General features: G+C 44.2%; 3 protein-coding genes and 1 long non-coding RNA gene across 8 annotated transcripts in view; 2 read left to right on the plus strand and 2 right to left on the minus strand.

Annotated features, from left to right (window-relative positions):
* The window catches only part of MLH1 (mutL homolog 1), a 172,050-nt gene extending 163,153 nt beyond the window's left edge, over nucleotides 1–8,897 (minus strand). The window contains exons 1-4 of one of the 2 annotated variants that reach the window (XM_077491745.1): nucleotides 8,603–8,897; nucleotides 5,804–5,894; nucleotides 4,355–4,453; nucleotides 131–204 (exon numbers count right to left, since the gene is read on the minus strand). In XM_077491745.1, coding sequence (XP_077347871.1) covers nucleotides 131–204; nucleotides 4,355–4,453; nucleotides 5,804–5,894; nucleotides 8,603–8,718 — 380 coding nt within the window. In that variant the 5' untranslated portion in view covers nucleotides 8,719–8,897. The remainder of the gene's footprint in view (nucleotides 1–130; nucleotides 205–4,354; nucleotides 4,454–5,803; nucleotides 5,895–8,602) is intronic. The other variant, XM_077491746.1, reaches the window with a different exon arrangement.
* A 23,414-nt stretch (nucleotides 8,898–32,311) lies between these two features.
* TRANK1 (tetratricopeptide repeat and ankyrin repeat containing 1) lies at nucleotides 32,312–421,794 on the plus strand. Of its 4 annotated transcripts, XM_077491750.1 has the most exons (26): nucleotides 32,312–32,648; nucleotides 34,462–34,640; nucleotides 60,365–60,410; nucleotides 82,349–82,480; nucleotides 105,365–105,491; nucleotides 107,153–107,303; nucleotides 139,819–139,934; nucleotides 148,271–148,357; nucleotides 155,505–155,643; nucleotides 158,495–158,635; nucleotides 165,760–165,939; nucleotides 192,933–193,079; nucleotides 208,811–209,062; nucleotides 219,847–220,023; nucleotides 221,009–223,771; nucleotides 261,995–262,194; nucleotides 265,251–265,388; nucleotides 274,185–274,328; nucleotides 287,113–287,269; nucleotides 304,513–304,601; nucleotides 306,773–306,876; nucleotides 337,628–337,760; nucleotides 375,510–375,655; nucleotides 375,780–378,703; nucleotides 402,831–402,932; nucleotides 419,537–421,794. In XM_077491750.1, the coding sequence occupies exons 3-26, from the start codon at nucleotides 60,385–60,387 to the stop codon at nucleotides 419,629–419,631; spliced, it is 8,670 nt and encodes a 2,889-aa protein (XP_077347876.1). In that variant the 5' UTR covers nucleotides 32,312–32,648; nucleotides 34,462–34,640; nucleotides 60,365–60,384; the 3' UTR covers nucleotides 419,632–421,794. The 4 variants fall into 4 exon arrangements, with proteins under 4 accessions (XP_077347876.1, XP_077347874.1, XP_077347877.1 ...); XM_077491748.1 differs by lacking the exons at nucleotides 32,312–32,648; nucleotides 34,462–34,640 and adding an exon at nucleotides 57,251–57,382; XM_077491751.1 differs by lacking the exons at nucleotides 32,312–32,648; nucleotides 34,462–34,640 and adding an exon at nucleotides 57,251–57,382 and having other exon boundaries at nucleotides 139,822–139,934.
* LOC143996600 (uncharacterized) lies at nucleotides 268,993–273,782 on the minus strand. Its single transcript, XR_013277573.1, has 2 exons — nucleotides 273,356–273,782; nucleotides 268,993–271,272 (listed from the first exon to the last, which is right to left on the minus strand). It is a non-coding gene; the product is annotated as an uncharacterized LOC143996600 (long non-coding RNA).
* Nucleotides 421,795–475,507: 53,713 nt separating the features above from the next.
* DCLK3 (doublecortin like kinase 3) lies at nucleotides 475,508–531,280 on the plus strand. The gene is made up of 5 exons (XM_077491752.1): nucleotides 475,508–476,317; nucleotides 516,466–518,243; nucleotides 521,273–521,405; nucleotides 522,813–522,980; nucleotides 530,026–531,280. The coding sequence occupies exons 1-5, from the start codon at nucleotides 476,263–476,265 to the stop codon at nucleotides 530,193–530,195; spliced, it is 2,304 nt and encodes a 767-aa protein (XP_077347878.1). The 5' UTR covers nucleotides 475,508–476,262; the 3' UTR covers nucleotides 530,196–531,280.
* Nucleotides 531,281–576,716: the final 45,436 nt, after the last annotated feature.

Consider the following 576,716-nt stretch of genomic DNA (forward strand, 5'->3'; position numbering starts at 1 on the left):
TGTTTTTCCTGACTTAGTTCATCACAATGTATGGTAGCGAGTTACTGAGTGTTGTGATGTGCTGCTATACATGTGCATTGTGGAAGTGCATTGGGAACACAAGTAGCCCCAAAATTGGGTAATTTCTTACCTGTAAGCACACTTTCCATCTGCTGTCTTTGTTGTGATGGTTACATGAGCCACGTGACTTATACTTGCTAAAGCCTGTTCAAAATATGAGCAATGTCAATTAAATAAAACTGGAAGGGACTTACAATAAACACATTCAATAAACAATGTCCACCTCAGTCTCTCCTCCCTGAACATTTTTGCAGGGCTCAAGGAGATTGTGTTCTTTGTTTACAAAAGGAGCTGAGCTGCCATAATTACCCCATCTGAACTGTATTTCATTATCAGCTGCAACGAGATTTGAATGATGTCTATCCTAACAAAAGGTGTAGAAGCTGGTCTTCTTGCACTGTATGTTAATAAGGACAGACTCAAACATTGTTCAAAAATAGCTTTTAGGTTTACTGTGTGAATGGGAACACACAAATTATTATTATTTTTTTTTTTTATGGACTGCAAAAGAGGAAATACACTTAAAGCAAAGCTCCACCCAAAAGGGAAGCTCTGCTTGTTTGTTTCCTCCTCTCCTCCACTGGCACATTTGGCAGCTTTTGAGGGGGGCTGGAGGGCTCGACAGGTACCTGTCCCCACTTTTGGGAGAGCTTGCCATGGCAAGATCCCTCAGAAGTTGCCCCCCCCCCCCCCCCTTTTCCTTCCACTGCCACCGAGCCATTCAGAAAGCACAGCACACATCATTCATGTGCAATTGGGAACTGGCTGTGGAGCTGCAAGGCTTCCTGCCAGTTTCCCTTACAATGAATGGCAGAGGCAGTACTCGAGTCAATTGGAAAATTGGCTGGGGTTCCAACATCACTGGATCCCTACATCACTGGATCCCTGGACAGGTGAGCATCCTAATATTAAAAAAGTCAGCAGCTACAGTATTTGTAGCTGCTGACTTAATTATTTTTTGGGGGGGGGGGGCTGGAGCTCCTCTTTACCCACTTGCTTACTGGGCACTTAAACCCCCCTCAGTCCCAGACCAATTTTCAGCTTTCAGCGCTGATGCACTTTGAATGACAATTGCGCGGGCACTGTACCCAAATGAAATTTTTATCATTTTTTTCCCCACAAATAGAGCTTTCTTTTGGTGGTATTTAGTTACAGCTCAGAGTTTTATTTTTTGCTAAACAAAAAAAAAAGATGCAAAAAAAATAAAAAATAAATCATGTTTAATAGTTTGTTATAAAATTTTGCAAACGGGTCATTTTTCTCCTTCATTGAAGTGCGCTGATTAGGCGGCACCGATAGGCTGCACTGATGGGCACTGATGGGTACCACTGATAGATGGGACTGATGGGCACTGATATGTGGCACTGGGGTGCAGCACCTTTGAGGCAGATTGTGGGCACTGGCAGGGGATAGGTGGGCACTGGCAGGGGACTGATGTCCCGATCGCGGCCGCCGGTGATCGGGACTGATGTCCCGATCGCGGCCGCCTGTGATCGGCTTTTTTTTTTCTCCTCGCACTGACAGCGCGAGGAGGAATAATAGCCGATTACCGGCTCCGTTATATCACATGATCAGCTGTCATTGGCTGACAGCTGATCACGTGATAAGGGGTCGGGATCAACCCCTTGCACGGATCGGTGATCAGGCGAGTCTCATGGACTCGCCGATCACAGAGCGTGCCGCGCGCGCCCCTCAGGGGGCGCGCAGGCCGCTCGTGCACGGGACGACGTCAATAGACGTAGTCCCGGAAAAGGAGATCCGCGCTGTAGCCGTCATTTGGCTATAGCGTGGATCTCAAGTGGTTAAATGTATGTGCCCAATCTAATCCTCAAGGTGTTTTTGTTATATGCTGGAGATTTGAACTACTACTCATATCTTTTGGGAAATCTGTCAGTGAGTTCTTGAGCTTGAGATCCTAGGCGTTTTTTTTTTCCCCTTTAAATAGGTATTAGCAATTACATTTGATACATTAGATTTAACCCGAATTTATATGAAAACTAAGCGTTTGCTGATTATTCAAACCCGCACATACTATATACCATCCCCATAGGGTTTATCATTAGGACAACATAGAGAAGGAGGGAGGGGAAATTTAATTTGCCACTGATAGTTTTGTTTTTACTGAATGTGTATATTGAAGATCACTGTAGACCAGCCTTTTCCAACCTTTTTGCCAAGGGGGAACCCTTGAAAAAGGATTTTCTGATACCTGAAAACTTTCTAAAATTGTTAGTGTGGTATATTGGTGTAATTGGGAGGTTGGAGGGAATTTTAAATCAAAGGATAAAGAAAGGAACTTGCTTCAGGATCATGAAAGGAAAAAAAAAAAAAATAAAAAAAAAAAAAAAAATAAAAGCAATAGAGTAATAATGGCCAGAAATAAAAAGTGAAAATTGTCGTGACCCTTTACATTGGCAGGTAGTGTAGGCAATGAATCTGCTTTTGCTCTTTTCTCAAGGAACCCTAATAGCAAATGGTAGCATAATCTTAAAGTGGGAGTAAACTCTCTTGGTTGAATTTGTAACCCTTAACTATAAGGTTTACCTGTAGGTACAGTAAATATCCCCTAAATGTGCAAAATTTAGGAGATATTTACTTGGGAAGCCCCCAGGGAAGTCACCAGAGCATGCGCTCTAAAGGAAGGGCATACCCTTGCCATCCCTTATGAGCCCTGTGCTGTGAACAATGGCTCACGTGCGCATTCACGGGAGTGACATCATTGCAGCCCTTCCAATTAAAAAGGACCAGAGCCTGCCAAGCCAGAAAGAAGACTGGGGGAAGATGGAAACCCTGTCAGCAGTGACAGCATACCGCTGGAGGGCTTTGCTTTAAGGTAAGCTTCACATAATCTACCAGTATGTGATGCAAACTAGCACATTATAACATTGCCTTTTATTTCTCTACCGAGTTCACTGCCACTTTAAAGCTCCACAAAACCCTGTCTGAGAAAGGCTGCCGTAGACCATAAGGCCCCTTTCACACTGGGGCGGTTTTCAGGCGCTACAGCGTTAAAAATAGCGCCTGAAAAAAACCAGCCCATTTCACTCCAGTGTGAAAGCCGGAGGGCTTTCACACTGGAGCGGTGCACTAGCAGGACGGTGAAAAAAGTCCTGCTAGCCGCATCTTTGGAGCGGTGAAAGGAGCGGTGTATTCACCACTCCTACCCATTGAAATCAATGGGACAGCGCAGCTGCAGCGGCGCTTTGCGAGCGGTTTTAACCCTTTTTCGGCCGCTAGCAGGGGGGTTAAAACCACCCCGCTAGCGGCCGCAGACCGCCGCTAAAAATAGCGGTGCTTTACTGCCGACGCCCGCACCACCCCAGTGTGAAAGGGGCCTAAGACAAATATTTCCAAAAGCACTGCAGCCTGCACATCTGCTCTGGTAATTAAAAGGGGTTCCTATCCACATATATTTTATTTCAGGTACTTGTATAGCACTACCAATTTACGCAACACTTTGATATGAATGTATACAGTATGTAGTCACTGATCTCAAGGAGATTAAAATCTGGAGGTATTGTATGCTTTATTTTTGCATGTATTGCTCTTTAGTTCAGGTTAAAATATGGAAGGGATAAAACCCCTGTATGTTTGTTTATTTTATTGATGACGGCGACCCGTTAGGGGGCTTTTCCTTTTTTTCCCCTTACAACAAGAAGTGAGTGGAAATCTCTAAAAAGTGAGGGGTATAGGCCTCTGACAGTCATCATTGGAACAGGTGTTGTCATTTGAAAATTCACCCTCTCCTGTTCTAGCGATATCTGAAGAGTTTTGGATTCCTGATCAATATAAGTTTCTGTGATTCTGTGACATTGGTCACCTGGACAAAAAGAAGAGGGTGAATCTCCTCAGGAAGGACAGAGATAGCGATAAAAAAAAGGAACAGGGTTCTAAACCCGCGCCCCCAAATTAATCTAAAACTATCAAAAAACTATTTTGCCTCTACATACACAATATGGAGACTGCAACAGAAGATGCTGGAATACACAAAGGCAGATGGGAACATTTAAAACTCAAAAAGTTGACAGAAAGTTTTTGGGGAATTATGGCAGCGAGATCTTGCGGCTAAAAACATCCAAGGCCTTACCTTTAACTAAATTTACATTTTAAGTGGACCAAGATACCAGGTATTTTTTATTACTTAAAAAGAACAAATTTGAATAGTTTTCCACCAAGTACTAGAGACAGAAGCAGATGGAGCAAAAAATGTGTAAGGTTGGAGTTTTGCTTGAATAAAATCTACACTATGTATGTATGTATGTATGTATGCATGCATGCATGCGTTAACACTTACTTCACCACGGAAGCCATACGTGGCAATACTGGACAAGTCTTCAAATGACTGCAGTTTGCTTGTAGTAAATCTCTCACAAACTATCTCCATGTCTTCTTTCTAAAGGATAGAGATTTATTTTTTAAGAACAAAACATAAATTTTTTTCTAGACACGATAAACAAAATATCTTCTACAATATTTGGTTATACAGGTCAACTGAAACCCCCGCCAATCAAATGCCTGGCCCTGAACAGTCAAAAAAAAAAAAAAAAAAAAACAACTAGTGGGGGCTTAAAGTGGTTATAAACCCTTACAAACCACTTTGACCTACAGGTAAGCCTAGATTAAGGCTTACCTGTAGGTCCAAGCAATATCTCCTAAACCTATATGGTTTAGGAGATATTTGCCCGAAAACGGGCACCGTTGTCTACGGCGCATGCGCCATAGACAGCGGCGCGCAGGCGCACTGAGCGCGGCAGTTCCAAGAATGGAACTGCCGCATTTGTCGACTCCCGTGCGCATGCGCGGGAGTGACGTCATCGCGGCTTCGCCGAATGACAGCGGCGGAGCTGCGAGACGCCACCAGCAAGATGGATGCGGCGGACTACAGGGGACAGCGGCGACTTCGCTGGCTCCTGTGTCAGGTAAGTGACACATAATGGGCTACTATGCGATGCATAGTAGTCCATTATGCTTTACCTTTGCAGGGGAAAAAAAGAGGAAGTAAACTCATCAGGGTTTACTTCCTCTTTAATGTATACAGATACAATATGACAAATCATCTGCAAAGTGTATACAGATGAAAAACTGTCAAAAAAATGTAAACGGATGATCATAAGTTTACATCAATGTCTGTTCAGGAAGTGGACCTAAATGGATGTAAAATGAACAAATGGTCCCTTTTTGCATTGGTTGTTAGAAGCCAACACCCGCCAGCATCCCAACAACCATGACTCATCCCTGCTGTCAGGGAGGATTGAGAAAGCTTTTTTTTTTTTTTTACTTCTGTTGTCAGCAATGCCTTCCCCACTGACAGCAGGGATGAGTTACTGGCTTGTAGGACAGCGGGTGCCAGCTCCTAACAACCAATGCAAAAACGGATGCAGAAACAGACTGTTTACGGACGCTTTTAAAAAAAAAAAAAAATTAAATGTAAGCGGATGTAAGTGGATGATCATCTGTTTGCCCATAGGAATCCATGCTGTCTGTTTTTCACCCATCAATGGATGGATGAAAAATGGACATGCGGATGGTTCGTATGAAAGGGCCCTAATTGGTTATGATACATAGCCTACCCTGTAGCTTTGTAGCCAACACAAGTGTTATGCATTAATACAAAACCTGTGATGTAGTAAATGGCATTATTACTGAATATCATCATTTTTTGTTTTTTTAGAAATAACCTTTCAACAAGGCAAGAACATAGATAGGTTAACATAATTTTCCTTTACAGAACTAAAACGCTTACCCTAATTCCAGAACCATTGTCCTGAATTTGAATTAACTTCAGCCCACCTTCTTTAACAGTCACTTGAATGCTGGTTGATTTAGCATCTAAACTGTAACAGACAAGAGGCAGATACAATGGAAATTATGTGTAATAAATTAAAGATTAAACATATACTGCATCTCATATTCTTCAGTTCTGGTGAAAGTTTGCACAGCCAACGAGAATACAGCCGCGTTATTCATAGAGTTCTGTGAACGAACAGACTACAAGTACCAATACGCTCTGCAGCTAGCAGCTTGTAGTTTTCAATCAACTATGAGGGCACTGGTGAGCATATGCATAGTTTATTGAATCTTGACTAAAGTAACTACCTGGCCACAGGAGGTCAAATTTTTTTTTTTTTTTTAAGGTGAACTTATCCTTTGGGCTGCTTTCACACTGGGGCGGTATTCAGGCGTTACAGCGCTAAAAATAGCGCCTGTGTAACGCCTGAAAAAAACCGGCCCCTTTAACTCCAGTGTGAAAGCCGGAGGGCTTTCACACTGGAGCGATGCGCTGGCAGGACGGTGAAAAAAGTCCCGCTAGCCGCATCTTTGCAGCAGTGAAGGAGCGGTGTATTCACCGCTCCTACCCATTGAAATCAATGGGACACCGCGGCAATACCGCCGGCAAAGCGCCGCTGCAGCGGCGCTTTGCGGGCGGGTTTAACCCCTTTTCGGCCGCTAGCGGGGGTCAAAACCATCCCGCTAGCGCCCGCACACCGCCGCTAAAACGATGGTAAAGCGCCGCTAAAAATAGCGGCGCTTTACCGCCGACGCTGCTCCCGCCCCAGTGTGAAAGCAGCCTTAAAAAAGGTAAAAAGGTGTGCTAGAGAGACCTTGTGTATAGCAGCAGGCAATCCTGGTCAGAATTGTATTGAGGGGTGTTCATACTGTTGGGCCTCTATTACTGGGAGAGGAACGTCTGTCCTGAGAAGTCTGTACAGAGTGAACTGTACTAGTGTGCGGGGGAGAGGGGCTGATTCTGTACTGGGCCCTGCCTGTGTACTCAGAGGTCTGTAAAGGGAGGGTGTATATAGTAAACAGTCTGTGCTGGGAGGTTGGTGGAGGGTGTCTGTACCAAGGGACCTGTGAGGGGGGGGTCCGGTTGTACGGAGAGGGGAAATCGATACGCAGCCCTGACCAATATAAAATAAGTACTTTACTCCTGAAGTTCTTCCCTCAGATAGGCTATGTGGGAAAGAGCATATGGAATGGAACCATTTCTATTTGTTTAGATTATGGCACTGAGCTTTGCAGTTGTCTGTTACACTCGTGCTTGGGGCACAATCATTAAAAGAGGAGCCCCAGGCTCTCCCCATAAAATTGAAAGTCAGCAGCTACACAATACTGTAGCCTTGGTTCACATCGGTACGATTTGAAACTTCAAAACTGATGCCAAAATTGGCAGCTATTGCCGGAAATGGCACCAGTCCCCAAAAGTAATTCCTGTACTACTTTTGGTGACTTCGGGAGGCAATTTGTATAGACATTTGTGCAGGAACCCACACAGATGTCTTTCAAATCGCCCCCGAAGTCAGACTGCACTGCATTGTTCAGCTGAACTTGCACGATTGCTAATCCACAGCAATGTGAACCTAAGCTAAATATAAGGACACTTACTTGTCCAGGGATCCAGTGATGTCCTCACCTGAGCTGATTCTTCAAACAACTTCAGGCACCGGCATCTTAGGTAAGGAAGGGTTCACAATCGGTTTTCTACTATGCATGCTGAATGGTCCCACAGTCTTCTGGAACCTGTGAAGTGTCCCAGAAGGCTGCAGGGGAAGGAGATGGGGCTGAACTACCGGCTCAGATTGCTGCTTTTGGGTGAAGTTCCACAGGAAAAAAAATTGTATTTATTATAAAAAAAAAAAAAAAAAATGTAACCTTAATGCATTCTCTGCATTAAAGCGGCTGTAAAATTCATACTTGAAATATAAACAAAGCATATGCCTCTATAGTGTGTACTTTTCTCTATTCAGAGCACCACGTCACTTATCTGTTGCTTCAGTCCTTGGCTATCAGCACACCTCACTTCTCATTTTCCCTGACACCAAGAAAAAAAAAAAAAAAGTGACAAGGGAGAGACCTTCAGCAGAGTGACAGCCTCAGCTCTGTTCTTGTGTGGAGGGGTGAGTCCCTACCCTCCAATCAGCTCACCTCCCTTAGATCCGCAGGGTGTAACTTCAGCTCTCCGTGTCCTTTTTTCTGACAACTCAGACAAGCACTATAAGTTTAGGAATTTGAACAAATGTAAAGAAAGAGCTGCAGATAAACCAGTAAAACTCATGTACAATGATTTATATCATCTCTGTATCAACAGGCCAGTGACTTCTCTGGGTATATGTAATGGTTTACAACCACTACATATACGGGATCCTGCATACAACAGTAACGGTAAAACTGCTATAGGGCGATCGGCAAGTGGCGCAAGAAATATTCACCTTGTTGCTTTAAGTGAATAGGACCCGTGCACAGGATCACATATGTGCAGGTGCCCTGAAACCATGTGCAATGCATGCAGTTGCAGCACACTAATGCAGCAGGTGGTGAGATTTTGCATCATCACCTGTCAAATTTTCTCTGACACACCCACAATTTGGTGCAGGCATTGCATCCAATCGTTTTGTTTATTTTTGGTTGGGGGTTTACACCACTGGACCCAGGAATGAAGAATACATACTGGAGCTCCCAGTTATACACGATAATAATGTACAGAATCAATGGGCAGCCCCTACATGGGTGTGATATGGGCACAGACAAGAAGAGGCATTACCAGTTCTCGATCATCTCCTTGATGGCATTGGCAGGTCTCTGGATCACTTCCCCCGCTGCAATGCGATTGACCACCGTTTCTTCTAGCCGGCGGATCACACCAGCAGTGAGCGGCATGACTGCACTCGTAGTGTCAGCAGCACAGCGGATGTTTACAATGGAGGAAGCGCCGTCCCCGTCATAGACTGCACGCTGTCTATTGACACATTCCTATGCGCCGCACACTGGACTCAACACAGAAAGTTGGCGCGCTAGACCTCCAACCAAATACAGCGGACTTCCGGAATCCTAATCCAAGAGCCAATCAGCGCCTGCTATTTCCAGCAGCTGCGGCTTCATCATTTATGTAATAGAGACATTTAGTGGTTTATCGGCGGCCATTTTATTGAAGACCAAAATGCAATTTTTGACACACGGGGTTCCGTCAGATATGGCGACCCGTCAGGATTGGTCGCGGAAGTGACGTTTAGTCGCCACCATTTTGCTACACCCCGCACTCCTCCACAGTAAAGATACACGGAGAAGGGAGCAAAGGGACATCTTGTTACACCCACTGAAGCTTTGCATTTCACAGTTATTTTTATTTAATGTGATTGTAGCCGTATTAGTGCAATTGTGACAGAGAAATTTGAGTACTGTCCGTGATACTTTTTTATTTGCACTAACATACAATTTTTCAGGACAAGCTTTCGGGGTATGTCCCCTTCTTCAAGGTCAAAGCAGTACTGATTCACAAATTTTTAAAGTGGTTGTAAACCCTTACAAATCACTTTGACCTACAGGTAAGCCTAGATTAAGGCTTACCTGTAGGTCCAAGGAATATCTCCTACACGGTTTAGGAGATATTTGCCAAAATACAGGCACCGCTGCAGGCGCACTGCGCGCACAGCTGTTGACGGCGATATGCCGCGAGTGGCGGCTCCCGTGCGTATGCGCGGGAGTGACGTCATCGCGGCTTCGTCGAATGACAGTGGCGGAGCAGCGAGACCCACCGAGAAGATGGATGCGATGCATAGTAGTCCATTATGCTTTACCTTTGCAGGGAACCAAAGAGGAAGTAAACCCATCAGGGTTTACTTCCTCTTTAATCGGAATGTTAAAAAGCAAAACAGTCACAGAGGGGGGCGTAAAACTTTAGTATAATTGGTAAGGAAACCAATATCTAAATTCAGGCCATTATTTTTTGTGTCAAAAAGAATTGATAAAGAAATGATAATTATTTTTGTCACAAAAAATAATGGCCTGAATTTAGACATTGGCTTCCTTACTCTTTATCCTAAAGTTTTATGACCCCCTATGTGACTAGCATCTCCCCTCCATTCTATAGCTCTCCCTCTGGCAAACCTGCTGATCTCACAGGTTTGCTAATGTGACAGAACAGCTGTCAGGAAATGTTCCCTCCGCTGATAATATCTGTCTTTTGGCATGCAGTACTGAGGTACACCAGCAGGTGTCTCCTGGCAGTTTGGAACTGTCAGGAGAGCTTTTCCCTGCTGATGTTATGTCATATTTGGGCTGCAGTACTGGCATCCACCAGCAGATGGATCCTGGCAGTGTGGAGCAGACAGCACCTCCTGCAATCAGGTGTCACTTGAGGCCAATCACAGGCCTATAAATAGCTGGCAAGCATTCACATGTTTGCCTTGGTATTGTCCTTGTGCCCTGACCTGCTGCATGTGTTCCTGTTCCTGTTCCTGTTCCTGTTCCTGTTCCTGTTCCTGTTCCTGTTCCTGTTCCTGTTCCTGTTCCTGTTCCTGTTCCTTGTGCTGGACTGGCAGAGGGCAGGGCACACAGTGATTAGGGAGCTGGAGGGTTACGAGAGGAGGGCAGGGTAACAGTCTGGGGCACAATTGATCCCCATAGCGATGCCGCTGCCTCCCTTGGCTGGGAGGAGGGGGCGGCTCGGGCTGCTGTGGCTGACAGCCGGCAGATCATGCCGCACTCGTGGGTGTTCGTGAGCCCACTGTCAAATGCGGGAGACTCCCGCGAGTTGCGGGAGACTTGGCATGTCTGTATACATGTAAAACTTATGTAGGGAGATTTGTTTAATCTCTGTCTATCATCTGAGGCTGTTCACTTGGTATATGGAGGGTTTACAACCACTTTATGTGTTTGCACTAAAATGACAGTTATGTGATTAAAATATAATGTGTTAACTGGTGTGACATACAGTGGCACAATTCTTCTTCACTATGCACTTGTACCTCATGATTAGCAGTCCCTCATTACATTCCTTTCGAGAAGTGCAGCATTTCTGAGACAGTTCTGAGTGACGTGCACTGGACTCCACCTGACTTTCATACTAGCACATTATGCCTTTACCTTGCAGGGAGAAATCATTTTTTCTTTTCTCCGCCTTTACTAATAAGATATTCCTAAGACAGTATGGCATACTTAGAATCACACATCAAAACACATTCTGCTATTCCTCCGGAGTATGAGTACTCCAAATGTGTGAAACTTTTTTTGCAACCTAGCTGTAAGGAAGGGTCCAAAATCCAAGAAATACCTTCAGGCTTCCAAGGTACATAAATTACACATCTAATTCCTTCACTACCTGTCACAGGCTGAGGAGTACCATTAAAATAGTAACAGTCACAAAATTACCACATTTTGGAAAGAAAACACCAAAAAATATTTTTAAGATCCATAGTTAATTTTTTAAAATATGTTATTGTTTACCACAATTTTGGGAAATTACGATTTTTTTATTTTTTTTATATATACAGAAAGTTGGCAGGCAGAAATGTCGTTGATAAACAGGACAGAGTCAGTTCAGGTGACAGGAAAGGGGACACTGGCACCAGGGCTGTCTTAATGAGTGGGCACACCTGGGCACTGCCCAGGGGCCCCAGCTGCATGGGAGATCGCTGCACTTTCCCCAAAGCAGTTGGTCCTTGAGCCCATGCTGCCCCAAAATTGGGGACCCCATGATGTCCCTGAGAGTGATGGATACACCGGGGAGGTAGGCTGGCAGCAGTGCGCTGTACTGTGCAGAATGATACCTATTATTTAATAGCCAGCAGGGAGGGGCAATGCCCGGAGCACCAAGCTGCTGAGTTGGCAGCACTGAGAGCTCACGTGAGGAAGTAGCATTGTGGATAGTGTCATGTTGAGCCCAGCTGTCCAGCACTGTTTGCACCAAAGGGCTTGGAATGCCCGGAGGGATGCTCCCTCCATCGCCCCTCCTTCTGCCTGCTTGATTGGTATAGGTGATTCCAGTGCTGGAGGTGGGCACATAGCCAAAAGTTTACATGCACTGCATCTCCACTGGTAAAGGGGGTACTACATGGATGGAATAATGGTGCTGGGGGAAATCAAGGTTGTATGAAGACAAAACAATGCTGAGGGGGGATCTGGGGTGTATAGTGGGTAGCAATGCTTGGGGTAGTTTGGTTGACTATAGTGCTAGAGGTATCAGGGATGTAGAGAAGCAATAGTGTAGGGGGTATCAGGCATGTAGTGGGGTCACAATACAAAGGGTATATCTGGAATGTAGAGGAGTCGGAGTGCTGGGGGGATATCTGGGGTGTAAAGGGGACAGAGTGCTGGGGGATATCTGGGGATGTAGAGGGGTCAGAGTGCTGGGGGGGATATCTGGGGTGTAGAGAGTTCAGAGTGCTGGGGGGATATATGGGGTATAGAGGGGTCAGAGTGCTGGGGAGATAGTTGGGATGTAGAGGGGCCAGAGTGCTGGGGGGATATCTGGGGTGTAGAGGAGTCAGAGTGCTGGGGGATATCTGGGGTTTAGAGGGGTCAGAGTACTGGGGGGAAATTTGGGGTCTAGAGGGGTCAGAGTGCTCAGGGGGATATCTGGGGTGTAGAGGGGTCAGAGTGCTGGGGGGATATCTGGCATGGTGAGGGGTCAGAGTGCTGGGGGGATATCTGGGGTGTAGAGGGGTTAGCGTGCTGGGGGGGATATCTGGGGTGTAGAGAGGTCAGCGTGCTGGGGGGATATCTGGGGTGTAGAGGGGTCAGAGTGCTGGGGGGGTATCTGGGATGTAGAGGGGTCAGAGTGCTGGGGGGTAATATCTGGGGTGTAGAAAGTTCAGAGTGCTGGGGGGATATATGGGGTATAGAGGGGTCAGAGTGCTGGGGAGATATGTGGGATGTAGAGGGGCCAGAGTGCTGGGGGATATCTGGGGTGTAGAGGGGTCAGAGTGCTGGGGGATATCTGGGGTCTAGAGAGGTCAGAGTACTAGGGGGAAATCTGGGGTGTAGAGGGGTCAGAGTGCTGGGGGGGGGATATATGGGGTGTAGAGGGGTTAGCGTGCTGGGGGGATATCTGGGATGTAGAGGAGTCACAGTGCTGGGGGGATATCTGGGGTGTAGAGGGAGAGTGCTGGGGGGATATCTGGAATGTAGAGGGGTTAGCGTGCTGGGGGGATATCTGGGGTGTGGAGGGGTCAGAGTGCTGGGGGGATATCTTGGATGTAGAGGGGTCAGAGTGCTTGGGGGATATCTGGGATGTAGAGGGGGTCACAGTGCTGGGAGTATATCTGGGACGTAGAGGGGTCAGAGTGCTGGGGGGTATCTGGGGTGTAGAGGGGTCAGAGTGCTGGGAGGATATCTGCAATGTAGAGGGGGTCACAGTGTACTGAATGATTGTGTAGTTAATGCGGAGCTCGACCCAAAAGGGGAAGCTCCGCTTGTCTGCCTCCTACCTACCTGATGTCTGTTTACCTGCACTGTCTCCATTGTAGGGGCCCAAGAGCATTACTTTGCCCAGGGGCCCATGATGCTATTAAAACGGCCCTGACTAGCACTGTTATTGCTTGGAATCGGGAACACTGTTGCCAGCTTCAGAGGTCTGGTGAGACTGGCACTGGTGAGGCTAGCAATCAGAAATACTGTTGCTGGCTTACACAGGTCTTGTGACACTGGGGCTAGTATGACTAGTGATCCTAATAATGGCGTGTACACATGGCCGTACTTTTTGACAGCAAAGGTCAGACGGAACGAATCCGTCTGACAATTCGACCGTGTTCGGACTTCGTCGGACCTTTGCTATCGAAAAATCAGATGGACTTTAGATTTAGAACATGTTTCAAATCTTTCCGACGGACTCGAGTCCGGATCGAAAAATCCGTTAGTCTGTATGCTAGTCCGATGGACGAAAACCAACGCTAGGGCAGCTATTGGCCACTGGCTATGAACTTCCTTATTTTAGTCTGGTTGTACGTCATCACGGTCGAATCCGTCAGACTTTGGTGTGATTGTGTGTGGCCAAGTCCGTTCGTTCGGAAAGTCCATCGGGAAGACCGTCGGACCTAGTCTGCCGGAAAGTCTGATCGTGTGTACACGGCATTATAGCATACAACTTCTCCAAAAGACACAGCTACTGTGGAAAGCTAGCAGAGTATTCAAGTTCCATTTGGGTGGTGCTTTGTCCTTGCACCTTGGATCATTCCAGACATTTACCACCAGTGCTATCCTAGATTATACTGCGAGGGGCCACTGTTTATGAGCATGTAGCACCCTGATGTTTAGGCAGAGTTGCTAATAAATGTATTTGCCAAGTGATAGTTGCCTTGGCCAATTGATAGGAGGTCAATTGATTTCACCCTAATTCTGGAATTGCTGCACTTCTCTCTTCTGTCACTAGATTGCCAGGTATCTGGTGACATTAGCTAAGACAAGGGCAATGCTAGGACAGATTAGGGATGAATGGGGTGTCTCAGCCAATGGGCAGGGACTTACTTGGGTCCCTTGGCCTGCTGGGAGAGCCTATTTATTTGGGTGGAGTCAGGTGATTGGAGTTCCATGCCACCAGGATGGCTGTCTTGGTGGACATGTGTTGTATTGCCCCAGGCTGCTAGGCCAGAAACCTAAGGCCTATCCCGGGGGCATCTGGCTGCTAGGCTATCTGAGGGCCATCCAAAAGTAGTGCAGGGTTGGGACTGCGGGCTTGTAGTCCAACCTGAAGTAACGCTTTCGCCGGCGGGGAACCTGCTGTGGTCGGAGGTAGAGGGGAAGCTGTCGCCACAAAGGGACCATCCACCTTGCTACTGGAGACTATTGTGAGTAAGCTAAGGCCCATACCAGAACAGACTTCTCGCCTTAACTCTGGAGGTCATCATTGCGCTTTAGGGACCCCGGGACTTAATTGCCACCAGTATAATTCGAGGCATCCTGCACTTCTTCAGGCAGGAAGGAGCAAGATTTTAGCACCAGTTTGAGGGCTTGCTTAAAATTGGACTTCTCTTATAGTCCAAGTGTTGGGGAGATGCCACATGTTGCTCAGAGTCCTGTTTTGCAAAGAACATTGCATTAAAGCAGCAGGTTAACAGCACAAACAGGCCCAGTGGGAAGCTTACCCATCGGGTACTTCCTACAACTTGGCAGTAGATTGACAGCGGACTGAAGACTCAGGGATGCTGACAGCATCTGCCATGATGAGCAAAGTGCGGCCTGGAATATCCAACCCACAAAGGGAAGCTTCCTGAAGGGACAGACATAGTGCCTGCTCTCTCCTTACTCAACTGGAACCTTTCCTTATGGCTGTTACTGTCCCTCATAGCTCCCCACTGTCCCTGATTTTGAAGGAATGTCCCTGATTTGAAATAAAGTCCCTCTGTCCCACTTTCCTCCTCATTTCTCCCTTATTTTAGACCCCTTTCACACCACACCGTCCATAGCGTGGGCGGTAAATCGCCGCAATTTTTAGCGGCGTTTTACCGCCGGATTTGCGGCGCATTTTGGCCGCTAGTGGGGCGCTTTTAGCCCCACTAGCGGCCGAGAAAGGGTTAAAACCGCCGGCAATACGCCGCAATAGCGGCCTTTTGCCGGCGGTATTACAGTGCTGCCCCATTGATTTCAATGGGGAGCAGCGTTGGAGGAACGGTAAACCCACCGCTGGTAAGCCTGCAAAACGCCCTGGTGTGAAAGGGGTCTAAGTCTGATCTCTATAGTTGTTTATAAAATGCACTTTTTATCTTTCAAACAGTTTTTCCCAGTGCTAAACCTTTCATCCAATTTCTAAACTGCTGCATTTGTAAATTTCAAAAGCCAATATAAAGAAATAGTAGTGGTAAACAAAAAGCAATTTTTTGTATAATTCTCCTTTAAGAGGGTGTGGCAAGGGGTATGTGTCTTATGCCTACATACTTTTGCTAATATGTGTTCTTCATTCCCATCTTAAAATGTTGGGAGGTATGGTCCCTGTCAGTTGGGGAACCTATCCACTTGCATAAAGCGCTCCAAACCCAGGAGCCAGGGTCTTAAATAGACTCTGCCTGTCCCAAGATGGCCACTAGGGTCACATGGGGCACCAGCATCCAATCAGATAGTTACCTCCCAGTGACTGAGGAAACCATGATTTATTTATTTATTTATTTATTTATTTATTTTTAATGACCGAAGCTCCTCTTAAAGTCAAAACTTTTTCAGTTTTGGACAGAGTAGAGATATATTAGATTAGAACATGTCCGTTTTTATTGCTGTCTTTGTCCTGTTAGGGAGAGACCCGCTATTTGTCCAGTTTACTGTCATCACCGAATGTAAAAGAAAATCCCTAATTTTGGGTCACCAGAACAAGAATAGAAGGGAAATCTTCCAAATAGGACACAGGTGGCAAAAAAACAAACCAAAAAACTGACAGGGATTATAACTAGGGTTGCACTGATACCGGTATCAGTGGCGATACTACGCATTTGCATGATCGCCCGTGCAAATGCTCCCATACCTGAAACCGATACCTGTGCGGTGCAATTTGAGGAGTGTGAATCCAGCCTAAAGGGAGGGTTATAACTAGGGTTGCATCAATATCGTTTTGTTTTTTACAGCGTACCGATACTTTTGGTCAAGTATTCGTTGATCCTGATACTTTTGCGGTGTAAATTAAGCCCATACAAAATGAATGGGCTCAAATCGCCCTGCAAAGAATCGCATGTGTTTTGAAAAAGGAAAGCGGTGTAATTCCTGTCTGAATTACATACAGTTTGCCCCACCGCTCCTGGCTCACACAGGAGCATTTGGAGAAACTGCATGCGATTCAGACAGGAATCGCACTGCATTACTGTTCAAATGGCAGTTCCATAATTTGCACGGCAAAGGTATCGGGATCCGTGAGTACTTGACCGAAAGTATCGGTGCTCGAGTGTTAAAAAAAAAAGTTATAACCCTCCCTTTAGGCTGGGTTCACAGCAGAGGTTTGGTGCGTCCCTGTTCACCGTTTCTGTTCCAATTTCAGTCCGAATTTTCTGTCTCCTGTGCAATTTGCTCCGCAGCCATCCCAGGGCTGTAAGAAAAAAAATCGTAAAAGCAAGACTACGCATGCTCAGAAATGAAAGAATACATTAAAAACTAGTCAACACATGACGTCACTTCTGAAGTTGTATTCTGTCGTACGAGAATTTTCGTATTGTGAGTAACCTCTTCACTTTGGACAAAAAACGGTCGTCCAAAAATCTGATCAATCATGAAACGTTTTACTCTATACCCATGGTGCCCAACCTGCGGCCTTTTGGTATATGATGTGTGGCCTTTGGCAGTTTGTAGTGAGAACATCGATTAGGGTAATAGCATTGATCTCTCCTGGCCTCATGTAACATGTTCTCATGTCACATGGTCTTCCCCACCCAAAAATGTGGCATGTCCTCCCTCTCTGACCCTCCTTTCCTCTATTAGGTGTGCAGTTTCTGACAGTCCTCTCAAAAATTTCATACTGTATATTGGACATTGTGTGGCCCTTTGGTGATGTCAGGGGCCACATTTTAGCTCATAAGTTGACAACCACTGCTCTGTCCAAACTGAATGCAAGTTTTCCCTTCAGCTCTATACATGTGTACAGAAAACAGATGAGGAGGCGGCCATTTTATCAGTGCAGCCCTCACCGACCTCCTGCTCACCCACAACTCCTGCAAGCTGCTCAAGGTAAGTACTGGCAGGGCACATGATGAAGAGGAGCTTTTTATTTGTGCCATAGGGTGTCACTGGACAAGGGCTCATTGGCAGCAATTTCTCTGGGCACACAGCATTGGCAGCAGAAAGCTGATAGTACTGCAGGGTTCTACATACAGGTGGGGAGAGGAGAAGGGAACACAATTATTCTTCTCCTAGTGACCCCCATTTATATTGGGGACAGCAACATGACATTCAGCCACCTTCCTTTTATTGTCTCTATATGAAGCTCCCTGAAGGTGTGCCTATCACTGCCCTCCCTGGACTTAGATAATGTCGGACACCACGTGTGTGATAGAACACCGTCTTCCTTCTAGAGTGAGGAGAAGCAATGATTGGCTGTTCTGATCGTGGCCCCGCCCATGCCCTAGCACTTGCATGGAGGAGCCGTGCAATGGCAGCCTGACTTGTCTTCCTTCCAGAGCTGGAGATCTTCCATCAGGTAATAAACAAGCATGACACACACATGTACTAGAAGAGAGGCATTGTTAGCTGTGTGTACTGCACATAGTAATGTCAACAGCATTTATATTAGGTAGAGCATGTGAATGATAATTTAAAAAAAACACACCTCTGGGACCATTTTTTTCCTATTACACCCATTTTTAGGCAAAGTTCCCATGAACCAGTGCGATAAATCGCAGTGTTCCAGGGCGCTTTCAGATGTGCACTGCCCTCTGAAGAGTAATTCATATTCAGCTCGCTTTTCATAGGCAGTGAGAAGGTGTTACAACTGCCTAATTTAACCCTATTGTGCTGCACTACCACGCCGCAATTGCATGTGGTTCCGTTAACCTCTACGAGTAGCACCTGTTACTTTGTTTAAAATAGTGCCGCATCGTCTAGCTGTATTGGAACAGTTAGGCTGGCCATACACTATGCATTTTTTTTCCTTGTTTGATTTCCTTTAGATTTACCTTCAACTATGTAGTATGAGGGCTTGCCTGATTGCATACACAATAGAAAGTGTTTAGGTGTGACCTCCATGAATTTTTGTATAATGTATGGCCAGCCTAAAATATGGAGGTCACACCTAAACACTTTCTATTGTGTATGCAATCAGCTAGGCCCTCATACTACATAGTTGAAGGTAAATCTAAAGGAAATTGAACAAGAAAAATTGTATAATGTATGGGCAGGCCCGTACACACAATCTGAAAATCAGATGACAGATTGTCCATTTTTTTGTTTTGTTTTGTTTTGTTTTGTTTTGCGTGCTAGTCGCATATCAAAAATGGAGAAGTGCCGAAAATTCCTGTACGACAGAATAAAAAAATCGGAAGTGATGTCAGGTTTTGTAGTGCATTTCTATTGTGTTTTTGGACAAGTGTATGGATTAAACTAAAATATGAGAAAAAGAATTAGCGTTTGTCCGAATAATATCCGATTATCATACAATCGACTCGAAATCTGTATTTTTGGATTTACGGATTGTGTGTATGGGCCGTTAGGGTGGTAAAACCACAGCTCAGCTACCAATTATTATTATTATTCTTGTTCCCCCCCTCCCTCTGAAAGAGCATGACTGTGTGGGCAGCTGCCAGTTTCAGCTTTTTTCAAAAGTGTGTTAGCGCATCGCACTGCTTTTAAATTTTTTTCGTTTTTTTATTTATTTATTTTTCAAGCAACACGTGGTGGGGGTGTTACTAAAACTGGAGAGTGCAAAATCTGCTGCAGCTGTGAAACCAATCAGCTTCCAGGTTTTATTGCCAAAGCTTAACCACTTAAGGACGCCTCACGCTGATATACATTGGCAGGCTGGGCACAAGCACGTACAGGTACGTTGCCCTTTAAGTGCCCAGCCGTGGGTCGCTGGTGACCCGGTCCTGAGCTCCGTGATCGTGGGACCCGCGGACCCGATCGCCGCCGGTGTCCCACGATGGGGGTCACAGAGCTGAAGAACGAGGAGAGGTAAGTGTAAACAAACCTCTCCCCGTGCTTCCTAGTGAGGCTGTCACTGATCGTCTGTTCCCTGTTATAGGGAAAGACGATCAGTGATGTCGGACGCCAAGCCACTCCCCTACAGTTAAAAAAACACACACACTTAACCCCAACATTGCCCCCTAGTGGTTAACCCCTTCACTGCCAGTGACATTTTTACAGTAATCTGTGCATTTTTAATCACGCTGTTCGCTGTATTAGTGCAAACGTGTCAAAATTGTCCGCCATAATGTCACATTCACAATAAAAATCGATGATCGCCGCCATTGCTAGTAAAAAAAAAAAATTAATAAAAATGCCATAAAACTATCCCCTATTTTGTAGACACTATAACTTTTGCGCAAACCAATCAATAACCGCTTATTGCGATTTTTATTTCTTTTTTTTACCAAAAATATGTAGAAGAATACATATCGGCCTAAACTGAAGGAAAAAAATGTTTTTTTTTTTGTTTTTTTTTATATATTTTTGGGGGATATTTATTATAGAAAAAGGTAAACAATATTGAATTTTTTTTTCAAAATTGTCGCTCTATTTTTGTTTATAGTGCAAAAAATAAAAAAACGCAGAGGTGATCAAATACCACCAAAACAAAGCTCTATTTATGAGAAAAAAAGGATGCCAATTTTATTTGGGAGTCACGTCGCATAACTGCAGTTGTCAGTTAAAGCGACGCAGTGCCGAATCGCAAAAAGGGGCTTGGTCCTTTAGCTACAAAATGGTGCGGGGCTTAAGTGGTTAAAGGAAAAGTTAACTTTTTGCAGGTAAAAAAAAAGTACATTTACTATATATTTTTTTTTGGCGCCGGAAAGCATTGCACCAGCAGACCTGTCCATGTGAGCCGTCTTTCTGTACATCGTAAAACCGTGCAATTTCACACTGGCAGGAAAACACAACAGCACTGTGCTAGTTCATTAAGAACCCACAAGCTGACAGCCGCAAAGGATGTTGGGACTTGTAGTTCATTCATACACAGAGCATTGTGAAGAAATGACGTGGCTGTATGGGTGGAGCTCTATTTTCAGAAAGTGACAGGTAGTACAGGGAACTTCTCCCTGTAATGGACAATTATTCCTGTGCTACCAAGTATAAGGAACAAAAGAAAGGGGGGGGGGGGAGAAGAGAGAACTGCTGCAAACACAGAGTGTGGGTCAACCGTACCCACTGGGAATTGTAATGTATTAAAGAAATGGTGTTGCGCTGTTCTAAGATTTATCAGAAAATTATATCATAATAACAACACAAATTGGACAAGATAATGTAGTATTCTCAGCAGAAAGTAGCATTAAGAATGGCAATACAGATGCAATGGGAAAATAAGTTGCTACAGACAGCAGTACCGGTAAAAAGCCAGTGGGTGCAGAGCGCAACGAGTTTTTGTCTGGTATCTCAGTACAAGAAAGATAAAATACGTAGGAATAAGGGGAAGAAATTTAAAAAGGTAATAAATACAGTGCAAAAATAGCTAATAGCATCTTCACCTTCCAATTTCCAGTATATTGTGGCATCAAAACATATCAAAGTGCAATATACACGTCTGTGAAAAAATGCAAATGTAAAAAAAATATAGTGCATAAACAATAGGTGCAAAATCTGCATTAAAGTGCAAAGTGAGTGATATCACTATATAGTAAACAATAAGATATAAATTAGAAACGTTTATGTGCTAAGTAGAGCCGGCCTGTGCGAAATTAATATATGGTGCTGGTAGAAAGCCAAGTGTGATCCAGGCAAGTCCTGCAATTTGCAAAAAAAAAGATTGCAACAAGGATTTAGGTCTATTTGTTCAAAATCCTCTACACATGAATAAGCATTCAAATGTGCTAATATTCAGTTGTGCAAAAAAATATTCCTAAGTGCAGGTGTTTCAATGTGTAGATATTTAGATGTGCAGATAGCGTCTATCCCATAAAAACGGGTGCAACATGTAACTTGTTCCCAAAGGGCAGCTTATCCTTCAGACTCCTTTCCACACCGAGCCGCCTGGGCGTCAGCAGTAAAGCGGTGCTATTTTTAGCGCCGCTTTGCCATCGTATTAGTGGCGCTATTCGACCGCTAGTGGCTGAAAAGTGGTTAAATCTGCCCGCAAAACGCTGCTGGAGCCCACATGGTCACAGAGGCTGCAGGTGCGTCCCGTCAGGATCCAGTCAGACCAAGCCACAGCGGTGGCATATGTCAAGGAGGAACAAGGAGCTCGGTTGCAACACTGCGGTGAGCAGAGCGGCACGTGCCGGCTCTGTCGGCGGTATGCATTCCGGGTGTAGAAAACTGGCAGGCGGACTACCTAAGTTGTCAGATGCTGGACCAAGGGGAATAGTCGCTACATCCGGATGTATTTTGGCTCCTTTGCCTAAGGTGGGACACACCAGATGTGGATCTCTTGGCCTCTCGGGTTCAGTCGGAAGGTACAGAGATTTATGGCCAGGGCAAGAGACCCCTGGGTGGTCGCGGCAGACGCTTTGACTCCATGGAGAAATTATCGGCTGATACATCCTTCCCATATCCACCCCCCCGCTCAAGCTCCTACCCCGTCTGCTATGCAGAGTGGAGGCCAAGGGGATTCCAGTAATTTAGATTGGCCTCAACGGCCTTGGTATGCCGACGTAGTCAGAATGGTGGCGGATATTCCTTGGTGGCTGCCGATGCGGGAGGACCTTCTATCGCAAGGTCCAATACTTCACCCTGCTTTACCATCGCTGGTTTTAACAGGATGGCTGTTGAAAGCCGGGTGCTAAGGGACTGAGGACTTTTGGATTCGGTGATCTCCACTATGCTGAGGGCACAGAAGTCCTCTTCTCGGTAGCTTTATCATCGTATATGGAAGGCCTACATCTCCATGTGTGAGGAGATGGGGTGGCATCCACGTACATATTCAGTTTCCAGGATCCTGCTGTTTTTACAGCGAGGAGTGGATCAGAAACTTGCATTAAGCACCATTAAGGGGCAGGTATCAGCTTTTGCCTGTCTTTTTCAGCGACCTTTGGCGACTCATTCATTGGTGATAGTTCAGGGGGTTCGACGTGGCTGCTCCGGGTTCGACCAACCGCTTATTCCATGGGATTTGAATCTAGTACTCTTGGTACTTCAGAAACCACTTTCACTAAATTTTACAAGGTTGATGTGGGCGCATATTCAGATGCATGCTTCGGCCGCAAGGTTTTGCAGGCGGCCGTTTAAGGTTGCAACTCCTCTGTTGAGGGGTTGCTTTTTGTATGGGTGGGGTTTATTTTCTTGTTGTTCCCACCCCTCGTGGGTGTTTATTTTATTATAATTTTTTTTACACTGCTTGGGGACGTCCGTAAGGTCAAGATTAAGGTGCTGTGTCCATCAATGAACGAAAGAGAAAATAGAATTTTTGTACTTGCTGTAAAATCGTTTTCACTGACGTAAATTGATGAACACAGCACCCATCCCTCCTACCAGACAGTAAAAGCACAGGAGCGTTTAAGATCCCAAACCACTGGCAGCTCCTCGCCTTCACCAAACACTTTAACATTCGGGAACAGACGATTCATGTAGTGAAGAGTCACATGCCGCTCCGCATTCCCATTAATACCCAAAATCCACACTCATGATATAAAAAGAAAAGAAGCTTCCCATAGTGTAAAAAACTTCAAAACTCTTTTAATTGTAATAGAAATACACTTACATAAAACCAGGAAATATTTGCATAAAAAACAAGCCGGCCAGCTAAATGAGAGCCCGTCCTCCTCTCGCAACACGTGGTGACGTCACAGCGTGCCCTCCCATACGCGTTTTGTCATACGTGACGTTTTCAATGGGGAATGGGCCTGCCGCAACGCACCACCATTAAATAGAGCCAGACCTCGTTCTGAGACATAGAGGTCCGACAAATAAAACCATCTTAATTATGGGCAAAACAGACGTATCTCCCAGCCTGATATAAGGGCAAAAAGGAAGGGAACGTTTTAACGCGGATGTCACTCCCCAAACTGTTACACAAATAATAAAACCTTAGAACTTGCTTAGAAAAAACTTTTTTGTGTATGTTTACTACCCTATTTATATTGATATTGTATCCCATGAAGGATAACAATAATACAATACTACTAATATTCTCGTAAGATTCGTAAGATTAAAGGTGCTGTGTCAGTCAATGAGTGAAAACGATTTTACGGTGAGTACAAAAATCCTATTTTTTTTTTCTTATTTTAATTTAAATTTTTTTATTTTGACACAGTTTTAAAAAAAGAAAAAATTTGGGTCATTTTTATTCCTAATACAAGGCATGTATGCATCCCTTGTAATAGGAAAAAAGCATGACAGGACCTCTTAAATATGAGATCTGGGGTCAAAAAGACCTCCGATCTCATATTTACACTAAAATGCAATAAAAAAATAACGAAAAAAAAATTCTCTTAAGAGCTATAGGCAGAAGTGACGTTTGACGCCATGCCATGGAGCTGAGCCATCTTCCCTTTCAGTTGGCATCCAGGGCAGAGGATGCGTTCGTCTCTGCCGCTACTGGCGGGTCCAATAATTGGCGGAGACGCCCGGAGCGCGGCAGGAGGGGGGCACCTATCCCGCCACCGATAAAAGTGTTCTCGTGGCGAATCTGCTGTGGAGACCACTTTTATTAAAAAGAGAAATGCACGCTATTCCTGAAAATACCAGAGTTATGGCAGCTAGCCATAACCCTGGTATTCAGCATCAAAATACCAATGTACTGGTACAGCGATTTACATGAAGTGGTTAACACCTTGTTCACACCTATTTTTTTTTTTGTGCATTTTTAGTTTTGCAGAAACACACTACAGTCTAACATGGTTTCCTATGGATGTAGTTCACATCTGTGCATTTTACGGAAAGTGTACAAATAATTCAGCGCTGCCCTTTCTAACAAGCAGCTAACACAACAAATTGAATAAATGGCAAAAACAGAAAGCTAGTCTAGTGCTTTAATTTCAAACGTGATACAAAAAAAGGGGCATGCGCCTAAATAACACCTGAATATGATGCAATACAGAGTCCTATATATGTGTAGTGAACAAAAACATACCCTAGATTATGTGCTTGGACACGAAACGCGTTGGGAAGGTCTCCACTGCCTCCATTTGATTTTATGCTCTGTTTTATCCTGCCAAATTTGAGTTTTATTACTTTCAATAAATGATACACATTTTTTAATGGAATTATGCTACGTGGCCCTTTTTTGTTTTTCTTCTTTGATTATCCCCACATCTATGGATATTTGATTACTCTCCTATATGAGATATATGAGATACAGCTATAAAGACACCTTCATTCTGATGAGAGCTGGCAGTTTCCATTTTAGACATCTGATGGTTCCAGTGTCCATTCCTGAGTTGTGTTTACAACACAAGCTTGTTTGACTCACAGAACATATGTTCTTGTGTGTTCAAACTTTCCGGTAAGCCTCCTGTGTTTGTGGTGGTGGTTTTCTTCACTCCAGCTATATTTCCAGGTTCACTGTTGGGATCTATATTACGGAGCTTATCACAAGAAAAATTGATTTATTCAAAAGGGAAAAAAAATGATGATTTTTTTTTTTTCAAATATAAGTTTTATTAAACACCAATCAAGGGAAGGTCCCGACAGTACAATCAAACAAAAGGTACAAATCGTGTACATATCAGATTCAACAGACTAAGTTTGCATACGGTACCACATAGTCATACATCGCCTAACTAGCAGCTAATAAACTAAAAGACCTAAGATCATGTAGCACCCTTTTCATCAATGTGGCTGGTTGCAAGTGGGACACCTCCCTACGTTTTCCATTTTTACTCTGTGAAACAAGAATGTAGAGGAAAGGTGAGGGGGGGTGGAGATTTAGAAAGAATAGAAATTGAAGCGGGGAGGGGGGGTGGACAGTGGAAGGGTGAGGTAAGGAAGTGGTGGGGGGGGGGTGGAGGAGGGAAGGGGGGGGTCTCAGCCAGAGTGAAGGCCATCAAAGGCGGACGGCGCAAATTTCACTGTGTCATATTTGGTAAATGACCGTTTATGACCCTCGCAGGGATTTTCCCTCATCTGAATATACAAAAAATATTCCAAATGGCCCAGGTAGCAGCATATTTGACACTTTTGTGTTGCGCAGTGAAGACTAGGTCCTCTAATTTCCTGATTTCCTTCACCTTGTGCATCTAATCCGACGCTGTTGGCGCGCATTGTTGTTTCCAGTAAAGCGGAATGCATGCCTTCGCTGCGTTTAGGAGGTGGCGGAGCAACGATTTTTTTTTTTTTTTTTTTAGGGGGATCTGCGATAAGTGAAGGAGGAAAAAGGCAGCGTCATTTGGTATTTCATAATCCGTAAATTTTTGTGTAATACGTCTGACTGCTTCAAAAGTTATGAAGATTTGAGCAGGACCAGAAAATGTGAAGCATTGTGCCTTCCTCCTCCCCACATCGCCGGCATCTGTCTGAGGTATTGGTAAAGCATTTGTGTAGTCTGGAAGGCGTAAGGTACCAGCGAGTCAGAATTTTATAGTTTGTCTCTTGTGTTCTAGTACATATGGATGTTTTCATAGCGCAACTAATACTTTTCTGATTTTGTGTGTCAGAGAGCGTCCGTCAAAGATCTCTCTCCCATCTATCTAGGTCGAGCAGGTGGGGTTGAGTAGGGGGTGAGTTAAGTGGTGTGTACATTTTGGAAAGAATTCTCGCTAGCAGTTCTGTACCTGGGCAGTATTCTTCAAAAGATGTCAGTTGGCGGGTAAAGTCTTGAGGATCAGGGATTGAGTGAAGAAAGTGGTGTAACTGCACCGCTGTCCAAAAAGGGAGTTGGTACGTGCCTGTCACTTCAGTCACTTCCAGCAGTTAAGTGGTGTGTACATTTTGGAAAGAATTCTCGCTAGCAGTTCTGTACCTGGGCAGTATTCTTCAAAAGATGTCAGTTGGCGGGTAAAGTCTTGAGGATCAGGGATTGAGTGAAGAAAGTGGTGTAACTGCACCGCTGTCCAAAAAGGGAGTTGGTACGTGCCTGTCACTTCAGTCACTTCCAGCAGTTCAGTTCCAACGTCCTGCCGCTGCAAACTTGGCAGCATGATCAAACCCTGTACTCCTCAGTGTCCCGAACTCGGTAGATTGAAGACCTGGTGTAAAGTCTGGGTGTTCCAGTATTGGATAGAGTGGGGATTTGTTCGAGGTGAGAGAGTATTGTGTAGTTGTCTGTTTACCATGTCGTAATGTGGTTCCCAGGAGGGGATGGGATTTCAGTATCTGAGGGAGGTAGTCGTAACACCACAACACACTCCATAGTGGGACACTCGTCTACGCCTGCTCTACCCGCACCCATAGCTTAGTTGTTTCATTGTGTCTCCAGTCTATTATTCGGCCCAATTGAGTGGCCTGGAAATATTGTTGAATATCCAGTATCCCTAAACGTCCCTGATCTCTGGGTAGTGACATCTGGTGTCTATTTAGACGAGGCTTTTTATTAGCCCAAATAAACCGTGTAAAGAGGGCTTGTATGTGTTTGAAGAATGAAAGTGGTATGTGGATGGGAAGGGCTTGAAGTAAGTAAAGAATTTTAGGTAGGATACACATTTTTATGAGGTTGCATCTGCCAAACCAGGAATGTAAGCCACTGTTCCATTTCTCCAACAGGGATCAGACCTTGGCCAAAATGGGACGGAAATTCATCTCATACGTGTGTTTAATGCTCAAGGGGACGAGGGTCCCCAAGTATTTTATTCACATGGCTGCTGATTTAGAGAAGTTGATTTTTAGGTTCGAAAGCGCACCATATGTGTCAAATTCTTTAAGGAGGTTAGGCAGGGAAATCGTGGGACTGGTCAGGGAGAAAAGCAGGTCGTCCACGTACGCCGCTATTTTACACGTAATATCCCTTACTTGGAGGCCCTGAATATCAGGGTTCCCTCTGATTTTGCACAAGAATGGTTCTAGCGAGAGTGCAAAAAGTAAGGGTGATAGTGGACACCCTTGCCTTGTACCATTTGTGATGGGGAAAGGTGGCGACAAGAGGCCATTTGCCTTTACTTGTGCCATAGGATTAGAATAGATCTTTTTAATCCAGGTAAGCATTCTGTCCCCCAGACCAATATGATGGAGTAGCGAGAACATGAAGTTCCAATTCACTCTGTCAAACGCTTTTTCAGTGTCAGTGCTTAAGAATACCCACCAGGAGCCCTTAGCCCTGGCAATGTGGAGGAGATTTAGCACTTTGATGGTATTGTCGTGTGCTTCTAGTGGGTATAAAGCCCACCTGGTCTATGTGGATCAAAGATTGGAGATGATGTGCCAGTCGCTTGGACAGTATTTTGGTAAACAACTTTAGATCTGTGTTCAATAGAGAAATACGTCTATAACTTCCACATCCGCTAGGGTCCTTACCCTCTTTGGGAATCAAGGAGATGTGGGCTTTCAGCATCTCTCTGGAGAAGACTGCTTCCGCTCCAATAGAATTGAAAAACACCACCATATGTGGGCCAACAATGGGAAGGAACGTTTTGTAACATTGGATGGAGTAAACATCCGGGCTCGGGCTTTACCTAGTTTCATGGTTCCGATGGCTGTCTGGAGCTCTATTAAAGTTATCGGTGCCTCTAGCTCGTCTCTCACATCCGTGGGAAGGGTTGGCATTTGGAAGGTCGTTATCTAGTCATCTACAACTGTTTGAGAGGGTCATTTGCTTGGCAGATTATACAGCTTCGTATAAAAGTTGCTGAACTCTTGCGAGATTTGTTTCGGGAGGGTAACTCTCTGTCCATTTGGGTATGAAATATGGGGGATGTAGGCAGCCTGCTTTTGTTCCCGAACTGCTCTAGCAAACGCCTTTCCGCACTTGTCACCAGATTAATATGTAATTTGTCAGCTGCATTGTATTGCCGCCTTGGCCTTGTAGTATAACAAGTCTGTAATCTGTTTACGTATGGTCCCTAATTCTGACTCCAGGGTTTGGGAAGGGGTGTGTTGGTGCCTTGCCTCTGCCGATGACAAAGCGATCAAGAGCTGGGAAAGCTGTGTAGCCCGTTCTCTTTTAATACGAGCTCCATGGCTAATCAAGAGTCCCCTGAGGACCGCCTTATGAGCCTCCCATAGTGATCCAGGATCACAATCTGGGTTATCATTCTCCTGAAAATAAAAATTAAGCATTTTAGTCACTTCTGCCAGTATTTCAGGCATCTGAAGGAGACTCTCATTTAGCCGCCCAAAACTGTGAACTGGCCGTGGGCCTCCCCATGAGTGTGTATGTAAGGGATATAGGTGCATGGTCCGACCTTGTAATGTGTCCTATTGAGGAGTCTTTTACCGAATATACTTGATTGTGGGGTATAAGGAAGAAATCTATTCTGGTGTAGAGTTTGAGTAAAAAGTGTAATCGTGCTCGCCTGAGTGCTGTAAGCGCCATATGTCAACCAGTTGTGCTTTTATGTAGAGAACTAGCTACTCGTTTCCTGTGAGACCGAGGCACCGACGAATGTCCCGAAGAGGTATCTGAGGAAAGGATTAGAGTAATGTTAAAGTCCCCGCCAACGTCAAGTGGCCTGTCATGAACTCTCCCAGTTTATCTAAGGTGTGTGCTATGAAAGTGTTCTGACGTTCGTTGGGGGCATAAACCCTCGCAAATGTGACTGGGACGTCGCCAACCAGTCCTTTAAGGAATAGGTAGCGTCCTTCCGGGTCTCCAAGTACCGTCTGGCACTTCCAAGGCAGCCTACTAGAGATCCGTATAGAAACCCCTTTGGTTTTGGCTGATGTGTTAGTAGCATGGTACATTGTGGGGAAGAATCTGTTTTTAAGGAGTGGGAGTTTAGCATGTTGGAAATGAGTTTCCTGTATAAAGGCAACATCTGCCTGTAATTTCCGGAGGTCATTCAATAGCATACATTTTTTTGTTTTTGTTTACCTTTCTATGTTTTGGCCCTTAGCCCTCTTTCACACTGACGTCCCGTTCAGGCCCGCCTGTCAGTTTTTCAGGCGGACCTGAACGGGTGCTCCATAGAGCTCTATGGAGCGTCGGATGTCAGCGGTGACATGTCCGCTGACATCCGACCCGCTCCGATCCGAAAAAGTGTAACGGAGGAAAAAGCTATTTTTCCATCCGTCTGCGGATCGGATCGGGTGACGACGGGCACTGCGGTCCGTCGTCATCCGATCTCCCATAGGGGAGAGCGGTGCTGTGACAGGTCCGTCCCTGCGCAGTGTGCAGAGACGGAGCTGTCATCTCCCTGCTCAGCGGGGATCGGCGGAGTGATCCCCGCTGAGCAAACGGATATCCACGGGGCGGGTCAGAACTGATCCGCCCCGTGTGAAAGGACCCTTAATGTTGAGCGAAATAATTTTTATAGAGTCCATCGCTCTGGCTGAAGGCAGGGGGGAGGAAGGCGTGTAAGAGGTAAAGGAGGATAGAGGGGGTTAAGAGGAGGGGGGAAAAGGGGAGGGTGAAATAGGAGAATGAGGAAAAAGGAAAGGAAGAAAGAGGTAGGAACAGGAGAGTGACCCAACAAGAAAAGGGATGACTCTCCCAAGCAATGAAGGTTGGTTACAGGGCAGGTCTTGACTAAGAGACCCAGTAATCTATGTTAGCAAGTCAATATTTGAAATGGCACGTCACCTCCAGAGGCCTGGAGGTGCGTGTAGGCCTAATTGGGGGTGGGGTTGTACTGTAACCAAGAGAGAGGAGCCCCAGCCCTCCCACCCACCCGAACCTTGGATTCAGCAGCTAAGGAAGCGGAGAAGAACTAAAAGAAAAATAATAATTAAGAGAAACATTCAAAACTTTGTAACACATGTTAACCCAAGATGCATAACCCCACTAATCCAAGGTGATCCCAAACCAAGGAAACATCTCCAACTACCCGGCTCAACATACAGTTATACTGAAAACAAAACTTTATAGAACACTCCCGTTGTTCCCCCTTGCACGATACAAAATTCCCTATCATAATTTCATGTAACTGATTTGGAGAGAGGGAAATGGGACTTTAAATGAGGCATGTCACTGAATGAATACTTTAATTACATTTATTTATAAAATACAAATCACATCATGAAATGTGTCAATCTGTGATGCATGACATTTCATTGAAAATTTATACTTTATTTTGCAAGAAAATATACAAAAAAACAAATACTTTAAACAGGGTACATTCCACTCTGTACTGCGACGCAGCGCATAAATACACTACATAACAATACAGTTCCAGGCATACAAATAAATTACATTCATCCTGCGGTATGATGCCTGATGTGTTGCGCAGAGTAATGGTACCCTGAAACATCACATCATACATGACGCCGCATTACTTACAAAAACATGTCAGAAAAATGAGGTCATACTGTCATAGTCAAATGGCATTTCAATTAGCAACCGGTGTGATTGGGGGGGGGGGGGAGGGGGGATGGAGAAGGTGGCTTTATTGAATTACCAAAGGATACATAGTGGGGGGGGGGGGGGGGGCGAGGGGAAATCTTCAGACCTCCTTAAAGTCCATCAAGTGATAGTCTCTGAGCAGACTGTGAACCAGTCTGCGGCAGTACTCGATGGACATCCTCTCCCTCTGGTGGATGAGGTGCCTTGTTTAAATATACAGGTATTATACAGAATAGAATGCAACATGGTTAACGATGCAAATACATAGACACACTCATCCATTCATAAAATCAATAAACATAAGCGATTACTCATGGTGAGCCAAACTTGTCTGGGCATTAGTTGGATATATACTCGACGCAGGTTTCATGGCTCATGCCAGTCATCGGGAGTAAAAATGCTCTGAAATGAAATCAAGGATATCTATAAATATGGGATAGCCTTTAGACGGAGAACTATCTCTCAAATAAAGGAGGCCGAGAAGGACCGAGGCGGCCGCAAGCCGCCGAGAAGGACCGAGGCGGCCGCAAGCCGCCGAGAAGGACCGAGGCGGCCGCAAGCCGCCGAGAAGGACCGAGGCGGCCGAAAGCCGCCGAGAAGGTCCAAGAGCGGCCGAAAGCCGGCAAGAAGGTCCTAGAACTTATATACAGAACTCCGATACACAGGACATCTCGGCGGTGCCATTTAAAAAAAAAAAATAAGCAGACATCACTAATGCACTAAGGCTACAACGACGGACAAGCTGCATGACAAGGCTGCAATGAGGACAGGCTGCAATGACAAGGCTGCAAATGACGCTGACAAGGCTTCAGATGGACACTGATAAGGCTGCATCGATGGGAATTTAAATGTAAGTTTTTTTTTTTTTTTTTTTTTTTTTTTTTTTTCTCCTTAAATTTCCCTCCTAAAAGTTTTTTCCACAAAATTCCCTCCTAAATTTTGGGCGCATGTTATACACCGATAAATACGATACTATTAGTGGGACAATTCCATACTTGTAGATAAATTAATAAATAGTTTGCAATGATGTAAAATGTAATAATTGAGTAGGCTACAAGTGGAGAGAATGTGCAATGTATACCCACTGTGGGTGAATACAAGGCAAACCCACCATATGGTGGTAAACTAAAAGATGTAAGTAAATCTAAGTTACCTTGTGTATAGTTCTATGGCTGTAGACATGTTTGGAGTCCTGCTTGTTTAAATGTTCCATGTGAAATGGTCAGCTGGCTAACCCAGACAGCTTATATCCCCAGCAAAGGGTGGATCTGGTATATGGATATGGTGGGTTTGCCTTGTATTCACCCACAGTGGGTATACATTGCACATTCTCTCCCGTTTTGTAGTCTACTCAATTATTACATTTTACATCATTGCATTAATTGCATACTATTTATTAGGGATGCGCTGAAATTTCGGCCGCCGAAACATATCATCCGAAAATGGCCTTTTCAGCAATTTGCCGAAAGAAAATTCTTGCAGATAATGGCATAGAAAATGGGGCGGGGCCCTGCCCCTGGTGCCGCCCATTACGGGGTATAGTTCTGAAGTGCTGCCATGCTTTGTGGGGGAAACAGTGCAGAACAGGTTTCCCTCCCAGCTCCTCCTTCCGACATCTTGCTTTGACTTGCTCCTGCACAGTATGTTGAGTGCGGCCGGTATACAGATTTATCTGAGGCACAGGCTGTGGAACCTGCTCCCCTCCTCCCCATCACTCAGAACTGTGCGTGGCGATCAAGTGATAGAAGTTCTGCACCTAGGAGGATTGTGACATCTGACCCCATCCCTGCTCCTGTGTTCTGTCCCTGTGCCATGCCATGTGATCCTCTCCTGTCTCTGAGTTCTACTGGCCAGTGCCTCTGTATGACCGGAATGTGCTTTGTAGAAGGTAAATTGAAGTACGGTAATCTTTCCGGAATCACTTATACACTGTTAACGCCTCACACCCAGCACTTTTCTTCTCTCTCATTGCTTGTCCAGCTCTCATACACTAACACACTGTAGCCCCCCTCCCCCCTCCCCCCCCTTCATCCTCAGAATTTCCCACCAGTCTTCTTAACCCTCTGTATGCTCTGCTCTGCAACGGTCCGCCTCACAATCCTGCCAGCTTTCCATTCATTCCTCATTGCTCCTTCATTCTGCCAGAACTTTTTTTTTTTTTTTTTTCTTTATTTCACTGCAGGGACATAACTACAGTGGTCACCATTGCAATCCAGCCTGAGAGGAGGGGCGGCATACAGAGAAACCAATGCCTTCCATGTTTTTCCTGCAGGAGGGAGAGGAGGAAAAGTGGGCATTCAGCAGCTGCAGGAAGAACATGGAGGGTATTGGTTTCTCTGTATGCCACCCCTCCTCTCCAGCTTTTTTCTGCTGCCCATGGGCCCCTCAGGTCTCTCCTTGCCCTTCTGTGATCTTGCCCAGCAACTTCTCTGCCCCCCACTGTTTTCAGGGTCCCCCCCGTGCTCTTTTCCAGTCCCCTGTGCTCTTTTCCAGTCCCTCCCTGCTCTTCTCTGATTCCCCCCGTGCTCTTCTCTAATCCCCCCCCCCGTGCTCTTCTCTAATCCCCCCCCGTGCTCTTCTCTAATCCCCCCCCCGTGCTCTTCTCTAATCCCCCCCCCGTGCTCTTCTCTAATCCCCCCCCCCGTGCTCCTCTCTAATCCCCCCCCCCCGTGCTCTTCTCTAATCCCCCCCCGTGCTCTTCTCTGATTCCCCCCGTGCTCTTCTCTGATTTTCCCTCCTCCCCTGTGCTCTTCTCTGATTTTCCCCCCTCCCCTGTGCTCTTCTCTGATTTCCCCCCCCTCCCCTGTGCTCTTCTCTGATTTTTCCCCCCTCCCATGTGCTCTTCTCAGATTTTTTTCCCCCCCTCCCCTGTGCTCTTCTCTGATTCCCCTCCCCTGTGCTCTTCTGATTCCCTTCCCCCGTGCTCTTCTCTGATTTACCCCCCGTGCTCTTCTCTGATTCCCCCCCCCGTGCTCTTCTCTGATTCCCCCCCCCCCGTGCTCTTCTCTGATTTACCCCCCGTGCTCTTCTCTGATTTCCCCCCCCCCCGTGCTCTTCTCTGATTCCCTCCCCCCGTGCTCTTCTCTGATTTCCCTCCCCCCCGTGCTCTTCTCTGATTTCCCCCCCCCCGTGCTCTTCTCTGATTTCCCCCCCCCCCCGTGCTCTTCTCTGATTTCCCCCCCCCCCGTGCTCTTCTCTGATTTCCCCCCCCCCCGTGCTCTTCTCTGATTTCCCCCCCCCCCCCGTGCTCTTCTCTGATCCCCCCCCCCACCTGTGCTCTTTATTGATTTCCCGCCCCCCCCCCCCCCCCAACTGTACTCTATCCATCATATATGCCCATCATTCTCACCTTCAAAAGTTGGGAGGTATGCACTGGTAGGCTGCTGGGCACTGGTGAGGCCCAGGCAGGCTGCATATGATGGGCACTGGTGAGGCTGCATTGATCTCCTGTACCATGTCCCCAGTCTCTGACCATCTCCTGTACCATGTCCCCAGTCTCTGACCATCTCCTGTATAAAAATTTAAAAGCAGTCATTGTCGGTATCGGTTTTCGGCCTAGTGTATTTTTCATTTTCGGTATCGGTTTCAGCACCAAAAAACCCATTCGGTGCACCCCTACTATTTATTAATTTATCTAAAATTATGGAATTGTCCCACTAATAGTAAATTGATTTTACAAGGTTTTATCTATATCCTTGCAGAGCAGTATGGACTGTTAAGCATACATCAGACACATATGGTCGTGATATGGTCACCTGGTCTCCACCCAGCTGCAGTCCTTGATTCGGATGCGATTCCTCACCTCAGCTCCGAGGGAGATCGATGTTCCTGTCCTTTGCATTCCCTGGACATAGGCTGGGCATCATTTTTGGGCCGGATTGTAAGTTGGCCTCCCTTAATTTGAGAGTTCTCCGTCTAAAGGTTATCCCACATTTATAGATATCCTTGATTTAATTTCAGAGTATTTTTACTCCTGATGATTGACATGAGCCATGAAACGTGCATCGAGTATATATCCAACTGATGCCCAGACAAGTTTGGCTCACCATGAGCAATCGCTTATGTTTATTGATTTTACGAATGGATGAGTGTGTCTATGTATTTGCATTGTTAACCATGTTGCATTCTATTCTGTATAATACCTGTGTATGTAAACAAGTGTATCATAGTTTACTGTGTCCTGTATCCCAGATTGACACATTTAATGATGTGATTTGTATTTTATAAATAAATGTAATTAAAGTATTCATTCAGTGACATGCCTCATTTAAAGTCCTATTTCTCTTATATTCACCGACCGACACAGCTCCTCTCTGTAACTAAATGGGTTGTATAGCCTGCAATTAGGAGAACTAGGCAAAATTGTTAAAACAATACACAGAACTTTTAATCCCGCCCCAGGGGGGCGGACCCTGTGCTATCAACCCTCCTCACTGCTCCCAGCAGCTTCAGCTTCAGTTTTTATTTTGCCTACTAAGGAGAATGACCTAGGAACCCTGCAGGCCCTCTTGGTCCATGTTTTTGCTGCAGGTTTGCTGCTTTTTGCGCAAGATGAAAGATCCTGAGATCTTCTATCAACTTCTGGCTGGGTGACAGGCTGGTTAATGATTATCCTTGTAGTCTCTCCAGTCCGGCCATCGAGCGTGAGCAGGCCGCAGCTAAGGCTTGGCAGGCCACGACATGCCTCAGCTCCAGAGGTGGTCGGTGAGCTTCAATGCTCCGGGGTATACATATGACCGGGCTACTGCTGTCTGGATCACAGTATACCGGGCCAACAGCTACCCTGTAACTGCGCAGGAGTAGGTCTGTGATGGAATGTCTCCCAGCTCTTCAGGACTGTTAAGTACGACTCCCCCTGCCTCGGTGGGGTAAGCAGCTGTGCATTCCCTGGGGGGTCGATTCGGGGGCCACCTCACCTCCCTATCACCCCTCCTTCCCCCCTCTGAGGGGTGTGGCTACATGCGCTGCGGGCGGTGTGTGCGTGTGTGTGTGTGTTCGCTGTTTTCTCACCTGTGGGGGCTCTGTGCGGCTGGCGTTGGTCCCGGTCCGGGGGGTCCCAAAAGGTGTTTGTGGAGGTTGTTCTGGCTGTAGGCAGGCAGCACATTTTTATTTTGTTGTTCTGTCACTGCATGGCGCTGTCCGGCGGCCATCTTGGATGTGGGAAAGCTGGTATTCCCCTGATGAGCTTCAGCAGCCATCTTTAGGAGCTCCTATTAGTTTCATTGGCGGACATTTTCTTGAAGCCGATCGCTTTTTTTTTCGCCGCTGTTCTCTTGTCTCTTGCAGCATTACATGTGCTCTCACTTGCTGTTTCCTGTGTCCACTGTGTGTATAGGACGCTGGATGGCTCTTTGCTGAACGCTGAAGCTAACTCTGCAGAATGTTTCACCGCTGTTTATAGCTGCTGCTGCTGACAGTTTTCTCCTCTCTGCAACTGGGAACCACCGAGGGACTACAGGCACTGCTAGTGGCATTCACAGAAGACCCCAGGGTGGTGAGCCTAGAGCTAAGTACCCCCCCCCCCCCACACAGTGGCAGCAGGAGGATGGGACCTTCACTGTCCTAAGTCCCCTCGCAGGTGGCAGACAGGCTAGGGTCAGCAGGGCTTCAGAAACTGGTGTTTCTTCCCCCGAAATCCAGGCTATTGCAACCAGGTCACCTGCGGTTATCTTATGTTGCTAAGAACTAGTATCTAGGTATCTAGGTTAAATAAAGTAACAACGATCCTGGTTGAGGGGACTCCTGCATTCAAGGATCCCACGGACAGGAAGGCCGAAGCGGTGGCTCATTCCTTGTTTATGGTTGTGGGGTCAGCCGTGCGACCTGTACTGGCATCCGCACTGGTGTCACAGACACTGACTGAGTGGGCAAAACTTTTGCACCACAAATTGGGAGAGCAGAATGCCTCCCCTGTCTGCGTGGAGCTAGCAGACCAACTAGTGCATGGCCTTAAGTACGTTTGTGACGCGGCCCTGGATACTCTCCCTCTGTTATCCAAGGCTTTAGTGTCAGCTGTGGTGCTGAGGCGCCTCATTTGGCTAAAATGCTGGTCTGCTGACCAGGCATCCAAGAAAGCCCTGACAGATCTTCCCTTCCTTGGTGGGCGGCTCTTTGGAGCCTGGTTGGATGACATTATTAAGAATGCCACTGGTGGTAAGAGTACTCTACTCCCACAGGCCAGGAAGGCTAAGGATCCACGCCGCAGGCAAGGGCCCTCTTTTTCCGCTCGCAAGCGGATTTTTCATCTGCCTGGTGCTTCGGAAAAATGCCCCCAGCCCGACGCCCACGGAAGGTTTAGAAGCGTCCCTGAAACCGCAAGCCTGCGAACAAAAGTGCTACCGCATGAATGTTTGCCCCCACCCACTTTTCGGGTAGGGGGGTAGTCTTCGGGAGTTTGCAGCTCGATGGACCTCCCGGTTATCCGACCAATGGGTCTGTGATCTGCTTTCCACAGGCTACAAGATAGTTTTTCTCTTGGCCGCCAAACAGATTCTTCCCCTCCAGCATACCCATGTCTCCGGTTCGCCGGGAGGCCCTGTTAGGGGCGGTAAGGGACTTGCTGAATCAGGGGGTGATCGTACTGGTTCCAGAATCAGAACGCTTCCAGGGGTTCTACTCAAATCTGTTTGTGGTTCCCAAGAAGAAAGGGGTACGTCCAATCTTGGACTTGAAGGCCCTCAATCACTTTTGTAAAAGTGCAGAGGTTCAGAATGGAATCAGTTCGCTCAGTAGTAGCTGCACTCCATCAAGGAGACTTCCTGGCGTCCTTGGACATCCAGGATGCTTACCTGCACATACCCATTTGCCTTCGGCATAAAAAATTTCAAGTTTGGCGGTCGGGGAAGCCCACTACCAGTTTGTGGCTCTTCCTTTTGGCCTGGCATCAGCCCCCCGAGTCTTTACCAAAGTACTGGCTCCAGTATTGGCGTTGCTGAGGCAACGCGGGATCGCGATCGTGGGTTACCTAGACTATCTCCTCCTGAGAGCATCTTCCACCTCAGAATTGGAGGAGGATGTGGCGATCACCTTGTAGACCCTGCAAGAATTTGGGTGGCTGTTGAACCTAAAGAAGTCGGTGGTTGTACCGACTCAGCGTCTGGAGTACCTGGGGTCACTATTGGACTCCAGGGAAGCGAGGGTTTTTCTCTCCTCAGACAAATGGATGACTCTCAGATCGGCGGTCAATCTACTGATGAGCCACAAGTGGTCGTCGCTCCGCTTTTGCATGTGAGTGCTGGGGCTCATGGTAGCCTCCTTCGAGGCGGTACCTTATGCCCAGTTCCACACCAGAGTCCTGCAGAAGGAGATTTTGACAAAGTGGGACAAATCTCTGTTGTCCCTGGATCAGCAGATCCAGGTTGGTCAACCAGTCAGGGACTCCCTGATCTGGTGGTTGAGGTCCCTGGTGATTCAGTCCGGAAAATCGTTCCTTCCTCTGACATGGACGGTGATCACTATGGATGCCAGTCTGTCCGGCTGGGGTGGAGTGATGGGGATTCAGTCGGCTCAGGGCCTCTGGTCGGTGGAGGAATCCAAGTTGCCGATCAATCTGCTCGAATTGAGAGCGATCAGGCTGTGCCTCCACACATGGTTGATGAGTCTTCAAGGGAGTCCAATCAGGATACAGTCAGACAACGCCACGGCTGTGCCATACATAAATCACCAAGGGGGGAACAAGAAGCTCGGCCGCTGCTCGGGAGGTTCGCTCACATACTTTGGTGGGCAGAGCGACACGTACCGACCCTGTAGGCCATTTACATCCCAGGGGTGGAAAATTGGCAGGCGGACTATCTGAGTCGACAGATGCTGGACCCAGGAGAATGGGCAGTGCATGCGGAGATATTCAGGCTGCTGTGCCTGCGGTGGGGCACACCAGATGTGGATCTATTGGCCTCCTGTCTCAATCGGAAGGTTCCAAGATTCGTGTCCAGGACCAGAGATCCGTGGGCAGACGCGTCAGACGCGCTGGTGGCTCCGTGGGATCAGTATCAGTTGATCTACGCCTTTCCTCCACTAAAACTGTTGCCACGCCTACTGCGCAGAGTGGAAGCCGAGGGGATCCCAGTAATCCTGGTTGCCCCAGATTGGCCTCAGCGGCCCTGGTACGCAGACCTGGTGCGTCTGGTGGCAGTGGAGTGGTGGCGTCTGGTGGCCGTGGAGAGAGGACCTCCTATCTCAAGGTCCAATCTTTCACCCTGCTTTACCATTGCTGGCTTTAATGGCATGGCTGTTGAAAGCCAGGTGTTGAGGAACCGGGGTCTGTCAGACTCGGTGATTCCAACTATGTTGAGGGCGCGGAAATCTTCTTCCAGGAAGATATAGGCCTTCCAAGTACGATGGTATATCTCAATGTGTGAGGAGAAAGGGTGGCATCCGTGCTCTTTGTCCTATATCCAGGATCCTGCTGTTTCTTCAGCAAGATGTAGACCAGAAGTTGGCTTTGAGCACCTCAAAAGGCAAATTTCAGCTCTGGCTGTCTTTTTTTTTTTTTCCAGCGACCCCTGGCGTCTCACTCATTAGTGAGTACCTTTGTTCACGGTGTGCGACATGTTGTCCCTCAGGTGCGTCCTCCGTTACCTCCGTGGGATTTGAACCTGGTGTTTTCGGCGCTTCAGAAGCCACCGTTTGAGAATATCAGGGAGATTCCTTTGTTGACCCTTTCACAGAAAGTGGTCTTTCTAGTGGCGATCACATTGGCCTGGAGGGTTTCGAAATTGGCTGCCTTGTCTTGCAAGTCGCCTTATCTGGTCATCCACAGGGATAAGGTGGTGTTGCGTCCGCAACCGTCCTTTCTACCAAAGGTGGTTTCGGCTTTTCATATCAATGAAGACATTGTATTGCCATCATTGTGTCCTAAACCGAAGCACCCCAAGGAGGTGGCCCTTCACACACTCGATGTGGTTAGGGCTCTGAAGGTGTACTTGTCTGCCACAGCCCCCTTTCGGAAGTCAGACTCGCGGTTTGTTTCGGTGGCTGGTCCTAAGAATGGCATGGCGGTCTCGTCGGCCACCATTTCCAGGTGGATCAGACAGATTGTAGTACAAGCCTATGCCTTGAAGGGGCAGGTGCCCCCCTTTCCAGTCACAGCCCACTCTACAAGAGCAATCGGAACGTCTTTGGCCTTCTGACACCAAGCGTCTGTCGCTCAGATGTGTAAGGCGGCGACCTGGTCGTCTGTTCATACGTTTACCAAGTTCTACAAGGTAGACGTCAGTGCATTGGCTGGCTGATGCCTGTTTTGGCCGCAAAGTTTTGCAGGTGGCCGTGTAGTTGCAATTTGTTTTTTTTCCTGGTTTTTCGATAAAAACGCAGTACTGCTTTGTTAATTATTATTATTATTATTATTATTATTCAGGATTTATATAGCGCCAACAGTTTGCGCAGCGCTTTACAATATGAGGGCAGACAGTACACTTACAATACGAATCGATACAGGAGGGATCAGAGGGCCCTGCTCGTTAGAGCTTACAATCTAGAAGGGAGGGTCAAGTTGAAACAAAAGGTTTTAACTGTGGGGGGATGAGCTGATGGAGAAAATGAAAATACAGTTAGGTGGGGGTAGGGTAGGCTTCTCTGAAGAGAAGTGTTTTCAGGGATCGTCTAAAAGCTAATAAAGTAGGAGATAAGCGGACAGATTGGGGTAGGGCATTCCATAGGATTGGGGAGGCTTTGGAAAAGTCCTGGAGGCGAGTATGGGAGGAGGTGATGAGGGAGCTAGAGAGCAGGAGGTCTTGAGAGGAACGAAGAGGACGAGTAGGTTGGTATTTAGAGACTAAGCCAGTGATGTAGCTGGGGGCAGAGTTGTGGATGGCTTTGTATGTAATTGTTAGTATTTTGAATTTAATTCTTTGGCTGAGCGGGAGCCAGTGGAGGGATTGACAGAGAGGGGTAGCAGACACCGAGCGATTGGTAAGGTGGATGAGTCTGGCAGCGGCATTCATAATGGATTGAAGAGGTGCTAGACTATGTAGAGGTAAGCCAGTGAGGAGGGAGTTGCAGTAGTCAAGGCGAGAGATGACCAGCGAGTGAATTAAGAGCTTTGTTGTCTCATTGGTTAGAAAGGGGCGTATTTTGGAGATGTTGCGGAGGTTGAGGCGGCAAGATTTGGACAGTGATTGGATGTGTTGCTTGAAGGAGAGTTCAGAGTCCAAGACTACACCTAGAATCTTGGCATGAGGGGATGGGCTTATGGTTGTGCCATCAATTTTGACAGTGAGATCAGGGGAAGGGGCATATGGGGGAGGAAAAATTATAAGTTCGGTTTTGGATAGATTGATTTTGAGGAAGTGGTGTGACATCCAGACTGATATTTCTGATAGTAAATTAGTGATACGTGAGGAGACAGAAGGAGTGAGCTGAGGGGTAGAGAGATAGATTTGGGTGTCGTCAGCATAGAGGTGGTATTGGAAGCCATGGGAGGCTATCAGTTGACCCAGAGAGGAGGTATAGATTGAAAATAGGAGTGGTCCAAGGACAGAACCTTGGGGGACCCCAACAGAGAAAGGAAGAGGAGAGGAGGAAGTAGAGTTGTAAGAAACGCTAAAGGTGCGGTTGGATAAGTAGGAAGAGAACCATTGTAGAGTACGGTCACAGAGACCAAAGGTGTGGAGTTTTTTGAGAAGGAGGGGGTGGTCAACTGTATCAAAGGCAGCAGAGAGGTCCAGGAGGAGGAGTACAGAATAATGTCGATTGGTTTTGGCCGTTAGTAGATCGTTTGTTAGTTTTAGGAGAGCAGTTTCTGTGGAGTGTTGGGGACGAAATCCAGACTGAAGGGGATCAAGAAGGCCATTATCAGCGAGGTGGTCACTCAGTCGGTTGTAGACCAGACGTTCGAGTAGTTTGGATAAAAAGGGGAGCAAGGAGATGGGGCGTAGGTTGTTAAGATTGGATGGGTCCAGTGAGGGTTTTTTAAGTATGGGTTTGACAAGTGCATGTTTTAGAGAGTTGGGGAAGATGCCAGAAGAGAGTGAGAGATTGAAGATGTGAGTTAGAGAGTGTAGCATAGAGTCAGAGGGTGAATGTAGCATTTGCGAGGGAACAGGATCCAGAGGGCAGGTGGTAAGGTGGACATTACCAAGTAGTTTAGCAACTTCGTCTATAGTGGTGGGGTTGAAAGAGGGAAGTAATGATTGTGACTGTGGGCATGAAGTGTAAAGCGTGGGGGGTATTAGAACAGTAGAGATCTCTGCGCGAATTGTATCAATCTTCTGTTTGAAGTGATTAGCAATCTCCTGGGCAGTGAGTGAGTTGGTGGGTGGAGGTGGTGGAGGACGAAGTAGAGAGTTGAAAGTAGAGAAGAGTTGACGGGGGCGGGATGATAGGTTGCTGATGAGAGTGATAAAATAGTTCTGCTTGGCAGAGAGGAGGCTAGAATTGTAGTTTTGGAGGGCAGATTTATATTGGTTGAAATCTCTCTGAGACTTGGTCTTGCGCCACAGGCGCTCATGAGCACGACTACGTTTTTTCAAACTTCTAGTGACATCTGTTTGCCAAGGTTGAAGGGGTCGGGGCTTGATCCTGTGTGTGGTGAGGGGGGCCAGAGAGTCCAGAGAGGCCAGAAGTGAAGTGTTGTAGACAGAAGTGGCTAGGTTGGTGCAGGATAGGGGTGAGATTTTGTCGTGGAGGTTGTCAAGAGCAGAGTAGAGAAGGGAAGGCTTGAGATGACGTAGGTTTCTGCGGGTAACTTTAATGCGGTTGGAGGGAGAGGAGGTGAAAGAGAGGGAGAGAGTGAAACTAATAAGGTGGTGATCAGAGAGAGGGAATGGATAGTTATGTTGCATTACTTCCACAATGTTGCGGTCTTGGGGATCACTCCTTTTGAAGATGCCCGGTTTTATGGTGGAGTTTTTCCACACACTGCTGTTTTTTTTGTGGTTTTAGTTTCACTAATTCCCACTTGCCATGGTGGATGACGTTTTTATGCTGTTTTTTCCCACCCTTTGACACTGCTTGGGGACGTCCCATTTAGTTACAGAGAGGATCTGTGTCTGTCGGTGAATATAAGAGAAAATAGGATTTTTGTACTCACCGTAAAATCTTTTTCTCTGTAATTCACCGACACAGCACCCACCACTCCTTTTTTCTACGTTCTACTGCTAGTTGACGTATTGAAGCTGCTGGGAGCAGTGAGGAGGGTTGATAGCACAGGGTCCGCCCCCTGGGGCGGGATTAAAAGTTCTGTGTATTATGTAATCATTTTGCCTAGTTCTCCTAATGGCAGGCTATACAACCCATTTAGTTACAGAGAGGAGCTGTGCCGGTCGGTGAATTACAGAGAAAAGGATTTTACGGTGAGTACAAAAATCCTATTTTACCTCTCTCTGTAAATGTTGTACATTTATTAGGGATGGAGGCTTTGCCACTGTCACAGATTGTGTCAGGTTGCATTACATTGTCTTTCATGTAACTGAATTGGTAGCTGGAGGGCTAGAGGCGCGGAGTAGACACCGGAGGGAGGGGGAGCTCTCTCATCCCTACGTGGTTCACTCCAACCGGTAGCACATCCCTGCCCTTCATCCTTAACAGAGCAAATTCTCGCTCCCCCCCCACCCTAAACCCCATCCTCCTCAATGTGCATCTGAACCAACCCACCAGTGATCACCCCCTCCTAAGAACAGCCTCCAGGGTGGGCATCGCCCCCTCGACCCTCCAGCAGCCAAAAACATCCATTAGAATCTAACTTCCCCCAAGCTCAACCACCCCACCCTCAGGGAAAAAGCCACCAAGCACCAGACCTGCAGTATGCCTCTCTCTAGAGTTTGTATGTACCCGACTCCGTCCGTGAGCAAGCAGATGTTGGTGCCAATAATAGATGGAGTATTAGATAAGCCGTGTAAATCTCCTTAACCATCGATTTTTCCGTGTCCCATAGGTGATGCTCTCCTCTATCAGCAGAACCGGCACTCTGCACCTCTAATTCAAAGCACATTAGAGTCTGCAGATATGGGAGGAGTTCAAGACAGCCACGTCCTCCAAGGGAGAAGCCGGCACCGGGTCCCCCCTTCCCTCCCCCACTCCATGTTGCCACCAAGAGTCAAGTGGGATGGGGGTCTGTGAGGAGTAGACAGTAATTCCCATCTGAGTTGCAACCAGCTGAATGCCGTCCATGGCCCCCCCCCCCCCTGTAGGGTAGAGTTTGTGCTACTCACGGGTCCCAGGGAGGTCATCAAAGCTCATGAGGAGATGGCAGAAGGAGCGGGGGTGCAAACATCCCCCTCACAGTAGGGTTCCCATAATAGAGTTTCACAAGCTCATGAAGACGGTGCAGAGTGACTCTCCTCCTATGTAAAGGTGCAGAACCAGCAGGGGAGCTCTGCCCACATAAGGGACAGCCAGAACCATTCTACAAGCACCGCCAAGTGGATTGTGCTTCGGACGTGCTGAACAGCAGCACCTCACTCCATGTGGTGTCATTCGAGGTTCCCGTGTGGTCATAGCTCCATCTAAGGCAGCAGACTTTTGCGGGTCTGTGAGAGTATGTCTAGAGAGGCACACGGTAGCAATGTCACGAAACCGATGGGGGGAGAGTCAGCCAAGGCAGGGGGTCACAAATCCAGGGAAACATAACATTTCTGCCATGTAGTGGGAGAGGAACTGAGATTGCCTGTTGCGGCCGGGAAACAGGGAGAAGTTCACAATAGCTCACACTTCACTGCCGTCCTCCGGGAAAGGAGCCCGGGACTGCCACCGGTTCCTCGGGGGTCTGGGGGGCAGACCTCCACTTGTGCTAGTGTTGTTCCTCCGACCCTGGTAACCAGGAAGATAATCCAGCCAGTTTGGAATTTCTATGGGCTCTGTCCCTAGGAAAGTAAAAAGACCCGGTAGTGAGTCCTGTGAGCGGAGTGTGAACGAACGCTGCTCCCTCCGGAAGGTTACAGAGATGGGGAAGCCCCAGTGATATGTGATACCACATCTCCGTGCTAGGTCCAGGAAGGGCTTCAGCAGAGCCCTACATTACAGTGTAGCCCTGGAGACATCCGGCAGGATCTTAAGGGGTGCCCCATCTAGCTCCAGGTCCCGGATGTCCCATGCCTTGTGGGCTATGATCCCTTTGTGTGTGTAATGATGTAACCGGTAAATCACGTCCCGCGGTCTGGCAGGATCCTCGGGCCCAGAGCCCTGTGGATCCGGTCAAACTCTAAGCGACCTTGTAGTTGGTCACCCGCCACACGTCTAAATATATCCGCCGCTGTCACCTCCAGGTCAGATGGGCCAGTAGCTGGGCCTGCGGCTTCTGTCCTCCATTTCTTCCAGATGGAGCTGTAAACCCACCGATCTCTCCATCTGAGACCGGTGGTGTGCTTCCAAGTCTGATACCCTGCGGTCCAGTGTCGACGGAGTACTCTCGCCTGCTGTGAGTCTATCTGACAGAAGATGGACTTCCTGCTTTACTGCATGAAGTACTTTGTGGTGTGCTGCTAACACACGTCCGACTAGAGCCCCGATGTCAGCTTTCGTGGGCAGTGCACTTAGAATGGTCCTCAACTACTCATCAGCTCTGTAAGTCAGGGGCAGCCGTGGGGACCCCTCCGGGGCCGAAGTGAGAGCTGGCGGAATGCTTGGGTATACCTCCGGGCTCTTTGAGCTTGACGGTGAGGTCGGCAGGGTAGAGCGTTCCTGACTCGGGGAGCGCGATGCATGCGGCTCCACCATTTTGAGGTCCAGAGAGCCCGACTGCAGCAACTGGAATAAACGCTAGATATTTCCCGGGGTAGAGGTCGAAGGGGTCTGTTTGTTGGTCTTTCTGTTCCTCTTAGATGACCGCTTCCTAGATGAGAGCATCCTGCTGTCAAAGGAGCGAGTTAGCTCGGGTAGGAAAGGAGATGGCCGGGAGTTTCACTCAGATGCCTCTCTACTCCGCCATGTCCAGGCCACGCCCCCCCCCCCCAAAAAAAATGATTATTTTTTCACATGGAGTATATGAACTTTAATTGACATTTATTTGTTTTTCACTTTGGACATTCACTATATGTTTTTGTTCACTACACATATATAGGAATCTGTATTGTATCATATTCAGGTGTTTGGGCGCATGCCCCTTTTTTGTATCACATTTGAAATTAAGCGCAGGTTTCGGGCCATGTCTGTTTTTCTCTTATATTCACCGACCGACACAGCTCCTCTCTGTAACTAAATGGGTTGTCGGCCCTATCACTGGAGATACTAGGCAAAGTTGTAACACAACACTTCAGAACTTTCAGTTCCGCCCAGGGGGCGGTCCCTAGGCTACAACCCCCATCAGCCTGCCCTAGCAGACTCAGTTTTTTTCTTGCTTAGTGAGGAGATAAGACCTAGGAACCCTGCGGGCCCATAGGTCCATGTTTTTTTTTTATGTAGAAGCTTGGCTTTTTGCGCAAGATGAATGATCCTGTGATCTTCTATCAACAGCCGGCTGGGTGACAGGCTGGTTCACTTATCCTTGTAGTCTCCCCATTCCGGCCGTCAAGCATGTGCAGCTTGCAGCTATGGCTCGGCAGGCCACGACATACCTCAGCTCCAGAGGTGGTCGGTGAGCTTTATGCTCTGGGGCATACATATGACCGGGCTACTGATGTCTGCGTCACAGTATGCCGGGCCAGTAGTCTTCCCTGTACTGATCAGGAGCTGACTACCATGGAATGTCCCCCAGCTCTTCAGGACTGGTAAGTACAGCTCTCCCTGGAGCAGCTGGCCATTCCCTGGGAGGTCAATTCGGGTGCCCCCCTCACCCCCCTCTCTTCTCTCCCCTGTCCCTAACTCCCCTCCTTTCCCCCCTCACGGGGGGGGCTGTACATGTGCTGAACGGTGTGTGTGTGCGCCTGGGATCTCGCCTGGGGGTTTAGCTTTATTGGGTGCCTGGGTCCTGCAGCTTAGTCCCGCTGAATGCCTGTGTAGTCTGCCCCTGTGTTGGTGCAGCGCTGTGTCTGCCACATGTTCTCTCTAGTCCCTCATCGCGCTGTTTGGCGGCCATTTTAAGTATGGGCAAGGGTCAGACAGGCTTCTGGGTTCAAGCGGCCATTTTCCTTGATTCTCTATTAGAACACTGGCGGCCATTTTCTTGTAGCCGGACCGTGTTTTTTGTGCTCTAGCAGCAGCCCCTGTGCCCTTAGCTTCCTGTTTGGTCATCACAGAGCACTGGGATTCTAGACATGTGCGTGAGATCGCTCACCGATCGTTCACCGATCGTGCGACCGGCCAGACTCCGACACAGTTTTGCTATCTCTGCATCTGGGAGTGCTGGGGATCATCAGGCACTGCGGTAATACAGCACGGAACTGCCCAGGGTGGTCAGTCCAGCGGGTTGGAGCCCCTCAGTCAGTGGCAGCAGGAGGGTGGGACTGTCACTGTCCCAAGTCTCCTTCGGGTGGCAGACAGGGTAGGGTCAGCATGGCTTCAGAAACTGGTGTTTCTTCCCCTGTTCACCTAAGGTGTTCCTGTATCTGACTTATTTTGATAAGTTAATTTACAAGGAATGGGGTTGCCCGCAATGGACCTTTTGTGGTCCCCAAATACATGGTGGTGCATTACCCCTTTGAGGAAAGCCTTCTAAAAAAGTGGTCGGCTCCTCCGGTCGTGGACCCCCCAGTATCCAGGTTAAACAAAGTAACCAGGATCCTGGTTGAGGGGACTCCTGCATTCAAGGATCCCACGGACAGGAAGGCAGAGGTGGTGGCTTGTTCCTTGTTTACAGTTGTGGGGTCAGCCGTGCGACCTGTACTGGCATCCGCACTGGTGTCGCAGACACTAACTCAGTTAGCAAAACTTTTGCACCACGAATTGGGAGAGTAACAGGCCTCCCCTGTCTGCGTGGAACTAGCAGACCAACTAGTGAAAGGCTTTAAGTACATCTGTGCCACAGCCCTGGATACTCTCCCTCTGTTATCCAGGGCTTCAGTGTCAGCTGTGGTGCTGAGGCGCCTGATTTGGCTAAAATGCTGGTCTGCTGACCAGGCATCCAAGAAAGCCCTGACGGATCTTCCCTTTCTTGGCGAGCCTCGTTGGATGACTTTATTAAAAATGCCACTGGTGGTAAGAGTACTCTACTCCCACAGGTCAGGAAGGCTAAGGATCCACGCCGCAGGCAAGGGCCCTCTTTTTTTTTTCCGCTCACACGCAGCTTTTTCGTCCGCCCGGTGCTTCGACAAAACGTCCCCAGCCAGACAGGACGCCAACGGACAGTCAAAAACGTCCCTGGACCCGCAAGCCTAACAAGCCTGCAAACAAAAGTGCTACCGCATGAAGATTTGCCCCCACCCATGTCTCGGGTGGGGGGTCGCCTTTGGGAGTTTGCAGCCCGGTGGTCCTCCCGGTTATCCGACCAATGGGTCTGCGATCTGATTTCCACAGGCTACAAGATAGAGTTCCTCTCTTGGCCGCCAAACAGATTCTTCCCCTCCAGCATACCCGTATCCCCGGGTCGCTGGGAGGCCCTGTTGGGGGCTGTAAGGGACTTGCTGAACCGAGGGGTGATTGTACCTGTTCCGGAGCCAGAACGCTTCCAGGGATTCTACTCAAATCTGTTTGTGGTTCCCAAGAAGGAAGGGGTACATCCCATCTTGGACTTTAAAGCCCTCAATCACTTTGTAAAAGTGCAGAGGTTCAGGATGGAATCAGTTCGCTCAGTAGTCGCTGCACTCCATCAAGGGGACTCCCTGGCATCCTTGGACATCCAGAATGTGTACCTGCACATACCCATATGCCTTCGGCATCAAAAGTTTCTGCGTTTTGCAGTCGGGGACGCCCATTACCAATTTGTGGCTCTTCCTTTTTGTCTGGCATCAGCCACCCGGGTCTTTACCAAGGTATTGGCTCCAGTATTGGGCTACCTGGACGATCTCCTCCTGAGAGCATCTTCCGCCTCAGAATTAAAGGAGGATGTGGCGATCACCATGCAGACCCTGCAAGAATTTGGATGACTGTTGAACCTAAAAAAGTCGGTGATTGTGCCGACCTTGCATCTGGAGTACCTAGGTTTGCTGTTGGACTCCAGGAAAGCGAGAGTTTTTCTCCCTATAGACAAATTGCAGACTCTCAGATCCACGATGAAACTGCTGAAGAACCGCAAGAGGTCGTCGCTCCGGTTTTGCATTCGAGCCAACCAGTCAGGGACTCTCTCTGATCTGGTGGTTGAGGTCCCCGGTGATTCAGTCCGGAAAATTGTTCCTTCCTCTGAAGTGGACGGTGGTCACGACAGACACCAGTCTATCCGGCTGGGGTGGAGTGATGGGGGTTCAGTCGACTCGGGGCCTCTGGTCGACGGTAGAATCCGAGTTGCCAATCAATCTGCTCTAATTGAGAGCGATCAGGCTGTGCCTCCACACATGGTCAATGAGTCTTCAAGGGAGTCCAATCAGGATACAGTCAGACAACACCGCGGCTGTGGTGTACATAAATCACCAAGGGGGAACAAGAAGCTCAGCCGCTGCTCGGGAGGTTCGCTCACATACTTCGGTGGGCAGAGCGACACGTTCCGGCCCTGTCGGCCGTTTACATACTGGGTGTGGCCAACTGGCAGGCGGACTATCTGAGTCGGCAGGTGCTCGACCCAGGAGAAAGGGCATTGCATCCGGAGACATTCAGGCTGCTGTGCCTGAAGTGGGGCACACCAGATGTGGATCTATTGGCCTCCCATCTCAATCAGAAGGTGCCAAGATTCGTGTCCAGGACAAGAGATCCATGGGCAGACGCGTCAGACGCGCTGGTGGCTCCGTGGGATCAGTATCGGCTGATCTACGCCTTTCCTCCACTGAAACTGTTGCCACATCTGCTTCGCAGAGTGGAAGCCGAGGGATCCCAGTGATACTGGTTGCCCCAGATGGGCCTTGGCGTCCCTGGTACGCAGATCTGGTGCGTCTGCCGTTGCGAGAGGACCTTCTGTCTCAAGGTCGGATTTTTCATCCTGCTTTTCCATCGCTGGCTTTAACAGCTCACAAAATGATCACAAAACTAATAGCTGCCCTTAAAATGGATCACACTCAAAACTGTCTTTTTAGTGGCCATATCCACAGCTAGATGCATTTAGCGAACTGCAAGCACTTTCCATTAAAGAGGAAGTAAACCCTGATGGGTTTACTTCCTCTTTCATTCCCTGCAAAGGCAAAGCATAATGGACTACTATGTATCGCATAGTAGCCCATTATGTGTCACTTACCTGACACAGGAGCCAGCAAAGTCACTGCTGTCCCCTGTAGTCCAGCGCATACATCTTCTTGGTGGGGTCTCGCAGCTCCGCCGCTGTCATTCGGCGAAGCCGCGATGACGTCACTCCCGTGCATGCGCACGGGAGCCGGCACGCGCGGCATCTTCGTCATTGACGATGCCACGCTCAGTGCGCCTGCGCGCCGCTGTCTAAGGCGCATGCGCCGTAGACAGCGGTGCCTGTCTTCGGGCAAATATCTCCTAAACCGTATAAGTTTAGGAGATATCTCTTGGACCTACAGGTAAGCCTTAATCTAGGCTTACCTGTAGGTCAAAGTGGTTTGTAAGGGTTTACAACCACTTTTAAGGAGCCTTTTCTGCAAATCTTTGAAGACACGCTGGTGCTACGTACAGACCCAGGTTTTTTGCCTAAAGTAGTGTCAAAATTCCACAGGACTCAGGAAATAGTTTTACCTTTATTCTGTGGGTCACCCACCAATCCAAAGGAAACAGAATTCCACCAACTGGATGTGAGAGCCTGTGTCTCACGGTATATGGAATTGTTGAAAAGCAATAGAAGATCCAATGCTCTATTTTACATTCGGGAAAAAAATCTGGGTCCCAAGCTTCAAAAGGCACAATTGTAAGGTGGATTAAACAAGCTATTGTGGAAGCTTCCAAGATTTAAAAAAAAGGAATGTCTCTCTTCCCCCATGGCTCATTCCACACGGGCATTATCAGCTTCTGGGGTGGAGTGAGCTGGAGCGACACCAGAACAAACCTGTCGAGCAGCAACATGGTCAAACTACTTGACTGTCATGAAGCATTATAGATTGGACCTTTTTATCTCGGCGCAAGACCAAGCGTTTGGAAGAAAAGTCCTCCAAGCGGTAGCCCCCCCCAAATCTGGTAAGTTCGCGTTGATCCTCTCTCCTCCTGGACAGACGACCAGAGAAGAGAAAACTAGAGTTGGACCTACCGTTAACTCTGTTTCTAGGAGTCGTCCAGGACAGCAGGGATTCCCTCCCTATATGCTGTCATCACTTTAGACAAGTGTTTTTGTTGTTTCAGAAACTGTTCCGGAGAAAGTTCTCGGTTGAAGACTAAGGAAGAGGGATGGAAGCTGCCCTTTAAAGATCTGAATGTGTTTCCTACCTCCGGAGTTGGAGCCTATCTCTCTCTAGGGCTGTCCTGGACAACTCCTAGAAACAGAGTTACTGGTAAGTCTAACTCTAGTTTTCCTGACGGGGTGCTTACAGTGATCACCTTTTATGTATTCATGTAAAACCTTTATCCCAGCAGAAAAAAATGGCACTATAACTGCAGCTGAGTTAATTGCATTGAGCTAGCGAATGACTTGAGTTTGTTAGTATATCTAAATCTACAAGTACATCTAACACTTTCCACCTCCCAGACTGCCAAAGGTGTCCCCTGTGCTTCTCATCGAGGATTGGTGCTGGCCATATCACCATTTGTTAAAACGGAGGGAAGAGAACCATAAAAAAAAACAAAAAAAATAAAAAAAAAAAAACAATGCAGCCACCACATCTAATGATTGTTAAGCTGCAATATATGACATTTTTGGTTAAATACCGCTTTAATGCTAGATTCACACTTTTGCGTGTGGCTGCGGGTGTGGGAATCACAGCAATATGCTTCTAATTTAGCTGGCAATGCATGCAAATAAAGGCTCCGTGCACACTAGCAGCTCTACAAAATGCGAGAAAAAACGCCATCACAAAAACGTTCATTCAGAGTTTTTGTTTCGGCATTTAGCAGCGCCTAGCAGGTTGTTATGAAGCGGATGGCTGCTGCATCCTTAACAACCGATGACTTCTCATTCTTTATAAAACTGCATGGGGTCCCCATCAATCCATTCTAGGCCCTTTTTCCATGGCAAAAAAAAAAATTGTTGTTGGATTCCTCTTAAAATCCTTACCAGACCTGGAAATTTTATTTTAATTGCTGGCCATTCTTTTGTTTACGTTCAACTGTCAGCCAGGTTCCCAGCTAACAGCTCAAGAGTCATCCATTGTTAACGACGCGATGGCTGGCTTGCCAGTCCGCTCCTTAACACCTAGGTAGTCAGCTTTTTTTCTGCTCCTAGAAGCTGAAGCTTCAAAAATGCTTCTAGACTAAATAGTGTGTATGGACACAGGATAACACTCTTTGTTTCTAGAAGCAGAAAAGAATATGCTCAAAAGCTGCTACTAGGAGCGTTTTTTACCACTTGGATACACACACACACACACACACACCTTTTTTTCCTCATCTTCCAGGACGGCACACCTGAGATGAAGAGTCCCACCTGACAGGAAACACAATCAACAACAGAGTTTAAAAGCCCCTCCCTACCCTCTGCCCCTCATTTCACAATTGATTGTGTTTCCCACAGGATGGCAGCAAAGCTTTTTTTTTTCTTTTTTCCTTAAAGGCTTAGGTCTGGGACCAAGGTCTCCCCCTGGAAGTTCCAATTCAGCAGTCAGTGGGGACTGTAGAAACTGAGGGAGCCTCGCTCATTCCAGGGGGGTTCTTGCCCATATTTTTTTCCCCAGGGAGACAGGGCAGCTAGAGACCTTCTTCCTTTTTTTTTTTTTTTTCTCTCTCCGCCGACCTCGGGTGTACTAAGACGAAGCGGGCATGGTTCCCCACCCTGAGGAGATGGTTGATGGCTCCTCCATTCCATCTCACAGTCAGTCACGATCTCCTCCGTCAGGCACCAGTGCTACATCCAGATCCCGGTTTTCTGTCCCTGACGGACTGGTATTTGAAAGGGAGATTTTAAAGCGTAAAGGCTGTTCTGAAAAAGTGATTGATACTTTTGTCCAGCAGGAAGCCGGTCACTAGAAAAATCTATGCTAAGGTCTGGAGGGTCTTCTCTCGCTGGGCGCAGTCCAGTCCCATCAATTCCAGTGGTCCTGGACTTTCTCCAGCTAGGAGTGGACAAGGGGTTAGCTGATGATACCCTCAGAGTACAGGTAGCAGCTTTGTCAGTTTTTCTGGATTGGATCGTAAGCTGGCCCTCAACCCTCTCATAAAGAGATTTTTGACAGCCAGGGAGAGAGTTACCCCGGTTAAAATCAACAAGTTTCCACCGTGGGATTTGTCTTTTGTGTTTGGATGCCCTAACTAGGGAACCTTTTTAACGGTTGGCTAAAGTTTCAGTTCATTTTCTTTCCCTTAAGATGGCTTTTCTTCTGGCTATCACTATGGTAAGAAAGGTTAAGTGATTTGCAGGCTCTGACAATTAAAGAGCCCTTTTTGTTAGTTTTGGAGGATAGGGTGATCCTCAGACAGGACCCTTTATATTTGCCTAAAGTGACCTCAGATTTTCACAAGAGATTGTCCTTTTTGCCAAAATCTAAAAATGTTGAAGTAAGAAAATTTGTATTTGTTAGACGTTAGAAGATGTCTATTAAATTATTTAGAGAGAGTCAGTGAGTTTAGAAGATCAAACCACTTACAAATCAGTTTTCAGTCAGAAAAAGGGTCTCCAGGCTTCAAAACCTACGATAGCCAGGTGGATCAAGCAGACCATCACGGTAGCCTATGAGCTTTCGGGCAAGCCGGTCCCAGCTCTCTTAAAAGCTCATTCAACTAGATCTTTGGCGACCTCCTGGGCAGAGAAGGCTGGTGCTTCAATCGAGAAAATATGCAGAGCAGCTACCTGGACGAGCCTATCATATAAATGTACTCCCCGAGGCCAAGATGCCGAGAGCAGTCGCTGTTGCGACTCGGCGCAGACCACCCCTGAAGGTGGCACAGAGGGTGGTTGCACCAAGAGGCACAAGCTACCAGTAGGACAGTCACTTGCTAGTAGATCAGCAGGTAGCTTGAGCAGAGCTGAAAGGTGATGTCCCGTGGGAAGGTCCAGAAGCAATGGTAGCAAGTCTGTAAGGCAAAGGCAGAATCCAGGAGGCAGGCCAGGGGTCAAACACAGTCCAGATCAGAAGACAACAAGTACCAGGAACGCTGAGACAGAAGGGTAATCCAAAGACAAGCCAGGGGTCAAACACAGGAGATAGCAGGTAAGTCCAGATGCAGGCTGAGGGTCAAACACGTTTAGAAAGCAGGAGTCCAAGGTCAAGCCAGAGGTCGGGTCAGGAGAAGATCAGCAAGGTCGATGAGGCAATCCGGGTCACAACGGGTAATACAGATCACAAGAGCAGATGTGGGAATCACAGGAAGCTGAAGACGAACCAGCAGTGTGTTTGGATGAGCTCACTTCCTTTATAGGTCAGCGAGGGATCACACCCTGTGTGTGTGTGTGTGCGTGTGCGCTCATGTGCTTTAGCGCATTCCTATTGCGCACAACTGTGTGCCAGAGCACTTTACCTGTGCGCATCTTATGACAGAGCCAGAATACCTTCCTGAAGCACTACAGGGTGGAGCTGTTGTCCGCTTAGGACTTGGCATTTGGCTGGAAGGTCCGACAAGTGGTGGTCTCACCCTAAGGTAGGCCTGAACTTCTTGTTCATCTCAGCTGTGCCGTCCTGGAAGATGACTGGAGAAAATTACCAGTTACTTACCGGTAACGGGTTTTCTAGGAAATCTTCCAGGACGGCAGGCCTACTTCCTTGGCCCTATTGGTGTGTGTTGTTTGTTTCACAGAATTTACCCTCTGGCACCAGTGTGGGTAGTTTTCTTGGGCATAACTGAGGGACAGAGGGCAGGTAGGGGCTTTTAAACTCTGTTGTTTGTGTTTTCCTGTCAGGTGAGTCTCGTCATCTCGGGTGTGCCGTCCTGGAAGATTTCTTAGAAAACCCATTACTGGTAAGTGTAACTGGTAATTTTTCAGCGGAAACGCAGTTCCGGCACCTCCAGCACTGAATGTATGTAATAGCATGGGGTGTGGGGTGTGCTGGAGGGTCTATTGATATTTGCTGCTGGGGGATCTATTATCACTGGTGGGAATCAGATTTTTACTGGCTGCTGGAGGATCTATTGATGCTGACTGCTGGGAGATCTGTTGTTGCTGCTTGGGGGGTCTAATGTTGCTTGAGTGGATATTTTGCTACTGGGTGTGATATTTTGTTGTGGGTAGTTCACTGTTGCTGCAGGGAATCTATTTCTGTTGGGGTGGAGGCCATTTGTTGCTGGGGGAGTCTATTGTTATGTGGGGATCTATTGCTGGGATCCTATTGTTGCTGGCTGCAGGGGATCTATTTTACTACTTTTCTTTTTATCATCAATATGTTCCTTACAAACAAATGATTTAGCACCACAAAATACTTGGTTCTGTATTCTCTAAACGGTGCAGTACTGGTAGGTAGTGGGTGTAATCAAGGGACATGGTCAGAGGTGGGTAGGGGGCAGAGACAAGGGATGACTCAGATGGGGGGGGGTCCTGCACCTATTCTCCAAGGGAAAAAAAAAAGCTATGTGTATGTATGCGTGTGTGTGTGTGTGTGTGTATGTGTATATGTATATATATATATATATATATAAATTTTATCGCTTTCAGAAGCAGAAAGGGGGGATGTCCCCACCGCCTCCCGCTGATCGCCAGTGTTTCTTGGGCTTTCTGTTTATACTGGTATGCCTGAGAGAGGATTTGCCGGTGCGAACATAGACCAGCAGATCGCCTCTATGGCCTTGGAGGACTGGAGTCATGTCATGACGTCACTTCTCGTCTAGGGCGAAAGTAAACACATTTTTTATTTTATTTTTTTAAAGTGAACAATTCTTTCTTTCGTGGCCTTTTTGACCCCAGATCTCTCCATAAAGGGGACCTGTCATCCCTATTTCTATTACAAGGGATGTTTACGTTCTTTGTAATAGGAATAAAACTAATCAAAAAGGAAAAGAAATCAAAAGCCCCCCCCCCCCCATCCCTCCGTACTTGCGCGTAGAAGTAAACGCATATGAGGAGTTGCTGTGAACGTTGGCGTGAGAGCAATAATTCTAGCGCTAGACTTCTAAACGGGTAACCTGTAAAATCTTTTTAAAGCATCTATGGAGATTTTTAAGCATTGTAGTTTGTCGCCATTCCTTGAGTATGCACAATTTTAAAGTGTGACATGTTGGTTATCTATTTACTTGGCGTAACATCATCTTTCATATTTTACAAAAAAAAACAAAAAAAAAATTCCCCTCTGGGTGATCTATGTACTTTGCAAGGATTTTTAACAAACGTTGTTGCAGGTTCCTACCTTTTTGTTATTCTAAAGAAATCCCTGTGTGTCTGTTTCCATGTGGTAAGGTAATCTAATGGGAGTGGTTTCATAATTAACAATGGGCTGCTGCAAAGCTCTAATGAGTAAAATTGCAGGGTCTGCATGTCTTTTTATATGTGATTTCCTATTGGAGTATCTTACCAAAAATATAATTTTTGTTGCAGGGGTTACCTGAAATCGGATTTGTATCTTAGGCTGGATTCACACCTATGCAGTTTTAGTGCTTTTTGCATTTTGCAAAAGTCCATTTACCATGGTTTCCTATGGAACATGTTCTGTAATGCAAATCTGCAAAAAGCACTAAAAATGCATTGGTGTGAATCCAGCCTTAGTGCAGACTTCTGGGAAAATCAGTGAGCCAATCACAAAAACACATTTCTGGGGGGGCATTCTGTATACAGAACAACTCCAAGTAGCCATATTGCATTGCGTTGCATTTCATAGAAAATAGAAGATTGAAAAGGAAAGGTAATTTCAATAGCATTACATTACAGTATGACTTGTGTCCTAATTGTATATGCTATATAATTTTATTTTATTTTTTATTTGCTATTTTTTCTCCCCCCACAAAAGTAGATTTACCCTTTTAAAGTATGTTTTGTCCAAAGCAATTGCATTAGAAAAATACAGTGTGACATAAAAACTTTCAACGATCACCATTTTTATTTCCTGGGGTCTGCTAAAAAATCTGTGTATATATATATATATATATATATATATATATATATATATATATATATATATTTTTTTTTTTGTGTGTGTGTATGTGTATGTGTGTATATATATATATATATATATATATATAATAAAATATATATATTTATGTTTGGGGGTTCTAAGTATTTTTTTTTTTTTTTTTTTTTAGCAAAAAAATACTGATTAAAACTTGGAAACAAAAAGTGCCAGAAAAGGCTTGGTCTTCAAATGGTTAAGCTAGTGTGCATGAAGCCAAAAACGTCTGTCGTCTCCTAAAAATTGCTCAGCTTGGGTGTGGAGACTTAATCGTGTGGGTGAAAAGCTTTCCCTTTCACAGCAATTATGTTTCTGATTTAAATTTTGCAAACTAGCTGAATTCAGCACAGATGCATAGAAAGGGTTAACGATTAATCAGCTTTGTGCTGTAGATGTGGCACAATTGGCTCACAGGTTTTGTTTATGAAAAAATGAAACCGAAACTCAGCTTTCTTTTCCCTTGTCTGACATCAGAAGAGCGAAACAGTGTGAAGGGTTTATATAGCTTTGCCAACAAGGAAATGGTTAGATTGCAGCTGGAAAGGAAAAAGAGAATTACTGTAATACTGCTGGATCCTGTTGTGGCACAGGTAGAAAGGTATTGTGCCTAATTGCATTCAATAAAAACGTATATCTTGATATATTATTTAAAATATGTGTAATAGTTGCGGTAGTATTCTGTATGATGACTTGCTTTCACAAAAAAGGTTGCTGTAGCATGGTTTGCAAGCTGTTCTGTATTTTAGGATTTTTTTTCTGTTGTGGTTCCATTGCTTTACTACTGCTTTGTGTTTATGTAATTATGTTTAAAGGGTGATAATTGACATGAAAAAATGTCCCAGTAGAGTTTATTACTCTTGGGATTACACTGTACTGCTTTCCGAAGATATTATTGTAACCAGTACTTGTGTCTGTGTAAGGGCTTGTTGACCTCAGAAACCCGCCTTCCGTACGCATTTTCCCAACGTTCAATGTATGATCTGCTGCAGGCATGGATGTGTTCCTAATGGTACCCCAAACGCACTGCGTTTGTCTGCATTAGATCACATGGTACCGCAATACTATGCGGTCCCGTTGCAGTGCGTTTTTTTTAAAAGCAGTGCATGCATTACTTTTAGTGCGATTTCAGCCTGTTCAAAAAAATGTGCTGGTAATCACATTGCACTCAGTCGATTCCCCTCCATCCATCTAAGGCAGGGATCTGCAATTAGCGGACCTCCAGCTGTTGCAAAACTACAAGTCCCATCCTGCCTCTGCCTCTGGGTGTCATGCTTGTGGCTGTCCGAGTCTTGCTATGCTTCATGGGATTTGTAGTTCTGCAACAGCTGGAGGTCCGCTAATTAGATATCCCTGATCTAAAGAATTAATCTGTGAAGAAAGCAGCATTGTTTACTAGTCTGTCAACAGGTTTGCTGAAACTTCGCTGTGTAGCAAAGCTCCCAGCACTAATCCTTTTTGACAACTCTGGTGTGTCAAATAACGGGGACCCTGCTGACTACTGTGGTTCCTCTTGCCGACCCCCTAGTCACCGTTAGACAAAGTAGTGATCAGCAGGAGGAACCACATCAGCCAGTGGGAGATGCACTATTCCACAAACCCAGAGGTAGGATTGGTACTGGGAGCTCTGCCACAGCAAATTTTCAGCAAAAGGGCTGATGGACTGCTATGTACAATCCTCCTTACTTAATGGGTTGATGCTTCTGCCATTTTTTTTGACTTGGGGGTCAACTCTTTAACCACTTAAACCATTTTGGACCATTTTGCAGCTAAAGGACCAGGCCCCTTTTTGTGATTTCGGCACTGTGGCGCAATAAGCGTTTGGTTTGCGCAAAAGAAAAAACATTTTTATACATTTTTTTAAAATAAATTATATATATTTTACTAGTAATGGCAGTGATCAGAAATTTTTATTGTGACTGCGACAACATGGCGGACACGTCGGACAATTTTGACACATTTATGGGACCATTGGCATTAATACAGCGATCAGTGCGATTAAAAATGCATTGATTACTGTAAAAATGTCACTGGCAGTGAAGGGGTTAACACTAGGAGGCAGTGTAGGGGTTAAGTGTGTGTGTGTGTGTGTGTGTGTGTGTGTGTGTGTGTTTTTTTTTTTTTTTTTTTTTTACTGTAGAGGGCGTGGCTTGGCGTGTGACATCACTGATCGTCTTTCCCTATGACAGGGAACAGATCAGTGACAGGCTAACTAGGAAGCACGGGGCGAGGTTTGTTTACACTTGCCTTTCCCCATTCTTCAGTTCTGTACCCCAATTGCGGGACAATGGCGGCGATCGGGTTTGCGGATGCCACGGTCACGGAGCTCAGGACCGGGTCGCAAGTGCGCTGCCCACAGCTGGGCTCTTAAAGGGCAACGTACCTGTATGTGCTTGTGCCCAGCCATGCCATTCTGCCGACGTATATCAGCGCGAGGCAGTCCTTAAGTGGTTAAAGGGACAACCAGCAATACTATTAAGAAATATATTCAATGCCTTGTTAGTTATGATTAGTACCTCTTCTGTACTGCACCATAGCCGAAAGACTGCTACAGCGTGACTCTGTTGTACTGGAAGGGGGTCCGTGGACATCCTCTTAGAACACGCATCAGGCATGCTCTGAGATCTGTGTCATTAGGACAAAGCTGATCGAGGTAAAGGGCCAGTCATAATGGCCCTTTACCATGTGTGATCAGCTGTGCTTACACATGTAAACAAACTTGCTGCTTATCACTGACAGTGTGACAAGAAGAGAGAGGTAACTGGCAAGTCTGATAGGGCACATTTACACTGATCATCAGTGCCCTGATGATCAGTGGAGTCCCAACATTGCCATTCAGGCACTGACAAGGCTACACTAATCCGCACTATCAGTGCAGTTGTGTCAGCGCACATCGGTGAATAACAACATTTTTTTTTACTTTTTTTGCAGTTTTATAACTGAAACTAAGTAAGCAAATTTTTTTTTTCTTTTAATTGTTAAGCAAAAAAACCCAGTGGTGATTAAATACAAACAAAGGAAAGCTCTATTTATGTGAAAAAAAAATTTGATATGATATTTACAGGTGATATAGCCCTTTCCTTTCACTCCAATGTGAAAGCCTGAGATCATTCTTCTGGTGTAGGGAATGGACGGCTGAAAATGAATGATGTCTGTAGCTACAGGCATCATTCAGATATACCTGCTCAAGTTCTGTCACGTCATATGACGGTGGGCGGGCGTGAGGCGGTTAAAGTCACAGCGAAATTGAAAATGTTCCTGTACTACTTTGATGCGACTTGAATACCAGAGAGCTTAAACTTCAAAGTCGCCCAGGAAATTTTGTGCAATTTTCGAGTCACACTGGTGTGAACCAAGCCTTAAATAAAATCTGCACATTTTGTTCTATTTTGGAATGTAGTTTTATTGTGCTTACACTATGGACTATCTGTTACCCACTTCTCTTTGATTTGATTGCAATTACAGAGATCTTCCCTATTATAGCATGGTTATGAAAATGTTGTTCTTAAACGTATTGTTGCTTATAAAAAAAAAAAAACGTTTTAATGCTTTTTACATCTATCTTTTTCTTTTTGTCATTTAGATTAGACTAGACTGATTACAATGAATAACCTCAATGGCCCCTCAGGGTAGGTAACGCTTGAATGGTTCATTAATGAATGAAGGTTATAATATTTGTGGTACATTTAAGCTTTTCTATGAGTTCTGTAAAGTAGAGGTAATTATTATTTTTTTTCTTACCATTTCTACATTGCAGCTTACCAATACCTACAAAGCAGGAACATGGATCTCTGCCTTCCCATAATACAAGCACTCCCCAGGCACACATTAAACCTTTTGATCACCCCTGATGTTAACCCCTTCCCTGCCAGTGTCAGTACAGTGACAGTGCATATTTTTAGCACTAATAACTGTATTGGTGTCGCTGGTCCCCAAAAGGTGCCACTTAGTGTCCGTTTTGTCCACCGCAATGGTACAGTCCTGCTATAAGTCACTGATCACCGCCATTACTAGTAATAAAAATGAAATAAATAAAAAATCCTTAAATCCCATAGTTTGTAGACGCTATAACTTTTGTGTAAACCAATTAATATACACTTATTGGGATTTTTGTTTTAACAAAAACATGTAGCAGAATACATATTGGCCTAAATTGATGAAGACATTTTTTCTTTAGAAAGTAAAAAAAAAATGTTTTTTTTTTCTAAAATTGACAAATTTTTTTGTTTTTTACAGCACAAAAAATAAAAACCACAGGAGTGATCTCATACCACCAAAAGCTCTAGTTGTGGGAAAAAAGGCCATACGTTTTATTTGGGTACAGCATTGTACAACCGCACGTTTTGTCAGTTTAAGTACCGTATTTATCGGTGTATAACACGCACCCCAAGTTTAGGAGGGAATTTTAAGGAAAAAAAACCTTACATTTAAATGCCCATCAATGCAGCCTTATCAGTGTTCATCTGAAGCCTTGTCAGTGTCATTTGCAGCCTGTCCATCATTGCAGCCTTGTCATGCAGCCTGTCCATCATTGCAGTCTTTTGCATCGTTGTCCCCTTGCCAGGGATAATTTCAGCTTTTATTTTTAAAAATGGCGCCGCCGAAATGTCCTGTGTATCTCGGCGGTGCCTGGTAGTTCTCGGCCGCCTTTGGTAGTTCTCGGCCGTACGTTTTTGGCCGCCGAGAAAAGCCGAAGGCGGTTTTTGGCCGCCGAGAAGGGCCGAAGTTGGCCGAAAGCTGCCAAGAAACGCCGAAGGCGGGCAAAAGCCGCGAGAAGGGCCGAAGCAGCTGAAAGCTGCCCAGAGGCTCAAAAAACGCTCAGAAATCGCGGAGGATCGGTGTATAACATGCACCCGCGATTTCCCCCTGATTTTAAAGCGGGACTGTACTGGGGAAAAAAATATTAAAAGCCAGCAGCTATAAATACTACAGCTGCTGACTTTTAATAAATGGACACTCACCTGTCCCGGGGTCCAGTGATGCGAGGCCGATCGATCGCTCGGCTCTCGGCTGCTGCCGCCACCATTCTAGGTGAGGGAATCAGGAAGTGAAGCGAATCGGCTTCACTTCCCGGTTCCCTACTGCGCATGCACGAGTCGTGCAGCGCAATAGGAATTGTCCGCGCTGTCTCTGGGACCCGTGTGTGTCCCAGCAGACAGCGTGGCAGGACAGGAAGAGGCATTGACTCCCACGGGAGTCTATGCCCGGAAGTGGGTGTAAATACCTGTCTTTGACAGGTATCTCCACCCCCCTCCCCCCTGAAAGGAGCCAATTGTGACACCGGAGGGGGCGAGGGTTCCGATCAGCGGAAGTTCCACTTTAGGGTGGAACCCCGCTTTAAGGGGAAAAAAGTGCAAGTTATAAGCCGATAAATACGGTAATACAGTGCCGTATCGGAAAAATTTACCTGGTCATTAAGGGGGGGGTAAACCTTCCGGAGGGCAAGGGGTGAACTGGTATTTGCGTGGTCATGCAACGTTGTACCCAAATTACATTTTGTATTTCTTTCACCCAATTAGAGATTTCTTTTGGTGGTATTGGATCATCACTGTTTTTTTTTTTTTTTTTTTTTTTTTTTTTGTGCAATATAATTAAAAACAAGACCGGAAATGAAAGAAAAATATATTTTTTACTTTCCGCTATAAAACGTATCCAATAAAAAAAAAAAAAAAATGTACTTATAAATTTTGGGCAAAAGTTATTCTGCTAAATGTTTTTGATAAAAAAAAAATAAAAAATTACCGATAAGTGTAACTTGTTTGGTTTTCGTGAAGGTTATAGCTCTGGAAAACTATGGTGTGTGTGTGTGTGTGTGTGTGTGTGTGTGTGTACAGCTGTGCTCATAAGTTTACATACCCTGGCAGAATTTAGGATTTCTTGGCCTTTTTCAGAGAATATTAATGATAACACAAAAACATTTCACTCATGGTTTAGTGTTTGGATGAAGCCATTTATTATCACTCAACGGTGTTTACTCTTTTTTTAAATCATAATGGCAACAGAAACTACCCAAATGACCCTGATCAAAAGTTTACATACCCTGGTGATTTTGGCCTGATAACATGCACACAAGTTGATACAAAGGGGTTTGAATAGCTATTAAAGGTAACCATCCTCACCTGGTATCTGTTTGCTTGTAATTAGTGTGTGTGTATAAAAGGTCAATGAGTTTCTGGACTCATAAAAGAATCCTTGCATCTTTCATCCAGTGCTGCACTGACGTTTCTGGATTCTGAGTCATGGGGAAAGCAAAAGAAATGTCAAAGGATCTGCGGGAAAAGGTAGTTGAACTGTATTTGAGAATTCCAATCAGCAGTGTTCAAACTAATCAAGAAGTGTTGAAACAAAACCACAGTCAGGTAGACCAACTAAAATTTCAGCCACAACTGCTAGAAAAATTAGTTTGGGATGCAAAGAAAAACTCACAAATAACTTCAGGTGAAATACAGGACACTCTGAAAAATGTGGCTGTTTCAAGATGCAGAAAAAAGACATTACTACGCATATGCCACAAATTATCCCTCTTACAATACGCCAAACAGCACAGAGACAAGCCTCAAACCTTCTGGCGCAAAGTCATTTGGAGTGATGAGACCAAAATTTAGTTTTTTTGGCCACAACCATAAACGCTATATTTGGAGAGGAGTCGGCAAGGCCTATGATGAAATGTACACCATTCCTACTGTGGCACGCTGATGTTTTGGGGATATGTGAGTTACAAAGGCACAGTAAATGTGGTCAAAATTGTTGACAAGATTAAAGCAGTATGTTATCAAAAAATACCAGAGGAACATTTGCATTCATCAGCCAGGAAGCTGTGCATGGGATGTACTTGAACATTCCAACATGACAATGATCCAAAACACAAGGCCAAGTCGACCTGTCATTGGCTACAGCAGAATAGACTAGAAAAGTGAAGGTTCTTGAGTGGCCATCTCAGTCTCCTGACCTCAATATGATTGAGCCACTCTGGGGAGATCTCAAACATGCAGTTCATGCAAGACAGCCCAAGAATTTACAGGAACTGGAGGTTTTTTGCCAAGAGTAATGGGCAGCTTTACCATCTGAGAAGATAAAGAGCCTCATCCACAAATACGACAAAAGGCTTCAAGCTGTCATTGATGTTAAAGGGGGCAATACACGGTATTAAGAACTGGGGTGTGTAAATTTTTGATCAGGGTCATTTGGGTAGTTTCTGTTGCCATTTTGATTTAGAAAGAGTAAACCCTGACTTATAATGGCTCCAGCCAATCACTAACCATGAGTGAAAGAAAAGTTTTTGTGGCATTATTCGTACTCTCTGAAAAATAACCAAGAAATTCTGGCAGGGTATGTAAACTAATGAGCAAAACTGTGTGTGTATAATATTAATATATATATATATATATATATATATATATATATATATATATATATATATATATATATATATATATATATATATATATATATATATATATATATATATATATATATATATATATATATATTGTGTGTATGCTATTCTAAGAAATGTATTAGCGGTGATCAGCGACTTATAATGGACTGTCGGGGGTGAACCGACTAACTGCCACTGTCATTACCAGTGACATTAATACAGTGATCAGTAATAATCATATTAACGGTCACTGTACTGACTGTGGATGGGAAAGTGTTAACATCAAGGGGTTAAATGTGTGCCTAACTAGGTTACAATGTGTGTAAAGTGTGTTGCGTTTACAAATAGATCTTAGTTTCTGACAGATCGCTCCCTCTGCACAGAGCTCTGTGGAGTTTACAAACACATAGCTCTGCACACAGCCAATCAGCAGGTCCTGGCTGTGAGTCATTGGCCAGGAGTTGCTGACATCACAGCAGGTGCCAAGCGGGGAGCACATGTGTGGCAGCGACATACGGGTATGTTGCTTTGCCTACAGCAGCCACTCGCCATCTCGCCCACAGCACATTGTGGGCAGGAGGCAAGTGGTTAAAGAATAACAAATGGCAAACCTTTTTTCTTTAGTTTTTTGGATGGAACGGAGAGGGATTGGAACACCTGGCAGTTTTTATTGCTGCTTGTGCCCCTGGTGGGCCTATATTTATTTAGAATAGCTTTAACCTATTCGATACCAAGCCCTGTGCTCCACTTTTAAACTTAGCTAGCCGGACCATTTTTAATTGCTTTATTTTTTCATTGCTTTATTTTTCCCTTACAGCTTTCAGAGTTTGTAATATAAAATAAAAAAATATACTATATATTTCCCAAGTGTTCTTCCAGGAAAGCCCTTGAGAGATGGAGTCCCTCCCACCGACCCAGGAAACACATTGCCACAGTTCAAAAGGCGGTCCCTCAGGTCCCTGGCCAGTCATTAGTGTTTCCTCCGTCGGAGGAACATGTTGCTAGGAACCTGGAGGGACTCAACTCTCAGGGGCTGCTTGAAGAGTCTGTAGCCATAAGGGACTGGGTCCTATCTGAGGCTACAGTGGGGTCCTTTTTCCACGGGGGATCCTCTTTTATCCACGGCTTGGGTACCGTCCAGCTGACCGGAACAGACCCGTTACCCTCCACCTTCCAGTGCCGAGGTGGCCAGGGGCAGGATGGCGCCAGTTTCCCCCAGGAGCGGTAAGTGGAACCTTCCATCTCAGCTCCTTGTTGCGGTGGGGCCTGAGACGCCGAGCGTCATTTCCGGTGGACCCGCGTCATCACTGCGTGCCGAGACTTTCGGTTCTGGGTCTCTAGGGCACAGGGAGAGCCAGCGCTTTGCCTACACAGTCCCAACCAGCGTCCAGCTACACAGGACTAGCCAGAGCTACAGAGGGGGACCATGGAGGCTATTCCCCAGGACACTCCGGCGGAGGCAGGCACCAGCCAATCCCAGGTAGGCTGCTGGGCATGCTATTACTCTGGTGGTCTAGGGTGTTTTGGTGTTGGTAAGGCTGGGATCTGTAGTGCCCCACGGTGGTGGTTAACTCACAGTTAAGGATGTATGCAGTGATTGTGATTCTAAGGAGGGACATAGGGCTGGATGCTAAGAAGATTTGTTTTCTTATTTTCAGACTAAAGAGCTCCCAAAGGAAGACAAGGCAGGCCGCAAAAAGTGCCCTAACTGGGAATAGATTATCTTCTGGCTCTAACAAAGCCCTATGCAAGCAATGCATTGCAGGCTTGCTTAAATCTGAGGCAGACTCTCCTTTTGGCTAAATTTTTGGGCTCCTTTTAAAGAAGAAATGGCATCAACTTTTAAGTCCCTCCGGGAATTAATCACGGATGTCGGCACAGCTGCCTTCACTAGTAGAATAACGATGTGATTTCCTCCTCACCATGCCTTACAACACCCAGCTCTGGGGAGCCCCGTATAGTCAAGGAGCCTAACCCCACGTTGATTAGTCCCGAGTCCTCTGATGCAGATTCAGATCAGGATGAGGATCAAGGGGCATCTAAAGTCTCAAAATACAAGCTCTCTCTTGAGGAAGTAGATGAGCTATTGAGCGCTATCTATGATACGCTGCAAATTGAGGAGGAGGAAACTCAATTAACCAGACATGATAAAATGTATGAGCCTCTGGGGAAAAAGAAAGCAAAGCTGTTTCCAATACATAAAGTGCTTTCTGACCTTGTCCGTAAGGAGTGATCTGAACCGGATAAAAAGGTTTTCTTTCCTAATTCCCTTAAGAGAAGAGAAGGTTTACCTTTGATGAGAGCCCAGAGGCGGTCTGGAATAAAAATCCTAAACTAGACGCCCCTCTGTCCAAAGTCTCAAAGCAAGCTGATCTGGCTTTTGAGGATATGGGCCATTTAAAAGACCCAATGGACAGGAGAACAGACATAGTCTTAAAGAGAGCCTGGGATGCTTCTATGGCAAGATTCAAACCAGCTCTAGCCACTACTTGTGTAGTTAGAAACCTAGAGTTCTGGTTATCACAACTGCAGGAACACTTAAAAGCAGGTACTCCTAGGGGGGAGCTTTTGAAAACCTTCCCTAGGCTTTTAAAGGCCACTAGTTTCATCTCTGACGCATCCACTGATTCCGTAAAGTTTACGGCTAAGTCAGCAACACTTTAAGTGGCAGCAAGGAGGTCAGTATGGATGAAAACTTGGGGGGAGAGACACGGCATCTAAAACTCGCGTGTGCAGTGTCCCTTTTACAGTAGACTTAGTCTTCGGGCCTGAGTTAGATACCGCCTTAGAAAGGACGGTGGATAAAAAGAAAACCTTTCCCACAAAAAAACCTTTTCAAAGGAAGATTTTTCGTCCCTCTAAGAAACTCTCCAAGTCAGAGAAGGGCTCCATCCCCAAAAAACACTGGGGAGGGGAAAAGAGGGCATACTTTTTAACCGCCCCAATCAAGACCCCAAACCCCAGTGACGTCAAGGTTCTTGTGGGAGGAAGATTGAGCAAATTTCTTCCACAGTGGGAAAAGACAACCTCGAACGAGTTTGTCTTAAATATAATAAAAAGGGGTCACACGCTGGAATTTCACAGCAGCCCTCCCTCAAAGTTTTTGGTGAGAAAACTCCCAAGGCACTCCAGAAAAGGCCAGGGCCTTACCATTACTGATGGGGGAGATGGTGGATCAAGAGGTATTGACATCAGTCCCTATTCAGGAACAGGGGGGCGGTTTTTACTCGCACGTTTTCATGGTAAAAATTGCCATCCGGGAAGTTCAGAATTATGAACCTCCGACCTCTGAACCACTCCATACGTTACAAGAGATTTCGGATGGAGTCCATTTATTCCATAAAAAATCTTCTCCAGAAAGAGATATTTCTGCCTACCCTGGATCTAAGGGATGCTTATTTGCATATCCCAATAAGGAAGGCATGCCAAAAATTCCTTTGGATGGCAGTGCAGATAGACACGAAAGTTTATCACTTTCAGTGCAGAGCACTCCCCTTCGGACTGTCATCCTCCCCGAGGATCTTTTACCAAAGTTCTCGGGGAGGCACTAGTTCCATTAAGACTCCAGTCAGTTTAGATTATTCCCTATCTAGATGACTTACTGCTAACAGCACACTCAGAGAGTCGTCTTTCTCAGGATTTAGAGTTGATACAGCTCAGCCTGAGTCGATTGGGGTGGATTATCAGTCAGGAAAAATCCAAGACTACCCCAACACAGGAGATCCTGTATTTAGGTTACAGGATCAAGTCTGTAGACCAGAGAATAGTCCTGCCGGAAGAAAAGATATTGAATCTGTGGCAGAGAATGTATTTTCTTCAATGCAGCCCCAAATGTACAGTAAGGGAGGTAATGTCAGTACTAGGTCTTATGACAGCAGCCATTCCAGCCGTACAATGGGCCAGGTTCCACCAAAGAGACCTTCAGAGCTTCTTGTTGGAACAGCTAAAGGGCAGAGGTTTGGAGGAGGAGGTATCGATCCCCTCAAAAATAAAATGCTCCTATTGGTGGTGGAAGGACAGGGAGAACCTAAACAAAGGGGTTCATTGGGTCCTGCCTATCACATCAACACTGACCACGGATGCGAGCAGCTGGGGCTGGGTCCAGGGCAGGTGGACCCTGGAAGAGAAATGTTTCTCCTCCAATTGGAAGGAGCTAACAGCAATCCTAAGAGCTACTTTAGCTTTTCAGACCACAATACAGGGTCACCATCTACAAGTCCGCTCAGACAATATGACGGCTATAGCTTATATAAACAAACAGGGAGGTACCAGAAGTCCTCGTTTTGAAGTCGGTGGCCAGATGCATATTCCAGTGGGCAGAATACAATCTAGGATCCATTACTACAGTACACCTGAAAGGGGAGCTGAACAGCATGGTAGACTATTGAGTCGACAAAGAGTTTCGAATCAGGAATGGTCTTTGCACCCGGAAGTATTCAATCTGATAACAGCTCACTGGGGAAAACTAGTAGTGGACCTTTTTGCAAGCAAGGAGAATGCAGAGGTTCCCAGTTTTTGCTCGCTAAGCCCAGAAGGTCAGCCCCTGGCTGTAGATGCCTTGCAGACTCCGTGGACCTTCAGTCTGGCGTATGCATTCCCCCCTTTTCACCTCATTCCGAGGGTCCTATCAAAATTCCTCACAGAGGAAACCGGTTTAATCCTAGTAGCACCGTTTTGGCCCTGGAGACCGTGGTTCACAACCTTGCTACAATTGACAGACCATCCTCCTCTAAGACTTCCCTGCAGATGGGACCTCCTGTTGCAGGGACCTCTCTGTCATCCGCAGGTGGTCACGCTGAAGCTTTCAGCATGGTTACTGAGGAGGAAATTTTGAGGAGTAAGGGCCTGACAAACGAGGTAATTGCGACCTTGCTACAGAGTAGTAAACCAGTCACGAGAGCTATTTACAAGAAAGTCTGGAGGAAATTTTAATAGCTGGCTGAATAGCCGTAAGAAGAAAAACATGAATACGGCTAATATTCTACAGTTTCTTCAGGAGGGGATAAACAAAGGGTTAACTCTAAGTACTATTAAGGTACATATAGCTGCCTTAAGTGTGTACCTAGATGAACAGTTACAGGAAAATCCTGTTGTCGCTAGATTCTGTAAGGCAGTTGCTAGACGTAAACCGGTCAGAGTCAACAGAGTTCCACCCTGGGATCTAGCAATTATGCTTTCTTGGGGTCACCTTTTGAGCCCATCTCTGAAGCCTCCCTAAGGCTTATTACGTTTAAGACAGTACTCCTGGTGGCAATCACGTCAGGGTCAGTAAAATCCAAGCCCTTTCCATCAGAGAACCATTTTTACAGATTCTAGAGGAGAGTCATTCTAAAGACAGACCCTGGGTTCTTACCAAAGGTAGCATCTAGTTTCCATAGGTCACAAGATATTGTCCTCCCCTCATTTTGCCAGAATGTATCAAATGAGAAAGAACAACGGTTTCATTTATTAGATGTAAGGAGGTGTATTCTAGAATACCTAAAGGTAACAAATCCATTCAGAATCTGACTCCCTTTTTATCCTTTTTTCCAGGCAGAATAGGGGACAAAAAGCTTCAAAAGTAACCATAGCTAGATGGATTAGGCTAGCTATAGCAGAGGGGTATAAAGCCTTGAACAAGGATCCTCCTGGGGGTGTTAAAGCTCACTCTACAAGAGCGTTATCCGCATCCCGGGCAGAAAGAGCTGGTGCCACCCCGGAGAAAGTTTGTAAAGCAGCCACATGGTCAAGCTTTTCCACCTTTTACAAGGCATTATCGACTGGACTTAATGTCTTGTCAGGATCGGGCTTTAGGGAGGAAAGGCTGTGGTTCCCCCCCCCCCCCCCCAATCTGGTGAGTACTTGGGGATCCTTTCAAGGGCTGTCCTGGAAGAACACTTGGGAAAACTGGAGTTAGTATTTACCAGTAACTCCTTTTCCGGTGGTCTTCCAGGACAGCACGATCCCACCCTTTCTTTGATTATGTTGATGTACTAATGTTATTGCCTGTTATGGGTTATATGTTTTGCAGTTCCATCCTTCGGTTCTTGGTGAATGACTGACTGACCAGGGACCTGAGGGACCGCCTTTTGAACTGTGGCAATGTGTTTCCTGGGTCGATGGGAGGGACTCCATCTCTCAAGGGCTGTCCTGGAAGACCACCGGAAAAGGAGTTACTGGTAAGTACTAACTTTCGTTTTTATATATAATATATTCTTCAATCACGTGACCAGTAGAATACAAATAAGGTGCTACTGATTTTTGGGGCACAGTATTTGAGAAAATGTTTATTAAAACAATATTTTTGCAAAAATGCAGTAGAATCATTCGATGAAAACACAGCACGTTTTACTAAATTTCTACTAAATATAAAAGCTAACCTGTATTGAGTTAATAAATAACCAATATTTTGTAACTTTTAAATTGTGCCTTTTTGCGAAATGGTGAAAATTGAACATACACAAATTTCTCTAAAAATATCTAGAGGTTTTAATTTTTCACTTGCAGCCTTCAGAGTTTAAGACCAAGCCAGAGTTTAAGACCAAGCCCCCCAAACCATGTACCTTTTTGTATATTGAAATCACATGACCTGTAGAATAAAAGCACATGCTACTGATATTTGCGCAAATGTTTATAAAAACAATATATTCGCAAAAAAAATCTCAAATCATTATTAGCAGATATAAACACAACATTCCTACTAAATATAAAAGCTTAACATGTATTAAATCCATAAAAAAATTGTAATTTTAAAATTACCTCCTTTTGCAAAATGGTTAAAATTGAATGTACGCACAATAACCAAATTTCTCTAAAAATCGGAAGTTCAGAGTTTGTAAAGGGGCCCCTCTCTCCCCCCCGAACCATAGTATGTGCTGAAAGCATAGGACCGGTGGCATAAGTGATATTGATTTTTAAGGCCCCGCGATATTTGAGCAAATGTTTGCCAAAGCAATATCTTTGCTAAAAATGCACTAAAATCATTTTTAGCAGATACACGCACAGCAAATTTTAGGTAGTTTCCTTAGGAGCTCCCTCCAGTGATGGCACTCCCAAAGGTCCTCTCAACCATTAAAAAAGGAGAAATAAAGGAAGGTGGGGGAGGAGGAGGAGGAGGAGGAGGAGGAGGAGGAGGAAAAGGAGAAGAATGGGAGTAGCTAATCTCTAGTGAATCCCCCAAACACCAAAGGACATACCTCAATATCCCCTACTAAAAGAATGTGTTAATAGACTAAAAGTGCCAAAATATGTTGGTGTGCTCAAATAGTGCACAAACTTGCAAAGTAAAAACCTAAGTGCAAACAACCGCTCGTGTAATGATGTATGCTGAAGCCTATAATACCCAATTTCCAAGAACCATATATGCGATACACACGATAAGAGTAAGCTGATATGTCAGCCACTTATACTGGCAGCACTTAAATCCCTATGTTAAACACACATTACACATAACGAATACCATACTATGCATACATAACTAAATCGTGCCCAATTATAAATTTAAATATAATTATAAATAACACATAAAAGATGAGTGAAGTAATACTGATTACTGTGACTCCAACAGCGTTGTGAAACTATGTGATAAAAAAATATATATGTATATATAAAAAAAGCCAAATGTCCATATATCAATTATATCAAACTAAAGTGCAAAAAAGTTTATATACAGAAAAAATAAATGAAAAAAGGTGACTAGTGCTTGAGATGAGATTCCAGTGACTTACGTGCTCCCCCTCAAGGATCCCTACAGGGGTAGTAGGATCCTTTTTAGTAGGGGATATTGAGGTATGTCCTTTGGTGTTTGGGGGATTCACTAGCGATTAGCTACTCCCATTTTTCTCCTTTTCTTCCTCCTCCCCCCACCTTCCTTTATTTCTCCTTCTTTAATGGTTGAGAGGACCGTTTGGGAGAGCCGTCACTGGAGGGAGCGTCTCCTAAGGAAACTCGATCTGTAAGTACACTTTGAGGTAGCGCCACTTACCCCATTTTTTTATACAACATTTTATATCTTTAGTCTCCTCTGGGGATTTTTAGGTTTAGGGGAGGCAGCAACCATTTTGTTTACTCTAAGCGTGGCCTTGTATAATATAAATTCCTCACAGCAAATTTTACAAAATTCCTAAGTTCCTTATAAATATAAAAGCTAAACCTGTGTTGAGTTAATATGTAACAAATCCTTTGTAAATTTTAAATTGCGCCTTTTTGAGAAATGGTGAAAATTGTACGTATGCTAAAATTTCTCAAAAAATCGGGAAGTTTTCCTTTTTCACTTAAAGTTTTCAGTTTGTTAAAGATTCCCCAAACCATATATTTTCTGAAAGCACATGGCCAGTAGAATAAATAGAAGGTGCTGTTGATTTTTAAGGCGCCGCAATATTTGCGCAAATGTTGATCAAATCAATATTTCTGCTAAAAATACACTAAAATCATTCTTGGTGAATTCATAACATTCCTACTAAATATAAAGTTAAAACTGTATTGAGTTAAAAAATAGAAAATATTTGTACATTTTTAACCACTTGCCGACCGCCGCACGACGATATACGTCGACAGAATGGCACGGGCAGGCATATGGGCGTATATATACGTCCCTGCCTTCCCGCGGGTGGGGGGCCCGATCGGGCCCCCCCCCGGTGCCTGCAGCGGTCGGTTTTCGTTCGGGAGCGATCCGGGATGAGGGGGCGGTCATTCATTCATGGCCACCCCCTCGCGATCGCTCCCGACTAATGGAAATGCTCCGTGACATCACTTCCTCTGCCTGTGTTTACATTACAGGAGAGGAAGTGATGTAATCTCTCCTCCGTGTCTGTATTTTTCGTTCCGGCACCGAGGAGAGAGGATCGGTGAGTTGCACCAACACGACACTACACAGTAGAACATGCCAGGCACACTCACACCCCCCGATCACCCCCCCAATTACCCCTGCCCCCCCAGTCACAGTGACACCAATTGCATTTATTTTTTATTTTTTGCATTGGTGTCATTTGTGACTGTAATAACTGTTAGGGCAGTTAGGGTTAGCCCCCTTTAGTTCTAAGGTACCCCCCTAACCCCCCCAATAAAGGTTTAACCCCGTGATCACCCCCCGTCGCCAGTGTCACTAAGGCTGGGTTCACATTGCAGCGGTTTATGAGAACGGATGTGATTCGCACCGCACTGCAGTGCAAATCACATCCGATCTCTGTGCGATTCGAGGTCAGCCATACAGATTGTATGGCTGAATTCGCGCCGCACCCGCCGCAAATTCGCACGGGACCCTTTTTTTGGTCCGCAGCAGAATCGGATCGCATGGGTGTTCACACCATGCGATCCGAGTTTGCAGATTGCACTGCGATATGCGAACTGATCTGGGGGTGTCATTAACATTTCACTGACACTCCCAGCAGTTCGCATAGGGCAGTGTGAACTGCCGCCGGGAGGCATGCGATGCGGGAACCCGCCGCGGATTCGTGGCGTTCCTGCATCGCTCCAGTGTGAACCCAGCCTAATAAGCGATCGTTTTTCTGATCGCTGTATTAGTGTCACAGGTGACGCTAGTTAGGCAGGTAGGTATTTAGGTTCGCCGCAGCTTTTTATAGCGCCAGGGACCCCCATATACTACCGCATAAAGCCCCCTGATTGCCCCCTAGTTAACCCTTTCACCAGTGATCACCATATAACTGTTACAGGTGACGCTGGTTGGTTAGTTATTTTTTTATAGTTTCAGGGCACCCGCCATTTATTACCTAGTCTCACTAGTGTACCCCTAAATTTAGGGGTGTCTACTTTCCAAAATGGGGTCATTTGGGGGGGGGTTTGTGCCATCTTGGCATTTTATGGCCTTCAAAACTGTAACGCCCTTAGAAAGCCTGAAGGCGGTGCTTGGTTTTTGGGGCCCCGTACGCGGCTAGGCTCCCAAAAAGTCCCACATATGTGGTATCCCCGTACTCAGGAGAAGCAGCAGAATTTATTTTGGGGTGTCATTTCACATATGCCCATAGCATGTGTGTGAGCAATATATAATTTAGTGACAACTTTGTGAAAAAAAAAAAAAAGTTTGTAATTTTCCTGCAACTTGTGACAAAATATAAAATATTCCATGGACTCAACATGCCTCTCAGCAAATAGCTTGGGGTGTCTACTTTCTAAAATGGGGTCATTTGTGGGGGTTTTGTGCCATCTTGGCATTTTATGGCCTTCAAAACTGTAATAGGTAGTGAGAAGTGAAATCAAAAGTTTACGCCCTTAGAAAGCCTGAAGGCGGTGCTTGGTTTTCGGGGCCCCGTACGCAGCTAGGCTCCCAAAAAGTCCCACATATGTGGTATCCCCGTACTCAGGAGAAGCAGCAGAATTTATTTTGGGGTGTCATTTCACATATGCCCATAGCATGTGTAAGCAATATATCATTTAGTGACAACTTTGTGTAAAAAATCAATGTGTGTCATTATTCAATCGCTTGAGGCAAAAAAATAAAATATTCAATGGGCTCAACATGCCTCTTATCAATTTCCTTAGGGGGTCTACTTTCCAAAATGGGGTCATTTGGGGGGGTTTTGTACTGCCCTGCCATTTTAGCACCTCAAGAAATGAGATAGGCAGTCATAAACTAAAAGCTGCGTAAATTCCAGAAAACGTACCTTAGTTTGTAGATGTGACAACTTTTGCGCAAACCAATAAATATACAGTTATTGACTTTTTTTTACTAAAGACATGTGGCTGAATACATTTTGGCCTAAATGTATGACTAAAATTGAGTTTATTGGATTTTTCTAATAACAAAAAGTAGAAAATATCATTTTTTTTCAAAATTTGCGGTCTTTTTACGTTTATATCGCAAAAAATAAAAATCGCAGAGTCAGTCAAATACCTTTAAAAGAAAGCTCTATTTGTGGGAAAAAAAGGACGCAAATTTTGTTTGGGTACAACATTGCATGACCGCGCAATTACCAGTTAAAGCAGCGCAGTGCCAAATTGTAAAAAGACCTCTGGTCATTGACCAGCAAAATGGTCCGGTCTGAAAGTGGTTAAATTGCACTGTTTTGTGAAATGGTGAAAATTAAAGGTACATAAAAATAATTTACTGGGGGTGTGGTCTGGACATGATCGAGTGAGGACGCGTGTCTGAGGAGCTCCCGGCCTGACCCGTCCCTTACCAGCCTTAAAGAAGTGGATATTCACTCGATATACCCGGCATGTACTCTGCTGGAAAGCGGAGGGGCAAACATCACAAGTGGGCATCCCCTAAACCACACATGAGCGGAGACATCCAGAGTTTCCTTACTAATAACCTTGGAGCCTCGCCAAGATGGTGGAAGCCACAAGGCTAGATCCCCAGAGAGGAAACCAGCCGCAAGTCGCCTGTACACAGGTACCGCTAACGACCACCCCAAACACAGACTACACTATCCTGGCAATGTTCCATTTGGAAACTCGGGGACTCTTACAGTCTTACTTAGGAGGCAATTACCCTGAGAGCTGACACAGAACTGAGCGCGCTCTTACAATCCCTCCAACTCAGGGCAGACCTTGAGGATGTAGTGAGCAGAGTAGAGGTGTTACACCGCCAGGAGATAGCTGGGGTGTGACAAGATCTGCAGTTGTTAATGGACCGCATGGACTCTGGTCAATCGCCAGTGCATGCACTCGAGCGTCGGATATCGGCGATTGAGGTATCACACACCATCCAAGCCGACCTGATCCGCACACAACAGCTCCAATTGGAGGAGGCAGAAGACCTCAGCAGGTGTAACAATCTGTGTCTGAGGGGTCTTCCAGAAGCCACCGGGACGGAGGACCTGGTGGAATCCACCAAGGCGATCTTTAGGGATGTGATGGGGGAACTATACCCACAAAGCCTGTCTTTTGACCGGATCCATAGAGCCTTAGCCCCTCGCTCAACTGACCCAAACAGACCGAGAGACATCATCTGTCGAATACACTAATACTGCGGTCAGCGTGGGAGAAAGGGGACATTGAATTCGATGGAGCGGTAATACGAATTATGCTAGATCTGTCCAGGGCAACATTACAGAGGAGGGCTCTCCTGAAGCCGGTACTAGAGGCTGCGAGGCAAGCTGGAATTACATATAGATGGGGTTTTTCCATCTCGGTGACTTTTAAGAAAGACCAGCAATCGTTCATCCTCTGGACTCCTATGGACCTCCCTGCCCTGTTCACATTTATGCCAATTGACCCTATTGAAGTGCCTGATTGGCTCCAAACGCTTCAATGCTTCACCCCACGCACTGGACCATCCAATCTGAGGAGAGCCCGCTCACTGAGACCATATAGCAGTGATGGCGAACCTTGGCACCCCAGATGTTTTGGAACTACATTTCCCATGATTCTCATGTACTCAGCAGTGTAGTTGAGCATCGTGGGAAATGTAGTTCCAAAACAACTGGGGTGCCAAGGTTAAACATCACTGCCATATAGGAACCGGCACAGATCTCGCTACACCTCAGCAGATGCACCAAGAGAGGACTGAATGATATCGCCAGTGTGGTAAGCTGGGGGAACCCTCCCCTGATACTTACTTTCTTGCCGGTTACACCAGCTCATTAGCAGCTCATGACCTCCCCCTCGACTGCCACTTTTCCCTCCCACAATGGATGGACTCCCTGCAGATGAGTTTTCGCCTCCCCCCGTGTTGCCTCCTACTGAGATCACTCCGGTGGAACGGCCCTCCAAATCCGGCTTTTAGCATGCCTGGCTACCTGTAATGTATGCTGACACCCACAGGGGATGGGGACAGGGACATGGCTTACAAATTGAGAATGCAGACTTCCATCCCTTGTTCAGCTGCTCATAATGTTATACAGTGAGGTGCTGAGTCTTACCGGATGCACTTGGGGGGCTGATGAGGTGGGGGGTGTCTGTGGCTCGCGGGTGGTTAGGCGGAAGTGACTGACTTCCGTCATTCCCACCCCTCCTATTCCGCTATATTTGGCTGCCTCCCCGGCCTCTCCAGACACCCCCTCTGGGAGAACACAGAGACTCCAATAGTGGAGGATAAGAAGTCACTGCGACCAATAAGGAGACTCCATGCTGATAGCTAGGTCTATTTGCATTAACATCTGCACACTAAATTTCTATGGGTTGTTTACTATCCTTTGGTCCCCCCCCTACAGGAATTACAAATCAATGGGATTATGGGCACATAATCCCAGACCTTAGGTGACTGAGTTCCTTATAAATTGTTTTCCATACTTACTCCTGCTATGTACACTACGGGACAAGACACACATCACAGCCACTCAGGTTAGAAGACACTAAAGGTGGAAGCGATAATGGGGCATACATAACAAATTGAAAAATCTAATACAGATGTTATATCCTGCTCCATTTAATGTACATTTTGTTCTGCTTGTTGATTCTGTTACTGTTTTATATATGTATATTTAGGGTTGACACCTGGACAACGTTACCAGGCTGGAGTGGGTGGGAAGGGCGCGGGGAACCCCCCCGGTCATCTCTTACCTCTTCCCCAGTAGGTCAAAGCACAGCTCTTGGTTAGTACCAGGCAGTGCTTCTTTGTGAAGTGATTTCTTTGCACTTATCTTGCGGACAGGAGGTTTCCACTGTCCGTCATCCGTCACTCTGACGGTCTACCCAGCCTTTTCTTTCTCTTTTTCTTCCTCTCTATAATTCTATTGAGATTTGTATAACCCAACCCACCCCATTTACCCTTCCTCCTCCCTCCCTCAACCCACTTCCCCTCCCTCCCTCCTCCCTCCCTCACCCCACTTCCCCTTTCCTGACCCCGGTGGACTTGGGAGACAATGGACTCTATCAGCATCTATTCATTAAACGCGAAGGGGCTGAACATACCCGAAAAGCACCGTATACGGTTAAATGACCTTAAGAGCGCTCATGTTGATGTAGCATTTATCCAGGAGACTCACTTCAGGTCAGACAAGCCGACCTATCTCAAAAACTGATACTTCCCACACACATCACACTACTAACGTATTTACCAAGTCAAAAGGAGTATCTATACTGATATCAGGGACAGTGCCATGGATATGTAGTGACACGCTCGTAGACCCAGAGGGTAGATATGTTTGTTAAAGGATCGCTAAGAGGCACGAAGATGACACTAGCCACTGTTTATGCCCCTAATGATCGACAGGACGCCTTCATCCACTCTATTGAATTTACTAACGTAATTCAAGCAAGGACAGCTAATTTTGGGGGGGTGGGGGGGAGGGGATATAAATGTACACCTTGCCCCCGTGGTTGACACATTCTCCAATACTTCATCCATACGCACGGGCGCACACAAAGGCTTAATACGAGACTTTCATGACACCCAACTGATAGATGTTTGGAGACTACATCATTCAGGGAAACGAGACTATACTTTTTTCTCAGCTCCGCACAAAGTATATTCAAGAATAGACTACTTTTTTATAGGGATGCACCGAATGGGTTTTTTGGTGCCGAAACCGATACCGAAAATGAAAAATACACTAGGCCGAAAACCGAAACCGATACCGAAACGGCACCGATACCGAAAATGACTGTTTTTAAAAAATATTTTTATACAGGAGGTGGTCAGAGACTGGGGACATGGTACAGGAGGTGGTCAGAGACTGGGGACATGGTACAGGAGGTGGTCAGAGACTGGGGACATGGTACAGGAGGTGGTCAGAGACTGGGGACATGGTACAGGAGATGGTCAGAGACTGGGGACATGGTACAGGAGGTGGTCAGAGACTGGGGACATGGTACAGGAGGTGGTCAGAGACTGGGGACATGGTACAGGAGATGGTCAGAGACTGGGGACATGGTACAGGAGGTGGTCAGAGACTGCATGCATGGTACAGGAGGTGGTCAGAGACTGCATGCATGGTACAGGAGGTGGTCAGAGACTGCATGCATGGTACAGGAGGTGGTCAGAGACTGCATGCATGGTACAGGAGGTGGTCAGAGACTGCATGCATGGTACAGGAGGTGGTCAGAGACTGCATGCATGGTACAGGAGGTGGTCAGAGACTGGAGACACGGTACAGGAGGTGGTCAGAGACTGGGGACACGGTACAGGAGGTGGTCAGAGACTGGGGACACGGTACAGGAGGTGGTCAGAGACTGGGGACACGGTACAGGAGATGGTCAGAGACTGGGGACACGGTACAGGAGATGGTCAGAGACTGGGGACACGGTACAGGAGATGGTCAGAGACTGGGGACACGGTACAGGAGATGGTCAGAGACTGGGGACACGGTACAGGAGATGGTCAGAGACTGGGGACACGGTACAGGAGATGGTCAGACTGGGGACACGGTACAGGAGATGGTCAGAGACTGGGGACGTGGTACCGAAGATGGTCAGACTGGGGACATGGTACAGGAGATGGTCAGAGACAGAGGACGTGGTACAGGAGGCATCCCCCATTGCAGCCAGTGTGTCCCCATTGCAGCCAGTGTGTCCCCATTGCAGCCAGTGTGTCCCCATTGCAGCCAGTGTGCCATTTTGCAGCCAGCCTGTGCACTGTGTGACAGATCATCCGTCCAATCCTGCGGATGATCTGTCTATCTAAGTGCCCGGACAAGGGGGAGGGGCTGCGTGTGACGGCGCACGGCCGGGAACACACAGCAATTGAAATGAAAACTGTGATGTTCCCGGCGCTGTTATCAAAAAGGCGGCGGAGGTGGCTCTCCTGCGCTATGATGGGCGTCACCAGGGGCGGGGGCGGAGCCCAGCCCCCACCCAGGCCACGCCCCATTTTCGGCTCCATTATCGGCCGTTTTTCTCTTTCGGCAAATTGCCGAAAAGGGCATTTTCGGCCGATATGTTTCGGCGGCCGAAATTTCGGTGCATCACTACTTTTTTATCCCCCATAGCCAGCTAGAAGTGGTCAACAACGTTGAGATAGGCAATATCACGTGGTCGGATCATGCTCCTATCACCATGCGCTATTGCTTGTCGTCCTCTGTGACCACCAGTTCTAGATTTTGGAGACTAAACAAAAGCCTCTTACAAACACCAGCAGTCATTACAGACATTCAGACCGAAATACAACACTACTTCCAAACAAATGACACTGGCTACTGTGACCCGGGCACTTTATGGGAGGCGCACAAAACCGTGATAAGAGGAGTGTTCCTTAGACACAGCGCACGCATTAAAAGAGAAAGAACAACTATTAAATGAACTCCTTCAAAAGATCCACGATATAGAATCAAAACATAAATTAACACCATCTGCCCTCCTAGAAACAGATCTGCTGCCCCTTAGAAAAAAAAATGGTCGACTTGCTACATTATAGAGCCAAAGCAGCATTGCAAATTTGCCGAAAAGTGTCCTATGAATCGGGAAATGAGGGAAACTATTAGCCAAAGCAGTTAGGAATCACCGACTTAACGCGTACATTCCCCAAATTATAGGCCTGTCAGGACACAAGACTACACCAACTCGGATAGCAAAATAATTCAGGGACTACTATACATCCCTGTATAACCTCCCAAATAGACCACCAAACATAGCAACGATACAAGAATACCTGTCAGTATCCCAGATTCCCCAACTACCAATGGAGGTTAAAGCAGAATTAGAGGACCCCATCACACTCGAGGAACTACAACGAGCAATGGGAGGGATGAAACCAGGTAAAGCTCTGGGACCGGATGGATTTACCCTACAGTACTACCAAACCTTCTTACCACTTCTAGGTCCTCATGGTGGGGATGTTTAATGGGTTAAACGGTGGTATGCCTTTGCCCCCAGCCTGAAACAAACAAGATACGAGACACTCGTATTAACTGACAGAGCTATCGCCTCACACTTCCTAGTGGATAATAACTGGCCCTCCATCTGAGCTCTTACTGATGACAATGGTCAATTCCAGCTGCCTTTTTAGGATGCATTAAGACTACACCATTTCTTACACTCAATCCCCAACCCAACACAATTTAAACGAGACCTGACGACTTTTGAAGAATATTGCAGAGATGGGGGAGACCTACCCCGGGTGTTATCTAAAACATATGCTCTACTCCATTCCCCCCCAGAACAACCCGATCTGACGTTCATACAAAAATGGGAAAATTTCTTCTGGCCTTACCCTCTACTTAAACATTTCTGGACGACAGTTCGAACGTTTACTAAAAAATTCACGGATTATCTGATCAGTGATGATCCAGCTTTCATTCTGTTACATGCCACTACAATCCCAATATGGAAATATAAAGTTGATAGTATGACATTTATTTAATGCAGCTAAATCCTGCATTCCATTACTGTGGAAGCAAAGCTTACCTCCAACTATAGGGTTGTGGCTACGCAGAGTGGAGGAGATTAGGAGACTGGAGGATCTTGTTCTTGCAGCGCAAAACAAACAAGAACAACACTCTCTAAGGCATGGACACCCTGGACTATGTTCATATACTCAGCTGAAAGAATAGCAATGTTTGCCACTTGAATTCTAAAACATCGCAGAAGATACTGCACACAGCAAACCTTGGACTACCACCCTCATACCCTACCCTCTCCTCCCCTTCTCCTCACCCCCTCTCGATCTTCCTTACCACCACCCCCCCCCCCCCCTTTTTTTTTTTTTTTTCTCTCTCTCTCTCTCTCTCTCTCTCTCTCTCTCTCTCTCAGAATTCTGAGCCTAGCTGCAGGGGATCGGGTTTGTAAGGGGGGGGGGGGGTCATATCAGGTGTGAGGGACGAAACCAGTGCTGGGGGGGGAGAAGGGGGATAAATGATATACAAAAGAAGAGGGGGGGGGGGGATTGGCGGAAGGTGGAGAGGCTGGGGCCAGGGAAGCAATGGCATGATGAGGGGGGAGGGGGTTCATGTTTCAGCTGAATAACTGATAAGCAGATTGTAATCCGCTGATCAAAGTTATAGGATTGTTCAGCAGAGTATGAACAATTCTGCTATAAGTTTATGGTCACTGAAGTGACCATGAGCTTATAGTAGGAGGAGGAATCCAGTCCATATGTACGGACCTAGGCAGCTGGAAGCAGTGCTGTAGGTCCATACGCAGTATGGACCTGGCAGTAAAATGGTTAAGGGGGAAACCTAACTGGGCATAATTATTACAAAGAATGACACTTGGTAGTGGTGAGTGAGTATGTAATAATCATATGCAGCATTTTATGCTGACCTTTATTAAAAAAAAAAAAAAAATTCTCTTTGCTGGAAATTATAAACTTGAATTGATTTTATTTATTTTTAATTTAATTCTCTTTAAGTATATTTTTCCTTTCTTTTTTGGCAGGCAGGAGTACTTATCGCTTGCAAATGACCTGAAAACCAAAGGGAATGAGTTTTTTAAAGCTGGTCACTACGTGCAAGCACTTGATAAATATCAGCATGCCATTGTTGCTATGTCACAAATTTTGCATCTTGGGTAAGTGTAATAATTTATTACTCCATTTATCATTCAGTGAATTTTTTATTTTAATTTTTTTATTGCTATCTTGGATGACTTCACAAATGAAGTATTTTTTTTTAAGTGCTTGTTTAAACCTGAATACATATTTTAATGCTGAACTACAGGAATTCACCTACTTTGTAAGATGTGCTGACTACGGCTGGGGAAAAAACTTGATTTAAATCTTGAATCGAGTTGAGAGGTCAAATTGATTCAAAATTTCAGCAAATCAATTTTTTGATTTTTTTTTTTTTTTCACTAGGACCAACGCTGACGCCGCGCCGGTCCTGAGGTGCTGCGGGCAGAATTTTTTGGGCAAGGCTCTGGCCAAATCTGCCGGATGCCGCGGACTAGGCTGAAGCCTAAAACTCCTGCTCGCAGCTCCACAGGACCGGCGCAGTTTCCATCCAAAAAAATAAACCTCGATTTGAATCATGAATCGATTTTATTTATTTTTTTGAGCAAATCGCCCAGCTCTAGGCGGAATAACCAGGTCTAGCCCGTAACACTTCTCTTTTTAGAGAGCTGCACCCGGGATCCAGTACTCTTGTTTTTCCAGCCATAAGGTTTTTCTGGTGGGGTCTTTTATGGGTCCAGGAGTGTGGCTCCCCTGATAAAAAGGGGCCCTGGTTCCTGAAGGTTTTTTAAAACTGAGCCCATCGTGAAGGGTGAAGATTGGGTCTGTTGGTTTTACCACAGAAATCCCTACGGCTGGAAAGGTAAGTGGAGATTCTAAGGAATTTTTAAGTTTCTTATGAACTCCTAACTAATATCTTGGAAGAAAACCAGCCTGAAATACTTACTGCTCAGACACAAATAGAACCCGGGCACAGCTAGGGACCATGTATCCACCTAAAAGGACCATGGTTGTCACAGATGTCACAGATAAACTAGCGAAATATCGCCATCAGGAGAAAGAAAAGCAGTCCTAAGATGGCACCGACATGTGCTCAGTGGCGGAGCAACAACATGCAGACACCGCTTAAGTATTGAAGGCCATAGCCACTCTACAAGGGACACTCATCAAGATAATTGACAAGGTAAAAATAGATATATCTTTACTACGCCAAGACTTATCCAAAGCCAAAGACGGGGTCACAGAGGCAGAGACCCACATTGGAGAGTCGGAAGACATATTGCACCCCCTGAAGCACACCGCAGAGGATTTACAATGGCAGCTGCACCAACTACATGCCCATCAGGTCGATATGGAGAATTTGCAACCTCTGGTTCACCGGGCTTCCGGAGAAAATTGAAGGCAACAACCCGGCTAAGTACCTAAAATCCCTCCTGATTAAAACTTTCGGCAGGGAGGTCACACCACATTCCGACGAAGCCCCCACGAGCAGGAGCCCCCGCCCCCCCCCCCCACACTTTTTTTGCAAAGTTCCTTAATTTTAAAGACGGGGATACCATTCTAAGCCCTTGTACACACACTCGGACATTCCAACAACAAAATCTGTCGTATTTTTTTCCGACGGATTTTGGCCGAAACTGGTGTTGCATACACACGGTAGGACAAAGTTGTCGGAAAATCTGATCTTTCAGAACGTGATGACGTTTGTTCGTTACGACGGGACTACGTTGCGGCTAGCTTTGGTCTCATAATTTGATCTGAGCATGCGTGGCACTTTGTCCGATCGGAATTCTCTACTCCGATCGGATCGTGTTGTCGGAACATTTTATATCCAGCTCTCAAACTTTGTTGGTCGGACAAAGTCAGATGGAGCCCACACGCGGTCGGATTATCCGACAACACGGTCTGATCGGACATTTTCCGTCGGAATTTCCTACCGTGTGTACAAGGGCTAAGACTGACCAGGGAACAAGGCAACATTTAAATGGGCAATGGACATGTGGCAGTGTTCCCTGAGTTCTCTAATGAAGTCCAGCGAAAGATCTCAATTCCAAATGTTAAATGGCGCCTGCCGGTGTTGCACCTTAAATATGTTATGCTATTCCCAGACAGATTTAGAGTGAAGGAAGATGGCAGAACAGTTTTTTTTTTTGAGGACCCTGTGGCAGGGCTTGACCAGTGAGGACATGTCCGTATAAACTGACTGTTGGAACAGTAATGATACTTGGAGCTCTCCTATACAGGTCCTGCACCTTGTCCCCTTAAGGACTAAATATCCTGGATGGGACTGAGGACATCTCCTCCCACATAAAGCACTTGGGGGGGGGGCGGAACATCACCAAGTAATCTTGCTCCAAATCCATACGAATAGTGATGTCTCTCCTACCCCTTTTCATGCTGAAATATAACACCCTCTTTCAACTACAGAGAGATTGACTGACTGCCCACATCATACATGCATGATAAGGACCCCTTATCCTTGCAGCAAGAGTCTCGCACAGACGAAGTCTCAAAAGCATCGGACTTCGCCTGTGCACCTACAATGCGATTCACAGTGAAAAATCGCCCCCTTCACTCATTATTGCACTACTTCATACTGGATTCACTGCTCCAAGAAATATAGCTCCAGCTTGTTAGGCTGAATGATTGGTCAATGCTTCCACCAAGTTGGGACAGTGAGGAGCTGGGCAAGAAGGAAAATGCTCCATCATCGGATCGGAGCATTGGGATAATTTTCACCGTTGTGAACAGGTACATATATTAAGGAATATATGCAAAAAGGCACATAGATATTTGCTGTATTTGAATGTAAGTGTGATGTTGCTGACATTATTTTATTGTATGGGCGATGCTCTGCTGGTCTCTATCTATGACAAACATCCACAGGTGCCATGACTACAATTAAATTCTTACCATGGAACTTACAGGGTCTGAGAGATAACATTAAGCGCACTGCAGATATATTGCGGCAGAAGGGCACGTAAGGCAGATTAACGTACCTGTACGTTGCCCTTTAAGAGGCGGCTCATGCGCGCCCTCCCAGGAGCTCAGTGATCGTGGGTCCCACGAACCCGATGTCCGCGGGGATACCCGCGATTGTGTCACGGTGAGGAAGAATGGGGAGGTGCTAATGTAAACACGCATCTCCCCATCCTGCCTAGTGACACTGTTACTGATCAGCTCTCCCTGTAATCAGGAGTGCTGAGCAGTGTCGTGCCACACAGCCCCTCCCCACCACAGTTAGAATCACTCCCTAGGACACTCTTAACCCCTACAGCACCATCTAGTGGTTAACCCCTTTACTGCTAGTGACATTTTTACAGTAATTAATGCAATTTTTTTAGCATTCATCACTGTATTAATGCCAATGGTCCCAAAAAATGTGTCAAAATTGTCCGATGCGCCCGCCATAATGTCGCAGTCACCATAAAATCGCTGATCGCCGCCATTACTAGTAAAAAAAAAAAAATGCCATACAACTGTCCCCTATTTTGTAGACTATAACCTTTTTGCAAACCAATCAATAAATGCTTATTGCATTTTTTTTTTTTTTTTGTTACCAAAAATATATAGACTACGTTTTAAGCCTAAACTGAGGAAAAAAACGTTTTTTTAAATATTTTTTGGGGATATTTATTATAGCAAAAAGTAAAAAATAATGTGTTTTTTCAAAATTGTCACTATTTTTTTGTTTATAGTGCAAAAAATAAAACCCATAGAGATGCTCATATAGCACCAAAAGAAAGCTCTATTTGTGGGGGGAAAAAAGGAGATTAATTTTGTTTGGGAGCCACGTCGCAGGCCCATGCAATTGTCAGTTAAAGCAACGCAATGCCAAATCGCAAAAAAAAGTGCTCTGCTTAGGAATGGGGTAATTTCTTCTGGGGCTAAAGCAGTTAAAAGCACAGAAAGCAGACGTTATGGTACTGGTAGAGACCCATATTACTGGCCACTTACAAACTGCATTAAAACGCCCCTGGATAGGATGGGCATACCACAGCAAATCTATCCAAAGGGATTACTATACTAATAGAGATAGAGATATAGAGATATATATATATATATATATATATATATATATATATATATATATATATATATATATATATATATATATATATATATATATATATATATATATATATATATATATATAATATATGTATTCTCTCACAAAACCCCGTTACATAACACCACGGTGGTGTGGATGGGGGACTTTAATACAACGAATCCCTCATTAGACCGACCGATACACAGTGACCGGAGACTGAGAGCCACCGCAGACCCAGGCGCACACTGACCGAAGTCTGGAGACATTACAACCCCACAATAAGAGCATGTACTGTATGTGCCATTCCACCAGTCATAACACTATGTCTAGAATAGATTTTATATTGATCTCCAAAGCCTTTTTGCCTATGGTTACAGGCTCAGGGTTTACACCCAGGGCTCTGTCAGGCCATCTGCCTTGCTGGATGATGGCATCCCTACGAATTGCACCTCCCGCACAAGTATGGAGACTTAACCCCTACTGACTGTCAACACTCATGGATCATGATTCCGTGGTAAGAGAGATGCAATTCTTCTTGGACAGGACTCACGACCTCGATCTCAACTAAACTCACAATAGGACAAATCTAAAATGCATGTTCCCAGGATTATTCCTACCAGAATAAATAGATGTAAACAGACCTCTAGGCTTATACTACTGTCATCAGATCAGCTGCAGGAACTAGAAACTACCTATAACTCACACCTCCACCTCTGAAAACTTTAACAACGTTAAACTTCAGACTCGCTTGGTTACACAAATGAAACAACTAGAGGCACCCATAACTACACAGGACATCACTGATGCAATTGCCCAACTAGCCAAATCTAAGGCACCAGGGATGGACGGTTTACCACTGGAATTCTATGCAACATACTCAGACTTACTGGTCCCTAAGCTTAAGACCCTCTACCAGTCCATTTTTGACCTAAATACCCTCCCCTCATCTATGCAGGAGGCCCAAATCATAGTACTTCCTAAACAAGCAAAATACCCCCAATACCCTGAATCCTACATACCCATATCACTACTCCCAGTAGATCTCAAAATACTAGCTAAACTACTTGCCTCCAGACTGAATATAGTTATATTTTGATCCATCAGGATCAAACAGGCTTTATGCCTGGGAAGAATACGGCCATGAATATTAAAAGATTATATATGAACATTCAGGCGAAACATGACAACTCCGTGACCAGAGTGGTAGTGACACTAGATAGGGTCAAAGCCTTTGATTCAGTAGAATGGCTATACCTCTGGGAATGCCTGCATAACTACAGATTTGGCCCACAGTTTATAAAATGGGTACAACTTCTGTATCAGACACCCAAAGCAAAAATATTTTGTGAATGGCTGGCTTTCAAATCAATTCCCACGCCAGAGATATCCTCTTTTTTTTTTTTTTGGCACACTCCCTTTTAACATCCCCTTAAAGGTCTTCAAGAAAATGAAAGGCATTCTAAACTCATTTGTATGGGGGAACAGTAGGCATAAATCAACCTGGCACATTCTAAAGAATCTCACAGATATTGGAAGTGTCTCCCTTCCAGGTCTACAAGACTATTTAGCATCTCAGCTCTCACATATATCACTTCATTTCTACTGAACTGCAGCGATATAGATCCCTGGATGTGACAAACCTAAACACCCAGCCTATACACCGCTCCAAGCTATTCTTAGAGCGAAGCAAACAAACAAAAAAAACTTTTTGATACAGCACAAGAATACTATTGCACCACCAGACATAACAGCCAAATGCCTGAACTAGAATTGATACCAGACTTGAAAAATTGGGCCCTGCATGGAATAATATTCCTACACCAAATATTATCAAACTCTCAGTTAAAACCATTGCAAACACTAAAAGAGGAATACAAACTCCCGCATCATCTAACATTTACATCTAACATTTAAATACCTACAACTCACAAATGCAATAATGTCACAGTTGCCAAATATAGAGATAGAAATGGAACCCCCTCCGGTAGTGAATATAGTCTTAGGTGAAGGACCCTCTAAACTCGTATCTAACCTCTATTCCACACTCAGACTAAAAAGCAGGATAGCAATCACCCAAAATCGCATGGGAACAAGCCGTAGGACCAATTGAAGATGCAGACTGGGATGAAATACTAGGAGTCAAGACTGTATCCCCTAAATTATCAGGCTGACACTGTATATTATACACACAGCTTATTTAACCCCGCTAAGAATGACCAAAATTCAACGCACATTTAACCTGTTATATACCGGGTGTTTGGCCATTCCAGGCACCTTCTATCATTTGATATGGAGCTGCCAAAATATACAGACTTATTGGACACGTCACTCACTTTTTACACAATATCAAATGTCTTTTGGGGTTGCTGCCTGATGCAGCCAATACACTGATATGGAAGAAAGATGTTAAGATTGGGGGAGGGGATTTTCTTCCAAAAAAATTCCCCACCTGGACAAAGTTCTCCGCCTCTCCCTGGATAGGGGGAAGCCGCAACGATTGGCGATGCCGCTCCATTTTCACCGCCCTGGCACAGCGTTTTTTTTTGTTTTGTTTTTTTAACCAGGTCTCCTCCTCGACACCCCCCATTCCCACCAAACACGGTGTTCATGTCGGATTGGGGGCCCGCGTGGGAAAGATGCTTGTTTGAAGAGAGAGGGGGGTGTGAAGTGACAGAGCCGGCGGGACTTAGCGTGGCATTGGCGGATGGCAACATGCAGAGCGGGAGTATGTTTTAAAAGGTCAATTTTTGCTGGCTGCAGCTATCTGGGGTACACGAGAAAAAAGGGGCATGTAAGAGGCTTGGTGACGCAGGTATTTCCTTTAACACATTTACTGAAAGCATCAGGCTGAGCGTTAATAGCAGTGGCAGTTGCTGGACTATTGCTCAAGCAGTGGATGCAGTTTCTTCTGGTAGTACCTCTGCATTTGTGCATCGGGCTATAGTCAGAAGAGGGGTGGGGTAGAAACACCCCAAAAAAGGGCACAAGAGGGACTCCTTCAAGCTCAAAAAAGCCCTCATCTCTACAATAGCATCCTCCCCTGAGAGATCTGAAATGGCTGGTCAGAGTAAGCCATCAGGTGTTACAACTGTTCCCAACACTGCAGCCCCTGTCTGTCTGAAGTTTTTTCCTCAACCATATTGGGATTGGAGCAGAGGTTAGCAGCTTTTAATCGCATCCCAGAGTGGGACTAAGCACGATAGGTCCCCTTCCATTACCCAAACTGAGGACCCGGGGTTGGGAGATGATTAATTTTTCTCAGGGGATCGGGAAGAGGCTGGTGACTCCTCTTCTGAGGTGTCAAATGCAGAAGGGTCAGGTTCACGATCTGAAAAATTGATGGTACAATCTCTTACTGAATTGCTTTGCTCCACATTTATGCTACCCTTAACTGAGTCGGTTGATAAACTCTTGTTTGGGTGTGCTAAAGCCTCCCCAAGCTGTGCATGCTATTCATTGCTGGAAAAACATATGTATTCTGTGTGGGATCACCCAGAAAAGCATTTTTATCCTCCTAAAAAGTTTTCAAAACGTTATCCTATGGAGGAAAAGTTAATTTAAGAAATGAGAGACACCAACAATTAACGCTGCTATATCCTCTGTGAATAAAAGTTCGACTTGTCCAGTAGACAATGCTCAAATGCTTAGGGATCCAATGGATAAGAAGTTGGAATTCCTATATAAGAACACTTTTTTTTTCTCTGGCAGGTTCAGTAACTCAGCCTGCTCTGGCAGCAATTAGTGTATGTCAATTCTTGAGAGACCAGTTTAAACAGGTACTCAAGATTATTCCTGATCAGCAGGCCCAAGATTTGGCTGAGCTACCAGGGGTGTTACATTTTGCAATAGACGCTATGAAAGATTCTATTTTCCAGACCTCACACCTTACGCTTAAGCTGGTGCATATGCGTAGAATACATTAGTTGAAAAATTGGTCAGCCAAAGCGCCATGCAAAAAGCTCCTGGCTAGTTTTCCTTTTTGCGGTGAACGGCTGTTTGGTGATGATCTGTATAAGTACATCCCAAGAATTTCTAATGGGAAAAGTACCCTTTTGCCAGTAAGGAAAAGGTGTAGGCGTATTTCATTCAAACAAGCCTCTTCTCCAGTGCCAGGAGCATCAGCCTCCAGACAGTCACGACGGCCTCCGCTGTCAAATTTCAAGTGGTAAACCTCAGGGTCAATCCTAGGGACAAAAGAAGTCCTGGGGAAGGAAACCTACAAAACAAAATACTAAAGCCAACTTATGAAGGGGCTCCCCCCGCTCGCTCGAGTGGGGGGGGGGGAGGCTTCTGCAGTTCTCGAGGGTCTGGCAAGAAGAGTGTCCAGACAAATGGGTGGCTTCCTTAATAACTCTAGAATACAAACTAGAGTTCCGAAAGTCCCCATCTCGTTTTCTCAGATCAAACGTTCTCAGGGATCCAGAGAAAAAGAAGACTCTCTTTCAGGCATTGGACCATCTTTTTTTCCCAAAACGTGATATCTGTAGTCCCCATGAAAGTGCAGGGATTGGGGTTTTATTCAAACCTTTTCATGGTACCAAAACCAAATGGAGATGTCAGACCCATCCTAGATCTCAACAATCTAAAACATTTTGTGAATATCCGCTCTTTTCGCATGGAGTCAATCCAATCAGTAGTCCCCATCCTACAAGGAGAACTTCTGGCGTCAATCGACATCAAGGATGCATACTTCAATATGCCGATTTTCCCCGCTTACCAGAAATATCTATACTTCGAAGTAGAAAATCTTCATTTTCAGTTTGTAGCTCTGCCTTTTTGGTATAGCTACTGCACCTTGAGTGTTTACAAAGGTCCTGGCCCCTCCTCTAGCCAGATTAAAGGCCCAAGGTATAACGATTATAGCGCACCTAGATGATCTGCTCTTGATAGACCAGTCAGTAGCCCGCTTAGACCAAAATATAGTCACTACAATCAACTACCTGGAATACCTAGGTTGGATTCTCAACCTAGAGAAATCTTCCTTAAAACTATCAAGGAGGTTGAAATACTTGGGTCTGATCCTAGATGCAGCTCAGAAGAGAGTATTCTTACCCCAGGCGAAGATCGGTGCCATAAGGGAGCTGATTCAGATAGTCAAGGCAAAGAATCCTTCTATTCGACTTTGCATGAGGTTGTTGGGAAAGATGGTGGCTTCATTTGAGGCCGTTCCTTATGCTCAGTTTCATTTGAGACTGCTGCAAAACAGTATCCTATCGGCTTCGAACAATAAGGTCCAAACTCTAGATTTCCCAATGTTTGTTTTCAAAGGTGCGCCAGAGCCTCAGTTGGTGATCGATATGTCCAAGAATCTGCAGAGGGGAAAATCCTTCCTACCAGTTACCTAGAAGGTGGTAACAGATGCCAGCCTTTCTGGTTGGGGAGCTGTCCTGGAAGAGGCGACTGTCCAAGGGAAATGGTCCAGATCAGAAATGACCTTGTCCCTCCATATTCTAGAGATTCGGGCAGCGCGCTTGGTCACGAGGGCCTGGATGTTCAGGTTACGGAGTTGTCCTGTCAGGCTCCAGTCCGACAATGCCACAGCAGTGCCCTATATCAATCGCCAAGGGGGCACGGGAAGTCATGCGGCCCAGAGAGGTGAAACGTATCCTAACTTGGGCAGAAAACAATGTACCTTGCCTCGATAGTCTTCATTCCAGTAATGGAGAATTGGCAGGTGGACTACTTGAATCGCCAGCAGTTGTTCCAGGGAGAATGGTCCCTTCTCCCCGTTATCTTCCTGGCAATATGTTAAAGATGGGGGATTCTGGACGTAGATCTGTTTGCGTCCAGGTTCAAGAAAAAGATCAACAACTTTGTGTCGAGGACAAAAGATCCACTAGCTTGCAGAACAGGTGCCTTGATATTCCCGTGGAATCCGTTTTCACTGATTTATTCATTCCCTCCTGTTCTGCTGCAGGAAGGGTAATCGGTAATTCTTGTGGCCCAGGAGATCTTGGTATGCAGAGATCATAAAGATGGCGGTAGGGGACTCATGGTCCAGTATTCCATCCTATCTTACAAACGCTAAATTTAACGGTTTGGCTATTGAGACCCACATTCTGAAGAAGCGTGGGCTGTCAAGTTCAGTGGTATCAACCTTGGTTAATGCAAGGAAGCCAGCCTCCAGAATCGTATATTAGAGTCTGGAAGGCATATGTCTCCTGGTATGAATCCAGGGGTTAGCACCCCAGGAAGTATGTCATATGTAGAATCCTTGACTTTCTACAAATGGGGTTAGAAATGAAGCTGGCCTTTAGTACTGTCAAAGGCCAGGTCTCTGCTTTTTTGGTGTTATTTCAGTAACCACCTGCTTCGCATTCTTTGGTTCGTAACTTTATTCAGAGGGTAATGTGGCTTAATCCTCCGGCTAGGTCACCCCTGAACCCTAGGGACTTGAATTTAGTTCTGTTAGCGTTACAGAAACAGCCTTTTGAGCGAATACGAGATTCCCTTTGTCCTTTTGACAAGGAAACTAGTTTTGGTAGCCATATCTTCTGCAAGAAGGGTATCAGAGTTGGCTGCTCTTTCTTGTATAGAGCCATATTTAATTATTCACCAGGATAAGGTAGTATTGCATCCTCATCCTAACTTTCTACCAAAGGTAGTGTCAAGTTTTCATTTAAACCAAGATATTGTTCTACCTTCATTTTTTTTCCAGAACCTGGTTCTACGGAAGAAACGTCACTACATTCCCTTGTGTGGTGAGAGCCGTCAAGGTTTACTTGAAGGCGATTGCTCAGATTCGAAAGACGGTTTTGTTTGTATTGCCTGATGGTCCTAAAAGAGGACAGGCAGCATAGAAATTTACTATTTCTAAATGGATTTGACAAGTAGTTGTTAAAGCTTATGGTTTAAAGGGGAAGATTCCACCTTTTCAAATCAAAGCGCTCTCCACAAGGGCAAGGCTGTAACTTGGTCTTCATTCTATACATTTACCAGATTCTATCAGGTGAGCTTGAGGTTATTAACTTTTGGGCGTAGTGTGCTTCAGGCAGCAGTAGAAGTCCTCTAGTCTCATGGTGACCTACTTTTGTTGTCTCCCTCCCTCCCCTCAGTTGGCATTGCTCTGGGACATCCCACATAGTAATTACTATGGCTCTGTATCCAGTGATGTACGATTAAGAAAATAGGATTTTTATAACAGCTTACCTGTAAAATTATTTTCTTTGAAGTACACTGAGGTCCCTCCCCTCTTTCTGGTATTCATGTGTATTGCTTTGCTACAAAAACTGAGGTGCTCCCAGTAGTGGGAGGGTTTATATAGGGAGTGGATTTCCTGTCTTGGGGTGTGCCAGTGTCCCATTACCTGAATGTGGCCTATAACCCACATAGTAATTACTGTGGCTCTGTGTCCCATGATATACTTGGATTTTACAAGTAAGCTGAAATAAACCCCTATTTTTCGGCAAAAATACCCACCTGACAATCATTCTTGCATCTTGTAAGAACCTCTTGCATGCTAACCCATGATCTGTCCATGCCATAATATGCATATTTGCACAATGTCAAAATATCCCTCTGTCACATCTATACTCTGCTGTTTCAAAAGCATGAACTGCCAGAACAGCCACCATCCTCTTTAAGCTTTTAGGTACTCTCCTGTTTTGCATTGGTCCTATCCTGATAAAAGTAATCATGCCCATTACAGGACCTGTATAGCTTCTCACCACGATAATTTCTCCAAGTCTTAGCTCAAAGAAACCTCTGCTTGCACAGCTTGACTTTATGGGGACTACCCTATTATGCAATCAAAGGTATAGTCTACACTTTCCTGTCACCACTCTTGCATTACTTGCCAAGGGACACATTTCACGGGTTTTTCCTGGATGGACATTTTCAATAATGATGTCTGCTTATTTTTTTGGGGGTCACACCGACCATACTGCACTCGGGGCATTTGGTAGCTCTTGGGGTATGAGGGCACAAATCTTAAGCTGTGCCATTGTCTAGTAAGTATTTTCAGCTGTCCAGGTTTTTTCAAATCTTGCAGTAGCTTTACTCTGCAAAGACTTTTTCAAGCTTCTAGCGTGTGAGACAAACTTATGAAGCTCATATTTGGTTGTTTTCTCTAAACCAAAACCTCTATATTTAATTGGATTGTCAGGGGGTAATTTTTTTTTTTTTTTTTTTAAGAATTTGAAGTGCGTATAGGCTCTCCAGTTCATGGTTCATGCTTCAGTCCTCACCAGATTATGTAGATTAAAGCAGAAAAGACAGATCTAGTCTATTACCGAATGCACGTATTTATTAAAACCCAGCTTAAGATACACTTAAAACATTAAAAACAATAAGCTTGAGTAATCATATCCAGCTCGCCACCTCACAAGGAGCGAGTACAACATCACAAAGCTCAGTTCCTCCCCTAGAACCGTATCACCAAATGATGGGCTTCTTCAGTAGGTGGAGCTAAAAGCTTCTAGGTGACATTAAAATAGCTAATACTACATCTCCATAGTAACTATACATCAATCAAGCAGAAACCAGACGTAAACACCACTCCCATATCCTCCTGTCCCCAGACTAAAGAAAACAAAACATGTTTATCTGCCGGAGATACCTCACCACGAGTACAAAATTTAAAAAAAAATATATTATATTATTTATTTTAAGCAAAAATTTCATATATTGAGGATAACTATAAAGGGATGGTGGAAATGATATGAATACTCCCGATTACTGCAGTACATGATTATAAAATTTCTTTAGTATAAAATCGCATATAAAAATGGGTCGCATATATAAACAAAACTATTACATCAAAATGTGATTAAACCTTAAAAGACAGTGGACTAAAGGTAAGATCATTGCTTTTGAAGAAAATTTTTAATAACGTTGTAAACTTTGTTTGCTTCAAATAACGTAATCAATCGAAAATATTAGAATTTAACAACACTCAGCTTAGCCACTAAGACTCGAGCAGACCCAGCATATTTAGCTTAGCCATTTTCTTACATCTTCCCTTGGACTATTCCAAAGGGACCCAACACATAAATCGGTCACAATATGGGGGGAGGGGGGGTTTGGAAGTGGCGCTTCTTGTGGTGTATCTTTTCTGTGGACTTGTGAGGTAAAGGGGGGGGCCTAAAAAGGTTACCCCCTTTTTTCCCACATTCTCATTCCCCCAGAGTTTTTTTGGAACTTTGTGAAATTCTTCCCTCAAAGTAACATTAGGATGCTAGCTCAGAAGCTTTCCCTCATTGCGCTGGGGTACCATTTGCCCTTCTCCTTTTTTTACTGAAGAGCAGTCGCGAAGCTAACTGCAATGGTAATCTCTTTCTATCATTTAGGACTGATATTCAGGACTATAAGCACTTATGTTTTCTTTCAAGGTAACTGGACTATCTAAAATAAGTAAAGCATTCCCATTTTACCATTGTGAGAAATTACAACCATTTGTTTTTCTGAATCTTCTTTCAGCAGAGAAGTGACTGCAAAGGGAATGATGGGTGAGCTCATATCTCCCACTGCAACCTCACAACACAACAACTCGCCAGATGTCTGACACTGCAGTAAAGTAGGCCGAGCAGTTTGGGCCAAACAAAAGTTTGGCTAACACCCAAATTGGCAGGGCGCTCAATATTCACCCGCTGAGCTCCCCCCAGGGCACTGCACAGTGTGTCCGCTCCCCCCAATTCATAGCAGGCTCTTTGGGTCTGGTGTGAATTTTAAAGTAGGGAACCTCTTAAAATACAGCATGGTGTCCACCAAAATCCATACCAGACCCTAATTTGAGCATGCAGACCAGGAAAGGTGGGGAGGAGGCAACAAGCAAGAGTCACCCCTCCTCAACCTTACCAGGCCACGTACCACATACAAGGCACAGCAGTGCATTTTTATAGAACCGATCGCTGTATAAGTGTATAAAAATCTGCAGAAAAGCTGATGGTGTATGGGGTCTAAGAAAGGCAAATTCCGCTGTCCATTTGGGATCGTTAAACTGTTACTGGTTTGCCTTTTTCTGTCATTATTTATGGAATGGCAACTTTGAATTTAAAATCTGTTGCAGCACCTTCACGCGACTCAGCCATTGCATATCACTGGGACCTTTATCGTATATAGTTTCAAGAACATTTTAGAACTGCTGGTGATACAAACTCTTTGCCTGGACGAAGTTCACAATCTCAGTGAAAACTTTCATTGCATTGTCAAATCCTAGGGATTTTGCACACTGATATTCCTGCTGAATAATGCAATGGTAGGAGATAATTGGAGAATTTGTATTCTTCTCTTAAAAGTACCACAAATCCAGAATTCTTGCTGATCAAACTCGGGGCTTCATCTGTCGCCACTCCTACGAGATCTTGGATACTCACCTGGTGTTTTCAGAGGGTAGCTTTGGTTGCATTGAAAATATTGACTCCCCTCGTAGTCCCTTTCAGTGGACACAGTGCTAAAAATTCTTCCAACGCTTCTAACTTGTCGTCCACTCCACAAATGAAAATGGCGAGTCGAACAGTGTGGGATTTATTTACTAAAGCTGAAGAGTGCAAAATCAGGCTCACTTCTGCATAGAAACCAATGAGCTTCCAAGTTTTAGTGTCAAAGCTTAATCGAACAAGCTCTGGTTAGAAACTGATTGACTACCATGCAGAGCTGCATCAGATTCTGAGTGTAAGAGTTTTAGTAAATCTACCTCTATCTGTTAAGTCTGTGCTTTCATCCAGTGTTAAAGAATAACAAGAAACCTTTCAGTTTCTTCACATTTTCAGCCAATTCCTCTACTCTTCCTGTGACTCTGTCTAGATCGGCTTATTATTTTGAAGGCATCAATCTTCTTAAACCTTTTGTTAACCCCCCCAAAAAAAATGGATTGTGTTCCCTTAAAGCATGTTTATACAGCACAGTGCTTGTGCTGTGTAATTTGGCCCCCTGAAATACCTGCCTGGCTATACCCTTCCCCCTGTGCGCAGACTCCGATATTTCAGGGCTGCTGAGCCCCGACACCGGAGTCAGCGTACGTGCCTCCGTCATACACATTCCGCTCTCCTGTGTCTCCTTTGTTCTCAACCCCCCCCATCTGCTCTTACCAGTGTAATGTAAAAAAACTACCCATTTGTACCTAAATATGAGCGCTACGTTCAGCTGATTGTTGGAGAGAAGTGAGCTGACAAATCAGCTGAGCGTAGGGAGCCGAGCTTATGTAGGTACAGATCGCCAGATTTTTTTACATTACACCGGCACAAGGACATTTATTATAGTACAGAGATGATGGGAGTTTTTTTGTAAAAGTGGGTTAACAACCACTTCAGCCACCATTAACCACCACTAACTTCAACCCCAGAAGATTTTACCCCCTTCCTGACGAGCACTTTTTACGATTTGGCACTATGCCATTTTAACTGACAATTGTGCGGTCATGCAATGCTGTACCCAAAATAAATTTTCATCCTTTTCCGCCCACAAATGGGGCTTTCTTTTGGTGGTATTTGATCACCTCTGCGGTTTTATTTTTTGTGCTATAAACAAAAAAAACGTCAATTTTGAAAAAGAAAACGATTTTTTTTCTTTTTTGCTATAATAAATATCCCCAAAAATGTTTTTAAAAAACAAATTTCTTCATCAGTTTAGGCCAATATATATTCTTCTACATATTTTTGGTAACAAAAATGCAATCATCGTATATTGATTGGTTTGCACAAAAGTTATATCGTCTGTAAATTATAGGAAAGATTTATGGCATTTTTAAAATTATTTTTATTTTTTTACCGATGATGCCGATGTAAACAGCATCTAGTTCTGCCTAGCAACATGTGATACGGATCTCTGTTCCCTGTGATTGGAGCAGAGATCAGTGATCTGTAAGTCACCCCCACAGTTTGAAACACGCCCCTAGGACACACTTAACCCCTACTCCCACCTCCTGGTTAACCCCTTCACTGCCAGTGTAATTTACACAGGAATCTATGCATTGTATAGTACTGATTGCTGTATAAATGACAGTGGTCCCAAAAATGTGTCAAAAATGTCTGATGTGTGCGCCATAATGTCGCAGTCCCAATAAAAATCCCTGATCGCCGCCATAACTAGTAAAAAAAAAAATTATTTAAAAAAATGCCATAAAACCATCCCCTATTTTGTAAATTCTATAACTTTTGCGCCAACCAATCAATAATCTCTTATTGGAATTTTTTTTTTTTTTTTTACCAAAAATATGTAGAAGTATACGTATCGGCCTAAACTGAGTAAAAAAAATGTTTTTTTTATTTATTTTTTGGGGATATTTATTCTAGTAAAAAAAATGCTTTTTTTCACAATTGTTGCTATTTTTTTGGTTTATAGCGCAAAAAATAAAAACAGAGGTGATCAAATACCACCAAAAGGAAGCTCTATTTGTGGGGGAAAAAAATGTCAATTTTGTTTGGGAGCCACGTTGCACGACCACGCAATTCAGTTAAAGCGGCGCAGTGCCGAATCCCACAAAGTGCTATTTTCTTGGGCCAGCAATATGGTCCGGGGCTTAAGAGGTTAATAAAAAAACTGACTTCAATCTTCACTTCTCAGGATTCCTGCAGGTATCTGTCCCAGGCTGTTGCTGTCCCAGGCGGAGTGCCTTTGGTATCGCATGTGACAGGAGCCAGTGCTATACCGGCAGCATCGGCTCCACTCTCTACTGCAGCTGCATGCTTTGTGTACTGCCGTCTTCGTTTTTGCCACAGATGCTCTGGGAACCCAAGATCTGGGTTTACCGACAGGCCATCGCAGAGCAGGATGTCGTGGGCCACATCCAGAGGGTGCAGCGGGCCAGTGGTTGGAGACACAGACACACACACACAGACACACACACACAGACACACACACACACACACAGACACACACACACACACACAGACACACACACACAGACACAGACACACACACACAGACACAGACACACACACACAGACACAGACACACACACACAGACACAGACAGACACACACAGACACAGACAGACACACACAGACAGACAGACACACACAGACAGACAGACACACACACAGACAGACAGACAGACACACACACACACACAGACAGACAGACACACACACACAGACAGACAGACAGACAGACACACACAGACAGACAGACAGACAGACAGACACACACAGACAGACAGACAGACACACAGACAGACAGACACACACACACACACAGACAGACAGACAGACAGACACACACACAGACAGACAGACAGACACACACAGACAGACAGACAGACAGACACACAGACAGACAGACAGACACACAGACAGACAGACAGACACACAGACAGACAGACAGACACACACACAGACAGACACACACACAGACAGACAGACACACACAGACAGACACACACACACACAGACAGACACACACAGACAGACAGACAGACACACACACACACACACAGACACACACACACAGACACACACACACACACTATTGCAGATATTAGAAAATGTGCTCACGCAAAATGTGAGTCCCATATATTGTGCAATCACCCAAATAGTGTCCATATACGTATTTCCACATATAATCAAAACATTCATAAAGATAATGAGAAATCCACTTTTCCAACACCGAGTATTCAGAACTCCGAGATCTATGCTCCCCAAGTGTACTCTCAAAATGCTTACCGGATCTCAATCACCACTAAGCTATAATGGTCATAATGTACCCAAAGGGTTAATGACTTCTGTGGGTTAAATGCATCCAAAAACTGAAACTTTCCACCATGGTACCCACACACTGGATCTGTTCTTTCCATTGAAAAAAGTATCATCTCAATAGGCTATTACCGCTAAAAGTACCATTTATTTTAAAAGCAAAGTGCATACGTACTTACAAAGAATTTTCATATGGTAATCATCACAGATAATCCTACTAAACGCCATCTGCCTGGTGTCTGGAAGCTGTGTGTGGTGATGTAACGCCTGTAGGCCCTATCATAGGAGCTCTCTAGTATTTTGGATGTCGGCACTACAAAATTCTATTAATAGTGGACAAACAATGTATTTTTATCATGCCCCATCATGTGTCTAAACGTAGAGACCACAATTTGACATACCGCATGGTTATTATTGCTAGTAAGGGGTACATGCTTGCGAATGTAAACGCTCAAAAATGTATTAAAGTAGAAGTAAACTAACTCTAAACCAGGGGTGCCCAACCGCTGCGCCATCCGATGCAGCCTGCAATGTCTTGCTCTGAGATGGCGGGTCGGCAAGCCCAGATCGTGGGTTCCGGACCCGCCATCTCCGAGCATTAGTGCGAAGAATGCAGTCTCTGCTAGAGGAAGCAGAGCTGATGCTTCCTGTATAGCAATGGCTCCTTCACAGGCGAAGTGATACCAAATGTACTCCGCATGTGACAGGAAGCATCGGCTCTGCTCTCTATTGCAGCTGAATGTTTGTGTCAAAATTATGCTTGAGGAGGGCGGGTGGGGACACGGGAACCCGCGATCTGGTACCAGCCAACAGTACCAGTCATCAGTACCAGTACCAGTACCAGCCAGCAGTATAAACCAGCAGTATAAGTACCAGCCAGAAGTACCTACCAGCAGTACCAGTACCCATCATCCTTACCCGCCAGCAGTACCAGTACCAGCCAGCAGTACCAGCACCTGTCAGCAGTATCCACCGGCAGTACCAGCCAGCTTCAGAAATCCTGAGGAAGAAGTGAAAATTGAGGTCAGTTGAGGAGCAGATAAATCGCTGTGCATCAGTGTGAAAGCAGCCTTAGGCCCCTTTCACATGATAGGTCCGCCTGTCTGTTTTTTCAGGTGGACTCAAATGTACTCTCCATTCACCTCTATAGAGTGGCAGATGTAAACGGACTCGTGTACCGTTAACACCCGTCTATCTGCAAGCCGATCTCCTTAAAAAACAAAAAACAAAAAAAAAAAAACCCAGAAGGGGATCTTCTGTCTGGGTGAATCGGAGGTCCCATTGGGTAGAGCGGGTTGCATCTGTGTCTGCTCTACATATGCAGAGTGGACACAGACCTGCCATCCCCCCTTTACGCTCATTGTGGCCCGCGACCGGTTACTAAGTCAATAAAGTGGCCCTCGTTCCTCAAAAGGTTGGGGACCCCTGCTCTAAACCTACTCTCAACCACATTCTAAGCCTAATCTATCTAGCCCTGTAACGAAAAAAATCGCTATACCTGCATATTCTGCAGTCATGTGACCGCAACAAAAATGATAAAAAAAAATAATAATTTAAGCAACAGAGTAAAAAATAAAATAAAAATTAATAATTTAAAAAAGTAAATCAAAGTGCCCCTGTGCTTGCTTGCAAAGGCAAATGCGTGCTTTGGTCCCGCACACACGCAAACCGCAATCCTTACACACATGTGAGGTATCACCACGTACCTCAGATCATGGGCAGTAATGACATGTTTGGTATCTATTTATTTGGTGACTTTCTATTTTACAAAAACTGAGTTTTTTGTTTTTTGTTATATATATATATATATATATATATATATATAAAATGTTTGTCGGTTCTAAGTAATTTTCTAGCAAAAAATGCTGATTGTTACACGTGACCAAAATTGTGCCAGAAAAGGCTTGAACTGGAAGTAAAGTAGAACTATAGTATAAGAAAAAAATTTCTTACATTTTGGATATAGTAAGGGAGGTTTTTAACCCCTGTTGGGTTTTCTTCTGCCGTCTATGTCCCATTGGGGAGATTTGCCTTCACTTCCTGCCCCATAGCCAAAACAGAAGTGTCGGGAAATCCCTGTAAATCTGAGAAATTCTTTGGTACCTCCAAGGTGACCAGGGCTAGTGTCCCCATTGGAAGATTTCCCCTCTATTACTTTTCTGGGCACAACCTAAAGTTTAGGATTTTCTTTGACTTTCAATAATAATGGTAAAGAGTAAAAATAGGGAGGGTAGGTCTTCCTAACAGGGACACAGTGTGAAATAAAAACCTGACAGGTTTTCTAATCTGTTTTAACTCTAGCCTAGCACAACAAATAAGTTTTACTGTTAGTTATAATTAAAGGGGTTGTAAAGGTACATGTTTGTTCACCTTAATGCATTCTATGCATTAAGGTGAAAAAACATTGGACAATGGCGGCCCCTCCAGCCCCCTCCCCCGTTTTATTTACCTGACCCCTCAAAAGTCCCGCACTTGCCCCCAACATCCTACTCGCCGCTCAGCCTGGCCGTTGATTGGCTACAGTGGATGGATTGAAAGCAGCGCAGCCATTGGCTCGCGCTGCTTTCAATCACATCCAATGACGTTGGGGCCGAGTGATACAGTTGGTGGCTATGGCCGTCGGCCGTATCACAGGAATGCGCCCACAAGCACTCCACACCATGCGAGGGAGCTCGCATGAATGTGTTGAGCCCTTGCGGGGGGAAGGGGAGGGCCGAGACAGCCACCGAGGGACCCCAGAAGACCAGGTTCGGGGCCACTCTGTGCAAAACGGGCTGCACAGTGGAGTTAAGTATAACATGTTTGTTATTTATTTTTTGTTATGACTGTTTTTTGTTCCAGTTAGGGAGACGTTCTCCAGATTTCCTGTCCTGTTGATGTTTCCACTGATACAGGAAATGGCAGAGGCACCAATACAAAAGTGATTTTTTTAAAGTGGTTTCAAACCCTTACAATCCACTTTTTGCTACAGGTAAGCCTATAATAAGGCTTACCTGTAGTTACCCTGGATATCTCCTAAACCTGATATCCCCTGTATCTGCATATGCCGATGTCATTGGGCACATGCACACTGAAGCAATGGCACGTATGTGCTGTTAACGGTGGCATGGGAGTGATGTCATCGCGACACCAGCCAGTCACAGATCCTGCGATACCCGGAAGTGACTCCGGTGGCGATGTCGCCGGGCACTGCAGAGGGGGCTTCAATCTCAGGTGAGTATTACAAAATGAGTTAGTATGCTATGGATACTCGCTCATTATGCATTTTTTTTTTATGTGGGTTTACAACCACTTTAATCATCCCTAATAAAAAAAATAAAAAAATGCATAATGAGCGAGTATCCATAGCATACTAACTCATTTGTTAATGTAAAATTATTTGAGCTGGAGTTGCACTGTAAACCCTGAGCAGATTATGGCCTTTGTGATCTCATAGGGAGATTTTCCATGACTTCCTTTCATCTATCCATTTGTACCAGCTAACTACTTACCTGTAACATTATTCTCCACTAGTGTGGGAGAGTTTGGTGACCTGTACAGACAATTTCTGTACTTTATTTTTCACTGCATTATGTTTATTTCATAACTCCTTATGCTCTTTAACCACTTGGGTACCGCGCTATTGCCGAATGACGGCATTAGCGCGGACCTAGATTTCCGGGACTACGTCTATTGACGTCGTCCCGGTTACGAGCGGCCTGCGCGCCCCCTGAGGGGCGCGCGCGGCGCGCTCTGTGATCGGCGAGTCCGTGAGACTCGCCTGATCACCGATCCGTGTAAGGGGTCGATCCCGACCCCTTATCACGTGATCAGCTGTCAGCCAATGACAGCTGATCATGTGATAGAACGGAGCCGGTAATCGGCTATTATTCCTCCTCGCGCTGACAGCGCGAGGAGAAAAAAAAAAGCCGATCACCGGCGGCCGTGATCGGGACATCAGTCCCGATCACGGCCAGCAATGCAAGGCACCACATGCCACCTGCCAGTGCCCACCTGCCTCCCGCAGTGCCATCCTGAAGTATAACTAAAAGTAAAAGTAAGTGCCCCCCGTCTGTGCCCACAGTGCCACCCACAGTGCCACCCAATCTGCCTCAAAGGTGCTGCACCCCAGTGCCGCCCATCAGTGCCCAGCAGTGCCGCCCATCAGTGCCCAGCAGTGCCGCCCATCAGTGCCCAGCAGTGCTGCCCATCAGTGCCCAGCAGTGCCACCTATCTGTGGTACCTATCAGTGCCCATCCGTGCCACTTATCCGTGCCACCCATCCGTGCCATCTTATGTGTGCCCATCTTTGCCCATCAGTGCCGCCTTATCTGTGCCCATCGGTGCCGCCTTATCTGTGCCTATTAGTGCCGCCTTAACTATGCCTATCAGTGCCCACCAATGCAGCCTATCAGTGCCCACCAATGCAGCCCATCAGTGCCCACCAATGCAGCCTATCAGTGCCGCCTTATCAGCGCACTTCAATGAAGGAGAAAAATGACCCGTTTGCAAAATTTTATAACAAACTATTAAAACATGATTTTTTTTTTTTTTTTTTTTTGCATTTTTTTTTGTTTGTTTAGCAAAAAATAAAACTCCGAGCTGTAACTAAATACCACCAAAAGAAAGCTCTATTTGTGGGAAAAAAATGATAAAAATTTCATTTGGGTACAGTGTTGTATGACCGCGCAATTGTCATTCAAAGTGCATCAGCGCTGAAAGCTGAAAATTGGTCTGGGACTGAGGGGGGTTTAAGTGCCCAGTAAGCAAGTGGTTAAAGCGGGGTTCCAACATATAAAAAAAAAATAAGTCAGCAGCTACAAATACTACAGCTGCTGACTTTTAATAATCGGACACTTACCTGTCCAGGGTACAGCGATGTGGGGGATCGAAGCCACCGCTCGTCTCCCCCCTCCGTTCGGCAGCGCAGGCATTGTAATTGTGGGCGCCCGGCTGTGGTTTCACCCACTGCACATGCGCGAGATGTCCCAGATGATTGACAAGAGTGTGGGGGCAGAGCTGAGCCCTTCCTGCGCCAAGGGGAAGTGACGTCAAGAGCCCAGGCACTGAAGGAGGCAGAATACGAGGGATCCCCTAGCAACAGCCATTTAAAGGTGAGTAAAAAAAAATTTCAAAATGGTTTTTATTTTTTTAGGCACATTAATTCCTTTCTTTTCTTTTTTTTTTTTTTTTTCTTTTTTGGGTGGAACACCACTTTAACTGGTTCTAGGCAGATTTCCAATTTGTTGCTGTCTGTTCAAAAATGTGGAGAGGTGTGGGTATAGGACCCAGCAAGAAATGGGAACATTTATAAAAATATTACATTTTTAAATTTATTCTTTCAGTGACTACAGTCATCAAATGGCAGTATTTTGGAATAACCATGCTAATGCCTTGTTCAAACTTAGAAGATGGCAAGAGGCATGTTTTTCAGCATCACAAAGTTTTACTTTTAATCCTTCTTTTGCTAAGGTATGTTTTGCTGATTGATTGTCTTTATTGACTGGCTTTGTATTATTATTAAAATATTATATTATTATTAGAATTTTAAATGCTTAGACTTAGTGTGTTAACAAACAACAGAAGTGTGTATGTATGTGTGTGTGTGTGTGTGTGTGTATATATATATAATTATAATATGTATGTGTGTATATATATTACATACACACACTGACACTGCTTTCATCCTAGGTGTGTGCCTGGAAACAGTTCATTCTGTTGGCATCAGTGCTTTGCATTGTGCCATGATTATAGTGGCAAGGGAAAGGTGGGACAACATTTAGTAAAATGTTATAGTACGGGTATTATTTCCCATTCATTTACAAGTCTTGTAACTAAGACAGTAAGTAGCTAAAAGAAAGTACCAAAAAGTAAAGATACCCACAATTTTTAGTTGGTGACATTTTAAAAAGCTATTCTGCTTATCCTTTTAGAGCTAAGTTGAAATATAAAAGGGCCCAAAGCTGAGTGCATTTGTTTTTTTTTCTTTTTTTTCCTCACTCTCCTAAAAGCAGCAAGGGATCCAAGTTACCAGGGGGAGTGGTAAATATTTTGGCACCTGCTAAAAGCCCAGATCACATTTTATAGAAGTCAGTAGAATGGAACCAAAATAGCTGTGAGCTACTTCAAAGTGGTATCAAACCGGCAATATATTGCAGCTTCCCAATCATCAGATGCGGTGGCTGCATTCGTTTTTCCTTTTTATTTTATATATTTTTTTCATCTGGGGATCTGGCAAGTAACACACCTCCTGTATTGAGGTACCTACGCTCTGGATTAAAGAGCAACAGAGACAACCTTTGGATAGCTACATTGTCATTCTGGGGGAGAGTAATGTTGGATACATAAGCAGATTTAGATGCACTGAAAAATGTAAGCCACATTCAGCAAACACTTTGTAAGCAGTTACAACTAATAGTTTTGTTCCCTTTGGGATAAAGGTTTTACATAAAATCTGAACACTGTAAGCACCCCTTTCATTGGTAGATTGTGTTTGTCTTAACCCGCTTAACTGCTACATTTGCAAGATAGCTCGTTCTGTTGACTGAATGGCCGGATCACTTGGTGAAAATAAAACAAAGATAAGCCTAAAGAAGAAAACAAATGCAAACACACGTCTAAGAATTGGTAGACTGCAATATAATGTTTGCTGTTGGGTTTAATTCTGCTTTAATTCTTTGACTACCATGATATGTAGGACATGTCTCTGGCAGTCAGAGGGTTAAAGTGATCTTTCTCAAGGGCAAATATAAACCAAACATGTTCTGCAATGAGGTAGGGGTCAGCTGAAGGAACCATTGAGCGCAGTGGGGGGGGGGGGGGGGCAGAAGTAGGATTCCAACCCTCTGTCCAAAGTGCATATTCTTTAAAGCAGCATAGCTCAATAGCAGAGGGTGGATTACAAGAGACAGGTGATGGACAAGTATAAAGTGACTCCCTTTACAGGACATATTTGGTTTTAAAATTCTCCCACATCCTCCCTTCTTCTAACTTTTCTCTCATCAGGGTTGATTTTAAGTAATTCCATACCTCCTAATAGTATTTATTTGGTTATGACCAGCCATCATTGCTCAGGTATAGTAAGGAAGCTCTGTAAATCTTTGTAATAACGGGGATAACTGTTGCCATTACAGGCGTATTTCCGTGCTGGACATTCCTTGCTGATGTTAAATAACATACATGGTGCCTTGAACATGTTTATGTCTGGCCTTATGAACCTTCGAGGCAGTGAGCAATCCAGAGATATAGTAGACTTTCTGCATGGAATCTTCAAGACTTTTGAAGGTATTTCATTTGTATTTTAACTTTCATTGTATAGGTTTTGCCATTGTAAATAGCTGTAATTGGGCAAGGAATGGAAAGGTAAGTGCTGATGCTGCACATATTAATATGACTTTGGGTCCTTTCACACGGGGCGGATCAGTTCTGATCCGCCCCGTGGATATCCGTTTGCTCAGCGGGGATCACTCCGCCGATCCCCGCTGAGCAGGGAGATGACAGCTCCGTCTCTGCACACTGCGCAGGGACGGACCTGTCACAGCGCCGCTCTCCCCTATGGGAGATCGGATAACGACGGACCGAAGTGCCCGTCGTCACCCGATCCGATCCGCAGACGGATGGAAAAATAGCTTTTTCCTCCGTTACACTTTTTCGGATCGGAGTGGGTCGGATGTCAGCGGACATGTCACAGCTGACATCCGACGCTCCATAGAGCTCTATGGAGCACCCGTTCAGGTCCGCCTGAAAAACTGACAGGCGGGCCTGAACGGGACGTCAGTGTGAAAGGGGCCTTAATCTGTTCAGAGGTATGCCTATGGTCTCCAGCGCCCTTGGCGAGTATCTGTATCGGCACCCCCTTCATTAAACAGTTAGAATTTCAGTTTGTTTTTTTACATCAATTTCTTTTTAATTTTGAATTGTCTGCATATCCATTAAAGATAATGTTTAGGCTATTTAGTCCCTTTTCAATGGTTTTGACTTTTGAAAAGATATTGCATATAAACATAGTAGTCAGATGAGTTTTAGGATAAACCTGTGGTATCACATTCAGAAGAAATATAAAACACTATAAACCTTAATAGGTTTTATATTTTTTCTAATATAACAAATTTTACATGTTTAAAGGTGCTAAATATAATAAGATATGAATCTGTATTCATATTATGCTTACGCTTCATATTGTGCTTAGCTTGTGTCACATACCTGGTGGTTGAGCCCACTGATGCAGGGAGCGGCTTCTTGTATTTCTCTGGCTCAAGAACCCCTGATAGAGCAGACAGGGGTTCAGGAGTGCAAAGGGGCATGAGTGCCTGACAGGTCACAGATGAAAGGGCTGGTCTGGACTCCAAGAAGCAGAATAAGATCCAGATGCGGACTGGAACTGGGACCAGCGGTGAGCAGGAGCAGCAGGGACACTCAAACCGGAACAGAGAGGGAGGTGCACCGTAGTCCAGGAGTGGAAGCTGGAAGTCGAGGACCGCAGACAGTAGGATGGTGTGGCTGAGTAGCAGGAAAAGCCGGAACAACCGCACAGGAAGCTGAAGGCAGAGGCAGTCGGGAGGTGTCTTGTAGATCAGGACACAAACGGATCTCAAACAGGTCGGGTCGAACACTGGCGGGCAGGAACAGTACCAGGGCGGCAGGCAAGGCGTAGTCGTAAGCAAGCCGGGTCATACACAGGCACGCAGGATCGGTACAAAAGCAGCAGGCAGGAGAATAGTCAAGGCAAGCTGGGGTCGGTGGCAGGCATCAAACAGAGAATGGTCAGAGACAAACTGGATAACAGGTATCGGATATTAGAACATTTTGAAGGTAGAGACTGATGTGAGTGTGCAATGTACAGGGATAGGCACAATTGTAGACACACACTCAGGTTGAACTGAAAGGACTGGTGTCTTTATTCAACCTTACTAACTATGTAACAATGTAACTATGTAACATCCTACTTCTTTTTACTTCAGTGATTTGAACTGAACACACAGCACACAAAGAAAATTGCCCTTTCTATCCGCTACACATCACAGCTTAACGCAGGGTGGTGTGAATGAGCTTGGTTGGCACTATTGCTTGCGTGGGTGCCTCTCTGCATGCTCTTGCGCGTAGGACAGCCCATTAATTTTAATGCACTCCCCTACATGTGAAAAACACGGAAAATAAGTCTCCGGCTCTTTTCTAAAAAACATGCTGCATAAAACTGCATTCTGCTGCAGCACCATTCAGTTTAGGATGTGTGTTTGCAGATGCATGGGGGTGCCATTGACAATTAGTGGCACCCCCACTCAAGTGCAGTGCATTTCCCTGTGTGTTGGGAAAGCATGCGATTTTGTGGGCTTTCTCAGCACGCTTAGAGGTCGATCTCGGATGAGTGTTCTATTTAAGCCAATAGGTTCCTGGGAATGTCCTGTGTTCTGTATGTAGCGGCCACAACCCTTGCAGGGTGGACTTGACTTTTTGGGCTTACCGGTTACCTCCTCTTGGCCTGCTCTTCCACATCTAGGGGTTCCCAGGGTTGATACCCAACGACTTGAACACTGACACCAATAAAGTCCTTTTTAAAAGGTTGTATTTTGCAGTAGTAACATCCAATAACACAGTCTCTCATGGGAACAGAGGGCACGGGTGAAGAACTCTGGCACCTTGAACTGCAGGTCTTGCAAAGTCTCTAATTCCACCCAGAGAGTAGCCACTCGCAGCTGGGTACTTCAAGGCTGAACAGATCTCAAGCCAGAGATCATGGCAGTCAGAATGTTGACTCAAAACTTGAAACAATCCTATGAACGTGTACAAGTTGTAACTAAGGGTGAAGAGGAACCTTTTTCTCAGTACCTGGAACGTTTCCCGTCTCCTCAATGGTACTGGAAAAGCGTGAATTTGTCAATGTCATTCCCAACTCCGTAACCAGGCACTTCCCAGGAGGTCACTTGCCACCCCTCCTTCGAAGAGTCCTCCCCCGGTCTGGTCACTTCCACGAGCTGTGGTGCCTCTCCAAGCCAAGAGCACACCCGGACACCTTAAATCCTCCCTCAGTTACTGTGCCTCGGACCAGCAGGTTCCAAGACTCAGGAACAGACGGATCCCTACCTCAGACCAGACGGTTCTACTAGGGGCCTCTAACAGGAACATGTTGCTGGATGTTGAACACCCCGTGACCTGGACCCCTCACGGGGCTACCCCGGTCCTGGAACCAGAACAGACCACACGGGTCCCACAAACTCCTCTCCCTTAAACACGTGACCCACACATCTTAAGTACCCCTTCCCAGACTCCTCAGCGGGGCCCGGCACTCACACTGATTGGTTCCCGAGAAGGTTGATACTCAAAACGTCCAACCAGGCCTGGTTCTGGCCTGTCATGTGCACCTCACTGCTCACATGACCAGGCAGAACTTCCAACAAAGCCCAGCCAGACTGATGCCAAGGCCAACCCACGTCATTAACCCTCAGAACCCCTACTGTTCTGAGGCAAAAACTAAATTTACATGTGTATGACATTTTGTCCAAAATGTCATCCGCTACATATACAATCAGCAGCACCATAAAACCTGCCACTGTTATTGAACCATCACCTGTTCATATTCTCCTGACAGGATATGATTCTTAGTGTCACATTTGCCAAACAATCCAGAATAGGCTGTCTGTAAAAAAGAGAAAAAAAAAAAAACGTAAAAAAAAAACAACAAAAAAAAACAACAAAAAAAAAAAAAGACTACTTTAGTAGTGCAAAATTAACATCCTGCACTCTCATGCCTCAGATCAGCCCCAATTCCTGCACCTTCACACCTCAGATCACTGCCCCCCCCCCCCCTCTCATCTGCCCCACCAATGTAACCCCCTGCTCATGTGTTCCACCGATGTACCTCCTTTCTCCTCTGATCCTCTGCCCCACCGCTGTAACCCGCGCTCTTCTGTCCCACTGCTAGACCCCCTTCTCATCCCTTCCACCACTGTACCGCCTGCACGACTGCCCCACGACTGCCCCACCACTGTACCCTCTTGCTCTTCTCTCCCACTACTGTAACCCCCTGCGCATCTGCCCCATCAATGAACCCCCTTTCTCATCTGCCCCACCACTTTACCTCCATGCACATCTGCTCCACCGCTATATCCCCATGTTCTTCTGTCTCACTGCTGAATCACCTTCTCATCTGTCTTAACACTGAATCCATCTGCCCCACCAATGTAACCCAGCTTTCTCATCTTCCCCACCAATACACCTCCTTTCACATCTGCCCCACTGCTTTACACCCCCTGCTTTCTTTTCCCCCCCGACACTACCTCCTACTAATCTGTCTCACCTCTGTACCCCCCTGGTCTTCAGCCCCACCTCTGTACCCCCCGGTCTTCAGCCCCACCTCTGTACCCCCCCCCCGGTCTTCAGCCCTACCTCTGTACCCCCCCGGTCTTCAGCCCTACCTCTGTACCCCCCCGGTCTTCAGCCCTACCTCTGTACCCCCCTGGTCTTCAGCCCTACCTCTGTACCCCCCCCCTCCCCGGTCTTCAGCCCTACCTCTGTACCCCCCCCCCCCCGGTCTTCAGCCCTACCTCTGTACCCCCCCCCCCCCCCCCGGTCTTCAGCCCTACCTCTGCACCCCCCCGGTCTTCAACCTCTAACCTATACTACAATGAAAGTGCAGAGCTTTCATGCTGGGACCTGTAGTTCTTTCTCTCACAGGCTGCAATAGAGGAGCAAGGCATGCTGGATCTTCTAGTCCTATCACAGGCTGCAATGATCCTGCAGAGCATAGTGGGGCTTTTAGTTCTATCACAGGCTGCCAGGAGGTGCACGGCATGCTGGGACTTATTGCAGGCTGCAATAGAGGAGCAAGGAGTTTTTTATTTCATTCAGGTTTAGAAATCTTTTTTATATATTTGTTCCATTTTAGAGGCCACTATAATGTTGGTGCTTATCCATCCCAGTTTGATCTGATAAGTACACAAAATATAAATGGCTAGAGCTACACGATTCTGGCCAAAATGAGAATCACAATTTTTTTACTTGGAATAAAAAGATCACAATTCTCTCATGATTCTCGCAACGTAAAATCTTTCACATTATACAAAAAAGGGGCTAACTTTTACTGGTTAGTTTTTAAAAAAAATTTGACAAGGGACTCATCCACGCAAATGTGTTGATCTGGGGTAAACAACTGGGGGAAGATATCAGAAAAATAGTTGAGTAGTGGCCAAATTTTATAAAGCTTGTCAAAATATGGGTAATTTCGGAGAGGGCACTAGGTGGTATTGTAGTGTAGGAATCTCATAATCATGAGATATCTGGTCCTGGGTATTACTGAGGAAAAGATGGTCATGTGGTGGATGGGGAGGGTAGACCAATATGAACGTAAAACATTTTTTTTGCTTAGTCCCATACAGAATGTGAGGCCCACATTTTTTTTAAACTCCTCCACTGTTAGGGCTCTCCACTCGTAGGGACGGGCATAATAGGACGTTGGGTTGCTTGCAATAAATTGTTGGGCATATAGGTTGGACTGGACCACAACTGATGCAAGCATGTCCTCAGTAAAAATAAGATTGAAAAAATCGATTGGGGAAAAAATTTCTGTGTTCACCTTGACTCCTGGATGGGCAGTGAAAGGGGGAACGATAGCTTCTCCTGAATTGGGAGAAAGCCATAAGGGGTTCTGAAGGGAATAGGGAAGGCTGGTATGGGACCTAACCCTTTGGGACTGAGTTGACACCCCACTGGTACGTGGCCTTTGCTAAGGTACTACGGTGCTGGTGGATGGCACTGTCTCCTCACCAGTACACCTTCTTCTGCCGGGCGGACTCTCTGAGGCTGTCTGTGTTCCACTGGTTAGGATAGGCTCGTAGTCCACGTCAGACTCGCAATCCGAAAATGAGGGATCCGAAGCGGAGAGCTCCCCGTTGCTCTTGTCAGCCGCAAGAATATTGTATGCCTCCTCGGCTGAAAATAATCTTTGTGACATTCTCACAAATGGCACTGATGTGGCAGGTGACACTGACAGGTGGCACTGATGTGGCAGGTGACGCTGACAGGTGGCACTGATAGATGACACTGATAACAGATGGCACTGTGACACTATGGGCACTGTGTGGGCACAGATATGATTTTGAACAGTAGAAATTACTTGCACAAATCGGTCAGCTTCATCACAGATCCCTCTCTCTCCTCACACGCTGTCTGTGTGAGGAGAGAGAGACGGCAATGAGAGATGATCTCATATGTTTACACTTGAGATCATCTCTCGTTGGCAGGTCCGATCGCGCAGTAAACGGCCGCTGTGATTGGCCATTTACAGCGATCTGTGACTGGCTGTGTCCAGGGGACATGGCCAGCACAGAACTTCCCTGATGCGTGCTTGCTGGAGTGCACAACGCGGAAGTAAACAGGAGGATGTCCAGGGACGCCCCCCCGGCAATTGGCGTCTGCGCTGCAGCCGTCTTTCGGCTATAGCACGGACGCCTAGTGGTTAATGTAAAGGAAGGGCTCTGTTTGTTTGTTTTGTATTTATTTTTCTTTTGGGACACCAAGATTTTTGTTTTGATTGAATTGATTGGTACTGCCCATGTGGCACTGTATTTCTCCAGCACTTCCAGGCTGTCTTGTAGGCCTTTCTCTGTTACAGCATACAGCAGGAATTTCACCTCAGTGTGGTTTGATAATGGTTTGTTTGGGATTTCTGGATTATTGGAGTTGTCTTGGCTGTTGCTGGGCTTTGTAATGTTAATTTTAGGAAGTTGATAAGTCTCACCAGCCTGTGGTTCATTGATGGTCTCTCTATCCCAACATCTGATCAGGTCTGGCTTAGAAGCTTTCTTTCTTTTTTTCTTTCTTTCTTTCTTTCTTTCTTTCTTTCTTTCTTTCTTTCTTTCTTTCTTTCTTTCTTTCTTTCTTTCTTTCTTTCTTTCTTTCTTTCTTTCTTTCTTTCTTTCTTTCCTTCCTTCTCCCCCTCTCTGTGGTGCTCAGCTCAACGGGTTCTTCTGTCATGGCTCTGTGTATCGGCCAATGTTACAGAGATCAACATAGGGTCAGAGGTGTTTTCGTTGCCCCACTTGTAGATTTCTTCATTTGGAAAACTACAAATCCCAGTGTGCTGTTAGGATTGGAGTGATTGAGTGTCTTTGTTTTATTTGTGTTTCTTCCCATTGTGTTCGAGTCCTTTATTCTTTTCTTATTGACTCGGGTTACCAGACGGGCACTGCCTTGCAGTATTTCTGGTTCTGTCCTGGGTGGGTTGCATTTAGGCTGATGGACTGGTGCCATTGGAGCGCAGGGGTTCAGGTGCTCAGCCATGCTGCTACACTTAGGGTATACCAATCTGCCTAATACTGTGGGTGGGCTTGGTTAGCAGTTCTACAGCCACCATTTTATCTATGGGCTCCTACTTTTGCTTCACTTCCCCAGTTGTGTTTTTTTTTTGTAGCATGGATCAGACTCCTCTGCCCAGTGGAAGTGGCTTGGGATAGCATAGTACGGTGGTGTCCATCTGTTAAATAGGCACCCCAGCCCTATATTGTGGTCACCTCCTTTAGCCTGGTTTTCTATTGGACTTGGCTTCCTACAGAGCTCGCTGTGGGACCACTGTATCCTACCTTGCTCCTTCATTTGTATTATTATTTTTTTTTTTTTTTACTTTATCATCGTTATTGAATTTTTTTTATAATTCATCTTCACATACTAACAACCATAACCTCTCCCCCCCCCCCCCCCCCATCATTTTACAGACACAAATACAAATTTTAAATATGTAGCATATTCAGGATAAACTTCTCAAGTTTTTGTTCTTTAGTGGGGCCACCCCCCTCCCTTGCACACATCCGTTTCCTCCATTACAGCCCTCCTGACTTCCTCACTTTGACCATTCGACCTCCTTTCCATCTCCTTGCTCACAATCCTAGTGACTCCTCTCGACATTACCTGCTGCTGTCATTCATGCTTCCCTCCATCTGCTGGAACCTGTAGATTCAGGTACACTTGTCTGATATTTATACTGGTGGCTCTTCTGGGTATAAATCCAGACTGATCCTGATGGACAAGTTTAAAAATTTTATTTAACCTGGCTGCCAGAACCTTTGCCAAAATTTTTAAATCTGTACTCGATAAAGAGCTGGGTCTATATGAGGATGTATTAAGTGTGTTTTTACCTTCCTTATGTATTACTACTATTTTAGTTTGCATCATAGATGAGGGAAGATTCCCCTCTACCACCGACCAATTTAAGACCCCCAACAGATCCGGAAGTAAGACCTTACTGTAACACCTATAGGTCTCTGCTGGAAGGCTGTCTGGACCTGGGGACTTCTGCCCTGCCATCTCCCTTGTAGCCTGCTGTAATTCCTCTAATGTTCTAGGTTAGTCCAGTTCCTTCCTGTCAGCTTCAGAGAGAACCGGGATCAGCATCTAGCTGGCCTGCACTCTGCGATTGAGGGCCACTTTGTTCAGTCCTAGCCTGGTTCCATCCTCCAAATGGTACACGTGTTTTCTATTCCAACATTTTTATTGTGCAAGATGAATGGGATTGTTCTGTTCTGGATGTAAAGTCCTTGCTCTCCTTCCTGAGGGTGCCCAAGTTTTGCATTTCAAGTCGGTGTGCTCGGTCAAAGCCTCCTTACACCAGGGCGGCACAGTGGTGTAGTGGTTAGCACTCTCACCTAGCAGTAAAAAGGGTCACTGGTTCAAATCCCAACCACGACACTACCTGCCTGGAGTTTGCATGTTCTCCCTGTGCCTGCATGGGTTTCCTCCGGGTACTCCGTTTTCCTCCCACAATCCAAAGACATGCAGGTAGGTTAATTGGCTTCTGTCCAAAATTGGCCCTAGTATATAAATGGGGACTTGAGGGTAGGGACCAACGTGAGTGTGCAATGTACAGGGATAGGGACAATTGTAGACACTCAGGTTGAACTGGATGGACTGGTGTCTTTATTCAACCTAACTAACTATGAAACTATGAAACACCACATCAAGGATGCCTATCTTCAAGTCTCCATTTGTTGCTGTCATCTAATTTGCTGTGGTGGAAATGCATTTCTGGTTTGTAGCACTTCCCTTTGGCCTGACTTAAGCTCTGCATTTCTTCTCCAAGGTTCTGGCCACAGTATTTGCCCTATTGCATTAAGAGGGGATTGTGGGATACCTGGGCAACTGCTCCTCTGGGATCATTCGGCTTTGGACTTTTAAAAGCGACCTGTCCATCATGATCAGGACCCTGGATGATCTCTGATGGATACTCTATCTGTGAAAATCAGTCTGTGCTTCCCACCCTGTGTCTGGAATTCCTGGGGATCCAGCAGGATACTTTTTTACCTCAGGAACCACTCCAAAAATAATATCTTCATATCCTTCACCTCCTTTTTCTATGGATGGGGTCCATTCTGTTTTGCATTAGGATTCTGGGCCTTATGCTGGTTTTCTTTACAATATACCCAACATCACACCAAACCCCTGCAGTGAGCGATCTTGGCCAAGTGGAACAAAGTTCCGGGGTCTGTGGACCTTTTCATCTGTCTCTCACCTCACCAAGGCAAAGCTAACTTGGTGAATTTGCTCCCTGATTTTTTGATTCAAGAAGACTTCACTCAGTTGGCAAATCTTCACCACAGACACCAGCTTCTTTACGTTTATAACTGCCCTATAGAGTTCCTTATTATCCACCATTTAAACTGTTAGTGTTATATACCTGGTGAAAATATTGGTTTAATAAAATATGGGCCTAGTGGGGTATTTTCTCGATAGTTGTGTTAAGTTTGAGTTTGAACTGTTTAAACGGCTCTGGAATATTTAAAGAAATGTGATACTCCCAGTTGGCCTTCTTTTATAACTGAAAAAAAAGTTATTTGTGTACCAGCATGCACTGGAACCCCAAAATACATTTCAGGATACTGGACTTGAATTCTTTGTTTTTTTTTTAGGTGGCTTTTGAGTGGAAGGGAACTAGATTTAATTTATGTTCATAAGTGTTAATCTTGTTTTGTGTGGATTCAAGTTTTGCGGCTCCGAGAATAATCGGTGAATTAACTAAATATGTAAAATTTGTTGTATTTCCCACAATTATCTATATAATTACAAGCAGAGATAAATTTTAAGTAAATGTCCAAATAATGAAGTCATATAATTGTGCAAAGTTATTGTGATGCATAAAATATCATATATCCACTCATAAGTGGATACACGATATTGACAATTTGTCACTGCTTGTAATTTTTTTTCCTTTTTTTTTTTTCATAGATAATTGTGTGACACATTTCTCTTTCTATTTAGTTTGTTATTATTTTTGGTGCTGCAAAACCTCCTAGATATGTTATTTTTAAGGTTTGTGTACCAATCTTCATCTTTGCTAGTTGCTTATTTTTCCATGAGCGCTTATGTTATACAGTATATCAGGACTTACCGTATTTATTGGCGTATAACACACACCCCAAGTTTAGGAGGGGATTTTAACCACTTGCTTACTGGGCACTTAAACCCCCCTCCTGTCCAGACCAATTTTCAGCTTTCAGCGCTGTCACACTTTGACAATTGCGCATTCGTACAACACTTTACCCAAATTAAATTTTTATAATTTTTTCCCGACAAATAGTGCTTTCTTTTGGTGGTGTTTGATCACCTCTGCATTTTTTATTTTTTGGTAAAAAATGTTAAAATTAAATAATAATTTTTTTAATATATTTTTATATTTTGTTATAAAATTTTGCAAACAGGTAATGCTGCACTGATGGGCACCAATGGGCTGCACTGGTGGGCACTGATAGGTTGCACTGAGAGGTAGCATTGATAGGTGGCATTGGGCACTGAGAGGTGGCACTGTTAGGTGGCACTGGTGGGTGACAGTGGGCACTGATGGGTGGCAGTGATGGGCACTGGTAGGTTAAACTGAAAGGCAGCACTGCTAGGTGGCACTGATGAGACAATGATTGGCACCACTTGTGGGCATTAATAGGTGGCACTTGTGGGCATTGATAGGTGGCAGTGGTGGGCAATGGCAGGTGGTACTTCGAGGCACGGAGGAGGAGGCAGATGTGCCTCCTATCTCTTTGGGACCGATGTCCCTTGAGCATAAGTCGATGACCGGCTTCTTTTTCAGCATGAGAAGAAAAAAACAGATTACCAAGCTTTTTTTTTATACATGCAAACAACTGTCATTGGCTGACAGTTGAGCATGTGGCCCCTTACTCGGATTGGTGATCACCCGAGTCTCGATGACTGCGCTGTGGACGTCATTCGGCTATAGGGCATACCTCAAGTTGTTAAGGAAAAATACTTTTAGGAGGGAAGTTTAAGGAAAAATCTTACATTTAAATGCCCATCAATGCAGACTTATCAGTGTCCATCTGCAGGCTTGTCCATCATTGCATCCTTGCCCAATGTCATTGCGGCCTTGTGTCTTTGCTGCATTACCCAGCCTCATTGCAGGCTATTTAAAATTGGCGCTGATCTCTGCTGATTGTGAGCGGAGAGGAGCGAGTGGCGCCGACATACGCAAAGCCAAGTGTATTCGGCTAGGCTCGGCTCCTCTCTTAGTCCCACCCAGTCCCGCCCCTATGATGGATATAACACAGGTCCAATGGCGGGACTGGGCATGACTGTGAGCGGAGCCGAGCCTAGCCTAGCTGAGTACACTCGGCTATGTGTATATCAGCGGAGCTCACACCGCTCTGCTCACAATCAGCGGAGATCGTCGTATAACATCCACCCATAATTTCCCCCTGATTTTAAGGGGAAAAAAGTGCGTGTTATACGCCGATTTAAATACGGTAAATGTTTTTTGTGTTTTATCTGCTCTATCCATAAGATAGGGCAGATAAATATATAGATTGTGCATTTACCTCTTCTAGTCATTTCTTTAGGGAGGGAGGCGCTATTATTAATTTATATTGTTGTGAGATTCTTTCTTTCTTTCTTTCTTTCTTCCTTGTATTGTGCTTTTTATTAAGTATATAAAATAAATATGTTACAGCTTATACAGCACAACATGTATATTTTGGTAGAAACCTCAAGCTCCAATACAGAAAGAATGAAATAATAGTCTAATGCTATTTTGACTATCTGAAGTAACTGATCAATACAAACTATTATTATCAGCTATGTATTAATTTCTCTAGTCCCTATAGATTAGTTAGTCTATTAATACTCTGAGCACATGCTATCGTTAATATTACAATATCACAAAGTTAGCTATGAAACCAAATACACGGTCTAACATCAATCAAATCTCATTTATTTCCCAAGGAAATAAGAAAGCTTACATAAGGTATCCATAGAAATTACAAGAGTACATAGCATACAATCAGAATACAATACAAGCAATACTTAGCAGGTCCTCGTGGCTGAGCCTCTTGATGGAGTGAGAGGAAGCTCTCTTTGATGATTTCCTTTTTGATAAACACACCTCAGCCACACCACATCCCATTGCCCACCCCCCTTTGCCTGTGGACGAATCAGTGTCTCTGGGGCGTCTCCTCCCCCAGGCTAAATATCTCTGACCGTCCTGCCATAATTGGCCTCTGGGAGACAGTGTTTGCCCATGAATTGCAACTGCTCCGACTGGGTTCACATCTTGTGATTCGATCTCAGACGCCCTTCCCGCTCATTAGAGGTTTTAACTGGTTGCATTCCAACCGGGGGATGGTGTCCTATTCTCCATGATATTGCATCATTGAGACTGATACCAATGAGCTTATACTGAATCCAACACCATCTGTTTTGGTTAGGATGATTCAGAGCTGTTTACAGGAATACAGTGAATGGCATATGAGAGAGTACTACATATGCAAAAAGAAAACAAAAAAAAACAAACCAGAAAAACTTTTGCATTCAGAGGTTCTAAAGAAAAAGCCACCAGGATTGGTTGAGATAGATGGACTTGTCTTTTGACTTGCTATGTAAACAAATAGCACTATCACAATGCATTAAGATAAAAAGCCTTCTATGGACAGCAGCCCCCCTCAGACCTTCTAATACAGTGGTCATCAATCCCCTCAAGGCCCACTAACAGGCCTCTATTTCAGTGCTTCCCAAGCTGTGCAAGGACCCATTGGTATGTGGCAGTTATAGGCCTACCTACCTCCTAAATTGTGATGTGAAACTCTTCACCAAAATTTTAGCTGTTAGGTTGAATGTCTTGCTGCAACGTGTTGCTGCTGATCAAGTCCGCTTTATCCAGACCAGAGAAGCCAGGGATAAACACTATTTGGACACTGGACGTCATAGCAAAAGCAAAAAAATCCTGCAATCCCCTTTTACTCTTGTCTACAAATGCCAGGAAGGATTTTGACAGGGTGGACTGGGTCTTTCTCCAGGAAACACTTATGTTTGTTGGAATGCCTGATCCCATCCTGTCCTGGATAGTAGCCCTCTACAAAAATCCTACAGCAACAATATGGGTAAATGGCTACAACTCTAGTGCCATTTGAGATTGCGAATGGGGCAGACAGGGCTGCTCCCTGTCCCTTTTGCTGTTTGTTCTTTACCTGGAGCCTTTCCTACACCACATCAGAGGTAACCCATCTATTAAGGGCATTTAAGCTGGCTCACACCAACACAAAGTGCCAGCTTACACGGACGACCTCTTATTCTATATCACTGAACCTCTCGCCTCCTTGCTACAGGAGTTGAGATGTTTTGGTGCACCAAGTTTAAGGTCAACGTACAAAAATCAGAGGCCTTGAATGTCTCCCTGTCAGAATCTACCATGGCAAGCCTATGTCCCTTTTTTTGCCCGCTCAATTCAATACTTGGCAATAAAAATTTCTGCGAATCTGAGTGATATTTTTACTCTCAACTACCAGCCTTTTTTTATCAACGTTAACGCTGAATCTTAAAAAGTGGGACTCCTTGACCCTGTCCTGGTTTGGCCGATGTAATGTCCTTAAGATGAATGTGATGCCCAGACTTCAGTACTTATTACAAGAACTGCCTATCAAAAAACACCAGTCTTATTTTCACATGGTTCGATTAGCATAAAATTCATCTGGTGAGGTAAACATCTATGTCTTTGCAGTACCTTGTTAAGACCCAAGCTCAGAGGTGGTCTTGGATTTCTGGTTCCTGCCCTGTATTACACTGCAACCCATTTGACCAGGGTTGTTGACTGGTGCCGGCATGGAGACATGAAATTGTGGGTAGCACTGGAACAGGAAACCGCCCATGCCCCACTCGCTGGCTTACCATGGGTAGAGAAAACTCGCATTACCCATCTGAAAACTCATCCGTTGATTGACCCTACTCTCGCGGAAATGGACAGGTTTTTTCATCTAGTTTTGCAGAGTTATCGTGCTGTAATTTGGCTCAGTAAAGCTGCGAGAAAGCAGCTGGCCGGGAGCTCTGTCAGAGAACGTCGTCCTCACGTTGCCATGCCTAGACCACGCCCCCCTTTTACCTGTTATTTTTAGCAAACCCCCCCCCCCAGACTTTAGAATTTAAGTACAATTGAAGTTCAGGTCTCTGCCTTGTGCTTTTCTTCATCACTTGGCTATTCTTGATTTGTGCCTTCATCCAAGGCCAACTTGAAACTTGAACTTGGTTGTTTCGGTCCTATAGAAGCTGTTGAGCATATTAGTCATGCTTTTGTGCACCATGCACTCCCAAAGGGTTGCCTATTTTTGGTTGCTATCTTGTCGGTGCGCTGAGTGTTCGAGCTGGCTGCCTTGTCCCTTTTAAGTTCCCCTGCCTGATTCTACATGGGGGTACAGTGGTTTTCTGCCCACGCTCCATCATGCCAAAAGGTAGTATCTGGTTTTGACGTACACAAGGACCTTCTTTGTGTCTATGTCCTTCGCACCCTAAGGAGGCTGCACTGCGCTCCTTCGATGTGGTTTTGGAGGTGTTTACCTGTCTGCTATGGGTCCTTCTGGGGAATGACCTTTTTGTTTGTGGACGGACTACAGAAACGACGTGGCTGCCTCCTTTGCCACAATTTTCTCGTTGGTTTGGCAGACGGTTGTTTAGGCTTATACCATCGAGAGTCTGGTTCCTCCCTTTCTTGTTAAGGAAAACTCTACCAGAGCGCTTGGTACCTTCTGGGCATTCTTGCATCTGGTGTCTGTCTCAAGTTGCAGACAGCTACTTGGTAGTCTGTGCATATCTTTAGCAAGTTTTGCAAGGTTGATGTGTTTTCATCCTTTGTATGCTTGGCTGACTGCAAAGTTTTGCAGGCTGCTCCTTGAGTTTCCTTTTTTATGTTTCTCTTTAGGGAGTGTTTTTGGGAGGTTGCCATTTTTCCTTTGTTTTTCCCACCCCTCATTGAGGCACTGCTTTTGGATGGCTCAATGGTCAAGATTGAGTTGTGTCCATCAATGAATGCAAAAGAAAACAGAATTTTTTTCACTCATTTTAAAATCTTTCTCTGAGTTCATTGATGGACACAGCACCCACCCCTCTTGTAGTCTTTTGGGGGTTTTTTTTGTTTCGTTTCCTTGAACTGCTTTGTGACTAGCTAAGCTGCCTGTAGCAGAAAGAGTTTATACCAGCAAGAACTGCCCATAGTTGGCGCTGAGTTATTTTTCCCACCTAGTGTTTTACTCCTGTAGGTGACACTATCAACCCGATGGTCAAGATTAAGAACTGTGTCTGTCAATGAACTCTGTGAAACTTTGCGGTGATTAACTAAAAATCCTATTTTTGTTAAAAAAAAAAATAGCATAAACAATTGCTACGTAAGCCATGTTATTAAAAAAAATCTTTCCTTTTTAACTGCTTCAGCCCCAGAAGATTTGACTGCTAAATGACCAGGCCATTTTTTGTCATTTGACACTGCGTTGCTTTAACTGACAAATGTGCAGTCATGTGGCGCTGCACCCAAACAAAATTCATGTCCTTTTTTTCCCCACAAATAGAGCTTTCTTGTGAGTTTTTGATCATATCTTCAGTTTAAATTTTTTGCGCTATAAACACAAAAGAGCAACGATTTTGAAAAAAATGAATATTTTGTACTTTTTGCTATAATATCCCCATTTTTTTTTCTAAAAAGCTATTTTTTTCTCAGTTTAGGCAGATATATATTCTTCTTCATATTTTTGGTAATAAAAATCGCAATACGTGTATATTGATTGGTTTGCGAAAAAGTTATAGCATCTACAAAATAGGGGATAGATTTTATAGCATTTTTATTATTATTTTTTTTACTACTAATGGCGGACACATTGGACACTTTCAACACATTTTTGGAACCCCTGGTGTTTATACAGTGATCAGTGCTATAAAAATGCACTGATTACTGTAAAAAGGTCACTGACAGGGTTAGCACTAAGGGGCGATCAAGGGGTTAACTGTGTTTCCTCTGTATTCTAATGGAAGTGGGGCTGGGAAAGTCTAGGGGAGATGACAGATTGATGCTCATAATTTGTATGAACAGACAATCTGTTTCTTTTCCCCTCAGAGAACTGGAAATTGTTTACACACACAGATCCTGGTTCTCGGTGTGTCACGAGCAATCGCAGGAGCCCATCGGTCATCGTGACCGTCGGGCGCTCGCATTGGCTCTGGGGGCGAGCAGCGGGCACGTGGCCCTAGTGGCCACAGGGCAAAGTGACTTTATATAACGTTGTTTCGCCCAGCCATGCCATTCTGCCACAGTGCGGTGGCTGGTCGGCAGGTGTGATTAATCTGCAGCCAATGTAATGTTCTGTAAAATTCAGTGCAATATGATAATTTGGCGACCTTCTGTATGCACTTGGTGTACAAAACATTACCAGAAATGTAATTTCCTGTTTGTGTGATTGGCTCACCGATTTTCCCAGAAATCCGATATAAGTCGGGTAAAATTTTTAGAAATCCTCACCAAAAGGAATTATAGTTTTGGTCAGCTATTCCCTAAGGGCCGGTTCACACAGCGAGGCGCGGCGAGGCGTCTCCGACTTGCCTCGCCGCGACCTGCGGGGACCTCAGCGGCGACTTGCAGAGGACTTCTGTATAGAAGTCAATGCAAGTCGCCCCCGAAGTCGCCCAGAAGTAGTACAGGAACCTTTTTTCTGAGTCGGAGCGACTCGAGTCGCTCCTCTCAGAACGGTTCCATTGTACAGAACGGGGGCGACTTGCGGGAGCGAGGCGAGGCGAGCCGTGTCGCCTCGCATCGCCTCGCTGTGTGAACCGGCCCTAAGTGTTATTTTTAAAGTGATGAAGGCACTACAGCTTTCCTCATTTAGAACCCTGCAAGTGCATCAGCTGAACAGACACTCATTCAGGAATCAGTATTCCAAAGGCATAGTGGCATATAAAGGTTTTTCTATAGAACAGAAACAGCTCTCTCTCTCCTCCTCCCTCCTCCTCCCTCCCTCCCTCCCTCCCTCCTCCTCCTCCTCCTCCTCCTATTTGGACGTGGCAGGCTGTAGGTGGCAGTTTTTTGCTGAAGGGCTAAAGAGTGGTACAATAATGAGTGACTGCAGGCGGCAGAAAAGCATGGTGAAGGTTCTTTGCAAGTTTAGGGCTGCAGTTCTGCAAATGCAATTGGCGATTTGGTCAGGATCAACGATGTCCACACTAGAAGTTTTTAAAAAAATATATTTTTTTCATTCAACACATTGGGATAGACGGGGAAAAAAAATAAAGAGATCGCCCTATTAACACATGCAATGTTAGTGCTTCGATCACCTGTGCTGTGCTATTGTATTCTGCCAGCAACCCCCCCAGAGCACACTGATCCAGCCAGTGGCTGCCAGTGCTGATCAGATGCTGGTTTTCCAGCATGCCCGTTAGACAAAAGATGGACGTGCGACGTACTATTGTAGAACAGAAAGCTGTACACATAGGTTAAAATTCAGCTGATTCCTGACACAGACCGATTTCACCTGATTTTCATCCATGTGTACAGGGGCTTTATCCATCATGTCATACTATCAAGGGGGTGTGGGACCATGACCCCAAACATAGAACCAATGTCATTAGGCACTATCTTTAGCGTAAAGACCACGGAGTCCTGTAAGAAATGGTTTGGCCCCCACAGAGCCATCACCCAACGTCGTGGAGCCTGTCTGGGATTACACGAGGACACAGAAGGATTTGAGGCTACATCCACAGAAGATCTGTGGTTTGTTCTCAAAGATGTTTACAACAACCTACCTGTTCCTTCAAAAACGGTGTACGTTTACCTAGCAGAATTGATGCGGTTTTGAAAGCAAAGGGTGGTCACACCAAATTTGGATTTGGATTTCTCTTCCACTTGTTTACATTCAGTTTTTTAATTTGTAAAAATAAACTATTAACGGTTCTGTTTCTGAAAGCATTCTTAATCTACAGCACTTTTTCCACACCTGTCTAAAACGTTTGCAAAGTGTATATTTGAATATAATATTAATATAAATATATCTAATTTCTCAAGGCCCTAAAGTGCCAGGACATACCCCACAAATTACCCCTTTTTGGAAAGTAGACAGTCTGAGATATTTAGTAAGAGGCATAGCAAGTTTTCTGAAGTTTACATTTTTCTCACACACATAGACCTACTTAAAATTACACCCAAAACATATTCTGTTAGACCTCCAGACTATGGAAGTACCATATGTGTGAGACTTTTTTTTTTTTTTTTTTTTTTTTTTAATGCTTAGTCATATAGAAGGATCCAAAATCCAAGGAGTACCTTCAGACTTTCTAGAGGCACGAATTCTAATTCATCTAATCTCCTGACTGTCTATCACAGTTTTAGGCAAACTGGAGCACCAGGACAATGGCAAGTTATTTTTGAAGTGGCAGGGTAAATGTTTCGGCAATGTCTTTTTTTTTTTTTTTTTATATCATACATTTTTGGAAAATGTGGAAAGAAAATTTTTTTTTTTTTAACAAAAATCTGTCAGTTGAAAAGATATTTCTAACCCATAGCATGGACAGACTTGGAATTACAACATATTCTGCCACTTCTCCCAAGTATGGTGATGCTACATGTGTAAGACTCTTTCAAAGTTTGGACCCGATAATGCATCTCGTGTATCACAACATTCAACCGACACTGTGTAGAAAATCGTGTACTATAATGGTTGCCTCTTTAAGAGTGGTCTGGGAATATAGCATAGTGTAGCTTCACCTACAGCAGGCCATGTTCCTTAAAGCGGAGGTCCACCCTAAAGTGGACCTTCCGCTCATCGGAACCCTCCCCCCCTCCGGTGCCACAATCGGCACCTTTCAGGGGGGAGGGGGGTGCAGTTACCTGGATAATCCAGGTAACTGCACCCACTTCCGGGATAGCTCTCTGCGGAAAGGGGCGTAACTTACGCCCCTTTCCGCAAGTGCCCGCCCCTTCCCGCAAGTGCCCCGCTGCCTGCTGGGAAACACAGATCCCAGAGGCAGCGGGGAGCGTCCTTATTGCGCAGCGCGATTCGCGCATGCGCAGTAGGGAACTGGGAAATGAAGCCGAAAGGCTCCATTTCCTGATTCCCATACCCAAGATGGCGGCGGCAGGACCCGACAGGCGACCTAGAGATCGGCTTCGGGTGCCGACATCGCGGGCGCGCTGGACAGGTAAGTGTCACTATTTTAAAAGTCAGCAGCTGCAGTATTTGTAGCTGCTGGCTTTAAAAAAAATAAAAATAAAAAATGCGGAGTCCCGGTGGACTCCCGCTTTAAGGCTAAGCGGGCCTAATCTACTGGTACCTGGCTGCCCCCATAGGAAAATGCTATGTTCACTGGTCAGGAAGTACATGAGGCTGAACAAATGGTTAACAAAAGAGTACCTGTGCATCAGTGGGAGATGCTGGAGAGTCTGTACTGGTGCCAGGCAGAGACATGTTAAAAAAAAAAAAAAAAAAAAAGGCAAAGCATTGGTCTTGCCAGCAGGCAGGAACATCTTTGAATAGGCTAGGATCAGTGCAGGTGGCAGGCAGATATGTGGTCAGTATGCCAGCAAAGGATCAGTACAGGTGGCAAGCAAATATTTGAGTAAACATGCTGGGGTAAACTTTGGTGGAGGACAGAGCTCTTGTCGATTTATGCAGGTACGTGATCAGTCAGGGCAGCAGGCAGAAATGTGGTCAATTAACATGCCAGGGTCAGTTCATGCAGCAGGCAGAGATATGGTCAGTATGCAGGCAGAAATATGGTTGAGAAAACAGGCAAGCGTTTGTTAAACAGAAAATCAGATGCAGGCAAAATGCAGGTAGTCCGAAGAAAAGCATACTGTATTGAGGTATGATGGCAACAAGGCCAGGTTGTGAGGGGCACTGGGGACAATAGTGATGTGTGTTATGCCCTGTTTCATCTTTTCATATACGCCTTTTTAGGGGGTTTTCTCCTGTATTGTTAGGAGGGAGAATATCCGTGAAGAGTGTCTCAAATGCCGCCTGCTGACTATCAGAAAATGTTTTCAGGGTCAAGACCTTGCTGGTAAAGGAGGGCTTTTACAACCACTTCTTGGTAGTTTAGGCCCTGTAGATGATGTAGCAGTATTAAATGGCCAATTGGAACAGGTGGATGATTTTTTTTTTTATACCAGTGAATGGATCTTGTGGCTGCCAGATAGGACTTCATCATTTGGTCGTTATAATTTACACCTCCCATGAATTGTAGTCATGTGCACAAAGGAGTTTATGGGGCAGACTATGCTTTCCCTCAATTTTCATTGTGCCTTTGTGGATTGAAGAAAAAACATCAACATTGCGCAAATGTGCTGACTCCTCCCTTTTCAAGTGTGTGATGATCAGACTTTGAGGGAAGTGTTTGCGATTTAGTCACACCGTACCACAAGTTACACTTTGCTGCAGATGATGTCAGTAAAGTGGCATGCTGGTATAAAAATCGCCCACATAGGGATGGTATCCCTGATGGAGCACGGTGACATAGTTTCATAGTTAGGTTGAATAAAGACACCAGTCCATCCAGTTCAACCTGAGTGAGTGTCTACAATTGTCCCTATCCCTGTACACACTCATTTCTGTCCCTACTCTCATGGAGCCCACAATCCAAGGTCCCCATTCATATACTAGGGCCAATTTTTGACAGAAGCCAATTAACCTACCTGCATGTCTTTGGAGTGTGGGAGGAAACCGGAGTACCAGGAGGAAACCCACGCAGGCACAGGGAGAACATGCAAACTCCAGGCAGGTAGAGTCGTGGTTGGGATTTGAACCAGCGACCCTTCTTACTGCTAGGTGAGAGTGCTACCCACTTCACCACTGTGCCGCCCATGAGTTCCTACACAATTTGTCTGCTGTTACCCATATATAAGTTGGGCATCCAGCTGGTGCCAGGTTGCTATAATTACACATCATAAATGCAGAAGTCATATGTATACTCTATAGCCCTCTCACAAAGTTTTTATAACTTCACCCTTTTCTGGCACGTTTACTGGAGATACATGGTTTGATGCCAAGGCTTTAATTTCATAAAGTTTGAAATATCTATAAAACACAAGAATCTCATAATCCTTGCATAGTGTCGGGTCATAATGGAGGAATACATTGGCATGGGGTATGGACCAATAGGCATGCAGTTCAGTACTTTTTGTAAGGCCAAGAAAAATTTATCAATTGCGATGGGCTTCAACTGAAATGGACATGCGGTAAAACAAATTGGTGTTATTGGCAATGTGCTGCTGGGCATACAAAGTACATTTGGTACACAATTTGAACTGAATAAATCTTTGGTTATTTGTTGTGTAAAAGGCATTGCTGAAGTAATGGGATGACAGGTGGTATTGAACTCCAGACATGCAATAAAAACCCAATTGACACCATTTGGATGAAAATGGCTGTGGCCTTATTTATTGTTTTTCACAACATATATCTTTTAATATATAATTCATCATATTTTATCACATTCAAATCTTATCATCTTACCAACAAAAACCTAGCTCTTCCATTAAGTCTCGAGCTGTAAAATTCATTAATTCCATCTCAATTTTCCCTTTTCTAGACGAAAAGGACTTGCCACATAAAAAAAGGCCGTGACGGGGGAGGGGTGAGTGGGTCGCTTCTCGGTATCCTCTGGCGACTGGCAAAAATTTTCCTCAGCTATCCCTTTAAATAGTGGCTCATTCAGCTTCTAGAAGCTTCCAAAAGGTCAGCTGACCTTTCTCCACCTATCACAGCTGACCCTTCCAAAGCCTCCAGAAAGTTCTTCCCATGTGACCTCTCCTGACCCATCATAAGCCCCCCATTGATTTTAAACTCAATGGGGGACTTTGAAACTTCCCAACCGCCATGATCCCATTAGGGAAGGGGGGCCTTAAGACAGGCATATCATTCTTTTTCCATGGGATCACAGGCGGTATTGAACTCCAGACATGCAATAAAAAAACCAATTTGACACCATTTGGATGAAAATGTCCGTGGCCTTATTTTATTGGGTTTCACAACATTCATTAAAGCCATCTCAATACCTGTCCCCAACCAGCATGCCTGATGCAAAGCTTTCAGCATGTCACCTACCCCAAACTTGCTGCCAATTCAATGCATGTCTGGAGATTTGAATAATAAATAAATAAATATATAGTAATAATATTAGAGCTGCGCAATTAATCGTCAAGAATCATTATCGCGATCTTGACTAAAGTGTTTAACAATTCTTTCTATGCAAAGAATTCTCTCTGCTCTTCTGAAGCCATCAAAAGAAAGGAAGAGAAAAACTGGGCAGGCTGCCAAGAATCAAAACATTCTTTATCAGTTAAACTTAAAGTGGTTGTATAGTAAATTGTGTAACTTTTAGCTACAGGTAAGCCTATAATAGAAAAATAAAATAAAATAATATCTCCTAAACCTGTACGGTTTAGGAGATATTCCCCCTGCAATGAGGCGCTGACTTCAGTGACGCATGCGCACAGGGGATTCTTGGCTGAAAGCCCGGCAGATGCCGGACTTTGCCGGAAAAAAAGTGACGACATTGCGGCTCCAGCGCTACGAGTGGATACCTGAAAGACACGCCGAGGCAACATTTCAGCTCCCTCGGCGTGAACCAGGTGAGTTACTGATGCCTTGTTCTAAGGTAAGTATTTCATAATGAGCTAGTATGCGGTGCATACTAGCTCATTATGCCTTTTGCCTTACAGGTGTAGAAAAAATAATAATTTGGAGGTATACAAGCGCTTTAAGTCTATTCCATTGACAAATTGTTACAATGTTTACATTGTAACAATTTGTCAATGGAATAGACTTTGTGTGCAAGTGAAAAAAATGTAACCACTTAGGCTGGATTCACACCTATGCATTTTTTGTGCTTTTTGTATTTTGCAGATCTGCACTACATATAGGTGTGAATCCAGCCTTGAACACTAAACCTTTTATTGACATTTCTTGTTTTTTTTTTAAATACTTTTTTTTTTTTTGTTGATCGAAAATTATTTTGAACCCCCAAACATAATATATATAAAATGGTGGGTGTTGCAATTTTTTGTCACACTGTATTTTCGCAGCGGTCTTTCAAATAATGAATAAAAAAAAAAACTAAGAAGTAGTTAGCTCATTTTTTTGTATAGTATGAAAGATTTTACGTCACGAGAACCATGAGAGAATCGTGATCTTTATATTCTTAGCAAAAAAAAATTGTGATTCTCATTTTGGCCAGAATCGTGCAGCTCTAATAAATAAATATATATAGAGATATATATATTGTAGACATGTCACTGGAGAAGTGGTTGAGGGGGTGTACATCTCACCTAGGTTGCTACACAGTGTGAGATGGTAAGTCCAGGATGGATCAGTTTCTCAACAGCAATATGCTGCTGAGTTGTTATTTAAATCTTGCCGGGCCTGGGTTTATATGGAATGGCAGGTAGGTTTGGTAGAGGGACCTGTCATTCCACACCCCCCATCCCTCGTTCCAGTTCTGGGTTTTGGATCAGGTGAGCTTTGATCCTAATTAGCCTGGGAAGGTAAAGGCTCTGCGGGCCTGCAGGTGATTGCTCTCAGCCAGGGAAACGAACAGTCTGTGTGTTTGAGGAAGCTGCAAGCACAGCCACTGCTGGAGCTCAAATCCACCCTGCGATATCCAGGCGAAAGACGCTGTGTTTATAAGTGTCAGATAGGTGAGAAGAACCTGTTTAGTAAGCGCCCAGCCGGGCTAGGTTGTTTGTTTTGTTATTATTTTGTTCCTGTTATACACAAGAAGCACGGTGTTGCTGTATATTTTGTTTGTTGGACTGTTTGTACCACGAATAAACGCCAAGGTCTGCTTTATAAAGTCCAAGTCTGCTGTGAACTGTGTACAAACACACCCTACCCCGGGAAGATCCCTTACAATTGGTGGAGGTAGCGGGCAACACGGTTGCTAGGGGCAACGGTGTGGACAGACTTGGCTACAGCTGCTGATGTCCTGGGTGAAAGCTGCAACTACACTCCAAGAACAGTCCAGCAACATGGAGGAGATGCTGAAGCAGTTTATGCAAGTGAGTTTGCAACAACAGCAGGCTCAGATAGAGGCCAATAGACGACATGAACAGTCCATGGCTGCACAACAACAACTTATCGAGCACCTGATAGCAAATCGAGAGGCGCCTGTGGTTGCTAATCCACCCACAGTGATGGGAGCCGCTCCAGAGATTTTTTTTGGGAGAAGGACTGTGCAGAAAGCGCTGCAAAAGATGACTGCTGAGGACGATGTTGAAGCCTATCTAACAGTATTTGAGCGCGTGGCTGAGCGAGAGAAGTTACCAGCCGCTGAGTGGGCAGAGGTAATTGCGCCCTATTTAACAGGTGAACCTCAAAAGGCCTACTATGACCTCAGTGAGCAAGAGGTTAAGGACTATACTCGGCTAAAAGAGGAGATACTTGCCCGACTAGGAGTTACTACTGCAGTCCGTGCCCGGAGGGTACGCAACTGGAGCTACAGTCTGGACAAATCAGCGAGGTCCCAGATGTATGACCTAATCCATTTGGCAAGAAAGTGGTTGGAGCCAGACACTTCTACTCCTGCACAAATCCTAGAGAAGGTCGTGATGGATCGCTACCTCCGAGCGCTTCCTACTGACCTGCAACGCTGGGTGGGACAAGGTGATCCTAAGAACGCAAACGAACTTGTCAACCTTGTGGAGAGGTTCCAGGCGACTGAGGACTACCTCCGTGATGTTCCTGCAGCATCTTCACCTCCCCGGAGCGCCAGATCTGTGCCGTCAGCTGGTAAGAGACTTCCATCTATTGGGGGAGTGTGGAGGGGTGCTGATGGAGGGAAAAGGGCTCAAATGGTGTCTCAGGGACAAAAGACTGGTGATGGTCCCGGGTGGCTAAGGGGCTCTGAAAAGGACTCCTTGCCAAAGAGACCAGGCCCTATCCAGTGTTGGAGATGCCATGAGGCGGGACACGTGTCGGCCCATTGCCCTCTTACCACTGAACCCATGGAGTGTGACGCTAGCCGGCGTCAGTCGCTGTTTGCGGAACCATCTTGTGCTGCAGTTCCTGGACTAGAGACTGAACCGCAAATCTGCAATATTACCATCAATGACCTTCCCGTTGAGGCGTTAATGGACTCGGGAAGCCTCGTAACCTTGGTGCATGCTAGCCTGGTGGCTGGGGACTTAGAGTCTAAAAAGCATATGAGTGTTGTGTGCATACATGGTCATACAAAAGTGTACCCTATAGTGCTGGCTAAAGTCGGGACTGAACAAGGCACCGTACAATATGAAGTGGGTGTGGTTAAAAACCTCATGCATAATGTAATATTGGGGCGCGATTTTCCATTATTCTGGGCTCTCTGGGAAAAAAGAAAAATCCCCAAAAGGAGTGAGGATACCTCTAAGGGGGTTGCCTTGTCCACTGTGAATGATAAAAGTATGCAGGATGAAAATGATTGTTTTCCTTTACAGGTCCTGGCTGGGGAGGAGGAGGCTCCTCCCACTGAGCAAAATATACTAGACTTAGAGGTGTCTAGGGATAATTTTGGGGCTGCACAATTACAGGACCCCACTCTCAAAAATGCGAGAGAGCAGGTTGCTGTAATGAATGGGGTACCTCAGGAACCAGATGCTGAAAAAAGGTTTCCACATTTTTCGGTGACTAATGATCTTTTCTATAGAGTCAATAAGATTAAGGATGAGATTGTGGAACAGCTTCTGGTACCTAAGCCGTACCGGCGTCAGGTGCTTGACATGGCACATAACCATGTTCTTGGGGGACACTTGGGGACTGACAAAACGCGAGAGAGGGTTCTCCAGAGGTTTTTTTGGCCGGCGATATATGATGACATTAAAAAATACTGCGAGTCGTGCCCCACATGTCAGGTTAGTGCCCCAGTGTCACATTTTCGCAGTCCTTTGGTTTCGCTCCCTATTATAGAGGTGCCTTTTGAGCGTATTGCCATGGATTTAGTGGGTCCCGTGGTAAAGTCAGCTAGAGGACACCAGTATATTTTGGTAGTCATAGATTATGCGACCCGCTATCCTGAGGCTGTACCCTTAAGAAACACTGCATCTAAAACAATTGCACGTGAGTTGTTTTATATGTTCTCTAGGACTGGGATCCCCAAAGAAATCCTAACTGACCAAGGCACACCATTTATGTCAAAACTGATGAAGGAATTATGTAAACTATTTAAAGTCTCACACATCCGTACCTCTGTATACCACCCCCAGACGGACGGATTGGTGGAGAGATTTAATAAAACTTTGAAACATATGTTGAAGAAAGTGGTGGCAAAAGATGGTCGTGACTGGGATCATTTATTACCCTACCTCATGTTTGCTATTAGGGAAGTGCCCCAAGCGTCCACAGGGTTCTCACCATTCGAGTTGGTCTATGGTCGTCACCCTAGGGGTCTACTGGACATTGCAAAAGAAACATGGGAGAGTGAGTCCACCCCATACAAGAGTGTTATTGAGCATGTAGCACAAATGCAGGACCGTATAGCCACTGTAATGCCCCTGGTAAGGGAACACCTCCAGAGAGCTCAAGAGGCCCAAAGTAGAATTTACAACCGATCCGCAAGAATCAGGACATTCAACCCAGGCGATAGGGTTCTTGTACTAGTCCCCACTGTTGAGAGTAAATTCTTAGCGAAGTGGCAAGGTCCTTATGAAATTGTTGAAAAGATCAGTGAGGTGAACTACAAGGTGCACCAACCAGGTAGAAGGAAGCCTTTCCAAGTTTATCACATAAACTTGATCAAGCCCTGGAAAGACAGGGAATCCTTGGTGGCGACAAATACTGTTAATAATTTGTCACCACCAATCCCTCCAGTCAAGGTAGGCGATGCTCTATCAGTGTCACAGAAACAGGAGGCTCTGGAATTTTTACAGAAAAACAAAAACAAGTTCTCTGACCTCCCAGGGCGTACCCACCTCATCCATCATCACATTGAAACTGAGCCTAGAAGCAGAGTAAACCTAAAGCCCTATAGGATACCGGAGGCACGTAGAAAAGCCGTATCTGACGAGGTAAAACGTATGCTTGATCTGGGGGTAATTGAGGTGTCACAGAGTGAATGGTCCAGCCCGATTGTGCTAATCCCAAAGCCCAATGGAACTTGGAGGTTCTGTAACGATTTCAGAAAGTTGAATGAGGTCTCCAAGTTCGATGCTTATCCTATGCCCAGGGTAGATGAGTTGATTGAGAAGTTAGGTAACGCCAGGTACATAACCACCCTCGATCTCACAAAGGGCTATTGGCAGATTCCACTTTCTGGCGAGGCTAAAAAGAAAACTGCATTCTCCACCCCTGATGGGCTATTCCAGTATGTAGTGATGCCATTCGGGTTACATGGGGCGCCTGCAACTTTCCAGAGGTTGATGGACTTGATCCTGCGACCACATCGTGATTACTCAGCCGCCTACCTCGATGATGTGGTCATTTTTAGCCCTGATTGGGAAAGTCACCTCTGTAAGGTACAGGCCGTGTTGGATGCCATAAGTGATGCAGGGTTGACCATAAATGCCGAGAAGTGTGCTCTAGCCCTAGAAGAGGCCAAATATCTGGGCTACATTGTTGGAAGAGGATTGGTTAGGCCACAGCTAAATAAAATTGAGGCAATACAGAATTGGCCTAGACCCCTGACAAGGAAACAGGTTAGAGCTTTCCTGGGTATTACGGGTTATTACCGTAGATTTGTGCCGAACTTTGCCTCAGTTGCTGCTCCACTAACTGACTTGACAAAGGGCGGAAAGACAGCAATGGTCACGTGGACCCCAGAGGCCGAGAAGGCTTTCCAAAGCCTTAAGTCTGCCTTGTGCCAACCACCTGTGTTAGTCACCCCCGATTTCAGGAGAGAATTTCTGGTCCAGACAGATGCCTCTAACACAGGCTTAGGTGCAGTACTCTCACAAGTAGTGAATGGTGAGGAGCATCCGGTGACGTACTTGAGTAGAAAATTAACCCCGGCCGAGAAAAATTATGCCATTGTGGAGCGAGAATGTTTGGCAGTGAAGTGGGCCCTAGAATCTTTAAAGTATTACTTGCTAGGCAGGAAATTCAAGTTGGTGACAGACCATGCCCCCCTAACATGGATGAAGTTAAACAAGGAGAGAAATGCAAGAGTGACTAGATGGTTTCTGTCCTTACAAAACTTTAATTTCACTGTGGAACACAGGCCAGGGAAATTACAGGCAAATGCTGACGCATTGTCAAGGGTGAGTTGTCTGTGGGGACAAAAGGCTCAGCCCTCTGGTCTGAAAAAGAGGGGGGGGGGATATGTAGACATGTCACTGGAGAAGTGGTTGAGGGGGTGTACATCTCACCTAGGTTGCTACACAGTGTGAGATGGTAAGTCCAGGATGGATCAGTTTCTCAACAGCAATATGCTGCTGAGTTGTTATTTAAATCTTGCCGGGCCTGGGTTTATATGGAATGGCAGGTAGGTTTGGTAGAGGGACCTGTCATTCCACACCCCCCATCCCTCGTTCCAGTTCTGGGTTTTGGATCAGGTGAGCTTTGATCCTAATTAGCCTGGGAAGGTAAAGGCTCTGCGGGCCTGCAGGTGATTGCTCTCAGCCAGGGAAACGAACAGTCTGTGTGTTTGAGGAAGCTGCAAGCACAGCCACTGCTGGAGCTCAAATCCACCCTGCGATATCCAGGCGAAAGACGCTGTGTTTATAAGTGTCAGATAGGTGAGAAGAACCTGTTTAGTAAGCGCCCAGCCGGGCTAGGTTGTTTGTTTTGTTATTATTTTGTTCCTGTTATACACAAGAAGCACGGTGTTGCTGTATATTTTGTTTGTTGGACTGTTTGTACCACGAATAAACGCCAAGGTCTGCTTTATAAAGTCCAAGTCTGCTGTGAACTGTGTCCAAACACACCCTACCCCGGGAAGATCCCTTACAATATATATATATATATATATATATATATATATATATATATATATATATATATATATATATATATATATATATATTTTTTTTATTATATTATATTATAAAAGCCCGGAACACCACCTTCCAGATCAATGTGCCTGAATGAAATACCCAATTTTTGAATAGACCTATTCACCCTCGTCCTAATTTTTTTTCAAAAGGCTTAAAATTGGCACATTCCAGCCAATGCAATTTGGGGATGGTTTCTGAAAAATGACTGACTGACTGAGACGATGATGTGCTGATAACTCGAAGTGTATTTTGTATGTTGGCGATCAAGTCTAATGTTCTGATCTGACCAATGTCATTTCCGCCTAAGTGTAACAAGATCACATTTGGTGGAAGATACAGCAAATACATACATGTTATTTATTTCAAATATCAATTCCTCCCACACCATCCCACGGCAACCTTTCCAAAATACCAGAAATGTATCTTTATCTAAACCTAAATTGGCACCATATCTTCTTGCCACAGCTATTTTCTATGCCCAAAAAATTAATGAATGGCCCAGGATCCTTCTCGCTTGTTTACCTGTAATAGATTAAATAGAAGTGTTAGGACGAATGTAACTTTTATAAGCACTGGACTTCCACCTACCTATGTTCTTGATTTTTGTTTCATTGAGGCCTGTTAGAGCAGCTTCTGTTGCTGCTCCAATTAGAAAAGAATGAGAAGAAAATTGCATATGATACATGTTCATAGCCATAAGACATTTCTTAAAAACCATATTAAACTGATATTTCCTTAATGGTGTTCCATCTATATGGATGAATAAATTAGCACCTTTGCCAAAGATATCAGTTTTGCTATGTGGAATAAACAGACCCAAACTGTCTCAAAAAAATTGTACGGTATGGAAAAAAAATAGCTGTCCCTCTATTCTCGGAGGTCGGTACAACTTTGGATATTCTCAGTGCTGCAAAAAAATGTCAATGTAAAAACTGGCTTAAACCATAAAGCTTCCTACTCTGAAAAACAGATCTCTGCTGTTATTGGACACAATCTTCTCAACATTAACAAAGTGGTTTCCTACTGTCAGCTGTAAAATTCACTTTACAGTAACTTTTTTTAAAGCCTGTCGAACTGAGAAAAAAAACCAAACAGCCATGCAAATTGTTCAATTTCAAAAAGAAAGACACCCTAGCTCTTTATTGATGCGTGACCACAAATAATTGCCCATTGGTAAATTCAGAAACTCTAAGCCCTTGTACACACGGTCGGAGATTCCGACAACCAAATGCGTCGGCTTTTGTCCGTCGGATTTTGTCCGTCGGATTTTGTCCGAAACTGTTGTATACACACGGTTGGACAAAGTTGTCGGAAAATCCGACGTGGTGACATTAGTTCGTTACGACGGGACTATGTTTACGCTAGTAGCCAATAGCTTTGGTGTAGGAATTTGATCTGAGCTTGCGTGGCACTTTGTCCGATCTGAATTCTCTACACATGATCGGAGTATGTCCGATCGGAACATTTTGTCGGAAAATATTTCCGGCAAGTTGGAAAAGTTGGTCCGATGGATATTCTGATGGAAACCGTCCTATGCAGACCACACACAGTCGGAATATCCGACAAAACGCTCCGATCAGACACATTCCGACGGAATCTCCGACTGTGTGTACAAGGGCTTACACTACTCGTTCTGAAACATCCAGGACTGTTAAATTTATCGCAGATACGCAAGACCCCACCATAATTGTCAGGCATAGGAATAATTATTCCAAATTGCAGGAGCCACAGAACGTTGAATATGTGCACACATCAAATCAAATCCCATAACTTCCGTGGGAATAAGTGACTGAACTGATACGTGTTAGATAACAACTGGAAAAAACGCTGCATCTGTCGATGAGAAAGGGCATCTGCTATTATATTTAATTTGCCAGGAATATATTTCGCTTTAACCCAGATGTTATATAGAAGACACTGAAAAACAAAGTATCTCAACAAACAAATAACTGGTGATGACTTGGAGGACAGACAATTGATTGCAAATAGAACACCTCTATTGTCTGTACTAATCAATATCCTTCTATTGGTGAATTGCTGACCCCATATCTCCAACGAAACAATAATTGGGAATAGCTCAAATAAAACTATATTTTTTGCAAAAAAAAAAAAAGTTTTTTTTAACCATCGGTTGGGCCATAATTCAGAGGGAAGGGGGGCCTTTAAGACAGGCATACCCCTTCTTTTCCCAAGGGAAGCATTAAGGATTTGTTAGCGCCCCTGTGACACTTTTACGGGCCCTAATCTTTCAAGGCTGATTTGGCACTCCACTACTTGTGCTTTGCCTTTCATCTTGATGTACTGCACTTCTGGTGCTCGCCACCTCATTAGATGGTCTGTGCTACTGGTGCTTGCCCTGCTACGGTTCAATATGCTTGATTTTTTTTTTTTGTAGTTACCCTTTTACCTCAATAAGGGGCTCTTACTTTACTACTGCTCTCCAGTTTCATTTTACAAATGTGATCGTCGGAGCTCCTTCCCACTGCTCTCATCTGTCACACTCAGAATCTGAAAGGCCACCTCACTTGTGAACCATTTTTTGGACATGATGGTGTTCAGATTACATTGGCACTGGTGACACTGGGAAAGGTGTAGGTAGCAATAGGTCACTGTAGCAGGCTCACAACTCACAGTAAAATCACAGATCGCCTCTGTCTCCTCTCACATGCTCTCTCTGTGTGAGAGGAAACAGAGCTGATGGATGCAAGAGACAGCCTTTGTGTTTTAGCTTAGTCATCGCTGTGATTGGTCACAGTGATCACCTGGTACAGGACCAATTTTGACTTCAGCACTCCTGGAAATATTGGTTTCCCAGCAGACTTTGAGGGATAATTTCTTTGCAGAGGATCTGAGTTCAGTGGAGCAGGCAACAAGAAATGTAAGTATTATCTTTTTTTAGGTATGTGCTTTCCCAAACCTTTTTTTATTATGATACAGGGTCTCGTTTAGCAGTTTTTTTTAAATAAAATGACTTGTTTTACACACTGTAATGCACAGAAAAATCAGCAGCCGGCATGTTTGTAATGGTCAATTATGGTGTTTACATGATCGGGAAGCACTGATTTACAATTGTCAGTTTGTGATGCAACTGTCAGTGACAGTGCTGTTTTAGGACCTGGAGCACATACCTTTTCTGAAACAGAATGTAGATTAACATTTTCTCAGCATCAGGCACCATGCTGGAGAATGTTAATCTACAGATGTCACTTTTGAAGGAATTAGACCTTGTTCACACAGGCAGCAGCCAATTATTGCTTGCTTTAAAATTGATCCATGATAGTTGGCAGGTGGCAAGGAGGCAACAGGTGTATGGTCCTGAGTGGCTGCATGTTCTAATTTGTGTGAGAATTCCGTGGGCATTTAAAACACAGCTCAATTGCCTAATTTCACTGCCCCCTGGCCACCCATGTGATTGATGCCCTACACTGCTAGAGAAAAAAAGTGTTTGCAGAGACAAATACCATACCCTGTTTTGCTGTGGAGCAGATTTTTGTGACTAAAGTGTGGGTTTCTCATCAGTGTGAGTCACAATGTTTTCTTTGTCTCTATTATTCTTCACACTTTTATTGGGTTGTTTCTTTTTTTATAACTTCTTTTTTTATATATATTTTTTAGCAGGAGGTGGAGACATTTTTTTCAGAGAAGCATACAATGCTGTCTTGAGAGAAGGCTATAGCAAGGATGTCTGGAAAATGCTAATTTTTAAACTTGTGAAAGAAAATATGTATCAGGTAAGGTTTTGTGTTTTTTTTTTTTTTTCTATTTTTGCCAAGTTTTTAATATTGTGTAATTGCATGCTTGAAAACACTGATAGATTTCAGTTCCCTGAACAGCTGTTACTGTTACACATGGCACAGAATACTAGTCTGCACATCTTTTTTTCTTTGAATATTAACTGGGAAGGGGGGGATTTGAGACCTAGATAAAGCTGGCTTTTTTTTTTTTCAATTTCCTTTTAGTTTTACCTTCAACTATGTAGTGCAAGGGGCCTGCCTTATTGCAAACAATTTGAAATTATTTAGGTTGGACCATATTATATGGTTTTGTTACATCTAAAAAAAAAAAAATTGAAGGAAAAAAAAAATGATGTGTAGCCAGCTTTAGTCTTGGACGATTGGGTTATTTGGTGCCTTCAGATGTTTGGGCACTGGCAAATAAAGCTTTGGGGCAGTCTGAATATAACTTTTCCCACTCCTAGCAAGCCCCCTCTTTGCTCGTGTCCTTAGGTGTACTGACATTTTCTCTTTGTTCTGAAAGAAGCAAGCATGTTTCTTGTGGTGGTGTGTTTTTTTTTTTGTTTTTGTTTTTTCAAGACTTTTCTATTAAGATTCTTAGCTGTTACTTAGCTGCCACTGTGGCTTTTGCTTTGCAGCTTTGGCTAAAGTTTGAGGGAGCAGACGCTGGATGAAGAGGTGGAGTTCATCTGAATTTGTTGCTTGGGGCTCTGGATCCTGCAATGGGCACTCGCCTAGGCACATGTTATCTATAGTTTTCTGTACAGGTCCAGTGACATGGTACTACTACCACCTAGTGTGACTCAGTCCTGGAAGACTCCATAGGGAGTATACCCGCTGGAAGGACAAAGATTGTCTGTATGGGCATACAAATCCTGCATTGGTGCCTTTTCAGTACTGCACTGTCAGTCTATTCCTGGGTGTTCCAGACCACTGCAACATTGTTACTAATAAATAAACCTTAAGTTGTGCTGTGCTTCTAACTTATTAAAACACATAAATAATGAAATATGTATATACAGTTTTCTTTTCAATAATATACAAGTATAGTGCAAATCATCAATTCCTATAATAGGGCTTTATTGAAGCTGTAATCCTATACACAAAAAAGAAATAAGCCAAGCCCCAATATCTAAAAAAAAAAAAAAAAAAAAAAATCTTAATATATAATCCACACACATATATGCATACAGTGAAACTAACAGTCAGTTTGCGCCACACAGTCATCTGTGTAATTCTTCACTATATAGTCCCAAAGGCCCAGTGCAGTGTTAATTCACACTATTAACGTGCATGTCTTCTACCATATGTGCCTTATTGTGCACTCACCATAAGAGCTGGACGTCTTAAACTAGAGAAAGTCAAAGACATTACTTCCCCTTGGTTGATCCATCAGGTTGCTTTGCATAAACTATCCTCACTCAGTCTCAGTGAAAAATACACACAGGTTATGGTGTGTTCTACTTGCCATTTTATAAAAAAAAAAAAAAAGTTACAAACACGTGTTCATGGTATAAAAAGTGCTCCTCAAAAACATAAAACTCTTAGACTATAATATCCAGTGCACCTTTGGTAGTGGAAGCAGTTTCAGTGCTCCCGTTCCTCTGACGGGACATATGTCCAAGCATGATCCGCTACCTTCAGCTCTGCCTTACACCAGCAGGCCTTTGAGGCCTTGGAAGGAATAGTTCCTTGGAAATAATGGTGAGCTTTGTTTTAATGGGTTTTGTTATACCCCTTCTGTGCAGTTGGGTTGTGAGTAACCTTTGATGGCAAGGTCTCACTCATTTATGCCAAATCCAATTGCATGGGGTGCAAACTGACGTCTTCGTCCTCTCTGCCATCTCTGAACTTTACACATCATCTGCTCAGCTGGGGATACTGTGGTGTGTACCTAGTCTCCAGGTAAGCCAGGTGGCGATAGTCTATGAACATAACTCCTAGCCTTAAGGGTGTCCTTTTTTTTTTTTTTTCTCTTAAACCTCATTTCCACAGTCTATGCTTGTCTCTATTGCTGTGTGCACACGATCAGACTATCCGGCGGACCAGAGTCCGCCAGACAATCCGCCCGTGTGTGGGCTCTGGCAGACTTTTTCTTTCCAAAAGTCCGGCGGACTTGAAAAGAAGTTCTGACTCAAAATTGTCCGCCGGACTCCGTAGTCCGGCGGACAATCCACCCATCTGTGTACTAGTCCGCCGGACTTTTGAAATGAACAAATGAACGGACTTGCCCACACACGTAGAAAAGTCCCTTTTCTACGTGGCTCCAGGTAGCCGGGACTAGCGAAGGAAGTGAATGTCGCCACCTCCATCAGCAAGATTGACTCCTTGCAAGCCCGTCACCTGGTATGGACTTAAAGGGGAAGCCCTACGCTGAAAAAACGGTGTAGGGGTCCCCCCCAAAGTCCATATCAGACCCTTATCGGAGCACATAGCCTGGCCGGTCAGAAAAGGGGGTGGGGACGAGCGAGCACCCTCCTGAGCCGTACCAGGCCCGTGCTCCCAAAAGTGAACTCAAGCCATGTGCTTCACTTGTGAAGGCCTCTTACAAGCATCTAAGCTTGTGACTTGCATGTGGATAATGTCTAGTTTATTTGAGTAGGACATTTTGCCTAAGTGTCTGGAATGCTAATGGTACATCCAAAAAATATCGGACTCCCTTATCTTAAAGAACTTCTTAAATTACAAAATATATCATGTTTCCTCCGCTCTACTCATTCAAACCTTCTTCAAATTCCTAGAACTAGATTGAAGACAATGGGAGACAGGACTTTTTGTGCAGCTGCCCCATGTTTGTGGAATGCACTACCTAACAGTTTAAGGGCCCCTCAATCTACTGATTGTTTTAAAAAAGGACTTGAGACATTTATTTTTAGAAAACTTTTTTGTTCTTGTTAGATGTTTGTTTCTGTATGAATTGTTTTTTAACCTGTAGCACTTTGAGATCTTCTGATGAAAAGGGTGTTAGAAATAAAATGTATTATTATTATTATTATTATTATTATTATTAAGATGAAAAAATTACGACAAGTTCTGCTTTAAACAGACTTTTTGGTGTAAGGTCCAGTTTAAGTGTAGTATCTCTTGCTAAGTGATTTAAAGGTTATGTAAACCCAACATTTCCCCGAATTGTCTTTCAGGGCGCCACCTGAGAGACCTTGGCTCCTCCCTTCTATAGGAAACACCGCGCCAGCCATCTTTAAATTTCCTTCTCCCCTGCTGGCTCCTTGGTTATTTGTGTTTCCTCCAGAAGGCTTACACCACCTGGAATCAAGCCAAGAGGCTCAGGCAGAAAGTCCTGAAAGGGGGCAGAGGCTCTATGGACAGGCCAGGTAAAGCGTACCTGCTGACGATTGCCACCCCTGCATCCCTGAGAGCAGATGGAGGTCGGGGGAGGGGGGCTCTGGTTTTCATTACGGAGTGCAGCAGATGGGAGTGCAGGCCCAGCCAGTGGTTCCGGACCGGGTGGAGCAACGTGGTAAAGCACAGCAGTGCAGAGACCATGCCGGTGACGCCATGTCAGGTGAAAGGAGCGGGCACTTCCGGTTGACCCACGGCTTCCGTTTCCGCCCACGTGACATTGAAAAGGAGCCAGGCACGGGCTGGAGAGGGGCTGCAATTGCTGTAAGGACAGCACAAGCTCCGGAGGCGGCACCAGTATGTCTGAAGCGGAAGGAAGGGACCAGTCTGCTCCAGCTAAGGCCAGCTCCAGCCACGCTAAGGTAAGGGGAACCTAGGGTGGAGCTCCCCTTGCAGAACCCCCCCTCCCATCATATGACTGGGGGGGATAGGGAAAGAGTCCCTCCAGTGTCTGAGGGGAGGGCGATGTAAAGTAATGCTTTAATGCCTGTGGGTTTTTTTTTATTTTTTTTTATTTTTTTAGGGACTCCTGGGGAAAAACACTGTAGAGAATGTATTAACAAATTAGTACAGGAACATACTATTGAGCAGGGCAGTGAACTAGTGGCATCAGTAAAGGAACTTTCTAGTACGATTGAATCCTTTAAGGCACACAGACTTGGCCTTTGAGCACAAAGGGGTCCTGTCCGACGCAATGGACAGAAGGATGTACTCCCTCTTAACGAAGTCGCGGGACTCTGCTGTGGGAAGCCTAAAACCAGCTATGCCAGTAACTGTAGTAGGCAGAAACGTCGAGTTTTGGCTGACTCAGATACAGGCCCACATTGAGGAGGGAACTGAAAAAAAACTGATTCTATCCTCTTTCCCCATGCTCCTGTGAGGCATCGCTTATATCGCAGATGCATCAGCGGAATTGGTACGGATGGCAGCCAGATCCCCCAATTCCGCAAGAAGAGCCCTGTTGCTAAAGACATGGCAGGGGGACTGTGTCTAAAGCCAAACTTTGCTGAATCCCATTTACAGGGAACTTGCTGTTTGGACCAGGTTTGGAGTAAGTAAGTGATAAGAAAAAAGCATTTCTGCTGAAGCATAAACCAGTCTGGGGACAGCCACAGCAAAATAAAAAGAGGGGACACAAGTTCCCACTTTAGAGCACATAAGGCCAAAAACCAAAGGAGACCTTGGGTACAGAGAGGAAAGTGCAAAGGAGGGGCAATTTTTCGTCCTTCTGAACAAGCCTGCAACAAACTATGACAAACCAGTCTCACGGTGGGGGGAAGACTGGGGGCCTTCCTCACACAATGGAAAAAAGATTTCCTCCAATCAGTTCATATTGAGAACGATAGTAAACTGGTATCACTTGAAGTTCCCAAGTTCTATTACCTCCAAACTGATCTATGGCTACCCTGGATGTAAAGGATGCGTATTTACACATCCCGATAACTTGCCAAAAATTTCTAAGATTAGCAATAAGAACAAAGGAAACCATGCACCTTCAATCTCAGGCTCTACCCTTTGCCCTTTCCTTTTTGTCCCAAATTTTTACAAAAATTTTGGCGGAGGCTCTGGTGACACTTTGAGTCAAGGGCATATCCATTATCGCCTATCTAGATGATCTTCTCCTATTTGCAAACTTCCTTTAAATTACTAGAGAGCCTGAAGTACACACAGGCATTTCTAGAAAATCTAGTTTGGTTGGTGAACATAGAAAAATCCAACCCAAACCTCACTCAGCAAATATACTTGGGGTACGTACTAGACTCAGCTCAACAAAAAGTGTTTCTACCCAGGGAGAAGATACAAAAAATCCAAGAGGCGATGTAAGCATTACAGGCCAATCAACCATGCTGAATAAGGCAAATAATGTCAACATATGCTGAACATCCTTTTTCTAGTCCTGTCGTACGTCATTGCGTTCTAAACGATCGGACTTTGGTGTGAACGTGTGTAGGCAAGTCCGTTTCAGCGGAACTTCATCGGAAACACTGTCAAGAGTTTATTCTGATGGAAAAAAACGGTTGTGTGTACGCTAGAGAGACCGGTTCTGATACGGGTAAAAAGATCCATGTGATGGTGGAGGAGATCAGAAAATTTAAAGAGGACGGATGTGGGCCCTACCAATCACCCTAATAATAACTACGAGCGAAAGCAGTATAGGATGGGGAGCACATCTAGGCTCCCGGGTAACACAGAAAACTTGGAAAAAGGAAGAGATGAGATCATCCAATTGGAAGGAGTTAAAGGCAGTACTTCTAGCACTTCAATCGTTCCAGAAAGATGGAAGTCACTTACAGGTTAGGTCTGACAATTCATCACTAATCGCTTACATAAACAAGCATGGAGTAACAAGGAACAGAACCTTTTGGATCTTAGCAAAGGAATTCCTATACTGGGGAGAGAAAAACGTACTTTCCTTGTCAGCAGTATGTTTTAAAGGGGAATTTAAAGTGGCAGATTTCCTCAGCAGAAAGAAATTGAGAGAAGGCGACTGGGTATTACATCAGGAAGTGTTCAAACGAATTGCGCATAAAATTGGCAACACCTCAGGTGGACTTATTTGCCTCAAAAGAAAGCAGAAAGATTCAGGCTTTCTTCTCCCTCTACCTGAAAAGGGAAGATTGTGCGCTCGGAGTAGACACCCTAGCAAAGAAGTGGGCGTTAAACAAATGCTATGCCTTTCCCCCACCAGTGCTACTACCAGCAGTACTAAGAAAATTCTGTACAGAGAACACGTCACTGATTCTCATTGCACCACACTGGCTCAGGAGACCGTGGTTCTCTATGCTCAAAGAATTTGCTGTAGAACCACCTTGGTTACTACCAATCCAGGAGGATCTTCTCTCCCAGGGCCCAGTGTGTTGCCCCCAAGTGGAAAGGTGGAACCTGGCCACTTGGTTTCTGAGGAGCAGCTGCTAAAAGTGAAAGGATTCTCAAACCACTTACCGTATTTATCGGCATATAACACGCACATTCATTTTAAGAGGGGAGTTTCAGGAAAAACTAAAATTTTTGTATTGGCGTATAACACGCACACGCTATTTGCACCCGATTTTCATGGTGAAAAAGTGAGTGTTATACGCCAATAAATACAGTAGTTGATATGCTGCTGAAAAGCAGGAAAATGGAGACTCGCACCATTTACCAGAGGGTATGGAAATGTTTTAACAAAATGGTGTACAGAGAACTCCATTAAAACACAAAGTTCAGTGGCGGTTTTGGATTTCCTGCAGAGTGGAGCAGATAAAGGTCTAAGCCTCCGCAAATTGAAAAGTCAGGTTTCAGCGCTCTGTATATCAGGAAAGAAAACTAGTGTCCAATCCATGGATAATTAGACTCTTTAAAGCCTTGAGCAGGCAGAGACCAATACAAGGGCCAGCCTTCCCAAAATGGGACATGTCATTAGTGCTACAAACTATGACAGCGGACCCTTTTGAGCCACAAAAAAATTGCAGTTTGAAGATGCTGACATTTAAAGCAGTCTTCTTGGTAGCGGTTACTACAGCCAGAAGGGTCTAAGAGATAGAGGTTCTATCAATCAGACCTCCCCCCCCCCCTTTTTTTTTTTTTTGTAGATTTTTCTGTATCGCATAGTTTTTAACATGGATCCAGCTTTTTTGCCTAAAGTGGCCTCAAAATTTCAGAGACCAAGATATTATTTTATCTTTGTTTTGTACAATTCCTTCCAGGGAACAAGAAATTAAGTGCCATATGTTGGACTTCAGGCAATGTGTCCTACATTATTTAGATGAAACAAAAACCCTTAGACAGATTCTTTATTTTAATTTCAGGGGCCAGGAAAGGGCACAAGCTCTCAAAACATATCATAGCCAGGTGGCTAAGAGAGGCTATTGGCCAGACTTGTATGTTAGGAGGCATGCAGATCCTAGAGAGTGTATCAGGGCGCACTCCACAAGATTAGTGGCAGCGTCGCAGGCAGAGAGAGAGCTGGAGCAACGCCGGAAAAGATTTGTAAAGGAGCAACATGGTCCAGCTTCGCCACTTTTTAAGACACTATAGGGTGGAACTTTGGTATGCAAAGGATCAGACCTTTGGACAAAAGGTCTTGCAAGCCATAGTCCCGCCCTAAGGGTAAGTACTCGATTTTTCTCTCGCGTGGCTGTCCTAAAAGACAATTAGGGGAAAACTAAGTTACTTACTGGTAACGTTCTTTCCTGGAGTCTTTCAGGACAGCACAGGTACCCACCCAAATGTATAAAATACTTGAGATTTCCTTACAGGAAATGTGATATAATTTAAATGAGTATCATATGTTATTGTGTCTCCCCAGCGGACTGGAGGTGCTCTTTTAAAAAACTTAGGAGGCAGCAGGGGAGGAGGAAATTTAAAGATGGCTGGCACTGTGTTTCTTACAGAGGGGAGAAGCCAAGGTCTCTCAGATGGCTGTCCTGAAAGACTCCGGGAAAGAACATTACCAGTAAGTAACTTCGTTTTTCCCTAATTGTCTTTCAGGAGAGTCACCTGAAAGAAAAATCGAGTACTTGCCCGTAGGGCGGGACTATGGCTTGCAAGACCTTTTGTCCAAAGGTCTGATCCTTTGCATACCAAAGATCCACCCTATAGTGTCTTACAAAGTGGCGAAGCTGGACCATGTTGCACCTTTTCATATTCCTGATATCTTCCTGCTGTACCATGTATAAAAAAAGTATTCTGATCTAATTGTATTGCTTCCTTTGTGTGAAATTTCTGGGGTTCCTGCCAGTTCCTCTGCTTTACTATTAAAAACTGACCACACTAAACAGTAGAACACACTGTGGTCAGTTCTCTAGCTGTGCTGGGAACTCAGTCTGCTCTCCTCCATTGATCAGGCTTGTCCTGACACACAAATGTTTTGCATTTCATTTCTATTTTAAACTGAAAGTGTTGTTTCACAGGGTGAGGGTTTACATACACTTTAACTTAAATTGTCTAATCCTGATGCATTTTGCTAACACGATACTATGTTCATTTTCTAGTCCTGCTTTTTTCTAATGAAAATGAAAATCCAACTGCCTAATGATGTTAAAGACCTGGATAAAATGTCACTGGCAGGCATCTTTGAGGTATAGTATGTGAAAATCATAATCTACAGTTGATTCGTTTATATACAGTGTTTGTGTGTCTGTGTGTACATATCACGACAACCAGTTGCCATTCTTCATTTTTCTGACCTGATTTTTTTTTATTACTGTATTAGACACAGCACAATTTTTTTTGTTCTTTTTGTACTTAAAGCGGTGTTCCACCCTAAAGTGGAACTTCCGCTCATTGGAACCCCCCCCCCCCCCCTCCGTTGTCACAGTTAACACCTTTTGGGGGGAGGGGGTGCAGATACCTGTCTAAGACAGGTATTTGCACACACTTCTGGGCGTAGACTCCCATGGGAATCTATGTCTCTTCCTGTCCCGGTGCGCTTTCTGCTGGGATACACACGGGTCCCAGACACAGAGCGAACCATTCCTATTGCGCTGCGCGACTTGCACATGCGCAGTAGGGAACCAGCAAGTGAAGCCGCAGAGCTTCACTTCTTGATTCCCTCACCTAGAATGGCGGCGGCAGCAGCCAAGAGCCAAGCGATTGATCGGTCTCGGCTGCAGACAGGACCCTGGGACAAGTGAGTGTCCACTTATTAAAACTCAGCAGCTGTAGTATTTATAGCTGCTGGTTTTTAATATTTTTTTTTCTAGTGAAATCCCTCTTTAATAGAGCTACAGCTTTTTTTTCCATAAAGCAGTATTAAACCCAAAAACAGGAGTGGTGAGCTGCATTTGTTTTCTTTTTTTTCCCCTGGTAATCCAGCCAGTAACACAGCTCTGTCCTAAAATGTCTCCATCCACTCCACTGGAGGAAAACCTGAGACAGCAGCATTATCAATTTCAGGAGGGCATAGTGTTAAACCGGTCATAGACAGATTGAAATTTGTCCAGTTCAGCAGGAACCAGTTGAATATCAGTTAGTCTATCGGCAGGCTGGTTGTACTGAAGTCGATCCATTGATCAGCCTGTCAGGTTTTTTATTTGTGTGATCACTGCCAGCGGCTATAGACACTGGCAGTGATTATTGTATTCTACTGGTGGCTAAGGCTCCCCACTGGCATAGCACAATAGCTCTGCAGGAAGGATTCCCCCATCAAAACAGTCAACCTAGCAATTTCTTTTCTCCAACCCATGGTTGCATAATCTATGGCTTGCCCTAATCTGCTAGTGCAGCTAACAAATTAAAGCCGAACTCAAGCTAACAATTATAGAAACTGTTTTTTTTTTTTTTTTTTTATCTGCTCCTTTTGAAATGAGGTCCCATTCACACTTTGCATAGTGGAAACGTGTTTCTGCTCAGTTTTTTTTTTTTTTATTCTTTATGACTTGCGCGCTTTTTTCGGTGTTCACTTGAATGGGCTGCCCTGTGTGTGCTTGTCACGTAGAAAAAAAAAAAAAAAAAAAAAAAAAAAAGGTCCTGCACCTTTTTGGGCGATGAGCTTCGTGTTTTTTATTTATTTATTTATTTTTTTCACGTGCGTGTTTTTGTCTTGCAGCAAACTCGCACTGCGTTTGGGGGGGTGTTAATCAAATCGGATCAAATGGTAACCAAACCCACGTTGCGTGTTTTGCCACAAATTTTAACTCTATTCCAAATTGTGCAGGTGTAAATGGAGCCTATAAATTTTTATAAAAGCTGACTATTGTAAGCACCTCTGGCAGTGGTAGATTATTTGTCCTAATCCTCTAACTGCCAATTTAATGGTCTGTTACATAGTTAGTCTGGCTGAAAAAAGACACAAGTGCATCTAGTTCAACCAATATGTTAAATAAGTGACTGGGGCAACAAGTGAAAATAAAGGAGGCAAAAGCCTAAACAAAAAAAACAATAACAAATGCAGCCATTGTATCTAAGTGGTAAGCTGCAATTTATTACATTTTTGTTTGAGTTCTATACTTCTTTAACAAAACTCAGTTAAAGGCAAAGTTCACATTTAGGCCTCGTGTACACTGGGCATTTTTACAGCTGCTGCTTTTGGCTTCAGGTGTTTTTTTTTTTCTATAATGTCTAAAACATCCTGTGAGCCTCCACTAACAGTAAAAACCACTAAGCCTTCTTTGAATCCGCTGCAAGTGATGACCATGTCTCATATACCATGCAAACAATATTAGAATCAAATTACAATCGCTGCTCTATCAAAGGTATATGCTTAAATGCTAGTTATAAAATTTCTGTGAAAATGGTAAAATAACCAATGCTAAGTGATATAGAAAGATCTACAAATGCAGTCAAGTGATTGATAAAAATAAATATAAAGTGAAAATGTGCAATCATATAGTGCTAAAAATTTTACATCAAGTCCGTGGAAAACAAAAATATCAATAAATTCCAACTATTGGAATTAAATAAAAGTGCTGCTGTGTATTGTGAAAGTTCAAATTCAATCCACAGGTGCTCCACACTTCATGCTATTCAGTATGCTGTGAAAATGATCCAATAACCAGATGTTTTGTCTTTCACTCAAGTGCTCCCTCCCGTGTATTGAAGGATCACTTTAAGGTGTGTGTGACCTTGCTGTTAAGCCTGGTCAATACACACTTTTAGAACCACTACAGGGTTCAGCAATGTATCCGGATTCTTGGATCAGTCTCCACTATGCCTCAGTAAATCAATGGAGAAAAGAGGATTTGATGGTGTAGTATGTTTGTGCAATTTTATTGAAATTTTATTTAAAACAATAAAACAAGTAGGCAGAACCAGCCGGTAATGGGATAAGTTGATCGTTCCTAACATCCTAGGGATTTCCGTATCTTCCTCAGGGGGCAATGTGAGAATGTGAGGACGGAACGTTGAGCAGATCAGCTGTTAGGAACGATCAACTTAACACCCCTACTTGTCTACTTGTTTTAGGCTTGATGTAGAATGGCGCACTGAAGCGCCTGGCTAATGTGAGTATCCTGTGTAGGACTTTTTTTTTTTTTTCAATAAAATTGCACAAACATACTATACCATGAAATCCTCTTTTCTCCATTGATTTACTGAGGCATAGTGGAGACTGATCCAGGAATCCGGATACATTGCTGAACCCTGTAGTGGTTCTAAAAGTGTGTATTTACCAATTTACCAGGCTTAACAGCAAGGTCACACACCTTAAGGTGATCCTTCAATACACGGGGGTGTGGCACTTGAGTGAAAGACACAACATCTGGTTATTGGATCATTTTCACAGCATACTGAATCGCGTGATGTGGATTGAATTAATTTGAACTTTCACAATGCACAGCAGCGCTTTTTTAATTCCAGTAGTTGGAATTTATTGATATTTTTGTTTTTCACAGACTTCATGTAAAATTTTTATCACTATATGATTGCATATTGTCACTTTATATTTGTGGTTATCAATCACTTGACTGCATTTGTATATCTTTCTATATCACTTAGTAGTTTTGGTTATTTTACTATTTTCACATTTGATAGCGCAGCGATTATAATTTGATTCTAATATTTTTTTTTTTTTGTAGCCAGTAAACTCCCCAGAACACAAAACAAGAACTATTGGGTTTTAGTCTAATCAAATCAAATCTACAGACTTGTCAAATCGCATGCCAAATCGGCGGCTATTGCTTACATTGCGGCACCACACTGATTCACATAGGTAGTTTCTATACTACTTTTGAACTTGCCCTCAAAGTCTGGACTGACATGCGGGTATGAAATTGTACAAATTTGGCTGAACATGATTTCAATCCTGCTGTCAGTGTAAACCTGGGCTAAAGAAGAGTTTTTCAGCTGTAAAAATTATTTAACTCTCTAATAAAAGCTTAAAAATGATGAAACCGCTAAAAACAAACTGCAACGTTTCTGCTTTTTGTGGGAGTATAGTTTTGCTAAAAAATATTTTTAAAATGCTGCAGCTAAAAATCACTACTGCAAAAACTCTGCAAAACTCATTCTACAGCAACAGATTTCCAGAGCTAACACTACTGGCATTTTTATAACGTCCGGTGTGCATAGGACCTTAGGGACATGCTATATCTTACACCCGTATTTAGGGTGTAAGATTTACCATATTCCTAATCATCCAGTGCGTATGAATCAACACAGTCACTTGTAGTTTTCTGTTTCAATCTTTTTTATTAAGATTTCAAATAACAATAGGACATTGTAGGGTAACAAAATCTAGTACAAAAATAGAACTGTCATCATAGTCAGTGTACAAACAATAGTGACATTAACATATGAGGAATGAGGGGTTCAACCATGAACCCATAAGAAGTATATCAGTGGGTATGAGGCGCTACATCAAAGTGGTCAACCATGAAGAGTCATGTGTAGCATTACATATTCAGCTACATTCTAAGAAAAGGCTTAAAAAAAAATAGACCTTAATTCAGGTCAACCTTGTAGGCCCAGCAAAAGAGTCAAGCAGGACTGAAAACCATAACAATATAAGATTAACTTTAGCCAATATAGAAATCACTATGGCACCCAACAATAGATCTCTATTATCTATTAAGTGAACATCAAAGAGTAGAGGAAAAAAAGTCAAATGTGTCAGCAACATATCCTGTTGAGTAATTTGCCACATATAGAACCTAGACCTAAACCTTGAATCAAGAATAAGGAGTAAAGGTCCGACTAGAGGATCAATAATGTACCAAAGTAAAAAGATAAGCCAAGCTAGTAAAGGGAAAGAAAAAAAAAACCCAGGGAAAGCAAGTAGGGGAGTGCCTGTCCGGGAGTCTGCCCAGCCAATCCAATGTCGACCTTAAGAATTTGGTACCTGTAGGTAAGAAAGCCAGGGGGACCATACGTTTTCAAACAGGGATAGTTTATTCTGTAGGGCACTAACTATTTTTTCGTGCAGCATGAGCCAAGTAAGTTTTCGCTTCATTAAAGACGAATCAATCACATGGCTTTTCCAAGCGGTAGCAATCCCTATTTGAGCCGCCAAAAACATATTTATAAAGGCTGTGTGGGGCAGGTCTACTATGTGTGGAGAGCAGAGCCCACTTAGCCACAGCCTCTGAAGCAGGGGGGTGACGAAACCGAGTACGTTTTAGAGAGGCGTTTTGGCACTACTACTACTACTACTAAGTGCCACCTCGCGAGCACCTTATACTGTACTACAATTAGGGACACATTCATAATGATCTTATGTATGCATGTAGTCCAAGTTCACCAGTCCTCAACTCAGGAGCAATGCTCAAGTCCCTATCTCAAGCGATTTGATACAGAAGTTTTTCGACGATTGGGAAAATAAGGATTTGTACAACATGGAGATGCAACCTCACTGTAGAATCTCTTGTATACAGCTGTTTAACACTTTCCGCATACTTTTCAATTCTACACTTCAAGTCAGTTGTATAATATGACAAATAGGGTTATCATTCACTGGCTTATCTCGACACTCCTTATTCCCTTTCCCCCTTATTCTCCCTCCTTTTTTTGTCTTTCCATACTTTTATTAATGATATGGAGATACCATACCTGAGATGACTTGTATTTCTTTACATTATATTTGTTATTAGTATTCTTTAATGTCTTGATGTTTTAAACATCTTTGTTCTGTCACACATTTCTACTTCTCTCGATAAATCATTATTAAACTAAAACGTAGGAAATGGTATGTTTGTAGATGGAAACATCTACAAACAGGGGACATCTCCAAATCTTGCACAAAATACCAAGGGGAGCACGCACTTCTATACGATAAAGCCCCTTGTTTGTCCACCAGCTGAAACGAGCAGGTGACATACCTGGTGGAAATTAAGGATTATTAAATAGGGGCACTACAGGAGTGAGGAGAGAGGCCATTGTCTCCAGGTCGATTCCCATAAGCCAGTAGGAGAGTGTGGGGCACAAAATGGCCTTTTGTTTTTTTGAGGGAAGCCAAAGCACCAGGTCTATTGGCAAGGGGGGGGGGGGGGAGCAAACTTGGGCCTCTATAAACACCCAGTCTGGCCTATAATGATTGTAGTGTAATTACCTGCTCTGTGCAAGGGTTTTGCAAAGAGTGGCCCTGATCCACTTTTTCTGGGGTCCCCCGGCAGTGCTCCTGGCTCCTCCTCCTCATTGAGGGCCCCCATGGAGAGCCATATTCCACTGGGGCACTCCTGCGGGTGTGCTCCTGAGTCCTACTGCTGCATCCATTGAAACAGACAGCAGGATTCGGCCCTGCACCCCCTGCCCCAGTGTCACTGGATTTGATTGACTGCCTCGGAAGCCGATGGCTCCTGCTGCTATCAGTCTGTCCAGTGAAGACATGACACAGCGGCTGGAGCTACTCTGCTCATCCTTGATGCTTGAATGATCGGGCTCAGGTGAGAAAAAGGGGGACTCTGGGGGGGGGCAGCTGCACCACAGAAGCTTTTTCACCTTAAAGCGGAGGTCCACCCTAAAGTGGACCTTGCGCTCATTGGAACCCTCCCTCCGTCCGGCGCCACAATTGCCACCTTTCAGGGGGGAGGGGGGTGCAGGTACCTGTACAGTACAGGTATCTGCACCCACTTCCGGCGTAGATTCTGCAGAAGGTACGCCCCTTTCCGCAGAATCTACGCCCCTTTCCTGAAGGTCCCCCGCTGCCTGCTGGGAAACACACAGATCCCAGAGAGAGCGGGGACCATCCTTATTGCGCAGCGCGACTTGCGCATGCGCAGTAGGGAACCGGGAAATGAAGCCGAAAGGCTCCACTTCCTGATTTCCATACCCAAGATGGTGGCGGCAGCAACCGAGAGACGATCGAGAGATCGGCTTTGGGTGCCGACATCGCGGGCGTGCTGGGCGGGTAAGTGTCATTATTTTAAAAGTCAGCAGCTGCAGTATTTGTAGCTGCTGGCTTTTAAAAAAACAAAACAAAAAAAAAAAACGGCGGACTCCCGCTTTAATGCATAGAATGCATTAAGATGAAAAACCTTAAGGGTTTACAACTCCTTTTAAGAGACAGGGATTGAGTTTTACTACCTTATAACAGAAAGTGCTTGGACTTTCATCGCAGGATCATCAGATGTTTTAATAAAGGCAGCATATTCAGGAGTATTTAAAATTACATGAAATTACTTTAACGTGTATATAGGATTATGGTAGTGGGTTTAGATTTTCTTCTTTCCTGTGAAGTACAATTTTTTTTTTTTTCTTCCTTCTGTACAGTTTCCTGTCATTTTACAATTTTATTTAAAATTGTTTAGCTATTAGGAGTTTACTTATTTTATTATATATTCCCTTGCCCATTAGACCTTTCTAAAGTCGACCTCTTTGGAAAATATGAGTCGTGTTACAGACCTTGTCATGTGGCTTGTAAATATGGGTGCAGATGTGGATACCATTGGAGAGCATCCACTTCATTCTGTCATAAAGCTCTGCATGAAATCAGGTAATGTAAAGTTAATTGTGACTCTTAAATCATTAGCAGTTGGAAGGACTATGACATTAAAACTCAACTACAGGCAGATAAAAAGGACAAATGTGTCTCAGTAATCATTAATCCTGTACTTATTGTTAAAGGAGAATACAAGAATTAAAATTCCATTTTAGTTTTCCCCGTAGTGCCAGGTTGGAATAGAGGTGTGTTGTAAAATAATAGCAAACATAAATTAGAGGAGGATATAAGTAAATATTTGTAAATGTATATTGTAAAAACTTGCAATGGGAAAATGTTACTTGGAAAATGGGGCAGGTAGAAATGTTTTTTCCTGGATTTCTACGTGATGGGCGTTTTTGGTTCCGTACTAAAGGAGGCAGTGGAGAGCTGTGTCAAGCAATACAGTGTTAGGTTATCATCAGCAATATTGCATGCATAACCCATGCATGCACAGTAGAAATAAAGAAATGGTCTCAATTTCAGCCGGTCAAGACTATGCATGCATGTATGTAAGAAATGGCTGTTATGGCGGGGAGAATCTGTGCATGTACGATAGTGTCCTTTTATGTCACTACTGTGCATGCACAGATTCTTGTTACCATGTTGCTTACTGCTTTTATTATAATGCGCATATTCAATTTTTATGGCGACGTCTGCAAATAAGTCACCAAGAACCTTCACATGTGTGGTAGCTCAGGCTGGGAGGCTGCTTAGCCTCTCGCCCCCTTATTGCTGACTGCTTTTTTTGTGCTAGGCAGACTAGTAGTGGTAACGGAGGTCAAATCATGAGAATAGGCTGAAAGCTCCAGACAGTTTTGTCAGTCAGTTCTAGGCTGGGTGTAGTCACAGATGAAGTTAACCTTCTGGTTGTGAACTAACACTGCATCTACAAAGCATGTACAATGTTACAGAAGAGTGAGTGGACTAATCTTAACATAACCTTAGCATAACCTCGGACACATACTGCTGCTGCACCCAACATGCGCTCTGGCACTTGCTGCCACTGCACTTGATGCACACTTCTGTATTTAACTCGCTTAGCTAACGGGCATACTTTATGCTAGTACCGTATATACTCGAGTATAGGCCGACCCGAATATAAGCCGAGGCCCCCAATTTACCCCCAAAAAAACTGGCAAACTTATTGACTCGTGTATAAGCCGAGGGTGAGACATGCCTGTCCATCCCTGTGTGTGTGTCCGTCCATCCCTGTGTGTCCGTCCATCCCTGTGTGTCCGTCCATCCCTGTGTGTCCGTCCATCCCTGTGTGTCCGTCCATCCATCCCTGTGTGTGTGTGTGTCCATCCATCCATCCATCCATCCCTGTGTGTGTGTGTCTCCATCCATCCATCCATCCATCCCTGTGTGTGTGTGTCTCCATCCATCCATCCATCCATCCCTGTGTGTGTGTGTCTCCATCCATCCATCCATCCATCCCTGTGTGTGTCTCCATCCATGTGTGTGTGTGTGTGTGTGTGTGTGTGTGTGTGTGTGTGTCCAGCCTACCTTTGTCCCGAGCCTCCGTCCCGTGCCTTGCCTCCTTGCCTCCGTCCCGTGCCGTGCCTTGCCTCCTTGCATCCGTCCCGTGTCGTGCCTTGCCTTGCCCCCGTCCCGTCCCGTCCCGTGCCGTGCCGTCCCGTGCCCTCTTCGTCGGCGGCCATTGTAAAGTTCAAAAGCTGCGCCGCCGCCTTCGCCTGTGATAGGCGGAACACTGAATTTCCCAGCAGCCTGTGTTCCGCCTATCACAGACGTCGTATCATCCTCGTCCGTAGTACGAGGATGATACGATGTCCGTGATAGGCGGAACACAGGCTGCTGGGAAATTCAGTGTTCCGCCTATCACAGGCGAAGGCGGAGCCGGAGGCGCGGCTTTTGAATAGAATGGCCGCTGTCTGTCTGCTCGACACGCTGATCGAGCGGGCAGACAGCGATGACTCGAGTATAAGCCGAGGGGGGCACTTTCAGCCTCAAAAAAGAGGCTGAAAATCTCGGCTTATACTCGAGTATATACGGTATATAAAAAAAAAAAATATATATATATATATATATATATATATATATATATATATTTTTTTTTTTTGCCAAAGCCGTGTAAGTACTTTAAAATTTGATTTTGCATTAGCCTTTTGTATTCTGCTGTACAGCAGAGCTTAGGGGGATGAAGAAGAAGCACAAGAAGCCAGTTGGGATGCTTTGTGAGGAGCATGCCTATAGAAGGAGAGAGTAGTGGTAGAGAGATGTGCTGGTATTGCTTTCACTATCCAGTCACAAGGCAGGGGTGGGGAAATGGACCTGTAAGCGGAATTGAAACTGTACCAGAGAAAGAATAGGTTCCTTCCCCTGCCAGGCAAGACTATGCTGTGACAGAGCTGTGTAAATCTTAGGTCTGGGTGAACAAATACAAATCATTTGTCAGTTAAACTACACCTGTGTGTGTTTCATCGGTCTTTGGGTATTTGCCTGGATTTCCGCTTTAATGTATTTCCAGTGAGCAAGGAGCACCAAGCTACATATGCTTATCTACAACAGGCATGTAAAACTGTTGTTGTTTTTGGGGGACACTCACTCCTATGTGGCTTTCATCAGGGTAATAATTTTTACAGAAGAGGGTCCAGCTGTATTCCAGTTTACAAAAGCTATATTGATCATCCTCTGGTACATCATGTTGTAAGTTGTAGTTGCTACTATGATGTTAAATACCAAATTGCTATAATAATTTTCCAAAAAATGTATTGTTATGTAGATATAGTGCAGCCTCCTTGAAGTATTTTTTCACTCAGTTCAGCCAACTGTTTCATTTGAGTTTCTCATACCTGAGCTACAATACAAAAATAGTCTTGATAGTAGTTTTTCCTTTTTTCAGGTGACAGCAACCTCTTTAAACTTATCCTAAACAAAAATTCAGCCAAGAAGAAATGCATCAACGAGAAAGACGCAGATGGGAATACAGTTTTGCATCTTGTAGCCTCTTTTCCCACAAATGCATATGATTATACACCAAAGTGTAAGCACCTTAACCTTTATCTTGCCTATATATGCGTGTGTGTGTATGTGTTACATTTTTTTTATGGATTTTTAGGGGAATTTTCTAAGACTGGAGCAGCTAGAATCTGGTGCAGTGATGCATGGCAACCAGTCAGCTTCTAACTTTCGTTTGCAAAGTTTAACTGAACAAGCTGAAGCTAGAAGCTGATTGGCTGCCCCTGATTCTGTCTGGTTCAGTTTTAGTAAATCCCCCTCCCTCTTCCGATATGTACTGTCTACAAAATTGTCTTTAACACATTTTTTATATACATCATCTACTATAGGGATTTTTGCTTTATTTAATAAATCCATTTAATTTTTTTTACACTTTGTTTTTATTTTTCTTGAATCTTTGTGTACTGTGCTAGTTAGTCGCAAAGCACTTTCCAGGCCCAGAGTTGTGGGTAGTCATGTAGTAAAGCTAACTGGGCCAAAACCGAGGGAGCTACCGCCTATTTGTTACTGTTGGGTGCCATTTTAAAACTCCCACCACCACCACGTTACTGCAGTAACAGTGCTTAGAGAACTAAGCGTTGACATCCTTTCTAGATGGAGTGGTGTTTCTGTTGCCATTCAGTATAGATGAAGCATCAAACACGGTTTTCCCTGCATCTAAAGTACCTTGTAGATCATCTGGTCTCTGGTTTCATTCCAGTGCTCGCTTGTAGTGACTTTGTCATTTCCTCTCTCCTGAGTCCCTCACCAGTTACTGCTGCTTGAGCCTAGTTTTCCACTACACAGCGCAACATGTCTTTTCAAAGATGAACAAAGAGTTCAGTTCCAATGGGTGACCTCAGTAAATACTCACCTACTACTAGGACATTTTTCCAGTATGTTCCATGATAGTACACCTGAAAGACCGAATACCTGCAAGGGACAGGAAACCTTAATACATTAAGCCATGTCCAACCCCTTAAGTGATTTCCTTTGCCGCAGAAGGGCAGGACCGGGCATAATGCCATGGGACCTCCAGATGGGCTTTCCATGTGGTTCCCAGAAGGATGGAAGAAGATCATCAAGACTGGGGCAATCTGGAATTTTAGGCCCAACTACCTCAGTTACACCAAAACGGTCATCATCTTCTATGTTTACGGCCATGGCGATGGTGGTGAAACTGAGGCTTCTGGTCCTTCAAGAAGTTCTCTTGCCAGTACCTCTCGTGGAGCAATGCAGATCATTTTTATTTCAGGCCGTTTATTGTTTCACAGTGTAATATAAAAAAAAACAGACTGTACAAGTGTATGTAATAAAAAATCAGCTTGTAAAACAAGAGTTCAATAGAACAAGATCCATTGCAAACAATGTCATGATATTCAAGATTGCTGAAAGAAAGAGAACATGGAGGGTTAACTGCTATGTTCTTGATATTGGAGGCCATTCATGAATTGAGAAAAGGTATATAAACAGTAAATGACATGAGTAATGTATGGGGGATGCAGGTAAAAAGGAAATGGAAGAAGAGGAAGGAGGAGGAGGAGGAGAAATGGGTAGGAAAGCAGGGAGGAGGTAGGAGTGGGAGAAGCACTATGAAGGGAGAACATACACAACGCCAGTGTTTGTTATAATGTAGGCCCACTTTAGACAGTGATATTTGGATGGGAATATGTGATCCATGGGTCCTAAATTTTGGCAGAATGTGCTGTGTATTAGTGAGAATGCTGGTCAACCATTCACAAAAAAGACATTGATTCTGGATTCAACTTCAGAGAAGTGAGTAAATGTTTTTTTCCATGCTCTGACTATTCATTTAGAAGCTAGTAAGAAAAAAATTAATGAGCCTAAACTGTCTTTTAGTAACCATGAAGACCCTTCCAAATAGGGTGTGTACAAGAGAGGGATTTACGGAGAAAATTTCTAGTGACCTGACAACCTCTAAAATATAGACCCAAGGAACATATGGGTAAATTTAGAAGGTACCAAATACCACCTAGTGAGGTAGATTCACTCAAGATGTTTTTGACACTATTTTGGGACCATTGTCATTTATACAGCAATCCGTGCTATAAAAATGCATTGATTGCTGTTTAAATGACACTGGCAGTGAAGGGGTTAACCACTAGGGGGCAGTGATGGGTTTAAGTGTGTCCTAGGGAGTGATTCTAACTGTGGGGGGGCTTCAACACACAGGACAGTGATCACTGCTCTAGATGAGAGAGATGTGATCGCTTTCCTGTCACTAAGCAGAATGGGGAAATGCTTGTTTACAAAAGCATCTCCCTGTTCTTCCTCTCTGTGACATGATCGCGGGCACCTGGCGGACATCGAGTCCGTGGGAACGCGGTCACGGAGACCGTGGCGGCACGCTTGCAACACCACTTATTTAAGGGGGACGTACCTGTACGCCCTTTTGCCTACCAGTACCATTCTGCCAACAGAAATCGGCGTGCGCTGGTCGGCAAGCGGTTAATAGTACAGGTGTCAATAGAAGACCCACCTATCTTTCCTTTTTTTCTGTTTTTTGGGCCCTCTTCCCACCTTTTTACATACAGTATCTCACAAAAGTGAGTACACCCCTCACATTTTTGTAAATATTTTATTATATCTTTTCATGTGACAACACTGAAGAAATGGCACTTTGCTACAACGTAAAGTAGTGAGTGTACAGCTTGTATAACCGTGTAAATTTGCTGTCCCCTCAAAATAATTCAACAAACAGCCATTAATGTCTAAACCACTGGCAACAAAAGTGAGTACACCCCCTAAGTGAAAATGTTCAAATCGGGGCCAAAAGTGTCAATATTTGGAGTGGTCACCATTTTCCAACACTACCTTAACCCTTTTGGGCATGGAGTTCACCAGAGCTTCCCAGGTTGCCACTGGAGTCCTCTTCCACTCCTCAATGACCACATTGCTGAACTGGTGGATGTTGATGACCTTGCACTCCTCCACCTTCTGTTTGGGGACGCCCCACAGATGCTCAGAAGGGTTTAGGTCTGGAGACACGCTTGGCCAGTCCATCACCTTTACACTCACTACTTTAGCAAGGCAGTGGTTGTCTTGGAGGTGTGTTTGGGGTCATCATTATGTTGGAATACTGCCCTGCGGCCCAGTCTCCGAAGGGAGGGGATCATGCTCTGCTTCAGTATGTCACAGTACATGTTGGCATTCATGGTTCCCTCAATGAACTGTAGCTCCCCAGTGCAGGCAGCACTCGTGCAGCCCCAGACCATGACATTCCCACTACCATGCTTGACTGTAGGCAAGACACACTTTTCTTTGTACTCCTCACCTGGTTACCGCCACACACGTTTGACACCATCTGAACCAAATATGTTTTTCTTGTTCTCATCAGACCACAGAACATGGTTCCAGTAATCTGTGTCCTTAATCTACTTGTCTTCAGCAAACTGTTTACAGGATTTGTTATGCATCATCTTTAAATGAGGCTTCCTTCTGTGATGACAGCCATACTGACCAATTTGATACAGTGTGCAGCGTATGATCTGAGCACTGACAGGCTGACCCCTCACCCCTTCAACCTCTGCAGCAATGCTGGCAGCACTCATATGTCTTTTTCCCAAAGACAACCTCCTGGATATGATGCTGAGTATGTTCACTCAACTTCTTTGGTCTCCCATGGCGAGGCCGATTTCTGAGTGGAACCTGTCCTGTTAAATCGCTGTATGGTCTTGGCCACTGCTGCAGCTCCATTTCAGGGTCTTGGCAGTCTTCTTATAGCTTAAGCCGTCTTTATGTAGAGCAACAATTCTTTTATTCAGATCCTCAGAGAGTTCTTTGCCAAGAGGTACCATGTTGAACCTCCAGTGTGAGAGTGATAACACCAAATTTAACACACCTTCTCCCCATTCACATCTGAGACCTTGTAACACTTATGAGTCACATGACACCAAGGAGGGAAAATTACTAATTGGGCCCAATTACTTTTGTTGCCAGCGGTTTAGACATTAATGGCTGTATGTTGAGTTATTATGAGGGGACAGCAAATTTACACTGTTATACAATCTGTAAATTCACTACTTTACATTTTAGCAAAGTGTAATTTCTTCAATGTTGTCACATGAAAGGATATTTTTTTTTTTTTTTTAAATGTGAGGGTGTACTAACTTTTGTGAGATACTGTAAGTATGTGTGGAAGGAGAAATTAGGTTAAGTTGGGAATGGACCATAGAAATACGTTTTGGGTGCCAGGGGGCATAGTAGCAAGTGTGTTCAAAAATAGGGTAGTAAGCAGGTCTTTATCTCAAAGGAATGATATAATCCAATGCCTTAGTTGAGTGCACCATAACCGCTCCAGGGTGTGAGAATTAAATCAATCCTGGAGGGTCGCCCAAGACCAGAAAGACACCTTTCTCCATAAGGGAGTATACTGTGGTGGATTTGCGTGAATGCAGAGGATTTTATGTAACAATCTTTTTGGCCCCCAAAACAAATGGGACTTTTAAAAAGATATCATTAATCTGGAACATCTGAATCGATTCTTAAAGGACAAAAAAAATAACGGCAGAAACAATAAATGTGGCTATCAGTCTGCTTCGGAAAGGTTACTGTAATGCAACCCTGAAACTAAAAGATGCCCATTACCATGTGCCAATAAACCTAGCTTCCAAGAGTGGTCTAAGAATTGCAGTGTATATGGGGCATAGTTCATTTCAAGAACTCCCGTTAGGAGTTTTCTAAGTTCCAAATGTTTTTTATTACAAAATAATGAAAAGTTGCAGTCTATTTAAGAGTGAATGTTCTTGTCCCGTATCTGAAAAATCTGTTCCTGACGGCTCCATTCAAAGAATGCACGACTAAGTTGCCCAGGTATGTAACCTGCTTACCACTCTAGGATTCTTAACTTGTTCTCTTCAGCCAAGTTATTTATAGGTATCCTTTTGGGTATAGAGCAGGAAATGTCCTTATGCTAAGAAAAAAGGCAGTCTTTTTTTTAGGATTACTGTATTTAGTCAAAAACAGCTTGCTTCATTACACAGGGCTATGTGTATTGTTGGCTTTTTGACAGCCTGTTTTCTGGGAGGAGCCTGGGCACAAGCACACAGCAGACCCCTTTAAAGTCCAATTTCTTTTCATAAGTGTCCCTTCAATAGGCCACAAAATAGTTAATGATCTGTGCAGTGTGTTGTGTTGCAGAAAATGCATATATTCATTCTTTTAAATATGCTTTTAAGTGTGTTAGAAGCAACTTTTTTTTTTTTTTGTATTAAGTTACTAAACAAGAAGGATGCAGAAACTACCTAATGCCCTGTACTCGGAAATTCCAATGGAAAAAGTCAGATCGGATTATATTTTCCGACAACCAAATCCGATCGCATTAATTACGATTGTTTGTAGACAATTTTGACGGACAAAGTGCCATGCATGCTTAGAATAAACTAAAAGATGAAGCTACCGGCCTGTTTATAGTCCCGCCGTACGTGTTCTACGTCACCTCGTTCAGAACGATCGGATTTTCCCGACAACTTTGTGCGACCGTGTGTATGCAACACAAGTTTCGGACAAAATCCGTCTGAAAAAATCTGGATTTTGTTTTTGGAATGTCCGACCGTGTGTACAGGGCATAACAGTTGCAGGAATACATACAAGACGGAGTGCTACAAATATGCATTCTTACACACACCCATTCAGAAGCAGTTACTAAAAGCCCATCGCTTATAGCTGGTCCATGATTTCCTTAGCTAACAGCACTTTCGGGGGGGCAAGTTCTTGAACTTGGCACACGTTTTCTTGAAGCTTTACTGTTGTTGCTGGTAGAATCCCTTTTTACCTTGAAAAGTTTGTTACTTTCCAACTTGGATCCTATATAGATTTCTATGTATCAGCATTTCTGCCTACAAAATCTAGATGGCAGCATAGTACCATAAATGTCATAGGTCAGCTTTGTCAAAAAGTCAAACCATTCTTAATACAGCTGCTAGAAGGCTTGGGTCAGGTGTTTTGGCTGTACTTTCTCATCAAACAGTTTACAATAGATACACATGCACCAATGCTATCTTAATGCAGCACAACTGGTCTTGTGCAGACGCTTGCTTATTTTAACAGTAGAGATGTCAGAGGAGGACGATTTAGTCTGGCTTTGACAAGTGTATTGGTAAATGTTTTCTCAGTTTGGGAAGCAGTCTGGTGAAAAGTGGCATGAGCACAAATTCAGTCTAGTGCACCAGGTTCATTAAACGATATAGGATTGACAGCAATAGAAGTAAAGCTTGCATTATAGTGAAACAAATGCAGCGCCTTAATACATTAAAGATAAAACATTACTCTCAAAATAAATGAATCCATCAGTATAAAGAGAGTAGGAAAAAGGAAAAAAGCCCTGATTAGAATCTTGCTTGTCCTAGTGTGACTTTCACCATCCAGAGGGAAAAGATCACCACTTGTGACTAAAAAATACTGCACTCAACAATTCCAAAAGCTTATGGTGCAGCAAATTGCGCATTTTTTTAAACAACACAGATCAGCATCCCTCTATGGCCATCCAGGCTCCATCCATCCATCCACCCTTGTTCCTCTCACTGAAGCTGTATCTCTGCACCACTAGGGGGAGTGAGAATGTAACTGTATGCATATGGGAGAAAGCACTCACCTTATGGAGCCAGACACCAGAACGGCCCAGATATAGTGTAGTATTTTATTATGACAGCTTAGAGCAAATCGAGTCCATAAAACACATCCAGATATTTGTAACATGCAAACAGCAGCAGTGCACTTATTCAAAAAGCTTGCAAACTCAGGACCAGAAATGGCGTGACGTCGGAATATAGCTCCGGTGGTCTTCGGGCCAGCCAACGCATGTCTTTAGGTGACCCTAGTAAGGTTACTAGCATCCCCTGAAGAATGCGTATGCACAATATGTGCTATACACTGATGTCACGCCTCCATCTCCGGTCCTGGATTTGTTGGCTTTCTATGTAAGTGCACTGCTGCTGTTTTCATGCTATACAAGCATCTGGATGTGTTTTTTTGGACTCTGTGTTTGCTGTAAGATTCAATTTTAATGTATTAGGGCGCTGAATTTTGTTGTATATTTTTGAGGCATTTCTGAATATTTACCCTGTTGCTAGATGCCTTCATTTTTGTAGTTACTGTGATTTATATATATATTTAGGATATCTTAAAGCTTGCATTATGTCTGTCGTGTAGGTCAAACACAATTTGTAAAAATGCTGCTGAATTATGGAGCTGACCCCTGCATTGTCAACGAGCACAAAAAGGATGTTGCAGCTATTCTGAAACAAAGAAAGAATTTTAGAGCAGAAGATGCAGTAAAAAAACATCTGGCAAGCCAACCTCCACCTGTTTTTCAGTCAGAAAAAGTTACAGGTATGTATTGATATAAAAGCACAAAAGAGTAAAACGTCCCTGCAATATCTCACTATGTAGAGCATGGAGAGTGATAATAAAGAGCACCCTCTGATTTGTATACTGAATTGTCCTTAGTGGCTGGGTGTGATCCTCAAGACTCAAAAGACATATATACAAGAAGAAGATTAAAGATCCAAAAGATAGTCTAGGTACAAGGATCAATCGGTTTACAGAAATTACACAACTTTATTGGCACTTAAAATGTGATGCATCCATATCAAAAAACCTCCACCACACCAAGAGTTAAAACGGACAATGTTATCAAATGCTGGCCTAGCAGCTGCTCACAATGCACAAACATATGGATGGTGTCCTGTGTTGCACTCTCATGCACATGTAGGCAAAAAACTCACCACTCCTCGATAGTGCAAAAGTAACAGTGACTGTTAGTGCAAAATACAGTGTAATGTGCAATAAAATTCCAGCTATAGTAATAAAAAACTAGTACTCAATATATGTGTAAAAATGTTCATCATTATAAAAGGTAGTAGTCCAAGGTGGTGATAAAGTATTTAGGGCGGCTGCTGTCCTCGGAGAGCTGGCTCTGTATGCAAGGAGGATACAAGGGAGAGAACACAGGAAGCGACACCTAAGTGCATAATTGAAATTGATATTTAATGGCACAATAAACAAGAAACACACACACACACACACACACACACACGAGGTAGATAAGTTTTAGGCTCATCTGTGTATACTGTGCTGGGATCGCCTCTTGGGATCCTCAGCGTGTCCTGTGGCCACAGAGGAAGAGCCGGGACCAGTGTGAAGCGCACGGAGGTGACGTCATAAGTCACGGGACCACACCCAGGGGAGCTATTCACAAGAAGTAATAGGGTAAGGATAATCACAGGCTTCGCGCTCGAATCTTCAGCTCCTTCTTTTGGCCTGGGGTGGGATAGGCTGCATAATGCTTTATATAAGTCCGTGCTGTGGGACAACAAGTAACAGCGGAAACTTTTTAAAGGTAACCATAATCTAAAATAAGGGGAATATATACCGGACATGAGTAAAAAAAAATAGAATTTGTGCACGTAATGCAGACAGAGGGTAGGAAGTATGTTTAATAGGGGATAATGGTATGAGGACAATGGGGACTGGATGAAAAAAATCATATAGGTGGGATATGTGATAAAGAAAAACCTATAAAAATAAATATAGAAATAAAAATAAAGATAAAAAAATAAAAAATAAAATGAAGAATAACGGGAATATTGGTAATAGTAAAATTATGTAAGGAAATATTTGAAAAATATGTAAATAAGAGTTACATTTATATTTATATTTATATATATATATATATATATATATATATATATATATATATATATATATATATATAAGCTCTATAATATCTCTACACATATGCACTAGCATATACATATATGTAAATAAACGCACATGTTTACACACGTGGGCATAGAAGGAGCATACGCCTTGTATATACACCCCTTAGAGAAACCCCCTAAAAAATGCACATATAAAGAAATGCATAAAAACATGTAAATAATGAAAATATGCATACATAAAATATAACTATACCTAAAATACACAACAATCTATAAACAGAATGCTAATGTTACTGGGGGTAAGAGTACGTTGCTCCCACAGTCCACGAAAGGTAAGGATCCACGCCATAGGCAAGGCCCCTCCTCTTCCCCTTAGAAGCAGATTTTGCGTCCGCCCAGGTCAGCAGGTAAGCTTTCCCTGTCCGACAAGGTTCCTGCTGAGGGACAAAAGTCCCTGGTTTTGCAAGCCTGCGAGCAAATCTGTTACCTCTTGAAGGTTTGCCCCCGCCCGACTCTCGGCTGGGGGGGTCGCCTTCGGGAGTTTGCAGCTCGGTGGGTCTCCCTACTTTCCGACCAGCGGGTCTGCGAACTGGTTTCCTCAGGGTACAAGATGGTTTCTTGTCCGCCAAACAGATTTTTTCCCTCCAACCTTCATCATCTTCCGGCTCGTCGGGAGGCCCTGTTTGGGGCAATACAGGACCTGCTGCTGCGCGGGGTGATAGTACCTGTACCGACACCAGAAAGGTTTCAGGGATTCTACTCCAGTCTGTTTGTAGTCACAAAATAGGAAGGGGTCCGTCCGGTTCTGGACCCTCAAGGCCCTCAACAGCTTTGTGAAAGTACAAAGATTCAGGATGGAATTAGTTCGCTCAGTGGTCGCTGCACTCCATCACAGGGATTTTCTGGCATCCCTGGACATCAAGGACGCATACTTGCATGTCCCCATATGCATCAAGCATCAGAGGTTTCTCTGATTTGAGGTGGAAGATGAGCACTACCAATTTGTAGCTTTCCTTTTTGGCCTGGGGTTGGCACTTCGCCAAGGTGCTATCCCCATTTTCTCAAATCGCCTTTCGGGACAACCCCGGAGAGAGTGTAGCTCCACCTTCTTCTCAGGAAACACATGCCCACTTTAAAAACTCCCCCTCTTCCCTCATGGCTTCAGTTATTGTGAAATGGGGGACGCATGTGCCTGAAACCAGGGAAAGCTACACTCTCCGGGGGAGAGCAGGCTTACCAGCAGTGTGGATGTTTCTGGTGGCCACCCAGCAGCTCCTCCAGGGGTGAGGGGTGTCCTGGGGCTCCTGGTCTCACCATCTCAGTGGAGCGAGGACCCTCAGAAGGCCGGCGTTGTGAGCCTGGAGGCCGCTGGATAGCGCAGGGAGGGCTCTGTTGCTGGCGGGGGTCGCTGCAGGTCAGCGGCATATCCCAGTTTTCGGGTCCAGGTCCCGGCTGGCGATAGCGTCGTTTCCGGCGACGCAGGGCATTCTGAGGGGGCGTGGTGCCGTGGTTCAATCGCCTGTAATGCAGGGACCAAGGGGTGGGTCAGGTGACCGGTGCTTCTGGCCAGCGCTGATGACGCGGTGGCCAGGAAAATTCAAAATGGCGGAATTGGAAGGAAAGGCGCTTTCCTACTCGGCGGAATGGACTAGGGCAAGACGGCGATGGCGGAGGCAGGCGCCCCAAGCACCGATCCAGCCCAGGTAGGTGAGGTGCAGCAGCGCCTTCTTGCTACCCTAACGGGCTGTCCTTGGGCTTTTTTGTATGTTCCCCCCCCCCTGTCGGGGGCCTGTCGCTGCAGGGTCAGAGGTGATGTCACTCGGACCCTGCAGCATGGTTTAGGGGTCTCACTGGTGGCCTGTTGGTGGTGGGTCTCTGCACTGGCTTGGTAGTGTGGTTACAGTTAATCACTTAGTGAGTTAAAACTGTATGTCATTTCAGCAAAAATCACTAGGAAAGTCTAAACCAAGCCAGAGGAAAATATCCTTCTTGCAAGAACCCCCTTAGAGACTCTTGGCAGAAGGCGATGTGCAGAGTTTGTATCAAGGAGTTGGTGGAAGAGGAAACATCCCAGCAGTATAAGGAGTTATTTTCCTCGGTCAAAGAGCTGACAAACTCATTGAGTTTGGTCAGGTCCATCTTGATACAAAACCCATCCGGGCAGGCCGAGCCTCAGAACCTACCGCCTAGTCCCAAGGCATCTTCTTCTAGACCAGTGGAGACCGAGGACTCTGGCGATGAAGGGGGAAGTACTCTTGTCTCCCTCAGGGACTCTGAAGAGGAGGAAGAGGAAGAAGATAGCTTGTACCGAGAGGCCTTGCTATCACTAGAGGAGGTAGATGATATTTTACGGGCAATCTACACGACTCTGGAAATTCAGGAGGAGAAAGTACAGCTGTTGGTTCACGACAAGATGTACCAGGGGATGGACGAAACAAAACGTCAAGTTTTTCCAGTCCACAGGGTCCTCTCGGATGCAGTTAAAGAATGGAAGGACCCAGAAAGAGCCCCTTTTTTCTCCAAAGCTCTCAAGAGGAGGTTTCCTTTTGAGGACAAGGACTCGGTGGTATGGAACAAGAGGCCTCGAGTTGATGCAGCCTTTTCGCAAGTCTCTAGATGAACGGACCTGGCTTTCGAGGATATGGGAATCTTAAAAGACCCGATGGACAAAAAAAATCTGACTCCATCCTCAAAAAAGCCTGGGATGCAGCGTCATTTAGTCTGAAACTAGCCATGGCCGCTACAGTGGTGGCCAGGAACCTGGAATGCTGGGTGGAGAAATTAAAAAGTCATGTAGAAGCGGGTACGGCCCGCAAAGATCTCTTGGAATCTTTTCCGCTAATCTTGAATGCGGTCAAGTATATGGCGGACGCATCAGCAGAGTCTGTTAAGCTAGCTGCCAGGTCTTCGGCTCTTGTAAATTCAGCCAGGAGGGCAATCTGGCTGAAAACATGGTCGGGGGACACAGTCTCTAAGGTTAAGCTCTGTAGCTTGCCCTTTTCAGGAGATCTTCTCTTTGGTCCCGACCTAGAATCAGTGCTGGACAGGACTGCTGACAAGAAAAAGGCCTTCCCGGCTAAGAAAAAGCAAAGCGTCAAGAAAAATTTTTGTGCTCTTCAACAGTCCCATAAGAAAGACCAGGACCGTAAGAGCCAGTGGACTTCACAGAGAGGTAGAGGTAGGGGCGGAGTTCTCTTTAGATCTCCCCCAGTGGGGGGCAGACTGTCAGCTTTTCACGAACAGTGGGAAGCAGTGTCTCCAAGTCTGTTTGTGAAAAGCATTATCGCTCAGGGGTACAGGCTGGAGTTCGCAGAACCACCCCCGAGCAGGTTCTATGTGACGGCCTTACCGAGGGAACAAGAGAAGGCCTCTGCAATGATGTTCCTATTACAGGAACTGATACAGCAAAGGGTCTTTGTCGCGGACACTGGCTGCAAGGACCCTTTTCTCTCCATTCACCCTGTGTTTTTGGTATTGATATATTAATCTTTCTTTTGTTAAGTTTTTGCGAGACTGTTTTCTTGAATGTTAATTTCGAACAATACACAATCCTTAAAAGAGCTAATCACACTGACCTCCAGAGACGGACTGTCTGGTCACCTAGGCTGCCTTAAAGTGGGGTACCCCCTAAAAAAAAAAAAATTAAAAGTCAGCAGCTACAAATACTGCAGCTGCTGGCTTTTAATAATCGGACACTTACCTGTCCCGGGTTCCAGCGATGCGGGGGAACGAAGCCCCCCCTCGCTCCCCGCTCCACTCGCGACGCCGTCATGCATACTGTGGGCACCCGGCTGTGGCTTCACAGCCGGGCACCCACTGCGCATGCGCGAGCGGCGCAGGGCGCCGTGATACGCCGTACAGTCACCTGGGACACGTGACAGGTCCCAGGTGAATGTGCGGCGCGAGGGGAAGTGATGTCACCAGCCCGGGCAATGAAGAAGGCAGACTACGAGGGACCCCCTAGCAACCGGTATTTAGAGGTGAGTAAAAAATTTTTTTTTTGCCAATTATTTTTTTTTGATTTTTTTAAAGAATTTTAAGTAGTTTAATTTTTTGGGGGGCAACTCCACTTTAAGTGCTGGCTTAATTAACATCTTAATTGTGTAATTGTCTTTTAGTTGTTGCTATAGGGGAGGGGGGAGTATCCCATGAGCAGCCCTACCTCGTTATCTACCCCCTTGTGTAAAATGTGTATAAAAGGCACTGGATTCTGTCCAATAAAGGCATTCAAGATTCTGCAAGCTATTTTCAGCTAGACTTGTATTCAATACAGCTATGAGAATATATTTCTCTGATAGTCAGATTGGAGGAAGCGGGATATACTGACGGAAGCACTCAATCGGAGTGTGGGATCGGATCCGTCACAGTCTTAATCCAAGTTCCAGTATGTCAGCAGGGCAGGGGTTTCTACTCCCATATTTTTCAGGTGAGGAAATGTTCAGGGAAGTACCGTCTGATCTTGAACCTAAAAGTTCTGAACAGGTGAATACGGTATAAACATTTCAGGATGGATACAATTTTTTCCATCACAAAGTTGTTGACCCCGGAGTATTTCATGGCATCCCTGGATTTAAGGAATGCCTATTTCCCCGTACCCATTCACCAGGCATCCCAGCAGTTTTTGCGCCTGGCAGTGGATCTAGGGAGTTCGGTATGGCACCTCCAATTCAGGGCTCTGCCATTCGGACTCTCGTCCTCCCCCAGAGTCTTTACAAAGATTATGGCAGAGGCTTTGGAGCCCCTGAAGCTAAAGGGGATTTCAGTCGTCCCTTTATTTTGACGACCTTTTATTTTTTGCGGACTCCAGGGAGCAGGTCTTAATCTTCAGACGTCCCAGTCTCACCTCAAAAGTCTGGGGTGACTTCTGAACCTGGAGAAATCAAATCTGGTTCCCTCACAGGAGATGAGGTTTCTGGGTTATTCTATAGATTCGGTTCTCCAGAAAGTGTTCTTGCCGCTAGAAAAGCAAGAGAAGATGCAGTTAGCAGTGAAACAGGTACAGAGCAACCAGACAGTGTCGGTCAGGTCGGCCATGGCAGTTCTGGGTCTGCTTACGGCAGCAATCCCGGCCATTCAGTAGGCCAGGTTACATTCCAGACCCCTTCAGAGGAACATTTTGTTCAACTGGTCCCATCAGGATCCTCTGGAGAAGCAGATAAGGATCTCTACAAAGACAAAAAGGGCTCTCTGGTGGAGAGACCAAGCAAACCTCTCAAGGGGTCTGGTGTGGGCCTTTCCCATGGACAACCGGCTGATGACAGACGCAAGCGGCTGGGGGACTCACCTGGACGGTCAAACGTCTCAGGGGGTCTGGTCCAAGGGGGAAGCTTGAAGATTTTCCAACTGGAGAGAGCTGAAGGCGATCTTTCTGGGTGTGCTGGCCTTTCAGCAGGTGTTGAGGGGTCATCACGTCCAGGTGTTGTCAGACAACACAACCGCGGTAACCTATATAATGAAGCAGGGGGGAACCAGGAGCAGAAGTTTGATGGAGTTAGCCAATCTTTTATTGGCCTGGGCAGAGCGGAATACGGCTTCACTGTCGGCAGTGCACCTGAAAGGTTCTCAGAACTTGCTGGCAGATCTCCTAAGCAGGCGGAAGTTGATGAAGGCAGAGTGGAGTCTGAATCGGGAAGTATTCCTGATGATTTCCAAGGCTTGGGGGATTCCCCAGATAGACCTTTTTGCCAGGCAGCAAAATTCAAAAGTGAACCGATTCTTTTCTCTTCACCGAGGGGACAAAGCGGTAGGGCTGGATGCGTTCGCCCACCCTTGGCACTACCAGCTGTGCTACGCTTTTCCCCCCTTCTCTCTAATTCCAATGGTTCTGAGAAAATTCAGAGAGGAAAAGACTGATCTAATTCTAGTCACTCCATTTTGGCCAAAAAGACCTTGGTTCGCGGTGCTTAGGAATCTAGCCACGAAACCCCCGTGGAAGTTACCGGTCAGAAAAGACCTGCTATCCCAAGGGGCAGTAAACCATCCAGAGGTGGAGCTTCTGCAGATAACCTCCTGGTTTCTGAGGAGGACCTATTGAAAGCAAAGGGACTCTCGGACAAGGTGGTAAAAACCCTGCTTTCCAGCAGGAAAGCAGTCGCTCAGGCGATTTACATGAAGGTCTGGAAGAACTTTAACTCCTGGTGTGTGTCGAGACCTCAAAGTCAAGAGCACGGTGTCCGTTCTCGAGTTTCTCCATGAAGGAATGGAGAAGGGTCTAGCAGCCAGTACCCTGAAGACCCAGGTGGCGGCCTTATCAGTTTTCTTTGAAAAGACTTTGTCAAAAGAAACTTTAATTTCTAGATTTTTTTAGGGCTCTCGCTTGAAGCAGACCGGTAGCCCTTAAAGACTTTCCCAGTTGGGATTTGTCTACTGTTTTGCAGGGTCTCTTGGGAGCTCCGTTTGAACCCTTACGAGAAGCTTCATTACAGAAGGTGGTTCTTAAAACGATCTTTCTGTGACTATCACCTAGGCTAGGAGGATCAGCGAGCTGCAAGCCTTGGCGGTTACGGAACCTTTCCTAAAGGTATTCCCAGACAGAGTGGTTCTTCAGACAGACCCAGCATTTCTACCTAAAGTATCCTCAGCCTTTCATCGGACTCAGGAAATAGTGTTGCCTACCTTTTCTGCAATTCCAATAAATGCAGGGGAAGAGGCTTTTCACACATTGGATTTGAGAACATGTTTGCTGCAATTTCTAAAAGTGACCAAGGAGTTTAGAAGATCAAACGCCCTCTTCGTGGTATTCTCGGGATCACGCAAGGGAGAGAAAGCTTCAAAAAGTACGCTGGGTAGGTGGCTTAAGCTGGCTATAGCAGAAGCCTATAAAGCGAAAGCAGAAGTACCTCCCTCAGGTATTGCTGCTCACTCTACCAGATCCACAGCAGTTTCCTGGGCTGAAAGGGCCAGTGCGACGCCTGAACAGATTTGCAAGGCTGCCACTTGGTCCAGTTATTCGAAATTTTTCTGCCACTATCGACTAGATCTACTGTCTGCGGCAGATCAGGTCTTCGGCAGGAAGGTACTGCAGGCAGTAGTCCCACCCTAGGGTAAGTTTCTTGGTTATCTTCTCCGGGGTTGTCCTGAAAAGCGATTTGAGAAAAACTTAGTTAGACTTACCGATGACGGTATTTCTAAGAGCCTTTCAGGACAACCATTACTTCCCTCCCTAGGTTAATCTTGGTAATAGTATTAAGTTTCTATCATGGTGGTGTGGTTTTCTGTGCTTTGTTTTCTAGTGTCGGAAGGCCACAATAACTGAAGCCATGGTGGAAGAGGGAGAGTTTTTAAAGTGGGCATGTGTTTCCTGAGAAGAAGGTGAAGCTACACTCTCTCCGGGGTTGTCCTGAAAGGCTCTTAGAAATACTGTCACCGGTAAGTCTAACTAAGTTTTTTGGCTTTGCTGAGGCAACGAGGGATTGCATTCGTGGGCTACCTGGACGACCTCCTTCTGAGGGCAGCTTCCGCCGTAGAATTAAGGGAGGATGTGGCAATCACCATGCGAACTCATCGGGAATTTGGTTGGGTACTGAACCTCCAGAAGTCGGTGTCGACTCAACGAATGAAGCACCTGGGCTTGCTTCTGGACTCCTCAGAGGTCAGAGTCTTTCTCCCTTCGCACAAGTTGCAGACTCTTCAAGCTGCGGTAAAGTTGTTGGCGTCCCGCAGGTGGTCATCGCTGCGTTTTTGCATAGAGTCCTGGGTCTCATGATAGCCACTTTCGGGGTGGGGGGGGGGTGGGGGGGGGTACCGTATGCTCAATACACACCCGAGTCTTGCAAAGGGAGACCAGTCCAAATGGGAAAAAATCTCCGTTGTCCCTGGATTGTCAAATTTAGGTGAGCCAGCTAGTCGGGGATTCCCTACTCTGGTGGCTAAGGTCACCGGCCCTTCGGTCCTGGAAGTCGTTCTTTCCTCTTCATTGGACGGTGATCACAACGGACGCCAGCCTGACTGGTTGGGGGGGGGGATTTGGGGCATACAGTCAGCCCAGGGTCTGTGGACCCAGGAAGTGTCCCGCCTGCTAATCAATGTACTGGAGCTTCAGGCAATCAGGCCGTGCCTCTCCACATGGTCACAGAGGCTGCAGGGGCGTCCGGTCAGGATCCAGTCGGACAACGCCACGGCGGTGGCATATGTTAACCGTCAAGGAGGAACCTGCAGCACTGGAGGTCTCTCACATCCTGCGGCACGTGTCGGCTTTGTCAGTCTTGTACATTCCTGGCGTAGAAAACTGGCAAGCGAACTATGCTTCATAGTTAGTAAGGTTGAATAAAGACACCAGTCCATCCATTTCAACCTGAGTGAGGTTTCTACAATTGTCCCTATCCCTGTACATTGCACATTCACATTGGTCCCCATCCTGAAGGAGCCCACAATGCAAGGTCCCCATTCATTCATATGCTTGACCAAGGGAAATGGTTGCTAGGTCCGGATGTATTTCGGGTCCTTTGCCTAAGGTGGGGCACACCAGATGTGGATCTCCTGGCTTCTTGACTAAGTAGGAAGGTACAGGGGTTTTTGGCCAGATCAAAGGATCCCCGGGCGGATGCAGCAGACGCGTTGGTGGCTCAATGGGGGCATTATCGGCTGATTTATGCCTCCCCCCCACTCAAATTCTACCAGGAGGCCGAGGTGATTCCGGTAATTCTGATTGCCCCAGATTGGCATCGGTGTCCATGGTACGCCAACATAGTATGAATGGTGGCGAATGTACCTTGCCGACTGCCGATGCAAGAGGACCTTCTGTCGCAAGGTCCAATACTTCATCCTGCTTTACCGTCACTGGCTTTAATGGCATGGCTGTTGAAAGACAGGTGCTAAGGGAACGAGGTCTGTCGGATTCGCTAATATCCACTATGCTGAGGGCACGGAAATCATCTTCTCTGAAGACTCGTCATCGTACGTGGAAGGCCTACATCTCCATGTGTGAGGAGATGGGGTGGCGTCCACGCACATACTTTATTTCCAGGATCCTGCTGTTTTTGCAGCGAGGAGTGCATCAGAAACTTGCCTTAAGCTTCCTCAAGGGGCAGATATCAGCTTTGGCTGTCTTTTTTTCAGCGACCCTTGGTGACTCATTCTGTGGGGAGTACATTTGTTCAGGGGGTTCGACATGTGGCCCCTCCGGTTCGACCAGTGCTACCTTGGTGGAATTTGAATCTGGTGCTCTCTGTGCTTCAGAAACCGCCGTTTGAAAACATTAGTGAGATGCCCTTATTGACCCTCTCAGAAAGTGGTCTTCCTAGTGGCTGTTACATTTGCCAGGAGGGTTTCTGAGTTGGCGGCCTTGTCTTGCAGTTCTCCCTACTTGATCCTCCACAAGGATAAAGTGGTGCTGTGTCCGCAGCCTTCGTTTCTGCAAAAGGTTGTTTTGGCTTTTCATCTAAATGAGGACATTGTGCTTCTGTCCTTATGTCCTCGGCCATCACAAACCAAAGAGGTGGCTTTGCATTCCTTGGACGTGGTCCGGGCTCTGCGGGTGTATCTGTCTGCTGCGGCTCCTTTTTGGAGGTCAGACTCGCTGTTTGTATCAGTGGCTGGTCCAAAGAAGGGATTGGCGCTCTCATTGGCCACCATTTCTCGGTGGATCAGACAGATTGTGGTTCAGGCCTATGCCATAAGGGGGCGGGCGCCTCCCTTTCCTTTCACTGCACATTCTACCAGGGCAATTGGTGCCTGTTTGGCTTTCTGACATCAAGCATCTGTTTGACAGGTGTGTAAGGCGGTGACATGGTCGTTCACACTTTCACAAAATTTTATAAGGTTGATGTGAGTGCTTCTTCGGATGCTTGCTTCGGCTGCAAGGTTTTGTAGGCAGCTGTTTAAGGTTGCCACTCCTCCGTTGAGGAGCTCTGGCTGTTATGGGTGGAGTTATTTTCTTGCTGTTCCCACCCCACATTTCTTTGACACTGCTTGGGGACATCCCTAAGGTCAAGAGGAAGATTCTGTGTCCATCAATGAATGAAAGAGAAAACAGGATTTTTGTACTCTCAGTAAAATCCTTTTCTCTAAAGTTCATTGACAGACACAGCACCCACCCCTCCTGTTTATGTTTGTACTGCTTTTGACAAACTGAGCTGCTGGATGCAGTGTGAGGGGATATAGCCAGTAGGACCGCCCCCTGGGCGGTACTCTGCAAGTGTTGCTATTTTTAACACTTTCTGCCTAGTTCTCTCCTAAAGGGGCAATATAACCCTAAGGTCAAGATGAAGATGCTGTGTCTGTCAATGAACTTCAGAGAAAAGGTTTTTACGGCGAGTACAAAAATCTTATTAATTCCATATATGTATATGCTAGTGCACATGTGTAGATAGAGATAGATATTTATCTATCTATCTATCTATCTCTATATCTCTCTCTACACATGTGATCTCCATATATGCCCGTATGTGTGTTCCATCACATAGGTGTATGTTTCTTTTATATTTACATATTTTGCAATTTACCCCCATTTTTAATTTTAATTTTTATCTTTATTTCTATATTTTTATAGTTTTTTCTTTATCACATATCCCACCTATATGATTTTTTTTTTTCAACCAGTCCCTGTTCTCATACCATTATCCTCATACATACTTCCTACCCTCTGTCCGCATTATGTGCACATATTCTAGTTTTTTTACTCATGTCTGGTATATATTTCTTATTTTAGTTTATGTTATAATTTTTATATAGAAAAATTGTTTATGGTTACCATAAGGCCAACAGAAGGAGCTGAAGCTCCAAACGTGTAGCCTGTGATTGTCCATTCCTTCCTGTGAATAGCTCCCCTGGATGTGGTCCAATGACTTATGACGTCACCTCCGTGCGCTTCACACTGGTCCTGACTCTTACTCTGTGGCCACAGGACGCGCTGAGGATCTTCAGCAGCAACAACTCACACCAGGACATACCATCGGACCCGAGGAGATCCCAGGACAATATACACAGATGAGCCTAAAACTCATCTACCTCTCAATTTTAATACTGCACTTAGGTGGCGCTTCCTGTGTTCTCTCCCTTTTTATAATTGTCGATCATGCCGATTGAGTCTCTCGCCCTCCTCCTATCAGTCTCACTCAGCAGATTTCCTCTGTATAGAATTCCCACAGTAGCTTTGCGTGTAGAGCTTACCTCCAACCACTTTGCATATTATGTTATATATACTGTGATTCTGTACTTGCCAAAATATACTGCAGAAAGCTCCCTCCACGGAGTCTGGCTGCAACCATTTTAACTCTGGGCAGCTGAAGCTGCTGCCTGTTTACTTCCGGGGTTTGCACAGACACACAGAGGCACACCGCCAGCTCTGCAGCTCTCATTGGCCTTCTTATGCTCACCCCCTGCCTTCCTGGCAAACTCTCACAAGAGAGAGAGAGAGAGCTGTGCATATCATAAACCTAGGCTAATGACCAGACAAGAAACGGGAAGTGGGCTGCATAAGGTATTTACTGGCAGAAAAAAAATGTTTTCCTATCCAAAGTTAAAACAACAAGGGCAGAAGATTTAATAGATGAAAAGTTGAAAAAATTACTGAAGTTACACTTTAAATACCTTGGCTAAGGAGTAGTTAAACTTATATTAAGTGCTTGAGAATAATTCTCTCTAAGTGTTTGATTAATAACCATTATGTGGATCTTTTTAAATTATTTCTTTCTTCAAAATAAATACATTTAATTCCTATTTTACGGGCTACTACTGTCAGAATATATGCTCTATAGTAAAAAGTCATAGTAAAACTAAGTATTTAGGTTCCAAAGATCCAAAGGGGATTAGAAGATGACTCATAATTCCTATATCCCCAGTTATACACTATATTACCAAAAGTATTGGGACACCTGCCTTTACATACACAAACTTTAATGGCGTTGTAGTCCATACGGTTCAATATTGAGTTGGCCCACCCTTTGCAGCTATAACAGCTTCAACTCTGGGAAGGCTGTCCACAAGGTTTAGGAGTGAGTCTATGGGGATGTTTGACCATTCTTCCAGAAGCACATTTGTGAGGTCAGGCACTGATGTTGGACGAGAAGGCCTGGCTCACTGTCTCCGCTCAAATTTATCCATGGGGTGTTCTGTGGGTTGAGATCAGGACTCTGTACAAACCAGTCAAGTTCCTACACCCCAAACTCTATCATCCATGTCTTTTATGGACCTTGCTTTAAGCACTGGTCCAAATCATTTGGTGGAGGGGGGATTATGGTGTGGGTTTTTTTTTTTTTTTTCAGGGGTTGGGCTTGAACCAACTTTGTAAGAACAGTTTGGGGATGGCCCCTTCCTGTTCCAACATGACTGCGCACCAGTGCACAAAGTAAGGTCCATAAAGACATGGATGAGTGAGTTTGGGGTGGAGGAACTTGACTGGTTTGCACAGAGTCCCGATCTCAACCCGATAGAACACCTTTGGGATGAATTGGAGCGGAGACTGCGAGCCAGGCCTTCTCATCCACATCAGTGCCCAACCTCACAAAAACACATCTGGAAGATTGGTCAAACATTACCAAAGACACGCCTAAAGTTTGTGGACAGCCTTCCCAGAAGAGTGGGAGCTGGTATAGCTGCAAAAGGTGGGCCAACTCAATATTTAATCCTACGAACTAAGACGCTATTTAAGTTCATGTGTGTGTGTGTGTAATGGCAAGCCTCCCTATACTTTTCATAATATAGTGTAGCTCTCAGAATGCTTTTAAATTGCATTCTGTATTTAAACCTTTAGGGATTAAGGTTCCAAGTCTATATATCCCCAATTTAATCCCTTTTGGATCAACATTTTTTCTAAATCACCCCTCCTTAGTGGGAGGTTTAGGTCATATAAGCCCTTTGGATTTCCTTGGTGGAACTGAGCGAAATTTACCACAAATGGGTGTTCATCATCTTTCTTTTTGATTCTTTTAACGTGTTGACCAATTCTTACTTTCAGTTAGGGTTCTTTCCCACAAGGACAAGTGAGCATATAGACCAAGCTAGTTGCTGAACAATTGATAAACTGACAAATTTTGAATTTGCTTCCATCAGAGTTTAACACCTCAGTTTCTGTTTTGTCAATATATTTACAATCCATTCCAGGCCATTGTTCCTGTAATCACAGGTTAAAACTAGCCTTTGAAGCTGGACTGATTTCAAATAGAGAATTGGATTATTTAATTGACAATTGCGCGGTCATGCGAATCTACCCAAATTATTTCTTTTGGTGGTATTTAAAGTGGAAGTAAACCCACTTTTTTAACTTTTACCTACAGGAAAGCCTATAATAAGGCTTACCTGTAGGTAAAAAAAATATCTCCTAAACCTGTACGGTTTAGGAGATATTCCCCTCGGTATGCGCCGCTGACTGCAGCGGCGCATGCGCACAAGGGGGTTCTCTCCGCGAAAATCCGGCAGCGCTCGTCCGGCCGGATTTAAATCTCCCGCGCGCATGCGCGGGAGTGACGATATCGCGGCTCCGGCCACTCACAGCGCCGGAGCCGCGATACCCGGAAGAGACGCCGAGGGAGCATGTCGGCTTCCTCGGCGTGGATCGGGCGAGATGTCGGGGCCTCGTTCTAAGGTAAGTATTTCATAATGAGCTAGTATGCGGTGCATACTAGCTCATTATGCCTTTTGCTTTGCAGGTTTTAAAAAAAAAAAAAAAAAATGCGGGTTTACTACCGCTTTAATCACTGCTGGGTTTTTTATAATTTTTGTAAGCTGATAGATCCTCATAACTAGATTAGGTATGCATCGATGTCTTCATTCCTTTGTAACAGAGGAAGAAGTTTGAAAGTTGGTTAAAGTTTGTTAAAGGCAGAAAGTAAAAAAAAAAGCCTGCGTGTTAAACTGGAGAATTGTTTGAACTTCTATCAGGTTTCCCTTGATATCTGTATTGGGGAGATTCCTTAACCACTTCCCGACCAGCGCACGACGATGTACGTCGACAGAATGGCACGGGCAGGCATATTGGCGTACATGTACGTCCAATATTCGTTGCCGCCGTGCCATCGGGAGCGCGCCGCCGGCGGCGCGCTCCCGCGCTGGTCGGGACCCCCGTGAGTCCGGTCGCGGGACCCGCGGACTCGATCGCCGCGGGCATCCCCGCGATCGTCTCACGGAGCGGCCGAATGGAGGAAATGCTGTATAAACAACATTTTCCCATTCTGCCTAGCAACTAGTGACGCTGATCTCTGCTCCATGTGATTGGAGCAGAGATCAGTGTACACTAAATGAAAGCCCAACCCCCCCACAGTTAGTAACACACCCCTAGGAACACTTAACCCCTACACTGCCACCCACAGGTTAACCCTTTCACTGCCAGTGTCATTTACACAGGAATCACTGCATTTATATAGCAGTGATTACTGTATAAATGACAATGGTCCCAAAAATGTCCGATGGGTCCCCGACAATGTCGCAGTCACAATAAAAATCGCAGATCGCCGCCATTACTAGTAAAAAAAAAAATAATAAAAAATTATTAATAAAAATGCTATAAAACTATCCCTATTTTGTAAACGCTATAACTTTTGCGCAAACCAATCAATAATCGCTTATTGCGATTTTTTTTACCAAAAATATGTAGAAGAATACGTATCGGCCTAAATTGAGGGAAAAAAATGTTTTTTTATATATTTTTGGGGGATATTTATTATAACAAAAAGTAAAAAATAATGCGTTTTTTTCAAAATTGTCGCTCTATTTTTGTTTATAGCGCAAAAAATAAAAACCGCAGGGGTGATCAAATACCACCAAAAGAAAGCTCTATTTGTGGGAAAAAAAGGACGTCAATTTTGTTTTGGAGCCACGTCGCACGACCGCGCAATTGTCAGTTAAAGCGACGCAGTGCCGAATCGCAAAAAGTGGTCTGGTCTTTGACCAGCAAATTGGTCCGGTCTGAAAGTGGTTAAAATATTTTGGCCCAGAAATATAGCAGTTGTGAGGAAATCTTTGCAAAGTTGAGGAATATATAAACATTTGACCGCTGTGCCTGAGACCGTGGCAATGAAAAACATTTAGATTTCCCTTCAGTTTCTGTTCTGGTGACAATGGTCAGAAGAACAGAAAATGGAAAAAGCATATTCCATATGTGGACACACAAGGCAGTTTTTAGAAAAACCTGACAGACTTTCTTATTCGTCTCACTTTACCTAAAAAAAAAAATGGTTTTGTCTGGAGTTCCAAATTAAGGCACATGGAAGTAAAAAAACACGATTACTGATTTGAAATTAGGTGGACCCAAAAAACACCACACACCAGCACGGGAACATTTTAAAGGTAATAAGGGGCAGAGTTTTTTTCTCGGAGGGGCCAGGGTCTAAGCGCGATAGTGTGAACGTCCATGAGGACAGCAGGCTAAAAACAAATACAACACAGCTATGACAATCTCTCCTCGGCTGATGAGGAGAAAACAAGCAGCCTGCAACAGAAGGACACGAGGGTGTGAGGGTTGCAAACTGACATTGCTGATACAGGAACGACACCTTTTTCCCAGGACTAGGCTGAATTTTATATCGAATTTTTTAGCAGCTTTTAGACTATGCCTACCAAAAAAGACACCACATGAAGATTTCACCCCCAGGTGCTAGGATCCCGAGTCACATTTCCATGCTGTCAACCTTGCTTGAATTACTAGTTATGGCAAGCCTGGGTGAGCCATTTGGAACAAATTGATGGTGCAACCTACTGCTCACATCTCAGCCCATGTATACGTGACTGAAGATGTCCTTTCCTCCTCCCTACAGGGTCTGGAAGAAAGATTAGCGGATTTAATCACATCCTTCATTCAAATGGATGGGAAGCGTGCTAGATCCATGAGGTGTTACCCTCAGTCAATCAGGAGGAAAAACAAACAGACGATGATTCATCTGCAGAGGAAACCATGGCAGCTGAGCCTTTTTCGGGCCTCTGGAATTGCTGATACAATCTCTTACGGAAATGGTTCTTCTACTTTCATGTTACCCCTAACGGAGTATCCTGAATGTTTGGTTTTTTCCTTGGGTTCCTTAAAACCCTCTCAACCTTTGCATGCATTTCCTGCGCATGCATTACTAGAACAGCTTATTTTTTATTTTTTTGCTGAATGGGATCACTTTGATAAGCATTTTCTCCCTCCTAAGGAAATTGCAATTCTCTATCCCCTGGAGGAGAAATTCTCGAAAAGATGGAAAATACCAGCAGTTGAAGCTGCGGTTTCCAATGTGAATAAAGGCCTAACTTGTCCAGTAGACAATGCACAGATGTTTAAAGGATCCAACAGATAAGGATTTGGAATCCCTGTTAAGATCCACGGCAGGTGCCATCTGCAGTCGCTGCAATAAAGGACCAATTTAAACAGGCCCTTGGAGAGCTTCCTGCACAACAAGCTGGGGATTTGGCTGAACTACCAAAAGCATTATGCTTTGCCATAGATGCTATTAAAGATTCTATTCACCAGGCGTCCCGCCTTACGCTTATGCTTGTGCATATGCTTAGAATCCCGTGGTTAAAAAATGTCAGCGGAAGCACCATGTAAAGATCTCCTAACTGGGCTCCCTTTTCATGCGGAGCGACTATTTGGAGAAAACTTGGACAAATATATCCAAACAATTTCTAGTGCGAAAAGTACTCTTTTGCCAGTCAAAAAGAAAGTATAAACGCCCTTCATTTAATCAGGCTCTTTCCCCTACATCAGGGGGGGGCGTCCTCCTCCATCACACTCTAGAGGAAGATCTCAGAGTCAGACTCAGGCTCAAAAGAAGTCCGGGGGTTGGAAACCTGCAAGCCAGAATCCTAAAGCTTCACTATGAAGAGGCAACCCCCCTCACTAAGGTGGGGGGGAAGACTTTTGCAGTTTTCAGAAGTTTGAAAAGATCAGGACAGATGGGTCATCTCCACAGTAACGTTAGTACCGTCTGGCTTCCTGAGGTCAAGCGTTTCCGAAGATCCAGAATCTCTGTTTAAAGTTTATAGACTAATATCTCAAAGGATGATTAAACAGATCACACAAAGGAGCAAGGTCTGGGGTTTTTATTCAAATATTTTCATGGTACCAAAACCAAATGGAGATGTCAGACCCATTCTAGCTCTAAGAAATCGAAATCAGTTCCTGAAGATCCGCTCCTTTTGCATGGAGACGATCAGGTCAGTAGTTTCTATCTAACTTCTGGCATCAATCAACATCAGGGATGCATATCTGCATGTCCCTCTATTTCCCGCTCATCAAAGGTTTCTGCGTTTCAAGTTAAAACGGCAGCATTTGCAGTTTGTAGCCCTGCCCTTCAGGCTAGCCACAGCACCCCGGGTATTCACCAAAGTGCTGGCCCCACCTCTAGCCAGGGTTAAGGGCACAGGGCATAACAGTAATGGCGTACCTAGACCATCTATTGCTAATAGAGCAATCAGTAGCTCTTTTGGAGCAAAGCGTACGCACTACAACCAACTACCTGAAGAGTTGGGTTGGTTTCTCAGCCTAGAGAAATCTTTCTCAATGCCGCTAAAAAATCTGGATTACTTGGGTCTGATCATATACACAGCCCAGGAAATGGTGTTCTTGCCTCAGGCAAAGATCTACTCCATAAGAGTTGGTGTGGATGGTCAGGTCAAATCGTGATCCCTCCATTCGCTTTTGCATGAGGTTGCTAGGAACCATGGTGGCTTAATTCAAAGCAGTTTCCTATGCGCAGTTTCATTTAAAACTTTTGCAAAATGGGGGGCGTGTCTGGAATGACGCATAGAACAGACATGTAGTGACTGAGCTCCTGCAGAGCGGCACTGACTCCTACTTTTCTCAAGCGCAGAGACCCACATAACGACCCTTCTGTGCACCCCCAGCCTTTGCGGCACCCCTGGGGCATGCACAGGAGGAAATCCCAGCAAAAATCACGCAAAAAGGCAGCGACAGCGACCATTGTGAACAAGGCCGCGCCCTTGCCGAAGTCTCCTGCCCAGATGGTGAACCAGGCTTGCGGACCAGAGCGGCTGTCAGACCCGGCGACCACTAATCCCCAGTTCTTCCCACGAGGCATCCCGCACGGGGGAGCATTTGAATGCTGATTCTTTGCTACATTCTCCCCCCCCCCCCAATTCCTTTCCATCCCCTTTCCTTCTCCTTTGACCATGGCCGGAAAATATGACTACTTCTCCAACATTGACGTTCAAGTTTGTACCCCTGGCAGCTGCCGGGAGACTGCACCCACATTTCTGATCCAATCTCCAGCAAGAGACTAGATGTTCATCATCATCTGACTGTTGAATGGCATTCCGCACATGTTTCCCCACTACAGGGGTGTTCACCTCGGTTCCGAGTTGGGATCCTAAGCCTCCCCAAGGTTGGTGGTGGGGGGGGGGGGGGGTTGGTTTGGAATATTTTGTTATAACTTGTTCTCTTACTGTTTTTTCACAAGCGATGTATCCATGTATGTTAAGAGGTATTTGGGATGCCATGTCTGGACCCATATAGTGGTCCAGATCTTGCATCTATCCTTGGAAGGTAGTCTGTGGCTTGAAAATGTAACATTAGGTGCAAATGGCTGATTGTACTATAATCTCATGGAAAACCAGGGGTTTGAACTCCTCTGTAAAGAGGTCACTGATGTTTTCAGTTTCTTAAAACATACCATCCCTAAATTTATATAATGCAGGAGACTCACCTGACGGGTGGTAAACTTTTGAGTCTGACTGCCCTGGGTGGGACATCAGTACCACTCCACATATACCAGTTACTCTAGAGGGGTCAGTATCCTTGTACATCCCTGCCGTTTAGACTACTGGCACTGGAACTTGACCCGGATGGCCGTTATTTTGTGTTACATGCCATAGTGGACAGGTTGGAGCTGGTGGTGTTGGAACTATACCTATCACCTCGCCCGGCCTCCATGAGAATACTTAACCAGCTTATCTCTAAAATTGCCACCTTTGGTACGGACAATGTGGTGATATTGGGGGACTTTAACCTGGTTGCGGATTTGGGGATGGACAGACACTCTCCTGGCGCAGGCTCCTCTTTACAGCTGCTCTCTTGGGCCGAAGCCTCCAATTTGACTGATGTGTGGAGGTGTCTCACCCTTCTCGGTGGGCCTACACATGTCACTCAGCCCCAACAAAACCTTCTCATGTATAGACCTTGCCTATGCGGGGGGGGGGGGACTGTCTTCTCCAGGGTTCAGGACATCTCTATTCTCCCCCGTGGAATATCCTCTTGCCTTGAAGCTGTGTGTGTCCAGTGCACCGGGGGGGAGAGTCTGTGGAGACTGTCAAGGTTTTGGCCGATTCAAGGATCTCTGTACCATATAGATCCAAGGCGCTACAGTATTGGTGGCATCTGGACCAATCTGTGACTCTGACCACATCCTGGGACGCATTTAAGGCCTTTACTAGGGGAGCCTGCAAACACATATACATAGGATCCGGAGGGATCTAAGGGAGGAAACCCAAAGAGCTGAGGAGAGGGTGGCGGCGCTTGAGGTGGAGTATTCCACGACCGGGGCCCCTGGGGCTTACTCAATCTTCCAGGCAGCGTTGAGGGATGTTCTCCTGTTACGTACATCAGACACCAAAACTAAATTCCTACACCAGTCCCAAATAATCTTTGAGCACAGAGAGAAAACAGGTAGTATGCTGACGTGGCTGGCGAGGGAAAGCTCCTCCCCGGTGACTATCTCAGGCATATGCGACTCGGATAGGACAACTCTGACTGACTCCTGCTATTAATGGCAGATTTGCATCATTCTATCAAGAGCTCTATGGCTCCCGGGTGGGGCTCTGTGTTCGCATGAGGAGCTGGCAGCATACCCCGACAGGGTGGAGCATCATTGCCTGACATCCACATACAGAGAAGCATTGGATGGCCCCATCTTGTTAGAGGAACTTCATTGGGTGGCAGCCTCTTTACAAAATGGCAAAACACCAGGCCCAGGCGTCATCCCTGCCCAATTCTTTAAAACATATGCAGAAGAAATGCTCCCAACATTCAAATTAATGCTCCAAAGGGCCATGGAGGGGAACTCGATACCCCCGACAATGGCTAAGTCAGTTATTGTGGTCACTCTTAAACCTGGTAAGCCCCCTGATCAGTGTTCCTCAAACCGACCAATTTCCCTCCTCAATGTGGATGGCAAGTTGTTGGCAAAGGTACTAGCTAGACGACTGAACACACTGATCACGGCACTGGTGCATACGGACCAGTCTGGATTTATGCCAGGCAAGGGGACCGATAAAAACATTTGACGCCTCCTTCCACATCTCTCCAGGGCAAGCGGGGATGGTCCAGAGATAGTAGCCTCCCTTGATGCCGAAATGGCTTTTGATTCAGTTGAGTGGCGCTGCCTCTGGGCTATCCTACGTAAATTTGGGTTTGGTCCCCGTTTTATCAGATGTTATACCATAATTCCACAGCCTGTATACGTATAAACAATTCGCTGTCCAGGGGCACCAGACAGGGCTGTCCACTTTCCCCCGGGCTGTTTGTGCTTGCCATTGGAACCCATGGCAGCTCGCATCAGATCTGCCCCCTCAGTAGAGGGAATTCAAGTAGATGTAATAACGGATAAAATCTCCCTATATGCCAATGACACCCTTCTCTTCCTCAAAGATATTTCCTCCCTTCCACCAGCACTACAAATAGATGAATCATTCTTTGCCAAATTAAAAATGATATCTTTCTTTGTCTGGAACGGAAGACCCCCACGACTGGCCATTACCACCATTCAGCTTTCCATTACCCAGGGAGGCCTGTTTCTACCGGACTTTCAGGTCTACTTCTGGGCGGCTGTCCTGGTGACGGTTAGATGGTGGTTCTCCCAACCACATGATAACCCAGCAGTCACCCTAGAAGCTGACATAATGGGATCATATTCCTCCTTTGGCAACGTTGTGTTCAGAGGGACGAAATCCCACCCTGGCATCATGGAAATGATGAGCATGACAATTACATTAGGGCTAGGACCCGCTTTAGCTCCCCCGAGACATTTTCCCCTCACATCCCCCTATGGGGCAACTCCAATCTACCACACATGAATACTGTTCCAGATCCCCAGGTCCGGGTGAGGAATGGAATCCGTCTCTGATCTTAAGAGTGCCTACTCACTACCAGGGTGGATGCTGTTCCGATACTACCAGCTCCGACATGCCTATAGGAAACCGTTCCCACCACTTCTTATGCTAGAATCAGACTCTGTGGAGGAATTACTTACTGCCAAGGTCATAGATAAACCCATGTCCTCCCTATACTTCCATTTGTCTATAGCTCCTACAAAGAGACTTGAAAAAACCCTGGACAAGTGCAAAATGGATATTCCTGACTTGCCGGAGGACGAACGTTAAGTGTACCCTCCTTTGTTACTAACATGAGCTCGGCTTGAGACTGATTTATGCAGGTCAAGTTCCTCCACAGAGCCTACTACACCCCAAAACGATTAACAATTATGAATCCCAACACACCGGTGGCCTGTCCCAGGTGTGATTTGAGGTACGCCTCCTCCTTCCACATGGTGTGGTCCTGCCCCCGCCTCAGAGATTATTGGTCGGAAATAGGTGACACCCTTGACCAGATCACCTCTAGATATGGGAACTAACTCCAAACCGATGCTGCTAAATATTTTCAACCCTAGTATGGGGGTAAATGCACCAAATTGTTTTTGAGTTACGCTACATTTTATGCCCTGGAGAAATATTCCTTCACTGGAAGGACGTTACCCCCAGGGTGTCTTCATGGCGCTTAGCATTGAACTCGGTGCTGCCATTATACAAGCTTATCTATGCTAATCGAAGTTGACCTAAAAAATTTGACAAGACATGGTCGGGATGGATAGATGCTTGAGGTACAGAGTCAGCAGATGACAATTGAGATTTTGCTGATGTACCTGCTCCATAATGGACCACCGATTTGATCTCCTGAATAATTATTTACTGTTCATACTACACAAATCCAATGATGTAGATGAGGGCCCCCTCTCTCCCTCCCCTTTCTCACCTTTCACCTATTCTCTCTCCCCCCCCCCCCCCCCCTCCCCCGGACCTCCTTGAATAATTTTGTTGAGATCCACTGCCTCCAAACCATTATACTATTGTAATGCTATATAACAGCTTTAAACGCCTTTCTCCTGTTCACATGAACAAACAAAATTTCTTGTGACAATCTATGCATTAATGTAACTGTGACAAAATGTGTCTATACATTGCTTGTACTGTTAAAATGTGAATAAACATTCTCTTGTGAAAAAAAAAAAAGACTTTTGCAAAACATTACCCTGTCTGCTTGGAACAAAACAATTCAAGCTTTAGACTTGCCAATGCAGCTGTCCCCAAGAGTGTCCCAAAGCCTCACTTGGTTACTAACCCAGAATCTGCTAAAAGAAAAATCCTTCAGATCAGTCATCTGGAAGGTGGTAATGACGGATGCCAGCCTTTCAGCCTGGGGCGCAGTACTAGAAAAGGCAACTGTCCAGGGACAGTGCTCAAGAACCAAAAAGAACCTTGTCCATCAATATCCTAGAGACTCGGGCAGTACGTCTGGCTCTAAAGACCTGAACTTTCAGGTTGCGGGATTGTCCTGTCAGGATTCAATCTGACAATGCCACAGCTGTGGCCTATATCAATCACCAAGGGGGCACCGTAGGTCTCTCAGCACAGAGAGAGCTGAACCATGTTCTAACTTGGACAGAAATTAATGTTCAATGCCTATCGGCAGTCTTAATTCCGGGAGCAGAGAATTGGCAGGCGGACCTCTTGAGCCACCCGCAGTTATTTCCAGTGGAATGATCTCTTCACCCCGACGTATTTCGAGCTGTTTGCCAAAGATAGGGGACTCCGGACGTAGATTTTCTAGCATCCAGGTTCAACATGAAGTTAGACAACTTTGTGGCTAGAACAAGGCATCCATTCGCACGTGGAATGGATGCGTTGATGATCCCATGGGATCAGTTCTCACTGATCTATGTTTTGCACTCTATTCAGTTGCTGCCTCAACTTCTTTGCAGGATCAAGCTGGAAAGAAAGCTGGTAATTCTGGTGACACCAGCATGGCCCAAAAGGTCATGGTATTCAGAAATCGTAAAGATTGCAGTGGAGGGCCCATGGTCCCTCCCACTACGGCCAGATCTGCTCTCACAGGGACCAATATTTCATCCTACCCTTACAGTCTCTAAATTTAATGGCTTGACTATTACAACCACATTCTGAAGAAACGTGGGCTTTCTGGGTCGGTTATCTCTACCCTGATTAGTGCAAGGAAGCCAGCTTCCAGAACTATAGTCTGGAGGGCTAATGTTTCCTGGTGTGAATCCACTCTCGGAGATATATCATAGGCAGAATTCTTGCCTTTCTACCATTAGGAGTAGAAATTAAATTGGACTTGAGTACTATTAAAGGCCAAGTCTCAGCTTTATCGGTCTTCTTTTAAAAGACCACTTGCTACTCATTCTGTAGTCCGGGGTTTTATACAGGGGGTGACATGGCTTATTCCACCCGTCAAACCTCCCTTGAACCCTTGGGACTTGAACTTAGTTTTGTCTGTGTTACAAAAAACAGCCATTTGAACCAATACAACATATTCCCCTAGTCCTTCTGACAAGGAAGTTTATCTTTTTGGTTCCTCTATCCTCAACAAGGAGGGTTTCGGAGTTGTCTGCTCTATCTTGTAAAGAGCCATAATTGGTTTGTCATGGGGACAGAGTGGTGTTACACCCTCGTCCAGACTTTTTTTTTTTTTTCAGATTTCACCTGAACCAAGATATTGTCCTGCCAATCTTTTCTTTCCAAAAAACATGTTCCAGGGAAGAAGAGTCACTACATTGTCTTAATGTGGTGAGAGCAGTGAAAATCTATTTTCAGACAACAGCTCAGATTCGTAAGACTGATGTCTTATTTATTCTGACAGAGGCGCATTCTACCAGGTTGGTTAGTGCTACTTGGGCAGTGCGTCACCAGGCCTCCATGGCTCAGATCTGTAAGGCCGCAATTTGGTTTTTAGTGCATACCTTCACAAGATTTTATCAGGTGGATGTAAGTTAGTATGAGGATATTGCCTTCGGGTGCAGTGTACTGCAGGCAACCGTATATATCCTCAAGTCTGGGGTTACCCGGTGGGTTGTTTCTCCCTCCCCTCATGTAGCATTGCTATGGGACGTCCCATTAAGTATTATATATATATATATATATATATATATATATATATATATATATATATATTATATATGTGTGCGTGTGTGTTCTTTCTCTGGTACAGTTTCAATTCCGCTTATAGGTCCATTTCCCCACCCCTGCCTTGTGACTGGATAGTGAAAGCAATACCAGCACATCTCTCTACCACTACTCTCTCCTCCTATAAGCATTCTCTTCGCAAAGCATCCCAACTGGCTTCTTGTGCTTCTTCATCCCCCTCAGCTCTGCTGTACAGCAGACTACAAAAAGCTATTGCAAAATCAAAATTTTAAAGTACTTGCATGGCTTTGGCTAAAAGAAAAAAAAAAAAAAAAATATATATATATATATATATATATATATATATATATATATATATATATATATATATATATATATATATATATATATATATATCGTACAGGACGCCGTGGCTGGGTCCTGGAAGGACGCTATATTTCCCATCTATTTGGTTTATGGTCTCTTTAAGGGAATAAAATTGATTAACCCACCTGTTAAGGAAGTGTCTTTAAAAACAAGACAGGAAGTGGTAGATGGGTGTGGAGGAGTGGAGAAGACATGGTGGATGGTAGATGGTGTTTATTTTGGGTTGCAGCAACTGAAGTGGACAGCAGTGTCCTGTTTGGAAGGCTCCTGGCAGGGGAAGCTACCTGCCATCAAGATCAAGCACTGTTTTGATAGACAGCTATTCTGGACTTTGCAAGTCGATGAGACTACAAACCTTTTCTTTTTCTATTTTGCTGCTGTAAAGCTGTTTAAGTTTAATAAACCCTTTGTTGTGTGAAAAGCCTTTTGATAGACAGCTATTCTGGACTTTGCAAGTCGATGAGACTACAAACCTTTTCTTTTTCTATTTTGCTGCTGTAAAGCTGTTTAAGTTTAATAAACCCTTTGTTGTGTGAAAAGCCTGTGTCCTGCGATCTACCTGGTCCCCCGAACATTACTATATATATATATATATATATATATATATATATATATATATATATATATATATAAAATATATAAAATATATAATATATATAATATGTATGTAAATATATTAGTAATGTTCGGGGGACTATATATATATATATATATATATATATATATATATATATATATATATATTCTTATTAGTACTTAAGGCTCTGTGTCCCATGATGTACAATAAAGAAAATGGGATTTTTATTACAGCATACCTGTAAAATCCTTTTTATTACAGCTTACCTGTAAAATCCTTTTCTTGGAGTACATCATGGGACACAAGGGTCCCACCCCTCTTTTTGGATTAAGTATGTTGCTTAGCTACAAAAACTGATGTGCTCCTGGAAGGAGGAGGGGTTATATAGGGTGTAAACTTCCTTGATTGGGTTTACCAGTGTCAACACCTGAAGGTAGCCTATAACTCAACTGGAATTTTTTATTCGGGTCCTTTGTCGGCCACATCCGGAGTAAAAATATAAACTGTGTGCAACTATGGGGGGCCAAATAACTACTGGGGGTTTTGTCAAAAACAGCTGTTTGCTTTTGTTGCATGCCGTTATAACCATACAGTATATATTTACATTTTTTTTTTTTTTTACTGACTGTCTATAGTGGCATCTAGTATATCTGATGAGAGAGCATCGGTTGCCTTGGCTTTAAAGGGATTTGTAGAGTTCTGCAAGCAAACCAGTCCTTCAAGTACATTTCTTAAACACCGGACTGTGAAGAGTTTTCTGACTGCATTATCTTCAGTGAAAGGTAACGTGTTGGAAGATCCTGTTAGCACGAGCAACTTGTTTTATTTACCTTACAGCTTGCCTAATCTCTGCTATACCATTTGTTACTGCTTATGATGGGTTTTAAAAACCAAAATAGTAATTTCCTTGAAATGATTCTTACGGTTGTCGAAAAAAACAAAAACTTGCTATACGCCGGCAGTCATGGCTGTTCCTCCCCCCTGCCAAGTGATCCCAATAGCAAGTCTCTTGCAATAGGGGGTACTCAAGCAGGCTAGCTCCCGCGACATGCTCCTGTGAATGGACAATTTCCATTCACACACAGAGCGTGGCTCGGCCCCACACACACACACACACACACACACACACACACACACACACACACACACACACACACACACACACACACACACACACACTTTTCTCATTGGCTCACTGGTTGTGATTGACAGCTGGATCGAGATGGGCCTTCGGTTAGTAAGGGGGGGACACTAGAATTTATTAAGGTAAAAAAAAAAGCTTCTGCCTTTAGAACCCCTTTTAAAGTAGCCTTAAAAGCAAAAAAATTTTCATTTTTTTGAGTAATGAAGGGTTATAACTCCAGTAAGATTTATTTTTGCCATCTGTGTGCCAGTGGGGAGAGTTCCCTCCACTTCTTGTCCCATAGCTAAAATTAAAGTCAGAGAAAATCCCTCCAAAGTTAGGGAATCCCTAATTGTCAGCAGGGTCACCCAAACTAGTGCCCCATTGGAAGATATCTCCACTATTCCTGTTCTGGGGACAACGCAAATGTTGGGATTTTCTTTTACTTTTGCTGATAATGGTAATCAGAACAAATTGCGAGGGTGAATCTCCCTAATGGGGCCACATACCTCAAAAAAAAAGAATGGCAAGGTTCTAATCTCCCCTCCACTTTATCCAAAATAAACAAAAAGGTTTGCCTTTAATTATACTTTAATTGTACGATTCAGAACACAAGCTCCTTTAATCCATGGGTTATATTCTACCAACTTCAAGTGAGGACACTGGCACACAAAGCTGTTAGTAGCTGTTTTTGCTTGTGTCCTTAGGTGATGATGACTGAGAGCAGGTTTACAAATTCCCTGGGTGATTGAAAAAGTCACTTGGATCTTCACACAAGACCTTTTTCCACTTGGTTGCATTGACTCCATTGAAACAGTCTGATTACAGCTGCAGAACTGCTTGCGACTCAGCAGTGCATCAGGAGACTGTACCCTAACTGCATGGAAGATGGGGGCAGGCCTTTAGTGTTGTCTTTTGGCACAGGACTCTGCATGTGGCGTTCACCCTCCGTTTAGCAGTGCAGCACGGTACAGTTGGCTGCTGTCCTGGTAGTTCCATTCCCTGAAGACCCTCTCTGTAGATGAGTTACTAGTATGCACTCCCAAAGTGGAGGAAGCAGAAAGTTCCCACTTAGTGGTTTATTCTACTGCCTCGCTGCTTTATGCCTTCAAACTTGCACACCTCTATGCCGAGATTGAGGTCCCTTCATATTGCCTTACAACCACTTCACTCTTTTTTTTTTTTTTTTTTTTTAAGTAGAAATGTATTAAATCTCTTTCTTTCAAATTGCCTAGTGATGGAGTTCCTCCCGTACTAGACTGAAGGTTCCCAACACCTTCTTGTGGGTCCAAAAGTTTAAAACCAGAATGTGTGTCTTTGCATTGCTGCAACAAGGAGAATTTCTAATTATCATCAATAAATATCAAGGATACAGTTTTTTGTACTACCCCTGTTCTGTCCCCATTTTACCCCTGCATCAGTAGTTCAATTTGTGGCAGTCAAGCAGCCCTTCCAGTTTGTGGCTCTTTTTTTTGGCCTGTCCATAGCCCCCTAGGAGTTAATCAAGGTGCTTGCCCCTGATTCTTGCATTGCTGCACTCTCAGGGAATCCACATTTAGTATCTGGATAAACTTCTTTTGAAGACTCACTCCTCCTGGACCCTGCTTGCCAATGTGCAGTGGATAATGCAGACCATTTAGTGCTTCTGGTGGATTCTAAACCTACGGGAATAGGTGATGGATCCAACCCACTACTTGTCTTGTCTTGGATTTGGCCCAAGTGTTCCATACCCAGGAACTAGTGTTGATCCTCCAAACTCATATCTGGACCCTGCAGTCAAAAAAGCTCTGCTTTACACTTCTCCACAGCATCATCCCTGACGTGTTTGGTGAGTTCCTTGGTCGTCTTGATGCGGTTTGTTCAGTAAGATTCTCTAACAAACCTCTGAGGGCTTCACAGAACAGCTGCATTTATGCTAAGATTAAATCACACACAGGTAGACTCTATTTACTAATTAGGTGACTTCTAAAGGCAATTGGTTCCACTAGATTTTATTTCGGGGTATCCGAATAAAGGGGGGTGAATACAAATGCACGCCACATTTTGTCAGATCTTTATTTGTAAAAAAAAATTAAAATTGAAAACCATGCATCATTTTCCTTCTAATTCACAATTATATGCCACTTTGGTCTACCACATACAATCCTAATAAATACATTTATGTTGTTGGTTGTAACATGACAAAATGTAGAAAATTTCAAGGGGTGGGAATACTTTTTCAAGACACTGTAAACAAGGAACAAAATGTAAGGCGCAAATCCAATGATCCTGTTGGAAAAATACACACAAATGACCAAAGTAAGAGTGACTGCTCATTGATCCAGATAGTGCTCCTCATGGCTACAACATGAACTGGTGGCCGTATCCTGTAAATAGCCCTTTCTAGTATTTTACCAAAACAAGGTGGATTTGAGGCACTTTTTTTTTTCCATAAATTTCCTTTTAGTTGCCTCCTTCCACCTACCACTCAGGGTGCTAATATTGCATATACACAATTTCGCAATTTCTCTTTGGGGTGTTTTAGAGCTGAGCAAGAAAAATAATTATGTCCAGGAAGTCAACTGTAGCACTGGAGAGCCCCTAAGTAGTGAGGCAGGCCCAGGACAGCAGCAGGAGGTAGGTAGCACCTGTGACAGGCAGAAAGAAGGTGGAGTAGTTTGGGTCAGAGCAGGGGGCATACATGGAGGATCAAGCAGACTTGGTAGTGTTAGCATAGTCAAGACAGAGCCGGGGTCATGCACAGGAGCCAAACGTGTGGTCAAGAGAGCAGGCCAAGGTCATACGTGGGTGATTATAGAAGGCAGAATACACACCATCAGATTTTCTGCTGATATTTGTCTTCAGATTTACCAAAACCATGTAGTGCAAGGGCCTGCCTGATTGCATACAAATTGAAACGCCTAAGGTTTGACTTCATATTATATGATTTTGGTAAATCTGAAGGAAAAAATCAGCAGAAAATCTGATAGTGTGTATGGGGCTTAAGAATGAGCCGAGGTGAGAACCGGGAATCTTTTAGGAGGTGGGGCAAAAAGCAAGTTGGGTCATTAATGGGAGATCCTTGGAGCAAAGAAAACACAGGCACATGAGCACTGGACAACCTAAGATCAACAATCTTTGAACATTGCTGTCTTCCTTATAAAGAGGGTTTGGCAGCAGTCTGGGTTGAGGGTGTGCGCGGGTGTGTGCCAGTCTGGATCCCTGTGTTGGTGAACGCCGGGCGTTCCCACGTAACCGAGTGCGGCCATGGAGGGTACTAGCAATGGTGCCAGATCTTTGCGTCGGTGCACTTCCACCTTTAATCCCAGTAGCACTCCGACAGTGACCCACACCCCCCTCTCCTCCCCCAGGCTTCCAGGTGCCTACTCTAACCACCTTTTCCGGCTATTTATTGAAGAACTCCTGAAGGCCTGGTTCACACCTATGTGTGTTTTAGTGCTTTTTGCAGAAATGCACTACAGTACATTTAACGTGATGGGACACATTCACATCTACGCTTTTTTCAGCTGCTGCGTTTTAGGATAGGGTCATGGACTTTTTTTAAATGCAAAATGGTGCGTTTTGGGTTCAAAAGACTTCAGTGGGGAAGCTGAAGAAAAGCATGCACTGGATTTTTGCTGTGATTTCCGTTTTGGCTAATTTGTTGTTGGGCAGATTGAATAGCAAAACAAATAAAGAAAAAATGCAAAATTCAACAAAACATGCTTGAAAAATTTATGAAAAGCGTGCAAAAACACTTCAGAAATGGATCAAAAGCAAACTGCAAAGGTCTGAACCATGCTTCAGAAGCTTGGGAGTGTGTATATTATCCTAGGGTTCCCACACATTTTCTACAGAGGAGTACCCCTTGCATTTAATTTTATACTGAACTTGCCTCCCCCATTTTCTGCAATCCAAAATTTATTCCACCTCAAATTCTGTTTCTTCCCCAACCATTATTGGTGGAGGTGGTGGATCAACTCTTCCTGGGAATGGATTGGGAATGGCTCCAGAACAACTGGTTTAAGCAGTGAGATATGGAAAACCAGATGGGTCTTGTACAAATCAGGAAGTGAAAGTTCATATGCCACAGGGTTAATTTCCTTTTTGATTTCCAACAGGACAATGTACCTGGGTCCCAGTTTCTGTGACATGCAAAACCGTTTTGGATTAGCATTAGACAGCCAGACTCTGCCCAATTTTCAAAGCTAGTTTTTCCTTTCTTTTCTTATCAAAAGGTCACTTAAAGTCCTTCTGTTCCTTCTGTATGGTCTCCTGGAGTGCCCAGTAAGTAGTTTGCACAAAGTTTAGCCTGTTCTGCACTGTGGGTACTGCTACTAGAAGTGTAATCTTGCAATGTATTAGACTGTTGTATTACCAGGCTGGCTGCTAAACTCTGATGTGTGTTCCTACATCAACTAAAGCAAATAGAAGAAAATGTAGTCAATTTTTCCAATATGTGTGAATAGTGGTGGTCCTTTACCGATGCATGAAGAATGGTGGAAAGCTCCTATACAATATATCGACTCCTATTTTTCAATAATATATTGAACCACAATGCATGAGAAGTAAATAAAATAAATGCCTGTACCATACACTTTTGCTATTGTGTTTTTATACTGCAAAATAACATACAATACCTGAAAATCAACATCATGACTCCAATATTTTGGCAACATATAGTGAACAGTGGGGGAAACCTCCTAAATAAAATAATACAGTCCAGTGCATGAAAAAGTAACAAATAATTTGCCTAATGATCTCCTGAATTATGAGCACAATGTCAATCCCACAGCAGTTGCACCACATGATATCCGTCAACAGCAGTATCAAGCGCTCACCTCCATATTTGACCTAGAAACCAGGTCACTGCACACTTTGTCCACCTGGGGATTAACTCCACTGGTCTGCGATTATTATTCAGGTGCACTTTGAATCCAACAGAGCTCCTATTGCTCCACTGTGTGAGGTTTTTAGGCATTCGTAGCCCAAACAGAATCAAAGAGAGGCCATGATCGCGCTTTACCATCATTAAAATGCAATCCTTTATTAAAAACCCAAGTAAATATAATCCCATGGAACAGTGCACGTTAAACCGTGCACATGGATATATAGCTTTAACCTCACATATCTGCATCCCTTCCTGTTTAGCGTGATTAGAATGCTAAGCAGGAATTGATACTGATATGTAAGGTTAGACGGTAATGCCGATTTCCTGGTGTTACTTAAGGAGCAGTTCACTCTATACCTACAAGCCGCTTTTGGTGCTTTCCATACACTCCTATGGTAATACGTTGGCTGTGGAGCTCTTTCCAGGTCCAGAGCTGTTGACACTGCCTATTCTCTTGCCCTGTCTCTGAAGTCTAACTCAGAGTAGGCTGATCAGGCTGAACAACCTTGTTTGCACCTTCTTGTCATCAGTTTACCATGGAAGGGGACTTGGCACGTGGCGCTGTGCTCTTTCCCAACTCATCGTCACTAAAGCATCACTTCACTATCGCTTCTGCTGCAAAAATCCACATCAATCTTTAATCTCCAGTCTTATCCTACTTCCAGTCTACGTTGACCTTAATCACCTTAGTTAGGCCTTTTAAACCCTCACTAGTTGCCAGCTGTCTTGGTTTTGTGCGTATCTGAGGTCTTGGTTACATCACTGCCATTCATTTGCAACATGTCTATAATTACACACTGAGGGGACATGCCTATTTCAATGGGTGACTGCAGCTCACAAGTTCCAGGGAAGTTCACTTTATGCTTCAGTGGACATGGCTCTCTGAACAACTGCCTAAATCAAATAATTACAATAAGCAGTGAATGCAAAGCGCAATCATAACAGAACCAGGGTCGTACACGGGAGATCAAGCAGAGGGAGCTGGGAACAAGACAGGACAGGGAGAGGGTAACAGGAGATGGAGAGAGCAGGTGGGAAGGGATCTGGCTGCAGGGTCGGGATCAGGGCCCAGGAACGAGAAACATGAAACTGGATACTGAAACGCAGGTCAGGGGCACATGGAGACAACATCAAGGCAGTGAGGACGAGCATGCACAGAGTTTAAATACTGTATTTATCGGAGTCTAATACGCGCCGGCGTATAACGCGCACCCTAAATTTAGGAGGGAAGCTTAAGGAAAAAAAACTTACATTTAAATGCCCATCAATGCAGCCTTATCAGTGTCCATCTGCAGCCTTGTCCATCATTACAGCCTTGCCCAGTGTTCATTTGCAGCCTTGTCAGTGTCATTTGCAGCCTTGTCAGTATCATTTTCAGCTTTGACGTTTAAAAACGGCACCGCCGAGATACAGAGCCAGATGTCCTGTGTATCTCGGCAGTTTTCGGCCGCCGAGAAAGGCCAAAAGCCGCCGAGAACGGCAGAATGCCGCCCAGAGGCTCCCAATCGGCGGGGGATCGGCGTATAACACACACCCATGATTTTCCCCTGAATTTAAGGGCAAAAAAGTTTGTATTATACGCCGATAAATATGGTACTTTCTGCAACCAGCATCAGGTGATGACTGATTGCATGAGATGCCAGCTTCTGGCTGCTGAGGGACACCGGAACTGCAGCCTATAGATCTGGGAGCCACAGTGCCATCAGCAGGTGAACCCTTTCCTGACAGTACCCCCCCTCTAAGGAGCAACCTCCGGGTGCTCCAACCAGCCATAGCTGAAGGAGTCCATAAAAGATACCAGAGAAAATGTCTCATAGGCCAAAGCAAGTGGCAGGTTCCAAATGAGATTCCCTGCTGCCGGGATCCAACAATAAGCTAGGTGTTCCACCGACTGGGTCTGGTGACTGGCTAGGTAGCCTACCGCTGGTGTTGGGCAACTGGCTAGGCATCCTGTTGGCCTGATTTTCAGAGATATATTAAATTTGATCCCTTGAGACAGTAGGCATCCCAACTCTGGGGTTCCATGGGTCAACCACAAACTTGGGGTCACCTTGTAACACCAGAACTCTGACACTGGAATGTTACAACTGTGTAGCTTGCCTGGTTTCCAGGACTTGTTCCACACATCAACGGCCATCTAGGTTTCCCCAAGGCACTGGCTACCCGACACCTGGAGTTGTGGCTATCGCATCTGGGTTGTGGCAAGGCAGAAATGGTACTCTGACACTCCCTTGGAGCTAACCACTACCAAGGTCCTGAAGGCAAATGTTGCTACCAATTGCGAAGGTTTTGTCCGGAACAGCAGGCTTCGGCACCATCGGAGCAACATACTGTAAAAGGGGCCCCACGAGGCAATTGAAAAAAGAATCTCAGGCAAAACTGGTAACCCATACAAGGTACACGAAGACTCAGAGGTGTCAACGGCAGATGGAATCCTACCCTTTTCTTGACAATCCAGCTGAGCAGCAGGCATGGAGTCAATAAGAGCTAGTTGGGCAGTAGGCGCAAAGTCAGTAGAACCCATTTGGGCAGTAAGTAGAGGATCATTTTAAAATTGGGCTTGTCATTGGTCAAAGGATCATCAGAGGTGTGCTGGACACTTAGCACCGAAAACATCAGGCTGGACAGCAGACATCGGATCAGCAGACACCAGATCATCAGGCTGGACAGCAGGCACTGGATCAGCAGACATTGGAACATCCGGCTGGGCAGAGGCACATCAGGCTGGGCAGCAGGCAAATAACCATCAGGCTGGGCAGCAGGCAGAGGATCGGCAAGGTTAGGCGGGTCATCAGGTTTAGGAACATCAGAGGCTGGCCTAACTCCATCTGTAGGCTAGCATGGAGGCAGATCGGCTGGCGCGGAGGCAGATCGGCTGGCGCGGAGGCAGATCTGCTGGCGCGGAGGCAGATCTGCTGGCGCGGAGGCATATCGGCTGGCGTGGAGGAAGACCGGAGCATATCGGCTGGCGTGGAGGAAGACCGGAGCATATCGGCTGGCGTGGAGGCAGACCGGAGCATATCGGCTGGCGTGGAGGCAGACCGGAGCTGATCGGCTGGCGTGGAGGCAGACCGGAGCAGATCAGCTAGCGTGGAGGCAGATCGGCTGGAGTGGAGTTAGACTGGAGCAGATTTTGGGTTTAGACACCGAGGTTCTGCATGTGAACGCAGGGCTGTGAGCAGGGGGTGCAGCTGATGGAAGAGGAGAGCTGAGGGATAGTAAAAAAGAGGGTGCAGTTGTTCAGGAGGATTTTTGTGGAATTGCCACAGGCAGCAGAGAAGACGGTAATGTTCAATGGGTTAAAGGCAGGGTAGGTGCAACAAGTTGAAACTGGGTACTGACACTCAGTTGGTAGCAGGGTATACTGGGCTACAACTGTGGTTGCTGTGGATGATGGAGAGAGAGAGAGAGAGATACTTGAGAAGGCGGGTGTCTAGCAGCATTAATGGGTTGTTGCAAGCTGACTGAGGCCAAGTGCACTGTATCTGACCATGCTTGTAGTAATGGTTGAACAAATTCAGTTGATACTCTGCCTGTCTGACAAGAGACTGCACTGCGTTATTACACTCCACTAGCACCTGTTTCAGAACATGCTGAATAGTGCTCAAAGAAATAAGCCGAGTCATCCTCCAATAACCATACCAGTGATTCTACTTGAGCCATTCTGAAGACTGGACAGAGCCAATTTTTAACCAGCTTGAACCAGTGGCTGAAAATCACCGAACAACATCCTGCCCTGATCAACTAGGGAATGAGTAAGACAAATGCATTCCAACAGCTGGTCACTGGCCCACTTATTCAGTATCAGGCAGCAGTATTCTTTCTTTCCTCTGTCACTAGCAAAGAAACGAGTATCTTGCCACAAACTGCAAAGCCAAGATACCTTCCCTGTGCAGCCACTTCTGGTCAGGACTGGCCTTGGTGTTGTCAGTAACAGGTGTGACCAGAAATATGTGGACTGCCACAGAGAATATTAGGCACAAAAACAGTGTAAAAAAATATAAATTGAAAATATAAGTGAACAACATTAATGTAAATGCACCTCCAAAATGCCAAACTGAGTGAAGCAAACCAGAGATCCAAACAGTGACACAGAATAAACAACTGCTTACATCAAATATTTACAGCAAGCAGGGAATGCAAAGCGTAATCATAACAGAGCCAGGGTCATACACAAACGATCAAGCAGAGGGAGCTGGGAGCTAAACAGGGCAGTGAGAGGGTAACAGGAGACAGAGAAAGCAGGTTGGAAGGGATCGTGGTCCCGGAACAGGAAATATTAAACAGGATACTGGAACGCAGGTCAGGGGCACATGGAGACACCAAGGCAGTGAGGAAGAGCATGCACAGGGTTTAAATACACTTCCTGCAACCAGCATTAGGTGATGACTGATTGCATGAGATTTCAGCTTTTGGCTATTGAGGGACACCCTCTGGTGGACACCGGAACAGCAGCCTATAGATCTGGAATCCTCAGTGCCAAAAGCAGGTGAACCCTTTCCTGACATGCCATCACTGGCCACTGAGATTGCTGTTTTTCAGGGCAATCCTTTGCTTCCCTTTTGACATGTCAAGCCATTAATGATGTCTGGGCACAAGCACAGTCTCTATTCCTGTCCTCCTCCATGGAAACCCTTTGACCCACCAGGCCTCTGTTTCAGTGGTGTTGCTTCTGCATGCCTAGTAATCCTCATGGAGTTGACTTCAGTTTTTTTCCAAGTGTCTTCATTTTGCATTCCCTTTGTGGGACACTCGGCTGGCTTCCTGTCCCCATGGGCTCTAGTGGAAATTTTTTTTTTTCGATTAGCTTTTTGCCTGCAAGATTCAGATGGCTCTGGTCTTGCTAGTTATCGGCAATGCAAACTCTCCATTGCCTGCAGACATTAGCCAGTATGGTTTATTAGTGGGTAGATCCACAGCATACTTCTTCTTAGCCCCTTTTCTATTGGTCAAGGAGTTTCCCATTCCTCAACTTTTTAAGGAGAATCAGGTGTCGAGGGGCTCTCCTCCCCAAAGCACATCCTTTTGTCCCATCTCTTTCTAGTCTGCCTCAGCCCCTTTTACTCTGTTGTAGATCTAGCTGCTGAACAGACTCATGTCAGCCTCAGAGGTTTATGTTGTTCCTGTTCCATTTATTTAGTTTCCTGACCAGGGTGTTGAAAAGGACTTCTCTTCCTGTCTTCGAGAAATTGTTGTCACAGAATTTTCTTCACCTGGGATATATTCTGGATTTCCAGAGCTAATGGTTTCTCCTACATTGAGGGATCCTTTCCTGGTCAGGTCTCATATGAATGTCACTGGACAACGTCCTAAATGATGGTGTGTCTTGATCTCACAGGTGTATTGGGAGTCTATATTTTGACAGGAGAGATCATTTGGTTTCAACAACAACCAGGAATGCTTTATCCATCCTGCTGGGTTTAGGCCCTTCTTCTGGTTAGTTTGCAGGTTCTTGGAGAATTTTTCTGGTGCTCTTCCCTGTCTTGGGTTTACTTTGGAGAATAATCTTCGTTATGACAGGAGTTCTGTCTGTCTGCTCCATGGATTCCTATTCTACGTTGTATCTGGGAACTGAGGAGCATCCTTGGCTCTGTGATTCTCCAAGATTCTGGAAAAGGCAGGATTTTCATCAGGCTTCCTTTTTGAGCTTCTGTTTGCTAATAAGTGTGTGTTGAGTTTGGTCCTCAGTTTTATCACCAACTTATGGCTAAGGCATCTAACTCCAATCACCTGATTATACTTGTATGCTTCCATGTATCCCACCCTTTTTGTTCAGCTTGAATTTGTGGGATTAAATTGTGGGTTCTCCAGATGGCATAAGGAGCCATAGTCTCTTTCTTTGAAGGTTGTGTTGACTGAAGTACTACTTGGGGTTCTTTGCTGCTAAGCCTTGGCTTTGTGGGGTAGTTGTCGGTTCTGACATTTTTCTAGTTGTGGTATTCCTTACTCTTGATCCTTGGGGGGTTCAGTTGAGCAGAGTCCACTACTAAGTGGGACTGCTTTTAGACCTCCCAACAGTTAATGACTTTGTGTCCCTCAGTGACTGAGAAAGAGAAAATATTTTTTTGTACTTTGTAAAATCCTCTTCTTGGAGCCAATTGAGGGATCTGGGCCTCACCTCTCTGTGCTTTTGATCATACTCTGGTACTGATTACCACAAGCTGAGGCATGCTGGGAATATCCTGGGCCAGCCTACAGATGTTTTGATTACCAGAGTCCAAATTGGTTGGTGGTAGTATAACCTGGCAATTAATGATTTCATCTTTATCCCTCAATGGACTCCAAAAAAAGTTTTTTACATTGAGTACAATAATCCAATTTTTCTATTTTGTGAAGATGTTCTTGGTTTGAAAAAAAAAGAAAACGATGGTGTCCCCACTAAGGAGTGCTACACTGCAATGTTAAATTTTTGTTTTTGGGATTAGATATCCCTTAAAGTGGTTGTATACTCACATTTTTAACTTTTACCTACAGGAAAGCCTATAATAAGGCTTACCTGTAGGTAAAAAAAAATCTTCTAAACCTGTACGGTTTAGGAGATATTCCCCTCAGTATGCTCCGCTGACTGCAGCGGCGCATGCGCACAAGGGGACTCTCGGCCTGAAAATCCGGCAGTGACCGGCCGGAATGAAATCTCCCGTGCGCATGCGTGGGAGTGACGATATCGCGGCTCCGGCCACTCACAGCGCCAGAGCCGCGATACCCGGAAGAAACGCAGAGGGAGCATGTCAGCTCCCTCGGCGTGGATCGGGCCAGATGTCGGGGCCTCGTTTTAAGGTAAGTATTTCATAATGAGCTAGTATGCGGTGCATACTAGTTTATTATGCCTTTTGCTTTGCAGGTTTAAAAAAAAATAAAAAATTTGCGGGTTTACTACCGCTTTAAGGCCTGTTCAACACAAGCTTCAGCTTGTATAAGAGCAGTGTGAACAGCAAGCTTTTATGTAACTTTCTGCTAGTTTTTGCAAGGCTTTTGGCAAGCTTTCTCTAATCCTTAAAAGCTCCTTTCAGCTCCAGTTTGAGGAAAGGTTATACACAGATCTTGATGGGAACGCGAATTGTCATTTTAAATCGGGGCTTGACAAATTTGCTTGGAATCTAGAAACCAGCTAAAAAAGTTAGGAGCCAGGTCCGTGACGGCGATCCGGACCTGTCCCTGGCCTGACATGGAGACGAGTGAGGGGAAAATAGCATAGATTTTTTTTTTTTTTTTTTAAAGAACAGTGAAAAATATGAAAATAAAAGTTAAAATAAGAAAAAAATTTTTTTTTTTAAACGCGCCCTGTCCCGCCAAGCTTTCATGCAGAAGCGAACACATATGTGAGTAGCGCCCGCATATGAAAGCGGTGTTCAAACCACACATGTGAGGTATCGCCGTGATCGGTAGAGCGAGAGCAATAATTCTAGCCCTAGACCTCCTCTGTAACTCAAATGTGCAAACTGTAGAATTTTTTAAACATCACCCATGGAGATTTTAAAGGGTAAAAGTTTGTCGCCATTCCATGAGCGGGCGCAATTTTGAAGCATGACATGTTGGGTATCAATTTACTCAGTGTAACATTATCTTTCACAATATAATAACAAATTGGGCTAACTTTACTGTTGTCTTATTTTTGTTATGAAATAAATGATTTTCCCCCAAAAAAGTGCGCTTGTAAGTCCACTGCGCAAATACGGTGTGACAGACAGTATTGCAATGACCACCATTTTATTCTCTAGGGTGTTAGAATAAAAAAAATATATCATGTTTAGGTGTTCTAAGTAAAGGGAAGGAGATAGGCGGGCAGTGAAAACAGGCAGGGTAAGCTACATTAGCATTGCTGGTTGTCATACCAACGGCCACCACATGAGGGCGCCAGATTCCAGAAGGAACCATAGGACTGCAGAAGGCTTCAAAGCCGCGGCCTCAATTACCGGCCGCCGGCGGCGTGGCCCGATGTGATCATGCCGGGAGGGTCCACGGAGACAGGATACCTCCAGCTGTGCTGCCCCAGGTGACAGGTCACTAATTCTAGTCGCAAATGCGACCTGGCGCCCGGGTTTTGTCGAGCCCTGCTTTAAATAAGCTGCTAGCCAGCTTCAGCAGGATTTCAACAAGCTTCAAATAGTGATTAAAGCGGAGGTCCACCCTAAAGTGGACCTTCCGCTCATCAGAACCCTCCCCCCCTCCGGTGCCACAATCGGCACCTTTCAGGGGGGAGGGGGGGTGCAGTTACCTGGATAATCCAGGTAACTGCACCCATTTCCGGGATAGCTCTCTGCGGAAAGGGGCGTAACGTACGCCCCTTTCCGCAAGTGCCCGCCCCTTCCCGCAAGTGCCCCGCTGCCTGCTGGGAAACACACAGATCCCAGAGGCAGCGGGGAGCGTACTTATTGCGCAGCGCGATTCGCGCATGCGCAGTAGGGAACCGGGAAATGAAGCCGAAAGGCTCCATTTCCTGATTCCCATACCCAAGATGGCGGTGGCAGGACCCGACAGGCGACCTAGAGATCGGCTTCGGGTGCCGACATCGCGGGCGCGCTGGACAGGTAAGTGTCACTATTTTAAAAGTCAGCAGCTGCAGTATTTGTAGCTGCTGGCTTTTAAAAAAAAAAAAAAAAAAACGCGGAGTCCCGGTGGACTCCCGCTTTAAGCCTGCTAGCAGCTTTTAAACTCCCATGCATGAATTTTACCTATAGGTAAGCCTATAATAAGGCTTACTTATAGGTACTGTAAATATTTCCTAAACGTACACTGTTTAGGAGATACTTGCTGTAGATGCAGTCGGTGAAATCACTAGAGCTTGTGCTCAGAAGGAACGGCACTACCCGTGCTATTCCTTCAGAGTCCCGTCCTGTAAACAGCAGCTCCTGGACGGAAGACCAAGACCGGGTGAAGATGGAAGCGCATCAATGGTGACAGCGTGCTGCTGGAGGGTTTCATTCTAAGGTGATTTTTAACTAATGTGCTAGTATGCAATGCATAATAGGACATTGACATTGCCTTGCAGGTTTAACCACTTCAATACAGGGCACTTGTACACCCTTCCTGCCCAGACCAATTTTCTGCTTTCAGTGCTCTTGTACTATGAATGCCAATTACTCGGTCAGGCAACACTGTACCCAAACAAAATGTTTATAATTTTTTTCACACAAATGGAGCTTTCTTTTGGTGGTATTTAATCACCATTTGGGTTTTTTATTTTTTGCGACATAAGTGAAAAAAGAGCGAAAAAAAACACTTTTTTTAGTTTCTATGATAACATTTTGCAAAGAAGTAATTTTTGTTCATAAATTTGGGACAACATTTATACTGCTACATATCTTTGGTAAAAATAACCCAAAATGTGTATATTATTTGGTCTGTGTGAAAGTTAGAGAGTCTACAAGCTATGGTGCAAATCATTGAAAATTAATCACACCAGAACAGCCTGTCTCATTTCTTGAGGCCCTCAAATGTCAGGAAAGTACAAATACTCCCCAAACGACCCCTTTTTGAAATGTAGACAGTCCAAGATATTTAGTAAGATGCAAGGCAAGTTTTTTGAAGTTGTAATTTTTTCCTGCAATTCTTGAGAAAATTAAGAAAGTATTTTTACACAAAATTTTCATAACAAGTTGGCACACAGCATATGCATACTTCCAATTACACCCCAAAATACATTCTACTACTCTTCCCGAGTACGGAGATGCCACATGTGTGAGACTTTTTCACAGCCTGGCCACATAGAGAGGTCCAACATGCAGGGAGAACCGTCAGGCGTTCTAGGAGCATAAACTACACAATTATCTAATTTCCTAACGACCTATCACACTTTGAAGGCCCTGGAGCACCAGGACAATGGAATTAACCACAAAAAGTTTAATTGGCTCTTTACCCTGATCGTGGATGGGCGTTGTCCGAGGGACACGCCTCCTCCCCGACCGCTGCATGCACAAGTGGCATGCACGCAGATCTCTAAAGTGACCGGCTGTGATTGGACACAGCCGGTCACGTGGAAATTGGCTCTTTACCCTGATGGGGATGGGCTGTGTCCACACACGATCCCGATCGCTGTTCTGCGGGGGCCCGCAGTAGCTACACGAAGCAGAGGACATCATATGATGCCTGCCCAGGATGGGAGAGTGTTCCTGAGGACGTCCAGACTATACGTCGGTATGGAAAGGGTTAAAAAGAAAAAAAAAGTCAGCGATTTATTACTGCTTTTAAATTCGGTGTTCAACATTTACAAATTGGAGCTAAAGGGCGCTTTAAAAGTGTAAAAGCTTGCTGAAAGCTCTTCATATGCTTTGCAAAAGCTTACGGTTCACACTGCTCTTATACAAGCTGAAGCCTGTGTAAAACAGGCCTGAGGCTGGGTAAAACAAGAATAGTTCTATATATGAAGGAAGTTGGGGGCATCAATTTTGTTCAGTAATGGTAATAAATATTTTTTATTTAAAATATTAGTGTTATTGCCATGTGTCCTATTAGTTTAAATGTGTGAATTGTAATGATCAACTGGTGATGGTCTACTATTTTATATTTTATTTTTCCCCTAGAGATTGTATCTGACATGACATGTGACATACCAGATTCCATTGCTGAACTTCTCATCACACAGTTAATACAGCAACACAAGTGGAAAGAGGTTCTTCTTCTGCTAACTAGAGATGCCAGTGGGGAATCAATTCAGGAAGGGTTAATTAAAAGCTGCCATCTTCCTAAAGTTGATGTGCACCATGTGATCTCTAATCTTGACCAAACAGTGAAGTATCGGATGCCTCTAGTCAAGTTACTTCTGGAACGAGGAGGTATGTTAAATGTTATTTTCCATCAAATTTGATCTTGGTTTGTCACTTTTTATTTTTTAATTGAAACTGAAATTTGCTGTCAGAATGTATATATGGTGCGTGTGAATATGTATGTGTGTGTGTGTGTGTGTGTGTGTGTGTGTGTGTGACATATATATATATATATATATATATTAAACGCAACACTTTTTTGACTTTGCCCCTAATTATCATGAGTTGAAAGCAAAGATCTTTGACTTTTTCTATGTACACAAAAGGCCTAGGCTGTCCACAATAAAATATAAATCTAAAACTGGGCTAGTGGCGCTACCTCTATTCTATTACCTATTCCTTTTACCAAGTGAGACAGCCTTATTTAACAGGTGTTTATTTATGGAAAAAATTATAAAGCTGGTACATATGCCTCTCTATATCATCTATTTATGTCCTAGTTATTAAAGTAGAGTAATGATCCCAAAGAGAGGGAAAACCAATAAATACAACACCAAAAGAAGGGAGAGGAAAAGAGGAGCAGAACACCCCCTATATATGTATGTAATATACCTTCCTAAAAAAATCACTCGTTCCCTATTACACTAAGTTGTGTGTACAGGGAGGTTTCTGACCTCCAAACTTAGTGCTAATAATACAACTCTCCCCACGTATGTGAGAGAATTATTAACTGGTAAAATCCATCACTAAACCAATGATCGCATCAGGTTGTATATATGCTCAATATTCCTCTCACAAAAATATTAAAAACAAAGTAATAATTAGTAGAATACGGCACACTGCATGTTCTTAAACAACATATTGAGCATATATACAAACTGATCCGATCATTGGTTTAGTTTATAGTCCTTATGTATTGTATGGTTCTTGTACGGCACACTGTATGTTTTCATGTATGAGGGTTTTGATTGTTGACTGTGGAGCCCATTAGTAGAATACTTACCAGTATCTTTTTGCACTTTGGGATACTTACTGTAACACTTATGCACTTTGAGTTTATCACTTACATATATTTTCTTATGCACTGATGGATTTTACCAGTTTATAATTCTCTCACATACGTGGGGAGAGTTGTTTTATTAGCACTAAGTTTGGAGGTCAGAAACCTCCCTGTACACACAACATAGTGTAATAGGGAAGGAGTGTTTTTTTTAGGAAGGTATATTACATACATATATGGGTGTTCTGCTCCTCTTTTCCTCTCCCTTCTTTTGGTGTTGTATTTATTGGTTTTCCCTCTTTGGGATCATTACTCTACTTTAATAACTAGGACATAAATAGATGATATAGAGAGGCATATGTACCAGCTTTATCATTTTTTCCATAAATAAACACCTGTTAAATAAGGCTGGGTCACTTGGTAGAAGGAATAGGTAATAGAATAGAGGTAGCGCCACTAGGCTAGTTTTAGGTTTATATAACCATAGACCACAGACTCCCATTAGAGGCTGAGGTATCAAAGGGTGGCAGCAACCTTAACGTCCCTCTCTCCCCTCTCCCCCCTTTTTTTCTTGCGTTCTTTCTTTGCTTTTTCACTTCCCCCTTTTCTCTCTGTCCTTCTTCCCCTTCCTAAGCGCGGTCATATACATATATATTTTACTTGTCCACAATAAAAGGCCACTCTAAAATGTGCAATTTGATCACACAGCACAATGCCACAGATGTCGCAAGTCTTGAGGGAGCATGCAATTGGCATGCTGACTGCGGGAATGTCCACCAGAGCTGTTGCCCTTGAATTGAATGTTCATTCTCTACCATAAGCCGTCTGCAAAGGTGTTTAAAGTGGAGGGCCACTCTTAAAAAAATAAAATAAAATAAAAAGCATTAATATTCTTAAAAAAATCTATTAAAAAAATTTGAATTTTTTTTTTTTTACCTGTCCATAAATCCCTGTTGCTAGGCAGTATTCCTAATCTGCCTTCTTCCTGCTCCTCGGTGATCATCGGTCTTCTCCCCTCCTCCGCGCTGTGTTCTGGGTAATGGGGCGCTGTGTTCTGGGAACTGTGTATGCCCTAACACAGCGCGTCCCATTCACAAAGCGCCGCGCGACCTCGCGCATGCGCAGTAGGAAACTGGCAGTGAAGCAACAAGGATCCACTGCCTGTTTCCCTTAGTTGGAATGGCAGCGCTGGGACCTGAGAGCCGAGGGACATGTCAGCCTCGGCGGCCGACATCGCGGGCGCCCTGGAAAGGTAAGTCTCCTTATTAAAAGTCAGCAGCTACTTTTGTTTCAGCTGCTGACTTTAAAAAAAAATTTTTTAGGGCTGAAACACCGCTTTAAGAGAATTTTGCCGTACATCCAACCGGCCTCACAACGGCAGACAATGTGTAACCACACCAGCCCAGGACCTCCATATCCAGCATCTTCACCTCCAAGATCGTCTGATACCAGCCATCCAGACAGTTGCTGCAAGAATCGGATTGTATAACCAAAAATTTTTTGTACAATCTGTCAGAAACAGTCTCAGGGAAGCTCATCTGCATGCTTGTCATCCTCATTGGGGGCTCAACCTGACTGCAGTTCGTTGTTGTAAACAACTTTTGTGGGAAAATTCTCACATTCAGTGTCATCTGGCACTTTGGAGAGGTGTTCTCTTCACAGATGAATCCCGGTGTTCACTGTACAGGGCAGAGTGCAGACAGCATGTATGGCGTTGTGTGGGTGGGCGATTTGCTGATGTCAAAGTTGAGGACCAAGTGGCCTATGATGGTGGTGGAGTTATGGTATGGGCAGGCCTATGCTATTGACAACGAACACAGGTGCATTTTATTGATGGTATTTTGAATGCACAGAGATACCGCAACGAGTTCCTGAGGCCCATTGGGTCCATATATATTAGGAAACGGACACAATTTTCATACTTTTGGCTCTGATTGCTCTGATTGCCACCAGAATAAAATGAAATCAAAATAATCCAAATTTATTTGAAGTGCAGACTTTCAGCTTTAATTCAAGGTGTTGAACATAAATATCAAGTACAAATTTTTGGAAGGGCGACCGTTTTTATACACAGTCCCCCCATTTTCAGGGGCTCAAATGTAATTGGACAAATTAATATGATCATAAATAGAATGTTAATTTTTAATATGACTGCCTGAAGTCTGGAACCCATTAACATCGCCAAAGACTGGGTTTCCTCCTTTCTGATGCTTTTCCAGGCTCTAACTGCTGATGTCTTCAATTCTTTGTTGGTCTTTCTGCCTTTAGTTTTGCCTTCACCAAGTGAAATGCATGCTCAGTTGGGTTGAGATCAGGTGATTGATTTGGCCATTCCAGCATATTCCACTTTATGTCCTTCAAAAGCTCCTGGGTTGCTTTTGCAGTGTGTTGCAGGGCTAGATCTGGGCTGACCTTATAGCTCTAAACACTGCAGAATATATCCGGCTTCTACTGTCTTCTGTCGCATGATCAATAAACATCAATGACCTAGTGCCACTGGAAGCCATGCATGCCCATGCAATCACACTGCCTCCACCATGTTTTACAGATGTGTGCTTTGGATCATGAGCTGTTCCAAGCTTTCTTCCCACTTTTTTCTTCCCGTCATTTTGGCACAGATTAATCTTAGTTTCATCCATCGAAAGAATGCTTTTCAAAAACGGTTCTGACTTTTTTTTAATGTTTTTTTTGGCAAAGTCTAATCTGTTTTTTCTATTCTTCAGGCATATGAATGGTTTCACCTTGTGGGGAACCTTCTGTATTTGGTCTCGTGAAGTCTTCTCTTGATTGTAGACTTTGACAATAATATGGCCAACTCCTTTTTTTATCATAGAGAGGATCCTGCAATCAATCAATACTGTTGTCTTCCACGAACGTCCAGGCTTGTTTATGTTGCTGAGCTCACCAGTGCATTCTTCTTTCCTCAGAATGTACCAAACTGTTTATTTGGCCACTCCTTATGTTGCTGCTAACACTGATGGATTTATTTTGTTTTTGAAGCATAACAATGGCCCATTTCACTTGCATGGACAGCTCCTTTAAACGCATCATGTATGTTTACTGCAATAGATTCCAAATGCAATATCATACTTGGAATCAACTCCAGACCTTTTACCTGCTTTATTGATGAAGAAATAATGGAGTAGCCCACACCTAGCCATGAAACCACTTTTGAGTCAATTGTCCAATTACTTTTGGGCCCTTGAACAAGGGGTTTGGCTATTCTTGAGAGCTGTAATTCCTAAATCCTTCCTCCGATTTGGATGTACATACCCTCAAATTACACCTGAGAGTGGACGTTCAGCTCCATGCTGACCCATACTCTTCTGTCACCACTTAGGGACCTAAGGCAAGCCACAAAAAAAGTTCACCCTCCCAGCTGCCACAGACTGAGGGGGCCCGCAGGACTCACCACCCTGACCCCTGTATTGCACTGTTCTGCTGCTGTCTGCTCTCCCCTGGGTCATCCAAGAGGTGCGTGTGAAAAGCGCACTGTTCTAGAAGGAAACAAGCACCCAGCACTAGAGGAAAAACTACCGGAGGCTACTAGAAAATGGCCGCCTCAGCAAAAATGTTTGAGCAGGCCAAGAAAATGGCCGCCAAACTCCCAAAAAATGGCTGAAAAGCAAAAAACTGGTTGTGGCTACAAAAAAATGGCTGCGGCCCGAGGACAATGGCCGCGGAGTCTGCGGCGGCATCCCCGCATGTCAAACACAGTGCAAACACCCCACCATGGCCCAGAAACAGGGAAGAGGACAAGCGGACCCCCCTACAACCAACCCAGCCCCCTGCCAGGCCCCTCCGCCAGGTACGTGCACCACACCCCCATATGCAGCCCCCACACAACGGCCTATAGCATTGGGAGGAGGGAAAGGGAGTAAAGAAAGGGAGAGTGAGAGACCCCCTAGTCGACCTCCCAGGGAATGCCCAGGTGCTCCATCCAGAGACAGGTGGAACCATACTTACCCTTCCTGCAGGGACTGCTGGACTCATTCCACAGACAGACCTATCACCCAACCAGTACGGGGTGGCTGTCGGCCACGGCACACTGACACAGACAGCAGTAGCCCAGTCATGTGTGCGCTATGGAGCATACAGCTCACCGGCCATCCCTGGATCAGACGGGGCACGTTGTGGCCGACCCAGCGCATAGCTATGGCCTGCTCACGCTGGATGGCCAGGCGGGGGAGACTACCAGGATCTATATTATCCAGCCTGTCACCCAGCCCGGCTGTTGACTATAGATCACAGGAATCAAAAATGCAGAAAAAAGAAAAAAATTCCCAGGATCAATGGTCCCCACTGGGAGCCAGGTCCTTCTCCTACACTGCTGGATACAGTGTGAGTGGTTGTAGCCAGTAGGACCACCCCCTAGGCGGTACAGTGCAAGTGTTGCTGTTTTTAACACTTTCTGCCTAGTCCTATCCTAAAGGGCGATATAACCCTAAGGTCAAGATGAAGATGCTGTGTCCGTCAATGAACTTCAGAGAAAAGGATTTACGGGGGAGTACAAAAATCCTTTTTTTTTTATTTTAAGATCCTAAGAGAGTTCTTTGCCATGTGGTGCCATGTTGAACTTCCATTGACCAGTATATGAGAGTGAGAGTGATAACACCAAATTTAACACCTTCTGTCCATTTACACCAGAGACCTTGTAACACTAATGAGTCACATGACAGTCACATGTCGGGAAAATAGCTAATTGAGCCCCATTTGGACATTTTTCACTTAGGGGTGTACTCACTTTTGTTGACAGCGGTTTAGACATTAATGGCTGTGTTGTTATTTTGAGGGGACAGCACATTTCAACGGTACAAGCTGTACATTTGCTACTTTACGTTGTAGCAAAGTGTCATTTGTTCAGTGTTGTCGCATAAAAATATTTACAAAAACGTGTGTGTGTGTGTGTGTGTGTGTATATATGTGTATATATATATATATATATATATATATATATATATATATATATATATATATATATAATATAATCTGTTCTGAAGACCTGCTGGCATGCTTATTTGTGAAGATGCCTTCTGTGGTGACAACTTTTGTTTTGTGTGCAAGTGTATACCTCTGCGCTACCTCAGTATAAATAAAATGAAACAATTGATGTGGTCAAAGTGGGTGGCCTACTGGCTAAATAAATTGTGAAAATAATAATAGTGTTGATAGATGTTCCTAACCTTTGTTTTGTGACTCCATGGACACTTACATCAAGGAAGACACGAGGGGGAGACAGGAAAAATTCCTTTTGGTTCCCTTTGGCCAAGCTGGCTCATGCTTCCGCCTTAAGACCTTAATGTCCAAATGCTCCAGATCTGAGTCAGAACAGAGCTACAAGATAAAGATATGGTCCACACCTCCACCCAGTTTAATGCTGTAAAAGCTGCCATCCTGCCGATATAACGGGGGAGGAGTGATTGTCATTGCACTGGTCCCAGGAACAGAATGTTCTCATGGGTTCTGCATGTTCAATGCCCCCATGGCAAAGGCAGACATTCACCCCATTCTGGTCATGAAAGTTCTCAACGAGTTCTTTCAGATTCAAAAATTCTGTATTGAATCTTTCATGTCAGGCATTGCTCACATTTCAGATATTCTGGCCTCTGTGGACATCAAGGGTGCTTAGTTGCACATTGCCATCATCCCTCCTCATCAGTGTCACTTGCATTTTGATGTGAGCATACATTTCCAGTTTCTTGTCTTTCCTTTCGGCCTGTCCATAGTACCTCAGGTCTTGGCTTCTGCACTAGTTTCAAGGTATTCCCATCATGGGATACCTTTGCTACTTTCTCCTGAAGGAACAATCAGTCCAGACTGATTTTTTTTTGTCAGCAATGTATGTTGCATGGTGTTAACCGCACAGAGATTTTGGTTGGCTCCTGAATTTTCGAAGTTACCGCTTGAAACGACCCTTTAGAACACGGCCTAGTCCCATTCGCCTATTGATTTCCCCTAGTGTGGTGGCTTTCTAGTTGGGTGCTGCCGGAGTCAGGGAAATCCTTTTTTCCTAGTGTCTTGAAAGGTACTCACAATGGATGGCAGAATATCGGGCTGGGATGGAGTTCTGGAAACCCTCCTAGTACAGGGGGACTTGGTTGCCCACCAAAGCCTGGCTTCTGATCAACATGCTGAAACTTGGCGATTCAGTTGTCCCTCCCACACTGGATCCTTTGTAGAGAGGCTACCTGACCATTGACCATGGCCATGGCTTAAATCAACCATAAAAGGGCGCAAGAAATCACACAATCCAAAGAGAAGCAGATCTCATTGTAGATTAGGCAGACCTCCACATTCTAGCCTTGTCCTCACAGTGCATGTGCCAGGCATGAAAATTGCCAGAGGGATTTTCTCACTAATCAGCAGCTAGTTTCAGGGGAATGGTCTATTTCTCCAGTAGCATTTAAAGATATCTGTTACAGGTGGAGGACACCAGACATTGATTTTCTGGCTTCCAGGTTCAGCAACAAGGTAGACAGTTTTGTCCCCAAGACCAGGAATCCTCAGTCTTTCACAGTAAATGCCCTGTTTACTCCATGGGATCAGTTCAACCTGATCTATACCTTTCCCTGCTAAAGACCCTCTCTTGTATGCTTTGCAGTATCCAGAGGGCATGCTTTCCAGTGAACCTCATTGCACTAAACTGGCTATGGAGAATGTGAAACTCAGACTCTATCAGACTCTCTCCATGAGTCCTACCAAATTGTCCAGATCTTCTGTCACTGACATTGGTCTGTTCTTTTTTGGTCACTTTAATGGCTTGACTGTTAAAGTCTGTTTCCTAAGAAACAGGGGTCTATTGGACACCTTTTACTCCTGAAGTTTTGGACACTGACTTCTTGAAAAGTTACCATCGTATCTGGAAGACCTATTTTGTATGGTGCAAGGCTTCTTCCCCAGAATGTACTCCTTGGGATTAATCTGGTCTTTCCTCCAGTCTGATCTGGATCAGCATTTGGTCTTAAAGGGTTTCTAAAGATTTTTATTTTTTTTTTCTTCTCAATGGTTTTGTACAGAGCAGCCCCGATCCTCCTCTTGGTCCACCTGCCAGCACTTCTGGCACCTTTCCCCTTGCCGAGTGCCCCCATAGCAAGCTGCTTGCTCTAGGGGCTCGCTCCCTTGCCGCCTTTGTGTGTCTATGGGACACAGACATGGCTTAGTCCCGCTCCCTCCTCACTGGCTGTGATTGACGGCAATGGGACCCAATGGCTCCTGCTGCTGTGCTTCAGCCAGTGAGGAGCGAGAGTCCCGGGAGAACCATTACTCTTGCGCACATCACTGGATCAGGATCAAACTTAATTATTTGGGTGGGGGGAGCTGCACACTACAGATTTTTTACCCTCATGTATAGAATACATGAAGGTAAAAAAAAGTCACCCTTTACAACCATGTACCATCAAGGGTCAATTTTAGCCAGTCATTCCACTGGACCCCAACTTTGTTTTATTGGTTCTTTAGAAACATACATTCAAACCTAGCAGGGGATGAATGAGTGACATAGCAGACCGAACAGTCATGTAATATCGATCTCTGTGTCCTCACAAATATAGGATTCGTTTTGTCTTGTAAGATGGAAAAAAAGTTGTTTTTTGTTTGTTTTCAATAAAAATTATCTGATTTAAAAATTAAAAAACCTAGCAGGGGTATCACACTGTCTTCCGCTCCCCAAGCTTGCCTTTTATGAAGTTTCCACTTCTGCAAGATGTGCCTCTGGATTAGCAAGCCCTATCCTTTAATTTTTCCTTCCTAGTGTTGTGTAGGGATAAGGTCATCTTTCGGCCTAGAGCGTCTTTTCTTCCCAAAGTGGTCTTCTTCTTCCAGGTTAACTAGGACATTCTCTCTTTATGTCCTGCTCCGAAGTATTCAAGGAGATTTTTCTTCACCGTTTGGATGTAATATACACTGCAGTGTTACTTTTATCTTTGGCTTTTCTTAGACAATGTGATGTGCCTTGTATTCCACCATTGCCAGATGGATTGAGTAGGTCATTATCCAAGCCTACAGTTATCTGTTGTCCAGATTTGCAAAGTTGCTACATTCGTTTTCTGTTCACACATTTGTTGAGTCTTAACCACTTGCCGCCCGCCCTATAGGCAATTGACGGCTGCAAAGTGGTTTCATAATCCTGGCCGGACGTCATATGACGTGATCAGGATTATGAGCCGATGCGCGCCCCCGGGGGCGCGCATTGCGGCGATCGTTGTTGCAGGGTGTCAGTCTGACACCCGGCAACCACGATCTCGGTAAAGAGTCTCCGACGGAGACTCTTTACCACGTGATCAGCCGTGTCCAATCACGGCTGATCACAGTGTAAATGGGAAGAGCCGGTGATCGGCTTTCCCTCACTCGCGTCTGTCAGACGCGAGTAGAGGAGAGCCGATCGGCTGCTCCTCTGACAGGGAGGGTTTGTGCTGATCGATTATCAGCACAGCCCCCCAGAGGATGCCCACACTGGACCACCAGGGACGCCACCAGACCACCAGGGAAAAGGTAATCCTCCCTAGACCACCAGGGATGCCAGTCAGCACAATGGATGCCAATCAGTGCCCATAATGGATGCCAATCAGTGCCCACAATGGGCATCACTGATTGGCATGCATTATTGTTTGGCACTGATTGGCATACATTACTCTAGTATAACACCAATGCCGCCTATGAGTGCCCACCTATGAGTGCCCACCTGTGTCGCCTATGAGTGCCCACCCATGCCCATCTGTGCCGCCTATCCATGCCCATCTGTGCCGCCTATCCATGCCCATCTGTGCTGACCATCTGTGCCGCCCATCCATGCCAATCCGTGCCAGCTATCAGTGCCAATTTGTGCCACCTATCAGTGTCCGTCCGTGCCGCCCATCCGTGCCGCCCATCCGTGCCGCCTATCAGTGCCACATATCAGTGTCCATCAATGCCACCTCATCAGTGCCACTTCATTGGTGCCACATTGGTGCCCATCAGTGCCGCCTTATCAGTGCCCATCAGTGTAGCCCCATCAGTGAAGGAGAAAACGTACTTATTTACAAAGTTTTGAAACTGAAACAAAAAAATTTATTTTTTCAAAATTTTCGGTATTTTTTTATTTGTAGCGCAAAAAATAAAAACCGTAGAGGTGATCAAATACCACCAAAAGAAAGCTCTATTTGCGGGAAAAAAATGCTAAAAATTTCATTTGGGTACAGTGTAGCATGACCGCGCAATTGTCATTCAAATTGCGACAGCACTGAAAGCTCAAAATTGGTCTGGGCAGGAAGGTGTTTAAGTGCCCTGTATTGAAGTGGTTAAAAAGAAAAATGTTCAGACCTATTTTGATGCCAATTTCAGACGCAGCCCTGAAATTGTCTGTTTACCTCTTCGTTTTTGGAGGCCTGGTGGCATCTGTTGCTGTCTTGCCCACCCATCATTTGCATTGCTTTAGGACATCCCAATCATCTAAGACTAAGATACTGTGTTTTGCAATGCTTGATTAAAGCAATTGGTAAACCGCACCTTTAAAAAAAAAAAAAAAAAAACTTTGACAGGGCTTCCATCTTCATCTGGGCTTCTTTCCAGGTTCAAGTGCTCCGGCCAACTAATTGTGGGAGTCATGGCTGCAGAAAAGAGCTCTAAAGGGATGGCACTGGTATGCCATCCCTTCAGAGTGTATGTGCCAATGAGATCACTGTCTGCATGCATTGTGAATATCTCCTAAACCGTGCAGGTTTAGGAGATATTCACTGTACCTACAGGTAAGCCTTATTATAGGCAATGTCAAACAGAAGACTTTACTACCACTTTAAGAAAATGGGTGGGCTGTTGGCTAAAAATCCAAAACATTGTTACACATGGAATAACATTTTTTTTTTCCTCCCTCCCACAGTTTCTCCAAATGGTATTGGCGACACACATGAACATCCAATTTGTACTTGCTTAAAGAGCGGGGATTTTGCCATGGCAGCTTTGTTGTTGTGCAACGGTGGAGATCCAGACAGTCTTTGCAGAGCTAAAGGAGACAACCCGCTGCACACTGCAGTTTCTATTGCTTTGAGTAACAAAGGTATGCATCTCTTTAACAGTTTTGCTGCCAGATAACTTTTGCAATTTAAACCTGATGATTCAAATATATATTTGTAAGGTGGCTTCCTAGTCATCTGTGCATGCTTTTTAAAGTGGTAGTAACGCAAAAACAGCTGTAAGGCAATTACGGCATGCTGAGAAGGCTGACCTCTTCCTTCGGTCTTTCTTCCAGGTTTGTGCGCTCTGGCTATGTGATTTTTCCTGAGCTGCAATAACGTCGCTCTCACGCATGCGCACAGGAGCCCTCAGTTTCCACCTCTGAAGGTCTGGCAAGGTATACAGACCTTCAGAGTGTATGCACTGGTGATGTAACTGGCTGCATCCAGGGTGAATATCTACTAAACGATGCACCTTTAGCAGATATTAATTTTACCTGCAGGAAACGTACCTGTAGGTAAGAATCACCAAGTGTGTTTTACTACCGCTTAAATAAATTAATACAATTTTTTACAAGTTGCGTTTACATCTTTTGATGGTTGTTTCGGCTTCAAGGCTTTGCAGGCCTCTTCTGCCTAGTGTTCTACTCTTGTAGGTGGTGCTATAAACCCTATGGTCAAGAATCAAAAGAGCTGTGACAGTCGGTGAACTCAGAGAAAGGGATTTTGTGGTTTACCTATAAAATCCTTATTTTGGATTACATCGCAGGACACAAGGATCCCACCTCTCTTCCTTTGTTGATGGCTTGCTACAAAACATTTTTTTTAATTTATTTTTTTTACTATCTGGTAACCTCAAGGGGGCAGCATAACCCTATCATAATGTATATGAAAATACCCTGAAAAAGTATTTTGTAGGTAAACCAAAAATTCCAGTATTTGTGTTTAAAAAGTGAGATCTACTAATTATAATGTTGTAAATTAATTTATTCGTTGTATTCATTGAGTTTTATGAATTTTAAATGCCGTTTATTTAATCAAGTGTAATGTCTGTCATTTTTATAAAATTAGATTTGATTTCTCCTTCAGATTCTGATGGCATTCTGATGCTAGAATACCTCCTGGACTTGTATTCTTCTGATCCCACAAAATATCCACACTTAGACCCCAACATCCAGGACAAAGATGGGGATACAGTGATGCATAAAGTTTTTCAGAACAACAATCCCAAACAATATCGCAAAATAATGGATTTACTTGCAAAATTTGACATCAAGCTAACGATAAACAATAAACAGGGTAGAGATGCAAAGTACAGGATAAAGAATACAGATCCACGTTTTATTGCTTGGAATGAAGTTAGAAAAAAATTCAAGCAAGCAAGTACTGTTTCAAAGCCTGGTAAGGTCAATATAAATAATACACAAGCTAAAATACAGGCAAAGCCATTATCTGTCACTCCCTTGCCACCATGTATGTCTGTGTGTAATCAATCTGTAATGACAAACCAGTCTTCATTATCTGAACAAGTTGAACTCCCAGCAGAAGTTATTGAAAACACAAAATATCCTCTGACCCCAAAGGAGCACCTTGTACAAATGATCAGAAAACTGATCACATGTCTGGATCTGAGCAATGCACAATCCTTGTTTGGAACTTTGAAACAACAAACAGCTGAACATCCTCCAGAGGTTAAGAGCACTGAGCTGCCTGTGGCTGGTATAGACAGTTGTGGAGAAGGTGAGTCATTGCATGATGGCTCTTTCATGGAAATTAATGGAGAAACTGAACAAATTCCTGAACTTAACAATAATGGAGAAGAATGGAATGGGGAGCAACTGCAAGATATTGACCTTTCTAATGTAGACTTCAACACCATGTCATGGGAGATTGAGTGTTCTCCAGAAGCCCTGAAAAAGTTAGGCAGTAAGGCTGTACCTTTGTACATGAAAAATAAAATAATCCTTTCTATTCAAAAACTTGGAAATGGGGAATGGACACGCAGTCTGAATAAGCAGCTGAAATTGAACAGCAGTATCAAGCTGTTTGAAGTAAAGTTGGACAAAGGTGCTAGGCTTCTGTGGGAACTTGCTATTGATTTTTCCCCTCGTTGTAGTGAGGAACCAGAGAAAATTCTGGCCACTGAATTTGTGTTACAAAAAAGTGGTAGAATTTACACTGAGATGATAAGGATCTGGGACATTGTTCTTGATCACTGCAAGCTAAATCATGCTATAGAAGGCATATGCAGTGCTTATAACAGAGGACTGTCCTGTATACTGAGGAAAAAATTAAAGGGCATAACTAAAGATCAAATTTTCCCAAATACAAAAAAGCGTATCCCCAGGTACTTTGTAGAAGACACCGAAGTGGAAAGCAACACAGAAAACATTCCTGATTATTTTCCACCTGCAAGTGCAGCTGAGACAGAATACAATATTATGAAGTTCCATAGCTTTAGCACAGATATGGTCCACAATATACTTTCCAACATGAACTCCAGAGTTGAATATCCATTTCGTGTTGGTGAGCTGGAATATGCTGTGATTGATCTTAACCCTAAACCAATGGAAGCTATCATATTAATTGGAAGAAGTGGCACAGGAAAAACAACCTGTTGCCTGTACCGCCTCTGGAAGAAGTTTCATTCCTACTGGGAACGAGCAGAGTTAGTTGGTGGCCCTTGGCTAGTGAAACAGACTTGGCAAAGAAAACAGTATAATGAAAACACCGAAGGAGAGATTGTGGTGGATGAAGACCCAGAACCAGAGCTCTCTGATAGTACTGATGAAGAAAATGCCTCTGTGGATCTGGAGAATCTGGAAACAGAATTCACATCAGATGATGAGGAAGACCAAAAATTAGAACATTATCACCCGATATTTATTACAAAAAATCATGTCCTTTGCCAGGAAGTACAAAGAAATTTTCTAGAGTTAAGCAAATCTGCAAAGGCAACCAGTAATTTCAAGCCCATTGAGCCTAATGTGTACAAATTGCAAGATATCCAGGATGAAAATTTCCCTTTGTTCATCACCTCCCAGCAGCTACTTCTGTTATTGGATGCGTCTATGCCTGATCCCTTCTTTCCAAGAAATGAAGATGGGAGTCTCAAAAAGAGTATTGTTGGTTGGTCTACAATGGATGACACTGATATGCTAGATTTGTTGAGAGAAGATAATGAAATTGAACCTGATCCTGAAGATGAGGAAGAAGAAAAAGATTGTGAGCAAAAAGAGAAGGATCCTCGCATTTATGTTACTTTTGAACTGTTTGCTAAAGAACTGTGGCCAAATATGATCAAGGGAAAGTCTTGTTATAATGCTGCTCTTGTCTGGAAAGAGATTAAGTCCTTTTTGAAGGGATCTTTTGAAGCATTAGGATGTCGTCGCGGTCGACTTCCAGAAGAGGAGTACATTAAACTCGGAAAGAAAAGAGCACCAAACTTTCAAGGAGACCGGAGGGAAATATATCGCCTCTTTTGCTTGTATGAGCAAATAAAAAACAGTCGGGGATATTTTGATGAGGAGGATGTCTTGTACAATTTGTCTTGCAGATTGTCAAAGCTCGAGGAGCTTCCATGGTCCATCCATGAACTTTATGGAGATGAGATTCAGGACTTCACCCAGGCTGAGCTTTTCCTACTTATGAGATGTATCAATGATCCCAATTCAATGTTCCTTACTGGTGACACAGCACAAAGCATAATGAAAGGGGTTTCTTTTCGCTTTAGTGATCTGAGATCCTTATTTTATTATGCAAATAAGAAGTGCTCGGATGACAAGAAAAAAAGCATTGTTCGTAGGCCAAAGCAGCTATATCATCTCTATCAAAACTATAGATCTCATTCTGGTAAGTGTGGGATTTTGTATCCTTTTTTTTTTTTTTCTTTTCTTTTCCTTCAATAGTTTGTTTGCATGGTTTTCTTAGATTCACACTATGCCAGTTTCCCAGCTGAATGGGCTTCTTTACCTATGGAAAGGAAAATGCAGGGAAAAGGCTCCTGCTCCTTTTCAAAATCCCAGCCAGAGGGAAATTGCATAGTGCTATGAACGATTCCCAGGACGGGAAGCGCTGTCGGTTATCGGTGCGGGGGGGGGGGGGGGGGGGGGTTTAAGAATTATTGGCACCCCCTGCCTCTTCCAATAGCAGTGCATTTTTTATGTGGATGCGGGAAAGCACGCAATTACACGTTGTCCCACACCTGCGTGTACTGTAAACCTAGCCTTAGTATGTAATAAAAAAAGTAATTTTTTAGTTGTACATTACAGAACACAGGATTTTTAGTCTAACTATGAGTTACAGTGCCTTTGAAAAAGTATTCATACCCCTTGACATTTTCCACATTTTGTCATGTTACAACCAAAAACGTAAATGTATTTTATTGGGATTTTATGTGATAGACCAACACAAAGTGGCACATAATTGTGAAGTAGAATGAAAATGATAAATGTTTTTCAAAATTAACAAATATCTTAAAAGTGTGGTGTGCATTTATATTCAGATGCTATATAAAAGTGTAGCACTTCTCCAAAAATTTTTTAGACACCAAACATAATTATGCCTTCCTTATAAGTGCAAAATTATACAAATGTATTCAGTGAGAAAATTCAACTATGGAGTGGTGCACATAACACATAAATTCTTACATAAATAATAATGGCTATGCAAACATGTATTTGTGACTCAAACATGAACATGAAAGAAAAAGCCTTTTCCAAAAAATCCAGGAAACAAAAAAGGGGAAAACAGAGTCCCAATAACACAGTACAGAGTCCTTTGTGTATAGTATCCTTCTAAGATCCACAAGTGTGCAGGAAATATGTTACACCTCCTTTCTGAAAAACTCGTGCAATAACCACGTGAAAATTCCCGTCACCAGGCGAATTGAACGCTTACCGGAATAATTGGATCCTCACAAATTTATATTTGGGGGATCATACAGACTTTTGCAACCATATGCAGATTCTCACAGCAACCAGTTATCCAAGGGGGCCTCGAATATAAACAATCCCTTCATATGTTGAGAGGTATTTTAACTCCAGCCAGATATATCCATAGGCATGCTTAAATACATACAAAGAGTAAACAGGGACCAAAAATAGTGTAATTCCGTTTTTATAGAAAAATAAAAGATAAAAGTACAAAACTCACATGTGTACAGTAGTTTAAGTGCTTAGCAAGATAAAACACGATTGCAGTAGAGTCACATTGCATTTGTATTCAGCCCTTGAGTTAATCCTTTGTGAAACCACCTTTCACTGCAATTACAGTTGCAATTTTTTGGTATGTCTCTACCAGCTTTGCACATCTAGAGAGTGAAATTTTTGCCCATTCTTCTTTGCAAAATATCTCAAACTGTGTCAGATTGGATGGAGAGCATCTGTGAACAGCAATTTTCAAGTCTTGCCACAAATTGGATTTAGATCTAGACTTTGACTGGGCCATTCTAACACATGAATATGCTTTCATCTAAACCAGAGTTGAGTAACTCAGCCCTCCAGCTGTGGTGAAACTACAAGTACCATGAGACATTGCAAGACCCTGACAATCACAGGCATGACTCCTAGAGGCAGAGGCATGATGGGATTTGTAGTTTCACCACAACTGGAGTGCTGAGGTTGCCTACCCCTGATCTAAAACATTCCATTTTAGCTCTGGCTGTATGTTTAGGGTTGTTGTCCTGCTGGAAGGTGAACCTCAACCCCGTCTCAAGTCATTTGCAGACACTAACAGCTTTTCTTCTTGGATTGCTCTGTATTTGGCTCCATCCATATTCCCATCCACTCTGACCAGCTTCCCTGTCCCTGCTGAAGAAAAGCATCCCCACAACACAAAGCTGCCACAACCATGTTTCACGGTGGGGATGGTGTGTTGAGGGTGATGGGCGGTACAGTGGTGTAGGGGTTAACACTCTCACCTAGCAGTAAAAAGGGTCGCTGGTTCGAATCCCAACCATGACACTACCTGCCTGGAGTTTGCATGTTCTCCCTGTGCCTGCGTGGGTTTCCTCCAGGTACTCCGGTTTCCTCCCACACTCCAAAGACCTGCAGGAAGGTTAATTGGCTTCTGTCCAAAATTGACCCTAGTATATGAATGGGGACTTTGAATTGTGGGCTCCCGGAGGGTAGGGACCAATGTGAGTGTGCAATGTACAGGGATAGGGATAGACACTCACTCAGGTTGAACTGGATGGACTGGTGTCTTTATTCAACCTTACTAACTATGAAACTATGTACAGTTAGTTTTTATCCACCCAACGTTTTTCTTTTAGGCCAAAAAGTTCAATTTTGGTCTTATCTGACCTGAGCACCTTCTTCCACATGTTTGCCGTGTCCCCCGCATGGCTTCTCGCAAACTGCAAACAGGACTTCTTATGGCTTTTTTCAACAATGGCTTTCTCTTCCATAAACGCCAGATTTGTGGAGTGCACAACTAATAGTTGTCCTGTGGACAGATTCTCCCACCTGAGCTGTGGATCTGTGCAGCTCCTCCAAAGTTACCATTGGCCTCTTGGCTGCTTCTCTAATTAATGCTCTCCTTGCCCGGCCTGTCAGTTTAGGTGGGACAGCCATGTCTTGGTAGGTTTGCAGTTGTGCCATACTCTTTCAATTTTAGCATGCTGGATTGAACAGTGCTCCCTCAGATGTTCAAATTTTGGGATTTTTTTTATAACCTAACCCTGCTTTAAACTTCTCCACAGTTTTATCCCTGACCTGTCTGGTGTGTTCCTTGGCCTTCATGATGTGGTTTGTTCACTAAGGGTCTCTAACAAACCTCTGAGGGCTTCACAAAACAGCTGCATTTATACTACAATTAAATTACACACAGGTGGACTCTATTTACTAATTAAGTGACTTCTGAAGGCAGTTGGTTCCATTAGATTTTAGTTAGGAGCATCAGAGTAAAGGGGGCTGAATACAAATGCACGCCACAAGTTTCAGATATTTTATTTGTAAAAATTTTGAAAACAATTTATTATTTTCATTCTAATTTACAATTATATGCCACTTTGTGTTGGTCTATCACATAAAATGCCAATAAAATACATTTACGGTTTTGGCTGTAACATGACAAAATGTGGAAAATTTCAAGGGGTATGAGCACTTTTTCAGGGCACTGTATATACAGCTTCCTTCAGCATTGCCGGCAAGTAATGTCACTTCGATCAATGGATCTTGCGCAGACACTCACCTTTGCATGTGGTGCATCTTGTTGAGATATCCGCAGGTTGCTTTACAGATCCAGGGCCATGGTCTTACAGCAGTGGAGCCCTGTCCCTGAAGACACCTTCAGGGGTTTGCCCATTGTGTAGGGTGAAGTTAGGATGGGGATGGGTACCTTTTTAAATCCTGCTCAGGGTGTGAAGACATCTGCCATAGTAAGTGCTGGGCTTGCGCAAATTATCTTTGTCCCGGGATGCTGGTGCTCCTATGCCTAGACTATGAAGGAGTGAAACACTTTTAAATGGTTTGTTGGAGCCTTAGCTGATTTAAAATCTCCTCTACAGTCTAGTGCAAATCTGTTGCATCAAGTACTCCTGCTCATGCATGACCTCGTCTTTAGTTTCTTTACTGCTCATTTGTGCTCCATTTTTTTTTTTTTTGCTGCACATCTCTCGTTCAGCATTTTACGCTCCTGGCTCCCCAGTACAGCAGAGTGATCTTTGGTTTCCTGCCTGGGTTCAGCAGCCTATAGTGCCTGGCACAGAAAGTTTGTCCTCTCCTCAGCTGCAGGGGTTGTGTGCACCTCTCTGGGAAGACTTTGCATCACATATGGCAGATCATAAGCACAGGGTAAGGGGTCAGATGGCTTTGCTAGCTCAGTCTCTGCACATGGCTCCAGCGGGGGTGGAGAGGTGTTAGTCTCTCTTAACTGGGCCCTTGTACCCTGTGCTCAGATAGGTGCCTCCAGACTTATTCCTTACCTTCCACTTGCTTCGAAGAGGGAGTTTTCTGCCACAGTGTCTGATTTTATAGGCATAATCTCAGTTATTTAGTAGAGAACGGGTCATTAGTGAGACCTTTTGAGGGAGAACCCCTGTTTGGTCTCTCTTTGAATAGGTACATCAATTTGTTCACAGGGATAGGAGTAATTTCCCCCCTCATAAATAAAAGGTTGGTCCCTCTGTAGATAGACCCTATACTCCTGAGGCCTCTAGTTTCACATCTAAATCTGGAACACACTTTTGTTGGAAGACTTGGCACTTAAGCTAAGTTTTGCTTCAAGTCTTCCTCTCAGTAATCCCATCTACTGGCTTTTTTAGTCTTCTGGTTCAGGTTATCTCCGATGTTTGAGTCCAATGTGTCATTTCCAAGGGCTAAAAACTGGAGTTTTGTACTCATGCTCCTTCTTGCTTCATGCTTTCAAACTTTCCTTTTTTCCCACAAAGACAGGTGGATCTTCTTGATGCTGTTCAGCGGCTCCTCTCAACAAGAGTTCTTCTTTTCAGGATTTCTACTCTAACCTGTTTAGTTCCCAAGACAATGGAAGAGTTCTGTCCATTCTGATATTACTGTGGGTTCAAAACTCAACAATGAATCAGAGAAATCAGTCATTTTCTCCTTTCTAGGATTTTTAAGTGATTCTCATTCCACACAGGAGGATGTTTTAATTGGGACATACTTGAACTCCTGGCAGACACTTACTGGGCCCTTCCTGATCTCCAGACTTCCTGTCTCAAAGGCTGGCTCACCATCCTTTTTCTAGGTCGTTGGCTTTGAGGGCATGGCTGTTAAAGCCCATGTCCTAAGGCATAGGGGTCTATCAGTTTTGGGAATCCCTACCCTCTTGAAGGCTTATAGTTGACTTCTTGCATAATCAACCATTTCACCTGGAAAGCCTATTTTGCCTGGTGTGTGACCAGAAAATTTCATCCTAGACAATACTCCATGTGATGCATTCTGTCTTTCCTCCAGTCCAGTCTAGATCAGCATCTAGCCTAGAGTCCCATCAAAGGGAAATTCCTTACCTTAACCATTCTACAGACTACCGGCCTCTCATTCTTTGGTTAAGGCATTTCTGCAGGTTGTTCTACATTTTTTTTCTCTCCCTGTACATTCCCTTTTGGCAATGCAGGACCTTAAATCTTAAGTGCATCTAAAATTAAAATCAGAAAAATCAGCATAAGGGACATATTGTAGTCAGTAGAATGTGTCCCTTGTACTGATGCATTTCCTGCTAGTAGAAATCCTTGGTTCATGCCAACCCCAATACTACAGCTTCTGAATGAATGAAATGTGATCTATGAATGGGGACGGCGGGCCTTTTAATCATCAGCCCATCTTCCATTCACAGATCCTCTTTCATTCATAGAAGCTGTAATACGGTTTCTATGATTTGAGCAGCTGGGCAGAAAGAGTGGGCTTAGTCAGGCCCTCTTGATAAGAGCCTGTGACAGCCCCTTAGTTATATTAACCTCTCCATGGCCATAATCTTCTGGAGGGGTGTGGCATGGCGTGCTGTGTACTGTTAGTCTACATTTCAGCTACAGCTTCCTTTAACCAGTTGGATTCCCTTTTTGTTCTTCTTGAGGGTTACCGCAGAGGTCTCCCTGCTTCTCTCTCCACCCCTGATAGGTGGATCAGACATGTCCCTGATAGGTGGATCAGACAAGTTCTCATTTGAGCCTATGGTTTAAGGCCATGTTCACATTTTCGCTATTTGGGATTCTGTCCACGATCTCACATGCAATGCTTTTTGGGTGGCATTATTGTTTAATGGCACCCCAAAGGGCAATGCAATTCTGCAAGTTTTAAAAGTGCCCTATGCTTGTCACCCAAAAAGGAGCATGGGCTTCTTTTCGGGCAACAAATGCTTATAGGGCAGCCCATTAAGTGAATAGGCTACCCTATGTGCAGCACGCAAAAATCGTGTGCAAAAACGCTTAACCAAAATGGCAAACGGGAATGGTTGTTTCCACTACGTGGAAGTGTGAATGTGGTCTAAAGGTTAGGATTTCTCTTTCCTTTTGAGGCGCACCCTACCAGTTGATGTAAGATTTTACAAGCTGCTCTCTAAGGCCTTGTCGAGCCCTTCGTGACTTGTTTTAAGCCTGTTGGCAGTTGTTTGCTGTGTTGCTCACCCCTCAGTTTAACTGGTTTTGGATGTTCCATGGTTCAATAATTTTGACTCTACAACTAAGAAAATTGTTTTTTTGACATACCAGTAAAATCAGTTTTTTGGAGTAAAGTACTGGATTTAGTTCCTTCTCATACTGTTCTTTGTGATCTTGCTTGCTGCAAAACAAAGGTTAGCTTGGAGTGATTTATATAGATGTCTTTGCAGCTTTCATTTTTTGACTTTAGCTGCATATAGTTCATGGTTAAAGGATTATTGTATTAGTTGGTGAAGGTGTCTTCTTGCTATGTCAGAATATAATGTTAAGGAACTGTTCTCATCCCTATCATACCATAGAAAACATGATATCAAAGACTGAAACTATATTAATTATACACCCACTAATTAAAAAAAAAACACTTGATATTGTTTACATACAGTTGAAACTTGTAATATCCAATAAGAACACAGGGGTGTCATGATCATCCTTCCAATTAGATAAAAACTAAATTGCACACAAATACAATTCCATAGTATAAACTATAGAACAATATGCTTAAAACATTTATCTTTCTCCTGCATAAAATTGAGTTGGGTCTACACGTTTCACAAACACAAGGGACCCAGCACTTTACATCAATCCATATTTACATTGTTCAAGATGTCACAAATTTTTATCTAAAAATGCAGTCATATGTAAATTAACATTGAGTTTGCATAGTTCACAATATATCCCACTGTGTATTTTGGAAGATTTTTTTCTACAAGACATACCTAATAAGAAAATGCTTCACATACTGTTAAAATGCTTCAGTACTGCTAAAATATTGATAGCAAAACATATACAGAAATCCTGCCCCCCGGTAATTCACTGAAACTCCTGTCTCACCCATTGCAGATTCTCAGCATTTATATATATCCCCTATGTCAGGGATATGCAATTAGTGAACCTCCAGCTGTTTCAGAACTACAAGTCCCATGAGGCATAGCAAGACTCTGACAGCCACAAGCATGACACCCAGAGACAGAGGCATGATGGGACTTGTAGTTTTGCATACCTGGAGGTCCGCTAATTGCATATCCCTGCCCTATGTAAAAAAAGGGCTCCATCAATAAGCGCAAAGGTACTCCAAAAATGCACAGCAAAGGAATGACCAAATTTGCCCATTACCTGCAAGATAAAATGAGCCAGCAATGTGGCCCCCGCCAGCAGTTCCAAACGGGAGCCTGCAGCTACTGTCAAACTTAACTCTGTGTTTCCACTCCCCCTTTCAGGCACCTTTGCTCCTTCCCATGGGTAGAGATTTTCAGCCCATAGGGGGAAAGAGGTTCTCTGCTGGGCTTAGATGCGCTCTACACTGGAGTGCAGCGTGACACTGAGATGCAAAACACGTTATAGTATTGCTTCGGTTTCTCCCCACAGTTATCAGGAAGTGGACTCTCCCATTGGAGTGTCTCAAAGAAGGATCAAACCAGCCCAATCTTTGTTTAGGAACAGTGCTATCTAGTGTAAATATAAAGGTGGTGCTGCACTATTGAAATCAATGTGAAATTTCTAAAGTGTATAATCATGTAACACAAAACTGATATACAACCACCAACCATCTTGATTAAACACACAAAAAGTAGGGCACCTTCTCATATGAAAATGATGATAATAAGTGACAAAATAAAATAGAGTGCTAGTGGTAAAGTGGATGATGTGCGTGATAAATCATAAGCCAAGTCCAATATAAATGATGAGTGATCAAACGTGCAGGAACACACAACCAAATGTGACTGGTGTCTCTTCTTTCAGTGCAGTGACACCTCTGCTAAATGGCCTCTCACCTTACTGCTGTAAGGTAACTGCATAAGCAGAAAATCTTGGTGAGCATCCTGTGGCTTAGATAGGTATTCCCAGGGCTAACCCGACTGGTGGCTTTCTCAAACGGGCTAAGGCTTCCTCTGGGTATCCTCCTCTCCTAGGTTAGATGACTCCACAAGGTAGATGTTTACGGATCTTCTATGAAAGTGGTGTAAACTGGGGGTACCCCCCCCCAGACTTCTCCAATGTGGTATGTAACAAGAAAGGAGTTCCCAAATAGTGTAATAATGTTTGGATCAATTTATTCAATAAAAACAGCTGGATCTTGCACACTTTTAAAAAAAAAAACGCAAACTGTAAAAATCCCACGAATGGTGAGCGTACTCCCGTGTCACTTTTATTGTGCCTGTCAACCAATCCCGACGCGTATCGTCACAGTCACGTGACTTCATCAGGGGATCATCTAGTGGCCATATTTTAGCTGCATTAAACTACACATTAAATCAAAATTGCTAGTACCATTTATCAACAGTTACCCATTCTCTTACAATACCAATTCTGTAATATACACTACATTACCAAAAGTATTGTGGCACCTGCCTTTACATGCACAAGAACTTTATTGACATCCCAGTCTTAGTCCGTAGAGATACCATTAACATTCATGTGCGTGTAAAAGCAGGCATCCCAATACTTTTGGTAATGTAGTGTATATTAGGATGGCCGTAAACTATTACCATACTATTAATTTTTGTTACCTATTGTTGCAGGGGCTTACACTTTATCTTTAGGACACTATCTTTATATAGGAAAACATATATCTTGCTTCCCCACTTATGCAATGGCAGAAACCAGACACAAGGGAACTGTGGCAAAAGCTCAGCAAACATTAGTTGTGCCAAAGGCTTTCAAAAGAAAAAGATTGAAAGGGACATGGAGTCGATGCTAAAAAAAAAAAAAAAAAGGGACTTTATATGAAGCACATGATGGCGAAAAGATAATTGAGCTGAACAAGGGAATTTTATTCATATAACGTATAAACATACACAAACAAGCAATATCCATAGTAATAACACAATTATCTCAAAGTGTGACAACTGATGTCAATGGTAGAAAGTTATACATGGTAACAAAACAATGAGTTGATAACAAAACTGTCAAGAATATAATAAAATTCCATAGTTCCGCCAAAACACAATTGGGTAAAATAGTAGTTGCGAAATAATGCTTGCAGGACCTAAGGCCTCACTAAACCTGTTAAGAGTAAAGATTGCAACATAACTTGAAAATCTGAGTATATGTAAATAGAAACACGACATCAAGTAGCTCTACGCGTTTTGTGGCTGACACGCAACTCATCAGGAGCATGCGCACGGTGGTCTAAAATAAAAATAATATAAAGGTAATCAATCATTGAGGAAGTATAGAATGGGGTGTAACCCCAAATAACACCAAAGTGTTTACTAGTTGAGATCTGTCGGTTAATGGTGTGATGGCGGGGTGCCACAAACATCAGAAAACCGCTCCAACTGGGAGCCGTGGCAGGCAACCCAATAGAGGTGCCCTGGCAGGCATCAATCAGGGCGGGCATGAGACTACGAGGCATCTCTATGAAAAGGTGAGAAGAGATTGAAGTGAATTGATAATCACTGGGGTGACTGAATGGTAAAGAGTAGTGAGGAAGGAAGATGTGATACTAAGATGAAAAACAGGCAGCTGGATAGGCTGCCGGGGTAAGGGGTCACAACAAACAAGGATAAATCAACAAGTGAGATGCAGAAACTGAAATAACAGTGGAAAAAAGTGCAGGTGTACCTGTGTAGACAAGTATCCAAGAGGAGAAGGAGAGATTCCAACTGCGTGTGGTCAGGTATATTGAGAGTCTCGAGTGCCAGGACCACCCGGAGAGACGCCCCTATAAGTGAACCCGCCAGGCTGCCCACCACCATAGCAAAGTACGGGGGAGGGGTGACCCCCGTACTTTGGGATCTGTGTACTGACCTCTGGTGGTGGTCAAAAATGTACATCTAAGGGCATATTGTTGCATACATTACATCAAAGCAAAGAAATATAAAAAGGGCAGTCACAGTCCTAACTGAACAGACCAGGATGTTCATAAGCAAACACATCAGAAATATGAAAATCCAAGATGTACATGAACAAAGGTTATATACATATATACAAAGCAAATACATGTGAGAATGGGAGAAACAATATAGTTACCCCATAGAAATTAGATGTGTCTTGTACAGGGTACTTTAAATTTAGAGATCTAATTCACAGCCCTCTGACTGAAATTCCGACAAATAAGGTTTAAAATTAAAAGCCTCATTGAGGCCTGGTGGTGAGGTGACTTCTAATTTGTTAACGTCGCCCCCTCTCTGTTTGGCATATATATGGTCCAGTGCTAGGAACTGCACTTTAGGAGTGCGGTCTCCACGCACTGTACGACTATGCCTCCCAAGGGGTAAACTGAGATCTTTTTTGCCAATGCTGACTGTGTCTATAAATTCTGCGCCAAAATTCCAGTTTGGTTTTCCCCACATAATAGCAACCGCACTCTCGTGACAGTAGATAAAGCACACCCGGAGTGTGGCAATTAACCAAATGCTTAGGTTTCAGTTTTTCTCCATTTGGTAGAGTGATACATTTTCTTGTGTCCATGTACTGACAATAGCCACAATTGCCACATGCAAAGGTCCCTGTGATTTTATTTTTCTCAGATTTTTTTCTCTTTGCATTCATTATGAACAAGTTTGCCACATAAAGACTGAGCCCTCTTGTATGCAATTTGGGGCTGGTCAGAAACTAGGGGGGCCAGTGTGACATCCACGCTATGGAGATGCCAATATTTGTGTAGGATATATTTAATTTGTCTATGTTGTTGGCAGTATCTAGTGATCACTCTGGTGGTAGTGGTCTCTTTAGTTTTGTTTTGTGAAAAAAGTAAATCTGCATGTGCTTTACCTTTTTGGCCTTTTTATAGGCTTTTTTAAGAATATTATTGGAATAGCCCCTTGCTTGTAATCTTGTTCTTAATGTTGAAGCCTCTATTTCAAAAAGGGCATCACTTCAGCAATTCAGTCAAGCCCGAATGTATTTCCCGAATTAAATAGATACTAACAATGGTTTGGAGTGAAAGCTAGAAGCTTTAAGTATATTATTCCCCGCTGTCGGCTTTCTAAACAGCTCATTGTGAAGAGGGCCGTCAGTGTTTTTTGATTGTTAAATCTAGAAATGTAATGGTGGACGCACTGTGAGACAGCATGAATTTGAGATCAAATGCATTGTCATGGTTGATGTATTCAAGAAATTGATTGAAAAGTGTAATTGGACCGTTCAATAGAAGCAAAAATATCATAGGTACAAGGCTAGGGCATGGCTGGTGTACATGGATGCTGTATCATCTGAGAATATAAACCGCTCCCAATCCGACAGGTACAGGTTGGCATATGAGGGGGCACAACATATTCCCATAGCCATTTTTCTTTTTGAGTGGGCACATCATCTGCCCATAGCTATTTTTCTTTTTCCGTTTCCCACTTCCTCCAGGTTCAGGGGGCAACTGGATGTAGTGGAAACTGGAAAAAGAAAAATAGTTTTCAGTAGAGGTCGACCGATATATCGGCCGATATTTGCAGTTTTTTAATTAATCGGCATCGACCTATTGAGCTGATAAAAAGGCCGATTTGGAACTACAGCTTGACTTTGAAATGACTTCTGTAATAGAAGTCAATGCAAGTTGCCTGAGTCTTCATAGAAACAACTTGTCTCCTCTCTGGGCAGTCTGCCAAGAAAAGGGCAAAAAGATACAATGTTTACACTTGAATGAATGAACTCATCTCTGTGTGTAGAGTTCTCAGTTTAACCATTTAAAGACTAAATCTTTTCTGACACTTGTTGCTTACAAGTAAAAGTCCTGTATTTTCTGCCAGAAAATCACTTGGACACCCAAAAAGTTATATATATTTTTTTAGCAGAGATCCTAGGGAATAAAATAGCGGTTGTTGCAACATTTTATGTCACACGGCATTTGCGCAGAGGTCTTTCAAATGCATTTTTTTGGGGGGAAAAAAATACACTAAATGATTTAAAAAAAAATAAAAATCAAAAAACCTAAAACAGTAAAGTTAGCCCATTTTTTTTTTCGTCCAAAAGTTTTGACTACCTGTTTTTATTTTATAGGCTGCTTTCACACTGGAGCGGGCAGGCATTGATGGTAAAATGCTGCTAGTTTTAGCAGCGCTTTACCATCATTTTAGTGGTGCTATTCGGCTGCTAGTGGGGCGCATATAACCCAGTTAGCGGCCGAAGAAGAGGTTAAATGCGCCCGTGAAGCACCGCTGCCAAATCGCATTGCATGCGCTTCGGCAGCGGTGCCCATTAATATCAATGGGCAGGAGTAGTGGAGGAGCGGTATACACCACTCCAAACGTGCTGCTTGCAGGACTTTTTTATTTTTAACATCCTGCCAGCACATCGCCTCAGTGTGAAAGCACTCTGTCTTTCACACAGACTGCAGGGGAGCCGTTTTGCAGGCACTTTACAGGCGCTATTTTTAGCCCAAAAGCGCCTAAAAAAACGCCCCAGTGGGAAAGGTGTCTGTTATTTTTTATCCTCCTTCATCTCATAAAACCTAAATAACATTTTTTTTTAAAAACGGCCTAACATCGGCCCCAAAAAATCGGCATCATATATCGGCCATCGGCTGCCATGATTTCTAATTATCGGCATCGGCCAGAGAAAAACCCATATCGGTCGACCTCTCGTTTTCAGTATGAATTCAAGGGATGTTGGTAGAAATTCAACAAGTGGGGGATCATACTGGCTCTGCCTTTTGAAGTGTGCGTCGTATGGTCGATAAACCTACAGTATTTCATGTGGGATAGAACTGTACAAAGCCTCCACGTTGATCGCAACAAGAATGTTGTCGACATGAAAGCCATCTAGTATCTGTAGAAGCTGGATAGTATCCTTTATGTAAGATTAAAGTTTCTCCACTATTGGTAGAAGTAGATTGTCAATGAATCTGCTGAGATTTTCAGTTAGACACTATGGGTTTGCCAGGTTTTTGTTTTTTTGGAATTTTTGTGCACTTTGGGAAGAGCGTAAAAATGGCTTCACATGGGAAACCAGCTCTTACGTATTGCCATGTGTTCTTATCAATGACATTGCAGTAGTAGGCCATTGAAGACCAACAATGTTCCAGCAATCTGATGCACTGGAATTTAGATTCGTAGATTTCTTGAAGGATATTGTTGATAAATATGTCTTTCCCAAGTGAAGGAGCCTCTCCAACTTAGTCTGCAGGAGGGCCACTATATTCCCTCTGACCATTAACCTGCACAAGATTAATATTACGCCTTTCTATCCACTCCAGAAGGAAAGCTTAATTGTCCATATTCAGAGAAATAATCCAAGTCTCACTCTCAGCGTTCATTATGTGGTTGTCCATCATTAGAGAATGATCTGCTCTCTCAAAAGCCAGGGCCCATAGGCAAGAGGCCACCCTGCAGTCCCCTATAAAAGCCCCTGTCCTGGTTGGATCGGTCACATGGTATAATGTACGGATAATAATCCACCAAAATGAAATGTGAAATTCTTGAACAATAAAGTGACAAATTTACAAAATGTCAAAGTGCACATCCGATAGGTGTGCTGTGTAAACGATCTCCAAATGTGACAACTTCAGTGCTCCACCACCAACACAATTGTAAGTCTTCTTACCAGAAGCCTAGGAGCCCAAAAATTAGGTCAGAAATGCTTATGGGCCATCCTTGGAATACAGCCAAACAGATTGTATAAAATGATCACCTCCTCCGCAGTGTAAAGTGTGGGCAGTAAACAGGAAAGACGAGGCACATATTGTAATCCAGTATATTCCAATTTATTAGTAAAAACCAATGGTAGCGATAGTAACAGCATGTAGTAAGCAAAGTTGTCTGCTGTCCATTTGTGATGTCATTTTGAATTGTTGAAAAGTTTACCTCTTCAAAAACAGTCTTTTGAACCTTTCAGGCTTATTTCTGTATCCAGCGTCACTTTCTCAAGGTTGTGTTCCTTGTTGCCCTCAGTGAGGTGTGTCTGAGATGCTAGCATTGTTCTCGAGAGTCCTTTCAAGTCTTACAGAGAGGACAAGGTGCTGAGGCCTAGAGCCTCCTTTTGAGCCTTTTCACATTAACCAGGACATTGTTCTTCCGTCTTTAGATCCAGCTCCAGTACATCAGAAAGAAATTTCTCTTCACTGCCTAGGTGTAATTCATGATGTACGAGTTTACCTCTTAAAGTCAGTCTAAGGCTACATGTACATTAGCCTAACCTGACCGCTGGAAAAAGCAAAATGCATTTTTTGCCTCGATTTGCATTTTCCCATGGTCAGCGATCAAAACATTCCTATCCTAAACGCGATTCTGCTAAAAGCCTATGTGTACATGAACACACAGGCTTTTATGGAGTTTCATTTCAGGAGCTTTGGCAAAAAAGAATCTCCTAAAAACAAGTTTAGGAGCTGCCAGTGTACATGAAGCCTAATGAGCAGTGTCTTTTTGTCATTCCCCTTGGAAACCAGCTTCCCCTTCCACTCTTTCTCAGTGGCTTGGACATGTCATTGTTCACGATTATGGTCTTAAGCATAAGGTTCCTGTCAGGGCACACCACCAGATTTTCGGAGCTGCCGGTGTACATGAAGCCTAATGAGAGCAGTGTCTTTTTGTTATTCCCCTTAGTCCCTGTATAGGGAAACCAGCTTCCCCTTCCACTGTTTCTCAGTGGCTTAGACACAGTATTGTTCAAGGTTATGACCTTAAGCATAAGTCTCCTGTCAGGGCCCACCACCAGATTTTTAAGAGAAAAGAAAAAGGCGTCACTAAGTGTAGTAGATAGGGATACCATTTTATTTTGCTCCCATAATGGGCTACTCACAGGATAAAGATCATAAATGGGATCATCTGGTGGAGTGGAGCTGGCATCCGGAGTGCTACAGCAGTGTAGAGGAAGCCTGGAGCTGGAGCCAGAAAGACGCTCAAGAGACCCTGGGTTCCAGGTGAAGCTCAACATGGTGGGAGTGGCTCGGGCGGTACATATGTCACAGATCCTAGAATGCTTTGTGACTCGTTTTGGAGCATGTGTCGTGCTATGCTGGGGCATGCACATGTCTTTTTCAATCTGTAGATAGTGAGGGGAGCCTACTATTTATAGTGAAACGACCAGGAAGTGCTGGCCGTGAACATAAAACAATGCAATATAAATCTGAACTGCCACACTAAATATCAATTGCTAATCAGGTACAAAATATAAATGGCAAAGTACAAAGGAAAAAAGCGATGGAATAATTGGTAAAAATCACATGTATATGGTAAAATAATATTACATCATGGATTAATAACATTAATAGGGTGAATGAAACAGTAAATACCTTATTAAAAATAATAGTTATGCATAGGATTTTCAAATAGCATATATGTGTATGTATATACCATGAAGATGGAAAGTCATAAAATAATGATATAATAAAAATAGCATTAATAATCAAAGATAATCACTATATGCTATAGAGCAAGCTAAAAATGGCAGAATATATTTACTGATACAGGCAGTTCTGACCACCCCCATAAAATTATTATATTTTGATTTAAATTCCTACAATTAAAGAAAAAGAGGAGGATGGGAAAAACAGATGTGTTATACCCATGTTAATACAATTATTGCAAGGATATTAAAGGATGTTGCTGACGTCCAACTCTTCATTTAACCCCACGGGAGAGAGGATATCGAAGGTGATTATCCAAAAGGAAATCCTTGGATACAGCCTGCACCACCAATACTTGTAACCCCTTAGTAGATTTGTTGTGTACTTATAAAAAATGACGTTCTCTTTTTCAATAAACCGACGATGATCACCATATGTAATATAGGCCACAAGGACAAATAAGACAATATTTTACATAGTACTAAATACTATGTTGTATATTGTCTTACTTGCCCTTGTGGCCTATATTATATAGACCACACCATCAGACCGCTGTGCAAGAGGTTTGGTGATCATCGCTGGTTTATTGAAAAAAGGAACGATGAACAGTGTCCTCCGTCATTTTTTTTTTAGAAGTACACAACAAATATACTAAGGGGTTACAAGTATGGGTGGTGGAGGCTGTAGCCAAGGATCTGCCTGAGACAGAGCAATTCCATAAGCTCTGCCAAAGGGAAACCTTTTGAATATTCACCTTCGATACCTTCTCTCCCGGAGGGTTAAATGAATTGATATTAATATCCTTGCAATAATTGTATTAATATGGGTAGAACAACTGTTTTTACGATCCCCCTCTTTTTCTTTATTGGAGAAATTTTTAATCAAAATATAATCATGTTTTGAGGGTGGTCGGGACTGCTTGCAACAGTAAGTAAATATATCGCTCTATAGCTGCAAGCAGCATGCAAAGCCTCTTTTGACTCCTTCCCCCATCAGTCTAGTAGCGCAGGGAAGTGTCAGTGAGACACTAATGCAGTCCAATTTCAGTGCACTGAGGGGGAGGCATTGTGCCCCCACACATTGTAAAAGATGGGAAACATTAGTTGAGGGTTCTCTAACTTTGCTGAAGCTGTGATGGTCAGCTTTTGTGATGAAGTTTGGGTGCAGTTCTGCTAGGGGAAACAGTCCCTGTTTCCAGGGGGGGGGGGGGGGAACTGTCATTGGCCACTGTTAAAGCCTATCACAGGGGTTCAGAGATGGAACAGGAGGGTACAGCGGTGGGCCAGATGTGCAGGGAGGTACAATGATGGAAGAATGAATGAATGAAATACTTGTATAGCGCACAATGCGAACTGAATCGCCTTTAGGCGCTGTGGCGAGCTTTGATCATCTGCTAAAAGAGGAAGGTCTTGAGTTTTTTCCTAAAAGCCAGGTGATTTTCTTCCAGGCGGATGTTGATTGGTAGAGCATTCCATAGCCGAGGCCCTTGGACAGCGAATCTCCGATCCCCCTTGGATTTATACCGGGCTTTGGGCACAAGGAGGAGGTTTTTGTTGGCTGATCGAAGACTGCGGTTTGGTGTGTAATGATTTATTTTCTCCATTAGGTATTGCGGAGCTTCTCTATGCACGCATTTGTGGGTGAGGCAAAGGGTCTTGAACGTGATCCGATTTTTTACGGTTAGCCAATGTAAGCTCCTCTGCGAAGGAGAGATGGATTCCCAGGGTTTTTTTCCTGTTATCAGCCTTGCCGCCGTGTTTTGGATCAGTTGTAATCGCGCAAGTTGATATTGTGGTAATCCTATGTAAAGCGAGTTTGCGTAGTCCAGTCGTGAATTAATGATTGTTCCAACTGCCACTGCTTTGTCATTCTTTGGGATAAAAGGGATGAGTCTGCGAAGAGATGAGAAGGGGATTCAGCAGTGGGACAGAAGAACTGGGGGAGGGTACAGTGTTGGGCCAGATGAGCAGGGGGGAGTCGGTGTTGGGCCAGATGAGCAGGGGGGTTTCAGTGTTGGGGGCAGATGAGAAGGCGGTTCAGTGGGAAAAGCAAGGGGGTAGAATAGGGGGTAGAATAGTGGGGCAGATGTGAAAGGAGGTGTATGAGTGGGACAGCTGAGCAGAGGGTTACAGTGGTGGGGCAGGAGAGCAGGGGGGTTACAGAGGTGAGACAGATCTGCAAGAGGTACATTGGTAGGGCAGATGAGAAAGCGGGTTACAGTGGTGGGGCACATGAGCAGATCTATTCAGTGTTAGGACAGATGGGAAGGTGAGACAGAAGAGCATGGGGATATAGTGGAGGAGCAGATGTGCAGGGAGGTACAGTGGTGGGGCATTTGAGAAAGGGGAAACATTGGTGGGGCAGATGAGCAGGGGGTTACAGTGGTGGGACAGAAGAGCAAGGGGGTACAGTGGTGGGAGGGATGAGAAGGGGGTTCAGCGATTGGACAGAAAAGCAGGGGGGTACAGTGATGGGGCAGATGAGCAGGAGGTTACAGTGGTGGGACAGATGAGCAGGGGGGTTCAGTGTTTGGGGCAGAGGAGAAAGGAGGTACATTGGTGGGACAGATGATCAGGAGGTACAGAGACGGGGCAGATGTGCAGGGGGGTGCAGAGGAGAAAGGGGGGTACATTGGTGGAACACATGGGCAGGGGGCTACAGTGGTGGGGCAGATGAGCAGATAAGTCCAGAGTTTGGACAGATGAGAAGATGGTTAAGCAGTGGAGCAGATGTGCAGAGAGGTACAGTGGTGGGGCAGATGAGAAAGGGGGAACATTGGTGGGGCAGATGAGAAATGGGGAACATTGGTGGGGCAGATGAGCTGGGTGGTACAGTGGTGGGACAGAAGAGCAAGGTGGTACAGTGGTGGGGCAGATGAGCAGGGGGTACAGTGTTGATTTGCAGAGGGGACAGTTATCCGAGGTGTGAAGGTGCATGAATTGGGGCTGATCTGAGGCACGAGAGTGCAGGATGTTAATTTCTCACTACTAAAGTCGTTTACAGCATTTACTAAATATATATAAAAAATCTTTTTCATAATTAAGAGTGTAAAGTTGAAATTTTTTTGTTAATAAATCAGCTTGCTCAATTTCTTTGAAAACATTTTTTGGCACACTGTGTTTAAAAGGTTGCCTATCCCTGCTCTATAGCATATAGTGATTATCTTTGATTATTAATGTTATTTTTATTATTTTATTATCATTATTATATGATTTACCATCATCATGACATATACATACATGTAGATGCTAGTTGACCATCCTATGTATAACTTTATTTTTTGGGATAAAAAAAAAAATATATATATATATATATATATATATATATATATATATATATATATAATATATATATAGTATTTACAGTTTCATTCACCCTATTAATGTTATTAATAATTCATGATGTTATATTATTTTACCATATAGATGTGATTTTTAGCAATTAATCTATCACAGATACCTTTGTACTTCGCCATTTGTATGTCGTGCCTGATTAGCAATTGATATTGTTAATATTGCAGTTCAGGTTTATTTTGCATTGTTTTAACGCCCCCTTGCGTTTGTTTCACCATAAATAGCAATCTCCCTGCACTATCTACAGCTTGAAAAAGGAGTGCACATGCTCCCACATAGCACGGAGCATGCTCTGAAATGAGCCGCAAAGCATTCTGGGATCTGTGGCATCTGTACCACCTGAGCCACGTTGCGCTCCATGCTGCTTTCCACCTGGAACCCAGGGTCTCTTCAGCGTTTTTCCTGCTCCAGCTCCCAACCCTATCAGGCTTCCTCTACACCAGGGATATGCAATTAGAGGACCTCCAGCTTTTGCAAAACTACAAGTCCCATCATGCCTCTGCCTCTGGGTGTCATGCTTGTGGCTGTCAGATCTTGCTATGCCTCATGGGACTTTTAGTTCTGAAACAGCTGGAGGTCCGCTAATTGCATATCCCTGCTCTACACCATTGTAGCGCTCCAGATGACAGACTGACACAGCACCCAGCTCCACCTCACCAGATGAGCCTGTTTATGATCTTTATCCTGTAGTAGCCCATTATTGAGGCAAAATTAAACGTATCCATATCTACTACACTTAGTGGTGCTTTTTTCTTTTCTCCCTTGTCTCCTATATCTACAGAGTGAGCGACGTTCTTGATTTGAACAAAACTGGCCCAAGTGTATGGACTCTCAATTGATTACTTTAGACTATTACTGTGTGTTTCTATGCCTCTGCACCGATTACTTAGATTTACAAGGCCGTCACCTGGTCCTTTGTTAACATGTTCTGTTTTACCAGGTTTGATGTTCAAGCCTCACCTGCTTTCAAACATAAGGACCTTTTAGGCAGCTTTTTGAGCTTCAGGCAGCCCCCAGTTTTATATTTATGTCAGTCTGTTCGTCCTTCATTTGCTCAAATACCCACCCCTCTGTACTGCCCCAATCATTTCAGAATAACTGTGTCCCTTCAGTCTGGTGCTATTGTGGTCCCACCCCCATTTTTCCACACCATCCATCCATCTTTGGACATCCCACACAGATCTGCCTAAGGTCTGTGGGACTTGGCAAATACCTGTGCCTTATCCTCACATTCGCAAAGGATTTCGACACATGCACTTACACTCCGCTGGTTTCTGGGACCTTGATACTTGCGGTCTCTGTGCACAGTAATGCCTTATACATTCACAGATGTGTTGCAATTCTCTGTCAAGTCCAAGTGACCTGTGGCACATCTGTGCGCATGTGGAGTACCCGTAGAATGCATGTGACCGTAAGTAAAAATGCCTCTTGGTATTTGTGACATACAGTTGCAAAAAAAGTATGTGAACCCTTTTGGAGTGATATGGATTTCTGCACAAATTGGCCATAAAATGTGATCTGATCTTCATCTAAGTCACAACAGTAGACAATCACAGTCTGCTTAAATTAATAACACACATAATTAAATGTTACCTTGTTTTTATTGAACACACCATGTAAACATTCACAGTGCACATGGAAAAAGTATGTGAACCCCTAGACTAATGAGATCTCCAAGAGCTATTTGGAGTGAGGTGTCAGCAAACTGGAGTCCAATCAATGAGATGAGATTGGAGGTGTTGGTTACAGCTGTTCTGCCCTATAAAAAAAAATACACCAGTTCTGGGTTTGCTTTTCACAAGAAGCATTGCCTGATGTGAATGATGCCTCGCACAAAAGAGCTCTCAGAAGACCTACGATTAAGAATTGTTGACTTGCATAAAGCTGGAAAGGGTTATAAAAGTATCTCCAAAAGCCTTGCTGTTCATCAGTCCACAGTAAGACAAATGGTCTATAAATGGAGAAAGTTCAGCACTGCTGCTACTCTCCCTAGGAGTAGGCGTCCTGTAAAGATGACTGCAAGAGCACAGCACAGACTGCTCAATGAGGTGCAGAAGAATCTTAGAGTGTCAGCTAAAGAATTACAAAAGTCTCTAGCATACGCTAACATCCCTGTTAGCGAATCTACGATACATAAAACACTAAAGAAGAATAGATTTCATGGGAGGATGCCACAGAGGAAGCCACTGCTGTCCAAAAAAAGCATTGCTGTACGTTTTACAGTTTACACAAGAGCACTTGGATGTTCCACAGCAGTACAGGCAAAATATTCTGTGGACAGATGAAACCAAATTTGGGTTGTTTGGAAGAAACACACCACAACACTGTGTGGAGAAAAAGAGGCACAGCACACCAACGTCAAAACCTCATCCCATCTGTGAAGTATGGTGGTGGGGGCATCATGGTTTGGGGCTGCTTTGCTGCATCAGGGCCTGGACAGATTGCTATTATCGAAAGAAAAATAAATTCCCAGGTTTATCAAGACATTTTGCAGGAGAACTTAAGGCCATTTGTCCGCCAGCTCAAGCTCAACAGAAGATGGGTGTTGCAACAGGACTACGACCCAAAACATAGAAGTAAATCAACAACAGATAAGAGAAGTACCACCGCACTAGGCAGATCCAGAAAGCACAAAAATAGCTTCTCCAGGCAGAGAGATCCGGGTGCAAGCCACAGCTATGAATAAGCACACTCTGTAGTGTGAAACGCGTTAGCTGTTGTTGCTTCTTGCTGTGATGTCACTTGTAGTGCTCCTGTGATTTTTTTTTTTTTTGAATAAAGGCACCGATTTTGTTTTGGAGTGCGGCCGTCCAGAGTCTTCTAATTACCTAAATCAACAACAGAATGGTTTAAACGGAAGAAAATATGCCTTCTGGAGTGGCCCAGTCAGAGTCCTGACCTCAACCCAATTGAGATGCTGTGGCATGACCTCAAGAAAGCAAATCACACCAGACATCCCAAGAATATTGCTGAACTGAAACAGTTTTGTAAAGAGGAATGGTCAAGAATTACTCCTGACCGTTGTGCATATCTGATCTGCAACTACAGGAAACGTTTGGTTGAAGTTATTGCTGCCAAAGGAGGTTCAACCAGTTATTAAATCCAAGGGTTCACATACTTTTTCCACCCACACAATGTTTACATGGCGTTTTCAATAAAAATATGGTAACATTTAATTGTTTGTGTGTTATTAGTTTAAGCAGACTATAATTGTGTATTGTTGTGACTTAGATGAAAATCAGATCACATTTTTTGACCAATTGTGCAGAAATCCATATCATTCCAAAAGGGTTCCCATAATTGTTTTTGCAACTGTACATTCCAGGGGGCAATGGTAGGGGAATGGCTTTTTTTTCATCTAGGCACTAAAGTTGTTAGCAATAAAAACTATTAGAAACCTTTAGGAAAAAAAATAAATAAAAAAAAGAGATTAGATATTTGAGGATGGAGGAGTCAGGAATGAAAAGCTCTTTTAATTGTTGAATTAATGAATGAGACGATGACAAGATTTGTCTTCTTGCTGTAAAATCTGTTTCTTGAAGTTCTTGAGGTACTAGTTTCTGTAAAACTGAAGCATGCTAGGAGTGGTTATACCTGGCTGACCAAAGGCTTTTTTTTACTTGCCAGCACCAAAATCCTACTGTAGGCGACAGTATAACCCAATCTGTCTCCTCACAAACTTCATTAAATGCATTTTAGGGGAAGCACAAAACTCCTGTGGTGTGTTTGTGTGTTTTCTTTTAACGATTTATGCACTTTTACATGATCATGGTCTATACATCGATCTGGAAATTCCCCTGTAGAAACACCTCTAAATATCTTACTGGTTGTGAAATGCTATCTATTGTCATATATTGCTTACATGATTGTTTTTAAAACAAAATTATAGCAAGTTTGCCACTATTTTGGGTTACTGCAGTTTTTACCCTTAAGGGTAAAAACGAGACGAGTGCAATTTCAAATGTGATTTGAGTCGCACTGAATCGCTTGACGATAGATCACATTGTTTTCAATGGTGCCTGTTCATATCCATACAACTTGGCACAATGCGTTTTTGAAAAAGGTTCCTTTAATACTTTGGTGTGATTCCAGCACTATTTCGGCCCCATATAATATGCAAAACACATCCAAGTTGCACTACATAATTGCACTAAAAATCGGATTAGAATTGAATTGCAGCAATGTGCATATTGTGAATTGATCCTTATTTAACCACTTCAGCCACGGACCAATTTAAGATTTTATTAAAGTAGATTTGCTTGATGTGTATTTTACTTATAGGAAGGGGTAACTGAGAGATACCTCTCTGCCTCAATTGATCATTGAACTCTATCTGCTCTTAGTGTCTATAATGCAGAAAATAACTAAAGGAAGTACAAAAAGGAAGTATAGGGGTTCTAATCAACTGATTGAATTTAGGAGTATAGAGTAGGATGATTTCTATGAATTACTTTCATTCTTCCTGGACTAAAAAGCATCCTGACTGCAATAGAATACTGACTTCTGGCCACTGGTAACTAAGAGACATGAGAACAACTAAAAATAAACCCTACCCCTCCAACCAAAATACCATATCTAACTGTGATTGTGCACCCAAACTCACTATGAAAAAACCCTACATGTTTCACTTTAAAAAATAGCTTTGTCTGGAGTGTATGAAATAAGTGCTCAAAATGAAAAGAGCTGTAACCACCACAAGTTTCAAACATGTGCAGCATTTGTAAAATCTGAAACAAGGGAACACAGAAATCACTAAATAGGTTGCTAATGAAAGATTCTTTTAGGATTTAAACAAATCATTCACAGCGGTGTAGCATAAAGTTGCTAAGCATGTATTGTCACCTCTTGCAGTTTCAAAGCCAGTGATAAAGTGAGTAGGACTGACAATTACTGTAATATGTACTCTTTACCTAGGTATCCTTGTTTATTAGGTCATACATGTCCCTTCAAAGAACTCTGGCAAACGTGTTATAATGTATGATGGTTACGTCTAAGTGTACTTTCTCTTTTTTTATGTGAAAACTTTAATAAAAAACAATGAAAAGAGATAAAGTTAGTAGGTTTACAAAAATAAATTCTCTGCATTTTTAAATGTAAGTTTATTATAGTCTTTTTGCCCAAATAAATAAGTGGAGATTACGTTGTGATGTTTTGCTAATGTTAAGTACACATTACATACAATATATAAACACTAGGAAAAATGGAGAGATTAGTCAAAAATAAAATGACAGATATTGCAGTTAGCTAGGTTAGTTGGCATAGAAGGACGCTCTAAATTTAGTTAATATGGCTGCTTATGCAAAGTTTTGCTTGAAAAAAAACCAAATAATCGACTTTTTTCTCCCCTTTATTTAGTATAGGTATTTTTTAGTGGGTGTATGTAGGGCAGTTAATTTATTTTTAACCACTTCAGCTCCGGACCAATAAACAGCCTAAGGACCAGAGGTCTTTTTACAATTTCGCACTGCACTGATTTAACTGGTAATTGCGCGGTCATGCAGTGTTGTACCCAAACGAAATTTGCGTCCTTTTCTTCCCATAAATAGAGCTTTCTTTTGATGGTATTTGATTGCCTCTGCGATTTTTATTTTTTGCGATATAAATTGAAAAAGACCGAAAATTTCGAGAAAAAAATATATTTTCTACTTTTTGTTATAGGAAAAAATCGAATAAACTCAATTTTAGTCATACGTTTAGGGCAAAATTTATTCAGCCACATGTCTTTAGTAAAAAAAAATGTCAATAAGCTTATATTTATTGGTTTGCGCAAAAGTTATAGCGTCTACAAACTAGAGTACATTTTCTGGAATTTACACAGCTTTTAATTTATGACTCTCATTTCTTGAGGTGCTAAAATGGCAGGGCAGTACAACCCCCCCCCCCCTAAATGACCCCATTTTGGAAAGTAGACACCCCAAGGAAATTGCTGAGGGGCATGTTGAGCCCATTACATTTTTTTTTGTCCCAAGTGATTGAATAATGACACAAAAAAAAAAGTTTGCAAAAAGTTGTCACTAAATGATATATTGCTCACACATGCCATAGTTATATGTGGAATTGCACCCCAAAATATATTCTGCTGCTTCTCCTGAGTACGGGGATACCACATATGTGGGACTTTTTGGGAGTCTAACCGCTTACGGCACCCCGAAAACCAATCACTGCCTTCAGGATTTCTAAGGGTGCATATTTTTGATTTCACTCCTCACTACCTATCACAGTTTCGAAGGCCATAAAATGCCAAAATAGCCCAAACCCCCCCCCCCCCCCCAAATGACCCCATTTTGGAAATTAGACACCCCAAGCTATTTACTGAGAGGCATGTTGTGTCCATGAAATATTTTATATTTTGCCACAAGTTGCAGGAATATTAAAAATTTTTATTTTTTTTTGCACAAAGTTGTCACTAAATGATATATTGCTCACACATGCTATGGGCATAAGTGAAATTACACCCCAAAATAAATTCTGCTGCTTCTCCTGAGTACGGGGATACCACATGTGGGGGACTTTTTGGGAGCCTAGCCACGTACAGGACCCCGAAAACCAAGCACTGCCTTCAGGATTTAAATATAAAACGCTACCAAAAAAAACTGTTAGCGATCGCAGGGATCAGGCCTGACTCTGCGAACGCTGCAGTTATGTGTTTAGTGTTTTGTAAGTGACAGTGATCGATCGATACTGCACTTGGGTGGGCTGGGCGGAGGGGCAAAACGCAGGTGCTAGCAGGTATCTGGGCTGATCCCGCTCACAATGCGTTTTTTTGGAACCCTAAACTGCTGGGGACGCTAGTATAGATCTGATCAGATATTGATCTGTTCAGATTCTATACCACTACGGGAGGTTTATGCTTTGCGCGTGGGTGTTAGCGGTACTGGCACTAACCTAGCGCTGCCTGGGGCGACGCAGACCCTGACCCTAAAACCTAATTGCTATCACCCGCCGGGTGATCAGGGGGTTAAACCTTTATTGGGTAATAAATGGCGGGTGCCCTTATGCTATAAAAAGCAAACTAACTAACCAGAGTCACCCGTAACATATATACGGTGATCACTGGTGAAAGAGTTAACTAGGGGCAATCGGGGGGTTCAAATTTTTATTGGGTAGTATATGGGGGTACCTAGCGCTATAAAAACCTGGCGGTGAACCTAAAAAAATAACTAGCTACCTAACGGCACCAGTGACACTAATGCAGCGATCAGAAAAATTATCGCTTAGTGATACTGGCAAAAGGGGGTGAAAGGGTTAACTAGGGGCAATCAGGGGGTTAAAACCGTTATTGGGTAGTATATCGGGGTACCTAGCGCTATAAAAACCTGGCGGTGAACCTGAAAAAATAACTAGCTACTTAGCGGCACCAGTGACACTAATGCAGCGATCAGAAAAACGATCGCTTAGTGACACTGGCAAAAGGGAGTGAAAGGGTTAACTCTAGGGGCAATCAGGGGGTTAAACCTTTATGGGGGGGGGGGGTAGGGGGCTACCCTGGACCTAACACTAACTGCCCTGACAGTTTTTACTGTCACAACTGACACTAAATGCAGTGATCAGAAAATAAATGATCACTGCAATCAGTGACACTGTGACTGGGAGGGGGGGCGGAGGGGGATTGGGGGGCGATCGGGGGGGGGGGGGTTTGTGTGCCTATGTGTACCTACATGTCAGTGTAGTGTTGGTGCACACTTACTTCCACTCTTCTCCTCCTAGTCCTGTCAAAAAGACCGCCCGAGGAGAATGACATCACTTCCTCCCTGCCTGTGTTTACTATACACAGTGGGGGAAGCTTCTCATTCGCCAGGAGCGATCGAGAGGGGATGGCCAGAAACCAACGGCCATCCCCTCATCCCGGATCGCTCCTGCAGCGAAACGGACCGCCGCATCCAGCGGGAGGGGGTCCGATCGGACCCCCCACCCGCTGGAAGGCGAGCACGTACATGTACGTGCTTGTGCCTGTCGGTGCCATTGCACCGACGTACATTGCCATGCGGCGGTCCTTAAGTGGTTAACATGGATTTTTACCCCCTCCGCATGATTTGAGACTGTTATCATCATAGTAATATCTTTTGGAAAAGAAACATATCTAATTGTAATTATTTGTCACCTTTGTTTTTTTTTTTTTTTTGTTTTTTTGGTGAAATGCTAATGTGCCTCTTGTCTAATCTCATGCTGCCATTTTGAATCCTAGATGGTATGACTTCATTCATGTTTTTGCAGCTGTCCCACTGATGTGTCTGACTTCAGTACCATATAAGTATAGAAAAGAAGAATGAAGGGTCTTTTCCCAGATCTTAGATTTCACAGGAAAAGCCTATTCATTTTTTTTTCTTTACGGATCTTGTAGTTGAGAGTTCCCTGGAAGTTACTAGTGACCTAGTCTTCCCAAGGGGGCAACTGTAAGGCACTGGCTATATCACCAGTGCCTGTTCAATACCAGGAAGAGGGATGACAAAAATGTGCAAGTTAGCAAATGCATTTTTATCTTATATTCACCGACTGACACAGCTTCTCTCTTTAAACCATTGGGTTGTTATGCCACCTTCAGGAGAGGACTAGGCATTGCATGTTAACGTGATAAGAAAACTAGAACTTTCTAGTTCTGCCCAAGGGGCAGTCCCTTAGGTAACAACCCCTCAGCATGCTACTGCAGCCTCAGTTTTATTTTGCCTAGTGAAAGAGAAGGACCTAGGAACCCTGACGGGCCCATCGGTCCGTCTTTTTTTCTGCAGAAGCCTGACTTTTTGCGCAAGATGATAGATCCTATGATCTGCTATCAACAGCCGGCTGGGTGACAGACTGGATACCCTTATCCTTGTAGTCTCTCCAGCCTGGCCATCGAGTGTGTGCAGGTCGCAGCTCTGCGCTAGGCTGGCCATGACGAAGCCTCAGCTCCAGAGGTGTTTGTGAGCTTTTATGCTCCTGGGCACACCCCATCCGGGTCCATGCGCGACAAAGTGCTTGTTGGAGACTTATCACAGCTGTGCATGATACCCTGAAGATTCAGGAGCCAGCAGATCCCTCTGCTTATGTAGCGGTCCCTTTTGGGTCCCGTAAGCCAGCCATTCACCTAAGGTGTTCCCATATCGAACTTATTTTGACAAGTTAATTTACAAGGAATGGGATTGATCGCAACAAATCTTTTCGATCCCCAAATAAATGGCGGTGCGTTGCCCCTTTGAGGAGAGCCTTCTCAAAAAGTGGTCGGCTCCTCTGGTCGTGGAACCCTCAGTGTTCAGGTTAAACAAAGTAACCACGATCCTGGTAGAGGGTACTCCTGCATTTAAGAATCCCACGGACAGGAAGGCCGAGGCAGTGGCTCTTTCCTTGTTTACGGTTGTGGGGTCCACCATATGACCAGTACTGGCATCCGCACTTGTGTCGCAGACACTAACTGAGTGGGCAAAACTGTTGCACCGCGAATTGGGAGAACAGCAGGCTTCTCCTGTCTGCATGGAACTAGCAGACCAACTAGTGCATGGCCTTAAGTACGTTTGTGACGCGGCCCTGGATACCCTCCCCCTGTTATCAAGGGCTTCAGTGTCAGCAGTGATGCTGAGGTGCCTGATATGGTTGAAATGCTGGTCTGCTGATGAGGCATCCAAAAAAGCCCTGACGGATATTCCCTTCTTTGGCAACTGGCTCTTTGGCGCCTCTTTGGATGACATTATTAAAAATGCCACAGGTGGTAAGAGTACTCTACTCCCACAGGCCAGGAAGGCTAAAGAGCCACGCCGTAGGCAAGGGCCCTCTTTTTCCGCTCACTAACTGCTTTTTTGTCCGCCCGGAGCTTCGGCTAAACGACCCTAGCCCGACAGGACAACCTCTGAAGTACCAAAGTGTCCATGGAACTGCAAGCCTCACAAGCCTACAAGCAAAAGTGCTACTGCATGAAAGTTTGCCCTCACCCATGACTCGGGTGGGGGGTCACCTTCAGGGGTTTGCAGCCCGGTGGTCCTCTAGACTTTCCGACCAATGGGTCTGCGATCTGATTTCCTACGGCTACAAAATAGTTCTTCTCTTGGCCGCAAAACAGATTCTTCCCCTCCCAGCATACCCGTTCTCCCGGCTCGCTGGGAGGCCCTCTTGGGGGCAGTAAGGGACCTGCTGAATTGCGGGGGTGATTGTACCTGTTCCGGAATCGGAAAGTTTCCAGGAGTTCTACTCAAACCTGTTTGTATTTCCCAACAAGGAAGGGTATGTCCAGTCTTGGATCTAAAAGCCCTCAATCACTTTGTGAAAGTGCAGAGGTTCAGATCAGTTCACTCAGTAGTCACTGCACTCCATCATGGGGACTCCCTGGCGTCCTTAGACATCTAGGATGCGTACCTGCACATACCCATTTGCCCCCGGCATCAAAAGTTTCTGCGATTGCAGTCGGGGAAGCCCACTACCAGTTTGTGGCTCTCCCTTTTATTTGGTATCAGCCCCCCGAGTCTTTACCAAGGTATTTGCTTCTGTGTTGGCGTTGCTACGGCAACGCGGCATTGCGAATGTGGGTTACCTAGACAATCTCCTCCTGAGAGCTGCCTCAGAGTTAGAAGAGGATCTGGCGATCACCATGCAGACCCTGCAAGAATTTGGGTGGCTGTTGAACCTAAACAAGTCGGTGATAGTACCGACTCAGCGTTTGGAGTACCTAGGCTTGCTGCTGGACTCCAGGGAAGCTAGAGTGTTTCTCCCTTCAGACAAGCTGCAGACTCTGACCCCCCCCGGTAAAACTGCTGATGAACCACAAGTGGTTGTTGCTGTGCTTCTGCATGCGAGTCCTTGGACTCATGGTGGCCTACTTTGAGGCAGTACCATATGCCCAGTTCCACACCAGAGTCCTGCAGAAGGAGATCTTAACAAAGTGGGACGGATCGCCATTGTCCCTGGATCGACAGTTCCAGGTGAGCCAGTTAGCCAGGGGTTCCCTGATCTGGTGGCTGAGGTCCCCGGTTCTTCATTCCGGGAAGTCGTTCCTACCTCAGAAATGGACAGCGATCACAACGGATGCCAGCCTATTCGGCTGGGGTGGAGTGATGGGAGTTCAGTCGACTCGGAGCCTCTGGTTAATGGAGGAATCCAAGTTACCGATCAATCTGCTCGAACTGAGAACGATCAGGCTATGCCTCTCCACATGGTCAATGAGACTGCAAGGGAATCCGATCAGGATCCAGTCAGACAACGCCACTGCTGTGGCTTACGTCAATCACCAAGGAGGAACAAGAAGCTTGGCCGCCGCATGGGAGGTCGCTCACATACTTCGGTAGGCAGAGCGACATGTACCGGCCCTGTTGGCCATTTACATCCTGGGTGTGGAGAACTGGCAGGCGGACTATCCAAGTCGTCAGATGCTGGACACAGGAGAATGGGCGTTGCATCCGGAGGTGTTCAGGCTACTGTGCCTGCGGTGGGGCACACCAGATGTTGATCTTCTGACCTCCTGTCTCAATCGGAAGGTGCCGAGATTCGTGTCCAGGACAAGAGATCCGTGGGCCAGACGTGTCAGACGCACTGTGGCTCCGTGGGATCAGTACAAGCTGATCTACGCCTTTCCTCCACTGAAACTGTTATCACGTCTGCTTCGCAGAGTGGTAGCCGAGGGGGCTAGCCAGAGTTGCCCCAGATTGGCCTCAGCGTCCTTGGTACGCAGACCTAGTGCGCCTGGTGGCAGACGTCCCCCCTGGCGACTGGCGTTACAAGAGGACCTTCTGTCTCATGGTCCGATTGTCTATCCTGCTTTACCATCGCTGGCTTTAACGGCATGGCCATTGAGAGCCAGGTGTTGAGGAACGGTGGTCTGTCGGACTCGTGATCCCAACTATGTTGAGGGCACGGAAATCTTCTTGGAAGATATATCTTCGTACCTGGAAGGCCTATATCTCCATGTGTGAGGAGAAAGGATGGCATCCGCGCTCCTTTCTATACCCAGGATCCTGCTGCTTCTTCAGCAAGGGGTGGACCAGAAATTGGATTTAAAGCGGGATTCCACCCTAAAGTGGAACCTCCGCTGATCGGATCCCCCCCCCCCTCCGGTGTCACAATTGACACCTTTCAGGGGGGAGGGGGGTGGAGATACCTGTCAAAGACAGGTATTTTCACCCACTTCCGGGCATAGACTCCCGTGGGAGTCTACGCCATTTCCTGCCCTGCCGCGCTGTCTGCTGGGACACACACGGGTCCCAGTGACAGCGCGGAGATTTCCTATTGCGCGGCTCGCGCATGCGCAGTAGGGAACCGGGAAGTGAAGCCGATTCGCTTCACTTCCTGATTCCCTCACCTAGAATGTTGACTCCAGCAGCCGAGAGCCGAGCGATCGATCGGCCTCGGCTGCCGGCATCGCTGGAACCCGGGACAGGTGAGTGTCCATTTATTAAACGTCAGCAGCTGTAGTATTTATAGCTGCTGGCTTTTATTTTTTTATTTTTTTGGTGGAATCCCTCTTTAAGCACCATTAAAGGACAAATATCAGCTTTGGCTGTCCATTTTCAGCAACCTCTGGTGTCTCACTCTCTAGTGATTACCTTTGCTCAAGGGGTGCAACATGTAGTCCCTCCAGTGCATCCATCGTTACCCCCATGGGATCTGAACCTGGTATTATCGGCGCTTCAAAAACCACCATTTAAAAATATCAGAGAGATTCCCCTGTTGACTCTTTCCCAGAAAGTGGTCTTTCTAGTGGCCATTACATTGGCCAGGAGGGTTTCGGAACTGGCGGCCTTGTCCTGCAAGTCTCCCTATCTGGTTATCCACAAGGATAAGGTGGTGTTGCGTCCACAACCGTCTTTTCTGCCGAAGGTAGTCTCTACGTTTCACATCAATGAGGACATTGTGTTACCATCTGTGTCCTAAGCTGACACATCTTCAGCAGGTGGCCCTTCATGCTGTGGATGTGGTTCACGCTCTGAAGGTGTATTTGTCTGCCACGTCTCCCTTCCAGAAGTCAGACTCACTGTTTGCATCGGTGGCTGGTCCAAAGAAAGGCATGGCAGTCTCGTCGGCCACCATTTCCAGGTGTATCAGACAGATTGTAGTACAAGCCTACGCCTTGAAGGGGCAGGTGCCCCCCTTTCTGGTCATGGCCCACTCCATAAGGGCAATCGGAAAGTCTTGGGCTTTCCGACATCAAGCGTCTGTCGCTCAAGTGTGTAAAGCGGCGACCTGGTCGTCTGTCCACCCGTTTACAAAGTTCTACAAGGTAGATGTCAGTGCATCGGGTGATGCATGTTTTGGCCGCAGAGTTTTGCAGGCGGCTGTATTGTTGCAATTACATATGCAATTTTTTCCTTTTTTCCTGTTTTTTTGGGTAAAAAGCAGTACCTTTAAAGAGGAAGTAAACCCTGATGAGTTTACTTCCTCTTTCATTCCCTGCAAAGGCAAAGCATAATGGACTACTATGCATCGCAGAGTAGCCCATTATGTGTCACTTACCTGACACAGGAGCCAGCCCAGTCACCGCTGTCCCCTGTAGTCCGCCGCATCCATCTTCTTGGTGGGTCTCGCAGCTCATTCGGCAAAGCCGCGATGACGTCACTCCCGCGCATGCACATGGGAGCCAAGACGCGCGCCGTCTTCGTTATAGAGGATGCCACGCTCTGTGCACCGCTGTCTACGGCGCATGCGCCGTAGACAGCGGGGCCCGTCTTCGGGCAAATATCTCCTAAACCGTATAGGTTTTGGAGATATTTCTTGGACCTACAGGTAAGCCTTAATCTAGGCTTACCTGTAGGTCAAAGTGGTTTGTAAGGGTTTACAACCACTTTAGGTTAATGCACTGTTGCATTCGTTACCGCAGTTTTTGGTGCAGTTTGAGGGTACTGCTTCTTCGTTGATGAGCACCCTGTTTTTTTGTGGTGTTTTTTCTACACACTGTAGTTTTTTTGTGGGTAAAGTTTGTACTAGCTCCCACATGCCATGGTGGATGAAGTTTTATGCTGTTTTCCAACCCCTCGTTTTGGCACTGCTTGGGGACGGCCCAATGGTCTAAAGAGAGAAGCTGTGTCAGTCGATGGATATAAGAGAAAATAGGATTTTTTTTGTACTCCATAAACCGTAAAATCCTTTTCTCTGTAATTCACCGACTGACGCAGCACCCGCCCCTCATATTTTTCCTTAAGTTATACTGCTTGTTGACGTACTGAGGCTGCAGTAGCATGCTGAGGGGTTGTTACCTAAGGGACCACCCCTTGAGAGGAACTATAAAGTTCTAGTTTTATTATCACATGTTAACATGCAATGCCTAGTCCTCTGCTGAAGGTGGCATAACCACCCAATGGTCTAAAGAGAGAAGCTGTGTCAGTTGGTGAATTACAGAGAAAAGGATTTTACGGTGAGTACAAAAAATCCTATTTTTACAACTTTTTTAAAGTAGGGCATACGTATGTTTAGTGATCATCATGCAAAGCAATATTCACTGGACTTTGATGTGTTTTGGGTGTAAAAGTCCATGTTAAACACTTGAGTAATAGCCTTTATATACTCCTTCATTACAAGGCTATATTTTTTCAGTGCTGTGATAGTTTGACTCACCATTACTCTGTTATGCAACACTGTGCCTCAGTAAATTGCATATAATATCTTTATAGACACAGCTTTCTTATGGTACTATTCAGTAAGCTAGGTTTTTTAAAGCAGTGGTAAGTGGTAAAAAACGTACTAAACATTTTATTTCACTGTCAGGCTCACTCTAAACATCATAATACAACATGTAATATTAGGTAATGACACCTATCATAATGTAAACTGCAAGTAACACTGATAATACACGTACTGTAAATAGGCAGGCTAACCGAAATTCTATACTGTGTGTACCGTATATACTCGAGTATAGGCCGACCCGAATATAAGCCGAGGCCCCCAATTTACCCCCAAAAAAACTGGCAAACTTATTGACTCGTGTATAAGCCGAGGGTGAGACATGCCTGTCCATCCCTGTGTGTGTGTCCGTCCATCCCTGTGTGTCCGTCCATCCCTGTGTGTCCGTCCATCCCTGTGTGTCCGTCCATCCATCCCTGTGTGTGTGTGTGTCCATCCATCCATCCATCCCTGTGTGTGTGTGTCTCCATCCATCCATCCATCCATCCCTGTGTGTGTGTGTCTCCATCCATCCATCCATCCATCCATCCCTGTGTGTGTGTGTCTCCATCCGTGTGTGTGTGTGTGTGTGTGTGTGTGTCCAGCCTACCTGTGTCCCGAGCCTTTGTCCCGAGCCTCCGTCCCGTGTCGTGCCTTGCCTTCGTCCCGTCCCGTCCCGTCCCGTCCCGTCCTGTCCTGTCCCGTGCCGTGCCTTGCCTTGCCTCCGTCCCGTGCCCTCTTCGTCGGCGGCCATTGTAAAATTCAAAAGCCGCGCCTCCTCCTTCGCCTGTGATAGGCGGAACACTGAATTTCCCAGCAGCCTGTGTTCCGCCTATCACGGACGTCGTATCATCCTCGTCCGTAGTACGAGGATGAGAAGATGCCCGTGATAGGCGGAACACAGGCTGCTGGGAAATTCAGTGTTCCGCCTATCACAGGCGAAGGCGGAGCCGGAGGCGCGGCTTTTGAATCATAGAATGGCCGCTGTCTGTCTGCTCGACACGCTGATCGAGCGGGCAGACAGCGATGACTCGAGTATAAGCCGAGGGGGGCACTTTCAGCCTCAAAAAAGAGGCTGAAAATCTCGGCTTATACTCGAGTATATACGGTATATATATATCCACTTGGCGCCCAAGTTAAGTCATATATGACGTCGTGGGCTTTGTGGTGTAATATCTGAATGATGCCTGAGGTTACAGACGTCATTCAGATATCTGCATTTTTAGCCGGAAATTCCCTGCACCATAAGAACAATCATAGCGGCTGTTCCATCGCTTAATCGTTCTTACGGGCGGCGGGAGGGGACGCCCCCCCCTCCCGCCACCCTCCGGTGCTTGTACCGACTCACCGCTTCCATCGGTGAGTCGGTCACAGGATCCGCCGGCCCCCGGATGATACCATAGAGATTTCTGGTGGACCAGAGGGTCCCTGGAGTCTCTATGATAGTTCAGAGGCCGGGCGTGATGTTATGACGTCACGCCCGGCCTCTGCATTCAAATTAACGGCGCCGCTTTGGCTGGGAAGCCAGGATCATTTTTTTTTTATTATTATTATTATTATTATTATTTTAGGCTTTCCAGCCTAGAGGTGAGATATGGGGTCTTATTGACCCCATATCTCACTGTAAATGGGTCCGATCATGCCATATTCATATTACAAGGGATGTTTACATTCCTTGTAATAGGAATAAAATTAATCAAATTTTTTTTTTTTTAAAGTGTCTAAAGTGTTTAAACTAAAAAAATAAAATTAACAATAAAACATTTTTTTTAAAGCGCCCCTGTCCCCGTGAGCTCGTACGCAGAAGCGAACGCATACGTAAGTCCCGCCCACATATGAAAACGGTGTTCAAACCACACGTGTGAGGTATCGCCGCAAACGTTAGAGCAAGATCAATAATTCTTGCCCTAGACCTCCTCTGTAACCCAAAACATGTAACCAGTAAAAAAATTGAAAGCGTCGCCTATGAGGATTTTTAAATACCAAAGTTTGGCGCCATTCCACGAGCGTATGCAATTTTGAAGCGCGACATGTTGGGTATCTATTTACTCTGCGTATCTTCCTCTTTCACATTATGCAAAAAAATTGGGCTAACTTTACTGTTTTTTTTTTAAAAGCATGAAACTGTGTTTTTTTTCTGAAAAAAACCGTGTTCGAAAAATTGCTGCGCAAATACCGTGCAACGACCACCATTGTATTCTCTAGGGTCTTTGCTAAAAAAACATATATAATGTTTGGGGGTTCTATGTAATTTTCTAGCAAAAAAAATGATGAATTTTACATGTAGGAGAGAAATGTCAGAATTGGCCTGGATGCGAAGTGGATATACACACAATTTTTATATTTAATAAATTCAGTTTGGAGATAAAGACCATGCATTCATTATTGGCACAAATAGTCCCGTTGCTACTATTTTGATTTTGGTTGACCATATAGGGATGGTGCCTCCTGTAGTGCCTTAATGCAGGGCTCGACGAATCCCAGGTGCCAGGTCGCCGTTGCGACTAGAAATTGTGCTGTGGCGCCTGGGTTTTTGTCACTGACAGGTGCCTCTGTTGCTCTGTATCTGGTGCCTCCAGACACAGAGCACTGTCTGGTAGTCGGGATGGAGCAGGAAGAGAGCAGCTCAGCAGCCGCTGACATCCTCCTCCCTTCTCCACACACTGTTGGCAGTGCAGCGCCAGTGTGTGAAACTGTGTGTAGAGAGGAGCTGTCAAAATTGAGGCTGAATGTCAGGGTGGGCGGGACCTGGGGTGGGCGGGACCCAGCTTTCCAATACCAGCCAATGGGATGGGGTCTGGGGGGGGCGGTATGTGGCCCCTCCCCTTTCTTAAGCAGCCCAATCATTGGCTTGATAGCTGACGGGTCCCGCCCACCTCTGACATCACGCTGAATTTGTCAGCTCCTCTCTCTCCATACAGTTTCAGACAGTGCAGCACTGCAGGGAGCATTCAGTTTCACAGTTACACTATCGGCTGTGAAACCTTCCGGTGCCACCTGCCAGTGCAATCCAGTGCCATCTGCCAGTGCCAGTTGGTGCCACCTGCCAGTGCCAACCAGTGCAATCCAGTGCCACTTGCCAATCAGTGCAAACCTGTGCCACGTGCCAACCAATGCCACCTGCCAGTGCAATCCAGTGCCACCTGCCAATGCCAGTTAGTGCCACCTGCCAATGCCATCTGCCAGTGCCACCTGCCAGTGCCAAGCAGTGCTACCTGCCAATGACATCCAGTGCCACCTGCCAGTGCAAATCCAGTGCCACATGCCAATGCCAGTTAGTGCCACTTGCCAGTTAGTGCCACCTGCTAGTGCAATCCAGTGGCACCTGCCAGTGCAATCCAGTGCCACCTGCCAATGCCATCTGCCAGTGCCACCTGCCAGTGCAATCCAGTGCCACTTGACAATCCATGCCACCCATTGCCACCTGCCAGTGCAATCCAGTGCCACCTGTCAATGCCAGTTAGTGCCACCTGACAATGCCATCTGCCAGTTAGTGCCACCTGCCAGTGCAATACAGTGCCACCTGCCAATGCCAGTTAGTGCCACCTGCCAATTCCATCTGCCAGTGCCACCCATTGCCACCTGCCAGTGCAATCCAGTGCCACCTGCCAATGCCAGTTAGTGCCGCCAGTGCCACCTGCCAGTGCCAAGCAGTGCAACCTGCCAGTGCAATCCAGTGCCACCTGCCAGCTAGTGCCACCTGCCAATGCTGCCCATCAGTGCCACCTGCCAGTTCCCATTAGTGGTACCCCAGTGCTGCCTTTTAGTGCCCATCAGTTCCACCTGTCAGTGCCCATCATTTCCAACCTCAATGCCGCCCCATCAGTGCCCATTTGTGCAGCCTATCAAAGCACATCAGTGAAGGAGAAAAAATACTTATTTGCAAAATCTTATAACAAAACAAGTTTTTTTTTTTATTTTTATTTTTTTAATATTGTCTTTTTCTCTTGGCATCAGGCATGAGCAATTCTTATTGTCCGATGCCCCAGACATGCAGTTCTGGGCGCTGGGCAGAGGATTTAAATAACTGGCTCTTTTTCAGCTGGCTCCTAAATTCTAAGCAAATTTGTCGAGCCCTGCGTTAATGTATCTAACACCCTAACTCCTATATTTTTATTTTGAAAACTTGGTGTTTACACTTGTGATTGCTTTAGTTGGTTCACAGTGATCACAAGATAAAGGCATACCCCACTTTTATGGGGTTTATTTACTAAAGCTGGAAAGTGCAAAATCAGGCTCACTTCTGCTTAGAAACCAATGAGTTTCCAGATTTTATTACCAAAGCTAAATTGAACAAGCTGAGGTTAGAAGCTCTTTGGTTTCTATGTAGAAGTGAGTCTAATTTTGAACGTTCCAGCTTTAGTAAATAAACTCCATTGTGTACTTAAAAGTGGGGTATGCCTGTACAGAGCCACTCTAATACAACATTGTAATGTGTGAAGAAGCAGACAAAACCATTGTCTATCACTACAGAGCAGGAAACCAAGCCTGCATATGTAATAAGCAAATATTGCTGCCTCATATACACAAATAATTACCACCTATACATAGGAACACTAATTAAAGAAAAAAAACATTGAATACAATAATTTCTATACAGCAAAATCTATTTTCAAGAATATATCTTCCCTAAAATAGCATGCTAAATCCTAGATAAATTAATTTCAAAATTAATCAATGTGCTTTGTTCAACAAACATTAAACCCTGATAATTTTCTAGTGTCTAAACATTAAAACAGTTTATAGCAGAACTGATGTAAAATAACCCTGACTGCTGTATAGCATGGAAAAAGGGTCAAGCTGAAAAGTGACTTACATTTATGTTGTATACATAGGCATTCTCAACCTGGCTTCTAGTGTGGTGGACCTGTTGCAACATTTTTTCCCTGAATCATTTGACCGACTTCCACGTGATTGTGGCCTGTTCGATGGCCCAAAGCCTACGGTGCTCGACTCCTGCTCAGTTAGTGACTTGGCATTATTGCTACGTGGGAACAAGCGGAAGACACAGCCAATTGAATTTGGAGCTCATCAGGTGTGTTTTTATTATAAAGGAAATTCTATAAATGTTATAGCTGCTGTTCATAACTGTGGGTTAAGACAACTAGCAACTCTGTTACTAGTTTTAGCAATCTAACTATACTTTTACTGATGAGAAAAAAATGTAACATGTAATATAAAGTAGAATGTATTTTTTATTGTTAAGTACGGGTGCGCCAAATGGAAATTTTGGTACCGAAAATTAGGATGCACTAGACTGAAAACTGATACCGAAAATTACAGTTTTATTTATATTTTTATATATAATTGTATTATATTAAACTTTTTAATTAATATAATCAATTTAAAATAATATGAATTTATTACTGGCACCTTTTAGTGCAAGAAAGGTCAAGAAAAATGCAGCTTCTAACCATCTCTTGTATCATGTCTGCAATCTCTTAAAATGAAACACATTGCTAATAGTATTAGCAAAATTTATATTTGGTGCACTTCTAGCAGATATGACACAGGAGATGGTCAGAGGCTGCAGACATGGTACAGGAGCTGGTCAAAGGCTGCAGACATAGTACAGGAGATGGTCAGAGGCTGCAGACATAGTACAGGAGATGGTCAGAGACTGCAGACATGGTACAGGAGCTGGTCAAAGGCTGCAGACATAGTACAGGAGATGGTCAGAGGCTGCAGACACAGTACAGGAGATGGTCAGAGGCTGCAGACATAGTACAGGAGATGGTCAGAGGCTGCAGACATAGTACAGGAGATGGTCAGAGGCTGCAGACATAGTACAGGAGATGGTCAGAGGCTGCAGACATAGTACAGGAGATGGTCAGAGGCTGCAGACATAGTACAGGAGATGGTCAGAGGCTGCAGACATAGTACAGGAGATGGTCAGAGGCTGCAGACATAGTACAGGAGATGGTCAGAGGCTGCAGACATAGTACAGGAGATGGTCAGAGGCTGCAGACATAGTACAGGAGATGGTCAGAGGCTGCAGACATAGTACAGGAGATGGTTAGAGACTGCAGACATAGTAAAGGATATGGTCAGAGACTGCGGACATAGCACAGGAGATGGTCAGAGACTGCGGACATAGCACAGGAGATGGTCAGAGACTGCGGACATAGCACAGGAGATGGTCAGAGACCGCAGACATAGTACAGGAGTGTCAGAGACCGCAGACATAGTACAGGAGTGTCAGAGACCGCAGACATAGTACAGGAGTGTCAGAAACCGCAGACATAGTACAGGAGTGTCAGAAACCATAAATCAGACCGAGACAGAAGTACAATTAAATCACACTTGTTTATTAAATAAAAAGGTAAATGGAAAAAGCATAGCCAGAGTCCAGTAACCGGATCGAGTAGTCAGCCAGGCCAGAGTCAGGGATCCAAGTAGAGCAACAGCAAGCAGGATAAGGAGCCAGAAGGGATGTCAGCAATCCAGTCTTTAAACAGACCCGCAGGAGATGGTTTCTTGTGATGTGGTGAAGTGAGCTGGACAGCTTTAAGTAGGCAGGTCAGACTAGCATGATCAGGAACAGCTGGTAACTGTGGAGAGAGATGAGAGCCGACAGCTGAGCAGCCAGCCCAGAGAAGGAAGGGCTAAGCCAGCCCTGACAAGGAGATGGTCAGAGACTGGATACATAGCACAGGAGATGGTCAGAGACTGCAGACCTAGCACAGGAGATGGTCAGAGACTGCAGACCTAGCACAGGAGATGGTCAGAGACTGCAGACCTAGCACAGGAGATGGTCAGAGACCGCAGACCTTGCACAGGAGATGGTCAGAGACTGCAGACCTTGCACAGGAGATGGTCAGACACTGCAGACCTTGCACAGGAGATGGTCAGACACTGCAGACCTTGCACAGGAGATGGTCAGACACTGCAGACCTTGCACAGGAGATGGTCAGACACTGCAGACCTTGCACAGGAGATGGTCAGACACTGCAGACCTTGCACAGGAGATGGTCAGACACTGCAGACCTTGCACAGGAGATGGTCAGACACTGCAGACCTAGCACACGAGATGGTCAGACACTGCAGACCTAGCACACGAGATGGTCAGACACTGCAGACCTAGCACACGAGATGGTCAGACACTGCAGACCTAGCACAGGAGATGGTCAGACACTGCAGACATGATATGAGAGATCAATGCAGCCTGCCTGTGCCCAGCAGCCTCACCAGTGCCCATCATTATTTAGCCTCACCAGTGCCTGTCATATGCAGCCTGCCAGTGCTCTTCATATACAGCCTACTGGTGCCCAGCAGCCTTACCAGTGCCCGTCATATTCAGCCTACCAGTGCACAGTAGCCTCAACATATGCAAACTGCCTGTGCCCAGCAGCCTAACCAGTGCCCATCATATGCAGCCTCACCAATGCCCGTCATATGCAGCCTCATCAGTGCTCATCATATGCAGCCTAATCCGTTTTGTCATATGCAGCCTGCCTGTGCCCAGCAACCTCACCAGTGCCCGTCATATGTAGCCTGCCTGTGCCCAGCAACCTTACCAGTGCCCGTTATATGCAGCCTGCCTGTGTTCGGATCAGAGCTGTGATCTCCATGTGTCACGGAGCTGAATTTGAATTGCCTGGACCGCAGTAACAATGTCACACCTCCTGTAAACACATCACACTGATTCAATGTCCTGGCATTGGATCTGTGTGCCGTCTATCACAGGAGGCAGGACATTGTTACTACGGCCCAGACAATTCAGCTCATATTGAGTTTGCGGCATGGAGGAGCTGGAGGGAGTGGAGGACTGGGCGCACCATGGTGACACTCCCGCAATGGGCTGCCCCCTTTTGGTATCGGCTGTTTTTTTTTCTTTTGACCAAATGAAAAAACACAGTTTTGAGACGATAATTTTCGTCAGCCGAAACTTCGGTGCACCTCTATTTTTAAGTAAGCATTTATATGTAACATGCATTTCATTACATTAGAAAAGAATTGCCATGCATACTACTACTACTACTAAGTTGTGGAGTGCAGTCTAAAAAACGCATTCATTTGAGTCATGGGTGCATATAAAGATGTAAAATACAGTTATTTTATATCCTTTAGCATTGAATTTTTTTTTTTTAGGTGATCTTGGTGACTAATGAAGTTGCTAAAGAAAATATTCCAGAAGAATTAAGTCTTGCCTTGGTGCTGACCATTTATGAAGCAAAAGGATTGGAATTTGATGATGTTCTCCTGTATAACTTCTTTACAGACTCAGAGGTACCTATGTCTGTGTGCGTATATGTGTGTCTGTATAAAAATTATGACATTTTTTTTTAAGTAACAATCTAAGACTGGGAAGTTTGTGGAGTAAGGAGGAATGGCAGGGGCGTAACTATAGGGGGTGCAGCAGTTGCGACCGCAACTGGGCCCTGTGCTGCAGGGGGCCCATGCAGCCCCCTCTACATATGGCTGGCAGCAGCATAGGTAGCTAGGGGTACCAGAGCACCATGCACACGGGTGGCTGGAGGTGGAGGGTGACTAGCAGAGCTCCATGCTCGACTATAGCACTGGCTGCTCTTTAGTTGTGCATTCCCCGCATGACCTGTGTCCTCAGCCGGCTCCTCAGAGTACCCCTCTCCTGCTCCATGCATTGGTGCTCAGCCCGATGTCTGTTCTCCCCAGCCAGAGTTCCGCCCCCCTGAGTCCGGCCCACACTGCACTGCATACTTCTCCCGGATAAACAAACTTTAAGCACACAGATGCAGTGCAGCCCTATGAGAGCCGGCTCCCCGAAGGACACTGCAGGCTTGTCTGCCAGCCCCCCTCCTCCCCCATCATACACAGATGATGAAAGGTCTTTCTGGGAGATATACTAATCACCCGTCCAGCACACTGGATGGAGCCCAGGCCAACATGGATGAGTGCGTGGCCTGCAGCTTGGTCATGGTGAGTGAGAGGACCCCATCCCCCACACACCATTATTTACCCCCTCCATCTCCCCCTGGGGACAGGGGCCCCTTCTCACGTGGGGACAGGGGCCACCATCTCCCCTGGGGGCAGTAACTTCATCTGCCCTGGAGAAAAGGACCTCATCTCTTCTGGGGACGGGAACCCCATCCTGCCTAGGGACAGTCCCCCCAATGGGGCACCTAAAAAAAAAAAACAATACAAAAAAACTACTGATGCCAGTGGTGGAACTACAGGGCTCACAAAGGTCATACCTGTGACCATGCCCTGGAGTTCCACCGCCAGACTCAGAGGGAAGGGCCCTGGCATGGTTTCTTGCATCGGGGCCCTGAAGATTTTAGTTACGCCACTGAGGAATGGTAAGGACTAAGGAGCAGTTGACAGCAGAGCTGGATGTGGGGAATGGGGGAGGGTCCCCGCCCTGAAGTGTCATGGCTGGGGAAGATGGAAAGATGACAGGTTGGTGGTGTGCTTCCAAAAGGAAGAATTGTGGGAGAGGAGAGCGGTAGATGCCACTGTGACTTTTGGGGGGTGGAGAGAATCTTGGTGTTGAAGAGGATGGGAGGGAGGAGCTGTCAGGGGAGGAGGAAACCGTTAATGAGACTTGACAACAATAGCACACTTACAGTTTAGCAGATGCACACAGCACTGGCAGCATTCGATTTTCTGTGCCCCTCTCTGGTCTTTTCACTTAAGAATGATCTTCCCAAGATTTTCCTAACTAGCTGCAGAATTGGTGCCCTTATGGATCAGCCTTGCTAATGCACTACCTTCCTTGCTATTCCTATTCTGTATTATTAATAGCAAGTATGTAATATGCATTTAACGTGAAAATATATATATATATTTTTAAATAACAGGTTTATACTTACTTTCTCTGTGCAATGGTATTAAACAGAGCAACCCTGAACCATCTGTTCTGGGGTCTATTACCCGCGCTCTTCCCCTCTACTGAATATCCTCATAGAAAGCTACTTTCTAGGGGGCCACTTGGACCAGCTTCTTCCTGAGCTTTGCAGTCTGGGTCTATTGACACAAGACAGTGGGACTCGCCCCCACCCCCAGCTCTCTCCTCACTGGTTTCGATTGAGAGCAGCAGGAGCTCCACCTGTAGCAACAAAGCCAGTGAGACCAGGAGGTGAGGGGAGAGAAGAGCTGCAGAGTAGAACAGTGCTGCATCCAATGATGCTTCAGGGTAGTAAAAAGTGGGGATACTGATGCCTAAACAAACATATTTTTTACTTTAATGAAAGAAATGCATTGTTAAAAAAGGTTTAGGCTGTATAACCATTTTAACATTATGCATATTCCTGAGTTAGGTGGATGACGAGCGGGTGCACGGCAGGGAGGCACAGGGTCCAGGGAGCGGGTGGGTGTGACAGAGGAAAGGGGTGTGGTTCAGGTAATTTGAGGGGGAACAGCAGGAAACATCGTAAGAGATGAGAGGCTGAGGAGCGGTAGATCTCCTCCTCATATGGAGCCTGTAGAGCAGGGGACAGCTGTGTGGGATTGGGGGTCAGGGGTGGAAGACACAGCAGCATGGGATTATGGGGGTGAGGGGAGGACCCCACAATGTTGGAAAGGAGGGTTAACTAAAGCGTTGGATGGAGATGAGGCACAGAAGACGGCATTGCCAGATAAACGGTTATGGAGTGGGTAACCATTTTAGTATGTGGGATAAGGAGTTGGGGGACTTTAGCGCTGAATAAGTGGGAAGTGTAGTGGCAGATGGAGGCATTGGAGGGTGGGGGCAGCAGGCATGGAGTAGCAGAGTCTGAGAATCTGAGGGTGGTGGGGAAGGTGTAAAACATTTGGCTGCAGAATCTTATTGTGGTGGTGCTGGAGGGGGGGGGGGGTGATGGGCATGGGACAGAAGTATCCAGTAGGGAAATGAGAATCATGCAAATCAGTCTGATGGGAGTTGTAGGGCAGGTGCATTTGATGGGCAGGCAAAGAGCATGCTGCAGCAGTGCCTGATAGGGTTATGAGCAGCAAAGGTTTATTGCTTTTGAGGATTTTGAGGAAAGGGTGGAGGGGATTGGGTCAGGAGTGTGGAGGCAACATCTGATGGGGGAGGTTGAGGAACATGTGGTAGCAGGGTCTAAGAGGGTGAGGGGCTTGGGGTGGCAATGTCTGATTGTGGGGGGTGTGGAAATTTTAGCTTTGTGAGCTTGCATGGATGTTGCTGCAGGACAATGGAGCTAGAGGCAGAGAAGATGATCCAGCAGCATGAGGCGATGAAGGGGTAGTGTCAAAGGTAGAGGCTTTTGCTAGAGGCAGCAAGTTGGATCAGAGTCATGAGGTGGAGATTGAAGTGGTTAATTGGGAAGCAGCAGTACTGGGGAAGAAGGGACAGCCAGCAGACTCTGAATATATCCCAGAATAGTAGTCACTCAGATTCAATCTACAGCAGCAGCAACGGTATTCATGCTGTAGAGTCTATAAAGCTATCTGGCTGCCATTTTCTTCCCTGTGCCGAGTGAGGGCAGAACATTCAGAGTCTGCTGGCTGAAGAAGGGAGGCGCTGGTGCTGAATGGATGTGTGTCATGTCCTACGTCTCTTTTGCCATTGTGTTAATGTGCCTCTGTTCCCCTCAGTGCCAAAAGGAAGTAAGAATCTTTTTATATTATTGAGGGTTTAGAAAGGGTTATAAACAAGTAAAAGGATTGAGCCAGCAACTCTGTAGTCTATATAGTGATTTATTGGTTGGTTACATGAAGTTAATTGTCACTTCATGTAACCAACCATTAAAATCGCTATATGGACTACAGAGTTACCGGCTCAATCCTTGTACTTGTTTGTGCTGTGGTGTGTGTAAGGTGTTCGTCTTCTAGATTCCCCTGGATAGCCTAGGCTGGAGTGGCTTAATGGAGGTCCCAAACGCCGGCGGTTAATCAATACACATACACTCCATTTGTACGTGGTGAAGATTACAAGGTTTAATGGGAGAGTGGACCTTCTTTTATATGGTATTTACAAAGCCCTGCCCAGTGAGTTTCACATACATCAACAATTTAACTCATGACATTAGCTCTTTCCTGAAATGTAAGTTAAAGGTTATCTCCTGACAGTTTTTTTCAACATCTACTGACTGACCATATTCTTGCGTAACCAGTCCTTATCTTAGCTTTGTCTCTCAGCAATGTATAGAAAACGAAACTACAGACAGATGCTCTGTCATCTAGTCACGTTATTTTGTACATAGTATGTTACGTACGCAATTCTGATACCTATTGAAATGCAAGCCTAAGCATATTGGTACTTGACTTAGTATTTCAATAGGTATCCCCTTATAATCCTCCCTTTGATCATTCTGTGATTTACATAATGATCATTCCTTTTCTAATTTAATAGCACAGGCTTCATACTCCGAACCCTCGTGCTCTTGGTTTTTATACCATACCGTTGGACCTTTAACAATGGAAGTGAGTTTCAGATCCTCCGGAGCGGCCGTGTTTCCCTTTTTACATAAACATTTGATTATCTTATAACAGGCATATAAAAATAGAATGAAGAGAATCACAGTGACAATTGTCATGGCAGCATTTCGGAGCCAAGATATTAATCCCCCAAAACTAAAACTGCTCGAGAAGGGATCCCAGTTTTTTCCTATGTTCCGTGCCTCTTTCTGTAGTTTATTTACCTCTTCCCTGTGTTGGGCAATAACGTCATAGTAGTCTGGGACTTCGATGCTGGTATTATGAATCCAGGTACAGCACTCATAATCCTCAGTAGTCTCACAGAGGCCAGTAAGGGCTGCACTCATACTTTCTATGGCCAACTCATGTAGTTCTAGTTGCTTCCTAATTGCCCTAGTTTCTAGATTTAGTTTGGTTATATCATCAGAATTTTCCTCCAGAATCTCATCAATTATGCCAGTGTAATTATTTAATCTTTTCATTAGGTCAATTCCCCATCCTGTCCAGGAAGGGAACCATGCCCAGGCCATATCTTTTTCTAAACACAATTCTCGTTTATTACGGTGTCTAAGGGGGTATCTAGGATGCATGCTAGCTTCAAGGAGGTGACTTCCCTTGTTATCCCCTAATACCCCCATGATAGGAACCAGGGCTGCAAGGTAACACCACCCCTGGGGTTTGGTTGGGATCCAGGGGTGACAGAGTTTGCCGCAGCATATATATATGGTATTTCCTAGAGCTAGGGGCCGTTTATGGAACACGTTCCTAAGAGTATCAGAAAGGCCAGAGAGTATCAGAATTGACATTAATTGGTGTATTGTAGACTTAGTACTGGAGCTAAGGAAGTCTAAAAAGGTGGCATTTAGGGTGGGATCTGAAGTATGGAAGAAAGAAGGACTGTTAAGCGATGTCATCGAAATGTTAAGTTTTGCTTGTTTGCAAACCTCGGCTCCATCTGTGGTGTTTCCCAGTCGGAAACACCAGTCTGGGAAGTGGCTTCTACCTATAATTTGGAAAGTGAGGGTTTTATTTGGAAGGGTCCTAGTAACATTCGTTAGGACAATAGGGGGTGTTCCATTAAGGAGGGGGGTAAAATTCAAGGGGACTGCCATGAGAGGGATTCTAGCTGTACTGGGATGTAGCTTGCTGCAGATCCAGCATTTCTCAAAACCGGATTTTTGAGCATAGCTATATTTGAATTTTAGTAATAACATCTTGTCAGTCAGTCCCTTAGGTGACTCATTAACGGGTATAATACTTCTAATATGTCTTTGGCCGGGGGTATTATTCATCTTAGGGGGTCCACATATCCCTTTTAATAGACCTAAGTCTTCTGGATGATATATACAGTTGGCTATAAACCATGTGGGCAGGAATACAAGTAGTACCAGACTACCCCAGAGGCATACAGCCTTCCCTGACACTGAAGGTAAAAACATTTCTACAAGTTCTTATGCTTGTCCTTCTTCTTCGCTATCATGTAGGGTTTCAAGGGTTAATTGTCCAATGCCTTCCTGAATCTCTTGCAGTTCCGGTAGCTGTTCGGGTGGGTCGGGTTCTTCTTCAATAGGTGGGGGGTCGGGGGTTGTGGGAAGCGGTGGGCACTTTTTCAGCCTGCTGGCGTGGATCCAGGTGTTCCCCATATCCGTCAGTACTGCCGTTCTCGATACCTTTTCCACCTTCCATGGTCCTGAGAAAGTCGGTCCGATACTCTTTCTTTGTGCTAATTGTTTGATCAGCACTTTATCCCCAGGGATGAAGGGATGCGTTGGTTCTGTGGAAAGAGGAGAAAAGGTGACAGAAACTTGTTCGTTCGTTTCATGAAGCATACTTACCAGGTTTTTCACGTACATTTCCTGTTGGGAATAAATGTTAATGTCAGAGTTAGGGTCTAATGGGGGTAATTCTATATTTGCGGGGATACCCATTAGGATTTCGAAGACTTTATTCGTAAGTCTGTTAAGGGTCCTAAGGGTGGAGGTAGGTGACCGTGTAGGCCGTGTCTTTTTCCTTGGACATTGTTCTGTGCACAGGTCAGGCAGCGTTTAGTCAGAAGTTGGATTTGTTTATTCAAATTGTTTGTACAAAAAGATTTGTTATACAGGTTGTTATACAGGTTGGTTAAAGGGGCAGCTCCTATGTGTCCTGGGCCATGGAGGTATGAGAGTATGAGAATGCAACTTGCTTCAGGTATTCCCAGTACCTTCCCCTCTTTTGTCCAAAGACCCTCGGGGTCTTTGGTCAATCCTGCAGCGACCCAGAAATGAACGTCCTGGTCTGTGGCCATTGTTTGTATTTGTGCTACAATTATTTTGAAGTTGGATGAAGTGAAATGTTCTTTAAAGAAAACTGTTGTGGGGGCAGGGGGGTTAGGGGAGGAGGCGGCAGCTTGCTTTGCAGTTCTATCGGCTAGGGCGTTACCCTTGGATATTTTGCTGTCGTCCGAGGAATGGGCTTTTACCTTGATAATAGCCACTTCCTTTGGAAGGAGGATGGCCTGGAGAAGAGCCATAATATGTGTGGAATTGGCAATTAGTCTATTGTCTGCGGTTTTGAAACCTCTATTAGCCCATATCACACCAAAGTCATGCACCACTCCGAAAGCATATCTACTGTCGGTGTAAATGTTCACCTTTTTATCAGTGAATAGAATGCAGGCTCTAGTGAGGGCTTCTAGTTCAGCCACCTGAGCCGAAGAGGGGGGTAGTGGCTTGGCTTCTTTTTATATTTGTGTAGACATTTATCCCATGCATGGTAACAATCTTTTATATATTGAATATTTTCCCACTTCCCTGGAGGGTACGAATTTTTGTGGATTTGGCATATTTTACTTACTTCCTGCCAGTCTTCCTCAGTACAAGGACCATATGGCCCTGGGTCATGTATCCCCAATTGCTGACACCTTTCTCGGACTTGTGTCCAAAATGGTTCTACCTGGGGGCCAGGGATCATATTACTGACAAATTCATAGGGTGATGGGGTGGCCATGGCTTGGGTTGCTGCAGAATTCCCCATCTAGTAGTCTGGGCAGTGTGTGTCTAGTGACAGGACACAGGTGATAACACCCGGTTTGTTCAACAATCCGGTCTCTGGTCTGGGAGTAGGATCCCTGATCTTTTTTGGGGCAGATGGACTTATATAAAACTATGAAGATTTACCCTTAATATACGATGAAGGGTAAATCTTTCCTGGTGGCGGGATATACCCCTCTTACACCAAGTCTGCAAGAGAAGCCTGTAGGTCTAGTGGTCAAAAGAATCTACCTTTCATAAATGCTAAGAAAAAATAAACCTAGCGTGCAGTGTGAACAGGCGGGTGCTACCTCACTACAATCTGGTTCTTAATACTCTGTATTCATTTAACAACATTTGGGTTTATACAAACAGATATCCACTCTATATAATTATATCTTATACAACGTTAATACTCTATATACTTACGCTTGCACCTAAAGAGAAACAGACATATTTTTATAGTTTAAGATTTCAGCTTTAAAACATTACATGTACATTTATCAAGTAATCACATCATGATGCAATTTATTATTTATAGTGCACTTTTAAAAGTTCTCAAAGTGGGCGTCCATTTAGCCAATCCTTATGTCACGGGCGTATATGATACCTCCCGTGTTAGAATATAATCATGAATCTCTCTCTTAGTTTATAGTCGGACCAACCTAGTCAGACTCCTCAATACCTGCGAACCCTTTTCACCCCCCAAGGGACCAGCCTAGTCCGTTGCGAAGGCACAGTGAATATATATATATACAATTAAATTTCTTATAATGGTTGTTTGGACAGGTCAAGCATAAACGCCAATTACCATAAAAAGAGGTAAAAGGTGTAAATATGACTTACCTGTGCAAACACCACTTCTGGTACCAAAACTGTAAGGTGTTCGTCTTCTAGATTCCCCTGGATAGCCTAGGCTGGAGTGGCTTAATGGAGGTCCCAAACGCCGGCGGTTAATCAATACACATACACTCCATTTGTACGTGGTGAAGATTACAAGGTTTAATGGGAGAGTGGACCTTCTTTTATATGGTATTTACAAAGCCCTGCCCAGTGAGTTTCACATACATCAACAATTTAACTCATGACATTAGCTCTTTCCTGAAATGTAAGTTAAAGGTTATCTCCTGACAGTTTTTTTCAACATCTACTGACTGACCATATTCTTGCGTAACCAGTCCTTATCTTAGCTTTGTCTCTCAGCAATGTATAGAAAACGAAACTACAGACAGATGCTCTGTCATCTAGTCACGTTATTTTGTACATAGTATGTTACGTAAGCAATTCTGATACCTATTGAAATGCAAGCCTAAGCATATTGGTACTTGACTTAGGTATCCCCTTATAGTGTGTAAGGACACGCTGAGTCTGAGCACCTGAAAGAGGATCTTGCAAATTAAACTGGGAGTTCCGCGTTGTGTGCGCTGTCTCTCTTCAAACTTAGAAAGGGCTATAATATTAAAGATTTAGAAAGGGAATGTTGTGTTTATCTGCATAACCATTATATAGATTGTACATGTGTTGGAACTATAGTAATATTATAGTAACCAACCGAACAAAAATGTCACATGTAGATGGAAACCATATGTTATGCTTCTTTGTAAAACTTTGGTAATACTGTATTTTTATATCTTTAAACTGTAATTTTTTATGTTCTGTGTAATATTACTTTTAGGCTTCTAAAGAGTGGCGAATAATCTCCTCTTTCAACCCAGTCATCTCTGATAATCAGAACAGCCAGCCGCTGATCGAAGTTCCATTGGAAGGTGCATGCAGTCATTCCACTAGATCATTCCCTATGGATTTAGAAATGCACAAGGTATTGTACTCTGTAAAAGAGAAACTTAAAATGTTATATAGATAACCTGTTCCCGTCCGCGCTATAGCCGAACGACGGCTACAGCACAGACCTACATTGCCGGGAGGCTGTCATATGACATCCTCCCCTTTGCACGCCCGCTGAGGGGGCCTAGATTGGCCCCTTACCACGTTATCAGCTGTCAGCCAATGACAGCTAATCAAGTGATACAAACAGAAGATCGGTAATCGTTTTATTTTCTCCTCAAGCTGACATCATGAGGATAAAATAAAGCCGATCACTGGCTTCTGTGAAAGGGACATCAGCCCTGAAGAGGAAGAGGGGCACAGCCACCTGCCAGTGCATATCAGTGCCACAAATCAGTGGCACCTATCAATGCCCACCAGTGGTGCCAATCAGTCCCACCTAGCAGTGCTATCGGTGTCGCCCTATCAGTGCAGCCTCATCAGCATACATTAATAAAGACAAAAAATGACATGTCTTCAAAATTTTAAAGTTTATACTGAAAATAAAAAAAAATAGTGTTTTTTTTTTTTTTTGTTTAAAAAAAAAAAAAAAAAAAAACTCCAGTGATGATACCACCAAAATAAAGCTTTATTTGTGATTGTCATCCAAAGAGTACCCGCTCCAAAAGCTGAAAATTGGTCTTGGCAGGAGGGGGGTTTAAGTGCCCTGTAAGTAAGCGGATAAAGATACTAGGTGAGGGGGGGGCGTGGCTACCGCGCTGCTGAATGGACGCATGAGACGGTAGCTCCGCTACACCGAGAGCTAAACTCATACTCCGGAGTGCTTCCTCGACCCGATACTGGCATCCACCGAAGCTGTATCGCCTCCACATACAGCAGAGATGACCCGCAAGCGCAAAAACTTACCGCAACTGAAGAAACTACCGCAATTCTTCCCGCGGAATCCTCGAGGCCTACTCCAAGATGGCGCCGGCGCCGCCTCGCCTTCGGCCTCCAGCAGCTCCGGCTCAGAGGCTCCTACCCCGGACCACCGCTCACCTCGTGGATCCCCGGGTATGTCCACACCGCTCTCCCTCAGTCCAGCGAAGTCCAAGCCGCGGATGATGGAGGACCCTGACGCAATACAGGTTAGTGGAGAGGGGGAACGATTGGATGACACCAGGGAAATCTCGGACACCATAAATTCGTTCCCCACATCGAACCAACCGGTGTCCGACACTACCTTAAAAGACATGCTGGTCTCCCTGCGTAGCACCCTGCACGCTGACATGATGGATTGTATGCGGGGGTTCAAATCTGATCTTAATGCTGTGGACGCGCGGATCGACCATGTCAAAAACAAAATGGGCGAATTCGCCTCTACTATTAATGCAGTAGTAGATGCCCAGAACGATCAGTCGGAGGAGGTGGCGTGGCTAAAGGCTAAAGTCGCGGATTTGGAGGACAGGTCCCGACGCAACAATATTAAGCTGAGGGGCGTCCTGGAACTGGTATTACCGGCTCAATTACTCCAATATGCTCAGGAACTGATAGGGGCCTTCCTACCGGACCTGCCTGCCTCAGATCTGGCGATTGACAGAATTCATCGCCTTCCAAAGCCGTCGCACCTCCCGGACAACATTCCGAGAGACGTTCTGCTGAGGGTCCACTTTTTCCAGGTCAAGGAGAAATTTACTTTCGCTTTCCGTACCAATAAGCAACCCCCGGAACGATACGCCAACCTCCAAGTCTTCGCAGACTTGTCGCAGCACACCATGCAGAGGAGGAAAGCTTTGCTTCCCATAACTAAAGCACTTCGCAACCATGCCATTGTTTATAGATGGGGATTTCCTTGTAAGCTTACTATCTCCAGGGAAGGTCATACAACGGTGATTGACAACTTAGAGGATGGTCTGGAGCTACTCAAACAGTGGAACATTCTCCCCGTACAAGCTGACTCTGCTCCGGCCTCTCTATCAAAAATCTCATCGCCAGACAACTGGCAGGTGGTGTCACGCAAGAAGAAAAGTCTGAATCGCAACAATTGAAGCACCCGGACCTTTTTTTGTTTGTCTGAATACTACTTCTTTTCATGCTGTTGCTCTCGGTACCTGCGGACCTTTATGAACGTTGGTGTTTCCCCCCAGTTATATGATGGGCAGGATCACTGCCTACAGATTCCATGCTGAATCGTTTTTTTTACCTTCGTGGCTTAAGCCTACACTCTGGATTTCTAATTTTTTCTTTATTTGTGTTGCTTCTTTTTCCCTTTTCTACTATGCTACTTCTCCCCCCTGGACCCCACCCCTCCTTCCCATGAGATGGACTCTGCGATGCTCTGGATGTGTCAGCCAGAGATGTGGTACCAGATTGACCAGGACGCCTACACGTCTTCCGCATGTCTCTACAATCAAGAAAGGTATGAGGACTAACATACTCATCATACACTCCTGCTCTCGATGGTTAAGATAGTTTCGTTTAATGTGCATGGGTTAAATCACCCAGCCAAAAGAGCATCTGTTTGGAAAGAAGCTCAGAAGTTGAGGGCAGATGTACTTTGTCTACAAGAATCGCACTTTTTAGCTAGTAACCCACCGCCCTTTCGCAACAAGCATTTCCCACATCTGTTTATTGCATCTGCCTCACAAAAACGTAAAGGTGTGGTGATAGCTATCAGAGACTCGATTGCTTTTTCACACATCCTCACCATATCCGATCCTGAGGGCAGATATATAATTTTAATAGGTTCTCTTAATAATAAGATCTACACTATTGTGAACCTCTATGCTCCCAATTCCCACCAACTTAGATTTCTCAAAAGACTGCTGACCAAAGTTAGAGAAGTGCGACAAGGAGCTCTGGTGATGTGTGGAGATTATAACATAACTGTGGACTTCCGAATGGACACGACCACCAGATCTCGTCGACCTCTTCCCTCCCTGCGGCGCTTACTGCAGGAGGAGGGGTTGTATGACGTCTGGAGGTGTCAGCACTCTACTGAGAGGGATTATTCTTTTCACTCCTCCAGACACAACATGTATTCAAGAATTGATATGATTTTGGTAGATAGATTTCTGTTGCAAGCAGTGTCCTCCTCCGCCATACACGGTATCTCTTGGTCTGATCATGCACCCATATCAGTAGTGGTGGCGGAGGGGAACACTCATACTGTGTCTGGGATCTGGAGGGCGAGTGCTGGCATATTTGGTTCACATGAACAAATGGTAGAAGTTCATAAGAGTCTCAAAGAATTTTTTGTAACTAACACTGGTTCGGTTAACGACCCAATAACTCTTTGGTGTGCACATAAGGCCTTCATAAGAGGCATCTTACTGCAAGCTAGTGCTAGACTTAAAAAACAGAGGTCTCTTAGGCTTGACCGAATTCTAACTGATATTGACTCACTAGACAGTCAGAACAAGATAACCCCTTGCCCCAAGACAGCCCATAGGCTAGACGCTCTTCGATCTGAACTCAGACTTTTGCTCCTAGAAGACCACAACAAATTTGTCCACTACCTTAGATTGACTCATTACTCGGCGGGTAATAGAGCAGGTAAACTTTTGGCCCAACGTTTAAGAGAGCAGAGGACTAGAACTACTATTCCTTACTTAATTAACTCTTCAGATAGCAGCAAGATATATAATCCTAAAGACATTGCTGATTCCTTTGCCAGGTATTATTCCTCATTGTATAATATCAAAACAGACTCCAATACCCCACAACCAACAGAAGCTGACATTCAGGCCTTCCTTGATGGTGTCTCACTACCCAAGCTCTCGGAGGAGCAACTTTCCACTTTAAACGCCCCTATTTCCCAGGCGGAGATACAAAAAATCATTAGAACACTGCCATCGGGCAAATCTCCTGGCCCTGATGGTCTTCCTGGCGAATATTATTCCAAATTCGGCGAACTTCTAACCCCAACGTTACAAGAAATTTATTCGCAGGCGATTACCTCCTCTTCTTTCCCCTCAGAAATGTTAGGTGCCTATGTTGTCACCATACCTAAACCAGGAAAGTCCCCGGATACCCCAGCCAATTTCCGCCCAATTTCGCTTCTCAATACAGATGTAAAAATTTATGCTAAAATTCTGGCTCATAGACTATTGCTTATTTTGCCCACTCTTGTAAATCCCGACCAAGCAGGATTTACAATTGGAAGGCAAGCTTCCGATGCGACTAGACGAGTGATCGATGTTGTCTGCCACGCGAGGGCCTGTCGGACGCCTTCTCTGCTCCTCTCTTTGGATGCGGAGAAGGCGTTCGACAGGATACATTGGGGATACATGAAATCTGTTCTGGGTAAATTTGGATTCCAAGGCCCTATTCTGTCCGCAATTTTAGCTCTCTACTCCACTCCTTCTGCAAGGGTCTATACCTCTAGCATCCTATCCCAACCTTTTACTATAACAAATGGTACCCGACAGGGGTGCCCATTGTCCCCCTCCATCTTCAACTTGTTGATAGAACCCCTGGCGGAAAAAATTAGAGCCCATCCAGACATCCATGGTTTTGCTTTTAGGGGGAAGACACACAAAATAAATCTATTCGCGGACGATATAATCCTCTTCCTTACATCCCCAACGTTTTCCTTAATACACACTCAGCGCATTCTGGACCAATTTAGTAATATCTCCTACTATAAAGTCAATGACTCTAAGTCCCTTATCCTTCCCCTTGATATCCCATCACAAACTATGCTTAAACTACAAAAATCTTTTCCGTATTCCTGGAAGAAAGACAGCATAACATATTTGGGCCTGCAGATTACGGCAGACCCTAACAGATTAGCTGATGCCAACTATTCCTTACTACTTCAAAAATGAACCTCGGAGACCAGACGCATTTCTAAAACGGAACTAACATGGTCAGGACGCCTAGCCTCTTTCAAAATGTTACTGCTCCCACAGATCCTATATGTATTTCGCACATTACCAATACCTATCAAACCCATGTACCTTAGGTTACTTAACTCCCTTCTCAATGGGTATATCTGGCAGCAGAAGAAACCTAGGTGCGCTAAAGGCTTACTAATAAAGCATAGAAAGGTGGGAGGCATGGGTTATGTGGAGCTCCAGGACTATTTTAAGGCGGCTCTGCTCACCCAACTAGCCACTTGGTTCCACAAAAAAACGTCTATCCCTTGGAGGGATATTGAGCAGTCTATGTCCCCGACAGGAGACCTCCCCTCTTTGCTCTGGCTTGATAGGCTAAGGCCCTTTAATCTGAGACAACTACCGCTGACGATCCAGGCCTCTCTTTGGGCATGGAGGGACCTCGGGCGGGTCGAGCCTGTGGAGGGGGGAACATTGGAGGTCCCCATAGATATTGATCTACTTGGTAGAGCTATCCCTGGTCTTACTACTCACACCTGGAGGCTCAAAGGTATCAAATTTCTCTCTGACCTGTTCTGTGATGGTCAAATCAAAGACTTCAAAACGTTGCAAGATGAATATGGCTTAGAGAGGGGTGAACTATATAGATACGGTCAGATCTCACACTTTCTACGCTCCGTGCCCACAGCCCGAATTCTCATGTATGCAGATGTCTGGAAGTTTTATACAAACAAACTCACGCTAGTAAAAGGGGTTTCGTTTTTCTATGGCATCCTCCAGCACAAAAATGTATTTATCAAATCCTCCCCATATTTAAAATGGGAGGGAGACCTGGGAAGGGTATACTCACTGACACAGTGGCATCAAGCCATCAATTCGATCTATAAGGCATCCCGCTGTGTTAACCACTGGGAATTACACCAAAAGATAACATTGCGGTGGTACCTTACCCCATATAGATTGTCTAAATTTTCCGAAGGGATTTCTAATCTGTGCTGGAGGGGCTGTGGAGAGGTGGGTTCACTCAAGCATATTCTTTGGTCATGTAGGCACTTGACTAGTTTTTGGAAAAGTGTATTTAGATTGTTATCCTCCCTCACAGGGATTATTTCCCCCTCCGATCCAGGTTTAGCCTTATTGAATTTGGGCATTGAGAAGTATCCCCCCCAGTATAAAACGATAGTGACGCATGTTCTTCTAGCCGCCAGATCACTTATAACTCGAAAATGGAAAACGGATGCTGTTCCTTGCCTTTCTGAAGTCATTACTATTGTGAAAACCAATTGTATATATGAAACGTTACTACTTTCTAGGTTAAGTAAGAATATGAACCGTACAGATGCCTGGAAAGCATGGAAAATTAAATACCATTAATCGGTTTCCACACTCATAACATATTAGAAACATCGGGTCCATCTCAATTCCTCCTATCCTCACTCTGCCCTTCCTCTTTCCCTTTCTCCTTACCTATCCCTTTCCCCAAAGCTACTTTCTGCCTATCTTAGTTTAAAGTCTCTCTCTTTCTTTCTCTTCTGCCTGATCTTTCTGTTCTTCTTCGGGTTTTTCTTCTTCACAGTTCTTGGTTCTATTTAGATCCTACTTGCCCTCTCTTCATTCTCGAACCACTCACAATATGCATACTCTGAAGGGGCTTAGTTATAAGTTGCAATTTGCTATCTTAGGAACAGTCTGACTAGTTGTATGTTGGAAGATTACATTATTGCGCTTCCTGTTTTTCATACAGTATAAGATCTGTAAATCTGTGTATGGTATAGCACTATTGTAATTCCTATCATATACAAAATGTCCATAACTGTCTATTTTCTATGTTTGTGAAAATTTCTAATAAAAACTAAATTGAAAAAAAAAAAGATACTAGGTGAGGTGTAAAGATAGAAGCCTGAAAGGCCGCGCATAATACTACGTACCAGTTGAATGTAAGGACCGGACCATACAAAATTAGCCTAAAGTGTAACTGCACCTTCCCAGTCTTGAGAAATTGGCTGTGTTGCAGGGTTGCCAACCCCCAATTACTTTTTCTTTTACTGGCAAAACATGGAACATTTCCTGACTGAACACATTTTTTTTTTACTCACAAATGTGACAGAAAAGTCTATTATGAACCAAGACAATCAATATTTAAAGGCTAAATTCGCCTTTTAAGGGAATAAGTATAAATGCACATATTTTTGTAGAGAAAAACACGGGTGCTTGCAAAGCATTGCACCCTGTGATCAGTGGATCACTGGTGCCGTGTCAGACTTCTTCAGACACTTCCATCTTTTTCAGGTAGAAAGCTGAAGGAAGTATCAATGGACTACGATTGCGCTGATGGGGGTTATGGGTTGGGGTACACATAAGCGTCATTAATAGGGGGCTATTGAGTCTGGAGCCCTGAGTGTCTAAGCGAGAAGTAGCAGCGGTGGCCACATTTTACTTTTGGTATAATGCGCGGGGAGTCAGGACCGATCTGATCCTGAGCAGGGCCAGCTGGTGTCACTATTCATAAGGCAGTATAGGTGTCTTATTATGCCAGGGGAACAGATATGCGGGGGGGGGGGGGGGGACAGAGAGGAACTGATATGCGGGGGGGGGGGGGGAGGGACAGATGTGCAGGGGGGTACAGAGAGAAACTTGTGTGTGTGTGTGGGGGGGGGGGTGTTACAGTGAGGACCAGAGGTGTGGGGGGTCTACATTGGAGAACAGAGGTGCTGGGGGGATACAGTGGAGAACCAGAGGTGGGGGGGATACATTGGAGAACAGAGGAGGGGCTGGGGGATACAGAGGGGCTGGTGGGGGATACAGTGGAGAACAGAGGTGCTGTGGGGTTGTAGAAGGGAACAGTCATTCAGGGTAGTACAATGATGAAAAGGTGTGCAGGGGACTACAGTGATGAAGCAATTGTGGTAAACTGATGTGTGAAAATACAGGAATTGGGGTGATCTGAGGTGTGCAGGTTCAAGTTCACCTTTGTAAAAAAATAATAATGAATGCAGATCTTTTTGTAGGTAAAAAAATGTTTATTATTATTTTTACTAGGAGACTGTAAAGCATTGTCAGTGTATCTACCTGCTCGTATGGACAGGCAGTTAGTTAGCTACCCAGGTGAGTGTATGTATGCATGTATGTCAGGTAAGTAGGTCAGTGTATGTATGTCAGGTAGGTAAGTCAGTGTAATGGTCTGTGTCAGGCATGTGAGTTTAGTGGTCAGCATTGAAGGGCACTGGTAAGCCAGGCAGCAACCGGCAAGTGAGCTTACCCCCCCGCCACACTGCCCAGCCCCCAAAAAAAGCCCACGCCACATACACACATTCCCCCCTGCTGTTGCCGGCCTTGGACTTTGGGCTGCAGCTTCTGGCCTTTTTGCCACCTAGCAACGCCCATGGGGGTACGGGTTGAACATATAACATGTCCCTAACGGCAAACTTAGCCTTTATTTAAACCAGGGGTCTCATACTGGTGGCCCTCCAGCTGTTGCAAAACTACAAGTACCATCATGCCTCTGCCTGTGGGAGTCATGCTTGTAACTGTCAGCCTTGCAAGGCCTCATGGGGCTTGTAGACCCCTGAACATTGTAAACATTGACAATATTAACAATACTCATAACAAGTAATCTGCCTGGCTTTACAATTAAAAAGTCTAAATTGCATGCCAAAATATGAGCAAGACTAGGATTATGAAAGACGAGGGGTACTCTAGAAAAGAAAAACAAGTTCTATATTGCCATTAGCAAGCACGTTACGGCAAACGATGGGCACAGCCGCTGGAAGGGTCATAAAAGGCGATTGAACAGAATCTTGATCTGCTGTATACACTGTACACATAGAACACAGTCCTTGTAGCCACAAAAAAATGAATTACTACGCTAAAACTGACAGCCTCACGGACACAAATAAACCTCAGGACAAAGGATCTCTTTTTTTTTTTTTTTTTTTTATTAAACATTTCAATTACATATGTTTTTATGCACACAGGATATTTTTATCTTACTGAGCCTACCTTAACCACCTCAATACAGTGCACTTACACCCCCTTCCTGACCAGACCAATTTTCAGCGCTCTCACAGTTTGAATGACAATTACTCAGTCATCCAACACTGTACCCATATTAAACTTGCGTTCTTTTTTCCACACAAATAGAGCTTTCTTTTAGTGGTGTTTAATCACTAGTGGGTTTTTTACTTTTTGTGCTATAAATAAAATAATACGTAAAGTGTGTGAAAAAAATGCCTTTTTCTTTATTTCTGTCATCGTGTTATTTCTGTCATAAATTTTTGCTAATTAGTCATTTTTCTTCATAAATTTTGGCCAAAATGTATACTGCTACCTATCTTTGGTAAAAAAATAACCCACATTAGTGTATATTATTTGGTCTTTGTGAAAGTTATAGTCTAAAAACTATGGTGCCAATCGCTGAAAATTGATCACATCTGATCAGGCCTTTAGTACATCAGATGTATCTCATTTATTGAGACACTAACAAGTCAGGAAAGTACAAATACCCCCCAAATGACCTCTTTTTACAAAGTAGACATTCCAAGGTATTAAGTAAGTAGCATTGTGAGTTTTTTTAAGTTGTCATTTTTCCCACAATTCTTTGCAAAATGAAGATTTTTTTTTTATTATTATTTTTTTTTACAAAATTGTCATATCAGGTTATTTCTCACACACAGCATATGCATACAACAAATGACACCCCAAAATACATTCTGCTACTCTTCCCGAGTACGGCGATACCACATGTGTGAGACTTTTACACAGCCTGGCCACATACAGAGCACCAACATTGATGTAGTACCTTCAGACGTTCTACAAGCAAAAATTACGCATCTCATTTCTCAACCACCTATTACACTTTTGAAGGCCCTGTAGTACCAGGACAATGGAATTTCCCATAAAATGACCCCATTTTGGAAAGCGCGCATTCCTTGTTTAAACGGGAGGCCATCATATGACGGCCTCCCACCACAATAGGTGTGCCGCCTGGCCGTCATTTGACAGCCGGCGGTCAGCAACTAATTAAAGAAGAATTTCAATAAAACATGTAACTGTTGAGACAATGGATAATGGATACCTTGGTCAGGTCTATGTATAGAGTACAGAGGTCAGTAGTAAGTAGCAAACAAAACAGCATATATGGTGCAGCAGTCAGGATGAGTGCCACATTCACATCAGAGTCCTCCTTTACATTAAAGTCCCCAAATTCCCCTATTCATCAAAATCCCCAAAGTCCCCTTTTATGTGAGAGGCCCCAGAGTGCCACCACCTTAAATCAGAGTCATTACAGTTCCCCCTTACATCAGTGCCTGGCTAGAGTGCCCCTCTTACACATGCATGCAACGCTGGTGGGAAAAGGCTTTAAAGAAAAACCCGGACCAGCACCGGAACTGTGCATGCGCAGTTAAGAGACTATGACAAGGGGAATTTTATGGGCACTTTTATCCTGTCCACAGACAGAAGACCAGATCAGAGTGGGGGGTGTTGGGAGAGAGAGAAAGGGGTGAGAGAGAAAAGAGTTAGAGGGTAAATATGAAGGAGGTGAGGGAGAAGGGGAGAAATTAGAGAAAGTCGGGAGGGGGGTTTAGATAAAAAGGGGCGAGAAGGGGGTGAGGAGAAGGAAATAGGGGGGGTGTGAGACGAAGAGAGATGAGTTGGGGGTAGGCAGAGAGAAAGGAGAATGAGAGGGGGAAGTGTGTGGGGGAGGAGGGGACAAAGCTAGAGAGAGGGGCAGAAACGCAGAGGAGGGGGGAAGAGAGAGGAGAAAGGGGGTGGGGGGGGAGAAAGAAAGGGGGGGGAAGGGAGGAGAACACCTGACACCTCTTCAGCCCCCTGCATCTACTTTTACCCAGTGTAGACTGCTTATTGACCAACATATCTGTTTGCAGCAGTCTCCCGCCAGACAAACCCAGCAATTAATGACAACACAATGCTTCTACAGCTCTTCACAAACGCTCTGTCCTTGCAAATTTAAAAGAAGTTAAAGGATTAAATCGCCTAAGCCTTCTGAGTTATTTATAGGTGGATCCTGGTGGGATGAGTAAGCACTTGTATTTTTATGTGTTCTACGTATATATGTAATCTGTTCACAGGGGCAGCCATGCAGCAGAGGGAAAGCCTTCGCTAGAGGCATGGTGTGATTTTTCCAGATGTTCCCCAATAAGCAACTTATCGAGCCAGATGTCACTCTTATTGTGCCTGATTTTGCATGCTTTTTCTCTCTCGTGACTTCCAACAGGTCACTGTCTTCTCATATTCAACCTGTGCCTTGCTGCTCCTTATGTGGTTCCAACCATCTCTGCACTTATAAACTCTCTGCAGTCATTGTCGGTTCCCAGTCTCCCCTTACATTAGATCCCTGATCCACCTTGCAGGTTCTCCTTACTGCAGACTCCCAGTTCCATTCTCTGCAGGACAAAGGGAGGTAGAGCTCTAGAAGATGGAGCATGTCTGGAGGAGGTAGTTGTGTCCTCCTCCATTCTGAATGCTGGGGCCTGTGCATGCATGTCATTTGTAGCTAGGATGTAATTTTGACGATGGGGGACTGTGGCCAGCAATGCTGCAAGCGGGATTTGGGACTAGTTGCCAGTGTAAACCACAGGGGAAAGTCAGCCTCTGTATTTTTACAAACCATTTTCTCCTATCCACGGACATTTACGGATGAGAGAAATTAGGGCGTTTGTTACAAACTGTCTGTAAATGTATGGACAGTTGGCAACCCTGCTGTGTTATCAGCATCACACAACCACTTGTCAAGATCATCTCAGCCAGACCTGTGCATACATTCTGAACTCAGGCAGTCCTATGGACATTCCAGAGCTTTTCATTGGATTGATTAAGAGTGCAGAGCACATAATAAGCTTGGGTCCAGCCATGATGATTTTGATAAGTGGCTGTGCAGAGCTAATGAGGTCCCAAATCTAATATTTTAATATGTTATGAGATCAGAGACAGGGAAGTAAATGATTTGGGGGGGGGGGGTACAAAATAAGTGAAATTGCACGAAAGATGTAGTTTCTCATTAAGTCAGGTTTTACAAATGTATAAATGATTTCATTATTGTTGCACCCTAAGCTAATCTCAAATGTAGAATAAAAGTATTGGTGATATTTTTATTTGGCTTATGTGATAGCCATATAAGCAAACATTACTGCTCACTTCTGAAAATGCTATCTGCTTGACTTTCAGCCGTTCTTATTTTACAGGCTTATTGGTTACATAATTGTTTTGAGTCTGTAAATATACTGAAGACAGGTACAGCCAGGCAATTATCAGTTTGATGTCAGAAATGACAGCCTAGTCATATCTTTAAAGGGGCTGTAAAGGTAAACATTTTTTCACCTTAATGCATTCTATGCATTAAGATGAAAAAACATCTGACAGTGCCCCCCCCCGTTTTACTTACCTGACCCCTCAAAAGCCCCGCGCTGGCCTCTGACATCATCTTCTAATTGGCTAGAGGGGATGGATTGAAAGCAGCGCAGCCATTGGCTCGCGCTGCTGTCAATCACATCCAATGACGCGGGGTGCGGGGCCGAATGATACAGTGAGTGGCTATAGCCACCGGCTGTGTCACGGGAGCGCGCCCGCAAGTACTTCTCACCATGCGAGGGAGCTCGTATGAACGTGAGAAGTACTTGCGGGGGAGAGCCGAGGCAGCAGCTGGGGGACCCCAGAAGACCAGGTTCGGGGCCACTCTGTGCAAAGCGAGCTGCACAGTGGAGATAAGTATAACATATTTGTTATTTAAAAAAAAAAAAAAAAATTCCCTTTACAACCACATTAAGCACATATTTTCTTTAACGTTCACAGCTTTACATGACAGAACATTCATTTTATTGTCAAATCCGGTCTGTAAACTCGTGGACTTGGATCAGAATTTTTCTGTTTGAAGATATAATAACAAATGACATTTAATTTTGTTTCATGTAAATTAAAGTTTACTCATTATTTTTCCTAAACTATATAGTAGTTAACATTGTGTTAATACAATATATTCTATAGATTCTGAATGGGGAACTGAAGCAGTTGTATACAGCTATCACAAGAGCCCGAGTAAATTTATGGATCTTTGATGAGAATCTGGAGAAGCGGGCACCTGCTTTTGAATATTTCTTGAAAAGCGATTTGGTCAGTGTTGTTCGGACTGATGACAGTAAAGGTAAACTGACAGGGTTTGTCATTTTGGATTATCAGTTTTCTTTTGTATTGTGTATTTGTAATGTATTAAACAGTAGTATACTGTATGTGTGTGTGTATGCATGTGTGTATATACAGTGTATGGTTATAGGTGGCCAGACCAATTCTTGTTTTATCATTTTATATTTTTATTTTATATATTTATAGCTATGACAGTTTGTAATTGTTGGCCAATTTTTCATTCACGGTTTGGGGAACAGGCAGAAACAGAAAATGCAGTTAAAGCAGAGCTCCACCCAAAAGGGGAAGTCACCCCCTGCTCCTCTTGAAGAATTGGCACTTTTGAGGAGCGGGTACTCGATGTTGGCAGGTATAGACTCCGCCCATCAAATTCTCCTCCCCCTCTCCTTGCAGTCTTTTGGGACACGTGACAGGTCCCAGAAGACTGCCTGTCTATTCGCGATGCGTCGCGCCGCTCATGCATGCGTAGTGGGCACCCGAATGTGAAGTCGCAAGCTGTCACTGCCGGGTGCCCATGGTGAAGATGCCGGCTCCAAAGAAAGAAGACAGCAGGGGAAACCGGCAGGGGTGAGCACACTGCTGTATCGTGGGACAGGTGAGTGGCTCTCAGCAGCTACAGGTTTGTAGTTGCTGACTTTTATTTTAGGGGACTGGAACTCCTCTTTAAAATCACACCTTTTAAAGGAGTTGTAAAGGAAGAAGGTTTTTTTATCTTATTGGATTCTATGCATTAAGATAAAAATCCTGTGTGTAGCAGCCTCTCCAGTACCCCTAAATGACTTACCTGAGACCCATCTTTCTCCAGCGATGTCCACGAATGTCTAAGCTGTTCGGAACACTCCTCCTGATTGACTGAGACACAGCAGTGGCACCATTGGCTTCCGCGGCAGTCAGTCAGTCAGCCAATCGGGGAAGAGGGGCAGGAGAGAGTCAGGGGTCCATGTCTGAATGTATACACAGAGCTCTGACTTGGCTCGGGTGCCCCCATAGAGCTGCTGGCTGAAGGGGCACTCTATAGGAGGGAGGGGCCAGGTGCAGCAAAGAGGGACCCGAGAAGAGGAGGATCTGGGCTGCTCTGTGCAAAACCAACTGCATAGAGGTGGGAAGTATAACATGTTTGTTTTCGTCTTTTTAAAACAAACCTTTACAATCATGTTAATGTAATAGCAAAAATAACAGTTCAGGAACCTAGTCAAAAACTGAAGCCAGAGCGGGTAATAAGACGAGTAGGATCATGGCATTGTCAGGAGCCAAAAATCACTCAAGGGCATGGACGGAATGAGCAAAGCTGTTTAAATATCCAAAAGGGGCTGGCTGTAGGCTGGACTAATGAGGCAGGTAATGGTAACCAGGTGAGTCACTGTGGAAACAATAACAACAAAAAAGTGGCTCGTAATTAACAGCTGAGCAGCCTCTGAGCACTGAAAGATAAGAGCTGCTAGAAAATAGCAGGAGTCCAGCCTGGACAGGAACCCAAAATTCCAATCCACATTTTGGAGCTCAATATAATCAAAATGGCTCTGCTACACAGGACCCCCTTTATTCAAGGACACCCAATCAGGGTGAATCGGCCAATGCTACAGTTGTGGCCTACATCATTCACCCAGGGAGTACCAGGAATCCTGTAGCCTCGAAGAAGGCAAGCCTAATTTCATCAATGGGGAAATGCTGTCCAGTGATCTCTGTTGCTCATATCCCCGGAGTGGTCAGTTGGAAGCCTACTTACCTCAGTCTTAATTGCCTGGACCAAGGGGAATGGTCCCTTCACCCTGACATCTTCAACCTAATATGTGAGACGTGGATATCCTGGCCTCCAGGTTCAGGTTCAGCATCAAGTTATTGCGGTTTGTGGCCTGGATCAAGGATCTTCTAGCCCTGGCATTGACACTTTCCCTGGACTCAGTTCAGGCTAACCTGTACCTTTCATTTAGTGTGTTTGCAAAATAGAGCAAAAGGTAGAACCTGTGATTCTGATTGCACCAAACTGGCCCAGAAGAACCCACTACACAAACCTCTTTAGACCGACAAACCTCTTTACACGACAAGGTCTTACATTCAGCTTGCCAAATGCTCAGACAAGTTTCCTTCAGCATTAAGGTGATCCTCCACTTTCTATGGTGGAGAGAGTATACCTTTTGGACCCCCCTGGACAGTTTGAATCCCAGATGCTTGAGTACAGGATGTGGTACAGTGCATCCGGAAAGTTTTCACGGCGCTTCACTTCCCCCCCCCCCCCTTTTTTTGTGTTACAGCCTTATTCCAAAATGGATTAAATTCATTATTTTCCTAAATTCTACAAACAAATACCCCATAATGACAATGTGAAAGTAGTCAGTTTGAAATCTTTGCAAATGTACATAAGTATCCACAGTCTTCAGTACTTTGTTGAAGCACCTTTTGGCACCAATTATGGCCTCAAGTCTTTGAGTATGATGCTACAAGCTTAGCACACCTAATATTTTTGGGCAGTTTCTCCTATTCTTTGCAGGACCTCACAAGCTCCATCAGGTTGGATGGGGAGCGTCAGTGCCCAGCCATTTCTCTTTCGTTCACTGACTGACACAGTTCCTTTATTCTTGACCATAGGGTTGTTACACCACCTTCAGGAGAGGACTAGGCAGAACATGTTAACATGTACAAAAACAGAACTTTATAGTTCCGCGGTCCCTTCAGTAAATATCCTCCAGCCTGCTTCCTGCATACCTTGCTGTATGGGCTGCTGAGCTTCCTGCAGCTCAGTTTTTTTCTGCCTAGTAAAGGAGATGGACATAGGAACCCTGCAGGACCATCAGATTATTTTGCTAAAGTTTGCCCTTTGCGCAAGATTTTTAGATCTATTAACAGCCGGCTGGGTGGCAGGCTGGATGTCCTTATCCTTGTAGTTAGTCTCCCCAGCCTGGCCATCGAGTGGGTGCAGACCATAGCTACGCGCTGGGTCAGCCACGACATGCTCCTCAGGCTCCAGGGGCGGCCGGTGAGCGCAACGCTCCGGGGCACACATATGACCGGACTGCTGATGTCTTTGTCACAGTGTGCCATGGCCAGCAGCCACCCAGTACTGATCGGAGAGTGGGTCTGTGATGGGATGTCCCCAGCTCATCCGAATGGTAAGTACAGCTTTCCCTGCCTCAGCGGGAGGGAGCAGCTGGGCATTCCCTGGGAGGTCGATTCGGGGGTCCCTCTCTTCTCTCCCCGTCCCTATCTTCCCTCCCACCCCCCTGTGGGGGATGCTGCATGATGGGCTACTGAGCGGTGTGGGTATCTGTAGCCAGGGGTCCCCTGGGGGGGGGGGGGCTCTCACCTTGGGTGGGAGGCTGCGCTGGGTGGCTGTGCCCCTAGGTGTCTGTCGTCTCCCCGCTGGAGGTCTGCACATTCTGATCGCCATAGCCCTGTTCTGCCGCCATTTTCTGTCTTTTTTCACTGTCCTTTTCTGTGTACAGTTGTTTGGCGGCCATGTTTGGTGTGACTCAGGGAGAAGCATGGTCAGGAACCATTTTACTGTAGTTCGGCGGCCATTTTCCCTGTGATTATTTCCTTTATACTAGATGCCCGGCGACCATTTTTTTGTAGCCCAGCATGGTTTTTATGCCCAGCACTGGTCCCTGAGGCTCAGAACAGCGCAGTTTCTTCACTCTCACACCTGGGAGCTGACACAGGCATTACTAGCTGATGACGCAGAACTTGGTCAGGATGGTGAGTCCTGCGATGGGGGCCCCTCAGCCTGCAGCAGCTAAGAGGGTGGGACTATACACCCGTCCTAAGTCCCCAACAGGTGGCAGACAGGGTGGGTCAGCATGGCTTCAGAAACTGGTGTTTCTTCCCCCGAACTCCCTGCAACTGCAAGAAAATCACTAGTTGGAGCACCTATCACAGCTGTGCGTGATACCCTGAAGATCAGGATACAGCAGGTCCTTCTGCTGTAGTAGTGGTCCCTTTTGCGTCTCGTAAGCCAGCCCGTACACCTAAGGTGTTTCCGTATATGACTTATTTCGATAAGTTCATATACAGGAATGGGGGCGACTGCTACAGACCTTTTTGGTCCCAAAAATCATGGCGGTGCGTTACACCTTTGAGTAGAGCCTTCTATATAATGGTCGGCTCCTCCGGTCATGGACCCTCCAGTATAAAGTAACCACGATCCCGGTAGACAGGGTTCCTGTGTAAGAACCCCATGGGCAGGAACCAAGGCAGTGGCCCGTTCCTTATTTATGGTTGGGGGGTCAGCAATATGACCAGTACTGACCACAGCACTTGTGTCGCAGACACTTACTGAATGGGCAAAACTTTTGCACTGTGAATTGGAGAACCAGCAGTCTACTCCCATCTTTATTCAAGTACAGAGGTTCAGAATGCAATCAGTTCGCTCAGTAGTCGCTGCACCCCATCAAGGGGACTCCCTGGCGTCTTTGGACATCCAGGATGTGTACCTGCACATACCCATATGCCTCAGGCATCAGAGGGTTCTGCGAATTGCAGTCGGGGAAGCCCACTACCAGTTTGTGACTCCCCCTTTTTGGCTTGTTTCAGCACCCGAGTCTTTACCAAGGCATTGACTCCAATTTTGGCGTTGCTGAGACGACACAGGATCGCAATCGTAGGTTATCTGGACGATCTCCTTCTGAGAGCAGTTTCCGCCTCAGAATCAAAGGAGGATGTGGCGATCACCATGCAAACCCTGCAGGAATTTGGGTGGCTGTTGAACCTAAAGAAGTCGATGCTCATACCAATTCAGTACCTAGGCTTACCGCTGGACTCCATGGAAGCGAGAGTTTTCTCCCTTCAGACAAAACTGCAGACCCTCAGAGCCACGAAAAAACTATTGCTGAACCGCAGGTGGTCGTCGCTGCATTTCTGCATGCGAGTTCTGGGCCTCATGGTGGACTCCCTCGAGGCGGTACCGTACACCCGGTTTCAAACCAGAGTCTTGCAGAAGGAGATATTGACAAAATAGGACATATCTCCGTTATCCCTGGATTGGCAGATTTCAGGTGAGCCAGTCAGTTAGGGATCCCCTGCTTTGGTGGCTGAGGTCCCTGACTGGCTGGAGTGGAGTACTGGGAGTACAGTCAAGCCAGGGTCTCTGGTCGGGTGAGGAACCAGAGTTGCCGATCAATGTGCTCGAACTCCGAGCGATCAGGCTTTGCCTCTCCACATAGTCGATGAGATTATGAGGGCGTCCGATCAGGATCCAGTCAGACAATGCCATAGTGGTGGCATATGTCAATCATCAAGGAGGAACAAGAAGCTTGGCTGCAGCATGGGAGGTCACTCACATCCTTCAGTGGGCAGAGCGACATTGTACCAGCCCTATCGCCCATTTACATCCCTGGAGTGGAGAACTGGCAGGCGGATTACCTAAGTCGCCAGATGCTGGACCCAGGAGAATGAGCGCTGCATCTGGAGGTGTTCAGGCTACTGTGCCTGCGATGGGGCACACCAGACGTGGATCTCCTGGTTTTCCGTCTCAATCAGAAGGTTCCGGGATTCGTATCCAGGACAAGAGATCCTTAGACACACGTCAGACGCGCTGGTGGCTCAGTGGGGTCAGTACCGACTGATCTATGCCTTTCCTCCGCTAAAGCTACTACCACGTCTGCTTCACAGAGTGGAGACCGAGGGGATTCCAGTAATTCTGATTGTCCCAGATTGGCCTTGGCGCCCCTGGTACGCCGACCTAGTACGCTTGGTTGCGGACGCTCCCTGGCGACTACCGATGCGAGAAGACCTTCTGTCTCAAGGTCCGATTCGCCATCCTGGTTTACCATCGCTGGTTTTAACGGTATGGCAGTTGAGAGCCAGGTGCTAAGGAACCAGGACCTATCGGACTCCGGATTTTAAATATGTTGAGAGCACGGAAATCTTCTCAGAAGATATCATCGTACCTGGAAGGCATACATCTCTATGTGGGAGGAGAAAGGATGGTGTCCACGCACCTATTCCATTTCCAGGATCCTGCTGTTTCTACAGTGAGGAGTAGACCAGAAGTTGGCTTTGAGCACCATTAAAGGACAAATATCAGCCTTGGCTGTCTTTTTAGTGACGCCTGGCGTCTCCCTCTCTAGTGAGCACCTTTGTTCAGGGGGTTCGACATGTAGTTCCTCGAGTGCGTCCACCGTTACCCCCGTAGCATCTGAACCTGGTGTTATCGGCGCTTCAGAAACCGCCGTTTGAGTGAGAATATAAGAGAAATACCCTTATTGACTCTTTCCCAGAAAGGGATCTTTCTAGTAGCCATTACATCGGCCAGGATGGTTTCGGAACTGGCAGCCTTGTCCTGCAAGTCGCCGTATCTGGCTATCCATAAGGATAAGGTGGTGTTGCGTCCACAACCTTCTTTTCTGCCGAAGGTGGTTTTGGCGTTCCACATGAATGAAGACATTGTGTTACCATCTTTGTGTCCTAAACCGGCACATCCTAAGGAGGTGGCCCTTCATTCCCTGGATGTGGTCCAGGCTCTAAGGATGTATTTGTCTGCCACGGCTCCCTTTCTGAAGTCAGACTCGTTTGTTTCGGTAGCTGGTCTGAAAAAATGTATGGCGGTCTCTTCGGCTACCATTTCCAGGTGGATCAGACAGTTTGTGGTACAGGCCTACGCCTTGAAGGGACAGGTGCTCCCCTTTCCTGTCACGGCCCATTCCACCAGGGCAAATTGAACCTCTTGAGCTTTCTGACATCAAAGCCTCAGTCGCTCAAGTGTCTAAGGCAGCGACTTGGTCGTCCGTTCACACTTTTACAAAATTCTACAAGGTGGATGTAAGCGCATCGGCTGATGCCTGTTTTGGCTGCACAGTTTTGCAGTCTGCCGTGTAATGTTGCAATTGCTCTTATTTTTTTCAGTTTTTTTGATAAGAAAATACAGTTACCTTTGATTATAATGCACTGTTGCATTGTTACCCGCAAGTTCTAATGCGGATAGATAAGGTGGTGACTCCCCTGTTAGGGAGCACTTCTGGTTGTGGGTGAAGTTTTTTATGCTGTTTCCCACCCCTCGTTATGACACTGCTTGGGGACATCCCTATGGTCAAGAATAAAGGAGCTGTGTCAGTCAGTGAACGAAAGAGAAAATAGGATTTTTGTTCAGGGACTGACACAGCACCCTCCCCTCCTATTGATTACATTATACTGCTTGTTGACATACTGAGGCTGCAGGAGGCAAGCTGGATGGTTGTTACTGAAGGGACCGCCCCTTGGGCGGAACTAGAAAGTTCTGTTTTTGTACATGTTAACCACTTTCAGACCGGACCATTTTGCTGGTCAATGATCAGAGGTCTTTTTACAATTTGGCACTGCGCTGCTTTAACTGGTAATTGCGCTGTCATGCAATGTTGTACCCAAACAAAATTTGCGTCCTTTTTTTCCCACAAATAGAGCTTTCTTTTAAAGGTATTTGACTGACTCTGCGATTTTTATTTTTTGCGATATAAACGTAAAAAGACCGTAAATTTGGGGAAAAAAAAGATATTTTCTACTTTTTGTTATTAGAAAAATGCAATAAACTCAATTTTAGTCATACATTTAGGCCAAAATGTATTCAGCCACATGTCTTTGGTAGAAAAAAAAGTCAATAACTGTATATTTATTGGTTTGCACAAAAGTTGTCACATCTACAAACTAAGGTACATTTTCTGGAATTTACTCAGCTTTTAGTTTATGACTGCCTATCTAAACTAGTACAAACCCCCCCCCCCCAAATGACCCCATTTTGGAAAGTAGACACCCTAAGTAAAATTGATGAGGCATGTTGAGCCCATTGAATATTTTATTTTTTTGCCTCAAGCGATTGAATAATGACAAAAAATTTTTTTTTTTTTTACACAAAGTTGCAACTAAATGATATATTGCTCACACATGCCATGGTTATATGTGGAATTGTACCCACAAAATACATTCTGCTGCTTCTCTTGAGTACGGGGATACCACATGTGGTCGACTTTTTGGAAGCCTAGCCGCGTACGGGGCCCCGAAAGCCAAGCACCGCCTTCAGGATTTCTAAGGGCATACATTTGTAATTTCACTCCTCACTACCTATCACAGTTTTGAAGGCCATAAAATGCCAAGATGGCACAAAACCCCCACAAATGACCCCATTTTAGAAAGTAGACACCCCAAGCTATTTGCTGAGAGGCATGTTGAGTCCATGGAATATTTTATATTTTGCCACAAGTTGCGGGAAAATTACAAACTTTATTTATTTTTCACAAAGTTGTCACTAAATGATATATTGCTCACACATGCTATGGGCATATGTGAAATTACACCCCAAAATAAATTCTGCTGCTTCTCCTGAGTACGGGGATACCACATGTGTGGGACTTTTTGGGAGTCTAGCCGCATACGGGGCCCCGAAAACCAAGCCCTGCCTTCAGGCTTTCTAAGGGCGTAAATTTTTGATTTCACTCCTCACTACCTATTACAGTTTTGAAGGCCATAAAATGCCAAGATGGCACAAAACCCCCACAAATGACCCCATTTTAGAAAGTAGACACCCCAAGCTATTTGCTGAGAGGCATGTTGAGTCCATGGAATATTTTATATTTTGCCACAAGTTGCGGGAATATTACAAACTTTTTTTTTTTTTTTTTTTTTTTCACAAAGTTGTCACTAAATGATATATTGCTCACACATGCCATGGTTATATGTGGAATTGTACCCACAAAATACATTCTGCTGCTTCTCTTGCGTACGGGGATACCACATGTGATCGACTTTTTGGAAGCCTAGCCGCGTACGGGGCCCTGAAAACCAAGCACCACCTTCAGCACTTCTAAGGGTGTAAATTTTTGATTTCACTCATCACTACCTATCGCAGTTTTGAAGGCCATAAAATGCCAAGATGGCACAAACCCCCCCCCCCCCCCCCAAATGACCCCATTTTGGAAAGTAGACACCCCAAGCTATTTGCCGAGAGGCATGGTGAGTATTTTGCAGCTCATTTGTTTTTGAAAATGAAGAAAAAAAAGAAAAATGTATATTTTTTTTCAATTTTCAAAACTTTGTGACAAAAATGAAGGTCTGCAAAATACTCACCATACCTCTCGGCAAATAGCTTGGGGTGTCTCCTTTCCAAAATGGGGTCACTTGGGGGGATTTTGTGCTATCTGGGCATTCCATGACCTCCGAAACTGTGATAGGCAGTGAGGAATGAAATCAAAAATTTACACCCTTAGAAAGCGTGAAGGTGGTGCTTGGATTTTGGGGTACCGTACGCGGTTAGGCTCCTAAAAGGTCTCACACTTGTGGTATCCCCGTACTCAGGAGAAGCAACAGAATGTATTTTGGGGTGTAATTTCACATATAACCATGGCATGTTTGAGCAATATATCATTTAATGACAACTTTGTGCAAAAAATAAAATAAAAAAATAATAATAATGTCTTTTTTACGCAACTTTTGTCAAAATATAAAATATTCCATGGACTCGACATGCCTCTCAGCAAATAGCTTGGGGTGTCTACTTTCTAAAATGGGGTCATTTGGGGAGGTTTTGAACAGTGCTGGCATTTTATGCACAACATTTAGAAGCTTATGTCACACATCACCCACTCTTCTAACCACTTGAAGAAAAAGCCCTTTCTGACACTTTTTGTTTACATGAAAAAATATTTTTTTTTGCAAGAAAATTACTTTGAACCCCCAAACATGAAGTATTTTTTTTAAAGCAAAGGCCCTACAGATTAAAATGGTGGGTGTTTCATTTTTTTTTTCCACACGTATTTGCGCAGCGATTTTTCAAACGCATTTTTTGGGGAAAAAACACACTTTTTTTAAATTTTAATGCACTAAAAATCACTATATTGCCCAAATGTTTGATGAAATAAAAAATATGATCTTAGGCCGAGTACATGGATACCAAACACGACATGCTTTACAATTGCGCAGAAACGTGCAGCGGCGACAAACTACATACATTTTTAAAAGCCTTTAAATGCCTTTACAGGTGACCACTTTAGATTTACGGAGGAGGTCTACTGCTAAAATGAGTACCCTCGAAATGACCTTCGCGGTGATACCTCACATGCATGGTGCAATTGCTGTTTACATATGACACCAGACCGACGCTTGCGTTCGACGTTGCGCCTTAGCAGGGGGGACAGGGGTGTTTTTTTTTTTTATTATTTATTTTGCTTTTTTATTTTATTTTTAAACTGTTCCTTTCATTTATATATATATTTTTTTTATCATTTTTATTGTTATCTCAGGGAATGTAAATATCCCCTATGATTGCAATAGGTAGTGACAGGTACTCTTTTTTGAAAAAATTAGGGTCTATCAGACCCTAGATCTCTCCTCTGTCCTCAAAGCATCTGACCACACCAAGATCGGTGTGATAAAATGCTTTCCCAATTTCCCAATGCCGCTGTTTACATCCCGCAAAATCGAAGTCATGAAATGCTCGTAGCTTCCGGTTTCTTAGGCCATAGAGATGATTGGAGCCATTCTTGTCTCTGATCAGCTCTATGGTCAGCTGGCGGAACCACCGGCTGCATTCTCAGGTTCCCTGTTGGGACAGGAGAGCCTGAGAAAACCATGGAAGATGATGCGAGGGGGGGGGGGGGAACATTCCCTCCCACTGCTTGTAAAAGTAGTCTAGAGGCTAATTAGCCGCTAGGATTGCTTTTACATAAAAGCCGACCGCTGGCTGAAAAGAATGATACCAAGATGATACCTAAACCTGCAGGCATAATTCTGGTATTTAAGCACTCAAAGTCCAGCAACATACCAGTATGTTGCTGGAACTGGTTGGGCATATATTGTAATTTTTTTTTCATGCAGCCTGTGGGCTGAACGAAAAAAAAATATTGATCGGTGGGTATGCCCACCATTAGAATACCTCCCTTCATCCACCCACTTCTAATGGTGGGCATACATGCACCATTTATATATGCCGAAGCATGGGGGCATCCTCCCGCAAAAGGTAAGAGCAAATCGCTCCTTCACCCCTTATGCCCCCATGCTTCGGCATATATGCTCTTTTTTAAGTGTTGTGGTGAAATCACCTCCGACAGTGCTGGAGTCATGGCTTTATGTATCGTGGGAGCAAAACGCTGTTGCTGTCAAGATAAATAAATCCGCGCTGCAGCAGAATGGCGTACCTGCTAAGCAAATGATGGTAAACAATAAAACAAAGTAACATTACATTATAACAGTAGGACTTAAAGAGGAAGTAAACCCTGATGGGTTTACTTCCTCTTTTTTTCCCTGCAAAGGTAAAGCATAATGGACTACTATGCATCGCATAGTAGCTCATTATGTGTCACTTACCTGACACAGGAGCCAGCGAAGTCACCGCTGTCACCTGTAGTCCGCCGCATCCATCTTGGTTGTGGCGTCTCTCGCAGCTCCGACGAATGACAGCGGAGAAGCCGCGATGACGTCACTCCCGCGCATGCGCACGGGAGTCGCGTCTCGGAGCTCCGACACTGCCATTCGGCGGAGCCGCGATGACGTCACTCCCGCGCATGCGCACGGGAGTCGACAAATTAGGCAAATCCATTCTTGGACTTGCCGCATTTAGTGCGCCTGCGCGCCGCTGTCTACGGCGCATGCGCCGTAGACAGCGGTGCCCATTTTCGGGCAAATATCTCCTAAACCATATAGGTTTAGGAGATATTACTTGGACCTACAGGTAAGCCTTAATCTAGGCTTACCTGTAGGTCAAAGTTGTTTGGAAGGGTTTACTTCCATTTTAACATACCTGCAAAGCAAATACAGAAAAAAAAATAGCAAAAAATAACACATTTAACACAATCTGTGCCTAAAATATATATATGCCGAAGCATGGGGGCATCCTCCCGCAAAAGGTAGGAGCAAATCGCTCCTCCACCCCTTATGCCCCCATGCTTCGGCATATATGCTCTTTTTTAACTGTGGTGGTGAAATCACCTCCGACAGTGCTGGAGTCGCAGCTTTATGTATCGTGGGAGCAAACGCTGTTGCTGTCAAGATAAATAAATCCACGCTACAGCTGAATGGCGTACCTGAAAACAAAAAATGGTTAACAATAAAACATTGCAGAATAGAATACAGTACAAAGGAGCAGAACAATAGAGAGAGAATAGAGAGAAAGAGAACAATAAAACGACAACTATTTTTGGTTTTTTTATTTTATATATTTGTTTTTTTTTTTACTTTTTTTTTTTTTTTTTTAAAACACTTTTTTATGTAACTTTAACACTTCTGTTGTAACGTTTCCAGTGGTTTGGGTCTCTCAAAATACGATGGCATCTTGGGAGACCCTGTGAACGTGTGCCTAGCCTGTGCAATGCTGTACCCTACGCTAATACTCAACTAGTTCATGGTAGCATTCAAAACATTCACCAATGCAAAGACCAGGATTGTCAGGACAGCGGGGACAATAATGACGGGTGTCACGCCTATATCCGCGCTTTCTGCAGACACGACATTTTCTTTGGGGGGCTCGTTGGGTAGGGGCACTCGGGAGGACATAAGAATAATGCCTCTCATGCAGCCAGCATACTGCATTTGGTTGGGGAAGGTGAGGTGGAGCACCGCCTGGATATAGAAGGGCTCTGACGATATCCTCCTGGAATTTAAGGAAGGATCCAGTCCGTCCTGAAGCTTTGTGTAGCACATAAGCATTCAGCATAGCCAATTGGAATAAATAAACAGACACTTTTTTGTACCAGCGTCTGGCCTTATGGGCAACTAGATACGGCGCCAACAACTGGTCATTGAGGTCCACCCCTCCCATATTTTGGTTATATTTGTGGACACAGAGGGGTTTCTCCACAATACCAGTCGCCGTAGGAATTTGGACCGTCGTGTCTGCATGAAGGGAGGTAAGAACGAAAACATTCTTATTATCCCTCCACTTCATAGCGAGCAAATTATTACTGCGCAAGCAGGCTCTCTCCCCCAGCCTAAGACGGGACTCTACAAGCCACTGGGGAAAGCCCTGGCGATTAGGTCGCACGGTGCCACATGCTCCAATCTGCTGATCAAACAAGTGACTAAACAGTGGCACGCTCGTGTAATAATTGTCCACATATAAATGGTACCCCTTTCCGAATAAGGGTGACACCATGTCCCACACTATCTTGCCAGCGCTTCCTATGTAGTCAGGGCAGTTCTCCGGCTCTACGTGACTATCTTTACCCTCATGAACCATAAAACTACGTGTATAGCCTGTGGCCCTGTCACAGAGCTTATACATCTTGACCCCGTATCTGGAACGCTTGTTGGGAACGTATTGTTTGAATGACAAGCGACCAGAAAACGTAATCAGGGACTCATCAACGCAGACAACTTGATCGGGAGTAAACAAGTCTACAAAACGTTGGTTGAAGTGGTTTATGAGGGGCCGAATTTTGTAGAGCCGATCGTATGCAGGGTCTCCACGAGGACGACAGTGTTCATTGTCGCTGAAGTGCATGAGCCGCAAAATCTGCTCGTATCGTGCCCTGGACATGAAAGCAGAGAACACGCGCATATGATGAATTGGGTCAGTGGACCAATATGACCGCAACTCACTCTTTTTGGTTATGCCCATGTTGAGGGAGAGGCCCAGAAAGATCTTAAATTTGGAAACCGTAATTGGTTTCCATTGTCTGGCAAGGGCGGACTGGGGAATAGTGGCGATGTGTTGACCTGCGTACAAATTGCTTTGGTCCACAATAGATCTATAGAGATCTTCAGTGAAAAACAGTGAGTAAAAATCAAGTGTCGTAAAGTCAACTGTTTCCACGTTAATGCCAGGTTGGCCAGTGAATGGGGGAAGTACGGGTTCTGCAGAAGTGGTGGGCACCCAATCAGGATTGGCGAATTCTGCAGTAAGGGCACTATGGGTACGACGGGCCTGTCTTTGTCTTCGTCTTGGTGGCAGCGGGACACTACTTGTGCTTGCCACCTCGCCAGCTTGAACTGCACTTATGGGACTTGCCACGTCACCACGTGCTACTGCAGTGCTGGATGTACGTCCAGGGTGTACTAGGCCGCTGGTGCTTGCCAGTTCACCAGAAGGATGAGCGGCTCTAGTACGTCTCTGCTCCATACGAGGGACCTGCGGTTCCTGCACCTGAACAACAGAAAAAATTTGGGATCGGGTACACCTGCCCTTAACAGGGACCTCATCTCCGTCGCCAGAGCTATCTGTCATGGAGCCGCTGTCCTCTACAGGATCGTATTCTGAGCCTGAATCTGACAGATGAGTGACTTCCTCTTCACTATCTGTCATGCTCAGAAACGTGTAGGCCTCTTCACTAGTGTACCTTCGCTTTGCCATTTTGGGCTCTAAATTTAGGGGTACACTAGTGAGACTCACAGGTAAAAAAGCACCTAGGCTGTCAGCGACTGTATCAAAACGCTACAAAAAAAACTGTTAGCGATCGCAGGGATCAGGCTTGACTCTGCGAACGCTGCAGTTATGTGTGTTGTGTTTTGTAAGTGACAGTGATCGATCGATACTGCACTTGGGTGGGCTGGGCTGGGCTTGGCAGAGGGGCTAAACGCAGGTGCTAGTAGGTATCTGGGCTGATCCCGCTAACAATGCGGTTTGGGAAACCTAAACTGCTGGCGACGCTAATATAGATCTGATCAGATACTATATTACTAAGGGAGGTGTATGCTTTGCGCATGGGTGTTAGCGGTACTGGCACTAACCTGACGCTGCCTGGGGCGACGCAGACCTTATCTGACCCCCAAACTTATATCACCCGCCGGTTGATCAGGGGGTTAAACCTTTATTAGGTAATAAATGGCGGGTGCCCTGAAACTATAAAAAAATAACTAACCAACCAGCGTCACCTGTAACAGTTATATGGTGATCACTGGTGAAAGGGTTAACTAGGGGGCAATCAGGGGCTTTATGCGGTAGTATGTGGGGGTCCCTGACGCTATATAAAGATGCGGCGAACTTAAATACCTACCTGCCTAACTAGCATCACCTGTGACACTAATACAGCGATCAGAAAAACGATTGCTTATTAGTGACACTGGCGATGGGGGGTGATCACGGGGTTAAACCTTTATTGGGGGGTTAGGGGGGTACCCTAGAGCTAAAGGGGGCTAACCCTAACTGCCCTAACAGTTATTGCAGTCACAAATGACACCAATGCAATAATAATAAAAAAAAAATGCAATTGGTGTCACTGTGACTGGGGGTGCAGGGGTGATTGGGGGGGTGATCGGGGGGTGAAGGGGGGTGAAAGTGTGCCTGGCGTGTTCTACTGTGTAGTGTAGTGTTAGGTGCAACTCACTGATCCTCTCTCCTCGGTGCCGGAACGAAAAAGACCGACACGAGGAGAGATTACATCACTTCCTCTGCCTGTGTTTACATTACAGGAGAGGAAGTGATGTAATGCTGCCATTTCATTCGTCAGGAGCGATCGCGAGGGGGTGGCCATGAATGAATGGCCGCCCCCTCATCCCGGATCGCTCTGCACGGAATGCGACCGCCGCTGGCACCGGGGGGGGGGGGGGCGGATCGGGTTTCAGATCTCTCCACAGATGTTCAATCGGGTTCAAGTCTGGGATCTTTGCTGTGTGATTAGGGTTGTTGTCCTGTTGGGAAATTAATCTTCGCCCCAGTCTGAGATTCAGAGTGCCTTGGAGCAGGTTTTCATCAAGGATATCTCTGTACATTACTGCATTCATCTTTCTCTTGAAAGCCTGTTTTTTTTTTTTTTTAACCTTTTCAATACTGGACATTTTTATCCACGTCAATTTTCAGCTTTCAGCGTTGTTGCACTTTGAATGACAATTGCACTTTCATGCAACGCTGTACCCAAACATCATTTTTTACATTTTTTTGGGGACAGAGCTTTCTTTTGCTGGTATTTAATCACCCCTGGGTTTTTATTTTTGGCTGAACAAACGAAAAAACACTGAAAATGTTTGGTGGAAAAAAAGTTTTCTTAGCGTCCGTTATAAAATGAAAAAAAAAATATGTTCTCCTTCACTTATGTGCGCTGGTGAGGCTGCACTGACAGGCACTAATAAGGTGGCACTGATGAGGAGGCACTAATATGCAGCACTGATGGGCACTGATTGGAATCACTAGGCACTGACTGACATTACTGGTGGGGCTGTACTGATTATCAGAGCAGATGTCCCCACTGAGGAAATCCGCTTATCGGCTTTCCACTCTTCATGCGCTGTCAGCGCGAGGAGAGGAATGCCGATAACCAACACTTCCTATTTACACCTCTCAGCTGTGATTGGGCACAGCTGATCACATGGTGAAGAGCCTACGTCATAGGCTCTTTACTGTGATTGGAAATGCTGTGTTTCCAAGGGACACATTGCACCACCGATGGCCACGCTGTAAACATCACCCCCGCGCGTGTAAGCAACTTGTTCTGAAGGACATCAAATGATGTTCACTAAGAACAATGGGGGCCCAGCTGTCCCTCTGCTATAGGCCGGGTGGGAAGCGAATATATAATCTGTTTTCTAGTGGTCAGATGACAGCTTTCGCAGCAGCTGCTCAGGATCTGGAGCTCTGCGGTCAAAGATGAGGAATTCCCAGACTAGTACTGTCACCTCACCAACACCAATACTCTGGGCTTTGTCTGAGTCTCTTCCAACCAGCCACAACAGCAGCCCCGAAAAGTATTTAAACTGCTTATTGTAACAACCAGTGTGCAACGTTCACAAAGACCGAGTGAAAAATTCAAAGCTTACTTTCCTCCTTCCTCTTTCCTTTTAGGCTGAATTCACACCTGAGCGTTTTCAACTATAAAACACTCTTAAAATGCCCAACAAGCAAAATCTCATTCATTTCAGTGGCACCTGTTCACATCTGAGCGTTTTGTCACCTTAAAGCGGAACGCCCTAAGCTTACAAAAGAACTTGAGCTTCTTTCGGGCAGATTACAGGTGTTTTTCTGCCTTTTACATTGGTGACCTGAAAAAAATTGCGGTAAAAACGCTCAGGTATGTATGCAGCCTAAATGTAATGTGCAATGTGCCAAGGATGGCAGTGGAAACCAGGTAAAAGAGGCAGGGGAGACGATAGATTATCCATTTACAAGACATAAAAATGCTACAATTCAGAAGAGGAAGAAAAGCAGAGGATAGCCAGAATCAGATAACATTGTACTGGAGGCCAGAGCCCTTCAAGGGCTCTAGTGTCAGAAAGAATTTGAAGATTATTGCATAATATCATGAAATAGAAGCATTTGTTCATTATGATGTCTATGATGTTGTTTCTAATTGTGCAGGTATGTGTACTTGCTCCATTCTTCTGCACTACAGTTTTGTAACTCTGTGATTTATTTTCATCCAGATCTTGATGATAACATGTTTGTGAAAACTTCCACCAAGAGCGAATGGATTTCCAGGGGAGACTATTATGCTAACCACAAGTGCTGGAAGGTACTTTTGTCCTTTGTTTAAAAAAAATAAATAAAAAATGTAATCTGTCTTAATGCATTAAGAGAAATTTATACTGGAATAAAAAAAATGGTGTAAACCTGAACTTGGGAAAACGCTCAGTCTGGTTTCACTGCACACTGTGAGCTTCTTAGTGTGCTTCAGGGAATACCTCTCATTATTTTCTGACTGGAGGACTTCCAGCATCTAGCCCTCAACTCTCCTTCTGTGGCCAGTCCCTTTCATTCATTTGATTTCATTTTTTTCAGTCGTAACAGCTCTTTACCTGGGGTGGTTAGCTTGCAAATTGCATGAACTTCAGAACCACATATTTAAAGAGGCGCAGGGTACATTTATACCTGTGCACACAGTCAGATAAAAACACGTCTTAATTATGTGGTTTTACCACCCCAAAACTGCAAATTTAAATGAATCCTATACTATTCTGAGCCCCCTATAAGGCTGCTTTCAAACTGATGTGCTGTGGTTTACCTGCAGTGCATCTGCATCAGTGTGACAGTAGATCTATATTATTATGCCCAGTGTATTGCTTCACACTGACATGAAGATGTCTTCTTTCCTGCTGCTGGCACCACTCTGGAGACCGATAGCCAGGATAAGAGGTCGCGTGCATCTGACATCACCCCGCATGGGACAGAGCTACAAAGGAGGCATTAGCTTAGGTGGCTCTTGCTCCCTACTACAGCCCCAACTTTACAAGTAGTCCTTCTGATTGTACTCTGTACTCTGATGCTCTGGAATGGTGTGTCAGCAAGCCCCGACCATGATCTACTAGTCACCTGTTCGCGATCTACAGGTTGCTGATCCCCGTTCTAAACCTTTTACTATTTTTTTTTTTTTTTTAATACCAAACATGTTACACGTATGTGTGGTGAAATCACCATTTACGTGTGTTTGTGTGTGCGAGACCTATTTATGCATTCACATTTGCTTTTGAACATTGGGGGAAGAGGCCACTTATGTTTTTTTTATTATTATTATTATTTACTTTTTCTACACTGTTTCTTTTAATGTTTTTTGGTTTTGATCTTTAGCTACTTTATTTCTAGCACAAGGGATAAACAACATCCCTTGTGACAGCATGGGCAAAGACAGGAACTCATTACTTAGACCCCAGATCTCTCCTCTGCCCCTAAAAACATATATTTAAACTGAGATTAGTTTGATCAGGAACTTTACAAGCTGGTAACGGTTTGCAAACAACAAACCAAAACCATAAGTGAAAAAATCCTTGTAGTTTAATTTGTTAAAGAGAAGGAGTGTCTACCGGCCTTTCCTCTTTGCGCAGCTGGCCACAGTGGATGCTGCAGTCCTGGGCTTTCCAATTGCACAGAAGAGCCCTGGAATGGCTGTGGGAGGGTGGCCCCCTTCTGCACCCTGTAGATGTGATCGGGCAGTGGAAGAGCTGCTTGGATCATGTCTAGAGGAAAGCCCATATCCAGTTGCAAATTTTGATACTGGGATCATTGCTGCAGCTACCGTCTTGATCTCTGTATCAAACTTTGCAACTGGCAATGGGCTTTCCTCTAGACGTGATGTAAGCGGCTCTACCACTGCTCGATCACATCTACAAGGTGCAGAAGGGGTCCACGCTCCCATGGCCATTCCAGGGCTCTTCTGTGCAATTGGAAAGCCCAGGACTGCTGCATCCACTGTGGCCAGCTGCGCACAGCCATAGACGCCCCTTCTCTTTACTTAAATCACAAGGATTTGGTTTTGGTGTGTTTTCAAACCATTACCAGCTTGTACAGTTCCTGATCAAACTAATCTTGGTTTGAAAAGATGCTTTTAGGGGCAGAGGATAGATCTGGTGTCCCAGATCTCTCAGTAATGAGTACCTGTCTTTGCCCTTGCTATCACAGGGAATGTAGTTTATCCCTTGTAAAAGCAATAAAGTAGCTAAAAAACATTAAAAGAAACAGTGTAGTGCTGTTTCCACTATACATTTATGTGGTATGTGATGTCTTCCAGTCCTTCTTTTGAAAGTGTGCATATTGTAAAGCATCATATAAAACAGAGTTTGGGAAACATAGACGTTGTAATGCATTTAAACTTGTCAATATTTAAGTACATACTGTGTGCGTACTATTGAGTTTTTACTATAACCGAAATGTTTTTTATTGACTAATGACTGGAAAAACCACTGTTTTCAGGTTTCTGCTAAATGTTACCAGAAAGGTGGAGCAGTAGAGAAGGAGAAACTTGCTTTTGCTCATGATGAAGTTTTAAATTTGCAGACCAAAAGTGCAAGTGTAAGGTGAGTACATATTTTTCACTAGTTTGACACTAAGGTTCATCTAAGTAACAGTTTTCATCTAAGTAACAGTTAGGCTAACATCACCTAGTACAATGCACAATGCGTGCTCGGTTTGTTTTCTCCCTTGTGGGCCCCAGTGCTCAAGATATTACTTATTGCGGGACTGAAGCATGATATACACCTCACTATCTTTGACTTGCATTCTTTGTCTTACTCTTGTTTTTATTGAAAAAGATCAAACCTGGTACACATACAAATTATAACAGTTTTCATACATAAATGCCAAGAGTGTCTCGACTTTTGTGAAAATGGGAGATAAAGAGTACAGCAAATTAGAAATCTTTCTCTGGAATGTAATACTAAAGACACATAAAACAACCGGTGGTAGACTGTTAATCAGTAGATTAACCACTGAGTTGAAAGAAGAAAAAAACTAGTAGTGTGTACTGGGCTTAAGCTAGAGAAATACTTATATTTTAAAGAGACTCATTAGGGGATGATCTCATTCGAGCAAGGTGAAAATACTGTTACTTCCCTTTTGCGCTCATCCGTCAGAGGAAGGGGGGCACTTGTATGTTGCAAAGAGTAGCAAAGGGAAGAGGCCATAAAAAGAGAGACGCAAGAGGGTTATAACAGAGAAAAACAGAAAAACCAGCGCCTTGAGGCAATTCAGTTCGCGTTGTGCGCTATACAAATATCTCATTCATTCAGGAAGAAAAGGGAAGATGGAACAAGTGTACGTAAAGAGAAGAGGGGAGGCTTCCTTCAGAGGCTCACATTAACCAAAACGGACTCAACAATACTATAGTTACAGTTCCAAAAAGCATTTCATTAGCTGTGAAGATGAAAAATTATCAAGCCAAAGCTCCCAGGTGCATAAAAATTTTTCACGTGTATCCTTAACCACTTAAGAACTAGCCTCATTTTGAGATTTTGGTGTTTACAAGTTTAAAACAGTTTTTCTTGCTAGAAAATGACTTAGAACCCCCAAACATTATATATTTTTTCTCTTTCGTTCATTGACTGACACAGCTCCATTAATCTTGACCATAGGGTTGTTACACCACCTTCAGGAGAGGACTAGGCAGAACATATTATACATGTAAAAAAACAGAACTTTGCAGTTCCGCCCAGGGGGCGGTCCCTCCAGTAACATCCCCTCAACCTGCTTTCTGCAGCTCAGTTTTTTTCTCCCTAGTAAAGGAGATGGACCTAGGAACCCTGCAGGACCATCGGTCCTGGGATTTTTTTGCTGAAGTTTGCCTTTTGCGCAAGATTTTTAAATCCTGTGATCTACTATCAGCAGCCGGCTGGGTGACAGGCTGGATATCCTTATCCTTGTAGTCTCCCCAGCCTGGCCATCGAGCGTGTGCAGACCATAGCTATGCGCTGGGTTGGCCACGACATGCCTCTCAGGCTCCAGGGGTGGCCGGTGAGCTCAACGCTCTGGGGCACACATATGACCAGACTACTGATGTCTTTATCACAGTGTGCTATGGTCAGCAGCCACCCAGTACTGATTGGAGAGTGGGTCTGTGATGGGATGTCCCCAGCTCATCCGAATGGTAAGTACATCTCTCCCTACCTCGGCAGGATGGAGCAGCTGGGCATTTCCTGGGATGTCGATTCGGGGGTCCCTCTCCTCCCTCTCTTCTCTCCCTGTCCCTATCTTCCCTCCCACCCCCCTGTGGGGGATGCTGCATGATGGGCTGCTGAGCGGTGTGTGTATTTGTAGCCAGGGGTCCCCTGGGGAGGCTCTCACCTTGGATGGGGGGCTGCGCTGGGTGGCTGTGTGCCTGAGTGTCTGTGGTCTCCCCGCTGGGTGTCTGGAGGTCTGCATGTGCTGATCGCCATAGCGCTGTTCTCCCGCCATTTTCACTGTCTCTTCACTGTGTAGAGTTGTTTGTCGCCCATTTTTGGTGTGCCTCAGTGGAAAGCATTGTCAGGGGCCATTTAACTGTAGCTTGGCTGCCATTTTCTCTGATTATGTCCTTTATATAGAGCGGCCATTTTGTTGTAGTCCAGCGTGGTTTTTATGCTCAGTGCTGGTCCCTGCTGCTCAGAACAGCGCGATTTCTCACTCAGGACACCTGGGAGCTGACACAGCACACAGGCACTGGTAGCTGAACGGCGCAGAACTCGATCAGGATGGTGAGTCCTGCGGTGGGGGCCCCTCCTGTCCCAAGTCCCCAAGGGTGACAGACAGGGTGGGTCAGCATGGCTTCAGAAACTGGTGTTTCTTCCCCGGAACTCCCTGCAATTGCAACCGGCTTGTCTGTAAACGGTGCAGTGCCTTTGGATGCTTTGCCGGCGGTCCATAGAACATTCGTTGCCAGGGTGGAGGCGGTGTGTGGAAGCAAAGGTGGTATAGAGAGGCCCCTGCCCTCTAGTCCTCTGAGGAGAGCTCTGACGCAGACTCGGGCCCCGCTGCGGCCCCTGCTTTGTTGCTGCAGATGATGCGGACCGGTCGGACAGGGAGGATGAGTCCCCGTCTGGATCCGCACAAGACAAAGCGCTAGTTGAGCACTTATCACAGCTGTGCGTGATACCCTGAAATATTCAGGATGCAGAGGGTCCCTCTGCTGAAGTAGCGGGCCCTTTTGGGTCCCGTAAGCCAGCCTGTACACCTAAGGTTTTTGCGTATCTGACTTATTTCGATATATATACATATACAAGGATGGGGACGGCCGCAACGGACCTTGTCAGTCCCAAAAGTATTGCAGTGCGTTACCCCCCTTGAGGAGAGCCTTCTTAAAAAATGGTCGGCTCTACCGGTCGTGGACCCCCCGTTATCCAGGTTACATAAAGTAAAGTAAAGGGACTCCTGCATTTAAAGCGGGAGTCCGCCGGGACTCCGCGTTTTTTTTTTTTTTTTTTTTAAGTCAGCAGCTACAAATAAATATATATAAAAACCTAAATTAATTATGCCACTTGTGCGAAAATAAATAAAACAATTATTGGGTGATATAAAAAAATAAATAAATCCACATTAAAAGGTGCAACTGTAGGTGATTATATCACTGTGCAAAATATATACGTGAATGATTCATATAGTGACTGGTATAGAAAAATAGATGAAATAAAATTGACAATAAATTTAAACTAACAAAAAATAGTGGTTTCAGATCTTCTAGCTAAACAAATAGCCAGTGCGGTATGGACTTTTTTTATTATTTTTTTAAAAAATAGTCCAATGTGCAATATAGGTGCAGACGTGCAAAGTGTTGCGCTGAAACGCTGTGTATCGCTGTCTTTAACTTATAGGTGACACTGTGCCTTTAAGTGCAAATACACAAGAAAATCTTCAGCGTCACTGACACCTGTGGTAAAATTGAATGGTTACCTTACTGCTGTAAGGCAGACAGCATATAGCAGATAAAGGAGGGGGGTAAGGTTCCCTTCAACTTGGTCCTTTCCTGGATGTCCGTTCTCACTCTTAAGTGCAGACAGGGGAGGTAGGGGAAGGGGGTAAGGGTAATCCTTGTTTTCCTCTCTTTCCACTGGGTGCTTCAAATGGTGTAGTTCACAGTGTGCATTAAAAAGATATAAAGGAGGTCCACCATAGTGTAGTATTTTAAAATCAAGATCAATACTTTAATTTAACATAAGGAAAAGCACTCACATTTTTTCAGGGGGTTGCAGTACTATTAAAAAACGAGCGCCGAGCTCGTGTCACTGCCTGAGCGTTTGTTCTGTTCTGTTCTCTGAATAGCCTCGGATCCTACGCGTTACGTCACTATATGAATCATTCACGTATATATTTTGCACAGTGATATAATCACCTACAGTTGCACCTTTTAATGTGGATTTTTTTTTTTTTTATATCACCCAATAATTGTTTTATTTATTTTCGCACAAGTGGCATAATTAATTTAGGTTTTTATATATATTTATTTATGAATGAAATTTGTCTTGCACTTTATCTATCATTGCGATATGTAGCCAATTGCACTATTTTGTTATAATTGTATCCAACATACCAAATAGGAGCGCAACACCACACCCTCTCCCTTTTATACTGTACACAATTTGGACGTGAGTTTGGTCCATACGGTGTATGCAGCACCTGTTTCTTTGTTACTCACAAATCCATTTTAGCGCAGTACTCACTTTTACACTTCTTTATTTCAAACCCACACACTCTTGCTGCCATTATGGATGTTTTTTCCTTTATGGATAAAAGAAATATTAATCTAGCGGAAGTCTTTAGCACTACAGATCAGTGCATAAAAAATGGTGATATAGAAAGTTTAATGAGAAAATTAGGCCACAACATGGAAAAAAACATGGAAAAAAGAATTAGTCTCTGGTGGGACATTGTTACATTTGAACAATATCTTAAAGATAACTTGGTCCCCAGACGACTTAGGTGCGACATCCCACCCAATGATGGCCTGATGGACCAAGAAGCAACAGAGGAATGGTTCAGGTTCTTTAATGAAAAGGGACTTGAGCTATTGCAATTTTTATTGAAAAGAAAACATAGAAAGATGAAACTAATAGAACAAAAAATAGGAGAAATTAAAAACGAACTAGAGATTCATAAAGAATCAACAGAATTCGTCACATTAACTACGCAACTAAACAAAGACCTTATGAAAAAAGATAAAGAGGTTCAAACCAGAAAAGGGAAAAAGTACACTCGAGATACCAACGATTTTAAGAATGATCAGGTATTCAAGTGGCAGAGCAGGCTAGGCCAACTTGATCCTATTTCTACATACTCTACACCTGAAAAAATACCGCAATCACAAAATATGACTAGACCCAAAGATATAGCCCCAAACCGTAATGTTACATACAAACCTATTCCAACCAAAGAACAAATAAATAGGAAGAGAAACGATTCCCCCCAACGGGTTATAACCAATGATGGTAACACCAACCCCAAACACTCTACACCTCAATCAGAAAGAAGAGGGATCCACCATAACCAATATAATCAAACACCACGCAATGGATGGAAGAAACCACATTGGAAAAATAATAAAAAACCACACTACGGATCTAATTGGAATAGACCACCATACGAACAGAGAGGACCCTATTACAATCCACAAGGCCCTCAAAATAGAACTAATGCACCTTATTATGAGAATAATTACAGGGATAGAGACCATTGGGGCCCCCCACAGACATACAATCGTCCATATGAACAAGGCCCGCCACATACTTATAGCTATCCACATGAGCAATATCGGATACCTACACATAATTACTATGCTCCACTACGAGACCATCCTGAGGAGGAGAGAGACGATAGATACTTCCAAACGTACTATCCAAACCCGGAGGATAACGGGGCTTTTTTAGGCAGAGGAGCGGAACATTATCCCCCAAGACGAATGGAAGAACAGAGAGAAATAAGGAAGAGTCCAAAGCGAATGGAAGAACCCAGACATATAAGAAGCCCAGGAAGAAAAGAGGCAGAAGAGGAGGAAAGGGAGAACAAGAGAAAAAGAGAGTGAAGGGAGAAGGAATTTTTAACCTCAGTGGAATACCGTTGACAACAGAAGAAATCGGTGCACTGGATAAAGGATTGAAATATGCCCCGACTAGAAATCTGGATAAATTTCAGACATATGTAGGCATCCAAAAATATGTTAGAAATTTGAATATTAAAAAATATATCGCAAGTAATCCTATCAAGACCCGAAATATCACAACTGAGCAAGGAATTATACATAGTACACTGAGAAATAAATCTGTTTTTAACCCCCAAATTAATAATAATAAATTTATAGATGTTTTTAAAAAAACAGTAGTTGAAGATTTAAAATCACTTAAAATTAAAAAACAAGAAGACCCGAAATTTATAAGATGCGGCATCAAATCATTAAGTAAAAGAAAAGATATTGTAATACGTCCCGCAGATAAGGGTGGAGGGATAGTAATTCTGTCCAAAAAAACAATACAATGATGGAATGGAGAATCTACTTAACGATACAGATACCTATTTTAAACTTTTAAGCAACCCAGTTTTTAAATGTAGAAAGGAACTTGAACTTGTTGTACATCTTGGCCTAAAGAAAAACATTTTAAACAAAAAAGAAGCACAATACCTAGTCCCTGAAGCATGCCGCACGCCAGTAATCTATGCTCTTCCAAAGATTCATAAAAATAAGGAAAACCCCCCATATAGACCGATCGTGAACGGAATAGATTCCCTGACTGCAAGAATGGGGGCCTACATTGATAATTTCTTGCAACCAACAGTAAAAAACACTAAGGCATATCTTCGGGACACGAAACAGATATTACAAATTTTGGAGGATCTACCCAACTATGAAGAACCACTTATTCTCGCAACGGCTGATGTAGCATCACTCTATACAATCATTCAGCATCACCAAGCATGTGAAGCCACAAAATGGGGCTTAAGGAAACACTCCGAGTTATCATGTCCACAAAGAAAATACCTAATCAAATGCTTAGATTTCTGTCTCAAAAATAGTTATTTTTGACACAACAACTACTACTATCATCAAAAAACGGGCGTGGCAATGGGTGCAAAATTTGCACCCAGCGTAGCTGGCCTTTTTATGGCAAAGTGGGAAGATGAAACAGTGTTTATAAACACACCTAAGGAGCTAGTAGTCTATAAAAGATATATTGATGACATCTTTATCATATGGAAAGGAAGACGTGAAAGACCTGATTATCTTTCTGGAAAAACTAAACACAAATGATCGTAATATAACCCTCAATTGGGATATTAGTGAGAAACAAATAACATTCCTCGATCTAGATGTCATACAAGATGGTAATATCCTAAGTACTAAAACGCATTTTAAAAACGTCGATAGAAATAGTTACCTTCCCATGACGAGTTGCCACCACTTCAATTGGCTTTGGAACATACCAAAAGGGCAATTGCTCAGACTTAGAAGAAATTGCAGCAAAAAAGAGACGTTCCTGGATCAAGCCAAGATAGAAAAAGGCTATAAAAAGGACCACATTGAAGACAGAATCCGTGAAGTGGGCGAAAGTGATAGAAAAAAGTTGATTAAAGATAAAAATAAAATAGACAATAAATACAATAACGTAGCCATTATATTGGACTACAATGTACAATATAAAAAAGTGGAAAATATTGTTAAAAAACATTGGCATATTCTACTCAACGACATACACCTTAAGCCCATGCTTCCAACTGTACCAAAATTTGTTTATAGACGTGCTCCGACTTTAAGAGACAGATTAGTTAAAAACTTACCCGATCCCCCTATAAACAACTTCACCTTTTTCACAGGAAAAGGTTTTTACCCGTGCAAACGGTGTTTTGCGTGTGCCAAAACAAAAAAGCCAGTACATAAAATTTTCAAGAATCCAAGTTGCCGATCAATGTGCTTGAACTCCGAGCGATCAGGCTATGCCTCTCCACATGGTCAATGAGACTACGACGGCGTCGATCAGGATCCAGTCAGACAACGCCACGGCGGTGGCAAATGTCAACCATCAAGGAGGAACAAGAAGCTTGGCTGCAGCACAGGAGGTTACTCACATCCTTCAGTTGGCAGAGCGACATGTACCGGCCTTGTAGGCCATCTACATCCCGGGAGTAAAAAAATGACTGGCAGACTACCTAAGTCACCAGATATTGGACCCAGGAGAATGGGCGTTGCATCCAAAGGCATCTATGCCTTTCCTCTGCTAAAACTGTTGCAACGTCTGCTCCGCAGAGTAGAGGCCGAGGAGATTGCAGTAATACTGATTGTCCCAGATTGGCCTCGGCGTCCCTGGCAAGCCGACCTAGTACGCCTGGTTGCGGACACTCCCTGGTGACTGCCGTTGCGAGAGGACCTTCTGTGTCAAGGTCCGATTCTCCATCCTGCTTTACTAATGCCGGTTTTAACGGCATGGCTGTTGAGAGCCAGGTGCTAAGGAACTGGGGCCTGTCGTACTCGGTGATTTCAACTATGTTAAGGGCACGGAAATCTTCTTCTTGGAAGATATACCATTGTACTTGGAAAGCCTACATCTCCATGTGTGAGGAGGTGGGGTGGCATCCGCGCACCTATTCCGTTTCCAGGATCTTGCTGTTCCTACAGCGAGGAGTAGACCAGAAATTGGTCTTAAGCACCATTAAGGGACAAATATCAGCCTTGGCTGTTTTTTTTCCCCAACGACCCCCAGCGTCTCATTCTCTAGTGAGCACTTTTATTCAAGGGGTTCGGCATGTAGTCCCTCCGGTGCATCTACCTTTGCCCCCATGGGATCTGAACCTGGAGATATCGGCGCTTCAGAAACCGCCGTTTGAGAACATCAGGGAGATTCCCTTGTTGACTCTTTCTCAAAGTGGTCTTCTTAGTGGCCATTACATCGGTCAGGAGGGTTTCCGAACTGGCAGCCTTGTCTTACAAGTCGCTCTATCTGGTTATCCATAAGGATAAAGTGGTGTGGCAATCTTCTTTTCTGCCGAATGTGATTTTGGCGTTTCACATCAATGAAGACATTGTGTTACCATCTCTGGACGTGGTCAGGGCTCTAAGGGCGTATTTGTCTGTGGGGCTCCTTTTTGGAAGTCAGACTCTGTCCATTTCTGTAGCTGGTCTGAAGAAAGGTATGACGGTCTCGTCGGCCACCATTTCTAGGTGGTTTAGACAGATTGTGGTACAGGCCTACGCCTTGACGGGGCAGGTGCCCCCTTTCCTGTCACGGCCCTTTCCACCAGGGCAATTGGAACCTCTGTGCTTTCCAACATCAAGCGTCAGTCGCTGAAGTGTGTAAGGCAGCGACTTGGTCGTCCTTTTACACTTTTACCAAATTCTACAAAGTGGATGTAAGCGCATCATCTGATGCCTGCTTTGGCCGCAAATTTTTGCAGGCGGCCGTGTAATGTTGCAATCTGCACTCTTAATTCTGTTTTCAAAAATAGTTACTTTCAAAATATTAATGCACTGTTGCATTGTTGACCGCATTGTTCTGATGCGGCTAGATAAGGTGGTGAATCCCCTGTTTGGGAGCACTTATGGTTGTAGGTGAAGTTTTTTTTATGCTGTTCCCACCCTTCGTTATGACACTGTTTGTGGACGTCCCTATGGTCAAGATTAATGGAGCTGTGTCAGTCAGTGAACGAAAGAGAAAATAGGATTTTTGTACTCGCCGTAAAATTCTTTTCTCTGAAGTTCACTGACTGACACACTACCCTCCCCTCCTATCGATTTATGTTATACTGCTTGTTGACATACTGAGCTGCAGGAAGCAGGTTGAGGGGATGTTACTGGAGGGACCGCCCCCTGGGCAGAACTGTAAAGTTATGTTTTTTCACATGTATGTTCTGCCTAGTCCTCTCCTGAAGGTGGCGTTACAACCCTATAGTCAAGATTAATGGAGCTGTGTCAGTCAGTGAACTTCAGAGAAAAGGATTTTACGGCGAGTACAAAAATCGTATTTTTTTTCCAACACCCTAGAGAATAAAATGGCAGTCATTGCAATACTTTTTTTCACACTGTATTTATGCAGCAGTCTTAAAAGCGCACTTTTTTTGGGCAAAAATTCACTTTCTCTTTTGTTCATTGACGGACAAAGCTCCTTTAAATCTTGACCATAGGGTTATCATGTCACCTTCAGGAGAGGACTAGGTAGAACACGTAACACGTGTGAAAACAGCATAACTGCATAGTTCTGCCCAGGAGGCGGTCCCTCTGGCTATAACACCTCAGCCTGCTTCCTGCAGCTCAGGTTTTTCTGTCTAGTGAAGGAGAAGGACCTAGTCTCCCGGAAGGGACCATTGGTCCTGGGGATTTTTGGATTTTTACGCAAGATTTTGATCCTGTGATCCTCTATCAACAGACAGCTGGGTGACAGGCTGGATAATATAGATCCTTGTAGTCTCCCCAGCCTGGTCATCGAGCATGAGCAAGGCCCTAGCTACGCAGTGGGTGGGCCACAAAATGCCCCTTCTGCTCCAGGGGGCGGCCGGTGAGCTATATGCTCCTGGGCACACATATGAAGGGCTACTGCTGTCTGTTTCACAGTGTGCCATGGCCAGCAGCCACTCTATACTGCTCGGGCGATGGGTCTGTGATGCAATGCCTCCAGCTATTCCGAACGGACGGGTAAGGTACAGCTCTCCCTGCCTCGGCAGGATAGAGCAGCCAGGCATTCCTGGGGAGGTCGATTAGGGGGTCTCTCATTCTCCCTTTCTTCTCTCCCTATCCCTGTTTTCCCTCCTCCTCCTGCAGGGGGCGCTGCATGACTGGGCAGGAGGTGCGGAGCGTGTACCTGGGCCGGGGGTGGCTCTGGGCCTTGACAAGGGCTGCACTGGCTGTTTTGGTCCGTGTGCTGTTTTTTCTCTGTGTCTGCAGTGCCTGTGAGTACTTTTCCTCTGCATGTGCTGGTGCCTTTTTCCGGCGGCCGCCGCCATTTTCCCTTAGTTTTCTGGCAGAGCATGGCTGCCAGCTATTTTCTTGGTGATTTTGTATACAGAACAGCCAGCGGCCATTTTCTTGTAGCCTCACTCCAGTGCTGGGTCATTTCACCTCAGAACAGCGCGTTTTGTCTCTCTAGGCACCTGTGACAAGTCACAGTACACAGCGGTCAGAGACAGCACTTGGTCAGGGTGGTGAGTCCTGCGGTGGGGTCCCTCAGTCTGTGAGCAGCTAGGAGGGTGGGATTGCATACCTTGTCCTAAGTCCCCAAGTGTGGCAGGCGAGGTGAGTCAGCATGGCGTCAGAAGCTGGCACTTCTTCCCCAAACATTCCTGTAACTGCAACCTGCTTACCTGCAAACAATGCAGTGCCTATGAACGCTTTGTCGGTGGCCCTGGAAATGTTCGTTTCCAGGGTGGAGGCGGCGTCTGGGCGCAAGGGGGGTGAGAACTGTCCCCCGCCCCCCCGTTCTCTGGGGAAAGCTCTGATTCAGACTCAGGCCCCTGTTCTGACGTACCAGGACCATTCGGACAGTGAGGATGATTCCGTGTTCGGGTCAGCGCGAGGTGATTGGTTCCCTTTTGGGTTCCGTAAACTGACCCGTACACCTAAGTTGTTTACGTGTTTGACTTATTTCGATAAGTTCATCTACAAGGAATGGTAAAGTCCGCAACAGGCCTTTTCAGTCCCAAGAAGAATGGCGGTGTGTTACCCATTTGAGGAGAGCCTCCTTAAAAAATGGACGGCTCCTCCGGTCATTGACCCCCTGGTATCCAGTGGAATAAAGTATACAAGGTTTCCGGTAGACGGGACTCCTGCATTCAAGGACCTTACCGTCAGGAGAGCCAAGGCAGTGGCCCGGTCCATGTTTACGGTAGTGGGGTCAGCATTATGACCTGTACTGGCCACGGCCCCGTTGTCGCAAATGCTTACAGAGTGGGCAAAGCTATTGCACAGGGAGTTGGAGAAGCAACAGTCTTCCCCAGTCTGCATAGAACTAGCAGACCAGTTGTTGCATGCCTTAAGTATGTCTGTGATGCGGCCCTAGATACAGTCCCCCTGCTCTCTAGAGCATTGGTATCAGGAGTGGTGCTATGGCACCTGATTTGGCTGAAATGTTGGTCTGTGGACCAAGCATCTGAAAAAGCTCTCGCCGATTTACCCTTCGTAAGAGGCTATTTGGAGCTTCGATGGATGACATCATTAAGAATGTTACAGGTGGGAAGAGTACGTTACTTCCACAGGCCGGGACGAGTAAGGAGCCACGCCGTAGGCAAGGGCCCTCGTTTTCCGCTCAGAAGCGGCTTTTTCGCCCACTCGGGACGACAGGTAAGCGCTCCCAGTCCGACAGGGCAACTGCTGATGAACAAAAGTATTCCTGGTCCAATAAGCCTGCGAGCAAAAATGCTGCCGCATGAAGGTTTGCCCCCGCCCGACACTCGGGTGGGGGGTTGCCTTCGGGAGTTTGCAGCTCAGTGGACCTCACTGCTTGCTGTCTGACCAATGAGTCTGCAAACTGGTTTCATCAGGCTACAAGATAGTTTCTTGTCCACCAAACATTTTTTCCCTCCAGCATACCTTTACTCCCAGCTCGCCGGGATGCCCTGTTAGGGGCAGTAAAGGACCTGCTCCTACACAGGGTGATAGTGCCTGTTCCAAAGCTGGAAAGGTTTCAGGGATTCTAATCTGTAGTCCCCAAAAAGGAAGGGGTACGTCCAATCCTGGACTTAAAAGCCCTCAACTGCTTTGTGAAAGTGCAAAAGTCCAGGATGCAATCAGTTCGCTCAGTGCTCGCTGCACTCCACCAGGAGGACTTCCTGGCGTCTCTGGATAGCCAGGACGTGTACTTGAATATACCCATATGCCTCAGGCATCAGAGGTTTCTGCGATTTGCAGTTGGGGAAGAGCACTACCAATTCGTAGCTCTCCCTTTTGACCTGGCGTCAGCACCCAGAGTCTTTACCAAGGTGTTAGCTCCAATTCTGGCGCTGCTGAGGAAACGTGGGATCGCAATCATGGGTTACCTATACGACCTCCTTCTGAGAGCAGCTTCCGCCTCAGAATTAAGGGAGGATGTGGCAATCACCATGCAAACTCTACAGGAGTATGGTTGGGTGCTGAACCTAAAGAAGTCCGTGTTGGTGCCGACTCAGCGCCTGGAGTACCTGGGCTTACTGCTGGACTCTGTGAAAGCGAGATTGTTTCTCCCTTCAAACAAACTGCAGACTCTCCAAGCCGCGGTGAAGTTGTTGATGAACCGCAGTTGGTCACCTCTGCGTTTTTGCATGAGAGTTCTGGGTCTCATGGTAGCCTCCTTTTGAGGCGGTACCGTACGCCCAATTTCACACCCGGGTCTTGCAGAGGGAAATACTGTCCAAATGGGACATATCTCTGTTATCCCTGGATCGTCAGATTCGGGTGAGCCAGTTAGTCAGGGACTGTCTTCTCTGGTGGCTGAGGTCTCCGGCCCTTCGGTCCTGGAGATCGTTCTTTCCTCTTCATTGGACGGTGATCACAACGAACGCCAGCCTAACCAGCTGGGGTGGAGTGCTGGGGGTACAGTCGACCCAGGGCATCTGGTCACGGGAGGAATCCCAGTTACTGATCAACGTGCTCGAACTTTGGGCGATCAGGCTATATCTCTCCACATGGTCATTGAGGCTACAAGAGCGTCCGATCAGGATCCAGTCAGACAATGCCATTGCGGTGGCATAGGTCAATCGAGGTACAAGGAGCTCGGCCGCAGCACGAGAGGTCGCTCACATGCTTTGGTGGGGAGAGGGACATGTGCCGGCCCTGTTGGCCATATACATCCCGGGCGAAGGAAACTGGCAGGCGGACTACCTAAGTCACCAGATGCTGGACCCAGGAGAATGGTCATTGCAACCGGAGGTGTTAAGGCTTCTTTGCCTGCAGTGGGGCACACCAGATGTGGATCTCTTGGCCTCTCGGCTCAATCGAAAGGTGCAGAAGTTTGTGTCCAGGACAAGAGACCCCTGGGCGGACCCGTCAGACTCATTGGTGGCTCCATGGGAGCAGTACCGGCTGATTTATTATGCCTTCCCTCCGCTCAAACTATTACCACATATGCTTCGCAGAGTGGAGGATGAGGGGATTGCAGTGATACTGATCACCCCAGATTGTCCCCGGCGTCCCTGGTACACCGACCTAGTATACCTGGTGGGGTATGCTCCTTGGCGATTGCGGATGCAAGAAGACTTCCGATCGCAAGGCATTGCTGTTGAAAGCCAGGTGCTAAAGGACCAAGATCTGTCGGACTCAGTCTTTTCCACTATGCTGAGGGCAGGGAAATCGTCTTCTCTGAAGATTTACCATCGTACATGGAAGGCTGGCTTGTATCACCATGTGTGAGGAGATGGGACGGCGTCCGCGGATCTATTCCGTTTCCAGGATCCTGCTGTTTTTACAGCTAGGAGTGGATCAGAAAATTGCCTTAAGCAACATCAAGAGACAGATCTCAGCCTTGGCTGTCTTTTTTTTTTCACAACGCCCCTTGGTGTCCCACTCACTGGTAAACACCTTTGTGCAAGGGGTTCAGCATGGAGTCCCTCCGGTTCGACCACCTCTACCTCTGTGGGATCTGAATCTGGTGCTATCGGCGCTTCAGAAACTGCCGTTTGAGAACATCAGGGAAATTACCTTGTTGACTCTTTCCCAGAAAGTTGTCTTTTTAGTGGCTATTACATCTGCCAGGAGGGTTTCTGAGTTGGCGGCATTGTCTTGCAAGTCGCCCTATTTGGTTATCCACAAGGATAAGGTGGTGCTTCGTCCGCAGCCCTCTTTTCTTCCAAAAGTGGTTTCGGCTTTTCAGCTTAATGAGGACATTGTGTTACCATCCCTTTGTCCTAAGCCGACACATCCAAAAGAAGTTGCCCTACACTCTCTGGACATGGTCTGGGCTCTAAGGGTATATCTGTCTGCTACGGCTCCCTGCCTGAAGTCAGACTCTTGTTTGTTTCGGTGACTGGTCTGAAGAAAGGTCTGGCGGTCTTGTCAACCCCCATTTCCCAGTGGATCAGACAGATCGTGGTCCAGGTTTACGCCTTGAAGGGGCAGGTGCCCCCCTTCCCTGTCATGGCCCATTCCACCAGGGCAATTGGGACCTCCTGGGCTTTCCGCCATCAAGCGTCTGTTTCCCAGGTGTGTAAGGCGGCGACTTGGTCATCCGTTTAAACTCTACGTAATTTTACAAAGTTGATGTAAGTGCATCCTCGGATGCTTGCCTTGGCCGCAAAGTTTCGCAGGCGCCTGTGTAAAAGTTGCAATTTACACTCTTTTCTTTTTAAAGAAAGGTAGTTTTCTTGTAAACGCATTTTTTTGATGCATGCGTTGGCCGCAAGTTCTAATGCGGTCATTTCAGATGGCAACTCCTCTGTTGAGGCGTGATTCTGGTTGTGGGTGAAGCTATGTTTTTTGCTGTTTCCACCCCTCATTTTGACGCTGCTTGGGGACGTCCCGACGGTCAAAATTTAAAGGAGCTGTGTCCGTCAATGAATGAAAGAGAAAATAGGATTTTTTTACTCAACGTAAAATCCATTTCTCTGAAGTTCATTGACGGACACAGCACCCACCCCTCTTATTTTGACGTTATACTGCTTGGTGACATACTGAGCTGCAGGAAGCAGGCTGTGGGGTTATAGCCAGAGGGACCGCCCCCTGGACAGAACTATGCAGTTCTGCTGTTTTTACATATGTTACATGTTCTGCCTAGTCCTCTCCTGAAGGTGGTGTGATAACCCTACGGTCAAGATTTAAAAGAGCTGTGTCCGTCAGTGAACTTCAGAGAAAAGGATTTCACGGCGAGTACAAAGATCCTATTTTTTTTTTATAAAAAAATGAGACAACAGTAAAGTTAGCCCAATTTTTTTATATTGTGAAAGATAATGTTACGCCAAGTAAATTGATACCCAACATGTCGCGCTTCAAAATTGTGCCCGCTCATGGAATGGCGTCAAACTTTTACCCTTAAAAATCTCCATAGGCGACGTTTAAAAAATTCTACAGGTTGCATGTTTTGACTTACAGAGGAGGTCTAGGGCTAGAATTATTGCTCTTGCTCTAATGATTGCACCAATACCTCACACGTGTGGCTTGACCACCGGTTTCATATGCGGCCGCTACTCACGTTTGCGTTCGCTTCTACGCACGAGCTCGTCGGGACGGGCCCTTTAAAAAATAAATAAAAATTCTTGTTTATTGTACTTGATTTTATTTATTTTTTCACGGTTTAAAAAAAAAAAAAAATAAAAATTGGGTCACTTTTATTCTTTACAAGGAATGTAAACATCCCTTGTAATAGAATAAAGCATGACAGGTCCTCTTAAATATGAGATTTGGGGTCAAAAAGTCATCAGATCTCATATTTGGACTAAAATGCAATAAAAAAAAAAAATGAATTTTGTAATTTGAAAAAATGACATTGAAAAAATGGCCCTTTAAGACCTATGGGCGGAAGTGACGTTTTGACGTTGCATCCGCCCTGCTATAGTATGGAGACGGGTGGGGGCCATCGTCCCCTCACTCGTCTCCATACCCGGCCATGGAAAGGTCCCGATCGCCTCCACTGCTGCCGATGGCTCCAGGAAGCGGCGGAGAGCAGTGGGAGAGGGTGCCACCTCTCCCGCCGCCGATAACGGTGATCTCACGGCGAATCCACCGCAGAGAAAACCATTATGGGCTCCTGAAGAGATGGATATCTCGGTTGTGGCAGCAGCTGCTGCCATTACCGAAATATCCATCTTCAAAGTGCCAACATATATGTACAGGAGCCAGTCTGCAAGTGGTTAACCACTTCAATACTGGGCATTTTCACCCCCCTATCTGCCCAGGCCAATTTTCAGCTTTCAGTGCTGTAACATTTTGAATGACAATTGCGTGGTCATGCCACACTGTACCCATTTGAAATTTTGTTAATTTTTTCCCCACAAATAGAGCTTTTTTTTTTTTACTGTGTTTTGATCACCTCTGTGTTTATTTTTTGCGCTATAAACAAAAAAAGCAACAATTTTAGAAAAAACTAACTTTTTTACCTTTTTTCTAGAATATCCCAATTTAAAACAAAACAAATTTCTTCCTTGGTTTAGGCCGATATATATTCTTCTACATATTTTTGGTAAAAAAAAAAAATTGCAATACGTGTATATTGGTTTGCACAAAAATAGCTCCTGCAAAATAGGTTATTGATTTATGACATTTTTATTATTATTATTTTTTGTACTAGTGTACTAATGGCAGCAATCTGTGATTTTTGTCAGGACTGTGACATTGCAGCGGACAGATCAGACCCTTTTGACACTATTTTGGGGCCATTGACAATTATACAGAGATCAATGCTATAAGTATGCACTGATTACTGTATAAATGTCACCGGCAGGGAAGAGGTTAACCCTAGGGGGGATCAAGGGGTTAAATGTGTTATCTAGGGAGTGATTCTAACTTGGAGGGGGTGGAACTGACTGGGGGAGGTTACCGATCGGTGTTCCTATATACTAGAAAACCCGATCTGTCTCCTCTCCCCTGATGGGACGTTTTTACACACACACACGCACAGATCCATGTTTCTGCTCTGTGACCAGCAATCGACTCCCGAGTAACGAAGCGGGTGTGCACCTCCCATACCGCCGGGAGGCCAAGGACATCATATGACGCCCACCCAGGATGGCAGAGCCACCTTGTGGCCGTCCTATTACAATACAGTGGTTACAGTGATGGGCAGTGGTTAAAGATGGATGTGCATTTCCTGTTTTATTGAGCTGAGAGTCGGTGACCTCCATGCCGTTGCTATTGTCTGTTTCATGGCCATAAAAATGAGTAATAACCATATGCTCCTGTTAAGTGATATCTATTGGTTGTGTAGAAGCGCTTTTCAGCGATTTTTGCACAAGTTGACCCAATGGACTGTATTGACCTTAGCACATATTTGTATCTATAGCCTCTTGACCAGGGGGCAAGTCCACCAATACATGCTTCATATCCCCCATGTCTGAACGGTCCCGAAAACCTGAAGAAGGGGTAAGTGTGGAGGCACTTTGCGATTCTAGCAGGGGTGATGTACCATCGGGACATGAGTTTGAACAGGCTTTCTAGAGCAAATACATTGCAAAACAATTTTAACAAAGGTTCCCACGTATTATATCAATCCTCAGGAGAGGTACAGTGGTGTCAAAAACGCACTTTCATCTCGAACAGTAGTTTGGGGCTTGTGTTTTAACGTTGCCCAATATGGAGCAGTACAGCAGAGAAAGAAGTTCTTGGGATGTTGAGCATTGAGAATTGCATCTGAAGTCGAAAGCTGTTGTGAATGCGGACCAGAAATGGTTCTTAGTCAAGATAATGATTCTACTAGATGGTGGATTTGAAGATAATGGAACCTTTTCAAAGTTTGTTATGTCATAGGAGTCCCTTAACTGTTAGGAGCTCATGTTGCACCACCAATTGGTTGTGGGCGGGTTTTGGGGGGTTGAGGGGGAGTTGAGGGCTAAGTCTGCCTTTAAAAAAAAAAAAAAATAGGGGGGCGTGGCTGAGCGGCGCATGTAGACGGTCGCACTTCTCTCCTGCTCCGCCGAAAATCCTGACACTTATCCGGTATTGTTGAGGACACGCTCCGGAGCGAGCCCCGCTGCGACCGCCACGATACCGCGGAGGCGGCGACACGTCCCGAGGGGATCCGGGACGCTTAAATCCATGTCCAGGAGCGGTAAAGACTCCCGGAGCATGCAGGCCGAACTCTCCCAAGATGGCGCCTTGCCACAGCGCTCCTCCAGGGATCAATACAGGGAAGCTGCCCAGAAGCTTCTTTATGGAGGTAAAGCCTCGAAAGGGATGCCCTCTACCCCCTCAGGTATTGGGGATGCCATGAGCGATCACTCGGCTGCGGATGACACGGTCCCGCTGGAGGATGCAGAGGGATTGTCCCCGGCCTGGAACGCTGTGAGTACACCACGGGGCGGCTTGGTGGGGCCTACTTCCCTTCCCTCTCCATCTGATGGCACAGAACCCACTCTCAGGGACATTTTCTCCGCTGTAACCGCTTGCAATATGTCTATCTCAGCACTTGCTAATGAAGTGAAAGGGGTGAAAGCTGAGATTTCTTATGTGCGGCAGGACATGCAAAAGCTGCGGGAACGCACGGCAGCCATTGAAGGCAGAGTGAGTGCTATAGAGGATGATATCCCCCCTATGCAAAGAGACTTGCAATACAACTGTCACCTTACTGCACAGCATGCGTCTCGCCTAGACGACCTCGAAAATCGCATGAGACGAAACAACATCCGTGCAATAGGCATCCCGGAGCGGGCTGAGGGCAAAGACCCGGTTGCATTTATTGAGAATTGGCTGCTTACAGTATTTGGCAAGGAGGCCTTTTCTCCACTCTTTGCGGTTGAACGCGCGCACAGAGTCCCGTCCAGGCCCCTGCCACCTGGCAATCATCCTAGGGCTTTCCTCTTTAAACTGCTGAATTACAAGGACAGGGACGCTATACTATCCAAGGCCAGAACTATGGGAGGCACACTGGCTATTGACAATGCTAAAGTTTCCTTGTACCCAGATTTTTCAGCTGAGCTGCAGAAGCAACGTGCAAAGTTCATTGATGTAAAGAAAAGATTGCGGGAGCTTAACCTTCCTTATGCCATGCTTTACCCAGCGCGCCTCAGAGTTGTTGCTCTGGGAGAAACCCATTTCTTTGATCGGCCTACCAACGCAGCTCAATGGTTGGACAGAGAAGATAGGGCCCTCAAAGCTAACCGTGTGCAACACAATGCCCCGGCCTGAGGAGAAGGCCCCGGGGACCTGGACGCCGCTGACTGCCTCGAAGTAACTACGGGCTCGTTCTGTTTGAGTTATTTTTTATCCTTTTTTATTACATGTCTGATCTCTGTCCTACAATAGGAGTAAGGCGGCAAAGGGAGACCAACTGTCACGATACACCCTACGTGACACGGCGCACTCCTCAGGTGCCGTTGATGTGAAGCTCCTAGTTGAACTAACCTGTGGGTTTCATGGGAGCTTCCTCTGCCTTTCCCCCCCCCCCTCAGCAGAAGCAGGGGGTTTGTTTGTTACGCAGCCAAAGCGGCTGGGGGCCCCTGTTGGTCCCACACATAGAACTGAGCTTGCAGTCTGTCATCTACAATCGCAAAGTGTTCCAAGGTTTCTACTGTTCCTTTTTTGACTCTTCCACTCTTCTGCTCATAGTAGTTATGATGTTTGCCTATGTACGGATACTTATTTGCAAACTGCGTAATTTTGATGCTCTATTAACTGTAATTTTTCCTTGGTGCAATGCCATGTCCTTTTTGGAGGTGGGGCGGTACCGAGTATTGTATGTTATCCTGACCTTATTTGTGGTAGGCCCCAATGGCGGTTGAGCTAAATGTCCTCACTTGGAATGTGCGGGGTCTAGGTAACCCGGTGAAAAAAATAGCTGTATTGCGCCATTTAAAATCAATGAATGCAAGTGTTGTGTGTCTGCAGGAAACGCATTTTGCGGCTGATCCCCCCCCCCTAGCCTGTGCCCACGCCTGTATGATGTTCAGTACCACTCCACGTACTCCTCATACTCCAGGGGGGTAAGCGTGCTTGTACGTAAAGGTGTCCGGTTTCAATGTTCTCAGGTACAGGTATTTTTTTTACTGTGCAAGGTCCATAGGCTAACCTGCATCCTGGCTAATATTTATGTGCCTCCGCCGTACTCGGCGGGGGTTCTCGGGAGCCTGGCAAAATTTATGGCACAATATCAGGAGATTCCACTACTGGCTGTGGGAGACTTCAACAACTATTTGAGTCATACCAAAGACAAGTTCCCCATACCCAGTAATGTAGAGCCAGGCGCAGCGGGCTGTACTCCTTTTGCCAGGGTATTGCAGGAATTGGGGCTGACCGACGTATGGCGTAGCAGGAACCCGAACCTTAAAAAGTATTCTTGCCACTCGGCCTCCTATGGAGGCCTCTCTAGAATAGACCTGGGCCTGGGTAATGACAGGATGTTGCCACATATTAAAGACTCGGACTACGCTGACAGACACCTTTCTGACCACTCCTCGCTCCGCATCCGGGTATCTTTTCCTGATATGGTTGGGTGCACGGTTTGGAAGCTTAACCCCTTCTGGCTTACGCTGTTCCCAGAGCCAGACCCACTCCGGGACGCGATTAAATCCTTTCTACTGGATAATGCTGGCACTACGAATTTGGGGGTGGTGTGGGATGCATTGAAGGCTTACACAAGGGGGCAATGCATACAAATTATCAATCGAATCAAAACAGACACTAAAGCTTGGGAGGTGACGGTGCACGGAGTGGTCTCCGAAACAGAAGACAGGTATATTGCCAATCCCACAGACGACACAAAAAGGGCGTGGTTAGGAGCACAATCCATGTCTAGGCAACTGGCGTTGCAGCTGGCTGAAAATAAACGCTTTTTTCTGCGACAGACACATTTTGAGGAGGGTGAGGCGACTGGACATATGCTGGCGGTTATGGCGCGAGCGCAACAGTCGTCCTCCACCATTTCGGCTATCTGCGACGACCAGGGGATTGAATATTCTTCCACCTCAGACATTGTTCGTGTTTTTAAAGATTTCTATGAGGACCTGTATACATCTAAAGTGAGACCCACGGAGGAGGAGATTGGGGACTTTCTAAATAGAAGCGAACTCCCGGTCTTGTTATTAGAGGACACTGACATGCTTAATGCGCCACTGACAGAGGAAGAACTGGGTGTGGCTCTGTCACATTCCCAAAATAACAAGTCGCCAGGGATGGATGGCCTTCCGTCTGAATTTTATAAACGGTACCCCTGTACTTTACTCCCCACCCTTTTGAAAGTTTATACTGAGGCTCTTGAGCGAGGGTCTCTGCCGAGTTCCATGAATGAGGCAATTATTGTGGTCTTGTTGAAACCAGGCAAGGAGGCTAGATCCCCGGGCTCTTATAGGCCTATATCCTTGCTGACGGCGGATGTTAAGCTGCTGGCAAGGGTATCGGCGAACAGACTGGCCAGGGTGATACATAAATTAGTGCATAAAGACCAATCCAGATTTATCCCTTCTAGATCCACAGCGCAAAATATTAGGAGGCTCTTTTTGAACCTGCAATTCCCAACAGATAACACTGGCAACAGAGCAATTTTCTCCCTTGACGCAGCTAAGGCCTTCTACAGTGTTGAGTGGCCTTATCTGTGGCAAGTGCTGCGGTGTGTGGGACTGGGAGACACTTTTATTAAATGGGTTCAGTTGCTGTATGCTAGGCTCACAGCGAGACTTAGGGTAAATGGGGACTTGTCGGAGCCGTTTTCATTGTACAGGGGCACTCGGCAGGGGTGCCCTCTATCACCCCTGTTGTTTGCTCTAGCTCTGGAGCCACTGGCAGCTAGGATACGCGGGGACAAAGATATAATTGGGTTCCAAAGATCTATGGGTACGGATGTGGTGTCCCTGTACGCTGACGACACCCTGCTGTACCTAGGTGACACGCAGGGATCTTTGCAGGCAGTTATGGGCCTTATTAAGGCCTTTGGGGAATTGTCAGGTTTTGCCATCAATTGGGATAAGTCAGTGCTGATGCCCTTGGACCCCTTACTCGTCCCTATCCCTAGTTGTGCAGCGATGGTCCAGATAGTGACTGAATTTAAGTATTTGGGGGTTCAGGTAACCCCGGATCCATCCCACTATATTGCGCGCAACTTGGCCCCCCTTCTTAGCAACTTTAGGAAAAAATGCACGGCCTGGTGTAAACTGCCTCTGTCGATTGCCGGGAGAATTAACTTGATTAAAATGATTTGGGCTCTGCAACTACTATATATATTCCATAATTCCCCGGTGTGGATCCCTAGGAGATGGTTTGAAAAAATTGAGTCGCAATTTCGGGAGTTGATTTGGCGGAAAAAAACAGCTAGGATTAAGTTATCTACCCTCCAGTACAATAAGGAAGAAGGTGGGATGGCGGTCCCGCAGATCACGCTATTCTTCAATCCATCCTTATGAAGGAGGACAGGAAGGGGATGATCTCGAGCTGCTACAGTATACTCCTTGCACGAATACAGGACCCTGCTAAGCTGCCATGTAGACAGGGGTGGGAGGCAGATCTTGGCCCCATTGACGGGGAAAAATGGGAATTGAGTCTAGCGGCAACCCCTTTGGTCTCACTGTTAGCGTCCCACAAACTGTCACAATTATACCTGTTACATAGGGCCTATAGGACACCCAAGAGACTCCATTCATGGGGCATCAGAGATTCCCCCCTGTGCCCAAAGTGTGAGACAGACCATGGTGATCTTCTTCATATGCTGTGGAAGTGCCCCAAGCTTTTTAGATTCTGGAAGGAGGTTACAGTTATGATTTCTACAGTATATAATGTGACCATCCCAATGGATCCGGCCGCCTGCCTGCTGGGTGCGCTGGAAGATGATACGCTGACTTCACACACATGCACCGCAGTCCTAAGATTGCTCTATGAGGCACGTAAACTGATTGCCCAACGGTGGATTACCCCAAGAGTGCCTACCAGGGGGCAATGGGTGGACAGTGTGAGCAAATTATTAATTAAAGAAAAATTAACATACCAGCATAGGAAAGTCCCGCAAAAATTTTATTTAATGTGGCAAGCATGGCTGGAGGTTCCGGGGTTGGTCCCCTACCAACTTATCAAAGACAGACTGATTCTGGGATAGACACTCGGAGCACGATTGCCCAAAGGTTGCTGATAGTGACAGAGAGTGAGCCGTACGAAAACAAGGCATTTCTGCTATTGGAAGAGGGAACGTTGGAATACCACTTTATTATGATGTTCTTATCTAGAATGTGTACACAGGAAACTAAAAGTACTGCAAAGGGTTATTTTGGATGTAATGTTGTTTTTGACATATTAGTTGCTATGGGGTTTTTTTCTATCTAAGATACATGATATTGGAATTGTTGCACAGTGGATAGCCTGGTGTATAAGGAATGAAGGGGAGAGTCAGTAGACAGAATAATGGTACGTTGTAACAAGAACCTGGGAATAACGAGGTTATGTACCGAAAGGGATTAAATGCACAAATGCAAGGGAATGGGTTGTGAAATCATTCTTTTTGGGACTTGATTCTTCTCTCCCTGCATCTTACGTTGTTGTAATCAATATTTTGCTTTTGTTTCCTTATGTCTCTTTCTGCACTGTCTGGTGTATATTTTGTACTGTGCAACAAGCGAAATAAAAGTTATTTTCTGATTATAAATAAATAAATAAATAAAATAAAGGCACATCTTTTTGTAGGTAAATAAATGTACATTTGTTATTTTTTTTTCAATTTATTTGGAGCCTGTAAAGCATTGCTGATCATGGGGGCAGTGCTTCTGCAGGCTATCGGTGCAGCTGTCTGACTGTACCTCCATAATAGCAGGCAGGAAGAATGAATGAACTACTAGTTTCCTTACTAGCGCCCTCATAGTTCATTGAGAACTACAAGCAGCAATGTGGCTAGGGAGTGGAGCCCCGCACAGCTGCACTCTGTTCAAATTGTGACAGCGGGTGCAGGGAGAAGATCCCCTGCTGATTTTGTAACATTTTACATGTTAACACCCTGACTACGGGTGCAATATGTTATGAAAGGTGAATTTATCTTTTAAATATCTGTAAGAGTGGGAGTTATGGTGGCAACAAGCAAGCTGAGTAGTTATTCAAATCCCAAACTGTGTATGAATTAGTACCTATGTTAATATGATATATATATATATATATATATATATATATATATATATATATATATATATATATACAATGTTCGGCATAAATGAGTACACCTCTTTTGAAAAGTAAGATTTCAATCAATATCTCAATGAACACAAGAACAATTTAACATTTTTTTTGACAAAACTGAATTTTATTTTAGAACATTTGTTTAGCTCATTACATGAAATTAAGGCTAATAATATAACGTAGATTACAAAATATATAGTTTTACCCAAATTAGTTGACAACAAAAACTATCATATCTAGTATCTTGTTTGATGTCTATGATTTGTAAGGATAGCAAGTCTTCTAGGCATGGAATGAACAATTTGGCGATATATTGCAACATCTATATTTTTCCATTCTTCCAGAACTACCTCTTTTAGAGCCTGGATGCTGGATGTAGAGTGATGCTCAACTTCTCTCATAGGTGTTTGAGTGGGTTCAGATTAGGAGCCATACTTGACCACTGAATCACTTTCACCCTGTCGTCAGTGGCGTAACTAGAACCTTCAGGGCCCCGATGCAAGAAACCATGAAGGGCCCCCCTGAACCCCAGCCAGGGCCCTTCCCTCCGAGTCCGGCGGTGGAACTCAGGGGCGTGGTCACAGGTATGACCTTTGTGAGCCCTGTAGTTCCACCACTGGTATCAGTAGTTTTTTTTTTTTTTTTTTTTAGGTGCCCCATTGGGGGACTGTCCCTGTCTGGCTGGGGAGAACAGACATCAGACTGAGTGGCAATGCATGGAGCAGGATAGGGGTACTCTGAGGAGCCGGCTGAGGACACAGGTCATGCGGGGAATGCACAACTAAAGAGCAGCCAGTGCGATAGTCGAGCATGGGGCTCTGCTAGTCACCCTCCACCTCCAGCCACCCGTGTGCATGGTGCACTGGTACCCCTAGCTGCCTATGCTGCTGCCGGCCATATGTAGAGGAGGCTGCATGGGCCCCCTGCATCACAGGGCCCGGTTGCGGTCGCAACTGCTGCACCCCCTATAGTTACGCCCCTGCCTGTCATTCTTCAGAAATATAACAGTGGCCTTAGATGTGTGTTTTGGATCATTGTCATGTTGGAAACATGCACGATAACCAAGGGAAAAGACACCAGCTGCACTCATGCAGCCCCACAGAATGACACTGCCACCACCATGCTTCACTGAAGGCACCATGTATTTGTTTTTATACTCCTCACCTTTGCAACGCCATACAGTTCTGAAGCCATCCGTTCCAAAAACATTTATCTTAGTCTCAGCACTCCAGAGTACAGAGTCTCTGTAGTCGTCTTTTTCAGCACGCGCCCTGGGAAATTCTAGGTGGGCTTTAGGAGAGGCTTCCTTCGTTGACGACACCCATGAATGTCATTCCTCTGCAGTGTAAATAGGGGTGCTGAAATGAATCGTTGCATCGGGATTCGGTTGTCCCCGATGCGGCATCAATGCATACGGACCGGAAAATCGATTGCGGGTGACTTCTTTAAAACTTGCCCTGCCCCGCCCAGGAAAGCACTCCGAGCATATTTTTAAAATTACTTTTTTTTATATATATAAATGCCGACTTACTGTGAATGATGTGCTCCGCTGTATGTGCTTTTTTTAAAAAGTGTCACTTTTACTGATACCGAATTTTTACAGTAAATACATCCCGATCATGTGCCGTGCTAAGCCTGGCCCGCCTCCCTCCTCTCACGTCTCTCGAGTCCTGACGTCAGCGAGGAATTCTTACCCCGTCCCGCCTCTCTTCTGATATGCTAACTATAGTCAGAGGGCGGGGCTGAGAATTCCCCGCGGACGTCAGGACTTGAGAGGAGAGAGGCGGGAGGCAAGAGGCGGGCCGGTGTTGTGCTGAGAATGGTTTCCCCGTCGAAATCTGTTCCCCTAGCTCTCGGCTCAGATCGGAACTCCGCCTGTCCAGCCCTCTGCACTGCAGCTCCTCCTCCTCTACCCCGAATGCAAATCACACTTCCACCGTCCCCTGTACAATATTATTAGTCTTTTCTAGCCACACACATACACATATATATATATATATATATATATATATGTGTGTGTGTGTGTGTGTGTGTATGTATTAGTCCATCCACACATATATATAGTACAATATTATTACTCCTTCCATATAGTTCTGATCTGAGCTGAGAGCCAGGGGGAACAGATTTCGACAGGGAAACCATTCTCGGCACAACACCGGGCACGGCATATGATCGGGATGTATTTACTATGAAATGCGATATAGTGACACATTAAAAAAAAAAAAAAAAAAGCACATACTTTTTTAAATACAGCGGGACACATCATGCAATGTAACAGTAAGTAGAGTAGAAATGGGTTTGTACTCTACTTACACCTCACGCTGGCTGAATTTGATGGGCACAGGTGGCTGCGTTTGACGGGGCACAGGCGGCTGCGTTTGACGGGGCACAGGCGGCTGCGTTTGACGGGCACAGGAGGCTGTGTTTGATGGGTACAGGCATTTAATGGGCATAAGTGGCTGCGTTTGATGGGGGAGGTTCATTATTTTTCAGTTTGCTTGCGCCCCCCCAAAAATTTTGAGCACCAGCCGCCACTGGTCAGCACAGAGATGGTACAGGGAACTTCACAGGGCTGTTTGTAAGCTGTGGATTGTTATCCCTCCTGACCTCCCAGCAGCCGTGTGTGAATGTCTGTACCTTGTAGTGCACTTTAAGGGAGTGAGGTTATTTTTAATTCAAAGCGGAGTTCCAGTCAATTTTTTGTTTATTAAAAGTCAGCAGCTACAAAAAAAGTGTAACTTCTGACTTTTATTAAAAAGACACTAGGCGGCCCAAGCGGAAGTGGGAGCTCGTCGGCAATCGTGATTCATCGCGGAATCGAACCAGATAATCGTAATCGAATCGCGAGACCAGTGAAGATGTGAGACCCCTAAGTGTAAACCATATTGTGTCATGGGAAACAGTCACCCTAGTTTGGTTTTCTACTTCTTTAGCTAACTGCAGTGAATTTGCACAGCGATTTTCTTAACCCTTCTCATCAGAAGACGCTCCTGTCGAGGTATTAACTTCCAAAGCAACATCCTTTTATAATCAACTGTCTGCTGGACACCTGTTTAATTTATAATTTGATTCACCTGCAGTTGAATGCTTTTTACTTAGGATTTTGTTGTCTAAAATGTAGCTTTGCTTTCATTGGGGTGTACTCCTTTTTGCAACATGATCTTGAATGAATTTGTTAGGAAAAGTATTTTTTTGTGTGCGCAAATCAACAAATCTTGGTTGCAATCAATGGGCCGCATTTGTGGGAGTATTTAGTAGTATAGTGTGCCATAGAAAATTATGATTCTGTAAGGAAAGTAAAGGTTTTCTGACATATCTGTTGGGGTGTACTCATTTATGTTGAGCACTGTGTGCTTATTTGTATGTATGTGTGTGTGTGTGTGTGTGTATTTTATTCCTAAACCGATTTGGATGTACATACCCTCAAATTAAAGCAAACGGTGTGAATTTTCCGCCCATATTATAGAACTATAGGTGGAATATTTTTTGGTAAATGCCCGGAAAGAAAAAATGGTGCTTGTGTCCAAATATATATGGACCTAACTCTCTCTCATATATATATATATATATATATATATATATATATATATATATATATATATATATAATATTGTATGACTGTGCTTCTGTGTATGACTTCTGAGATATTAGGAACAGAGCTGCTAGTCTAACGTTTTGGTACAACAAACATAAAATACAAAAATTCTACTAAAGACAGCGCTGAATCCCACCTACTTTGAAAATGAAAATTCATATACATACAATAACACAAATAATATCAAAGCAAATATAAATATACGACCTAACAACTGGAGTATCTGGCGCTACCTTTTATCGGAAAATAATAATTATAAACACTTGAAAAGAAAATGTATTTTGGTGGAAAAAACAAAAAAATGGCAGCAGGTCCAATAACACACCAACCTGTCTCACATATATATATATATATCCAATTACTGCCACATGAAGATATTGGCTCCTTATCAAAGGAAAAACACAGTACAATCCTTTAGAACCCACTAACTCTAGTTCAGTACAAGAAAAAACAGTGACCTCTGCTAAAATCGCATAGATTGACCTATTGCGATTCAGACACGATTATGGTAAGTGTAATCTTATCTAATAGATTTTTTTTTAGACCATGTTAGAAAACTCTATAGTTTACCAAAAGAATTATATATAAATTCTGTGAGGAAAATCTAAATAACAGAAAGTGATACTTAATGCGACCATAATCTTGAAATCGCATGAGTATTAATAATGTGATTTATCCAACAACTCATCGGCTAAATTAGTAAATAAGTCTAATTTGCAAGTGCAAATATCATAATAATAAAGTACAGGTGAAGAATCAAAAATTGAATACTAAGGTGCAAAATATATATCACAACAAATACCCTGTGAGACAGGTTGGTGTGTTATTGGACCTGCTGGCATTTTTTTGTTTTTTCCACCAAAATACATTTTCTTTTCAAGTGTTTATAATTATTATTTTCCGATAAAAGGTAGCGCCAGATACCCCAGTTGTTAGGTCGTATTTATTGTTGTAGAAACCCCGTTTGGGGATTTTTTTCATTTTTGGGGGGGGGCTGCAACCTAAAAATATACATATATATACAGTTTTTGAGTCCATTGCCTGGGTTTGTCTATCCTACACCCAGAACTGATTAGCGCGGTTTCTCCAATCTTTAAAATATAAATATACAGTGCTAGTGTCTCAAAATTGACATATCCTAACATTCAGTGCAAAAAAAGTCCCACCAAATCAATAAATAATCTTGTGCAGTAATGGTTTAAACCTCTTATTACAATACATACACATAAAAGTGCCTTTGATTGTAACCACAGTTTATATATTCAGTAGTGCATATGCCTTTGACTTTAACCACAGTTTATATATCCAGTGCAAAGAAAAATAAATAGTCCCAATACGCCAGTGCATTGCTTACTGGTTATGGAAAACCCTCATCAATGTGTGCACTCTTCTATCACAAAATCGTCCATGTCTTTACTGTGCTTGAAAAAAAAAAGTTACCAAATTGCCATAACCTCTGCAACTGAGTGGTCATGGTCCGCATGTGTATACGCCCCAAGAGTATCAAACATTTTAGCCCCTGCATGGGTGTGACTTATTCTTCCAGCCAATGGTGAAATTAAATAAACATTCTTCCTGGAGTTAAGCAGCTTTTTCCAGCATTTTCTTTTCACTTTCAAGGCATCACAGATCTAAAAAGAAACATTACTAGTCACTGGAGAGTGGCAATTATGTATAAGACATTGTATAACATACCTTCACTTTGGGTGGTCACCAGACAGTCCAGCCTTCTTGAGTAGTTTTTTTCAGAGTTGGGCATATTATGAGCATCTTGTCCAGAATCAGGTTTGGTCATTTCTGAAAATGTCCAGTGATGACCCATATTCTTGTGTGACCTGAGCCCTGGCTCTCTGCAGGCTGAAACAGGCAGAGCATTTGTGCTGTCTCTAGGGCAGATAGCTAAACCTTCTTGTCCCAATAACTTCGGATACCATATTTCTTTGATCTCAGTTGCATTAGAACAACCAGGTGAAACTACAAAATAACAGAAATAGCCCTTAATAAGTACAATATTGCATACCTTACAGAAACTATGATCTACAATATAGGATGAGATAGTAAAAACGTACTTTGTAAGTTCTCTAAGGGGTGATGGCGATAGATTGAGAAATACATGTCTTCCTTCCTGAGTATCTTCTCAAAGGATGGTGGCTGATTCACTTCCTGTGAAGATATTACCCAGAATTCCCTGCTTACTAACAACTTTCTAAATTACACATACAATAAATTAAATAAAACAGAACAACTGCAGCAATACCAAAAAGGAAGCTAGATGGAGCCTGCACACCACTTATGATTGTCTTCTGTAAATTACACAGTTTACATGTAAATATAACAACACAGGTACAAATAACCAGCATAAATATCTGGTGGACAGAACAGCATTGTCCATTGCTGTGCCTCCTCCTTATTGATTTGGTGGGACTTTCTTTTTACACTGAATGTTTAAATATACAAATATTGAGACCCATGTACTTATTTTCATGTATGCTGCCATGTTATTTGAAATATTGTATGTATATGAATTTTCATTTTCACAGCAGGTGGCATTTAGAGCTGGCTTTAGTAAAAATGTATGAATTGGTACCTGATTAAGAGGTTTATGGTGGCTATCTGGGACCATTTGTAATCATAACAGATCTTAGGGACCCCAACCCTCCCTTGGTCCTAGGTTTTTACAGCAGTTGTTGGTTCAACCTAGCCCCAGTGGAGTCCCAGATGATCTTAAGAGTGAGGTATTGTAGAAAGCGAAGAATATGGAATGGAACGAGGATAGGTAAGACCCTAAACTAGTATAAAAGCTTTAGGAGAAAGGCCATTTTTATCATGCATTTGCAGCCAACTAAAAAATTGTGGGACTTGTCCGAAGTGTCTAATGGGCGTTTAAGATGTGCATTCTTTTTAAAAAGAAATAAAGTATCTGCTTTGTTAGGAAGAAGGTATGCAGTGATTGCTTCACAATAAAAGTTTTTTGCTAGATTTTTATCTCATTTCATCTTATGTAGTTTTCTAATAATGAAACATAATTTTTTAGGGAAAAACAGCTTGGATATCTAAGACTTGCAAAGACATACTTGGAGTGCCGAGAACCAAAACTGGCTATGAAGTGCCTAAACAAATCCAAAGAATTCAGTCTCTGTGCAGAACTTTGCAAGAAAAATGGAAAGGTAAGGGTTGTTAATTGATGTAGGAGAGCTGAAAAGTCAGACGTGATGGTCTGCTTTTAATTTTATGAAGGTTTAGAAATACCCAATTTACTGGTCTAATGGAACTATGATTGAACAATATACTTTTTCTTTGATGGCAAATGTGCCCATGTTTGATTTGCCAAGGATTTGGTGAATCGCATTTGGCAAACTTGAACTTAGAGTCAAATCCGATTTGAAGTTTGTGGGGGTGTATGAGACAGAATTTAACAATTTTAAGGGATGTTTGGCAAACTGCTGTCAATTATGGGTGACATGTCCCAATGCAAAACATGATTTAAAACGTGCTCTACATGTGGTCTTGAGGACAATGCTAGAAATACATAAATCCTTAAACTTTTTGTTTTTTGATGAAGTGGTGGATGGTTAATTGCCAAGCACTAGTTATGAACAGTACTGGATAAATAACCATTGGGCAAATGTTGCTCTGGTTAATGGTTCTGAATCAAGCCAATATTGGATGGCTCAGTTCAGACAGTGTACCAATCCAATCTGAGTGACTCTTTATGTTGTGATCACTAACTGATGACAGATTGCAGTGATCACACAATTACTAAGCTCCATGGTTTAGCCACTTCAGTGCAAACATTTTTCCTTGAAAAATTTTGGAAAAACTGGATCACCTTGGGGTGTTTGGTTTCCATAATGGTCAATTTGATCATCAGATAGTTTTTATTGACCATTTTGTAGGTTTTACAAAAAAAACTTGCGTACAAAAAAACAAACACAAAAAGAACAATGGGACAAAAAATACAATTAAAGGGACAGTAGCCTTGTAAACCCACCCAAAGTCAGCATGAAGAGCATCCATGGACATGACAAAAACAATAATTACAATTGCATCATAAATGGAAATATACAGTAAACGGTGAGGGGAAAAGTATTTGATTCCCCTGCTGATTTTGTACGTTTGCCCACTGACAAATGAATAGACGTCTTCTATACAACAAGCTGAGATTAGGAGCACTCCCTTAAAGGGAGTGCTCCTAATCTCAGCTTTTTACCTGTATAAAAGACACCTGTCCACAGAAGCAATCAATCAGATTCCAATCTCTCCACCTCGGCCAAGACCAAAGAGTCGTGCAAGGATTTAGAGGACAAGATTGTAGACCTATACAAGACTTGAATGGGCTACAAGACTATCGCATTGTGAGAGGGTGACAACAGTGGGTGCGTTATTATTCGCAAATGGAAGAAACAGAAAATAACTGTCAATCTTTTAATGATCATGTGAAAGGTGAGGAAGCAACCCAGAACTACATGGGCGAGTCTTGTCAATGATCTCAAGGCAGCTGGGGCCATAGTCCCCAAGAAAACAATTGGTGTCACTATGTCGTGAAGGACTGAAATCCCGCAGTGCCCGCTAGGTCCCCTTGCTCAAGAAAGCACATGTACAGGTCTGTATGAAGTTTGCTAATGATCATCTGAATGATTCAGAGGAGAACTGGATGAAAGTGTTTGGGTCAGATAGAGACCAAAATTAAGCTCTTTGGCATCAGTTCAACTCGCTGTGTTTGGAGGAGGAGGCATGCTGACTATGACCCCAAGAACACCATCCCCATTGTCAAAACACGGAGGTGGAAACATTATGCTTTGGGGGTGTTTTTCTACGAAGAGGACAGGACCACTTCCCTGCATCACAGGGACAATGGACAGGACCATGTACCGTCAAATCTTGGGTGAGAACCTCCTTCACTCCGCCAGGGCGTTAAAAATGGGTCGTGAATGGGTATTCTTGCATTAAAACGACCCAAAATACACCCCCAAGGAAACAAAGCTCAAGGAGAAGCACATTAAGGTCCTTGATTGGCCTAGCCAGTCTCCAGACCTTAATCCCATAGAAAATATGTGGCGGGATATGAAGGCTCTCGATACCAAACGTCAGCCTCAGAACATTAATAACCTGGAAAGGGTCTGCAAAGAGGAGTGGGACAAAATCCCTCCTGAGATGTGGGCAACCCTTGTGGCCAACTTCAAGAAATGTCTGACCTCTGTGATTGCCAAGAAGGGTTTTGTCACCAAGTTATGTTTTTTGCGAATGGGTCAAATATCTATTTCACTCATTAAAATGCAAATCAATTTATAACTTTTTTTTTTAAATGCATTTTCTGGATATTTTTGTTCTGTCTCAATGTAAAATAAACCTACTATTAAAATTATAGACTGATCATTTCTTTGTCAGTGGGCAAACATACAAAATCAGCAGGGATCAAATACTTGTATGTCTTACTGAGCTGATCGGTAATGTATGACATACTCCCCAACTCTCCCAGGGGACAGCGAGTAAATCAAGATTTTGTAATGTAAACCATCACAAGTATACCAACGGGAAAAAAATCTACTGTCTCTACTAGGTAAAAAAAAAAGGAATACAGATACAACCAGAGCCTGCCTTGAAGACAGTGCTCACCTGCCACTCGATTTACAATTTGAGACCTGCTAAGTGACTATGCATCTAGAATTGTAAATACCAGAGCATGAGCCAAGTGATTTGTTATACACATTAATTAACATTGAAAAATCGCAAGGACACTAAAGTCAACAGAGCTAGACCTGGGGTCAGGAACCATGGATCCCATAGCTTTTTAAATCTCTGAGGGGTGCCCCTTTGAAAGATGTGGCGCTCTTAACCACCTCAGCTCCAGAAGGTTTTTTTTTGATACGGCACTGCATTACTTTAACTGACAGTTGCACGGCTGTGCGACTGTACCAAAATAAAATGTGTCCTTTTTTCCCACAAATAGAACTTTCTCTTTGTGGTATTTGATCACCTCTGTGCTTTTTTATTTTAATTTTTTTTATATACAATTATATATATTTATAAACAAAAAAAGAAACAAAACCATATTTTTTTACTTTCTGCTATAAAACACATCCAATGAAAAGAAAAAAAAAATCAAATTTCTTTATCATTTTAGCCCAATATGTATCCTACATATTTTTGATAAATCCAATCCCAATATGCGTATATTGATTGGTTTGCGCAAAAGTTATTGTTTACAAACTACGGGAAATATTTATGGAATTTTTATTTTTAGTAGTAATGGTGGCGATCAGCAGTTTATATCAGGACTGCGACATTGCAGCGGACAAATCAGACACTAAGTGACACCAATACGATGATCAGTGCTAAAAGTATGCACTGTCACTGTACTAATGACGCTGGCAGGTAAGAGGGTTGACATCAGGGGCGATCAAAGGGTTAAATGTGTGCCTAGGGAGTGCTTACTAACTGTGGAAGAGGTGCTTATACTGTGGGAAGGCAGATATCCGTGTTCCTGCTTTGGAGGAACACAGGATCACTACCTTCCATTCTCACAGAACAGTGATCTGTCTTTTTTACATAGGCAGAACACCATTCTGCTTCTCTCCCAAATGATCAACGGTTCCCGTGGACATAGTCAACTGGACTTGCACGCCCCAGACGCGGAAGTACAGGATCCCGTACAGGTACATGATTCTGCACAGGAGAGCCGTCTTGCCGCTGTACTGTATACAAAAAGGTTGTCTTTGGGTAATAGACATATGAGTGCTGCCAGCATTGCTGCAGAGGTTTAAGGGGTGGGGGGTCAGCCTGTCAGTGCTCAGACCATACGCCACACACTGCATCAAATTGGTCTGTATGGCTGCTGTCCCAGAAGGAAGCCTCTTCTAAATATGCACAAGAAAGCCCGCAAACAGTTTGCTGAAGACAAGCAGACTAAGGACATGGATTACTGCAACTATGTCATGTTGTCTGATGAGAACAAGATAAACTTGGTTCAGATGGTGTCAAGCATGTGTGGCAGCAACTGGGTGAGGAGTACAAAGACAAGTGTGTCTTGCCTACATTCAAGCATGGTGGGGGAAGTGTCATGGTCTGGGGCTTCATGAGTTCTGCCAGCACTGGGGAGCTACAGTTCATTGAGGGAACCATGAAGGCCAACATGTACTGTGACATACTGAAGCAGAGCATGATCCACTCCATTCGGAGACTGGGCTGCAGGGCAGTATTCCAACATAAAGACCCCAAACACAACTCCAAGACTGCCCCTGACTTGCTAAAGAAGCTGAGGATAAACGTGATGGACTGGCCAAGCATGTCTTAAGACCTTAACCCTATTGAGCATCTGTGGGGCGTCCTCAAACAAGGTGGAGTGCAAGGTCTCTAACATCCACCAGCTCTGTGATGTCATCATGGAAGGGTGGAAGAGGACTCCAGTGGCAACCTGTGAAGCTCTGTTGAACTCCATGCCCAAGAGGGTTAAGGCAGTGCTGGAAAATAATGGTGGCCACACAAAATATTGACACTTTGGGCCCTGTTTTTTTGCCAGCAGTTTAGACATTAACCAGTTAACCTGCCCATAGCAAAATGACGGCTACAGGCAGTTGCTTAACACTGGGAGGGCGTACTATGACGTCCTACCAGAATTCCACTCGTGTGCGCCCCCTGGGACATGCTCTCGAACATCCATGACCGCTCATCGCGGCCGTTTACCACGTGATCGCTCCGTCAAATGACGGAGCAATCACTTGTAAACAAACCAGTGTCATGACGCTGGTTCCTCCCTCCCCTGTCTGTACCAATCGGTACAGTGTGAGAGGGGAGAGATCAGTGGCAGCAGCGCTGGGGGCTAGATCTGTAGTGCCCACTGCGCTGCTCACCGAAATTAACCCTGCAATGCCCTGCCGATACTCTGCAATGCCCTGCCAATACTCTGCCATAAACTGCCATACCCAGCCATACTCTGCCATACCCAGCCATGCTTGACCCTGCTCGATAGAGGTGCGCATCTTCACTGACCTCACGTTCCGATTTGATTACGATTATTATGTCACCGTTTCGATTCGATTCCGCGATGCATCACAATGCATCATGATTACAGCGCAAGTGCGCATGGTTTTCATCAAAAAAATTCAAGCAGTCAGGAGAACTCCTTTTTTTTATTCTATCTGTTCTTTTTAAAAAAAAAGACAACACTCCCTGCATGTATAAAAAGTCTAAACATAGCAGACAACAACTTAAAGGAGCCCCAGGCTCTCCCCCAAAATACTAGGGGAGGTGGTCAGAGACTGCGGACATAGTACAGGAGGTGGTCAGAGACTGCGGACATAGTACAGGAGGTGGTCAGAGACTGCGGACATAGTACAGGAGGTGGTCAGAGACTGCGGACATAGTACAGGAGGTGGTCAGAGACTGCGGACATAGTACAGGAGGTGGTCAGAGACTGCGGACATAGTACAGGAGGTGGTCAAAGACTGGGGAAATGATACATGAGATCAGCAGTTAAGTATGATATTTTTTTTATTTGAAAGAAAAAAGAATGCCCTTTAGAGCCGATTCACACAGGGGCGACTCAGATCTGACTTCAGGTCGCCTCAAGTAGCGCTACATTAAAAAATCAATGTAAGTAAATGAGAGCCATCCTAATGCACACTAAAGTCGCTCCGACTTCAGAAAAGGTTCCTGTACTACTTCAATCCAACTTGTAGGCGACTGGTACCCATTGATTTCAATGGAGGTCGCCTCCAAGTCGGATCTCCATCTATACGGAGGCGACTCTCACAGAGTTATCAGCGCTCAAGAGGAAACTCTACGCCAAATTTATTTAAAAAAATTGGCATGGGTTCCCCCTCCTAGAGCATGCCAGGCCCTTAGGTCTGGTATGGATTTTAAGGGGAACCCCCTACTCCGAAAAAACGGCGTGGGGGTCCCCCCCAGATCCATACCACACCCTTATCCGAGAACGCTACCCGGCCAGCCAGCAGGAAAGGGGGTGGGGGCGAGCGCCCCCCCCCCGAGCCGTACCAGGCCGCGTGCCCTCAACATGGGGGGGTGACTTGGGGAAGGGGGGCCTCGCGGCCCCCCACCCCAAAGCACCTTGTCCCCATCTTGATGAGGACAAGGGCCTCTTCCCGACAACCCTGGCCGTTGGTTGTCGGGGTCTGCGAGCAGGGGGCTTATCGGAATCCGTGAGCCCCCTTTAATAAGGGGCCCCCCACCCTATGTGAATGAGTATGGGGTACAATGTACCCCTACCCATTCACCTGTGAAAAAAAAATGTAAAAAAAAACACAACACACAAGGATTAAAATAGTTTATTGCACAACTCCGGGGGTCTTCTTCCGTCTTCGGGGGTCTTCTCGTCGGACTCCTCCGCTATCTTCTGCTAGCTCTTTTGCTAACAGAGGAGCCCGGCTTTCTTCTTCGCTGCCGCCCTCTTCTTCCGACTTCGGGGGTCTTGTCCCCCTCTTCGGTTCTTCTTGCCGGGCCACCGCGCCTTCTTCTAGCTCTTTTACAAGCGGTGGCCCGGTCTTCTGTTGCCACTGTCGCCGTCTTCTGTTCTTCTCTTCTGGAGATGTTGCCTCGTCGCTGTCTCCGGTCACTATGACAGGACACGCGGCGTGCGGCGACTTATATAGGGACATCGCTGGATGATGTCCCCGCCCATTATGAAGTCACAGTCCCAGCATCCTCTGGGACTGTGACATAATGGGCGGGGACATCATTCGGCGATGTCCCTATATAAGTCGCTGTGGCGAAGAAGAAAGCCGGGCTCCTCCGCTAGCAGAAGATAGCGGAGGAGTCCGGCGAGAAGACCCCCGAAGACGGAAGAAGACCCCCGGAGCTGTGTAATAAACTATTTTAACCCTTGTGTGTTGTGTTTTTTTTTTTTTTTATTCACAGGTGAATGGGTAGGGATACATTGTAACCGGCGTAGGGGGTTTCCCTTAAACTCCATACCAGACCTAAAATGGAAGTAAACCCTTCCAAACAACTTTGACCTACAGGTAAGCCTAGATTAAGGCTTACCTGTAGGTCCAAGTAATATCTCCTAAACCTATATGGTTTAGGAGATATTTGCCCGAAAATGGGCACCGCTGTCTACGGCGCATGCGCCGTAGACAGCGGCGCGCATGCGCACTAAATGCGGCAAGTCCAAGAATGGATTTGCCAAATTTGTCGACTCCCGTGCGCATGCGCGGGAGTGACGTCATCGCGGCCTCGCCGTATGACAGCGGCAGAGCTGCGAGGCGCGACTCCCGTGCGCATGCGCGGGAGTGACGTCATCGCGGCTTCGCCGCTGTCATTGGTCGGAGCTGCGAGACGCCACCAGCAAGATGGACGCGGCGGACTACAGGGATCAGCGGCGACTTCGCTGGCTCCTGTGTCAGGTAAGTGACACATAATGAGCTACTATGCGATGCATAGTAGTCCATTATGCTTTACCTTTGCAGGGAAAAAAAGAGGAAGTAAACCCATCAGGGTTTACTTCCTCTTAAGGGCCTTGTATGATCTCGGAGGGTAAAGTTCCCCCTTCAGAGCTCATTCTATGATTGGCTACGGCAAAAGTCACCTGGCCTGGGGCGACTTAGTCGTGTTGTAAGTCGCCGCAAGTCGTGTTGAAAATCGTGTTGCCCCTGTGTGAACCGACCCTTAGTATCACTTTAACAAATCCATTGAGTCTTTTGGCAGCAACTTGGATTGTAATGGTCAACATCACAGGTCAACATCACTGAAAAAAAAGGAAGACATTCCAATCAGTAAGAAATATACTGCTTGCAGATCAGTAGATGGTTCCAGAGGGGAGGGATGATAGGGAAATCACAGGAAGAAATTTGACAATAAAAGTTTGTGCAGCCCCCAATGTGTTAGGCACACAGTGTACACACACTGGATAGTTGCAGCAATTGGGGGGGGGGGGGGGTGCCACTTCTATACACTCACCGACACATATATCAAGCATGACAGGCTTATCTCTCACCTCCGGAGCACTCCTACCAACCCCCCTCCTCCTCTCAGCTTGTTTCCTGAAGCCAACTCAGAGACACAAAGCTGCAGTGATCTCTGTGTGTCTCCGCTCCATGCAGTGATCTGTGTGTCTCAGCTCCGTGCGATCCCGGCGCCCGCCCATCGGGGAGATGTCCAGTGTCACTCTCCAAAGCTACAAATCCCAGAGGAGGGGGAGAGCATGGGTGGGGGCAGTACTCTGAGGCTACATTGTCCATGAGGATGGGACAGCATCAGGCACAGCCAGCCGATGGGCGGCTTGTCATTCCAGCAAAGACACTGCTGTGCAGGGGGAGGGGGAGGAGCCGGAATGACGTCATGCACAATCGATTATGCTGGATACCACATCGATGCCGAATCGGGAAAGGGTATAAGTGGGATACATCACTACGCTGATCATTTTCAACACCCCAAATGCTCGGCTGTACCATTGTTGACTCGTCGCCCCCATAATTTCCAGTTTGGCTTTGAATGCAGCCACTTTATCAGCAGACTTAAACACAGTTCTCATTCTCCCCTGAAGTGACAGATTGAGTTCGTTGAGCGGGTTAAATATGTCACACAAGTAAGCAAGTTTTGTGACCCATTCTGTGACACTGAAATGTGCTGCAAGTGGTGACTGTTTTTCAGAAAGAAATCTCTGGAGCGGCTCTCGTAACTCTGCTCAGTGATCTACTGTTAGAAAGCCATCTCACTTCTGTGTATAAGAGAAGACGTGTGTGCTCTGCATCCATCTCCTCACAGAGCTGTTCGAACAGACGTGAGTTAAGGGCATGTACTTTAATGTGGTTGATTATTTTAATCACAGCCTGCAAAACGTTGTTCAGTTCAGGTGACATTTTTCGGCTAGCCAGTATTTTTCTATGGAGGACACAGTGCGTAGACTCACATTCGGAAGCAACCTCCTTGACCCGAGTGGTAAAACCAGAAAGCCGCCCAGTCATGGCAGCAGCTCTATCCGTGCATACACCAACACAAAACGACCAATTCCGTTTTCCTGACATATACTCATTTAAAGAATTGAACAATTCTGCAGCTGTGGTGTTGGTCGGCAAGAAGAGTGCACATAGCATATCCTCATGGACATCCTCCTGAAAAACATATCGAACAAAAACGAGCATTGTTGCCTTGTTGTCAACATCAGTAGACTCATCGACTTGTATGGCATACCATGGTGACTCCTTAATTCTCTCTATCAGTTGCGTTTCAATATCCTCTGCAATTTCATTTATTTGTCTAGCTACAGTGCTAGCCGAAAGAGGAACATGCGCCACCTTTTCAACCGCAGCCTCTCCTAAAATTTCACGGCAAATGTCCTTTGCAGCAGGCAGGATCAACTGTTCTCCGATTGTAAATGGTTTCTTAGATTTAGCAATACGGTTAGCCACTAAGAATGAGGCTCTCAATGCAGACGCATTTATCGAAGAGGTGGTCTTCAATAATTGCTTCTGTCCTTCGTGTTCACGTTTTTTTCTTTTGAAAAACTCAACCGGCTTGTCTTTTAATGAAGGGTGTTTGGTCTCCATATGGCGAAGCAGTTTTGAAGGTTTCATGGCTTCATTGGATAGCCGCTCACCACATATTATACAAAGCGGGTTTGGAGAATGTGAATCACCTGATGCAATGAACCCATAATTTAAATAGGACTCTTGGTATTTTCTTTTAAATGCAGCTTTCTTTTTGTTTGCAGTCTTAGAACAGTCTTCTGTTGTCTCATCATTCAGTCTTTGCCCCTTTTCAAAAAAGCTCTGCAGTGATGTTTGTTTTTTACTCATTTTGGCTAGTTGGCAAAGCCTGCCACCAGATGGGAATTGCCACTGCTGCGGCCTGTCTTCAGATGGAAATTGCCACTGCTGCGGCCTGTCTTCAGATGGGAATTGCCACTGCTGCGGCCTGTCTTCAGATGGGAATTGCCACTGCTGCGGCCTGTCTTCAGATGGGAATTGCCACTGCTGCGGCCTGTCTCCAGATGGGAATTGCCACTGCTGCGGCCTGTCTCCAGATGGGAATTGCCACTGCTGCGGCCTGTCTCCAGATGGGAATTGCCACTGCTGCGGCCTGTCTCCAGATGGGAATTGCCACTGCTGCGGCCTGTCTCCAGATGGGAATTGCCACTGCTGTGGCCTGTCACTGCTGCAGCCTGTCTTCAGATGGGAATTGCCACTGCTGCGGCCTGTCACCAGATGTGGATTGCCACTGCTGTGACCTGTCACCAGATGTGGATTGCCACTGCTGTGACCTGTCACCAGATGTGGATTGCCACTGCTGTGACCTGTCACCAGATGTGGATTGCCACTGCTGCGACCTGTCACCAGATGTGGATTGCCACTTTTCTGCCCCCAGATGTGGATTGTCACTGTCAGCTGCGAGCAGATGTGGATTGTCACTGTCACCTGCCACCAAAGCGTAACAGATTGTCACTAATTGGTTTTATTATAACAGTCCCACTATAAAAGTATTATAACGGTCCCAGTATAAAAAGTATTATTAAAAGTCCTAGTATAAAAGTATTATTAAAAGGATTATTAAAAGTCCCAGTATAAAAATAGTATTAAACGTCCCAGTATAGAAATAATATTAAATGTCCCAGTATAGAAATAATATTAGATGTCCCATGATAGAAATAATATTAGATGTCCCAGTATAGAAATAATATTAGATGTCCCAATATAGAAATAATATTAGATGTCCCATGATAGAAATAATATTAAATGTCCCAGTATAGAAATAATATTAGATGTCCCGTGATAGAAATAATATTAGATGTCCCATGATAGAAATAATATTACATATCCCGTGATAGAAATAATATTAGATGTCCCATGATAGAAATAATATTACATGTCCCATGATAGAAATAATATTAGATGTCCCATGATAGAAATAATATTAAATGTCCCATTGCAGAAATAATATTTAATGTCCCATTGCAGAAATAATATTTAATGTCCCATTGCAGAAATAATATTAGATGTCCCACTGCAGAAATAATATTTAATGTCCCGTGATAGAAATAATATTAGATGTCCCGTGATAGAAATAATATTAGATGTCCCGTGATAGAAATACTATTAGATGTCCCGTGATAGAAATACTATTAGATGTCCCATTGCAGAAATAATATTTAATGTCCCATTGCAGAAATAATATTTAATGTCCCATTGCAGAAATAATATTTGATGTCCCATTGCAGAAATAATATTTGATGTCCCATTGCAGAAATAATATTAGATGTCCCATTGCAGAAATAATATTAGATGTCCCATTGCAGAAATATTTGATGTTCCATTGCAGAAATAATATTTAATGTCCCATTGCAGAAATTATATTAATTTCCCATTATAAAAATATTAGGAGTGCAGAGTGCACTGTACTTACTGTTCCAGCATGGGAGTGAGGGGAGGAGCCGTTGGAGACTGCGGGAAAGTAAGTTCAGTGAGGGTGGGCGGGGAGAGATGAGGTCACTCTCTCTCTCTCTCTCTCTCATTAGCCGCCGCTTCTCTGTGTAGCCAGCTTATGGTAGGGCGGGACAGCGGCGCTCCTGTGCGTAGCGCAGAGGGATGAGGTCATCTCTCTGCTTGTTCGGCCGGCCGCACCGCTGACAGTTTTCTCCGTCAGCGGTGAAGCTGAAGCCTTAGCCGGCCGCGCCCCGGGGGTTGATGATCTCGGACCTGACAGTGTCCTTTGTCCTTGGAGCTGCGTGGCCCGGGGGTTGATGACCCCTGCTGTATATCACATGTGTGCTGCCATGAATTAGCGGCAGAAAAGGAAAATTGTATACAATTTTTCTTTTTCAGGTAGCCTAAAGTAGAACTATAGGCAAAACCTTTTTGCCATCTTTGACTCAATGGGCAGATTTACCTTCACTTCCTGTCCCATAGTCAAACAGGAAGTGAGAGTAAAATCCCTGCAAATTAAGGGAATGTTTTGGGTACCTCCAGGTCACTAGAAATAGTGTCCTAATTGGAATATTTCCCCTCTACTACTTTTCTGGGGACATCCCAAAATATGGGATTTTTTTACTTTCAATGATAACGGCAAACAGGGCAAATACAGAGAGTGATTCTCCCTAATGGGGTCACAGACAGTCCTAAAAACTGACAAGTTTTCTAACCCCTCTCCACTCCATCCAAAAATAAAAAAAAGTTTTGCCTTTAGTTATACTAAACTTTTTAGACAGCAGTAATGCATGCTTTCTCATTAACCACTTGACACCAGGCCATTTTTTGCAATACAGCACTAGTATACCCAAATAAAATGTCTGTCCTTTTGTTCCTACAAATTTTTTGGTGGTATTTGATCACCTCTGCAGTTTTTATTTTTTGTGCTGTAAACATATAAAAAAAGGCCAATTTTGAAAAAAAAAAGTTTTAAAAAACAGTATGTTTTACTTTCTGCTATAAAACATGCCCAATAAAAATGTAAAAAAAATCAAATTTCTTCATCAATTTAGGGCAGTATGTATTCTGCTCGATCATTTTTTTTTTTTTTTTTTTTATTTTTTTTTTTTAATTGCTGCACACGGAATGCATGAACATAAAAACAACCTTCTGCCTTTACAAACCCATTAAGTAAGGCAGCTGCTAGACCTGCTGGCTATAATTCAAAGGTCACGCAGTGCATTATGGTTTTATCAGCATATTAATTCCTCACAAATGTGAATCTCAAAGCCACAGGGGGGTGTGAACCTCATTCCTGGTATAATTGTGCAAAAAATCAAATCTTAGTTTAATGTAAATAAACGTATCGGTGTGTGTTCAGGTTAGCTAAGTATTATTATTAATATTATTATTCTTTTTTTATATATCTGAATGTGTATGTATTAGTAATACAGAAGCTATGAGAAGGTGTTATGTAATTTGTGGTCCTACTTTATTCTTTTAGAATACCAGCATTGGGAATGACACAGTTCCTTTTTTCTTGACACTAGGCAGAACACAGCACCACCTATGGGTAGTCCTAGGTGGTATAACCCCCCCCCCTCTGCTTTAGGCAAGACAGTTATTTCTGCTTAGCGTTTCAGATATGAAGACCTAGTTCCCTGCTGGCACCTGTGGTTCCATGGCTTTTGTTTCCTGGGATTTTTTACTGCGGAGATCTTCACTCAACTGCTAGCATGGGCAATGAGCTGGATAATCTAGATCCAGTGGTCACCCCAGTCTGGCCTATGGGCACATGCAGACCTTTAGCTATGTTTGCCTCATTCCCCTCGGTGGACAGCACCCCATATTCAGCAGCAAGATGTCCTGTTGAGATTGGTATACCTGTTTCGTTCTGGAGACATACGTGACATACCCCCTCTCCCCTGTACCCTTGTGGGTGGCTTGGTGGGTTTGCATACTCTATACCCTTCTATCCCTGTATGTTATGTGCCAAGTTCTGCATGCAGCGTCCTTGTGCCAAGGCACCAAGGAGGCAGACACAGTATTGCTGGAAGCATATTGCTCTGTGGCAGTTCACTCTCCTGTGGAGCATGTAGTCCTGGAAGGTCCCTGGATGGCGGGCGGCCCAAGCCAAAGGGGTCCACTGCCCCCTGGGTGACTGCTTTTATATGGGCCCCCTTTACCCCTCCTCCCTGGGCAATAGATGGACCTGGGGGTGTGGAGTGCACAACTCAGTTTCTGCTGCGGTTTCCCTGCCTTGGTCAGTGGGTGTTCTGGGCTCTCCCGTGGTTTTGCGTACTGTGTGGTTGGGCACCTTCACTAAGTTAGACCGTGGCACAGTGCTACTTTTCCCCATTAGGAAGGTAATTCTGGGTGATCCTAGCTTTACCTGCATTGTGGTGTCCCCTGGATGTACCTAGCCGTCAGTTTTTACCTACATGACGCTTTGGGGTTATCTGGGGGAGGCTAGACGCTTCTGGAGGTTTTTAGGATCATTTTTCTCTCCAGTGTTGCCTGTGGCCCCCTGCGTGTTTTTACTTGGTGGGCTTTGGTCCCCCCTTGGTGACCTCAGAGTGTCTTTACTGTTGCCTTGCATTTACTGTCTGCCTGTGTTGCAGCTTGTTGCTATGTGGAAGCCTGTGTTGGCTACTTCCTGTTGTACTTACCACTTTTTACATGCTTTTTGGAGCCTGGAGAATTTGTTGATTTAACCACCGACGTTTTCGTCCACACTATGTTTACCATTGCCAGTGTGGCACTGCGGCCTGTGTTTGTCTTGGCCCTGGTGTCTCAGACATTTATGTTCATTGGGCATTTCCCGATCAGTATCCTGTAGCTTCAAGCAATTTTGACTGTCTCTGCAGCATTGAATCATGCTGGAAGCTCATCTGATTTGGATTCAGTGGAACAACGCCATAGCGCTGGAATACATCCACCAATGGGGAGGAACCAGAATTGTTGCTGCAGCAGGACTGGTAGTTTGAATCCTATTCTGAGCAGAATTTCACAATCCCATCATTTTCGATATGAACATTTCAGGCACATTTTACAGGTGTGTTTCCTCAGCTGGCAGTGACTGGCCGTGGGGGAAAGGGGTTCCTATTCCCAGTGGTGTTTTCAGAATCTGTATTGTATATGGGGAATGGACTTCCTGGCCTCCAGGTAGAACGAATTGGACCGACGCTTTGCAGGTACTGCCAGATCTTCAGGATCCTCTGGCCCAAGGGATGTTTTTGTTATCCTGTTTCACAATCGCTTGCTTTAACAGTATGGCTGTTAGGGAGATGAAGACAGTATGTTGAAACGCATTGAGCTGCGATGTTATCCCACACGTGGCACACGGGGGAGGAGCTCTGCAGTTTGTTGGTTGGGTAGGTGGAGACTATGGCGACCTCCCCTATCTATAAACAGTAGATTGGCGGCCATCCAGTGGCCATCTTATGATGCTTGTGATAGTTTAGTGCTACTTGAGCACTTTTAAAATGCAAGTTGCTTTCTCATTGTTTAGTTGCTTTTTAATACCACAACATCAGTCTATGAGAAGTAATTTTTTTAATTTGGGCATTCTTCTTAACATACAGAATTGTGATGGATCAATAAACGCTTGTATTGTGGAGATGCAGGAGTTATGTATTTGTGGTCTTGCTGAACATTGGATGTTGCACATTTTGGCCATTCCTCTGAGCGTTAGAAGGCGTGGCTGATTATAATAGGTGGCCCTTGGATTTGTGTTCTGTGATATATGCATAGATTGACCTTTCTATAATTTGAGGGTCACAGCAGCTGTGGAGTGCATTCCTATTAGGTGTAAGTGCACGTGGTGATTATCATTTGGAATACTTAAATTAATAACAGTTTTGAAGTTTTATATTAGGATGTTTTTGAACACTTTATATGTATTGATAACTTATTTTCCTTAATACAATTTTGATCACAATTTGATTGATATAAGCGCTGCTCATTATGATTATAAGGGGCATCTTAGTCGGTTATTGCTATGATACTAAAATGAAGGACATCTATTACTGGCAAGGTCTATCATTAAGCATGAAAGGCGTACTTCACACCAAAAGTTTCTGTATGGGACAAATCTTCTATTTCTTGCAGCTGCGCCTGGACCAAAATTGTCTCTCAGCACATTCAAGGTCTTCTGTCTTCCTTGTTTATCTTGTTTCAGAGACCATAAAGCCTTTCATTCCTTGATTTAGACTTTTTGTATAGGGAATCTCCAATGAAGTGCCATTTGTTCATTCCCCTATGACTCCCATTTATTTATTTATTTATTTTATTTAGTGGTGTGCGACATGCACATTGAAAAGATAACATTACAGAATAAGTTTTCAGTACAAAATAACATGTAGGCAACCAGTATCTGAATGCATCCTATCCATGATAGGGTCACATCAGGTAATTACCAGAGAATCAATCCATAAATAATCCGGCAGTCCTGGTACCAATGACAGAAGACTAAGGTTCTTCTTAGGCGGGTTACACAATTGCCCTCACTGCCATAGGGAGGGATCCCTATGTTCTTGAACAATTATTCACACATGAGGGAAGTTTAATGTGGGGTGTCCCATTAGGGTCAAGACATACCATATTTTTGAATTATAATAGAAAAGAGGAGGACAGAGAGAAAAAGGGAGAGAAAGAAAAGAGGAGTGGGGAAAAGAGGTAGGGTGGTAGGGGAGAGGGAAGTTCTACTCAGGGGGTAAGGAATGTCTGTGTTCGTCGAGCATTGTGGGCATCAGGTTTAAAGCTGAAGCTCTTGACACTCATTAACGGCTTTAGCCCCGGATGATTTTACCCCCTTCCTGACGAGCGCTTTTTGCAATTTGGCACTGCATCACTTTAACTGACAATTGCACGGTTGTGCGCCCAAACAAAATTGATGTTCTTTTTTCCCCACAAATAGAGCTTTCTTTTGGTAGTATTTGATCACCTCTGCGGTTTTTATTTTTTACGCTATAAACAAAAAATAGAACAATTTTGAAAATATAAATTATTCTTTTTGCTATAATATCCCCAAAAAATATATTAAACTATTTTTTTCCTCAGTTAAGGCCGATATATGTTCTACATATTTTTGGTAAAGAAAATAAGCGTAAATCGATTGGTTTGCGCAAAAGTTATAGAGGGATAGCTTTATGGCATTTGTATGATAATTTTTATTTTATTTTTTTTACTAGTAATGGTGGCATTTTGTGATTTTTATCAGGACTGCGACATTATGGCGGACACATCGGACAATTTTGATAAATTTTTGGGACCATTGGCATTAATACAGCGATCAATGCTATAAAAATGCATTGATTACTGTAAAAATGACACCGGCAGGGAAGGGGTTAACACTAGGGGCGATTAAGGGGTTAATGTGTTCCCTAGTGTGTGTTCTAACTGAAGGGGGGAGGAGACTGTGCAGGGGAGATGACAGATCGCTATTCATACTCTATATCGGGGGTAGGGAACCTTGGCTCTCCAGCTGTTTTGAAACTACAAATCCCATCATGCCTCTGCCTCTAGGAGTCATGCCTGTGATTGTTAGGATCTTGCAATGTCTCATGGGAGTTGTAGTTTCAAAACAGTTGGAGAGCCCAGGTTCCCTACCCCTGCTCTATATGAACAGACAATCTGTTCTCCCCTCAGAGAGCCAGAAACTGTGTTTACACACACAAATCTCGTTTCTCAGCAGTGTTGTGGAGATTTTGAAATATAATATTTATAGCAAGGAGCTCCAAGGGAGCCATTGTGAGGACTTTGGGCATATATATATATATATATATATATATATATAATGTGTGTGTGTGTGACCTGTATACTAGAATATTTACTATTCTTGGTATCTCAAACACACAACAAACATGTTGGTCTGCTGTCTGCATAGTAATTAAGTTACCCTATTGCAGATATAGTGCCTCTTCCTGTGCCACAAGTCCTTGAAATGCTAATTTATGTTGTATCAAAGAGGGCTGACAGTTGTAAATCAAGAGATAATTAAACAGGTCTTATGTCAGAACTGGCAGGGTTGGGGATCAAAGGAAGTTGCTCACCATATATAGACAGAACGGCACCGGAAGTTTGATGCTTAACTGGGCTTGAAATTATAACCAATTAGAATTGGAGGCAACTTTGAACCAATGAGGTGACCCTGAAACTCTAGGAGAAAATAGGATTGCATGGTGACACGGAAGGAAACAGTTGTGAACTACATTTGGGGACACCCAGATAGCTAGGCACATTAACATACCTTAGCCTAAGGCAAAGCTGTGGTTGCAAAGAAAGCACTGGCTTGGTGTGTAACTAATTATAATGATAGCAGGGGTGTGAAGCAGTCTTAAACACAAGTCTTGTGAGATAACATGTAATTGCCGACCCTTACCAGTATCAACATGGCTAATCAGTGGAGCAAAGAAACTCTTTAATACCAGAGTTTCATACATGTTGGATCAGAACATACCACACACACCTAGGTAGTCCAAAACACAGCTGATTGGGCTGACAAATAGAAGCGCCAACTAGATAATGGTGCTGAAACCAGGAAAAAGAAAAAATTGTCTATGGAGGCGGTGATATTCTTTGTTCTGTAAGCCAGGAAACCCAATTATTGAATCTGAGGGATAAAACACCAATAACATTTAGTAATAAACATTCAATTTTTCGCCTGAAAAAAAAAATATATTTATATATATCCTCTATATATATATATATATCCTCTTTTAAATGCGCACAATACTCTACATCAGTCTCTTAATAGCTACCCACATCAGGGCCGCAACAGGGTGGAGTTTACTAAAAGCTGTGGCCCTAAGACGGTACCTGAATAAACTTTTCCCATTAAGAAACCTCAGTTGGAGATATTTAGATTAACCTCTTTTGATTGTGAGCTCACCCAAATCGTCCACTTCACTCCTCCTAAGACATCCTGATTTCCAGCTCTCTTGTTACCTCCTCCCATGCTCAACATCAGGATCGCTCCAGAACCTCTGGAATCCCCACCCCCATATGTCCAGCCAGCTCCTACCCTGACCACCACTAGGTGATCCCAAAAAAACTTTTATTCTGGAAAGCCTACCCCACCACCACCTAAAATATTACCTCAGCCAGCTCCTTATTCCCAGCCGCTATTATTTTTGTACCACCCTCCTCTCCTTAGATCATAAACCCCTTGAGCAGGGCCCTTCTATTTACGCCCTGCACAGACTGTTGCCACTATCTAAATTCTGTTGCCCAAACTACCCAACTTTTGGTCTGCTGTCTGCATAGTAACTAAGTTACCCTATTGTTCACAGAGATGGCCATTTCAGATATAGTGCCTCTTCCTGTGCCACAAGTCCTTGAAATGCTAATTTATGTTGTATCAAAGAGGGCTGACGGTTGTAAATCAAGAGGTAATTAAACAGGTCTTATGTCGGAACTGGCAGGGTCGGGGATCAAAGGAAGTTGCTCACCATATATAGACAGAAAGGCATCGGAAGTTTGATGCTTAACTGGGCTTGAAATTATAACCAATCAGAATTGGAGGAAACTTTGAACCAATGAGGTGACCCTGAGTTCTGATTGGTAGGCATGAGGTTTTCTAACCACATAAAACCAGTCCCTGGAGATGCTAAATCTCGCCCTCTTAAGCTCTCATGGACTGGACACGTAAGATTCCTATGTAATGTATTTTCCTTATCTCTCTTCATCCCCCCCCCCCCTTTTTCAAAAATGGTAACGTAGGAAAAAACTAGATACTGTGTCTGTATTATTATGTCTCTTTTCTTTTCTGTAACCCTTTCTACCATAAGACTTTGCCTTAATAAAATATTAATCTCTTGAAAGGATGTGTATGACCATTATAGCAATATTTGGTAACATTGTTGTTTTTAAGGTTGTATCCTCCACATTCTATGGGGTACTCTCTAACGTTTTTCTGTACTATAGTATGTTTAAATAAATTAGATTGTTATCCTTTTCACACATGTATCATTCGTTCTTAATTTCATGGTTTGATTCATATAGATACGTTTTTAATCACTTATTTAATGTATAGGTAAGTATATAAGTGAAGTAGGCAAATTAGCCATAACAGCGGTGATCGCGGGAGCCCAGTGGTGATCTTGACCGCTGCGCACTCGCATTGGCTCGGGGGGTGCACGCCTCTAGTGGCCACAGGATGAAGCAACGTTACATAACGTCGTTTCGCCCAGCTGTGCCATTCTGCCGCAGTACAACTGTGGCAGCTGGTCGGCAAGTGGTTAAAGCTGGGCTATGTATAGTGGAGGTATTTGAGAGGTGGAAAAGATACCAGTAAAACCACCTGATCTTATGTTCCTCAGATTTATCCTGAATGGTAGCAGTCAGGTCTTCAATCCGTTCAATATCATTAACCCTTGCAAACCATTGGGCTACTGTAGGGGCAGACTGTTGATTCCATTGGCTCCGTATACACACCCGAGCAGCATTGAGAAGGTGTTTAAGAAGAGATTTGTGATAACTCTTCCTTGACATGGGAGTAAAGTTAAGTAGGACTGAGGCGGGGTCATTAGATAGGGAGATGTTCGTAAATTTGTCGAAGGACTGGTTGCCAAAAGATTTGGACCTTGGGACATTCCCAAAAAATATGCAGAATGCTCACAGCACCAACAACATTCAGACTGATTGGGAAATAATTTAGCCAAAAGTGACGGGGTGCTGTAAAAACATGTGGTTAATTTGTAAGAATTTTCCTGATATTTTCAGTAACTGTGGTTTGCAAGTTTTTGCCACTTTGCCAAAGAAGCTCTCCATAGGTCTAGTGCAACAGGTGTTTGACCCATTACTATGGTCTTAGTGGGGGTCCAGTCTGTGGCCCGTAGAAAGTGAGAGGTACGCAAGAGCCCTTTCGGAGTCTGCAAGATGAAAGCCGGGTCCGATGGACATCTGAGATTCTTTCCGGGCCTAACAATTGGTGTCGTAGGGGAGGGAAAGCTAATCAAGGAAGATAACTCCCAGAGTTCTGAATCTGATTCTCCCTGCACCCTCTACTTTCACAAACAAAGTACTCTTTATAGACATCACCACTGTGAAGTGAATGTCTAAACAGAATGACCTTATCCTGCAAGAACACTTTCTGATTTTGCATAGGCACAAGGTGATGTGAGTTCCAGGACTTTCTTCATACCTAAGGTTGTCTTGGCTTCCATCTCAACCTGGACTTTGTATTCCTGTCCCTGTGACTCAACAGGAAAATTCCCTCTTGTCTGGATGTGGTTCGGATTGTGAGTCTCTCAGCTACTGCTTTCAGGTAGACTAATACACTTTTGTATTCCCAGATGGACCTTATAAGGGTACATGGCTTCTCGTTCACTGTCTCTAGGTGATACAGACAGGTCATCATCCAAACATATGCTCTTAAACTGTATTTTCACTTTTGAAGTCATACTGAAATAATGCCTACTTCAGATTGTCAAAATTAACATTCTAATGTTTGAGCAGATTGCAGTGGTTAAGGTGCAACATTTCGGCGCCATTACGATCTTGGATGTGCGGGCTGTATATACTCTGATCTATGGTGTCCCCAATCTCCAGCTGGTGTTTGTCACAGAACCCGCTTACTCTATGGCCTTTTTAAGGAATGTGTGTGATGAGAATATTGCACATTGTCTGCTCTCCTCTTAAGGCGCACGTTAACCCCTTCACGCCGATGTAACGCATATGTGCGCCATTCTGCTTCAAGTGATTGTTTCCTGGGTGATGTCTGCAGTTGCAGGTATCACCCCAGTACAGTTTAGAGAGCCGAAGGTTGGCTTTCTTGTAATTACAACCGATGCAGCTAATTGGCCGCTCGGCTATTATTACAAGTACTGGGAGGGAACACCCTCCCGTGGCTTGCAGGGGCTCTTGTCTCACCTGAAGGCCCAAGCGACCAACCAACACGTCCACCGCCTGGCTGGAGACCCGAGCAAAGCCAGAATCGGCTTTGATTGGGTCTCGGATCTATTAACCTGTAAGGGATGTCATGACATCACTTAAGTTTTGTTTTTTTAATGCCATTTTGAATGCTTTTAAGTGCAAAGGAGGGATTTGGGGTCTAATAGACCCCAGATCCCTCCAAAAAAAAATACCAGACACCTGACTGTGTTTACATTCCTTGTGACAGCAATAAAAGTGATCAAAAAAATAAAAATAAATTAAAGAGATGGTGTAAAAATAAAATAAGAAAAAAATGGTTACAGTGCCCTATACCTCTGTGCTTGCACGCAGAAGCTAACTCATACGTAAGTCATGCCCACAAATGTAAGCCATGTTCAAACCACATATGTGAGGTATTAATGCAAGAGTAAGAGCAATAATGGTAACATTAAACATTTTAAAGTGTCGCCTATGGAGATTTTTAAGTACCGTAGTTTGTCACCATTCTATGAGTGTGCACAATTTTAAAGCATATCATGTTAGGTATCTATTTGCTCTGCAGATTATCGTCTTTCACGTTAAAAAAACAATTGCATTTGAAAATACAGTGTGATATAAAATATTGCAACAGACGCTATTTTATTCTCTAGGAACGCTGCTAAAAATATATATATATATATATAATGTTGGGGGTTCAAAGTAATTTTCTAGCAAAAAATACAGATTTTAACTTGTAAGCAAAAAGTGTCAGAAAAAGGCTTGGATTGTGTGTGGCCAAGTCCGTTCATTCGGAAAGTCTGTCGGAAGTCTGCCGAAAGTCCGTCAGGAAGACCGGCAGACCTATTCTGTCGAAAAAGTCCGGCCATGTGTACAAGGCATAAGAAGGAGAAGAGATGAGATGTAGTTATGCTGAGTGGCTGAGATATTGGGAGAAGGCTACCAGTAAAAATTTGTTTTATTATTCAGCAGAGCAATTTTGATATTTTTCACATATAGTGGCAAGAAAAAAAAAAGTATGCAAACTCATTTTAATTAACTGTTTTTCTGCAGTGATTTGCATAAAAATGTGATCTGATCCTTATCTAAGTCATAACAATAGACACAATGGGGGTTATTTACAAAAGGCAAAGCCACTTTGCACTGCAAGTGCACTTGGAAGTGCAGTAACTCTAAATCTAATGGGTAGATCTGAAATGAGTGGAAGCTCTGCTGATTTTATCATCCAATCATGTGCAAGCTAAAATGCTGTTTTTTTATTTTCCTTGCATGTCCCCCTTGGATTTACAATGACTGCACTTCCAAGTGCACTTGCAGTGCAAAGTGGAGTTTCCTTTAGTAAATAACCCCCAATGTGCTTAAACTAATAACACAAAGAGGGGTTAATTTACTTAAACGTGAGCGTGCAAATTCTGGTGCAGCTCTGCATAGAAACAAATCTGCTTCCATTTTTATTTATTTTTTTGTCACAGCTTAATTGAACAAGCTACAATTAGAAGTTGACTGGCTACCATGCACAGCTGATAACTTTTAGCAAATCAACCCTAGACTGTTGTAAATTTTTGTGTCTTTATTGAACACACTCATTAAACATTCACAGTGCTGGAAGTATAAGTAACTGAACTCTTAGACTAAATATTTCAACGAAAGCGAATACAGTAATTTGCACATCTGGAGTCCAATTAATGAAATTAGTTTGGAGATGTGGTTTAGAGCTACTTTAATTGATAAGATACTCAAAATTTTAGGATTACGCTTCATAAGAATCAGCTGATGTGAACAATGCCTGCAAAAAAGGAGCTCTCTGAAGACGATTTGGCATGCAATTTGACATGTCAGTTCAGTTGAACTCGCACGATTTCTAACCCGCAGCAATGTGAACCTAGGATAAAGGCTGGAAAGGAATACAGAGCAATCTCAAAGTGTTTAGGCATCTGTCTAACAGTCAACAGTTAGACCATATATAATTCAGTAAGCGGAGCAGCGCTAAATCTATGTGTGATAATTGAATACAATATTGATGTGTAACTCAATCATATAATTATTAGAAATTCCTGCAATCAAAAGACATGGGTGACGCCTAAATATTCACCACTTTGATAAATGATACACATTATTATTATTAATTATACATAATTTTTAGAGCGCCAACAGTTTATGCAGCGCTTTACAATGTAGAGGGGGGACAGCACAATTACAGTACAGTTCAATACAGAAGGGACAGGGGGGCCCCTGCTTCTAGAGCTTACATTATAAACGGAGAGGGTGGTGGTACAAAAGGTATTAGATGCAGGGAATGATTTGATGGGGGGTACACGTATATGTGATAAATATACAATGCAAAAAATAAACTGAAAAGCAACAGAATTTTTTGTTTAAAACAAAATCTAATGAAACCAGTGAATATCACTTCAAAACTATCCACCGTAAATAGTGATAAGTCCAGTGTAGAAATGGTGAACACCATAAAAGGTACCAGTTACTTACCGGTCTGGGAAATCTTCCAGGACGGCACACCTGAGAGATGAGAGGCTTCTCCCTACAGGAAACACAATCAATCGACAGCTGTTTTAAGTCCCCACCCTTCCCCTTGATCCTCAGTTTGTAGAGAAGTAACTCCTGAACCAGGTTCACAAGGGAAATCATTCCTCATAGGTACTCACCTTCTAGTGTTCTAGAATTTTCCCTCCTCCAACGGGCGGGAAGTAGGCCTGCCGTCCTGGAAGATTTCCCAGAAAGACCGTTACCGGTAAGTAACTGGTACCTTTCTCAAGTCATCTTCCAGGACGGCACACCTGAGAGAATAAACAAGCACCTCAGGCCTACCTTAGGGTGGGGCCACTGCAAGACCCTCTTGGCGAATCTTGGTTCTGCAGTGAGCTTTACCTCCACTCCATACGCTCATATGCTTGATAAAGGCATCTTAGCTGGATCATGCGGCTGATCTGCAGGTCTGCTCCACAGATGTTCCTGCCTTTTCCGCTTCGGATGCAGTATATAGGTGAAATGGGCTCTTAAAAATGGAATCAGAAAACATGTTAAACTTGTAGGTTAGCAATGATGCCTATCTCACACATCTAACAACCATGGCCTATTGTGCCTGTAGGTGCTACTTAGAACCACTAAAAAGATAAATAAGAGACCTGTGTAAGACAAGGACACTACATTAATCAATAAGAGGGCCTGTCTTAACACTACCCTGTTAAGGGAAATAAAACTGCAAAAAAGGGGGGGCCCCGACAGACAATTTTTTTTTTTTTGTTCCTTTTTATCTTTATGTCAGCAAAAGACTAAAGGGAAGCCTACTTAAGGGAAATAGATTAACTTAAGCTTGAACCCTGGGTTTAAGGCATGCCCAATCTATGTCCTTACTTACGCCCGAGAGCCTACTTCAGGAGATTAAAGTCCCTAGCAGGAGTAGACTACCCATATTGCTACGTCTAGTTTTGCTAAAAGGGCGAAATGAAGGCCATGCACCGAGCCGAAACCTATTCGATCGGGTATACATCTTTATACTTCATCCTCAGGCCCTAATACTCCTCTGAACAGAACTCTCCAAGTTCTTACTAAACAGGGCGATTCATTATCCCCTTTCTCCAGTGTCCCATAACCCTACAGGGCTTCAACCCTAGGAAATGGTTCTGGCAACCCTGAATGTAAGTGGTCAAGGTTTTCTGACATGTGGCATCTGCAGCCCGAACTCCTGGCCCCTCCATGGAAAAGAAGGCTGAAATACAAAAGGTGATACATGTATTATTAATATCACAAATAAAATGATCATAGATTGTGGGCACGGCACAATAGATTTAGACAGAAAGGACACAAGCATAGACAACAATGTTGTGTGCCTGAGTGTGACTAGCTAAACCAATATATCAAATATGGGAAGAGACCCAAATCTGAACCTCAATGTAGACAAACAGTCCTCGCAGTCTGGTTTTCTGATGTGCTGCCAAGACGTAAAAACATTAAGACTCAAGCAAACCCTAAATGCTGCGTATTTCTATTTCTGCAGCTAGCTAGGTCATAACTGATATATAAATACTGAAAGGACAGGAACCCCATTTACTGTTGTGTTTTACTTATGTACAGCAAAACAAGGCTATAAATATAAAGACAGAAAGACCCAAACTTCTATGTTGTGTATTTCTGACAAACCACCAAATACAGTTATAAGATTAATATGAACACCAACTCCCGTGTTGTGCATTTCTGCTATGCCACAGGGAAAAATATGGAACACAAGACAATCCTTTCTGTCATGCACTTCTGTAGTGTAGTTCAGATAGAACCAACACTGAGAAAGGACACAAGCAACCTGCAGCATTGTGTTTTTCTATAACAGAAAGCACCAACAAGCTTCAATCTTGAGCATTTCTGCTGTGCAACAACATAAAAGCAGACACTGAGGAAAAAGACAGACAGCCTTTACAACTGCAATCTTTCTGGTCTGCTGCAAAATAAAACAATAACGCCACGATGAGTATTCCTGCTGTGTAGCAAAACCTCAATCAGAAGGGACAGATAAGTTTAGGGTTCCCACACCCGTGCGACCCAACCTGCGACTTGGGACTGCAAGACGCATGAGAAGTCATATACTATGGCTTCCAATGGGTACCATTTGTGTCTGTGCGACACCAGCAGTCCCTGATTCCTGGATCCACAGACCTCATGATTACACAGGTCGCAGGGAAAAAAAATTGCAATTTTCAGGTCGAACAAGAAAGGGGTCCCCAATGCTGTGACTCCCTGGAGGATTGCAGCCAACAAACCCCTGCTGTGTATCCCAAAGATGCAGAAAGGTAGATCCATGAGAAACACTGCTCACTGCTGTGCCTGATATACAAACGATAAGGCAGTAAATATAGGACATACAGGACACAAACATTCAATCTTTGTGTATGTCTGATGTGTAGCAATATACCAATACTGAGCAGAGATGCCACCATCCTCAATGTGTCTCTCAGCTGAGCAGCAAAAACAAAATCAGAAAAAGACAAGCAATCTTCACTGCTGTGTCCTTTCTGATATGCAGCCAATAAGGCAGTATATGCAAGACATAAAGGACAGACAACCTTCAATCTTGTATATGTCTGATGTGCAACAATATAACAATTCTGAATAGAGATAGCACATCCATATTTTAGCGATTTGGCCTTGCGACTCAACATGTCAAATCGCATGGCTAAAATCAGCACAACACCACTTTGTGGTGCTACACGGATTACCAAAGGCAGTATATGTACTACACCTGGCAGGGGTTCAATTTGTATTTCTGCTATGTAGGCCAACAAATTCGAACCATCAATTTTCACTGCTGCCTTTCTGATAAGGCAGTAATACAGGACACAAAACCTCACAGACCTTAATGCTGTATATATCTGATGTGCAACAATAAAACACTATGAATAGAGATAGCACATCCATATTGAAATGATTTGTCATGCGACTCAACATGTCAAATCGCATGTTTAAGCTCGGCAGCCATTGCCGTTAATAGCACTGTCTGAATCAGCACAACGCCACGCAAAATCAGGACCATCAGACTTCACTTCTGCCTTTCTGATAAGTAACCAACAAGGCAGTAAAACAGGACACAAAGCCCCACAGACAGACCTCAATCTTGTGTATGTCTGATGTGCAGCAATATAACCATTATGAGCAGAGATGTCACCAGACTCAATGATGTGCATTTCTGCTGTGCAGCACAAAACCAGAAAGTACAGATCACCTTCACTGTTGTATTTTTCTAATCTGTAGCCAAACAAAGCAGTACCTTTAGTATATAAAGGACAGCAAACAAGCTTCAGTGCAGTACATTTCTGATGTACAGCAATATAGCCCTTATAAGCAGAGATGTCACAAATCTCAATGTGTATTTCTGCTGTGCCACAAAAACATCCCAGCAAGGACAAACTTTCACTACTGATCTACTGGTGTGCAGCCAATAAGGAGTCATGGTCTATCCCTTTATGAAATAACCAACAGGCAATTTATTTCATAGGCATAGCCTGGGCTGTAGATACTAAACCTCACCACCAGTGAAGGAACAAATCCTAAAATGGTTGGACACCCTACTATTAGTAGTTGTCCTACCTTACCTCCATAGACTGAGCAAACGCTAGCCAGCTCAAACCCAGGTAGTGCTGATTAGCAACTAAAGTCTCAATGAGCCCAGCCCTAGAGGCCAATTTAAGACAGCCTCTAGAAGAGGTGGTTACCAATTTAGCCTGGGGGGGTAAATAGCTATTTGCAGGCTTCAAACAAGCAATTATGTAGCTCTTGCATAGGTTTGCACAGAAAATTCTCAATTAAAAGGATGTAGGAAGCGATCTATGGTGAATCGCCTTCAGATCTGCCACTGAGTGGATTGTAGCCCAAACCAATAAAAAAAAGTTTCTTCTTACCTCCTACACTATAATATAACCACAGTGTAAAGGTGAAGTGGGAGGTTGGAGCTTATGAAAGTTAACTATAGCAAGCAACCCCCAAAAGGAGGATCTGTCACAAGGGAACCCCTACTGTGCCACACAGTAGCTTGGTCTCTGCCCATCCTTGAATGTTAGGTCAGCTTTTAAACATATCGTGAAGCAACTTCAGATTCCTAGCAGCTGGGTTAATAGGGCCGGTAACCTAGTGCACCTGCTGACCAGGGGAGCTTCTGAATCCACCAACCACTGCCCAATTAATAACTTGTTCAGTGGTATACCTGGCCTGTAAGTAACTTTGTATATACCAGGTCCCCTCTGTATGCTATATTCATCCCTACTAATGTACCACAACTGGGTATGTAGGGAGAGGCTGGCAACCTACTGCTGCGATAACCACAGTCTCTGCTGTAAGAGGGAGCTGTGGCTGGTGGTTTTAGCAGTGGCGTCTGCGCTATTTGTATCCCGACCCCAGGTTCTGCACTACACCAGTCAGTATATACACAGGGAAGGGGGAGCAATGGCCTACCTACCTCTTTCTCATCTGAGGTGGTTTAGGCACACTCGTTCCTCTGCACCACCTGTCCACCATACAGCTTCTCTGATGTAAGAGGGAGCTGCAGCTGGTGTTTTTAGCAGAAGCTTAAGGGCTATTTGAATCCAGACCCCAGGTCAGATCTCAAATGCCCAGAAACCCTCTGGCTGGAATTGGGGATTTTGCAGCTAAATTCCCACGGCAAAAGGAAAGTAGTCACCGTTGTCGTCTTCCTCTTTTTGCCACAGCCAGCGGGCTTGCTTTTCCATCCTTATGGTCCACACGCAAGGAGGATAGCCGCCAAAGTGCTCCTCCCCCCCCCCCCAACTGATGTCCCCATAGGGAGGTGCCAGGTTAGGCTGTGTCCTGCACTGTACCAGTCAGTCTATATACATGGGGGGGGGGGGGGCAATGCCTTCCATTCCTCATTCCCATCTTCATATCTGAGGTGGTTAAGGCAGCCACCGTAGTAAACTGGTGCCTCCTCGCTCTAGAGAAAGAAGGATGTGGGCGCCTGCTCCTACTGACTCTCAGCCTTCCCTCCTGGGTAAGAACGCCGCCGCCATTTTCCCGAAGTTTGAAAATGACGCGGGTGCTTGTTGCCACGCCCTCTCCGGCAGCCCACGCAAGCTACCGGGGACCCAGGAGTCGGGGACATGATCCCCCTGGAAAGAACCGATGGCCTGCACCCCCGTCTGAACAGCCACCTGTACAGGTAAGGAGGGGAGACAGGATAATGGCCCCTGAAGTTCTGGGTACACCACTGTACCCAGGGTCCTTCAGCTCTCAGGGGGGCTCTTCCAATTTCTGCTGCCCCCCCTGAGGAAAAGATAGGGGAACCCCCCAGGAAGGACAAGAATATCCTACCAGACCCAGAGGCTTCCCAAGCTTGTGGTCCGGCTCCCAGGGGGAGACCACCAGCCCCAGGCTTCGGGTCATTTGGAAAAAAACAAACAGTTTCGCTGTGTAGGGAGAAACACAATCAAAAACTGAGGATCAAGGGGAAGGGTGGGGACTTAAAACAGCTGTCGATTGATTGTGTTTCCTGTAGGGAGGAGCCTCTCATCTCTCAGGTGTGCCGTCCTGGAAGATGACTTGAGAAAAAAAAGTTAATAGTTGAAGTGCTGTGATCCAGTGATATTCAAAACAATAGTGCAATCAAGTTCTCAGGCCAATCATTCCACCACAGATCTTCATGGTGTAGTATATAGAACAGTTTTATTAAAACAAAGTAGTGACTTGCACTTAAAACTCCACTAATGCATCCAGCAGAATGTAACCGAGGGGTCACACACAGTTGCAGAGTTAGCAAATCCAAACTTCCGGTATCGGCCGTGACCAGAAGTGACGTCGCCTGGCTCCTGACACAGGACTTTCTCAAGGGCTGGTGACTGGGTGACGGTCGCCGGGATATATGTGTACGCGGTTACCATAGGAACTGCACATTTACAGATAAAAAACCTCCATTTAGAAATGCTAATATTGTAGCAATTATACATTTCTACATGCATCTTAAATAAAGAAAAACATCCAAAGACTATCCATTGGAATGTGACACAAGTACAGGATGCATTTGATTACCAAAGTTACCAATATCGGGCATGGAGAATCCTCTGTAAAACACCTTTAACCACTTAAGGACCAGGCCTCTTTTTCAGACTTGGTGTTTACATGTTTAAAACAGTTTTTTTTGCTAGAAAATTACTTAGAACCCCCAAACATTTTATATTGTTTTTTTTCTAACACCCTAGAGAATAAAATGGCGGTCATTGAAATACTTTTTTTCACACCGTATTTGCGCAGCGGTCTTACAAGCGCACTTTTTTTGGAAAAAAATCACTTTTTTGAATAAAAAAATAAGACAACAGTAAAATTAGCCCAATTTTTTTTATATTGTGAAAGATAATGGTACCCCGAGTAAATTGATACCCAACATGTCACGCTTCAAAATTGCGCCCGCTCGTGGAATGGCGTCAAACTTTTAGCCTCAAAAATCTCCATAAGCGACATTTAAAAAATTCTACAGGTTGCATTTTTTGCGGTACAGAGGAGGTCTAGGGCTAGAATTATTGCTCTCGCTCTACCGATCGCGGCGATACCTCACATGTGTGGTTTGACAACCGTTTTCATATGCGGGCGCTACTCACGTATGCGCTCGCTTCTGTGCGCAAGCTCGTCGTGACGGGGTGTTTTAAAAAAAAATATAGTTTTTTTTCTTATTTATTTTAATTGATTTTATTTATTTTTACACTGTTTTAAAAAAAAAAAATGGATCACTTTTATTCCTATTACAAGGAATGTAAACATCCCTTGTAATAGAAAAAAGCATGACAGGTCCTCTTAAATATGAGATCTGGGGTCAAAAAGTCCTCAGATCTCATATTTGGGCTAAAATGCAAAAAAAAAAAAAAAAAAATCTGACATCTAAAAAAAATATACCTTTAAGAGGTATGGGCGGAAGTGACGTTTTGACGTCGCTTCCGCCCTCCTATGGTATAGAGACGAGTGGGGGCCATCTTAGCCTCACTTGTCTCTATGCCCAGCAGACGAAAGGACCCGATCGCTACCGACGGCTCCGGTAAGCGGTGGGAGGGGGGGTGGCACCTCTCCCGCCGCCGATAGCGGTGATCTCGCGGCGAATCTGCCGTGGAGACCACCGTTATCGTACAGCCAACCGCTGCCTGAAGAGATGGATATCTCGGTTGTGGCAGCAGCTGCTGCCGTTACCGAGATACCCCTCTTCAAAAATAGGACGTACATCGTCGTGCGGCGGTCGGCAAGTGGTTAAATATAAAAGTCTTAAGCACGCACATATTTAGGTTGTTTGGTAATCAAGCAAGTCCTGTACTAATATGTCACATGGCAACCGCGTACACATATATCCCGGCAACCGTCACCCAGTCCCCAGCCCTTGAGAAAGTCGCATGTCAGTGACACAACATGTCAGGAGGAGCCGGGTGATGTCACAGCTGAGAATGGAAGTTAAGATTTGCGAACGCTGTGTGACCTCTCAGTTCCATTCTGCTGGACGTATTAGCGGAGTTTTGAGTGTAAGTTACTACTTTGTTTTAATAAAACTTTCCTACTGTATATACTACACCATGAAGATCTGTACCTTTCTTCCATGTGGGAGTCAAGCACCATCTGTCACTGAGTGATACTTGCTTCATGAGGATTTGTGACCCTATTAAAACGCATTACCTTCCTCCCTAACGTGAGCGGCCTTTGCCCGAAGTGGTGGATTGTTTGGAGTGAGCACTTGACTGCACTATTGCTTTGAATATTACTGGATTACAGCACTTCACTTGAACTTTTTTTTATGGTGTTCACCATTTTCTACACTGGACTTTGGTATCACTATTCACTGTGGCGATTTTTGAAGTGATATTCACTGGTTTCATTCCATTTTTGTTTTAAAAAAGTGTTGATTTTCAGTTCACTTTTTGTACTGTATATTTACCATATATATATATATATATATATATAGATATATGTATGTGTGTGTGTATTATTGGTGTGGTGAATATTTAGAAGTGACCCATGTCTTTTGATTGCAGGAATTTGCACTAATTATGTGATTGATTTACACATCAATATTGTATTCAATTATCACACATATAATTAGCACCGCTCTGCTTACTGAATTACATACCGATGGCATATGTGGTTGACGCTATAGAGATTAGCAGCTTTATCTACTATTTATTTATCTATTTTTTGCACAATTTCTCAACATTTATAGATCCGTTTTTATCATTTTACACACTTGGTAGCGCATTCGTTTTTCAGAACATTTCAACAGTTATACAAATTGTCTATAAATGGAGACCGTTTAGTATTGTGGCTACTTTTCCTAGAAGTGGACATCAAGCCAAGATGACTGCCAAGGCACAATGCAGAATCATTAATGAGGTAAAGGAAAAGCCCACAAGTAACAGCTAAAGGCTTGAAGACATCAGTGGAACTGGCAAACATCCCTATTCATGCAACACTACTTGGTAAATGTTTTATAGATTCATGAAACAAAAGTCGAATTGTTCAAGAAGAATCTCAGCACTGTGTATAAATCAGTGTAAAAAGGGCACAGCTTGCCAACCTCAAAACATCATCCCACCTGTGAAGTATGGTGGATTGAACATCATAAATTGGGCTTGCTTCACTGTCTCGGGGCCTGGACCACTTGCCATCATCGGGGGGGAAATGAATTCCCAATTTACCAAATTATTCTATACAATAATGTCATGGTGACTGTTTGCCAGCTGAAGCTTAGGCAAAATTGGGTAATGCAGCAGGACAATGACCCTAAGCATCAAATTAACTCTACCACCGACGAGCCAAGACCATAACCCACAGAGATACTGTGGAATGGCCTTTAGAGCCGAACAGACATCCTACAAATGTTTCTGGCCTGAAACAGTTTGTGAAAAGGAATAGTCAAAAATTCCTTCTGGACATTGTGTAGGTCTGATCCATAGCTACCGAAAATCATTGTTTGAAGTCATTGCTGTCAAAGGAGGTTCAGCCATCTATTCACTCCAAGGGTTCACTTGCTTTTTCCTCCAGCACTGTAAATATTTATTGGATGTGTTCAGTAAAGACATAAGAAATTATAATTGTGTGTTATCAGTTTAAGCACATAGTGTTTGTCTATCGTTAGGACTTAAGCAGCCCGTTGATGATTTGATTTTCTTTCCTTTGGGGGGGATTTTGATTCCCCATCAACAAAGTCTGTGCTGATGGGGGAACTCCTCCCCCAGCACTCTTGTGTTTTGCTGGTGGAAGGGGTGTTGGGAACCCCCGCAGGCCGGCAGAACACAATAATTATTGCTAGCTTCTAAAGCCGCTGGCAGTAATCACGTAAAAAAAAATCTGACAGGCTGGATGTACCAAAGTGGAGTTCGACTTGGGTACAGTCAGCCTGCCCATAGATGGGTCAAATCTTGGCTTGTAGCTGCTGAACTGGCCAAATTGCAATCCATGTATGGCTGGCTTTAGATGATGGTCAGATCACATTTTATGGCAAATTACTGCAGAAAAAAAAAGTTTAATTGGCAGGCATTAACATACATTCTTACCACTGTGTGTATGTATACAGCGAGGGGAAAAAAGTATTTGATCCCCTGCTGATTTTGTATGTTTGCCCGCTGATAAAGAAATGATCAGTCCATAATTTTAATGGTAGGTTTATTTTAACAGTGAGAGACAGAATAAACAAATCCAGAAAAACACATTTCTAAAAAGTTATAAATTGATTTGCATTTTAATGAGTGATAAAAATATTTGACCCCCTATCAGTCAGCAAGATTTCTGGCTCCTGGGTGTCTTCTATACAGGTAATGAAGGAGTGCTCCTAATCTCAGCTTGTAACCTGTATAACAGACACCTGTCCACAGAAGCAATCAATCAGATTTAAATCTCTCCACCGTGGCCAGGACCAAATTGCTGTCCAAGGATGTCAGGGACAAGATTGTAGACCTACACGAGGTTGGAATGGGCTGCAAGACCATTACCAAGCAGCTTGGTGAGAGGGTGACAACAGTTGGTGTGATTTGCAAATGGAAGAAACACAAATAACTGTCAATCTCACTTTGTCTTAGGCTCCATGTAAGATCTCACCAACTAGAGTTTCAATGATTGTGAGAACAATGAGGAATCAGCCCAGAACTACATGGGAGAATCTTCTCAATGATCTCAAGGCAGGTGGGACCATGATCACCAAGAAAACAATTGGTAACACGCTATGCCTTAAAGGACTCCTGCAGTGCCCGCATGGTCCCCCTGATCAAGAAGGCACATGTACAAGTTTGCTAATGAACATCTGAATGATTCAGAGGAGAACTGGGTGAAAGAGTTTGGGTCAGATGAGACCGATATCGAGCTCAACTTGCTGTGTTTGGAGGAAGAAGAATGCTGCCTATGACCCCAAGAACACCATCCCCACGTCAGACACGGTTTGGGGGTGTTTTTCTGGTAAGGGGACAGGGCAACTTCACCGCATCAAAGGAATGATGAACGGGGCCATGTAACATCAATTCCTGCGCAAGAAGCTCCTTCCCTCAACCAGGGCATTGAAAACAGGTCATGGATGTGTATTCCAGCATGACAATGATCTAAAACACATGGCCAAGGAAACAAAGGAGTGGCTCAAGAGGAAGCACATTAAGATCCTGGAGTGGCCTTGCCAATTGTCAGTCATTTCTTGTCAGTGGGCAAACATAGAAAATCAGCAGGGGATAAAATACTTTTTTTTTCCCGTGTGTATGTGTGTGTGTGTATGTGTGTGTGTATATATATATATATATAAGAGAGAGTTAGGTCCATATATATTTGGACACAAGCACATTTTTTTTCCCGGGCATTTACCAAAAAATATTCCACCTATAGTTCTATAATATAGGCGGAAAATTCACACTGTTCGCTTTAATTTGAGGGTGTGTACATCCAAATCGGTTTAGGGATTACAGCTCTTAAGAACAGCCACCCCCCTTTTTCAAGGGACCAAAAGTTATTGCACAGTTTAATCAAAAGCTGTTTCATGGCCAGGTGTGGGCTACTCCTTATTTCTTCATCAATTAAGCAAGTAAAAGTTCTGGAGTGGATTCCAAGTGTGCTATTTGCATTTGGAATCTATTGCTGTGAACAATGCTACATCATGCATTTACAACAGCTGTCTATGCAAGTGTGAAAGGCCATTGTAAGGCTTCAAAAATGAAACCAATCCATCAGAGAGATAGCAACATCAGGAGTGGGAAAATAAACAGTTTGGTACATTCTGAGGAAAGAAGAATGCACTGGCGAGCTCAGCAATATAAAAGGGCCTGGATGTCCAAGACAACAGTGGTGGATGAATGAAATACTCGTATAGCACACAATGCGAACTGAATCGCCTCTAGGATCCTCTCTATTGAAAAGAAAAACGTGTTCACAAAATCCAGATAAGTGAAAGACATTCTCCAGGTGGTGGGTGTATCATTCAGTCTACAATCAAGAGAAGAATTCACAAGTGCAAATACAGAGGGTTTACCACAAGGTGCAAACCATTCATAAGCCTGAAGACTAGAAAAGTCACAATAGACTTTGCCAAAAAACATCTAGGAAAAAAAAAGCCAGACCAGTTCTGGAAAAGCATTTTTTGGATGGATGAAACTAAGATTCATCTGTATTAGAATAAAGGGAAGAAAAAAGTGTGGAGAAGGCTTGGAACATCTCATGTTCCAAAGCACATAACATCCTTTATAAAACATGGTGGAGGCAGTGTGATGGCATGAGCATGCATGGCTTCTAGTGGCACTGGGTCATTTGTGTTTTTTTGATGTGACAGAAGCAGCTGGATGAATTCTTCAGTGTTTAGCGCAGTGTTTCTCATGGCAATTTTTGTGGTGAAGAACTTCTTTATTTTTACATATATATTTAATTTTAAATTTAATCTGAAGGATGTGCCTACTTTCAAGAGCAAATCAGACTGAAGTGAGGGTCCAAAGTCGACAAATGGAACAAACAAATGGAACGGTCTTTATTCTTATAATATAAATTAGATTGATCGAGTTCTGAGGTCTTGCACAAGTCTTGCGTTATTAAAGGAACCAATGAATGCCAGACTGACAGAGATGGCGTTTTTAGATTTGTTATTTTTGCGACATTGATTTACCATTTACTTTTTCGATATGTTCAAGGTGTCAAAACACTAGCCATTTTAACCACTTAAGGACCGAGCCTCTTTTTGAGAATTGTTGTTTAAGTTAAAATCGAGTTTTTTTTTTTATAGAAAAATACTTCCGCCAACATGCTTCAAAATTGCACCTGCTCATGGAATGGTGACAAACTTTGGCACTTAAAAATCTCCATTGGCAACGTTTAAAAAAAATTCTACAGGTTAATATTTTGAGTTACATAGTAGGTCTAGAGCTAGAATTATTGCTTTCACTCTAACGATCGCGGAGATACCTCACGTGTGTGGTTTGAACACTGTTTTCATATGTGGGCATGACTTGCGTAGGTGTTCACTTCTGCGCGTGAGCTCGGCAGGACGGGGCTCTTTAATTTTTTTTATTTATTTTTTTATACTGTCCTTTTAAAAAAATAAATACATTTGGGTCAGTTATTCCTATTATAAGGAATGTAAACATCCCTTGTAATAGAAAAGAAAGCACAACAGGACCTCTTTAATGTGAGATCCGGGGTCAAAAAGACTTCAGATCTCACATTTACACCTAAATGCAATAAAAAATAAATGTTCAAAAATGTTTTTCTCTTTTTAGGACCATTGGGTGGAAGTGATGTTTGACGTTGCATCCGTCTTCCAATGTTATGGAGCCAAGTGGGGGCCATCTTTCCCTCACTCAGCTCCATGCTCGTCTCTGCCGCTACTGGCAGGTCCGGTAAGAGGTGGAGACGACCGGGAATGCGACATGGAGGGTCGGCACCTCTTGTGCCACGATTACGTGATTTTGTGGCGAATGCCCAACAGAGTTTGCTTTGACCCTAAAGAGGACTGCTCCGCCGTTAGCAGCCATAACACTGGTATTTTCTCTATCTGCTGCCATGACCCCAGTATTCTACGTCAAAGTACCGACGTACAGCTACGGTGGTTTTATGGCAAGTGGTTACACCTTTTTCAAAGCTTCCAAGGCACGCCTGCAAATCTCGTGCGGAACACTGTTTGAGAGTCACTGGTGTAGAGACATAGGGGGGTTATTTACTAAAGGAAAATCCACTTTACACTGCAAGTGCACTTGAAAGTACACTGAGAGTGCACTTGGAAGTAAAGTCGAGGGGGACATGCAAGGAAAATAAAAAAAACTGCATTTTAGCTTGCACATGATTGGATGATAAAATCAGCAGAGCTTCCACTCATTTCAGATCTACCCCCTTACATATAGAGCGATTGCACTTCCAAGTGCACTTTCATGTGCACTTGCACTGCAAAGTGGATTTTCCTTTCGTAAATAACCCCCATAGTGTCAGCCCAGATTCAGGTGAATGCAGCAAAGTTGATTGATGGCGCTTCACTGTACAGATGGACAGTGATCCAAAACACACTTCAAAAACAACCCAGGAGTTTTAAGGAAAATAAGTGGAATATTCTGCAATGGCCGAGTCAGTCACCTAATCTTAACCCAATTGAGCACGCATTTCACTTGCTGAAGGCAACTAAACGAAAGGCAGAAAGACCTACAAAGGACAACTGAAGATCGCTGCAGTTAGAGCCTTTCAAAGCATCAGAAAGGAGGAGACCCAGTCTTTTGTAATGTCCATGGATTCCAGACTTCAGGCAATCATTACCAGTAAAGGATTCTCCACAAAATATTACAAAATATACATTTTATTTATGATTATATTCATTTGTCCAGTTACATTTGAGCCCCTGAGAATAGAGGGACTGTGTATACAAATTGTTGCAGTTTTCTAACATTTGTACTTGATATTTATGTTCAACCTCTTGAATTAAAGCTGAAAGTCTGCACTTCAAATTCATTTGGATTGTTTTATTTTATTCTGGTGGCATACACAACCAAAAGTATGAAATTTGTGCCTGCCCAAATATATATGGACCTAACTGTATATATAAATATTATATGTATATAAAAAAGGCACTAGTATAGATTCATGTATGATTAACATAATTGTCTGGTTATATATGCTGTATCCTGAGCATTGTTTGTCTGTTTTTCAGTGTAGTCATGTGAATTCAATTGTGAAAAACTTTGTGTTTTGATGTTATAGATTAAGGATGCAGCATTCTTCTACAAAAAAGCACACGATCATAAACTTGCTGCTGAGTTGTATGAGCAGGCTGGGGAATATGAAGCAGCACTGAACCTGTACTACCGAGAAAAAATGTATGAAGAAGCTGTTTATGCTATTGACAGGTATACAAACTTGAAATCTTTATGTAACACTACCATTATTGTTTTGTGCTTAGTTTATGTCTGTTTTCATGTTCTTTACGTGTTCCATTATTTCTAACCTTAAATTTATTTCATGTGCTTTTAGACGCCAAAAGATGTACCCCAGTGCACAATTACAGATAACAGAAAAAAAGTTCTGTTTGGAAGCAGCTGCAAACTTCTTCAGAAATAATAATCTCAATAAAATGACTGAAATGCTTTCTAAACTTGACGTTGAAGATCAGTTGGTCTTCCTGAGGAATCGAAAATGTTGGACTGAAGCTGCAGAGTTGCTCCAGAGTAACAATAGATGTGAAGAAGCAGCATCTCTCATGAGAGAACATGGGAAGTTATTAGAGGCCGCAAACCTAACAAGAAAAAGAGAATTTAGAGCATCCTGTTTGCTTGCAGCAGCACGACGCTGCCTGGCAAATAATGAAGACCCTGGTGATGCACTTTTGGAGGCTTTGCACATTTTCAGTGATACAAACAACCAAGTTGAAACTGCAGAGGCTATTCTTCTTCAAGGAATCTTGGAAAATAACTTTTACAAAATAAAAAATTCATTTGATATATTTTGGAATGCCTCTCACCATGCAGGTGTGGTTGAATCACTCTTTCATGCATTAATCTGTGAAGAATCGCATCCAAAACTGCTGTTTATGGCTTCATGGGGATTAGAGCTTCTGCTACAACTGGTAAAATCACTCAAGGAAACGAGAACAAATGCAGACAGGGAAATGGTAAAGTCATGCCTAGAGTTTTATGGAGTTGTTCAGTTGGAAGAACAGTGTTCGGTTCTGGAACATGAGGGGGCAAGATTTTCTCAGATTCACACAGAGCAAGGTAGTGAACCAAGGGAGCTGAAGGATGTTAAGCTGTTGCTGGTAAAACACCTTTTAAAAAGGCTACACAAAATTTCTGCTAAGATCCTTGAAAAGGGTTGTACTGGTATCTGTAGCAATTTCATTGTAGGTCTGCAGTGTGATGATGAGAAATGCCTCAATGCCCACCAGCCTCTACAGAATTTCAACTTGAAAAAATTGTTGAGGTCTAAGATGAATTTAATAACTATCTCTGGATTGTTAATTGAAGCACAAAAGCTCAGTGATGACTTTTCTGATGAGTTCCAAACAACTGGTAAGACTTATGGATTTAAATACTGTGAGGCTCTTTTAAACTCTGTATTTGCTAAACATTTCCATATGCGTATCCTTTTCGAACACCCCAGAAAATTCAGTGAGATATTACTCAATATATCAGTGCCAGCTAAAACAATGCTAACCAAATTTCTTGAATCACTTCTGATACAAAGTAAACGAGATCGGAGAGAATCAACCGACCTTTGGATACAAATAATGCAGATTTGTAGCTTATTGTCACAATATCCAGATGTTCTGCAACGCTACCTAAACGAGGAAGAGGTACAATATGAAAGTGAATATGCAAAACAGAACAAAGTGAATGATTCGCAAGGAGATGGCAAAAGAGTTAGATATTTAGAGGGCAGGCAAGGCATGTTGAAACCTGATACCTCTGGTGACTTGTCACAAATGCCTCACATCCATTTTTTTAGGCTTCTGCAAGCTTCTGTGGATGAACTGTACATCAACAAAAATCCAGATGGATGCAAAAGATATTTTTACAGATTTATGAATTTTGTAGTGAAGAAATGTATTGAACCTTTCATACCAAACATTGGAAATACTGTGATGTTGCTAGAATTCCAGTTTATTCTCTGCTGTGCAGTACTGATGAGATTTTCTACGTTTACTGTACTTCTTCCAAAGAGTTATATTAGCATTCTCCACTTCTGGGAAACCTTGTATAGAAAGAAAAATTCACTGAAGGACACATATTCCATTTTGTGGGAATATAGACCCAAGGATGTAGGTCGGCTTATAGCACACTTCCAATATCATCTTACGTATCTTGCTGCTGTCCTTTGTGGTCATGCAAATCATGAGTTCAATGTTCTTTTAGATGCTTTTAAATGTGTGGATTACATTTCTTCAGGAGAAGCTGAAAGAAGCCTGGTGTTTTACTTGGTAATGATGGTGAACCTTCAGGGTGTTGTCAGTGAAAAAGCAAAGCCCATACTTTTAAAGACTATCCCACAACTACAGAAAAATATTAAAGATCTTCAAAAGGAATTTCCACTGACTATTCCTGGACGATTAGTCAGTGCTGTGGACAGAGTGAACTCAACTGATAAGGAGGAAGAACTAGTCGACATTCTTCAGAATTTACTGGAACAGCGTGATGATGAACGCCTAGTAGAATGCACATGGAGATGGGACACAAACTATGTCAAAGGGCACATTCGTGGTATTTTCTTTGATGACAAATTCAAGTATAGAAAACATGGCAGTTTTCAGCAAAAGGTACAGGATTTCAAGCCTACATACATGGAGCCTGAACAAGACTTTGAAGATGAGAAAGTTGATCTATTGGCAACTGTAGCTGCCCAAGTAAAGAAACAAATGGCTCGTCGAAAAATAAATATGCTGTTTCTTTTTGCATGCATCTATACAAAGTGGAAAAAAGCTTGCAGAAACAAGTTGCAAAAACACATGGAAGAGTCTATTCCAGACAATTTTAAAATAGCAAATGTTGACAAAACACAGTGTGACTTGTGTGGAGTGAACTTTTCTCAAGCAGTGGGAGTCTCTGACCCATCTGAAATAGATGATGACTTGGAAGAAGTTGCAGCTTCAACCATGACACCTATTGAAGAACTGGAAATCCCTAGAATACAGAGCTTTAATGAAGGTTATGAAGATCACATAATCCTTGAAAAACATAGACAGCAAAGCAAAGCTTATGAGCAATATCTTGATTTTTTTAAAATTGAAGTGGATGTGGTGATCAATGAAGGAAAGTCTCTTGTTCAAACAATTGACACAAAATCAAAAACAAAACTAACATCACATGAGGAGTTTCATCTTGTGCAGACTAAGATTGAGAGCAAATTAAAAATTGTTGCTGATTTGGTGGAACAGATCTATGAGCACAAAACCTGGTCTCAAGGTAAGATCTCATTAGGGTTTGTGTAGTTTGTATGTATCGGTCTCCTATTTAGACTTTAGTTTTCGCCCATGATTCAGATACATGATTCAAGGATACCTCTGACTATTATGGCCCATGAGTGCACAAGTTGATCTGTATGGCTAGTACTGACAAAGTTTGTAAGCTCCGGATTGACAGGGACTGACTTTTTTTTCTGGCGGAACTCGACAAAACTGTGTTCCAGCATGTCAGCTGATGGACACTGGCATTGCTGCGAGTAGAACTATTTTTTAATTAAACTGTATCACTGTGAGGACTGATGCTGCTGGCCGTGAAGTGAGCAAGCAGGCGGCTGCATTTTCTAACACTGCTTTTGTACTTCCAGCCAGTGGCTGCAGCAGCCCTGACAATCCCCAGTCTATTAATATTCAGTTGTCCTCCTCCCCATGTATCTCCGCCTTCATAGGACAGCCTTATCTCTTGTTTTACTCACTCAAGGGCATCTTGCTGTAATGGCTCACAGAGCCTGTGTGCATGAGCCCTTAAAGTAGTACTAAACACACACTATTTAATTTACATGTTGCCTTCTATTTCTGTATATGGATGATGGCACTGTAATTTATATTAAAAAAAAATACCTTTTTCCTAATCGATGTTAAAAAGAAAACAGTCTTTGGATACAGAGTAAAATGATGTTGATCAACTGTTTTAAAACCTCATACAAATATATATTTGAAATCAAATCTGTTATTTTGGCAATAGCATAGTGTTGGGTCGATTTCTGACAGTCAGGCTGTGTGACGCCCATCAAGCCTGTCTTGGAATAACAGGGATTAGAAGCCTCCATCAATCAAGATATAATATTCCACCCCCATTGTGTTTAGCTTATTAGTGGGCATTGAGGAGAAGAGAGGGAGTGGGTTGTCATTTACCAGTGAGTATGTGCCCACAATTATGACTCTTTAGTCTCATGGGCTACTCACATGTGATAGGGAGGAAACAGCAGGATCAACGTTTTTTGAAAAATACAGAAAACAAATCCCAAAGTGAATGAATAAGTTGATATAGCAGTTCAGTTGGGTACCCAACACCTTTGTTAGACTTTTTGTGATAATATTTGGGAGCACTGCCCAAATTCTTATACTTGCTCAATAGAAGCTGCCACTTACCATACTCAGCTTCATAGTCTAGAAGCCTGATCTCCAGGTGACTGCTGTGGCTGGGAAGAGCTATAACGGCAGATACCAAATGAGCAATAAAGCTTTGTGTATGACAAACATTCATACTTGTATGCCATGCTGAGTACATTGGCATTGGGAGACATATCAAGTAAGACTAATACAAAGCACTATCTGGTTCTTTGGCTGGTAGCTGCCAGAATTTTAGGGCCTGTTTTGTGGTGTTTTTTTTTTTTTTCTCTAAAATCATCTACCTTTCCCATTTGTAAAAATCTGATAATTAAACAATTGATTATCAGGAAGAGATGATTAATCCAATTGTAAATTATGGTACATAATGACATCCTTTAATATCTGCTGTTTTGTCTCTTAAGTCAGAGAATGCTAAAACGTGCACACAACTGAAAATAAAAACACGAATGAACAGTCCATACATAGTCACATACATGAATATAGGGCAAGACTAGTAATTGGGTTGTGGCAGCATACACTTACTGCCTGAAATGTGGTAATTGACTCTGTACCATGCATATAGGGCAAATTAATCTAAGTACTATTAACCCACACAATATAGGTTATCACTTAGGCCCCTTTCACACTGGGGCTGTTTTCAGGCGTTACAGCGCTAAAAATAGCGCCTGTGTAGCGCCTGAAAAAAACCGGCCCCTTTCACTCCAGTGTGAAAGCCGGAGGGCTTTCACACTGGAGCAGTGCGCTGGCAGGACAGTGAAAAAAGTCCTGCTAGCCGCATCTTTGGAGCGGTGAAGGAGCGGTGTATTCACCGCTCCTAAACCGCTCCTACCCATTGAAATCAATGGGACAGCGCGGCAATACCGCCAGCAAAGCGCCCCTGCAGCGGCGCTTTGCGGGTGGTTTTAACCCTTTTTCGGCCGCTAGCGGGGGTTAAAACCACCCCGCTAGCGCCCGCAGACTGCCGCTAAAATGACAGTAATGCGCCGCTAAAAATAGCGGCGCTTTACCGCCGACGCCCGCACCGCCCCAGTGTGAAAGGGGCCTTAGATATTTAAGAAAGTATTTAGATTAGTGCATACACTTGGGAAAGCTTTGCTTCCAATTGATTTTTTTTTTCCTCATGTGAGATGGGTGCAATACTGAATGTATAACATTCATATTGATGTAATATGAAACTACTGTGGTGATAAAAATTTATACAATGGACATTTGTTATATGTTAAACCATTTATTTGCAACACTAAATGTCATCCACTTGATTACTGTAAGGTACCTGTGGTAGGTAGTGTCCGAAGTGGAGCTTGTATGCTGAAGATTCAGACGAAAATGTAGTCAGGCAGGTAAAGTCGGCAACAGATCAGGAAAGGCGGTACAAATTTGAAATCCAAAGAATGCTCAGGCAGGCGGAGGTCATACATGAACTGGTGGTGAAGTACTAAAGCAGTAGGCTGGAGAGTGGTCAAGAATTTAGGCAGAGGTTCAATACACGGTAGTCAAAATCACAGAGTTTTCAATACACCCAGGGAGCAAGTCCAAACAGGCACTGAGTAACAGGAAGTGCTGCTATTTTTTGGCTGCTTAATTGTACATTGTCTGCAGCTGGCAGCAGGTGGGGCTAGTGAGTCCAAGGCAATGCATCAAGCTGGGGGGAACATTGCAACAGCTCTAGAGCTCTTCCGTGGCACAACAGGTAAGACTGCAGCTGTGGAACCAGGAACATTCCGGCTCAAAGACACCCAGAATGTAGAGCTAAATATTCTGATAGGAACCACTATATTTTTGAAAGCTCATATAAGTAATCAAATATATAGTATGTTACTAATTAATGTAACATTACATGGTCAGTTAAAGAACCTGTGGCGAGCCTTAAGGACTTTAAATTATTTACACATTCTTCAACTGGAAATAGACTTTAAAACAAGCCTTCACTGACCTCTGTAGCTGCCAACACTGTAGCTACTCAACATTCATATTAGAAGAGCTGAAATTCCATCCCTTCGCTTTCTCTGGCAGCATGGACTTGGCAACCTGCATGCCTTCTACAGACAAATAGCAGGTACTCTGTTAACAAACAAACTGCAACCAGGCACAAGTCTATGTTTTGGTCTTTGAGAAAAATTAGCTGTACAGTTGTCTACCGCCACAGAGGTTAAAGAAAGCTTGTTTTAAAGCTCATTTACTGCTTGATAAGAATAAATGTATGATCTGCAGTACATAAGATCATTGCATTCTGTTTTTATGTAGATTTTACACAGCATACCAACTTTTTGGGAATTGGGTTGTAATATAGGATTCAACTTGACTTATTTTTGAGTGACATTCCTCTCTGCAAGCATAAATATAGCTTAAGCATACAGTACATGACTTAAATTGTTTCTAGACCCTGGGTTATAGGCTTGTACCTCTGGGTGATTGGATAAGGCAATGGACCTTTTTCCTCCCTTGCGGAGACATCACTCCTAGCTTATTATTTTATTCAGATTCCTCAATGCTTCACTCATCCCATTCACTGCCTTGTAATAATCACAAAAAGATGTAGTGCAGGCGCTACACAGATCCAAGGCTATAGTCGATTGCTATGGAGCCCAAACACTGAAGACCCTTTTGTGGGTATGCCCACTGTGATTGGAAAAAATTGTACTTTTATGTATGACTAAGTGTTGTGGACCGATGAGGACAATGTTTGTTTGTAAAAGAACCACTTAGACCTTAATACTATGTGGATGACATCACATCACAGGTCTCACGCTTTACTGCCATTTCTGCCTCATAAGGTACTTAGGTGCTTCCTTCCACCATTTTGCTACAAGAATTTGTAACAGGACAGCCTACATCCGAGTTGCTGCATACTCTGCAGACACATGTACCCTGTATTCCTCATCATCTTCCTCATGATCAGGCAAAAGAAAGCCACAGCTAAACCTCAGATGAGCATCTGCTCTGCTGAAGGTCTACACCAGACTAACCCTCAGAATGAGGATGCATCCCTTACAGCGGAGCAGAAACATGTCATCGGTCTCTGCACCTGATTCTTGTTCTTAGGCACACAGCAAGCAGCCAACCTGACCAAATCAGATTTTCTGTATCTGTGTCACTATTTATCAGACAACTAATGGTGTATATATGAGGGGGTGCTAAATATGTTCTAGGTCCAAGGCTTTCCAGTTCTCACTACTCGACAGTGGAACACACGCTGGTCCCTTTGAACATGAGCCAGGTGGCGGTGCTTTCCAGCTTAATCCATGCGGGTATTCCTTAGTGCTGGGTCTTTGGCACTTCTAAAGCAGTCTTTTTACTGTTGTAACTTATTATGTTTTAAATGGTATCACGAAATTGGTTCTCCCTCTTTTCTTATTATCTATGCATTGCTATGGCATAGAGGAGGTGAGATGAGCAAAACTCCTGAGAGGTGCAAGAAGGGAATAAAGTAGATACAAAAACAGGTGTTATTTGACCCTCTTTTTAGCTAAAGGGGTCATGGTCTTCTGTTGAGTGGACATCCAACTGATCACTTCTGAGTGTTTTAATTCATTCAAGTGGTGATGGTTCCCACTGCATAACATATATTGAAGACCTTATGATATAGAAGCCGTTTTGAACTGTAATTTTAAAAGGACTCTTTGATTCAATATCCATTTATATTGTGTTGCACATTTGTTTTAATGAAGTTTGCAGTCCAAGCACATTGCACTTTATTTTTGTATAAGATTGTTAGTCGTTTAGATATGCACTTTTGCACTTTATTTGTTATTTGGTAACAGTTTACTATTTGATTATGTACACATTATTAGCGCCCCCTCATGTATACACTATTCACAGTTTAGGAACGCCTACACTATTGGGGAGCAGCTTTCAAGTTGCACTTTTCAAACATTATACACATTTCTAACTGTAGTGGCACAAGGTACTCCCTATTATTCAGACAACTAATGGCCTGAGTCAGATCCCATTATGGCTTCCCTAGATGAGGCAATATTAGAGCAGGCTTGGGAAGATTTTTTTCCCAACACCTGAAGCGGGAGCTTAATGCAAGTACTACTGCCATGCACAAAACTCTCGGCATTGTAGTTCTCGATTCTCCTACATCTTGCCATATCCCTTTGGATGCTGAGAGACCAGATATAATATGCAATCCATGATGACTGGATCACTCTAGAAAATATTTTCACTCCTTTAAAAATCTTTGCCAAGCTCTATCCAGTGAAAAAGGAAATCACTAAAATGTGGCCAGTTTCTGTAGTTGATCCTCCATTTTAAACATTTCACTGTACCAATTGAAGATGTTTGTTCATTACAGATTCTGAAAATAGAAAGTTTGAGATGCTCCTAAAAGCACTTTACTCTGGTAGGCCCAGCCCTGCAGCCAACCTTCACTGCAATTTTAGTATGTCAAACTGCAGCTAACTTGACTAGGGCGATGAACAACCACGAGCATCCTGTATTTCAGAGTTTAATTGAGCAATTACAGCAATTTCACTTTTACTTTGCAGGGGAGACCGGGAAAAATACCTGGCATCTGCAGACATCCAAGATACCTCTCTGCATATGCCCATTTATACACCTCGTCAATGCTTTCTGTGCTTTGCAGTGGAAGACATTTCCACTTTGTCACACTGTCGTTCTGCTCCCAGAGTATTCACAAAGGTCCTAGCACTTTTTCCTGCCCATCTCAGAACTCGGGGCTGTTTAGCCATTACAGCTGTCTGCAAATACACACAGGACAATTTAACTACTCCAGGCCATTGGTTAGTGGATCAATTTAAGAACAAATCTGCTCTCCAGCCTCTTCCCTGGAATACTCTTGTCTGGTCCTGGACACATCCCAAGCAAAAGCTTTCCTTCCAGAAAAGAAAATGCTATCTCTCAGAGCCCACGTTCAAGATTTGAGATCAATGAGACATTCCACAATCAGATTCTCAATAAAAGTTCTAGGTTTCATGGTAGTCACTGTGGAGGCTGAAATAGTCACCCAACAAATGAGCTTCTTCTCTCAACTCACCCGTGCCTCCTGTTCAGCCATGCAAGAAGGAGGAGTGTTCCAGTCCCTTGTAGTTGAGGGAACATTATTATCTGCGCAAGTCAAGCTCCCTATAAAAATCCTGTAGCTCAGAGAAATATGAATGCCATTTTGTGTTCTATTTTTCTTTCTGTAATTTCAGTCACCCACAACGGTTCATACCGGGGTGCTTTGCTGTAGAGGCACAGCATATTCAGCCCTCCCCAAGTTGGCACAGTCTCTGCTGCATGCCCTGGCTGTATCTTCCTATTTGGACTTTGCTGTTTCCCAGCAGTACAGAGCTTAGATCCCTTTTGTTGAGAGGACCTGTGTGTGTTTTTTCTTTTCTTCTCATGGCATGCCCTTTTTTTCTGGACTGATCTAGCATCTGACCCCCAGCAAAAACTGCAGGGGTGCTTCCACTTTAGTCTCCATGATTAATTGGTATCAGCCTGCACAGGTCAGGCTGATTCATGTTGGAGTCATCCTGTTCTGCAAACACAGGGTTTGTTTGGGGTTTAGTTCTCAACATTGTGTTAGTTTTTGTTCTCTTGTGCTCCACTTTGTAGGTGCTACGCTGTGCTTGAAGTTTACTCTATTTCCAGACTCAGAGGCTCATTTGTGTTACCAGTGCGGTGGTACTCCACATGTTTCAACTTGTTGTGTCTTCTCTCTTCCAATTATATTACTACTAAACCCCTTTATTCAGCAGTATCTCTATCTCCACTGATGGTGAACAAGGTTACATTTTTCTGGAACATTCGGGTCAAGAACTTGAAAGTGAAAAGTTCCCTGGTCTTTCAGTACCTTAAGCAATATAAACCCCAGCAGATTTTTCTCCAGGAAACCCATCTCCCTGGCAGCAATGTATTTGACCTGAGTAAACCAGTAAACCCTGGCTACGGGTGATATCAATCCTTGTTAGTAAGTCATTGCCTGATGTATGATTCAGCAGGTTATCACAGTTCCAGATGACAGGTGTGTGGCTGCTGCTGTGATCATCAGAGTCATCACAAATGTGTCAACCCTTTTTCCTTCCCACGCCATTTGACCCTCAGGTGTTAAATGCCCTGTACAATCATGTATTTTCTTCTAATCTGTACAAAATAATTCACTGTGATTTTAATAGTCTTTGACACAAAGCTGGATTCTATGAATAGGCACAGGGCCTCTGTGCTGGATGTCCTGGGTCTAACAGATCTCTGGCAGTTGAAGAACCCTGATAAAAGAAAGTACTCATGCTTCTCTTCCACACATGGTTCAGCTTCCCCTATACATCTAGCTTTAGATTGTCCTGGTGCACTTCCTCATATTGCTGCTACTGCATTCCTCCCAGGCACTGTCGGCACTTGTACCTTTTCCCCTACCTTGAGTCTTTAGTCAGGCTGGCTCCAGGACCCTGATACAGTTGAACAGGTCAAAAATCACATGGTTATGTACTGGGAACATAACAGGGATGGTAATTTCGCTGGTGGAGTTAGATGCTTTTAAGACCTCTGTTAGAGGGCATTATATTTTCATAATCAAACCTGTTGGAACTAGGGATTGACCAAAATAGTTTTTTCGCTGCTGATACGATACCGATATTTCAGTCACCTCTCAGGCCGATAGCCCATCTTGTCTGCTGATATTCTGTACATTAAAAAAAAAAGTTTACACTTTTTTTTTTATCTTTGTTATTGCTGTCACAAGGAAGGCAAACATACCTTGTGACTGTAATTGTCAGTGACAGGTACTCTTTATGGAGGGATCAGGGGTCTAAAAGACCCCAAACACCTCCACTGCACTTGAAAGTATTCAAAACATCAAGATCGGCATTTTTTAATACTTTATATTTTTTAAAACTAGCCCCTTTAAGATGCCAGTAATCCAGGAAGTGATGTCATGACATCACTTTCGGGTTACTAGATCTGAGACCCAAAGCAAGCATCATGGTATGGAAGAGCTGGGGGGAGCGGTGGAAGGCGGCAGGAGGGGGGTTGTGCCCTCCCGATGACTGTAATAAGTCAAGTGGCTGAGCCGCATCGGTTGATATTACAATAAAGCCGACCGTCCGCTCTAAAGAACGGTACCGCGGCATAAAACCCCTTGAAGCAGTATTGGTAATATCAGGTATGTTTGTGACCAATACTTAAAAAAAAAGTGAATATCGGCCCTACTGATAATCAGTCGGACCCTAGTTAGAACAACCTCTAACAATATAATCTGAGACCTGTATAGTTCCCTGCTGCGGGGTACAATTTGCTGCTAATCCTCCTAATCAGAATTGTATGGAACTTAATCAGATCCGGAGGTATCTACAGTTGCACAGCCTGATCAGGCCCTGTGAGAAGCTTTTTGAGGGTGAAGAAAAGGGGAAGTTGCTTGGTAATTTGTTGGTCGATTGCTTTCTGCAAATGGTTTTCATGTATTAGAGCAGCGCATAGTACACTTTGGATTTTTTTTCTGAATATTATGCCAATCTTTATGCTCCTATTGCCTAATATGATCAATCGTCGTTATATGAGAGGTTGCAACAATTGCCCATGTCTAAATGATCAGATCAAGATAAGACTTTTTTTTATTCGATCTTATTTTATTGAAATAGAAAAATTATACAATAGACATATGTCTTTCCGTAACACATAAACAGATATATACAATTTTGCAACATTGGTGTTATATCATCTCATGGTTTAGGTAATTTTTGAGCTTCGGTTGATTTAGTGTGGTATACAAGCCTGTATATCTACAGCGTCTAATCTGAATTAAGGGTGTGTGAGCACCACTATCTACACAACGAGTGGTGCCCACTCATTACAGGTAGGCTAGGGCTTTTGTTAGCTGAACACATTCTCTTTGAGGGGGAAGCTCTGTTTGCCACCGTTCCGGTCTGATGAGACTAGAGATTATGAATCAGATGATCGTGTAATACTGCAACATTTATATATATATATAGTATATTATATAGAGGTATCTGGAGCTCCAGCTCCGCCACGAATCTTGGGAAGCGAGTCTCATAGCATATTCGGGGACTAGCCCCTCCCCAGATAAAGGAGGAGAATAGTTGGCGGAGCTTCTTAAAGAACCAGGAGGGTATGGAAATGGGAATTGTTTGGAACAATGAACCATTTACCTGAATTCTAGCGGAAGGTGAGGAGTAAAGGGACATAATTTGGGATAGTATTTTGGGGCCCAGGCCTATCTGTTTCAGAGACATCTGGAGGACTTGCCGGTCGAATGCTTTTTCAGCATCGACTGTCAAAAGGGATATCATGGGTGCGGGCATAGTCGGTAAGCAGCAGGGTTTTCAGGGTGTCACCTCTTGCCTCGCCTCTTGCTTCTCAGCCACTTACAAAACCCAACTAAGTCAGGGGAATAGCGGCTGCAGTCTAGTGGCTAATATTGTGGCATATATTTTCAAGTCCACTCCAATTAACGATATGAGCTTATAATTGGCGCACAAAGTAGGGTCCTTATCTGGTTTTGGGATAATGGTAATGTGGGCTTCGAGCGTTTGTGGAGGAAACGCCAAGCCTTCCGATAGTGAGCTGAACACCTTGGCCAAGAAGGGGGTCAGTAGGGACAAATGTTTTGTAGAATTTAGGGGTGAAACCGTCGGGACCTGGGCTTTTACCGGATGGGGTGGCCGATATCGCTTCTACTACCTCATCCGCTGTAATGTTTTGCTCCAGCTCTTCTATAGTATCGTCATCTAAAATAGAGAGCTCAGTTTCCTCAATATAGGACTGTCTATCAGGCTCAGGATTGTAGGTTGAGCTAGAAGAGACTCCGGATGATTGTAGTGTTTGGTAGAAATCTTGGAATGTTTGGGATATTTTGGAGGGCTCGCTAAGCATTTCTTCAGAAGGGGCCCGAATATGAGGTATGAATGTGGAAGACATGTTTGGACGAAGGGTGCGATCCAACGGTCTACCGCATTTATCTCGGAATCGGTACTAATGTAAGGCAAGTCTGTCCGCATAGGTACGAGCTGAGGCCTCATATAGGTCCTTGAATTGTGATCGAGCCATTGAGACCTCTGTAAGAGTCACCACCGTAGGGGCTTGTTTATATTGGGTCTCCAGATCTCGAAGCTTATGAGTTCCTGAGGTTATTGTGGCTGATCGAGCCTTTTTCAAGCGGGTCCCCTCCTGAATAAAGATTCCTCGCAGGACAGCTTTAAGAGCATCCCATTGTAAGGGTAGCAAGGTAGTGTCCAAGGAATGATCTATTAAAAAATTAGAGATAGTTTCTGAAACCTTGTGGGAACATTCGGGGTTCGTGAGAAGAGAATCATTCAGCCTCCTTGTCCATTCCCTCACCAGCGTGGAAGGAATCGATAGTGTCAGATAGGTGAGTGGTCAGACCAGACCATTGAGTCTATCTCGCATTCAGGTGACCAATCTAAGCAGCTATGGTCAAGAAGGAAATAGTCAATACGACTATAAGAGTGATGGACCTGTGAGAAGTGGGTAAAGTTGTGATTTGTTGGAAACAGAACCCGCCAGATGTTGATTAAATGGAGGTCGAATATAGCCCGTTTGAATGCCCTTAGCTTAGTAAAGGAGATGAATGAGCGAGAGGTTGACAAGTCTAAGAGTGGTTTCATTGGGGCATTAAAATCCCTGCCTGTGATTAGTTTACCTTCTGTAAATTCTGACAAGATCCTCATGTACCATAGAGCAGACCATATTTGATTAGTGTTTGGTAGGTAAAGGTTGGCAATAGTGAATTTAGTGCCCCAAAAGGAGACCTTCACAAACACATACCTTCCCTGGGGGTCCGAAAGCTGGTCTATCAGGTCAATCGGAAGCGTTTTGTGGAAGGCAATAGAGACGCCTCTAGTTTTCTGAGATGAGTTTGTACTGTGGAACCATCTGTTAAAGTACCTGTTGGAGCAGGAAGGGGTGGAATTTGTGTGGAAATTAGTTTCCTGTAACAGTAGCACGTTGACCTGTTGTTTATGCATTTGGTAGAGGATTTGTCCTCTCTTGGATGCAATATTGAGGCCATTTACATTGTAAGAGCAATATTTCAGGCGAGGACGAGATAGTACTGTGTGGGCCATGAAATGAATGGAATGAGGAAAATAAGATTATAGGGGGGGGGGAGGGGGAGGAGAAGGGGGGAGGGCTTGTAAGGTGGCAAAAGTATACCAGGAAAAAAACTAGGTAAGGAGGACACCTAAATAAAAAGCAAAAATCTAAGGGGTCCAGTAAAACGGCACACCACGTGAGAAATCACATAAATAAGCACAATTTGTGCCGACCTATTGAAGGTGGAGGGTTGAAGTGGAGAATCTGAGCCGTGAGCCCAGTAGCATGACAGGCATGTATAGCTTTACTGAGGCACATCAGTGTAACAAGACATTTAAACAGCAGAACACACATCAGATCATCTGTGAAAGAGAATAATGGTCTGCGTGGGCAAATAGCTCCATACCAGCCCAGCCTCTCTCCTTTACAGAGGCGATATCAGTCCGCGAGATAACATCACGGGAGGGAGCAAACATTTTCAACACATATTATCTACAGACCCCAACAGGGGGCCCCTAAAAAAACAAGTCTGTGTAACAATACTGAAATCATTTTAGGGTGAGACTAGTCGGGGTATGAGAAACCGTAAATCGAAAACTATAGGAGCCCACGTGGATAATGGTAAGAGACCGCGGACCCAGTCAGTCCATCTGTCGGCCCCTCCACCCGTATCCAGGTGGGTCATTACCGCTAAACACCTAGAGATTAGACCAGTGCAGTAAAATATATTAGAAACTCAACATTTGCATTTATCTAAATCAAACATTAGAAATTTGCTTTTCCGTAGCCTCTCCCGAACCCCAGCCAGGTACAGCACACTAGCAAAGGGCAGGCAGAAGGCCCGCTATTTTGGTGCACCAACTGTCTTGAGGCATTAGGGTATGTAGCAGGCCATCGTGGCATATCCGGCGGTAGTCAGGGGGAGCAGATGAGGAAGCAAGTAAAATGAGAAGAGAAGGAGAAAAAAAACTTCCCCCAAAAAAAAGAAAAAATTTGGCCTGTCCAGGAGACGAGATAGGCATTGTATTGGAATGGTGCTAGTCATATGGTGAGCGTTGAGATAGATTTGAGCAACTTGTTGGAGTTACCTTAATCTTCCAGAGAGGTAGGATGACGTGGTCTAGGGTCAATAGAGTGTGATCTGTACCTTGGATGCCTGCGTCGTCGTGGGAGAGGGTCATGTATTTCTACCCTGGCACGGTTGTCTGGTGGATCCAGACAGTTCGGTACATCAGTTGGGTCTTGCTCCAGCTGAAAAAGGCTGGGAGTTGATCTGGGTCAGAGAGGACACATTTATGCTCAGCCCTGGTCATCTTAATGCTGAAGGGGTGTCCCCATGTGTAGGCTGCTCCGGCTTGATGTATCAGGTCTAGCAGTGGGCGGACCATGCAGCGCATGTGGAGAGTGTTGCGAGAGAGGTCTGGGTATACATGGATAGTAGAACCATCAAAGTCCACGGGACCCAAACGCCATGCCTTGCGCATAATTTCTTCTTTAAGGGTGAAATAGTGAACCCTGCAGAGGACGTCTAGTGGGCGGTCACTATGTTCCCTCCTGGATCCCCCCACTCTGTGCACCCGGTCTATTTCAATAGGGGACAAAGCCTCACTTCCTAGGAGTAGGTTGAGGATGGCAGTGACAGAAGGTTTCAAGTCTGTACCCGCCGTGCCTTGTAGCCGTATATAATATATCCGTGGCTCCTATTTTCCCCATCTTCTATGCGTAGTTGATCTTGTCGTATATGGTGCAGGTGTTCCTTGGAGGCCCGCTCGAGGGATGTGATGCGGGCTGCATGGTCAGATTGAATGTCTGGGCAGATACTGCGGTCTGATTAGTGGAGACCTGCTGTTATAGGGCTTGGAGATCTTTGTGGAGTGAGGTCTCCATTTTGACCACCCAGGACTCAAACTCCACTCGGAAGACTGCCAGAAGGGTCGAGGCTTTAGATCTAGGCGATTCTCCTGAGGCTTGAGGGGCCACATCGCCAGGGCCTGTGTCTGGAAGCGGGGCTATAGAGGTGCCAGGTCTGGACGCTACAGTTGGGAGGTCCGAGTGTTGGACGGGGGGTCATCTGATTCCTCGCTGCTGTCTGTCGCCAGCTGAGCAGGGGGAGGAGGCTTGTCCTTCACTGGATTTCGAGCAGGCGCCATCTTGTCTTTGGGAGTGCGGGGATCAGACTGAGATGTGCGGAGCAGGTATCGCTGGATTGTGCCCTGTTGTAGATCCACAGACTTAGTAGATCGAGAGCTGTGCATGGACATGCATTTCAGGGATGTGCGATGGCTGAAGTATAGCCTGTCTGCTATGGGCGGTCACGGAACTCAGCAGCTCATTTCTTTAGCCAGACATGATCATCATGTTTCTCTGCAGAGTTGTACGGACAGGGACCACAGGTGGGTGCTGACCCTGCTGGGCTACTCTCGTGGCTGTGTAGGTAGTGATCCAGGCTCCTAGAGGTGAAGGAGCTCAGGAGTGTATGTACATACAGCAGCTTGGGTGGAGCAAGATGGCTTCCTCTCGTGGTTTCTAGGGCCGTATCTGCAGCCCGCGTACTGATGGGGGTAGATGCTCGAGGGCCAGTCTGTCAGGCCTGGATGTTCCGGGGGGTGAGTGAGGCTTGGATGAGGCCCAGAGGAGATGTGGGCTGTTGAGGTGTAGCAAGATGGCCGCCACTCTAGGTCTCTGGAGCTAGGGCCGTGGCTGCAAATGGAGCCATATGGGGGTGGATGCCCCTCTTATATCCCCTTTGGGGGTCTCAGTTGGCCTAGGGTGTTCCTGGGGGTGGATGGGGTCAGATTGGGCCCAGGAGAGATGGAGAGGCCACCGGGTGTGTAAAGATGGCCACCGTCTCTTGGCTGGTCTTGGGGCGACACAGGGAGGATTTCAGGCCCCAGGTGGCAGGCTGGATGTCCCCAGTGATCCAAAAAAAAGATCCGTCTCAGGCAGATTAATCAGCCGGAGGTAGCGCGTGTCAAGGCCTCCGGGTGGAGCAAGATGGCCGACGTAGGCCGACGCAATAGTCTGTCCCGCCAGACGGGCGGAGCCCCGTGAGCGGCGTGCCAGCGATCCCAGGCAGCACCCTAGCGGTCTGGGAGATGCCCAGGGCCCCCAGTAGGGTCAGTGCAGTTACGGTGGACGGGTAAGGCTCCTGGTGCGCTCTATCTGCAGGAGCTCACCCAAGGCACGTCCACTCAGGTCTCTGTTTGGCCACTCGCCCAGACTTTTTTTTTTTTTTTTTTTAACTCTGCTTACACTGGGAAAAATAAGGGGGGATGTTTTGTCTTTTCATAATAACAAAACCACCTGGACCTAACGGTATTCAGTCAGAATAATATAAATTATATGTAGAAGAAGAACTAGCTCCAAAGTGATGTGACTGGGGAATCTCCCTGATTCTATGTACCATTCCCATATTGTGCTCATTCATCCGCCAGACAAGGATTTGTCTTGTGGCTTGTACAGACCTATCTCTCTCCTAAAAATGGACATGAAGTTCCCTTTTAAGGTCCTCAATTCACTTATTCAAGGTGTCTGAGACATTGGTGGACTCTGACCAAACTGGGTTAATTTCTCAGACGTTCACTGATATTAATGTTCAAGTCTTTCACGTATGTTCAAGTTCCACATTGTAATCGAGGGAGAATAATTAATATTAAAAAAGCATTTAATTCTGTAAATTGGAGCTACTGTATTTGGGCAAGGTCATTGAGAAAATGGGATGTGGTCCCTCCTTTCTACATTGGATTGATTTATTATATTTTAGTCCCCAAGCACTTATTAAACTCCGTGATATGATCTTGGCCCCATTATTAACCACTTGCCGACCGCCGCACGACGATATACGTCGACAGAATGGCACGGGCAGGCATATGGGCGCATATATATACGCCCCTGCCTTCCCGCGGGTGGGGGGCCCGATCGGGCCCCCCCCCCCCCGGTGCCTGCGGCGGTCGGTATTCGTTCGGGAGCGATCCGGGATGAGGGGGCGGCCATTCATTCATGGCCACCCCCTCGCGATCGCTCCCGACGAATAGAAATGCTCCGTGACATCACTTCCTCTCCTGTAATGTAAACACAGGAGAGGAAGTGATGTAATCTCTCCTCCGTGTCGGTATTTTTCGTTCCGACACCGAGGAGAGAGGATCGGTGAGTTGCACCAACACGACACTACACAGTAGAACATGCCAGGCACACTCACACCCCCCCGATCACCCCCCCAATTACCCCTGCCCCCCAGTCACAGTGACACCAATGTCTTTTTTTTTTTTTTTTTTTTTTGCATTGGTGTCATTTGTGACTGTAATAACTGTTAGGGCAGTTAGGGTTAGCCCCCTTTAGTTCTAATGTACCCCCCTAACCCCCCCAATAAAGGTTTAATCCTGTGATCACCCCCCGTCGCCAGTGTCACTAAGGCTGGGTTCACATTGCAGCGGTTTATGAGAACGAATGTGATTCGCACTGCAGTGCAAATCACATCCGATCTCTGTGCGATTCGAGTTCAGCCATACAGATAGTATGGCTGAATTTGCGTCGCACCCGCCGCAAATTCGCACGGGACCCTTTTTTTGGTCCGCAGCAGAATCGGATCGCATGGGTGTTCACACCATGCGATCCGAGTTTGCAGATCGCACTGCGATATGCGAACTGATCTGGGGGTGTCATTAACATTTCACTGACACTCCCAGCAGTTCGCATAGGGCAGTGTGAACTGCCGCCGGGAGGCATGCGATGCGGGAACCCGCCGCGGATTCGTGGCGTTCCTGCATCGCTCCAGTGTGAACCCAGCCTAATAAGCGATCATTTTTCTGATCGCTGTATTAGTGTCACAAGTGACGCTAGTTAGGCAGGTAGGTATTTAGGTTCGCCGCAGCTTTTTATAGCGCCAGGGACCCCCATATACTACCGCATAAAGCCCCCTGATTGCCCCCTAGTTAACCCTTTCACCAGTGATCACCATATAACTGTTACAGGTGACGCTGGTTGGTTAGTTATTTTTTTATAGTTTCAGGGCACCCGCCATTTATTACCTAATAAAGGTTTAACCCCCTGATCACCCGGCGGGTGTCATTTGTGACTGTAATAACTGTTAGGGCAGTTAGGGTTAGCCCCCTTTAGTTCTAAGGTACCCCCCCAATAAAGGTTTAACCCCGTGATCACCCCCCGTCGCCAGTGTCACTAAGGCTGGGTTCACATTGCAGCGGTTTATGAGAACGGATGTGATTCGCACCGCACTGCAGTGCAAATCACATCCGATCTCTGTGTGATTCGAGGTCAGCCATACAGATAGTATGGCTGAATTCGCGCCGCACCCGCCGCAAATTCGCACGGGACCCTTTTTTTGGTCCGCAGCAGAATCGAATCGCATGGGTGTTCACACCATGCGATCCGAGTTTGCAGATCGCACTGCGATATGCGAACTGATCTGGGGGTGTCATTAACATTTCACTGACACTCCCAGCAGTTCGCATAGGGCAGTGTGAACTGCCGCCGGGAGGCATGCGATGCGGGAACCCGCCGCGGATTTGTGGCGTTCCTGCATCGCTCCAGTGTGAACCCAGCCTAATAAGCGATCGTTTTTCTGATCGCTGTATTAGTGTCACAGGTGACGCTAGTTAGGCAGGTAGGTATTTAGGTTCGCCGCAGCTTTTTATAGCGCCAGGGACCCCCATATACTACCGCATAAAGCCCCCTGATTGCCCCCTAGTTAACCCTTTCACCAGTGATCACCATATAACTGTTACAGGTGACGCTGGTTGGTTAGTTATTTTTTTATAGTTTCAGGGCACCCGCCATTTATTACCTAGTCTCACTAGTGTACCCCTAAATTTAGGGGTGTCTACTTTCCAAAATGGGGTCATTTGGGGGGGGGGTTTGTGCCATCTTGGCATTTTATGGCCTTCAAAACTGTAACGCCCTTAGAAAGCCTGAAGGCGGTGCTTGGTTTTCGGGGCCCCGTACGCGGCTAGGCTCCCAAAAAGTCCCACATATGTGGTATCCCCGTACTCAGGAGAAGCAGCAGAATTTATTTGGGGGTGTCATTTCACATATGCCCATGGCATGTGTGAGCAATATATCATTTAGTGACAACTTTGTGAAAAAAAAAAAAAAAAATAAAGTTTGTAATTTTCCCGCAACTTGTGGCAAAATATAAAATATTCCATGGACTCAACATGCCTCTCAGCAAATAGCTTGGGGTGTCTACTTTCTAAAATGGGGTCATTTGTGGGGGTTTTGTGCCATCTTGGCATTTTATGGCCTTCAAAACTGTAATAGGTAGTGAGAAGTGAAATCAAAAATTTACGCCCTTAGAAAGCCTGAAGGCGGTGCTTGGTTTTCGGGGCCCCGTACGCGGCTAGGCTCCCAAAAAGTCCCACATATGTGGTATCCCCGTACTCAGGAGAAGCAGCAGAATTTATTTTGGGGTGTCATTTCACATATGCCCATAGCATGTGTGAGCAAGATATCATTTAGTGACAACTTTGTGTAAAAAAAAATAAAAAATTTTTTTTTTGTCATTATTCAATCGCTTGAGGCAAAAAAATAAAATATTCAATGGGCTCAACATGCCACTTATCAATTTCCTTAAGGGGTCTACTTTCCAAAATGGGGTCATTTGGGGGGGTTTTGTACTGCCCTGCCATTTTAGCACCTCAAGAAATGAGATAGGCAGTCGTAAACTAAAAGCTGCGTAAATTCCAGAAAACGTACCTTAGTTTGTAGATGTGACAACTTTTGCGCAAACCAATAAATATACAGCTATTGACTTTTTTTTTTACCAAAGACATGTGGCTGAATACATTTTGGCCTAAATGTATGACTAAAATTGAGTTTATTGGATTTTTCTAATAACAAAAAGTAGAAAATAACGTTTTTTTTTTTAAATTTGCGGTCTTTTTACGTTTATATCGCAAAAAATAAAAATCGCAGAGGCAATCAAATACCATCAAAAGAAAGCTCTATTTGTGGGAAGAAAAGGACGCAAATTTTGTTTGGGTACAACATTGCATGACCGCGCAATTACCAGTTAAAGCAGCGCAGTGCCAAATTGTAAAAAGACCTCTGGTCATTGACCAGCAAAATGGTCCGGTCTGAAAGTGGTTAAGGAGTGGTCCTCGCCAGGGCTTCTCCCAATGGCCCACAATTTTTGCCCTTATAATGGAGCTCTTGGCAGTAGTGAACAGTCTTATGGTAAATAAACTGAAAGAAAAAGTCACACTATACGCAGATGACATGCTGTTATTTCTCCAAGACACTGCGTGATTTGCCTTGCTCTGGTTCAAAGATAAACTGGGCGAATAGAAAACTCAAATAGACCTGATTCAACATCTGGTGAAAGATGGTGTTTTTTCTCTTCAGTGGGTAATGCAGATCAGATATTTGGATATCTATATTTCCAGTAACCTAGCAGAATTTGTCCTTAAATTCATTACCTCTTCTGTCCCTTTGGGAAAAGTAAATTTGATACATGGCAGTCTTTGCCATGATCTTCTGGGTAAGAATAATTTAATTTAAAATAAAACTGCTTCCCCTTTTCTTATGTGTTTAGGCATGCCCCTGTGTGGATTATTTTATCCCTCTTTAAACAACTAAATGCACAAATTCCCTCCTTTCTGTGAAATGACAGACCTCCCAGATTTAGCTTGGCCATAATGAAGCAACCGCTCAGTTAGCATGGGATGCACTTCCTTATTTTTTTTCAATATTTTTTAGCCAGTCAGCTTTCACACCCCCATATATGTAATTAAGGCAGTTCCGAAAGTGGTAGTGGAGGCCACAACTCATGATTCGTATGCCATGCACCCTACTGTCTTACTCAAATCATGAAGACTGCAATTAAGGCATGTAATAGAACCCAAATTCTTCATAATGCCTCGTCAGTGGTCCACTTATACCCCTCTGTGGATGAATCCCAATCTTTCTTATTTTCTTTGACTCCCAAAGCCAGCCGCTTGGGTTTCAAAGGGCATAAAGGTTTTGGGGGATTTTTTTGTAAAATATTTCTACGGTTTCCTGCATTACAGGCTCAGTATTCTCGTCATAGCTTTTACCTTTTTTGTTTCCTGCAGCTTCATCCTGCATTTTTCAATTTGATACCAATAGAATCACTCTCCCTGTCACAAGGTGGGAATCCATTTTGAGATCTGAGTCCCTCTAAAGCACACTCAAATACATACAAGGCATTGAACTACCCTACACCTTCAGCATTACTGTAGAGAGAAATGGTCCTGAGATCTTGCTGGACAGTGAGGACTGGAATGATGTATGGGACTACCCATTTCAGCAATTGATCTTGGCCAGAGACAGGCTCATTTAAAATCGTTCATCAGTTACCTTACACCTGCAAGGCTGCATAAGCTCTCAGTTAATCATCCTGATGCCTGTTTAAGGTGCTGTTGTGTCTTTGTAGTTTTCAGCCATGTCTTTTGGTTCTTCAGTGCAATTATAGACTGCTGGATTTAGATTCTGCAGTACGTTATCATCCTAACCAGTATTGTGGTCTTCTCGGATATTAGTGGTGTGTCTCTTGTGTTTGGTGGAGCTGTTGGCCAATAGAAAAGCGACCAGGACTCTGCTGGACTTCTGTTTTATGGGCTTTTTCGGGTCCATAGGATGCCTTAAGTTCATGCATTTATGATGAACTTTGGTGGTACCCGGTGTGCCCACTTTCACGTCAGACTATTGCAACTCCAAATTCTGGCTGTGTGAGACAGACCAACTCAGTGCTTGGACTGCGTAATGTATCTTAACCCCGGGACCAAACTGTCCCTGATGTGGTGGATTTTCAAGCCGGCACTGAAATTAGGGAAACCTTTTCCTCCACCATTGCTAATGGTTCTCAAGATGGACATCAGCCTTGCTGGGCTCAGGATCCGCCCTGAACAACTTCTCTGTGCAGAGAACTTGGTCATCAGCAAAGGATCCCCTTCAAATAAACATTCTGAAATTTAGGGCGATTTGGTTATGCCTTCAGTGCTTAACACTCCTATAACATGATCGCCGGACAAGAATACAGTCAGTCGGTCAATGCCACAGCTGTGGTTTATATCAGTCCTTAGAGTAGCACAACTTCTGGTGCCTACTTATTGGAAGAAGACTTTCTTGAGCATAACTTCATATCCCTGCCCTGTCCACATCCCCAGATGTGGAAAATTGACAGGCAAACTTTCTGAGCCATTAGTGTCTGGATCCAAGGTAATAGGCTGTCTGTCTTGGAGGCCTTTCAGGTTCTTTGCCACAAGTTGGAAACACAGGCGTGAACAACAAACTGAACATGTATGTCACCCTTGGGCATTTGCAGTGGACTCTTTGGTGACACATTGAGATCAGTTCCATCTGATATGCCTTTCTGTTCCTCCAGATTCTTCCCCACCCTACTTTTACAGAATCAGGAAAGAGGACATCCCTTGATCCTCATCAAACCAAATTGGCCCAGGAGGACATGGTACCCGCATACTCTGGCAAACATTTCTAAGACACTTTTGGATTATCCAGACCTTCCTGTTCTAAGGGACAGGGTCTTTTGGATTTAATCATCCCTACCCTCTTGAAGGCTACAAAGTCGACCTCTCGTACATTCTACCATCACAACTGAAAGATCTACTTTGCTTAATGCAAATCAAGGAATTTTCATCTAAAAAAAAAAGTACTCCTTTTGGACATATATTCTGTATTTCCTCAACTCTCGTCTATAACACCATTTGGCTTTGAGCACCATTAAGAGAAAAACCTCAGCCTTGTTTGTTCTGTTTCAGAGACCTTTGGCCTCTCACTCTTTAGTTAATTTCTTAGTGAGGGAGTAGCTCGCATCCCTCCCCTTTTCATTCCCCTATATCAGTGATGGGGAACCTTGGTACCCCAGATGTTTTGAAACGTAATTTCCCATGATGCTCATCTAAACTGCAGAGTGCTGGAGCATCATGGGAAATGTAGTTCCAAAACATCTGGGGTGCCAAGGTTTGCCATCACTGCCCTATATCCTCTTGGGATTTCAGTCTGGTTCTTTAACCTCTTTAGAAGCCACTCTTTAAACCTATCAGGGATATTCCCTTTATCTGACCATACCTGTCCTTACCTGTATGTTGGCTTTTCTTGTCGATATCACCTATGTGAAGAAAGACTGAGAACAGCATTATCCTCTAAGGAGCCCTTCTTAGTGTTGCATAAGGACATGGTTGTCTTGGTGCCCTCAAGCCTAAGTATTTTTTTTTTCTACTGAAGGTCATCTCTGTCTTCCACCTTAATCAGGATATTGTCCTTCCTTCCTTTTGTGTTCTGCTCCGAATCATCCTCAGAAATATTTCTTATACTGCCTAGATAAACTTCTACTGCTTCCTTTTGGAATTTCGATTCCCTGTTTATGCTTGCTGAGGGCCTTCCTGCCTCAAACTCCACCAATGCTAGGTGGATTAGGCAAGTTGGTGCTGTTTGGCTTTTCAGCATCAGGCATCTGTATCTCAGATTTGCCAGGCTGCCACCTGGGCTTCTATTTAAGCATCCTTTGGTATTTTTGTGCACAGGTGCAACAGACTGCTCTGTGCCTGTCAAGCCCTTATTTTACTTGTTTGTTATATGGGCCTTTTGGCATTATTTGTTGTGTTGCTCCTTGGTTGGACTACTCTTGAATATCCAAGCTTTGATCTAAGGAGGCCTGTGTCAGTCCTGTACAATAAAGAATTTAGTATTTTTTTTATCTTCCAGCAAATCTTTTTCCTAGAGTACAATACAGGACACAGGGCCCTCCCCTCTGTTATGATCACCCTATTACTTGCAATAAAAAACTGAGGCTACCTGGGAATAGAAGGGGTTATATAGGGGGATTTTCCTGAAGCCTTGCTTTTTGCCAGTGTCCATTCGCCTGATAACACAGTCCTTCAGGAAAAGCATTTAACTGGTAAGTCAGAAAAAAAAAAATGTCTGGTACTGATGTATAAACAGACATTACTGGCAGAAAAAAAAACGCAATGATCAGCTGTGTAGTAATTGCATCTACGCGTAAAAATTCCTCAGGATTTTTAAATCAAGGGAATGTGTGGTGTACATGCGTATTTGCACATCAAAATACTGACCAACAACGCTGATTTTTTTTTTAACAAAAATCGAGTTTATTGAGCATAGAAATAAGAATAACAGCACACATATGCATAAACCCTAGTGCAACAAGCACCAATATATACATACAGTAATACAATAAACATCCTATGTCTGACATACAAAAGCGAAACATCCTGACTGCCGCACATGCGGGCAACCCATGCAGGTGTGTTCAGGGACAGATACCCCAAGAGGCCAGGGCATCAAGAATGGCTGAGGGGGAGGTCGAACTCTGCTACTGTGTAGTAGTTGCAGTTCAGCAGGGGCAGCTATCTGTGCTCCCCATCCATCTATCCCATACTTTTCCAAATTTCTCTGGGCACCCTCGGTTGGCGTATATTGCTTTTTTGAACGGTAAGACACTGTTCACAGCCCTCTTCCACTGCTGGATCGTAGGGGAAGCAGGCCTAAGCCACAAGGAGGCTATCTGCATCCGAGCAGTGAAGAGGACCTCATGTAAAAATGTCCTAAAGTATTTATCCTCCTCAGGAAGAGGAAGAAGGCCAAGGATACACTGCCGAGGGCATAATGTGAGGGGGGAGCCCATATGATCATGCAGGAACTTGACTATTTGCTCCCAGAAGCTCTGGACAGACGGACAGGCCCAAATGAGGTGGTAAAAAGAGCTGTTGGCATCGCCACAACGGGGGCAAGTGGGATCAGAATCTGGCTTGAATCTAGACAGGCGGCCAGGGGTAATATATGCGCGATGGAGCATGTAGAGATGCGTGAGCCTATCAGATAGCTTAGGAGACACCACTCTAGATACGTTCAGAATATCACTCCACTGGTCATCCTCCATACCCCCAACATCCTCCTCCCAACGTGCCTTCAGCCTGTAAGCTCTAGCCGTGGCCTGGGGGGTAATGAGAAGCTGGTAAAAACAAGAGATCAATTTCCTCGGGTCGTCTCCAAACACCAGATCCGCCAAGGCTGTGGATTCCAGTGGTGGAGAGGAGGACCCGAATTGGGACTGGGCCGCGTGACGGACCTGCAAGTAGCGGAACAACATATGGTTTGGAAGGTCGTACTCCTCCTTGAGCAGCTGAAAAGTTTTGATGCCCCCAGCCCCGTACAGCTGGGACAAATATACTATCCCTCTACATATCCACAGCTTGTAGTCCGGCACCTTCAGCAGCTCGGGTAAAACAACGCTGATTTTTATTTTCTTCTTTTTACGGATCTATATGATGTGCAAGTTTATGCCCCTTTGCATACAGGCCCATTAAAACCAACGGGCTGCATTTAGATCAGTAAATAATTCCTGAAACTTTATATTTTTGGGGACCTTGTGTGCAGGAGGCCTTAATCTACTTGTATGGCGTTTGCATGTTCTCTATGTGCCTACATAGGTTTCCTCCGGGTACTCCAGTTTTCATGTAGTACATTACAAGGCATACCCCACTTTTAAGTACACAATGGGGTTTATTTACTAAAGCTGGAAAGTGCAAAATCAGGCTCACTTCTGCATAGAAACCAATGAGCTTCCAGGTTTTATTACCAAAGCTTAATTGAACGAGCTGGGGTTAGAAGCTCATTGGTTTCTCTGCAGAAGTGAGTCTGATTTTGCACTTTTCAGCTTTAGTAAATAAACCCCATTGTGTACTTAAAAGTGGTTGCTTACAAAACTGAGGATGAAGGGGTTATGCAGGGCGGTCTTAATGGCCAGTGTTCAAGCTCCTGAAGGTAATTCTACATTCCTGAATACCCTTCTGTGTCCTGTAATGTACCCCAAGAAAAGGCTATATCAGTAAGACACCTTACAGGTAGGACAAATTATTATTTTAGTTCCAGAACTGTATTTGAATATATTCAGCTACTAGGGCCAGATTTTCAGTTCATTTGTCTAGTTGACAAGTATTTAAGTATACAACCTTATTTTGTTTGTACAGCTGAAGAATTATTGAAGAGTCCAGTGAATGAATTAAGGGCCCGCATTTCTGAAGGTCTTGAATTGCTGAAGAAACCTGATCAGCAGGCCTCAAAAACATCAGGTACTCTTGACTGTACTTTTCATTGTGTTTTCATTATTCCTTCATGTAAACACTTAACTAAAATTGGTTTTAAAGCAAAGGCTTCCTCAGCCATTATGCAATGTGGACAACCCTTTGCCAGCAGGGGAGCCAAATAGCTTCTCTATTGGCAAGTCTTATCGTATATCTCAGATGTACCATATCCTTGTGAAAGAGGCAGAACCCACAGACCCCATAATACATCTATATTTAGGGAAGTGGGAGCAGGACTTGGGCATAGAACTAACCACACCTTGGAGCATGAAAATATTAAAACTGGTGTGTATTTCTACCGTTTATCTGAACGATTCAGGGCTGTTGTGTAGCCTGTATTTTAGAGGGGTTGTGATTTGCCTGGAACCATTGCACATGTGGTGGAACTACCCTAGAATAATCATATTTTGGGAAAGAACAACTTTAATTATCTAAGATATCTAGGGACAGGGGATACCCATGGAGCTGTGGAGAGTCCTGTTTTATTGCACTAAAGTACTGGTGGGCCAGTATAAGATGACTCTCCTTCCCAACTTATTAAACGCAGCTGAAGGGTTGATCTCCAGATATTGGTGTTCACATAAAATTCCTACTGTGAAGGAATGGCTTCTGAAATTAAATTATATATGCAGTGTGGGAAGAAATCCATATTGGGAAGATACGTTGGTAAATTTTTCTCACTTTTTAAGTGTTAAACACTTGTCTTCCGTATAACACAGATATATGGCATATGTGCTCTGGCACTTGCGAGTAGGGGGCACGCTCGTGCGCCGCTGGCTTGCTTCTGCTGTCATTTATAAGCCAATTGACGGGTGTCGGGTACTAGATCTCCGTTGGCAACCACCGATCAGCAGGGAGAGAGATAGAACTGCTATCTGCTTATGTAAAAAGGGGTGGGGGTGGAAGAGATAGAATTTGTGTCATAGTTACATAGTTGGTGAGGTGGAAAAAAGACACAAGTCCATAAAGTCTAACCCATGTGTGTGATTATATGTCAATATTACATTGTATATCCCTGTATGTTGCGATCGTTCAGGTGCTTATCTAATAGTTTCTTGAAACTGTCAATGCCCCCCGCTGAGACCACCGCCTGTGGAAGGGAATTCCACATCCTTGCTGCTCTTACAGTAAAGAACCCTAGTAGTTTAAGGTTAAACCTGTTTTCTTCTAATTTTAATGAGTGGCCACACGTTTTGTGAAGGAGTTTTGTCCCCTTTTTAATGCATGCCAATATTCTGTTTGCTTTGTTAGCATCAGCTTGGCATTGTCATTGCATGCCATTGCTCAGCCTATCATCTACTAAGATGGGTCCTTTTCCATCCTAGAATCCCCCAGAGGTTCTCCCCCCATTGTATAGATTGCATTCATGTTTTTGCCACCCAAATGCATTATTTTATATTTTTCTACATTGAACCTTATTTGCCATGTAGTTGTCCACCCCATTAATTTGTTCAGATCTTTTTGCAAGGTTTCCACATCCTGCAGAGAAGCCATTGCCCTGCTTAGCTTAGTATCGTCCGCAAATACAGAGATTGAACTGTTTACCCCATCCTCCAGGTCGTTTATGAACAAACTAAATAGGATTGGTCCCAGCACAGGACCCACCACCCTCTGAACTCGCCCTTGTAGCCAGTTTTAAATCCATGTACTCACCCTATGGTCCATGCCAACGGACCTTATTTTTTACAGTAAACATTTATGGGGAACTGTGTCAAATGCTTTTGCAAAATCCAGATACACCACGTCTACAGGCCTTCCTTTATCTAGATGGCAACTCACTTCCTCATAGAAGGTTAATAGATTTGTTTGGCAAGAACGATTCTTCATGAATCCATGTTAATTACTGCTAATGATACCGTTCTCATTTCTAAAATCTTGTATATAGTCCCTTATCACCCCCTCCAAGAGTTTACATACTATTGATGTTAGGCAAACCGGTCTGTAATTCCCAGGGATGTATTTTGGGCCATTTTCAAATATTGGTGCTACATTGGCTTTTCTCCAAATCAGCTGGTACCATTATAGTCAGTAGACTGTCAGTAAAAATTAGGAACAATGGTCTGGAAATTACTTGACTGAGTTCCCCAAGTACCCTCTGGTGCAAGCCATCTGGTCCCAGTGATGTATTAATGTTAAGTTTCCCAAGTCTTATTTTAATTCTGTCCTCTGTTATTCATGGAGGTGCTTCCTGTGATGTGTCATGAGGAAAAACAATACAGTTTTGGTTACTGAAGCCCCCCCATTCCCTCATGAATACCGAGGAGAATAATAAATTCAGTACCTTCGCCATCTCCCCATCCTTTAAAACCAGATGCCCCCCCTCCTCCTTTATGGGAGCCAATATGGTCTATCCTCCCTTTTTTACTGTTTACATACTTAAAGAATTTCTTGGGATTTTTTTTTTTTTGCTCTCCTCCACTATGTGTCTTTCATGTTCTATCTTAGCCATCCTTATTGCGCCCTTACATTTCTTGTTGCATTCTTTATAAAGTCTGAATGCTGATGATGATCCCTAATTCAATTTGTGGTAGCGGATCTGTCTCCCCTTCCTCCCTCAGGTTAGGGGCCTATAGCATACTCCCAGTATTATTTTCTCCTTGGCTTCATCGCTTTGAAGCTATACCCATAAGGTTTACACCTCCTCCCTAGCTCCCTTAGTGATGTCATCTCTCACATTCACTTGTACATTATTCTTGATATATAAGCATACCCATTCTCCCTTTTTTACCCTCTCTATCCTTGCAATAAAGGGTATACCCTTAAATGTTTGCCAGTCAATCATGAGAGCTGTTGATGAAATTCCCACAAAATCCAAATCCTTCTCGTACAACAGTATCTCTAGTTCACCCATCTTGTCCGCCATGCTCCTGGCATTGGTGAACATGCCACATAGTTTAGACCGGTTGCATATTATCCTCTTATTGGGTGTTACGAGATTGCAACTAGGACTTGCTACTATACTTACCTTGGGTTTATGTGCTTTGGTCAACCTACCACTAATGCCCCCAACCTGAATATGTTCCATGCTGACTATCTCTAGACCCCCCCCCATCGCCTTGTTTAAAAACCCCTGTAACCTTTTGGCCATCTTTGTTCCCCGCTGATCTGCACCCTCCTCATTTAGGTGCAGTCCGTCCCTTCTATAGTACAGGTTATTGACTGAGAAGTCGGCCCAGTCCTCCAGAAACCCAAACCCCTCCTTTCTAGACCAGCTCTTCAGCTGCTTGTTTACTTCCCTAATCTCCCTCTGCCTTTCTGGTGTGGCTGAATGTACCAGTAGTATCCCTAAGAATAATACCTTGGAGGTCCTTTTCCTCAATTTAGCTCCTAAGTCCCTAAAATGGTTCTTTAGGACACTCCATCTGCCTCTGACTTTGTCATTGGTGCCAACGTGCACAATGACAGCTGGGTCCTCCCCAGCCCCTCCCTGCAAAGTAGGGAATACATATCCTATAGTTTGTAGATGCTATAACTTTTGCGCAAACCAATCAATATACACTTATTGGGATTTTTGTTTACCAATAGTATGTAGCAGAATACATATTGATCTAAATTTATGAAGAAATTTGATTTAAAAATGTTTTTTTATTGGATATGTTTTATAGAAGAACATGTTTTTTCTAAATTGTAGGTCTTTTTTTGTTTATAGCGCCAAAAATAAAAACCACTTTACCAAAAAGAAAGCCCTATTTAAGGGGAAAAATACATTTTCACACGACCGCACAATTTTCAGTTAAAGTAAAGCAAAATATGGCCTGGTAATGGGGGGGGGGGTAAAGGGGGGTTAAATCTTCCATAGGTTAAGTGGTTAACCATTTCTCCCATGTGGCTTTATATGTCTCCGAACTACTGGCTGCAGAAGAATGCGATTAAGAATGAAATATAAAAAGTAGGAATAATAAGTATACATAATTATTAGATGTTTCCCCCCTTTGGTACACTATGAAGGGCTTTTATTAGTGAGCTGTTAAGTGAAATATGGAATAATTGTTGAAGCTGAAAACTGGATCCAGAAGATTGTGATTCTTTTTTGCTCATTCTTTCACTTTACATATAGCGGGGGGAGTCTGGGGTGATTAGATATGGTCAATTTTACGTGAAGCTATTCATTACAACATATTTGTATGTTTTCTAGATGCTTAAATGGCACAATAATAAAGAGAAATAAAAGCTGTATGTAAGGCAGGCCATACATGATTCATTTTCTTTTGTTTGACCAGCGGATTGGACGAAAGAAAAGGAATTGATTCTCCCATGCACACATTTGAGGTGGATGGAGGCATCCTTCCCGCTGAGTGATTGTATTCTGTCAGTATACACTCATCAACACCACTGATGATATATACATTTCTCTTATATTCACAGACCGACACAGCTCCTCTCTGAAACCATTGGGTTGTTATCCTTATCACTAGGAGAATACTAGGCATTAGTTGTAACACAACACTCAGAACTCTTAGGCCGCGTACACACGGGCGGACTGTTGGCTCAACTTTGTCCGCTGAACAGTGTTTCAGCGGACAGTCCGCTCGTGTGTGGGGCTTCAGCGGACAGTTTGACGAACAACGTTTTTCGGAAATTCCGAAAAACTGTCCGCTGAAACTTGGTTTGAGCGAACAGTCCGCCCGTGTGTAGGCCACTTTCGAAATGAGCAAACTGTTCCCGCTCGGAGGGAAGTCTGCTCATTTCGAGCGCGTGTGCAGGTAGGCGGGGCCCGCGACGGAGACGTCGCGGGCTCCGCCGCCTGGAATGGACTTAAAGGGGAACCCCAACGCCGGAAAAAATCGGCGTGGGGGTCCCCCCAAAGTCCACAACAGACCCTTGTCCGAGCACGCTACCTGGCCGGCCAGGAAAGGGGGGCGAGCGAGCGCGCCCCCCCTCCTGAGCCGTACCAGGCCGCGTGCCCTCAACATGGGGGGTGCCTTGGGGAAGGGGGGGCCGCGCGGCCCCCCCACCCCAAAGCACCTTGTCCCCATGTTGATGAGGACAAGGGCCTCTTCCCGACAACCCTGGCCGTTGGTTGTCGGGGTCTGCGGGCGGGGGGCTTATCGGAATCCGGGAGCCCCCTTTAATAAGGGGGCCCCCGGATACCGGCCCCCCACCCTATGTGAATGAGTATGGGGTACAATGTACCCTTACCCATTCACCTGTAAAATAAAAGTACCCAAAAAAAAAACACAACACACGAGATAAAATATTTTATTGCACAGCTCCGGGGGTCTTCCGTCTTCGGGGGTCTTCTCGCCGGACTCCTCCGCTATCTTCTTGTAGCTCTTTTGCTAGCGGAGGAGTCCGGCTTTCTTCCTCCCCGCCGCCGGCCTCTTCTCCCGACTTCGGGGGTCTTGTCCCCCTCTTCGGTTCTTCTGCCGGGCCACCGCGCCTTCTTATAGCTCTTTTGCAGGCGGTGGCCCGGTCTTCTGTCGCCGCTGTCGCCGCCGCCTTCCGTTCTTCTTCTTCTTCTTGTTCTTCTTGTTCTTCTCCAGGAGATGTTGACACGTCGCTCTCTCCGGCCGGAATGCCAGAGCCGCGCTGAGCGGCCACTTATATAGTGACAATGGGGCGGTGTCACATGGTATATGTCACATGGGTTGATGTCACATGGGGACTATGACATCGTAAGGGGGCGGGGTCACCATGTGACCAACCCATGTGACATATACCATGTGACACCGCCCCATTGTCACTATATAAGTGGCCGCTCAGCGCGGCTCTGGCATTCCGGCCGGAGAGAGCGACGTGTCAACATCTCCTGGAGAAGAACAAGAAGAACGGAAGGCGGCGGCGACAGCGGCCTGGTACGGCTCAGGAGGGGGGGCGCTCGCTCTCCCCCCTTTCCTGGCCGGCCGGGTAGCGTGCTCGGACAAGGGTCTGTTGTGGACTTTGGGGGACCCCCACGCCGATTTTTTTCGGCGTTGGGGTTCCCCTTTAAGTGCATTCCAGGCGGCGGAGCCTGCGACGTCTCCTTCGCGGGCCCCGCCTACCTGCACACGCGCTCGAAATGAGCGGACTGTTGCCTCGTGTGTGGGCGAGTCCGCTCATTTCAAAAGTTGCGCGGACTTAGTACGACGAACAAAGTTTGCCGTATTTGTCCGCTCAAAAAGTGCCGTGTGTGGGCGTGTTCGTTCATTCAAATGTTTGAGCGGACTGTTTGACGAACTTAGTTTCGGCAGACAGTCCCCGCGTGTGTACGCCGCCTTAGTTCTGCCCAGGGGGGGCAGTCCCTTGGGTAACAACCCTCCCGTCTGCAGACAGACCTCAGTTTTATTTTGCCTAGTGAAGAAGGACCTAGAAACCCTGCGGGCCCATCGGTCCATGATTTTTTATGCAGAAGCTTGGGCTTGCGCAAGATGAATGATCCTGTGATCTGCTATCAACAGCCGGCTGGATACCCTTATTCTTGTAGTCTCCCCAATACGGCCATCAAGCGCGTGCAGGCTGCAGCTACGTGCTCGGCAAACCACGACGAAACCTCAGCTCCAGAGGTGGTCGTGAGCTTTATGCTTTTACGCCATAGTATGCCAGGCCAGCAGCTACCCTGTACTGATCAGTGAGTAGTTCTGCAATGGAATGTCCCCCAGCTCTTCAGGACTGGTAAGTGCAGTTCTCCCTGCCTCGGTGGGGCTGAGCAGCTGGGCATTCCCTAGGAGGTTGATTCGGGGGTCCCTCACCTCCTTCTCTTCTCTCCCCTGTCCCCATCTTCCCTCCCCACCGGGGGGATGCTGCATGTGACTGCTGAGCAGTGTATGTGTGCATATACAGTGGATCTCTGGTTGCTCTCACCTGGGATGGGAGGCTAGCTGGATAGCGGTGTCCTGGGTCCTGTGTTTTATGCCCCTGGAAGGTGCCTGTAAAGGTCTGGTGTGGCGCTGTGTCTCTGCCATCGTTTTTCTTTCTGTACCTCATGGAGCTGCTGGTGGCAATTTTAGGTGTGGGCGAGGGTAGCATGCCTTCCTGGGCTTCAGCGGCCATTTTCAAAGTGATCTCCTATTCAGGACACATTTTCTCGCGCTCTCACAGCCATTTTCGCTGTGTTTCCTGTGTACTGGATGCTGGGCGGCCATTTTATTGAAGCCTGAGCACATTTCTAGAACGTTTTAGCGCTCATTCCAGCAGCTGCCACCGACACAGCTTTTGTTTCCTCTGCACTTGGGAGCACTCAGGGACTACAGGCACTACTTGTGGACAGTGCAGAACTCCTCAGGGTGGTGAGTCCGGTGGGAAGAAGCCCTCAGTCAGCGGCAGCAATGAAGGTGGGACTGTCACTGTCCCAAGTCCCCTTCGGGTGGCAGACAGGGTAGGGTCAGCATGGCTTCAGAAACTGGTGTTTCTTCCCCGAAATTCAGGCAATTGCAACCGGGTCACTTGCAGACTGCGCAGTGCCCTTGAACACCCTGACGGCGGTCCTCAATTTGTTCGTTGCCAAGATGGAAGCGGTGCGTGGGAAGAAAAGGACATTAAAGAGGCCCCTGCCCCCCTGTCCATCCGCTGGGGAGAGCTCTGGCGCAGACTCGGGTCCTGCTGAGGCTGGTGACCCCTGCTCTGTCTTGTCAGATGACCAGAACCATTTGGACAGTGAGGATGAGTCCCCGTCCGGGTCCGGGCGCGACAGCGGATCCCTCTGCTGATGTACTGGTCCTCTTTGGGTCCCGCAAGCCAGCACGTTCACCCAAGGTGTTCCTGTATCTGACTTATTTTGACAAGTTAATTTACAAGGAATGGGGACGCCCGCAAGGGACCTTTTCAGACCCCAAATACATGGCGGTGTATTTTGAGGAGAGCCTTCTCAAAAAATGGTCAGCTCCTCCGGTCGTGGACACCCCAGTATCCAGATTAAATAAAGTAACCGCGATCCCGGTTGCGGGGACTCCTGCATTCAAGGATCCCGCGGACAGGAAGGCCGAGGCAGTGGCTCGTTCCTTGTTTACGGTTGTGGGGTCAGCCGTGCGACCCGTACTGGCATCCGCACTTGTGTCGCAGACACTGACTGAGTGGGCAAAACTTTTGCACCGCGAATTGGGAGAGCAACAGGCCTAAGGTACTTCTGTGACGCAGCCCTGGATACTCTCCCTCTGTTATCCAGGGCTTCAGTGTCAGCTGTGGGGCCTGATTTGGCTAAAATGCTGGTCTGCTGACCAGGCATCCAAAAAAGCCCTGACGGATCTTCCTTTCCTTGCTGTCCGGCTCTCTGGAGCCCCTTTGGATGACATTGTTAAAAATGCCACCGGTGGTAAGAGTACGCTACTCTTACAGGCCAGGAAGGCTAAGGAGCCACGCTGTAGGCAAGGGCCCTCTTTTTCCGCTCACAAACAGCTTTTTTGTGCGCCCGGAGCTTCGACAAAACTTCCCCAGCCCGACGGGACGTCCAGGGATGGTCTAAAAAGTCTCTGGAACCACAAACCTACCAAGCCTGCGAATAAAAGTGCTACTGCATGAAGGTCTCGGGTAGGGGGTCGCCTTCGGGAAGTTTGCAGCCCGGTGGTCCTCCCGGTTATCCGATCAATGGGTCTGTGATCTGATTTTCACAGGCTAGAAGATAGCTTCTCTCTTGGCAGCCAAACAGATTCTTCCCCTACAGTATACTCATATCCCCGGCTCGCCGGAAGGCCCTCTTGGGGGCAATAAAGGATTTGCTGAATCGCAGGATGATTGTACCGGTTCCAGAATCGGAACGCTTCCAGGGATTCTACTCAAAACTGTTTGTGGTTCCCAAAAAGGAAGGGGTACGTTCCAATCTTGGACATAAAAGCCCTCAATCACTTTTTAAAAGTGCAGAGGTTCAGAATGGAATCGGTTCTCTCAGTAGTCTCTGCAATCCATCAAGGGGACTCCCTGGCATCCTTAGACATCCAGGATGCGTACCTGCACATACCCATATGCCTCATCAAAAGTTTCTGCGGTTTGCAGTCGGGGAAGCCCACTACCAGTTTGTGGCTCTTCCTTTTGGTCTGGTATCAGCCCTCCAAGTCTTTACAAGGTATTGTCTCCAGTTTTGGCATTACTACGGCAACGTGGGATCACGATCGTGGGATACTTAGACGATCTCCTCCTGAGTACATCTTCCACCTCAGTATTAGAGGAGGATGAGGCGATCACCATGCAGACCCTCCGAGAATTTGGGTGGCTGCTGAACCTAAGGAAGTCGGTGATCGTACCGACCCAGCATCTGGAGTACCTAGGCTTGCTGCTGGACTCCATGTAAGCGAGTGTTTCTCCCTTCAGACAAGCTGCAGACTCTCAGATCCGCGGTAAAACTGCTGATGAACCGCAAGTGGTCGTTGCTCCGCTTTGGCATGCGAGTACTGGGCCACATGGTAGCCTCCTTCAAGGCAGTGCCTTATGCCCAGTTCCACACCAGAGTCATGCAGAAGTAGATCTTGACAAAATGGGACAAATCTTAGTTGTTCCTGGATCGACAGATCCAGGTGAGCCAGTCAGTCAGAGACTCGCTGATGTGGTTGAGGTCCCCAGTGATTCAGTCAGGAAACTCATTCCTACCTCTGAGATGGACAGTGATCACTACGGATGCCAGTCTATCCGACTGGGGTGGAGTGATGGGGGTTCAATCGGCTCAGGGCCTCTGGTCGACGGAAGAATCCAAGTTGCCGATCAATCTTCTCGAATTGAGAGCGATCAGGCTGTGCCTCTCCACGTGGTTGACGAGACTGCAAGGGCATCCGATCAGGATCCAGTCAGACAACGCCACTGCGGTGGCATACGTCATTCACCAAGGGGGAACAAGAAGCTCAGCCGCTGCAAGGGAGGTCGCTCACATACTTCAGTGGGCAGAGCGACACGTACTGGCCCTGTCGGCCATTTACATCCCGGGAGTGGAGAACTGGCAGGCAGACTAGACAACAGATGCTGGACCCAGGAGAATGGGCATTGCATCCGGAGATATTCAGGTTGCTGTGCCTGTAGTGGGGCACACCAGACGTGGATCTTCTGGCCTCCCGTCTCAATCGGAAGGGGCCAAGATTAGTTTCCAGGACAAGAGATCCGTGGGCAGACGCATCAGATGCGCTGGTGGCTCCGTGGGATCAGTACCAGCTGATCTACGCCTTTCCTCCACTGAAACTGTTACCATGTCGGCTTCACAGAGTGGAAGCCGAGGGGATCCCAGTGATACTGGTTGCCCCATATTGGCCTCAGCGTCCCTGGTATGCAGACCTGGTGCATTTGGTGGCAGACGCTCCCTGGTGACTGCCGTTGCGAGAGAACCATCTGTCTCAAGGTCTGATTCTCCATCCTGCTTTACCATCGTTGGCTTTAACGGCATGGCTATTGAGAGCCAGATGTTGAGGAACCGGGGTCTGTCGGACTCGGTGATCCCGACTATGTTGAGAGCACGGAAATCTTCTTCTTGGAAGATATACCATCGTACCATGTGTGAGGAGAAAGGATGGCATCCGCGCTCCTTTTCCATATCCAGGATCCTACTGTTTCTTGAGCAAGGCGTAGACCAGAAATTGGCTTTAAGCACCATTAAGGGGCAAATTTCAGCCTTAGCTGTCTTTTTTTTCAGTGACCCCTGGCATCTCACTCCTTAGTGAGTACCTTCGTTCAGGAGATACGACATGTAGTCCTTCCGGTGCGTCCACCGTTACCCCCTTGGGATATGAACCTGGTGTTGGCGCTTCAAAAACCATTGTTTGCAAATATCAAGGAGATTCCCCTGTTGACTCTTTCCCAGAAAGTGGTCTTCCTAGTGGCCATCACATCAGGCCAGGAGGGTTTCAGAACTAGTGCCTTGTCTTGCAAGTCGCCCTATCTGGTTATCCACAAGGATAAGGTGGTGTTGCATCTGCAACCGTCTTTTCGAAAGTGGTCTCGGCTTTTCATATCAATGAGGACATTGTATTACCATCTCTGTGTCCTAAGCCGAAGCACCCTAAGGAGGTGGCCCTTCATGCTCTGGATGTGTTTTGGGCTCTGAAGGTGTATTTGTCTGCCACTGCATCCTTTCAGAAGTCAGACTCGCTGTTCGTTTTGGTGGCTGGTCCCAAGAAAGGCATGGCGGTCTCGTCGGCCACCATTTCCAGGTGGATCAGACAGATTGTAGTACAAGCCTACGGATTGAAGGGGCAGGTGCCCCCCTTTCTGGTCTTGGCCCACTCCACATGGGCAATCGGAACGTCTTGGGCTTCCGACACCAAGCGTCTGTCGCTCAGGTGTGTAAAGTGGCGACCTGGTTGTCTGTCCACATGTTTACCAAGTTCTACAAGGTAGACGTCAGTGCTGATGCCGGTTTTGGCCGCAAAGTTTTGCAGGCGGCCGTGTAGTTGCAATTGAATATGCAATATATATTTTCAGTTTTTCCTGGTTTTTCGATAAAAACACAGTACTGTTATGTTAATGCACTGTTGCATTATTTCCGCAGTTTGGTGCGGTTTTAGGTAATCATTCCTGTTGAGGATGCCCTGATTTTGTGGTGGTTTTTCCACGCATTGTTGTTTTTTTTTTGTGGGTAAAGTTTCACTAGTTCCCACTTGCCATGGTGGATGAAGTTTTATGCTGTTTTCCCACTCCTCGTTTGGCACTGTTTGGGGAGGTCCCAAGGGTTTCAGAGAGGAGCTGTGTCTGTCAGGGAATATAAGAGAAAATAGGATTTTTTGTACTCGCCCTAAAATCCTTTTCTCTGTAATTCACTGATCGACAGCACCCGCCCCTCCTTTTATGTTTGTTATACTGCTTGTTGACGTACTGAGGTCTGTCTGCAGACGCGAGGGTTGTTACCCAAGGGACCGCCCTAATAACAGCCCAATGGTTTCAGAGAGGAGCTGTGTCGGTCGGTGAATTACAGAGAAAAGGATTTTACGGTGAGTACAAAAAGATCCTGTTTTTTTCCAGCAGGCCTGTTGTACAGAAGTAAATCGAGAGATTGATTTCTGTACAATTAGCCTTCCCATACATGTATGAAAATTTGCCCAGTCCCTGTTGAACTAGCCAAACTTTGATCCATCTATGGCTGACTTAAGCTCCATTCACACCTGAGTAATTTGAATTGTGGGCGGAATCGCCACGATTCTAACCACAATTCCAAAATCGAGGCAAAAAGCGGAATTTGTTTGCGATGCCATTATTTCTTAATGGCACCCCAAACGCTGTGTGATTTTGCCACGATTGTCGAGCAACAAATGCACTACATTCACGGCTAAAATCGCAACTGTAAATGCTCCTGGCTCTACCAAGATTGTTTGGAGCAGAGGGAGGCCCATTCAAATGAATGTGCTGCTCCAAAAACGCTTCACTAAAAAAACTATTAAGCCTCTTTTTCAGATTTGGTGTTTACAAGTTAAAAACATTTGTTTTTGCTAGAAAATTACTTATACCCCCCAAACAAATATATTTTGTTTTAGCACCCTAGAGAATAAAATGGTGGTCATTGCAATACTTTCTTTCAAACAATATTTGCGCAGCCGTCTTACAAGCGCACTTTTTTTAATTAAAAAGTAAGACAACAGTAAAGTTATTCCAATTTTTTTTTTTTATATTGTGAAAGATAATGTTGCACCGAGTTGATACCCGACATGTCACGCTTCAAATTTCCGCCCGCTCGTGGAATGGCGACAAACTTTTACCCTTAAAAATCTCCATAGGTCACGTTTAAAGAATTCTTCAGGTTGCATGTTTTGAGTTAGAGGAGGTCTGGGGAATTATTGCTCCCACTCTACTGATTGCAGTGATACCTCACATGTGTGGTTTAAATACCATTTAAAGAGAAGAGAAAATCTGTAACACAATGTGCACTTTTTAAAGAATATATAAAGCTAAAGACCCCAGATAATCAAGTAAAACTTTATGTAGGGAGATGTTTCACTCCTGTGTATCGTTTGAGGCTGTTCACTTCACTGGGTATATGTGAGGTTTTACATCCACTTCACACCAGACGCAGTTCCGTGTGCTTTTTTTTCTGCGCTAAAATGCATGCACAGTGTTTTCCGTGTATTCCAATGGCTCTAGTTCACACTATGCAGTCAGTTTCTGGTCAGTTTCCAGTGCAGAAACTGACTGGAACTGACTGTATTGGTGCAGAAAAAATGGAACTGCGTCTGGAGTAAACTGGCCCTAAGCTCACACCTTCTTGTCTGCGATTCCACAGAACTAAAGGATATTCCTCTGTACCCACGTGACAGCGCTTGAGCAATCACTAGATAGTGGCACTCACATGCTCCTCCATACGCAGAAGTGCTATCTTAATGCAAATTATTGCATTTAGACAAAAATAATCCTCTGATAGAGTACAATATTGGTTGTACAGTGTTGGCCAAAACTACAGAGAAAAAATAGATTTGGGGATGCTTAGTTCAGATGATTGGAAAATAGGCAAATGGGCAAACCGTGTAGCTTAGCAGTGGAGATAACTAATTGAATTCTGAGGTGCAGCTCTAAAGAGTCCTAATGCCTTATAAAAATCTTTAGTTAGACCTCCTTTAGAATATTGTGTCCGGTTTTGAGGCCCCCTCACCTGGAAAAATATTATTCAAACAAATCCAGATGGGCAATAAAATTGGTAAATGGTCTGAGGGGTAAAACATATCAGGATAGACTGCAGAAACTTGAGTTTTATACAGATGACAAAAATGTTTCTACTGCAGCAAGAATCCAGCAGGATTTATGTGGCTGGATGTAGGTGGATTCAGCTGCAGCCGCCCACTTTGTACAAGGCAGCCATAAGCTGAAATGGGTTTGTATGTTACCACACAGCCAGCGATTACTTGCAGCAATGGGCGGATAACTGCTCCTGGATAAAAGCTGTTTGTGTCCAGGGTCAGTCATCTATCCCTAAGGCAGGCCATAGTCAGTGCAAGAAAGACATTTGCACAATTCCCCCTTCAACACAAACCGTGCTGACAGGCGAATCCCTCCTGCCGAGGCATTGTGTTCTCCAGCGGGAGGGAGGGAGAAGCCATCCCCGCTGGCAGAAGTCAGCGATTATTGCTAGTGGCTATAGCAGCAGTTGGCGATAGTCGCATGTAAATCTGGCAGGCTGATTGTACCCAAGTTGATCATTCGGCCAACTTGGTACATTTAGCCTGCCCATGCTTGGTTTAAATCTCAGCTGGTTCCTGCTGAACTGGCCAAGATTCGAACAGTCTATGGGTAGCCTAACCACAGCAGCTCATCCTCTTTCTGACCCGCTATTGAATCAATGACTGTTCCATTCACTTTAATGAGATGGCTGGTGATGCGGCAGTGACACAACAAGGTGAGGGACGTGGCGGCAGTGACACAACAAGGTGAGGGATGTGGCGGCAGCAGGTAAGTGGATGCCTAACAGGCGCTGCCATAATGGATCCGAAATGACAGGTGCTCTCTAAATGTAAGGACTTATTCTTGCTGTTAGTTAGAATCTTTAATATCTTTAATGAAGGTTTCCTATTTAGAATAATAGGCTGTCATATTAGCAAAGCAGCGCTATTGGAACCGATTCAATCATACAGTTTGTAGTGTACATAGGTTTGCAAAACAGTGGGATAAAGGAATATTCCTGTACTTTGTTGTATCTCATGGTTACTGTGAATTTGTGTGAATGCTTCAATGCAGTGCATGCTATCTCAGCTTGCAGAGCTTGGATTCATTGAATGAGTTTACCAAAAATGTAAATATTGCAGAATATACAGCCTCATGCTACATAACTAAGCTCCATTTCATGCTAAATATACTAAATTATGATAGTTTTCTATTTAAGATACAATCTTTACCACTTGTCTACTGCCGTATTGTAAAATAACGGCAGCAGGAACCCTTCCTCCCTCCGGGCGGACGTCATATGACGGCTTTGTCTTCCCAGCATTGTGGAGGGTGCTCGCCGCATCACTGGGGACCCGGTGTGCGTGCCAGGCGGCTGCAATGTCCGCCCGGCACCCGCCATTGCTCATCACAGAGCAGGGACATGGATCTGTGTGTGTAAACACAGATTCACGTCCTGTCAGAGGAGAGGAGAACTGATCGTATGTTCCTTGTATATAGGAGCGCTGATCAGTCCCCTCCCCCACAGATAGAAACACTCCCTAGGACACACATTTAACCCCTTTCAGTGCCCCTAGTATTAGCCCTTTCCCTGTCAGTGACATTTATACAGTAATCAATGCATTTTTAAAGCACTGATCGCTTTATGAATGCCAATAGCCTCAAAATAGTGTCAAAAGTATCCGATCTGTCCGCCACAATGTCACGGTCACAATAAAAATTAGTAAAAAAAAAAAGTTAATTAAAATGACATAAATCTATCCCCTATTTTGTAGATGCTATAACTTTTGTGCATACCAATCTATATATACGCTTATTGCGATTTTTTTTATTTTTATTTTTTTTAACCAAAAATATGTAGAATACATATCGGCCTAAACTGAGAAAAAAAATAGTTTTATTTTTGTTTTGTTTTTTTAAATCTGAAATTTATTATAGCAAAAAGTAATAAATATTGTTTGTTTTTCTTTTAAATTTTCAGTCTTTTTGTTTATAGCACAAAAAATAAAAACCGCAGAGGTGATCAAATACCACCAAAAGAAAGCTCTATTTGTGGGGAAAAAAATTATCAAAATGTACTTACATAGGTACGTAGGTACAACATCAATGTCGCATGACCGTGCAATTGTCATTCAAAGTGTGAGGGCGCTGAAAGCTGAAGATTGGCCTGGGCAGGAAGGGGATGAAAATGCCCTGTATTGAAGTAGTTAAATAGATTTTTACTCCAAAAGCATTTTATTAAAAGACATTTGATAACCATCTAAAAAATCTGATTTAAATAAAAAAGAAAACATTTTTAGGATTTTTTTTTATCATTGATTTTTATCCACTCTGCTTTAAATATGACCTTATAAGTAAGGTTCAAGAAAGAAGTATTTTCAATATTTGTTCAGGAGAACAGTATTTTATGTAAAGCCAAGATCAAGGACATAACATCAACCTAGCAGGAGGAAAGTTCCAAACTGACATTAGAAAGTATTCTTTTACTGAAGGGAATAACTGATGGTTGGACTCTCAGCAGACATAGGCAGGTAAAGTTAAACATACTTGGGATATAGAGCTATACTCAGAAAATAAATAAGGAACAGACATGAAGGACCACTTGGCCTTTCTCAGCTGTCACCCGCTATGTTTCTAAGTAGATCTCTTCACTGCTGGCAGCTAAATAAAGTGGGGGGGGGGGGGCTGAAGTGATCACTCCTGGGGTGGAGAGTTTAGTGACACTGTTAATGTGATTAGCATTTTTTTTAATTCTAAAATTTAATGAAAAGTGTGATCTTTTAGGCACTTTTTTCAGTTTGCTGGAAACCCAATGGAGACTTACAATCAACATTCAGGGCACCTTTATTTTAAGATTTGTCAAAATGGGTATATGAAAATGTTTATGGTAGTCTGAAAACTGTACTTGTTGCTTTGTTAAATGAAACCAGCCTCCTTCCCCTGGCTAGTAATGGGTACCATTGTGTACCAAAGAGCTTTGGACATTGTTTTCTTGCTGGCTCCGCTTGAAGTGTTGCTGTTATACTGCATCCATATGCAATGTTGTACCACAAAAACTTACTTACTTTGCTACAATTATCGTTCTTGTGCACTGTTTTTTAACTATCTTGTTTGGGTTCCAGGGTTTCAAGAAGAATATGAAGTAGACTATGGAGACTTTGAAGAACTCTGTAACAAGAAAGCAAAGAGAGGCAAGCGAAAGGCTAAACGACATTGATTCTGCGGATCATTTAGCCAAGCATAATGGCTGTTTGAGATATAAACAAATCACTTGAGGCCCTTTGTGCCACAAAACAAATATATTGTGTTGAAAAGTGATTAACTCTCTCAAACTTTTCTTCTAAGTTAGAAGACCCAAATATTACACAGAAGCAGTTGGTTAAGGAGGCTAGTTATGGGTTTTAATAAGTTAGCAAGTTTAACTGTGATATTTTAATTTTTGTTTACTAGGTGAAGTGATTTGATCTTTACCTGAGCAATGTTGGCATTTGTATTAAAGCCTCATCAGCCTGAAATACATTGAAATGGTAACATTTACCAACTATAAGTTTATTAAATCTTAATGAAGCACATTCTTTTATTATGTTGGGTGACTTGTGATATTGCACTTAAATATGTATAATGCCACTGTATATATTGCATATAGCAATTGAAAGCAATCACTCAGGTCAGTTATGGAATAATCTCAAATTATTTTAGACTTCTTTTTGCCAATTTCTCATTTTATTTATATACGTATTATAAGGATGTAAAAAAAAAAAAAAAAAAAACTCCAGGAAAACAAAGTTGCTATACATATGTTCACTTTTTTAGTTTTTCATTCTGTTAAGCCAGTTCTGTGATTCACACACTGTGCTGCCAGGAAGGTCACATTAGTATTTTCAGTAAGCTTCATAGCTTCCAGAGTTAGATGTGACACCAAGAAATTGCATTGTAGCCTTTCTGATTGGGAAGCACAGAAAAGGGATATATATTTCAAAACCAACCAATTTGGCAGGTAAAACCGTTTCCAAATATATGTTTTGCCTCTGTATTAGACCACTATGTGGAGTTGTGCGTTAACCAAAATCTTCTAAGCAACATTGCAATTTATCAGGCATTCATTGCAACCAAAAAGTGAATACAGATGCATAGGTTTCTACAAACCTAATGCCGTATGTATACACTTAAAATCTAAAATATCCTTTACTGGTTTTGTGCTATTTGGCATTGAACATGATTGGTGTCTTAAGTATTTAGAAATTATTATTCATTAAAAGCATTCTGCAAAGCTGTAATAGATAGTTCTGGGTTTTTTTGTAGTATTATTTTTAAGTTTCACTTTTATATTTTAAAATCCTAAAATGGGTATAGTACCCCCCAAGTTCTCTTAGCACTAAGTTTCTGATCTCTTTATTTTGTTTTAAAAGACCACCAAAGCATTTTCATTGAATGGAAGGTCAGGTAAAGAGTGTATAAATAACTTATACCTTTGTTGTTGAACCAGCGTAAAGTACCGAGCTGTGGTCTGCTGAGTTAGATAGGCCTCATTGACACTGCTGTTGCTAAACGGATGTTTAGGAGCAGTTGGGCATTTTTTCCAACTACTTAGAAGCTTTTTTGGAACACAAAAAATGGGTTCAGAAGAAGCAGAGGCATTTTAATTGCCAAACACTTCTAAATGTGTTAATTCACGTTTAGCCCTGTTTCGTTTACAGGTGTTTTTCATTTTTGACCATTTTGAATAATTTCTTTTTTTAAACGCAGCATGTAAATGCGGCAAAATGGATGTTTTAAACGTGGGATAATATCTGTCAAGTTAAATCGTTTTTCAGAGGTTGTAAAAACGTCTTGTGTACATGAAGCCTTACTTGTCCTACAGTAAAACTCCCTTTGAGTACATGGCTTATACAAATTGCCAGAGATGTAATGGACTGGAAGATGACAGGGCTAGAAGTGAGAACCTGGAGCATTCAAATAGGAGCCAGGTTCATAAACTACTTAATTTTATCAGAGTTTGAGGTAAATACTTTAATCTTACTTCCAAAAGGCCATTGTTAGATGATCATTGACCTCAATAGCCAGCTCCTTTTCAGTCTTTCATAGCACAGCAGGTTTGCAGTATAGGATCAGGCTTCAAAAGGCTCCTGGCTCTTATGTGGATGGTAATGAGCTGGGGGCTGTAAAACAGATGGGAATCTTATACTTTCAAGAAGTGTCGATTTAAAGTAGTGTTCAAATAATGTTGTGTTAATTAAAAAAAAAACATACATTTTTTGTTTACAGGAATATTTTTTTTTTACATTTTCTATTGTGAGATTTGTTTCCTTTGAATTTGTATGTTTGTGATTGGACTTTTGTTGATCACACCATGTTTAATAAACTGATTTCTTTGAAAATATTATGTGTGTTCTTTATAACTAGAGATACAATTACTTATCCTGAGCAAATAAATGTACATTCCTTGGAATACTGTTCCTTTATCAGTGAAGATATTGTTATGGAGTTCCTTAACCAGTTGGAAAAAATACAGTGAAAATGCAAACTCTTCTTTTTGGCCTTGTGTATAAAAGCAGTTTGTGACCAGCAAGCAATTTGCGAAGATTTCAGCATACTTCAAGCAGCTTTGGTAAATCCTATATAGCATCCCTCAGCACCTGTATGGGGATATTAAATACAAATCATAATGGGAGTGATGACTGTCCCTTTATACAAGTTCGCTAGCAGGTTTCATTACAACTTGAAGATTATTTAAAGCCTGCTGACTGCATAAGGTATATATATGCATGGCGGCATGAGGTTATGTGCTTAAAGCACGCTCCCAGCACACCACCTGTGCTGTCACTGGTATGTCTTGGTCAAGGCTTCTGATTGGAAACCAGGGGAATATGGGCTTCCGATCATGTGACATCTGTGATAGCCAAAGTGGTCCTATAATACGGAAGCTGTACAGCCTCTTAAAGGATTTCCGGGAGGCAGCATTAAGGGGTTAAAATATTAAGATCTTTTAACATCCCTAATTCCATAAAATGATTGCTTTCCTCTGTTCGTTCTTCTCCCCAATGTGAATTGGCTGTTTGGGCCAAGCACTGAGAGTACTGTCTTGCTACTAGGACTTTTGAATGCCATTTAAATTTCCCAGCCTCCATCGGTTTACCCTGGAAGGGATTGATGTGTAGATATCATGCATTGATATCCAGTGGGTGGAGTGACATGCCTATTCTGGCATTCAGTATAGAGGAAACACCATCCTGCTGCTGCTCCTGACTGCAAGTAAAATGTGGAACTCTCAGCAGTTCATCTCTGTCCTCCTTCAGTGACTTGATCACCTTTGGCTGCCTGAACCTGTTCCTGCTATCCATTAGCCATATTTCTAAGTATCTGAGGCCTAGCCATGTACCCATGTGCAAAGTTGTTTTCCACCTTGCAGTGCAACATATTTGGTTCTTTACACATGGTGAAGCAGGTGGCTCCAGCACACCAATTGTTCTGATGGTGCTTGACACTGATGGTCTTGAATATGCCCTCTGCTAGAGTCAGTGCCATCCTTGGATTGTTCTTTAGCTCAGGGCTCGACAAACCCCAGGCACCAGGTCGCCAATGCGACCAGAAATCACAACCTGGCGCCTAAGCTGCCACCAGCCCACTCACTATTGATGCCCCAGACATGCAGCGCATTAACACTGACTGCCGTCCTCCTCCCTCCTCCACACTCAGTGGCTCTGGCAAGCACCAAGCGTTGTGCCAAGTGTGTGAAACTGAGAAGCAACTGAGAGAGGAGGATCTGTCAGATTTTAGCTTGATGTCGGGTGGGTGAACGGGATGTGGGCGGGACCCGGCCGGGGTGAGTGGGACTTGGCCGCTATTAAACACCAGCCAATGACATCTGGGTGGGCGCTACTTGTATGTGGCCCCACCCCTTTTCTTAAGCAGCCCAATCGTTGGCTGATGTTTGATAGCTGCTGAGTCCCACCCATCCCGACATCAAGCTCAAATCTGACAGATCTGCTTCTGTTACTTGTCAGTTTCACACGCCGGCTGGGTCCTGCCCTCCCCCGACATTAAGCTCAATTCTGACAGCTCTGTTACTTTTCAATAACAGAGTGCTCAGTGTGCCACCGCCAACCAGTGCCACCTGCCAGTGCCGAGTGTCACCGCCAATCAGTGCCACCGCCAATCCCTGCCAGTGCCACTGCCAATAGTGCCACCTGCCAATGCTAACCAGTGTCACCTGCCAGTGCCAATCAATGTCACCTGTCAGTGCCATCTGGCAGTTCCACGTGCCTGCCAGTGGCAACCAGTACCATCTGTCAGTCCCAAACCAGTGCCACCTGCCTAAGCCAACCAGTTCCATCTTTTGCCAGCCCTACTCTTTCTGGTCAGCCCATAACCCTGATGTAACAGCGTTACATTGGAGTTATTGACTGGGTGCTCCGTTGTGCGTTAGGGATAGGGGGTGAAAATGACTGGCCTTATCCCGGGAGCTGACAATCCATACCACTCTTAAAAAAAAAAAAAAAACTGGCTCCTAACTTTTTCAACTGGCTCCTAAATTCAAAGCAAATTTGTCAACCCCTGCTTTAGCTCCACCTGGTGTTGCCCCTGCCTCGGCTCCTTCCTGGGAAAATTTTACTGCAGTCATGCAGGATATTATGAGACAGATAAAACATTTAAAAAAATTCTGCATGTAGCAGTACACCAAGCAGTTACCTTTTAATCAAGAATGGATATCCAAGCCTGGATACAGTCAGATGCTTCTAGGCTTGGATATCTGTCCCTAACAGCAGATAACCACTTGGTGTGTTGATTCATGCAATGTTGGCTGCTGCCAACCTGTAGGAAAATTGGAAGTATCCTGACAAGTTATTTGCTCCTTCTAAATGATTAGCAACCTTACACCATTGAGAGGGACTTTGATAAAAAGTGGACTACCCCACTGAATCTGTCAGCGAACTTGAGGAACTTTCTCTGGCTGAAGTGTTGGCTGCAGAACCTGCATGCAAGAGATTCCTGTTACTGATGCCCTTCAAGGGACAACATCTCTGTGTTGCTAACAGCTGCTACCCGCTCAACCAATGTACATGAACTATAACTATATAAACTATTATTCCAAGAGTACATCAGGGATAGATGTCCAAGCCTGGATGCAGTCATTCATGAATGAATCCATTGGACAGTATTGCCGATTGCTTATTACGGTGATTATCACTGTGATAAGCAATGCGGGTGTAAAAAAAAATGAAAATTGCCCTTGGCAGAAAGAGAGTGAAAGTGTCCGGTACTGAAGTGGTTAAAACTCATCCTACCCCCTGAAGTCGGTGCGTGGCCGGATGGAGGAGTGAGTGTGAGTGAGTGGACGCAGATGCACCGTCCCATTGCTCTCCCCGATGGAAGCTCCGTGTGAGCGCTGAGCCACCTGATGAGACTAGCCGCTTGAGCCGTTTACCTCCCCCCCTCCCTGAATAGAGAGCCGAGCAGTGACTCGGAGAAGCTGAGGGAGATCTCGCCGCTGCCCGAGTTCCAGCGAGGCTTCCGGAGCAGTGGAATGCAGCTTGGAACGCAGCGTGCAGAAGAGGAAGCTGAGGAGTCTCATCGCTGACAAGCTGCTGCGGGATCCCGGCGAGATATTTGATGTGATACAGCTCAGCGAGGAAGAATGGCGCATTGTGGAGGACTAGACTGACTTTTAAAGGTACCTGCATGAGCATGAGCGGGGGGGGGAGCCCTTAGATTGCTGATAGTGGTATTACTAACGCAGAGACATCTGGCTTGAAAGTAGGAAAGAGCTCCTCCCCCCCTCTTCTCTCTTTATAGTACTTTACAGTACTTGCAGTACTTGCAGCATTTCAAGGTTTTATTCCTTTATGGATAGACTATCAGCCTAGCGGATCGAGGATACTGTATCTAAATACTAGGCACCAGGAAGGATGGATTGGAAGCAGAGCAATTGGAGACAAGGTGGGGGTGGTGCTCCCCCCCCCCCCCCCATTGGCTTTTCTTTTAGCTGATTTTTTCCTTTTTCCTGGTTTTTCTGTTTAGCAATATAAACTTGCAATTATGTTAAGTAAGAGTTCCACCGAAGATATGTCGCATGGCGAGGGGGTCATAAAACCCGATCAGCAAAAGAGAAAGTGAACCAGGTCCCTGCGGTGGCAGCAGCCGCAAAACTTGAACGTTTTGCCCATGTAACCTCACCATATAAAGGAGGCCACCACCAGTTGGCGGGGCAAATAAAGACGCAGGGTGCATCCTTAGATAGGAGAAGTGCAGGTCAACCAGCATCGGGCTCCGCCACCCCAAGCACCAGGAAAAACGCGAGCAACCCAGGGTTAGGGGATGGCAAGGCTGCCCATGATGTAGTCAACCCAATAGAGCCCCCCGAAACTGAGGATTGCGAACCTACATTGCGGGACATATTTCTGGCAATAAATGAATGTAAAGACTCTATTTCTGGCCTTAATAACCAGCTGAGCGGTATAAAAAATGAACTACATTCGATGAGCCAATTGCTGAGCAACACCGTGGAAAGAACTGGCGCACTTGAAGGTAGATTAAGCACGGTTGAGGACGAGCTATCACCATTACAACAAAAAATAATGACACTACAGAATCAAATTTCCAAGCAGGCATATAAGCTAGATGAAATGGACAACAGAAATCGCAGGAACAACCTGCGTCTGATTGGTCTGCCGGAGAGTAGCGAGGGCTCTAACCCCATAGCCTTCCTAGAAAGCTGGTTGAAAGAACTTTTAGGGGATACCCCTTTCTCTCCGTTATTCGCAATAGAAAGGGCACACATAGTCCCTGCTAGGTCTCGTCAGCCAGGTGAACGCACTAGACCACTAATATTTAAATTAGTGAATTATAATGACCGGATGATTTTGTTGCAAAAGACCAGAGACATGAGGGACATCTTCTATAAGGGGACTAGAGTGTCGTTCTATTCAGACTTCTCACCAGAGTTGCAAAAAAAGCGGGTAGAGTTTATTCCCGTCAAGCACATCCTTCAGAAATATAAAATAGCAAAATAACTTATGCCTTGTTGTATCCGGCCCGATTGCGGGTGATTGCTTTGGGTTCAACTTTATTTTTCAATACCCCAATCGAGGTTGAAAGATGGTTAGATGAACACAAAGGGGACTTTTAAAGATTGCTATGCCTTAGAAATTGCGATTTTGTCCCCCCCCCCCCCTTCTTTTTTTTTTTTTCTGGAGTAAATAGAAGAGAAGAGCTATTTAAAGTAGTTGGATTCACCAGTAGATGTAAAAATACCGGGTGTGGAGGCGGGTGGGGGATACACAAGGTGCACTACCTCACAGGGAAAAAATGCTTATCACATTTGTCTATTCAAAATGTTAAGAATTGACTATTTTTCTTCTTTTTTTTTTCTTTTTTTTTTTCCCCCCACGTGATGTGAAGGAATGTGGTATCTAGAAGAATTTGTTAATTTTTTTCAACATACTAATCAATAATACTGGTTTTATTAATGGCATTTAAATTAATTGAATTGAAAATGTTGGAATGAGGGGTGTCACGCTATGTTATGTTACTAATTGGGAATGTATCACAAAGTGAGAGGGGTAGTGGGTGGGGGGGGGGGGGTTTGAAATAGGAGAAATTTAATATATCAATAAGAATGGTATATTAAAGAGGAGCTGCACAAAAAAAAAAAAATATTAAAAGCCAGCAGCTACTAATATTGCAGCTGCTGACTTTTAATAATATCACACTTACCTGTCCCAGGTTCCAGCGATGTCGGCGGCAGATGACGAGCGATCGCTCGTCTCGCTGCAGCCACCGCCGCCATCCTCTGTCAGGGAATCGGGAAGTGAAGCAAGAGGGCTTCACTGCCCGGTTCCCTACTGCGCATGCGCGAGTCGCGCTGCGCTGGTTCCCCGCTGTGTCTCTGGGAACTGTGTGTTTCCCAGAACACAACGGGGGCGGAGCCATGCGGCGGTGGGCGGAGCCATGCGGCGGTCTGGCCGGAAGTGGGTGCAGTTACCTGGATTATCCAGGTAACTGCACCCCCCTCCCCCCCGAAAGGTGCCGATTGTGGCACCGGAGGGGGGGAGGGATAATACTAGCGGAACTTCCCCTTTAGGGTGAAGAACCGCTTTAACCACCTCAATACAGTGCAGTTACACCCCCCTTCCTGACCAGACCAATTTTCAGCTTTCAGCGCTCTCACAGTTTGAATGACAATTACTCAGTCATCCAACACTGTATCCATATGAAACTTGCGTCCTTTTTTCCACACAAATAGAGCTTTCTTTTAGTGGTATTTAATCACTAGTGGGTTTTTTATTTTTTGTGCTATAAATAAAATAAAACGTAAATTTTGTGAAAAAAATGCATTTTTCTTGGTTTCTGTCATAAATTTTTGCTAATTAGTAATTTTTCTTCATAAATTTTGGCTAAAATTTATACTGCTACATATCTTTGGTAAAAATAACCCACATTAGTATATATTATTTGGTCTTTGTGAAAGTTATAGAGTCTACAAACTATGGTGCCAATCACTGAAAATTGATCACTTCTGATGAGGCCTTCAGTACATCAGGTGTATCTCATTTCTTGAAACACTAACAAGTCAGGAAAGTACAAATACCCCCCAAATGACCCCTTTTTACAAAGTAGACATCCCAAGGTATTAAGTAAGTAGCATGGTGAGTTTTTTTAAGTTGTCATTTTTTTCCACAATTCTTTGCAAAATGAAGATTTTTTTTTTTTACTAAATTGTCATATTATCAGGTTATTTCTCACACACAGCATATGCATACAACAAATTACACCCCAAAATACATTCTGCTACTCTTCCCGAGTACGGCGATACCACATGTGTGAGACTTTTACACAGTCTGGCCACATACAGAGCACTAACATTGATGTAGTACCTTCAGACGTTCTACGAGCAAAAATGACGCATCTCATTTCTCAACCACCTATTACACTTTTGAAGTCCCTGGAGTACCAGGACAATGGAATTTCCCATAAAATGACCCCATTTTGGAAAGCAGACACCCCAACGTATAATCTGTGAGGCATAATGAGTCTTTTGAATGGTTAATTTTTTTCCAGAAGTTTTTGGAATATGTGGAAAAAAATGAAAACACATTTTTTTTACACAAAATTGTCAATTTATAAGATATTTCTAACACATAGCATGTATATAGCAAAAACTACACCCCAAAATACATTCTGCTACTCTTCCCGAGTACGGTGATACCACGTGTGTGAGACTTTTACACAGCCTGGCCACATACAGAGCACTAACATTGATGTAGTACCTTCAGACGTTCTACGAGCAAAAATTACGCATCTCGTTTCTCAACCACCTATTACACTTTTGAAGGCCCTGGAGTACCAGGACAATTGAATTTCCCATAAAATGACCCCATTTTGGAAAGCAAACACCCCAACGTATAATCTGTGAGGCATAATGAGTCTTTTGAACGGTTCATTTTTTTCCAGAAGTTTTTGGAATATGTGGAAAAAAATTAAAACGCATTTTTTTTTTACACAAAATTGTCAATTTATAAGATATTTCTAACACATAGCATGTATATAGCAAAAATTACACCCCAAAATACATTCTGCTACTCCTCCCGAGTATGGCGATACCACATGTGTAGGACTTTTACACAGCCTGGCCACATAGAGAGGCCGAACATTGAAGTAGTACGTTCAGGCGTTCTAGGAGCATAAATGACACATCTCATTTCATTCCTACCCATCACACTTTTGAAGGTCCTGGACCACCAGGACAGTGAAATTACCCACAAAATGACCCCATTTTGGAAAGCAAACACCCCAACGTATATTCTATGAGACATGGGCTGCAAATAGGTACTCGGGTACTCTGATGGCCTGGTAACAGGTACTCGGGTACTCTGATGGCCTGGTGACAGGTACTCGGGTACTCTGATGGCCTGGTGACAGGTACTCGGGTACTCTGATGGCCTGGTGACAGGTACTCGGGTACTCTGATGGCCTGGTGACAGGTACTCGGGTACTCTGATGGCCTGGTGACAGGTACTCGGGTACTCTGATGGCCTGGTGACAGGTACTCGGGTACTCTGATGGCCTGGTGACAGGTACTCGGGTACTCTGATGGCCTGGTGACAGGTACTCGAGTACTCTGATGGCCTGGTGACAGGTACTCGGGTACTCTGATGGCCTGGTGACAGGTACTCGGGTACTCTGATGGCCTGGTGACAAGTACTCAGGTACTCTGATGGCCTGGTGACAGGTACTCTGATGGTTTGGTGACTGGTATTTGGGTACTCTGAAGGGCGGTGACAGGTACTCATATGGACTGTGACAGGTACTCGGGTACTCAGATGAACTGTGACAGGTACTCGGGTACTCAGATGGACTGTGACAGGTACTCGGGTACTCAGATGGACTGTGACAGGTACTCGGGTACACAGATGGACTGTGACAGGTACTCGGGTACACAGATGGACTGTGACAGGTACTCGGGTACCCTGATGGACTGTGACAGGTACTCGGTACTCTAATGGACTGTGACAGGTACTCGGGTACTCTGATGGACGGTGACAGGTACTCGGGTACTCTGATGGACGGTGACAGGTACTCGGGTACTCTGATGGACGGTGACAGGTACTCGGGTACTCTGATGGCCTGGTGACAAGTACTCAGGTACTCTGATGGCCTGGTGACAAGTACTCAGGTACTCTGATGGCCTGGTGACAAGTACTCAGGTACTCTGATGGCCTGGTGACAGGTACTCTGATGGTTTGGTGACTGGTATTTGGGTACTCTGAAGGGCAGTGACAGGTACTCATATGGACTGTGACAGGTACTTGGGTACTCAGATGGACTGTGACAGGTACTCGGGTACTCAGATGGGCTGTGACAGGTACTCGGGTACCCTGATGGGCCGTGACAGGTACTCTGGTACCCTGATGTGCCGTGACAGGTACTCGGGTACCCTGATGTGCCGTGACAGGTACTCGGGTACCCTGATCTGCCGGGACAGGTACTCGGGTACTCAGATGGGCCGGGACAGGTACTCGGGTACTCAGATGGGCCGGGACAGGTACTCGGGTACTCTGATGGGCCGGGACAGGTACTCGGGTACTCTGATGGGCCGGGACAGGTACTCGGGTACTCTGATGGGCCGGGACAGGTACTCGGGTACTCTGATGGGCTGGGACAGGTACTCGGGTACTCTGATGGGCTGGGACAGGTACTCAAATACTCTGATGGACTGTGACAGGTACTCTGATGGACTGTGATTGACAGGTACTATGAGGGGTGGTGACAGGTCCTCTTTATTGGGGGGGGCAATCAGTGTGATTGGTGTACACTGTATGCGGTAACGAGATGTTACCGCAATCTCCTCCTCACACACGATCGGTGTGTGAGGAGGAGAACCCGGTAACATCCCGTTACCGCGGTTTGTTTACATTTTAGTGATCGGCTGTGAAAGGATCACAGCCGATCACGTGGGTAAACAGCCGGCCAATGGCTGTTTACCAGCGTCGGTGACGAGCAGTGTTCCCGGGGAACACGCCGCCACCGACGTGCAGCGCGCTCGCGCGCATGCGCCGTGCACGTTCGGGGTGTAACCATCTGTGATCGGCCGTGACTTCATCACGGCCGATCACGTGGTAAACAGCCATAACGAATGGCTGTTCACCCCCTTCGGTGGCGAGCGGTGTCTCCGTGACACGCCGCCACCGAAGAAACAGGGTCACGATCGCGCGCATTCCCTGTTTAAACGGGAGGCCGTCATATGACGGCCTCCCGCCACAATAGGTGCGCCGCCTGGCCGTCATTTGACGGCCGGCGGTCGGCAACCAGTTAATATATATGTCTAGTGGGGGGGGTTGTTTCCCACCCTCTCCCCTCCTTTTTTTTTTTTTTCTTTGGGGGGGGGGGGAAGAGGGATTAATGCTAATCAGGGCAGGATAAGGGAACTTGATGTTCAATAGACCTAGTGATATTGGGAAGGCGGGGTTTATAGAAGGGGGGAGGGTGGAAGGATGGGACGGTGCTCTGGGATTAGGGCGTGCAGAGAATGAGAGGGCCTCAGCAGGGACCCCTAGGGGAGACCCAATTGGGTAGGGTTTGGAAGTTTGGGGGGGTTGGGCAGGAAAGTTAGTGCACACTGTTCGCGTCGGGAGGGGTGGGGATGCGGTGGGGCTTGGGGAGATGGGGGGCGGGCCACGCCACTATTAAAGGGGTGCTGCTCCCCTTTCCCTCGGTTTCCTTGGTTCTTTCCTTTTTCTTTTTTTTTTTCTTGTTTGTTCCTCTGCTTTTGCTTGATGTAGGTTTTCTTTATGCAAGCAAATAAAGTTGACATCATTTCATGGAATGTGAGAGGACTGGGTGATTCAAATAAAAAAGAGGTGTGGTGCTGGCTGCGTTAGAGGGGAGGGGACCTGGCCTGCTACTTTTGCAGGAGACACATTTGACTCCTAATACAGCCTTTCAATTAACAAATTGCAAATTTCAGACTTACTCTCATTCCTTTCACTCCTCTTATTCGAGGGGAGTGAGTATTTTAGTAAAGAGGGGGGACAGATTTTTTTTGTAAGGAATTCTCCACTGATGTGGAGGGTAGGTATATTTTTTTGTATTGTTCGATTGGTAAGCAGAATTATATCTTGGCAAATGTTTATATACCCCCCCCCCTTCAAATTGGAAGTGATGTATAAGCGTTTTGCATTTAGCCTGGATAAACCAGGGACCCCAATAATAATACTGGGGGATTTCAATGAAACACTAGACAGGAACTTGGATAGATTCCCTGTACCAGGTGGGGCCGGGGCTGAAAGGGCTGGCCGCCTACAACAATTCCTAATGGAAACAGGATTAAGCGATTTACGGCGTATACGACACCCACAGGAAAGACAGTACTCCTGTTTTTCAAGTACGTACCAGATATGGTCTTGGGGAATAGAGAGGTATCAGGGTTGGTGCAGGATATCGAATATGGGACAAGGGGGATCTCAGACCACTCTCCCCTGATCATATCGATAAAGGTAGGGGATGGTGCTATCCGTGGGGAGTGGAGGATAAAGCCTAGTTAGTTGGCGTTGATTGGTAGCCCAAGTGTCTTGATAGATGGGATCAGGGAATTCCTCCAATTCAATGGGGGCTCAGCAACACCTGGAGTGGTTTGGGATTCTCTAAAGGCCTACCTTAGAGGGGCATTAATCCAGCAAATAGCAAAAATTAAGAGGGCATCTCGGGAACAGGACAGGGAAATAAAAAAGGCAGTTGCCCACACCGAAAAAGCATATATCGATGATCCGACCCCCGAAAGACAGAAGGAATGGCTGGATAGTCAGCGGGGGCATAAAATGATGCTCATGAAAAGGGCCGAGAACAGACGAATATTTCAACGCCAACATTATTTTGGAGGAGGAGAGAGGGTGGGACGTGCCCTCTCACTTCTGATTCAATTAAATAATTCCTCTGACTCGATTCGGGTAATAAAAGCACCAAATGGGGACCTGGTATCTAGCCCGCCAGAGATCATGAATGTACTCGCTGACTATTATGAAAATCGATATAAATCGGCTATAAGGGGCCGAGGTAGAACAGCAACTGATTTCCTGCATGAAACAACAATCCCAGCCTTAGCAGAAGAGGATAAAGCAAGCCTTGATGCACCACTTACACTGGAAGAATTGAAAAGTGCAGTAATGGAAATGCCTAATTATAAAACGCCAGGCCCAGATGGGTTACCAATCGAGATCTATAAGCGCTATGGGGATGTACTTCTACCGGAACTTTTGAAAACATTTAAATGGGCACTGGATGAGGGTAAGCTTACTACTTCAATGTCGGAAGCCAATATCACTTTAATTCTTAAAAAGGGGAAGGACCATCAGGAGGTCTCCTCATATCGCCCAGTGCGATATTAGCCTTGGATGCTATTAAAGCTTTCGACAGCTTGGAATGGGACTATCTATGGGGAGTGCTGGAGCCATTTGGATTTGGCCCACTATTTATTAGATGGGTCAAATTGCTCTATAGCGAACCCAGAGCAAAAGTTAAAATGGGCACCCAGCTGGAAAGAGGTACGAGACAGGGATGCCCCCTGTCCCCACACTTGTTCATACTGGTCATGGAGCTCCTGGCTGTCTTGACGAGATCACGTCCGGACATCCAGGGTTTCCGACGTAGGTCGGGGGAAGAAAAAATCGATCTATTTGCGGATGATGTCCTTTTTTTTTTTATTGGGGATATAAATTCAACTCTGAATAGGGTGATGCAGATGATGGGCGAGTTTGAGCAACAGTCGGGTCTGGGAATTAATTGGAGTAAACCACTTATTAGAACAGGGAATCAACCGATACTAACGACCCCTTGCTTGGATGTGGTAACCAAGTTAAAATATTTAGGCGTTTGGGTCTCTGGAGACGTAAATTATTATGTTAGCGATAACCTAGTACCATTACTGGCTAAGTTAAAACAAAAAGCGAGTATTTGGTGCTGCCTCCCCCTTTCGGTAGCGGGACGCTGCAATCTAATTAAAATGATTTGGTTACCGCAAATACTATATATCTTACATAATTCCCCAATCTGGATCAACCAGAAGTGGTTTAAGAAATTAGAATCGCTATTCCGAGAACTGATCTGGAAGAAGGGTCAAGCTCAGATTAGCTTGCAAACATTGCAGCTTCCGGTTGGGAGGGGAGGGATGGCAATTCCACATCCAAGGTTATACTTTCTGTCAGCCCAGGTCCAGCATCTTGCTGGGGCTGGCGTTCATGGCAGAGAATATTCAAGCAATAAAATTGTGATAGAGAAAACAACCCATAAGCTATTGGTTGAGGCTCTGGAGGCCAATTCATTTGCCCATAAATGTCCTACTACTATCTTATTAAGGAAAGTGTGGCAGGCAACTAAGTTAATTATGGGATACACCAAGGTGACTGATTATACTCCTTTGTGGTATAATGAAACTCTATCAGAGTTAAGTAGCATAGATAGACCTATGGAGTGGGAAAGGCATGGAATTAATAGATTAACGCAATTATATGACGGGAATCTCATGAAATCCTTTGAAGATCTTAGGCGAGACTTCTGCATTTCAAATAGGGAGTTTTATAAATATCTACAAATTAGGCATGGGATTGGGGCCCAGTTTGGGTCATTGACTATAGAGAGGGTTGAAACCCCCTTGCTTCGGGGACTAGTTGAGTGCACGCAAAAGAAAGGGATAATCTCCAAATTATATACTAAACTTAGGGATAAGCTTTTGAAGGGAGAGGGACCGGATAGAAGCAGAAGGGGATGGGCCAGAGATATAGGGCTGATAACCCAGGAACAATGGGATAGGATATTAGAACGTGGGAGCCTGGTATCAATATCTCCTTCGCAGGGAGTGTGCCATTTGTTCTTCACCTACAGAGTGTACTATACCCCCCACAAAATGTGGAAGATAGGAAGGTTATCTAGAGATGAATGTCCTAGATGTGGGGCACCGGGGGACTTTCTCCACATGGTGTGGAAATGTCCTAAGTTGTATAGGTATTGGATAGGAATAGTTCATAGAATCAATAGGACCTTTAAGATTACTTTGGAACCCGGCGGCTAGGACCTGCCTTTTAGGGATTTTGGAGGAGGGTGGAGTTTTCCCCTTGGTAAGAACGGCAGTATTAAGTTGCTTGTACCAGGCTAGACGGCTGATAGCAATGAATTGGCAGGCCAGGAACCCCCCTGCATTTGAAGCATGGGTTAATGCTATTGACTCTACAATCTGGTGTGAAAGAGTGGTGTATATAAGGCAGGGCAATCTAAGGAAATTTGAGGAACTATGGCGCCCTTGGTTGAGTGAGAGGGGTTGCCTGGCGGGTGTGGGGGGGGATGCTGTGGATTGATCGGCTTCCCTCCCGTGTTGGCCCCTCGCCCCCCCTCCCCCCAGTCTTTTTCCTGCCTCGGCTGTCTTCCTTCCTCTCCTAGCCAGCCAATATTTTTGGGTTGGTTTGTTCGGCGCAAACGGTGTACACGCGGGGGGTGGGTGGGATGGGATTAATGGGTTGATTTAAGGGTAAGGGTGTAATAATTTGAATGACACACATGACTTTTGTGTCTGTTTTATCTACTGTTTCTTTCGTTTCTGTTATTAATCTTGAACGAGATAATGGTGACAGTGTGTTGGGTATATTTTTTTTGCTGTTATTTAAGTGGTTGATAATTCAATAAAAATAAAGAAGTTAAAAAAAAACTCATCCTACCCAACCAAAATAGTCTAAGGGTCAATTTAGAATATCAAATTATTAATGCAAATACTACATGGATATTTCTTGCAGTGCTTCACCAAAACGTGTGGTAGTATAGGACTTTTTAGTTTAGAATCATAACAATGGTAAGTCTACAAAAGGTTATCACAAATATTATCAGTCCTTAACATTTCACTAGCCTCGTCCTGATAATTATTAATTTATATGATGTGTCCTTTAGGGAAAGCAGGAAAAGAAGCCTCATGAGGTGGTGATAAATTGCAGATTCATTAGATAAAATAAATATCCATAAAAAATAGAGGCTCTTGGTATATAAAAATCCATTATAGCAATCGCACACCTGTCATATTAATTTACTATGCTAAAAAAATAAGGTAAGATATTAAAAGTAGTCAATATATCTCATGTCCCACTCTAGGCTGGCCCAAAAAAATAAGGGTGCTTGCCCCAGGGCATTCAGGACTTAGTGCTCCTTTTGTCTAGGGGCCGGAATCAAATTGCAAGTATTATTTGACAATGGCCATATGACCAACCTTGAAGTCACTAAGAGAGAACCGTTTATGATAGCTTGATATGAACGCTAACAATTGGCTAATGCCCTGCCTGACTGTTTCTGGTATGTAGGGGTTACCTGTCAGTGATGTAGCGGTCTCTCCTCCAATCATGGAGTTTTCTCTACTGTGTTGGCAGCAAGAACTCAACGGGACACCACAGGCTTAAAGCAGTGCAAAAGCCAAAAATAGAATACCGTTAGATGCGGTGGCTGCATTAGTTGTCTTTGTAGGCTGTTTTCCCTTTAAATTCATCTGGTGATACAGTCAGTAACACACCTTCTGTATTAGTGAAAGTGTGACCCTTGCACTACCAGCTGCTACAGTGCCTTGCGAAAGTATTTGGCCCCCTTGAACTTTTCAACCTTTTGCCACATTTCAGGCTTCAAACATAAAGATATAAAATTTAAATTTTTTGTGAAGAATCACCAACAAGTGGGACACAATTGTGAAGTGGAAAGAAATCTATTGGATATTTTAAACTTTTTTAGCAAATAAAAAACTGAAAAGTGGTGCGTGCAAAATTATTCGGCCCCTTTACTTTCAGTGCAGCAAACTCACTCCAAAAGTTCAGCGAGGATCTCTGAATGATCCAATGTTGTCCTAAATGACTGATGGTGATAAATAGAATCCACCTGTGTGTAATCAAGTCTCTGTATAAAGACACCTGCTCTGTGATAGTCTCAGGGTTCTGTTGAAAGCGCAGAGAGCATCATGAAGACCAAGGAACACACCAGGCAGGTCCGTAATACTGTTGTGGAGAAGTTTAAAGCTGGATTTGGATAGATTTCCCAAGCTTTAAACATCCCATGGAGCACTGTGCAAGCGATCATTTTGAAATGTAAGGAGTATCAGACCACTGCAAATCTACCAAGACCTGGCCGTCCCTCTAAACTTTCAGCTCGGACAAGGAGAAGACTGATCAGAGATGCAGCCAAGAGGCCCATGATCACTCTGGATGAACTGCAGAGAAATACAGCTGAGGTGTGAGAGTCTGTCCATAGGACAACAATCGGTCGTACACTGCACAAATCTGGCCTTTATGGAAGAGTGGCAAGAAGAAAGCCATTTCTCAAAGATATCCATAAAAAGTCTCGTCTAAAGTTTGCCACAAGCCACCTGGGAGACACACCAAACATGTGGAAGAAGGTGCTCTGGTCAGATGAAAACAAAATCGAACTTTTTGCCCACAATGCAAAACGATATATTTGGCGTAAAAGCAACACAGCTCATCACCCTCAACACACCATCCCCACTGTCAAACATGGTGGTGGCAGCATCATGGTTTGGGCCTGCTTTTCTTCAGCAGGGACAGGGAAGATGGTTAAAATTGAGGGTAAGATGGATGCAGCCAAATACAGGACCATTCTGGATGAAAACCCGTTGGAGTCTGCAAAAGACCTGAAACTGGGACGGAGATTTATCTTCCAACAAGACAATGATCCCAAACATACAGCAAAATCTACAAAGGAATGGTTCACAAATAAACGTATCTAGGTGTTAGAATGGCCAAGTCAAAGTCCAGACCTGAATCCAATCGAGAATCTGTGGAAAGAGCTGAAAACTGCTGTTCACAAATGCTCTCCATCCAACCTCACTGAGCTCGAGCTGTTTTTCAAGGAAGAATGGGCAAGAATTTCAGTCTCTCGATGTGCAAAACTGATAGAGACATACCCCAAGCGACTTGCAGCTGTAATCGCAGCAAAAGGTGGCTCTACAAAGTATTAACGCAAGTGGGCCGAATAATTTTGCATGCCCCACTTTTCATTTTTTTATTAGTTAAAAAAGTTTCAAAAATCCAATAGATTTCGTTCCACTTCACAATTGTGTCCCACTTGTTGGTGATTCTTCACAAAAAATAAAAATGTTATATCTTTATGTTTGAAGCGTGAAATGTGGCAAAAGGTTGAAAAGTTCAAGGGGGGTGAATACTTTCGCAAGGCACTGTAAGTGGATTCAAATATATATAATGTGGTTCAAATGCCAAAAAATGTTTACTGCAACTCCTGCAGTGTTTGCACAGTGACACATTAATTAAATGGGTGTAATTGGAGTTGTGCAGTTTGTGACTTAAATATATTGAAATATTCCCTGGTCTGTATTAAGCTGGGTGTACACTAGTAGAATCTTGTTCAACATTTTTTGTTGTTAGAACGTTGAAAAAACATTAGTTTTTTTCTAATTGTAAGTGAGGTCAAATCGGCATTCGTAATGAAACAATTCAAAGGAGCAGGTGTATGTGGTTTTTGATCAGTAAAGTCAGTAAAGTATTAATTGCAAAGTGGCATGTTAAAAACAAGCAAAATCTTAAACTACTTTTAAAATGCCATTGGAATGTTCTGAGAATTTGCTTACAAATTTTCTTAAGAATTTTCTTTTGAAATGTTACGAGTGTTTACCCAGCTTTAGAGTGACTGCATTCTGGTTAAAGGAGCATGGAGACAACTTTGATCAACCGTCAGTCTGGGGCAGGAAGCATCAATGTTGAATGGTTTCTTTCAACACTCTCTGACTGCATCTGCAGGACAGTTTGTCTTGTTGAAATATAACGTAAAACAAAACAAGATAAAGTTGGCGCACAAATGAATGGTCTCTTTAAGAGCGTTTGACTATCTCGTGGGATGTTTGTTTATTTAAATAAATGTCCTGTAGATGGTCTCAATGTGCGGCTGTTAACCCATTATGGACTTGGTAAAAAATGGATGCAGCAGAAAAAACGATCAAAAACAGCGCATCAAAGGGACTAGTAGATTGATGTGAAAAAGACTTTAAAATGTCATTTATTAAATGTAAAAAATAAACACAGACATCTGATCCCTGCAGGATCTCAAACACATAAAAAACACCAATCATAAAACGGACAGATGTTTGATAATGAAAAGCTCCTCAGATCTCTCAATTATAACTTTGGAAAGGTCAAAACCAACGACCAATGTGCACAGCTTTCGAATGCCTAATGAATGCAATCAATCATCTGAAAGAACCCAAAAAGTCAGTGTAAACGAATGGAACAACGTTTCTAGGGACACTCACTTCATAGGTGTTCAATGGGCTGCAGAGCTGATGAGTCCAGTCTGATGACCGAGGGGGAGGTGTTTATTTCAGCTCCATCTGAAGCGTTCGGCTTGGAGGCAGAGGTGTAATGCTGCACGCTAGGTGGTAAGGATCAAGCTTAGTCACCAGATGATATCAGCTGTACACATAGGCAGCTTGGAGAACGCTGCACTGCCTGCAGTGCGGCTTGTCCGAGCGGCTGTGGATCACATGAGAGGCTTGTCACGTGGAAGGCTGTGAAGGGGAAGGTTGCTATGCCGACTCTCCTGCTTACATGTTTCGCGCTCCTGCGCTTTGTCAAAGCTGGAGCGGCATACAGCAACCAGAAAGATAAAGGCATCGGGTAGTGTGTAGGGGCGGGGACTGTCGAAGTCTCTCAGGTTAACCCCTAATGTGTCACTAAGCCTCCTGCAGTTAAAACCTTATTAGACAGGGGTCTGTGTCAGTGAAAGAACTGTTAGAAAACATCTAATAGGAAATGTGGATTGAAACATATGGTTGACACAGTGGTGTAGTGGTTAGCACTCTCACCTAGCAGCAAGCAGGACGCTGGTTCGATTCCCAACCACGCCACCACCCGCCTGAAGCTTGTATGTTCTCCCTGTGCCTGTGTGGGTTTCCATGGGGATATTAAAGGATATACAGAAGGGAGAAGAATGCTATGGATAAAAGGACACTGTAAGTTAAAAAAACACTGTAAGTTAAAAAAACTCAAGGGGGGGAAAAAATGCGGAGACCAAGGGCAAAAAAACAAATTATTTAAAAGATATATTTTATATTATTATTATTAAGTCCTTTCCTATAGGATAGTTAGAATAAATATATTAGCTACTCTTCGTTCATAAAAAAAAAAAAAAAAAAAAAAAAAAAAAAAAAGGAAAATGAAAGAAAATGAAAATATATTTTCTATAAAAAATGTAGGGTGGCGGTCATGAACGATGAGTAGCGACTATATCTGAGTAACCTATATCAAGAGGTTATGCTGAGGATGTCAATGTCTTCATTGAGGCCATCAGGCGAGAGAGACCCCATAAGATATATCCAGAAGGTCTCCCTGCGACAAAGGTGGGAGAATCTTTCGTTGGCCGTTAGGGTACCCTTGGGGATAGCCTCAATTGCAAGGACCTCCATTTCTTTAAAGTTTTTATCATGACAATGGCGAAAATGGCGTGGCACGCTGTGTTGAATGCAGCCCTCTTTAATCAGGCGGCGATGTTCGCCCACCCTGACTCGTAGGGCCCGCATAGTGCGGCCTACATAAAGGAGGCCACAGGGACAACGTAAAACATATATTACGTATTCTGTAGAACACGTGATGAATTGTTTAATCTCAAAGGTTTTTCCTTTGGATGTAGTGATGGTGGATTGGCCATTGGGGATGGACTGACAAGTATAACAACCTCTTTTACGACATTTAAAAATCCCACATCTATTATCAAAGTACATCCTAATATCAGGGAATATATTATTATCCTTTCTATTGGATTTTATAAGTTTATTGGGAGCAATAATATTTTTGATTGTACGAGAGCGTCTAAAAGTGATTTGGGGTCTGACCGGAAGGAGTGGTGCTAAAATCGGATCCAGCTTTAGGATATCGTAATGTTTAAGAATTATTTTAGACATATGTTTATATTGTGTGTTAAAGGTAGAAATAAACCTAATTGTAGTATAGTCATTAGTGGAATTTTTGGGACGTTTTTTCGTAGGTGAATGCTTGGTTGCGTGTTCCATAAAGGCCTGTGTAACTAAATCATCTGGGTATTCTTTTTCTAAGAATTTTTTTGCCATCTGCTGGCCTTGTTGTGTATAGTCCTCAGTTGAGGTACAGTTTCTGCGTAACCTTTGGAACTGACCGCTAGGAATATTTTTCTTCCAAGCAGGGTGATGGCAACTCTTATAATGAAGGTAAGAGTTGCCTGCTGTGGGTTTAATATGGTTGCTAGTGGTGACACTATGCTCATTATGAGAAAGTACAAGGTCCAAAAAGACCAGATGGTTTTGGTCGATGACCGATGTGAAAGATAGACCCATAGAATTGTTGTTGCAATAAGTGACGAAGGAGGAAAAAGTCTCAACTCCGCCACTCCATATGAGCAAAATGTCATCTATATAACGACCATAAAATACGATAAACTCAGCAAAAGGATTGTTTCTCCAGATTTTTTGTTCCTCCCAAAAGCCCATGGTGAGGTTCGCATATACCGGGGCAAAACTGGCTCCCATGGCTGTACCTTGGCGCTGGAGGAAAAATTGGTCTAAAAAGGTGAAGTAGTTATGTTTCAAGCAGAACTCTATGCTCAATAATAAAAATTCAGACTGTTTGGAGTTCATGCTTTCATCAATGCTCAAAAAGTGTTGTATTGCATTCAGTCCCACTTCGTGGGGTATAGAAGTATAAAGCGAGTTGACGTCTAAAGAGGCCCACATATATTCGTCAGACCATCTGTAGTTTTCCATAACCTCAATCACCTGACTGGAGTCCTTAATATAGGAAGGAAGTTGCACCACCAATGGCTGTAAGATGTGATCTATATAGGCCGAAAGGCCGCTAGTGAAACTATTAGTACTGGCCACTATTGGTCTACCCGGAGGGTTAGTAAGGGACTTGTGAACCTTGGGGAGATGATAAAAGTAAGGGGTGCTGCAGACTTTGGGGAGGAGGAATCGTTTTTCTTGGGGATTTAACACCCCATCTTTTTGAGCTTTGTCTACCAACGTAATTAAATCACGCTGGTAAATTGGAAGGGGGTCGGTTTGAAGTTTTTGATATGTAGTCGTATCAGATAACAGGCGATTGGCTTCGCCAAGGTAGTCGCCCATGTCCTGTACGACTAGACTCCCTCCTTTATCGGCTTGTTTGACCACAATGTTCTTGTTGGTGGTAAGGTTATGAAGAGCCTGTTGTTCAAATTTATTTAGATTAGCTTGTTTTTTGTTATTGGTTGTATTGCATAACTCAATAAATTCTTTATAAACCACTTGGTAAAAAGTCTCAATAAAGGGGCCCTTAGAATGGGTTGGGTTAAAGGTGGACGCCGGTTTCAGATGAGTATGAATTATCGCTGGTTCTGTAAAGGGATATTGTGTTTGGCTTGAGATATGACACTCGCTCCACAAGTCTTCAAGAATTCTCAAAATGTCATCCTGGGGGGTGACATTCATATCAATATTATCGATTTCAGGTGTTGAATCTCCTTTTTTGTTGTTATTAATAATTGTTTTTGCAAAATGTCTTTTCAGGGTAAGAGATCGAATAAATTTATTTAAATCTTTGAAGAGGCCAAATTTATTTGGTCCAGTGGATGGCGAAAAGCTTAGACCTTTCTTCAATAATGCTAATTCATATGGATTGAGGGTGTGTGATGAAAGGTTGAAGATTTTTATGGTACTCTCTTCCACTATGTCTCCACCCTTTCTTTTTTGTTTTGCCTTAAGCTTACGTCCTCCTCTGCAACCTCTTCTAGTTTTCTCTTTTCTTTTGTAAACATGACTCCCTTTGGAGACAGGGCTAAAAAACCTTCCTCAAAATTGGGAGGTGTCACTGAAGTACTGTCTTTTACCTTACTTTCATTGGGTGCACATGTTTTGTTACTAGATCTAGGGCGAGCTCCTTCCTTAATGTACTTGTCCAAATCTTTCACCAGAGGGCTATACTTATTGGATGTGACTACCGAAAAAATGGGTAGTCTATTTTCAGTAACATCCGGTTGATCGGATAGGCCAGAGGGGGATGGGGCAACAGTAGGCGAAGTGCTAACCAATAGGGGGTTGGCTGTTATATTGGGGTTGCAGTCTGCGCCATCCTTCTTATGGGTGATTGTGTAATCGCTTAGGCCTCGGGGGGGGTCAGGAGCACCACGTGTCACCTTGTGGTGCTCAAATTTAGAATGATAGGGCCTACTGGTCCTATTGGTTCCCGTGTTATTAGAGGAATTTTTAATTTTGTGAGGCTTACTTGTCTTATGGTTTTTAAATTTGGTCCTAGTATTATTGTGTAGGACCATGGTGTTATGAGGTGTATATACATGGTCCATTCCTGTCTGTGGTTGAATGCGGTTCATAGTGGGAGTGGGGTTTCTCTTCTTCCACTCAAAGATGTGGCCTGATCTATAATCGCCAATGTCTCTCTCTAATTTACTGGTTTTTGTGTGAATCATTGCATCCTCATCTTTCCTGATGTTTTTGTCCTGGACTTCCATCCATTTCAAAAAGAGACAAGATGTACTAAACTCCTGAATAGCCTCAGTTTTGGCTTTAACTGATTCCTCTGCCTTTCTAAGTTTACGTTCTCGTTGTTGCACTAATATTCTAATCCATTTGGTGGTGCAAAATTCCGAAATCATTTGCCATTCCTTAGAGAGGTCTTCGTCTAAAAAACTACATTGTTTTTTTATCCGGAGACCCCTAGGGGTAATACCTAGTTCCAGGTATTACTGTAAAAACGCTAAATCCCACCATTGTGCGTTTTCGTATTGTTTGGCATCTTGGAGTTTTAGAAAGGCCTTACGCATTTGTATTTCAAATGCTTCAGTATGTGGAAGGTCCTTATTCGGGGAACTGGACTTAGATGTCACGTCAATAGTACTGTCTGCCCTTGTCTCTTCTAATTTGTTAAATATAGATTGTAAACGATTAATGCGATCCATTGGAAAAAAAAAAAAAAAAAAAAAAAAAAAAAAAAAAAAAAAAAAAAGGGGGAGGGGGCACAAGGAGGGGGGTGGGAAAAAAAGGGGGAAAAAAGAAAAAGGAAACAACTGAGAATAAAAATGGTGTGGAATGGAATATGAATCTGTTTTAAAAAAACCCAATACTATAAGTAATACTATTAATTATATGTATATACACATAAAAACATCAGAGCTTCCACATGACAATTATCATAAAAAACAAAAAAACGATCATGTAAAGTCCATAAGATTGGTGACTGTCTTTGTTGTGAAATGGAATATTACACAAGCTTAATCATAGAGTCTGTGATTTTTTTCCTTTATATCAACTTGTAGGACATAATCAAGCCGTCGATCAGTCTATTCATTGGCAGCCAACCAGAGTCCAAAACATACAACGTAAAACAAAACAAGATAAAGTTGGCGCACAAATGAATGGTCTCTTTAAGAGCGTTTGACTATCTCGTGGGATGTTTGTTTATTTAAATAAATGTCCTGTAGATGGTCTCAATGTGCGGCTGTTAACCCATTATGGACTTGGTAAAAAATGGATGCAGCAGAAAAAACGATCAAAAACAGCGCATCAAAGGGACTAGTAGATTGATGTGAAAAAGACTTTAAAATGTCATTTATTAAATGTAAAAAATAAACACAGACATCTGATCCCTGCAGGATCTCAAACACATAAAAAACACCAATCATAAAACGGACAGATGTTTGATAATGAAAAGCTCCTCAGATCTCTCAATTATAACTTTGGAAAGGTCAAAACCAACGACCAATGTGCACAGCTTTCGAATGCCTAATGAATGCAATCAATCATCTGAAAGAACCCAAAAAGTCAGTGTAAACGAATGGAACAACGTTTCTAGGGACACTCACTTCATAGGTGTTCAATGGGCTGCAGAGCTGATGAGTCCAGTCTGATGACCGAGGGGGAGGTGTTTATTTCAGCTCCATCTGAAGCGTTCGGCTTGGAGGCAGAGGTGTAATGCTGCACGCTAGGTGGTAAGGATCAAGCTTAGTCACCAGATGATATCAGCTGTACACATAGGCAGCTTGGAGAACGCTGCACTGCCTGCAGTGCGGCTTGTCCGAGCGGCTGTGGATCACATGAGAGGCTTGTCACGTGGAAGGCTGTGAAGGGGAAGGTTGCTATGCCGACTCTCCTGCTTACATGTTTCGCGCTCCTGCGCTTTGTCAAAGCTGGAGCGGCATACAGCAACCAGAAAGATAAAGGCATCGGGTAGTGTGTAGGGGCGGGGACTGTCGAAGTCTCTCAGGTTAACCCCTAATGTGTCACTAAGCCTCCTGCAGTTAAAACCTTATTAGACAGGGGTCTGTGTCAGTGAAAGAACTGTTAGAAAACATCTAATAGGAAATGTGGATTGAAACATATGGTTGACACAGTGGTGTAGTGGTTAGCACTCTCACCTAGCAGCAAGCAGGACGCTGGTTCGATTCCCAACCACGCCACCACCCGCCTGAAGCTTGTATGTTCTCCCTGTGCCTGTGTGGGTTTCCATGGGGATATTAAAGGATATACAGAAGGGAGAAGAATGCTATGGATAAAAGGACACTGTAAGTTAAAAAAACACTGTAAGTTAAAAAAACTCAAGGGGGGGAAAAAATGCGGAGACCAAGGGCAAAAAAACAAATTATTTAAAAGATATATTTTATATTATTATTATTAAGTCCTTTCCTATAGGATAGTTAGAATAAATATATTAGCTACTCTTCGTTCATAAAAAAAAAAAAAAAAAAAAAAAAAAAAAAAAAAAAAAGGAAAATGAAAGAAAATGAAAATATATTTTCTATAAAAAATGTAGGGTGGCGGTCATGAACGATGAGTAGCGACTATATCTGAGTAACCTATATCAAGAGGTTATGCTGAGGATGTCAATGTCTTCATTGAGGCCATCAGGCGAGAGAGACCCCATAAGATATATCCAGAAGGTCTCCCTGCGACAAAGGTGGGAGAATCTTTCGTTGGCCGTTAGGGTACCCTTGGGGATAGCCTCAATTGCAAGGACCTCCATTTCTTTAAAGTTTTTATCATGACAATGGCGAAAATGGCGTGGCACGCTGTGTTGAATGCAGCCCTCTTTAATCAGGCGGCGATGTTCGCCCACCCTGACTCGTAGGGCCCGCATAGTGCGGCCTACATAAAGGAGGCCACAGGGACAACGTAAAACATATATTACGTATTCTGTAGAACACGTGATGAATTGTTTAATCTCAAAGGTTTTTCCTTTGGATGTAGTGATGGTGGATTGGCCATTGGGGATGGACTGACAAGTATAACAACCTCTTTTACGACATTTAAAAATCCCACATCTATTATCAAAGTACATCCTAATATCAGGGAATATATTATTATCCTTTCTATTGGATTTTATAAGTTTATTGGGAGCAATAATATTTTTGATTGTACGAGAGCGTCTAAAAGTGATTTGGGGTCTGACCGGAAGGAGTGGTGCTAAAATCGGATCCAGCTTTAGGATATCGTAATGTTTAAGAATTATTTTAGACATATGTTTATATTGTGTGTTAAAGGTAGAAATAAACCTAATTGTAGTATAGTCATTAGTGGAATTTTTGGGACGTTTTTTCGTAGGTGAATGCTTGGTTGCGTGTTCCATAAAGGCCTGTGTAACTAAATCATCTGGGTATTCTTTTTCTAAGAATTTTTTTGCCATCTGCTGGCCTTGTTGTGTATAGTCCTCAGTTGAGGTACAGTTTCTGCGTAACCTTTGGAACTTACCGCTAGGAATATTTTTCTTCCAAGCAGGGTGATGGCAACTCTTATAATGAAGGTAAGAGTTGCCTGCTGTGGGTTTAATATGGTTGCTAGTGGTGACACTATGCTCATTATGAGAAAGTACAAGGTCCAAAAAGACCAGATGGTTTTGGTCGATGACCGATGTGAAAGATAGACCCATAGAATTGTTGTTGCAATAAGTGACGAAGGAGGAAAAAGTCTCAACTCCGCCACTCCATATGAGCAAAATGTCATCTATATAACGACCATAAAATACGATAAACTCAGCAAAAGGATTGTTTCTCCAGATTTTTTGTTCCTCCCAAAAGCCCATGGTGAGGTTCGCATATACCGGGGCAAAACTGGCTCCCATGGCTGTACCTTGGCGCTGGAGGAAAAATTGGTCTAAAAAGGTGAAGTAGTTATGTTTCAAGCAGAACTCTATGCTCAATAATAAAAATTCAGACTGTTTGGAGTTCATGCTTTCATCAATGCTCAAAAAGTGTTGTATTGCATTCAGTCCCACTTCGTGGGGTATAGAAGTATAAAGCGAGTTGACGTCTAAAGAGGCCCACATATATTCGTCAGACCATCTGTAGTTTTCCATAACCTCAATCACCTGACTGGAGTCCTTAATATAGGAAGGAAGTTGCACCACCAATGGCTGTAAGATGTGATCTATATAGGCCGAAAGGCCGCTAGTGAAACTATTAGTACTGGCCACTATTGGTCTACCCGGAGGGTTAGTAAGGGACTTGTGAACCTTGGGGAGATGATAAAAGTAAGGGGTGCTGCAGACTTTGGGGAGGAGGAATCGTTTTTCTTGGGGATTTAACACCCCATCTTTTTGAGCTTTGTCTACCAACGTAATTAAATCACGCTGGTAAATTGGAAGGGGGTCGGTTTGAAGTTTTTGATATGTAGTCGTATCAGATAACAGGCGATTGGCTTCGCCAAGGTAGTCGCCCATGTCCTGTACGACTAGACTCCCTCCTTTATCGGCTTGTTTGACCACAATGTTCTTGTTGGTGGTAAGGTTATGAAGAGCCTGTTGTTCAAATTTATTTAGATTAGCTTGTTTTTTGTTATTGGTTGTATTGCATAACTCAATAAATTCTTTATAAACCACTTGGTAAAAAGTCTCAATAAAGGGGCCCTTAGAATGGGTTGGGTTAAAGGTGGACGCCGGTTTCAGATGAGTATGAATTATCGCTGGTTCTGTAAAGGGATATTGTGTTTGGCTTGAGATATGACACTCGCTCCACAAGTCTTCAAGAATTCTCAAAATGTCATCCTGGGGGGTGACATTCATATCAATATTATCGATTTCAGGTGTTGAATCTCCTTTTTTGTTGTTATTAATAATTGTTTTTGCAAAATGTCTTTTCAGGGTAAGAGATCGAATAAATTTATTTAAATCTTTGAAGAGGCCAAATTTATTTGGTCCAGTGGATGGCGAAAAGCTTAGACCTTTCTTCAATAATGCTAATTCATATGGATTGAGGGTGTGTGATGAAAGGTTGAAGATTTTTATGGTACTCTCTTCCACTATGTCTCCACCCTTTCTTTTTTGTTTTGCCTTAAGCTTACGTCCTCCTCTGCAACCTCTTCTAGTTTTCTCTTTTCTTTTGTAAACATGACTCCCTTTGGAGACAGGGCTAAAAAACCTTCCTCAAAATTGGGAGGTGTCACTGAAGTACTGTCTTTTACCTTACTTTCATTGGGTGCACATGTTTTGTTACTAGATCTAGGGCGAGCTCCTTCCTTAATGTACTTGTCCAAATCTTTCACCAGAGGGCTATACTTATTGGATGTGACTACCGAAAAAATGGGTAGTCTATTTTCAGTAACATCCGGTTGATCGGATAGGCCAGAGGGGGATGGGGCAACAGTAGGCGAAGTGCTAACCAATAGGGGGTTGGCTGTTATATTGGGGTTGCAGTCTGCGCCATCCTTCTTATGGGTGATTGTGTAATCGCTTAGGCCTCGGGGGGGGTCAGGAGCACCACGTGTCACCTTGTGGTGCTCAAATTTAGAATGATAGGGCCTACTGGTCCTATTGGTTCCCGTGTTATTAGAGGAATTTTTAATTTTGTGAGGCTTACTTGTCTTATGGTTTTTAAATTTGGTCCTAGTATTATTGTGTAGGACCATGGTGTTATGAGGTGTATATACATGGTCCATTCCTGTCTGTGGTTGAATGCGGTTCATAGTGGGAGTGGGGTTTCTCTTCTTCCACTCAAAGATGTGGCCTGATCTATAATCGCCAATGTCTCTCTCTAATTTACTGGTTTTTGTGTGAATCATTGCATCCTCATCTTTCCTGATGTTTTTGTCCTGGACTTCCATCCATTTCAAAAAGAGACAAGATGTACTAAACTCCTGAATAGCCTCAGTTTTGGCTTTAACTGATTCCTCTGCCTTTCTAAGTTTACGTTCTCGTTGTTGCACTAATATTCTAATCCATTTGGTGGTGCAAAATTCCGAAATCATTTGCCATTCCTTAGAGAGGTCTTCGTCTAAAAAACTACATTGTTTTTTTATCCGGAGACCCCTAGGGGTAATACCTAGTTCCAGGTATTTCTGTAAAAACGCTAAATCCCACCATTGTGCGTTTTCGTATTGTTTGGCATCTTGGAGTTTTAGAAAGGCCTTACGCATTTGTATTTCAAATGCTTCAGTATGTGGAAGGTCCTTATTCGGGGAACTGGACTTAGATGTCACGTCAATAGTACTGTCTGCCCTTGTTGCAATACAACACTTTTTGAGCATTGATGAAAGCATGAACTCCAAACAGTCTGAATTTTTATTATTGAGCATAGAGTTCTGCTTGAAACATAACTACTTCACCTTTTTAGACCAATTTTTCCTCCAGCGCCAAGGTACAGCCATGGGAGCCAGTTTTGCCCCGGTATATGCGAACCTCACCATGGGCTTTTGGGAGGAACAAAAAATCTGGAGAAACAATCCTTTTGCTGAGTTTATCGTATTTTATGGTCGTTATATAGATGACATTTTGCTCATATGGAGTGGCGGAGTTGAGACTTTTTCCTCCTTCGTCACTTATTGCAACAACAATTCTATGGGTCTATCTTTCACATCGGTCATCGACCAAAACCATCTGGTCTTTTTGGACCTTGTACTTTCTCATAATGAGCATAGTGTCACCACTAGCAACCATATTAAACCCACAGCAGGCAACTCTTACCTTCATTATAAGAGTTGCCATCACCCTGCTTGGAAGAAAAATATTCCTAGCGGTCAGTTCCAAAGGTTACGCAGAAACTGTACCTCAACTGAGGACTATACACAACAAGGCCAGCAGATGGCAAAAAAAATTCTTAGAAAAAGAATACCCAGATGATTTAGTTACACAGGCCTTTATGGAACACGCAACCAAGCATTCACCTACGAAAAAACGTCCCAAAAATTCCACTAATGACTATACTACAATTAGGTTTATTTCTACCTTTAACACACAATATAAACATATGTCTAAAATAATTCTTAAACATTACGATATCCTAAAGCTGGATCCGATTTTAGCACCACTCCTTCCGGTCAGACCCCAAATCACTTTTAGACGCTCTCGTACAATCAAAAATATTATTGCTCCCAATAAACTTATAAAATCCAATAGAAAGGATAATAATATATTCCCTGATATTAGGATGTACTTTGATAATAGATGTGGGATTTTTAAATGTCGTAAAAGAGGTTGTTATACTTGTCAGTCCATCCCCAATGGCCAATCCACCATCACTACATCCAAAGGAAAAACCTTTGAGATTAAACAATTCATCACGTGTTCTACAGAATACGTAATATATGTTTTACGTTGTCCCTGTGGCCTCCTTTATGTAGGCCGCACTATGCGGGCCCTACGAGTCAGGGTGGGCGAACATCGCCGCCTGATTAAAGAGGGCTGCATTCAACACAGCGTGCCACGCCATTTTCGCCATTGTCATGATAAAAACTTTAAAGAAATGGAGGTCCTTGCAATTGAGGCTATCCCCAAGGGTACCCTAACGGCCAACGAAAGATTCTCCCACCTTTGTCGCAGGGAGACCTTCTGGATATATCTTATGGGGTCTCTCTCGCCTGATGGCCTCAATGAAGACATTGACATCCTCAGCATAACCTCTTGATATAGGTTACTCAGATATAGTCGCTACTCATCGTTCATGACCGCCACCCTACATTTTTTATAGAAAATATATTTTCATTTTCTTTCATTTTCCTTTTTTTTTTTTTTTTTTTTTTTTTTTTTTTTTTTTTATGAACGAAGAGTAGCTAATATATTTATTCTAACTATCCTATAGGAAAGGACTTAATAATAATAATATAAAATATATCTTTTAAATAATTTGTTTTTTTGCCCTTGGTCTCCGCATTTTTTCCCCCCCTTGAGTTTTTTTAACTTACAGTGTTTTTTTAACTTACAGTGTCCTTTTATCCATAGCATTCTTCTCCCTTCTGTATATCCTTTAATATCCCCATGGAAACCCACACAGGCACAGGGAGAACATACAAGCTTCAGGCGGGTGGTGGCGTGGTTGGGAATCGAACCAGCGTCCTGCTTGCTGCTAGGTGAGAGTGCTAACCACTACACCACTGTGTCAACCATATGTTTCAATCCACATTTCCTATTAGATGTTTTCTAACAGTTCTTTCACTGACACAGACCCCTGTCTAATAAGGTTTTAACTGCAGGAGGCTTAGTGACACATTAGGGGTTAACCTGAGAGACTTCGACAGTCCCCGCCCCTACACACTACCCGATGCCTTTATCTTTCTGGTTGCTGTATGCCGCTCCAGCTTTGACAAAGCGCAGGAGCGCGAAACATGTAAGCAGGAGAGTCGGCATAGCAACCTTCCCCTTCACAGCCTTCCACGTGACAAGCCTCTCATGTGATCCACAGCCGCTCGGACAAGCCGCACTGCAGGCAGTGCAGCGTTCTCCAAGCTGCCTATGTGTACAGCTGATATCATCTGGTGACTAAGCTTGATCCTTACCACCTAGCGTGCAGCATTACACCTCTGCCTCCAAGCCGAACGCTTCAGATGGAGCTGAAATAAACACCTCCCCCTCGGTCATCAGACTGGACTCATCAGCTCTGCAGCCCATTGAACACCTATGAAGTGAGTGTCCCTAGAAACGTTGTTCCATTCGTTTACACTGACTTTTTGGGTTCTTTCAGATGATTGATTGCATTCATTAGGCATTCGAAAGCTGTGCACATTGGTCGTTGGTTTTGACCTTTCCAAAGTTATAATTGAGAGATCTGAGGAGCTTTTCATTATCAAACATCTGTCCGTTTTATGATTGGTGTTTTTTATGTGTTTGAGATCCTGCAGGGATCAGATGTCTGTGTTTATTTTTTACATTTAATAAATGACATTTTAAAGTCTTTTTCACATCAATCTACTAGTCCCTTTGATGCGCTGTTTTTGATCGTTTTTTCTGCTGCATCCATTTTTTACCAAGTCCATAATGGGTTAACAGCCGCACATTGAGACCATCTACAGGACATTTATTTAAATAAACAAACATCCCACGAGATAGTCAAACGCTCTTAAAGAGACCATTCATTTGTGCGCCAACTTTATCTTGTTTTGTTTTACGTTGTATGTTTTGGACTCTGGTTGGCTGCCAATGAATAGACTGATCGACGGCTTGATTATGTCCTACAAGTTGATATAAAGGAAAAAAATCACAGACTCTATGATTAAGCTTGTGTAATATTCCATTTCACAACAAAGACAGTCACCAATCTTATGGACTTTACATGATCGTTTTTTTGTTTTTTATGATAATTGTCATGTGGAAGCTCTGATGTTTTTATGTGTATATACATATAATTAATAGTATTACTTATAGTATTGGGTTTTTTTAAAACAGATTCATATTCCATTCCACACCATTTTTATTCTCAGTTGTTTCCTTTTTCTTTTTTCCCCCTTTTTTTCCCACCCCCCTCCTTGTGCCCCCTCCCCCTTTTTTTTTTTTTTTTTTTTTTTTTTTTTTTTTTTTTTTCCAATGGATCGCATTAATCGTTTACAATCTATATTTAACAAATTAGAAGAGACAAGGGCAGACAGTACTATTGACGTGACATCTAAGTCCAGTTCCCCGAATAAGGACCTTCCACATACTGAAGCATTTGAAATACAAATGCGTAAGGCCTTTCTAAAACTCCAAGATGCCAAACAATACGAAAACGCACAATGGTGGGATTTAGCGTTTTTACAGAAATACCTGGAACTAGGTATTACCCCTAGGGGTCTCCGGATAAAAAAACAATGTAGTTTTTTAGACGAAGACCTCTCTAAGGAATGGCAAATGATTTCGGAATTTTGCACCACCAAATGGATTAGAATATTAGTGCAACAACGAGAACGTAAACTTAGAAAGGCAGAGGAATCAGTTAAAGCCAAAACTGAGGCTATTCAGGAGTTTAGTACATCTTGTCTCTTTTTGAAATGGATGGAAGTCCAGGACAAAAACATCAGGAAAGATGAGGATGCAATGATTCACACAAAAACCAGTAAATTAGAGAGAGACATTGGCGATTATAGATCAGGCCACATCTTTGAGTGGAAGAAGAGAAACCCCACTCCCACTATGAACCGCATTCAACCACAGACAGGAATGGACCATGTATATACACCTCATAACACCATGGTCCTACACAATAATACTAGGACCAAATTTAAAAACCATAAGACAAGTAAGCCTCACAAAATTAAAAATTCCTCTAATAACACGGGAACCAATAGGACCAGTAGGCCCTATCATTCTAAATTTGAGCACCACAAGGTGACACGTGGTGCTCCTGACCCCCCCCGAGGCCTAAGCGATTACACAATCACCCATAAGAAGGATGGCGCAGACTGCAACCCCAATATAACAGCCAACCCCCTATTGGTTAGCACTTCGCCTACTGTTGCCCCATCCCCCTCTGGCCTATCCGATCAACCGGATGTTACTGAAAATAGACTACCCATTTTTTCGGTAGTCACATCCAATAAGTATAGCCCTCTGGTGAAAGATTTGGACAAGTACATTAAGGAAGGAGCTCGCCCTAGATCTAGTAACAAAACATGTGCACCCAATGAAAGTAAGGTAAAAGACAGTACTTCAGTGACACCTCCCAATTTTGAGGAAGGTTTTTTAGCCCTGTCTCCAAAGGGAGTCATGTTTACAAAAGAAAAGAGAAAACTAGAAGAGGTTGCAGAGGAGGACGTAAGCTTAAGGCAAAACAAAAAAGAAAGGGTGGAGACATAGTGGAAGAGAGTACCATAAAAATCTTCAACCTTTCATCACACACCCTCAATCCATATGAATTAGCATTATTGAAGAAAGGTCTAAGCTTTTCGCCATCCACTGGACCAAATAAATTTGGCCTCTTCAAAGATTTAAATAAATTTATTCGATCTCTTACCCTGAAAAGACATTTTGCAAAAACAATTATTAATAACAACAAAAAAGGAGATTCAACACCTGAAATCGATAATATTGATATGAATGTCACCCCCCAGGATGACATTTTGAGAATTCTTGAAGACTTGTGGAGCGAGTGTCATATCTCAAGCCAAACACAATATCCCTTTACAGAACCAGCGATAATTCATACTCATCTGAAACCGGCGTCCACCTTTAACCCAACCCATTCTAAGGGCCCCTTTATTGAGACTTTTTACCAAGTGGTTTATAAAGAATTTATTGAGTTATGCAATACAACCAATAACAAAAAACAAGCTAATCTAAATAAATTTGAACAACAGGCTCTTCATAACCTTACCACCAACAAGAACATTGTGGTCAAACAAGCCGATAAAGGAGGGAGTCTAGTCGTACAGGACATGGGCGACTACCTTGGCGAAGCCAATCGCCTGTTATCTGATACGACTACATATCAAAAACTTCAAACCGACCCCCTTCCAATTTACCAGCGTGATTTAATTACGTTGGTAGACAAAGCTCAAAAAGATGGGGTGTTAAATCCCCAAGAAAAACGATTCCTCCTCCCCAAAGTCTGCAGCACCCCTTACTTTTATCATCTCCCCAAGGTTCACAAGTCCCTTACTAACCCTCCGGGTAGACCAATAGTGGCCAGTACTAATAGTTTCACTAGCGGCCTTTCGGCCTATATAGATCACATCTTACAGCCATTGGTGGTGCAACTTCCTTCCTATATTAAGGACTCCAGTCAGGTGATTGAGGTTATGGAAAACTACAGATGGTCTGACGAATATATGTGGGCCTCTTTAGACGTCAACTCGCTTTATACTTCTATACCCCACGAAGTGGGACTGAATGCAATACAACACTTTTTGAGCATTGATGAAAGCATGAACTCCAAACAGTCTGAATTTTTATTATTGAGCATAGAGTTCTGCTTGAAACATAACTACTTCACCTTTTTAGACCAATTTTTCCTCCAGCGCCAAGGTACAGCCATGGGAGCCAGTTTTGCCCCGGTATATGCGAACCTCACCATGGGCTTTTGGGAGGAACAAAAAATCTGGAGAAACAATCCTTTTGCTGAGTTTATCGTATTTTATGGTCGTTATATAGATGACATTTTGCTCATATGGAGTGGCGGAGTTGAGACTTTTTCCTCCTTCGTCACTTATTGCAACAACAATTCTATGGGTCTATCTTTCACATCGGTCATCGACCAAAACCATCTGGTCTTTTTGGACCTTGTACTTTCTCATAATGAGCATAGTGTCACCACTAGCAACCATATTAAACCCACAGCAGGCAACTCTTACCTTCATTATAAGAGTTGCCATCACCCTGCTTGGAAGAAAAATATTCCTAGCGGTCAGTTCCAAAGGTTACGCAGAAACTGTACCTCAACTGAGGACTATACACAACAAGGCCAGCAGATGGCAAAAAAATTCTTAGAAAAAGAATACCCAGATGATTTAGTTACACAGGCCTTTATGGAACACGCAACCAAGCATTCACCTACGAAAAAACGTCCCAAAAATTCCACTAATGACTATACTACAATTAGGTTTATTTCTACCTTTAACACACAATATAAACATATGTCTAAAATAATTCTTAAACATTACGATATCCTAAAGCTGGATCCGATTTTAGCACCACTCCTTCCGGTCAGACCCCAAATCACTTTTAGACGCTCTCGTACAATCAAAAATATTATTGCTCCCAATAAACTTATAAAATCCAATAGAAAGGATAATAATATATTCCCTGATATTAGGATGTACTTTGATAATAGATGTGGGATTTTTAAATGTCGTAAAAGAGGTTGTTATACTTGTCAGTCCATCCCCAATGGCCAATCCACCATCACTACATCCAAAGGAAAAACCTTTGAGATTAAACAATTCATCACGTGTTCTACAGAATACGTAATATATGTTTTACGTTGTCCCTGTGGCCTCCTTTATGTAGGCCGCACTATGCGGGCCCTACGAGTCAGGGTGGGCGAACATCGCCGCCTGATTAAAGAGGGCTGCATTCAACACAGCGTGCCACGCCATTTTCGCCATTGTCATGATAAAAACTTTAAAGAAATGGAGGTCCTTGCAATTGAGGCTATCCCCAAGGGTACCCTAACGGCCAACGAAAGATTCTCCCACCTTTGTCGCAGGGAGACCTTCTGGATATATCTTATGGGGTCTCTCTCGCCTGATGGCCTCAATGAAGACATTGACATCCTCAGCATAACCTCTTGATATAGGTTACTCAGATATAGTCGCTACTCATCGTTCATGACCGCCACCCTACATTTTTTATAGAAAATATATTTTCATTTTCTTTCATTTTCCTTTTTTTTTTTTTTTTTTTTTTTTTTTTTTTTTTTATGAACGAAGAGTAGCTAATATATTTATTCTAACTATCCTATAGGAAAGGACTTAATAATAATAATATAAAATATATCTTTTAAATAATTTGTTTTTTTGCCCTTGGTCTCCGCATTTTTTCCCCCCCTTGAGTTTTTTTAACTTACAGTGTTTTTTTAACTTACAGTGTCCTTTTATCCATAGCATTCTTCTCCCTTCTGTATATCCTTTAATATCCCCATGGAAACCCACACAGGCACAGGGAGAACATACAAGCTTCAGGCGGGTGGTGGCGTGGTTGGGAATCGAACCAGCGTCCTGCTTGCTGCTAGGTGAGAGTGCTAACCACTACACCACTGTGTCAACCATATGTTTCAATCCACATTTCCTATTAGATGTTTTCTAACAGTTCTTTCACTGACACAGACCCCTGTCTAATAAGGTTTTAACTGCAGGAGGCTTAGTGACACATTAGGGGTTAACCTGAGAGACTTCGACAGTCCCCGCCCCTACACACTACCCGATGCCTTTATCTTTCTGGTTGCTGTATGCCGCTCCAGCTTTGACAAAGCGCAGGAGCGCGAAACATGTAAGCAGGAGAGTCGGCATAGCAACCTTCCCCTTCACAGCCTTCCACGTGACAAGCCTCTCATGTGATCCACAGCCGCTCGGACAAGCCGCACTGCAGGCAGTGCAGCGTTCTCCAAGCTGCCTATGTGTACAGCTGATATCATCTGGTGACTAAGCTTGATCCTTACCACCTAGCGTGCAGCATTACACCTCTGCCTCCAAGCCGAACGCTTCAGATGGAGCTGAAATAAACACCTCCCCCTCGGTCATCAGACTGGACTCATCAGCTCTGCAGCCCATTGAACACCTATGAAGTGAGTGTCCCTAGAAACGTTGTTCCATTCGTTTACACTGACTTTTTGGGTTCTTTCAGATGATTGATTGCATTCATTAGGCATTCGAAAGCTGTGCACATTGGTCGTTGGTTTTGACCTTTCCAAAGTTATAATTGAGAGATCTGAGGAGCTTTTCATTATCAAACATCTGTCCGTTTTATGATTGGTGTTTTTTATGTGTTTGAGATCCTGCAGGGATCAGATGTCTGTGTTTATTTTTTACATTTAATAAATGACATTTTAAAGTCTTTTTCACATCAATCTACTAGTCCCTTTGATGCGCTGTTTTTGATCGTTTTTTCTTGTTGAAATATAGCAGACTTACTGGCTGGGTTGCCATCTGGAAAAAAAAAGAGCCTTAAAGTGAAAACAAATGCAGACACCACATCTAAGGACTGGTAAATTGCAATACCATGCTTGCTTTTTGGGTTTCATACTGTTTGAACACTGGCATGGATTTTATGAAATGCAGGCTACAAAGTGAGTAACTTTGCAGTATATAGCTAAAAGCAATATTGGCTGTTCTTCATATATGACCCTTTACGTGATAAGAATAAACTGTAGGAGTTAATGCTGCAAAGCATTATGACTATTGTGAAGATTTTTATAACTGGAAAGCAGCCACTCGGTACACACTAAGAGAAGCACTTTTATGAAGAAATTGGGCAGCGCTAAGGGAAACAGTTCAGCGTCATGTACTGTATGATGAACATTTACCTGGGCCATACATTTGTTCAGGATCCATCACATAACACACACTCTTTTGAATGACTATGAAAAGTGATGGCATGCACAGGAGAAAAAGTATAAAAACAGTACAAAGCTTTTGTCAAAGTAAATCCGTAACTTTGCCGGTCAGCAATATTATCTATTTTGTGTAATGGCATTTCTAATGTAAAAGTAGTACTTAAAACTATGTACCAGTTGTGTCCCCTTTATATCCTAGGCCTGTGCTGTACATGAAGCCTTGAATTATGCTAAAGTCAAGATTAAGCCCCATTTCTTCCTGTCTACTAGTGCAAAAAAAAAAAAGACACTTGCAGGCACCACAAGTTCCCTGCCCACTGCGATTTTAAAAATGTTTTAGATCAGCTTTTCTCTTCAGAGCCTGTGTCAGCAGGATTTGGGCATCGGTTTGACGACAGTTTGAGATACTTCTGAAGATCTTCAGATTTCATTGACTGGTGCATATGACCGACATCTATTCTATTAGATCAACAGATATTTGTGAAATTGTTGTCACATCTGTCATCGGTCCTGAGCTAAAAGTACTAAAAAGCTTTTCCTAAACCATTTTTTGAAGCACTTCTGAAAACTCTCCTGCTGGTATGTATGGAAAATAGACATGTATTAATGTACCTATCCACAGTAGCATACCCATGATGGAGCTTCACTTTGGACTCCTCCCCCAGAACCAGTGAACAGCATAAATAAAAAGACAAGGACACCGCCGGAATTCTCTGTATATATTATTATTATTCAGGATTTGTATAGCACCAATAGTTTTCAGTGCACTTTATGATATAAAGGGAGACAAGACCGCAACAATACAATTCAATACAAGAGGGTTAGGAGGGCCCTGCTCCTATGAGCTTACAATCGAACAGGGAGGGGCTGGTGAAGCAATGTAAACTGAGAAATTGAAGATTTGATTATTAGCTGAAGGCAGGATAGGCTTCCCTGAGGAGATGAGTTTTTAAGGATCGCCTAAAAGTAAACAGTAGGAGGCAGCCATATTGGGGTAGTGAGTTCCAGAGGATGGGAGAGGCAATGGAGAAGTCCTTGAGAGAGATGTGGGAGAAGGAGACAAAGGAGCTAGAGAGCATGAGGTCTTGGAAGGAGCACAGAGGATGGTTTAGGTAATATTTGGAGACCAGATTGGTCACGTAGCTCGGGGCAGAGTTGCAAATAGCTTTGTTTGTTATTAGTGTTTTGAATTTTATTTGTTGGGCAACGGGAAGGCAGAGAGGGATGGTGGACACTGAACAATTAGTAAGGTGGATGAGGTAGCTGAAGTCTACAAGACTTAGACAGCAATTACATTTGGGGTTAAAAAAAAACAGGTCGGCGTTCAGGGTTACACCTTGCACCCTGGCATGAGGGGAGGGACTGATGGTTAAATTATTGATCTTGATGGAGAATGAGCAGAAGGGAACATTATGAGCTCAGTTTTAGAAAGATTGAGTTTGAGGAAGTGGTGTGACATCTATGTCTGTTTTGTTTTCCTGGCACCTCTGACAGCATACCCATGATAGATAACTTGCTGACGCAGGTGAGATGATGCTCAACAACAATGTTGTTCAGAGAAAGCAAATGTTGAATAAACTGCTTTTCTTCCAAACACTACGGTTGTGAAGACACCCAGGTCCACTTGGTGTAGTGCCTCAGGAAAGTATTTTGGGATGACCACGTAGCTGCTCTACAAATTGTCTCAAGAGAAACTGGCTTGGCTCTGCTCAAGATGCTGCTACCGCCCTCGTGGAATGTGCTCTCGCCACTGGCGGAGGCTCCATGCATCTCACCCTGTACACTTTTTGAATTAACTTCACAATCCAGGAAGGTTCTGCAAGTGTTCTAGGCAATGCTTCTTTCCCTGTTTATGCCCCCAGAAATTGAATAACAGCTTTGTTTGAGGTTACCTCAGGGTTGCTGTGGCTCAAGTCTCTGGCTATGTTCAGTTCATGTAAGGAGCCTGTTTGAGGATCTGTAAAGTTTGGCAGGGCCCAGGGTTCAGTTAAGTGCAAGGATGATGCTATCTTAAGAACAAACCCCTCTAAGGGGCGTAGCCCCACTCTGGAAAGAAAACAAGCAATTGAGTTTTTCTTCTGCACTTTGGTCTTGTAATTCTGAAAAACCTCTGCCTAAAGTCAGCTATTAAAAATGTCATCTTAAGAGGTTCCACAGAGAGGACTGTTCCACCTGAGCAAAGGGTTGTCCCACTGGGACCTCCAGAAATTTGGCAAGATCTCACCTGGGAAAAATACTTAGTATGGGGGAATCTTCATTACACCTTTGAGAAACTATCATAAGGAAATTCTCAGCTCAGCTCGCATTAGTCACTGCCAAGGTTGCGGCTACCTGAACTTTAAGGGGACTTCGTTTTTTTTTTTGAGATTTAGGCCCAGATCCAGGCCAGTTTGGATGAACCCCAAAAGGTGAGAGACTGAAGCAGTGATAGGATCGACACCTTTCCCTACGGTGTAAGCAGCAAAGTCTCCCAAATCTTAGCGTATATGTGATTTGTCAAGGGCTTTCTTGCTTTTGGAGGAGTCTAAATGACTTCCAATGAGCAGCCGAGGGTCTCCAACCTCTTCCTTTCAACCTCCATATTCGAAGGTCTAGCTTGTAGGTATTCAGGTGGATGAGGAAAAATAGGATTTTTGTACTCACCGTAAAATCCCTTTCTCTGTAATTCGCCGACCGACAGCTCCTCTCTGTAACTAAATGGGTTCTTTAGCCTGCCATTAGGAGAACTAGGCAAAATTGTTACACAATACACAGAACTTTAAGTCCCGCCCCAGGGGGGCGGACCCTGTGCTAACAACCCTCCCCTCTGCTCCCAGCAGATTCAGTATGTCAACAAGCAGTATAACATAGACAAAAGGAAGGGTGGGTGCTGTGTCGGTCGGTGAATTATAGAGAAAAGGATTTTACGGTGAGTACAAAAATTCTATTTTCTCTTATATTCACAGACCGACACAGCTCCTCTCTGTAACTAAATGGGACGTCCCCAAGCAGTGCCAAACGAGGGGTAGGAAAAAAACAGCATTAAAACTTCATCCACCATGGCAAGTGGGAACTAGTGAAACTAAACCCACAAAAAAACGGCAGTGTACGGAAAAAACACCGCCATAACCGGGCATTCTCAACAGGAGAGATCCCCAACACCGCAACCTTCTTGCGGAAGTAATGCAACAGTGCATTAACAAACAGTACTGCGTTTTTATCGAAAAACCAGGAAAAAACTCAATTGCAATTACACGGCCGCCTGCAAAACTTTGCGTACAAAACTGGCATCAGCCGATGCACTGACGTCTACCTTGTAGAACTTGGTAAACGTATGGACAGACGACCAGGTCTCCGCCTTACACACCTGAGCGACAGACGCTTGGTGTCGGAAGGCCCATGACGTTTCCGATTGCTCTTGTAGAGTGGGCTGTGACTGGAACGGGGGGCACCTGCCCCTTCAAGGCATAGGCTTGGATTACAATCTGTCTGATCCACCTGGAAATGGTGGCTGACAAGACCGCCATGCCTTTCTTTGGACCAGCCACAGAAACAAACAGTGAGTCTGACTTCCGAAAGGGAGCCGTGGCAGACAAGTACACCTTCAGAGCCCTAACCACATCGAGAGCGTGAAGGGCCACCTCCTTGGGATGCTTCAGCTTAGGACACAATAAAGGTAATACAATGTCCTCATTGATATGAAAAGCCAAAACCACCTTGGTAGAATGGACGGTTGCAGACGCAACACCACCTTATCCCTGTGGATGACCAGATAAGGTGACTTGCAGGACAAGGCCGCCAATTTGGAAACTCTCCTGTCGAAGTGATGGCCAGTAGAAAGACCACCTTCTGTGAAAGGGTCAACAGGGGAATCGCCCTGATATTCTCAAATGGTGGCTTCTGAAGCGCCGACTACACCAGGTTCAAATCCCATGGGGGTAACGGTGGACACACCGGAGGGACTACATGTCGTACCCCCTGAACAAAGGTACTCACTAATGAGTGAGACACCAGGGGTCCTTGAAAAAAGACAGCCAGGGCTGAAATTTGCCCCTCAATGGTGCTCAACGCCAATTTCTGATCTACTCCATGCTGAAGAAACAGCAGGATCCTGGATATAGAAAAGCAGTGCGCATGCCACCCTTTCTCCTCACACATGGAGATGTAGGCCTTCCAGGTACGATGGTATATCTTCCGTGAAGATTTCTGCGCCCTCAGCATAGTTGAAATCACCGAGTCCGACAGGCCCTGGTTCCTCAGCACCTGGCTCTCAATAGCCATGCCGTTAAAGCCAGCGATGGTAAAGCAGGGTGAAAGATTGGACCTTGAGATAGGAGGTCCTCTCTCAGTGCAGACGCACCAGATCTGCATACCAGGGCCACTGAGGCCAATCTGGGGCAACCAGAATTACTGGAATCCCCTCGGCTTCCACTCTGCGAAGCAGACATGGTAACAGTTTCAGTGGAGGAAAGGCGTAGATCAGCTGGTACTGATCCCACGGAGCCACCAGCGCATCTGACGCGTCTGTCCTGGACACGAATCTCGGCACCTTCCAATCGAGACGGGAGGCCAAGAGATCTACAGGTTAGAGCAGGGGTCACCAGCCGCAGCAGGGCCTGAGTCTGCATCAGAGCTCTCCCCAGAGGACGGGGGGGCAGGGGCCTCTTGCGTGCACCTTTCCTTCAGCCATGCTGACCCTAGCCTGTCTGCCACCTGCAAGGGGACTTAGGACAGTGAAGGTCCCACCCTCCTGCCTCCGCGTGGGGGAGAAGGGGTACTTAGCACCAGACTCACCACCCTGGGGCGTTCTGTGAATGCCACTAGCTGTGCCTGTAGCCCCTAGGAGGTTACCCAGATGCAGAGTGGAGAAAACTGTGTCGGCAGCAGCTGTCTATAATAGCGGTGAAACGTTCTGCAGAGCTTGCTCCTTCAGCAAAGAGCCATCCAGCGTCCTGTACACACTGTGGACACAGGAGACAGCCTGTGAGAGCACATGTAAAGCTGTCACAAGAGAACTGCGGTGAAAAGAGCACTCGGGCTTCAAGAAAATGGCCGCCAATGCAACTAATAGGAGATCCCATAGAAGATGGCTGCTGAGGCTCACAAGGGGAACCTGCCTTTCCCACAGTCAAGAAGGCCGCCGGACAGTGCCTTGCGGTGACAGGACAAACCCAGAACAGTGCTGCCTGCCTACAGCCGGAACACCTCCACAGACACCTTTTGGGACCCCCCAGACAGGGACCAGGACCAATGCTAGCCGCACAGAGCCCCCTATAGGTGAGAGACCCAGCAAACCCCCCACACGCCCGCAACGCATGCAGCCACCCCCCTCAGAGGGGGGAAGGAGGGGAGATAGGGACTAGGGAGAGAAGAGGTGAGGTGGCCCCCGAATCGACCCCCCAGGGAATGCCCAGCTGCTCACCCCACCGTAGTAGGGAGAGCCGTACTTACCAGTCCTGAAGAGCTGGGAGACATTCCATCACAGACCTACTCCTGCGCAGTTACAGGGTAGCTGTTGGCCCGGTATACTGTGATCCAGACATCAGTAGCCCGTCATATGTATACCCCGGAGCATTGAAGCTCACCGACCACCTCTGGAGCCGAGGCATGTCGTGGCCTGCCGAGCCTTAGCTGCGGCCTGCACATGCTCGATGGCCGAACTGGGGAGACTACAGGGATAATCATTAGCCATCCTGTCACCCAGCCGGCAGTGAGATAGAAGATCCCAGGATCTTTCATCTTGCGCAAAAAACATCAAACCTGCAGCAAAAACATGGACCAAAAGGGCCCGCAGGGTTCCTAGGTCATTCTCCTTACTAGGCAAAATAAAAACTGAATCTGCTGGAAGCAGCGGGGAGGGTTGTTAGCACAGGGTCCGCCCCCCCTGCGGCGGGACTTAAAGTTCTGTGTATTGTGTAACAATTTTGCCTAGTTCTCCTAATGGCAGGTTAAAGAACCCATTTAGTTACAGAGAGGAGCTGTGTCGGTCGGTGAATATAAGAGAGAGAGGAATTTACATCTGTGGACAAGTTCTGGGGTGAGATAAACCTTTGCATATTGGTTTTGATTGCTGAAGCAAAGACATCTATCTAAGGTAAAGGTCGCTTTCCAACATTGGCAGGCAAAGCCAAAATATATGATAGAACAACCAGCAGAACTAAATGACTGGTGAGGAGACAGAGGAAATTGCGGGAACACCAAAGATAGGTGCTTGGATGTGCCCAGCTGCTAGTGCTCAGAAGAGTAACGTTTAGCAAACGGCATACCAGGTGTAGATGTGCCCAGCTGCAAGAACCTGAAGGAGCAGAGTTTGGCAGATGAAGCATACCTGGAGTAATTGTGCCTGGCAGCAAAAGCTTGGAGGAGCAGAGTTGGCAACAAAATGTATCAGGCGGGTCAGTGTCAATGAACAATGAATGTACTTTTATCAGAAGCGGGGTATTCAACCTATTGTACAATTTATTTTCAACTTACCATACATATATATTCTCAGGTGCCAAGTTGGCACTCCTGGCTCCTCCCTCCTGCTGAGTGCCTCTACAGCAAGCAGCTTGCTATGGGGGCACCCGAGCTGTGCTGCTGCTTGATGTGTCTATTCAGACACAGAGCCCCACCCTCTTCGTCTCCTGAGCATCTCACTGGCTGTGATTTACAGCAGCAGGATCCAATGGCTCCTGCTGCTTCCAAAGGCTAATCAGGAGTGCAAGTCCCTGGAGAGGCAAGGCTGTCTTGGACATTGCTCTGGTATTAGTGTTGCTGCTGCACACAGAAGTTTTTTTTTTACCTTCATGCATAGAAGGCATTAAGAGAAAAAGTCTTGTGCCATTACAAACACTTTGAGTCTGACCTTAATGTGGAGTACTGCAAGACCACTTGCTGCTGCTGCGGTTTTTATAGGTGGCAAAATCCTGTGGAATAAAATTAGTTAGGTCTGTTTAACATAATGAGATACATGTGCAGGGATCAGGAGTAAAATATACAACTTGGCATATACAGTACAGGGATCAGGAGTATAATATACAACTTAGCATATAAAGTACAGGGGTCAGGAGTATAATATACAATGTAGCATATACAGTGCAAGGGTCAGGAGTGCAATGTAAAACTTAATGAATACAGTGCAGGGATCAGGAGTTTAATGTACAACATAGGTAATGCAGTGCAGGGGTCAGGACTATGTAAGATACAGCACAGTGCATTAGTCAGTAATGTTGTGTTTCTTACTGCTGGTCAACAGAGTAATACAGTAGATCCCATCCACCCTAAAATAGCTAGCTCCTCTTTGCTTTCCATCACAAAGGACGCCCGTGTCTGTGTATGTGAGCAGTGTGGGTGTACAGCATCTCAGATCTCCCTCTCTAAACAGCTCTTTCACTGCTTCCTCTGCTCTAGTGACAAAGTAGGACCCAGCTTCCCCCTAGAGAGCTAATAACGTAAATTATGTGGAGCTTAGGGTAAAATAGTGAATATGCTGAAAAAATGTTAGCAACAGTCTTCATCAGAAAAGGTTAAAGATGAAGTATAGTTAATGGATCACTATCTCTCTTTGTCATCTCCTCTATTCAGAAAAGTCCTTGTAGTTTCACAGATTGCAAGATGTTCTGTTAATGTGGGGAGACTGGTGACTAAAAGGAACCTCTCCTCCATTCACAGAGTGTATTACATTCTATGGAAACAATACTAGGACTTTTCTTACAGGAGGGGAGGACATAAAAAAGAGGGCAGCTGTTGGGACTTTTCAATGTTGGAGAAAGAAAGTTAACACCCTGAGCAGCAGACATTTAGCGATGTGAAGAGTACCTCTTCATGGGAACATTTCTACACTAGGAGAAATCAGTAGGGCTCGGATTATGCTTCATTAGAAGTAAGTATATTCCAGAAAAAAGTTTTAATGAAAGTGTTTGTAAACCCCCCAAAAAAAGAAAATGTATCTTGCTGATCCTTAACCATTTCCCTACCCACCCATAGTCATATGACGCCCACAGATGGGATCTCCCATCCTGGGTGGGCGTTTTACGACGTCCTCCCATTCCCGGCCACCTAGGGGGCATGCCCGCAGCGTCGTTCAGGACACGGTGCGTGTGCACGGCGGCCGCGATGTGCGCGATTGCCCGGGAACACAGTAGGACCGTGGATCTGTGTATGTAAACACACAGATCCACATCCTGTCAGTGGAGAGGAGACCGATGGTGTGTTCCCAGTACAGAGAAACACAGATCGGTCTCCACCCCTTGTGAGTCCCCTCCTCCCACAGTTAAAATCACTCCCATAGGGAACATATTAACCCCTGCAGCGTCCCCCTGGTGTTAACCCCTTCCCTGCCAGTCACATTTACACAGTAATCAATTAGAACCGCTCGCTGTGTAAATGTGAATGATCCCCAAAATGTGTCAAAAGTGTCCGATATGTCTGTCACAATGTCGCAGTCAGTAAAGTACAAAAAAAGCCATAAATATATCCCCTATTTTGTAGACGCTATAACTTTTGCACAAACCAATCTATATATGCTTATTGCGTTTTTTTTTTTTTTTTTTTTACCAAAAATATGTAGAAGAATACATATTGGCCTAAACTGAGGGAAAAATTTGTTTTTGTTTTTTTAAAAATGGGATATTTATTATAGCAAAAAGTAAAAAATATAGTTTTTTTTTTCAAAATTGTCGCTCTTCTTTTGTTTATAGCGCAAAAAATAAAAACTGCAGAGGTGATCAAATACCACCAAAAGAAAGCTCTATTTGTGGGAAAAAAATGACGTCAATTTGTTTGGGTGCAACGTCGCACGACCGCGCAATTGTCAGTTAAAGCGACGCTGTGTCGAATCGCAAAAAGTGCTCTGGTAAGGAAGGGGGTAAAATCGTCCGGGGCTGAAGTGGTTAAAGCATGCATCACAGCACAGTGCTTGTGCTGTGTAATTTGGCCCCTTGTATCATATAAAAAACCTGGCTGATCCTGCCTGGTGCTGCCCTTCCCTCTGTAAACTGACAACGGTGTATTACGGCTGTTGAGCCCTGACACCATCACCCACAGCTCTCCTCTGTCCTCCAGTGTCCGTGCTTAAAAAACAAAAAGCCGATTTCTACCTCATTTCACATGACTGCTCAGCGCTCCTCCCCGGCTGACATCAGAGGGATTTCTCGTCCCCTCCTGCTGTAGCTGTCAGCCTGGGTGAGGAGAAAGGCAAGGAGTCGTGTGAGCGACGAGAAGAACTCTAAAATAAGGTAGAAATCTGCATTTTTTTTTTATAAAGCACAGACACTGGGACACATAGGGGGTTATTTACGAAAGGCAAATCCACTTTGCACTGCAAGTGCACTTGAAAGTGCAATCACTGTAAATCTAAGGGGTAGATCTGAAAAGAGCGGAAGCTCTGCTGATTTTATCATCCATTCATGCAAGCTAAAATGCTGTTTTTTATTTTCCTTGCATGTCCCCCTCGGATCTATAGCGACTTTACTCCCAAGTGTACTTTCAGTGCAAAGTGGATTTTCCTTTAGTAAATAACCCCCATAATGTTAGCTAACAGAGGGGATTTTATGTTTATGATACACTGGCTTTACAGCCACTTTAAGCCCCAGCTGTAAAGTAGTATATGTGTAAGAGGAATAGGCTTGCCAATGGCGTTATGAAGAGTGGAAAATAAAAACATGTACTGAAGTTGATACAGTGTAAACAACCAGCCCTGATATAATCAGCGGCTGTAATGTGTCTCTCTTTGAATAAATTAGCTGTACCTGTGCACTGAAGTAAAAGCGATCCTAACACTGGCGTTTCCCCAGCAGCTTTCCTTCTACTGGTAGATGAGTCTATTGGCTATTTAACCTCTTCAGCCCCAGAATGTTTTACCCCCTTTATGACCAGGCCATTTTTTGGAATACGGCACTGCATTACTTTAACTGACAAGTGCAACACTACCCAAATAAATTTTTGTCCCCCCCCCCCCCACAAATAGAGCTTTCTTTTAGTGGTATTTGATCATCTCTGTGGTTTAAATTTTTTGCACTATAAACAAAAAATACTTTAAATTTTGGAGAAAAAAAAAACAATATTTGTTTACTTTCTGCAATAGCACACATACCCAATAAAAATAAAATTTGTAAAAAATCGAATTTCTTTATCAAGTTAGGCCAATATGTATTCTGCTACATATTTTTGGTTAAAAAAAAACGTATATCGATTGGTTTGCGCAAAAGTTATAGGGTCTACAAACTATGGGATATTTTTATGGAATTTTTATAGATTTTTTTTTTTAGCAGTAATGGTGGTGATCGACTTATAATGGGACTGCAACATTGCGGAGTACAAGTCAGACATGAAGTGCCACTTTTTTGGGGACCAGTGACACTAATACATTGATCAATGCTAAAAAAAATATGCACCGTCACTGTACTAGTGACACTGGCAGGGAAGGGGCTAACATCAGGGGCAATCAAAGGGTTAAATGTGTCCCAAGGGGATGCTTTCTAACTGTGGGGGATGTGCTTGTATTGTAAAAAGACAGAGATCTGTGTTCCTGCTTAGCAGAAATAAAAGATCTCTGTCACAAAACGATGATCTGCCTTTTTTACATAGGCAGTTTGCGGTTCTGTCTGTCTTGGAACTGATCAGCAGGTCCACCAGACCTGATGACTGGCTCCCGCTGTGTCCAATCACAGTGGGAGCGGTTCGCCAGCAGCGCGTGCACCCCAGACCCAAAAGAAGAAATCGCATACAGGTATGTGATTTTGCACTTAAGGGCCTCCCTGCCGCAGTATATGTACATTTGGTGGTCCTTAAGTGGTTAAAGGGACAGCCATAAACATGGTCTGGGATTTGAGGACAGGTTAGACAAACACTGGCTAGAGAACTGTATTGTGGTTTTGGTATTTATTTTCTTTTCATATATTGTATGGTCAGGACTAAAAATTTGTGCATATTATTTAAAGAAAACGTGCCCATACTATGCACACTAGAACTTACATATTCTGAACAAGCACTGAAAGCTGACGTTTAGGTATGAATTTTATAGCATGGCTTCAATGGTCCAGCTGGGACCAATGCAAAAATCAATAAGTGATACCTGTTCAATCCCTATGTAAGCTGAAAATCACTGTTGTAGTCATTGCTACTACAGTAATAGCAGCAGTCCTCTGGGAATGGTGTTAATATTTTGATATCACTGCCTTGCCTTTCCACCTTTTCCAATTAGGGAAAGCTTTATGTAATGTTTATGCAGAATCACTGTGACCCTTAACCCCTTTCTCCTGATGCATGCTGGGGGAGGGGCTGTACCAGGAAGTGAGTTACAGTGTGTGGGACTGGAAGCAGCAGCATTATACTTAGAGGGAGATCTGTTGTATATGACTCCTCCATGTTAGCATGTACATCGCTTTCTGAGTGAGTAATAAACCCTTCCCTGGTTAAGAAGTGCATCCAGCCTGTGTGTAACTTGCTGAGCAGACACTGGCAGCATTGCTAGAAACACCCTGAGAGACCCTGTGTCAAAGGAACATAACAGTGGCGACGAGGATGGGATCATGCCATATGTCACCAGTAGAGCCCTGAGTAGACTCTGGTGGTTGGTTAGAAAGAGCGGTCAGAGGGGTTGGGTTTGTCTCTAGTGGTCAGCAAATGCGATTCCTCAATTGCGAAAAGGTGTCGCAGAACATAAACACCATTCTTCAGGCGAACAAGGTACATTCTTCTTCCAAGAGGTCCATCAATTATGCCAGGAAGCCAATGAGGCAAAACTCTGTAATTCCGAAACCATACAAGATCACTGGCACGGACGGCCTGGTGGAGGAGGTGTTAATGGTCAACAGATGGCGTAAATTTGGGAGTAGTTTTGTTCTGCTGAGGTTAAAGACCTGGAGGCAAAAGAAATGGGGGCGCTCCGTGCCATCTGGCATGACATGTTTCTTTAAATCATAGTGGACCTCCTGATACATGCTGGGGGAGGGGCTGTACCAGGAAGTCAGTTACAGTGTGTGTGGGACTGGAAGCAGCAGCATGATACTTAGAGGGAGATCTGTTGTATATGACTCCTCCATGTAAGAATGTACATTGCTTTCTGAGTGAGTAATAAACCCTTCCTTGGTTAAGAAGTGCATCCAGCCTGTGTTTAACTTGCTGAGCAGACACTGGCAGCATTGCTAGCAACACCCTAAGAGACTCTGTGTCAAAGGGACATAACACTTTATACTCATGAAAAAAATTCAAGGCTTTCTATGAATTGCCATAGTGCCAAGTGGATGACACACCTGTGGTTGCTATGCAGAAAAGGCAGCTGCTCGAGGCGTTGTGGAAAAATGTATCTTCAATATAGACAACAGGCTTTGAAAGTATGATTCAGCTCTTTATTTTCTGTGAAGAGCAGAATCTTGGCAGTTTGCCAGTCCTATAATTTAACCACTTGCCCACTGGGCACTTTTACCACCTTCCTGCCCAGGCCAATTTTCAGTTTTCAGCGCTTTTTCACTTTGTATGACATTTGTGCTGTCATGCTTCACTGTACCTGTAACAACACCCCGAGTATGAAAGGGGCTAAATTCGTTTAGGACATTGCATTCCCGAACACAAAGGCAGCTACCAAACACTCCAATCAGCCGAACAAGAAACCCATACAAATAATTCTCCCTCAAGTACGAGACGAGGCTCTGTGTTGAGGGTCAAGCAGGAATCTGACTTTATTTAAAAGAATACAAGTCTTATATACAGTAAAAGAGGAGGTGCATACCTCCTGCTCATATTACTCTGAAAATGCACCTGTGACCAGAAACCTAATTCACATGAGCTAATAAACTAATCCCTTTAGGCAGCCAAGATGACTCAGAGATATGACCTTTAGGCCAGACTTGCCATCTTGTAGCTCAGAATACACAATCAACATTATCACAAATCAACAAAGAATTCCTTCACACAATAGCGGAGTTAATTAACACAAACAACAATGGAGATCTTATGACTCTTAGATCCCATACTAGACTTATTTACAATAAACACATTCTAGCTGACAACAGACAGAGAGGTGGCTGGAGTTGATGACATCAGCACCTTCTATGAGCCTCAACATTATGAAGCCATCACTATAATATGGCATATACAGGCTGTGTGTTTTGGGGGGACATGGACTTGAATCCCCAGGCATACACTTCGCAAAGAGTATTGTTCTCTTAAAATCCATGGCTCATAATCAGAATGGAAGAGGCTAGCATTCAGTCCTCTCCAAAAGCCTCTGTCACAGTACCCATATGAAATGTTGTATCATTTTTTTTCACACAAATAGAGCTTTCTTTTGGTGGTATTTAGTCAATACTGTTTTATTTTTTATTTTTTGCTAAATAAACAAAAAAAAGGCAAAAATATAAATAAATAAAAATAGTTTATTATAAACTTTTGCAAACTGGTAATTTTTCTCATTCATTGATGTGCGCTGATAAGGCTGCACTGATGGGCACTTGTAGACAGCACTGGCGGGCACTGATGAGGAGGCACTGATTGTCATTACTGATGGGCACTGTTGGGGCTGTACTGATGACCTCTTCTCATTTTGGCAGTGTGAGGAAAGGAATGCAGATAACCAGTTTGTGTTTACATCATGATCAGGTTGATCATGATTATTCAGATATGTGATTCAGTGAAGGACACAGTGATTAGTGTGTGCCAGGCACGATCACGGAGCACGTCATATGACGCCCTCTCAGAACTGACCGACCATGCTGTAGCAGTTATTTTGCTATAGTGCAATCGCAAGTGGTTTAAAGCGGAGCTCCGGGCTGCTTCAGAAATAAATGTAAGTCAGCAGCTACAAATACTGTAGCTCCTCACTAATATTAGGACACTTGCCTGTCTATGATTCCAGTGGTGTCTTCACCCCAGCCGATTTTTCAATCGGCTGTCTGGTGCGGCCGCCGTCATCTCCACTAAAGGAAACCAGCAGTGAAGCTTTGTGGCTTCACAACCGGTTCTCTACTGTGCACGCATGAAGCACACTGTGCTTTATGAATGGTCAAGTGGTGAGGAAAGGAGGAGGGGGGCCGAACTTCCATCTGATCTCCTTGTGGCGGGATCAGCCAGAAGTGGGAGCCAATACCCGTCAAAACCAGGTACCCATTTCTCCCTCCCCCCTGAAAGGTGCCAAATGTGGCAGCGGAGGGGGGAGGAGGCAAACAAGCAGAGCTTCCCCTTTTGGGGTGAGCTCTGCTTTAAAGACAGAAGGTGTACACAAGCTGTTCAGAACTGACTGAACATGACTTTAGATTCTTTTGTTGTCATTTTTGAGGATCTTTAAGAACAAATTGCTTTAAATTACAAGAAGCTATTTATTTATTTTTTTACTGTTTTTACAAGTATGTAAATACTTTAAAATGTACCTAAATGTTAAAAGAAAAGTATTTTATTGCAGTTTACCAATCCATAGATGTGGTGGCATGATTGGTGTAAGAAAATTTTCAGCAGTTAAAGAGAATACATGTTGATTTTACCAATATCACTTCAAATCACTTCCTGTGAGCTTAAAAGAAAGCACAAACATCCTTATTTTTATTATGTAAACTATCAATCCTATGAATCCAACATGTAAGGAAGACATGGCAGACATGTTTGAAGTACAACCTGTGACAACCATGGCTTCTTCATGTTTGAAGTACAACCTGTAACAACCATGACTTATTCTCCAGTTGAAAATAAAATGGAAAGTAAGCCAAACAAAAACAAATGCAGGCACTACATCAAAAAGCTGCTAAGCTGCAATATTATATTTTATTTTTATTTTAGGAAGGTAGGATAGGAACTGGGGTGCAGAAAAAGGCAGCAGGTGCTCTGGACCGACAAGTCAAAATTTTAAATATTTGGCTGTAGCAGGAGGCAGTTTGTTCTCGAAGGGCTGGAGAACAGTACCATAATGAGCTTCTGCAGGCAACAGTGAAACATGGGGAAGGTTCCATGTAAGTTTCGTGCTGCATTTCTGGAAATGAAGTTTGAGAGTGGATCAGGATCAATGGTGTCCGTAATGTTAAAAAAAAAAAAAAAATACAGGCAGATACTTATCCATCATGGAGGCACGTGATTGTCCCCAAAGGTATTCTGCAGCAGCACAATGACCCCAAACATACAGCCAATAGCATTAAGAACTAGAAGAGGCAGAAGAATTTGAGGCAGTCTACATCCACAGAGGATCTGTGGTTAGTTCTCCAAGATGTTTGGAACATCCTGCCTCCGTCCTGAGTTCCTTTAAAAACTCTGTGCAAGTGTACCTAGAAGAATTGATGCTGTTTTTAAGGCAAAGGGTGGTCACACCAAATATTGATTTACTTTGTATTTCTCTTCTGTTCATTTACTTTTTTGTTAATAAATGTGTTAACTGATAAAAAAATTAACTAGTAACACTCCTATTTCTCAAATCTTTTGTAATTAGCAGCATTTTTTCACACCTAACATAACCACTTAACAACCGCGCCATAGCCAAATGAGGGCTACACTCTGGGAGGGCGTACATTGACATCCTCCCAGAATTGCGCTCCCACATGGGAGTATCCATGACCACTGGTTCCTCTGGATCACGGTAAATGGCAGGAGCAATTACTTGTAAACAAACTGGCGTCATGTACGGTTCCTCTCCCCCTCTCTGTACCAATCAGTACAATGTGAGCAGAGATGGGAGAGATCAGGTGCAGCAGCACTGTGGGCTGAATCTGTAGTGCCCACAGCACTGAACTGTGGCAATTGCAGCCTCATCCAGCCATCCATCCATCCATGTTATTCTCATCCAGCAATCCATCCATGCTCAGTCATCCCTCTGTCATACTCATCCATCCATGCTCAGCCAACCCTCTGTCATACTCATCCATCCATCCATCCATGCTCATCCATCCATCCACCCCCACAGATACTTAGCCGTACCCAGCCTTACCCAGTCGTACCCAGCTATACTCACCCGTACCCAGCCGTACTCAGCCATACCCATCCGTACTCAGCCATACTCACCCATACCCAGCCATACTTGTGCTCCCTGCATGTTGGGCCTCTGTATGTGGCCTGGCTGTGGAAAAGTCCCACATATGTGGTATTGAAGTACTCAGGAGTAGGAGAATCTATTTTGGGATGTCATTTTTGGTATGTACATGCTATGTGTTAGAAATATTGTATAAATGGACAACTGTGACAATTTTGTGGGAAAAAAAAAAAAGACAAAAAAATCTTGATTTTGCAAAGAATTGTGGAGAAAACAATACAACTTCAAAAAACTCACCATGCCTCTTACTAAATACCTTGGAATGTCTATGTGACAGACCTAGCCGGGTCACAGGCTTTTTGAGAGGACTGAGTGCGAGCCTCTTGCCGATCGATTATGGGCCCTGGATTTTAAGGGGCACAGGGTGAATGAGAACCCCACTATAATCTGTGCTAGTCAGATTCAATGCTGTATATATGTATGTATGATGTGTGTTGTCTCATGCTGTTGGGACACACACTGTTCGATGCTAATGTCATTAACTCCAGCCACCTGTCTCTTGTGTAAATGAGTCTAGTCTGGCTTGTAAGGACATTCCAAACATTGTTGGTTGTGCTAATTAACCCTTTGTTTATGTTTATAGTAATGTTTATTGAATTGTGAGCTAGGAGCCGAAAAGTCTTATCCCTTCAGTCAAACTAGTCTGAGTGTTGATTAGATAATTAGCTCATGCTAATTAGGTTAGATTTTAGTCACCCCGCTGTATATATATTTTGTGTGAGATCTCAAATAAAGGTCATTCCTGATGTCTTCTTAAGACTGGTGTCGTCTAGTTCTTGGGGTTCCTATAGCCAGATCCATTGGACTTGTGTTCCAGGACTTAGGAAGTGGTATATAGACGGAAGCACTCAATTGGAGTGTGGGATCGGTTTCGTCACAGTCTGCTTTCCAAAAAGGGATCATTTGGGGGATATTTGTACTTTTCTGGCATGTTAGGGTCTCAAGAAATGAGATAGGCCGTCAGTACTTCAGATGTGATCAATTTTCAGAGATTGGCACCATAGCTTGTGGACTCTATAACTTTCACAAAGACCAAATAATGTACACTGATTTGGGTTATTTTTACCAAAGATATGTAGTAGTACAAATTTTGGCCAAAATGTAGAAGAAAAATTACTAATTTGCTAAATTTTATAACAGAAACGAAGAAAAATGCATTTTTAAAAGAATTTTCAGTCTTTTTCTTTTCTTTTATAGCACAAAAAAAATTAAAAAAACTATGGTGATTAAATACCACAGAAAGGAAGCTCTATTTGTGTGAAAAAAAGGACAAAAATGCAACGTGGGTACAGTGTTGCATGACTGAGTAATTGTCATTCAAAATGTGAGAGCACCGAAAGCTGAAAAATTGGTCTAGTTAGGAAGGGGGTTTAAGTGCCCAGTGGGTAAGTGGTTAAACACTGTACTGTATATAAACATTATGTATGTATGTGTGTATGTATATATATATATATATATATATATATATATAATATACACTATAAATTTAGAAAGCTTTCAGAATTAGAAGCATTACTAGTTTATTTTTCGAATTTATTAAACAACAAAAAGAAAAGCTATACATACAGTATTATCATCTAAAGGTTGTTCCTACAGTGGTTTATAACTTGTATCATTTACTATCATGTACAAGTATTTTACAATATATTTGTGACTATCTTGTATGTGAGTTGAAAAGGTTGCTAAGTTACCTTATAAATATCCAGGGTAATGTCCTCATCTCCTGCTCAAACCCCAGTAGAGCTGCATAGTTTAGCTCCCTTAGTTCTGTTGCTGAGTGCAACTTGGGAGAGACTGAAACATCCTATAGAAAAGTACATGTTGTTGTTAACACTGCTGTCAACAAAAACCCAGTCAAATTAAACCATGAACAATAAATACATAGTACATAGATACACTAATACTTCAGCCTGGTAACCTCAGAGAACATTTGGTGATCCCTCCTCTTTACACTTTCTCTGGCCACTGCCTCCCACCGCACTTCTCCAGAACAAGAGAAGTTCATTATTTATTTCTACCAGTTAAAATGCAGTAGAAAGTTACTACCCTGGTTTGTAAACGCAGACATCCTGGATGCAGAAGAAAGAAGACTGAGCTGCTGGGAGATTCATTGAATTTGTATTTCTGCATATATTCAGTTCTGCTTGCTTTGGAAAAAGCATGCCAGGAGGAGGGGGCCTGGTAAATGCTGGATCCTGCACCTGTAAACACCATGGTAAATATCATTTTACTACTAGTACTATTAGACGCATATTCTTCAATATCTTGATAAATATAAACTTTTGTTTAATACTTTCATTCTTGTATGTTCTTAGATTATGCTGCACTAGGTTTCATTTTGACCAGACACAGTCTGCTTGTCTTTATTTGTATCAAACACAAAAAGTTTAAAACTTCATTATCCTTCATATATTTATGTTGCATTCTTAACTGCATCAATTTTAAAGTCCTAAAATAATGGAAATGCTATATAGAAAGCAACGTGAGTTACAATATATATATATATATATATATATATATATATATATATATATATATATATATATATATATATATATATATATATATATATATATATATATATATATATATATATTGTATGTGCACTCACTCAACAATACATTAGAATATTAGTTCCAATTGTTTATAACTGAACAAATACAACTTTATACTTTATGTGTAAAATGAGGGAAATGGCTAAACCTTTGTAGATGTTGATAGTCTAGTTTAATTGTAATTTCCATACTTAATATAAAGTAAATACTCAAATTGGAAAAAGGTAAAACTGGAATTTCGCCATTCTCTGACTACATTCGTGATTTTAGCTTCAGGTTGTGTGTTTGCAATGTTAATACTTCATAAACATTATGGTGTTTAAAAACCAAATGTCTATGGTGTTATAACCAGGTTAGGTCGGTGGTGTAAAGTATTGAATAATAGATCTATTAAATAACTTTTTTTGAATCAGAAAGTTATATAGCCCATTTTATTATGTAGGAAAAAAATATATATGGCTGAATGGGACCGTGAAATGTTGGTGATATAAGGTACCCTTGTTCAAATTTGTCTCCATGGGCAAGTAGCTTTCAGTCTCATCTATGTACCACATATTAATAGGCAAGCATTTCATCTTAATCCGTGATTTACCATTTATTTTACAATTTTTTAAAAATTTGGAACTTTCCCATGTTTGCTCCCTGTTACACTCTGGTGCAGTTAACACATCTGTATATCCATGATTTAAGTGTAATAGACATAAAAAAACAAGCTCTGCAATATTTAACATAATAAAGTCATATGATAAAATGCTAATTAGTCTGTAATAACATGCAATTTTTTAATCAATGAATCTAACCAAAAAAGTATTAAACAATAAAAAAATCCATAATAATGATGGTATGGTTTTATGTGGTTTTTACATTAAAGGGGACATAGTTCTTAACCCTTTAAAGAGAGAGTGAGAGAGATGCAGCAGCTTGCTGTTACACAAAACCAGGTTTGTCAATATCTAAGTTCACCTTTGTAATGCAAAAGTAAATGTACATTCTGAAACACCTTTTTGAATAACGATCTACTATCTATAGCTTTTCATTGCTGACAAATATTGACAATTCTTATTAAACATTTGTCTTTGAATATTTAGAATAGTTTTACTAATGATCAGTTATCCAATAAAATTAAACGTTTTTTATTTTTCTATAAGGGAACAAACATAGAGTCAAGTGAATCCTATATTTAAGCATACAAAGAATGCACTAGGGTTTATTTACTAAAGACAAATCCACTTTGCACTACAAGTGCACTTGGAAGTGCAGTCGCTGTAGATCTGAGGGGGACATGCAAGGAAAATAAAAAACAGCATTTTTGCCTGCATGTGTTTGGATGATAAAATCAGCAGAGCTTCCCCTCATTTCAGATCGTTCCCTCAGATCTAAAGCGACTGCACTTACAAGTGCACTTGTGGTGCATTTTCCTTTAGTAAATCAACCCCACTGTGTTTACATAATCTCCAAGTTGAAGGATTTACAATTATGTAGAATTTAAAATAACATTCAAAATGGTAGGGATTGCGTGACTTGTTAAAAAATGTAATCTCAGAGAGTGACCCTCTAATCAAAGGTGATTATTGAAATGCACCGTGTTGTTAAAGCGGTTGTATGGTATGGTATGGTTTTACTTTTACCTAAAGGTGAGCCTATAATAAGGCTTACCTGTAGGTAAAAAAGTTATCTCCTAAACCTGTATGGTTTAGGAGATATTCCCCTGGCAATGAGCCGCTGACTGCAGCGGTGCATGTGCACAGGGGATTCTCGGCTGAAAGCCCGGCAGACGCCGGACCCTGCCGGATAGAAATCTCCCACGTGACGATATCCACCCACTCACAGCGCCGGAGCCGCGATACCGGAAGACACGCCGAGGGAACATGTCAGCTCCCTCGGCGTGGATCGGGGTGAGATGTCGGGGCCTCGTTCTAAGGTAAGTATTTCATAATGAGCTAGTATGCGGGTACATACTTGCTCGTTATGCCTTACAGGTCTGGAAAAAAATGTCAGCGGGTTTACTTCCGCTTTAAAGGTTCTGAATGTGGACATTGCTCCAAATGACTGGAGTTTACATGCATAAATAAATCATTTGATGTGTCTGGTGTGAAGGAACTTGAGTGGTCTGCGCAGACCCCTAAGCTCAGCCCCATAGTACACCTTTCGGATTAATTAAAATGCCAACTATGAGCCAGGTCTTCTTATCCAACGTCAGTATCTGACCTCACAAATGCTTTTTTGTTTTCAATAGCCACCATAGCTTCTGAAAAGGTGTTTAAATATTTTGTGGGGGCTGTTATAGCTGTAAAGTGAAGGAGGGGGACCCCAGTAATAATACCGATAGGGTTTAGGGATGTCAAACACGCTTATATATGTGTGATAGTCAGGTTTGGATTAGTATGGCGCCTGGGGGTAGAGGGGGAAAAAAGAAGGAAGAAGCTTGTGGAAAAGAAAAAAAAATAAAGACTGTCAAGAGTGGTCTCTCCCTGTCAACACACTGGGCCCTCAATGCTAAGCAACTACAAGGAGACAGAAAAAGTGGGTCCCTAGGTAACCATATGAAGGCTCATTCACACAATTTATTTTATTTTTTCTAGAACTACTACTGAGATAATAAGTAGACAGTTGGCTCTTTGGAGAGAAATATAAATCTTAAACTTTCTTTAGAAAAAGTGTAGCTTTTTGCTGCTTTGCAATGATTTATTATATATTATCTTATGAAGAGAACATCTGACTCATAAGTCAAATAAGACCAAATCATACCAGACTGACCCTCATTTTGACAGTGAGCTCTGATATCAGTTAGCATTGATAAACTGGTATTTTATATGTGCAAAGCTTCCACTCTTGTGTATGATTCTTGATGAATTAAAATGTATTGGGTAAACAAAAAATAGTAAATGCTTGTAATTAAAGGGAAACTATCATTTTATTTCAATATATTTTGTTACAGTACCTTGTAAATGATTTAAGTGCATGTAAAAAAATGCTGCAAAATGAGAATGTTATGAAAAATAATGTAATGAAAAGTTTTAATTTATAAATTGGCAAATTACAAAATGCAGTACTGTGCAAAAGTTTCCTGCAGGTGTGAAGAAATACTGAATAGTAACGATGCTTTCAAAAATATATATTTTTAATTTAGGTTTATTTTTATCAATTTTTAAAATGCAAAGTGAGCGAGACCGAAGAAAAATCTAAATCAAATTAATATTTGGTGGGACTATGCTTTGGCCTCAAACCAGCAGCAATTTTAAAGCCTTGTACCCATTGTTGGCCAACCGAATGTCTGATTTTTGTCAAAAGGACGCGTGCCAGGATCTTGTCTTGCATACTAACGGTACACGATTGTCATGCCACAAACACAAACGTAGTGTCACGTACCTTTAAGCAGAGCCCGGAGTGCAGGGAGTGGCCTCTCGTAGACCTCTGACTCGAGAGACCCTGGTAGTGATGACAGGGGCTCAGGAGCACAGAGGGGCACAAGTGCCTGACTGGATAGCAGGTGGTAGAGGCAGCAGACCGTTGAAGGAGGAGGTGTATTGTAGTCCGGTGTCAGAATGCAGGCAAAGATGAGGTAAGGTTCAGCAGACAGCAGAAGGATTCCTGTAGTCCAGCAACGGCGTACAAGTGATTGCAGGAAACGACAGACAACGGAGGGGTATTGTAGTCCAACAACGGATGCAGATGCAATGGAGTAAGCGGAAGTGGAAGAGTCCAATAGTCTGTAGCCAGAGGTAGAAGGCTACAAACGCAGAGGGAGTACAGCCAAATATTGCGGAGGACTGGGAGGTGTCCTGTAGTACAACAGCAAGCAACTTACAGTTGACGGATGGTGTAACAGTCCAGGTCAGGCACAGGCGGGCAGATCAGGTACAGAAACGGAATCCAGAAGAGTAGTCGGGTACAAAGCCGGGTTCGATACGGATCGGGATACAGGTACAGGTTCAGGTTCAGATACGGATTACCAGGAAGCACAGGAACGCTGTTGATCAGGCAGCAAGGCAGTGAAGCATGGTTCCAGTTTAAATAGCGCTATTGGCGCCAATTTGCGTCAAACGGCACGCGCGCACCGCTGATCGCGGTAACGCTCCTGAAGCTGGCCAAAAGATCTTTTGCGACTTTCGCCGCTCGGACGTCCGTGAGGAGGGTCTTCCTGACATTGCCCCCCCCCCCAATGGGCAGCCTCCGGATGCCCAACTGGGACATCTTACCTGGGTGAGATCTTTTAAATGCCAGAACCAACCTCTTGGCGTGGATGCCAGTCTCTGGTTCCCAGGAGTTCTCTTCTGGACCATACCCCTTCCACTTCACCAGATACTGGACCTGGTTGCGTCTCTTTCTGCAATCCAAAATTGCTTCTACTTCAAACTGTTCTTCACCATTAATAAGCACAGGTTCAGGAGGGCCCACGTTCCGATCAGTGAAGGGATCTTGGATTGAAGGTCTTAAGAGGGACACATGAAACACTGGGTGAATACGCAGCGATTCTGGTAATTTCAGTTCATAAGCCACATTATTAATTTTCCTGGTGATTGGGAAAGGACCCACAAATTTTGGGCCCAGTTTTCTAGATGGGCATGTTAATTTTAGATTCAGAGTAGATAACCAAACCAAATCTCCGGGTTTTAGATCGAGCTCCCCTCTCCTCTTTCTGTCAAAAACTGCTTTGTTGCGCTCTTGGGTTCTTGCCATCGTTTCTTGAAGCAACTTGTTATTGGTGCAGAAAAAGTTCAAAGTTTCTTGAGCTGCTGGAACCGTGCATTCTGGGATATTGGCTGATAGGAACTGAGGGTGAAAACCATAGTTCGCAAAGAAGGGAGATTGATTAGTTGCAGAATGAACAAAGTTATTGTAGGCAAACTCGGCAAGTGGTAAAAGGGATACCCAATCGTCCTGCGAAAAAGAAGAATAACAACGCAAATATTGCTCAAGGGTCTGGTTTGTTCGTTCGGTCTGGCCGTTGGTCTGGGGATGATAGGCAGAAGAGAACGAAAGATCAATCTTCAAGGACTTACATAAAGCTCTCCAAAATTTTGATGTAAATTGTACCCCACGATCGGAAACAATGTTCGCAGGTATACCGTGGAGTCTTACAATCTCCTTAATGAAGATCCTTGCGGTCTCAGGGGCAGAAGGTGTACCCTTCATGGGCAGAAAGTGAGCCATCTTGGACAATCTGTCGACCACCACAAGGATAGTGGTAAAGCCTTCTGACGGTGGTAGTTCTACAATAAAGTCTATGGAAATCATTTTCCAAGGTCTTTCCGGGATGGGGAGTGGCTTCAGCAACCCCCAGGCTTTGGCCTTGCTACTCTTGTTCTGGGTACAGGTAATGCAAGATTCTACATAAAGTTTACAGACTCTTAGCAGCTGAGGCCACCAGAAGGTGCGTTGGAGAAGTTCGGCGGTCTTGTGTACCCCAAAATGACCGGCCAGTTTGTGGTCGTGGCAAGACTTAAGAACAGCAACCCGTAGTTGTTGGGGCACGTAGATCTTATTTTCATGCCATAACAAGTCATTGCTAGAGAGTAAGGTGGTGTTTGAGGGATGTGAAGCTGAAGATGAAGCCTGCTTAAGTTGGGATAGAAGATCTTCCTGGAGCATAAGGAAATTTCCGGGCGCAAGGATGGTGTCTGTGGGTTAAAGAACTTCGGGTTCGCTGAACATCCGGGGTAGCGCGTCGGGTTTGGTGTTTTTCGATCCGGGCCTATAGGTAATGTGGAAGGAAAATCTTGTAAAAAAAAAGTGCCCATCTGGCCTGACGCGGCTTCAGCCTCTTAGCAGTCTTCAAATACTCTAAGTTCTTGTGGTCAGTGTATACCAGAATGGGATGGGCTGCTCCCTCCAGGAGATAGCGCCATTCCTCAAGTGCAGCTTTGATAGCGAGTAGCTCCCTGTCCCCGACATCATAATTCCTTTCCGCTTCAGACAACTTACGTGAGAAGAACGCCACCGGATGCAATAAAGCCTTGGGGCCCTGTCTCTGAGAAAGGACTGCTCCCACTGCAACTTCGGATGCATCCACCTCAAGGATGTACGGTAGCGCAGAATTAGGATGCTTCAGGACAGATGCTTACACAAATTGTTCTTTAAGGGAAGAAAATGCGGCCTGTGCCTCCGGAGTCCACTGGAACTTGATACCTTGTCTCGTTAATCTGGTGATTGGAGCGATGATTGTAGAAAATCCCTTGATGAATTTTCGATAAAAATTCGCAAACCCCACAAAGCGTTGAATTCCTCTCTTATCAGTAGGGGCTGGCCAGTCCAGGATGGCCGAAACTTTTTGCGGGTCCATCTTGATTCCATCCACCGAAATAATCAGCCCCAAAAACTGAATGCTGCGACGTTCAAACTCGCACTTCTCAGGTTTTGCGTACAAGCCGTGTTGGCGAAGCCGAGTGAGAACCTTCTTAACATGTTCCCTGTGAGCTGGCAGAGAGGGGGAGAAAATTAAGATGTCGTCCAGGTATACTATAACAAACAGGTCGAGAAAATCTCTAAAGATATCATTCACAAAATGCTGGAAAGTCGCAGGAGCGTTGCATAGCCCAAAGGGCATTACGAGATATTCAAAATGTCCGAAGCGGGTGCGGAAGGCAGTCTTCCATTCGTCCCCGCTTCGGATACGGACCAAATTATAAGCTCCGCGAAGATCCAGTTTTGTGAAGATACTAGCTGATCCAAGGCGCTGGAATAATTCGGGTACCAAAGGCAATGGGTACCGGTTCTTGACTGTAACTTTATTTAAGTCCCGGTAGTCAACACATGGGCGGAGAGAATGGTCCTTCTTTTCCACAAAAAAGATTCCTGCCCCAGCTGGGGACGTAGAAGGACGTATGAACCCCTTTTTCAAACTGTCATCAATGTAAGTCCTGAGAGTCTCCAATTCCACTTCTGTTAAGGGAAATATTCTCCCGAAAGAGATTTCGGCTCCGGGAAGGATCTCAATTGGGCAATCGTAGGGTCTATGAGGGGGAAGTGTTTCTGCCCCCTTCTTGCTGAACACGTCCAAGAAGTCATGGTAGGCCTCAGGAACGTGCTGGCGAGTCTCAACATCGGTCTCCATACACATTAAATGGGGTGAGACCTTAATTGATTCTTGGAAGCAGTGTTGACAACAATAGGGAGAGAAAACGTAAATGTTTCCGGTGGACCAGTCTATTTGCGGGTTGTGTGCCCGGAGCCAGGGCATACCCAGTATGATAGGGAAAAGGGGAGATTCAATAATGTCCAGGCAGAGTTGTTCCTGATGGTTACCGGAAATAGTAGCAGTCAAAGGACATGTCTCCTGTGTCACCGGTCCCGATTTGATAGCTGACCCATCGGCAAGGTGTACAGACAACCCCTTCGCCCTGGGCCGTAAGGGCACTTGGAATTTTTGGGCAAACGATAAGTCCATAAATCCACTGCACGCTCCAGAATCAACTATTGCGGGGACTTGAATGTTCCCTCCGGGTAGCTGAAGAGAGACGGGAACAGCCAGGTGCGTAGCATTACTAGGCACAGCAGGTAAAACAGGAGAAAATACAGAAGAATGCTTACGGAATTTGGCAGGACAGGATCTCACGTAATGTCCGGGTTCCCCACAGTAAAGACACAGATTGTTGAGCTGCCGGGGTTGTCGTTCCTCGGTGGTAAGCGTTGGTCTAAGTAAGCCCAGTTGCATGGGTTCAGGCGTGTCAGCAGCAGGATGTGCAGGGGGATTTGGTACACGGGGTAACATCCAGACTGGTCGGGACGGCCCGGCAGTGCGTTCTGCTCTCCGTTCTCTCAAGCGTCTGTCTATCTGGATGGAGAGGTTGATAAGGGCTTCAAGAGTTGCTGGAACACCCACCCGGGCCAATTCATCCTTTAGAGGTTCAGAGAGTCCCATGCGAAACTGGTATCGCAGAGCGGCATCGTTCCAGGTAGTATCGGAACTCCAGCGCCGAAATTCAGACGCATAGTCCTCTGCCGCTCTGCGGCCTTGCTGAAGGGAGTATAAGGCTGCCTGTTGAGGATCCTCATATAGCAAACCCATTGCTTGGAAAAAGGTATTCAGGTTGTTAAGGCATGTATCCTTTTGTTCCAAAAGATGGTGGGCCCATGCCTGGGGCTCACCCAGTAGGAGGGCGATGACAAAACCCACCTTAGTGGACTCAAGAGAGAAAGTTCTGGGTTGAAGTGCAAAAAATAGTTCACAGGCATTGCGAAAAGCTCTATACTTGCTGCGATTTCCCGAAAACCTCTCCGGAGTTGGGACCTTGGGTTTAGGGGGCATCATAACTACTGAGGGCGCAGAAGAAGTTCCTGGCACGGTAGGGCCTGTGGTAGATAAGACCTGGACACGCTCTTCCAAACGAGAATAGCCTTCTTGTAGAGATTTAACAGCCTGGGTAAGTCCAGCAAGATGACGGCATAAATCATCCATGGCCGAATCTCCCTGCGGGGGCTCAGACATGGCTGCCTGATACTGTCACGTACCTTTAAGCAGAGCCCGGAGTGCAGGGAGTGGCCTCTCGTAGACCTCTGACTCGAGAGACCCTGGTAGTGATGACAGGGGCTCAGGAGCACAGAGGGGCACAAGTGCCTGACTGGATAGCAGGTGGTAGAGGCAGCAGACCGTTGAAGAAGGAGGTGTATTGTAGTCCGGTGTCAGAATGCAGGCAAAGATGAGGTAAGGTTCAGCAGACAGCAGAAGGATTCCTGTAGTCCAGCAACGGCATACAAGTGATTGCAGGAAACGACAGACAACGGAGGGGTATTGTAGTCCAACAACGGATGCAGATGCAATGGAGTAAGCGGAAGTGGAAGAGTCCAATAGTCTGTAGCCAGAGGTAGAAGGCTACAAACGCAGAGGGAGTACAGCCAAATATTGCGGAGGACTGGGAGGTGTCCTGTAGTACAACAGCAAACAACTTACAGTTGACGGATGGTGTAACAGTCCAGGTCAGGCACAGGCGGGCAGATCAGGTACAGAAACGGAATCCAGAAGAGTAGTCGGGTACAAAGCCAAAGTCGGGGGGCAGGCAGCAAACAGCAGAGTCGGGAACAAGCCGGGTTCGATACGGATCGGGATACAGGTACAGGTTCAGGTTCAGATACGGATTACCAGGCAGCACAGGAACGCTGTTGATCAGGCAGCAAGGCAGTGAAGCATGGTTCCAGTTTAAATAGCGCTATTGGCGCCAATTTGCGGTAACGCTCCTGAAGCTGGGCAAAAGATCTTCTGCGACTTTCGCCGCTCGGACGTCCGTGAGGAGGGTCTTCCTGACACGTAGTGACGTACTATAAGTAATTTCAGCTCTTGAGTGCCACCCTTTGGGCCCATTGTGCAAATTTTGTGTTTGAGCATTGATTCCGAGCATGCATGTTTGTACTTTCGACTTTTGTGTACTGACCATATACGGAAATCTGACATCAAACCATTGTCCGCCAGGAATTTACTAGCCTGTCATCAAACATTTGTTGTCTGAAAATTGGACAACAATTGTCAAAAGGTGTGTACTAACGGCAAGATTTTAGGACAACAGTCTGTCAACAATCACCTGCCAACAATCATACCGTGTGTACAAGGCTTTATACTTGCACAAGGGATTTTGTAAGATTAGAGTGAAGGGGTATGATTAACCAGTTATGCCAAACAGATGCTAATAATCACCAATTTCATATGTACTTTGAAACAGTTATTAACAGAAACAGCTTTGTAGGAGGGTGTCAGGCATTGCCCAGAGACCCCAGGTGCATCAGGGGCCCCTGCACTTTACCTGTCATTGCAGCTTTGTAAAATCGGATCAGCAGAGAGCCCAGCGGTGTGAGAGAGGCTGTCTGTAACTCCCCCCGTCTTCTCATCAAGTTAGGCTGTTCACTATCTCCCGAGGCAGCCTGAGGTGGTGGGCGGTGTTGGGGTGTGGCTGCCTACTCCACTCCTCCCACAGACTCCTCCACTCAGGCTGACCCCGTCCCGCAGCTAAAGAAGAAAGAGGAGGAGAGACCACACACCACAGCAGCCCAGAAATCTATCTATGTATTTCAGTTATCTTGCAAACCTGGCCTGTTAGTGGGCCCTGAGGACAGAGTTGATGACCACTGCTATATACTACCCTGACCTGGTACTATATACCACCTTAACCTGTCTCTCTATATACCACCCTGACCTGGCACTATATACCACCCTAACCTGTCTCTCTATATACCACCTTGACCTGGCACCACCCTAACCTGGCACTATATACCACCCTGACCTGGCATTATATACCACCCTGACCTGGCACCATATACCAACCTGAACTGACACTATATACCACCCTGACCTGGCACTATATACCACCCTAACCTGTCTCTCTATATACCACCCTGACCTGGCACTATATACCACCCTAACCTGTCTCTCTATATACCACCTTGACCTGGCACCACCCTAACCTGGCACTATATACCACCCTGACCTGGCATTATATACCACCCTGACCTGGCACCATATACCAACCTGAACTGACACTATATACCACCCTGACCTGGCACTATATACCACCCTAACCTGTCTCTCTATATACCACCCTGACCTGGCACTATATACCACCCTAACCTGTCTCTCTATATACCACCTTGACCTGGCACCACCCTAACCTGGCACTATATACCACCCTGACCTGGCATTATATACCACCCTGACCTGGCACCATATACCAACCTGAACTGACACTATATACCACCCTGACCTGGCACTATATACCACCCTAACCTGTCTCTCTATATACCACCCTGACCTGGCACTATATACCACCCTAACCTGTCTCTCTATATACCACCTTGACCTGGCACCACCCTAACCAGGCACTATATACCACCCTGACCTGGCATTATATACCACCCTGACCTGGCATCATATACCAACCTGAACTGACACTATATACCACCCTGACCTGGCACTATATACCACCCTAACCTGTCTCTCTATATACCACCCTGACCTGGCACTATATACCACCCTACTCTGTCTCTCTATATACCACCCTGACCTGGCACTATAGACCACCCTGACCTATCTCTGTACACCACCCTTACCTGGCACTATATACCACCTTGACATGGCTCTATATATCACCCTAGCCTGGCACTATATACCACCCTGACCTGGCACTATATACCACCCGACCTGTCTCTATATATCACTCTAACATGGCTGTCAGGTCACCTTGAGGCGAGGTGACAGATGCACACCGTAGGAATCAGGAGTGCACCGCAAGGTTGTGGACCCTATGGCTGACTGTTGCGGACGGGAGACAGGTCCCACTGGGGTTAGAGCGTAAGATTCCCTGGGGCGCGGAGTCTAAGAGCCTCGAGTGGGGAGGATGGACTTGGCTGCAACTGGCTCCAGGTCGCGACCCACAGGGTCCCCCAGCTCACACCCACAGTAGACAACAGGAGGATAGGGATGGTGAGGGACAAAGCCAAGGTCGGGGCCACAAGCAGACTGGAATAGTCAGGGACACGCCAAAAGGTCAGGATCACAGGCAAACAGGGATAGTCAAAGACACGCCAAAGTCGGTAACGGAACAACAGAAGAGCACACGGCAGGTAACAGGAAGCTAAACACACAAAGGAATACACAATGGTTGATCAGCACTCTTGGCTTGCAGTGCACAGGTTAATATAAGGTTCCCTGATAGGGCCTGGGGTGGAGCCATGCTTAGAGGAGAGATTATAAAAACCACCAGGTGGAAGTGGCTGGCCTCTTAGTCTGAACACATGAGGGGAGGTAAGCAAACAGGAAGATCACCGCATAACCATGACAATGGCTCTATATACCACCCTGACCTGGCTCTATATGCCACCTTGACCTGGCACTATATACCACCCTAACCTGGCACTATATCACCTAACCTGCCAGTATACTACCCTAACATCACTTGAAGTCAACATTGCTGCCCGCATGCCTGGGGGGGGGGGGGTGCAAGTTATAGGATCTGCCCCGGGGTTGTGGAAGACCATTTAATGTCACGGGTCATTATTGCAAGACTGAGCACAGGAACAAGACACCAGGTAGTTTTACTGCATCAGTAAGGTCTCCCTCAACTAATGATTTCAAAGCAGACTGGGAGTTCAAGATGTGCTGTTCAAGAAGAAGAACAAAGCACAAAGAAATGGGCAACGTTGAGCGCCATAGATGGAGTGGTTGGCTAAAGAAACTTAATAAAGCAGATGAAAAAAACATAATGCTTTCTTTCCTTTGACATCAAAAGATGTCCAGCAGTGGCATCGGCACAAAACTGGTGGAAACCAGTGGGACCTACTGTCTGGAGGAGTCAGGTCAGAAGTGGTCTTCATGCCAAAAAAGCCATACCACTTATGTGGAAAGAAGGCTAAGCAACTCAACTATGTAAAAAAAAAAAACAGGAAATGGGGCGCAGAAAGATGGCATTTGCTGCTCTAGACTGATCTGTTAAAATTTGAAATATTTGGCTGTAGCAGGAGGCAGTTTGTTCACATAGGACTGGAGAACGGTACAATTATGTGTGTCTGCAGGCAACAGTGAAGCCTGGTGGAGGTTCCTTGCACATTTGAGGCTGCATTTCTGCAGATTAAGTTAGAGATTTGGTCAGGAGCAATGGTGAGAAATATAGACAGATACTTATCCATCATGCCATGCCATCAGGGAGGCGTGTGATTATCCCCACATTTATTCTGTAGGAGGACAGTGACCCAAACATACAATCTATGTCATTAAAGCGGTAGTAAACCCGCACATTTTTTTTTTTTTTTTAAACCTGCAAAGCAAAAGGCATAATGAGCTAGTATGCACTGCATACTAGCTCATTATGAAATACTTACCTTAGAACGAGGCCCCGACATCTGGCCCGATCCACGCCGAGGGAGCTGACATCCTCCCTCGGCGTTTCTTCCGGGTATCGCGGCTCCGGCGCTGTGAGTGGCCGAAACCGCAATATCGTCACTCCCGCGCAGTCCGAGGGGAATATCTTCTAAACCGCACAGGTTTAGGAGATATTTTTTTTACCTACAGGTAAGCCTTATTATAGGCTTTCCTGTAGGTAAAAGTTAAAAAATAAAGTATACAACCACTTTAAGGAATATTTCAGCATAAAGAACAACATGGGGACCTGGAAATGATGGTCTGGCCCTAATCTCAACATTATTGAGTCTGCCTAGGATTACATAAAGATACAGAAGGATTTGAGGCATTTACATTTACAGACGATCTGTAGTTCTACAAGATGTTTGGAACCACCTACCTGCCAAGTTCCTTCAAAAACTGTGTGCAAGTGTACCTACAAACTGATGCTGCTTTAAAGGCAAAGGGTGGCCACACCAAATATTGTTTTGATTTGAATTTCTCTTCTGTTCATTTGATTTCCATTTTGTTAATTGATAAAAGTAAACTATTAACACTTCTATTTCTGAAAGCATTCTTAATTGACAGTATTTTTTCACACCTGTCTAAAACTTTTGCACAGCGGTGTACATAGGGTTGCCACCTTTTCTTCAAGTCAAACCTGAACACTTTTGCGGTGCACAGCAATTTTTTTTTTTTATAGTATAAACTAGACATATATTTTGCTACTAAATAACATTTATAATCATATGAAGTTAATCACAAGAGTCCCACTTTACATCAGAGTCCACAGAGTTCCCCTTTTACATCTGAATCCACAGAGTTCACCTTTTACATCTGAAGTCACCCTTTCACTGTAAGGGGGGACTCTGAAGACTCTGATGTAAGGGAGAACCCTGGGGCCTCTAACATAAGGGATGCTCTAGGAACCCTGATTTAAAGGTGTACACTGAGAACTCTGATGTACGGAGAGGACTCTGATGTAAGGGGAAACACTGTGGCCTCTGGTGTAAAGGGGAACTCTGATGTAAGGGGTGCTCAGAGAACCCTGATTTGCCTTAGTGTACTTACTCAGAGGCAAGAGAGAGAAGGGGGAGACTTCAGTCAAAGACAGATGGATGGATGGTGAGCTCACTCACCCCTTGGCAGTCAGCACCTCTCGTCCAGATGGATCTGAGACTGCTGGACTTCAAATTTCCAGCCCCCACTTTCTTTTTCTGAGGCACAGTGGATTAGAGTGTGGGCAGACAAAGAAGGGTAGGGGTGGGGGGAGAGGTGCAGATCGAGCCCTCTCCCCTCTCCCATCTGTATGTGTTGGGGGGTGGTTTGTTAGTGCTGGCTTTGGGCAGTGTGAAAGAGTGTAACAGACACTCTCAGCTGAGGCAACTGCAGCCAGCAACCCTGCTGGGAAGCCACAGTCTAGTCTAAATAATGTGTCCAGGTTCAAAACAGTTTGAAACCCGGACACATGATTCCAAACCCGAACTGTCTGGGTGAATCCTGGACAGGAGACAACCCTAAGTGTACATCAACATAAAAAAGAAAAAAAAATAAGTGGTGTGTACACTTTTTTATTTTTAACACAGCATCAATTCTCCTATATTCTCTTACTCGCAGTTTCTAAGGAACTTGGTTCCAAATATCTAGAAGAATCCCAGATAAACTCACCCATGTTCAGATCAGAGATCTTCCTTTTGCTAATGATAGTTTTGCATGACTTTGGCTGTACGTTTGAGGTAATTGCCTTGTGATGGAATGACTAGTGACCAATCAGATGCCTTCCTAAAGGTATTGCATGATAGATAAGTATCTGCCTGTAATTGGTAGCATTGAGGGGACCATTATTTCTGACCATATCCCTAATTCATTCCCTAGTTACAAGCCTGCAAGGAACCTCTACTATGCTTCATTGTTGCCTGCAGACACTCATTCATGTACCACTTTTCTGGCCTTTGGTGCACCAACTGCCTTCTGTTACTGCCATATATTTTAGACCCCTGAGCACTCATTACCATTTTCCTGCGCACCACTTTTTGTACTGTCATGTATAGGCGAGTTGCTTGGTCATGTTTCCACATCCAAGGTAGGACTTTTTAGCTGCAAGTCTTCAATGTATGACCAAGTATCTCAGAACTGTAGAGGGGTGTACCAAGTTACTGGCAAGTCAGAGATGATGGTGACACTTGGCATCTACCAAACGTGCATGATGTGTCTTTCATCTGCTGCATTCAAGTGGATGGATCAAAAGTATATTTGTATACCTGCCTCCTGCATGTATCCCTACCTTTTAAAAATCACCCCTTCTGCACACCGAGACCCGCAAATCACCAAAATCCATGGGCGGGGCTATGTTCCCGAGCTCTGTGGGTGGAGTTGTGACATCACTAGACTCCCCACCTGCCTCTAAACTCCCTTTGGCCAGGCAGCTTTGCAAGGACAAACATTGTGCTTGGTATGTGTGAAGTGTGTGCACAGGGAACACAGAGCGTGTTCTGGGCATAAGCAGAGCTCGCTCCCGGCCCCCTGTGACTCTTGCGCATGTGCTACACAACACAGGCTGTAGTGGAGAGCTGTGAGCAGCTGAAAGAGCGGGATGATGACGCTGGGAAAGTACACAGAATGCCTCTCTCATGCTGGCTCCTACATGAGATAAGGAAATTACCTGTCACTCACAGCAAGGGGGGGGGAACGAACATCCATTTCTCTGTCTGACTGTTTTTATCTCACTGAAAAAAGATAAGAGGACTGCTCAGAGCTGGATTAACTCTTTGTGGCAAGACTGAGCACAGATGACATGAAATCCTATACTGTACAAGGTGCAAGCCTTAAATAAAAAAAAAATCCGGGTTTACATCCACTTTAACCACTTGCCGCCCGCCATATAGCAAAATGCTGGCAGCAAAGTAGTTTCAATATCCTGACCAGACGTCATATCAGGATATTGAGCTGCTGCGCACCCCCAAGGGCATGAATTGTGGCGATCGTTGTTGTGGAGTGATAGTCTGACGCCCCACAACACCGATCTAGGTAAAGAGTCTCTGACGGAGACTCTTTAACACGTGATCAGCTGTGTCCAACCACAGCTGATCACAGTGTAAACAGGAAGAGCCAGTGATCGCATTTCCTCACTCACGTCTGTCAGACATGAGTAGAGGAGAGCTGATCGGCTGCTCCTCTGACAGGGGGGATCTGTACTGATCGATTATTAGTGCAGCCCCCCCAAGGATGCCCGCACTGGACCACCAGGGACGTCACCACCAGATATGCTACCCTAGACCACCAGGGATGCCAATCACTGCCCACAATGGACATCACTGATTGGCAGGCATTATTGTTTGGCACTGATTGGCATCCATCAGTGACATACATTACAGTACATCAGTGCCCACCCATGCCTATCTGTGCCACCTATCAATGCCCATCCATGCCGCCTATCGGTGCCCATCTGTGCTGCCTATCAATGCCACCTATCAGTGCCCCATCAGTACCGCATTATCGTTCCCATCATCAGTGCCCATCAATGCCACCACGTTGGTGCCCATCAGTGCAGCCCCATCAGTGAAGGAGAAAACATACTTATTTCCAAAGTTTTGTAAATGAAACAAAAAAAGCATTTTTTCCCCCAAAATTTTTGGTCTTTTTTTATTTAGCAGAAAAAAAAATCCCAGAGGTGATCAAATACCACCAAAAGAAAGCTCTATTTTTGGGAACAAAATGATAAAAATTTAGTTTGGGTACAGTGTAGCATGACCGTGCAATTGTCATTCAAAGTGCGACAGCGCTGAAAGCTGAAAATTGGTCTGGGCAGGAAGGTGTATAAGTGTCCGGTATTGAAGTGGTTAAAGAGGAAGTAAACCCTGATGAGTTTACTTCCTCTTTTTTTCCCTGCAAAGGTAAAGCATAATGGACTACTATGCATCGCATAGTAGCCCATTATGTGTCACTTACCTGACACAGGAGCCAGCGAAGTCGCCGCTGTCCCCTGTAGTCCGCCGCATCCATCTTGCTGGTGGCGTCTCGCAGCTCCGCCGCTGTCATTCGGCGAAGCCGCGATGACGTCACTCCCACGCATGCGCACGGGAGTCGACAAATGCGTCAGCTCCATTCTTGGAACTGCCGCGCTCAGTGCGCCTGCGCACCGCTGTCTACGGCGCATGCGCCGTAGACAGCGGTGCCCGTTTTCGGGCAAATATCTCCTAAACCATATAGGTTTATTAGATATTGCTTGGACCTACAGGTAAGCCTTAATCTAAGCTTACCTGTAGGTCAAAGTGGTTTGTAAGGGTTTACAACCACTTTAAGCATCCTTGGGCAAAAACTGCATTTCTTTTGGCTTAAACATTGCCGGTTTTGTTTGCTTCTGCAGAAAAGTAGACACCACATCTAGAAACAGCTGTCTTTCTATGAAATTTCTGCCTGTGAGTGACCTTGTTAATAGAGTAAATCCACTCTGTGTCTTGTTACTGTGCTCTGTCTTGTCTCTTTGTAAGATATTTTATTTTGAACTGTCTTCAACTACGGTACCTTAATTTGTTAGTAGAACATAGTTTTTCCTCACCCAGTTTAATTTCTCTTACACAACTGATTCTGTTATATTGAATGATTATATTTTAACCTGCATCATAAATAAAAGTGAATAGCAAGCTCGGCCTTCATCTGCCCCTTCAACAATTTAGATTGCATGCAAGATCAATGTGCTACCTTGCATTCTCATTGTATATCTATAAAAAAGGGTCATCAAGGCACACCATGAATTCATGAAAACCAAGGATTTATTTCCTCTCCTAAAAAGAGCACGCCGGTGTCATGATACTGTGTTCCAAATGGATAGAATGCATTATCTCCACACTGATGTGCTCTGTTTTTTATGAGATTAAATAAAGCCTTGCATTTTTTTTGCAATTGTGGTGTGTTGATTTAATAGCAAAATATATGTATAGTTTATGCTATAAAAAAATTGCTGTGTGCCGCTCAAATGTCCGGGTTTGACTTGAAGAAAAGGTGGCAACTCTAATCTAAACCCAAAAGCATAAATACTCTATATTGCCTTAAATGATGGTGGTTGTATTCATTTTATTTTTTAGTCTTTTTTCATTTATTTTCAAACAGTGATACGACTAGTAATTCTTGTTTTTTTAGATCAAACTGTCCAGCAAAAATTACACTTAGGAGGTTAAGACAAGCCATAAAGGTGTCCTTTTATGAAGCAGTGAAATCTATTCACTGCTTCATTCTCCGGCATTCACATAGGAGATCTTTCTCCTCTGTGTGCCACTATATGAAGCGGAGTAGATCGCTTCACACTTGGAGGAGTGAAGAGATCTACAAACGCTTCTAACACTGGAGAACGGCCCCTAATACTGGAATCTCGTGAGACTTTACGAGATTACAGTACTAGAAATTCACTGATACACACAGATGTCATTATATTAAGCAGTGATAAATTATCACAGCTCAATACACTGACACGCGGTGTGATTAATGTTAGTGAAATAAAGCGTCCCCCTACATAATATATACATGTATACACACACAGACATTATATATACATGTATATACACACACATTATATATATATACATATGCACATTATATATATATATGTATATATATGTATACACATACATATGACAGGGGGACATGGTTACAGTGTTGGGGGGTCTGAACGAGGCATAAGGAAGTTAATTATCTTCCTCTTTCCTCCTCAGATCCCCCTGATTCCCTCTTCACTACCCCGGTTCTCCACCTCTGAGTTGGTGAATCGGGGCGTGTGAATTCTGACACAGATCACAAGTGAAGCGCTGAGATCACAGCTTCATATAGTGACCGTTACTGTGTCAGTCTATGAGGATTCTCCATGTGCGGAGATAATCGGCGGGAGAACAAGTTCAAACACATCTCCCCCGATTATCTCTGGTTTATATACTGTTTATGGGCTGTGATCAGCGGCGATCCTCTGGATCTCCACTGATCATTGCTTCATAAACGGACACCTTAAAGTGAAACTAAAGTACAGTGTCTCTTCTGCAGTAAAATAACTCTACCTGCCTGCTCATGGTCTTCTGTAGAATATACACTGAGCTACATATACACAGCTTAGCTTACATTTGTCATGGAATGCCTGCCATATTTAACCACTTCAATACAGGGCACTTATACACCTTCCTGCCCAGACCAATTTTCAGCCCTGTAACAGTTTGAATGACAATTGCGTGGTCTGTACCCAAACTACATTTTTATCAAAGAGAGCTTTCTTTTGGTGGTATTTGATCACCTCTGGGATTTTTATTTTCTGCTCAACAAATAAAAAAAGGCCAAAAATGTTGAAAAAAATAAATGTTTTTTTTTTTGTTTCTGTTACAAAATTTTGTAAATAAGTAAATTTTCTCCTTCCCTGATGATGGACACTGATGGGGCTGCACTGGCGGGCACTGATAAAGTGACACTGATGGGCACTAATATGTGGCACTGATGGGGCACTGATAGGGGGCACTGATGGGTACACATAGGTGGCACTGAAAGGTGGCACGGATGGGCAATGATAGGCAGCACAGATGGGCACTGATTGCTGGCATGGATGTGCACTGATAGGTGGCATAGATGGGCACAGATAGGTGGCATGGATGGGCACAGATAGGTGGCATGGATGGGCACTGATAGAGACACTGATGTACACTTATGGTACGGATGGATGCCAATCAGTGCCAAACAATGCCTGTCAATCAGTGATGCCCATTGTGATGATTGGCATCCATTGTGGGCACTGATTGGCATCCATTGTGGGCATTGATTGGCATCCCTGGTGGTCTAGGGTGGCATACCTGGTGGTGACATCAGTGGTCTAGAAATAGAAATTCCAGCAACTCCTGGCAAAGTAGGGACTCCAAAAGGACTTGGAGAAGTACTCAGGCTACTTTTTTGAAAATAAATAAGCAAAGAAGTCTCCCCAGCACCCAGGAGGGTGCAAAGTCCTTTCGACAAGAGGTCATCCCCACCAGTAGGGGCCAGTTTGAAGGAGTTCACAGAAGCCTGGCTGCACAGATGCAGGGACCCGTGGGTGGTATCTACGGTCAGGTTCGGACATTTTTGGACGTTCTAAGAACAGCCCCCACAAGACTCACTCACTCAACAAAGATCCCAACTTAACCTCAAAAGGCAGAAGCTCTGCAAAATTACCTTCAACGCCTGCTGGTGCAACAAGCGGTGATACCTGTCCCTCCCTCCGAAAGATTGACAGGGTTCTACTCTCCTCTCTTTCTTACCCCCAAAAGGGGTGGAGAGTGGAGGCCGGTAGTGGATCTGAAAAGGTTAAATTGATTTTATTCAGTTGGAATCCTTCAAGATGGAATCATTACAGACGATCATACAGGCAGTTCAACCAGGAGACTGGATGATCTCGGTGGATTTGCAAGATGCGTATTTCCATGTGCCCATGCTGCCTGCCTTCCAAAGGTTTTTGAGGGTGGCAGTAAGATCAACTCCCATTCAATTTCAGTGCCTTCCTTTTGGTCTGTGCACATCGCCAAGAATATTCTCGAAGGTGTTGCAGTTCTAACACCCCTCAGAGAGAAGGGACTTCGAGTTTTCCATTGTCTGGACGACATCCTATTGCTAGCATACAGTTCAGACCAATTGGTAGAGAACAGGCAAATTCTTCTGTCCGCTCTGAAAGAGTTCGGATGGCTAATAAACACAGGGAAGAGGGTCCTGATCCCGACGCAAGCAATGGTTTATCTAGGTGCTCTCTTCGACACCAAGGCAGGCACAGTGCACCTCCCCCCCAGAAAGTGACAGCGATCACTCAGAAAATGGGCCACGTAAGAATGCTATCTCACCTGTCGGTGTCAAATTGCCTAAGTCTGATAGGGACCATGTCAGCCTGTATACCGATGGTGCCCTGGTCCCATTGGCATCTGAGGACTTTTCAATGGGGATTTTTGACACAATGGAAGAGGAACTCACTGTATCAAAGGATAGCGATTGACATCCATGAAGAGGGGTCTGCTATGGTGGACAAAAGAAGACAACATCTCGACAGGGCCCTCTTGGACCATCCTTACTACCGATGCATGCGCAAAGGGCGGCGGGCAAACTGTGGTCACCTGGAGGTACAAGGGAGATGGGATATCCCCACGGAGGGAATAGTATCCAATATCCTGGAGCTGCGAATGGTATATTTGGCACTGAAAAAATTTACGGCAGAAACAGGTGCTAGTCCGTCTGGACAACAAAGCAGCGGTAGCATATATACAACGTCAAGGGGGAACTCACAGACTCATGCTGTTGAGAGAGATAGAGCCTATTATGTTGTGGACAGAGAGAAATCTGGTGGATTTGAAGGCAATCTATCTCCTGGGCCGTTTGAACCGACAGACAGATCTCCTATCTCGCTGTTTCCCAGACAGCAACAAATGGTCGCTCCATCCGGCGGTGTTCAGGTGGATTGCAAAGTTACAGAAACCTCTGGAAACAGGCCTATTCACCTCCCCAACGAACGCAAAGTTGCCAAGGTTCCTGTCCCACCTACCTCACCCTGGAGCAGAGGCGGTAGATGCCTTATCGTACCCGTGGCACTGCAAGACGGCATATGCATTTCCTCCCAGATCATTGATTGCGAAAGTTCTGCTCAGATTATCGATGGAGCCAGTCAGGGTTGTGACAGTTCTTCCCTATTGGGCGAAGAGGCCATGGTTCTCATGGACAATGAGCCTCAGTGTACGTCAAGATCCCAGTATTCCCGCAACTGCTCTCACAGGGAATGTTTTTTTTTTCATCCAGCCCCACACAAGCTGAACTTACATGCCTGGATGTTGAAGGGAAAAGATTCCAATCCCTAGGATGTTCGGCGGGCGTAATTTCAACCCTATTAAAGGCAAGGAAGCCCTCTACTAATTACATTTACTCAAAGATATGGGATAAGTTTAAACAGTTTGCGGAAGACAGACAGTTGAACCCAGCTGTGCCATCCACCTCAGTAATCTTAGAATTCTTACAATCAGGCTTGGACTTGGGACTCAGCCTAAGCTCCCTAAAGGTCCAAGTGGCAGCTATTTCAGCGAGTACCCAGAAAAGATGGGCAGAAGATGCACTCATCGTATAGTTCCTTAAGGCAGTCAAGAAGATTTGCCCACCGCTAAAATGTTCCTTTCCAGCCGGGGATCTACCTCTTTTTCTAGAAAGTCTCAACCGTTCATCCCATTGGATTCTGCTTCACTTTGGAACCTAACCCTGAAAACCGGTTTTATTGGTGGCTATTACTTTAGGAAGAAGAGCTTCAGAGTTGCAAGTGTTGGGGGCAGAGAAAGAGCACATAGCCTTTTTTCCAGACAGGGTAGAACTACGGACAGTGCATGCTTTTGTCCCGAAAGTTTCTTCCCGTGCCACACTCTCTGAAGCCTGGGCACTACCAACCTTTACAGACCCACACTCTGGGGCGGTACAGGAACTGGACATTTCAAAAGTTTTAACATGGTACTTACAGGTCACGAGTCCCTTTATGTCCTCGAATAGGCTATTCATAATACCATGGGGTAGGAATAAAGGGAAAAAAGCCACATCTAGGACTATGGCCTCTTGGATCTGAAAATTAATTCAAAAGGTGTATAGGGCAAGAGGGTTGGATCCGCCACCGGTCAGAGCAAATTCCACTAGAGCGGTTTCGTCCTCATGGGCGGCAAGGGCATGCGTATCTTTAGAGACTATCTACAAGGCAGCCACATGGACGTCTCCAAATACGTTCATGCGTCACTACAGAATTGACCCAGGGGCACTAACTTTGGTGGAATTTGGTAGAAGGACTATTGAGTCAGCCCTGGCATTGCCTTAAATAAAGTTTTCCTTTGAAGCATTACCCACCCTGGTTTTAGCTATTCATTGTATCACTGGTATGCAGCCATGGAGGCACCAGGAAAATGGAAAATTGTTTCATACTTACCATAATTTTTACTTTCCTGGTGCCTATCCATGGCAGCATACATACCCTCCCTGGTATTCGATATAATTGGAGAATGCTAGGGGGGGATATGGGTTTCCTTTTTATAAGCTAGTAACTATCCTGAGGGGAGGACTCCGGGGCGGAGTTATCACTGGTATGCTGCCATGGATAGGCACCAGGAAAGGAAAATTACGGTAAGTATGAAACAATTTTCTGTTTTATACATTTTTAATATGTAGAGCAAACTCACCGATCCATTAATGTCTCCATACTTTATTTTTGTTGAGAAATCGCCCCCCTCCCCCCCCCCCATCTTGAGTAAGGGCAGGAATCCAGCTGCCCCTAGTTTAAACATGCAGGCTGGAAGGTGTGCTTATTTGAAAAAGGCTCTCCTTCTGCTGAAAGAAAAAAACATAATTTTAGCCTAGGAAACTAGGAAAACTGTAGAAATGTAAAAAAAAAAAAAAAAAGGTTAAAACTACCAACATTAAAAATAGTTAATGTTGATTGAGAGAGGTTAGTTCCACTTTAAGAGGCAACAGTGAGACAGAAAAGGCGGCTCAGAGATCAGATTCGCTGCTCTAAGTTCGTATTCTATATCATGCTGCCCTAAGTTTCAAAAGTCCCGAGATGCATGAGAGCGATCTGAATGATGTTTGAAGGTGTTCAATTTTTTTTGCTGCTGAATGTGCTATTTTTCTATCAGATAGAATGATTTACTTTAAAAGCAGATTGTAAATCTGAATCTGTTAGACACCATGCATTTGGCAAGATTGGTCAGATTGATCAATCTGACCTAAATAAGATGGGATAGATAGACTGATCTTAAAGCCAGCTAAACTTTTGTGAGCTTTATACTATAAAGTGAGTGTTATTGGCAATGCATATTTCAGGTCAGGGTATGTACTTTACAGTTGATAAATGTAATTGTCTATTACTTTTTTGACTGTGATTATAGGACATTGTCTACATCTCAAAGTACTGTAGTAAATCAGTAGAAAATAAAATACAACATAAAATACATGTTTAATTTATTTTTCTTTACTTAAAAGTAATAGCATATATGTATGTATATTATAGGTAGATGGGACTAGCGAAGGAGGTCAATGTCGCTGCGAGATTGACACCGTGCTGGCCCCGTTGCCTGGTATGGACGTGGGGGTCCCCCCCCAAAGTCCATATCAGACCCTTATCTGAGCACGCAGCCCAGCCGGTCAGGAAAGGGGGTGGGGACGAGCAAGCGCCCCCCCCCCTCCTGAGCCGTACCAGGCCACGTGCCCTCAACATGGGGGGTGCTTTTGGGGACGCACCTTGTCTCCATGTTCATGAGGACAAGGGCCTCTTCTCGACAACCCTGGCCGTTGGTTGTCGGGGTCTGCGGGCGGCGGGCTTATCGCAATCCAGGAGCCCCCTTTAATAAGGGGGCCCCCAGATACCGGCCCCCCACCCTATGTGAATGAGTATTGGGGTACCATGTACCCCTACCCATTCACCTGGTGAAAAAAAGTGTAAAGAAAAAAACGCAACACATGTTTTTAAAATAATTTATTTCACAGCTCCGGTGGTCTTCCATGTTGGGGGGGTCTTCTCACCGGACTCCTCCGCTATCTTCTGCTCTTTTGCTAGCTCTTTTGCTATCGGAGGAGCCCGGCTTTCTTCTTTGTTGTCGCCGCCGCTGCCGTCTGGGGGTCTTTTTCCGACTTCGGGGGTCTTGTCCCGCTCTTCGGTTCTTCTTACCTAAACAGTTTGCGGAAGACAGACAGTTGAACCCAGCTGTGCCATCCACCTCAGTAATCTTAGAATTCTTACAATCAGGCTTGGACTTGGGACTCAGCCTAAGCTCCCTAAAGGTCCAAGTGGCAGCTATTTCAGCGAGTACCCAGAAAAGATGGGCAGAAGATGCACTCATCGTATAGTTCCTTAAGGCAGTCAAGAAGATTTGCCCACCGCTAAAACGTTCCTTTCCAGCCGGGGATCTACCTCTGGTTCTAGAAAGTCTCAACCGTTCATCCCATTGGATTCTGCTTCACTTTGGAACCTAACCCTGAAAACCGGTTTTATTGGTGGCTATTACTTTAGGAAGAAGAGCTTCAGAGTTGCAAGTGTTGGGGGCAGAGAAAGAGCACATAGCCTTTTTTCCAGACAGGGTAGAACTACGGACAGTGCATGCTTTTGTCCCGAAAGTTTCTTCCCGTGCCACACTCTCTGAAGCCTGGGCACTACCAACCTTTACAGACCCACACTCTGGGGCGGTACAGGAACTGGACATTTCAAAAGTTTTAACATGGTACTTACAGGTCACGAGTCCCTTTATGTCCTCGAATAGGCTATTCATAATACCATGGGGTAGGAATAAAGGGAATAAAGGGAAAAAAGCCACATCTAGGACTATGGCCTCTTGGATCTGAAAATTAATTCAAAAGGTGTATAGGGCAAGAGGGTTGGATCCGCCACCGGTCAGAGCAAATTCCACTAGAGCTGTTTCGTCCTCATGGGCGGCAAGGGCATGCGTATCTTTAGAGACTATCTACAAGGCAGCCACATGGACGTCTCCAAATACGTTCATGCGTCACTACAGAATTGACCCAGGGGCACTAACTTTGGTGGAATTTGGTAGAAGGACTATTGAGTCAGCCCTGGCATTGCCTTAAATAAAGTTTTCCTTTGAAGCATTACCCACCCTGGTTTTAGCTATTCATTGTATCACTGGTATGCAGCCATGGAGGCACCAGGAAAATGGAAAATTGTTTCATACTTACCATAATTTTTACTTTCCTGGTGCCTATCCATGGCAGCATACATACCCTCCCTGGTATTCGATATAATTGGAGAATGCTAGGGGGGGATATGGGTTTCCTTTTTATAAGCTAGTAACTATCCTGAGGGGAGGACTCCGGGGCGGAGTTATCACTGGTATGCTGCCATGGATAGGCACCAGGAAAGGAAAATTACGGTAAGTATGAAACAATTTTCTGTTTTATACATTTTTAATATGTAGAGCAAACTCACCGATCCATTAATGTCTCCATACTTTATTTTTGTTGAGAAATCGCCCCCCCCCCCCCCCCCCCATCTTGAGTAAGGGCAGGAATCCAGCTGCCCCTAGTTTAAACATGCAGGCTGGAAGGTGTGCTTATTTGAAAAAGGCTCTCCTTCTGCTGAAAGAAAAAAACATAATTTTAGCCTAGGAAACTAGGAAAACTGTAGAAATGTAAAAAAAAAAAAAAAAAAAGGTTAAAACTACCAACATTAAAAATAGTTAATGTTGATTGAGAGAGGTTAGTTCCACTTTAAGAGGCAACAGTGAGACAGAAAAGGCGGCTCAGAGATCAGATTCGCTGCTCTAAGTTCATATTCTATATCATGCTGCCCTAAGTTTCAAAAGTCCCGAGATGCATGAGAGCGATCTGAATGATGTTTGAAGGTGTTCAATTTTTTTTGCTGCTGAATGTGCTATTTTTCTATCAGATAGAATGATTTACTTTAAAAGCAGATTGTAAATCTGAATCTGTTAGACACCATGCATTTGGCAAGATTGGTCAGATTGATCAATCTGACCTAAATAAGATGGGATAGATAGACTGATCTTAAAGCCAGCTAAACTTTTGTGAGCTTTATACTATAAAGTGAGTGTTATTGGCAATGCATATTTCAGGTCAGGGTATGTACTTTACAGTTGATAAATGTAATTGTCTATTACTTTTTTGACTGTGATTATAGGACATTGTCTACATCTCAAAGTACTGTAGTAAATCAGTAGAAAATAAAATACAACATAAAATACATGTTTAATTTATTTTTCTTTACTTAAAAGTAATAGCATATATGTATGTATATTATAGGTAGATGGGACTAGCGAAGGAGGTCAATGTCGCTGCGAGATTGACACCGTGCTGGCCCCGTTGCCTGGTATGGACGTGGGGGTCCCCCCCCAAAGTCCATATCAGACCCTTATCTGAGCACGCAGCCCAGCCGGTCAGGAAAGGGGGTGGGGACGAGCAAGCGCCCCCCCCCCTCCTGAGCCGTACCAGGCCACGTGCCCTCAACATGGGGGGTGCTTTTGGGGACGCACCTTGTCCCCATGTTCATGAGGACAAGGGCCTCTTCTCGACAACCCTGGCCGTTGGTTGTTGGGGTCTGCGGGTGGCGGGCTTATCGCAATCCAGGAGCCCCCTTTAATAAGGGGACCCCCAGATACCAGCCCCCCACCCTATGTGAATGAGTATTGGGGTACCATGTACCCCTACCCATTCACCTGGTGAAAAAAAGTGTAAAGAAAAAAACGCAACACATGTTTTTAAAATAATTTATTTCACAGCTCCGGTGGTCTTCCATCTTGGGGGGGTCTTCTCACCGGACTCCTCCGCTATCTTCTGCTCTTTTGCTAGCTCTTTTGCTATCGGAGGAGCCCGGCTTTCTTCTTTGTTGTCGCCGCCGCTGCCGTCTGGGGGTCTTTTTCCGACTTCGGGGGTCTTGTCCCCTTCTTCGGTGGGCTTGTCCCGCTCTTCGGTTCTTCTTGCCGGGCCTTCGCTTTCTTCTTCAAGCTCTTTTACTAGCGGTGGCCTGGTCTTCTGTCGCTGTCGCCGCTGCCTTCTCTTCTTCTCTTCTTCTTCCTTGAGATGTTGACTCAACGCTCTCTCTGGCTGCAATGACAGGGACGTGTTGTGCGGCGACTTATATAGGGACAATGGGCGGGGCACCGGGTGATGTCACATGGTGACCCCTCCCCCTTATGATATCACGGTCCCGGAGGATGCTCGTCTCCTTTTCCTGACTGGCCAGGCTGCGTGCTCGGATAAGGGTCTGATATGGACTTTGGGGGGGACCCCCACGCCGTTTTTTCGGTGTAGGGCTTCCCCTTGAAGTCCATACCAGGCGACAGGGCAAGCAAGGTGTCAATCTCACCAATGGAGGTGGCGACATTGACCTCCTTCGCTAGTCCTGTCTACATGGAGCCACGTTCAAAATGAACAGACTTTTCTCCATGTGTGGGCAAGTCCGTTCATTTCAAAAGTCCGGTGGTTTATCCACGGAAAAGTCTGGTTGTGTGTGGGAAGGTCCGCTCGTTCTGAAAGTCCGGCAGACCTCTGCTGCAAAGTCCGGCGGGTTTGTCTGCCGGACTAAGTCCGCCGGATAGTCTGATCGTTTGTATGCGGCATAAGGCCTCTTTCACACGGACTGTCCGTCCAGGTCCACCTGTCAGTTTTTTAGGTGGACCTGAACAGACGCTCTATAGGCCTCTATGGAGTGACGGATGTCAGTGGTGACATGTCCGCTGACATCCGATCCGCTCTGTTCTGAAAAAGTGTTACGGAGGAAAAACCTATTTTTCCATCCGTCATCGGATCGGATCGGGTGACTACGGACTCTACAACCAATAGGGGAGAGCAGCGCTCTGACAGGTCGGTCCCTGCACAGTGTGCAGAGACCGGTCTGTCATCTTCCTGCTCAGCGGGGATCGACAGAGCGATTCCCTGCTGAGCAAAGCGTGCTCCATACACAGACACGTCCGTGTGAAGGAGTCCTATATGTTTACCTGAACTGGGGCTGAGAGCAAATCCCCCTCTTGTAATATAATGAGGTGTCCACATAAATGTGGGTAAACTTTACCAAAAAAAAAAATAATCATAAGAAAAAGATTTCAGAAAATATCTAAATTAAATATAATATACTGGTTAAACCACTGCAAGTATAGGGGCAATAAAGGTATACTTAAACAGTAATAAACTCAGTAAGATAATAAGTCTGGCACTCTGGGTGGTGTTCCTGGGTACCCACTGGTGGGTAGCTCCGATTGCATGTGAACTGCCTTAGCAGAGCCAGATAGCTTTTTCAATGATTCCTTAAAGGAGTTGTAAAGTCTTGAGGTTTTTCTCCTTAATGCATTCTATGCATTAAGGTGAAAAACCTTCTGTGCTGCAGCTGCCCCCCAGAGCCCCCCTTTTACTTACCTGAACCCGATCTTTTCAGCGACGAGAGTGAGCCGCTGGATCGGGTCCTCATTGGATAGATTGATAGCAGCAGGAGCCATTGGCTCCCACTGCTGTCAATCAAATCCAGTGACACGGGAGGTGGGGCTGTTCATGTCAATGGATGCAGTAGCAGGACTTGGAGACGCACACGCATGGGTGCTCCCCATGGGAAGCGGCTCTCCATGGGGGCCCCCGATGTGGAGGAGCCAGGAACACTGCCCGAGGACCCCAGAGGAGGAGGATCGGAGCTGCTCTGTGCAAAACTCTTGCACAAAGGAGGTAAGTATAACATGTTTGTTAACTTTTTTTTTTTTTTACTAACATTTACAATCACTTTAACTTTACTACACTGTATCATTAGATATCAAAGTCCCAAGGCTTCTTGGACGTATCCTGTGACAGGAGGGCAACCCGGAATCCCTTGGAAAGGTTGGCAAACCCTTGATTCAGCTCCCCATGTACCTCCTATGTCTAAGTAACTCTGTGTCCATATCCGCTGTGAACTCTGGAAATAAACGCTAGCCCGTGAGCAGCGACACCAGGGAAAAATTTGCCCCTCCATCCAGGAAAGGTACTGGTTGCTGTATGGATTACGGGTGCTGTTTTTGGGAGAAAAACGGCACAAGGAGCAGACAGCTGAGTTAAGCTGGCTGATCTGGGCAGAAATGCAGCTGCATGAGAGCTACAGAGCCATCCGGTAGCATGTATCCCAAGCATGTCCTTGGATAGCAGAAGACAGCCTAATGGAAGGCTTTGGCTACGGCGGCCTGGGACTGTTGTACATGAAGCTGACAGGGGACCATAACTTTGGGAATGTTTTGGAGTGGCGGTTGGATGAAATCATGGATTTCAGATAAGTACCAGCAGACAGCTCTGAAATCCTGGCTGAAGAGTCGGCAATGTGGCAGAGTAGCAATGTGCTTTGCCCACCTGCATCCGCAGCTATGGACTCGGAGGTTTTATGGCGGATGCAGCAAGTGCTGACTTACCTTACGATCAAGTTTCTGCACTGGACAATCTTGGATGGAGGAATGCGTCTGTTCAGGAGCCGGATGAGTATATGGGAGATGGAGCAGTCGGGTCATCTCTCCAGCCACAGATTAAAGAATGTATGGACTTAATGGACTGTTCATCAGAGGATGTAATAGATTATGCGTCACCGGCTCAAGTGCTGGCACTGGGCCCAAGTGTCACCAGCACACAATATCTCCCAGAAAATATATAAAGACTATTCTTGGGTGGTTTTATTCTGAACTCAACATGTTAATTGAAAGAGCTGATCACATTGACCTCTGTACAATGTAGGAGACGGGCTGACTCCTACTGGAGCTCCTGCTATTGTGAGAAGGTGTCCTGTGTTTATATTTATGATAATGTATAATCTACTGTGTGAAGCTCGGTGACAACAAGTCTGACCTGTAGTGAAATCTGATTCCTGATTAATCACAACAATGGCCAGGTGTGCATTGAGTCCCCTCGGCTGCTTTAAAGTGGTTGTAAACCCTTACAAACCACTTTGACCTACAGGTAAGCCTAGATTAAGGCTTACCTGTAGTTCCAAGAAATATCTCCTAAACCTACACGGTTTAGGAGATATTTACAAAAAGACATGCACCGTTGTCTACGGTGCATACGCCCTAGACAAAGGCACGCAGGCCCACTGGGCATGCCGCTGCTAACAGTAATATGCCGTTAGTGGCGGCTCCCATGCACATGCGTGGGAGTGACGTCATCGCTGCTCCGGCACTGTGAGTGACCGGAGCAGCGATACCTGGAAGAAGATGGACGCTCCGTGCTACAGGGGACAGTGGTGACATCGCTGGCTCCTGTGTCAGGTAAGTGACACATAATGGGCTACTATGCAATGCATAGTAGCCCATTGTGCTTTACCTTTGCAGGGAGACAAAGAGGAAGTAAACCCATCAGGGTTTACTTCCTCTTTATGGAACTAGTTAATTAGCTCATGTTAATTTATGTTTGTGGTTACAGGTGTATTGTTAGAGTAATGTGAGCAGGAGGGGAACCTCCTCTTCAACTGTATATAAGACTGTACTCTTGTTCTAATAAACAGTCCATGTTAAAGCTGTGCAACTGAGCTAGTCTTGTCTGGATCTTGGTTACAATATTCGGCTGTAAAAATCTGAAATCTGAAGGTCCAGTTTGATGGAAGCTGTGTACTGACAGAAGCACTCAAGCGGAGGGATCTGTTACATATCCCTTTGTAACTTATTACTCTTGGGGCACTGAAGACACAAGTGCTTGGTGTCTGTTAACATCAGGCTGAAGTTTAGTTTTTTGGGGGGGAGGGGTGACTCTTTAGGCACACCTTCATAGTTAATGAATGGTTGTATTTGAAATCTATAAAACACCACTGGACTGTCACTAGCATTGCATCCCAGTAGTAGATCTTGGGCAAGGCTAGCCCCCTGATGCCGCGTACACACGATCAGAATTCTGGGCAGAAAAAGACTGATGAGAGCTTTTCATCGGAAAATGCGACCGTGTGTATGCTCCATTGGAATTTAGCTGTCCGGAAAATTGATAGCATGTTTTCTATTTTCCCGACCGAAAAAATTTCTATCGGTAATTCCGATCATGTGTATGCAATTCCGACAGGCCAAAAATCATGCATGCTCAGATTCAACTATGAGACAGAAGCTATTGGCTACTGGCTATTGAACTTCCTTTTTCTAGTCACGCCGTACGTGTTGTACGTCACCGCGTTATAAACGATCAGAATTTGATGTGACCATGTGTAGGCAAGACAACTTGAGCCGAATTCCGTCGGAAAAACCATCGGAGCTTTTTCCGACGAGAATTCCGATTGTGTGTACATGCCATGAGATGGGCCCGGAAACCATAGGGTGGAGCATGCCAATCGAGGAGCCATGCCAAAGAGAGAACCCCACACATTTCTCAATATGTTTAAATATGGAAGCAGGGATCCTGGTCTGACAGTTTCTGAAAAAATAGTTGAACTTGGGCAACATCACCATCTTAATGAGATTTATCCGACCCAATAGATTAAGAAGTAGGCTTGTCCAGGAGGAACATTTAGACTGCAGGCTAGCCATCAGGGAAAGAAGATTCTTCTCCAAGTAGTTAGATGGATCTTTGGTTATACTATAACTCCAAAGTAACAGAATTTATCCACCCAGCATAAACAGGAGGGGGGCTGCAGTTTTGGCAGCATCGGCGTCAATAGGGAACAAAACTGACTTGGATCAGTTAATTTTAATGACTGAAAAGTTTCCAAAATTATCAAAAATCTGAGGAGTAGCCAACAGCAAGGGTCCAACATCATTTAGATATAGCAATGCATTATCCGCATACAGGGACAAGCATCTCTTCCAGCTTTCCCAGCCGAAGGCCCAGGACATCTGGAGTGGTCCTGATTAGAATGGCCAGGGGCTCCAGAGCCAGAGCAAACAAACTAGGGGAGAGAGGGCAGCCCTGCTGCATACCCCGGAAAAGACGTTTGTGCGAACCCTCGCCCTAGGGGCATTATAGAGCAATTGGATCTCATGAATACATTTGGGGCCAAACCCGAAGAGATGGAGGACCTCCCAGACATATGACCACTCCGAAGAATCGAAAGCCTTTTCGGCATCAAAGGATGCGATAACTCTAGAGCCTTGATTATCATGAGAGGTTGAGTTCAAATAGAGGCGCCTAATATTTATGTTGGTTCCCTTGCCCGGCATAATTCCAGTCTGGTCCACATCAACCAGGTCCTTAATCACCTGGGACAGATGGTTAGCCAGGACCTTGGCAAACGTCTTGGCGTCAACGTTCAGGAAAGAGAGGGGTCGGTAAGACGCACAGTCCTGAGGGTCCTTGCTGGGCTTGGGAACCAGCACAATAATGGCCTCATTCATAGAGTCGGACAACGATTCCAGGGTCTCATAGTCAGAAATGGGGGAAATTAGTTTGGGAGCAAGTATTTCCAATAAAATTACTATAAAACTCGGATGGTAGTCCATCCCCCCCGGGGGCCTTCCCACCCTGCCACCACCCCATTGCCAGTTGAATCTCCTCCAGGGTGATGTCCGCATCAAACCTCTCCCTATCTGCTACTGTAAGTTGTGTAAAAGGAATGGGATCAAGAAAAGAGGAGAGATCGGAGGATGAGAAATCAGCCCGGGAAGAATACAAGTCCTGAAAGAACTCAAGGAACCTGAAATGAATGCTGTCTGGTGCCGTCAGGGTTTAGCCATTAATACAACTGATAGGTGTGGCTGGGATGTTACCTTTAGCCAACCATTCTAGCGGTCTACCATTCTTCCCCCCAAATTTGAAAACCTTTTGAGCCGAATATAACAGGGCCTTGTCAGTCTGGGCTACTCTATTGGTAGATATTTGAAAACTATGATACCTGTTTAAAAGATTTGTAACTTTGTTCAGCCAGTACTGTTATTTAGACACCTCTGCCAGCCAGCATAGCCAGATCCTTCAATAACTAATACAGCTTGGTCAAGTTCACCCTTCCTCACCGCTGAATAGGGTATGAATAAACCTACCACACACACTATGCCCACTCTGCTTTCTCTTCCTATCAGCAATTTCCAAGTGTTGGCAGTTGTCAAATTGGCAGTACTGTGTTTTGCAGCAAAGACGCATTGGCTTTCTTCCTTCATTGTTATTCAGCTATTAAATGTTAGATCCCTAGTGGCCATTGAAGACTTTTGTATTTCAAAGTTGGGTAGTAAATAGAAGTGAGGACCCTGTGAAGTGAAGTCCTGGGCCTAAAATTCATGGGGATCAAATGCGACACACATACATTTTAAGTCAATCACATATACTGTAAGGTACCTCAGGCATTTTAGCTGTATTGCTATATGTTAGACATTTTTTAGGTCACAACAGGTGCACATAAAGTAGAAATATTTATTGACACTACTCCCTAAATGTTGTTTAAGTCATACTATTTCTACCAGTGGCAGCTGGTGCTTCAAGCAAAAACTGGTGCTTTGGGGGGCAGCAAACAAACCACCCTCCAGCTCGGTCGATCAGTCAAATCTGCAACCCCCGTCGCTCGCTCGTCCACCCACCAGCCCTGCACTTAACCCATTTAGGTCGTCATGGGCAGCTTTGGCATCTTCCTGCGTTTCCTCCTCCTCGGTGGCTTCACCCTGCATCTCCTTCTAATGTGCGGCTTCACAGCGACTTCACCCTGCATCTCCTCCTCCTCGACAGCTTCCTCATCTGTGGCTTCACCCTGCGTCTCCTCCTTGGCGGCTTCATGCGGCTTAACCCTGCGTCTCCTCGGCGGCTTTCTTCTCATCGGCCAATACGAACGCTTCTCCTCTCGGCCAGTGGAGTCTCCAGACATTCTTCCTGATTGGCCGGGAGGAGAATCATGAAGGCAACAGCGAATATTTGGTATTGTCACACAACGGGGTGGGCTCAGGGTGCAATGCTCTGTGCCCAGAGCCCACAATTCTTTGGAGCCAGTTAGAGCCTCAGGCTCTTATCATGTGCTTCATAAAAAAAAAAAACCCATTGAAGTCCATCCACCACCCTGCATGTACATTAGGAGCCAGGCGCATGGATTAGGGGGGGTGCTGCCCCTGCGCCCCTTATGGACGGGCTGCCACTGATTTCTACTATTTGCCTTATGAGCCTATCATAGATATTCTGTACTAGTACTATTGTCTTATGTGTGCCTGCAACTTACATGCCCCTTTTCCACTGAACAAGAGCTGACCTGGACACGTGAATTACAAAGAAATAATACACCTCCTTATTGTGTAACAATGATGTAAAGAGCCAAATGAGGTTTCTTAATGGCAAGACGGTCTAACCTTATCATCTGTTATGTTCAGAGTATTTATCATTGCAAGGTGCTTTAGCAGTAAGCTAGAGACAAATGCAAATATCACTTCCAAATATCACAAATAGTGATTGCATTCCAAGTATTATTAAATTGAAGTATTAGGGTTGAATGAATGAATGAATGAATGAAATACTTGTATGGGTGGGTTGATGGTCTGCTATGGTATACACTTTCCCTATGTAAAATTTACTTACTGAAAGGGAATGCCTGTGATAAGATTTATTTCCATCACACTATGCAAATGTAATAAGGAGAGTTTAGTTACAGTACAGATCATTTTCGTATTGAGTTCAGCCCTAGTTATACCATTCTCTTGCACTTCACTAGCACTGTTAATTATTTACATTAAAACCACCAGTGTCATTACTGATCTTATATTACCTGATGTAGATTACACCTTGCACATAATGGAAGAATGTGTGCAACTTAAGCAAAGTAACATCAGTATTTAAAACTCGTTCATTAGGAGCACATGGATCAGACATGCAAATACAGTGGTCTGTGTTAATGTTACTTGTCACAGATACCCCCAAATGTTATGCAGATTCTAGGTTAAATTGTATGCAGGTGGTGAGAAGTAAAATTGTAATACTTCACGGTGTATGCATTATAACAGATTATTTTTGTATTTTCAGCTGATAGCTTGTGAATTCTGTTTTAAAGCCCAACTCCAGGATACCTTTCACAATAATCTTCCCTGTTGCTAAATATAATCCCCTTTTAGTCATTCAGTACTCAAAGTTAATACACACATATATATATATATATATATATATATATATATATATATATATATATACACACAGTATCTCACAAAAGTGAGTACACCCCTCACATTTTTGTAAATATTTTATTATAACTTTTCACGTGACAACGCTGAAGAAATTACACTTTGCTACAATGTAAAGTAGTGAGTGTACAGCTTGCAAAACAGTGTACATTTTCTGTCCCCTCAAAATAACTCAACACACAACCATTTATGTCTAAACCACTGGCAACAAAAGTGAGCACACCCCTAAGTGAAAATGTCCAAATTGGGCCCAATTAACCATTTTCCCTCCCCGGTGTCTTGTGACTTGTTAGTCTTACAAGGTCTCAGGTGTGAATGGGGAGCAGGTGTGTTAAATTTGGTGTTATCGCCCTCACTCTTATACTGGTCACTGGAAGTTCAGCACCTCAAGACAAAGAACTCACTGAGGATCTGTAAAAAAAAGAATTGTTGCTCTACATAAAGATGGCCTAGGCCAGTGATGGCGAACCTTGGCACCCCAGATGTTTTGGAACTACATTTCCCATGATGCTCAACTACACTGTAGAGTGCCTGAGCATCATGGGAAATGTAGTTCCAAAACATCTGGAGTGCCAAGGTTCGCCATCACTGGCCTAGGCTATAAGACAATTGCCAAGACCCTGAAACTGAGCTGCAGATTTGTCCAAGACCATTCAGTTGTTTAACAGGACAGGTTCCACCCAGAACCGGCCTCGCCATGGTCGACCAAGGAAGTTGAGTGCACGTGCTCAGCGTCATATCCAGAGGTTGTCTTTGGGAAATAGACGTATGAGTGCTGCCAGCATTGCTGCAGAGGTTGAAGGGGTGGGGGGGTCAGCCTGTCAGTGCTCAGACCATATGCTGCACACTGCATCAAATTGGTCTGCATGGTTGTCGTCCCAGAAGGAAGCCTCTTCTCAAGATGATGCACAAGAAAGCCTGCAAACAGTTTCCTGAAGACAAGCAGACTAAGGACATGGATTACTGAAACCATGTACTGTGGTCTGATGAGACCAAGATCTCATTTATAAAAACTTATTTGGTTCAGACGGTGTCAAGCATGTGTGGCAGCAACCAGGTGAGGAGTACAAAGACATAGTCAAGCATGGTGGTCATGGTCTGGGGCTGCATGAGTGCTTCCGGAACTGGGGAGCTACAGTTCATTGAAGGAAACATGAATGTCAACGTGTACTGTAAGATACTGAAGCAGAGCATGATCTCCTCCCTTCGGAGACTGGGCCGCAGGGCAATATTTTAATGTTATAACAACCCCAAACACACTTTCAAGAGGACCACTCCCTTGCTAAAGAAGCGGAGGATAAAAGTTATGTACTGTCCAAGCATGTTTCCAGATCTAAAACCTATTAAGCATCTGTTGGGCATCCTCAAATGGAAGGTGGAGGAGAGCAAGGTCTCGAACATCCACCAGCTCCATGATGTCATCATGGAGAAGTGAAAGAGGGCTCCAGTGGCAACCTGTGAAGCTTTGGTGAGCTTCATGCCCAAGAGGGTTAAGGCAGTGCTGGAAAATAATGGTGGCCACACAAAATATTGACACTTGGGGCCCAATTTGGAATTTTTTACTTAGGGGTGTACTCACTTTTGTTGCCAGCAGTTTATACATTAATGGCTGTGTGTTGAGTTATTTTGAGGGGACAGCAAATTTACCCTGTTATACAAGCTTTACACTCACTACTTTACATGTACAATGTAATTTCTTCAGTGGTGCCACAGGCTCTAATAGGCTTAAAAAAAAAGGGTGGCTCAGGGCACAGAGCACTGTGCTCCGAGTACACCCACTTGTGTGACAATAGTGAATGAATATTCACTATTCTCCTCCCGGACAAACAGGAAGCCCCTATTGGCCAGGGAATCTGAGGATGACCACCGCAGTCCGTCTTTCGCGGGCGTGGGGGGTGTTGGTGTTCCGCCCCACCAAAATAGTGAGCCACCACTGGTGCTCAGTCCCAATACATAGTAAGGATGTCAAGATAAATAAAGTCAATAATGATGAAGCTGTCTGTAGTCTCCAGTGGGAGCAAGCCTGCCTTTAACTAGGGTCTGGGAACCTACGCTGAAACAGAAGAGGGAAGAGAGAGAGAGAGGCGCCATGCGACCACTGGTGTAGAACAGTTTATTGGAAACAAATTTAATACCAGTAACAAGTTCCACTCACAAAGGGTGTCAAGTGTGGAGGTCTGGGACTGCAGAAAGCTCAGAAAATTATCCTGCCCGGGATCAGGTAGTCCATTCTCCCATTCTTGCCATGGCGGGGGCTCTGGTGGATGGATGGGGGAGGATGCTGATGAGCGAGCTGTCACAAGCCAGTAATGACCTGTCAGCCCAAGGGGATGGAACAGCCAATCGTAACGCCTCCTCTAGTTACAGACCTCCACACTTGACACCCCCTGTGAGTGGAACTTGTTACTGTTTTTTCATTTGTTTCCAATAAACTGTGCTACACCAGTGGTTGCCTGGTGCCTCTCTCCCTCCCCTCTTCTGTTTTGCGCAATAATTTACATCACATGTCATTCCCCCCCTTTCTCTCCTCAGCACCAGGAAACTATGCAACCCATGCATTGGGGTGTTCGTTTTCTGGTTGAGTGTCACTTGGCCTGGTCTGTGTGCTCTGTCATGGCCCATAATACGTGCACACCTCTGTCATCTGGCCACCCACTGTTCCTTAGTTTAGAATATGCTATCAACCAAAAAACTGCTTGAACTGCATGGGGGCAGTGGTTGCGCTGATGAGAGAGGAGCCACTAGCATCTGGTCTTCTGGACAGGAACTTAAAGCTAACAATCACTTGAGCACTGACTTTCAAGAATGATCTGATGAGAAAGATGCTGCTGTAAGGTAAAGAGATAAAAAATTACTACATGTAGACATGTGCCTACCACACTTTTGCCCAGAATGTGGTTTCACAAAGGTAGTAGTATTTACCTGGAAATTGACAAAGGTGTTTAATGCAGAATTCAATTTTGGATACATTTCAATACTGAAACCATTATTTTGCACAATAAAAGAAAATATATTAATGCAGGTATGTATATCATTTATTTTTGGCTTGGATTTGGCTTTGTATCTGACTTTTGGGTGTTCTGTGTGCACATAGGCTGACAAGGAGCATGCTAATAGAAAGAGAATGGAAAGAAGACTTCAACAGTCTGTAGGGATGGAGTTGACCAGATTGTATTGCTTTAAAAAAACACAGGACACTAACATGTCTGTGTTGTCTCATAAGAATGTGTAAATCTCAGGATGGCTTGACAGAAGTAAAAAAAAATTTTGGCAGGTAATGCATATATTTACTGAATGCATTTCATTTGTGTATTTAACTGATTGCTTGGAGTCAATCTCGATATGTATAAGGCTAACTCTTTAAGGGATATTATTGTTTTTTGTTTATAGTTTGTGTTTAACTCTAAAGCACTGGGTACCCTGAATTTTATATATTTATTATTTATAAGTCTATTACAATTCAAATTTTTATTTAACAGATAGGATCAATATGGCGGACTTTAACAGTACCAGTAAAGGACATCTAAACAAAATAATGCTAAATATCTTTATTGCAAAATATTTTCAAATATTATACAACTAAAATCAATTGATCAATATGCTCTATCATATGTAGATTATCGATCTCTGTTATTACAATGTCAAGAGGTCGACATGTTTCACATCTTTGCCTCTTCAGGACCTTACATTCTTGACTTAAAACAGAGATCCTGTTCAGAAACAGAAAAGGATACGAACATTATTCACATTTTGATTTGATGGGAGTGCAGCGGCATTCATTTTAACATACCAACCAATTAGATTGGAAAAATTGCATAAAGGGCCACTTACGTATAAAAGGTGCCCACAAAAAAATAACGTGCCAAGTGTCATGGGAGAGCAGTCCAATAACCAGTAACTTTAAACCAGCAGTCCAATAACCAGTATCTTTAAACAATATTGTTTAAAGATACTGGTTATTGGACTGCTCTCCCATGACACTTGGAACGTCATTTTTTGCAGCCACTTTTTAGACGTAAGTGGCCATTTATGCAATTTTTTCTATCTAATTGGTTGGCATATTAAAATGAACGCCGCTGCACTCCCATTGAATCAAAATGTAAATAATGTTCGTATCCTTTTCTGTTTCTGAACAAGATCTCTATTTTAAGTCAAGAATTTAAGGTCCTGAAGAAGCAAAGATGTGAAACGCATTGACATTGTAATAACAGAGATCTATAATCTACATATGATCGAGCATATTGATCAATTGATTTTATTTGTATAATATTTTAAACTATTTTTTAATAAAGATATTTAGCATAATTTTGTTTAGATGTCCTTTACTGGTACCGTTAAAGTCCGCCATATCAATCCTATCTTTTAAAATATTCTACAGGATGAGGTACCCCCGTAGCATATTCAACCTTTTAAGTATACATTTTTATTTAACGTATATTTATTTGCATTATTGCAGGTCATCAAACGCTGTTTCATCATCTATATACCAATATAAATTCAAGGCCTACAGAGAGGAAACACCAAGTCACATGTCCACCTATAGGCCATGCAACACATGGAAAACCATTCCATGGACTAAACAGCTATACATCACCGTATTTCCACTCTCGAAATGGTTTTCACACAATACATTCAGAGAACAGTCCAGTAAAACCAAGAATTGTGACAGTAGTTAAACCAGGGAATCACCCTCTGAAGAAAATCACTTTGCTTTTGAATAGAAGGTCAGTGCAGACCTTTGAGCAGCTTATTGCCGATATATCTGAAGCCCTGGGATTGCCTAGGTGGAAAAATGACCATGTGAGAAAATTGTATAACCTGAAAGGCAAAGAAATACGTAGCGTGTGTGATTTCTTTCGTGGGGATGACATTTTTATAGCTTTGGGTAAGGAACAGATGACCATGAAATGCATTGAAGTTGTGTTTAATGAACTTTATCCTGATAGGCTTTTAACAAAGAACCCAGATCATTATGAAAGACGCAGATGCAAATTAAATGAAAATGGACAAACTATAGATAGTGGCTATGAAGACACAGACTTGGTCAACAAATGCAACACTATGTCTCCAAGACTGACAACCAAACATGATGCGAAGGGTTATGGCAAACAAAAGCCAGAAGTAGCAAGGAAAACCAAAAAACAAGAAAAGATCAAAAGTCATCAAGAAGATGTGTCTGGGAAAATGAAAAAACTTGAACTTTGCCATTGCAAACCAAATAAAGTCTTGACTTCAAGTTTAGATTGTGCCAACCAATGTGAGCAATGTACGGAGATTACAATCAAGCATAGACTATACACTGAAAAGAACACTGCTGCATCATCAGTCAATGCTGATTTGAATGAAAAGTGTAAGATATTACCAATTGGAAGCTGTAAGGAAGAAAGGCCATTGCTAACATGTACAAACTGTCATAACAGATGTAGGAACAAAAGAGATGCCAATGAAGTACAGGAAAGAGGGGACAGCAGCATAGAATTGTATGAGAAAACACATTATCCTCATTCCAGAATGCAAAGTCACAGTATGCAAAGGCATGAGTGCTTTAAAAATAAATGCCAAAGAGACAGAAGAAAATTGGGTGGGAAGCATTCCGACTGCTTAACAATAAAACCTAGTGGTAGGCTTATTGACGATTTCCTGGAAGACACAAAGGAAAACATACAAATAAAAGTAGACAGAATAGCGGCAGACAATGAATCCAACAGTAAAAAGGACATAATGAACAATATTGACTCAACAGAACAAAAGATTGAAGGTGGACTGCCGAGAAGAGAAGACGAAAAGACAGTTTCTGGTACTAGCAGAATATGTTGTATAAAAGACCATCTGGATGTACAAATAAATTATGAGATTGGCAGGACTATTGGAGATGGAAATTTTGCAGTTGTCAAAGAGTGTAGACTTCAAAAAACGAATGAAGAGTATGCCATGAAAATTATTGATAAGGCTAAACTAATAGGTAAAGAGGATATAATTAAAAATGAAGTTAGCATAATAAAAATGCTTTCCCACCCAAACATAGTAAAACTTATTGATGATTTTGAGACTGACAATGAAATTTATTTGATATTGGAGTATATTAAAGGGGGAGATTTATTTGATGCTATTACTGAGAGCGTTAAATTTACTGAACATGATGCAGCACTTATGATGTCTGACTTGTGCAAGGCTTTAGTATATATTCACAGCAAGAATATCGTGCACAGGGACCTGAAACCTGAGAACCTGTTGGTGAGTTTTTTTTTATGGTTAATATGAAAGGCACATTGCTTTGTTTGTGTGTGCCTGTTTTAAATGATCACATTCAGTAAAAAAGCATATTATGCTTCAGTAAGATCCCATGTGGGGTACAATTAATGTAAGCAGATAAGGCATGTCATATTTAGTGCAGTTTAGGAAGACTATAAATCTAAGCTTCTATAATTTGCTTGATAAAGGGCTTCTGCCTGCAAGTTTACACGTTCTTTCTGCAGATAGAGTGGTGCTTTCTCATTTACCTAAATCAGGGGTTTTCAAACTTTCTGGAAAGTTTAGAGACCCCTAGTTTAGGGAGATGAGAAAGCACCACTGAATCTGCAGATATTACTTGTACTTTGCAGGCAGAAGCCCTTTATCAAGCAAATTAAAGAAGCTTAGAAGCAAAGAGCTAGTCTACTGTCCTTCAGACTTCAGGGGAGCCTCACTGCTGCCACTGGTAGTAGAAAATGTACTGAGGTCAGTGGGAGTAAACAATGTCTCAGGCTTGTTGGTCAATGGGAGAAAAAAAAAATACCTAGCCCCTGTGGTCAGAGGAAGAATAGTGCCCCACCATTGGTATTAATGGGTAGAATAGGGCCCAATCATTGGTACCAGTAAGTGGAATTACACTCTGTAGTCAGTCGGAGGAACAATGCCCCATCGTTGGTGTCAGTGGGAGAAATATTACCCCTATGTTGGTGTGTCAGTGGGAGTGGTAGTGTCCCATCATTAGTCTGAGTGGGAGGACTAGTGCTCCATTGTTGATGTCGGTGGGGGAATTATGGCCCACTGTTTGGTATCAGTGGAAGGAATAGTGCCCCAAGGACTGAATAAAGGCAAAGAGCTGCATCTGGATCACTGGCCACAGTCTGGAGACCACTGCCCTAAACTTATTGTAAGGATATGCTTGGACTTGGTCCTGGGGTTTCTGACAGACTTCATAGCAGCTTGCTGAGTGCCAAAGCAAGCTGATTCCAGAAAGAAGATCTCTAAATTGGGAGTATCTAAAGTTCATAATTGCTCTCCCAAGCAGGAAAACCAGAAATAAAATAATAGAGTTACAGATTATCACACAGCTTTTGTTTTTCTGTTACAGCTATTTTCATAGTATGGGTAGATACAACATGTAGCCTCCTTACCACCTTCTACTTGGATGTTTAAAGTGGTTGTTAAGCCACTCTAACATGTATGTACGCTGTCTCCTATTGCAGCGTCCCCCCTCTGTGTGTGTGATTTATAAAAATAAATGCTGTATATACCTCATTTCAGAGCCAAGATCCACGATCACATGACTGGCCCGCTCTATCCTTTCCACCTCTGACAGGTGCAGTGGGCGGGCCTAGATTCCCCCCGCTGATGTCAGCCATTAGGGGAGGAGGAGGAGAGAGCTGGCCGGACATGTGATTGTGGATCTCAGCTCTGAAATTAGGTATATACTGCATTTATAAATCACACACACAGAGGGGGACACTGCAATAGGAGACAGCACTGATGGTGCATACATTTTAGTTATTTAGGCAGCAGGAGCGGAGGAGGCAGGCACTGTCCCTAGCTGACAGGCAGAGAGGGGGGGGGGACACAGGAGCCCAGAGGAGACAGAGAGCAGGACTGCGGATGACGTAGGCATGTAAACTGACCACGGTGTCATGGCTCAGCAGCCATGATACACTGTGGTCAGTTTACATAAAGAAGGGTAGAAACAGGCAGGATTAGCCAGGTTTTTTAGGTGTTACAGGGGGCCAAATGACACAGCACAAGCACTGTGTCATATAACATACACTTTCATACACATTCAATTTCTATGATAGCTGTATACTGTACTTGTCCTTTCCAAAAGAAAACTAAACTAAAATTGTTTGGCCAATATATACTGTATGTATACAGTGCAATAATAAATCCAATAACATTAGCACCTGCCTTCTGTTGAGTTCACAGTTTCATATGCCTATGATACCCTAGCCACAAAGAAACAGGTGCAAGGGCCAAATAAGTGTTGAAGCCAATTGACTTACTAGTAGTTTTTGATATTACAGGAGAAAAAATTGAGAAGCCAGAGAGAGTCCACACAAATGTGGGGAGACAATATCATCTCAATATAGACAGTGAATGTGTTAAGAATTAAATATAATACTTCAAAGGTGCAGGCCGTGAATTATATCTTTTGAGCAGTGGTGTACCAGGGGCAGAGGAGCCACCACTAATAGGGTGTATCTCAGTCAGATTTGGGTAGATTCATCTCCTGCCCATTAGTGCCTGGAGTTGGAACCAGCAACATGGGACCTTACTGACACCAATAGTTAGTAAAACTTCCTCTGACCACTTCACCGGGGACATCAAGCTAAGGGGTACATCACCACGGCCACCAGCCTAGGGGGTATCAAACATTACACTAGACATCTATGCAGCAGGGGACATTACACTGACTACTAAAATACTAACTTAAAATCCAAATACTGCTCTATATGAATATTTTAACATGATTACAGGAAAATGAAAGCGATATACAAAGCAGATTTTTTTTCTTGTTAAATAACTAAACATGTCATACTTACCTGCTCTATGGAGTAGTTTAACACAGAGCAGCCTCAGTCCTTCTCTTCTTGGGTCCCCCTCCAGGCTAGTAGCTTGCTATGGGGGCATCCAAGCAGGCTCGCTCCCGAGCCAGTGCTCTGTGTCCATTCACACATGGAGAGCGGCTCAGCCCTGCTCCCTCTTTCTCTTAATTTGCTCAATGGCTGGGATTGACAGTAGATGGAGCCAATAGCTACCACTGCTGTCTCAGCCAATGAGGAGGGAGAGACCTGGGATAGCCGAGCCTTTCTTGCACATCGCTGGCTCGAGATAAGGCTCAGGTAACTTTTAAAGAGGACTAGGGGCGCTGCTGGACACTTTTATTTTTACTGTCATACATTGAAGGCATGAAGGAAAAAAACCTTGAGCATTTACAAACACTTGCATTAACTATTTATTTAAATGATGAACAAATAAACCAGCATATTTCTGAAGTGATTTTTTTTTCTCAGGTGCAGCAAAATCCTGATGGGTCTGCCACTCTGAAACTGGCTGACTTTGGGCTTGCTGTATATGTTACAGAGCCTATCTTCACTGTATGCGGAACACCAACATATGTGGCTCCTGAAATACTGCTGGAAAAAGGTAAATATTTTTCAATATAGTACTGTCAGTCACTGGCTCTTCTTTTTGCCTCTCCAGCACTCACTGGAGCGTCGGGCTGTGCAGGGGGCAGGAGCAGCTGGCTCAGGCTCTCAGCTGCATGCTTACATCCTGAGCCAGCTGCCAGTCAGGGATCTGGGTGGATCCAGACATTAAAGCTGGGATCCCCTCAGGGTCTGGACCGGCTGAGTGACATCAGCCAACTACAGACTTTAGCCCACTGTTTGTTGAATACAGGTCATAGGACTTCAGAAATTAGTGTACTTCTGTGACCCACAGGAGAAGCAGGATCACAAGAGCTTTGGTCCTACTTCTCCTTTAATGTTGGTTTTGACACCTTTATGCGTAACCCTAACCAAGTGGTGGGGGATGATGTGCACTCTTTAATCCATTCCTGCCCAGAAGAAGAATGGTTCCCTGAATTTATGTGGCACTTTGGATACGGGATCCACCCCAGGGTATTTCTTGGAACTTGCCAACACCTAAGCATACTCTGGGAGGCTGCTGGTCTGGGCTAACCAGCACCCTCCATATAATCTGTCCCATACCTTCTTTGTGCCTTATTGCAATAGACCCCTATGGCAGCTTCACTCAGCACCATCTATTTACACAGGGCATCCTCATCTTGAGTTAGGAGAAGTGAAAGTCCAAAAAAGGGAAGCCTTTTAACTCTTTACTGAGTTGATTTAAGTAATTACATACTTCAGTCATCTCAACCCTGACAGCACATTCCTTAAAGGTTTCAAAGATCCCAGAACAAGAGGAGAGCCGAGTTGATGAGCCTGTTCCTTTTGAGGGTTTTGCCAGAGTCCTGTATCCCATGTATAGGAGAAGCAAGTAGTCCCAATAGTCCTGTATTTTCCCTCCCCTTCTTCCCCATTAAAGGGAAACTCCAGGAGACTGAGCATCAGAGACAACATCCTTGCTGTGGCTTATTCCTTTAGACACTTCTCACGAAGGCTATTTTTAACAGAGCCTTACTTCTCAAGTTGCCGCACACTAGCATGGGCAAGGCTGGCAAATCCCAGTTTGTTGAAAACCAAATCCTGGTTTACTTATTTAAAATGCACAAGATTCGATAAGTGAAATGAATGTATTGTGTGGACATTCTAAATCTCTTTAGTACATTGGTCTCATTTTTGTTTGTATTTGCAGAAAACGAATGTACTAAAATTTCTTCTGCAATGGAAACTTCTCACTAGAAGTGTCATAAGTGAGGATCTCTCACAAGCCCATGAATTGTGATTGATGGAAGCCCGTGTGTACATGCATTTTTCTGTGTCTGCATTGGAAAGTTTGTGTTCTCTTATTGTTGGGCAGCCCACTGGTAACGTTTATTTGCATATAAACAGTGGCCAAATCAACATAATAATTAATTTCATTCAACAGGCTATGGGTTAGAGGTTGACATGTGGGCCACCGGAGTTATCTTGTACGTACTGTTATCTGGCTTTCCCCCTTTCCGAAGTCCGGAACGCAATCATGAAGAATTATTCCAGATAATCCAACGTGGAGAGTATGAATTCTTGTCGCCGTACTGGGATAACATTTCAGATGGTAAATAATTCTAATCAGTAATGTAATGAAAATGTTACAGATCACAAGCCTGTATACTATAGGGACAGAGGTGTAGTTAGTATTTATGCTGTGCATGAGGAGCTGTATAATAAAGGTTTTATCTGTTTGTCTTTACCTTCTTGTTCGGGTTAGATGTTGGGTACTTATTCCTGCAATTAGTTCAAATAGATTTTTTGTTTAGTTAATACATAATTTCATTAGATTTTTTTGAGCTCCAACACGTACCAGTTTTTACATTTGAAAGTTTGAAGGCAATCGGTGATAGTTAAAAAGAGGAAGCCGCCTGTGCTAGTTAGTGTGAGCTATGCTGTAGTTATTGTAATGCCGCGTACACACGACCGGACTTTCCGGCAGACTAGATACGACGGAATCAGTCCGTCGGACAATCCGATTGTGTGTGGGCTAATCTGATCTTTTTTCATTTAAAAAATCAGACGGACCTAGAAATAGAACATGTTTCAAATCTGTCCGACAGACTCAATTCCTATTGGGAAAACCATTCGTCTGTATGCTGGCCAACGGACCAAATACGACGCAAGGGAAGCTATTGGCTACTGGCTATTGAACTCCCTTTCTTACTTCATCATGTTCAAAACGAATCGACTTTCGAATGTACTTAGTCCGTTTGTGTGTGGCCAAGTCTGTTCGTTCGGAAAGTCTGTCAGAACTCCGCCAAAAGTCCATTAAGAAGACTGTCGGACCTAGTCTGCCGGAAAGTCCGGTTGTGTGTACGCACAAAAAAAGTATATTGAAAATAAATAATATTAATAATAGAAGAAATTATTGGCACTAAAATTTTTGAGGACCCATGGGTATGTCTGTTCAATGGGGTTAATATGTCCATCAAACAATATAGGAGATCATTGCTGCCTCATCTTATAAATGCAGCAAAAAGTTTAATCCCTGACAGTGGAAGGACCCAGAGAGCCCTTCTGTGAAGAGTTGGCTAGGTAAAATCAATAAAATTTATAACTTGGAGTTTCTAAGGCTTAATGGTGAAATATGAGGAGAACATGTTTCAAATCTGTCCGACAGACTCAATTCCTATCGGGAAAACCATTCGTCTGTATGCTGGCCGACGGACCAAATACGACGCAAGGGAAGCTATTGGCTATTGGCTATTGAACTCCCTTTCTTACCTCATCATGTTCAAAACGAATCGACTTTCGAATGTACTTAGTCCGTCTGTGTGTGGCCAAGTCTGTTCGTTCGGAAAGTCCATCAGAACTCCGCCAAACGTCCATCAAGAAGACTGTCGGACCTAGTCTGCCGGAAAGTCCGGTTGTGTGTATGCGGCGTTAGACTCTTCATGCCGTCAAATTTTATGCGAAAGTGCCATATTGAGCATGCAAACTTTTACCACTATGTATTGCCAGTTTATGCATGCTCCTAAACTTAGGGCTTGGAGATGTTATTTGTCAGTATAAAATCTCTGAGTCTGCATTTGGAAGAGTTTAAAATCAGTTCACTTCATTACAGCCACACAAACTGATTTGCATTTGATAGAGTATATAGCTTATAATATCTGATGAAGCTTTATTGGAACTCTAAAAAAAAACTCTTGATTTTGCAATTTGAATGATAAATGCTGGAAAATGGTCCTTAGGGTTTATTTTGAGGTCAAGGATTGGGGGGTTTAGTTTAAGGTTTAGGATTACAACTAAGATTAGGTCTTTAGGTGAAAGTTGAATGTCCAGGGTTCAGTTTAAAATGTTAGAGTTATAGAGTGTGGCTTGGGTGTTAGAAGTTAGGGGTTGAGTGTTAAAGCAAAGGTCAGATCAGGATTTTGAGGGAGAAGTCTTAAGCTGGCAACATACCAGTGCATTTTTTTTTGAAAATGTTTGATTTTAGAATTTGTATCTGATTTTAGAGGATTGGATGAAATTTTAAGGATTTTCGAGTGATGGCAAAAAAGAACGCTCTGGCAAACTATTTTTCTATGACTGTTTGAATTAAATTCTAACGGTATATGGCCAACTTAAGTGTTAAGGATTTACCTTAAGGTTTTAAGTAGGGTAGGTGTAGTGTTATGGGGTGTTCCAGCAATAGGGGCATTTTGTAACATATGGACAGTCAGGGGAGCTGAAGGGAATGCTCTTACTCCCGATGTTGAAAGCTCCCTGCTGAACCCCTGGGGTACCCATCTTTCTCCCTTCTCTATTTCGCTTTTCTCTCTCCTTCTCTATTTTCCTTGCTGACTGCCCTTCCGTGCTTCCCTCCCTCATCATTGAGCTCCTGTAGGCTCTAGATGAACAATATAGGCCATGGCCGTGTATATTATTTCCCCCCTCCCTTTTTTTTGGCCAGGCCTCCCACACATATCTTAATTTGTGCCTCAGATTTGTGAAGACATCAGTGGTTAAGACTGCATGATATTGCCTCGATTGCCTGGAGGTGGTTCTTTTGACATTTTCTGTGAACAAATGACTCTTATGTCTTAGACGCTCAACTTATTCTCACAAATTGATGTCTCATATTGTCCTGTCTTATCCATGTTCTTTTACAGTATTAGATTGTTGCCGCTCTCGTTTTGCTTTTGGGTAGCAATACTTGTACAAAATGTACTACTATTTTATGGGTACACTTTGTTTCTGTACTGTCTTAGTGGGAACAGGTGGCATGGAGGTAGATGTTTGTAAAATATTACGGTTGACACATGCTATATCATCGGATTGCAGCTCGCTGGAAATTAATTATAAGTGCTTGGCACGATGGTACATAACTCCAGATAAATTAAATCAATTTCATAGAGGGACCTCTAATCTATACTGGAGGGGATGTGCAGAAATTGGAACTATGTTCCATATTTGGTGTACATGCCCTAAAATAAAAGTATATTGAAAATAAATAATATTAATAATAGAAGAAACTATTGGCACTAAAATTCCTGAGGACCCATGGGTATGTCTGTTCAATGGGGTTAATATGTCCATCAAACAATATAGGAGATCATTGCTGCCTCATCTTATAAATGCAGCAAAAAGTTTAAATAGTTTAGTAATGTGAGATTATTTGAATTTGTACAAACAGGGCCGGTTATGGCAACCCAGCTCTGATTGAAATTGTACTTGATTGGCTTGAAGTTTTATAAAATAATCCTAATAAAGCGCGTGTATAAAAGCCTTCGCGCTACCACAAAAATATTACAATGTGACTCTGTTCAGTAAAGGAGTGTAAAAGAGAAATAGTGCTAGTGAAATCAACCTGCTGCAAAACCTAATAGTGCTCACATAACATAAGAACAAAGAAATAATAAAAAAAGATGATCTTGCTCATTGGTGATATAAAAATAATAATAATAATAGCAGTGATGCTATCAATAAATAATAAAAAGTGACAGGATACCGGTAAGTATCACTGATTAATATTACGTTCGTCTGAGTCCATATAATAATGCTCATATAAAGTGCACTTCACAGTAGTCAAATGACAAACTCCAACTTCCTCTTACACTGAATTCCAATGGGAATTGAGCCCCTAGAACTCTCACCTCAATTCTGCAGATAATCAGCATTAACACCAGGCTTTTTTCCCTCTATTCATTCATCCCTCAATATGGCGTGAACAATACACCAGGTGGATTTCAGTAGGGAACAAACCGTATCCAGCCCTGAAAATGTAGTTTGTGTATTGATGGTATGGTGTTGGGGACCGCGAGCCATCCGAGGGCACCTCCAACCGGGAGCTGTGGCGGACAACTCAGCGGGGATGACCCACATAGGCATCAACCAGTGCAGGCATAGAATAATGAGGCACTCCTCTCCTCATGTGTTGAGACTTAGTCTTAGCCCCCATACACATGGTCGGAAATTCCGACCACAAAATCCATCAGATTTTTTCAGACGGATTTTGTCCGAAACTGGTGTTGCATACACGCGGTCAGACAAAGTTGTCAGAAAATCCGATCGTTCGGAACGCGATGACGTTCCGATGGGACTACGTTCAGGTTAGTAGCCAAAAGCTTTGCTCTCGTACTTTGATCTGAGCATGCATGGCACTTTGTCTGATCAGAATTCTCTACAAACGATTGGAAAAAGTCCGATTGGATTTTGTTGTCGGAAAATTTGAGATCCTGCTCTCTAATTTTTTCCGTCGGAATTATCGACGGAAAAAGTCTGATAGAGCTCACACATGATCGGATTTTCCGACAATATAATCCGATCGGACCTTTTCCGTCTGAATTTACGACCGTGTGTACGGGGCATTGGACTTAGAGCTCTTAGTCTGAACACATGAGGAGAGGACTGCCTCGTGATTCCATGCCTGCCCTGGTTGATGCCTATGTGGGTCATCCCCGCTGAGTTGTCCGCCACAGCTCCCGGTTGGAGGTGCCCTCAGATGGCTCGCGGTGCCCAGGATGATACCATCAATACACAAACGAAATTTTCAGGGCTGGATACGGTTTGTTCCCTACTGAAATCCACCTGGCGTATTGTTCTTGGATGATGACGCCATATTGAGGGATGAATAAATAGAAGGAAAAAAGTCTGGTGTTAATGCTGATTATCTGCAGAATTGAGGTGAGAGTTTTGGGAGCTCAGTTCCCATTGGTATTCAGCGCAGAAGGAAGTTGGAGTTTGTCATTTGACTACTGTGAAGTGGACTTTATATGAGCATTATTATATGGACTCCAACAAACTTAATATTAATCAGTGATACCCATCTTATCCTGTCCCTTGACCTTTTTTATTATTTATTGATATCGTCACTACAATTATTATTATTTTTTATATCACCAATGCGCAAGATCATTTCTTTTTATTAATCCTAATAAAGAAATGGTAAAAAAAAGTAGACAGTTGCCATTACATTGCCTTTTTAGAAAATGTTTAGGACATATATTATAATTAGTGTTTTGAAATCTAGCTTTTGAGGAAGCAAAATCTAGATTTTTCTGTGATCATACCAACTTTTCCATTAGGAACCACAAACACAATTAAGTAAACATTGAATATTGTGTCCAATGTCTGATGTCTTTCCCGTTTTCTACTTGTATTGGTTGTTCTTGGTTTAATAACCAGCCTGAAGGATCTTATACTTTGTTTCTTAACCTGTTCACCCAATTCTTTATCTTTGATGAATAGAAAAGGTTAAGGAACTACATTATCTTTAAAACAATCTGGCATTTCTAGGTTGTAGTAAATAATTGTCTAATTTCTGATCAAAAATTCCAAAAAATAGAATAAAACTTGTTTACCCAACTGTCAACTTTTGTGCTTAATGATTTTTTGAGTGCAGTATATTCCAAATAGGGATACATCATATAATGTAGAATTTACAGGTTAAAAAATGTATTCAGAAAAATAGAACAAGAGTTGTTTATTAGTTTTCTACACAAAGTTCATAATGCATTTAGCTGTCTTAATACATTTCTTGTTATTTAGGAATAAACTTCTTATTCAGCAGTGGGGTGAGATGCAGTTTCTGAATCAGATTTAAAATATAATTTTTTGGGATGAAGACTTCATTTCAGATCTTATCCAGCAAAATAACTGAAACGTCTTTGAGCACACATTAGACTAATGCAGATGTAATCTCATCGGAAAAGGCTGTTGGTAAGGAAAGTTACATCCACAGATTTCTTTCATTCAGCCTGCAGGCTGATTGTCAAATCTGTCACTGCAGCTTTTGTATTCTGACTACCAGTGCTGGTGATTGTCAGAATACCTTAAAGCGGAGTTCCATCCAAAAATGGAAGTTCCGCTTTAAGTGCTGGTGACCATTGACATGCCACATTTGGCATGTCATTTTTTTTGGGGGGGGTACCCTGTTTTCACAGGCACCCAGCTCCCACTTCCTCCCCTGGCGTCGCTGCGCTAGAAGGAAGACCACCTCTCCCCCCACGTCCCAGAAGATTGCCTGGCCATTCACAGCATGTGTAGTGCGTGCCCCGCAATTAAAATGCTGGTGCCGTGGAGAGGAGGGGAAGAGCGAGGCTTCTTGCACCGGCATCGCTGGCCCATGGGACGGGTGAGTGTCTGATTATTAAAAGTCAGCAGCTACACTTTTTGTAGCTGCTGACTTTTAAATGGGCGGAACTCCAGTTTAATAGGTCTGCATCTAATTAGATGCAGGTGCTGTTCAACCTTCATTTTTCAATCTAAGAATGTTGGAAGGAGTGGTGTCAACAGTGCCATTCACTGCTCAAATCTCAGCTGGTTTTTATTTTATTGGAGAGCTTTAAGAAGTAGAAAGGCTGTGCAAGACATCGCAGCTATAAAAAACATTTATCTAACAACCTCACACAGCTTGTTTGTATATTACATTCACTGGACACAGGGAAAGGGCTCTGGGAAAAAAGTCACCCAGTCTCATATTTAAAAAAATGGCAGAATGCTAACATATGTGCACCCGTGCCTTCTTCTTCTTCATGGATAACTGCTGAGGGAGGTTATCCAGAAGTATGGATGTGAAGCAACACAACCCAGAAGAGGTAGGAGGGAATGGTAATCAAAAGATATTTAAAAAAAAACCTTAGGAAATCACATATAGAGGCTGCCATTTCTGAGACTTTTTTAAAAAGATAATTGCCTGCTACCTCCAAACTGAAAAATTTCAAACACAGACTTGGAATAAGCATGCAAGTCAGTCAAGGTATTGTAAAATCAGAACTCTTCATTGGTAAACATGGTTTGAGTAAGTAACCTAAAAAATTCCAGGGTATTTGGATTAGCATGACACCCAGGGAACTAGCATATCAGCAATGGCAGCCTCCTTACTTCTTTACTACAGATTTCCTGGTGTGGTGATTGAGAAATTGAAACTCTCCTTTAATATGAATTGCAAATACTGGCAGATAGGTAGAAGCTGCCCAAACCCTGAGCAGTACTTTATCATGGCAACAATGTAAAATGTATGTGTAGAGCTGGACACAAAATCAAGGCGATTGGGTATTCTTATACCTTCACATGAATACAGTTGGGTATTACTCTGACATTTTACTTTCTTAATTTTTTTCATGTCATGTTACAATCTTTTTGATTTTTTTCTGAATGGTTCTTGACAAAATCCTTTATCATTGCAGAGGCTAAAGATTTGATCAACAACTTGCTTGTGCTCAATCCCACGAAGAGGTTTACTGCTAGGTGTGTTTTACAGCACAGGTGGATCAAAACAAGTGGGCAAATGAACATTCATAACCTGCAGAGAGAAGTTAGCATGAATATTGATCGCCATTTCCGCAACCATATCTAAAAATCGGGTACAAAAAATGATGATAGTAATTTTGTAGTATATGATCTCTGTAATCACATATTGTACGTATCAAAGAATATTACTATCCGTACTGAATAATTTTAGAATACTTTTATATTATTTGGATGTAGATTAAATCTATGATGGGAATTTGTAATTTGTGGAAGAAAAAACTATAAGCTCTAATGTTTGACTACCAATGGAAGTGCTTTTTCTTTAATATACTGTACCTTTTGAAGACACTTTTATTCATTTCACAGTTTCACAGGATGTTCTGGTGACAATAGTCACCAAAAGAAAAAAGTTATGTGGATGATAATGTAAAATGTTACAGTTATCACACATGTTCTGCTGACTATTGAGTAAAAAATTATTTTCACTCCTGCACAGGGTTTCCTTCCCAATGGGAAAAAACAAAGCCTGTCAGGGTTTTAACTATTAACTAAATCTTAAAGCGTATTTAGTCCAAAAACAAAAATATATATTTATTGCATCTTACAAATCCTTAGATGTGATGGCTGCATTTATTTTTTTTCTTATTTCTTTAGATATTTTTTCTATTTTTTTTTTCACCTAATGATCGGGCCAGTAACACACTTCCTGCCTTAAGCTGGCAATGCACTGATTGAAAATTGGTCAGTTCAGCAGTGACTGGCTGAATTTCATTCAGTGTGTGGCCTCTGCTGCTCGACAGAAGTATATTATTTAACAAATTTCTGTTGATGGGACATGTTGGAACATTTTCAAATGATCAGCAGTTGCAGCCACTATTACAATATAAATTAGTATATTCTAGCACCTACGAATGCTGCTGCCAGAATGCAATGCCCTGGCAGGAGGGATTGCTCAATCCACCTCATTACAGAAACAGATGTGTTTTTTTTTCTTTTTTGGTTAAAGGTTTTAACTAAATGAATAAAAGCTGACCATTGTATGCACCCTTGTAAGAGTTGCATGTTTTTTTCTCAACCCACTAAACTGCACTTTTGCTGGACAGCGGTCTGTTAAATCTGCAAACTATATGACTTACCGGCAGGATCAACAGGTAAAATAAACTCTATTACCGAGAGACCCAGAAGAACAAAGACTGGTGTGTTAATGATATTGTCAAACTGCAGCATATATGTAATTTTTCATTTTGTACATAGTTCCATATTAAGTTAAAACCCAATTGAACTTTCAAAGCAGCCACAGAGTAGAAACACTTGTCCCTTGCCAGCGTGCTAATGACTAGAGAAAATTACATATGCTCCCTCCATGCCAATGTTAATTTTGACATAAATTTTTGATTAAGTTTTAGTCATTTGACTAAAATGCAATTTTTGATTCATTTGCATTTTAGTCACCTCCAGTACATTTTAGTCGACTAAAATCGAATGGGTTTAGTTAAATTGTAATAAATTATTTAAGAATTTCTTTGGAAATGGCAAACTCATTATATACTCTTGATGTAAAAACCTAATAACATATTATTATTTACGTAAGTAAACAAAGTGAAGTACTAAATTTCCAAATTTATGAAGTGCAGAGCCTGGAATACACAATGGGACTGGGAGGATGGTACTGATCACTGACGTATTGCTCAATGAGTTCTCCATTGCATACTGCTCGTGGCTATCCTAGAGGACACACAGGATGCATTGACTCCTACTGAGTGGATATGAGATCCAATAAAGCGCTGTGCGACCCCCTAAGTAAGGGTGGTCACTGGCTTTCTGTTAAGCCTTCAGTTGTTCTATTGTGGTGGGTGAAACACTGATGACTCCTTTGTTTCAACTCATTACACGGATCCTTTGTCCTCAACGGATTCTTGGGGCTTTTTCTTTATGCATTTTCTTTATGGACTTTTTTCTTGATAACATATTGTTTATTTATACACTTTATAGTACTTTTGGCACTTTAATTTATCAATTTGCACAATTAGCGCTGCACTTTGTTTACTTATGTTTCATGTGCCTGGTATCTGGGTATAGTGTACAGCTCATCATAAAAAAGCAATACAGTGCAGATACTTAACCCTTTATGACTAAGCCTATTTTTGGCATTTGGTGTTTACAAGTTAAAATCCATATTATTTGCTAGAAAATTACTTGGAACCCCCAAACATTATATATTTTTTTTAGCAGAGATTCTAGAGAATAAAACGGCGATTGTTGCAATATTTTATGTCACACGGTATTTGCGCAGCTGTGTTTTAAACGCAACTTTTTGGGAAAAGGGACACTTTCATGAATTAAAAAAAAACGAAACAGTAAAATTAGCCCAATTTTTTGCCTAATGTGAAAGATAATGTTACACCGAGTAAATAGATACCAAACATGTCACACTTTATAATTGCACGCACTCGTAGATTGACGACAAAGTACGGTACCTAAAAATCTCAATAGGCGACGCTTTAAATTTTTTTTACGGTTACCAGGTTAGCGTTACAGAGGCGGTCTAGTGCTAGAATTATTGCTCGCACTCTGACGATCGAAAGCGGCGATTCTGAATACCGTATATTTTTTTTAAACCGGCGCCATTGGCAGCCGAGTAAACGGGAAGTGACGTCATGACGCCGCTTCCGTGTTTACTATTAGGATACTGGAACCAAGCCGATTACAGCTTCATTCCAGTTCCTCCCCGGCAGCCGGAGGCGTCAGATCTTGAATCTTGAATCGGTGCTCCCGATCGAGCGGGAGCACCGGTAACAGCGGTGGGAGGCGACGGGAGGGGGGACGTCCCCTCCCGCTCCTCCGGCATAACAGCCGAGTGGCTTTTAGCCGCTTCGGTTGTTATGGCTGGATAGCCAATCGCCCGCTGGAAAAAATGGTACTGGGATGATGCCTGCAGGTGCGGGCATCATCCCGGTATAGCCCCGGAAGCCGAGTACGCAGATCTGCGTACGCTCGGCGGGAAGGGGTTAAACTAAAACATTAAATTAAAAGTAAAGCTAATAATAATAAAACACAAGTGGCAGTCCATTCTCTTTAAACTAAAAGAAGAAAACGATGATCTCAGCAGAGAAGCCCCAAGATATCCAGTGAATCGGGTGATCTATGCATCAGGTATGGTGACTTGAGTGACACCCTCCACCACCGATAGAAATGGCCGCTCACCTCAGGAGATGGACCCCTGAGTAAATCAGACAGGTCAAATACAGGGGTCCCTTTCAGGGGATAAATAAACAAGCCCAAATGCTGGTATCACCTATAGAGCTTCCCGTATCTACGGTTTACCATCAGCATTTTCCTCCAAATATGATACATGTAATAAAAGTAGCAAAATCTAGTGCTCTATGATTATAAAACAATGTTTATTTTAAAGATAAAAGAGTGCACTCACATATATCGCACTGTGCCACTGTGCACTGTGCCCCAGTGCTAGGTAACAAACAGTTCTGAAATTAAGTGTTCCTCAAGGATCAGCATGTGAGGTCCAAAATAAGAAAAAGAAAAAATATATCAGGGACTCTGATGACTTTTGTAGTGGGAATGTGTTCAGATGGCAGACGGTTAGTACTTCTGATCAAACTGCATCTGGGAACATCCCCATTCAAGTAGTTACTAAGTCACCCCTGCCTTCATCTAACCCACATCCTGTTTATGATTATGAGTACCCCCCACCTGTTCCATCTACATCTAGAGGAGGGTTTCCTAATAGAGGGAATAAGAAAGGAAAGCGAGGTAAGGAAGGAAAAATGTTGGTCCTAAAACGCCATCTAGGGAAAACTCTTATTATCATTATAATTATGAATCACCACATGGATGGGAAAGTCAGAAGCAGGAACATAATCCCCATCATGGGAATTATGATAGAGGAATACCTCAGTTCCCCCGTGGGAACCAATTGCCTATTTCTAATAGATTTGCTCCATTGCAGTATAATGGAGCATGTGAAGGAGGGGATTTTTTGGGGGCACAGAGTGGACCGGGGAGGGGTCCTTATGTGCACCAGCCAAATCATCAAGATCGGTGGAGACACCAGTCCCAACAAACCCCACAACTAAACGGTCAACACCGAAAAAGAAAAGAGAGAGAGGAAGGAGAGGGGGTAGGAGGATTCAATAGACAAAAACCCCAATAGGTGCTGGGATTTACAATCTGAGTGATTGTTCATTGAGTGAAAACGAGATGAAGGTCTTGGATAGAGGTCTTAAATTCGCTCACACTCGGAATTTCAGTAAATTCCATATTTATATTAATATTCATAAATTTATTAGACATTTGAATATGAAGAAGTATTTCTTATCTAACCCTATTAGGCAGACAAACGTTTCTGATGGTATAAAAATAGGTTAAGTAGAGTTGGCGCTATACCTTTAAGTAGTAAATATAAAAAACTTTCCAAAAAATGAAATAAGAAATAAAAATAAAGGGTAATGTGCACATGGATTGTGCGGTGTGCTGATGGGGTTTTGGCGGTCAGTGACTTTTTGTATCGGTTGAGGGTCATCCAGACTCTGTGATAAGATCACGGAGTTCTCTTTCCTTGTATCCCCTTCATTTTGAAGGGATAGCAAACAACAGTGGCCGGCGGTGGTTTAACACACATTGCGATTTTTAATCTTTATCATATGTGAGTAGTTTTCTTTCTTAAATAAATGATTTGTGAAGACATACTACACCATGGATATCCTTCTTTTTTACTGAATATGTGAATGAGGCATTTACACCTTTGGATGAGAAATTAAACTCCCAGGGAAACACCAGAAAGCGGCACAGGGGCTTACACTGTGGAGGCGAATCTACCCCTGCAGGGGCAGGGTATCTGGTGAGCGCAATATTATTTACTTACACCGAAAAGCGCACCGGGAGCTCTTTCCATCTTTGGAATAACTACAGATTGTCTGCACAAGTCACCTTCAATTTTTTTTGGGGACTATTTATGTAGAAATTGTATTCATCTTATTTACTTTACCTATGCACATTATCATATGGATGCATTCTTGTATAATTATCAGTTTATCATTATATACACCGTAGGCATGTATGTACGCATTATGATTGTTAACTGCTGCAAACTGGTTATTAGATATTGATCTCAGATACGTATTATTATCCACTACACATTTTCATATATATATATTTTTTTTCATCACATTTTGCAAGCACCCTTTTTGGGGTTGGGAGGGACACACAAATTAACTCAGGGGATACAATACTCTGATTAATATAACTATTGTCACCGATTTATTTATTGTAATACCCGGTAGGAGGGGTATATTCACAGTATAAATTAATTCAGGGGACATAATACTCTGGCATATTCAAATATTGTCACCAGGTTTTTTTTTTATTGTAATACCCAGTAGGAGGGGTATATTCACGGCATAAAGGAACACAACTAATATTTTTATTTTTATTTCTTATTTAATTTTTTGGAAAGTTTTTTATATTTACTACTTAAAGGTATAGCGCCAACTCTACTTAACCTATTTTTATACCAGCATAAGTCCACCTTAATTGGTTGGACATATAAGGTAGAGGCAGCTTGTTTGATCCATAGCACAATCTCACCCTTTTCCTTTAAAAAGTTTCTGATGGTACTCATTCCAATCTCCATAACAAATCTACTTTTAATCCACTTAACACTGACAATAAGTATTTGGAGGTATTTAAAAATATGGTGGTCAGTGATTTGGAAAAAATAAGAATACGTAAAGTAGTAGATCCTCATTACATCAAACGGGGCATACAATCGTTGTAGAATAGAAATTATATCATCATACCCCCAGCCGACAGGGGGGGTGGTTTGATGATTTTGGAAAAAGCTAAATATATGACTGAAATGAATAGATTGCTATGTGACCAGGATACTTATCAAATTCTTAATAAAGATCCAATGTTGACATTCAAAGATGAATTACATTGGTTAATAGAGGAGGGAAGCTATCAATGTCCTCAATAAGGAGGCGCTATATTTGGATCCCCTTTTTTGCAGGACCCCAATTATATATTGCCTACCCAAGATACATAAGGATTGTGTTAATCCTCCTGGAAGGCCCATCGTAAATGGAATTAATTCCATCTCATCTAGGGTGGGCCAATATATTGATAGCTTCCTCCAGCCGTTGGTGTCTAAGACAGAGGCATTTCTCAAAGACACCAAACATATCATCCAAATTGTTGAGCCATTGAAGTGTTCTCCTTCAAGTATACTGTTCACAGCTGATGTTGGATTAAGGTACACGATTATTAGGCATGATGATGCTCTCTCTTTGGTACAGTGGGCCATGTCTTCTTTCTCTGATTTGTCAGAGATACACAAAAAATATCTTTAGAAAAGTCTGGAAATTTGTTTAACCAAAAATTACTTTTGGTTTAATCATCAATTTTATTTGCAGACTAGGGGTGTGGCAATGGGGGCCAGGTTCGCTCCCAGTGTGGCCAATTTGTTTATGGCCTACTGGGAGGAGCACATGGTCTTCAAGAACTGCCCCCCCCCCAAATTAGTCTGCTATAAAAGATTTATAGATGATTTGATAATGATCTGGGAGGGAGACCAATCCAGTTTAGATAGGTTTGTTCATACACTGAATTCCAATACTAAGAATATCCAAATGTCCTGGAATTTCAGTAAGGAAAAGATGATTTTCCTTGATCTTGAGATCTGGAAGGATTGTGACCACTTTTGTTTGTGAAACTACCTGAAGCCCACTGACTGTAATTCCTACATCCCACTGGGAAGCTGCCACCATAAATCTTGGCTATGCAACATCCCCAGGGGTCAGTTTGTTAGGCTCAGACGTAACTGCACAAGGGAAGAAGATTTATTACCTTATGTTTAAAACAATAAATATTAAGAAGAAAAAGAAAAGCCCTTTTCTTTTTCTTTTTTTTTCTCTTAGCAGCCCCCTACATATTCTTATGTGGTAGTGCAGTTTTCATTTTGATGTCAAATCTTGATTTTGTTTTAGTCATAGCCTTTTGACGGAAATGCCATTTTAGTTATATTTTATTTGACTAAAAAAGTGTTAATTTAGTCAATAAAAATATTTTCTTTGAAGAAATTAACACTGCTGTATGGAAACAGTGGTTTTCCCTCCTCCCCATAACAATATTCAAAATAAAAATAGTATTAAAAGAATTTCTAAGAAAAAAACTAGCTAAATTCTAAGGTAAAGCTTCTAGTTACTGTATTTATCAGCATATAACACACACTTTTTTCCCCTGAAAATAGGGGGAAAATTACGGGTGTGTGTTATACAGCGTACCTCGGAGGGGGGGCACAAGTGCTGCCGGAAATCACATCCTCTCCACTCGGCTCTCTACTCGGTTCGCACGTCATGCACACAGTCCCGCCTCCACCACCGGCATTGGACCCGTGTTGTCCATTGTCTGGTCCAATGCCAATGGTGGAGGTGGGACTGTGTACGTGACTGCTGACTGAGAGCTGAGGAAACAGATGACGGCTCAGTGATTTCATATGAGAGATGGTGAGCTGCATTGATAGGGGAGATGGGCACAGAACAGGCTGCAGATGGACACAGAACAAGCTTCACTGAAGCTGCAGATGGGCACAGATTAGGCTGCATTGAGGCTGCAGATGACACTAATCAGGCTGCATTGATTCTCACTGACTATTTTGCTTCAAAGTGGTTTATTTAAAATAAAAGTTTTTTTACCTGAAACTTCCCTGTTAAATTGGGGTGCGTGTTATATGCCGGCGCTTGTTATACACTGATAAATACAGTAATTCTAATACAAAGTAAATGCTCTACTCCCGAGCTACATCATCATATTCAAACAACATGTAAAAGAGATTAATTCATTTTACAAAAAAGGATAATCCATGAAATCAAGACAAGTCATGCATTTCAAAATCGTCATTAAGGCCATGAGAACACAGAATTAAAAAAAAAATTCTCTTTTACAAAGCGCCCCCCACCTTTTCCCTATAGGTAAGCTTAATGAAATAGATTAAAGCGTTTGTTAACCAGAAAAAAAAAATCATATCCTGGTCCCTTAATGCAGATTACATATCACAGCGCTTGATTTAATCTTCCCCCCTCTAACCTGTAATAAAAAAAAAACTAAACCTACCACTTCCTGTATGCCCCTCTCAAAACAGACAACGATAGCCAGGGCAGCTCCACCTTGATCACCGTGGTAAAATTGCCTCCCTCAGTGATAGGCTGCTGTCCCCTTTGCCCCCCGCCACTATTATTAAAAATAATAAAAATAAACCTATAATTGTTACTGCCAGCCCCTCTATTAGAGGCTGGCAAAGCACACTGTGTTAAGCATTTTTTGAAACGAGTGTTGTAAATAACGATTTTTAGCTGTCTTCAGGTTGGTCACATGAGTCGTGCCTGCTTTACAGCTATGAGACGGGATTCTGCAGAAGGAGAGGAGCAGTCACATGATCTCCATGGCTGACATTAGAGGGAGATCATGGCCCCTCCCGCAGAAGCCATCCGTCGGAGCTGGAAAGTCATGTGACCAGCCTGAAGAAAGCTAAAAATTGGTATTTACAACACTCGTTTTAAAAAATGCTTAAAACTACTAAACTCTAAGCCCTTGTACACATGGCCGGACATTCCGACAACAAAATCCGTCGGATTTTGTCTGAAACTGGTGTTGCATACACACGGTCGGACAAAGTTGTCAGAAAATCCAATAGTTCGTAACGTGATGACGTTATTTAGTTACGACGGGACTACGTTCAGGCTAGTAGCCAATAGCTTTTGGTCTAGGAATTTGATCTGAGTGTGCGTGGCACTTTATCCGATTGGAATTCTCTACAAACAATCGGACAAAGTCAGATCGGATCATGTTGTTGGAAAAATTTTATATCCAGCTCTCAAACTTTGTTGGTCGGACATTCCGATGGAAAAAGTCAGATGAAGCCCACACATGGTCGGATTATCCGACAACAGGGTCCGATCAGACATTTTCCGTCGGAATGTCTGACCGTGTGTACAAGGGCTAATAGACTTTTACAAATGGGTTCACAAACCCTTTAAGTGCTAAAAAATGGCAAATGTAAGGCGTCTGCATTGTGATTATTTATAAAATGTCAGGGCACACTGTGTTTGATTTACTAAGACTAGAGAGTGCAAAATGTGGCACAGCTCTGCATGCAAACCAATCAGCATCCAGGTTGTTTTTGTCAAAGCTTAATTGAACAATCTGAAGTTAGAATCAGATTGGTTACCAAACACAGCTGCACCAGATTTTGCACTCTCCAGTTTTAGTAAATCCCTGTTCTTGAGGTATGCTAAATATAAATCATTCTGCAGTTACAAACTAAGCAATATAAATAATTAGCTTATAGTAAAATTGTGCCCTGCCCTATTGACATTTTTTTTTCTGATGCTCCATAAAACAGCAAACGCCACTCTTGAGTTTCTCACATCTGTTAAGACCCTTTAAGGTCTGAGAGAAACAAAGCTTTAGAGGACAGTTGACTGTAATTGTATTTTTGATTAACCGGAGCCATCTAAAATCTTTTCAGGGATTATCTGGTAAATACGATTTTAAACTGAGATTCTGTATTAGAATCTTCTAATTGGAATCCAAGATGTAGTTAATGCGGCTGGCTTTCATACTGAGAAAAATGGACATCTGACTCATGAACCTTTCTAGCAATCTCAACATCATAGTCTGTGTGAGGAACTCCTGTCTTCAATATGTCTATATCCACCGTAAATGCTTCCTCTGTCCAGAACCAGCACTATCCAAGACCCCTTAGCTCACCCAGTCACCAGCCTTAACACAGTGTAGGGTGAACAACAAAATCAAAATCAATTATTCAAACACATGTTACAACAGATATACAACTCAGAGACACTCCCCCCCTACCCTTGGATTTTGGGGCGGGGTAAACTATCCAATCAAAATAGACACACAGGTCAGGTGTATTCAAACATTTTCATCAGTAAACAGTCTTATCAGCAGGGAGAGCTGTTGGAGGAATTCACCCCACCAATCTCACAGCTAATCTGCATACTTTTTTGACCCGAAAGTACGGCGGACTTAGAAAGTAGTTTTGCACTCCAATCTTCCTGCCGGACTCGCATTTCAGCGAACAAACCGGCCGTGGGTATGCCAATCCGCCGTACTTTTGAAATGAACGGACTTTTCCCACCACGGAGAAAAGTCCGCTCATTTCGAGCGGGTATCCAGGAAGGAGATGTAGCTGGCCCCGCCACCTGGTATGGACTTAAAGGGGAACCCCTGTAGGGAAATTCAGCTTCTAGGACCACCCAGATAGGTTCAGGTAATGCAGGAAGACTTCCGTAGACCCCCAGGCCCGGAGATATCAATAAGTGACACAGGAGACTGGTGTGCAACCGTTCACTTTATGATTATCTGCCTTTAGACAAGGCCCAAATGGTACTTTTATGCAGTCTTGAGATAACAAAGGAGGAGTTTCTGAAGTGTTACACGTATACAGAAGAAATAGCTTCAGTCAATATTTTACTTATTAGCTGATGCCATGAGCCAAAATTTTACATCATCTTTACTACAAAATATATGTATTCTTGAACAGATGTCGTTATCTTATCTAAAACAAACGTAAGCCTGAGCTAAGTCAAACTCCACAGTCTTAATATATATGTAAAAACGACCTCGAGAACATTTCTATAGATAACACTTTAAACATGTGTGAGTTTCAACTTAAACTCATATCTGAATTCAAGAGTTGTCATGTAACACATAAAATCTAATACAAAATGGAGTCTATCTTGCTATCGTTCTTTACAGTTCCCCTCTTTGAGACATTTATATGACTCACTACCTTTCACAGTTATGTAATCTTTCTTCTATTATAATACATACTAAGATAAACTCTATTTGCAGCAGCAGGATCAGGGGTTCGGGATGCCTTAACAATTATGCACATTATAAGCTTATAACAGGCATATAGGAACAAAACAAAAAGAATAATCATAGTTATAGTTATGGCAGCACTTTTTAACCATGTAAGTATTCCTATTCCAGAACTTAGGTTTGCAAAAGGATCCCATGTCTTAGCAATGTTTCTAGCTTCATCTTGTAATTTGCTTACTTCTTTCCGGTGTTGTGCGATTATATCGTAGTAATCCGGTACCTCAATACTTGTGTTATGAAACCAGGTACAACACTCATAATCTTCTGTGTTTTCACATATCCCTGTTAAAGCAGCACTCATGCTTTCTATGGCTAACTCGTGTAGTTCTAATTGTTTTCTAATTGCCCTAGTTTCTATATTTAATTTAGTAATATCCTCAGAATTCTTTTCCATTACTTCATCAATGATTCCAGTGTATCTATTCAACCTTTTCATGAAGTCTATTCCCCACCCAGTCCATGAGGGGAACCAAGCCCATGCCATATCTTTTTCAAGAAATAACTCCCTTTTATTGCGGTGTTTGAGGGGGTACCTAGGATGCATGCTAGCTTCAAGGAGGTGTCTTCCCTTGCTATCTCCTACTACGCCCATGATGGGGACTAGGGCAGCGAGATAACACCATCCTTGGGGTTCAGTGGGGATCCAAGGGTGACAGATTTTTCCACAACAAATATAAATACTGTTTCCTAGAGCTAAAGATCATTTGTTGAATATTGTCATCATTTCATCAGAAAGACTGGAAAAGGTTAAACTCGACAATAATTGTCCTACTGTGGAACTGGAACTGGAGCTAAGAAAGTTTATCAGAGTGGTGTTTAGGGCAGGCTCTGAAGTGTGAAAGAAAGGACTTTCAATTGATGTCATTGAAAAGTTAATTTTAGCTTGTTGGCAAACTTCAGCTCCGTTTGTGGAGTTTCCCAACCTGAAACACCAGTCTGGGAAATGACTTCTACCAATAATTTGGAAAGTAAGGGTATTATTTGAAAGCGTTCTTGTGACATTTGTAAGAACGACAGGAGGAGTGCCATTAAGGAGAGGGGTGAAGTTTAGAGGTACTGCCATTAAGGGGATCCTAGCAGTGCTAGGATGGAGTTTACTACATATCCAACGTTTTTCAAATCCAGACTTCTGGGCATAGCTATATTTAAACTTCAATAATAACATTTTATCGGTAAAACTTTCTGAGTATTCATTTCTCTTGTGTCTGTCATGTGTATTATTCATATTATTCTGTTGTAGAGTGTTAGAGGCTCCACAAATACTCTTTATGGGTCCCAAATCTTCAGGATGATAAATACAGTTAGTTATCAGCAAAGTTGGCAGGAACACAATCAGGGCAGCCCAACATAAGAGGCACAAGGCCTTCCCAGAAGTCAGTGGTGAAATAAGCAAAGTCATCTTGTTCAGAGTCTTGACTATCTGCTTCACTTCTCTGTGCTTTATCTTTGTCTTTGCCTTGCTTCTTAGGGTCCTGGTTGACCTTCTTTACACGACTTGCATGAATCCAGGCCTGTTGTCCCTCTACCAGAATAGCTGTGCGGGTAACTGCGATCACTGTGGTTGGGGGTCCAAAGGGATACTCCTGTTTCTTGGTGCGTTTCAATTGCTGGACCACCACGGTGTCACCCACCTGAAAAGGGTGTGTAGGTTCCTGTGAAGAAGAAGGAGAGGTGCGAGCAACGTTCCTTTCAACTTGATCCAAAGTTTCAATAAGTTTTTTTACATATTCTTCCTGAATAAGATCTAGGTCCCCTCTTTCTAACATAAGTGGCTGTCTGGCCCATGGGGTGGGGAATGGCCTACCCATTAAGACTTCAAAAGGAGAGTATCCTGTCTTTTTAGAGGGTGTCATTCTTATCTCGGCTAGTACAGCTGGGAGGACCTTCTTCCAATTTGCATACGTACCTCCAGTGGCCTTCCTGATCTTATCCTTAATGGTTCTGTTCATCCTTTCCACTATACCTGAACTCTGGGGGTGATAAGGAATATGAAACTTCCATTCTATTTTCAGTGTTTTTACCAGGTCTTGACAAACTTTGGCCACAAATGCAGGACCATTGTCAGAGTTGATCTGTAGTGGGCAACCCCACCTTGGAATAATTTCTTGTATCAGAATCCTCACTACTGTTTGTGCATCTTCCTTTGTAGTTACAAATATCTCTAACCATCTTGAAAATACGTCCAAAATTACGAGCAAGTATTCTTGTCTTTTACCTAGTTTGGGCATGTGTGTAAAATCTATCTGCAGGTGAGTGAATGGTGTAGATGGATATATCAGATGTTCATGTTTTACTTTGTGAGGGTTCCTAGGGTTATTCCGAATGCATGTGATGCATCTGGAAACATATGCCTTTACAAGAGAGGGAAGACCTGGAATGTAAAAATCCTTATCCAAAAGTTCACATGTGACTTTCCACCCTCTGTGACCTATCCCATGGTATTGTGAAATAAAAATGGGTGCGCTGGCTACAGGGATACATGGTCTCCCCTCTTGGCAGACAAGGTCAGTTTCTGGGCTTGTCTGCACACCTATTGAGTTCCATTGCTGGATGTCTTGGTCTGTGGCATATGCTTGGAGATCACGCAATGTTTGATCCAAAAGAGGAATTTCTGGTGAGAGTAATGGCATTTGTGTGTTTGCAGGCTGTGTGGATGCTGCTTCTCTTGCTGCTTTGTCAGCTAAGGCGTTGCCTTTGGCTATGTCATCCTGTTGCCCTGTATGTGCCCTACAGTGTAATATAGCTATGGACCTTGGCAATTGTATAGCTTCTAGCAAACTTGTGACAAGCGTGGAGTGTGAGATGGATTTACCATCTGCTGCTATGTAGCCCCGCCTTTTCCATATAACTCCAAAATCGTGTGCAACGCCGTAAGCGTACTTGGAGTCTGTGTAAATGTTGACATCCTGCCCTTCAAAAAGCTGACAAGCTCTAGTAAGAGCTATAAGTTCTGCAGCTTGTGCTGATTGGAATGGGACAGGGTTTGCTTCCAGTATTTTATCAGGCAGCTGAACAACAGCATACCCTGCATGATATGTATTATCATTTGGTCTTGAACAAGACCCATCCACGAAGACATTCTGTGCTCCAAGGAGAGCAGTGGAAGACATGTCTGGTCTCGGGGATGTGTCTTGGTGGATGAGGTCCATGCATTCATGTTGAGGCACTACCTCATCTTCTTCACCTTTCAAGCCTAGCAAGGCATTCAGGATTGGAACTGGGCCAGAAGTGGGAGAGGCATATTTTATCTCAAGTTTTGGGTTAGAAAGTAAAATGACTTCATAACCGCTCAGCCTCTGGGCTGACATGTGCTGGGTATGGATGTTTTTTAGTAGAATGGATACATTGTGAGTGGTATGCAGTGTGGTGGCATGTCCTAGAGTGAATGATGTAGCCAATTCCACAACCATGGCACATGACGCAAGAGCTCTGAGACATGCGGGCATGCCCTGTATCGGCATAGGCACAGCCTTTGAAAAAAACGCAATAGGGCGGAGTTTGCCCCCATGCTCCTGGGCCAGGACCCCCGCCAAAGTTTTACAATTGTCCCTTGCAAACAAGTGAAACATTTTCCCATATTCAGGTAGTCCAAGTCCAGGAGCTGTGACCATTACAGTTTTAAGATACACAAAAGCATTGTACATTTCATCATTCCATTTCACACAATCTGGCATGTCAGTACCTGTGGCTTGCCTCAGGAGATTATCATAGTAGGAACAATCAGGTATCCATTGGCGGCAGTAACCAATCATACCAAGAAAGGATAGCATGTCCTTCTTAGTAAGTGGGCGGGGCAGATCCACAAGAGCCTCAGCTCTCTTGTGACTGATTTTCCTTTCTCCTTTGGAGAGTACAAAACCAAGGTATTCAACAGTTTCCTGACACCATTGTAGCTTTTTCTTAGAAACCTTGTGACCATTGTCTGCTAACCAATGTAACAGATCTAAACCATCATTTTTACATGCTTTCTGGCTTGGACTACACAACAACAAATCATCAACATATTGAAGTAGGACGGAACCATGGCGGGGTGCCCAGGACCGCAGGGTTGCTTGGAGGGCCACTGTATATACTACAGGGGAGTCTACATATCCCATTGGCATTCGACACCACGTCATTTGCCTATTTCTGAAATTGAATGAAAAGATAGGTTGTGTCTCTTTGTCAACAGAAACTGAAAAAAATGCATTACAAAGGTCAATGACCGAAAAATACTCTGCATCGGATGGTATGGAGGTTAGGAGTGATGGCACGTCAGGCACTATGGGAGCAATGGGTACCACTAGGTTGTTTATAGCTCTGAGGTCTTGTACAAACCTGTAAGAGCCATCCGGCTTCTTTACTGGGTTAATGGGGGTGTTGTAGGGTGAGAGTATCTCTTTAAGAATTCCTTGCTGCAGGAACCTTTCTACCATTGGAGCAACTCCTTCCTCTTTTTCTTTTGAAATGGGGTATTGTTTGTGATAAACCGGCTGTGCCCACGATTTTAAAGTTGCCTTGTATGGGGTACAAGAAATAAGACCTACATCCAAGGAGCTTTTAGACCATACCGGATCATCTGGTGGAGGGAGATCACTATCCTCAGTGTAATATATTGGTATTACCTTGGAGTGTACGAAGACCCCTCCTTCAGTGGTCATTTTCAGTGTTATACCCAATCTTCCCATCAAATCTCTTCCCAAGAGGTTCACGGGACATTTTGGTATAATCCTGAAACAATGATGCAAGACTGTTGCACCTTCCCCTTCAACATCACTTACTGGTAAAGGCGGTGTTTTGTATGTTTTGGTAAGTATCCCATTAATTCCCATAGAAGGTTCAGCAATTTTGGTCTCACCTCTGTAGTAGTCCTCACTGAGGGTGCTCCGAGTCGCTCCTGAATCGGTTAAAAACGGAACAGGCCTATATTTAACATATAAGGTCACAATTGGTTGCTCATTGTAAGAGTGTGAGATCAAGGGAAATGCTGGGATACTACCTTCTGGGCAGCTTCATTTCAGTTGTTGTTGATTCCACTGTATAGGGAATCGGGGACCCTGTTGTTTTGGGGCAACTTGATTCTGTTGGCTAGATTGGGGTCCCTGTGTATGCATTTGATCTTGAGTATTCGGGTCATTCCATTCATAAGGACATTGATTTCTCCAGTGCCCCTCCTGTCCACAGTTAAAACAACATGTGCGTGACTGCTGGGGGGGTCTGGAAAAACCATGCCCTTTCCCTCTTATTTTTCCTCTTCCTCTGCCTCTACCTCTATTTCCACCGTCCCATTGTCCACCATTAACTTGGGGAGGCTGGGCTTGCACTCCACCCTGATAATGGGTACTCACTGCTTTCTCTTGTATTACATCGAAACACCCTGCTGCTTCTTTCTGTATTAAAGTTTCCTGAAATTGGTCAATCGTCTGTGTGGTCCATTCCGATATCATCTGTTTGACCACCAAGGCGAACTGGGGTTTTAGATTATTCATATAAGTTTGAATAAACAAAGCTCCCACATCAGTAGTTGTAGCTAATCCAGCTTCTGTTGTCCAATTTTCATGAAACCTTTTCCAGAACTCAACTACAGTCTCTCCTGACTTTTGTTTGCATGCTATGGCAGTAGGGAGGGAACTTTTATTTTTAAATACTCTCATCATTTCAGTCTCTAATTCCGTCCACATGGTGTTCCTACCTGGTACTGTGTTTAACCCATATGTTCCCGCATTTCTAGTGTCAATAGTGTTTATAGTTGCAACATTTGCCCAGTTCCAGGAACTGGTGTGTCCTATGATGCCATCAATGATAAGACGCATATCTTCCTGTGTGTAATTTCTACCCTTACAGGCCTTTTTTAAGTAAGTTAAAGTACCTCCTGCAGAGGCGGTGGGTTTGGGGCAATGTTTTACTATCCTGTCAATGTCCTCAATATCTATTGCCTTTTTCAATATTTCATTTCCAATGGTCATGAAAGGCGCTTGAAGATTAGGGTTACAATATACAGCTCCACTCTTTGTTTTAGGGGGACTGAATATTCTATCCCTATCAGCGTTTTCCTGTTCTTCCTCCTGCTCTTGGCCAGGTGGTGAAACTACCTCTCCTATAGCTCCCTGATCTTCTGGTTCAGCTACCTGGACTTGGGCTCTCGCTTCTCTCCTCTGTGGGTGCTGTCTATCTTGTTGTGGAGCAGGAAAGATCTGCTGTTGTGGTTGTGGAGCGGGAGGGACCTGCCGTTGTCTGGTTGCATAATGTCCAGCCAGAAGGTCAATATCTTCCTTTGCTAAACTTGGATAGACATGTACATATGCGGGTGGAGGATGACTGACTGTTGGCAGGGATGGGGCTGTTGGGTCAGGGAAAACTCTCTTTCTATTGGCTTCTTCTCTATGTTTCTGGTCATAATCTTCCTTACTTAGACATTTGGTGGGCTTTTTCTGTTTCTTATTTTCCCTCTCAAACCAATATGGGGCGTATTTTAACCAGTTCTCCCCTCCCTTTTCCATATAATCCATATCCCATTGAGGATCCCCAGGGTACCAAGGGAAAGTTCTCTTATCTCCTAAACACAATCCTTTAATCATGTCCATATGAAAATTATCATTGTTACCATTCCGGGAAAAGGGGTCTACACTGTGCATGGTTTCGGTCCAGCCCGCTAAATTTGAAACCCATGGGACTATAAATTCATAATTAGTACCACAAATTCTGGCTACAAAATCTTTACATGTTTCTCCTGGGTTGGGAAGAGGGGGAGGATCTTCTTTACCTTGTTTCTGACCCATATTGACAGTGGGAGCCGACTGTTTTACCACGCAGCCTTCTGACCCACACAACAGATAATCTTATAGTTTCTAAGCGATAGAAAGAAAAAGAAAAAGATTTTGGGGTCACCGGAGTCTATTTCCTCATTAACCTTCTCATATTTCTTCCCAAAAGAAATCCAACGCTGAAAAAAATCGGCATGGGGGTCCCCCCAGGTCCACATCAGACCCTTGTCCGAGCACGCTACCCAGCCAGCCGCTTGCTCGTCCCCCCCTCCTGAGCCGTACCAGGCCAAGTGCCCTCAACATGGGGGGTGGCTTGGGGAAGGGGGGGCCACGCGGCCCCCCCACCCCAAAGCACCTTGTCCCCATGTTGATGAGGACAAGGGCCTCTTCCTGACAACCCTGGCCGTTGGTTATTGGGGTTTGCGGGCGGGGGGCTTATCAGAATCCGGGAGCCCCCTTTAATAAGGGGGCCCCCAGATACTGGCCCCCCACCCTATGGGAATGAGTATGGGGTACAACGTACCCCCACCCATTCACCTGTAAAAAAAGTACAAAAAAAAACACAACACAGGGTAAAAATAGTTTATTGCACAGCTCCGGGGGTCTTCCGTCTTCGGGGGTCTTTGCGCCGGACTCCTCCGCTATCTTCTGCTAGTTCTTTTGCTAGCGGAGGAGCCCGGCTTTCTTCCTCGCCGCCGCCCTCTTCTTCCGACTTCGGGGGTCTTGTCCCCCTCTTCTGGGGGGGACAAGGTGCTTTGGGGTGGAGGGGCCGCGCAGCCCCCCTTCCCCAAGGCACCCCCCATGTTGAGGGCACGCGGCCTGGTACGGCTCAGGGGGGGCGCTCGCTTGTCCCCCCCTTTCCTGGCCAGCCGGGTAGCGTGCTCAGACAAGGGTCTGATGTGGACCTGGGGGGGACTTTTCCGGCGTTGGGGTTCCCCTTTAACTCCATACCAGGTGGCGGGGCCAGCGACGTCTCCTTCGCGGGCCCAGCCTACCTGGAGACCCGTGCGAAATGAGCGGACTTTCCTCCGTGTGTGTGGGTGAGTCCGTTCATTTAAAAAATAGGGCGGATAGTACGGCGGACTTAGTACGCCGTATTAGTCCGCTGAAAAAGTGCCGTGTGTGGGTAAGTAGCCCGTTCGGAAAGTCCGACGGACAGTCTGGCCGGAAGTCCACCAGACTAAGTCCGTCCGATAGTCTGCTACGTGTGTACGCGGCATTACACATACGAAGGGCCAGGGGAGCTGGACACGGAGTCTCCAGAGCTCTCCAAGATAAGCTGAGATCCACAAACCCCCCACCCAAAGTGACTCCTGTCACATATCTCCTCTTTTGGCAGGAGACTAACACAGGAAGAGACCCCAGACGGGTTGACTGCAAAGTTAGTCAGTAGTTCCAGTCCCCCAATGCTGGTATCCAAATAAATTGTCCCAAACATAGCATTACTCACCCAACCAACCTCTGCCTCTCTCAGAGAACATGCCCGCCGCTGGGGAGAGGTGTGGACTGGCCCTTCTCCCTGGAGTCCTTTCAGCCGCTGGAAAGAAGACAGGGTGACTGGGCTCACTCCATCATGCTGTCGGGGATCTGGGCCAACTGCCCAGCATCCCTGGGGTATACACGTGGAGACTGAAGTCCCATCCACTTTTGGTAGGTGAAAATCCCCCCGTGCTTTCAAAGCATGGCTGACATCCTCCTGTCTCAGTACCGCACCATTTTCTGGGGTTATGTCAATGGAGACCGAAGTCCCCTCCACTTTTACAGGAACTCTCTCTTCTGTTAGTTGAGGGCAGTGGCCAGCAGCACTCTGCTGTGTTGCCAGCCCTTCTGGGTTTCTGTGAGTGGAGACCACAGTCCCATCCACTGATATCAGCACAAGCTGCAGTGTGTAGAGGGCAGCTTGAGCATTCTGCCCTGTTAGCACTTTAGCTGAGGACCCTACATCACCCACTATGGCTAACTGCTGGGGCAGCAGGCCGGCTTCCTCCACTCCCAGACTGTGGATTTGCTGCTGGGATGGAAGCATGGCCTCCATCTCTCCTAAATTGTGTAGCTGCCATTGGGGAGGTGAGCCAGCTGCTTCCTCAGCCATTCCCTTATCTGGCTGCTGGGATGACATTTCTCTATCACTGTTTCTCAGGTGCATGAATCCTTGTTGGGGAGTGACCATCTCCTTCTTCCCCTGGGCCTCCAGTACTCCAGCAGGTGTGCGACAGAGGTCTTGGATCCTCTGTTCGGTTGCCACCGCTTCAGCTGGAGAAGTTTGTTGTAACTCCACAGATGCTGCTGGCAGAAAATCCCATGTCCCTGTCAGAATTATGGGAGAAAGGCCGACTACCTCTTCTCTTTAGAAGGCCGAAGCCACTCTATGTGCTAGGCAGAGGTCAGTGGCACTCTGCCCTATACCCAGTGATTTAGCTGGGAGTAGAAGCTTCACTACATCCACTTGTTATGGGGGTGAGTGGCCGACTGTCGTGTCTCCCTGGAACTCTGTAGTTGTTGCCGGTTCTGGGCAGAGGTTGGTAGCACTCTGCCCTGTTGCCAGCACTTCTGCTGGGGACTCCACATCATCCACTCCAGGCTAACTGTTGGGGAGTGACCATCACCTTCTCACCATGGGCCCCTGACACTTCCGCAGGTGTGGGGCAGAGGTCTTGGACCCTCTTTCCGGTGGCCAGCGCTTCAGCTGGGGAAGTCTCTGGTAACTCCGCACATGCTGCTGGCAGAAAATCCCATGTCCCTGTCAGTGTTGTGGGAGAAAGGCCAACTATCTCTTCTCTCCAGAAGTCTGAAGCCACTATAGGTGCTAGGCAGAGGCCAGCGGCACTCTGCCCTGTTGCCAGCAATTTAGCTTTAATTAGAAGCTTTACTACATCCGCTTGTCGCTGGGGAGAGGGGCCGACTGTCCCGTCTCCCTGGAACTCTGTAGTTATTGCTGGTGCTGGGCAGAGGTTGGTAGCACTCTGCCCTGTTGCCAGCACTTCTGCTGGGGACTCCAGAACCGCCCCAGGTGTGGGGCAGAGGTCTTGGACCCTCTGTCCAGTTGTCAGTGCTTCAGCTTTGGAAATGGCAGTCTCCTGAGTTTCCACTACCAATTCTCTGGCACACTGCTGAACGTATTCTAGCAGTTTTCTGTATGCCCTTTCCAGATACTGTTCCTTCCTTAGCAAATAGTCAATTTTCAGCTTTCAGCGCTGTTGAATAACAATTGCGCGGTCATGCAACACTGTACCCAAAACTAAATCTGTATCATTTTCTTCCCACAAATAGAGTTTTTTGGTGGTATTTGATCACCTCTGTGATTGCTATTTTTTGCTAAACAAACTAAAAAAAGTTTCGAAAAAAAAAATAGTTTTTTAGTTTTTCATAAAATTTTGTTTTCCCCCTTCACTGACGGGCACTGATGAGGCGGCACTGATGAGGCGGCACTGATGAGTTTGCACTGATAAAGTGGCACTGATGGGCACTGATGAGGATGCCCTGATATGTAGAATTGATGGGCACCAATAGGAGGCACTGATATGCAGCACTGATGGGCACTGTCAGGCGGCACTGTCAGGCGGCACTGACAGGCGGCACTAAAGATGAGGTACTGATAAATACTGACAGGTGTTACTGCTGGGCAGGGATTGGCACTGTGGTGAGCAATGAATGACACTGTGGTGGGCACTGGCACACTTTATTGTTGGGGCACTGATTGGCAGGTGGTTGGTACATTTGAGGGGGCTGTGCTGATAATCAATGTGCTGATTATCATCACAGACCCCCTCCTCTGACAGGGAGAGCCACCGATCGACTCTCCCTGTCAGCGTGAACCGAGGAATGACGTTTACCGGCACTCCCTGGTTCACGTAATGTTCAGCTGTGATTGGTCACAGCTGATCACATGGTAAGAAGCCTCTGACAGAGGCTTCTTATCACAATCGGAGATGTGGGGTGTCAGACTGACACGCCGCACTCACGATCGCCACTCTGCGTGCCGGCATGTTATCCTGCTGGACGTCATATAATGCTCAGTCAGGATAAAAGAACCACTTCCCGGACATCAGTATGCTATTAACCGTTCGGGAAGTTGTTAAAAATAGTATGAAACAGCACCTCATCCAAAAATGTAGTACACAAAAGTTCCCCTTATACCAAATAATAATTTTTTTTATTGGTTGGGTTTCTACTCAGCTGGCAGAACTGCCACTGGGAGAACGTTGTGGATCCACAATGGGTCAGGAAAACTGCAGGCATGCAAACACGAATTGCCAGCCTTCGATTTAAAATGAGTCATCATAATGATGGTACCATCCTTATCATAAATTAATTCTAAATCCAAAAAGACTAACTTCTTAAGCTCAGTGAAATTTATGAACTCTGTACCAAATGGGTTGCTATTACCATAGTCAGCAAATGAAAGCAGCTCTTCACTCATGCCATCTAAAATATTAACAATGTCATCCTTATACCTGGCAAAGAGAGCGAGGCTTACTCCAAATGGGTTCCTGCACCAAATATAATGTTCTTCCCAGAAACCCAAAAATAAATTGGCATAAAAGCTGAAGCAAACCCTGCCTCCATAGCTGTGCTCCATTCTTGCAAAAATAATTTGGACTAACAGTAAAAAGATTTACGACTTTGTGTGAACCGAATACAATCCAGAATGTAATTGCACAGAACAGCCAGTAAGGCTGAATATTTGGATAAACAAAAATGTATCGCCGGAACCCACAGTTCATTCATAATACAAGTATACGAAGATGTAACGTCCTCATTGATACTGCCTCAAACATTTAGAATTTCATTAATATACAAGGCAAAGAGAATGAGGTTTGCTCCAAATGGATCTGGATCAAATATACTGTTCTTCCAATAAATACAAAATTAGATTGACATCAGCCAGAAGCAAACCCTGCCCAACATAAACTGAAAAATCTTTCCTGTGGTGTGTGGAGGACCTAGCTACAAATGTGTTGCACTTCCGTAAGGTACTTACTGGATGGATATTGCACGCCCCGCTGTCTCAGCCAAATAGTGGGAGTTCAAAGAACTAAAGCAAGGAAAGAAAGAGAAACGCGCGTGGCCTGGAGCAAACCCTGCCCCCATAGCTGTGCTCCATTCTTCCAAAAAGAAGACTAACGGTGAAAATATTTATGAATTCATATGAACTGAATACAATCAAAAATGAAATTGCAGACAAGAGACGGTAAGGAGGAATATTTGAATAGAAAGGTAAACTTACTGCTTGAACCCCTGGATCATCCATAATATAAGTATACAAAAAAAGCTAAAGTACAGGGACAACCTGTCCATATAGAGACTTCTATATAACAGCCATACAAAAAGCAGATTGCATCTTCCAAAAAAGGGGTTATTTTTTCCCAGACAGAAGAAAGAGACAATATAAAGAACTTCTTCATGTAGACATAATAAAAATATTGTACAGATTTGCTATAGAGAATAGCTAATAGGCCTATTTCAACCAGAAATATTGCCTGAAAATGCATTGTTTCAGAAACAGGTCTATCGATTAAATTGAATTGCTTGCGGAACTGAATCACATTTTTTAGCATGTGAGGTGGTTTTGAGGCAGAAAGTATTTGGTTGCATGTGTTTTTCCCAGAGACACCGTATACATATTGTACACAGGCACAGAATCTCATTCTGTTTAAAAGGAGGCCACTAGGAAGGCAGTGAGTAGGCATTTTCAGATAGAAATATTAAATTCAATTCTTCAAATATTACATAAAAATGAAATAGATTTGATGCATGGAATCACATCTTTTCTAATCTATGGAAATGTAAGAAGCAAGTAGAAGTCAAATTTACTATTATTATTTTGGACACTTAATTTAATAAATTATACAGATCAGTTGCACAAAACTAATTATTTCCCATAGGAGGCAACTGAAGAGAGAGAGAGCTGGCAGACCGCATAGTTATTTATATGAAGTACTTTTTTATGTGAAGTATTTTTTGGCAACAAAATTCAGAGTTGGGAACTGAAAATAGGTGGTTTCTATTTAAAGAATCACTGTTAGGCCACACTACTTTAAAGAGACTATATTCAAAATAATAAGAATCATAGCAGTGTACTCAAGTAGGGCCAAAAGATCAATAGCAAAAACATAATGAGCTAGCCTGCATACAGGCTCTAGAGCAGGGGTCTCCAAACTATGGCCCTCCAGTTTTTCAGAAACTACAATTCCCAGCATGCCTAGTCATGTCTTTGAATGTCCGAGTTTTACAGTGCCTCATAGGATGTGTAGTTCCGCAACAGCTGGAGGGCAGTCGTTTGGAGATCTCTGCTCTAGAGCATGAACAAGCCAATCTGCCAAAAGTTATCAGAGGCCAAGGAACCCAAGTCCTCAGGTTCATTGAGAATGACATTGTCCTCAGTTACTTTCCCCAGGCATATAAAATTCATGGGGTTTGTGAGGGAAACCTACCGTATATACTCGAGTATAAGCCGAGATTTTCAGCCTCTTTTTTGAGGCTGAAAGTGCCCCCCTCGGCTTATACTCGAGTCATCGCTGTCTGCCTGCTCGATCAGCGTGTCGAGCAGACAGACAGCGGCCATTCTATAATTCAAAAGCCGCGCCTCCGGCTCCGCCTTCGCCTGTGATAGGCGGAACACTGAATTTCCCAGCAGCCTGTGTTCCGCCTATCACCGACATCGTCTCATCCTCGTACTACGGACGAGGATGAGACGATGTCCGTGATAGGCGGAACACAGGCTGCTGGGAAATTGTGTTCCGCCTATCACAGACAGGGAGGCGCGGCATTTGAACAGGGGAATGGGCGCCGACGAAGAGCGGTGATCCTGGGACGGGACCGGACGGAGGCTCGGCTCGGGACGGGACGGGACCGGACGGAGTCTCGGGACGGGACGGGACGGGACCGGACGGAGGCTCGGGACGGGACCGGACGGAGGCTCGGGACGGGACGGGACCGGACGGAGGCTCGGGACGGGACGGGACCGGACGGAGGCTCGGGACCGGACGGAGGCTCAGGACACAGGTAGGCTGGACACACAAGGCCACACACACACACACACACACACACACACACACACACACACACACACAAGGATGGACACACACACACACACAGGGATGGATGGATGGATGGACACACACACAGGGATGGATGGATGGATGGACACACACACACACAGGGATGGATGGATGGATGGACACACACACAGGGATGGATGGATGGATGGATGGACACACACACACAGGGATGGATGGACACACACACACACAGGGATGGATGGATGGATGGACACACACACAGGGATGGACAGGCATATCTCACCCTCGGCTTATACACGAGTCAATAGGTTTCCCAGTTTTTTGGGGGTAAATTGGGGGCCTCGGCTTATACTCGGGTCGGCCTATACTCGAGTATATACGGTAATCTGTAGAAACCTGCCCCATGCTCCTGAATGCTGCCACAACAACAATATCTTTCCTCCTATTCCCATGCTCCTCCTGTACCTGCTGAGGCTTCATAATGACTGTGTCTGGCTATAGCAGTCTATAGAAATCCTCTTCTTCCTTTTGCTGCTGTGCCTCCAATGCCCTCTCTATAATGCCACACAGTTACTGCTCCAGCAGGAACATCACATTAATTGTGATACTGCTGTCAGCCATGTCAGGACAAACAGTAGGGTAGTGCCATTGTTGCACTGACCCGGAACAAAATTGCATGGGGTTACCCACTTCTTGGCCTGCCACTGCAGAGTTGACAGAATTTCTGTCCCTGTGTGGCTGCTGTCTGCTAGGCATGTGGGAGGAGTTTACTGCAATCCTGCACTTGGAGTAACACTTGCACAGTGCCCACTCATCAATGCCTGGGACCAGGGTGAGACTGCATTCCTGAGAAGAATCAAACATTAAGGCAGTTCCCCAAGGTAGAGATGAGCTATCACTGTGTGCAGCAATAAAGTGCAGAGTTTATCTTAAAAGCGACTTGTCCCATGTCACTAAACACTGTAATTTGTATGTTGCATTAGGATGAACATGCTGAGCCTGCGCCCACTCCACCAATCAAGCGCAACTCTGTTACCTCACTCTCAGTAACAGAATTGGGTCCCGCAGAGCACCTAGCACAGACCTCATGTGTGCTCTCACTTAACTCTGTCCTTCTCGTACCACATGCCAAGGCCATGGGTCTCCATAATGCTAGTCTGCTCCTGGTTGCTATGCGAGACCGACTGCTAGGGAGGTTGCCAGAACATCGACCTCCTCGCTACCAGAGGACCTGCACCTTACCAGGTGCCACGTCTAACAACTGGTTGCTTGTAGCTTGTTCCTTCACTTGGTTACCCTTAGCAACTACATTTCTCTTCCTTGTCTTGCTGAGTTAACCTTTTGTAATAATGTTACTCCATACCACATAGTGCAATTACAGACCCAGGTTCTTTGGAATATGCCAGAACCAACATGCGCCTGTTTAAATAACTTCAGACCATGCTCATAATGGTTAAGATAACTTTTACTGTAGAAAAGTTTCATGTCAATACAACATGAACAGCATTCTGCTCCTAACTCTAACTAAAATAGTATAGTGGCCCAGGCCTACCTCCGTGAGGTGAGAGTTCATCTAGGCATTGTCCATAACTTGAATGCTGTCCATGGCTCCCGGTATCTTCAGCACTGTCCTAGTGCTCAAAAGTTGATCTCCATATCCTCGGCACTACGTTCTCAACTCCGACTCCTGGCTCTCTTCCTCCGCCCTTAGTGATGAAGCCCTTCATCGGCCTAGGCCAGCTGTAGGCGCCAACTACATTTCAACCTGCCTACAGGCAAACTAGGTGCAACACTGTGCGGCATTGTTTTGCCTAAATTTCTTGCATAACTTCTTAAATGTTTAAGGTGTACTGATTATTTATAGGACCACTCAACCACAAGAGGACATTGAGGAGGAGGTGATGGAGGCAACCATGCTTTCACCGTCACCAGCTGTATGGATGCAGGGTGGCAGTACCAGCTCAAATTATGTGCCCAGTCCTGCATTCCTACCAGCTGCCAGTGGAATTACCTAATAGTTTGTAAAAGTATACATCCCTGCACATACTTACTGGACCATGTGTTTGTGGTCAACTGAACACTTTTACTGACTTCATTGACTAGCAGTGTGGCCTTCCACATGATAGTGGAGGGCAGGAAAGGCCTTTGGTAAAGAAATGGCTGCTGAGACCGCCTGTGACTGCAGTACAGCACAGATCACAAATTCATAAAAGGGGGCTAAATCCACCAGCTGGAAAGACAGGAGCTGCGAAATCCAGCAATTTTGTAAAGCATTGAGCAACTGAACATGGGGGTGGACTTCTGTTGCAGCAGCTGGGGCTGATAAGTTTGCTGTTTCATTTTTTCCTAGCTGGGGATGGCAGGGTAGGGGTTGGCATATTCAGAAAAAGGTTGCAGCCTATGCTGCCCCTACTCTGCATGGCACCATGCTCCTCTTCCTTTCTGCTGGAAGAGCCGATTTGTCTTATTTATACATATGGTACCCAAAATGACCCATGGGTTTGCCACACTTGATATGTTTTAGGCAGAGACTACAAATGACTATGGTGTAGTTTTTAGCATATGTGTTAAAACAGGCACACCCAGTTGAGCTCCAGGGGATAACAGTGCCCTGTACCTGCGGCACTCGGCCATTTGGTGGAATAGGATGGCTGCTCACTGCACTCCTCTAGGCCCTTCCCCTGGATGACATCCTGCCTTGCTGATCTTGTGCCTCTCCCTCACTTTCCTCCTCTGCTATATCTGGCAAAAAAGTATGGTCAAAGACCTCACCATTATCCCCTCTTTATCACTGGAGCCAACTTGGCAGTAGGCAGCAGCTGCAGAAACACCTGTACCACTGGGTTCTTCCTGCCTGTTGTCATGTTCCTCTATGCTTCCATTGTTCTCCTGATCAACCACAGTTGCAATTGATTGCTGCTCACCCTCTTGCAGCAAGTGGCTAATACTGTGCTTAAATAAATCAGCTGACTACTCTGTGGTAGTGGGCGGGACAACATCAGGGGTGTATTATCAGCTGCAGATGTCTCCTTGCTATTCTGCACCTATGAGACAGAGGTGGAGGATGATGAAGGCTAGGTTAGCTATTGCCTCCACTGCCTCCTCTACATGCTATGAGTGTATATAGCGTGCCCACTACCATAAAACAAAGGCACACATGACCTGCTTTTACAGTGCTTTAAAAAAGTATTCATACCCCTTGATGTTTTCTACATTTTACAAACAAACATAAATGTATTTTATTGGGATTTTATGTAATAGACCAACACAAAGTGGCACATAATTGTGATGTGGAAAGAAAATGATAAATGGTTTTTCAAATTTTATACAAATAGATATCTGAAAAGTGTGGCATGCATTTGTATTCAGTCCCCTTTACTGTGATACCCCTGACTAAAATCTAGTGGAACCAGTTGCCTTCAAAAGTCACCTAGTTAGTAAATAGAGACCTCCTGTGTGTAATTTACTCTTTATATTATTAGAGTATAAATACAGCTGTTCTGTGAAGCCCTCAAAGGTTTGTTAGAGAACCTTAGTGAACAAACAGCATCATGAAGGCTAAGGAACACACCAGACAGGTCAGGGATGTAAAAAATGTAATTCTCTAGATGTGTAAAGCTGGTAAAGACAAGACTTTCAGCTGTAATTGCAGCGAAAGGTTGTTCTACTCGTATTGACTTAAGGGGGCTGAATACAAATGCATGCCACACTTTTCCCATATTTATTTGTAGGGGTACCCCAATGGGTGCTGCTGATTGACTCTATACCCCACTGGCTGCTCTGACTTTACAGATCCTCTCTTACCTCTGACACCTTAGGTTCCATTCTGCAATGTGGCGTTAGCAATAAGAAACTCACACAATATCACTGAACCACTCAGAAAGACTTACTGAGATAAGTAATGGAACACAATGAAAAGCATGAATGAACACAAGTTATGATTGACATTTATCACTTAATGCACATATACAGAACATATAACCTTATAATCACCTGGAGGGGGTATATGTGAACAGGTGCACAGAAGGATAGGTACTCAATATCTTCAAGACATATATTAAATGCCTTCCCACTGAGGCCTCAACACACAGACCAAAATGCAGTATATAATCTTTACATCCAGTAGCACAGTGTAAAATTAAGCATATACAATAATTGCTCCCCCTAGGTTATAATTCAGAAATCAACTTGTGAGTAGAGCAGCAATGCTTAGTAAAAGAAGAAGATGATAAAAGTTCTTTAAATTCCAGATGTCTTCAGCTAGCCTGATGGTTAACCACTTGACCACTAGGCACTTAAACACCCTTCCTAACCAGACCAATTTTCAGCTTTTGGGTGCTCTCACACTTTGAATGACAATTACTCAGTCATGCAACACTGTACCCATATGAAATGTTTGTCCTTTTTTTCACACAAATAGAGCTTTCTTTTGGTGGTATTTAATAATTGCTCGGCGGTCACGGATGTTTGCGGGATCACGCCCCAGGGGGCGCACGAGACCAACATTCTGGGAGGATATCCACCCAGAAAAACACAACCGTGCTGTAGCCATCTTTCGGCTATGGCCCAGTTGGCAAGTGGTTAAACTGCAGTATATTGTTGTACTGTACTGTATTGTATTGTTTTTAATTCACAGAGACAAAAGGAAAGAAATTACTTTACAAAAGAACAAAATGTGTGCTGATGATTGCTTAACTGAAGAAATATCAGCACTTGTAGATTCCTCTTTACATGTGAGTGCACTAAAGTACTGACCTTACAGCGCAGGGGAGAAATACAAGGCCCCAAAGTCCAGATGTAGGAGGTCTGTGAAGAAGTAGATTCACCTCCGTGGCAATGGCACTCAATATAGTGCTGTATATAGCATTATATAACTGTACTAGCACACTGCATACACTCTCTCCCTGCAATACTGTTAACTTTGCCTCACACTAAACTCCCTTACACTGATAGGGGACTGCTGGGAAGCAGCTTGTTATAGTGTCTGGGCTGTGACTTAACCACTTGCTGACCACAATACATATAAATACGGCCTGTCAGCGAGTGGTTATGGGGCCACACAATATACACACACACACATACAGTATACACACACAGACACACAATATACACACACAGAATATACATACACACACTGAAAAGGTCCTGGAGAGGTGGGGCAGCTATAATCTTGGGATTTTTTTTAAAACACAAATTTTTATATACTGTCCCTGGTTTTACTGAGGCTGGCAAGCCTGATGGGGCCCCTTAGTAGCATGGGGCCCTCGGGCAGTGCCCAAGTGTCCCAATGGTCAGTGCGCCCCTGCATTACACAATCTGTGCTTAGCTGATTTGGAGGGCAGGGAAGACATTGGGAGTCTAATAGACTCCTGATGTCTCCATAAACAGCACCTGCCACCTGTCCAAAGCTATCGCTTATGATAGCAATAACGTTAAATGGAAAAAAGTGTAAAATTTCATTAAAATTAATAAAAAGTTATACAAATTTTAAGGCACCATTGTGCATGCATGCAAAAACACATGCACTAGTAGGGCTTACACACATATGTAAAGAGTGACTGCACCACACATGAGGTATCATTGTGAACGTCGAGGGGTGAGCTACCTGGGGGCCAGCTTGTTTTTAAATTAATGTTACTAAACAATTAAATAATAAATAAATGAAGACATATATGGGTGAGCTCTTTATTTAGTAAAGAAGTATTACAATATATGATTTTTGAAACGAGTGGGAGTGCAATATCACCTTTACAAGAAAAGTAATAAAACAAAAAAAATTGAAAAAAAGGAGTTATGGCAAAGCTTTTAAGGGGTAACTCAGAAATATTTTTTTCTATAGGAGTACTACTTGGGTGAGGCTGACTGCAATAGGAAAATAAAGGGCAAAGAAGAACTAAGAGGGAAAACTAGTGAAAGTAACAATAATTTCAATAAGAAAAGTAGTCTTGTTTGAATATCTACTGTATGTAGCAGTTTCTCAGGAGAGCATGATGCCAAGGCAAACCTTTCTCTGCCTCACACAATTGTTTATATACTACTTGTGTACAATGGTTACTTAAGTTGCTTTGTTCCATCCCCTGGGGTACCAAGGCAGATAGATCAAAATCCTCTCCTCTGTAATGTAAATGAATGAAAAGAAACAAATGCAAAAATCTGAACTATACAGTATACATACTGCAATTAAATAATTCTAGAGGCAGCTAATGTACATTCTGATACTTTAATTTCATAGGCAAATAGAACTATATAATACTCCTGCGAGACCTCCACTCCTATCCAATATAGGTGTCCGTTTAGTATATTTTGATATTTTGTATCTCTCGAGTTCTCTGCTGTTCTCGGAGATATTTGTTCTCCCCCTTGTGACAGCTTAATATATCATGTAGATCACTTCTCCCATTGAGAATAGAAGTGATCTACAAACGCTCTGAGAATCCTGAACGGCTTCTGTTTCTGTAATCTCACGATAGCTCATGAGATTTCAGTATCAGAATCCCAAAGTTAAATACGAAGCATTCCACATACACTGCACATATTAATAAAATATTAAAGATATAATCTCCCTAACCAATAAAGAGACACCCCATAACTGTAAAACATTACAATGATTAATACATAAGCATAACACATGTGCACATTTATGTGAATGGTGTAATCTGAAATGATTGTACTTTATTTATCATGCAGACATGTACCATTCATATAAAAACAATAAATATATATATATTAAATAGTTCTAAATAATTTTAAAAAGCATAACAATAAAAATATTGTTAAATTATAAATTAAATTAAATATTAAATATTAAAAATTAAATAAATTAAACAAATTAAATAAATTAAATAAATAAAAAATATAAATTAAAAATAAAAATACAGTCACTGCCCTATGCGAACTGCTGGGAGTGTCAGTGAAACGTTAATGACACTCCCAGATCAGTTCGCATATTGCAGTGCGATCTGCAAACTCGGACAGGAATCAGATCGCATGGTGTGAACACCCATGCGATCCGATTCTGCTGCGGACCAAAAAAAGGGTCCTGTGCGAGTTTGGGGCGGGTGCGATGCGAATTCAGCCATACTATTTAGGCCGGGTTCACACTGCTGCGGGGGGAGATCCGGATGTGATTCGCACCGCACTGCAGTGCAAATCACATCCGATCTCCGTAGCGATGCGAGTTCAGCCATACAGATAGTATGGCTGAATTCGCATCGCTCCCGCAGCAAACTCGCACGGGACCCTTTTTTTGGTCCGCAACAGAATCGGATCGCATGGGTGTTCACACCATGCGATCCGATTCCTGTGCGAGTCTGCAGATCGCACTGCGATATGCGGACGGAACTGGGGGTGTCATTAACATATCATTGACACTCCCAGCCGTCCGCATAGGGCAGTGTGAACTGCCGGCGGGAGGTGTGTGATGCGGTAAAACGCCGCGGATTTGCGGCGTTCCCGCATCGCTATAGTGTGAACCTGGCCTAAGGCTGAACTCGCATCACACAGAGATCGGATGTGATTTGCACTACAGTGCGGTGTGAATCACATCCGGTTCTCGTAACCGCAGCAGTGTGAACCCAGCCTTAGGCCGGGTTCACACCGCTGCGATGCGGGAACGCCGCGAATCCGAATCCGCGGCGTTTTCCCGCATCGCATTACTCCCACTGCCCTATGCGAACGGCTGGGAGTGTCAATGATATGTTAATGACACCCCCAGTTCCGTCCGCATATCGCAGTGCGATCTACCGACTCGCACAGGAATCGGATCGCATGGTGTGAACCCCCATGCGATCCGATTCTGTTGCGGACCAAAAAAAGGGTCCCGTGCGAGTTTGCTGCGGGAGCGATGCGAATTCCGCCATACTATCTGTATGGCTGCACTCGCATCGCTACGGAGATCGGATGTGATTTGCGGTGCGAATCGCATCCGGTTCTCCCCCCGCAGCAGTGTGAACCCAGCCTTATAAACAAATGTGAAGGACTCGGAGGATATATATATATATATATATATATATATATATATATATCTATCTATATATATATATATATATATATATATATATATATATATATATATATATATATCTATATATATATATACACACACATACAGATATATATATATATATATACACATACGGACACAACAGATATAAATATATACACACACACAGATATAAAAAATTGTATATATATATATATATATATATATATATATATATATATATGTGTGTGTGTGTAATTGGTAATTGTATAGTTAATGTAAATCTAACCTGCTCTTGATGGATGTTCCACTGCAGTAGAGAAATTTTTTACTTTCAGTATTGACCATGCAGGCAGATGGACGAAGGAAGAATCTATTCTCTCTCAGAGATCTCCTGTTATCTCCACCTCTGGGCTGGAGAAGCCAGAAAGGAGAACTTGAAAGAGAATCACAGAGATAAAGTGGCATCTCTGTATACTAAACATGCCGTTTCTGTTGCAGTCAATGCAGCCGTTCTGTGGACTGAGATGAGAAGAGAAAAATAGTTCTCCATCTTCTGATCTCAGTATATTAAACCTGCAATGCTCTGAGATGAGCAGAGATCATCCTGATCTCAGCTTCTCAGTTTACTAAACGGACACCATAAAACAATGCTGCAGCTCACACTGTTGTGTTCCCACACCACCTATGAAATATTTATGAAATAAAGTGCAGCACAGCTGCTTCATAAAGTCACCTCATTTAAACCATCAAATATTAAATAAATTATTAAAATTAATAATAAATTAATTCACCAGCGTGCTGAGAAATATACAGCATATACACAAATGTTACCAAATTCATAAATTCCCACTTTTGTTAACATTTATTGTGAAATTATAATATAAAATACTTTCTCCTTCATCTACCATGTGAAATAGTGAACACAATCTAATGTAGTCCAACATTTTATTTTTTCAAATACATGCTTAGTCCTTGATAAATCAAAAGCTGCACATAGGTGAACATTTATTCAATTATCCACAATCTTCTCTAACCACACACTTCGACACATATAACAAATATGCATAGGCGTGCCCACAGGGTGTGCCGTGTGTGCCCAGGTACACCCTAATCATCCCTGTGCTCTGTCAGTGTTTCAAACCCTTTGTTAGTGCTGACTGCCTGAAAAATATCTGTCCTGTCCCTGTGTAACTCAGTCACTACCTCTGGGGTCGGTCCGACCAGCATAAACAGCTGTGCTGCGAGTGGGTGGTGATTGAGCAGGGAACTAGGACCATAGAGAAACCCTGCTGCAGTTGCCAATGCAGCTTCTATAGTTTCGGCTGCAGGTCCCGCAGGCGCCCGCGGAGTGATCTACATCTGCACTCCACCCCCCTCCGGCCTATCTCTCCCTTAGAAGCAATGGACTAGCGGAGCCTGGAAAAGTGGCTGCAGCCTGCTAGATCGAGGTGAGTGAGACAGCACTGAGCAGGGCACCTGGGCAGGCAATGGGCAAATGATGCACCAAAAAAAAGCAATTCAATCCATATGAATCCTACCCTGGCTTGTCACTATATATATATATATATATATATATATATATATATATATATATATATATTACATATACAATTAAAACTATATGTACCCTGGCTTGTCAGCAAAAAAGTGCATATATATATATATATATATATATATATATATATATATATATATATATATATATATATATCCATACTTTTTTGCTGACAAGCCAGGGTACATATAGTTTTGAATTGTATTATATGTAATATAATATTACATATAATACAATTCAAAACTATATGAACCCTGGCTTGTCAGCAAAAAAGTGCGTATTTATTTATTTAAATATATATATATATATATATATATATATATATATATATATATATATATATATATATACTACATGTCTTTGATATAAAAAAATAAATCCCAATTGTATATTAACCACTTTCCATACGCCCACAGCCCCAATATATGGCGGGCAGGAAGAAGTGCCAAATGTGGGTTAACGTACCTGTACGTCGGCTCACATTGGAGCAGTGGCAGCCGGTACTCAAAATTTTTGGTTTGGGGGGGCGCAAAAAAACGGAAAAAAAAATCAATTGCAGCCACTGTGCCCATCAATTGGCGCCACTGTGCCCATCAAACGCAGCCACTGTGCCATCAATTGCTGCCACTGTACCCATAAATTGCCACCACTGTGCCATCAAATGCAGATACTGTACCCATCAATTGCCGCTACTGTGCCCATCAATTGCTACCAGTGTGCCCATCAATTGCTGCCAGTTTGCTCATCAATTGCCCCTACTGTGCCCATCAATAGCTGCCAGTGTGTCCATCAATAAAAAAAATGTGCATTTATTATTTTTTGTTGCAGAAGCCTGGAAAGCATTACACCAGAGATCAGCAAATCACTGATGCCATGCAGGTCTCATGTACACTGTTGGTGTATCGGCTTACCCGTAAGCCTACCATTAAAGTTCATATGCGTGTTAAGGCAAGCGTCCCAATACTTTTAGTAATATAGTGTAAATATATATATACACACATGTGTGTTTGAGCTTTGGGGTGCACACCCTAATGCATAAGGCTGCACACGCCTATGCAAATACGTCAAAATCAGTTTTTACCTTTAGGATGTAACACACCACAGGGATCTTCCAGATGAGACAATGGACTACAATGGACTACAATCTTCCTTCACCATAACGAAATCCTAAAACTAAATATCAATGTGATGATAAATTATTAAACACAATAAAAAAGAAAGAAAAATTAGATATAATAATGTGGTGAACCACAGTGCACAAATATCTCAATAGGACAGCATACCGCTGTGAAGAAATGTAACGTATTTAGTGGTTGATGAGTTTAGACAGGTTTCAATGAGTAAACCCCAATGATAGAAATGGCTTGCTCATATATTCAGCTGCTCTTTAGCATGGGCTGGCTTCTGGCTTTCAAAGAACTTATGCAGTATGAAACAACAAAAGAAAAAGACCATTGCGCAAATAGTATATTGAATATTCCCTATAAACTAAGGGTAAACTTCACTCACACTTTCCAGCAGAATGAATCGCATATGGTAAGGTCAGTTGCATACAGCTAATGGCTGGGATCTCCTCACACACCAACAGTGCACACACAGCACTGCTCGTCACTGGCTCATCCCGACTGGTTTTATCACTAGACACGTGAATTTTGAAAAATAAGATAAGGAGAGATGTATATTTAGTGAGGATCAAATAGAAAAGATCCAACAGATTGATAGATGCATCCTGGCGGGGCTAGAAAACTGCAAGTTGTTCAGAAAGAAGACATTCGGAAGTCATTGTAGTCCACTGTCTCATCTGGAAGTTCCCTAAAGCCGCTTACACACGTAGCCGTTTGTCCGACGTACTTAGTCTGGCGGACTTCCCGCCAGACTGTCCGTCGGACTTCCCGAACAGGCTACTTGCCCACACACGGCACTTTTTGAGCGGACTAATACGGCGTACTAAGTCCGCCATACTATCCGCCCTACTTTTGAAATGAATGGACTCGCCCACACACGCGGAGGAAAGTCCACTCATTTCGAGCGCGTCTTCAGGTAGGCGGGGCCCGCGAAGGAGACGCCGCTGGCCCCGCCGCCTGGTATGGACTTAAAGGGGAACCCCAACGCCGAAAAAAATCGGCGTGGGGGTCCCCCCAAAGTCCACAACAGACCCTTGTCCGAGCACGCTACCCGGCCGGCCAGGAAAGGAGGGGCGAGCGAACGCCCCCCCTCCTGAGCCGTACCAGGCCGCGTGCCCTCAACATGGGGGGTGCCTTGGGGAAGGGGGGGCCGCGCGCCCCCCCCACCCCAAAGCACCTTGTCCCCATGTTGATGAGGACAAGGGCCTCTTCCCGACAACCCTGGCCGTTGGTTGTCGGGGTCTGCGGGCGGGGGGCTTATCGGAATCCGGGAGCCCCCTTTAATAAGGGGGCCCCTGGATACCGGCCCCCCACCCTATGTGAATGAGTATGGGGTACAATGTACCCCTACCCATTCACCTGTCAAATAAAGTACAAAAAAAACACAACACACAAGATAAAATAATTTATTGCACAGCTCCAGGGGTCTTCTGTCTTCGGGGGTCTTCTCGCCGGACTCCTCCGCTATCTTCTTGTAGCTCTTTTACTAGCGGAGGAGCCCAGTATTCTTCTTCGTCGCCGCGGCCTCTTCTTCCGACTTCGGGGGTCTTGTCCCCCTCTTCGGTTCTTCTGCCGGGCCACCGCGCCTTCTTCTAGCTCTTTTACAGGCGGTGACCCGGTCTTCTATCGCCGCCGCTGTCGCCGCCGCCTTCCGTTCTTCTGTTCTTCTGTTCTGTTCTTCTCTTCTTCTTCTTCAGATGTTGCCTCGCCGAGTCCTCCGCTCACAATGACGGGGACCGGGCATGCGGCGACTTATATAGGGACAAGGGGCGGGGTCTTCGGTGGATGTCACATGGGTTCATGTCACATGGGTTGATGTCACATGGTGACCCCGCCCCCTTACGATGTTACAGTCCCGGAGGATGCTGGGACTGTCGCCATGTGACATGAACCCATGTGACATCCACCGAAGACCCCGCCCCTTGTACCTATATAAGTCGCCGCGTGCCCGGTCCCCGTCATTGTGAGCGGAGGACTCGGCGAGGCAACATCTGAAGAAGAAGAAGAAGAGAAGAACAGAACAGAAGAACGGAAGGCGGCGGCGACAGCGGCGGCGATAGAAGACCGGGCCACCGCCTGTAAAAGAGCTAGAAGAAGGCGCGGTGGCCCGGCAGAAGAACCGAAGAGGGGGACAAGACCTCCGAAGTCGGAAGAAGAGGCCGCGGCGACGATGAAAAATGCCGGGCTCCTCCGCTAGTAAAAGAGCTACAAGAAGATAGCGGAGGAGTCCGGCGAGAAGACCCCCGAAGACGGAAGACCCCCGGAGCTGTGCAATAAATTATTTTATCTTGTGTGTTGTGTTTTTTTTTGTACTTTATTTGACAGGTGAATGGGTAGGGGTACATTGTACCCCATACTCATTCACATAGGGTGGGGGGCCGGTATCCAGGGGCCCCCTTATTAAAGGGGGCTCCCGGATTCCGATAAGCCCCCCGCCCGCAGACCCCGACAACCAACGGCCAGGGTTGTCGGGAAGAGGCCCTTGTCCTCATCAACATGGGGACAAGGTGCTTTGGGGTGGGGGGGTCGCGCGGCCCCCCCTTCCCCAAGGCACCCCCCATGTTGAGGGCATGCGGCCTGGTACGGCTCAGGAGGGGGGGGCGTTTGCTCGCCCCTCCTTTCCTGGCCGGCTGGGTAGCATGCTCGGACAAGGGTCTGTTGTGGACTTTGGGGGGACCCCCACGCCGATTTTTTTTTGGCGTTGGGGTTCCCCTTTAAGTCCATACCAGGTGGCGGGGCCTGTGCAGCGTCTCCTTCGCGGGCCCCGCCTACCTGCAGACCCGCTCGAAATGAGCGGACTTTTCTCCGGGCGGGAAAAGTCCGCTTATTTCAAAAGTACGGCGGACTGGCATACACACGGCCAGAATGTCCGCCGAAATGCGAGTCCGGCGGGAAGATTGGAGTGCAAAGCTTCTTTCTAAGTCCGCCGTACTTTCAGGTCAAAAAATATGCCGGAGGCTACACACCGGGGGATTGTCTGGCGGACTTGAGTTTGCCGGACTTTTCCACCTGCTTGTTTGATCGTGTGTACGCGGCATAAGGTGTATTACCCCTTAAAGGGGAAAGCTGTTTTTGACCTATTTGTTATATGGGTCAAAGTGTGAGGAGAGCATATGTTGGATTGTGGGATAACATGAGTGGTCTCCTATGTGGAGCTTTTTATTTATCATGGACTTAGCATGCATTTGAAGAATTAAGATTTGGGACTATATTGGATTGTGTTCACTATTTCATGTGGTGGATGAAGGAAAAGAATTTTATATTATAAATCAGCAATTGTTTTTTTTAAAAAGTGGGAATTTATGAACTTGCTAACATTTGTGTATGTATTCTCCAGCACACTGGTGAATACATTCATTATGATTTTTTTTTGTAATAATATTTTATTTAATTCTTGATGATTTACATGCGGTGACTAGTATTCATTCATGTAGTAGCTATGCTACACTTTATTTCATAAATAAAAGAGGCAAATGGAGTTGACTTTGTCACAACTTTATATATATATATGAAAACTCACATTTTTATATTTGGTAAAAGCTCAAACACATATTTCTGAATAATAATAAAAAACAAAACATTTTCATAAACAGACTGGTGTTTAATTTCCTGTGTATTTTTTATTATTTAAACAGAAAATTAATGTGTGTTTTTGAACACCAGGTGGTGCTCCTGTAGCACTTAAAATAAATCATCTACATCAGTGGAAAATAAATCAATTACAGCAGTGAAAAGTCTTAAAAGAATATATTATTCCTAACCTAGTACACCAAACTACTGTCCACACAACTAACAATTAGTGCAGTATTCCATGTGCCCATTTTAAAGCATTTTAGGTGCTGGTTAAATCAACGCATGACTTATCATTTGCCAATTTCTGTCTCATCCTATACCAAGCCACAACAGATGAACTGTCTACTATGCATAGCTTGTAACTTTAACCTTAAAGCAGAACTCTGGGCATTTTAATTGTTAAAGTTAGGTTTCATGAGGTCTATGGCACTTTAAGGATAGGTGCCATTTTGTTCATTTTTACACTCACAGAATACACAGTGTTCCCCAATGAACGAGAGGGGTGGACAAACATCACTGTGACTTCCCTGAATGCACAATGGACTGTAAGTAATGCAAGAGTTACTGTATACCCCCTGGCCAGCATGAAGCTGGTAGTTGGTTAAGAAGAACTCCAGGCAACTTCACAGTCTCATCCGGAAGATCCCTAAAGTGTATTGCGCTTAAAGGGGAAATCTGTTTTTGAGTTATTTGTTATATGGGTCAAAGTGTGAGGAGAAAACAGTGACTTCCCTGTATGTACAGAAGACTAAGTATAGCGAGAGTTACTGTATACGCTCCAGCCTGAATGAAGCTGGTAGTTTGTTAAGAAGAACTCCAAGCAGGTCCATTGTCTCATCTGGAAGATCCCTAAGGTGTATTAACCCTTAAAGGGGAAATCTGTAAATATTAACCACTTTGGCACTAGAGAATTTTTTTCAATTGGTACACACACATGTAAAAATCTGCATTTATGGCTATAAAATAACTTAAAACCCCCTGAACATTATATATTTTCTGAAGCAGAGGCAATGTAGCATAAAAAGAATATTGCAATTTTTTTGGCCACACAATATTTGCATAACTGTATATTAAATGTGGATTTTAAGGGAAAAATATAATAAAATTAACTTTATTGAAAACACACAATATAATACCCAGTTTTTTTGTAAAATATAAAAATGAGGTTGGGTTGAGTAAATAGACGCCAAACATGTCAAGTCTTAAATTTGCATGCGATATCATGAACAACTAGCAAAAAAAAAAATGAAAACATGCTTTGGTGCTAACACTTATGCTCTCAATGTTCTTGGGATACTTCACATGTTTGGTGCAATCCCACTTTACATACATGTTTGCATTTGCAGGGCAGCAGGGGTTATATTTCTTTTTTGTTAAATACATTTTATAATTATTTTATTTTTAATTATTTACTATTTAACTTTAATGCTATCACAAGGAGTTAAGAAACACCCATGTAATAGCATTGGGCAGGTGACTGGTAATCTTAATGGAGACATTGGGGGTCTAATAGACCCCAATGTTTCCCCTGCCCTCAAAAGCATCCAACCAAGCACATATCGTGGCCAGTTACATGTTACACTGGCTGAATCAGCCAGAGAATGATGACTATGAAACTAGAAGTGCCAAAATCCTTATTGCTTCTGGTTTCATTCCAGGCAGAGAAGATTGAGGACACCTAGTATTTTGAAGCCCTTCAATCCTGTTCCAGCCTCCTGGTAAGAGTAGGGGAGCCCAGGAACCATGCAAGGGGTGAGGTTAACCACACTTCCCACACTGTGACAGTGCGAGTTTGCTTCTACAGCTGAGAAAATTGGGCACTGCTGATGCCTGTCAGCCTAAGCATGACCGGTCACTCTTTGGATGTTTGTAGTAAGTTAAAGGAATGACACAGATCCTTAAAGCCCAACTCCAGGATATAATTGAGCACACCTCCCACCTCCCCACTCCCCTCTATTTGTTTGCTGGATTAATCAGTGTTTTTAATCTAAATCCCCTTCTTCACTTACCTTAAGCAGTGGTCATTTGATCATTCATCCATGGGTCCTTCTTCTCTCTGTTTATTTCCTGGATGGGTCCTTCTTCCAGATGTCCACATTATTGCCTGCATGATGTGGACCATTCCCATTGGTTGACCAATAAAGGGGTTCACTCAGGATCTAGAAGAGGAATGACCATAGACCTAGTAAAGTGAAAGGGACCAGCTGGCAGGGGCTAATGTGCAACACTGGATTAGTAGTCCCTGAAGGTGGGAATGGTGTGAGTGAGGACCCTGGAAGGAGGAAGAGCGTAAATGATCTCACCAGGTAAAGACATTTTATCAACTGGCAGGACTGGTTGGGGTGGGGGGGGGGGGTTGAGAGGGAGAGATGGTGAATACATTTCCCTTTATCCTTTCTCCATTTCATCCCAAAAGGATTGCAGATATGAATCTTCTTGTTTTTATTGGGGGTTTTCCATTTTCCTATGCCCTATCCAAGAGTTTACAGAGCCCATGAGTCCTTGTCTCTGTGTAATATTGTAACCTTTGATTCCACTTCTAAAAGATTCTATCACCAGGATTGAATTTAGCAGGAAAGTGCATATGCATATCTTAGATCCAACCCATTCTGAAATGTTGCACTTTAACATTGACAAGTCATGATCACACACATTATTCATTCAGTGGTGCCTTCATCCAGGCACACACAACCTTTTATAAATTCTGTAAATGTCTTACATGCTTTGTTTCCGAAGCAATATTTACAAAGTTAAACAATCTATTGATCCGTGTGTTGTTGCTCCTTGTAGGAAGGTATTGGGCTGCAGTTTCTCCATCAACCTGAAGGTGGTACTGTGCCCCTTCTAAACCTCCCAACCACCCCAGATTTTCTGGGACCATCCTGGAATTTGATTTAAGGTTTTGGTGTTCAGACCGAAGCCCGGAATGGAGCCCAGTGTTGGAACAAGTTCTGGTATTTGAAACTAGTAATGTGCCCGGAAGGGCGCACTAGCATGGGCACCCGTTACATCTGCACAGCAACTCTTACAGGTGTCTGGAATCCCGCCAGATGCCTGTCACACTAACTTACTGCATACAGAGCGGACTGAAGCTGCCTCCTCCTCCTCCCCCCCCGGCTCTGATGTTGTCCTGTACATAAACAAGAGAAGGTGGCAGGAAGGTGAGAGACACTGTTCTGCATGCGCCGCACTGATCTGAGGTCTGTAGTAAGCACAATATATACAGTATATGAGATTTTGCAGGGGAGAGGGACACAGTGACTGGTAAGGGTGGGGGTGGGGGGGGGGGTTTAAGCAATGAAGATGTATGCTTGGGGGGGAAGGGGGAATTAAGAGGATATGTGCTAAGGGTTATGGCTTCAGGCTCCGGGACTCAGTCTGGAATTGTGGGACACTGGGATTTTGTTCAAATCTCGGGAAGGTCCCACCAAATCCAATACGGTTAGGAATTTGTATTAGAACGGGAGAGGATTTGAGCATGGGGTTTACTTCCTCTTTGTCTCCCTGCAAAGGTAAAGCATAATGGGCTACTATGCATCTCATAGTAGCCCATTATGTGCCACTTACCTTACACAGGAGCCAGCGATGTCACTGCTGTCCCTTGTAGCACGGAGTGTCCATCTTTTTCCGGGTATTGCTGCTCCGGCCACTCACAGTGCCGGAGCAGCGATGACATCACTCCCATGCATGCGCATGGGAGCCGCCACTAACGGCATATCACCGTTGGCAATGGCATGCTCAGTGTGCCTGTGCGACGCTGTTTACGGCACATGCGCTGCAGACAGTGGTGCCTGTATTTTTGTAAATATCTCCTAAACCGTGTAGGTTTAGGAGATATTTCATGGACCTTAATCTAGGCTTACCTGTAGGTCAAAGTGGTTTGTAAGGGTACCACAAGGTAGAAAAACAATCAAATAGTTGTGCGCGGCCCACTAGTTATAACAAAATAAATATGTCAAGCTGCTGCTACCACCTATGTGTTTCCACATCCACAATAATTGAAAATGGATATAAATACCTATGTGGAGGTGCTGCTCAATTACCGCCTAATTGAATGTACATATATCCATATATGACCATATATGACTATAAAAGGTCAAACTTCATAATAAAGTGCAAGTGCCACTGTACATAATAACAGAAAGTATATAGTGCAAATAATAAGAAAAAGTCCACAGTTATATTAGAGAAGATAATTTTCTTAGAAACAGATCTCTAAGCAGTCTCTAATTGTGAGCTGCGCTTCACAAACACCCCGTGGCTTGTGCCCCCTTCAATTCAGGCTCACCTCCAACATAGACCCCAAGGGGTCAAATGAGCTTCGAAGGTATTAGCTGATAATCCGGTTCCTTTAGACAGTGTATGATTCCCCTTTAAGGGTGGCTCCACATTGGTCACAGGTAGGGATGAGCTTCGTGTTCGAGTCGAACATACGCTCGACTCGAACATCGGCTGTTCGCCCGTTCGGCGAATACCGAACGTTATGGGCCGTTCGCGCCAAATTTGTGTGGCGCTCACGGCCCACAATGCACTGCGCCATTGCAGTGCATTGCTGGCTCATGATTGGCCTTATATAGTGTGGGGCGTGTACTACACAGCCTGAGCTATGATTGGCCACAGGCATCCTGCCTGTGGCCAATCATGGCTCTCCTCGCTGCCGGCCCTGTGATTGGCCAAGCATGCGGGATCACAGTGCATGCTTGGCCAATCACAGGGCCGGCAGCGAGGAGAGCCATGATTGGCCACAGGCAGGATGCCTGTGGCCAATCATAGCTCAGGCTGTGTAGTACACGCCCCACACTTTATAAGGCCGCCAGCGCGGCAGCCTTGTGTAGTGTGTTGGCGTCTATAGGAGTTAGTGGGTGTTCTGTGTACCTTCAACAGTATACACCGTTCGTTATCGGCCGATTTTGCATTCTTGCTCTTCTGTAGTGCAGTATACACCATTATATCCACCTATATAGCTAGCTATCTTGCTCTTTTTAAATAGAGCTTGCAGTCAGCTGTAGGAGATTGTGCGTGCTGTCTGCGTGCCCTGACCGCAGAATACACCGCTATATCCACCTATATAGCTAGCTATCTTGCTCTTTTAAATAGAGCTTGCAGTCAGCTGTAGGAGATTGTGCGTGCTGTCTGCGTGCCCTGACCGCAGAATACACCACTATATCCACCTATATAGCTAGCTATCTTGCTCTTTTTAAATAGAGCTTGCAGTCAGCTGAAGGAGATTGTGTGTGCTGTCTGCGTGCCCTGACCGCAGAATACACCGTTATATCCACCTATATAGCTAGCTATCTTGCTCTTTTAAAATAGAGCTTGCAGTCAGCTGTAGGAGATTGTGCGTGCTGTCTGCGTGCCCTGACCGCAGAATACACCTCTATATCCACCTATATAGCTAGCTATCTTGCTCTTTTTAAATAGAGCTTGCAGTCAGCTGAAGGAGATTGTGTGTGCTGTCTGCGTGCCCTGACCGCAGAATACACCGTTATATCCACCTATATAGCTAGCTATCTTTCTCTTTTTAAATAGAGCTTGCAGTCAGCTGTAGGAGATTGTGCGTGCTGTCTGCGTGCCCTGACCGCAGAATACACCTCTATATCCACCTATATAGCTAGCAATATTGCTCTTTTTAAATAGAGCTTGCAGTCAGCTGTAGGAGATTGTGCGTGCTGTCTTCGTGCCCTGGCCTCAGTATACACCGTTATATCCACCTACATAGCTCTTCTCTAATTGAGCCATCTGCAGCAGTGGGTGTTGTGTGTGCCTCCAGCACAATATTCACTACCCAATTACTGGTTTTCCCATCTCCCTTCAGGCCATTACCATGTCTGGAAGGCCAGCAAGGAGAGGCAGACAGGCGCGAGCGGATAAAAGATGTCAAGCAGGCTCTGTGTCTAGAGACAACAGTGCTGGTCGTGGACATGGTGCATCGTCATCATCAGCACGTGGCCATGGGACACGCTTGTCCTTCTTTTCGGCAGCTGGACATGTTGAGCCGCAACATGCCGTAGACTTGGTAGAGTGGACGACCAAGCCCTCTTCATCCTCCTCATCCTCTCTCACCCAGGCTCAGCAAAGCAGCTGCCAACGCATCGTCTTCCCTCCTCTCAATGTCATCATCAGTGACTCCTTCCCTTGACCCACCATGTCCTCCTGAGGAGTCTCCTGAACTCTTTGAGCACAGTGTTGGGTACATGCTCCAGGAGGATGCCCAGTGTTTTGTAGGCTCTGATGATGATACTCAGCTAAAGGAAGGCAGTAGCGTGAGCGCAGAGAGAGGGGATGTTCAAGAAGGACAGCAATCTGGCAGTCATGTTCCACAAGCTGCAGCATACTGCCAGGTTTGCTCCAGCGATGAAGAGGGAGGGGATGATGAGGGCACTGACTCCACGTGGGTGCCTGAAAGGAGAGAGGAGGAGGAGGAGGCACATGTCCAACAAGGCAGGATGCCCTCCGGGGGCCAGCTTATGGGCAGCACACCGACTGAATCACACCGCAGAGCTCCGCCTGTGCAAGGCGCTGCCTCTGCGCGTTATTCTAAAAGTTCTTTGGTGTGGGCCTTTTTTGAGACGAGTGCATCAGATCGCACCGCTGCTACTTGCAACATATGTCTCAAGCGTATCTCGTGTGGCCAAAACATCAGCCACTTGGGCACCACATGCTTGACCAGACATATGTTGACCTGCCATGCAGCTCGTTGGCAAGCGTACCTCAAAGACCCACACCAAAGAACAAAGCGGACCTCTCCTTGCTCCTCATCAGCTGGGATCTCCAACCCCACTAGACCTTTAGTCCTCTCTGAAACCTGCTCTGAGAGGAATGAAGGTGTAGAATTAGGTGTGTCACAGCCAAGTGCTTCCGGGCACTCTGCTAGCAGTACACCCACGTCCGATTATAGCAGGCAAATGTCCCTGCCCCAGCTGCTGGACCGGCGAAAGAAGTTCACTCCCAGCCATCCACATGCCCAGCGGTTGAATGCTAGCTTGGCTAAATTGCTAGCACTTCAACTGCTGCCTTTTCAGTTGGTAGACTCGGCCCCCTTCCGTGAGTTTGTACAATGTGCGGTTCCTCAGTGGCACGTCCCCAAACGCCACTTTTTCTCACGGAAGGCGATTCCGGCTCTCTACCGGCATGTGGAAGGCAATGTCCTTGCCTCGCTGGACAGGGCGGTCAGCGGTAAGGTGCATATTACCGCTGACTCATGGTCCAGCAGGCATGGACAGGGATGTTACCTGTCTTTCATGGCCCATTGGGTCACTCTTCTGGGAGCTGGGAAGGATGCAGGACAAGGTGCAGTAGTGTTGGAGGTTGTTCCGCCACCATGCCTCCAAAATGCTACTATTGGTTGTGACACACCTCTCTCCTCCACCCCCTCCTCTTCTTCTTCCTCCATGGCCTCTTCCAGTGCTCTGTCCTCAGAACCAGGGGTGCTCCGTAGGCGTTCAAGGGGCTACGCAAGTACGTAGGCAAAACGATGCCATGCTGTGCTTGCGCTGGTTTGTTTGGGGGACAGGAGCCACATTGGGGCCGATATTTTGTCAGCTCTGCAGGGGCAGGCCGAGTGGTGGTTGACGCCATGCCAGCTTAAGCCAGGAATGGTGGTTTGCGACAATGGCACCAACCTCCTCTCCGTCCTCCGACAGGGACAACTGACCCATGTTCCCTGTGTGGCTCACGTCCTTAACCTGGGGGTGCAGCGGTTC

Source organism: Lithobates pipiens, unplaced genomic scaffold, assembly GCF_037356315.1.
Source record: "Lithobates pipiens isolate NorthernLeopardFrog02 unplaced genomic scaffold, aLitPip1_a1.2 Scaffold_19, whole genome shotgun sequence".
In the NCBI taxonomy this organism is placed as follows: Eukaryota; Metazoa; Chordata; class Amphibia; order Anura; family Ranidae; genus Lithobates; species Lithobates pipiens.

What these genes read in the sequence shown, in the direction of transcription:
- TRANK1 (XM_077491750.1), top strand. Translation starts at nt 60,385, where the DNA reads ATGAATAACCTCAATGGCCCCTCAGG. An exon ending in AAAGCTCTGCATGAAATCAG is followed by an intron (nt 155,644 to 158,494) that starts GTAATGTAAAGT and finishes TCCTTTTTTCAG; the next exon opens with GTGACAGCAACCTCTTTAAA. An exon ending in ACCAAAAGTGCAAGTGTAAG is followed by an intron (nt 306,877 to 337,627) that starts GTGAGTACATAT and finishes ATAATTTTTTAG; the next exon opens with GGAAAAACAGCTTGGATATC.
- DCLK3 (XM_077491752.1), top strand. Translation starts at nt 476,263, where the DNA reads ATGCCAGGAGGAGGGGGCCTGGTAAATGCTGGATCCTGCACCTGTAAA. An exon ending in TGAAATACTGCTGGAAAAAG is followed by an intron (nt 521,406 to 522,812) that starts GTAAATATTTTT and finishes TTCATTCAACAG; the next exon opens with GCTATGGGTTAGAGGTTGAC. An exon ending in CTGGGATAACATTTCAGATG is followed by an intron (nt 522,981 to 530,025) that starts GTAAATAATTCT and finishes TTATCATTGCAG; the next exon opens with AGGCTAAAGATTTGATCAAC.